Genomic DNA, 511,705 nt, shown 5'->3' with positions numbered 1-511,705 from the left:
CAAAACACATTCCCCAACTTCTCCTGAGTACGGCGATACCAGATGTGTCACACTTTTTTGCTGCCAAGGTGGGCAAAGGGGCACATATTCCAAAGTGCACCTTTCGGATTTTGCAGGGCATTTTTTACACATTTTGATTGCAAAGTTCTTCTCACACATTTGGGCCCCTAAATTGCCAGGGCAGTATAACTACGCCACAAGTGACCCCATTTTGGAAAGAAGACACCCCAAGCTATTCCGTGAGGGGCATGGCGAGTTCCTAGAATTTTTTATTTTTTGTCGCAAGTTAGTGGAATATGAGACTTTGTAAGGAAAAAAGAAAAAAAAAGAAAAATCATCATTTTCCGCTAACTTGTGACAAAAAATAAAAAATTCTAGGAACTCGCCGTGCCCCTCACGGAATACCTTGGGGTGTCTTCTTTCCAAAATGGGGTCACTTGTGGCGTAGTTATACTGCCCTGGCAATTTAGGGGCCCAAATGTGTAAGAAGTACCTTGCAATCAAAATCTGTAAAAAATGGCCGGTGAAATCCGAAAGGTGCACTTTGCAATATGTGCCCCTTTGCCCACCTTGGCAGCAAAAAAGTGTCACACATGTGGTATCGCCGTACTCAGGAGAAGTTGGGGAATGTGTTTTGGGGTGTCATTTTACATATACCCATGCTGGGTGAGAGAAATATCTTGGCAAAAGACAACTTTTCCCATTTTTTTATACAAAGTTGGCATTTGACCAAGATATTTTTCTCACCCAGCATGGGTATATGTAAAATGACACCCCAAAACACATTCCCCAACTTCTCCTGAGTACGGCGATACCACATGTGTGACACTTTTTTGCAGCCTAGATGCGCAAAGGGGCCCAAATTCCTTTTAGGAGGGCATTTTTAGACATTTGGATCCCAGACTTCTTCTCACACTTTCGGGCCCCTAAAAAGCCAGGGCAGTATAAATACCCCACATGTGACCCCACTTTGGAAAGAAGACACCCCAAGGTATTCAATGAGGGGCCTGGCGAGTTCCTAGAATTTTTTTTTTTTTTGCATAAGTTAGCGGATATTGATTTTTTTTTTGTTTTTTTCCTCACAAAGTCTCACTTTCCGCTAACTTAGGACAAAAATTTCAATCTTTCATGGACTCAATATGCCCCTCACGGAATACCTTGGGGTGTCTTCTTTCCGAAATGGGGTCACATGTGGGGTATTTATACTGCCCTGGCTTTTTAGGGGCCCTAAAGCGTGAGAAGAAGTCTGGAATATAAATGTCTAAAAATGTTTACGCATTTGGATTCCGTGAGGGGTATGGTGCGTCCATGTGAGATTTTATTTTTTGACACAAGTTAGTGGAATATGAGACTTTGTAAGAAAAAACAAAAACAAACAAAAAATTTCCGCTAACTTGTGCCAAAAAAAATGTCTGAATGGAGCCTTACCAGGGGGGGGGTGATCAATGACAGGGGGGTGATCAATGACAGGGGGGTGATCACCCATATAGACTCCCTGATCACCCCCCGTCACTGATCACCCCCCCTGTAAGGCTCCGTTCAGACATCCGCATGATTTTTTACGGATCCATGGATACATGTATCGGATCCACAGAACGCATGCGGACGTCTGAATGGAGCCTTACAGGGGGGTTATCAATGACAGGGGGTGATCAGGGTAATCAGGGTGATCACCCCCCTGTCACTGATCACCCCCCCTGTAAGGCTCCATTCAGACATCCGCATGATTTTTTACGGATCCATGGATACATGGATCGGATCCACAGAACGCATGCGGACGTCTGAATGGAGCCTTACAGGGGGGTTATCAATGACAGGGGGTGATCAGGGTAATCAGGGTGATCACCCCCCTGTCACTGATCACCCCCCCTGTAAAGCTCCATTCAGACATCCGCATGATTTTTTACGGATCCATGGATACATGGATCGGATCCACAAAACGCATGCGGACGTCTGAATGGAGCCTTACAGGGGGGTTATCAATGACAGGGGGTGATCAGGGTAATCAGGGTGATCACCCCCCTGTCACTGATCACCCCCCCTGTAAGGCTCCATTCAGACATCCGCATGATTTTTTACGGATCCATGGATACATGGATCGGATCCACAAAACGCATGCGGACGTCTGAATGGAGCCTTACAGGGGGGTTATCAATGACAGGGGGTGATCAGGGTAATCAGGGTGATCACCCCCCTGTCACTGATCACCCCCCCTGTAAGGCTCCATTCAGACATCCGCATGATTTTTTACGGATCCATGGATACATGGATCGGATCCACAAAACGCATGCGGACGTCTGAATGGAGCCTTACAGGGGGGTTATCAATGACAGGGGGTGATCAGGGTAATCACCCCCCTGTCACTGATCACCCCCCCTGTAAGGCTCCATTCAGACATCCGCATGTGTTTTGTGGATCCGATCCATGTATCCATGGATCCGTAAAAAATCATGCGGATGTCTGAATGGAGCCTTACAGGGGGGGTGATCAATGACAGGGGGTGATCAGGGAGTGTATATGGGTGATCACCCGCCTGTCATTGATCACCCGCCTGTCATTGATCACCCCCCTGTCATTGATCACCCCCCTGTAAGGCTCCATTCAGACATCCGCATGATTTTTTACGGATCCATGGATCGGATGCACAAAACGCATGCTGACGTCTGAATGGAGCCTTACAGGGGGGTTATCAATGACAGGGGGTGATCAGGGTGATCACCCCCCTGTCACTGATCACCCCCCCTGTAAGGCTCCATTCAGACATCCGCATGATTTTTTACGGATCCATGGATACATGGATCGGATCCACAAAACGCATGCTGACGTCTGAATGGAGCCTTACAGGGGGGTTATCAATGACAGGGGGGTGATCAGGGAGTGTATATGGGTGATCACCCGCCTGTCATTGATCACCCCCTGTAAGGCTCCATTCAGACGTCCGCATGATTTTTTACGGATCCATGGATCGGATCCACAAAACGCATGCGGACGTCTGAATGGAGCCTTACAGGGGGGTTATCAATGACAGGGGGGTGATCAGGGAGTGTATATGGGTGATCACCCGCCTGTCATTGATCACCCCCTGTAAGGCTCCATTCAGACGTCCGCATGATTTTTTACGGATCCATGGATCGGATCCACAAAACGCATGCGGACGTCTGAATGGAGCCTTACAGGGGGGTTATCAATGACAGGGGGGTGATCAGGGAGTGTATATGGGTGATCACCCGCCTGTCATTGATCACCCCCTGTAAGGCTCCATTCAGACGTCCGCATGTGTTTTGCGGATCCGATCCATGTATCCATGGATCCGTAAAAATCATGCGGACGTCTGAATGGAGCCTTACAGGGAAGTGATCAATGACAGGGGGTGATCAGGGAGTGTATATGGGTGATCACCCGCCTGTCATTGATCACCCCCCTGTAAGGCTCCATTCAGACGTCCGTATGCTTTTTGCGGATCCGATCCATGTATCCGTGGATCCGTAAAAATCATACGGACGTCTGAACGGAGCCTGACAGGGGGGGTGATCAATGACAGGGCGGTGATCAATGACAGGGGGGTGATCAGGGAGTTTATATGGGGTGATCAGGGGTTTATAAGGGGTTAATAAGTGACGGGGGGGGGGGTGTAGTGTAGTGTTTGGTGCGACTGTACTGACCTACCTGAGTCCTCTGGTGGTCGATCCTAACAAAAGGGACCACCAGAGGACCAGGTAGGAGGTATATTAGACGCTGTTATGAAAACAGCGTCTAATATACCTGTTAGGGGTTAAAAAATTCGGATCTCCAGCCTGCCAGCGAGCGATCGCCGCTGGCAGGCTGGAGATCCACTCGCTTACCTTCCGTTCCTGTGAGCGCGCGCGCCTGTGTGCGCGCGTTCACAGGAAATCTCGGCTCACGCGAGATGACGCCAATCGGCGTTAGTGTGACCTGGCAGCGCCGCAGCATTGACGCCTTTCGGCGTTAGTGTGACGGCAGAAGGTTAAAATACTTTTTTTAAGTAAAAAAAAAGGAAAGTGAATTAAAATATAAAGTTAAACAGATACATAGATATTATACACACAATGCCACCCAAAGTGGTTATTTAAAAAAAATGTCGCTCCCCCCCCTCCCTCCCTTGTCACTCTCCCCCTCCCTCCCTTGTCACTCTCCCCCTCCCTCCCTTGTCACTCTCCCCCTCCCTCCTTTGTCACTCTCTCCCCCCCCCCCCCTCCCTTGTCACTCTCATTTCCCCCCTCCCTTGTCACTCTTATTCTACCCCCCCCCTCCCTTGTCACTCTCATTCTACCCCCTCCCTTGTCACTCTCATTCTACCCCCCTTGTCACTCTCATTCTACCCCCTCCCTTGTGACTCTCATTCTACCCCCCCCTTTGTCACTCTCATTCTACTCCCCCCCCCCTCCCTTGTCACTCTCATTCTACCCCCCCTCCCTTGTCACTCTCATTCTACCCCCCTCCCTTGTCACTCTCATTTTACACTCCCCCTCCCTTGTCACCTCTAGTGTAGCGTGGCCAAGCTCTGTTCGGTCCGCGGTACAGGAGCATTTGTTTCTTGTACCCGGCCGGACTGAAAGGAAGTGCACACTAAGTGAGCACTTCCTGTCAGTCCGGCCGGGTACAGGAAACAAAAGCTTCTGTACCGCGGAACGAACAGAGCTCGGCCACGCTACACTAACAACAGCAGTAGCACAGAGCAGACACAGCAGGCTGCGCAGCACTGAGCCGGAGATTCTTTAGAGCGGCAAGCGTTTAGGAGGCACAGCATGAGGGGCGCCGCCGGCCGGTCGCCCGAACGTATATAACCAACCATATTTTCTGCCGATATGTACCAATATCGGCCGAAATGGATTAGGCCCATTTTTCGGCCGCCGGAATTTCGGTGCACCCCTATTTTTAATGTGTTTCTGCAGTAAATCTTGTTGGCAAACAACTCAGGAGACACAAATGCATTTTTAACTCTTAGTGACATCATTCATTTTAGCCTTAAAGGGGTTCTACAGTTGGTTTTAACTGATGATCTATCCTCTGGGCAAAACAGTAAGGGTACTTTCACACTAGCGTTAAAGTTTTCTGGTATTGAGTTCCGTCACAGGGGCTCAATACCAGAAAAAAACGCATCCGTTTTATCCCAATGCATTCTGAATGTAAAGCAATCCGTTCAGTATGCATCAGGATGTCTTCAGTTCAGTCCTTTTATTTTTATTTTTTGTTATTTTCAACATTCCTCTGACAGGTTAGATCATGTGGTAATTTTATAGAGCAGGTTGTCACGGACGCGGTGATACCTAATATGTATACAATTTTTTTAATTTATGTAAGTTTTATACAATGACTTCATTTTTAAAACCAAAAAAATGTTTTAGTGTCTCCAGAGTCTAAGAGCCATAGTTTTTTCAGTTTTTGGGCGATTAGCTTAAGTAGGGTCTCATTTTTTGCGGGATGAGATGACGGTTTGATTGGCACTATTTTGGGGTGCATATGACTTGGTATTACACTTTTTGTGACGTAAGATGACAAAAAATGGCTTTTCTTACACCGTTTTTATTTTTATTTTTTTACGGTGGTCATCTGAGGGGTTAGGTCATGTGATATTTTTATAGAGCCGGTCGATACGGATGCGGCGATACCTAATATGTATACTTTATTTTTATTTATGTAAGTTTTACACAATGATTTCATTTTTGAAACAAAAAAAAAATCCTGTTTTAGTGTTTCCATAGTCTAAGAGCCATAGTTTTTTCAGTTTTTCGGCGATTATCTTGGGTAGGGTATGATTTTTGCGGGATGAGATGACGGTTTGATTGGTACTATTTTGGCGTACATGTGACTTTTTTGATTACTTTTATTACCTTTTTTGGGAAGTAAGGTGGGCAAAATTTCAATTTTCTCATAGTTTTTATTTTTATGGCGTTCACCGTGCAGGGAAAGTAACATGACCGTTTCATAGATCAGGTCGTTATGGACGCGGCGATACCTAATATGTGTAGTGTATTTTATTTTTTTAATTTTTATTCAGTGATAAATGTGTTTTTTTATCTTAACTTTTTTCACTTTTTTTTACATTTTTTTTACCCAGACCCACTTGGTTCTTGAAGATCCAGTGGGTCTGATGTCTGTATAATACAGTACAGTACTCTATATAGGGTACTGTACTGTATTTTACTTTACACTTTGTCTGAACAGATCTATGCCTTTAGGGCGGGGGGCTGTCGGGGGGCTCTCTCCCTCTCCATTGGGGGGCTGCAAAGGCACAGCAGCCCCCCGATGGGAGAGGGAGGGAGCTCCCTGACAGTTAACCTTTTCCATACAGCGGTCTGTACGGAGCGGGGCTTTCTCCTTTTAAGCGCCCAGGGCCTGTCAGTCAGTGCTCTGGTTGCATCGCTTTGACAAGCTAGCTCCAGAGTTCCCTGTGCCTTGAGATATTTGTGTAGTATTGCTTGGCTTGGGTTTGTTGTTCCTCTTTCAGCAGCTCTATTTCTTCTAGTGCTGGTGGGCCCCCTAAGGTCTTGTTTTCACCACCTCCAATTATTGTAGGTGTTATGACCTGTTTTCTTTCTAATTACAGACTATGGCTTCCCCTAGGGATCCCGATCAGCGAAAGGCTGGGGCCAAAAGGAAGCATTTGGCGTGTTTTGAATATAACACGCCCTTAGACGACGGCTGTCCCTACTCTAGATGTGAGAGTTGTCGCACGGCATCCACGGAACCCACGATGCAAGAAATGTTTCAGTGGACGAAGACATACGTGGATGATTCCATTAAGGGAGTGGTGCGACTACTTAATGAGAGGTTACCAGGACCCTCTCGAGACTCCCATGGATGTGGTCACACCAGTCGAAAGACCTACCCCCTGTTCGGTGGGGTCTTCTTCTTAGGAAGAAGAGATTACTTCTTGCTTTTTCCCTCCAGAAAAGACGCAGAAGTTACTTAAGTCCATCAGGTCGGGGGACCAGGATGTTGACATGGGGGAGTCCTCCGATCCCGCCGGACGGACACAGCGTGTCTTTAGAGCGGATGAGACCCTCTCTCTGTGATGCGCACAGAGTGGCGAAAGCCTGAGAAAGGTCCAGTTCTCACCAGAAAATTCAAACTCATGTACCCGATGGCTAAACCCTTGGTGGAATCCTGGGTTCAGGACATAGGCTCCGTCGGGAACCGGGTAGACCTTATCTCTCTCTCCCCAGAGAGATTCATCGCCACACGAAACTTTGGGTCGGCCAAACAGGTGGTCCTAGAATCCTACATTCAGGACTATATCTCCAAGGGAGCCCTAGAGGAGGTGCCGACAGGGGAGAGAGGCTTAGGCATTTATTCACCAGTGTTCCTGGTTCCCAAGAAGATGGGAGATCTCCGGATGATCATCGACTTGAGATATCAATCGATTTATAAGGAAAACAAGGTTTCGCATGGAAACCATAAGGTCAGTCAGCCATATCCTCAACCCCGGGGATGTCATGGCTACTCTGGACCTCAAAGACGCGTATCTTCACATTCCGATCCATTCCGCTTCCCGGAAACTCCTCAGGATCGCGGTCCAGATTTCAGGGGTTCGCAGGCACTTTCAGTTCACCGCACTTCCCTTCGGAATCTCTTCTGGTGGCAGCTTTGAGACTGCAAGGACTGACTATTATTCCTTATCTGGACGATTGGCTTTTCATAGCCTCTTCAGTTCCGATCCTTACCCACCATCTTCAGATCGCTATCTCCTTTCTCCTCCGCCTGGGCTGGATTATCAACTGGCAGAAGTCGAATGTGAGCCCATCGACTTCAATCCATTATTTAGGATTCGTGGTCGACTCTGTGGTGATGTCCCTCCGGTTGACTTTAGAAAGGAGAGCACGGATCCAGGACCTGGCAAAAGTCCTTTACGTCCCTCGTCGAGTCTCTATCCGGACTCTCATGAAGATGCTGGGGCTCATGTCAGCGGCTGTGGACGCAGTCCCTTGGGCGCTATGGCACCTCCGTCCTCTTCAGTCGGAGGTTTTACACCTATGAAATGGCAGCCCGGCGGGGCTAGATTCTCTGTGCTCCCTGTCCGGTCAAACCCGGAATTCCCTCAGATGGTGGTTTCGGCTGCCAGCAGGGAAGTCTATGACCCAACCAGCTTGGGTCATATTGACTACAGACGCGTCCCTTGGTGGCTGGGGCACTCACCTGGACGGATCCCCCAGTACAGGGATCCTGGTCCCCCCTGGAGCGGCGTCTTTCTTCCAATCTTCGCGAGATGCGAGCTATCCGGCTAGCCCTCCTTCACTTCGCCCCTCAGATTCGGGGCAAAGCGGTGAAAGTCCAGTCAGACAATATGACTGCGGTTCTCTATATAAACAAGCAGGGAGGCACAAGGTCATTGCCCCTTCTATCAGAGATCGGGGTGATCCTTCGGTGGGCAGAGTTGAACCTTTCCCATTTATCTGCCGTTCATATTCGAGGCTCCCTCATTATGATAGCGGACCGCTTAAGTCGAGGATTACCGACCATGGAGTGGTCTCTGCATCCGGAGATCTTCAGGCAGCTAGTTCACAGTTGGGGTATGCCAGAGGTGGATCTCATGGCAACCAGGTTCAACGCCAAGGTGCTGAGGTTCTGTTCCTTTACAGGGAAGACAACCCCCTGGCGATAGATGCTCTGTCGATACCGTGGAGGTTCAGGCTGGCTTACATCTTCCCTCCGTTTTCCATGATACCGAGGGTATTGATGAAAATCCGTCAGGATCAGGCCTCGGTAATAGCCATCATACCGTTTTGGCCCAGGAGATCCTGGCTTACCCAGCTCATTCAGATGAGTCGGGGACAATATTGGAGACTCCCCCCGGAGCAGACCCTGGTGTCGTGGGACACTCACCTCTGCCCAGATCTGCACAGGTTCAACCTGACAGCCTGGAGGTTGATCAGTCCCTTCCCAACATAGAAGGGCTTTCCGAGTCGGTCCTGAGAACTTTGTCGCATTCCCGAGCAGAGTCTACAAAGAAGGCCTACTCCAGGATTATGAGAATCTTCGTGGCATGGTGTGATTCCAAACAGGTGGCGTCCGCAGATCCGCCCCTTCCTGCGATACTACAATTCCTTCAAGATGGATTGGACAGAGGCCTATCTCCAGCTACCTTGAAGGTACAGATTTGTGCCATCTCGGCCTGTCTCAACAGGCCACATTCTCGGGACCCACTCATTAAACGCTTCCTGAAGGGAGCTGAGAGACTAAAGCCTACTATACTGAAACCTATCCCCCAGTGGGATCTTTCAGTAGTGCTCAGTGGGCTAGCATCTCCCCCCTTCGAGCCTTTGGAGGAGGTAGATTTCAAATTTTTGACTTTAAAGATGGTCTTTCTTCTGGCTATAGCTTCAGCCAAAAGAATCTCTGAATTGCAGGCTTTTTCTGCAATTCATCCATATATTATTTTCTTACAGGATAGAGTACTCCTGAAGTTTTTACCATACTTCAGGCCCAAGGTGCCTACCTTCCAAAATATCAACCAGGTAATCTCTTTACCAGTTTTGTTTACAGCCTCCTCCTCTGATACTCCAGCTAGAGACCCGCTGGATATTTCAAGATGCCTCCAGATCTATGTGGATAGATCCAGAGAGTTCAGGATAGATGAGAATCTCCTTATCCTGTTTGCCGGTAAGTCTAAAGGCCGCAAAGCGTCTAAAGCCACTATTAGTCGCTGGATCAAGGAGGCTATTAGCGAAGCCTTTGTCTCCCAATCCTTAGGTCCTCCCGAGTTTGTGAGAGCCCATTCTACTAGGGCAGTCTCCACCTCGGTTGCAGAGAGAAACCTTCTCCCCTTAGAGTTGATCTGTAAGGCGGCCTCCTGGAGCTCTGAGTCAACCTTCATCTCCCATTATAGGATAGATGCTAGGATGGCAGAGTTTTCGGCTTTTGGGCAGACAGTTCTTAGTTCTGCCAGGCATGAGGACCCTCCCTAGGGGTTTCGTCTTGCTATCTCCCCATCTGTGCTGCTGTTAGGACGTAAGGGAATCGTTAATTTCTAACGATAATTTGTTTTCCCTTAGTCCTAACAGCAGCACACAAATATCCCACCCTAAATACATTATACTTGTTAAAAACACGGTGGGCTTGGGGGTGATCTCCTCCCTTTCAGGGAGCTGAAGATCGTTTATTGGTTCTTGGGCTCATTAAAATTCCGCCGGTCCTACCAGTCCACAGGGCCAGTTAACACCATCTGTGCTGCTGTTAGGACTAAGGGAAAACAAATTATCGTTAGAAATTAACGATTTATCCCCATATGTCTACTTTATGTTGGCATCATTTTGTAAATGTCATTTAATTTTTTTAAGACGTAAGAAGGTTTAGACTTTTAGAAGCAATTTTAGAAAATTTCCAAAACCCACTTTTTAAGGACCAGTTCAGTTCTGAAGTCACTTTGTGGGGCTTACATAGTTGAAACCACCCATAAATAACACCATTTTAGAAACTACACCCCTCAAAATATTCAAAACTGATTTTACAAACTTTGTTAACCCTTTAGGTGTTTCACAAGAATTAAAGCAAAATGAGGGGAAATTTCAAAATGTACTTTTTTTGGGCAGTTTTCCCATTTTAATCCATCTTTTCTGTAACAAATCAAGGGTTAACAGCAAAACAAAACTCAATGTTTATTACCCTGATTCTGTAGTTTACAGAAACACCCCATTTGTGGTCATGAACTGCTCTATGGGCACACGACAGGGCGCAGAATTGAATGAACAACATAAGAATTTTGGAGGGCAGATTTTGCTGGAATGTTTTTTGGGAGCCACGTTGCATATGAAGACACCCTGAGGTACCCATAGTGGAAATCCCAATAAACTTACTGTCATGGAACCATGAACCAGACGTACAACAGAGATGAGTGGAAATAAGAAGGCTTTATTGGAAATCAAGCCGTAGCAAAAGTCCAAACGGATGGCTAAACCGAAGCAGGGTCTTGCGTAGACAGAGGTCAGGAACCAGGAGGGTGGTCAGACGAAGCCAGGATCAGGAACCAACGGGGTAGTCAGACGAAGCCAGGATCAGGAACCAACGGGGTAGTCAGACGAAGCCAGGATCAGGAACCAACGGGGTAGTCAGACGAGGCCAGGATCAGGAACCAGAAGCAGCAGCAGTCTTAGAAGCATGTGAACACAGGAGGACCAAGCAAGGAACTGAAGCCACAGACCTTCTATATATATGAGCTAGGCATCCAGCTCCTCCCAGTGGGAAGGAGAAGCCGCAGGGTGGGAGGCTACAAGAAACCCAGAAACCAAGATGGCCGCCAGCACATGTCAAACGAAGGTAAGACCATGACACTTACCCCCATTTTGGAAAATAAACCCCTTAGGGAATCTTTTAAGGTGTGTAGTGAGCCCAATGCAGGCATGCAAGGAGTTTCAAAATCCAGTTGATAACAAAAAAATATATAAAATCGCTCAATATATCAACTGTAAAACTGCAGGGGTAGTCTATGCCATCGAATGTGGCTGCCCCAAAATATATGTGGGGAAAACCATACAAGAACGCCGTAGAAGAGTTTCAAAACATCTCAGTGATATAAACCTCAAAGCAGATACCACATTATCTAGACATATACAAGTAGAGCATAATGGTAAAACTGACAGCTTAAAAATATGGGGCATAACAAAACTAAAGCTGGGCCCAAGACAGGGAGACCTGGACAAAAAATTACAGCAGGAAGAAACACGCTGGATATACAGACTAAATAGTCTCTCACCCCTGGGACTTAATGAAGGATTTACCTTTGCATCCTTCCTATGAAAGTGGCATTATTAATATAAATCATTCTCATTAATAATAATAAAAATTATAAAATAAAAAACAATAAATAAAAATTTGACCACTTTTTATACTACAATAGATGAGTGACAAACTGTTAATTAATAATAAACTAAGCAATAATTAATAAATAAATAAATAAAATATAATCACCTCCCAGCAAATCCAATCCAACCTAAAAAAAAGAAAGGAGAAACATCAGTAATTCATATCAAAACAGAAACAAAAATAAAAACAAAAATATAAAATATATAATATAAAAAAAATATTAAAATAAAATAATAACATAATAAAATAATAAAAATATATTAAATACAAACTTGAAAATAATATTTTAATGATAATAATTACATCATCAATCAACTCCAATATTTTCAATATTTTCAATACTGTACAAGATCTAAAATTAAGAAAACATAACACTAAGTTAAATACTAGCCAGGCAAATCAGCATACCAAAGACTAAGTTTCTGAGCAAGCGCAGGAGAGCCAAGAAAAAAAGCTCCCCAGTAAAGACAAAAATTGTTCGTCGAATATCTATATGCACTGGAGCATGCGCAGAACTGCAGATAGGCCGGAATCTAGTCTTAGAGAGTAGACATGCGCAAGTTCTAACACATACAGCGTAGTAAGGATGGACAATCCGAACCAAAAGTAAGCCTATAGAAATATTACAAGCACTTATAGCGCATACTAAAATAACAAGATTAACCATAATTATATTAAGGAACTGTCGATCGATACTAGTATGAAAAAAACTAAGTGCAGTGACATGCGCGAGATCTTGAGTCATATCGTGAGATCAGAGACGTCACTGAAACACGGAAGATCCACAAGAAAAACTAACGAATCGAGTGATCCGATACTGAAAACTATCCAATAAGGAACAAAATCACAAGGTAGTGACGGATCGCGTCACAAAAAGGAGGTAATAAATAGATCCCGTCACTCCTAGCTCATTGTAAACTGCCCGTGCCCCTGAAGACGCCATGTACATGGCGAAACATGTCGGGGGGCAGTGTATAAGTTTTTAGACTATGTAGACCTCTGTATGTGAGAAATCAGACGCCGATATATACAAAAACAAACAGGCAGTGACTGGAGCAAGCGCGCCGCTACCAGGCCACCAAAATAATAGCACAGCTATCAAGTTATACAGCACATTAGAGGCTCTAATAGATACAGGTCCTTCTAAAAAAAAATTAGCATATTGTGATAAAGTTCATTATTTTCTGTAATGTACTGATAAACATTAGACTTTCATATATTTTAGATTCATTACACACCAACTGAAGTAGTTCAAGCCTTTTATTGTTTTAATATTGATGATTTTGGCATACAGCTCATGAAAACCCAAAATTCCTATCTAAAAAAAATTAGCATATCATGAAAAGGTTCTCTAAACGAGCTATTAACCTAATCATCTGAATCAACTAATTAACTCTAAACGCCTGCAAAAGATTCCTGAGGCTTTTAAAAACTCTCAGCCTGGTTCATTACTCAAAACCGCAATCATGGGTAAGACTGCCGACCTGACTGCTGTCCAGAAGGCCATCATTGACACCCTCAAGCAAGAGGGTAAGACACAGAAAGAAATTTCTGAACGAATAGGCTGTTCCCAGAGTGCTGTATCAAGGCACCTAAGTGGGAAGTCTGTGGGAAGGAAAAAGTGTGGCAGAAACCGCTGCACAACGAGAAGAGGTGACCGGACCCTGAGGAAGATTGTGGAGAAGGACTGATTCCAGACCTTGGGGGACCTGCGGAAGCAGTGGACTGAGTCTGGAGTAGAAACATCCACACAGGCGTGTGCAGGAAATGGGCTACAGGTGCCGCATTCCCCAGGTCAAGCCACTTTTGAACCAGAAACAGCGGCAGAAGCGCCTGACCTGGGCTACAGAGAAGCAGCACTGGACTGTTGCTCAGTGGTCCAAAGTACTTTTTTTTCGGATGAAAGCAAATTTTGCATGTCATTCGGAAATCAAGGTGCCAGAGTCTGGAGGAAGACTGGGGAGAGGGAAATGCCAAAATTCCTGAAGTCCAGTGTCAAGTACCCACAGTCAGTGATGGTCTGGGGTGCCATGTCAGCTGCTGGTGTTGGTCCACTGTGTTTTATCAAGGGCAGGGTCAATGCAGCTAGCTATCAGGAGATTTTGGAGCACTTCATGCTTCCATCTGCTGAAAAGCTTTATGGAGATGAAGATTTCATTTTTCAGCACGACCTGGCACCTGCTCACAGTGCCAAAACCACTGGTAAATGGTTTACTGACCATGGTATTACTGTGCTCATTTGGCCTGCCAACTCTCCTGACCTGAACCCCATAGAGAATCTGTGGGATATTGGGAAGAGAAAGTTGAGAGACGCAAGACCCAACACTCTGGATGAGCTTAAGGCCGCTATGGAAGCATCCTGGGCCTCCATAACACCTCAGCAGTGCCACAGGCTGATTGCCTCCATGCCACGCCGCATTGAAGCAGTCATTTCTGCAAAAGGATTCCCGATCAAGTATTGAGTGCATAACTGAACATAATTATTTGAAGGTTGACTTTTTTTGTATTAAAAACACTTTTCTTTTATTGGTCGGATGAAATATGCTAATTGTTTGAGATAGGAAATTTGGGTTTTCATGAGCTGTAAGCCAAAATCATCAATATTAAAACAATAAAAGGCTTGAACTACTTCAGTTGGTGTGTAATGAATCTAAAATATATGAAAGTATAATGTTTATCAGTACATTACAGAAAATAATGAACTTTATCACAATATGCAAATTTTTTTAGAAGGACCTGTAGTTTTAATAGTAGGTTAGATAGTATTATTTATAATTTAATAAGTGACCAATAAAAGTTATATTTTAATGCCATAATTCAGTATACACATGTCAAGAGTAGGCAACCAGTAGTCTAGTACTATAGGAAAATAGAGAGATAGTGAGCCCTTTGACCCCAAAGGTGTTTCATAGAATTGGCTGTGAACATTAAAAATAAAAATCAATAAAAATTTGCTTTAGCCTAACATTTTTCGCTTTCTCAATGGGTAACAGGACATAATGCATCCAAAATTTTGTTAACCACTTTTCACTGAATATGGCAATATGAAACTTATGTATGGGCGCATGGCAGGGTTCAGAAGGGAAGGAGTGCCATATGGCTTTTGGAGGGAAGATTTTTCTGTAATGTTTTTGAGAGCTATGTTGCATATGAAGACACCCTGAGGTAGCCCTACAGTGGAAACCCGCAGAAAGTGAACCCATTTTGGAAACTAAACCCCCTAAGGATTTATTTTTTTGTGGAGCAGTGAGCACTTTGGCCCAACAGGCGCTTTCTAGAATTTAGAAACACTTGGCCATTAAAATGAAAAATTGCATTTTTTTGCAAGAAACTGTCACTGTAGGTCCAAATATTTCATTTACACAAGGAATAATAGAAAAAATGCACCCCACAATTTGTTACCCATTTTCTTCAGAATACAACAAGACCCCATATATGGTTGCAAACTGCTATGTCAACACACAGCAGGGCTAAAAAAAACTACTCCCACTAAGGTAGTCATCTAGAGGTATAGTGGATTTTTTGTTTCATTATAATTTGTACATTCAATTTAGTTAGAATAATTTAGGACATGGTGGACAAAGATTTTTCAAAAATATAAATTCTCACTGGGCAACAGGAAAGGATAAAAAAGGGTTTCATGAAAGTAAAAGTATAAAATTATACATCAAAAGTAGTATGGTACATTTTTAAGCATCTTTTCATACAAAGGCCAGACATTGATAGCTGGTTTCCCTTCTTATACCATTTTTGTAACACAACGTTTTAGTGGCTTTCTCTTTTTAGCAGTGGGAGAAATTTCACTGGGGAAGCGCTGTCCTGGCACTAGCCTTGTTGCCTCACATGTAGAAGTGGTACTGTGGCCTGCCTCCACCTAGTCCCCATATATGAGGGCTTTTATTATATTTTCTTGAAATTCAAGAAAAGTTCCCTCTTGGCCTGAATTTCTGTAAAGCACAAATGCATTATATAATGCAACCTGTGTAAGGTGCACCACAAGTTTTTTATACCATATCCTGGATTTTCAAATGGCACTGTAGGGTTTGAGTACCTGGTGTGACAGGTCTACGCCACCAATAAATGTATTATATTCTTGAATGCACACTAGTTTAGGGGTTTCAGTGCCAGTACCTCTAACAGGTACAAGGGTGCAGATGTCGCAATTTATTGTGGTTAACATAAGTACATCTCTTTTGTCTTTATATTTAATGTACAATACATTTTCGCTATAAAGTGCTCTGCTCTCTCCCACCCTAAGCATTTGCCCCAGCAGCTTTTTTTTTTTTTGGGAGGTCTTTTTTGGTTCTTTCTTATTGTGCCATGTGCCACCATACTTCTGTTATATAAGGACTTAAAAAGTGATATACAGGTCCTTCTAAAAAAATTAGCATATTGTGATAAAGTTCATTATTTTCTGTAATGTACTGATAAACATTATACTTTCATATATTTTAGATTCATTACACACAACTGAAGTACCGTATTTTTCGCCCCATAAGACGCACTTTTTCTTCCCCCAAAATGGGGGAGAAATGCCCCTGCGTCTTATGGGGCGAATGCGTGGAGTTTTACATCGCTGGCAGCGATGTATCAGTGAGCGGGGACTCGGGGAGGGACTGGGAGGAGCTGGGGGCCGGCAATAGCGGCGGGGCGGTGCAGTCAGTATAGTATAGCACCGCCCCGCCGCCCTGGTATACTAATTTGAGAAATCATATTGAAGTAATATTTATTAAACATGCCCCCCAACAGCTATTACTACCTTCCCTCCTAATCGCTTGTGTAGAATTCAGGCCAGGCGGGCGGGCGGCAGCGTAACTCGTGTCACGTGCCTGCGCCGCCTACTTTATGAATGAAGTAGGGGGCGCAGGCAAGTGACGTCAGTGAGACGCGCCGGCCGGCCGGCCGTCCTGCCGGCCTGATTTCTACAGCAGCGATTAGGATGAAAGGTAGTAATAGGAGTTGGGGGGCATGTTTAATAAATATTAATTCAATATGACAACTTATATATTGTGCGGCGGCGACGGGCGGGGGGGGGGGCTGGGGGTTTGACAGTTCGGATTGCGATCTGTGGATGGCACTGTTACAGGGGGGGGGATCTGTGAATGGCACTGTTATGGGCTGGGGGGGTCTGTGCATGGCACTGTTATGGGCTGGGGGGTCTGTGGATGGCACATATATAACAGTGCCACCCACAGACCCCCCCCCCCCCCAGCCAATAACAGTGCCATCCACGGATCCCCCCTGTAACAGTGTCAGCCACAGACCCCCCCCTGTAACAGTGCAAGCCACAGATCCCCCCCCATAACAGTGTCCGTCATCCACAGATCCCCCCATAACAGTGTCAGTCATCCACAGATCCCCCCATAACAGTGTCAGTCATCCACAGACCCCCCCATAACAGTGTCAGTCATCCACAGATCCCCCCATAACAGTGTCTGTCATCCACAGATCCCCCCCATAACAGTGTCTGTCATCCACAGATCCCCCCCATAACAGTGTCCGTCATCCACAGATCCCCCCATAAGTGTCCGTCATCCACAGATCCCCCCATAACAGTGTCCGTCATCCACAGATCCCCCCTATAACAGTGTCCGTCATCCACAGATCCCCCCTATAACAGTGTCCGTCATCCACAGATCCCCCCATAACAGTGTCTGTCATCCACAGATCCCCCCCATAACAGTGTCTGTCATCCACAGATCCCCCCCATAACAGTGTCCGTCATCCACAGATCCCCTCATAAGTGTCCGTCATCCACAGATCCCCCCATAACAGTGTCCGTCATCCACAGATCCCCCCATAACAGTGTCCGTCATCCACAGATCCCCCCTATAACAGTGTCCGTCATCCACAGATCCCCCCTATAACAGTGTCCGTCATCCACAGATCCCCCCATAACAGTGTCTGTCATCCACAGAGCCCCAGTAATAGTGCCATCCACAGACCACCATTAGTTCCAAACCCACAGCACACCTTTTGGTTAAAAATGTTTTTTTTCTTATTTTCCTCCCCAAAAACCTAGGTGCGTCTTATGGGCCGGTGCGTCTTATAGGGCGAAAAATACGGTAGTTCAAGCCTTTTATTGTTTTAATATTGATGATTTTGGCATACAGCTCATGAAAACCCAAATTTCCTACCTCAAAAAATTAGCATATTTCATCCAACCAATAAAATAAAAGTGTTTTTAATACAAAAAAGTCAACCTTCAAATAATTATGTTCAGTTATGCACTCAATACTTGGTCGGGAATCCTTTTGCAGAAATGACTGCTTCAATGCGGCGTGGCATGGAGGCAATCAGCCTGTGGCACTGCTGAGGTGTTATGGAGGCCCAGGATGCTTCGATAGCAGCCTTAAGCTCATCCAGAGTGTTGGGTCTCTCAACTTTCTCTTCCCAATATCCCACAGGTGCCAGGTCGTGCTGAAAAATGAAATCTTCATCTCCATAAAGCTTTTAAGCAGATGGAAGCATGAAGTGCTCCAAAATCTCCTGATAGCTAGCTGCATTGACCCTGCCCTTGATAAAACACAGTGGACCAACACCAGCAGCTGACATGGCACCCCAGATCATCACTGACTCTGGGTACTTGACACTGGACTTCAGGCATTTTGGCATTTCCCTCTCCCCAGTCTTCCTCCAGACTCTGGCACCTTGATTTCCGAATGACATGCAAAATTTGCTTTCATCCGAAAAAAGTACTTTGGACCACTGAGCAACAGTCCAGTGCTGCTTCTCTGTAGCCCAGGTCAGGCGCTTCTGCCGCTGTTTCTGGTTCAAAAGTGGCTTGACCTGGGGAATGCGGCACCTGTAGCCCATTTCCTGCACACGCCTACACACGGTGGCTCTGGATGTTTCTACTCCAGACTCAGTCCACTGCTTCCGCAGGTCCCCCAAGGTCTGGAATCGGTCCTTCTCCACAATCTTCCTCAGGGTCCGGTCACCTCTTCTCGTTGTGCAGCGTTTTCTGCCACACTTTTTCCTTCCCACAGACTTCCCACTGAGGTGCCTTGATACAGCACTCTGTGAACAGCCTATTCGTTCAGAAATTTCTTTCTGTGTCTTACCCTCTTGCTTGAGGGTGTCAATGATGGCCTTCTGGACAGCAGTCAGGTCGGCAGTCTTACCCATGATTGCGGTTTTGAGTAATGAACCAGGCTGGGAGTTTTTAAAAGCCTCAGGAATCTTTTGCAGGCGTTTAGCGTTAATTAGTTGATTCAGATGATTAGGTTAATAGCTCGTTTAGAGAACGTTTTTTTCATGATATCCAAATTTTTTGAGATAGGAATTTTGGGTTTTCATGAGCTGTATGCCAAAATCATCAATATTAAAACAATAAAAGGCTTGAACTACTTCAGTTGGTGTGTAATGAATCTAAAATATATGAAAGTCTAATGTTTATCAGTACATTACAGAAAATAATGAACTTTATCGCAATATGCAAATTTTTTTAGAAGGACCTGTATTGGAATAAAAGTTGTCAAGGTACAGGTGGTATCCTTGATCCAGCAATGGGTGAACCAAATCCCATACAATTTTTCTGCTTATTCCAAAGGTGGGGGGACATTCTGGGGGTTCTATTTTAGAATCCTTCCCTTTGTATATTTTAAAGCCATGTGTGTAGCCAGTTTTACTTTCACACAATTTATACTGTTTGATGTATCTTGCCCACTGCAGACAGCAATGAAGTCAGCCTGGGGGCGAGGTTTGGGGCCACGCCACAGAATCAGCGTCTCCTCTCTCACTCTCTCCGCCGCTGGCAGGAGCTGGGCGGACCTGAGCCAGTGGAGAGCCGGAGGTGCCGGAGGCTGCAGGGACTGAGCAATCATGTAAACTGTAAGTAAGCAGCCTAAGCAGGGCCGGTGCAAGGATTTTTGCCGCCCTAGGCAAGATAAAAATTGCCGCCCCCCCCCTTATCTGACATCACATATGTTCCACCCCTTTCTCAGCTTTTAAATTAAAAGAACTGCTATGCTTCCCTTACGGTTAATCAAGCCTTATGTAGCTGTCTCTTTTTGCGGAATGGAATTGTGGACCCACACATTTCTATGGGGCCACACGACTTGCGGACCCGGATCCGCAATTCCGATCCTGAAAAAAATAGAACATTTCCTATTCTTGTCCACAATAGCGGACAAGAATAGGCATATTCTCATAGTGCCGGCAATGTGCGGTCTGTAAAATGCGGAATGCACATTGCCGCTGTCTGTGTTTTGTGGGTCCGCAAAACACACACAGATGTGTGAATGGACCCTAAATGTGAGGTAAATTAGTTTCCAATGTAGTATTAATAACTAAACAATTACATAATAAACATATTGCATTGTCTACTTACCACCAGGACAATAAGATGATCTGGTCTCTGGCTGTAGTCTGGCTCTTGGTCTGGCTCTGGGAACTCCCTTGTCACTCTCATTTCCATCCCCCCCTCCCTTGTCACTCTCATTCTACCCCCTCCCTTGTCACTCTCATTTCCCTCCCTCCCATGTCACTCTCATTCTACCCCCCCTCCCTTGTCACTCTCATTCTACCCCTCCCTCCCTTGTCACTCTCATTTCCTCCCCCCCTTGTCACTCTCATTTCCACCCCCCCTTGTCACTCTCATTTATCCCCCTTGTCACTCTCATTTCCTCTCCTTGTCACTCTCACCCCCCTTGTCACTCTTATTTCCATTCCCCCCCTTGTCACTCTTATTTCCATTCCCCCCCCGTCACTCTTATTTCCATTCCCCCTCCTTGTCACTCTCATTTCCATTCCCCCCCTTGTCACTCTCATTTCCATTCCCCCCCTTGTCACTCTCATTTCCATTCCCCCCCCTTGTCACTCTCATTTCCATTCCCCCCCTTGTCACTCTCATTTCCATTCCCCCCCTTGTCACTCTCATTTCCATTCCCCCCCCCTTGTCACTCTCATTTCCATTCCCCCCCCTTGTCACTCTCATTTCCATTCCCCCCCTTGTCACTCTCATTTCCATTCCCCCCCTTGTCACTCTCATTTCCATTCCCCCCCTTGTCACTCATTTCCATTCCCCCCTTGTCACTCTCATTTCCATCCCCCCCCCCTTGTCACTCATTTCCACCCCCCCTTGTCACTCTCATTTCCATTCCTCCCCCCTTCCTCCTGTCACCTCTAGTGTAGCGTGGCCGAGCTCTGTTCGGTCCGTGGTACAGGAGCATTTGTTTCCTGTACCCGGCCAGACTGAAAGGAAGTGCACACTAAGTGAGCCCTTCCTGTCAGTCCGGCCGGGTACAGGAAACAAAAACTCCTATACCGCGGACCGAACAGAGCTCGGCCACGCAACATTAACAACAGCACAGAGCAGACACAGCAGGCGCAGGCAGGCTGCGCAGCACTGAGCCGGCGGCCGGAGATTCTGAGCATCTCGGCCGGAGATGCGCTCAGCCGCTCAGGAGGCGCAGCATGAGGGGCGCCGCCAGCTGGTCGAACTTTTTATTAATTTTTTTACACCACACCGCAATGGGCGCCCAATAGGTGGCGGAACGCCATTCCGGGGCGTTCCGCCAGAAAAAAAGGCCTGATAAGGCCATTTCTGGGCATGAAATGTAAGAGTTGTCGCAATAAATTGGTTTGCGTATAAATTGGTTTGCACAACCATCAGTAAAATTGAATTATCAGTTAAGAAAAGCTTGAAAAGATCAACTCTAAACCCAGTCGTATTAACATGTATACCTGCATCAGCAGGAAAGTCGGGTACCTGGGCCACATAGTTATCTGGGGGTGCCCAAATAGGTGCACTTGATTGGGTTAGTGACTGATCATCAACCCTTTGGCGCCTTCTTGGGGGTTCAACTGATCCATTTGAAGATGATGCAATAAAATTAATTTCACCTTCACTTGCAGACTCAGTGTCTGAACAAATCATGGCGTACACCTGCTCTGCAGTAAACCGCCTGCGATGCGCCATATTTGAATTTTAGTAAACGACGTAACAGTCCAGAAACTGTAGAAGATGAAATTGTATTTTTTTTTAAAAGGTACTAACTGAAATATTTTTAATATATAAAGCAAATTTGTTCCAAAATAAAAATAGGAGTGGGATTAGGCTCACTGGGTCAGTGATTGGTGTTGATGGCCCACTAAGAATATGTATTGCTTGGTGTAACTTTGGCAATAGGTCTGTGTGTACCCAAGAAAATAACAGAAAAACTGTAACTAAAAATGATTTTATATAGGAGTGGGTTAGGGTTCACTGGGTCAGTGACTGATGGCCGTTAGCCAGTGTGGATGTCAATGGGAAGTGGGGTGAGGGGGGAGGCCCTCTAGAAAATATGTAGTTCTTGGTGCGACTCTGATAGGGCTGCTGGGCGTACCTACTAAATTAACGGTAAAACAGTACGAACCAAAATAGTTTTTCTGTATAAAAAAAATTGCTTATTAAAAAATAAAGTAGGGGAATAGAATATGTAGTTCCTGATGCGACTCTGATAGGGGTGCTGGGTGTAACTACTAAAATAACACTAAAACTGTGTCAGTGACTGGCGGCCGTTGGCCTGTGCGGATGTCGATATATATTTAAAAAATATTTGCTCTGAAAAAAAAATATGGGAGCAGGATGGCGTTTACTGGAAAGTAATGGGAGGTGGATGGGGTGTGTATAGTGATTGGTGCAACTGTGACAGGAGCTCTGAGTGACAATAACCCTCTCTGATCACCTCTCTGACAGAACTGAGGTGATCAGAGGGGGGTGAAGTCACCCACCCAGACTCCTGTCCCCTGATTGGCCAACCTAGGACCATCTTAATTGGCCCTGGGTTGGCAAACTGTGATTGCTAGCTGCCTGTGACAGCTGCCAATCACAGCACTGTCACCACCTACATGGTGACAGTTTCGCATCCACATCTGCATCTGGGATGGCTGTCAGAGCGCCTTGACAGCATCAATCCCTGATGCCTTATCGGTCCATTGGAGGTACCATCAGAGTCTCTGTAGTAGTAGCGTGGCTGTCGGATTGCCGCTGCAGTCTCTATTACAGCCCACCTCCCTGAAGACATGCGCTGCTAAGAAAACTAGCTTGATTGGTCCATGAAACCTCACAGGTCCCAGACCAGCCAGCTGTGATAATCAGCTGTCCGTGACAGCTATCATCACAACTCTGCCACCATGTCGTAAAACACGCTGACAGTTTCTAGCCATGACGTGTATACACGTCATGGAGCAGTAAGTAACACAAAAAATGTATACATTAATGTATATATATATATTTTTTACAATGCAACTCTATGGTGATTGGATGCCACTGTATGGCATCTGTCTGAGGCATCCATTTAATGTATACGTTTTTTGTATACATTAACCGTAAGACTAAGGCTACTTTCACACTAGCGTTTTCCCTTTCCGCTATTCCGTCAATGGGGGGCGGATCAGTTTTCTCTGACACAATAGAAAACGTCATGGCTATAGAAGACATAATACAACCGGATTCGTTCATGACGGATGCATGCGGTTGTATTATTGTAACGGTAGCATTTTTGCAGATCCATGACGGATCCGCAAAAAACACTGGTGTGAAAGTAGCCTAAAACGTGATGTGAACCCAGCCACAGTGTTTCTGAAACTCATTCTGACTTTGACCAGTAAGAAAAGTCAGACATCAAAGTCAATCATTTGAATCTACTTAATTTATTTACAAAATGTTGCTCCTTTGTTTGGCTGCTAGCGGGCCTGAAAGGAAATGTGTCACGAAAAATGTTTTTTCTGCCAGTTAAAACCAGATTAGCAACACGCATCCTTTTTTTCTCATCTCTTTTATTTTCTGATTGCAGATTTTTAAATCTATTTCCTGAACATGATTATGGGGACGAGCATCTTGCCTGAGCTGTTCACAGCATTTAGAAACCTTAAAAAAAAACTGCTTTATGGCAGCCCCATGGTCCATAGACTCAATGGTCTACAGGGGACCTCATTGACTTCTATGGGAGAGTTTTCTAGGCATGCGCTGCGCAGAGGTCATTTTACATGGATAGACTAGATAAGCTTTGACAATCCCCTTTTGTGAAGGGTGGATACTGTCTTATCTGTCATTCTAATCCTGCCTGTAATTATATCATCTCTGTGTATAGATAAGCAGGTAACTGCATAAAGTGATCTGTACCGACCAAGAAGAGGCGCCTATTATTAGGCCAAGGCTACTTTCACACTAGCGACAGCCTTCTCCGGCATGTCGTAGTTTTATTCTGGCCGCCTCTTGGCATGTTTGCCCCCATTATAGTGAATGGAGCTGGAGCGGACTTCCGGTGGCACGCATGCACTAGAGGCAGCACAGATCCAGCAGGCTGTTCACCCACCGGAACAGCCTGCCGGAGAAGGCTGCCGCTAATGTGAAAGTAGCCTTAGTGGCCAATGTGAAAACTGCAGGATTTTATGGTTGTTGTTTAAATATAGATATTGACATGGAAAATTAAAAATAACATCATCAAAAGTTTAAAAAAATATATTTTAAACATAAAAATGTGATTCAAATAATAGGTAATTTTCTGATGACACATTTCCTTAAAACACAGAACTCACAATGTGTGACACAGAGACCTTACCATTGAGCCAAATGCTTCTTTGTCCATGTGATTAAAGGGGTATTCCCATCACATACAATGGGGGAATATCGCTAGGATATGCCCCCATTGTCTGATAGGGGCGGGTCCCACCACTGGGACCCCCACGAACAAGGAGAATGGAGCGGGGAGAGCTGTGGCTGGAGGACCCCAGATTTCCTGGGGTCTGTCCAGCACCAAGCGCTGCTCCCATAGAAGTGAATAGGAACGCATTCGCGGTCCCGGCTCCCATTTATTTCTATGGGGCAAACAGAAATTTTCGGTGACCCCATAGAAATTAATGGGGGGCGGCTGCACCTGCGCAGTGCGCCCTCCATTCATTTCCCCGCTCTGTTCTCATTGTAGTCCTGTTGTCCTAGCGATATGCCCCCATTGTCTGAGATGGCAAAACCCCTTTAAGGCTTCTTTCACACTAGCGTTAGGCTTTTCTGGCAGGGAAACAGCCTGCTGGATCCGTACTAACGATTGCACATGTGTGCTGCCAGAAGTCTGTCCCGACCCCATTTACTATAATGGGGACAGGCAGGAGATGCATACGTGGCACGGCAAACATGCCGAGAGGTGGCCAGACAAATTAACGCAGCCTGCTGGACAAGCCTAACGCTAGTGTGAAAGAAGCCTAAGGCTACTTTCACACTTGCGTTGTTAATTCCGGTATTGAGATCCGGCAGAGGATCTCAATACTGGAAATAAACAGATCAGTTTTAATTTTGCACATCAGGATGTATCCGTTCCGTTATGATGCGATTGCGTGAAATCAAAAAGAAAAAAAATACATTAATAGTCAATGAGTGACGGATCCAGTTTTTTAGGCTCCTAAAAAAAAAAGGATTCATCAGCATTGATTTACATTGTTTTCAGTGACGGATCCGTTTTTTCCGTTGCAGCGGTTTTATGTCCAGCACAAAATGGAATGCTGACAGAAATGAAGGTATCCTGATGCATCCTGAACAAATCTCTTTCCATTCAGAATGCTTGAGGACGAATCCGAAACTTTTTTTTTCCGGTATTGAGATCTTCTGTCGGATGTCAACACGGGAAATCAACAACGCAAGTGTGAAAGTAGCCTTAGCTAGCAAATAAACAATGCATCTGAAACTCTTTCTCAGTTTGACCTATGAGAAAAGTCAAACGTCAAACACAATTTGAGCTTGTATACGTAAAAAAAAAAACATAGGTCGGCACTTCTGCATAAGCAATCAATGTATCGGCAAATCAATGCTCTGAAGACACAGCGTGTGTAATTATGGTGGTGCTCAGCGATATTTAAAGTCTCCACAAGCGTACAAAAAAGATAGGAAAAAGATCACGCCACTCACCACTTAAAAAATGTAATTCTTTAAAACCGCAAAAAACGGGTGGCCCATCGTAGAAATGCCTATTCTTGTCTGCAAAACGGACAAGAATAGGACATGTTATATTTTTTTGCGGGCAACGGATGCGGACAGCACACAGAGTTGAATGGTTCCGCATCCGAGCTGCAAAATCTGCGGCTCGGATGCGGACCAAAACAACGGTCGTGTGCAAACAACGAAAATTTACTTACCGAAATTTTTGTTTCCTGGAGTCCATAGGCAGCACACACCAAAGGGTTAAGTCCCCTAGGTACAACCAGAATAGAGACCAATTAGCAAGCAGTAGATTGATTAATTACTTAGTACAGTATAAAGCACCACAGAACACACAGAGCCATGTATTGTATGCAGCAATAATTTATTAAGGGTGGGCATATTGTGCTGCCTACGGACTCCAGGAAACAAAAATTTCGGTAAGTAAAATTTCCTGTTCGTCCTTGGCAGCACACACCAAAGGGATTTCTAAAGCAGTACTCAAAGGGGGGATTACTGGCCGCCAACTGTAGCACTCGTTTGCCAAAAGAAGCCTCTTCTGCTGCCTGAATGTCTAGCCTGTAGTGTTTAATGAAGGTCGATGATGTAGACCATGTTGCGGCTCTGCAGATTTGTTCCAATGGGACTTGTGCCAGTTCAGCCCAGGACGAAGCTGTAGACCTTGTTGAATGGGCCTTTAATAATAATGGACATTGTAACTCAGCCATTGAGTAGGCCAACTCTATAGTCTGTTTGATCCACCTTGCTAAAGTTGCTTTACTGGCCCTTTTACCCTTATTAGGGCCCTGGTGCTGTAAAAAGAGACTTTCACATCCTCTGAATGATGAAGTGACTTGTAGGTAGAACAAAAGTACTCTTCTGACATCCAGGAGATGAGTTGGATCTTGGTTTTGGGTGTTGGACTGGATTACTGGGAGTGATATCTCCTGGTTAATGTTGGTAGTTGAAGCAACCTTGGGCAAAAAACCTGGCATTGTGCGTAGAACCAAGGAGTGGCCTAAGTCCCTGAAATATGGTTCTCTGCAGGATAGGGCTTGTAGATCACTTATACGTCTTGCTGATGTGATTGATACTAGGAATAAGGCTTTCCCCGACAGAAGTTTTATGGAGACGTTGTTTGACTGGATTAAGACCCTGCGGCCCTTCAGTTGATCCTGGAAATGAATCAAGGCTAGGCGTACTGCCTTTAGTTCCCTCCAGTTGGAGGACCTTTTGGAATCTGCTGTGTTCCATTTCTTCTGTACCCACAGATTGTTGACATGGGCACCCCAGCCCCAGGAGGAGGCATCCGTAGTGAGGTGAATCTGGGTTTGAGATTGCAGACTTCTGCCTTGTTGAAGACGTTTGGGTGACATCCACCACCTGAGATGACGACGCGTCGACACTGGTATTACAAACTTCCTGTCCAGGGAGTGATAATTCTTGTCCCACGCTGTGAGGATGGCATGTTGTAGCTCTCTGAAGTGAGCTCTTGCCCATGGAACTGCATCCACTGAGGAAGTTAACCGACCCAGAAGAGACATGGCCTGACGAAATGTTACCCTGGAGGCAGATATCAGGTGTGAGACATGTTTCTGGATAGCTATTATCCTTTCTGCGGATAGCCTGACATTAATTTTCTTTGAATTCAGAAGGAATCACAGAAACTTTATCTCCTGAGAAGGAACAAGTTGAGATTTTTTGTGGTTTACCAGAAACCCATGATTCTGAAGCATTAGTAGAGCTTCTTTCAAATCTGTAGATAGTTGAGCCGCAGAGTTCGCTATCAGAAGCCAGTCGTCTAGATACGGTATGCAACATATGCCTTTGAGGTGCAACGCTTCTGTCAGGACTACTGCTACCTTTGAAAAGACCCTGGGTGCCGATGATATCCCGAAGGGTAAACAGGTGAACTGAAGATACGATGTTCTGTGTTGAGTTCGAATCGCTATTCTTAGATACTTCCGATGCTTGGGAAGGATTGGAATGTGTAAATACGCATCTTGGAGATCTACCGACGCCATGTAGCTGTTCTCCTCTAATAGCGAGATCACCGATCGGATTGATTCCATTCTGAACCTCTTCTTGGCAATATACTTGTTTAGGTATGTTAGATCCACTACTAGCCTCCACTTGTTCCCTGGTTTGGGTAAAGGGAAAACCTTGGAATAAACGGCTTTGCCCACTTCCATACATGGCACTGGCTCCAATGCCGCCTTCTCTATGAATTCTTCTACCAGATGAAGGATGACTGGATTTGTCTGGTTTATAAGAAACCGGTCTGGAGGGTAATTTGAAAATTCTAGGACATAACCTCTCTAAATAGTGGAAATGACCCAGGCGTCGCTCGACGTGTTCTCCCATGCTGCGGTGAAATCTTTTAATCTCGCTCCTACCCGGGGATGAGGCCTGGCGTCATTGTTCTGCGGGCTTCTTATCTTTTTTCCTGAAGTCAGGTCTCTCTTGTCTGTTACGAAATCTTCTTTGTCTGTCAAACTACTGTTTGTTCCAAAATCTAGGGGATCTTCTTCTCTGAAAACAAAATGATCTGGAAGGCTTCCTACTTGTTTCCGGAAATTTAGAAGCTTTGCCGTCATTTAATGACTCCAGAATTTTTTCCAACTGAGGGCCAAACAAGGATGTGGGCTGGAATGGAAGATTACAAAAATGGAACTTTGACAAGAGGTCACCTGACCATTGCTTAATCCATATGGCCCTTCTGGCGGCATTAGTGAGAGCCAAAGAACGTGATGCAAACTTTAATGAATCTAATGGAGTATCACACAAGAAATCAGATGCATGCTTCATAACCGGGATATTTTTTTAAATTTCTTCCCTTGGAACCCCATCTTCCAGGTCATGGGATAATTGGGAAAGCCAGATCCTCAGAGATCTTGCTACTGGCACGGAGGCTAGGGCCGGTACAGGAAGAAGCAGTGGACGCATACCCTTTTTTCAAAAAAGACTCCGCCTTCTTGTCTACCGGATCCTTGATCAAGGAAGACTCTTCAGATGGAAAAAGCGCCTTTTTTGACAATCTGGCCACTGGAAGGTCTACTTTAGGGACTGACATCCAATCTTTACATGTGTCGTCCGCTAATTTATATGTATGCTTGAATCTGGAACTGGGATCCGGTTTCTTATCCGGTTTATCACAATCCTGCTTTAGCCAATCATTGAGCAGCGGGTGCCCTGGAAAAGCTTTGCATCCTGATTTAGGAAAATAAAACAGCTGGTCACATTTTGACTTATTAGAAATATCTCTATTGGATTCAATAGTGTGCTTGACTGCTTTGAGAAGATCCCCTAGGTTCTCTTTATGGAACAGCATAGTGTCCTCCATATCCTCAGAATCTGAGTCTATTTCTCCCTCAGATAAGGAACTGTCAGAGGATAAGGCAAACTGTGGCTCTGAAGTTACATGCGATTTATTTTTATTTTTATTGGAGGCTCTGACTTAATTAAAAACAGATAATAGCTGATCCTTAAACCAGTGCAGAAAGTCATTAGTCTGGGAGGGAGGAGACTCAGAATGTACAGAAGTGCAGCCCTGACACAGATCAGAAAGGGCATCATCTGGCATAGGTTGTTCACAATTCCTGCAGGAGCGGTGTCTGGATTTTCTTTTTCTCTTAAGAGATTCCTCTGGGGAGGCAGACATCTAATAATAGATAAGGAGTATCAGTAAAAAATTCATTCCTATTCCCCAACACCACCGAGGAGTGTGCACAGAGGAAGGGACAGCCGCATCAAACCTATGCCAGATCTTGCCAACATGTTATCCCCGTACGCTAACCTTACTTACCTCGGTAAGCAGTGGGAGTAGCGTCCTGGCGAGCGCCCATAGTAACTGTACCACAGAGTTTAAATACTTCCGGGAAGCGCCAGCGGGAGTGCGCATGCGCGAGACGTCGCGATTCCCCAGTATCATCTCGCGCGGGCGCCTTCGCTATAGCGCGCGTCTCTGCTGCCTCAACCTCAACCCACATCATGCAGAGGGAGGCAAGCAGACAATGGAGCGAGGTGCTGCTGACTGCACTGGGGAAAAACACACTCTCAACCATCTTCAGGGTGAGGGACTAAAAGTATCACACCTGGGAGGAGATAACTGTGGGAGCCGGTCTCTTCAAGTTACCTAGAGAAAATAAAATACATGGCTCTGTGTGTTCTATGGTGCGTTATACTGGGAGGTACTAAGTAATTAATCAATCTACTGCTTGCTACTCGGTCTCTATTCTGGTTGTACCTAGGGGACTTAACCCTTTGGTGTGTGCTGCCAAGGACGAACGGAAAAGCCTTATTCTGTAATTCCATAAAATCATCTAGCTTGTCATCAAGCTAGCATATTTCAAGCCTTCTATTCGACACTGCTTATTTGATTGGATATTAAGTCAAAAATGTATAATAAGCAAACAAAAAAAAAAAAAAGTTTGGGTACTGAGTTATCAAAGTCAGAGTCAGATATCAAAGTCTGAGTCACATGTCAGTCAGTTATCAGGGAGAGTATTTTGCCTAAAACTGACATTATTCTGTTATTTGACTATGATATCTGATCCTGTCCTAATATGAACACTGTACCCCTGATTGGTCCTCTCCTGTCAGACACTTGAAATCTGTCCTCCAGGTACTTAGGGAGAATTATTTGCACACCAAATTTGATTAGTGTGCTACTGGACTACAGAAAATTAATCTTTTGGGATACATTCTCATCAGGGGCATACATGGCAAGAATCTGAACTGAGCCCCCATTCCCTGCCCCCTTTTTACTACCCACCCCTTGCCCCTCCCACTACCTGCCCTGGCATCTCCCTGCTCATATGCTGGATCTTGCAATTCTGGTATTCTGCTCCTATGCTGGAACAGAATACCAAAATCTGATTGCAAGTGTGCACCTAGCCTTACCCGATGAACTGTTCCCGCTGCCTTTTATATAGTGTGCAATCCTTCCCCCATGAACTGTGCCCGCTGCTGTTTCACCCTCCCCAATGCTGGCTTATTGTTTGTGTTGCTGTAGATGGCTGTTACTGTAGCAGAGTGCAGTCAGGCCTGGGGCAGATCTTCACAGCACTGGACTGTAGTTTACACTGGTGATGATGCTGGATCAGGTCAAGTCCGGACTGGTCAGTCAGATCACAGTGCGATTTTTGCTGGCAGTGGAACAGGGCAGGGACAAGGTATTTTAGTGCCCTAGGCAGACTAGGCAAATGGTGCCACTTTTGTAGAAATATTCAAAAACGACCTTACTTGCTATTAAAAATACATTTAAAACATTTTACAAGGTGAAGACACAGAATACACGCACAGGGAGGAAAAAGGGAAAGTCCTGCCCAAGGGAGAGGGAAAGGTGGTGACCCCTAACTCACCTTGCGGCTGGCACCTGACTGCCCTGACGTCCCTAGACGGGTTCCTCACCCGTGCGGCGATCACGTGCCTAAACCCTGGCTTTCCCTGAAATGAACCCTAGATAATGAACGGGCTGGTGGGATCGCTAGTCCTCACCACTGCACTAAGAGGGAAACACCAGGGAGAGGACAGACAAACACAGACAAACACCCAGGTGGACGACAACAACTGTCCACAAAGGTCCAACAGGGATCCGGAGGGTAGCGTTCTAAGGCAACAATCAGAGAATGCAGCAACACAGCTCCAGTGGGTCAGAATAGATGTCCAGGCAGGAAGCTCTATATCTGGCAACCAGAGAAGTGTGAGAGGGGAATGTAAGGAGGATTGGGAGTGCTGGACAAGGAACAGCTGAGGAGAAGGAGCTACGGATCCCTGAGTGAGCCAAAAGGGTTTGCAAAGCAAACCCAGAAAGCTACAATAAGGAAACATCCCTATCTTACATAGAGCGTGCAGCCATCCGCTGCGACCTCCTGACCCCGGGTACAACGGAGTCAGGCGTGGCTCTTGACACCCTCGTGACAATACTAAAGGATTTAATCCAGTCGCTCACAACTGGTGTTTTATCTGACTGCTGAAGAATCTCCTAATACACACTTAAGCTGTTGCAGAACCTCCCAATACACACCTCAGTTGCTGCAGAACCTCCTAATACACACTTTGGCTGCTGTATAACCTCCTAATACACACCTCAGCTGCTGCAGAACATCGTAATACACACCTTGGCTGCTGCAGAACATCCTAATAGACAAATCAGCTGCTGCATAACCTTCTAATACACACGTCAGCTGCTGCAGGACCTCCTAATACACACCTCAGCTGCTGCATAACTTCCTAATACACAACTCAGCTGCTGCAGAACATGATAGAAACATAGAATGTGTCGGCAGATAAGAACCATTTGGCCCATCTAGTCTGCTCAATATACTAAATACTATGAATAGCCCCTGGCCCTATCTTATATGAAGGATGGCCTTATGCCTATCCCATGCATGCTTAAACTCCTTCACTGTATTTGCAGCTACCACTTCTGCAGGAAGGCTATTCCATGCACCCACTGCTCTCTCAGTAAAGTTATACTTCCTGATATTACTTTTAAACCTTTGCCCCTCTAATTTAAAACTATGTCCTCTTGTAGCAGTCTTCTTTTAAATATTCTCTCCACTTTTACCTTGTTGATTCCCTTTATGTATCTAAAAGTTTCTATCATATCCCCTCTGTCTCGTCTTTCTTCCAAGCTATACATGTTAAGGTCCTTTAATCTTTCCTGGTAAGTTTTGTCCTGCAATCCATGTACTAGTTTAGTAGCTCTTCTCTGAACTCTCTCCAAAGTATCAATATCCTTCTGGAGATATGGTCTCCAGTACTGCGCACAATACTCCAAATGAGGTCTCACTAATGCTCTGTAGAGCGGCATGAGCACCTCCTTCTTTCTACTGGTAATGCCTCTCCCTATACACCCAAGCATTCTGCTAGCATTTCCTGCTGCTCTATGACATTATCTGCCTACCTTTAAGTCTTCTGGAATAATGACCCCTAAATCCCTTTCCTCAGATACTGAGGTTAGGACTGTATCACTCATTTTATATTCTGCTCTTGGGTTTTTATGCCCCAGGTGCATTATCTTGCACTTATCAACATTAAATTTTAGTTGCCAGATTTTTGACCATTCCTCTAGTTTTCCTAAATCCTTTTCCATTTGGTGTATCCCTCCTGGAACATCAACCCTGTTACAAATCTTTGTGTCATCAGTAAAAAGACACACCTTACCATTGAGGCCTTCTGCAATTTCGCTGACAAAGATATTAAACAATATGGGTCCCAGAACAGATCCCTGAGGTACCCCACTGGTAACAAGACCATGGTCTGAATATACTCCATTGACTACAACCCTCTGTTGTTTGTCCCTCAGCCACTGCCTAATCCATTCAACAATATGGATGTCCAAGCACAAAGACTGCAATTTATTGATAAGCCTTCTGTGTGGACAGTATCAAAAGCCTTACTAAAGTCCAAATAAGCAATGTCTACTGCACCTCTGCCATCTATTATTTAGTCACCCAATCAAAAAAATCTATAAGATTAGTTTGACACAGGGGCGTAGCTAAAGGCTCATGGACCCTGGTGCAAGATTTCACCTTGGGCCCCCCTTCCCTCAGTGCTTTGTGACCAGGGAGGCAAAATTTAAAAAATTGAAGCGGCTAATAAATGCCAAATTCTTGACCTAACCCCTTCCCTTCAGCCAGAGGTGTAACTTGACCAGCATGCACTTTCCATAATACCAGTGTCTTCTTATGTGGCACAAGGGTCTTTGTGCCCCTTCAGGCTCCTGGGCCCGGTAGCGACTGCTACCTCTGCACCCCCTATAACTACGCCCCTGGATTGACATGATATTGATGTCAGGCTTACTGGCCTATAGTTGCCCGATTCCTCCCTACTACCTTTATTGTGAATGGGCACAACATTTGCCAATTTCCAATCTTCTGGGACGACTCCTGTTGTCAGTGATTGGTTAAATAAATCTGTTAATGGTTTTGCTAGTTCGCCGCTGAGCTCTTTTAATAGCTTTGGGTGTATCCCATCAGGCCCCTGTGACTTATTTGTATTAATGAGAATACACTTTGCCTGCTGCAGAACATCCTAATATACACCTCAGCTGCTGCAGAGCCTCATAATACACACTTCAGCTGCTGCAGATTATGATAATCTGAAACGACAAAACCTGTGTTGGGGCCTCAGTCGCAGATTAGGTCATAAACGCTGGACAAAATGTTGCATCCTGCCAAGCTCCATGATGGAAACCCACCAGATGTCATCATAGTCAGTAGGATCTGTTAGGTGCTGTTGTCCGTGATGTGCCAGATCTGGCACTACCATGATTTTCGTTGCCGTGCTCACTAGCGTAGATGTGAAGAAATCCTAATGCACACCTCAGATGCACACCTCTAATGGACACAAGAGTACATTAGAGGGAGTGAGTAGAGGAGAGAACTACAACTCCCAGCATGTCCAAACTGTTATTGTAGGGAATCTGTTGACATTACATGGAGAGTAATATAATAGGACATAACCCAGCTTTTCTAGGATGTTGTTATGGGTCATCACAAGACACCACTACCTCACCTCCATGCACAGTAGTTTCGCCCCCTCATATTGCAACATTCCACAGGTTGTTTATCATGTCCCTGCACTGGTCACATGATGATGACATCATCAAAGATCCTTCTCCACATCCAGCCTTCTCATCTACACAGGTAGCTACATTTGTGTAATAAGGGGGCGGGTCTTTCTTCCACAGCGGGGCCCCCCTTCCCCACAGGTGCCATAGCAGCTGCATGGTCCGCCTTTACTGGTTCTCACCCTTTTTTCTTTCAATATATCAACCCAGCTATGCTCCAGGCCAATGTTGTCTGGGTCCAATCAACTTCATTCAAGGATTTACAAAGATTTCTTGAATTTGGTAACTATTATAGGAAATGTATTCCAAATTTTGTATCTGTTTCACTGACCTTAGCAGGAGGGGAACTCATTTTCAGGATGATTGGAGTCCGGTAGCTTTTTCAACTTTCACATAACTTAATTGTGGAGATAGATGAATTTGAGGTGGGAGTGGATTTGTCTCAAGGGAACCCTGAGGTGACAGTATTACACTGCAAGATGATCGCTAACGAGCATTCATACGTATGCTTGTTAGCAATCATCTGCCGAAAAATCAGCAGGTGTAATACAGACTTAAGGCCTCTTTCCCACGAGCGTGATGGATTAGGTCCGGATGCGTTCAGTTAAAAACGTGCGATTTTGGTAGTATATTAATTCAGTTTTGTCTGCGATTGTGTTCAGTGTCTGCGTTTTGTCAGCGCGGATGACATCTGGATGGCATGCGTTTTTAACGCATGTGAAAAAAAAACGCAACCATCCTCTAGAGTCACATGTTCATTTGAAACACATATAAAAAAACTGCATGCTGATCTGTTTGGGAAAGCTCCATTTTGTGTAGTTATAATATATTGTGTGGAGTGTTAGCATTTGTTCCTTTGCAGGATGTCCGCTTTCCCCTTATCAAATCCTGACCATGTGCTTTTGCACTGACTGGTGTACCGATGCTTTGGAGAACGGAGAGAAATGCTTGAGGAGGAACCGCGGAGGAAGAAGATGTGTGCTCATCCTATTATTTCGCAGAGGGCTTGCAAAGGTCAGTTTACGAGTCTGTATTCAGACCTATGTGAGCACCCTGCAAAATTGTATAATTATTGTGGCATGTCAATCACTAGGTTTGATCTGCTTTTGCGGAGTTGAGGCCTGGCTTGATCTTTATGGACACCAATATGCGGCATGGTGTTTTAACTGAGGAATGGCTAATTATAACTCTGAGGTACAGTTGCAAGAAAAAAGTATGTGAACCCTTTGGAATTATATGGATTTCTGCACAAATTGGTCATAAAATGTGATCTGATCTAAGTCACAACAATAGACAATCACAGTCTGCTTAAACTAATAACACACAAAGAATTAACTGTTACCATGTTTTTATTGAACACACCATGTAAACATTCACAGTGCAGGTGGAAAAAGTATATGAACCCCTAGACTAATGACATCTCCAAGAGCTAATTGGAGTGAGGTGTCAGCCAACTGGAGTCCAATAAATTAGATGAGATTGGAGGTGTTGGTTACAGCTGCCCTGTCCTATAAAAACACACCAGTTCTGGGTTTGCTTTTCACAAGAAGCATTGCCTGATGTGAATGATGCCTTGCACAAAAGAGCTCTCAGAAGACCTATGATTAAGAATTGTTGACTTGCAAAAAAGCTGGAAAGGGTTATAAAAGTATCTCCAAAAGCCTTGCTGTTCATCAGTCAGCAAGACAAATTGTCTATAAATGGAGAAAGTTCAGCACTGCTGCTACTCTCTCTAGGAGTGGTCGTCCTGTAAAGATGACTGCAAGGATACTCTTCCCTGTGTTCCCTTCATCCTCTCTGTCACTACGCGCCGTCGGTGCCTTCCCCTCGTTATCTTCCCTTCCCATTCCGTATTGTACACCCTCACCTGTTCTGGTGGGGTGCTTGCGGCGCCATTTTTCCACACTTGGCATCTCCGTCGTGGCATCCCCGCTCGCTCTCCTTGCGCCCGAGATCTCGTGAGTGACGGGATTTCGGGCGCCATCTTGGTTCTCATCATTGCGCTTGAGATTTCTTTTTCCTGTGCGGTTACCTTTGTTTGGGTGGCGCTTTTGTCCCGCTCTGACTCCTCTCCCTATCGGCACCCGGAGGGGGTGGGGGGCTTCCCCCCCCTCGCTTCACTGCATCGCTCTCGCGATTTTTTGGTCGCCATTTTGTGCTTCCTCTGCTGTGCCTGTGTTCAGATCTTGTGGCGATTCCCTACAGGAGTGACTAACTCCCTTCAGTGGCCCAACTATGTCCCATCCTGCCGATTTTATCCCTTCAGTGCCTGTCAGTTCACAGGTGGCCATTACTCAGGTATCCTCCCTTGCTCCTCCTGGGGCTGCTTCTATGCCCTTGGTGGATGCCCAGACCCTGGCTCTGCTGCAATCAATCTGCCATGCCATTGCTTCCGCTATGGGGTCTATGTCCTCTATTATCTCCCAATCCATATCACAGGCACTTGTCCCTCAGGGGCCTCCCCGCATTCCTCCACCTGATATGGTTGCCGCTAGAAATCTACCAAAAGATAGCGTAGTTCTATCAAATGAGAGCGTGCTCAGCACACGCAAGAGAGCCTGTCCACGCCAGGTGGAAAAAGTACGGCCGTGGAAGTCAGCTCGCACTCAGCCCGAGCCTAGTTCGAACTCCGACATGAAGTCTGAGGAGGCTTTGATTTACCACCAAGGTGATTCGGATAATGATATTGAGGGCGCTATGGTGGACCCTGACGTGGACGCCCGGATGCCACCACTTTGGGTTCTGTCTCCCTTACGGATCCTACAGGGGAGCCCCTTTTTGATCCTGATAATTTACATTAAGGAGACACGAAATAAATTAAGGGCCGAATGCCCACGCCCTTTGATACCTAATAAGGTCTGTGAGACCCCTAATGTTGACCCAAAAATGGTCCAGTTTCTGGCCAAGACAGGGTTTAACCCCCGCAGGGGCCTGGATTCTGCATTATGGGCTTGCCAGGATAAGCTCCTAGATATTTTAGGACCCCTTGCAAAGATCTTTGATATTGCAGAGTCTGATAGAGGGGACAGCACCCCAATAGACCCGGAGGAACTCCGAGAATGGGTACAGCGTGCAATCTGTGTTGCGGGGAATGTGACTACATCCTTCGCGATTGAGAGGAGAAAGGCTATCCTCATGAAAATAGAGCCAAAACTGGCCAACATGGCTTTGACTGAAGCAGGCAAGGATGCTCAAGGGCTCCTTTTTGGCGATTCCTTTATAAAGGAGCTAGGAAAGTTTGTGGGGGCCTTCACTGCCTTGGACAAGGCGCAATCATCTATGCGCAAAGTTTTTCACGGTAGGGTCTCTACCAGGGCTGGCAGTGTTAGGGGCAGACTGTCTGGCCATGCGCATTTTTAGACCCGTAACACAGGTCATGGTCCCTTCAACCACCAGCGTCCAACGTTTCAGGACCAGAGACAACAAGCCTCTTTCTTCCCGTCCAGCGGCGCTTTCGGAAGGTCCAGAGGTTTCAGAGGAACTCCGGGTTCAAGACGTCCTTTCGGTGAGTCCTCAAAATCTGCTTCTTTCTTCCCTTTACATAGGAGGCAGACTCCAACATTTCTTACATGCTTGGTCTCTCATCACGTCCAAGCCGTGGGTCCTGAATACTATCAGCGGTTTTCAGATAGAACTGATAGACACCCCACTTTGTCTTCCTCCATCTAGGTCGAGGGAGCTCTCGCCAGAGTCTCGTCGGCTGATAGACTCAGAACTCCTAGCCCTTCAGGAAAAAAGGGCTATAGAGAGAGCCCCGTTATCCCATGGAGGTGTCATCAGCGACATTCTTCTGGTGGAGAAGAAGGGAGGGCAATTTCGTCCAGTTATAAACCTAAAAAACCTAAATGTTTATGTTCGATACCGCCATTTCAAAATGGAGAGTATCCACCTACTCAGGGACCTCCTTCTTCCGGGGGACTGGATGGTCAAGCTCGACCTGAAAGATGCTTACCTTACAGTGCCGGTTGCCTTGCAGTCAAGGGACCTGCTTCGATTCCTTTGGAGGGGGCAGGTCTGGCGTTTTACCTGCTTCCCATTTGGCCTTTCCTCGGCTCCATGGTGCTTCACCAAGCTCATGAAGCCAGTGATCTCATGGCTTCGCAGTCAGGGTGTCCGTCTGATAATTTACTTGGACGACATGCTGCTCATTGCCCAATATCCGTCCATTCTTCTGGCTCACCTGCATTTGTCCATCTCCCTTCTCACCGGCCTAGGGTTCATTATTAATCGAGAGAAAGCTTGTCTTCGACCGTCGAGATCCATGGAGTTCTTGGGATTCAGAGTGGATTCAACTGCACGCACTCTTTGCCTTTCCCTGGCCAAGGTCCGGTCCATCCGCAAGGAGCTACGTCACACTCTACGGCTTCCCCGGGTTTGCCTACGTCACTTGGCCCGTATCTTGGGTCTCCTGTCGTCCTCTATTCAGGCGATTTTCCCTGCCCCCTCTGCATTACCGGGCACTTCAACGGCTCAAGATTGCACATCTACAGGTGGGTGCCTCCTACGCGGACTCAGTGGTCCTGGACCAGGACACCAGGGACGAGCTGACGTGGTGGATTCACAATCTCGACGCGTGGAATGGTAAGTCCATTGTTGGCCGCACCCGGATTTCATTATAGAGTCGGATGTCAGCCTGCAGGGGTGGGGTGCTCGCTGCAACTGAGTTTCCACCGGGGGTCCTTGGTCAACATCAGAGGACTTTGCACATGAACACTTTGGAGCTTTTAGCAGGCTCCTTCGCGATTTAGAGCTTCGCCAGAGGCAGAGTCAGTGCTAGCATACAGCTCAGGATGGACAATGTGTCAGCTGTTCGCTATGTGAACTCCATGGGCGGCACTCGTTCGGCGATGTTAACGCATCTAGCGAAGGAGTTCTGGTCTTACTGTCTGGACAGGGGCTTCATGGTAGTGGCGGAGTATATTCCAGGTCTTCTCAATTACCACGCAGATTGTAATTCTCGGTACATCTCGGACTTCAGCGACTGGAGAGTCGACGGTGTTCTCTTCCATTGAATCCCTCTGGGGGCCTTTTACCTTAGACCTGTTTGCGTCGTGATGGAACGCCCAGTTGGCCAGGTATTACAGTTGGAGACTGGATCCTCAGTCGGAGGCGGTGGACGCACTTCTCCAGGATTGGTCAGGCACCCTCTCCTATGCCTTCCCACCTTTCGCTTTGATTCCCCGGGTACTGTCTCAGGTGCGTTGCCAAGCGGCAGAGATAGTTCTGGTGGCTCCCTTCTGGCAGGCCCAAGTGTGGTTTCCCCAACTTCTGGAGCTGTTAATCGAGGACCCTCGTCTCCTCTCGTCCCTACCAGATCTCCTTCTGGGCCCAATGGGCCAGCACCATCCCCTCCTGATGGACAGTTCCCTTCGTCCTCTGGTGTGCAGAGTTTCGGGGGTAGCTGGGACGTCGCTGGAGTATCGGAGACAACTAGATTCCTACTGGAAAGTGCGTGGGCACCCAGTACCAGACGAGTCTACCCGGCGGCCTGGGGAGCTTGGTCTCGTTGGTGCATGGTCCGGAACCTGGATTCCGTTACGGCACCTGTAGAGGATATTTTACAGTTCCTGTCCTCCCTTTTTGAAGACGGCAAGGCGTATCGAACTATTTATTTGTACAGGTCAACTATTTCCTCCCGTCATCAAGGGTTCTCCGGTTGCCCGGCGGGTCAGCATCCATTGGTGTGCCGTTTGCTCAAGGGTTCTCGTCTCTCTCGACCTCCTAGACCCCGATTCACTTCTTTGTGGGACTTTTCTTTGGTCATTGATTTCCTTTCTCATTGGCCTCTTAATTCGGATCTATCTCTTCGTCAACTTTCTGCGAAACTCGTCACTTTATTTTGCCTAGTCTCTTGTAAACGAGTTTCTGATGTCCGCGCTTTGGACTTTGATGCGGTTTCCTTTACCCTAGATGGGGTCTCTTTCAACATTTCCCGCCGTACCAAAACCGGTATCAGATCGGTCTCTTACCCTGCCTTTCCCGAGTCTCCTGCGGTTTGTCCGATTTTGCGCTTCAGGGAGTACCTTTCACGGACTTCATCCCTGCGACCCACAGACTCTCCGCAACTTTTTATTTCCTTTCGTAGACCTTTCGCACCGGTCTCCAGTGTTACCCTGTCTCGTTGGGTCAAGTGGATTCTGTCTCTCGCGGGCATAGATACTTCTATCTTCACAGCCCATTCGGTGCGGGGTGCTTCTGCCACGTCCATGGCGGTCTCGGGAGCCCGTCTGGAGGATATTTTGAGATTGGCGGAGTGGTCCAGAGCTTCTACGTTAAGGGATTTTTATTTCAGACCTAGTCCTCATGCATTTTCTTCGGTTATTTCCTCGCTTTGAACTTGCAATATGAGCCTCCATGTCTTGATATAAAATTGCATGATTTTCCTAGTCTATGACGTAAAGTCATAATTTTATGAAAGACACGGAGGCAAGTATTGCCCTTCCTTCCCCTCCCAGCTTGCTGGGTTTGAGCTCTATTTTTCCATGGAGAGTATTTCTGCTAGATTTTTTACTGTGTTTAGATTATGTTATTATGTAGGCTGGTACCCTGCCAAGCTTTGCTACAGTTATTATATTATTATTATTATTGGTCAATTTTGCCATGCAATTACCACGCATTTTGTTCTCCTTTTTTCCTTAGGTTGAGATCCCTGGTTCCGGAATGGTTCCTTAAAGTCCTATATCTTCACGTTCCAGTGCTGTCACTACAGTTTGGATCAGCGTTATGGTTGTCTCCCGTTGGAGTTTCACCGGTTTACAGAAGTTCCAGTGTCTCGTTTGGGGCCCGTTGGTTCTGCAGTTTGACAAAGAAAGAGGAAGATGTCATAAAGGAGGGCCTATTTATGGACTGGTTGGTGGGAGTGGTTACCCTTTTGAGTGGTTCTGTATGTTACCTTGGTTATTCTTCTTTGCTGCTGTGGATTTTCAGTAAAGAGAGAGATAGCAATACTCCGTGTCTTTCATAAAATCATGACTTTACGTCATAGACTAGGAAAATCATGCAATTATAATAACGTCCTGATGTGTGCAGGGGCACTTCACATTGAGAGGGCTGGTAAGTTACCTGAGAAGAGGGTACTAAGTGCTGGGGTGAAGCAGCCTGAGAGGAGGAGGAACCTTGGTGCACAACCAAGGTATTGCTACCCATATTGTTGGGGTGGAGGGGCAAATGTTTGGAGAGGAGGAGCGTAGTTGGAAGCCCTGATGGGTATATGTGGAGGAGCCCTAGGTGGTGGCCCATTGATGTTCCAATGTAATCGCCAGTTTTCAAGGGCTGCCTCCAGAACAATCCCAAGTGCACCTTGGGACCGCAGGTAAAGATCCTCTGGCACTCTCTTCAAAAGAGGGCCCAGACTACGACCATACAGTCATGTGAAAAAATTAGGACACCCTTTGAAAGCATGTGGTTTTTTGTAACATTTTTAATAAAAGGTTATTTCATCTCCGTTTTAACAATACAGAGAGATTAAAGTAATCCAACTAAACAAAGAAAACTGAAGAAAAGTCTTTTCAAGATATTCTGTAAATGTCATTCTACAAAAATGCCTATTCTAACTGAGGAAAAAGATAGGACACCCTTGCCCCTAATAGCGAGTGTTACCTCCTTTGGCTGAAATAACTGCAGTGAGACGGTTCTTGTAGCCATCTACCAGTCTTCGACATCGGTCTGAGGAAATTTTACCCCACTCCTCAATGCAGAACTTTTTCAGCTGAGATGTTTGAGGGGTTTCTTGCACGTACAGCCCTTTTCAAGTCACCCCACAGCATCTCAATGGGATTCAAATCTGGACTTTGACTTGGCCATTCCAGGACTCTCCATTTCTTCTTTTTCAGCCAATCTTTGGTTGATTTACTAGTATGTTTTGGGTCATTGTCATGTTGCATGGTCCAGTTCCGCTTCAGCTTTAATTTTCTAACTGATGGTCTCACATGTTCTTCAAACACCTTCTGATACACAGTAGAATTCATCGTGGATTCTATGATGGTGAGCTGACCAGGTCCTGCTGCAGCAAAGCAGCCCCAAACCATGACACTTCCACCTCCATGCTTCACAGTTGGTATGAGGTTCTTTTCTTGGAATGCTGTGTTTGGTTTACGCCAAACATGTCCTCTGCTGTTGTGTCCAAATAATTCAATTTTGGACTCATCTGTCCAAAGAACATTATTCCAGAAGTCCTGGTCTTTGTCAACTTTATCTCTGGCAAATGTCAGTCTGGCCTCGATGTTTCTCTTGGAAAGCAAAGGTTTCCTCCTTGCACACCTCCCATGCAAGTTAAACTTGTACAGTCTCTTTCTGATTGTAGAGGCATGTACTTCTACATCAACAGTAGCCAGAGCCTGCTGTAGTTCTCGAGATGACACTTTAGGGTTTTTGGAGACCTCTTTTAGCATCTTGCGGTCTGCTCTTGGGGTGAACTTGCTGGGGCGACCAGTCCTGGGCATGTTGGCAGTTGTTTTGAAAGCCCTCCACTTGTAGACTATCTTCCGGACAGTGGAATGGCTGATTTCAAAATCTTTTGAGATCTTTTTAAATCCCTTCCCAGACTCATAGGCTGCTACAATCTTTTTTCTGAAGTCCTCTGACAGCTCTTTTGCTCTCACCATGGTGCTCACTCTCACTTCAACAGTCAGGAGCACACCAAACTAAATGTCTGAGGTTTAAATAGGGCAAGCCTCATTCAACATGCAGAGTAACGATCTACTAATTATGTGCACCTGGTGTGATATACCTGTGTGAGATCTGAGCCAATTTAAGAGAGAATACATGTGAGGGTGTCCTATCTTTTTCCTCAGTTAGAATAGGCATTTTTGTAGAATGACATTTACAGAAGATCTTGAAAAGACTTTTCTTCAGTTTTCTTTGTTTAGTTGGATTACTTTAATCTCTCTGTATTGTTGAAACGGAGATGAAATAACCTTTTATTAAAAATGTTACAAAAAAACACATGCTTTCAAAGGGTGTCCTAATTTTTTCACATGACTGTACATCTCATAATAGTCTTCCTGGCAGGCTTGTGCAAGGTAGTCGAGCACCGACTATTCACCTCCACTTTAGCTGATGGCAACGACCGTTTCCGACGTGTCGGCAGCTGAAGTAAAGGTGCCGATTCCACTGCAGGAGAGATGTGGGGCCTGGAGATGGTGGAAGGTCCTGCTCTGGCATATCTTCCATAGGCTGCGAAGGGGGATTCTCCTCCTCAACTGTGGAAGAATGATGCTGGGCAGACTGGTCACTCTCCTCTTCCAGGTTGTCCTCTGTTCTTCAATAGAGAAAGCATTTAAAAAATTTGTATTAATAATTACACATTTAATTTTGGTCCATCCGATAATTTTATATACATTACAAAGTATATATAATTATATACATACTTACGGGTGCAGGTCCAGTATGTCACGAAGGAACATTAGTTGTTCCTTAAACATATAGCGCCTTTTCTAAAGTGGGCCCAACCCACTGCGACCTTGATGGGTAATTTCTTAGCGAAGCTTCTCCATCTATTCTTGACTTCTTCAACTACAAACAATTGAAAACAACCATATTTGTAAAAATGAAATACGGTATCATTACCATGTGCTAACCTAGGGGTGTCGGGCAAATATTGTCTTCTGTAGCATAGCACAAGTCAAACAATTTTGTCTGTAGCATAGCACATGTCAAATAATGTCGTCTGTAGCATAGCACATGTCAAACGATGTCGTCTGTAGCATAGCACATATCAATGTTTTCATTTAACGTGCTATGTAATGAAGTACAACATTAAACATATGCTATGCTACTTAACAGAAACTTTCATATCACACATGTATGTATATATTGACAGTGCACTTACTTAAAGTCATGCGCTTTTGTTCTGGGGGGTTTTCCCAAACACTTGCGAACACCTCCTGTGTTACTTCCACCCAGGTGGCATCCTTTTTGTATCGTTTATGGTAGTCCCCCGACCTGGTGTCCCAAATGCAGGTCCTCTCCTGGACCATCACAATTAACTTTTCCACATCCATAGGCTTGCTGGATTGCCTTGGCATCTTAGCTGTGGCTCACCAAGGGCAGCAATATATCCAAAGAAAGCAGCTCCACACAGGTAGTAGCCAGACACATAAAATGCTAATTTCCTGTGGAATCTAACATGCCTAACATGCCTAAAAAAAAGGAATGCATCCGGATGCAATGCGTTATTCACGCAGCCCCATTCCTTTCAGTGGAGCCAGGACTGCGTGAAAAACGCTGAATATAGAACATGCTGCGATTTTCACGCAACGCAGAACTGATGTGTGAAAATCAACACTCATGTACACAGACCCATTGAAATGAATGGGTCAGGATTCAGTGCAGGTGCTATTGTCAGGGATTTAAAGCAAATGCTTTATATATATTTAAAAAAAAAGGGTGGGCATATAAACACCTCAAAAGAGTTCGATCGAGAACCTAATTATTTTGTGCAATCAGTAATAACAGGGTACAAGCGTCTATGCAAAAATATAAATGATTTATTATACAATAATTTAAAATACAATAAAAAAATTATCAATGTAAAGTTAAATGATACACTATTCAACCAACACAAGAATATTATGCAATACTGCTTTCAATTTATATACCAATCAAATGATTATGCACAGAAATTCAATAAAGAAAATGACAGATATGTGCCCTTGCTCTGCTAAAACTATGACCAATCTCGGATTATATTGGTAGTATTGCAATATAAGCTTATAAATTTATCGGCTTGATATCAAACTAGGGAATATGAAGATTCCCAACAGAGAAGTTTTCTTGTGGTATCAATATTAGATCTTTTATTCAGTTATATGCATATTAACTGAACAGCGCCAATATTGATGTAGCACCTTAACACTATATCCACACAAAATGGGGATTTTGGCTTGATATCAAGCAAATTAATTTATCAATACTACGCTCATAAAAATCATACATTACCCAAGAATGTAGGTGATAGGCAGAGTCTAGGGGAAGTCAGCTCTCAAGAGTTTTCCTGATAATCAAGATCCTTCTCCAGGCTCTCCTTCTTTGTTTCCTCCTCCTCTTTCTTTCTTTTCTTTATCTCTCTTTTTGGTATGTGGTTTCTTAACCAAAAACATATCAGATGAGCACACCTTCCTAGTTTGGAACTCTCCAATCATTGTCGGATAGGCATGTACAGTACATTGATAAAGAATGTGACGTCACACTACCCAGAATGCACCTTTGCTACTGGTGTAGTGTTACCTGCTCATACCTAGGTGGCACTGTTGTATAAGCTATACGCATCATACCATTAAGAGAACCGACAATAAATTCTCAACCAGTGAGAAGACCATATGTGAGAATTAACTCAATGAATCCGAAAAACAACAAAACACATATGCATAAATAATATAGTTTATTAAATAGTCACATAAGGACAACAATGTAGACAATAATGGATAAAATTGATGAACAAAATAGCAGTAATGTAGTGGCACTGTGGACCAGCGCAACACCAAGGTACCAGATAATAAGTCTATCCCCTAAGTGTACGTCAACTCCTGGTCTAAATAGGCCTAATGGCTAAAATATCTGAGATAAACCATCTCATAACCAGACCATAGAGTGGCGTCAGCTTATTAGATATAAATGCCACCATGCTGGCCTCATTCTAAGCATGAATGGGTGCAGTGTGTAACAAGGTTGTTAGCACCAAGTGGTTTAGTCAATCACAACATGCACTCAGCACCCAGATATGCAGCCAGCATGAGAACATACATAAATATAACAATGATAACAATTTAAGGGGAACCAACCTGGAGACCTGAGTGAGCGCACCCCTGACGCGCGTTTCGCACAGCTTCCTCAAAAGGGGCGTGTCCATTCGGCCTATGCATCTGTACTTTAAATACTGTCACAGCTGAAAGAAATGTGCCCTAAACCTATCGCAGCGTGCCAGGCTGATTACCGATACTCTATCACCTGCGCCCATGCTGAACTGCCTCCTATCAGAGCTCCGACGTTTCCTCTCCGCTCGATCTCGCAGCGCTACGTCACTTCCGCCCAAACTCTAGGTAGTAAGCAGTACGTCACTACCGCCCATATTCCAGCAACACTTCCGCCCATACTCATCAACAGTGTCAGCACCACAACATCGTCATCAGGGGTAAGCTCAGCCCAGGGTCCGTCACCTCAATAGAAGTATCTCACATGTATCAAATGTATAATAAGGATTGGGAATATTAGACAGACACAAGGCTTATTTCACTACTTAACCAGTATGATGTCTCTATAATATCTATACATAAAATATGACATAGGGGATTTAATGCAAAAGGTGAAAATATAAAAAATATAAAAAGTGAAAATATAATCAATGTGGGTAGTGTATGGCTCGGGTAACAGACCAATCTGTCACCCACCCAATCACTCAACCAAATCAATTGAAAACAAAATTACAAAATACTGTAATTAATGATAATGTGAATCAGTTCATCATACACCTGATATACATAGAATATTAAAAAGTTTAAACAGGGTTTTTGTAGTATATCATCATTGACATTAATAGCATGATTAACAGATACATACAAATATTAAGATAACAATAATGATAATAATAATAATTTTGTTAATTTTGTAACAACATGGCCAGAGCTAAGTAACCCACCTATACGACATGTCATATATGTATACACGCATGTATATAGTATATACGGAGATCCTAGCCATCCTTACAAGAATAAGATATATCAATAAATACAGTACATAGATATCTGAATGTATGACATCCATACTCATATATAATTTATAAGTTATTATCACAAGATATATACAAATCCCTAAATAAAGTGCTAAAAGTGATAAAGTGAAAGTGCTCAGTGCGCATGCAGTGCAAAGTGATAATGTACAGGGCTCATATTAATGCCCTGCGAAATCTCAAACATCTTTAGACAATATTAAAGCAGATAAACCAAAATAATAGTGTAAATTACCCCCACACACCAAAACCCTAACTGTCAATCAGTAAATAGAAAAGAGTCATCAGTTTCGCCACATGTGTCCAGGATCTTGACCACCCCATACAGTATATCCATCATCTTTATATGGATCCTTCCAAGCGAGACCTCACTGTTAACAGGAATAAGACACACATCTCTCAATCCGTAACACACACAATCGCGTCAGTGCATCCCGAATATGACACGAAATAAATCAAGACCTGTTAAAATACAAAAATTACAAACATTAAAATAATATAGCAGTTAAAACCAAAAAGTCCTGGCATTAGACCCAGACCAGGAGCAGATGAAACACAGAACACCTGTTAGTCTGAACCGAGAGCACAGAGGAGCACACCAACAGAGCATGATTATTGTATCTGAAAGAGGAACCCTAGAGAACGGGGGATGGAAGTTGCACCATCTACAAAAATGGCGCAAAGCTATTCCCCTCATTCAGCCCAAACGGTGCAACTGTATTTAACAGGAATATCCACTTTGTTTCTTTTTGGGCTAAAGTTTTCTTCCAATCTCCTCCTCTTGGGGAGATCAGTACACGATCCACACCCCTAATTCTGAGTAGGGTACTGTCCGAATTATGTTTGTCTTTAAAATGTCGTGGCAAGGTCTTTAATTGTATAACATCTTTTTCTTCTCTTGAAGCTTCAATGGCCAGTACATGTTCCCTAACCCTTCTTCTTAATTGCCTTGACGTCAGTCCAACATAAATGAGGTTGCATGGGCATATAGCCTAATACACAACCCCAATTGTTGAGCATGTGATAGTGTGTGTGATCTTGTACACTTTATCACCTGCCGCATTATGGAAATGAGTTGCTCTGTCCATATTAGTGCAGGCAACGCATTTCCCGCATTCTTTACTCCCCCATGGTGGCCCTTTGTTACCAAACAACCCCCCTTCCTTTCGGACATAAAAACTGCGGACCAATTGGTCACGCAGATTCTTAGCCCTCCGGAACGTTGTTGAGGCATGTGGGGGTATCACTTCCTGTAATTGGGGATCAGAGGTCAGTATGTTCCAGTATTTACTTAATGCTGTATTTACCTCTTTCCACTTACTGGTATATCCTGTGATGAACCTGATCTGTTGCGAATCTTGTCGAGTGTGTTTCCTATGTAGTAAGTCGCTTCTCCTTGAAAGTCGTGCACGCTTGTAAGCCGTCTCTATACACCGATTCCCATATCCTCTCTCTTCAAACCTTCTTCTTAGGTCCTCCGCCTGTACCTCAAACAGACTGTCAGATGAGCAAATCCTGCGCGCACGCAGGAATTGCCCCACCGGGATGCTCTTTATCAAGTTACCTGGGTGTGACGAGCCTGCGTGTAATAATGCATTCACTGAGGTTCCCTTGCGGTATAGGTTGGTACCCAAATGTCCATTGGCATCCACCTGGAACATCACGTCTAAGAACTCAATATCCGTGCGGGCCACCTTAAATGTGAGTTTGATATTCTTAGAATTATTATTCAATACCCGGATATAGTTCTTAAATTCCTCCTCCGTCCCCTGCCAGATAATCAGTATATCATCGATATACCTACCCCAGTATTGGACCTTACTGGACTCCGGCAGGGGACTGGATTGGAGGATGTCCCTCTCCCACAGCCCCAGGAACAAATTTGCATATGAGGGAGCACATGCCACCCCCATTGCAGTGCCCTGGAGCTGTAGGTAGAAGGACCCCCCAAAAAGGAAGAAATTATGGGTAAGAACATAATTGAGAAGGATTAAAATAAAATCACACTTCTCCTTACCCATAGCTGTGGTCCTCAAAAAGAATTGCGTGGCTTCCAACCCATCATGATGTTTAATTGAGGTATAGAGAGACTCCACGTCGCACGTAGCGATCAACATATCAGGTTCCAAATGTATACCCTCCATTTTTCTTAAGATGTCCGTCGTATCCTTTAAGTGAGTAGGTAACCCCTCCACCAGTGGCTGTAAAAAATGGTCAATGTATTTACAAACGGCATAGTTTAAACCATTCACCCCCGATACGATGGGCCTACCAGGGGGTTTCATCGCATCCTTGTGAATCTTAGGTAAAAGATATAGGGTTGGAATCACAGGGTAATCAGGCAACAGGTGGGAAATCTGTTTCCTTGAGATGACCCCTTGTTCAAACCCAGATTGCAGGATAACCTCCAAATCCTGCTTAAATTTTATTAGGGGGTTAAATGTTAACTTCTTATAACAATCAGCATTTTGTAACTGTCTCTGCACCTCTTTCTCATACATGCGTGTGGGCCATATCACAATGTTACCGCCTTTGTCAGCCTGTTTTAGGACCACATCATCCCACTTCCCAATCTGTTTCAATGCTTGTCTTTCACCAAACGTGCAATTATCTCTCCCTTTTTGGTCAGAGATATGTGAAAGTTCATTTTCAACTAATTTCACAAAGTAATGCACATTGGAATATAATGACAGTGCTGGGAAGTTTTTTGACTTTGGAATCAGGGATTTGGGGAACTCACCAGACTTTTCTGCAATTTCTTGTTCCTCCAAAAGTGCAATTAAATTACTTAGTGCTTCCTGTTCCATTTGTGTGGCAAAGTTAGGATCCTGTCTCTGATAATAAATCTTTTTGAAAATAAGGCGTCTGGCAAACAGATGTAGATCCTTCACTGTGGAGAAGTAGTCAAATATACAGGTTGGTGAATACGATAATCCTTTCGCCAAAAGTGACATTTGATCATTAGTCAGCACATGCTCATACAAATTAATTACCTGTAATTGGCGTCCACCGTCTTGACCCCTCCTCCCAGCAGGTTGCTTTACTACCCCAGGCTTGCGTAGCGCTGCGAGATCGAGCGGAGAGGAAACGTCGGAGCTCTGATAGGAGGCAGTTCAGCATGGGCGCAGGTGATAGAGTATCGGTAATCAGCCTGGCACGCTGCGATAGGTTTAGGGCACATTTCTTTCAGCTGTGACAGTATTTAAAGTACAGATGCATAGGCCGAATGGACACGCCCCTTTTGAGGAAGCTGTGCGAAACGCGCGTCAGGGGTGCGCTCACTCAGGTCTCCAGGTTGGTTCCCCTTAAATTGTTATCATTGTTATATTTATGTATGTTCTCATGCTGGCTGCATATCTGGGTGCTGAGTGCATGTTGTGATTGACTAAACCACTTGGTGCTAACAACCTTGTTACACACTGCACCCATTCATGCTTAGAATGAGGCCAGCATGGTGGCATTTATATCTAATAAGCTGACGCCACTCTATGGTCTGGTTATGAGATGGTTTATCTCAGATATTTTAGCCATTAGGCCTATTTAGACCAGGAGTTGACGTACGCTTAGGGGATAGACTTATTATCTGGTACCTTGGTGTTGCGCTGGTCCACAGTGCCACTACATTACTGCTATTTTGTTCATCAATTTTATCCATTATTGTCTACATTGTTGTCCTTATGTGACTATTTAATAAAATATATTATTTATGCATATGTGTTTTGTTGTTTTTCGGATTCATCATCATACCATTAAGGGTTAACTTATACATGCCTGACATCTTCAACACTACACATACCTGACAAACTTTGATACATGGGGGCGTGGCTTGCTCATGGCGGAGTAGGATACGCACTGCAGCAGCTCTCCCGCCACTCCAGCAGCTCTCCCGCCACTCCAGCTTTCTCCTTGCTATAATATCGCCACTGACCCGACCAAAATGGGCCGGAAACTGGCCAGAGGGCAAGCGGAGCCTGACCAGTAAGCCCGGCATCAAGAAATTTTTCGACTCCCAGCCGATCACAGCGGGACAGCATGGAACTCCCAAGATGGCCTTCGGCACCTCCAAGCCGCTTCCAGACCACGGCACTCGCTCATCACCCTCAGAAAAAGACTCCAGGAGTCCCTCCTCGTGTGCCTCTGATAACGGCTGGGACCTCCAGGCCAAGCTACGGGCTCTGCCAACTAAAGAGGACGTTGAGCATTCGGTCTCCCGACTTGAGAAGACCTACAAGACAGAGATGTAGTGAGAGGAGTCAGTACTAAAGGGGGAAATCAAACACCTGGGGCATCGGGTAGAGGCCTCTGAAAAGACACAGGAGGTCATTTTTAAACGTTTAGAAGACCACCAAAAGGTGCTCTCTGCACACTCCATGCAGATCTCTCATCTACTATCCCACCTAGACGACATTAATAATCGTCACTGGAGAAATAACCTCCGGATAAGAGGGTTGGCGGAAACCATTTTGCCCACTGACCTGGAATCCACCGCCCAGACGCTATTTGGCTTGCTGTTAAAAAGGTCAGCTAACATCCCCATCGAACTCGATCATGTTCATAGGGCTCTGGGGCCTAAGTCACCGCCTTGACTACATCTTCATTTCTCACTCCCTTGTCGATACACGTCCCTCTGCGGGTATTGAACCCGTCTTATTCTCAGATCACTCCCTTACCTGGGTTGCATTAGACGTGGGGGACTCTACCAGGTCTTCCGGTTCTTGGAAACTTAATGACAACATACTTAGAGACCCTGTCTGTGCTGAAGACATTAGATCCACCATCTCTGATTTTGTAGAGATCCATGGATCCGACCCCTCTAGCCCGACTATCCAATGGAAAACTTTGAAATGTGTAGTACAAGGCAGATTTATCCTACACGCCTCTAGACTAAAGAAAGTGAGATCTGGGGAGGTAAAGGCACTGCTGCAGAAATTGGCCGGTTTGGAGCAAAGCATAAAAGGTCACTCTCCATTGCGGTTTAGCAGGAGTTCTGTGAGACTCGCAATGCTCTTAAGAAAATAATTGATCAAAAGTACCTGGGAGCTAGGGACAAGCTGCAAAAGCTTTTTTATGGTCAAGGAGATAAAAGTGGCAGAATGCTGGTCAGAATGTTGCGGCCGAAACTGAACTCCTCTTATATTCCCTCCCTGAACCGTAGGGTAGGGGGATGAATACACACGACTGGGGACATTCTCCAGGAATTTCGCTCCTATTATTAAGAACTATATAGTCTGCGAGGGAAGTTCGCTGATTTATCTCTAGATGCTGAAACTCTGAAGATCAGAGAATACATCTCTGGTCTGCTTTGCCCTAAGTTGTCCACTGACCAAAGGGAGGGTTTGGAGGGAGAGATAACGATATTTGAGGTCCTTAAAACTATAAAAAAGAGCTGGTAGTCGGTAAAAGCCCCGGCCCAGATGGCTTCCCACCACGCTTCTATAAAAGTTTCCTGGATGATATCTCTACCCCCTTCACCCAGATGTGTAACTCCCTGGCAGGTGGCTCGTTCTTCCCTCCTCAGGCCCTGATGGCTCACATATGTGTCATACCTAAACCGGGTAAAGATCCTCTAGCCTATAGTAACTACCATTCAATCTCTCTGATTAATGTGGATGTAAAGATCCGCGCAAAAATTTTAGCAGACTGTCACGAGGGTGTCAAGAGCCACGCCTGACTCCGTTGTACCCGGGGTCAGGAGGTCGCAGCGGTTGGCTGTACGCTCTATGTCAGATAGGGAAGTTTCCTTATTGTAGCTTTCTGGGTTTGCTTTACAAACCCTTTTGGCTCACTCAGGGATCCGTAGCTCCTTCTCTCAGCTGTTCCTTGTCCAGCACTCCCAATCCTCCTTATATTCCCCTCTCACACTTCTCTGGTTGCCAGATATAGAGCTTCCTGCCTGGACATCTATTCTGACCCACTGGAGCTGTGTTGCTGCGTTCTGAGTGTTGCCTTAGAACGCTACCCTCCGGATCCCTGTTGGACCTTTGTGGACATTGTTGCTGTCCACCTGGGTGTTTGTGTTTGTCTGTGTTTGTCTGTCCTCTCCCTGGTGTTTCCCTCTTAGTGCAGTGGTGAGGACTAGCGATCCCACCGGCCCGTTCATTATCTAGGGCTCATTTCAGGGAAAGCCAGGGTTTAGGCACGTGATCGCCGCACGGGTGAGGAACCCGTCTAGGGACGTCAGGGCAGGCAGGTGCCAGCTGCAAGGTGAGTTAGGGGTCACCACCTTTCCCTCTCCCTTGGGCAGGGCTTTCCCTGTTTTCCTCCCTGTGCGTGTTGCCGATCATTACATTATATCTGGCCCTTATTCTTGTGTAGGTAAAAAAAAAAAAAAAAAAAAAAAAAAACATTTTTTACCTACTTAGAATCCAGTATGGATCCAATTGCTGCTCTGTCCGAACAATTTCATGGCCTGTCTTTGGAGGTGATAGGATTGAAGGCGTCGGTCCTCCAGCAACAGCAGCAATTACAACAGACCGCAAGCCCAGCGGTTGCTACTGGTAACCAGGTTGTTGCGGAACCCAAGGTCCCTCTCCCTGACAGATTTTCTGGGGGAAGGGACAAGTTTTTGACGTTCCGTGAGGCCTGTAAACTATACTTTAAACTGCGTCCTTACTCCTCTGGTAATGAAGAACAGCGGGTGGGTGTTGTTATTTCCCTGCTGCAGGGGGACCCGCAGTCCTGGGCGTTCTCTTTACCTACTGATTCCCAGGCTCTTCGGTCAGTGGATGAGTTTTTCGGGGCCTTGGGTCTCATATATGACGACCCTGACCGAGTCGCACTAGCTGAATCAAAATTACGGAGACTCCTACAAGGAGAGCGGCCGGTAGAGGAGTATTGCTCTGACTTCCGTAGGTGGGCTACGGATACCCAATGGAACGACCCGGCTCTCAGGAGTCAGTTCTGCTCTGGATTATCCGAAAGGGTTAAGGATGTGCTTGCATTGTATGAGACCCCCTTTTCCCTTGATGCAGTTATGTCCCTTTCTATCCGTATAGATAGACGCCTTAGGGACAGGTTGAAAAAACCGGAGCCATTGGTAACCCCTCCCAAGCAGCAGTTAGTCTGTACGGACTTAGACGAGCCTATGCAGCTAGGAGGAACTACTCGTCAGGTCCGTCCTCCTGAGGTTCGCCGTAGGCGTGGGGGTTGTTTTTTTTGTGGGGAGAGGGGTCATTTCATTAACGTCTGTCCTTCTTTCCTCAGAAACAAAAAAAACATTGGAAAACTACTAACCCCAGGCTGTGTGGAGGATGTCAGCCGGGGGGTATACGTTTCCTCCATACGTACATCGCAATTTGTGTTGCCAGCGGTTATTGTTTTTGGTGATAAGACAGAGACTGTTTCTTTCTTTCTAGACAGTGGAGCAGGGGTAAATTTGATAGATGCCCATTTTGCCCGCACTATGGGTTTGTCTCTTTGTACGTTACAGAGACCTATTCCCATATTTGCTATAGATTCTGCTCCTCTGTCTCAGAGAAACCTCACCCACATCGTTCATAATTTACACCTTCGGGTAGGGGACCACCATAACGAGATGCTCTCATGTTATGTTCTGGAGGGGCTTCCCACTCCGGTGGTGCTGGGCCTTCCCTGGTTGGTAGCGCACAATCCAGTGGTGGATTGGCAGGCCAGGGAGATATTGGAGTGGAGTGAGCCGTGCAGAGAAAATTGCTTAAATAGCAATTGCTTAGTCGCCTCCATAACTACCCTACCTACATTTGTTTCGGACTTTGAGGACGTTTTTTCTGAAAAGGGTTGTCAGAAGTTACCACCTCATCGTCCTTATGATTGCCCGGTTAACCTTATTCCCGGCGCAAAATTACCCAAGACCAGGTTATATAATCTTTCAGGTCCAGAGAGACAAGCCATGAAGGATTATATCTCCGAGAGTTTGGCTAAGGGACACATCAGACCCTCTTCTTCACCCGTGGCTGCAGGGTTTTTCTTTGTTAAAAAGAAAGATGGGGGCCTGCATCCTTGCCTAGATTTTCGTGAATTAAATCGGATAACCATCCGAGACCCATACCCTCTTCCTCTCATTCCTGACCTGTTTAACCAGATTGCGGGTGCTAGGTGGTTCTCCAAACTCGATCTTAGGGGGGCCTACAATCTGATACGTATTAAAGAGGGGGATGAGTGGAAAACAGCTTTTAACACCCCTGAGGGGCATTATGAAAATCTAGTTATGCCTTTCGGCCTGACCAATGCTCCTGCCGTCTTCCAACATTTCGTTAATGACATTTTTAGTCATCTAATAGGCAGGTTTGTGGTAATATACCTAGATGATATCTTAATTTATTCGTCTGATCTGAAAACACATGAGGAGCATGTCAGACAAGTACTACAGGTCCTACGGACGAATGAATTATATGCTAAAATTGAAAAATGTGTTTTTGCCGTTCAGGAGATACAATTCCTAGGTTATTATTTATCTGCGTCAGGTTTCCGTATGGATCCTAGGAAGGTCCAGGCAATTTTGGATTGGGATCTTCCTGAGAACCTCAAAGCACTACAACGGTTCTTGGGCTTCGCGAATTTCTATAGGAAATTCATTAAAAATTATTCGGTGATCGTAAAACCCCTTACTGACATGACTAGGAAGGGGACTGATTTTTCTAAATGGTCTGACGCCGCTAAAGTTGCTTTTTCCTCTCTAAAAGAGAGGTTTACCTCAGCACCTGTACTAGTCCAACCTGATGTCTCTCAGCCTTTTATTGTTGAAGTCGATGCATCAGAGGTGGGAGTGGGGGCTGTACTGTCTCAGGGTCCGTCTCCTGGCAAATGGCGTCCTTGTGCTTTCTTTTCTAAAAAACTATCTGCAGCAGAACAGAACTACGATATTGGCAATAGGGAACTGTTAGCTATTAAACTTGCGTTTGAGGAGTGGCGTCACTTTTTAGAGGGGGCAGTCCACCCCGTCACTGTGTTTACGGACCACAAAAATCTGCTGTACCTCGAATCAGCTAAGCGTCTCACCCCTAGACAGGCTAGGTGGTCGCTATTTTTTACCAGGTTTAATTTTGTGATTACCTATCGTCCTGGGGTAAAGAATACCAAGGCTGATGCACTATCTCGTTGTTTCCCTGGAGGGGGTAATGTGAGTGATCCGGTACCCATTCTACAAAGAGGAGTGGTTGTCTCTGCGGTACACTCTGTTTTGGAGGGGAAGGTGTTAGAGGCCCAGGGGGACGGGGCGTCTCTTGCCCCTCAGAGAAATTGTTTGTACCGTTGAACCTACGTCTCGAATTATTAAAGGAACATCATAATTCGGCACTTGCTGGGCACCCGGGTAGTAAAGCAACCTTAGAGCTATTGTCTCGTCGTTTTTGGTGGCCAAGGTTGCGTCAGGATGTATTGGATTTTGTGTCTTCTTGTTCTACCTGTGCGCGCGCAAAAGTTTCACATACACGTCCTGCAGGGTCTCTATTACCACTCGTCATTCCCAATAGACCATGGACACATCTGTCTATGGATTTTATCACTGACTTACCTTTGTCTGCGGGTAAAACAGTGATTTTGGTAGTAGTGGACAGGTTTAGCAAAATGGCACACTTTATTGCGTTACCCGCACTACCTAATGCTAAAACTCTTGCTCAGGTATTCGTCAGTGAGATCGTGAAGCTTCACGGGGTCCCCTCCGATGTTGTTTCGGATCGGGGAACCCAGTTTATTTCTAAATTTTGGAAAGCTTTTTGTTTCCGTTTGGGGGTTCACTTGTCCTTTTCCTCAGCTTTCCATCCTCAGTCGAATGGACAGACTGAGCGTACCAACCAAAACCTGGAGACATATCTAAGATGTTTTGTGTCTGAAAACCAAGAGTTGTGGTCGTCATATTTACCGTTAGCTGAGTTTGCCATAAATAATCGCCGTCAGGAATCCACTGGCAAGTCACCTTTTCTTGGTGCATATGGTTTTCATCCCCAATTCTGTACTTTCAAAGAGGGGGGGTCTTCTGGGGTTCCCGAAGAGGAACGGTTTTCGTCATCTCTTTCATCAGTATGGCAGAAGGTGCAAGCTAACTTGAAAAATATGGGAGGTAAATACAAATGCATGGCTGATAAGAGACGGTCGCCAGGTCCGGACCTAGGAGTGAATGACTATGTGTGGTTGTCTACTAGGAATATCAAGTTGAAGGTTCCCTCTTGGAAACTGGGTCCTAGGTTTATTGGTCCTTACAAGATTGTAGCCATCATCAACCCCGTGGCTTTTTGCCTGGAGTTACCTCAGACTTTTAAAATCCATAATGTCTTTCATAAGTCGTTACTCAAAAAATATGTTCCACCTCTAGAACCATCACCGCTGCCACCCCCTCCTGTTGTCGTGGATGGTAGTTTGGAATTTCAGATATCCAAAATTGTTAATTCTCGTCGGGTCCGCCGCTCTCTCCAATATCTGGTGCACTGGAGAGGTTACGGTCCCGAGGAAAGAATGTGGGTTCCTGCGTCTGAGGTAAACGCCGACAGGCTAGTCCGGATTTTTCATGCCTCTCATCCTGAGAGACCTGGTCCTGAGTGTCCGGAGGCCCCTCGTAGAGAGGGGGGTACTGTCACGAGGGTGTCAAGAGCCACGCCTGACTCCGTTGTACCCGGGGTCAGGAGGTCGCAGCGGTTGGCTGCACGCTCTATGTCAGATAGGGAAGTTTCCTTATTGTAGCTTTACAAACCCTTTTGGCTCACTCAGGGATCCGTAGCTCCTTCTCTCAGCTGTTCCTTGTCCAGCACTCCCAATCCTCCTTATATTCCCCTCTCACACTTCTCTGGTTGCCAGATATAGAGCTTCCTGCCTGGACATCTATTCTGACCCACTGGAGCTGTGTTGCTGCGTTCTGAGTGTTGCCTTAGAACGCTACCCTCCGGATCCCTGTTGGACCTTTGTGGACATTGTTGCCGTCCACCTGGGTGTTTGTGTTTGTCTGTGTTTGTCTGTCCTCTCCCTGGTGTTTCCCTCTTAGTGCAGTGGTGAGGACTAGCGATCCCACCGGCCCGTTCATTATCTAGGGCTCATTTCAGGGAAAGCCAGGGTTTAGGCACGTGATCGCCGCACGGGTGAGGAACCCGTCTAGGGACGTCAGGGCAGGCAGGTGCCAGCTGCAAGGTGAGTTAGGGGTTACCACCTTTCCCTCTCCCTTGGGCAGGGCTTTCCCTGTTTTCCTCCCTGTGCGTGTTGCCGATCATTACACAGACAGATTGAAGCCATTTATGTCCTCTTTGATCCACGTAGATCAAGCAGGTTTTGTCTCGGGAAGGGAAACCAGAGACAATACCATACGCTCTCTGGCCATCATAAATAGGGCTAACAAAACAGGGTCCCCCCCTCTGTCTTCTCTCAATAGACGCAGAAAAAGCGTTCGATCACGTGGATTGGACCTTTTTGGGAGAGTCCCTGAGGGCGTTCGGTTTCGGCCCTAGCATGATCACTAGAATCCTTGCTCTGTACCGAGACCCTAGTGCCCAGGTACGAGTCAACGGCTCACTATCGACACCCTTCCGTATCCGTAATGGTACCAGATAGGGGTGCCCACTTTCCCCTCTTCTGTACATTATGGTTATGGAATTCCTGTCCAGAGCTCCCAGAGCCAATGAGTCTGTCAGGGGCCTGAGACTGGTAGAACTGGAGTCGAAAATCGCCATTTATGCAGATGATCTCCTTATTTATTGTCCGGACCCAATGGTCAGCTTTCCTAATATTCTGAAGGAATTTTCGACCTTCGGAGACCTTAGCAACTTTAAAGTTAACCTCCATAAGTCAGAGGTTCTTACTATCACACTGCCGTCAGCCCTGGTCAATACTCTGCAATCCTCATTTCCCTTCAGCTAGGCCCAAGGACATATTGTATATTTAGGCACGGTTATTCCCTCTAACGCCTCAGAACTCTTTCCACTAAACTTCACTCCCCTTATTGAGGACATCAGAAAGGATTTGCAGGTATGGAAGAATTTACCGTTATCCTGGTTTGGTAGGATTCACGCACTTAAAATGAATATACTCCCACGAATCTTGTACCTCTTCCGCACTATTCCCATACCCTTGTCGAGCGGGTTCTTCAGGGCTTTTAGATCCATGTTCCTAAAATTAATCTGGGCAGGTTCTAATCCTAGGCTGGGGATGAGATTCCTGGTCCACCACAGGTTGAGGGGAAGCGCAGGGGTCCCAGACCTCCCAAAGTATCACAATGCAATCCGTTCATATATTTTGTACCGGTTCCACAATGGACATTCCAAAAGATGGATTCAATTTGAGGATCAGGAGGTAGGTTTTCCAGTTCAGAATCTGCTCTGGATTTCTAAGAATTAAAGACCTCTGTGGCTCCGTCTAATGACCTCTGGCATCCTACGTATATGGGATAGAAGTGCAGTATCCCTAGGCCTCACCAAATTCCCTAGCCCCCTGACCCCCCTCTTTAATAACCCTGACTTCCCTATGTGCGTAGGTTGAAAGTCACTTTTGGGTATCGAACGGGTAGACAACCCTACTGTATCTCAAGTCACAGAGAAAGGCTCTATGCGTCCGCTGTCTTCCTTCCCGGGTGGTTCGGTTAGAGGGGCATGGCTCTGTTACGGCAGTCTGAAAACTTTCCTAACCTCCTTAGGCCCCAAGGAAAAACTCTCTAGGGACCTCACTGCCTTCGAATCACTCTGCCTCCAATCATCTCCTCCCACACATCTAGTGTCTCTGGTTTACGGGCTGCTCCAGAGGGAAGATGACTCAGTTTCTGCCCTGCCTTATGTAAGAGCATGGGAAAGAGAACTAGGGAAGTCATTCTCTTCAGACCAATGAGAGAAGGCGTTTGTGTTATCACATAAGTCGTCCATATGCTGCGGACTCCAGGAAAATAATTTTAAGATCTTGTCCAGATGGTACAGGACACCAGACCTGTTACACTCCTATTACCCTTCATGCCCTAGTACATGTTGGCGGTGTGGTCAGGAGGTGGGCAACATGACACACATCTGGTGGTACTGTAGTAGACTAACACCCTTCTGGAAGTCCCTGAATGACCTCTATGGCCAGGTCAGCGGTAGAACAACCAGATGGACTCTAGAAAGGGCTCTGTTTTCTATATTTCCTGGTTCTATCTCCACGTTGAAAAAAGGCCTCCTGAGATTCTTTGTGCAAGCCGCGCGCCTCAGTTTAAAGACTAGCTCAATACTTTAGAGAAAATTCATAGAATGGAGGAGCTCCTGGTGGAAGATACAGGCAATACTAAAATAAATACTTAAAAATTTGGACTCCTTGGATTTTGTTCAAGGGTTCCAGGGAATTCTAATCATGGTTGAGCAGGGTTGATGTCAGTATTTAAAGGAACCGTTTTTCACTATTTTGTTTATAAGGAATCAGTCCCTACCCCCCCTTTCCTCCTTATGTGTCTCCCGTTTTGTATTTGTGTATCATTGCACCCGGTTGGGGATTAATTACGCATGTATATTTGATTCTGTTTACTCTTCGCTTGTCCTATTTCTCGACAGTGTTCATCATCTCCCAAATGTGGAGTCCTTACAATTGTCTGTTCATTTATGTACGCAGCCTTGACCTGCAATCGAGGTCTGATTATGTTGTATCACATCATTTTCTCTGATCTTACTAATAAAAGTAATTGAACAACAAACTTTGATACTATAATATAGACTCAGAGGAACATCTTGACACTTCTCACGTTGTGGAATTTATGTTCGAATAAGAAATACAATGAAGCCTCTACTGTCTAAATGATGATTGACTATTGGTTACAAAAACACAACTTCCTTTAAATGAAGTCTCATTCCCAGAAGTCCATAAAAATAGTGACTATAAACCAACATTGCTTTTAAAGGCAATGAATATCAATCATAACTAGACTAAGTAGATATAACTGTTTATACTGTACTTCTGAAAAGGCACAACACTATGCGTTCACGTCATGCATTGCACCCGCACGGACAACTCGCTCGTGTGAAAGGGACCTAAGAGTAATGGACATATGGAGAGGTTTAATCAAACCCTTTAACAGTATCGTATCTGTTATTTTGCAAATCATCAATCTGAATAGGTAACTTATTTGCCTTATTTGCTATCAAAAATCGCCATCATGTGTCTCTCGATACTTTGCCTTTTTTTAATTTAGGGTTTCATCCTTGTTTTGGGTCATAATAAATTGTGCACAACCTGAAGAAAGCCCAATAAAAAAAACTGTGCTGATAAGAGAGATTTTGTGGGGCATCTGTATTCTGTGGGGCAGTTATCTACTAGAAATTTCCATCTCAAAGAACCTTTGAATAATGATTCTTGTGAGATTGTGGAAGTTGTTAATCCTTTGTCCTTCCTGTTTTCTGTTGCCCTCGTCTTTTAAAATTTATGATGTGTTTCATAAATTTCTTCTCCTCCTCCAGTTCAGGTGGAGAGAGTTGGAGTATGAAGTACAACATATTGTGGATTCTCATAGGGTTCCCTTCCGTAACTGCTGCATTGGAAAGGTTATGGACCTGAGGAATGTTCTCTGGTTCCAGCTTATTCCGTACATGTGGATCAGCTTACCATTTCTTGTAACAGTGTGTGCATAGTTATATATATATATATATATATATATATATATATATATTGTAATGTCGTAGGCTCCTATGACCAGTGTTGAAGAAAGGCAGTGACACAACAAAGTTACTTCAATACGGTTTATTGCAGGTTCCAGCAAACATACAGCTCAGTACAGACGGATTGCAGCCGGGTTAGGTAAGCAGTCCATCACATCCAAAATAAAGTAATGCAGGCTCGGTCTCCTCTAGATCCGTCCACAGGCCCGTGTTGCTCCACATGTGCCTTGAACTCTGATCTGTAGCCTCTCACTCTAACAGACACGCCCTGCTTCATGCTGCTGACTTTAAACACAATCGTGGATCGTGGGGATTAAGCACCCACCCAGCTCTTTGCTTACTCCGAGTAAAATCCAGGCCCGGATTAGATGATACCAGCTATACTAGGTAGAAACAGCGTTCACTATCTAACTTAGCTACTAGCTTCCACTCCACCAAGGCCAGGTACCTCAGTGGCACGTCTCAGGTGAAACACAGCAAACCACGATATGCATCCCCTCTAATAGTTTTCCTGCACCATTCTCGGAGATACATACCGTCCTTCATATATGAGGCCTGTCACTACCTTACAATATATATATATATTGTAGGAAGGTACAAGGGGTCGTCATTAATGGTAGGTATGTGTCACCGCGGTTAATGGCCTCGGTGAAGTAAGAGCCGGTATTTTCATGTGTCATCGGCAGTAATTGCTGATTGACACTTTGCTATTTAGTATGGCTGTAAAAAGCTGATCCGGGATGGCTCTTACTGGGAGTAGTCAAAGTGCTGGGTGGGTGACTACTTCCCACGTTCCAGGCCGGGTCTTGGCAGGCTTATAAAAAACAGCAGCACTGTCAGGTAGTGTGGATTAACTCCCTCTGACAGTGGAGCTCTGGAGATCTCTGTGGTGAGGTCTGAAGACCGTGTGTGAGGCGAGCAGGCCGCCTTAAGGCCTGCAAGTGGACTTTCTAAGGCTGAGCATTCAGCCGGGTGTGAACTAACACCCAGTATACCAGGTAAACTTTACTTTGTTTTTCTGTGTGTGAACAAGCACCTGTCACGGATGGTGTTGCAGAAAACAAGAAGTAACAAATAAAGATCCGACTGACTTGATCCCAAACTAAGGAACAAAAGGGTGAGCCCTATTAAAGCCCTATAGCTCTCCCTGACTGCTCAGCCCATGCAAAGATCTCTGTGATAGAAAGTTGCATGTCCACGTACCTAGACTGAGTGACACCTGAAAACCCTATAATAGTGAGGGGACATGACCACCGGCTCCCTGCATTATATACGGAGGGAGTTAGGGTCACCTAGAATCAAGCCAACAGGAAAACACAAATAAAGGGATAGACTTATCTGAGAAACCAGCAGTAGCAAACTTCTAGCAGTGAGCACAATCCAGGAAGTAGTATAAACCGCAAAGTGAGGCAGTATGGGAGGGGATATAAAGGGAGGCAATCAATGCTAATAGATGACAGCTGGGAGAGGGAGAAGAGATGTCAAAGCGAAACCAAAACAAAAGAACATCATGCAGGAGGTACTGAAGAACATCTATAAGAACTTCTCAGAGATCTGGCGGTGACAGCACCAAGCCTGAAAAGTGACTGTTGTGTCATGTTATAAGTGTGAATAACCACTGAAGAGTAATTTACAACCTGGTCCTTTGCCGCTATGCTGCATCCGCTAACCTGCCCACCAGAGAGAATCCCCACAATATAAACTGAACAAAAATATAAACGCAACACTTTCGGTTTTGGCTCCCATTTTGCATGAGCTGAACTCAAAGATCTGAAACATTTTCTACATACACAAAAGACCCATTACTCTCAAATATTGTTCACAAATCTGTCTAAATCTGTGTTAGTCCCCTTTGCTGAGATAATCTATCCCACCTCACAATTGTGGCATATCAAGGTCCTGATCTGAATATTAGACAGGTGTGCCTAAGACTGCCCACAATAAAACGCCACTCTGAAATGTGCACCATTTTGCCTTACTGGGGGGAGTCAGAAAACCAGTCAGTATCTGGAGTGGCCACCATTTGCCTCACGCAGTGCAACACATCTCCTTCGCATAGAGCTGATAAGGTAGTTAATTGTGGCCTGTGGAATATTGGTCCACTCCTCTTCAATAGCTGTGCAAAGTTGAAGAATATTGGCAGGAACTGGAACACGCTGTTGTATACGCTGATCCAGAGCATCCCAAACATTCTCAATGGGGAACATGTCCGGTGAGTATGCTGGCCATGCAAGAACTGGGATGTTTTCAGCTTCCAGGAATTGTGTACAGATCCTTGCAATATGGGGCCGTGCATTATCATGCTGCAACATGAGGTGATGGTCGTGGATGAATGGCACAACAAAGGGCCTCAGGATCTCGTCATGGTATCTCTGTGCATTCAAAATGCCATCAATAAAATGCACCTGTGTTCGTTGTCCATAACATACGCCTGCCCATACCATAACCCCACCGCCACCTGGGCCACTCGATCCACAACGTTGATGTCAGCAAACCGCTCAGCCACACAACACCACACCCGCTGTCTGCCATCTGCACCGAACAGTGAAAACCAGGACTCCGTGAACAGAACGCCTCTCCATCAAATGTGAGCATTTGCCCACTCAAGTCGGTTACGACGACGAACTACAGTCAGGTCCAGACCCCGATGAGGATGACGAGCATGCAGATGAGCTTCCCTGAGATGGTTTCTGACAGTTTGTGCAGAAATTCTTTGGTTATGCAAACCGATTGTTGCTGCAGATGTACGGGTGGTGAATGTACTGGATGTGGAGGTCCTGGGCTGGTGTGATTACACGTGGTCTGTGGTTGTGAGGCAGGTTGGATATACTGTCAAATTCTCTGAAACGCCTTTGAAGATGGCTTATGGTAGAGAAATGAACATTCATTGCGCGGGCAACAGTGCTCACTAACACAGATTTAGACAGCTTTGTGAACAATATTTGAGAGTAATGGATCTTTTGTGTATGTAGAAAATGTTTCAGATCTTTGAGTTCAGCTCATGCAAAATGGGAGCAAAACCGAAAGTGTTGCGTTTATATTTGTTCTGCTACTACTACCCCTACCCAGCTGCACATCCCCTGCCTTGTCTATTATGTTCCATACTGTACTGTTACTGCTAGGAACCCTACCCAGCACATTATAAGAAACCTGAAACTGCTTCCAAAACAAGGATAGTTTTTTTATGGCGTTTGTAAAAAGCCATTGCCTTTTCATGTTCCAGAATGATCACTTATTATTTAAAATAGCACCAAACCTGTTGCTACTCCCCAAAAAGGGATACTTTGTGGACAGCTTGTTAAAGCAAGCAATTGTTTCTCCTGATACCACTGTGGGTATAAACAGCAGCAGGCATCTGCCTCCAAAAAGGGATACGTTTTGGACTGCACGTTTTAAACAAGAAATTGCTTATTCCATGTATGTGTATATTTTAAAAGCACAACAAATCTAACAGTGCAGTGTGTTTTTTGAACAGGCTTTTTATTACCAACAAGTACCATTCGTTTACCCACAGCCATATACAGTACAGACCAAAAGTTTGGACAAAACCTTCTCATTCAAAGAGTTTTCTTTATTTTCATGACTATGAAAATTGTAGAATTACACTGAAGGCATCAAAACTATGAATTAACACATGTGGAATTATATACATAACAAAAAAGTGTGAAACAACTGAAAATATGTCATATTCTAGGTTCTTCAAAGTAGCCACCTTTTGCTTTGATTACTGCTTTGCACACTCTTGACATTCTCTTGATGAGCGTCAAGAGGTAGTCACCTGAAATGGTTTTCACTTCAGAGGTGTGCCCTGTCAGGTTTAATAAGTGGGATTTCTTGCCTAAATGGGGTTAGGACCATCAGTTGCGTTGTGGAGAAGTCAGGTGGATACACAGCTGATAGTCCTACTGAATAGACTGTTAGAATTTGTATTATGGCAAGAAAAAAGCAGCTAAGTAAAGAAAAACGAGTGGCCATCATTACTTTAAGAAATGAAGGTCAGTGAGTCCGAAAAATTGGGAAAACTTTGAAAGTGTCCCCAAGTGCAGTCACAAAAACCATCAAGCGCTACAATGAAACTGACTCACATGCGGACCGCCCTAGGAAAGGAAGACCAAGAGTCACCTCTGCTGCGGAGGATAAGTTCATCCGAGTCACCAGCCTCAGAAATCACAGGTTAACAGCAGCTCAGATTAGAGACCAGGTCAATGCCACACAGAGTTCAAGCAGCAGACACATCTCTAGAACAACTGTTAAGAGGAGACTGTGTGAATCAGGCCTTCATGGTAGAATATCTGCTAGGAAACCACTGCTAAGAACAGGCGACAAGCAGAAGAGACTTGTTTGGGCTAAAGAACACAAGGAATGGACATTAGACCAGTGGAAATCTGTGCTTTGGTCCGATGAGTCCAAATTTGAGATCTTTGGTTCCAACCACCGTGACACAGAAAAGGTGAACGGATGGACTCTACATGCCTGGTTCCCACCGTGAAGCATGGAGGAGGAGGTGTGATGGTGTGGGGGTGCTTTGCTGGTGACACTGTTGGGGATTTATTCAAAATTGAAGGCATACTAAACCAGCATGGCTACCACAGCATCTTGCAGCGGCATGCTATTCCATCCGGTTTGCGTTTAGTTGGACCATCATTTATTTTTCAACAGGACAATGACCCCAAACACACCTCCAGGCTATGTAAGGGCTATTCGACCATGAAGGAGAGTGATGGGGTGCTGCGCCAGATGACCTGGCCTTCACAGTCACCGGACCTGAACCCAATCGAGATGGTTTGGGGTGAGCTGGACCGCAGAGTGAAGGCAAAAGGGCCAACAAGTGCTAAGCATCTCTGGGAACTCCTTCAAGACTGTTGGAAGACCATTTCAGGTGACTACCTCTTGAAGATCATCAAGAGAATGCCAAGAGTGTGCAAAGCAGTAATAAAAGCAAAAGGTGGCTACTTTGAATAACCTAGAATATGACATATTTTCAGTTGTTTCACACTTTTTTGTTATGTATATAATTCCACATGTGTTAATTCATAGTTTTGATGTCTTCAGTGTGAATCTTCAATTTTCATAGTAAAAATAAAGAAAACTCTTTGAATGAGAAGGTGTGTCCAAACTTTTGGTCTGTACTGTATGTTGCTGTCACTTTATCATTAATAATGCTGTCTTGGCATTAAAGAGCTTGGAAGGGGATGGATACTGTCCTAGGAAACTTCAGGGTGTTATACACAACTTTTCAGGACAATCTGAGCACTTTTGATCTGGGTTGAGTTTATTTATACCCCAATCTGTCCACCAATTTGTTTGAATTAGACCTAAAATGAAATCTGGATGGGAACTTTCCTTGATAGCAAGCCAACTTGTAAATATAATTATGCAAATTTGCCACCCCAGGTCATAAATATCCTGTCAGATATTAAGGCACTGACTATTATTAATCTGTAGTACTCACTTATGGCCACTAGATGTCATACATTACATGCAGTTTGATGCTGAAAAACAAAAAACAAAAAAGAAGTAAAAAGATGCAGATTGCAGACTATTTTATATTATTTTGTGATGTATCTATCCTACTCTACAGGAATAAATGATAATAATGGCATAATGGCACTTAAAAGGATATTCCGGTTATAGAAAGCAGTCCCCTATCCCAGCGCTAGAACTTTCATGATCACGAGAATGAGGACCCTGTTCTCCGTGGAGTCTCCTGAAATGAACGGAGTGGTCGGAAAAGCCACTCCATTCATTAATATGGGAGCGCCGGAGTACTCTGCTATCTCTGGTGCTTCAAAAAGGCCCCCGTTCTCGTAATCGTGGCGGGCCTAATGGATAGGGGATAACTTTCTATAACTGGAATACCTTTCATTGCTCGTCATAATTATTTGGTAATTATGAATATATATATATATATAAAGAAGGAACAGAGCTGAATTGTCATTTAACTTTTGCAGTTATAGAAAAAATTACAAATTATATATTGTGATCTGCAGAACATGATGATAATATTCAAACCCTATAGGAAACGGGATTAGTATTTTTCTATAATGAAAGAAACTTCTAATCCCACCTCATATTTGCATAACATATATAGAACAGACAAAAAAAATGTAGTAGACATAAATAAATGGAGCTCATGCAGTAATGATCAATAATACAAGTAGCTCAATGAGTTATGGTATATCTAAACAATCAACATACCGCCATACATGAGGAAACAATGGTCTGTTTAAAACATTTGGGCTCCGTCATATCTTCAGTCACCACTAAGGACCAGTTTGAGCCTTATACGGGTTGTTTTACCCTATGAGAGCACCTCAGAAATATTTTGTCAAATGTATTTACACTTTCATACTAATCTATTATACCCCCAAAAGCCTTATTGACATGGCATAGTGAAATCAGAGATTATTGCTGCAATTACTACAAAAATAAAATAAATTAATAAAATAAATTACCCTGCTTTCTCAGCCTTCTATAATATAACAACTCTCATCTTCCACTTTCTCATCTTGTATATTATATAATTTCTCCCTCTCAGCCTATATATCATCTCCAACCTCTCTCAACCAGTATATAAAAAGAAATTAATCGCACATCCAGCTACTATGCTTTGATCTTATCCCTGCTACTTTTGCAGAAGACAGCACAGCCCATGTGTACTACCTCCATGCGGTTGAATAATGTGGAACTCAAGGTGCTCTCCAGAGGACTCTCATTCTGCCCTACCAAAAGTCTTGACAAAACAGAACTCTGTAGTGACATGGAGGAATATTTTAGGAGATTAAGACTAAAAGAGTTCTTCCATGACAAACAGGAGAGAGAATTCTCAAACAGCCAAACACAATTGGCACTGGTGGACAAAAAACTGTCTGACTGGACCCCTCCCCCTGGCCGCAATACCATTTTGGACCAGTACATTGACTCCTTTAGAAATGTAGTACAGTCTACAATACTGGACAAACATACAAAAGAAACATTCAACATCAACATACAGGAAAGGAGGGCGATTCAAACCTTAAAAAACAACAAACGAATCACCATAAAACCTACAGATAAAGGTGGCGCTATAGTCCTTTTGAACACTTTGGACTATATAGAAGAAGCACACAGACACACAATACTATATCAAAATGGAGGGAGACCCAACTCAGAAATATTTAAAAGAGTTGAAAAAGGTCATCAGAGGTCTTCCTGCAGGATCCACGCAACTTTTAGACTTGGTACCTGAGAATCCCAGGATTGGAGTATTCTACATGCTTCCCAAAATACACAAAGCAGGGAATCCAGGAAGGCCGATCATTTCAGGTGTGGGAACCCTCACTTAAAAAATATCAGGTTGGATAGAGGGCATCCTCAAACCATTAGTGAGGAATACAAAAAGTTATCTACAGGACACCACTGACTTATTGAACAAACTGTCAGCCATAGGTCCCCTCCCTAAAGACACAATCTTGGCAACCATGGATGTGGAATCCTTGTATTCGAATATCCCGCACAATGATGGATTAACTGCTTGCCGAGTATACTTGGAGGCGAATGGGATCGTCTCAGAGTCTGTACTACAACTGACCAAATTCATCCTCACCCATAACTATTTCTCTTTTGACAAGGAGATATATTTACAGTGCACTGGGACCGCCATGGGCAGTAGAATGGCACCGCAATATGCAAATCTGTTCATGGCAAAACTGGAAAATGACTTTTTGGTATCCTGTCTCAAAAAACCCTTGGCCTACTTCCGTTTCATTGATGACATCCTAATAATCTGGACCTACTCTGAACATGAACTGATAAAATTTCATGAACAATTCAACAAATTTCATCCCACCATAAACCTGACCCTCAACTATTCCCACACAGAAGTCAGCTTTCTTGACACCACCATAAAACTTCAAGACAGCTCAATACAGACATCCTTGTATCGGAAACCTATTGATCGGCCTACATACCTCAAATGGGACAGCTTCCACCCCAAACATATTAAAAAGTCGATCATCTATAGTCAAGCCGTCAGATATAACCAAATCTGCTCCAGCCCATTAGACAGGGATGAGCATTTACAATATCTGAAAAGGAAATTTTTACACCAGGGCTACCATCCTGCTTCAATTGAAGATCAGATCACAAGAGCCACCAAGATCCCCAGAAGTCAACTTCTCCAATACAATGAAAAGAAACAGAACCAGCGCATACCTCTGGTTGTGACCTACAACCCACAACTAGAGGTACTGAGGAAAACTGCCAAAAAATTACATCATGTCCTACGTAAGGATGAACGACTAAAAACAATCTTCCCAGACCCCCCCTTACTAGCTTACCGACAACCTCCAAATCTAAGGAACATTTTGATCAGATCAAGTTCAAGGCCAGGTACCACAGAAAAAGGAACCCATCCCTGTAATATAAGCAGATGCAAAACCTGTTCCCATATAATGACAACAGATAAGATCCGGATCCCCAACACACAGCAGGAATATAGGATCCCTGGGACATTCACATGTTCTACATCTAATGTTGTTTATCTGATTCTCTGCACTAAATGTCCTGTTAGAGGCCTCTACGTTGGAGAAACAGGACAGAGACTCAATGCAAGGATGAGGTCCCACCGCCACACAATTAAAGAGAAGAAGCTACACTTTCCTGTGGCTAAGCATTTCTGTAGCCCAGGACACAATGTAGAACATATGAAAGTTCTCATATTAAAAGGTAACTTCAAATCCCAAAAAGCTAGAAGAATTTGGGAATACAAATTTATAACACTGCTTGACACTTTGAATACTGGACTGAATTTGTCCCCGGGATTTATGACACACTACAAGATCTAAAGAGTCTTCTGAAGACATAGTCGGGGCACCAGGTCTCTGAGATAACATCATTTTAGAGACCATAAAACTTTCACACCCCTTATCTGTAAGATAATTAAGGACTCATTCTCAAGATCTTTAATATGTTGTTTTTGTTTTTTTTTTCAAATGTCCATTCATTCCCCCCCATGCCTCTGTTCTTATTGTATATATATTGCTGTTTCTTCATATATTCTTGTAGTACGCCTGATGAAGAGACTGGTGATGTCTCGAAAGCTCGCTATGTAACATCATTACTTCTATTTTTGTTAGCCATTAAAAGGTATCAAACCTGCAATACTCTTATTTTGTTTCTCTTAATGAGAGCACTAAACTACCTCCATGCTACATGCTGAATGAGGCATTAGTGTACATTTTGATCAGAAGGCATAAGCCCACTCACCACGCCAAGGTTGCCTCTATGAGTAGGTCCTAACCTAAAATTGGTGCGGTGCTGCACGGCGGCCACCGGCACTGCGTCGCCATCCCGGCCGGCGGCGAGACCCAGCAGCCAAACAGTACCCCTGCTGCCTGACTTTGCCATACCTAGCACTGGGCCCCACCAACCAGACAGAAAAACAGCACAGTGGCCCCCGTGCAGCACCGCACCATGTGAACAGTTGTCAAAGTTCACCTTACCTGAAGCTCTCAGAAACACAGACTGAGCGCATGGTAGGTTAATTTAACCCCTATTGCAGAATACTAGGCTAATCAAAATCACCTGGCCGAATGGAAGGAGTGCTGATCCAGGGACAGAATCTCTGTATATATATATATATATATATATATAGAAAAAAGAAGAAAAGAAATGAATTGCACATCCAGCTACTATGCTTTGATCTCATCCCTGCTACTTTAGCAGAAGAGAGCACTGAATAGCGTATGTGTACCGCCTGCTATGCTACATGTTGAATGAAGCATTAGTGTACACTTTGATCAAAAGGCATAAGCCCACTCACCACGCTCATCAGGTAAGGTGAGCTTTGACAACTGTTCACATAGTGCGGTGCTGTATGGGGGCCACTGTGCTGTTTTTCTGGCTGGTTGGTGGGGCCCAGTGCTAGGTATGGCATAGTCAGGCAGCAGGGGTGCTGTTTGGCTGCTGGGTCTCGCCGCAGTGTCGGTGGTCGCCGTGCAGCGCCGCGCCAATTTTAGGTTAGGACCCACTCATAGAGGCAACCTTGGCGTGGTGAGTGGGCTTATGCCTTTTGATCAAAATGTACACTAATGCCTCATTCAGCATGTAGCATAGGAGGCGGTACACATGCGCTATTTAGTGCTGTCTTCTGCTAAAGTAGCAGGGATGAGATCAAAGCATAGCAGATGTATGTGCGATTCATTTATTTTCTTCTATTTTTATATATATACTGTATATATACACAGTATATTATATAATTGCACCCCCCAGGCTTTATATTATATCACCTTTATTCTTTTTTATATATATATATATATATATATATATATATACACACAGTATATTATATAATTGCACCCCCAGGCTTTATATTATATCACCTTCCAACCACCATCAGCCTCTATATTATACTGTATAATTGCCCCCTTTTCAGCCTAATATATGATCTTCCAACTTCCACTCTCTCAGCTTATATATTATAACATTTCTCCCTTCTCAGCCTGTATATTATATAATTTTTCCCCCAGCCTGTATATTACCGGTATATCATCTCCCAACCATCACTCTCTCAGCCAGTATATTATATAATTGCTCCCCAACTTTTATATTATATCATCTGCCACCCCCCACCTTCTCTTACTGTAAATTATACGTGTCCAAACTCTGCAACATATATATCTCACTTGCTCCTCAGGACACACTCCAAGCATCTGTTTTTAAACCCTCATTCTCAGTCTTGCAGCTACTTTTCGTATTGGCCTTGAGGATGTGGCTGTAGTCCCCTTAAGGCTTCTCTAGAGCTGTAATCTCTGGCATACCTGGCCTGTCTTTCCTATCCCCACCACCGGGCTAGATTTGAGAAGTGATGTAGCATGGCATTGAATTGCTTGAATCCCATGACCCCTGCAAACTTGTGTGCCACTTCATGTAAGAGTGCACACTGCTGCAGCCAGACACCTATGGCTGCTGCAGTCAACAGCCTATATCAGTATTTATAAGTGTGTGGTGTCTAGCTGCTTTTTAAGATGTTTGGGAGTAATGGGCACCGGACAACCGCCCATAACACCCTTATTATAATTCACTATTGATAAAATATATAGTTCTAAGTTTGAGAAACATACAGTATAAAGTAATATTTTAACTGAAATCCCTAAACTACACCTGGTTCCTGAAAATAAATATGAGTAATAAAATGCCAGTACATGCCAAATGGAAATGCAGATAGCTATGTACTTCACTCCCGAATATACCTTTTGCTTGCACTTCTTCCAGGAGATTTTATCAATTCCCCTATTTTATATCCCTCTTGGCCAATCCCAATCCATCTAAAAAGACCCCATAATCATCTGCTAATCCTACATATGTGGATAGTGACACTCATTAACATGTGGAGGCACATTATCTCATATTTTTCCATAATGTCAGTACAAGCTGCTTTGCTCATTACAATCCATCTCCCTTAACTCAAGAAGTGTATCTACTATTCACTCACACATTCACACCCACCACCGCGCTACAGTTACCCTTTTCGCCATAAAATAATATGTTTAATCGTCGACTAGTAACTCCCAGTTTCTCCATTCTCCCTGGCTTTTCTTTTGCTGATTAAATCAGTTTATAGATCAAAAGATAGTTCCCAGTACTGGGCATGTCTAGCTAACAAACACTCCCACATCTACACCCATCACAGCATCTCATACCCCTTCCCGTTTTAAATGACTATTGACCTAGCCATCAGCCAGGAACCCGAGACTTTCTCAAATCTCTCCGGGTTGCCCCTCGCTAAAAAAGTTAGTTTGTACATTGGCAGAGCCGCATCTATAGTCTTAGCCCAGTGTTGTACTGATGGGATTTACTTGCATAAAACATTAGGAGTCGATAAAGTATCTTAGAATATTTGGCTTGTATTAAATTATCTATCAATCCTAGCAAGCTATTTTTTGGGGAGTAAACCGCCAGCAATCCCAGTTTCTCATTAAGAAAACCACGTACCTTTGACCAGTATTCAGCTATAACCAGACAACTCCAGATCATGTGGATCAAAGTCCCCTATCTCTACCACATCTAGTGCACTGAGCACTATCAAGTCTACTCATACATTCCAGTCTAAAAGGAGTTAGATAAGTGTGGTGTAGCCATTTGGCCTGGATCAACTGATCTCTAGCACTGATGACAATGGTTTTCCAATTATACATTAACTCTTTTTCATGCCTTTCCTCCAATTTTGGGATGTCTGCCTTCCATCTGTTCAGAGATCTGGATAGCGGTGAGAGAGCTTGCGATAAAAGCTCTAAACCAAAAGAGGAGACTGGCCTATATATATATTTTCGTCTAGCAAGTTTTTCAATAGCGCCATATTCTATCTTAATCGGGTCCTTGCAAAATAGTTTTGTGCATGCATGTCTAAGCTGAAAGTATCTAAATAAACTCGATTGCGGCAACAGGAACTCCTCTTTGAGCTCCTTAACGTTTTAAAATTACCATCAAAATATAACTGAACAGTATGTTTAACCCCGTGTTAAGGCCAAAATTCTAAATCTGCCAGGTTACATAGCTCAGACAGTTTAGGATTTTGCCATAAAGGTAACCGGGACCACCCCTCACTAGCCATGTTTTCTCCATACCCTTTTGTACTTCTTTTCCATATGCCTAGAACTGCTATCATGTTAGATGTAAGACATTTAACTAGATATTTGCCCTCTCAATATATAAAATGCGTCAGGGCTTCATATGATCCCACAAGTGCTGCTTCCAACACTGTTGCTGGGTTATTGGCGTCTGCTCAAATCCACCAGCTGGCATATGTTAACTGTACCGCCTGATAGTACTTGTAAATATCAGGCAGGGCCAACCCCCCCCCAGCATTTGGTGCTTTAAGAGTGTCTCTGGCAATTCTAGGCTCAGTGTTAAGCCAAAGAAAGGGAGTGAGCAGTCTGTTAATTCCCTATCAATTAACAAAAGCTCTGGAGCTGCCCTATATAAATACAGCAACTTTGGCAGTATTACCATTTTAATAATATTTATGCGCCCTATTAGTGAAAGGCGGAGGGTCACCCATGCCTTCAGCTTTTGGGTAATATATTCCATTGTAGGTATCAGGTTAAGAGAAGCAAATTGTTTGGGTTCTTTATGTATTAAGATCCCAAAATATTTTAAATGGTCCACTACTAACAATTTCGACTGGACTGAGTTATATAGCCTATCTACCTCATCTAACGGATATATCACTGATTTAGTCCAGTTAACTTTTAAGCCTGAATGTCTCCCATATTCTACTACTTTTAAGAGCGCCTCTAAAGAGTCTCCCGTGTCTACCAGGTATATCAACATGTCATCCTCGTACAAGGACAATTTTTCTGTTATACCTGCAATATTCCATCACTCTATCCTATGGCAACTATTTATCAGAATGGATATAGGGTTCCATCACAAATGCGAAGAGCAGCGGGGACAAAGAGAAGAAGGAGAAGAAAGACCACCAAGACTACCAGTGAGGGCTAGAAGCATGACAGATGCAAGAATATGGTTATCCCATATGTAGCTGGGGTGTCTGAGAAACTCAAAAGGAGTTTTAATAAACATCACATTCCTGTTTGCTTTAAACCCAGCAACACACTGAGGCAACTGGTTCACCCCAAAGACCCAACGCCTAAACACAAGATGGACAACATTGTGTACGCAGTCCAGTGCAATGAGGACTGCTCAGAACTGTATATCAGCGAAACAAAACAACAACTACATCAGCGTATGGCTCAGCATAGAAGAGCCTAAACCTCTGGTCAAGATTCAGCCGTGTACTTACATCTAAAAGGAACAGGTCACACCTTTGAAGACAGTCAAGTACGTGTTTTGGATAAGGAGGCCGATTGGTACATACGAGGCGTGAAGGAGGCCATCTACGTAAAAATGGAGAAGCCAAGCTTGAATAGAGGTGGGGGGGTTAGACATCTATTGTCTGCCACGTATAATGCTGTCTTGACACCTTTTTCTGGGAAGTCTTTATCACCTACTGACTCCAATTAGGATAATGGGATCAACACATTTGACCCAATGCTGGGTATAATTACCAGATGTGGATTCAGTTACATATTTATTCCCAGAATTTTTGTACAATCACTCAGAATTGAGAAAGCTCGTTGGAAGAACGAGTGAAACGTTTTCAAGAAATCTACACTACGTCCAGTTGCCTTGATTTATTCTTTACAGATATATACCATGACCTGGATAAATGAGAACCTTCACAGACAGCGGGGACAAAGGGCACCCCTGTCGCGTATCTCTATTCAGGGGAAAAGGTTTAGACAAAATCCCATTAACACGCACCCTCGCCGTAGGTCGTAAATATAGGAGGCGTAGCCATTTCCGAAAATTTTCAACGAATCCAAACTTTCCCAATAATTCCCACAAAAACACCCGTTCCACTGAGTCAAAAGCCTTTACATGGTCTAATAATGCTATAGCCCTATTGCCAGTATTATCATGTTTGATCTGCAGATTGGTATAGAGCTGCCTGAGATTGATGTCAGTAGACTTCGCAGCCATGAAGCCAGATTAATCTGGTCCCACTATAGATAAAATAATCTCAGCTAAATGCAATGCCAGAACCTTTGCCAAGATTTTACCATCCAGGTTAATAAGAGAAATAGGACGGTAAGAACTACATTGATCTCCCAGCCTTATCGATTACCACTATTGTGGCTTCAGAAAATGTGGGTGGTAACGTGGACACTTCCAATGAGTGAGTAAAAAGTTTACTCAAACGATCACTAAACTTCTCTGCATGCATTTTATACCACTCAGCCGGGAAACCGTCTGGACCTGGGGTTTTATGCAGGGCCATGGAGCCTATGGCTGCCTGAATATCTAAGGGAGAGATAATGGAATCAAGCATGATTCTATCTGCCTTAAACACTTGTGGGAAGGACATCTGCTCTAGGTAGCTCCTAATTTCTCCAGTTGTACATGTAAGTGTAGTGGCATTTTTAACGCAATATGTGGCAAATTGAGTGCAAATCTCATCAGGCCTAGAGATCTCCAACCCCGAAGGCATCTGTGTTGGTCCCATCTTCATATGTGTCTGCATTTGCTGTTTTGTAATATGCAAATGAGCCTCAAGGAGCAACAGGGGCGTTGCCATTACACCTAGAGGCTACTGTCACGGCGTGGTGTGGGTGGTAAAACCCCCACCGAACACAGGAGGGAAGGGAAAAGGTACTAGGCTTGGAAACTAGGGAAAGGGGAAAGGTCACTACCTAGTGAATCCCTAAACTGAGCCCTGACTACTATCAGTATGAACAGACCTCGATGGTAGGAATGTTCATACGCAGGAACCTAGAAACCTATCTGACCCTAAAGGACCCTGGAAATAGTGTCAGGACAAAAGGTGACCTGTTCCTTCCCAGCTGAAGGAACAGGAGACTCCCTCAGGACTAATACAAAAAGATAGGGGACTACAACAATTAAGAAACAGGGAAAAGACACTCTATGCTGTCAACCGCATAGCATGATGAGTGAAACCAAACTAATTAGAGGAGTTGGAATGACCACTTAAGCTACACCTGAGATAAGAGGTGTGGCCATAACCAGCAACAACACAGAAACAAGTGAAACCAAAGAGGCTGTCAGATCACATCACATGCAGCCAGTCTCTTAGATCTTCTGACCTCTGTCACAGGAGAGACCGTGACAGCTACACTTTCTCAACAAGTGCCACGCCCTCTGCACTTTGATAGGGCTAGGCATGATGATAACCCTCTAAGTGTAATGTGTAATTCTCAGCAATGTGGGCACATATGAACATGGGACCAACACAGATGTCTTCAGCTGCCAAGCGCACATACAGCAGGTCAGCCAGATGAGGTGTTAGCTTATTTAATATCCGAGTCATGTTTCAAGGCCTATTTTAAAGGGTTGAACATTGACATAAGATAGCTGCCTTATGGTGCATTAGAGGCAGAGCTTAAATAGGTTCTGTCACCAGGATCAAATCTAATAAACCAGACATACTGCCTGGTAGGGCTCATGATACTGATTAAAACAATACCTTTATTTTGTCTGTATGCTAAACAGCCATAGAGAAATCAGCGTTTTTATTCATATGCAAATAAGCAATTGGAGTACCAAGAGGCAGGGCTGAATCATCTGAGCACTGCTATGTAACACCCCCCTCCCCCTTGCTCTGCACCCTTCCCCTCCTCTTGATTGACAGGGCAAGACATCAGGCTGAGGGAAGAGCTGTGTCCTAGAGCTGTGTGCTAACATGTACAGTTGCAAGAAAAAGTATGTGAACCCTTTGGAATTATATGGATTTCTGCACAAATTGGTCATAAAATGTGATCTGATTGGTCATAAAATGTGATCAGACAATCACAGTCTGCTTAAACTAATAACACACAAAAAATTAAATGTTACCATGTTTTTATTGAACACACCATGTAAACATTCACAGTGCAGGTGGAAAAGGTATGTGAACCCCTAGACTAATCACATCTCCAAGAGCTAATTGGAGTGAGGTGTCAGCCAATGAGATGAGATTGGAGGTGTTGGATACAGCTGCCCTGCCCTATAAAAAACATACACCAGTTCTGGGTTTGCTTTTCACAAGAAGCATTGCCTTGCTGTTCATCAGTCCATGGTAAGAAAAATTGTCTATAAATGGAGAAAGTTCAGCACTGCTGCTACTCTTCCTAGGAGTGGCTGTCCTGTAAAGATGACTGCAAGAGCACAGCGCAGACTGCTCAATGAGGTGAAGAAGAATCCTAGAGTGTCAGCTAAAGGCCTCATGCACACGACCGTTGTGTGCATCCGTGGCCGTTGTGACGTTTTCCGTTTTTTTCATGGACCCATTGACTTTCAATGGGTCCGTGGAAAAATCGGAAAATGCACCGTTTGGCAGCCGCATCCGTGATCCGTGTTTCCTGGCCGTGAAAAAAATATGACCTGTCCTATTTTTTTCACGGCCAACGGTTCACGGACCCATTCAAGTCAATGGGTCCGTGAAAAAATCACGGATGCACACAAGATTGGTGTCCGTGTCCGTTTTTTCCTATCATTTCAATGGCAAACTTGACTTTTTTTGCATTTTTCATGTCCGTGGATCCTCCAAAAAACAAGGAAGACCCACGGACGAAAAAACGGTCACGGATCACGGACCTACGGACCCCGTTTTTGCGGACCTTAAAAAAAAACGGTCGTGTGCATGAGGCCAAAGACTTACAAAAGTCCCTGTTAGCGAATCTACAATACATAAAACACTAAACAAGAATGGATTTCATGGGAGGATACCACAGAGGAAGCCACTGCTGTCCAAAAAAAAACATTGCTGCACGTTTACAGTTTGCACAAGAGCACCTGGATGTTCCACAGCAGTACTGGCAAAATATTCTGTGGACAGATGAAACCAAAGTTGAGTTGTTTGGAAGAAACACACAACACTATGTGTGGAGAAAAAGAGGCACAGCACACTAACATCAAAACCTCATCCCAACTGTGAAGTATGGTGGTGGGGGCTTCATGGTTTGGGGCTACTTTGCTAAAAAAAATTGTCTATAAATGGAGAAAGTTTGCTGCGTCAGGGCCTGGACGGATTGCTATCATCGAAGGAAAAATGAATTCCCAAGTTTATTAAGACATTTTGCAGGAGAACTTAAGGCCATCTGTCCACCAGCTGAAGCTCAACAGAAGATGGGTGTTCTTGATGCCAGGGCCGGCGCCCACCCATAAGCAGAGTAGGCCACAGAGTAGAGCGCACTCTGCCTGGGGGCACTGGCAGGGGTCCGAATACCAAGCAGTAGCTCCCTGCCGCCAGGCCTGCGCCCCGCCCCCTACTTCATCTCCTTCACTTCTTCTGTTCCGGCCAGATTGCAAGTATGAGTTTGTCAGTCACTTCGGGCAGAGAGAGCGGCACACAGTTCATTTAGAAAAGTTTGTCCTGGGATTCGAACTCACAACCTCTGGACATCAGAGGCAAGGCATTAACCCTCACAGCCATGAATGCTGTCTAGCTAATTACTTACATCAGTGTACTGGGGCAGCTGTCATGTGTATGGATGTACACTAGGTATCAAAATTACCTACAGTAGAAGTCTTATATATATATTTTTTTTAAGTATATATATTTTTTTTTATGTGTAGAGGTCCTGAGTTTGAATCCCAGGACAAACTTTTCTGAAAGCGTTTTTTTTTTAAATACCGGGGGAGGGGGGCTATTGGGCCATGGGGGACTATTGGCGCCATGATACTGACAATTGGCGCCATGATACTGGCACATGGAGGGGGGAGGAGAGAGGCACTTGATACTGGCACATTAGGGGGCAGGGGGAGAGGATGGCACTATGATATTAGCACATGGTGGGTGAGCACCCCTGGCAACCACACTCTGACAACCTGCACTAGGGTGTCAGAGGCTGCAGGACAGTGACTGGCAGCAGGGTGGCACACACTTGTGTACAGGGGTCAGAGCACACCTGCTGCTTGACTAGGGGCCATAGATTCTAACTGGCACAGGGTGCCCAGCAGTGGCACATGGAGCCTAATAGGTGGCACAGACTGTCTAAAGGGCTATGAATGGTACAGGGTGCAGGACAGTGCCAGACTGGCAGAGGGCACAAGGCAGCATACTGTTTTATGTTGCACTGGTGGCACAGGATTTCAGACAGTGGCTTAATGGCGCCTGGCAGTGAATAGGTGGCACTGCTCGTGTTTGGTGTGCCAACCTGCTGAACAGCGCAGAGTGATTGGCATCACTGGGATGGTACTAGGTGGCAGACAATGGCTGGATATTATATATACATGACAATAGTCAGACTGGCACAGGGTACACGACCATAGTTAAATGTTACATGCAATAGGTGGCTAAAAAAGGGGCGGGTAAAGGGGTGTGGTCAATGGGTGGAGTCAAGGGGGCGGCAAAATTAGCTTTTGCCTAGGGTGGCAAAAATCCTTGCACCAGCCCTGGGTGTTGCAACAGGACAACGACCCAAAGCACAAAGCATAGAAGTAAATCAACAACAGAATGGCTTAAATGGAAGAAAATACGTCTTCTGGAGTGGCCCAGTCAGAGTCCTGACCTCAAACCGATTGAGATGCTGTGGCATGACCTCAAGAAAACGATTCGCACCAGACATCCGAAGATCATTGCTGAACTGAAACAGTACTGTAAAGAGGAATGGTCAAGAATTACTCCTGACTGTTGTGCACGTCTGATCTGCAACTACAGGAAACGTTTGGTTGAAGTTACTGCTGCCAAAGGAGGTTCAACCAGTTATTAAATCCAAGGGTTCACATACTTTTTCCACCTGCACTGTGAATTTTTACATGGTGTGTTCATGTAATTCTTTGTGTGTTATTAGTTTAAGCAGACCGTGATTGTCTATTGTTGTGACTTAGATGAAAATCAGATCACATTTTATGACCAATTTGTGCAGAAATCCATAACATTCCAAAGGGTTCACATACTTTATCTTGTGACAAAAAAATAAAATCTCACATGAACTCACCATACTCCTCACGGAATCCAAATGCGTAACATTTTTTAGACATTTATATTCCAGACTTCTTCTCACACTTTAGGGCCTCTAAAATGCCAGGGCAGTATAAATACCCCACATGTGACCCCATTTTGGAAAGAAGACACCCCAAGGTATTTTGTAAGGGGCATGGAGAGTTCATGTAAAATTTTATTTTTTGTCACAAGTTAGCAGAAAGGGAGACTTTGTGAGAAAAAAATAAAATAAAAAAAATTCCGCTAACTTGTGCCAAAAAAAAAACTTCTATGAACTCGCCATGCGCCTCATGGAATACGTTGGGGTGTCTTCTTTCCAAAATGGTGTCACATGTGGGGTATTTATACTGCCCTGGCATTTTGGGGGCCCTAAAGCGTGAGAAGAAGTCTGGAATCCAAATGCCCTCCTAAAAGATACTCATTGGAATTTGGGCCCCTTTGCGCACCTAGGCTGCAAAAAAGTGTCACACATGTGGTATCACCGTACTCAGGAGAAGTTGGGAAATGTGTTTTGGGGTGTATTATTACATATACGCATGCTGGGTGAGAGAAATATCTCTCTAAAATGACAACTTTGTATAAAGAAATGGGAAAAGTTGACTTTTAGAAAGATATTTCTCTCACCCAGCATGGGTATATGTAAAAATACACCCCAAAACACATTGCCGTACTTCTTCTGAGTACGACGATACCACATATGTGTGACACTTTTTTGCAGCCAAGGTGCGCAAAGGGGCCCAAATTCTAAAGAGCACCTTTAGGATTTCACAGGGCATTTTTTACGCATTTGGATTCCAGGCTTCTTCTCACGCTTTAGGTCCCCTAAAATGCCAGGGCAGTATAAATACCCAACAAGTGACCCCATTTTGGAAAGAAGACACCGCAAGGTATTTCGTGAGGGGCATGGCGAGTTCATGTAAAATTTAATTTTTTGTCACAAGTTAGCGGAAAGGGAGACTTTGTGAGAAAAAACTAAAAAAAATCAATTTCCGCTAACTTGTGCCAAAAAAAAAAACTTCTATGAACTCGCTATGCCCCTCATGGAATACGTTGGGGTGTCTTCTTTCCAAAATGGTGTCACATGTGGGGTATTTATACTGCCCTGGCATTTTAGGGGCCCTAAAGCGTGAGAAGAAGTCTGGAATCCAAATGCCCTCCTAAAAGATACTCATTGGAATTTGGGCCCCTTTGCGCACCTAGGCTGCAAAAAAGTGTCACACATGTGGTATCGCCGTACTCAGGAGAAGTTGGGAAATGTGTTTTGGGGTGTATTTTTACATATACGCATGCTGGGTGAGAGAAATATCTCTCTAAAATGACAACTTTGTATAAAAAAATGGGAAAAGTTGACTTTTAGAAAGATATTTCTCTCACCCAGCATGGGTATATGTAAAAATACACCCCAAAACACATTGCCGTACTTCTTCTGAGTACGGCGATACCACATGTGTGACACTTTTCTGCAGCCAAGGTGCGCAAAGGGGCCCAAATTCTAAAGAGCACCTTTAGGATTTCACAGGGCATTTTTTACGCATTTGGATTCCAGACTTCTTCTCACGCTTTAGGTCCCTTAAAATGCCAGGGCAGTATAAATACCCAACAAGTGACCCCATTTTGGAAAGAAGACACCTCAAGGTATTTAGTGAGGGGCATGGCGAGTTCATGTAAAATTTTATTTTTTGACACAAGTTAGTGGAATATGAGACTTTGCATTTTCCGCTAACTTGTGCCACAAAAAATAAAAATTCAATGAACTCTCCATACCCCTCACGGAATACCTTGGGGTGTCTTCTTTCCAAAATGGGGTCATTTGGGGGGTATTTATACTATCCTGGCATTCTAGCACCTCAAGAAACATGACAGGTGCTCAGAAAGTCAGAGCTGCTTCAAAATGTGGAAATTCAAATTTTTGTGCCATAGTTTGTAAACGCTATAACTTTTGCGCAAACCAATAAATATACACTTATTGCATTTTTTTTTTATGAAAGACATGTTGATCAATAAATTTTGAGAAAAAATTATCTACAAATATAGTTTTATTTAAAAAAAATTACAACCGAAAGTGAAAAATGTCATTTTTTTGCAAAAATTTCAGACAATTTCGATTAATAACAAAAAAAGTAAAAATGTCAGCAGCAATGAAATACCACCAAATGAAAGCTCTATTAGTGAGAAGAAAAGGAGGTAAAATTCATTTGGGTGGTAAGTTGCATGACTGAGCAATAAACCGTTGTGGAGTACCGATTTGTAAAAAAGGGCCTGGTCACTAGGGGGGTATAAACCTGTGGTCCTTAAGTGGTTAAACTGATTTAATCTGTATTAAAAATAGATACAGTTTTCAGCTTTATTTCTGAAATTGTAATATAACTGGTTAAAGAAGACCTAAAACATCAATGGCCTTGCTCTGCCCAGCGAGTTTGAATTTAATTCTGTTTCACGTCAGCCAGGGTTTACTAGTTCTGTAGTGATTAACCCTTAGGATACCAGCTCCGTACATGTTTGGCGCAGAAATGCGGGACTAAAATCCCAGCTCAGTACAGGTACAGCGCGCTGATTGGGCGGGTGCAGGAGCTGCGCCCGCCCGATCAGAGGCAGAGGTCCGGCTGTCATTGAGAGCCGGACCCCTGCTGAATACGCCAGCATTGGTTAAATCACCGATGCCGGCACATTAACCCTCGCACGGCTGCAGTCAGAGTGAGACAAAAAGCAAAGTAAAAAAAAGTGTCCTTTTAAAAAAAATAAAGTTAAAAAAATTGGAACAAATACCATAGGGAAAAAAAGAAAAGTAGACATATTAGGTATTGCCGCATCCGTATTGAGCGACTCTATAAAAATATCACATGACCTAACCCCTCAGGTGAACACAGTAAAAAAAAATGTGCTAAAAAACATTTTTTGTCACCTTACATTACTAAATGAGATCCCCCCATCTCAGACCAAACCCCCTTTAGACCTCTATGTCAGACCCCATATAAAACCCCAGTTTTAGACCTCAGATAAGACCCCCATTAGACCTCCAGACATATAAGACCCCGTTAGACTGTAAAATAATAAAGTAACTTACCTCTCCTGCCGCCACTCTCCTTGTTCTGGCTGTCTTCTCTTCTCAGGGCCTACGCTGCAGGTCAGAGTGCGCTCTGTACGTCCTGATGCTGCAGGCAGCCAGGACACAGCAAATCTGTGCCAGCTCCTAGTGGGCAAAGATGGGGCCAGCATCAGCACCCTGCTAGGGCCCACTCAGGTCTAGTCAGCACATTGCTGAACAGCGGGGAATCCTGCATTTACTGAAAAGGCCTGGCTTAGGAGAGTCCCTGCTCTGACTCCATATATGGAGTTAGTGCTATGAACATGAAGGGGGTTTCCCCAAGCATTGTCAGGGTGCTTGGGGACACTCTGTGTATTTAAGTCTAATTTTGTTTCTATTTCTGAAATATTTCTGCCAGGATTTGAACTCACAACCATCTTCATTAAAGGCAAGAACCTTAACCACTGAGCTATAGTTGTGACAGAAAAACCTCATAGTAGTTTCTCATTCATTAGCTATTCCTATACAGCAGAAGTATCATTTTATATATTTGTTGTAATTGTAAAAAAATGTATGGCACAAAATAAATGTGTACTAAAATAAATTTACTAAAAAAAATATATAAAAGCATACTTCTGACATTTATGAATACATAATATGTGTGCAGTCCTGGGGTACATGCTGTATGACGACCAGCTCCATTGCTATAGCTTTATGTGAGGGAGGGGAACTCATTCCTGTGAGGGGAGGGTGCTTGTGGCATATTCTGGGGGCCATGAGGGTGCAGATCTGTGTGTGGGGCTTTATGGGGTGTAAATCTGTGATGGGCGGCCGGAGTCGACAAAATGTGACTGTGTTACTACATTATTACAAGATTTGGGGCCCCACTTTTGATTTTACCCAGGGCCCACTGGACAGTGGCGTGCCGCAGTTGAGGGGGGGGGGGGGGCGGTAGACCCAGAGTGCAGGCTCTCGGGGAAAGGGGTGCCAGCTGCTATAAGGACTGTGCTCCAGCAATGATAGCTATGTTAGGGGGTCATTACACTATGAGGGGCCAGGGTTATTATAATGTGTGAGGGGGCCATTGGGGGGGTCATTATTATATTGTGCGAGTGCCCTTTACACAGTATAATGAGTAGTGCCCCCCACACACAGTATAATGACCCCCAGAGCCACCATTCAGTATAATCACTCCCACTGACCCCCATACAGTATATTGGGGGTCACTAGGGATTATTATCCTGTAGGGGGGTCACTATACTTTCTGGGGGGCACTGGGAGCCACAGGGGGACGTCACTGTAAAAAAATGCCACAAGGGGGCCCACTGAGATTTATTGCCCAAGGGCCCACATGAACCTGGAGCTAGCCCTGGGCAAAGACTGCAGACTCTGTAGCACAGAGACATGCACCTCTTAATAATTTTGGTGAATCTCATGCCAAGGCTGAGGCCTGTTTCACATTTGCGGTAAACAGATCTGGCAAATATGCAGAGAAGCCGCTGGATCTCCGCCAGTCCCCATTATAGTTAATGGGGCCGAACAATGTCTCGGCAGCACACAGTACCGTCCACTATTCACGGATCCGTCAAATGTGCCTGAGCGGAACAGCCTGCCCGATCTGTTTACCGGTAAACAGGCCTAAGTAGACCAGGACTGCTTATTCTGTTTGAAACATCAGTCTTGCTAAATTCCCCCATAGTATATTTTTTTTGCCATTTGTAGCATCGCTTCCTGTTTTGCAGAAATCTGGACTGCTCACATATTGCAGCATTTAAAGGGGTTATCCAACCCCTATAATGAAGCCCTCCCCCCCCCCCCCCCCCAATGCCATGGTTCCTCATATAGATTATACTTACCCAGCTCCCCGACACAGGAATGATTCCCGCACGGCCGCTGTTGTATCTCCTCGTCACGCGGATCAAAACATCCACCGACGGGGAAAGCAATAGCAGGCCGCGACGGGGGCGAGCCTCCCTAGCGTCACCCGGAGATGCAGCAACAGCTATGCGGGCATCAGGAGTGACATAGGTGCTGGGTAAATATAATCTATATGAGGGGCCTGGGTATTGGGGGAATGGGGGGTTATTATAGGGGTTGGACATGCAGGACTTTTAAGTCCAGCGTCATTCGGCGTGCTGCGCCGGAGCTCAGCCCCCGTCCCCATTATAGTCAATGGGGACGGAGCAGCGGTCCGGCGAAACAGCGGGAGGACGGATCCGACAGGGAGACCAGCCTGCCGGATCCGTCCTGCGACAATGCTAGGTTTGGCGCTTTTCCAGCCTACTTCTCTGTCTGGAAAAAAAATGCATGTCATAAATATGTGACAGAAAAAAAGCAACCAAAAATCACTCCATCGTCTGAAAACACTCCTTTTTGGGCGTTTCTAAAAACCATGGCAGATAGGTATATTTTGTCCTAGTGGAGTTTTTTTTTAAATTGGTGGCGTTTTATGCCTCTAAAAAAACAGCATGTTAGAGCTTTAGTAAAAGACGCAGCACTAGTGAAAAAGGGGAAGCACGCACGACGCATAACACTGGACTGTACTTTATTTTTCCACTAGGGGGAGCTGAGGAGCTGACCACAGATCATGTGCCGGTCAGTAGGCGGAGCTGTCAGATGACGATCACATGACTCTTCCTTGGGCAGCCTGTGTTTGTGCGCTGGGGCTTCGGACTGGATTCGGCCGCAGCATGAAACCCCCGGGGATCTCGGCACTCGTCGCTGTCCTGCTGGTCGTCACTGGTGTTACCGGGCAGACTACCGGTGTACCGAGCGAGCTGTGCGGGTGAGTGCTGCCCACCCAGGGGGGCACTTCCTCTATCTGCAGCTTTGTCATCTCTGTAGTGTGCGGAACATGACAATGCACAAGTCAGTGTATGCGGTGCTGTGCCTTATGTGTGCACGGTCGCCGCAGATTAGTAATGGGGGTGACTGCTGTACGGGATCATTGTTGTGGGGTGTACATATAATAGCTGGGGTGTAATCACGTGACCAGGGTCGCCCTCCTCGCTGTGTTCTGTATTTATGGTGCCAGCACTGGTGGTGCTCATGTGTGGAACATATGGAGGCCAGAACTGTAGGTTTTTATTGTAGACATAACCTTTAGTGTAGATACTACAGTCATTTTATTTTGGGTTGTGTCGCTGAATTGTATGTTCCACATGTGGTTCTTTGAAATGGTCCATGGGAGAGTGATTTATTACCAGAGAACTTAAAGGGGTTCTCCAGGGTTTTAATATTGACCATATAATAATAGCAAAGACAGGTGCACTCTGCGGTCTTACTCAACCCTCAAACTGATGTTAAAATTGAGAGATTAGCCCACATGTCCTGCTGTGGAGGACATGTCTGAGCCCGAGCACCGCGCCAAGGTTTCTCAAGTAGCTCGGGTCCTAACACTCACTTACCTGGGCCTACCTTTAATATTGACAGGCCATTCTAGGACTAGGTTCACATGGAATATTTTGGACGCTGACAAAACCTGATGCACACAGTTTTGGGTGTGGTTTTGATGAGGATTTTCGTTCCTGCCCATTTTCAGTGGAATTCTGGAGGTGGATCCTGTGTCAAGAATGGACAGGACACTTCCATGTTTCATGGTGCGGTTTTTAAAACTGCAGGCGGGGAAAAAAAAACCCGTATGGTTTACATACTGATTCCCCATGAAATCAATGGGGAAGTTCTGCATACGTTTTTGGATAAGGATTTTTGGTGTGGAATTTGCCCCAAAATCCTCCCCCACAATACTCCGAGTGAACCTAGCCTAAGCGTGCTGCCACCCGTTAATTTTTTTTTTTTTTTTTTTTCTTAAGGCAGTTTTTGAAGGAGAGTGGATCATAAAAGGAGAAGGAAGTATTAAGGGCAGATACAACTTCCCTTTTTTTGAATCCAGTCATGGGGGGGGGGTGGTATTTTATCCGAACTAGTGTAAAGGAAATTTGGCGTAGTTGCCCACAGAAACCAATGAGATTCCATCTTTCATTTTTCAGAGCTCCTTTTCAAAATGAAAGGTGGAATCTGGTTGGTTGCTGTGGGCAACTAAGAACTAGAAGTCCTTCCTTCATATTTCTGGTTCCTTTCAAAGTAACTTCTGGCTTTGGCTGAAAATCCTGCAGGCCTATCTGCCTCAAAACAGCTTTGAGTAAACGTACCCTAAAACGGCATTACAAATCCTGAACGTGTGGCAGCACCCTCAGAAGTAAATGTGGTTCCTGCCATGAGCTGGTACTGTGGTGTATACTGTTATTCCCTACGGAGGGCATTTACTGAGAATTCTGATCTAATTTGTAGAGAAAAATACTGGTGTACATTTATTACGTGGTTTAGACACTTTCTGTTCCTTGTTAGGCCGAATGCACACGGCCGTTTTTCACGGCCGTGAGCAGTCCGTGGAACCACGGGCTGGATTCCTGCTGAGAGCAGGAACGCACGGCGTCATTAGTTGCTATGACGCCGTGCGCTCCCTGCTGCCACCACAGTAGAGTAATACACTGGTATAGATCATACCAGTGCAATACCGTATTGCGGCGGCAGCAGGGAGCGCACGGCGTCATAGCAACCAATGACGCCATGCGCTCCTGCTCTCAGCGGGAATCCAGCCCGTGGTTCCACGGACTGCTCACGGCCGTGAAAAACAGCCGTGTGCATTCGGCCTTAGACAAATGGGGCAAAGGGTGTGGCTTTATGGGAAAGGACCATGGATAATGATGCATCAAAATTCTGTTGAAAATTTTTGGGCCATTCAGTTGGTAGTATAAAGTTAGGCAAGCGTCTAGACGTGCTCCAAACTTATGATCCAGCTGCAGCCACTTTAAAAATGTGGTTCTTCTGTAAACTCCTAGTGTAAATGTCCTATTAGGGCTGTTTCACACGAGCGGATGCCGTGTGTGACATCCGCTCCGTGAATGACTGCCAAGACCCGATGCGGACTGCAGAGACACGGAGCATTAACATGACTGATAATGCTCCGTGCCTCTCTGTGATCTCTTTACTATGAAATCACAGTGAGATAAAGTTATCACTGATTTCGTAGTAAAGAGATCATAGAGAGGCACGGAGCATTATCAATCATGTTACTGCTCCGTGCTTCTGCTATCCGCATCGGGTCTTGGCTGTCATTCACGCAGCAGATGTCACGCACGGCATCTGCTCGTGTGAAACAGCCCTTAGGCTTTATTCACACATCAGCGTTTTGGTCAGTGATTGTGAGCCAAAACCAGGACTGGAGCCTCCATAGACGTAAAGGAAACAATCTGCACCTGTTCTGTGTTTAGAGCCGCACCTAATTTTGGCTTAAAATCACTGATGGAAATCACTGACCGAGCAATGAGGCCTCGTCCATATTTCCGTTTTTCACTGATGTGTGCTGTCCGCATTATCCACGGACAGCACACGTACCAATTGATTTAAATGTGTCTATTCACATTTTTTTTGTATTTACTTGCCGTGAATAGATAAAAAAAAAATTGCGGAGACGTGCACTACTTTTGATCTGTGATGTGGCTCAAGCTCATCCATAGAAGTCTATGGGTCCATGAAGATCACAAGGGCAACACAGATGGCATCCGTGGTGCATCGGTTTTTCACTGAAGACTGATAGAAGATTGGAAATACATTTTCAGCTGAGCAACGTCAGTGAATTACGGATGACACACTGATGGTAAAAATGGACACACGGACCAACCACGAATCCTTCATGTACATCTTCACGTATGAAACGCGTACGCTTTTTTTTTCCACGGATGTGACCCTGACACTGAAATGGGGACTAGGCCTGACTGTGAATAAGGCTTTAGGTCTCGTCATTTTTAAGTTGGTGAAAAAAAAAATTGTTTGGTCCGTGTGTCCCTTTTTACCCTCCTCAATCCATGAACGTTGCCTAGCTAAAATTTCATTTCTAGAGCATCTCCTATTAGTCTTCAGTGAAAAAACAGACACAACAAGGATGCCATCCATGTTGTGTCCATGATTTTCACAGACCCATAGATTCAATGGGAGTGTTTGCTCTGCATCATGTGTGAACAGACACATTCAAATCAATGGGTACGTGTGGTGTCCGCAGAAAATGCGGACAGCACACGTCCTCGAAAAGCAGACATGTGGACAATTAGGGCTCATGCACGTAGGGTTGTCACAATACCAACATTTTTATTCGATTTTAATACCATAAAAAGTTTTGTGATACTCAAAACCATGTGAAAAAAAATAAAAACACAAAAAAGCTGCTTGCATTCCGTGGAACTTCTGGCCCATAATAGAACAGTCCTATCCTATTTTTTGGGGGGGGGGGGGACAAGGTGACTAAAAAATAACAAATCGCGTGTTTTTTTTCCTGTTATTTTAAAAAAATATTTTAATAGTTCAGACTTTTTCAGACGTGGCGGACGTTTTTTTTTTTTTTTTTTTTTTTTTTTTTACTTTAACCACCTTAGGGAGCTAGAACCCTTGTCCTATTCACCCTAACGCTGGGTTCACACCTGAGCGTTTTACAGAGCGTTCAAACGCGCTGTAAAACTCTCAACACATGAAAACCAATGCTTCAACACATGAAAACCAAACTTGAGCGTTTTACAGCGCGTTTGAACGCGCTGAAAAACGCCCTACGCTCAAAAAAGTTCTTGAGATTCTTTGGGGCGTTTTGTCGCGCGTTCTCATTCATAGACTTTCGGGAACGCGCGACAATGGGCGTTCGCTTGTCTCTGTGTGCGCGATTGTAAACGCTGGTACAATCGCGCATACAGAGCGCTCCTTTCAGAACGCTCAGGTGTGAACCCAGGGTAATAGAGCTCTATTAGGCTGAATAGGACTTTACTCTCCCTGCTGCCCTGTGCTTGGTGCACACAGCAGCAGCGAGATTACCATGGAAAGCTTCAGTAGCGTCCTGGCTGCCATGGTAACCGCTCAGAGCCCAGCAATTACACTGCTGGGGCTCCGATCGGAAGCTGCCACTGTGCTGCCAGGAGAACATGGTGCGTGCTGAGGGCGGTGCTTGCCATGTTCTCTGATACTAGGCTGTGCAGTAAGTAGAGCAGCCTAGTATCGGAAAATAGCAAATCCTAGTATCTTAACGATCTGGGTGCAAAAGTATTGGTTGGGTATTGAAAATGTGATACCTGGTGCAACCCTACATGCACATGAATGTGTGCTGGCCATACCCGTACTGCGGCCCGCAGGCACCGTCCGCGTGTGTACAGTTTCACACATGCTGTCTCATTCACTTGAATGGGTCCACAATACAGAAGATACAGAGCGGAGGCACGAAGTAGAAGACTACGGGAAAACTAGAATGCATTTGAATGACATTTTGATCCGTGCCTCTGCACCGCAAAATAATATTACATGCTTTATTTTTTGAATGGGTCTACATCCGTCTGCACCGGCCACTATTTGCAGTCCCCAATGCACAGCATGGCATGAGCCCTTAGACTGAAAATTTTTGGGCCAGTTATCGGGAACGAGCTTTCGTACAAACACTGATTCCTGATAATTGGCCTGTAAAATTGATCAGCCGATGAACAAGTAAACGAGGGAATGGGTGTCTTTCATCAGGGTGAAAGATGCACGATGATCGGCAGCACATCTCGCTGTGTAGTCATGGATGTGCTGCCGATCATAATGAATAGGCAGCTCTGCGAGTGGTGGAAACAGTCTAGGACAGGTTGCTGGCGTCAATTTTAAACAATTCCTGGAGAACCCGTTTAAGTTTACACAGTCTAAACATTAGACAGGATTAGTATGTCTGCCCATCACAACTTCAGCACCTGCTTTAATCATAGCTTGGGGTTTACAGTCACCCGTGGAACATCTGAATAGATATTTCTTAGAATGCCACCAGTAGATCAGTCATAACTTTTTCACCTCAAACATCAAACACTCACCACTGGTAATTACAATACAGTAAATCACTGACCATTTTCATTGTTCTGGTGGTTTCTTGCCTAGGTGTCATTAGTCTTGTTTCCATTATTCCTTTTTAGGGTGCCTTAACACACAACAGATTTTGTTGCAGAAAATTTTCTGCAACTTAAAATTAGTTCTATTTAGCTAAATGGGGCCCCATTCAAAAAACGGAGACCGGTGTTTCAGTCACAGAAACTTTCTGCAACAGATTATGCCACCTGTGATGACTCCCTTAAAGTGTTTTTCTTATATATTTTTTTTTTTTCTAACTGATGACCTTTCCTCCGATTTGTGGCTGTGTTACCCACGGGACCACCGCCAATCAGATTTATTTTTTGGGCTTGTCTGAGAATTTTAATTATGTTGAACAACCCCTTTAGAACTCTTTCACACGAGTAGATGCTGTGCGGGTAATCCGCTGCATAAAGAGTGCCAAACCCCACTCCGGACAGCAGAGACACGGAGCAGTAACATGACTGATAATGCTCTGTGCCTCTCTGTGATCTTTTTACTACAAAATCACAGTGAGATAAAGTTGTCACCGTAATTCTGTAGCAAAAAGGTCACAGGGAGGCACAGAACATTATCAATCGTGTCAATGCTCCGTGTCCGGAGTGGTGTTTGGCTCTCTTTCATGCAGCGGATTACCCGCACGGCATCCGCTCGTGTGAAAGAGTCCTTAATATGGTTACCTTACAGAAATACACAAAAAGATATAGTAAATACCTTTTGTATTATTCCCTATAGGTTTACTAATAAACTTGTGGGGTCATTTATCAAACAGGTGTAAAGTAGAACTGGTTTAGCTGCCCATAGCAACCAATCAGATCCCACCTTTCATTTTGGACAGCTCCTTTGGAAAATAAAAGATGGAATCTGATTGGTTGCTATGGACATTTTAAGCCAGTTCTACTTGACACCAGTTTGATAAAAGACCCCACTGTTTTATGTCTTGTGGAACATCACCTTGAACTGGATCCTACTCTGTATTTCACAATAGTGAATATAGTTACGGTAGACCAGTGTTTCAGACCAGTCTATATAAATGTTTCCCAGTATATGCAGAAGAAAGCTAATCGAATGATTCCTAAGACTCAGGAGGCCAGGTCAAACTGTGACTCCCCAATCCGATGCAATTAGATGTCACACAGTTGTGTCTTAAAACATGTCAAAAGATATTATTAATGAACTTTAAATGTAGGCCTCCAGCAGATTGCCAAGCCAAAGAAATCCACTGGTGAAAATCTCCAAAGTGACTGGGATGCTCTTAAGCCTCATGCACACGTCCGTGGAACACGGACCGTGAGATACCGGCCTGGATTCCTGCTGAGTGCAGGAGCGCACGGCGTCATTGGTTGCTATGACGCCGTGTGCTTTGTGCCGCCGCTGCTGTACAATAATACTCGTTTAGATCATATCATTGTATTACTGTACAGCTGCGGTGGCACAAAGCGCACTGCGTCATAGCAACCAATGACACTGTGCAGCAGTGGTGGCACAAAGCGCACAGCATCATAGCAACCAATGACACTGTGCAGCAGCGGTGGCACAAAGCGCATGGCGTCATAGCAACCAATGACGCTGTGCGCTCCTGCACTCAGCAGGAATCCAGGCCAGTATCTCATGGTCCGTGTTCCACGGACGTGTGCATGAGGCTTTAGAGTGTGCCGAGTGCACAGAACCAGATGCATTTGACCTCTAAAGATTGGATGCTTTGTAGGGTGAAACATTGCATCCAGACCTGTTGTATAATCAACACACATTTCAGGCCATCTTTGCAGCTGATGTTTTTGGCTTTGTGGGAATGTTGGGGTTGACCAACAAACAATATTTCAAACCTCTCCACAAGGTAGGTGATGTATATGATCTCTGGGGTCCGACTGCTGGGATTCCTACTGATCACAAGTATGGGGGTGAGCGGAGCGGTAGAGCGCATGAGGGACCACTGCTCCATTCACTGCTGTCTCCTGCAGTCCACTAGAAGTGGAAGCAGCGGTGGTCACACATTCACACAGGGCTCCGAGGCTTCCATTCTCATTATCCAGAGTTCCTAGTGGTCACTTACCCAGCAGTCTTATGTTTGTCACCTGTCCTGTGGCTAGATGATTCATGTTCTTGGTGGCCTGACCCTTTTAAGTTGTAATTGTACTGTTCTGTGTGGTTTGGTAGCATTTTGTGTCATTCTCTTAACATCATCCTTCCCGTCTGCCTTCTGTCTTGTGACACATACTTGTTCCTTTTAATAGAGCATTGTAGCTGACGAGCTAGTGTAATGTTTCATGGCATTTCTCAGTCATTGGATTATGTTATGCAGACAGCCGTCTGTCATTGCGTTCTTTATCTGCTGTCCACATCCTGTAGTATGGGCCATATCTTCAGTTTTCCATCCACCTCTATTCATACATTTCTTGCAGTAACAGTCATATTCTGTCCTCCTGTCTTGAGCTGCATCAGGTATTTGTTCATATGCGGACATTTTGTCACACTTGACAGAATTATTTCACATTTGCGGTATATTACATTATACACTGGTAGGTTTGTGTGCGGCAGCTAACTGCATGGTAGGAATTTTGACTACTTTTCATGATATAGCTCTTTGTGGTGCAGTTTTGGCCTGCGGTTTTAATAATTCACGCTGTCAGTTGTAAATAGATCCTTAAGGGCTCATGCACGCCACTGTTGGATGTTTTGCCGTCCGTAAATTGCAGATCTGCAAAACATGGATACAGGCTGTGTGCATTTTGAGGAACGGAACAGACAAGTCCTATCTTTGTCTGTAATGCAGACAATAATAGGACATGTTCTTTTTTTTTTTTTTGCGTAACGGCCATGCGGACACGGAATGCACACGGACTAATTTCCATTTCTTTTTTGCAGCCCCGTCAAAGTAAATGATTCTGCATTCCGCAAAAAAAAAACCTGAATGGACACGGAAAAAAATGCATCTGTGTGCTTGAGCCCTGAAGGGGTTGCCCACAGGTTTGATGTTTGGAAAGGCCATCAACATTAGATTGGGCTGACACCCATCACTAATCAGATATTGGGGATAGGCCTTCAATAAACAAATACTGCACAGCCCAGACATGAACTCCTAAAAATAATTTTCAAGTGACTCTGAGTAGGGGTGGGTGATATAAACAATATACGATATGAGCGATATAAATTCGGGCAACTATATGGATTTTGTCTATATCGCGATAGATTACCACAGAGCGGTAGTGAATTGAAGAAGCTTCTCACTCAACGCTCCGTGGTCTCCCTACTCTGCACCAAGCTGCACTGGCCAGGGCCTTGTGTGCACACATCGTCAGCGCGCTGGCTGGCGCTGTGTGTGACATCAGGTCCCTCCCAGTGCATGCTGGGAAGAAGACGCTGATGGTCTCCAGCCGCGCACCCTGCAGGAAAAGGAAGTATATTAGCAGGGGCCCGAATCTACCGGGAAGGGGAGGTGGGCGGTGCGTGGATGGCTATGGCATGGGGCTGATGGTGCTGGCTGGGGGAGATGGATGATTGCAAATAGCAATGGCATGGGACTGATGGCGCTGGATGGGGGACATGGAGGATGATTACAGAAGAAAAGAAAATATTGCGATATATCGTTATATCGCACATGCTTCAAAATATCACGATATAGATTTTAGGCCATATCGCCCAGCCCTAACTCTAAGTATTAGGCCTCATGCACACGACCGTGGTGTGGAACGGCACGGACAGTCTTCAATATAAATGCCTATTCTTGTCCGCAAAGCGCAGACAAGAATAGGACATGTTATATTTTTTTAGCGGTGCCATGGAATGGAGAAATGGATGCGGACAGCACACGGAGTGCTGGCCGCATCTCTTGCGGCCCCATTGAAGTGAATGGGTCCGCATCCGAGCCGCCAAAACAGCGGCTCGGATGCGGACCAAAACCAACGGCCGTGTGCTTTAATATACAGGTTTATTTTAATTTGACACCAGGTAAATTGGGTTTTCTCACGGGTTCCTGTGGTCATCGCCATGTCTGACTTAAAGGGGTTGTCACTTCAGAAAATAGCACTTATTATATAGAGGAAGTTAATAAAAGCGACTTCCTAATGTGTTATTATCCATATTGCTTCCTTTGCTTGCTGGATTCATTTTTTCAGCACATTATACACTGCACTTTAACATGGTTACGACCACTGACCAATCCATCATTGGTGGTCGTGCTTGCACACTAGTGGAAAAAGCACTAGCCTATGTGCGCTACCAAGGTTCCTTCCACTAAATAGTGGAAATCATGACCACTACTGATGGATTGCAGGTTGGTCCCAACCATGGAATTGAGCAGTGTATAATGTGATGGAAAAATTAATTCAGCCAGCAAAGAAGGCAATCTGGGTAATTGCAATACATTACTACCGTAAGTGGCTTGTATTAACTTAATCTACATAATAGATTCTATTTGCTTTGGTTGAGATGTGCCGTAGTTACATTTCATGCCTTCCCTGACGTTAGCATGGTGCATTATGGCACCTAAGTAACAGTGCCTTACATTTCTGTCTGAATAACTGTGCTCTATAGTGTAGCCACCATAACACTATCCAAAAATAATATATGGTTCAGTAGTAGTGTTACACAATGTAAGTACCACATTACAGGGCACAAGTGATACCAATGTATTATGCAAAAAAAAAAGCTTCAGCAGTGGCAGTGGATGAGTCTCCTGTGATAACACAGGATGTTCTGCTAAAGCTGGCCTTGCACGAGACCAAAGAAGCCAGTCCTTGGCCACATTTTTCTTGCCTACTTGCTTTCAAAAGAATGGCATTAAAGGAGTCTGTTGCCAGGAAATTCAGTTTCAAACCAGGCACAATGCTTTGTAGGGCTAGCTCAGCTGATTGTGCCCATACCTTTAACTTAAAGGGGTTCTGCACTTTGTTTAAACTGATGATCTATCCTCTGACACCGGGGACCCCAGCCGATCAGCTGTTTGAGAAGGCAGCGGCGCTCCAGCAGCGCCGCGGCCTTCTCACTGTTTACCGCCGGCCCAGTGACGTCACGACTATTACTGGCCTGGGCACGGCTAAGCTCCGTTCCCTTGAATGAAGCTTAGCCCAGGCCAGTTGATACAAGTCGTGACATCACTGGGCCGGCAGTAAACAGTGAGAAGGCCGCGGCGCTGCTGGCGCGCCGCTGCCTTCTCAAACAGCTGATCGGCGGGGGTCCCGGGTGTCAGACCCCTATCAGAAGCTGATCTATCCAGAGGATAGATCATCAGTTTAAACAAAGTGCAGAACCCCCTTTAAGCATACATTGCTTCATTCTGCACAAAAAGTACTTTCAATTGATATGCAATTGTGCACCAAGAGCGGGTCTAAGCCACTGTGCATCTCTGCTCTTCCTGGGCCAGCCCCTCCATGTCCTTCTTGGTTGATGGGGCCATAAGTTCATCTAGTATCATTGGCTTGCCTGGCCAAATCAACCAAGAAGCAGGACCATTCATAATGAACTCCATTTTTGTATTTCTCAGTAGGCATACTGGCATACCACTTGAAGGAAGGTTTTCCCGGCCTAAGGGTCCTGCGCAGTATCCCACTTCTGTCCTGCCCTAGTTCCTGTGAAATGGCAATAAGTGGAAGCTCTTGCACTGCAAATACTGCATGTGGGTGGAGGAGGGTGTCTGAAAGCAGAACACATTTAGAGTCTGGTGCTATATGGTTATGGTCTTTCCATTTCATCAACCGATTACCTCATTCTCGTCAGTGTAAGTAGTGACAGTTACTGTGCAATATGAGTGAATACAAGGTCTGTGACTACGTGTCTGTACTCTTTATGTAACACAGAAACCGCCACATTTGCCCAATTTTGTAACTAGCACTCATTCATTGCACTTCCTTTCATCTGTAAGTGATGCTACTTCTCAAGTGAACTCCTTGGTGATCAAAGATCTCCTCTTTTGATGGGAACAGGTCTGGTACATGCTATGAAGTTAACTTTTAATCTGGTTCATTAACGTGGTGTGCGAGTTTGCTATTGAATTCGTCTTCGCTCGTCCTTCCAGTTAATTTAATAAGAGCTTCTCTTTGATGCATGTGGGGCATCTTTTAGGGGAATAGATGACGATCTGTTATTACTGCTTTCACATTTTCGCTGCCGGCTTCATATCTATGGTATGCTGCTATTGTCTGATCTGTTCACCTGTTTTTGAAAAATGTCCTAGATGTATTTCTATGCAAAACCACAATCTCTACACGTGGTTTATCTGTCAAGTCAACTGGTGAGAAAAGCAACAATTTATTATCTGCTCCCATTCCCGGATCAGAAACGAATACAAATATAATGAAGATTTTATATAAAACATTAAGGGTAGATGTATGAAGACTGGTGGATCCATCCTCCAGTCTTGATCTCCCTGCGCTGGCATGAGATGCGCCAGATTTTATATTTTTCTTTTTTATTTATTTAAGGGACAGAAGCATCTTAAATCGGGCGCATCTCTACCCTGCTGTGCGCCAGAAACCGAAGTCTACACCAGCTACAGGCTGACATAGACTTCAGCTATGACATCCGCCACTCTCTGGCAAAAGTTATGGCAAATTCGGCGGCGACAGGGTGAAGCCTTGTCCCCCTTCCGCTAAGCCACACCCCTTTTTTCTTGCCACTTCTTAAAAGTCCACAATTTGCGGACCGCAAAACATGAAGCGGTCGTCTGACTGCGCCCTTAGGCTGGGTTCACGTATGCGCTGTGAACTCCGGCAGTATGTTCTGGCTGAGGAACATGCTGCCGGAGTTCACCGTATCCGGCATAGCTGGATACCACGGATCACCGCTGGATCTACATTCACTGTAATGGGATCCGGCAACTTTCCAGCATATATGCCCCAGACAAAGGAAACTGTGAATTCCAGTTCCTCTGCCGGAGTTCACAGGGCATATGTAAACATGGCCTAAAACATGTACAAGTGGTCCCCCAAGTTTCATTATTAATTGGTTCCGGTACAACCATTGTAAGAGGAAACCATTTTAGTCCATAACTTTATGGAAAACTAATAATTGGTCTCAGAGTCCCAACACAAGAAAAAATGAAGATGTAAGAATAATAAGCAGACAACTAAGACAGATGAAGCAAGTCCTTATATATATATTAGTCAGGGAGAGATGCTAGAAGCTGTAGATAACTTTCTATGATGAGGACAGGAGCTTCTTTAGCGCCCTTCACAGTACACACAATGTGCCATAAAAATAAAATGGAGCCACCCTCACCTGGTGTCACCCTGGTACAGATAGGGCAGTATGGGAGATGTAGTACTGTGGAGAGGAGCTACTACACAACCAATACAGGTGTTTCACCAGAGAAATGGCCATGTTGATTGGTTGGGTCTGAGTCAAGTTTCAACTTCCGATGGTCCAGAGCGTTGTATCTTGTGGGATCACTGTACTGCTATTAATCATATAGGAATGCTCTTCTACTGGCTTGTACTTTATTTACCTCAATCTATTTATTACTTCATCTTTTTTGTAGTGTGGTAACTTGATAGTACATCACCATGACTTTAATGGCCGCTAAGTTCATCCCCCTTAGTTTCTTCCTGTCATGAAAGATTTGGCCATCCTACTCCTTTCTCACAGTCCCAGTATTTCCTTCTCATGGGTACTTAGTACTTCAATATAGCGTACAGTTATGTATATTGTGCAATTGTGCTTGTTACTGGCACAAGTTCCTGTATAAATCTGAAAATACAGGGAAAGTAGGGAACTTGCCTATACTAACCAGTCAGAACGCCTCTTTTATTTTCCAGAGTCAATTACAAAAATGAAAGCTGTAATCTGATTGGCCACAATGGGAAATGTTGCTGTAATATATATTTTATCTGAATATTTTGCAAAAAGGTTGCAAATGTCTGACATCAAGTTGTATGTTGAGACTTTTGCATCTCCTGTTTTGGATATAATGATCATTTCAGCACGTCAGAGCATGGGGCCTATATGGCAGGGAGTTGAAGCTATACTGCTGTCTAGTACGGCGCCGCGCTGCCTCCTCATGGGTTTCGTGCCTTTCTTAATAAAAAAAATTCTAAATTGCTTTGATTATTTGATCAACTTTTTTGGTACTAATTTTATTCTTTTAGGCATTTTTGAGTTTTTATCCATATAGTGTGTTTTACTGCCATTTTGAATGGTGTGTTAAACGCCATAAATGTATTAATTTTTTTTGCTTGCCTAGCATTTTTTAAAAGGGAACGTATGTAATGTCACTTCCTCTGTAGAGCTGTAATGGAACAACTCATTGGTAAAATAACGGCATACAATAGAGCCATTACAAAGCGAAATCACATTTGTGGTTTTAAAGCAGCAAAAAAAAAAAAAAAAAAAAATATGGAGATTTAGGGCTCATGCACACGACAGTATGGCTTTCAGTGTTTTGCGGTCCGTTTTTTATGGATTCGTTCCGTTTTGTTTCCTTTCCGTTTTTTTCCATTCAGTTTTTCTGTATGCCATATAGAGTATTCAGTAGTTACATAGAAAAAATTGGGCTGGGCATGACATTTTCAATAGATCAGCAAAAACTGAACGGATACAGAAGACATACGGATGCATTTCCGTATGTGTTCCGTGTTTTTTTTTTTTTTTTTTGCGGACCCATTGACTTGAATGGAGCCAAGCACCGTTATTTGCAGACAAGAATAGGACATGTTCTATTTTTTCACGGTACAGAAATACTGAAACGTAATGCACACGGAGACACCAGTGTGTGTTTTTTTTTTTTTTTTTTTTTTTTTTTTACTTTTTTGCTGAACCATTGAAATGAATGGTTCAGTATATGTACCGCATACTGAACTAAAAAAAAACAGCCAGTATACTGAACGCAAAATACTGTCGTGTGCATGAGCCCTTAATGGAAAAAAATGCCAGGCAATGAGGAGCACAACATCTGACCTGGCATGTTGAGATGTGAAAAAATGCCATTGTTAGGCGTTTATGATTTCCTCTAGACTTCCATGCAACTGTTTTTTTATTTATACCTTAAAAAAAAAGGGAAAATTCCCAAAAAATGACACCAGCATAAAGGTTCCTTTTGGTTGCTTCACGTTGTGTCAAGGGGATAAAAATGTAGTGCACTTAGCATGTGATGTATACGGCTACACAGAGCCATGAAAAGGCTATATGCATGAGCTTTTTGGAAATAAAAAAAATATACCGTTTAAGCAGTATTGGTTGTTCTGACAGTAATCATGGGTTAACAAGCAGCTTTCCTGCATTTTGTATACATTTTTTATTTTTAATTTTTGTATGAAAAATTAAAATGCAGTATATAGTTTACTGCAGAAGACTTCAGAGAAGGGCTCAGCGTTTAGTGAAGTACTAGCCTCCGCTTTAGGGCTCTTTCACAGGAGCGACTTTTCTGTTTGGATGCGATGCATGTAATGAACGCTTGGAATCTAGATTGAATCCTGACCCATTCATTTCACTGGGTCTGTGCACGACTGTCATTTTTCATGTTTCATCTTTGCGTTTAGGAAAAATCTGAAAAAATGTTCTGTATTGTGCGTTTTTCCCCACAGCCCTCGCTCCATAGAAGTGAATGGGGCTTTCTTAAAGACATCCGGATGCAATGCATTTTTCACTGATGGATGCTAGAGATGTTAATTGTTTTTGTTCAGGCGAGTGCATTGCGGACAGAAAAAACACACACCCTGAAAGCAATTGCAGAAAAAAGCTGTGCGGACAAGAATAGGACATGCTCTATCTTTTCTTCTGAGCTGGGAACCCGAACTACAGATGCGGACAGTGCCCATATCTTTTGCAGCCCTGTTGAAATGAATGTGTCTGCACCTGTGCGGACTCATTCATATGGTCGTGTGAATATAGCCTTTCCCTGAACAGATCCCGACACAATATGTATCGCTCGTGTGAAAGAGGCCTTATAGTTTCACCGTGCATGCACCAGTTGGCGGATAATTTTACTTATAATGCTGTAATCGAGACTTTTTGACAGGGTATGTTTAGAATGCTAAACCTCAGCAGTATAGTGCTGGTAGTTTAGTGTGCAAATCTCTCTTGACAGGTTCCCATTAAGATTGATGTAGGGTTGCACTGGGTATCGAATTGTCGATACTCAATCAATACTTTTGTACCGGTATCGATTTGATACCAGGATTTGCCATTTACCGATACTATCAGAGAACATGGAGCCCGCTGCTCACAGCTCGCTCTATGTTCCCCTTAGCAGCACAGGGGAGAGAGTCACACTCTCCCTCCCCCATGCCGCTGCTGCCACCAATGATGAGAGACGGGTAGAGGAGGGGCTTTGGCCACTGCGCCACCAATGAAGAAAACTAACCCATTGTATTAATGGTTTAAAAACATTGGTGGCGTAGTGCAAATCACCCCCTCTCCCAATTTTACATATAAAATATATAAACAATAAATAAACATATTACATATTGCCACGTCCAAAAAATAAATAAAAACTGCGCAATTCGCCTTTTTTTTTTTTTTGTCATCTTGCCCCCCCCCCTAAAAAAAAAATGGGATAGGACTGTTCTATAAAATGCGTAATGCATGCAGCTTTTTTGGTGTTGTATTTTTTTTGCGTGCTATTGAGTATCGCAATACTTTTTATTTTATTTATTTTTTATAGTATCGAATCAAAATTTTGGTATCGTGACAACCCTAGATTGATGTACATAGAACAGAGATTTATTAAAATGTTAATCTACAGTAATCATTACATATCGTTAAATGGGTTGTCTCACGTGAGCAAATAGCATTTATAATGTAGACAGAGTTAATACAAGGCACTTACTAATGTATTGTGATTGTCCATATTTCCTCCTTTGCTGGCTGGATTAGTTTTTCCATTGAATTATACACTGCTCGTTTCCAGGGCTTACGACGACCTTGTAAACCAGCAGCAGTGGCCAATGCTTGCACACTATAGAAAAAAGTGCCAGGTTCTCTGGTGACAGGGACCGCTGGAGTGCACATAGGCCAGCGCTTTTTCCTACAGTGTGCAAGCACGACCACCGCTGCTGGATTGCAGGGTGGTTGTAACTCCTAGATGTGAACAGTGTATACAGTGATGAAAAAAGTGACTCAAGCCAGCAAAGAAGCAATGTGGGCAATCGCAATACATTATTAAGTGCCGTGCATTACCTTTATCTACGTACAAGAAAAATGCCATTTGCTGAACAAGGCAGCCCCTTTAAGCCATAATGGCTATCAGGAATTTTTTAATTTGGTAGGATTTCTTCAAAAAATACCAGCGTGTTAGATAATCTGACTATTAAATATCCCAGATAATCAGAACAGCATCTAGCTGTTTTGTGTTCACTGTATACAGAGTAATGCAGATGAAAATCTATTGGGAAACATTGAAATCTGGGCTGCTCACCAGACACTGCAAATAATGACACGCTGAATGCCCAGGGAGCGGTGAGTACAGGGCCCGCCCAGGGAGCGGTGGGTACAGGGCCCGCCCAGGGAGCGGTGGGTACAGGGCCCGCCCAGGGAGCGGTGGGTACAGGGCCCGCCCAGGGAGCGGTGGGTACAGGGCCCGCCCAGGGAGCGGTGGGTACAGGGCCCGCCCAGGGAGCGGTGGGTACAGGGCCCGCCCAGGGAGCGGTGCATTTATTGCTTCCCGGTCTTCCTGTACTTATGAACGCTTTCATAATGAAAAAAAGTGCTCATTAGTATTCGCCCCATAAGACACACTGACATTTTCCCCCACTCCTGTTGTATGTGTAGGACTACTATCCCCAGCTGTACAGTACAATGACATTGCTGATACACGCAGAATCTTCCTCCTATCTGTTGTTGTTGTGCAATGATCTGCAGACAGGCAAAGAGTAGAGAGGAGAGAACTCCTCCAGTCTGTCAGCTCTGCAGCTGCAGGATGAGGGAAGATCTTGTGCACAGCAATTGTCCCTTCAGTGCCTGGAGAAGAGGAAACCCTGCACCTGCTTCGTACCTGTGGCAGAGCCTCCAGCCCTAAGGCCTCATGCACACGAATGGGGTATGCAATCCACATCAGACTGTCCACACCGCAAAAAAATAGTGCATTCACTACTTTTTTGCTGTGCTGAGGCACGGACAGAAAACCCAAGGAAGCACTCCATTGTGCTTCCATGGGCTTCCGATCCGTGCCTCCGTTTCACACCGCATCTCCCTGATTCAAGTAAATGGGTCCGCCGGTGCCCGTGTATTGCAGACCCGCTGTTTGCGGGCTGCAATATGGCCACGGCCATGTGTATGAGCCCTAAGCCTGTGCTGATGATGGTAGAAGGGGTTAAACTTTGCTGAAGAATCCAGTGGGAGGGGAGACACAGGGCAGACAGCAGCAGATCGGGCAGTACAGGAGGCGTGGCTTGTCTCTCCAACCAGCACTGCCTTTAGGGTCCATTCACATGTTTGTGGAATGGGTCTGCATCCGTTCCGCAATATCTGGAACGGGTGCAGACCCATTCATTCTCAATGGGGCAGGAATGGATGCGGAGAGTGCATCTATCATAGTGCCGGCCGTGTGCGGTCCCCAAAATGCGGAACGCAGATGGCCAGTGTCCGTGTTTTGCGGATCTGCAAAACTGTTGTGAACATGCGAATGGACCCTTAGGCCTCTTGCACACAAACGTATTTTCCTTCCATGTCTGTTCCATTCATTTAAATGGGTCCGTAAAAAAAACGGAAGGTACTCCGTGTGTATCCCATTTCCGTTCTGCAAAAAAATAGAGCATGTCCTATTCTTGTCTGCATTACAGACAAGGATAGTACTGCTGTTCAAGTCCGCAACGGAAGGCACACGAATGTCATCCGTATTTTTTGCGGACCGCGGACACGGTTGTGTGCAAGAGGCCTTATGCTGTATATTTCCACCTCAGGATAAAGCAGTTAAGGGAGTGTTTTTATTGGTGAGGGTCCAATCCGCAAACACGCCCATTGATCCGTCACTTGGACCCACTTGTAGTACCAGTGACAACCACTACCAAATATGCTGCACAGTAAAGAGAAAAACCGAACCCACTGATCTGCCATCAATGGTTTATCCTCGGGAGAAAAAAAAATAACCAATTTAATACATAATTACCCTAATGTCACATATGTTCAGCTTGGCCGGAAATTCAAATTGTTCCTTGATGGAGATGCCAGGAATGGCGGCTGCCAGACAACCTCTAGGGGTGAGCCTTAGAAAAATGTGAAGAAATCAAATTGTGCTTCCCGGGATCCTCTGATTCCTGCTGCCCATACACGCACTAGACTGCTCTAACAAGTAGATAATATATCCATTTTGACAAGAATAACATTGCGTGCATGAGCGTATTGTAGCACGTACAGCAGATGGCCTATAAATTACGCCCGAAACATGTTCTACTCTTGTAAAGATCTAAAAGCTTATTTTCAGCGCTGCTCTCCATGGCATCGGCATATCGTTTGGGGTAGGTGGGTTCTTCATGTGTCAGTAAGTGATTTTTACTTTATCCTCCTTAATACGAGGACCTTAAAGCCATGTCTAGTATCGTTTGTTTTCTACAGGAAAAGCTTAGCCATCGTGCAGGAAGGTGCGAAGTAATCTTTGGCAATGGAGACACCGCAGCAGTAATTGGTGAGCTTTGTACCAGGCTGCTGGACCTGTTCTGCAAGGTTTCCACAGAGGCAACTACTGCACATCCGCCTTTGAAAAAGTTGTCACCCAGACTTGGTAAACTCCTTAGTACATTACATAATAAAGATGTACAATTATTGGTTAAAAGGAACCCTTTTGGCCATTAACTGGCATGGTGCTGTAGGTCTCTTTGGCATCATTCTGCCCTCAGGAATAGTTTTTAATGTGTATACAGCTCAGCTTCATCAGCGCACTGCTCGTCTGGAGTGTTCTCATTACAGAGCACGAGTGGGATTTCCGAGACTCTAGTGCTTATGTCAATCGCTGAAGATAAGGTGTGGTTACACTCCGTCACTCTGCTAGGCTTGTGCCCCTCCACTCATGACCCGGTATGAGATTTCCATAAGTCGGGGGTCATTTAATAATACAAAACTGGCGTAAAAAAGTTGCCAGACCTGGTTTTGTCACTTTTTAACATCAATATTATTGCATGATACTCTGTCCTCGCCATTGGGAAGTGGCAGGCGTGTGTGGCTGAGGCCAGGCCGGGGTTGTGCCATCAGCCCTGGCATATTCACTTACATTTACACCAGTTTTGGGAGTGATAGATGCTGAAAATCTACACCACTCCCTGAGTGGAAGCACACGGACTGCTGTAGATGTGCCTAAGTTATGACGAGGTGCATGTCTAGTCTTAAAGGGCTTCTGTCAGCCCACTAAACCCTTTTTTTTTTTTTTTTTTCCCCGTTAATATTAATCCCTACACTGCAAGCTCCCTGTACATATGCTAAATATTAATTTTCGTTCAGTAGATATTGTTAAAAATAAAGTTTTATCATATGTAAATTACCTTGCTACCAGCAAGTAGGGCGGCTACTTGCTGGTAGCAGCCGCATCCTCCTCTCATCATGACGCCCCCTCCGCCGTTTGATTGACAGGGCCAGGGAACGGGTTCGTTCTCTGCTGGCCCTGTATGAATTCGAAATATCGCGCCTGCGCCGTACCTTTCTTTAATCGGTGCAGGCGCACTGAGAGGCGGCCTCTCTCCCGGCCGCTCCATCCTCAATGCGCCTGTGCCGGGTGTAGATGTGACGTCATCGGCGCAGGCGCATTGAGGATGGAGCGGCCGGGAGTGAGTCCGCCTCTCAGTGCGCCTGCGCCGATGACGTCACATCCACACCCGGCGCAGGCGCATTGAGGATGGAGCGGCCGGGAGAGAGGCCGCCTCTCAGTGCGCCTGCACCGATTAAAGAAAGGTACGGCGCAGGCGCGATATTTTGAATTCAAACAGGGCCAGCAGAGAACGAACCCGTTCCCTGGCCCTGTCAAACGGCGGAGGGGGCGTCATGATGAGAGGAGGATGCGGCTGCTACCAGCAAGTAGCCGCCCTACTTGCTGGTAGCAAGGTAATTTACATATGATAAAACTTTATTTTTAACAATATCTACTGAACGAAAATTAATATTTAGCATATGTACAGGGAGCTTGCAGTGTAGGGATTAATATTAACGGAAAAAAAAAAGGGGGTTTAGTGGGCTGACAGAAGCCCTTTAAATTATGCGGTAGCGCAGGGAAGAATCACTGACATAAAGGCTGGAATTTTTAAATAGCCTTAATTGAGTGCATTCCATTTCCGTATGTCTGCATGTCCGTTCCGCAAAAAATAAAGAACATGTTCTGTAATTGTCCACATAACCGGACAAGGATAGTACTATTTTATTAGGAGCCAGCTGTTCGGTTTTGCAAAATACGGAATGCACACGGATGTCATCCATATTTTTTGTGGAACGCAAAATACGCACGTTCGTGTGCATGAGCCCTAAGTTATCACTATCAGATCGGTAAGGGTCTGACACCCGACAACCAGACCAATCCGCTCTTCTAGGAAGCTGCATCTCTGGAAACTATACAGTGTAGGAGCGGAGGCACGTGGGTCCATACTATGTCGTTTCTGGCGCCTGCATACTGCAACCCCACTCCGATTCCTGAGTCATGAAAAACTCCTTTTTTAAACTTTTTCTTTCCTGAAAAAAGGAAATCTGAAGACTTTAACAAGAGTATAGGGGCATGATCGATACGTTGTGAAGGTATCCTGCAGTACCATGCCATCCACGTGTGCCGTGCATTGCGGACCGCAGTGGACGGGCACCGTCCATGTGGTCTGCACTGATGGATGCAGAGCCAATCATCTTGAAAGGGAACGCAATCCGTCCGCACCTCAAAAAATATAGCGCACGCCCTATTTTATTTGTGGTGCGGAGGTACGGACCAAAATTCAGCAGGTCTGTATATTGCAGACTTGCTGTTTGTGGGCCGAAATACAGTCACGGCCGGCGCACGTTCGTGTGCATGAGCTCAAAAGCTGACAACGGGTTCTGGTTAATATGCAGATCTGAAGCCAGTAATGTATGCACCGGCTCGACGTCCCATTAACAGCCTCAGCAGCAGTTTTCACTGTTGCTATAATTATTTTCGCAATTTGCTGATGGTGCTAATTGTCTTCATTAGAGAAATGTTGTGCATTTTTTCTTTTCTCCCTTCAAATTAGCTGTTAAACCTTTTTGGGTTCTTCATAGTATTTGACTCATCATGTTTTGGTGTTTTTTTTTTTTTGTTCCTCCACTGGGATTACATTGAAGGTCGGCAGTAGATTTAAAAAAAAATAATCTTGCCATAAATATTAGATGACTTTTGGCTTTTTACTAATCTCACTAAACTGTGAACTAAGTATACAGACATGGAAAGCGGCGCCCGGGGAACTCACTGCACTTACTATTATCCCTGGGCGCCGCTCTGTTCTCCTGCTATGCCCTCCGGTATCTCCGCTCACTAAGTTATAGTAGGCAGAGATTTCAGTCACTAAGTTATAGTAGGCGGAGTCTGCCCTTGTTCTTCTGTAGCGCTGGCCAATCGCATTGCAGAGCTCACAGCCTGGGAGAAGATAACATCCCAGGCTGTGAGCTCTGCGCTGCGATTGGCCAGCGCTAGCGCATAACAAGGGCAGACTCCGCCTACCATAAGTTTGGGACTGAAATCTCTGCCTACTATAACTTAGTGAGCGGAGATACCGGAGGGCATAGCAGGGATAATAGTAAGTGCAGTGAGTTCCCTGGGCGCCGCTCTACATGTATGTATACTTAGTTCACAGTTTCAATGTAATCCCAGTGGAGGAAAAAAAAAAACCCACCAAAACATGATGAGTCAAACACTATGAAGAACCCAAAAAGGTTTAACAGCTAATTTGAAGGGAGAAAAGAAAAAATGCACAACATTTCTCTAATGAAGTGTTCACAGTGTAAAAATCGGTGAAAGGTCCTCTTTAAACTAAGGGCTCACGCACACGGCTATTGCCTGGCCGTGGCCGTATTGCGGCCCGCTTACAGGGGGTCCACAATACACGGGCATCGGCCGTGTGCACCCCACACCATGGATCGCGTATCCATTCACTTCAATGGGTCCGCAATCTCTGAAATGCAGAAAGGAGACCCGGACCTGAACCCCACGGAAGCACTACGGAGTGCATCCGTGGTGTTTCTGGCCGTGCCTCCGCACCGCAAAAAAGTAGTGCATGCACTACTTTTTTGGGGTGCGAACCATCGGATGCAGATTGCGGACCCAATTCAAGCAAATGTGTCCGCGATCCGCAGGCGGCTGCCCCACGGCCGTGCCCGTGCATTGCAGATTGCAATTTGCAGTCTGCAGCACGGGCGCCGGCCGGCACACTGCCATGGGCATGAGCCCTAACACTGGCAGTCATCTTGAGGTCTGAGTGCACAGTTCATCGCCCTCATAGCAGACTTGAAGACCCCTCCTGATATCTAGGCAGGCTTACAGATGTTTCTGTATGCAGTGCCTAATCAGTAGATGAGGTTAGTAGAAGTGTGGGCACATTAATAATACAATTGTGCCTGCTCGATTTCCAACCTCTTAGCAGTGCCTGCACAACAGTTTCATGATACAGCACGTTTGATGGAAGAAATTATTCTACGACTTGTCATGTATCCGCTTACGGTGAGCAGTCTTTGAGGTCTTCTGTTGTCCTAGGACTATCGCTGAATTTTCGTGGCTTTGTTGGTCAGGAACTGCTCTTAAGAGCCCTTTTGTCTTGCACGTGCCTTGTGAGCCACAGTTTATCCACCCCCAGTGGGATAGTTTTGATTAGTTCTAGTTGCCCTCTTGTATTAAGGCAAGCTCATCTTCTCATGTCTAGTATTTGGTCTCCAGTAACAATGTCTATTGTACGCAGAACGGAAAAGTGTAGGGTCTGTTCTATAAACTATGCAGGGCTGCTGAATACGGATGCGTTTTTGTGGCCCTATTGAAATGAATGGGTCGGCATGCAGTACCTAATCAGAGGAGGTTAGTAGAAGTGTGGGCACAGTAATAATACAATTGTTCCTGCTCGATTTTTAGCAGTGCCTGCACAACAGTTTCATGATACAGCACCTTACATATTATGATTTCTGTGCAGCAGATTGCGCTGTATAAACAGCGATCTGCTGCCTATAAGCAAAGCAGCTCTATGAGGAAGAGAGACGAGGGACGTGTCTTTCCTGATAATTGGATGCTCCTTGGTGCATGCAAATTTGCCTTTACCCTGCATCCGTGTGTAGGCACCCTAATAGTCCCAGAGCTGTTCAGTGTTGTGTATAGCTGTGCATGAGACGGTTGCCTCTAAAGGCGTTATTACCACCTCTCTAACTGAATACAGTAAGGAATGATGCCAAGTCATAGGACCGAGGAGACGTCAGGCCTGCCAAATGAATGTAGAACTTGTTCTACAGCTTTTCAGCGTAGTTGCGTTTACATCCTGGGGATACATTTCTTTTTGTAATTTTTCTAGCTATTTGGTTAGTTAGGACCCATTATACATGGCCGATATATGTTGAGCAATGAGAACAAGTTGGCCATTTATTCTCCATCGTTGTCTGTCTGTTGGCTGTATTTACATGCTGCAGTGATAGGGCATGACCCTTGCTTGCCGCCAGTACATCCTTGCTTACACAGGGCAGTGAGCGGCCTAAACAATCAGATAAGCCAACAAAACGATCACTTGATTGTTGTGTGATTGGCGATCCATTTACACAGGTCAGTTATTGGAAACGAGTGTTGGTGCAAACATTTATTCCCGATAATTGACCCAATCATCTGTCTGTGTAAATGGGCCCTAAAGAGAAATATCCCCTTTTTTTTTGTGTGTTTTTGAGCCTTCAGGAATATCTAGTATTCCAATATATTTTTTGCATACTTTGCATGGCTAGAGATACATTGTCCCTCTGTCTCTGGAGGTCCCAGCAGATCCATGCATTACTCGGACAGTCTACTGATTGATTTGGGCACCAGGTAATGCTTTGCTTCCCTTGTTTTCCCACTGCAAGGGAATTGAACACTTAGGCCCCTTTTACACGAGCGAGTATTCCACGCAGGTGCTATGGTTAATATGGTTGTTAGCCTAGGGACATGGGCTGCATTCCTAAAGCTGGTGCATTTTTGGATAATTTTTTTAGCCTCAGGCCTGGAATTTTTTGTTTCTGACCCAGACTTAGATCGCCATAAGATCAAAGCCTCATTCACACGTCAGTGCTCAGATCTGTGAGCAGGCGGTCAGTGATGCGTCCGTGAAGGATCAGTGTTGGGTCCGTGTGTCTGTTTTTTGCTGTTCGTGTTGCATCCATGTTTCATTGACACTGAACAGCTGAAAAATATTTTTCAAAGAATCTCTTCTTAATAATCCGGTTTTCACAGACCCGTAGAGTATAATGGGCGTGATGGATCTGTGAACGGACCAAATAGAGCATGTATCCGTCCATAAAAAAAAAAAAATGACCCATGGACCGTGCTAAAACACTGATGTCAGAATACACACATTAAAATGAATCGGGACGTGTGCTGTCCGTAGAGAACACGTCTGTGAAACAGTGACGTGTGAATGAGGCTTGAGTTTTTTTTTGCAATCCGCAAATTGCAAATTCCAGCCATGTGCATTAGGAACGTTCTGTCCTCTATAGAACTGTCCTGTCCTTGTCCTTAATATGAACAAGAACAGAACATTGGAAAACATAATTATTAGGAACACCATACTAATACGGTGTTGGACCCCCTTTTGCCTTCAGAACTGCCTTAATTCTACGTGGCATTGATTCAACAAGGTGCTGATAGCATTCTTTAGAAATGTTGGCTCATATTGATAGGATAGAATCTTGCAGTTGATGGAGATTTGAGGGATGCACATCCAGGGCACGAGGCTCCCGTTCCATCACATCCCAAAGATGCTCTATTGGGTTGAGATCTGGTTACTGTGGGGGCCATTTTAGTACAGTGAACTCATTGTCATGTTCAAGAAACCAATTTGAAATGATTTGAGCTTTGTGACATGGTGCATCATCCTGCTGGAAGTAGCCATCAGAGGATGGGTACATGATGGTCATGAAGGGATTGATGGACCTTGGACATGGGATGGTGCTGTGGGAATAAAAAGCAGTGCATGCCTCTGTATGAAGTACAGTAGGGGCTTATCCACATCCATAGCAGCCTATGGCAGATTCAGTAAGCAGTAAAGCTTCATGCTGCTTGCGCTGTGAAGTCATAATAAGCACACCCATAATTAAAGATCAGGCTGGATTTCTATGCAGGAAGCTCCCATCTCATCTTTCAGCAGTTACGCCATTAACTTATGTAATGTCTTGTGACTCCAGCACGTTATATAACTATACTGTATATCAGTCTGGAGCTTTTGGTAACAAAAAAAAACCTTGAGCCAATTTGTTTTTATTCAGCTCTTCCTAAACAGCCATGACTCGAGACTTGTTCATTTATATTAACCCTGTCTTTTTACGTTCCTAGTTAAAAGGGTTGTGCAGGCCATACATATTGATGACCCATCATCAGGATAGGTCCTCAATATCTGATCGGATCAGCTGTTTGAAGAGAAGGCGGCGCTCTAATGTGAGCGCTGCTTCCTGTTCATTACACTGCTCGTCGTCTCTGCTGGAGCGGTGGCGTAGTGTAATTGCAAGTACTCGCTACATTCAAGTGAATGGAAATTTCCAAGATGACAGACAGTGTAACAAACAGGAAGCAGGGCTCACATGGAGCGCCGCCCTCTCTTCAAACAGCTGATCAGCGGGGTGACGGGTGATAGACCCCTGCCGATCAGATATTGATGACCTATTCTGACGGTAGGTCATCCATATGTATGGTCTGCACAACTCCTTTAAGAATATTACAGCGCTTTGAGCTGTACAATCCATATGTCTACGCTGTTAGTAAAGTAAAAAGGGAAGTGGGTCTTCGGTTGTTTAACCTTTAAGATGGTGCAGTCGATAATGGCTGCAGTATCTAAGGTGTTTAACAGAGGGAGGGCCTCCTCCATCTTGTCAGCCCTTTAGCACTCCATAATGCGATTATGGGCTGCTGATGCTTGATTATGGCAGCAAAGGCCTCCAGGTCTGCCATAAGCATCTGCCTAATAACATGGCCTAATAGTTTGCCTGTCAGCGAAATACTGGAGCTTTAGGTGCCCTAGGGGGGCATAAAAAAAAACAACCAAGTTTTTTTTTTTTTTTTTTTTTTTTTTTCTTCTCTAGTTTTGTTCAGCATGAAAATCTACATGTTTGGTATGAATCTTAGTTAATTATAGCGATTAAAAAAGGCAGAAAACAAACTTCAAACCTTCCTCTAAAATAAATAGCCCTCATGGTGACATTCATGGAAAAATAAAAGTAATGATCCTTGTATCATAGCACCACAAAAATTATGGTACTTTTTTACATAAAACCTTATGTTTTACTACTTTTGAGAAAAAAAATAAAAGTTATTACTTTATTTGGAGCCAAACATTAAATAATTCATGAATAACCAGGACTCTTCTCAGGTGGCCATGACTCTTTTCCAGGCACAGTCTGCAATGATTGTGATGTTAGTTCTCGGCAACGAATTACTTTTAACTTTTAAATGATAGACCTCTGAAATCAACTCAACTGTCTCTACTTCATGCTGCCTTTAGTATGCGTAGCATAAAGTTGAAAACAAGTTCCTCTAACGCTGGGTTCACACCTGAGCGTTTTACAGCGCATTCCTACGCGCTGTAAAACGCACAACAGGCAAGAACCAATGATTCCCTATGGGAATGGTTCTCACCTGGGCGTTTTACAGCGCGTACGATCGCGCTGTAAAACGCCCGACGCTCAAACAAGTGCTTGAGCTTTTTTTGGGGCGATTGTCGCGCGTTCCCGCACATAGAAATTCGGGAACGCACGACAATGTGTGAACGCCAGTCTCTGTATGCGCGATTGTAAACGCCCGTACAATCGCGCATACAGAGCGCTCGTTTCAGAACGCTCAGGTCTGAACCCAGCGTAAAGCTCCATTCACACATCCGCAATTCCATTCTGCATTTTGTGGAACGGAATTGCAGACCCATTCATTTCTATATGCGGCCCCGATCCGGAATTGCGGACTCGCACTTCCCGTTCTGCAATTCCGATCCCGAAAAAAATAAAATAGAACATGTCCTATTCTTGTCCGCAATAGGCAGATTCTATTAGTGCTGGCGATGTGCGGTCTGCAAAATGTGGAACGCACATTGCCGATTTCCGTGTTTTGCAGATCCGCAAAACACACACGGATGTGTGTATGGACCTGTAAAGGAACACTACCATTTATTTTTTTTGTGTTTTAACAGCCTACATGTAAATCCTATTTTGTGCAACAAAACTGGTGTATGGTTTTCTGGATGTCATATTTTTTTTACGCTTCTTTTGTAACTCCATGTATTCTACTTCCTGACCTGGCTCTTTAACTTCCTCTTTTCTTTGGACTTAAAGCAGGGCAAACAGTCTTGCTCGCCTTTCTCAGTCAGAACATTCAGTACAGCCAAAGAGGCAAGGGGGAATATTTTGCAAATGGTGATGAATTTAATCTTTTCATCGATGCAGTGATAAACTTTGATATAAAGCTCGAAGCCTCCTTTCAGATTGGGTTTGTAGAACATGTATGGGAATAACAGTTGCTATTTATTGCAGCTTTATTTTGATTGAATACGTTACCCCTTGGCTGCACCAAGAAGTTTTGTTTTGATGTCTGTAGAAGGTCTTCAGGCCCACATCCACTGGCTGAACCTGATCGGCCACCTATGGGGAGCACTCAGCTTTTACCACTAAATTTTAGCTGTCTTCTGACATGGTATGCTTGGTTTCCAATACTAAAGGGGTTTCCAAGAATTCAGTATTGATGACCTCAGGATAAGGCCTCATGCACACAACAGTATCTTTTCACGGTCCGCAAAACAGGGTTCCGTTCTTCCGTGATCTGTGTCCGTTTTTGTTTACGTGTGTCTTCCTTGATTTTTGGAGGATCACCAGACATGAAGGAAATTTTTTTTTTTTTTTTCTAAGTCAAGTTTGCCTTGCAAATGATAAAAAAAAAAAAAAAAAAAAAACGGACACGGATCACGTACGCGGATGACAATCTTGTGTGCCTCCGTATTTTTTTCACAGACCCATTGACTTAAATGGGACTGCGAACCGCTGTCCGTGAAAAAAATAGGACAGGTCCTATTTTTTTCACTGACTGGAAACACGGATCACGGATGACAAACAGTGCATTTTCCACAGACCCGTTGAAAGTCAATGGGTCCGCAGAAAATCACGGAAAACGGAACAATGGACACGGGACACAACGGTCGTGTGCATGAGGCCTAAGCCTTCAATCTCTGAATGGTGGAGTCAATTTCTCAAAGACCTCTGCCATCAGCTTTTTTAAAAAGGTCATGGCGCTGTGAGGAGGCTGCAGCACTCGTTTGAACACTGCAAAGGGGTGCTGGGTGCCAGAACTTCACCAATACTCCCAGAAAACCCCTTTAAGGGTACTTTCACACTAGCCGTTTTGGTTTCCGGTATGAAGTTCCGTCATCAGTTTTATCCTAATGCATTCTGAATGGAGAGCAATCTGTTCAGGATGCATCAGTTCAGTCCCTCTTACGTTTTTTTGGACGGAGAAAATACCGCAGCATGCTGCAGTTTTCTCTCCGGCCAAAAATACTGAACACTTGCCAGAATGCCGGCATTAATTTACATTGAAGTGTATTGGTGCCAGATCCGGCATTAAGTGTTCCGGCAAAACGGATCCGGCTTTTCCATTTGCGCATGCGCAGACCTTGTAAAAATGCCCAAAAAAAATCCTGGATCTGTTTTTCCGTATGACCCCAAAGAGACGGAACCGGTATTGCAATGCATTTGTCAGATGGATCCGTCTGACAAATGCCATCAGTTTGCATCCGGATTGCGCTGAAAATGCTTGCCGGAATCCTGTGCCGCAAGTGTGAAAACTCTCATTTATAGTATATTATTTTTTTCCATCACTGACTTTTATACCCAAGGTCCTTTTTATGTGTTTGGGCTGTATTTTTAGCTCATTATTTTTTTAATAGTCGCATGGTTCTGTTTATGGGTAAAATGTTTTAAAGTTTACTAAGAGATGCTATCCTGGAGTATCTCAATGAAAATAAGCGCGTCAGCAGTATCAGTTTCTATGAAGAGGCAAGTTCTAGACTTGACAGCGGCGAATCAATGGATGGCGTATATCTGGACTTCTCCAAAGCATTTGACACTGTACCGCATAAAAGGTTAGTATATAAAATGAGAATGCTCGGACTGGGAGAAAACATCTGTATGTAACTGGCTCCGTGACAGACGACGAGTTCGGTTTCAAGTTTTAAAGTGGTTTTCCACTTTTGTAGAATAACTTTGATAGTTGATTTTTAAAGTCACACGTGACTTCGCGAATAACTTACTTCGGCTCATGGGAGCCCATACATTCTAATACTGTACGGAGACGGATCTATTCTGAAGTTTTGAATGAAGCGACTTCGGATGAAGCATCTGAAGCTTGTTTTGCTCAACACTACTAGTGGAGTACCTCAGGGGTCAGTATTGGGCCCTATTCTCCAATATTTTTATTGATGATCTTGTAGAAGGCTTGCACAGTAAAATATAAATGTTTGCAGATGACACTAAACTGTGTGAAGTAATGAACACTGAAGAGGACAGTATACTACTACAGACGGATCTGGATAGATTGGCGGCTTGGGCAGAGAGGAGGTTTAAGGGCTCATGCACACAAACGTGTGGTGGCCAGGCCCTTGTTGCTATCTGCAATGCATGGGCACCGACCATGGGGCTGCTGTATGCGCACTCGGGACCCATTCATTTGAATGGGGTCCGCAATCCGCATCCGACGGTCCACACTGCAAAAAATTTGTAGCGCATGCACTACTTTTTTGCTGTGCGGAGGCACGGACAGAAAACCCATGGAAGCACTCGGTAGTGCTACTGATCCGTGCCCCTGTTCCGCACCGTATCTCTTGGATTGCAGACATATTGAATGGGTTTGCATCCGTGATACAGTGTGCACATGGCCACTGTTTGTGGGCCGCAATACAGGAACGGCCGGGCAATGGCCCAAACACTGATAAATGTACTCCGGGTTTTCCGGTTTCCTCCCACACTCCAAAGACATACTGATAGGGAACTTGGATTGTGAGCCCCATTGGGGACAATGTGATGCTAATGTCTGTAAAGTGCTGCGGAGTATAGTAGCGCTATATAAGTGCATAAAATAAATACATAAAAAAAACTGGGTTAGTTGCCCATAGCAACCAAACAGATTCCACCTTTCATTTTCCAAAGGAGCTGTCAAAAATGAAGTGATTGGTTGCTATGGGCAACTAGGCTAGTTCTACTTTACACCAGTTTGATAAATGACCCTAGAAGTTGCGCAACCATCCATTTCAACGAAACTTGGTATACACATCCTTTGCTACCTGGAAAGAAATCTTGCGGGGGTCTCGGCTCTCTAGGATGTACTGTTCCCGAGATATTCCCCAAAAATGACCTGCATTATCCAATACAAGCCTGCCAGCCTTTCACTTAAATCCTGACTGCCATACACACGGTCACATGTCCCTCATCAGCCAATAGAAGCTTGCAGGTCCGACTCCAGGTTGCCATAACAACTGATCACAGGTTTTAGCAGTTCGCAGATCCTGAAATATTCAGTCATATGACGTATAACGGCATAACTACACTGCTACATACATGGGGGGCAGGGGCCACTATTAAACGAACGGGTGCTGTGGAGTTCACGGCGGTTAGGAATAAAAAAAAAAAAAGGCTGTTTTTATTAAGGCTGCAAGTCGACAATCCTTTGCATTTTTCTACACAGGCACACATGGGAAGCACTGGACGATGAGAAGAATGTGCACTACAAAATAAATCTCTGTGAAAGTTTACACGCAAACGATTGTGCGGGCACTGAATGCACCATTTCTGCTCATGACATGAAGGAAAATACTTCAAAATCAGTTGGTAAGTGGAAAACCATATTATCACTATATTATCTCTTCCTTTCCAGGTGCCAGATGATTTTCCGCCATCTATAGTTTCATTAACTGTTTTATAATGCTAACACTAAGGCCCCATGCACACGGCCGTGTTTCACGGCCGTGTACGGGCCGTGGAACCGCGGCCTGGATCCCTCCTAAGAGCAGGAGCGCACGGCGTCACAGGTTGCTATGACGCCGTGCGCTCCCTGCTGCCGGCACAGTACAGTAATACACTGGTATAGATCATACCAGTGTATTACTGTATTGCGCAGGGAGCGCACGACATCATAGCAACCAGTGACGCCGTGCGCTCCTGCTCTCAGGAGGGATCCAGGCCGCGGTTCCACGGCCCGCACACGGCCGTGAAACACGCCCGTGTGCATGGGGCCTAAGGCCTCTTTCACGCGGGCGTCATATTTTTGGCCCGCTTAAGAGGCGGGTGCGTTGCAGGAACATGCGTGATTTTTCCACGCAAGTGCAAAACATTGTCATGCATTTTGCACGCGCTTGAGAAAAATCGCGCATGTTTGGTACCCAAACCAGAACTTCTTCACAGAAGTTCGGGCTTTGGATCGGTTTCCTGTAGATTGTATTATTTTCCCTTATAACATGGTTATAAGGGAAAATAATAGCATTCTGAATACAGAATGCATAGTAAAATAGTGCTGGAGGGGTTAAAAATAAATAAAAAATTATTTAACTCCCCTTAATCCACTTGCTCGCGTAGCCGGCATCTCTCCTGTCTTTCTTTGCTGATTGTAGTCAAGGACATGTGGTGACGTCATCGCATGATCTATCGATCATGTGACGGAACATGTTATAAGGGAAAATAATAATGATCGGGTCTCCATCCTGATCGTCTCCTAGCAACCGTGCGTGAAAATCGCATCCGCACTTGCTTGCGGATGCTTGCGATTTTCACGCAACTCCATTCACTTCTATGGGGCCTGCGTTGCGTTGCCCCACCGCAACGCACAATATAGAGCTTGCTGCGATTGTCACGCAACGCACAAGTGATGCGTGAAAATCACTGCTCGTGTGCACAGCCCCATAAAAATGAATGGGTCCAGATTCAGTGCGGGTGCAATGCATTCACATCACGCATTGCACCCGTGCGGAATACTCGCCCGTGTGAAAGGGGCTCAAGGGTCCATTTACACATCCGTATGTGTTTTGTGGATTTGCAAAACACTAATCAGCAATGTGCGTTCCGTATGTGCACTTCGCTCGATGATGCCATTACCTGTAATCCGCACGGGCGCAGACTACAGTGTGTAGTGCGCACGTGCTGGATTTCAAACAGGCTCAGGGATTACGTCAGCGCGCCGGCTCTTGATTATATTATATTAGAGGCGGCGCTGGGCACCAGACCGAGGGGTGCGGCTGGGCACCAAGTTAGGAAAGGACATCCCCTTGGGCACCTTATGTAAGTCATTAGCATATCACTAAAATCTATTTATAAAGAAATAAATCAAGACTTTTTAGTTAATAAGGGCATAATTTAATACAGCTCAGGGAGACCTACAAGTAGCTATGTTTTGCTGTAGGGGGTAAAATGCGGTGACAGAATCCCTTTAAGGCCCCATGCACACAGCCGTGTTTCACGGCCGTGTGCGGGCCGTGGAACCGCGGCCTGGATCCCTCCTGAGAGCAGGAGCGCACGGCGTCACTGGTTGCTACGACGCCGTGCGCTCCCTGCTGCCGGCACAGTACAGTAATACACTGGTATAGATCATACCAGTGTATTACTGTACTGTGCCGGCAGCAGGGAGCGCACGGCGTCGTAGCAACCAGTGACGCCGTGCGCTCCTGCTCTCAGGAGGGATCCAGGCCGCGGTTCCACGGACCGCTCGCGGCCGTGAAACACGGCCGTGTGCATGGGGCCTAAGAGTGGGACGAAAATGTGATGTGAACACAGCTTATAAAGCACCTCTGACAACCAAGGAGGGAGAGTGTGGAAATATAAAATACGAGGGCCAGGACTTTTTGGAGGAGAGGACAAATCTGTCCACATAGGTGGACACTAATCCTTCCATCCCAGGTTCCTAGACGCTTGTACTGTATATCCAGAGTCGGCACAATTCAATGCAGTTGCTTGCAACACCATAGCAACATATAGAAAAGAAAAAAACACCCATGGAAAACTTTCTTCTATTGGTTAGCAGGGTAGAACTTTTTATAAACCTACTGTATGTTGTGATGAAATATCAGAGTACACATCCTGTAGGGCGGAGCGGTGGTCACTAGCTCTAGCCTGTTTTAACTGTTCTATGTTGTTGTATTTTGGTCTGACGTGTATGGAAGAGGTCTTGAGTAAGAGCTGTAGACTGAGTGTCAATCTGACATCACTGGCCGGTGTAAGGACACCTTAAAGGGTCACTGGGTTTTCATAACGCTTTTAATATCTGAGAGAAGCATGTGAAAAGTTTTTTTATTGGTGCGGGTACAAAATACTGGGACCCCCACCAGTTGCAAAAATGAGTAGAGACATGCGCTCGCATATCGTGCTCTCTCTTCAGGGCAGGAAAGGAAGTGAGATGGACTCAATAGAAAGTCTATAGGTCTATCTGGATTCTGTCCCATGCAGTGAGGAGAGTACGATATGTGATGAGCACTGAGTCCCCCACCGCCAAAAACCTTGGATATGTCTTTATGAAAACTCACTGACCCTTTAAATATGTGTTATGTGAAGACTGCAAGCCCACCCGTAGTTATAGTTGGGTAAGATTGACTAAAAAACTGTAATTCTATGTTAAGATTTGGGGTTTAAGTTGGGGGGAAACATCGGTCAGAATTGTCGAACAATTACCAGCTTAATGAGATCTCGCAGAAGTGTCACCCTGCATATGGCTTGTGTAATGTGGAGAAGAAACCGCATGTATATAGGAGCATACATAAAGATGGCATACTTATAAAAAACTGCCCATGCCAGCCAATCGCAGCACAGCTTTTATTTTTGGAAGATTAGAATATGAAATGAAAACTATGCTGTAATTATTTGTAGAGATGAGCGAATTTCATATTTTGAAATTCGTTCACACTTCGTTTGGTGGTAAAACTTGAATTGCGTTATGGATTCCGTTACCACTGACCATAATGCAATTCTATGACGGAATGCAAATATAAGTCTATGGGCTGCAAAACGGATTTGTCCCGTGTCTGTTATGCAAGGGAGTCCTCACCTGCATAAATGAAACGGGACGGATCCGTTTTGCTTCCCATAGACTTCTATTATGATGGAAAGAATAACGTAATGCCTCTAAAGGCTTTCCATTATAGAATTGCGTTATGGTCCGTGGTAACAGAATCCATAACGCAATTCACCTTTTACCACCAAACAAAGTGTGGACAAATTTCATAAGCAGAAATTCGCTCATCTTTAATTATTTGTTATAGCCAAGAAAATCAGTTTTTCTTTTAGACTGTTTTATAAATCTCCCCAAAAGACTCCTATCCATGTAAGGCTAGTTTCACACAGGCAGCAGGCAGTTACGATAGAGGAACAGCCTGCAGGAGTTTATCGTATCTGGCATCGCTGGAAACTGCCAGAGCACCATCAGCCCCCGTTGACAATGGGATCCGGCCTGTTTCCAGCATTGGCGCCAAGATTCAGACTGACAAATACCGCTGCAAGCTATGCCAGATGTTATGAACTCTGGCAGGCTGTTCCTCTACTGGAACAGCCTGCCGGAAAATTTTAGCTCTAGTGTGAAGCTAGCCTAACAATATGGGTGCCACTCATACAAATTAAGGCTAATGGCTTATAGACGGGAATCTAGTTAGCAAAATGACCGTCACAAACCACATGAGCTGCTCTGCTTCCATTCATCCAGGGGCTATATGCTGATACACAGCAGTTTATTCATTTGTACTGTAAGAACTTTTAGGTTACTGTACATGCACCTCCTTGCTCCAGTGAGTCACACATGCCTGTTTATTAAAGGGGTTAACTCGTGATTATTGTAAAATGCTAATAATGTAAAAACCGAGCTTAATATAGTATGATAGCCCTGTGCCACACATGGATCCAGAGCTCTCCCTATTCATGGCTGCTCTTGCTCAACTAAATTGATTTCAGGCTTGCAGCTCAGGAGACGTGTTCTTTATGCTGCAGCTCAAGGGACGTGGCCATTGTGTCGCTGCTCTTTCCTAGTACTTATCAGAGTAGATACAGCTGGTGGCGGTTGAAGGATGAGACTGAGCATGTGTGTCCACCTCAAAACTGTTACTGAGGTGGACAGAGCAATGAGGAAAAGAACAAACAGCAGGTGGCACTATACAGATTTTATTGAAAAACTTGGTGACAATACTAAAGTTTTAATTGAAGAAAATTACAAAACTATTCATATCCAGGTGCTGATTTGAACAAATGTAGAATATTTTTCATGGAACAAACCCTTTAGGAAGAGAGAATATAATTTTTGCACTTTAAAATGTTTATTTTTTTTTCTTTTCAGGAACTTTGCCGGCCCAGTTTAGCGATAATGTCCTTGTATTTAATACTACCGAAAGTTGTCCGGGCTCCGAGCATAAAATCCAAAGTGTCATCAACTTATTGTGCGGGAAGTCATTGGTCAGTGTTTAATGCAGGAATTCTTTCTCCTTTTGTTTTTCCAATTATTGTCTGTGAGATTTTTCTTTGTATGGCTTTAAATGTGTTGTATGCTTTTATGGATGTATCTGTATGTCCCTGTCTGGGCAAAACCTGGTGGTCATGGCAGCTAGAAAATTGGTTATGGTGACCTGGTTTTCCTTTCTTTTATTTTATTCTATGGCCAAGTGTTTCCATCTGGTCCTGAATGCATGGAGACTATTTCGGCCTCCTATATCCACCTCCATCTTTCCCTGAAGAATCGATCACAGACTGATTCTGTAGAGTAGTGCTGCAGCTTTCATGACTGCGGGGGAATTGGTGTGTGTATCGATTGTGGGGTTTCGCTCTGGTAGACAGGATTAGCGGACGCAGTATAGAGGCAACAACAAGTTCTTTGGATCAAACAGTTCAGTGTTTTATTCACACTTTAGGCAAGTGAGAAAACAAGCATTCATAATCAAACAAAAAGTCACCTTGTGGTTTTGGTGTTAATTCACACCATGCTGCAATTCTGGATCAAAGAGTCCTTGACCATAGCAACACCAACCTGTTTTCACGCCAACCAGGTAGCAAGCCTTCATCCAGACACAAGGCTCCCAGATCCCAACACAGAGACCTGGCTTCTGAGCCCAGCTGCCTATTTAAGGACAGCCAGGTGCTGCCAAAACCCGGACCGGTACTTAAAATCCAGTCCGGTATTTGACCTGTAAATCAGCCCAGCAGCACATGCTGGGAGGAAAATACCTGTTTTCCCAGACAAAACCTCACTATGTCACATGATGTGCAAATTACTGACCTGGAGTCAGTGGCAGGAGTTCTATACATGTTTTACTGTACTTATTAGGACTTGTCAGAGGTGATAGATTCCCTTTAAAGAGCACCTGTCACCTCTCCAGACAGCTACTTGCATTCCCCATGTAATAGCAATTCTGGATTCTTATGATTCTAGGTTGTGCCATTCCTCTGTTATTTATTCTAGAAGTTTATGAATGGTCAGCAGCTTTAAAGAGGACCTTTCATGGGTCCAGACATTATAAACTAAGTATCAGGATATGTAGGGGATCTAACTGCACACTTCCTATTTTTTGGGGCGCTGCTCCGTTCGCCCACTGTGGCCCCCCGTTGTATTCTCCCGCCTGGTATGCTAATTTCAGCATTGGTACAGGGAGGAGGAGACTGCCCTGTTTCTCAATGGGCGTCTCATTCTCACTGGCTGTGAGATGTGCAATCGCAGCAGAGAGAGTCACAGCCAGGGAGAAAAGAAAAAAAACTCGCTGGCCGTGACGCTCTCCGCTGCAATTGCACATCTCACAGCCAGGGAGAATGAGACTCCCATTGAGAAACAGGGCAGTCTCCTCCTCCCTGTACCGAAGCTCAAATTGGCATACCAGGCGAGAGAATACAACGAGGGTACTATTACGGCCCGATGATCGGGCGGGTGCAGGAGTTGGGCCCGCCCGATCAGCTGCAGGGGAATGACTGTTCCCGTTAGCTGGACCCCTGCTGTATGCGCTGAAAACACTGATGCCGGCACATTAACACTTTCTATGCCGCTGTCAGCGCCGACCGCAACATAGAAGGGGTTTGCTGTGGGTGAGGGAGGACATTGGGTCCTCGCGCTGCTGTGGCGGGGACCCGATGGGTGAGAAGGCAGCCCAATGCCTTGCACGGCTTTGGGACATGCCTTCTACGGGTTCCCAGGAGATCCAGCCTCAGGTTGGGTCTCCTAGGCAACCTGTTAGTTTATTACACAGAGTAATACACTAACAGGCAATGCATTACAATACAGATTTATTGTAATGCATTGCAGATGGGGATCAGACCCCCCAAAGTAAGTCATAAATAATTATTATTATATTTTTTTTTTTAAGTAAAACTAAATGGTTTTAATAAATAAAAAAAAAACACCCCCTTTTCCCCTGACTTTTCTAATAAAAATAAATAAATAAAAAACGCTGGAAAAATAAATAAATAAAAACTGTACCAAAATTGCAAATTTTTTGGTCACCATGCCCAGTAAATTGTTAGAATTAATGATCAAAAATTCATATGTACCTAAAAATGATACCAATAAAAACGTCAACTCTTCCTGCAAAAAACGAGCCCCTGCACAAGACAATCGGCAGAAAAATAAAAAGAATATTGTGTTCAGAAAATGGAGACACAAACATACTTTTTTTTTCCAAAAATGCTTTATGTAAAACTGAAACAAAGAAAGTAGACATATTTGATATCATTGCGTGTGTAACAACCTTCTTTATAAAAATAGCACATGATCTACCAAAACAGCCATTTTTTTTGTTACCTTGCCTCACAAAAAATGTAATATAGAGCAATTAAAAATCATATGTACCCCAAAATAGTACCAATAAAACTGACACCTTATCCCCTAGTTTCCGAAATGGGGTCACTTTTTGGGAATTTCTACTGTAAGGGTGCAACAGGGGAGCTTAAAATGGGACATGGCATCTAAAAACCAGTTCAGCAAAATCTCCCTTCCAAAAACCATACGGCGCTCCTTTTCTTCTGTGCCCTGCCGCGTGCCCTTAGATCAGTTTACGACTACATGTGGGGTGTTTCTGTAAACCGCAGAATCAGGGTAATAAATATTGAGTTTTGTTTGGCTGTTAAAGAAAAAAAATATTAAAATGGAAAATCTGCCAATGTGAAATTTTTTAATCTCCATTTTCCTTTTAATTCTTGTTGAACACCTAAAGGGTTAATAAAGTTTGTAAAATCAGTTTTGAGTAGCTTAAGAGGTGTAGTTTCTACAATGGGGTCATTTATGGGGGTTTCCAATATGTAAGCCCCCACAAAGTGACTTCAGACCTGGGTTTTGGAAAATTTTCTTAAACATTTTAAGAACTCTAACGTCCTTAAAAAATAAAATGACATTTACAAGATGATGCCAACATAAAGTAGACATGGGGAATGTTAAGTAATAAATCTTTTGAGGTATCACTTTCTGTTTTAAAAGCAGAGAAATTGAAATCTTGAAAATTGCGAATTTCTTAAAATTTTTGGGTAAATTTGGGATTTTTTTTCATGAATAAAGGTGAAATATATTGACTCAAATGTATGACTATCATGAAGTACAATGTGTCATGAGAGAACAGTCTCAGAATGACTTGGATAAATAAAAGATTTCCAAAGTTATTACCACATAAATTGACACGTGTCGGATTTGAAAAAAATGGCTTGGGCAGGAAGGTGAAAACTGGCCCGGGGTAGAAAGGGTTAAAGGTAATAGCTGCTGATGCATTTAAACAACATAATACAATGTTTTTCACACAGGTTTTAAAGTAATGGACAAGTGTACTAGCCCAAAATGAGAGCTTAATTATTTTCTTTTATTTAATATCTTTATATATTTGCTCCTATCCTAGGGTACCCCTGAATTTATTAAATATGATGAATGTGTTCATTACTTTGAGTGGAGAACATTCCCTGCTTGCAAGAAGAATAAATTTAAACCAATTAAAGAGGTAAGTTTGTCTGGTTTGCATATTACTATTTACCAATGTCCAAAAACAGCGGTGGTGGTATAGATGATGATAGAGTTGTACTGTATGTACACTGTGCGCTTGAACAGAGAAAATGGTGCACGCACGGCTTTCATAGTTATTATTATTATTTTTATTTTTTTTATATTTTTCCTAAAGCCACAAATAAGATCTTCCATGAGTTGGGATCAGGAAGTGTTGAGTATTTCCTTCCATGTGGCCATTATGAGCAATGTGTGTCAGATATAGTTGTCGTCTTTGCTCATTTCATTGTGCATATATCTCATCTCTGTTGGATTGAAGTACAATGGACATAAAAGACTTGGCTCACACAAATTTAAATGGGTATTCCGGTTGTTAGAAGTTATCCCCTGCCCACATAATGGGGGATAACTATTAGATCTGTGGGACCTCCAGCAATCACGAGAATCCGTGCCCCGTGCCCCTTGCAGATTCCCTGAAATGAACTGAGTGGCCAGTCGGGCATGCACCTTGCTGCTCCATTCACTTTATAGAAATTCCGGAGATGGCCAAGCGCTATCTCCAGAACTTGCATATAAATGAATGGAGCAGCCACGTGCACATGCGACCGGCCGCGCCGTTCATTTCAGGGGGGCTGCAGGATGTATGGTGGCCCCCGTTCTTATTATTAGTGGGGGTCCCTGCGCTAGGACCCCCACCGAACTAATAGTTATTGCCTATCCTGTGGATAAGGGATAACTTTTAACAACTGGAATACCCCTTTAAGGCCTCTTGCACACGACCATATGGCTTTTTCTGTGTTTTGCGGTCCGTTTTAAATGGATCTGTTTTTTGTTTCAGTAGTGTTTCTGTTTCCGTTCCGCCGATCCCTTTTTCCGTTTGGTTTCCATTTTTGGTGGATCGCAAAGGGAAACGGAAGCATGGCATATACAGTAATTACATAGAAAAATTGGGCTGGGCATAACATTTTCAATAGATGGTTCCGCAAAAATGGAACAGATACGGAAGACATACGTATGCATTCCGTATCGGTTCTGTTTTTGACAGCCCCATTGACTTGAATAGAGCCATGGAATGTCATTTGCGGGCAATAATAGGACATATTCTATCTTTGAACGGTAATACGGAAACGGAATGCAAACGGAGTACATTCCGTTTTTTTTGTTTTTTTTTTGCTGACTCATCGAAATGAATGGTTCCGTATACGAAACGCAAAAGATGGAACGTAAACGGAAAAAAAAGTTTGTGTGCTTAAGGCTAAGTCTACAAGACGACATGTGTCGCGCGACAGATATGGCACAACTGCACTGCAACATTTGTCGCACGACAATTTTTAGAATGGTAGTCTATGGTGTTGCAATGCGACGTAACATTCTGCCACGCGACAGTTGCAGAAAAAGCCATCCATCTGGATTTTTTGCGACTGTCGCGTCGCAGCATGTCGCATTGCGACACCATACTATTATAAAAATTGTCGCGCGACAATGTCGTCGTGTAGACCTAGCCTAAAGCATGTCCAGTGGAACTGTTAAAAGCTTTCTGCTGAAAGTATGCTCCAGAAATGTGCGGTTGAAGGTCTATACAAACCAGCCAAACAACTAAGCAATGTGTGGTATGATGGCTTTCCATACAATGGTATTGACGGCATCATTGACTGTGCTTTCATTACAGTCGAGGTAAAGGTATGCAAATATGTCCTGGCCAAATACACGCCAAAAGGGTATGTTTTTAGCCTATGTCTGATAGTCTAAAGCAGGCAAGCTCAACCCGTGGCCCTCCAGCTGTTGCAAAACTACAACTCCCAGCATGCCTGAACAGCTTACAGAAGGGCATTGTGGGAGTTGTAGTTTTACAACAGCTGGAGAGGCGCAGGTCGAGCATTCCTGGTCTAAAGGCAGATTCAGCCCATGACCCTGATTCATCAAAACTGGTGTAAAGGAAACCTGACTTAGTTGCCCATAGCAACCAATCAGATTCTCTTTCTCATTTTTCAGAGCTCCTTTGGATTATGAAAGGTGGAATATAAAATCAGGTTCCTTTTACACCCATTTTGATTACTCGGGGCCTAGATGTTAGTAGAATTTCTGGTGCATAAACATGTTGTAGACCTCAGATAGTATGACTGTTCTCTTGCCCTTAAACGTGCATGCTTGACAGAGTCCAACATTCATGTTCATTTCGCTTCAGGCAAGGCTAAGGGTTGGTCATGTTGAAATCTAATATGTCTGATCTTGTTTCCGTTTTCATTGGCATCTGCTGTAAGGGAAAAAGTGGGGAGGCCGCCCTGTATGGCCTTTGACATGAATCCAGTGTGCATGGGCAGCATTCGTCCGTGATATCTCCTTTTTTTATTTTGAAGAATATGTTTAAAGCTGCGGTGACAAATCAGATCTTCCAATGAAGTGATCTTAAGTGATATAAGCTAGCCATAGTCTTAAAGCTCCCCTGGAATAATGCATTATTTAATTAATAAATCCTACAATATGATTCATTGGACAACATTATACATTATTTTAAGTGGCTTACCGTATGTATATATATATATATATATATATATATACATTTTTGTTTAGTATGAGAAAGGAAAGTGCTATAATGCCTACAGCTAGGAAGAAAAATTGTTGAGAATGAAAATGATAATAGTTATATAATTTGATCATTTTAATATTCTTTGTATATGGCCAACTTAAAGGGGTTCTGAGCCCCCCTGATGTTGGCATTGGATCATTTCATGGTCCGATGCTCTCCCTTTATTTACAAAAACACAAAGCCGGGCAGAGGCTTGGCAGTCCCCAGTCACCGGAACGCCAGAAAATGCCTTTGCAAGGAGAGCATCGGAGCATGGACCACTCCGCTGCTCAAGTCAGAGGGGCTGCCTGGGTGAAAATGGGGATATGTCCGGGTTCAGGACAACCCCTTTTAAAGGGATATTTCGGTAATAGAAAGTTAGCCTCTATCCTGTAGATATGTGATATCAGATCAGTGGGAGTCCTAGTGCTGAACAGCCACCGTTCACTGGGAGCCATGTGGAGCCCCCCTCAAATGGACGGTGCAGATGGCCAGAAAAGCGTGCTGATGCTCCAGTCATTTCTTTGGGAGTGCCGGAGATGGAGTATAGCTCCTAGTCTCTATGTCTGGCGGGTATCGGAGTCCCATAACACAGTTTAATACTTGGGTAAGGCGACTTTTATAGAGGAATTACAGTCCTGCAGTCATGTGAATACGTGGCAGGCTGCAGGAGGAGGAAAGTTTTACTGCAGGATAAGATTATAGAGAGTTTATTTTTGGTTCCCATGGAGAAACATCGGCCTACATAGAGCTGAAGACTCAAAACTTATAGGACTTTTTAAAAAGAGCACAATGTATTTTTCTATTTTAGATGCATAAATTCTGATTGTGAAGGTGGCTATGGCCTTTAAAGGGAACCTGTCCCCATGATTCTGGACGATTCTCTCCAGTAATACATGAGTAGTACTGCAGATATGGAGTCCAAAGCACTTCCCCGCTGTCAGTGCTAAGCGCTGCGCTGAAATACATTGTCAGGACTGCAGCGCATGCACACAGGAGTCCTCTCCATTATGTTAGAACAGCACAGGAGTCCTGACTTTGCTTTTCAGTGCAGCTAGGATTGTTGACATCAGGGGGAACCAGAGGCTGTAGGAAAATAATAGTGATCTACAGTACTGTGCACGTATTACTGTAGGTAATAGTCCACAATCAGGCTGACCGATTCCCTTTAAAGGAAACCTGTCGGCTACATCATGCTGCCTTCTGGCCCTGATTTGACCAGTGTAGCTGTCATTTTATGATCCTTTAGTTTGCATGAACTCACTGGGGGACCTTTATCAAACCTTTTTATGTCACTATTGTGGAATAAAAAAAGTTAACATTTATGGCGTAATGCATATTTGCACCATAATTTGAATTTTATTTTTTTTTAGCTCTCCACTTTTCTAAAGTAGAGAGAAAAAGAGGCAGGGCTTCCCATGTTCTGCCGTATTTACTATAATTTGCGCCAGAAAGTGGCGTAAGATATTGATAAAGTGTACAGCAGTCCCTAGCTGGCGTAGAATATGGTTTCTAGCACACGGAGGGCGAGAGATGCGTGTGATTTATTATGAGACGTTGACTGACTATTTCAGCACAGCTTTGAGAGCTGGCAGTGGGAAAATAAAAAGTAGTGATTTGGACTCTGTGCAGTACTAGTCATGTATCATGGACTACTAACAGCGTAGGAGGTCTTTGTGGCAGAAGCTGAAATCTATGCCAGCTAGGAGCTGGTGTAGTTTACAGGTTTAAAGGGGTTGTGCAGGCAGTATATATTGATGATCGATATCTGATCATCGGGGGTCCGACGCCTGGCACCCCCACTGATCAGCCGTTTGAGAAAGAGGTGACGCTCTATGCGAGCGCTGCATCGTCTTCATTACACTGCCCATCACCTTGGAAGTCTTGGCGACGCAGAGTACTTCAAGTAAATGGAGTGAGTACTTGTAATTACACTGTGCTGACGCTGCAAGTGAGCGGATGCTCAATGTAATGAAGAGGAAGCAGAGCTTGCATGGAGATCAGATATTATCCTGAGGATAGGTCATCAATATATACTGCCTGCGCAATCCTTTAACGTGTGCCAGTTGCTTATTATTGTGGCTGTAGCATTGATGTTCTGCACACTGCTGCAGCACAATCAGCGGGCATGTGCCATACACTGCCAAAGTCAGTGATTGGCTGCAGAAGTATATGGAAAATCAACAGTGCAGCCACAAGAAAACATTAGATTGAAGAGTCCTGGAAAGGTGAGTGTAAGGCCCCTTTTACACGGGCTGAATCCTGACCCATTCATTTCTATGGGGCTGTGCACATGAGCTGTGATTTTCACGCATCACTTGTGCGTTGCGTGAAAATCGCAGCATGCTCTATATTCTATATTTTTCCGCCCCATAGAAGTGAATGGGGTTGCGTGAAAATCGCAAGCATCCGCAAGCAAGTGCGGATGCGGTGCGATTTTTCACACATGGTTGCTAGGTGACGATCGGGCTGGGGACCCGATCTGTATTATTTTCCCTTATAACATGGTTATAAGGGAAAATAATAGCATTCTGACTACAGAATGCAAAGTAAAATAGTGATGGAGGGGTTAAAAAAATAAAATAAAAAAAATTAACTCTCCGAGTCCACTTGATTACGTAGTTGCGGATCTGTCTTCTTCTGTAATGTTGAGCTGCCGGCTAAGGACCTGTGGTGATGTCACATCACATGATCCAATCACATGGTCCCTCACCATGGTGATGAACCATGTGATTGAACCATAGTGACGTCACCACAGGTCTTTTGCCAGGTCCTGAAGATAGAACAGAGACCGGCAGCTATGGAGCAGGTAAGTAAACTTTTTTTTTTTTTTTTTTTTTTTTTTTAACCCCTCCATCCCTAATTTACTTTGCATTCTGTATTAAGAATGCTATTATTTTCCCTTATAACCATGTCATAAGGGAAAATAATAAAATCTACACAACACCAAACCTAAACGTCAGTGATTAAGTCCGGGTTTGGGTCTGGGTGCCAAACATGGCGATTTTTCTGACGCGCGTGCGAAACGCATTAAAACGCTTTGCACGCTTTTACCGCAGCGCACCCGCATTTTATCGGGCCCTCGCACGCGACGCTCGTGTGAAAGAGGCCTAAGTGCCTGTATTATACCAGGGCCCAGCAGTCTCCAAAAATAAATCAATAATATCCCTTTTTATAAATTACCCCAATAGTCCTTGTGCCACAGGGATCATTGTGCTTTTCTCCAACTTCTCAGTAAGGCTACTTTCACACTTGCGTTTTTCTTTTCCGGCATAGAGTTCCGTTACAGGGGCTCTATACCGGAAAAGAACTGATCAGGCATATCCCCGTGCATTCTGAATGGAGAGCAATCCGATCAGGATGTCTTCAGTTCAGTCTTTTTGACTGATCAGGCAAAAGAGAAAACCGTAGCATGCTACGGTTTTATCTCCGGCGAAAAAAACTGAAGACTTGCCTGAATGCCGGATCCGGCATTTTTTTCCATAGGAATGTATTAGTGCCGGATCCGGCATTCAAAATACCGGAATGCCGGATCCGTCCTTCCGGTCTGCGCATGCGCAGACCTTTAAAAATGAGAAAAGAAAAAAAAATGGATCCGTTTTGCCTGATGACACCGGAAAAACGGATCCGGTATTGCAATGCATTCTTCTGACTGATCAGGCATTTTTCAGACTGATCAGGATCCTGATCAGTCTAAAAAATGCCTGATCAGTCAGAAAAAATGACATCCGTTTGCATACAGTTTGCCTGATCAGGCAGGCAGTTCAGGCAACGGAACTGCCTGCCGGAATCAAACAACGCAAGTGTGAAAGTACCCTAATAGTTTGTGCAGCATTCTTTAGGTAAACTTTATCAAAAAACTTTAGATATCTATGTATGGATAAGGAGGATATACAGTTTATTTTTATTTTTATTTTTTTTCCAGGTACCGTGCTATGTTTTTGACTCTGATTACAAAAAACATGACTTGAATCCACTCATAAAGACCTCAGGTGGACACTCGGTGAACAGCTGGGATCATGGCTCTGATTTGTACATTAATATTTGTCGAACTATTGGTATGAATCTCCAGATTTGTTTTTTATTATATTGCTTTTTACTTACATGAGGAATCCAGCATCCAATGTTGCTAAAAGCAACCCTGATTAGGCTGCTTTCACACTAGCGTTCGGTATTCCGTTCGTGAGCTCCGTTTGAAGGAGCTCACGAGCGGACCCGAACGCAGCCGTCCACCCCTGATGCAGTCTGAATGGAGGCGGATCCGCTCAGACTGCATCAGTCTGGTGGCGTTCAGCCTCCGCTCCGCTCGCCTCCGCACGGACAGGCGGACAGCTGAACGCTGCTTGCAGCGTTCGGGTGTCCGCCTGGCCGTGCGGAGGCGTGCGGATCCGTCCAGACTTACAATGTAAGTCAATGGGGACGGATCCGTTTGAAGATGCCACAATGTGGCTCAATCTTCAAGCGGATCCGTCCCCCATTGACTTTACATTGAAAGTCTGGACGGATCCGTCCCAGGCTATTTCCACACTTAGCTTTTTTTTGCTAAAATAATGCAGACGGATCCGTACTGAACGGAGCCTCCGTCTGCATTATTATGGGCGGATCCGTTCTGAACGGATCCGCCCGAACGCTAGTGTGAAAGTAGCCTTACAGTGGAAAAGTGGAATGGTCTAAAAATATTATAATAGTAAAACAAAAGTCCTCCATTGGTATACACGAAAAACAACCCTCTCCAAAAATGTTCCCTTCCCTAATTGCTTTTGTAAAATTAGCCAAGACCTGATTTACTTGAAAATGGTCATGTAATATGTTAAAATGAACAATAGACATTGACGAGCTCAAATCCAAAATCCATCTAAAAGTAATGCTACAGTGGAAAATAGTGCTATTAGTGACAATTTTTCACATTTTAGCGAAGTCATACAACACAGTGCAATTGCACCAAATACATGAAAAATTTGCACCATTTCATACATTTTGGTGCAACTACACAAATGTATTGGTCACTGGGGTGATACCCATATCTGTCAGACATTTATGTATATCCTTCGAAGCCGCACCTGTGACTTTTTACCGCCACTTTTCAGGCGCACAGGGAATGATAAATCTTCCCCGTAGCGCTAGCAACTCGAACAATGACTTAGAGGTTTTGCAGGCCATATATATTGATGACCTATCATGAGGTTAGGTCATCAATATCTGATCGGCAGGGGTCTGACACCTGGCACCCCTGCGATCAGCTGAAGAGGAGGCGGCGGTCCATGTGAGTGCTTCTTCCTATTTATTACACTATACATCGTCGTATTTGGAGCTATGGCATAGTGTAGTTTCAAGTACTAACTCCATTGAAGTGAATTGAGCAAGTACTTGTCATTACACTGCACACTTCCAAGACAATGGGAAGTCTAATGAAGAGGAAGTATCGCTTACATAGAGCGTCACCTCCTCTACAAACAGTTGATTGGCGAAGGTTCTGGACCTTCACCGATCAGATATTGATGCCCTATCCTGACGATAGATAATCAATATATATATATATATATATATATCCTGCACAACTTTTTTAAAGTTTACTTTATACCTCCCCACAAAATTTTGTTTGTCGCCACATTCAATACTTTTAGGATGATTTGCCAACCATATAAAGTTGGTCTTACACATTACATACATTCCAGGATCAACTTTGTCTAATCTTTATAAATTGACTTTCTGGTCCCCCTCACCGTCTGATAATGGATTTTAATATGTTGATCCTTTGTTCTACAAGACATAAATGTTATCATTTATGCTTCTCTATCAAAATAGACTTGTACGATTGGCCAAATTAAAGAAGCACTCCTTCAAAAATGTATGTTCTCTGGCCCGTTAGAAATGTACATGATGTAAATTGTAGTGACGGTATTCTTCTGACCAGTGGTTATAGTTGTGAGTTAGGCTACTCCATCATGAAGCATCCTGAACGGATCTCTTTCCATTCAGAATGCATGAGGACTAAACTTTTTTTTTTCCGGTATTGAGATCCTCTGCCGGATCTCTATACCGGAAAACAGAAATGTAAGTTTGAAAGTGCTTTATTTTGCCCCTTCTCCTCAGCGGACCTACACTCTGACTCTCCGACTGATGCAGTGCCTTACATGTGGACAGGAAGTCAGTTTCTGTTCATTCCTAGGAGAATGACCTTGTGGCTCCCATAGGAATGAATGGAGAAACTGACTTCCTGTCCACACATAAGAAGCTGTGTCAGTTGGAGAGTCAATGTGTCGTCGGTCACCTAGCACAGCTGAGAACTAGACTGGAGCGGGTAACTCGCAAGTACAGCCACTGGTAAAAATATTATGATAATAGTTGCCTTTTCTTATGTGCTAGAGAATAGGCTTCGGGTACTCCGGTTTCATAATTATTTTTTATCTGCCCAGAGTAGTCCAGACGCTGCATACTTTGGCCGCAGATACCGGTTTTTAATATCAGCCCTTTTCTTCCCCTTTTCTCAGCATCTCTGCAGCCTGGCATGATTTGTACATGCAGAACTTCCTGTTGGGTTTGCTAACTGAATCTTACTGCTCTTTAATGTTAGACATGGCTTGCTTCACCTGCCACGGTAGTTATGCCATCTATACCTCCCCTTTCCATATTAGCAAAATGGAGCAAGCCCTGAGAAACCTAACTGAGCAATACAATCTAGGTTTGGTTAGCAAAACCAGCATTAAGCGGATGAAAACCGGAAATTCAGCATGTAAACATCCTGCCGGAATGCAGGGATGCCGATACAAGGGAAAGTAAAGTGCTGATGTGAAAACTTGTATGTGGGGCAAAATTATGCAGTTTTGGGGGCACACTGGGCAGATAAATAAAAAAATGCCATTATGAAACCGGAGAACCCCTCTAGGTATGCAAACAAGAACTACAAGTAATATGTTATAGGGATGGATTTTATTTTCTCTCTGATGCATGACTTTCCCCTGAATGCACTAAGTGCAGTTTCAGTAGTATGAGATATATTTTACATTTATTAATGCGTAATGTTATTTCTGCTACATCTGAGTCGGGATCATTAAGGCTGACGTTTGGATAGATGCCGTCCATTAGTAAATGATATCACAGCAGCCAGCAACACATGAGAATGCTTTTAGCACAATGGTTTCACTTGGCAGAAAGTCCTCTTTATAATGGAACGGCACACAGTGGAGATGATAGTACTGCCGGTTAATCAATACGTTGAAATGGGGCCCCAGTTTACATTTCACTGCTGAAAAGGGCATACACTGATCCGGTAAGGGATGTGCCAGGGTGAGCATTTTACATTTATGGGACCAAAAATGGTGAGATGTTGACGTATAAGAGTTATGTATTACTTGGCACACAGTAATGTTAGTTAGGGGATTTCTCCTCTGTATTGCTAATTAGGTAGATCTCAAAGAATAATGCCACAGAAATGCCAGAAAGTAGTTTCAGGTGATGGGCAAGATACATTTTCCTGACTGCTCCACCATATATCAGTTGCATCCAGGTTTTAGCTGTGCCTTCTCCATCTGCTTCAGTTTTAGATGTTGCAGATCTCCCAGGTGCCCAGACTTTCCTCACCAAACTCTAGCTGCACTGGAAATACTCAAAGCTTTGGCAGTTATACATGGCAGTTATTTCAATTGGTTTAAATGATGTATGGTAGGAGTAGCCAACAAATCAACAGACAACTATGACTCTAGTTCTGGGCAGAACATTAACAAGAAAAGCAGTGACATAGAAGCATTACCTTCATCTATCCCTGCTGCTGCGCCGGTCCTCACTTCTCCCCACTTCCTGACCTGTTCCTGACATGAAGAGGCTGAGGCGTGTCACCGCTAGTAGGAACGTAGGTTAGAATCGGCTCGCTTCCATAAGTAGTCTGCTAAGCACGCGCAGGATAAGCAGTAAAATGTCTATTTCATCTCGGGACATAAAGATAAAAACATAGAGCCGACTGCTTTTGGGCCGAGGAGCCCTTAGTTATAGCATAATACATAAAGGATAAAATGACTTTAAATGTTGAAAAGCAAGACGTGCGTGGAGAACAGTGAACTGTGCCTACAGAGAATATGCAAGAAAGCACAGAAATACATGAAAAACGCAAATGGTTTTCAGTGACCTAATGTGAACAAATAATAATTGTAGAGAATAATAAAAAGAAGCCGAATCTGTTTTAAGGCTTAAGCCATTTGGATAACGCCTGCCCATAGTCACTATCCAAATGGCTCCACGTCTGAGGAGAACTCTCCTCCAATCTCTGATTGGCTGGGTGGGCCATTCCTGGCGCTTTCGTTGAGGTAAGGGGTGAGTAATGCTAGTTCTGTTTTTTTTTTTTTTTTTTTTTTTTTTTTTTTTTTTTTTAAACCCGTCCTAAAAAACACTTGCAGTGTCCTTTTTCCATTCTGCATGAGTTTTGTTATGGTTTTTTCTAGTGCCGTTATTTTAAAACAAATGTGTTTTGAAGACAAAAAGCTATGGCTTCTACATAATGTGCTTTACAAACAATGCCACAAAGAGAACAACAACAAAAAGCACAAGTGCACCAAAAAAAAAAGTTGGAAAGGGTAGGTATGTCTGTATCCACCCTATCTGATGTATTTATTTTTTAAATTCCCCCCCCCCCCCCCTTAGCGGTGGAGATCAGGTAAGTATGATTACCACTAGGGGTCTGGCAACGCTGGAGAGTCTCTACAAAGGGGTGAACAATCCCTTCAAGCGTAACTGAGAAGAGGGAGAGAGAACTAGAAAGGTAGAGTTGGTGTGTCACAGAAAGACTTGATGGGGAGAGACAGACAAGGATACTATAGATAAGCATCTGTGATACTGATAACCTCATCCTCCCAGGAACATTGGGAGTGAACAATGAAGAAAACTTGTGCATGCCAGCTCTTGGGTGGTGAGCTATTTACCTGTGGTCAGTAGATCACCTGGCTCTGACTTTACAAGTAGCTTGTAAACTGGAAACATCTGCTCATCCCTCATCTGTTACTGGAAAGTGTCACCACATTCTCCAGCATTTTTTTTTTCTGAACTGGTCTAACTGGCTTTAGTTTAACCAGTGATGACGGATATGTGTTGCTGTGGCTGACCGTTGTTGTCTTATTAACCTTAATAGGCACCTCTGTGGGAAACACCTCAAGCTGTCCCCCAAAAAGTGCTGCTTGCCTTATAAAAGATGGTAAGGCGTATGATGTCGGACAACCAAAAAGTGCTCTTGCCTCTTATGAAAAAGACAGGTATGTTTTTACTTCTTTTTCAATAGCTTTGACACTTCCATACTTTTCAGAACAAATAGGATATAGCCTTTTGTGTGATTAAGAAAGATGCTTTGTGAAACTGAGGAACCTTAAAGGCGCTGTGCAACCGGTACATATGGATGAACTATCGTCTGATTAGGCCACGAATATCAGATCTTTGAGGCTCCAACTCTCAGCACTCCCACCAATCAGCTGTTTGAAGAGAATGCAGCGCTCGTGAGAGCATTGTGTTCTCACAGTTTTCCTGCTCACTTCTGCAATGGCGATGATCTGGGAGTCAGACCCCTGCCAGACTGATATTATAGGCCATTAATATGGGGAAAGCACAAAACCCCTTTAATTGTGCTTTCTTGGAATAGCTTAAATGTTAGATCACCTTTTGGTTTAGCATGCTTAGTTTTTTACAATAATTAACAACTAGTGGGGTTCTCACCTGTCTGACCCTCAACTACATGTATTTCTGGTCACCACTTTTGAATATGAACCACTTTTTATGTTTTCTAGGCTGGTTCTTCAGTATGAAACAGATAACAAACCTGACTTTTGCAATGGCCATTCTCCAACAGTAAAAATAACATTTTCTTGTCCATCTTCTGGAACTGAGGTCAGTGAGTATTTTATGGGGTATGTTCAAGTAACAGTTGGGTATTTGCTAGATCTTAGGTAGTAATCCAAGGCTGATCATCAGATTTCTTCTGGGGATCCGCTCAAGGGTTAGCCCTATTCAATGCGGCTAATCTGTAGTTTTTCTATACCAAGAGAATAGCTAATCATTAGGGGTCCGGTGTTACAGAGCTCCACTGATCTGACATTGATGATGATAGGTCCCAGAAGACAGCTTTAATCAGGAATCTCAGATGCCTGAAGAGACTCCTGTAATTAATGATCAAGGACAGTCAAACATTGGTGGCCAGGGGTAATGATTTATTTGGCATAATATATATTTTGCCTGAGCACCTATGTCTGTGTGAAATGCTGATCTTGCAGATGGCACTGGGTACAGGAGCGTGCAGTGCCATCAAACTTGCCACATAAATTAATGGCTTGGAGGCACAGGAACCAGTCTTTCAGTCTGCATAATTTACATGGTGTGGTCAGGAAGGAGTTGACATCTCAGTATGGGTTAGCTTGCGGTAGGTTTCTGGGTGTATTGCTATTTAGCACATTTGTTGCAGTTATTGCCGTGACTGAAAATCTGTTCTATACATCTGAATGAGGTTGCACATGGGTTTCTGCAAACCCTATTCAGATGATTGAGATGGTCGCATAATTTTCTGGAACGAATTTGCCGCCTGGTTGTCCAGCAGTATTAATTTATATAAGACTCATAGAGGTTAAAAGTAAAGAAGCCACCATACCATCGCAGCTGCCGTTTCGACACTGTTTTGTGCCTTCCCGGTCCCATACCAGAAACACTAGTCACTGGTTGAGGTGGGTCACCACCACTATGGCAATTGATTGAGCAGGAGAGACCAAACAGAACAGCGGCATGGGGGATGGTGTATACGGCAGTGAGGGGCAGTATTGTTTCTTTTTACTTTTAACCCCCTGTGAGATATTAACCTATTGTACCTATTCTTATGAGCTTCTGTTTTGGGTACTAAATCAACCGCTCTTGCGTATTTTGGAAATATGGACAATTTTTTTAAATCATTTTTGTTTCTTGTAGGTTACTGACCCAAAACTAACCGCAAGCAGCAATTGTCGCTATGAGGTGGAATGGGTTACAGAGAATGCGTGTCACGTAGATTACTTAGAAAGTGACAATTGTACACTCATCAGCAAGGAAAGAGGAATTTCAATTGACTTGTCTCCACTCAGAGAAAAACCAGGTCAGATTTAGTGTCTCTAGTTTTTGAACAAAAGTAGGAGTAAATGGCTTACAAGTAGCTAAATTAAATATTCCCTATTTTCCACTTTAGAAGATGCCCCCCCCCCCAAAAAAAAGTGTGTGTGTGGGTGGGCGGGGGAGAAATAGCAGTGTGTCTTACAAAATGAATACTTACTATTGAGCACTTAAATTATGAAAGCGCTCACTAGTACCCAGAAGGCGCAGGGAGAAGTGACTGTAGTGCTGTACTCATTGCTCCCTGGTTTTCTCTAGGCCCGTGCTGCACTGTCCTGTGTGTGTACAGTGTCCGTATGTAACGGTACGTCCTAAAGCCAGTGGCCTGTACAGCTTGAGCAAACTTTTCCGGACGTAAATGACAACCGTGCTGTATAAAAATGCGTCTGTGTCCAATAGAATATTACCTAAGGCCTCTTTCACACTTGCGTTGTCCGGATCCGGCGTGTACTCCACTTGCCGGAATTACACGCCGGATCCGGAAAAACGCAAGTGTACTGAAAGCATTTGAAGACGGATCCGTCTTCAAAATGCTTTGTGTTACTATGGCACCCAGGATGCTATTAAAGTCCTGGTTGCCATAGTAGGAGCGGGGGAGCGGTATACTTACAGTCCGCGGGGCGCTCCAGAGTGACGTCAGAGCGTCCCATGCTCATGGATGACGTGCCGTGCGATCCATGAGCTTGGGGCGCCCTGACGTCACTCTGGAGCGCCCCGGGAGCTGCACGGACGGTAAGTATGCTGCTCCCCCGCTCCCCGCTACACTTTACCATGGCTGTCAGGACTTTAGTGTCCCGGCAGCCATGGTAACCATTCAGAAAAAGCTAAATGTCGGATCCGGCAATGCGTCGAAATGACGTTTAGCTTAAGGCCGGATCCGGATTAATGCCTTTCAATGGGCATTCATTCTGGATCCGGCCTTGCGGCAAGTCTTCAGGATTTTTGGCCGGAGCAAAAAGCGCAGCATGCTGCGGTATTTTCTCCGGCCAAAAAACTGACATCCTGATGCATCCTGAATGGATTTCACTCCATTCAGAATGCATTAGGATAAAACTGATCAGGATTCTTCCGGCATAGAGCCCCGACGACGGAACTCTATGCCGGAAGAAAAGAACGCAAGTGTGAAAGAGCCCTTAAATGTAAAGGGAATATGTAATCAGAAAATTATCTATTTGTTTATTTTTATTTTATTTTAATTTTTTTGGGCCACTAAGCCCAATACAGTGCCTACACTTTCTGGTCTGTACAGATCACTTTTCATTATCGTCACAGGCAGGATTGCAATGCAAGGTAGCGCCTATATGTAGATGACATGGGATCAACCAGTCCAAATATGTGGCATCAGATCTTATACACTCCCCCTCACTGCAGAATGTTCTCTGTATGTCACATATTATGTCAAGAAAACTCTCTAATAGAAGACAATTCCTGTCTATTGTGCCTGTACTCCATGTGGCTGCTGTAAAGCATATCTTCATATGCTGTTAACATTAGCTCGGCCAAGATCACTACCCCATAATTATCTCTAGAAAATAGAATAAAAAAAATGCACAATTAATTGGTAAACACATAGGTGATATATTCCTTTAAATTCATACAAATTATTAAGCCACATACCTCCCCCTATCTGATATAAGTTCTAGTCCTAATATGACATGTTACATACAGTCAGGTCCATAAATATTGGGACATCGATACAATTCTAGAATTTTTAGCTCTATACACCACCACAATGGATTTGAAATGAAACGAATAAGAGGTGCTTTAACTGCAGACTGTCAGCTTTAATTTGAGGGTATTTACATCCAAATCAGGTGAACGGTGCAGGAATTACAACAGTTTGCATATGTGCCTCCCACTTGTTAAGGGACCAAAAGTAGTGGAACATAATATTCGTAAATCAAACTTTCACTTTTTAATACTTGGTTGCAAATCCTTTGCAGTCAATTACAGCCTGAAGTCTGGAACACATAGACATCACCAGACGCTGGGTTTCATCCCTGGTGATGCTCTGCCAGGCCTCTACTGCAACTGTCTTCAGTTCCTGCTTGTTCTTGGGGCATTTATCCTTCAGTTTTGTCTTCAGCAAGTGAAATGCGTGCTCAATCGGATTCAGGTCAGGTGATTGACTTGGCCATTGCATAACATTCCACTTCTTTCCCTTAAAAAGCTCTTTGGTTGCTTTTGCAGCATGCTTTGGGTAATTGTCCATCTGCACTGTGAAGCGCCGTCCAATGAGTTCTGAAGCATTTGGCTGAATATGTGCAGATAATATTGTCCGAAACACTTCAGAATTCATCCTGCTGCTTTTGTCAGCCGTCACATCACCAATAAATACAAGAGAACCAGTTCCATTGGCAGCCATACATGCCCACGCCGTGACACTACCACCCCCATGCATCACTGATGAGGTGGTAAGCTTAAGATCATGAGCAGTTCTCCATACTCTTCTCTTACCATCACTTTGGTACAGGTTGATCTTGGTCTCATCTGTCCATAGGATGTTGTACCAGAACTGTTAAGGCTTTTTTAGATGACGTTTGGCAAACTCTAATCTGGCCTTCCTGTTTTTGTGGCTCACCAATGGTTTACATCTTGTGGTGGACCCTCTGTATTCACTCTGGTGAAGTTTTCTCTTTATTGTTGACTTTGACACACATACACCTAGCTCCTGGAGAGTGTTCTTGATCTGGCCAACTGTTGTATAGGGTGAATTCTTCACTATGCAAAGAATTTGTCGGTCATCCACCACAGTTGTTTTCCGTTGTCTTCCGGGTCTTTTGGTGTTGCTGACCTCACCGGTGCGTTCTTTTTTTTTTTAAGAATGTTCCCAACAGTTGTTTTGGCCACGCCTAATGTTTTTGCTATCTCTCTTTGAGTTTTTGTTTTTTCAGCCTAATGATGGCTTGCTTACTGATGGTGACAGCTCTTTGGATCTCATCTTGAGAGTTAACAGAAACAGATTCCTAATGTAAATGGCACACTTGAAATGAACTCTGGACCTTTTTTATCTGCTCATTGTAATTGGGATAATGAGGGAATAACACACACCTGGCCATGGAACAGCTGAGAAGCCAATTATCCCATTACTTTTGGTCCCTTAACAGGTGGGAGGCACATATGCAAACTGTTGTAATTCCTGCACCGTTCACCTGATTTGGATGTAAATACTCTCAAATTAAATCTGACAATCTGCAGTTAAAGCACATCTTGTTCGTTTCATTTCAAATGCATTGTAGTGGTGTATAGAGCCAAAAATGTTAGAATTGTCGATGTCCCAATATTTATGGAACTTATTGTATGTCATTTTCACTGTTGACAGTGAAGGTGATAATCGGGTTAGAGGCATGGCACACTGATTTCTGTATTTTGTAAGCTGAGAAGGTTGCCATGACTGTCATAATCCTTCTTTGGAATGTGATGGAAATCATCTACAACACTTACCTGATTCTACTAGATCAACTTTATTAGAAAGATGTTCCCAAAAACCGATCTCGGATGGCATTTTCCTTATTCTGGTTTGTGTCTAGCGGCTAAACATGGGTTATTTGAGCTGCTGGATTGAGGATTGGCCTTATGTCCTTCAGTCCCTCCAGTGGTCCATGCTGGAATTTGCAACTCCATCTTTACCCAGCCTGATTACTTGTCTGTTCCTTCCAATGTCAAGGAAGTGGTGGTCCAATGTAGTTTCTTGCCTTTGTCTTCATCCTGAATGCAGAACCTGGCCATCAGGAGTCATCTTATTTTGTTAAAGTACTAATGCGACTTGTTAAAGAAAAGCCTTTTTCATCAGATTTTAGTAATGCTGCTGTGAATGTTCTACAGAACAGACCTTATGAAACCTTCTGCTCTCATATTCATGTCATGTGCATTGTACTTAACGCTTCCATTAGTAATGTTCCAATTTCCTCTACTTTGTCCTTGCGTCCACTGGTTAGTCTCTAATTGTTTTTCTGAGACCATTCCTAGATTTCAGTTTTTAGCTTTGACAATCGCAGTGGTTTTTTTTTTTTTTTTTTCCCGTCAGATGTACCTCTTGACTGGCTTATAAGTGACCCAACTTTACAAGAATAATGTTCATGAATGGAATTTATTTTCTCCTGTTTTGTAGCAAACCCTTACCATGCACAAGATCCAAAGGGTGAATATACGTATTACCTGAATGTGTGTGATAAGATATCGGAAGGCGGATGCTTAGGTGACAGTGTTTCATCTTGTCAAAAGATCATGTCAAATACAATTTCTAAGTCTGCAGGTTCCTATAAAAATCAAACTCTCAGGTATGTTAAATCTGCATATTTCCTTCTGCTAAACTCAAGTACCTTTTTATTTTTGCTCTCTCTTCCGTTAACGTGTTTTATTGGCTCACCTGAACATTAAACGGCGCTATGCCTCTAAGATAAGGAAATTAATTGTTTGAAAAAAAATCAGTTTATTCCCTGCTCTGAAAATTAGTTCCCAGGATTATCTGGTGACGCCAAATGCACAGTAAATGGTCTACGATTTGGGCCTTCTGATTTTCGTTAGTCTCACTGGTTATTCTCTGTGATAATTAAAGGGAATTGAGGGCAGAATAGTGTTGTGACAGAACTATTAATTTTGGCAGTCTGTCACTTCTGTGATCGCAGTCAGTACTTTGAGTCTTGACATCCGTAGTGCTGTGAGGGAGAGGAGGCTCAATATTCCCGTCCTCAACTGCTACCGCATGATGTGTAACAGGTTTTGTTTCTGATGTCATAGGAAAGAAACCTGTCACTCATCGTCCTGAAGTTGGGGACTTAACACTGACCCTTATCCGGTGTCCGGCGTGCAAGTACTCTAAAAGTACTGACTGCATTACAAAGTGACAGAACGCTGAAATCGGGGTCCTGTCACTACACCATGTTGTCTTCAGTACAGCTGACAGGTTTCCTGTAAGCAGGCCTTACACAGTAGATGATTGTCGGCCCATATGCTGATTTCGGCAGTACCGGGCAACCATCTAATGTATATAGAGACCCTGTACATTTTATTCTCTGGGAAGAAACTGCCACCAGAGTTGTCTGGCAGTGGCTTTTCCCCTCACCCATGATGGCACCCATGCGACTAGGACCTCCCATCCAGGACAGGAAACCTGAAGAGATAAAATAGTTCATACCTCAGTTCAGGTTTCCTGTCCTCCGGATAGGAGGCACTTGAGGAGTTTTTTTTTTTTTTTTTAAGGTTCTAACCTCGGGGGGCTGGGGAAGGACCGGGTCTACAACACTGTTACGGGACCTATCCCTGGCGGCGTAAGTCTCCTGGGGGAGCCGTTGCCTAAGTCTGTCCTGCTTCCTGCCTCCTCCAAAGCCTCATTGAGGAGCTACTGTGGCAGTGTGTTTATTCGGCTCCCGGTCCATAGTAGTGCAGTGGCCGGCGTAATGCTCCTGATGCGCTCCACTTCTTATGGCGCATTAAGGCAGTTTCCGGCAGCGCTGACCGGAAGGGGGAGGGCTCACCTGCCTCATGGATTAGGCGGTTTTTGGGCCTGGTGTTAAAAGGAGCCGAGGCGCGTAATAAGTTGGCAGCAGGAGGGGACAGCCAGCCTTGGTGCGCACACAGTGCTGCGCAGGATCTGGAGCTTCCACAAAACATCTCGGAACCAGGTGACGCCGGACGTGCCGATCCATTGGAACCCTCGAGGCACACGAGCCTAGTATTGGACCTGAGGAGTGGGGAAGCTTGACTCCGGCAAAACGAAACATAAAGAATGTGGAGGATGTAGAGTAGCGTTGTCAGCTTCATATGCTAAACCACTATGTCGAACTTGTATAGGTAAGTTAGTCATGGAAGAATCCAATAGCTTATCTAAAGTTATTAAGGCCTTGGTTTGATCTAAAGTTAAGTCTTCCTTTAAATCCTTCAGTCGGGGCCGTCCGAAATCACCAGAAAGGCGTACCTATAACATGGACTCTGATTCATATCCTTTTGGGGAAGACGAAGACATAGAATCAGGTCAGGATTTATCTTCTGATTTTATGTCTTCAGATGAGGATTCAGCAGGGAAAGCGCTATTTCCACCTGAAGATATTTAGCCTTTGTTAAAAGCCGTTAAAACCACGATGCAATTGGAGGACGTAAAACAGCCTAAAACTATCGCTGACCAGGTTTTTGAGGGCCTTGGCCCTAAACGCCATAGAGTTTTCTCCGTTCATAAGAACATAGAAGCACTGATTAAGAAAGAATGGAAAAACCCTGACGGAAATTTTTATACCGAATTCTGTTAAGAGAAAATATACATTTGAAGAGTCAGTGGCGGGCGTATGGGACAGAGCTCCCTCTGTAGATACCCCTGTAGCTAAAATAGCCCAAATCTTCCGTTTGAGGATTTAGGCTGTTTGGAAGACCCTTTAGATAAAAGAGCAGACGTTTATCTTAAACGTACTTGGAAATGTGCTTCTACAAGTCTTAGGCCGCCTCTTGGGTCTCCAGGTCATTTAGGCTATGGTTAGGTCGACTAGAATCTCATATTGGAGACAAAACTCCTAGAGAGGACTTAATATCCTCCCTCCCAACCTTCCTCAAGGCAGCAGATTTCCATGCAGACGCTTCTACTGATGTGGTCTGTTTTTCTGCCAGAGCAGCTGCCATGTCAAATGCAGCAAGGCGTGCTATTTGGCTTTAAATCATGGAAAGGTGATCAAGGGTCCAAGTCTAGACTTTGCTCTGTCCCATGTGAAGGTTTTAGATTGTTTGGTTCCTCTCTTGATGACATCTTAGAGGGAGCCTCTGACAAAAAGAAGGGGTTTCCGGTTCCCCCCAAAACTTTTTTTTCCCCGTAAATCCCAGGACATTTTTAAAAGGCAAAGGGGTAGGCAAAGTAATAGAAGTGAAAGAGAAAAATTTCCTAAAAGATCTGGGGTGTTTTTGTTTAAAACCAAGGAAAACAGACCAAAAGACAAACTGCAATGATGCCAGAAGTCAGGTGTGAGGAAGACTGTCTCAGTTCTTCCCAGCCTGGAAGTCCACTTCTCAGAACAAATTGATCCCAAGCCTAGTAGAAAACGGATTCCGGCTGGAGTTAATTTCTCGTCCAAAAATATATTTTTTTACACAGTTCGTCCCAAAAATCCGGAAAAGTTGCGTTTTATAATCAGAGATTTTTTTTCTCTTTTAGACAAGGGAGTAGTTTGTCCAGTCCCCAAAACAGAGAGGGGCAAAGGCTTCTATTCCCCTTTTATTTTTGGTGAAGAAAGCAAATGGAACATTCAGGGTTATTTTAAATCTGAAGAAACTGAACAAATCCCTGGTCTACTAGAAATTTCAAATGGAGACGGTAAAAGCAACTGTGAACCATCTCCAAGGATTGCTGGATTGCAAGCCTGGATCTGGAGGATGTGTATTACCTTGTTCCAATCCATTCCTCCTCCCAAAAGTTTAAGAACAGCAGTCTGGGTTCAGGGGAAATTGCTGCATCTCCAATACAGAGCTTCCCTTCGGGGTAGGACAAGCTCCAAGAGTCTTCATCAAAGTGGTAGCGGAGTTAGCGGCTTTTTTAAGACCGTCAGGAATTACTTTGGTGTCCTATCTGGACGATTTTTTTGATGGTCTTTCAGTCAAAAGAAGGGCTAGAAAAAGATGAAATTCCTCTGCTCCACTTTAGAAAATCTAGGATGGATAATCAATTGGAAAAAATCTAATCTGATTCCTTCTCAAGTTTGCGTTTTTTGGGGGATTCACTTGGACTCCTGTTTACAAAAAACTTTTCTTCCACCTCAAAGGAGAGTGTTGATTATGGAACAAATATGGTCATCTGAAGGGGAAGGAGAATGTTATAGCGGATTTCCTTAGTTGAGTTTCCATAAAACAGGGAGAATAGTGTCTGAACAAAGAAATATATTTTTGCAGATAGTCCAGAAGTACGGTCTTCCTACAGTGGACCTTTTTTGCCTCAAGAGCCAACAGGAAGGTAGGATTTTTTTTTTTCTCCCTCAATCATTTGGACAGCCCACCAGCAGTGGATGGGTTAGCACATTACTGGAGCCAATAATTGGGGTACGCACTACCTCCACTTGCCATTATTAAGTATTGAAGAAAATAGAGAGAGAGGAAGCCTGGTATTCGAATCTTCTGAGGTTGGCAGTACAGCCTCCATGGTCCCTACCATTGAGAGAGGATCTTCTTTACCAGGGTCCGCTAGTTCATCCCAGCCCAGAAGTTCTGCATCTTTCAGCATGGATTTTGAATGGAAAGTCTGGTCGGGAAGGGGATTGTCGGCAGGGCTGTGGAGTCGGAGTCGAGGAGTCGGAGTCAATTTTGGGTACCCGGAGTCGGAGTCGGCAAAAAATGAACCGACTCAGACTCCTACTAAATTTAAATTGGAATAAAAAAATAAAAAAACAAAGTTTAAATGTCCGAATTCATAAACAGTTATAATTAATGACTTCTCTACTGTAAGAATAAAGGCCAATGCATGCAGTGCCTCACGTAACCGCAAAACAAACGCGTTCAGTGATGTGAAGAAGCATGCTTTTCATATGCTTCACTATATGGCACGCAATGCACAATTAGGAGCGGCAATACATATACTTTCCATTGTGTTGTGTTCTGATGTTACAGGGAAGGCAACGCCCATGGTTTACCTAGCCTCTCACTGATAAGGGATTAAGTAAATATGTGTTTTGCAGGACTAGAGACACTTGTATAAGTGAAGGGAATGGAGGGTCAATAGTTCAAGACTAAAGCTGTAAACCATGGATGTCAAACTCATGGCCCTCCAGATGTTGCAAAACTATAACTCCCATCATTCGCTGATGGCTGTAGTATGCCCAGGCATGATGGGAGTTGTAGTTTTGCAACAGCTGGAGGGCCACGAGTTTGACATCCCTGCTGTAAACCATTGGAAAAACTGCTGTCATTCAGCTAAGGCTATAAAACGTGTAAACTCAGAATGTTATCTTAAACTTTAAACATGACTATGGGATTCTTCTAGGGAAATCATGTTTTAAAATAAATGTCCCTTCTTGGATCCTCCCACTGCCCTGTCTTCAGCAGAAGATCAGCACACAAAGGAGAAGGCAGCAGCTTCTGCCCAACTACCTCTCTGTGCTAGAAGAGCTTAGAAGAACTTCTTTCTTTCCTTCAAGGAATGTATAAAATACATTCGCATATTAAATACAGAGGAGTCGGGGAGTCGGAGTCGGAAGTACAAAAAACTGAGGAGTTGGAGTCGGAGCATTTATCTACCGACTCCACAGCCCTGATTGTCGGACAATGTGGTTTCCACCTTGCTAAAAAAAAAAAAGTAGGAAGGCGGTTACCTCTTTAAAAAAAAAAAAAAAATTTGGAATATTTTTTTTTCTACCTTCCTAGGTCAGAATCCAGATCCCTTTTAAATCTCCAGAAATACCAAGGATACTAGATTTTTTTTACAAGCAGGGCTAGATAGGAATCTTAAGACTTCCACACTAAAGGTTCAGGTAGCTGCTCTAAGTTATTTCTTTGATTATAGGTTAAGCTGATCATCCATGGATTAAAAGATTCTTGTCAGCAGCCTCCAGGTTACATCCTTCCTTAAGACCATTGTCTCCTCCCTGGGATTTGAATACTGTTCTTCCGGCCCCATTTCAGAAGCCGTTTGAACCATTAAGTGAAATCTCTATGAATATGCTTTCTTTTAAAATGGCCTTCCTTCTAGCAATAACCTCAGCTAGACAGGTATCTGAAATTCAAGCCTTTTCTGCTTTCCTCCCCTATACCACGATTTTGGAGGATAAAGTGATCATTAGACCAATTCCATCTTTCCAGCCCAAGGTGGTCTCAGATTTTCACAGAAGTCAGGATGTGATACTACCCTCTTTTTGCCCAGATCCAGTCAATACGTTAGAAGAAAAATTTGATAGCCTAGATGTCAGGAGGTGTCTAGTGTTTTACCTAGATTCCACATGACCTTGGAGTATAATGAGAATCTCCTTATCCAGTTTCAGGGAAAGTGTAGGGGCCGCAAAGTTTCCACTAGTGTTATTGCTAGATGGGTAAAGAATGATATTTCTTTTGCCTATTCTTCCCTTAGCCTGCCTCCTCCAATATGGTTTGGGGCTCATTCTATCAGGACCATTGCAACCTCTTGGGCAGAGAGGGCAGATGCTGCTTTGGCCCAGATTTGTAGAGCCGCTACTTGGAGCTCTCCCTATACTTTTTATTTTTTATGTTTTTTTTAGACATTACAGACTGCATCTTGATTCAAATACAGCCTTTGGGAGGAAAGTGCTACAAGCTGTAGTTTGGATGCGCTGACTGTTTCGTCTAATAGGTCCAAACAGTCACCAGTGGATTCCATTGACTTTATTGGAATCCATCTGTTTTTCCATTTTCTTGATGATTACTCCACTGCTGCACGCCACACTACACCTGATGGAACCTTTGAGGGTTATTCTATTTCAGAAATCAGTGAATGTGTTACTATATTCTCTCATGTAGTCCATATGTAGAGCCATTTTGCCCTGAATCTGTTAATAATTTTATCATTTTAATGTTAGTTCCTTTTCAGGTAAATCATGCATTTCAAGCTGCTTTGCTAAAAGTACAGTCAAGTTGTTAGCTAGTGATGCAGATACTGTCTTTAGCGTGCAATTGAAACATAGCAATATATATCATATTTGAAAATGTAGTCCTTATTCATTGATAGGCATATAGTCGTGGTTTGTCTAAGGTTTTTTTGATTCTGCTAAGCACGTGTTTCTTTAATTCTAGTCACGTGTCCTTTCTTATGTTTTCATTCAGTTTCTATTGGAATACCTTCTTATCAATCATTTTCTCTATAGATTTTCTGATGGGGATATAACGTTGACCTACCCTGGGGGAGAAATATGCGGCTCTGGTTTCCAGCGTATGACTGTTATTAATTTCATTTGTAATGAGACTGCAGGTAAGAGTAGCAGTAGCCATCTTGTTTTTGTATGTTCTGTATAATAGTAAAATATATGCATATTCAGATACTGATTTATTTAAAAGCGTGATCTGTATTGACCTAAAACTGATGACAGATTATTTCCACGTGTTTTTTTATTTATTTATTTTTTTATTTTTATTTTTTTACCCCTTTCACATGCTACAGAAAATAAATCTGCATGGATTAAGCACCCCACAATAAAAAAATTAATTTACATTTTGGGAAAACAGAATTCTACTTATACTCACATTGCACCTCAAACTGCACATCCATGGCAGAAATCCTAGTGTCAGCCTCAGATTATTGCCGCCTATCCAATCCTATCCGATTTTTGGACCTTACAAGTTTGTCCTATAATATATTCACACCCAGCGGTAGAGGTGCTTTTTTTTTTCTCCCAGGACTCTTTACCTTTCTGATAGAATCTATGTTTATGGCAAAATATCCTGATTCTAATACTCTTTATTTTTTATTTAAGTGAATGATGGAAAGGGATTGCCCGAATTTCAGAGTGAAGCGGACTGTACCTATTTCTTTTCTTGGCAAACCAAATATGCTTGTCTGAAAAAGAAAGAGGACATGTGCTATGTCGAATCCAAGAAGAAACAATACAACTTGTTTAATTTGATGCGCACTGCAGGTAAGAGAATCATATTGGTTTCAAATATTCACATTTGTCTACCAAATCCTCTTTCCATACACCTTAGATGAATGTTGATATCGGCAGAACTGACTGATCTCATGTGTCTGAGGGTGTTCTACCCTTTAGGGCTCATCCACATGACCGTATGCATTTTGTGGTCTGCAAAACTGATCCACAAAAAATGCGGATGACGTCTCCGTGTATCCCGTCTTTTATGGAACGGAACAGCTGGCCCCTAATAAAACTGTCCTATCCTTGTCCGTAATACGGACAATAATAGGACGTTTTATTTTTTTGCAGAACAGACATATGAAATGTGCATGGAGTCATTTCCGTTCTTTTTGCGGACACTGAAACAAAATACGTTAGTGTGCTTGAGTCCTTGCCCTGATGGGAGATTTTGGGATAAAGAAGGATTGTGAATCCTAAACTTCAACATGTCTTTGCCCTCAAGGGCGAGGCAGTGGCTTATTCCTCTCTCGGGCAAGTTGTAAAAGTAAGTTTGGTGGGAGATGTCCGAACTCTGGATCCCCCACCGTGCTGGGAACGAGGGGGGCTAAATATTTGTTGTAGGCTGGAGAGCAGAACGGGCATGTTGCGTTACTCTCCCTACAGATGAATGAGAACATTGAAAACAACTCGTAGCGTTTATTCATCTTTTTCTGTCGCTGTGATTCCCAGTGAATGGATTCTGCCTTTTTATAAGCAACACTTTTGGGAGAATATATCAAAACTGGCGTGAAGCAAAATTGGCTTAGTTGCCCATAGCAACCAATAAGATTACACTTTTAATTTTCCAAAAGAGCTTTGGAAAATGAAAACCGGAATCTGATTCATTGCTCAGGGGCAACTAAGCCAATTTACCTTTACGCCAGTTTTGATCCATCTCCCCTATTGTTACATCATAGACTTTTTCTAACTAAAGTCCAAGTCGAGGAAAGTGTATGCAATGCCTTTTTTTGGTGAATTTTTCCATGCATTTTTCAGATATTCTCCTACTAATAAAATCACCACCTTGAAAAGTAGGTGTGAAAAAATTGAGGCTTTGAAGAATTTAAAGGGGTGTTCCCATCTTATAAAGTAACGGCATATTGCTAGATTATGCTATCACATTATGATGCCAGCGGACTGACCTCTGGGACCCCCACTTATCTTAAGAATGACGGGGGCACAGGACAAATTTAGTGCTGCATCCCTATCTGGGTTTTCCCACGAACATGGTGCCCATGACTGCCTGGCTGGCAGGTGAACTGCAGCTGGCCCCATTCACTTTATTGAAGCCTTGCTGAATTTCCCATCCACAGTAGGTCTGAAGGGGGCGCAACACTAAATCAGTGCAGCGACTGCTTCATATTCATGATCTGTCCCAGTAGTCCGACACCTACCAATAATAAAGTGCTTGTATATACTAGCGATATACCATTACTTTATAATACTTTATCATTGGCCCCTGATTTTAGCTTGACAGGTAAATTATCTCTCCAATAGGTATATGACGATAAAAATCCAGCATTTGAAATGATAGAGAGGGGAGATGAATAATTCTTATTACAAATGATAAACCTCTAACTCAGTGATTTTAATTCATTTCAGAATCCAGTGATGCGCAGAACTGGGAGGCAGTAAACCTGAAGCCGTCGGATAAGAGTCACTTCTATATCAACGTCTGCCATGATATCCTACAGACGAGAGAGGCCAGTGTCTGTGAGGACGATGCAGCCGTTTGTGCAGTGGGTAAGGGTGCATTTATGGCATCAATGTTGCTGTTTCACAGCATTTTTTATATTATTTAGAGCTTTGTTTTTGTTATCTTGGTTTTACTTTTATGCTTTTTTTTTTTTTTTTTTTATTTCAGGTCCCGGTGTCAAGAAAAACTTAGGAAAGTTTCAGACTCAACCAAAGCTTGTTAATGGGCACGTTGTGCTTGAATACACAGATGGGTCACCCTGTGCAGAAAACAAACAAATTCACACCAAAATCATACTTATGTGCAGCCCAGGTACCTGCTAGAAGAAGTTTGCTGATTTGTTAGTTTTTATTTATGTTGATTTGGTTTAAATGCTGATTATATACTTTAATATTAACATCTGCTATATGGCATTCAGCTACAGGTATTGGAAGTATACGAGCCAATCTGGGCAGAAAGGAAATGATCATAGTCAACATTTATTGTGATAAATGTCTTATTACTCAACCATTGGGAGTCCTAAGCCCGCCGTATTTCCTCACTGCAGAAGTAGGCGCTCTGTACTCCACTATCTCCTTCAGCCCCATAAGCCTTGAATGGAGCAGCAATGTGCATGCTCTGTGCAGAGAGCAGAAGTGGGGGCTTGGGACCCTTGTGATCAGGGTGCTCCCAGCAGTGAGGCCCCCAGCGACCAGCCATTCATCACCTGTCCTGTGGATAGGTGAAAAAATGTTGATTGTGGGGAAAATCCCTTTAATGATATCACAATAAAGACCATTAATGTGAACAGTCTCCTAGTGAAGGGGCGGAATGTCAGAATCTGTCACCAACATCAATTGCCATCTGTTCCTTGTTGGGAGTTCTGTAAATAGGTGTAAATTTAAAGCATTTTCCATTTTGAGGATTTTTTATTTTTGTGGGAGTTTTATTCTTTTGTTGTATAAAGGTTATGTTTTAGGGAGAATATTTTTGTTCTCGCTGTGAATTTGTTTCTGTTCTTCTCCCTTGTTTTGGGGCTCAGTGACGGCTGATTGTTCAGTTCTGTGATAGTACATTTGGTCTTGAATAAGCCTGTCCAATTGGACTATGTATGACCAGCCTTGTCATGAAGGATGTGAGCTCCGTTACTATATCCTCTTGTAGTGAGGATTGTGCCTCCGGCTTTTGTGATACAAACAAAAAATAGTTATGGTATTGTATAGCGAAGAAATAAACCATTACCATCTCAGTGCACAGACCGCTATAACATCTCCGTTAATCTAGGTAACCGCGAGAGCCCTCCTGTACTGAAGAGCGCTGAGGAATGCTACTATGAATTTGAATGGAATACCGCTGCTGCCTGCATCGTATCCAGAACTGAAGGAGATGATTGCACAGTTTCAGATCCACAGGCTGGTAAGTGTTAGATGACCCAAGTCTTGCCATACCCATTTTTTTATATTTATAAATCAACATTTTTTTCTTAAATGAGCCCGACCTTTAGAAATGTATAAATGGCTCTTTGCAAGTCATTATTTCTACATGACTAAATCATGATCGTTTCATTACTGGCGTGCATTTGAACAGTGGAAATCTGCTGCTATAAAAAAAAAATGGGTGTGTTTACTTAGTACATCACTCTAATAAAAAATAAAAAAAAACTCTGCACATGAGTGAAATAAGTAATGTTTATGTATAGAGTTACAGGAAAGCAGAAACATTAAAGGGGTTGTCTGCTTTTTCATACTGATGACCTATTCTCAGGATAGGTCATTAATATCAGATTGGCGTGGATCTGAATCCCAATACCTCTGCCGATCAGCTGATTCATGCTGCTTTCTCTTAAAACAGCTAATCAGCGGGGATCCTTGGAGTCGCCCCCCCCCCCCTCCCCCGTTGCAGATCTGATATTGACCTATCCGGAGGATGGGTTATCAATATAGAAAAAGCTGACAACTTCATTAAATTAATGAAAGTAAATTAACAATTCTAATTGATTGTGATGAACACCCTGTAGCTACATTTAGTAAAGCTGCTTGCACATATGGTAAGTTATCAGGTAGGCGGTTTCTGTAGAGGAACAGACGATCTGAGTTAACCATGTCTGGCTTAGCTGGATAGGACCGTGCATTGCCAGGCCTCTTTGACTATAAGGATCCGGCAAGGGTTTAGACAGTTTCTGGGATGAGCGCTGAGTTTCAACTGGTCAAAAACTGGTGCACCCATGCTGGAAACTGGTTGAATTCTATTATAGTCATTGGGGTCTGGTTTTGAACGCAGTGGTATCTGGCTAGGACGTTACTGCAGGAGTGAAACTAAGAGACTACTACACTGGTCAGTACAGAAGCATTAAAAAAAAAAAAAAACTGTGGATATAAAAAGTCTACACACCCCTGTTAAAATGTCAGGTTTCTGTGATGTAAAAAAAAAGAGACAAAGGGAAGAAGAAAAAAAATGGTTGCATAAGTGTGCACACACTTAAACTAATACTTTTTTTAGTATGGCACATTTTGACTTGCCAAATTTGCCCACTCTTCTTTGCAAAAACACTCCAAATCTGTCAGATTGCGAGGGCATCTCCTGTGCACAGCCCTCTTCAGATCACCCCACAGATTTTCAATCAGATTCAGGTCTGGGCTCTGGCTGGGCCATTCCAAAACTTGAATCTTCTTCTGGTGAAGCCATTCCTTTGTTGATTTGGATGTATGCTTTGAGTTGTTGTCATGCTGAAAGATGAAGTTCCTCTTCATGTTCAGCTTTCTAGCAGAAACCTGAAGGTTTTGTGCCAATATTGACTGGCATTTGGAACTGTCCATAATTTCCTCTAGCTTAACTAAGGCCCCAGTTCGAGCTGAAGACAAACAGCCCCAAAGCATGATGCTGCCACCACCATGCTTCACTGTGGGTATGGTTTTCTTTTGGTGATGTGCAGTGTTGTTTTTGTGCCAAACATATCTTTTGGAATTATGGCCAATAAGTTCAACCTTGGTTTCATCAGACCATAGCACCTTTTCCCACATGCTTTTGGGAGACTTCAGATGTGTTTTTGCAAAATGTAGCCTGGCTTGGATGTTTTTCTTCGTAAGAAAAGGCTTTCGTCTTGCCACTCTACCCCATAGCCCAGACATATGAAGAATACGGGAGATTGTTGTCACATGTACCACACAGCCAGTACTTGCCAGATATTCATGCAGGTCCTTTAATGTTGCTGTAGGCCTCTTGGTAGCCTCCCATACCAGTTTTCTTTTCATCTTTTCATCAATTTTGGAGGGACGTCTAGTTCTTGGTAATGCCACTGTTGTGCCATATTTTCTCCACTTGATGATGACTTTCTTCACGGTGTTCCATGGTATATCTAATGCCTTGGAAAGTCTTTTGTACCCTTCTCCTGACTGATACCTTTTAACAATGAGATCCCTCTAATGCTTTGGAAGCTCTCTGTGGACCATGGCATTTGCTGTGGGTTGCGACTAAGAAAATTTCAGGAAAGACCAACTAGAGCAGCTGAACTTTATTTGGGGTTAATCAGAGGCACTTTAAATGATGGCAGGTGTATGCTGACTCCTATTTAACATGATTTTGAATGTGATTGCTTAATTCTGAACACAGCTACATCCCCAGTTATGAGGGTGTGCACACTTATGCAACCACATTATTTTTTTTATTTTAGTTCTTCTTCCCTCTACCTAAAAGATTTCAGTTTTTTGTTTTTCAAATGAGTGGTACAGTTTATAGGTCACATTAAAAGTGGAAAAAGTTCTGAAATGATTTATCTTTGTCTCATTTTTTTTACATCACAGAAACCTGACATTTTAACAGGGGTGTGTAGACTTTTTATATCCAGTGTATACTGCACAGTTGCCTTTTTACACATGAGCCTGTGGGAAATGCATGTCTATACATGCCATATGTTGAAGGCCCCCACCAGAGGTATACGTTTATACAGGAGGTGTACCTCTGCAAAGTACTTTTCAGTTCACCTGGCTGCTCTGAAGATAACAGCAAAAAAGCACCATGTAAATACTCTCAAATAGTGTTGAGCGAACTTCTGTTTGGAAGTTTGGCGTACAAGGTTCGGGTTATCTAAGAATTCCATTATGGATTCCGCTACCACAGACCATAACTTATGGTCTGTTGTAGCGGAATCCATAATGGAATTCTTAGATAACCCAAACCTTGTACGCCAAACTTCAAAACAGAAGTTCGCTCAACACTACTCTCAAACCATGTAAATAACTCCTAAAGATCCAGTATTATATAAATGTACAAAAGATCTCGGTGTGTCCTTAAAATAGGTTATTCTTACAGAGCACCTTTACCAGTATAAAACGTAACCTTTACTGATATTAATTAAAAGTATCACAAAAATGTGCCAAACAAATCAATTTATCAATTAGGCTGGGTAGGTTAAGGAGGGAAGAAAAAACCTCACCCTGACACTCGCCCTACACACTGATAGCCCTGCCTATCAAAACCGAATGGCCACCACGATAGGGGCGATCCTGTGTCAGAAACCTCCTAATCAACCCTATATGTCCCTGACAAGGGATAGATACCGTCACCCAAGAAAAGACCTATTAAAACTACTGTCCAGTGTCGATTGTCAGTGGTCAGAATATACATGAAAAATAATAGATACCAAAATAAATAATATTATCGCACATAGTACACATATGCTCCTAATTTATCAGGTGGTGTCACTATAGGATCACCAATATACAAAAGGAGCACATGTCATTTGTCCCAGGAATGCAAACTTTTTCCCGACGCGTTTCTCTTAACCGGTCTCTTGGGTCTGATCAGGGGACCCCATTTAACTAAAAATTACCTAATAAAAAATAATCAACCAATACTAACAGATGGATCATATGTGCAAGTCCATTTAGAATATATTAAACAATGCCCATACGATTTTGCAACACTGATCCCATGGCCATAAAAAAGTTCCAATCCAAAGTTTAGAATCCAGACTCAAATAAGCGTCCATCAACCAATAAATGAATTATTGATAATGAGGTGGCTGTATATATCCATAATGGTAATCACTAAAGCGTATCATTACATGTATACATGGGAGCAGAGGTAGTTTTTACTTCCCTTATGTAGCTAAAATCCACATGTAGTACCGAATCAGAGCAGGATGAGGTCCAAGATTTGGTTCTGGATCAGCCTAGGAACATTGGTGGTGGACATCTTGATGGACAGTGTGGTATCTGTCCATACTTGCATGCTGTCAGCATCTCTCTAAATACCCGTGCGCCAAGAACCGGAAGTCATGTGACCGGAAATCTGAAGTGTAACGCATGGTGGACTGCAAAACAGGAAGTAAATCACAAATATCATAATCCTACATAGAAAAGGGCAGAAAAACCACCGGGCATATAAATAATGATACGGGAGACTGGCCACTGATCCATGCTAATGTGGAAAAGTGTCAAATTATTTGGAATTAATCATTATTATTATTTAACAGTATCATTTCATCGCGACTAATGGACAAAGGGATGGGGAGGTGCAATAGGGGAAGGTTACTCTCCCACATATTCAAAGATAAAGACAGCGCAACAAATATTTCTGTTACACTGCACCTCGCCAAAAGATAAAAATAAGGAATAGAATGACTGATCCCCAAATAAATCAGATAAAGCATGCAAAATCTGTATAGTCATTAAGACCAAACGGGGTGATGGTATTCAACCTATATGTCCATCTAGCTTCTTTTTGTTTCAAAATGATGTCAAGATCTTGGACTTCTGATGTGCTTATTTATCAGAACACTGATTTGTCCTAAAATAGGTTAGTCAGAGGATCAGCAGTGGTCTGGTCGCCTTGTATAAGCATGCTGATGCAACTGACTTTCATATATATCGAATGAAATTACATGGACTTTAACTTCCTCTAAATGTGTAATGCAGCTTCTCTATGTATGTTGTGATGGCACAATAGTTCATTGTAATGCAGGGGTTTTCACCAAGTTCTTTTCTGGTGGCTCTTGCACCCCAAACAACTGTGTTAGGAGCACAGCCAAGTATGGGGTCCTGGACGCAAAGTATATAATTCCTAGGATACATAGACATTAAAAGATCCACAAATGGCTACCCTTGACATTATGCCAAAAAATAAAAAAGTACACAGCAGGCATTATAAATGAAGGGTTTCCTCTCAAGTAACTATTGATGCTTCTGTTTGTGATCAAATCCAGGGCTTCTGTGTATAGGTATGGTTTTAATATCCAAATTGCTTTATATTTTGCAGGTTTCTACTTTGATCTTTCACCGCTGACAAGTAAAAGTGAAAACTACAATATTACTACGGATACGTACAATTTCTATATAAATGTTTGCAGCAATGTAACCCAGCAGCCGTGTGAACCCAACTCCGGAGCGTGTCAAGTGGCTAAAGAGTAAATAAACGATAGTCATATACAGTGCATGGCATAAGATGGGTTCTTTAGGACTTCAAAATTGATAGCTTGTGTTTAGGATAAGCCATCAATATCAGATAGGTGGGGGTCTTACTCTCTGCATTCCCACAGATCCAAAAGCCACGTGGGGTTTCCCAGGATCAAGCGGCCCTGCAAACCCATCTTAAAGGCTATGGACAGCTTGGAGGACAATTTTTTTTTTTTTTTTTTTTTTTTTTTTTTTTTTTAGTGCATTTTACTTATTTTGGGCTAAAAATAATGTTCTAATTTTCAGCCTCCCAGTATAACTGTGTGATCTGTGTATTTGTAGAGCAGTAGGGTTCTGTGTTTACATTTAATTCTGTCATCTGAAGGCTCATGTGAATACCTTATCTGTGATCTCCTGAATCCCATAAACGCTTATTTAAAGAGGTTGTCCGGGCTTTTTAATATTGATGACCTATCCTCAGGATAGGTCATCAATATCAGATTGGCTGGGGTCCGACACCTGGCATCCCCGACGTTCGGCTGTACGGGGAAACAATGTGTGCATGTGCAGTCTCCCTTCTCTCTTCCTATCCACTGCTGCTGGCCCATAGATATACAGTGGAGAGCAGGAAGAGAGAAGGGAAGACGGCACACTGCGTGCGCCGTCTCCCCGTACAGCCGATCGGCGGAGGTGCTGGGTGTCGGACCCCTGCCAATCTGACTTTAATGACCTATCCTGAGTATAGATCATCAATATTAAAAAGCCCAGACAACCCCTTTAAGCCATATTCATCAGTATAACTGGAATTGAGCTGTAATGAGTATTTATGAGCTGTCAAGAGTTCAAAGAACAGGTTACAGATTGAGCAAACAGAAGTGCTGGATGACAGGGACTCAAGCTAAATACAAGCTGATGGTCTGCAGATACGTACTCCATTAAACCCTGTAGTACAAAAAGTCTAATTGAAAAAAATATATATATTTTTACCCCAAAAAGAGTAGAATCCAATAATTAAAAAAATTGCCCCAAAGATGTACATAGCCTGTAAATACTCATATCCCCTGTGGAGGAAAGTTTCAAATAGTGTCTCACAATTGCATTAACCTGGTCACGTGACGCTCTTCTTGTGGAAACCGGGCATCCACTGACATTGCGCCCTTTACCAGGTGTCCTTTCTGGGTTATGGCCGGGACGTCACTCTCGGGGCCCAGCACAGAGCTAGACCTATTTATCTAGAACTAGGGAGGCAAATAGTTGTGCCCCATCCATAGTGCCTGCCCTTTAAAAGTGATGTCTGCTCCATAGCCAAGACTGGAAATCTGGTAAAGGATGTGCCATTATCCGATGCAGAATTTTCAGAAGAGGAGCGTCACTTGACTCAACTCTGAGACTTTAAGTATATTAGAAATGTTCTTCTGCAGGTGAGAGATGAATAATTAAGGTGGTTTTGCAGGGCCTGCTGGGTCCTAAAAAAAATTCTGGAATTGATTATTGTATATAGAGCCATACTTTTGGTAGTGGCCCTGAGTGGTATTACAACTCAGAACATATCACTCCAATTCAAGTGAATTATCGCCATCAGTTTTGTAGTTCCTGGGAACCCCTTTATTGCTGATGATCTTTTTGGTGGGCTTTAAATAACTCTGCTGTTTCTATTCCTTTGCTCAGGGGCAGTGATAAATGGAATCTTGGTGTGGGTAATTCTAAGCTTTCCTACTATGATGGAATGATCCAGCTCGGCTACACTGGTGGGAGCCCCTACAACGACGAAAAGAAAACTCCTCGCTCATCACTAATAACTTTTCTTTGTGACAGAAGTGTTGATATTGGTCAGCCAGAATATCAGGTACAACTTACTGAAAGTAATTGTGTTTCTTACATGGGTTTTCTGAGTGTTTTATACGGATCAGTATCTGATGAGTTGGGGTCCGACACCCGGGACCCCAAACAGTGAGCTGTCTGAGAAGGCATCGGCGCTCCTGTAACTAAGTCCGGTGGCCTTTTTGCAGCTTACAGAGTACAGCGTCTCACATTATATAGCAGCTGTGCTTGGTATTGCGCTGAGCCCCATTCTCTTCTATGGGGCCGAGCTCCCGGCATCCCAGGCGATCAGCTTTTTGAGGAGACTGTGGCTTCCTCACAACTTACCATAGGTTAATGACATCATATTAATTGGTCACGTTGCCTAGGCGTAACTGTGGTGCTCACAGGAGTGGCCTAGGTGCAACTGCGGTGTCTCCACCTCCTCAAACAGCTGATCAGCGGCGTTGATGGGTGTCGGACCCCACCAATTAGATGATGATGACCTATCTTTATGATAGGTCATCAGTCTAAAATGCTCAGAAAAGTCAATTTAAAGTGATTGTTCGGGTTCAGAGCTGAACCAGGACATACCCATAATTTCACCCAGGCAGCCCCCCTGATGTTAGGATCGCGCAGTGCAAGAGCTCTTTTATTTACCATAGCACACTGCCGGGTGGAGGCTTCCGCCCAGCAGTGTGTTCGGTGACATCACCATCTCTGATGGGCCGTTTTACAGACTGGTGCAGCGCTAAAGCTCGCCCATCAATGCCGGTGGCGTCACCGTGCTCACTGCTGGGTGGAAGCCTCTGCCTGGCAGCCCTAAGGAGAGCCCTGGTTCGTCACCGGAACTCCAGAAAATGCCTTTTGCCCTGCGCGATTCAGCGCAGGGCAAAGGAGAGCATCACAGCATGAACCGCTCCAATGCTCAAGTCAGAGGGGCTGCCTGGGTGAAAATGGGGATATGTCCAGGTTCAACTCTGAACCCGGACAACCCCTTAAAGATACACTGTGACATGATTTAAAGAAGCGGTCTGCATTAACTTCATTATAAACTTATGTTAATAGGGTGTGCCAGGACTTTACCATTGATGGCTAATTCTTAGGAGTGGCTGGTTATGTTTGATAGGTAGGGTCAGACACGACCATATTTTCTGGGTCTGCATCCGTTCAGCAGTTTTGCAGAATGGGTGCGGGCCCATTCATTTCAATAAATCAAACAGAAGAAAAATCCAAGAAAAGTGATAATCTTTAATACATACGTGCCTTAAAAGCCAACATACAATACATACGTAAAAAAATGTGGACCCTTACTCATGACGACAAAAAACTGAAGTATTCACCTGACATAAATAGAGAAATATATCAGCAAAAAACGGAGGTGAACAATTAACATAGAAGCAGCCTTTGAGGTGGAGTCTAAGTGCCATGGCATACAAATACAAAAAAAACATATACATTTGGGCTTTTAAAAAAATATACAAAGAGACAGAATAAGATTCAATAAAGTAATAATATCATGTTTACGATTAAGACCTTTTGGAACACTAGAATCCATACGGAAAATCCAAAAGGATTCCCGGTTTAAGGCTGGTTTCACACGAGCGTGACGGATTAGGTCCGGATGCGTTCAGGGTGCGTTCAGTGAAACTCGCATTATTTTGCAAGCAAGTTCAGTCAGTTTTGTCTGCGATTGCGTTTAGTTGTTCAGTTTTTTCCGCGCGGGTGCAATGCGTTTTGATGCGTTTTTCACGCGCGTGATAAAAAACTGAAGGTTTATAAACAACATCTCTTAGCAACCATCAGTGAAAAACGCATCGCACCCGCACTTGCTTGCGGATGCAATGCGTTTTTCACACAGCCCCATTCACTTCTATGGGGCCAGGGCTGCGTGAAAAACGCAGAATATAGAACATGGTGCGATTTTCATGCAAAGCAGAACTGATGCGTGAAAAACAACGCTCATGTACACAGACCCATTGAAATGAATGGGTCAGGATTCAGTGCGGGTGCTATGCGTTCACGTCACGCATTGCACCCGCGCGGAAAACTTGCTCGTGTGAAAGGGACCTAAGAGTAGCCTTCTATGATCTCCCCCCCCCCCCCCCCACGTTTAGGCGGATTAACCCTTTCCAAGCCCTGTACCTGTAAACCTGTGGTGTCTCCAGCATGACATGCTGCATAATGTGAACTGACCGCTGATACATTTTTGGTTGTAGCATGTGGAATATCGGAGATATGTCTCCGAATTCTGACCTTTAAACAGTTAGTGGTACAGCCCACATATTGGAGACAGCACAGGGAACAAGTGATATACAATACATCACAAAACTGGTGTTGTAATTAATATACTGTTTTATTTCAAACCCCTGCTGGTTTGCAATAGAAAAAACTGACCAGTCGGAATAAATCCACAGCATGTGCATATGCGATGTCCACACCTATAATTGCCCTTAAAACGAAGCCAAGTGGACTGGGTGCTGTTCACACTAGAAAATAAACTTGGACTAACTTTCTGGGCAATGGTTGGTGCACGTCGAGCTACACATTTTATTCCTGGAGACACGATATCTGTCCACTGTTCATCAGAGCAGAGTACTGGTAAATATTTTTTAATAATATGACAGATTTTTGGGTATTCAGGACTGAAGTTAGTAGCAAAAACTGAAGCAGATTGTTTTCCTCTATTTTTCTGTATTGCTTGACTATTTTTTTTTTATTTTTTTTTTTGTTAAGGAAAAACCAAATCCGCACGCAATGTAGATGAAAGATATCTTAGCTTGATTCAAGGACTGATTAGAATATTGTCGTAATGTTAGAAGGTCGGCAACCACATTCAACTCTTTTGAAAAAGCGTCAGAACAATAGCGTCTAGTGCGTATATATTCACCCCTAGGTTTCTTTGCGATATGTATGTGCGGTCACCTTGGAACTACTAACATCGCCTATGAGAAGGAGATCCAAATATGGGATGGTGGAGGCATCAAACTAAAGTGTAAATTTGAGATTGCATTTGTTATTGTTGATAAACTCTCCAAACAGCGATATTGTCGCTTGGTCCCCTGACCATATAAATAACAAATCGTCAATATATAACGACCATACCATTGCAAGGAGGCTCGCCAGGGATTATCAGAAGAAAATAGTTATACTCCCACCATGCCATATATATGATTGCCAAGGAGGGCGAGAACTTTGCCCCCATGGATACTCCAATACGCTGTTATAAAAAAATAGCGTTGATTAAACATAAGCACATTATGTTTAAGTAAAAAGAAAACCACTTCAAAATATAATTTTGAAAAGCAGGACTAAACAGAATATGAATAAATGCAATCTCAAATGTACACTTTAGTTTGATGCCTCCACCATCCCATCTTTGTATCTCCTTCTCATAGGCGATGTTAGTACTTCCAAGGTGACCGCACATACATATCGCAAGGAAACCGCCGGCAACACCACTCTTCTTGCTACATTATATCATCCCTCACATGTCATTCACAATACACCTAGGGGTGAATATATACGCGCTAGACGCCATTGTTCTGCCGATGAAGCTTTTTCAAAATTGTTGAATGTGGTTGCCGACCTTCTAACATTCCGACAATATTCTTTTTTTTTTTTTTTTTATCAAACATAATTTTTATTGTAATAAATTTTGCAAAAGATACAAGTAAGAGGTGTCTCCTTTGTCCCCTTAAGTTCCCATAAATCATACAATATTTGATATAGATTGCATCGGTAGCAAATACATATCATAAACAGATTATTATTATTATAGCCAACATCATATGACAGCCAACAATGAATTTAAATCTGCTCCTCGTACACCTCCTAACATAACAACTAAACCCCCCACCCTTAACCCAACTACAACCCTTAGGGGTGACACTTCATATACTCCAACTCTATACCACCTAGATCTCTTCACACATGAGAGCAGATATTGCGTGAACTGTTAGGGCAGTTTATTGTAAGGACCTTAGTTCTATTCCTTGCCTAGTCTTAAAATGGGGACATCAACCGGTCTCTCGGACAATCTCTGCAGACGCCATACCAGCGGTATCTAGCCAATGTTGCCATATCGTCACGAATTTAGTAAGACATTTCCTTTTCATATAAATTCCTCTTTCAAATTGTACCACAGTATTTATCCTATTTATATAGTCTCTTACAGAGGGGGGGCACGCCTGTATCCAATGCTTAGCAATCAGCATTCTTTGTAATACCCGCTGAATCCGAGATGCCCAACACACAGAGCCTAGGGTCATTGGGAATCTGAATTCGAGTCGTTCTGGTTATCGTTTGTCTTGCCCCCGTCCAGAAGTCTCCCAATTTTGAGCACTCCCAAATCATATGTAACATTGATGCCTCATTTTCTTTACATCGTGGACAGGATGAATCGGAACGGAGTCCACTCAGTAATAGGAACTTGGGGGTTCTGTACACCCTATGAATCAAATAAAACTGAGACAGTCTTTGAGACTCACTAAGTGTGAGAGCAGGGGACAAGGCTAGGACATCATCCCATTGTTCATGGGAGATCACACCCAAGTCTCTCCCATTTATTTTTGACTGGCAGGGGGTCCGGAGAGGTGCATTTGTCAAGTAGGGTTTTATACAATAAAGTATAAATGTAAAGTAGGTGACGCACAGGATTGCTGCAGACAACAGTGGAGGTGCTCTCAGTACAGAGGTCTCACCCTTCCTCTAGTATAGTGTTAAAGAAATACTGGGCACTCTCTCTATGTAACCACACAATTTATTAATACGATGTATATATACTCTAGGAACAATAACAAAACATGCACATTGTTGCTAAACACATCCTAATACCATAAAAATCCGGATTGAACTATCTGCAATTAAAATATCTAAAACTGTGAAAATAAAAATCTTCTGTGCATCGACAATGATCCCCTAAGGGTTCGGCAAGGAAGTCCTCCTGCTCAATTTATATCCCCATCAATACAGTTGGATTGGGGAGGGCCTGACCGTTGGAAAGTAAGCCCCACTGTTAGGATTCTTATCCAATGTGATCGCAGTAAAGACACAGCTATTTGATACAGTGGTTTGCTAGTGCGGCGTCCCGCTGTACTCACTGTTCTGCTGTGATAAAATGGCTGTATCTTCGGAAATCTCCACTTGTATTAATACGCTTGTTTGTCCAATTCGGACCTTTAATGCACTTGTCCCGTTCCCCAAATTTCTTGGCACCACCCCCAAATGGACATTGAGAACTTGCGCTGAAGCACTACAGAGACCCGAAATTTACCCCGATTAATTCAGGACCCAACGCGCACAGCAAACAGGACTACAGCTGGAGTGCACCCATTCACAAACGAGGTCCAGCGCGAAAAGAGGCGTTCCTGTATACTCAGCATGCGCCGGCTCTTACGTCTACGGAGCGGCGCACAAGAGTGAGAGAGGGGAACAGGACAAGTGCATTAAAGGTCCGAATTGGACAAACAAGCGTATTAATACAAGTGGAGATTTCCGAAGATACAGCAGAACAGTGAGTACAGTGGGACGCCGCACTAGCAAACCACTGTATCAAATAGCTGTGTCTTTACTGCGATCACATTGGATAAGAATCCTAACAGTGGGGCTTATTTTCCAACAGTCAGTCCCTCCCCAATCCAACTGTATTGATGGGGATATAAATTGAGCAGGAGGACTTCCTTGCCGAACCCTTAGGGGATCATTGTCGATGCACAGAACATTTTTATTTTCACAGTTTTAGATATTTTAATTGCAGATAGTTCAATCCGGATTTTTATGGTATTAGGATGTGTTTAGAAACAATGTGCATGTTTTGTTATTGTTCCTAGAGTGTGTATGTATGTATGTGTATATATATATATATATATATATATATATATATATATATATATATATATATATATATATATATATATATATATACACACATCGTATTAATAAATTGTGTGGTTAAATATATTGAGAGAGTGCCCAGTATTTCTTTAACTATTTTATACAATAAAGATATTAGTCCCCTAGCGGTCCCTCCCTGTAACAGTTGTTTAACTATAGTGGGGGGGGGGGGGGGCAGATATTCGTACGGTATCTTTAAATTGTGTCTGAAAAGCATGACGCAGCTGTAGATATTGGAAGAACATGTTTCTGGGGATACCAAACTCCTCCTGCAATTGGGTGAAGGACTTCATGTTTCCTTCCAATAGGATGTGGTCAAGGGTTAGAATACCTTTTGTCTTACCAGGGAGAGAAGCCCTCAAATCTAAACATCTCCAGAGGCTGTGGATTTCGCCATAGCGGCGTGTTGTTCGTAAACCCCCCCTCATACCCAGTATTTCCTTGAATTTAGACCATATTCTTGCCATCGGTAAGATAGTCCATACACCATGTGTTATCATAGAAGGCTATTTTTAAACAGGGAATCCTTTAGGATTTTCTGTATGGTTTCTTGTGTTCTAAAAGGTCTTAATCGTAAACATGATCTTATATTACTTTATTGATTCTTATTCTGTCTCTTTGTGTATTATTTAAAAAGCACAAATGTATATGTTTTTTGTTTGTATTTATATGCCATGGCACTTGGACTCCACCTCAAAGGCTGCTTCTATGTTAATTGTTCACCTCCGTTTTTGCTGATATCTTTCTGTATTTGTCAGGTGAATACTTCTGTATTTTGTCATGAGTAAGGGTCCACATTTTTGTGATCCGAAACGCGTAGACATTTATGTATTGTATGTCGCCTTTTAAGGCACGTATGTATTAAAGATTATCACTTTTCCTGGGAAGCTGGATTTTTCTTCTGTTTGATTTTTTGCATTTGGCGCTTGGTTCCTGACGTCTATCCACGCCTCCCTTTAATTTTGAACAGCCGGGTGAGCACTGCATTCTTGCTTTGTTTGTACATTTATTTCAATAGGTCCGCAAAAGATGCGGATAGCACACCGTCTGCTGTCCACATCCGTAGTTCCATTCTGCGGCCCTGCGAAAAAGAGAGAGCATGTCCTATGCTTGTCTACAATCGCGGCCTAGAATAAGCATTTCTATCATAGGGCTGGTCCTTGTGCATTCCGCAAAATGTGCAATTTGCGGACCGCAAAACACTTATGGTCAAGTGAATGGACCCTTGGCATAACAAAGCGTCTGCAGGCTTTGTTATTTACATAGGAAAAACTGCTTCCCATACCTGCCCGGTAATGCATTAGCCAGGGCAGAGCCAGGCATAGTGGTCCATATGGAAGGGCCTCACTGGCTGTGTACACAGTCTTTGTTTACGGCGAGGTTTCTGTGTTTGGACCGATCAGTGACTGCCAATGTGGTGGTAAATCCTGTTGTCACTGGATTTAAATGCGTAAGCCTGGCCCAGTGATGATGTGAACAGTTGGTATTTCCATTTCATTAACTTCCAGTTTTAGAACTCGTCCTTTCTGCGTAGTATGTCCAGTGTTATCAACTGATACTTTTAATTTGCCTTTCAGAAAGAAGACAATTATACGTATAACTTCAAGTGGTACACCAAATATGCCTGCCCAGCTCTACCAGTGGAGTGTGTTGTGGTGGACGAAGCAACGGATGAACAGTATGATCTGTCCAGGTATTAGAACAGCAATTAATATAACTTGCACCACTGTGTAACCGGTCAGCAGCACTTCTAATTAAACGAAGCCCAAATTCACATACGTATTGCGTGCCTGAGTCTAAAGAAGTAATTGCATGTTTTTTAGTTTTTACAAATATGCACATGAACTGTTCCTTGCACCATGGGTGTTACTGCTGCCCTTGGTGCTTCCCAGCCACTCCTTTTGCAGTTTGATGTACACATGTCTTGTGGGACGGAGTGACAGGCATACAGATGCGGACAGCACACAGTGTGCTATCCGCATTTTTTGCTTCCCCGTTGAAATAGTTCTGCATCCAATCCGAAGAAATGTGTATCAGATGCGGGCCAAAAATATGGCCATGAACATGGGGTCTAAGGCTACCTGCACATGTGTATTTGGATAAAAAACAACACATTTTTTTCCTTTTTTTGGGGGGTGAGGATTTTCTGTTTAATCGCACAAACAATTGACAAGCTGTGGATTTTAAAATCGGCGCGGCAGGTCAGTTGCCGATCATATATAATATGCAATGTGTATATGAGATTTGGCACATGTCGTCATTTTTTTTTTTTTTTTTTTTTTTTTTTGCTGGTACAGCATTGTGCAGCATTTTTTTAGCATGAATCCCATGTGGAAAAACCGCATGTAATCCACATCGTGTGCAGATACCTTAAGGCTACCTGCACACTAGTGCGGGTTTTCAAATAGAATGTCTTGGTTGTGTCATTGGGGACACAGAAGACCATGGGTATAGCTGCTACCACTAGGAGGTGACACTAAGTGAAAAACAAGTGTTTTCTTCTCCTGCCAGCTATATCCCTCCTACAGATACTGAGCTCCTGTTACCCCAAACTCGAGGAGGGATATCACAAAGCCTGCTTCTCATTCCCTGCCTCTAGAAGATGAGGAGGAATGGCAGGTCATAAACTCGGAAGATGGGCATTAGACAGCTCCATTCTTCCATTCCCTTCCTTGCTGTTCCCTAGCCTATCAATCTGTCTAACTGGCCGAGGAGGCTTATTGGGCCATTACTCCTGCACCCCTCCATGTCCAGGCCTGCGCTCGACAGGTGCGTGCTATGGCTGTCCCTCTTCCACCCTGAGCAGCTGAGGCAGCCACATACTATAGCCCTTGGCCTAGCAGTCACCAGAGGACTGTCTTATTTTATTTTTTGCGGGATCTCTCTTAGCAGTTCCTTCATGATTCTTAGGCTTGGAAGAGGACCTTTCACGCCTCCTTAATGTCTATTTTTTAAAAGCTACATGCATTTATGATGTAATAAAAATTCTGGAACATCCTTCACTTGGTGGATTAATTGCACTTTAGTTGGTTGATGTCCTGACAAACCTTCATCCAAAATCTCACATGAACCTAATGACCAGCATTGTGCTTAGTTCATACGTCAGTGTTTTAATTAAAGGCAATGTACACCTTCAGAGACAAATTTTGTATGATTACATGTTGCTAATTTTTGGCTAAAAATATTTTTTTCAATTGGCCTTTATTTAAAAAATTGAGCTTTCAAAAAAAAAAATTTGAGCTTTTCTGTCACAAAGAGTTAACGGTTTTTCTAGCTGGGTGACTGGACCACTAAGGGGTCATAATAACTTATTAAACCACATTCTTATCAGTAAGATAAGAACTGAGCTGTAATGAGTGTTTATATTGTCAGAGAGCAGAGATAAGATGTCCGTCTGCTCCTGGTCTGAGAAAATCCAAAGGTTGCTACTAGAGCATGTCAGCTCTGTACAGAAAAAAGGATCCCATAGTTTTAATACAGACCAAATAAAAATATATTTTTAGCTCAAAATGAGTACAATGCAATAATAAAAAACATTGTCCCGAAAAGTACGTACATGGCCTTTAAAGCTTGGTCAGTGGTTTTTAGCCAAAACTAGATACGGGTCAAAACACTGAACAAACACTGATAAGTGAACTATACCTTGCTGATTGATTTTCAATTCAAAGTAGGAGAAAAAGCCAGGATCCTCCTTTCTTCAAGGGTAATTTACGCGTATCTGGTTTGCCTGGCATGTTACTGTTCAGCAAAGATTTTATCACTAAATCAAAAAGATAGAAAGGAGCAAGGTGATTACCGTCGCTGTGATTGACTGCCAGTAAGAGAGAGAGAAATCCAGGGTCGCCACACCACTGTTATGGGGCTCATGGGGGCGATAGACCTGGCCTCACAGTTCCTTTGTCGTATACAGAGAACCGTGGTCTAACCCATTTTTTTTATTACTCCCCCCCCATTTTTATAGTTTATCTAAGGTACAAGGAGAACATTCTTCAAACTGGTTTGCCATGGATCAAGCACAAGAGAGTCACAAGAAATATTATATTAATGTGTGTCGTTCATTAGTACCAGTGAAGGGATGTGACCCGTTTGCTGCTGTGTGCCAAATGGGTTATACCAAAGTGTCGGTAAGTATTCTAAGTTGCCTAATTTCTCTAAAAATCTGTAAACCCTTTTTAAAATTCCTTTAAGGGAATGATTAGTTACTAGATGGGTTCTGCATTTTGGACCTTCTATCTCTTTTTATAGTGGAGAACTTGTATTAAATGTGTGAGTTATAGGGCTCGTTCACACCAACGTTTTTTTGCGTTCCCTATACAGAAGCATTCATTTCAATGGTTCCGCAAAAAAAACAAAAAAAAACGGAATGTACTTTGTATGCATTCCATTTACGTTTGGTTCAAAGATAGAAGATGTCCTATTATTGCACGCAAATCACGTTACGTGGCTCCATTCAAGTCAGTGTCTGCCAAAAAAAACTGAACACATACGGAATAGGCCTGCACGATCTATCGCCAAAGCAATCGTATCGCGATAATCGACGAGTGTGATATGGCGATTTGGTAGACCCAAAAATGCTGCGATTACCTATATACAGAGGGAGGAGGGGCTGGGGGCCGGCATTTGTATTAGGAATGACAGCGGGGACCAGGGCAGTCCCTGTATTCTAATGCACCGGCCCCGCTCACTGTTGTATAATATTATCTAACATGTAGACATTGTTAAAATATAATAATCTTGTATAATCCAGCTGTATTACTTATGGCTAAGTTCCGGAGGAGGGAGAAGGCAGGCGCGTGACGTAGTGCTTGACGCGCCGCCCTCCCAGCCTGCCTCCTCCCTCCTCTCTTCTACAGAATTTAGCTGTAGGTAATACAGCTGGGTTATACAGGATTATTAGATTTTAACAATGCCTACATGTTAGATAATATTATACAACAGTGAGCGGGGCCAGTGCATTAGAATACAGGGACTGCACCGGTCCCCACTGTCATTCCTAATACAGATGCCGACCCCCAGCCCCTTTACACTGCAGGGACACTATTATGGGGGATCTGTGCCCCCATAACAGTGCCATCCACAGATCCCCTCCATAACAGTGCCATCCACAGATCCCCTCCATAACAGTGCCATCCACAGATCCCCTCCATAACAGTGCCAATAGACCTCTAGCACAATTCCCTTAAAATATCGCATTGCATATCGTTATTGCAGTTTTTAAGGTCCTAATCACAATCGCACAAAATTCCCATATCGTGCAGCCCTAATATGGAATGCACGCCATATGTATTCCGTATCCGTTCCATTTTTGCGGGACCATCTATTGAAAATGTTATGTATACTGTATATGCCATACGGAAAAATGGAATGGAACCGGAAACACTGCTGAAACAAAAAACGGAATCCGTGAAAAAGCCATACGGTCATGTGAACAAGCCCTTACTTTGGGGAATGTTCGTCTTAGCGGGAACTAGGTGATGCTTCATTTCGCTTTTTGTGGCACTGCAGAGAAACTGAAGACATCGTGCTGGGTTTACCCACAGATTACAGCTAGTTTCTGTAACGAGCCCCATCTTTCCAGTGGTTGCAAGACAGTTGGGCTCCTCTTATACACATAAGCCTCTTGGCCTATCACACCGAAGTTACCAGTTTTAGATTATATTAATTTATTGTGCACAGTATATGTATTTTTCCTTATCTTTAAACAGCATTGTATTCTATTTATCTAACTACTTTTTTATTTACTGCAGAGTAAGCTGCATGAAACGGTGGCAGTCAACAACATGGGTGTGGCAAGCAAGAAACCCATTATAGAAGGCAGTGGAAAAATACTCATAAAATACACCAATGGCTCTGAATGTATCAATGAAGAAAATAACAAGGTTTCATATTCATCACAGTTGCATCTTATATGTGAAAAGGGAGCTGTGGTAAGTTTATCAGTTATAATTACTGAATTATCACATAATGGGCATTTTTGTATTTAACCCCTTAAGGACTCAGCCCTATTTCACCTTAAAGGGAACCTGTCATCGGGATTTTGGGTATAGAGCGAAGGACATGGGTTGCTAGATGGCCGCTAGAACATCTGCAATACCCAGTCCCCATAGCTCTGTGTGCTTTTATTGTGTAAAAAAAAAAAAACTATTTGATACATATGCAAATTAACCTGAGATGAGTCAGGGACAGGACTCATCTCAGGTTATTTTGCATATGTATCAAATCGTTTTTTTTTTTTTTTTACACAATAAAAGCACACAGAGCTATGGGGACTGGGTATTGCAGATGTGCTAGCGGCCATCTAGCAACCCATGTCCTCAGCTCTATACACCCAATCCCGGTGACAGGTTCCCTTTAAGAACTTGGCCATTTTTTGCAAATCTGACCAGTGTCACCTTAAGTGCTGATAACTTTAAAACGCTTTGACTTATCCAGGCCATTCTGAGAGAGTTTTATCGTCACATATTGTACTTCATGACACTAGTAAAATGCAGTAAAAAAAAAATAATCATTTTTTATTATAAAAAATACCAAATTTACCAAAAATGTGTAAAAAAATTGCAAATTTCCAAGTTTCAGTTTCTCTACTTCTTTATTACATAGTAATACCTCCAAACATTTATTACTTTACATTCCCCATATGTCTACTTCTTGTTTGGATCAAACTTTTTAGGGACCAATTCAGGTCTGAAGTCACTTTGTGAGGCTTACATAATAGAAACCACCCAAAAACGACCCCATTCTATAGAAACTACACCCCTCAAGGTATTCAAAACTGATTTTACAAACGTTGTTAACCCTTTAGGTGTTGCACAAGTGTTATTGGCAAATAGAGAGAAAATTTGAGAATTAAAATTTTGGGGGCAAATTTTCCATTTTAATAAAATTTTCCAGTAACAAAGCAAGGGTTAACAGCCAAACAAAATGCAATATTTATTGCCCCGATTCTGTAGTTTGCAGAAACACTCCATATGTGGCTGTAAACTACTGTACGGGCACACAGTAGGGCATAGAGCGAAAGGTGCGCCGTATGGTTTTTGGAAGGCAGATTTTTGCGGGACATTTTTTTTTTTTACACCATGTCCCATTTGAAGCCCCCCTGATGCACCCCTAGCATCAGGGGGGCTTCAAATGGGACATGGTGTCAAAAAATAAATAAAAAAGTGACCCCATCTAAGAAACTACACCCCTCAAGGTATTCCAAACAGATTTTACAAACTGTGTTAACCCTTTAGGTGTTGCACAAGATTTAATGCAAAATAGAGATGCAATTTCAAAAGTTCACTTTTCCATTTTTATATTTTTTTTTTTCCAGTTACAAAGCAAGGGTTAACAGCCAAACAAAACTCGTTATTTATGGCCCTGATTCTGTAGTTTACAGAAACACCCCATATGTGGTCGTAAACTGCTGTACGGGCACACGGCAGGGCGCAGCAGGAAAGGAATGCCATACGGTTTTTGGAAGGCAGATTTTGCTAGACTGTTTTTTTGGACACCATGTCCCATTTGAAGCCCCCCTGATGCACCCCTAGAGTAGAAACTCCAAAAAAGTGACCCCATTTTAGAAAGTACGGAATAGGGTGGAAGTTTTGTTGGTACTAGTTTAGGGTACATATGATTTCTCGCCCAGTTTCCTTGGGGGACACAGAAGACCTTGGGTATAGCTCATCTCCCTAGGAGGCGTGACACTAAGAAAAAACTGTTAAGCCCCTCCTCCACAGCTATACCCTCAGCCTGGAGAGAGAGGCTCCCAGTTTTAGCTTAGTGTCCAAGGAGGCAAGACACTCCCTGCTACTGCAGGGCTGTTTTCTCCTTGTTTAAATTTTGATTTTTACTTTTTTCTTTTCTTTTTGTTCCAGATCATCAGGGACAACAGAGACGCACTAGACCTCTCTGTTTCTCCCGGGGTTGAGCTGCGCCAGTGCCGGTCATCCGCACTGCTGCCTCCCCCACAGAAGACAAGGTGGATCAGGGCAGCCCAGCTCCCCTACATCCCGCCAGCGCAAGGGTCGCCCGCACGCCAAGTCCCTCTTCCAGCGTCCTGCCACTACGGTGCCAGTAGCTGAAGGGGCGACCCTGCTGGAATGGACCGAGGGTGAAGACGACTATGGTGAGAGAGTGGCTTCTCCAGCCCTACGTCCCCCACCCCCCACCCTGGTCTCCTGCGTGCCTGACCCCCCATACTGGGCCTCTGGACCCTTCGGTCACTGCTGGACCTAGGCTGGCCCCTGGGGTGCTGCGGGGCGACATTCTACTCCTGCTCCCTCTCCTCCCTTCTGGCCCTCATGGGACGTTTTAGCAGCAGAATGCTGAGAATAGGCATTCACTTATCAGCGTCCCTCCTGGGAACGCTGTGCTCGCATCCTCACGGGCACCCAGTCAGGGTCCCCCCATCCCCTCACCGATGCGCTGCTCGGGACCGGGGGCTTTTTCCTGACGGCAGTGCTGCTTGGGTTTTTTACTTCCCGGCCTGCTGGGCCGCACTCCGGCACTCCTTCCCGGCCCCCGACTGTTCTGGCCTGCGGGGTAGACTCCCGCGGCCGGCATCTGGCTGAGCACGATGCTCCAACGATTCCGGTCGGCCGGGCGCCGCAAATTTTGGCCCAGGCTTCGGGCCTACTGGGCTGCATTCCGGCGCTCCACCCGGGCCCCTGACTTCCGGTCCGCGGGGTGGGCTTCCGCGGCCGGTTTGTCCGGGCAGTCCGCTCCGGTTTCCTGTGCGGCCCCGGTCAGCCGGGTGCCGCAGAAAAATTTAGCCCCCGGCTTCACGGCCTGCTACGCCGCAATCTTCCGGCCTCTGTTGAGGGGGCGGGAACTTCTCCGGGCGCGAATCCTTCCCGCCTGGAGGTTCCCCGCCCCCAGGGGATCACGGCGCCGCCTCCTCCTCCCTTCCAGGTTGGTTGGCTGTTAACCCTTCGGGTACCGGTGGCTCCCGATGGGCCTATATGGCTGGCGCCCCTCCCCCCTCTACTTCTATGCTGGGCACCTGTATGGTGGCACTTCTTTCTGCCTCAGTGAGGCTATTTTTTATTTAGAAATGCATAAAATGGTTAACTAATGGATATCTTGTGCGCTGCGCAGGACGCTGCAGCCTTATCTCGGTAGCGCCGCCTGTATGCGTGCTCCTTCCATGAGCGGCATTGTGTCGCACTCCCCGGCTGGTGCATGTTTCCCTTCTAAGTGGTTCTTGCCCTCTCCGGGATACAGCGCTGGCCAAGTGCATGCGCTCTCTTTTTTTCTGTAGGCAGAGTTCGTCACCCTCCAGCTATGGTGCCTGCCATGTGCAGACAACCCCTTCCTAGGCGGGATACTGCACTCTCTCGGGTTGCAGGCTTGCCTGGTGCATGACCCCCCGCTTAGGTGGAATACTGCACTCTCACCGAATATGGTGTTGGCCATGTGCACGAGAACTCTGCACTCATTGGATTCGCTGCAGGCCATGTGCACAACCCCCTTCCATAGGCGGAATGCTGCACTCATTGGATTCGTTGCCGGTCTTGTGCATGTCCTCCTTCCATAGGTGGAATCTGCACTCTCACCAGATACGGTGTTAGTCTGGTGCACGACCCCCTTCCATAGGGGAACGCTGCACTTTCACTGGATTCACTGCCGGCCATGTGCGTGATTCCTTTCCATAGGCGAAACGCTGCACTCACTGGATTTGATACCGGCCATGTGCATGACCCCCTTCCGTAGGCGGAATGCTGCACTCACTGGATTCGCTGACGGTCTTGTGCATGACCCCCTTCCATAGGCGGAATGCTGCACTCACTGGATTGCTGCCGGTCTTGTGCATGACCCCCTTCCAGGGGGGGAGTGCTGCACTCACTGGATTCGCTGCCGGTCTTGTGCATGACCCCCTTCCTTAGGCGGAATACTGCACTTCATTGGTTATGGTGCTGGGCAGCCGGCCATGTGCATAACCCCCTTCCATAGGTGGTATGCTGCATTCTCATTGGATTCGCTGCCGGCCTTGGGCATGCCTTCGTCCCTCAAGCGCCATGCATACGCCCTCACTGACTGGGGTCGTTCTCTCGCTGGTAAGTTGCTGGCCGCGTGCATGACCCCCTTCCATGGTGGGATGCTTGCAACTCACTAAATCCACTGCCGGCCATATACATGTTCCCCCTTCCGTGGGCGGTGTACGGCACTCTTACTGGATTCGCTGCCGGCCATGGGCATGTCTCCTTTCCTCAGGCAACATACACACACTCTCACTGACTGTATTTGTTCTCTCGCCAGTGTGCTGCTGGCCAGGTGCCTGACCCCCATCCATGGCGGGGTGCTCGCATTCTCCCTGGTTGCATTACTGGCCATGGGCATGGCTCCCCCTTCTGGGCAGCATACTGCACTCTCACCAGATACGTTGCTGGCCTCTAAGATGGGTGGAATGCTTGCACTCCCATTGGATACGGTGCTGGCCTTGTGCGTGACCACCCCTCATTCCATGGGTGGACTTTTTGTGCGCTCACAGGACTCACAACTGTCCTTGTATATGCTGTGCTGGACTTGTACTTGTCCCCATTCATTGGCGGAGTAGTTGTACTCTCACAAAATTCGGTGTTTGGTGGATTATTGCACACTCACTTAATGCTAGGATTACCCTGTGCATGTCCACTTTTCACTAGGTGGACGTCCTGCTGGATGCGGTGTGGCCATGTGCATGGCCCTCTTCTGGGCGGAATATGGTATGTCTTACTTCTCTGAAGTAGGTGCTGGTCTTGGGCATCACCCCCTTGTGGGGCGGGCTTTGCACGCTTGCTGCCCGCAATGTTTGCCAAGTACATTGCCCTCTCTTCTGGGCGGACTGCTTGCGTTCCGTCGCATGCCATACTAGTCCTTTGTGTATGTCCCCCCTTCCGGTTGCACTTTGCACTTCCGTGGATTCTGTGGCTGGCCCTCCTTGCTGTTTGACTATTTCGCAGTGGGCGGACGCTCTTGGGCACTCTGTGCGTTGTTGGGCCGTGTATGCCTTCTCCTTCCGTAGGTGGGTTGGCTTTCTCACTGCCTATGGGGCTGCTTGTACGTATGCCTCCATTCTTCCTGCGACTTGACGTTTTTCTCTTGGGATACGGTGATTGCCGCCGGCCTGGCATTCTTCTCTGAAGAGATCTTTCTGTTCACCTGGCCTGGACGGGCTCTATTGCTCTCTACTGCAGCGAGCTGGGTGGTATCCATTCTCTGTTCAGAGGGTATATTTGGTGTTTCCGTTGTGACGGTATCCACCATATTCGTTGGCCCTTCCGCCTGGGGAGTGTTTGTGGTTCCTAGATGTGTACCCATTAGTTAACCTGTGGTATTGCTTCCCAGCGCAAGCGGTCACATGGTCGAGAGTGCTGTCTCCAGCGTCCCTCGCAGTCTACGTTGGCTCTGGCGGGATTACGGTTCCCTCGCCTGTTGCCTTTCCTCCTCTTGGATGCGTTTTGGTTTGAGTCCTTCCTGTTGGCACCCTCCGTGCTTCAGTTTGTTTTGCTACCAGGTTCTAGCCGCTCTTTTCGAGCAGGTCGCCCAACTTCTCTTGGTTGCTCGATTACCCAGGTCTCAGGGACCTCCACTTTCGATTCGTTAGGGTATTCGCCTTCTGCGAATTGGTGAGCCGGACATCTCGGAGTAGCGGAGTTCTGCTTTTGAGCGGTCCTGTGGCTTCCCTGTTGCCCGCTCCTCCTTGCGGTTGGAGGCTGTCATCCGTCTTCTCGGCTATTTTTCTCTCGACTGCTCTGTTTTGGCTTCTCCGGGGTCAGTTTTACTCCGATGTGGCTTCTGCCCCGGCCAGGCTTCAGGGGCTGTTCCTTCACTGCCCTCCCCCCTGGGGAGACCATGGTTGTTCATATGGATGGTCCCGGTGTTCCTTATGACCTCGTACTGTCTCTATGGTTCACACTGGCTGTACTAGCTGTGTGCCTATTACCGGGTTTGCCGCATTCTGTCCTCCCGCTGGGTGCAGATTACTTTTACCATTCTGGGCGATGGTCCTACTTGGACTTTACCTTCTCGGTAACCTGGCGGGCCTACTTTCTTCTGTCAAGATTACCCTTCAGGCCCCCACTCCGGGACTGTAGAACACCACCTTCTTGTGGTGGCTACAACGACAAGGACTTTAGCCTGACTTGTCCTGGAGTCTGTTGGATACTGGCCGGGTCCCTTTCGGTTCCTTCCGTTTGTCCATCTGCTCCCCCACTCCGCGTGGATTCGGTACGGCGTTGCTCGGGGGCCGACGGGACCAGTTTTCCCGACCTTTTTGCCCGTGTCACTGATTTGCGCTTACTCGCATTGGGTTTCCTCCCGTCTGCCCAGACGAGTCCAGCGAGCACACTAGTGTTAGCTCCCGGCCGTGCTTCGTCCAGGTTCTGTTGTCTGACTTAGGGTCTTCCCTGGGGTTCTTTGGGAAGCTGGTCATTCACCCAATTCTGCCTTTCTCTTCCCATGATTCGGTCTTCTCCAGTCTGGCCTGGACCTGCGACTGGGACTCTGTTACTTGAAGTGTCTGCGGTTTTTTGTTTGGACGTCTCCGACTCTTGTCGACGCTCGGTCTCTTGTTTCCAGGAGGTCCGCGCCAAGGTTAACGGCTCCTGGGTGCTTTCCTCCGCTTTAACCAAATGGCTATTGCTGTGGTTACTGCTCAAGGGCAGGGTTCTGTTTTTTTGGTGTCACCGTTCATTTCACCAGAGCGGTTGGTGCCTCCGGGGCTGGAGGCCTTGGGCTTCAGCCATGTCATTGTGCAGGGTGGCCACGGTCTTCCTTGCACTCTTTACCAGGTTCTCCTGAGTGCGTACTCTGGCTTCGGCGGCGGCTGCTGCCTTGGGCCGCCTGGTTTTTGCAGGCGGCATTTCCTTGCTGCCTTCGGGTGCTTCGCCTTGGTGCTGTGGTCCCTCCCCTCTTGGACTGCTTTTGAACGTCCCAAGGTCTTCTGTGTCCCCCAAGGAAACTGGGCGAGAAAACGAGATTTTTGTATTACTTACCAGTAAAATCTCTTTCTCGCTCTTTCCTTGGGGGACACAGCACCCACCCATTCTTTGGTTTTCTCTGCACGGTTTCCGAGTTGTTTTACCCGTTGGGTAGTTGGCTTGTTGGTTCCACTTTTGGACTTTGCCTTTTTTCACTACTTGGACACGCAACTGGCAGCCTCTCTCTCCAGGCTGAGGGTATAGCTGTGGAGGAGGGGCTTAACAGTTTTTTCTTAGTGTCACGCCTCCTAGGGAGATGAGCTATACCCAAGGTCTTCTGTGTCCCCCAAGGAAAGAGCGAGAAAGAGATTTTACTGGTAAGTAATACAAAAATCTCGTTTTTTGGTTGCTCTATATTACACTTTTTGTGAGGCAAGGTAACAAGAAAAAGCTTTTTTGGCACCTTTTTTTTTATTTACAACATTCATCTGACACGTTAGATCATGTGGTATTTTTTATAGAGCAGGTTGTCGTGGACACAGTGAGACCTAATATTTATACAATTTTTATTTTTTTTTTATTTATGTAAGTTTTACAATCACAATGATTAAAACAAAAAAAATCATGTTTTAGTGTCTCCATAGTCTGAGAGCCATAGTTTTTTTTCAGTTTTTGGGCGATTATATTAGGTAGGGTCTCATTTTTTGTGGGATAAGATGACGGTTTGATTGGCACTATTTTGGGGTGCATATGACTTTTTGATCGGTTGCTATTACACTTTTTGTGACGCAAGATGACAAAAAATGTTTGGTTTTTTTGCACTGTTTTTATTTAGATTTTTTTACGATGTTCACCTGAGGGGTTAGGTCATGTGATATTTTTATATAGACGGTCGATACTGATGCGGAGATACCTAATATGTATACTTTTCTTTTTATGTAAGGTGATACCTAATATGTGTAGTGTATTATTTTTTTTGTTTTGAGGGATAACTTTTTTTTTTTTTATCACTTTTTTTTTGAGTGGGGATGGGGGGGTCCAAGCTGAGGCTGAGTGGGGATGGGGGGGGGGTCCAAGCTGAGGCTGAGTGGGGATGGGGGGGTCCAATCTGAGGCTGAGGGGGCATGGGGGGTCCAATCTGAGGCTGAGTGGGGCTGGTGGGGTCTGATGGGGCCTGTGGGGGTACCATCTGAGGCTGATTGGAGCTGAGTGATCGGGGTCTGATCGGAGGCTGATGGAGCTTGTGGGTCTGATGAAGAATGAGGGTCTGTTTTTGGGGTCTGCTCTGAGGTCTTATGGAAAATATATTTTTTCTTATTTTCCTCCTCCAAATCCTAGGTACGTCTTATAATTCTGTGCTTCTTACAGTCCAAAAAATATGGTAAATTTAATCTATAGTGCACATACAGCTATATCTACAAGGTGGTCCCCAAACAGCTGTCATTTTAGGAGAGATCTTGCAGACAAGCAACTTTTTTTTTTCTTTCCCCCACTCTTCTTCTTTGGCTATAGAATGGCTGGGTGAACGTGCCTGATGTCTCACACACACTGAACAGGATGTGTTTAGAGCTCTTGTGCTCTGTTTGTGCGCACTCTATAAGTTGTCATATACTAGGAGTTGTAGTTCTTCTCTTTACTCCCTGTAACCTCCTTTGACAGCTTATAATAACATCCTAGAAATGCTGAGAGTGGTTCTCTCCTCTTGTACCTGTCTCCCTATATTGTCCACTGATGCCCCATAATAGATTTACACTCTTGAATGATAATGACTCACTGGAGAGGAAGATCTGCTAGATTTCTGACAGATGGGGAAGGTTTCTATCAGAACAGACATTTTCTCTCACTGTCACTACAAACCATTGTCTGGGTTATTTTTTGTGTATATTTAAGTGGGGAGATGTTTTTATTTTGGTAGACTTAGTATTACGTAGTCTATTACAGTTCCACATGGAGGTAACCCAGCTTTCCCAGGATCCTGAAAGGCAAATTTGCCTAGTTTGGGCATTGAGGAGTGAGGAGGGAGATATATCTTGTTAGATTTTGTATTCTCTATTCTATTACAATTCCACATGGTCGGTGTAACCAAATCTATTTTGTACTTTTACTGGGAGATTACTTCCAAAGAAAGAGCCATTCTCATTGTGTAGACAAATGTTATCTAGACTAAATCCAGCCCCCTTCACCTATGCTTCCTGGCTCACGTGCGTTAGCATGAGAGGGGAGAAGGAGTAGTAGACATGGCTGCAGTCTGAGAGAACAATGCACCGCCTTTCTAGTTCATTTATCCTGATCTGCAATTGTGATATCAAATGAAACCAGAACAAATAATAGACACATAAGGAGATTGTTGCATGTTGTTCTTCTATGTGTTTTTATTCTGGCTTTTATTCTGGCGTTCCCCATTTAAAAACCCTGCTTTTCGCCAGTTTTGATGTCCCTATTAACTCATCTGTACTTCCTGTATCAGTATTGAAAATGTGGACAGTCTGGCTGTTTCTACTGATGTGCTGCTGCCTCTCCCACAATCCCTCAGCCTAGAGCTTCTTTAGGGTCCATTCACAAGTCCGTAAGTGTTTTGCGGATCCGCAAAACACAGACACCAGCAATTTGCGTTCCGCATTTCGCGGCCCGCACATCGCCGGCACTATAATAGAAAATGCCTTTTCTTGTCCGCAGTTGCGGACAAGAATAGGACATGTTCTATTTTTTGGGGAGTACGGAATTATGGATCTGGAAGTGCGGATGCAAACAGCACATAGCATCCGTTCCCGCCCCATTGAAAATGAATAGGTCAGCAAAATCGGGAACGGATCTGGAAAAAAATTGCGGATGTGTTATTGGATCCTTATCGGATTCAAGCAGTGCCCAGAGTGATTAAGAATAGCATTTGGCCTTGCACCCCGTGGATAATTGTGAGAAGGTTAATGGCACATGCTTCTCTGAATTCTCTGAGGGAGATCTATCAGAAACTATGGCAACCATAGCAACCAATCAGATCCCACCTTTTATTTTTCAGTTCCTTTTGGAAAATGAAAGGTGGAATCCGATTGGTTGCTGTGGACAACCAAGCCAGTTTTCCTTTACACCAGTTTTGATAAATCTCAGATCTCGCCTCTGAGTTTCATTGATGCTAGTAGAAACCTTCAAAAGTCTATGAATACACGAGGAGTAACAAGAGCAGCACAACTATTACTACAATTAATGCAGGCATTCTAAGCATATGTGACACGCTCTGCTCATGAAGGGAAAGTGTAGCGTAGACTCCCAGCCATATGGGATCAGAGGCAGGATGGAATCCAAGCTTTGGTAGCAATTCCTCAAAACAGGACTTGGGGCGAATGGCATTTACCGATCTCTGAAACAATGCTATTTCTTTGAAGTATTTTTACTAAGTGATTTTAATTTTGAAAGCACACTTTTTGGGTATTAGGAAAGCCCCCTGTTGCATCATGATAACCCCTTCTAAAAACAATAGTGCAGCAGCTGATTTTTGAGGGTCTGGCTTTTCAGCTAGAGCAGGAGCAATGATATTCATTGGCACTCCAGTATGGCTCATAGGACCACACTCTATTGTGTCATTCAGTCTTACCCACACTTAAAAACTGCATGATATTGAATATTACTAACATGGCTTAATATGTATATTTTTTATTGATTTGTTTTATAGCGTACCAGCCCTAGATTTATGTCTAATGAAAACTGTGTAGCTACCTTTCTTTGGAATACAGAAGCCGCTTGTCCTATCATCAAAAGCATACATGGAAATGAGGTGAGGACCAAATGTGTTCCTTTTTTTTCTGCCTATAATTATGACAAAAGGGTTCCACATTAAACTTAGGGCTCATGCACACAAATGTATTTTCTTTCAGTGTCCGTTCATTTAAAAAATTATTTTTTTGCGGACCATATATGGAATCATTCATTTCAATGGATCCGCAAAAAATATGGAAGGTACTCCGTGTGCATTCCGTTTCCGTATGGCCGTATTTCCATTACGCAAAAAAATAGAACATGTCCTATTATTGTCCGCATTACGGACAAGGACAGTACTGTTCTATTAGGTGCCAGCTTTTCCGTTCCGCAAAATACAGAATGCACACGGACGTCATCCCTATTTTTTGCGTACCGCAAAATACATACGGTCTCCTATCCACAGAGTAGGTACTCGATACTCCAATTGGTTATCTCTAACTCCTATAGAAATGAGTGGAGCGTCAGCGTGTATGCCCGACAGGCTACTCCATTAATTTTGGGGGTTTCCAAGGGGTGCATTTTTTAGTGATTGGTTGGGGTCCCTGTGCAGTGTTCCCTCTAAGCCTTGGCAGCTGCTGAGCGGGGTCGGCTCAGAGCTGGGCACAGCGCCATCAAAGGTGGGCGATAGGAAAACCTAAGATAATTGTCATTTCAAAGAGCATACAAACCTCTGCGCCATCCCATACAATACAGTATAACCCCTGCACCATCCCGTACAATATACAGTATAGTCCCTGCACCATCCCATACAATACAGTATAACCCCTGCACCATCCCGTACAATATACAGTATAGTCCTCTCTGTGATCACTGGACATTGGTCTCCATATACAAACCATACAGGGAAAAAAAAATCTTTGATCCAGAGAATTTACATAGAAAAATTAATAACCAAGAGGCTAAACAAAACCCAGTTTCTGACCCTTATGTTAAAATATAACTTTCATTTGATTTAAAAATAATTTTAAAAGCTGCTGTTTCTCTAGATGACCTTATGTTGATAGTAGTGGTAATAGAGTCTCAAGGGTCTATAAAAGCAGCTACACTATTTTTTACAAATCATTGAGACTCTAATTAACACTACTATCAACATAAGGTCATCTAGAGAAACAGTAGGTTTTTATTTTTTTCCTTTCTCTTTAGGTGTTAAAATAGAACTTTAATTAGATTGCTCTAACACCTAAACACCTAAAGTGGAAAAAAAGAAAGACTGTGCTGGGCTGGCAGCGCTGCTGTTGCTGTGGGCTGTGGCAGGGCCGGTGTGAAAAGGGGAGAAAAATAAGTTATAAAAAAGTCTGATAAATACCAGTGTGAATGAAGGACTGTTAAAAGGGGTTAATAACTACTGAAGACCCTTCACAGTAGTTATTAACCCCTTTAAGCAGTCCCCCAGTCACAGTATTTATTAACCACTTCAGCAGTCCCCCATTCACAGTATTTATTAACCCCTTTAAGCAGCCCCCCAATCACAGTATTTATTAACCACTTCAGCAGTCCCCCAATTCACAGTATTTATTAACCACTTCAGCAGTCCCCCATTCACAATATTGATTAACCCCTTCAGCAGTCCCCCCTTCACTGAATAGGGGACTAGTGAAAGGGGTTAATAAATACTGTGAATGGGGGACTGCTGAAGTGGTTAATAAATACTGTGACTGGGTTATTAACCCCTTTTAACAGTCCTTCATTCGCACTGGTATTTATCAGATTTTTTATAACTTTTTTTTCCTCCCCTTTTCACCTTCGGCCCTGCCACAGCCCACAGCAACAGCAGCGCCGCCAGCCCAGCACAGTCTTTTTCAATTTCTTTCAGACCAGACACGGCTGAGACATAAAGCTGCCTAGGGTACCACTTAATCCAAAACCACTACCTCAGCGAACTCTGTGCCCACGCTCCTCAGAGTTCCCTTCCTTCTCCCGCGAATCTTGCAGCGCCAATAAGTGCACGAACAGTGCTGCGGTCTGTGTGTGACATCTGTGCCGTGCAGAAGGAACACAGTGACGACTGACCTTATGTAGGCGGCGCCCCGCTGTTCTGAGCCGCACAAGACTACGAGGAGGACGTCGGCGCCGTCACGCACATGAGTCTGACGAGTGACGACAAGTGCTGGCATTTTGCCAGCAGCGTTAGCGAACTAGGCTGAGTGAGCGGGCATTATAAAATTGTGAGCGGGGCCACAATAATTGCTGCGCGGCCGCCCACCCGCGCAGCTTAGAGGGAACACTGTCCCTGTGGTAGGACTCCCAACCATTCTGATAGTTATCATCCATTCTGTGGATAGAGGATAACTTCACATAACCTGAATACCCATTTAACTGGGAAGTAATAACTTAACTTGTGTTTTTGCCTGCAGGACTGTTTGATAGAAAATCCTAACACTGGTTTTACTTATAACTTTGAATCCTTGAAGAATGAGTCTGGTTATGAGGTAGAAGGCAATGGCAAGACATATAAGGTGAGAATTTTTCTCTGTGTGAGTAAGACTTGTGCTGGTGCTGTTCTTTCCGCCGTATAATGAAACTGAAACCACAACCCAGTTCCACATCTGTCATATGTCATTCAAGTACAACTGTGAGGGAGGGTTCTAGACCAAGCCTCCAACACTGATATGAACATGTTTTATATAAGAGAGAACTTTTTTTCCAATCAAACTTCATTTTCAGGATTAGAAAACGGAACTACTCCTCACTGTCTCTGGTATTGCAGTTCAGCTCCATTCTCCTGAAAATGTATGAACTGCAATACCGTAAACTTCTCATGGACAAGAGTATTGCTGTTTGAGGAATATGGATTAATATTTACTGTCAGCCATGTCCCCACACCCACCATTTGCTGAAAGATAGCAGAGGTAGTGAACTCCACAGGAGGGCCCTGCTTCAAAGCCCAGGGAACTTCTTGCAGGCCAGCTTTGTTTACAATTTCACACCCCATTCAGACAGCATGGATCCTGCAGGTAAACCTCCCTGCAGGGCGTTTAAGCCATTACCCAGTTCAATTAAATCTAGCAGACAGCATGGAAACAGCGATTTATAAGGAATTATGAATTGCCCGGCCATCACAGGGTCAAACCGGATACATATTTGTGTCCCGGTGGCCACAATAAACATGCCCATGGTCTTATTTTGGTGGTGTGATGCCAGGAAAGGGAGATATAAATATCTCCCCACAGAAACCAAATAACGGTACCATGTTTGGACTCTACTTGTACCTGGAACCCAGGCGGATCTGTTGGTCCCAAAACCATCCCCCTGTGACGTTCTGGTCTGGAGCTATGAACCCTAAAGGGTTTTGTGGGTCATCTAATGCCAGCCCAGAAGAGGGGGAGTGGACCCTTCCCAGAGGCGGTGCCGGCTACAGTTTAAAAGGCTTGTGCCAGCAAGTGGGCGTGTCTTTTCTCTGAAGGAGGGTCACATCGTGCCATATGTTTAGAGGGACCTGCAACCAGGTTACATCACTGCCCTCCATGTGACTACAGCAAAGAACTAATCATAACGCAAAGGAACATTCATCTACCCGGTAACTGACTTGTGCTCTGTGTAATCCTGTGTGTACCATATTACCTGTATTTGTAACCTCAGACCACTGTATATATTCTTTGTGTATAGTGTGTTATCTAGTGTGCCCTTAAGGCGATTAAATATATAATTTAATCTTGTGCTGTCTTATATCTCGATCACGAATCCCCACGTCCGTGTTTCGGCCTAGTTGTGAGCCACGGCTGGTTGGTTTCTCACCCTGTATAATCCTGTTAGCGGATCGGGCTTATATCAAACGAGAAGCTGGTGGCAGTATACCCCGGACTGAGAAAGCGCTGTTTCACTGTGGCAGTAATAAGGCTCTCTCAGCTTGTTGCCTCTCTGTGCCCGCATAGACAGAAGGTGTCTGTGTAAACTGTACCAAGCTGACCTTACATTCTTCTCCAGAAGGACGTAACGTCACGTTGTGGTAACCAGTGAACCTACCGCGTCTCATGAGCTCGACTTAGTTGACGTCATGCGGGCACGAGGGGTGGTATCCCTCACACTGTTTCTTTTGTGATTTGGGGGACATGAAGCAGATGCTTGTTTCTGGTCTTGGAAAACCCCTTCAATTTTAAAACACTTGATGCTGACTTTACCCGCTTCCCGACTGCCCATTGACTATAAATATCCTGGGCGGTCTGGTTTATCTCTGATTGGACGTTTCTAAACGTCTTTTGTGCAGCTGCTGAGCAGGGGGCTCGCTGTCAATGACAGCAGGGCACCCGAGAGAGAAGGCAGGGACCATTCCTGGGTGTCCCTGCCTTCTAGATCGCTGTATACACAGCGCTTAATGAGCGCTGTGTATACAGCTGATGAAGTGATCTGCCGCTGCCTGTCCCTGCCCTGTGGTCATGTGACTGCTGGGGAGTGCAGGAGCTGTCGGGTCTTCTATAGACCATTATCAGCCCTGCATTGAGGCTCGCCCCGCAAAAATAAAGCCCTCACCCAGCTCTGTCAACAGAAAAATTAGTTATACTTCTTAAAAACCATGACAGAAAATTCCATCTTAGAAAATCCAGATGCCACTTCTTCCCTCCCTTCTGAGCCCTATCGTATCCCCAAATAACAGTTTACAAACACACTTGGGGTGTTACTGTATTCAGGAGAAAATGGGTAGCAAATTGTTAGGGGATATTCTCCTGTTATCTTTTCTGAAAAAGTTTGGGCCTAAAGCACCATTTTCATGTAAAAAAATAAAATAAAGAAAATGTTTACAAATTTTCATTTTCACAGCCAAGGGTTATAAATTCTATGGAACGCCTGTTGGGTCAAGGTAAACTACACACCCTAAAAATTAATTACATTACCAAAATGATACCAACATAAAGTAGAAAACAGTGAATTTTTTGTAAATTTCCGTTAACTTTTTTTTGATATATAAATGTGAAATATATTGACTCCCTCAAATTTACCATTAACGTGATGTACAATGTGTCACTAGAAAACATTCTCTGAATGGCTTTGATAAGTAAAAGTTATTACCACATAAAGTGACATATGTCAGATTTGCTAAATTAGGCCTGGTCAGGAAGGGAGCAAATGGCCCGTTCTGGAAATGGTTAATGTAGAATTCACAAATGCTTAATATTATGTTAGATTCTGTTACAGGATTTGCATGTAGACTCCACATGTAGAGCTGAAACGATTCATCGATTTTAATTTAATTTAATTTAATTTAATTTAGTTTTTCTGCATCGAGGATTCGTTTAAATCGCATGACCACGGAGTGTGAGTGAAAGCTTCTCACTCACCGCTCCATGGCCTCCCGTCGGCATCGCGCTGCAGGACCTTGCGTTCACATGCTGGCTGACGCTGTGTGGGACGTCAGGTCCCCAGTGCATGCTGGGATAAAGACGCGTCTCCTGCGGACTCCGTGTGTAGGCGCACTCTGCACTGAAAGGTAAGTATAAAGTTAGCAGAGGCGGCGGAGCGGTAAATGGTGGCACCTGTGATTTGGCATGGGGAAATGGGGGCACCTGTGATTTGGCATGGGGAAATGTGGGCAGCTGTGGTTTGGCATGTATAAAGTTATTAGCGGGGTGGGGCACCTGTGATTTGGCATGTATAACGTTATTGGCATTAGAGGGGTTAATAGGAGCACCTATGATTTGCCATGTATAAAAGTATTGTGGGGGGGAGGGGTTAATGGGGGCACCTGTGATTAGGCACTCAGAGGGTTGATTTGGGGGACATGGATGGCATAGAGGCACTGGGAAAGGGGGACATCATGGCAATCTGGATGGAGGGGCTGATTGCAGTGCAATAATGGGGGCACTAGGGGACATGGCATGGAGAGGCTGCTGAACTAATGGCACTGGCAAAGGGGGACATTTTTAAAAAGTAATACATTATTTTAAGAAGGTTTTTCTTATTAGATTACTCGATTAATCGTAAAAAATAATCAATAGAATACTCGATTTACTTAAATAATCGTTTACTGCAGCCCTAACCACATGAGCTTTAGTTTAGTTCTTCTGGCGTCCATTTACTGGCTCTAGAAAAAAATTAAAGGGGTTGTGCAAGGGGTTTATATTGGTGACCTGTCCTTTGACGGGGGCTTTCCTGAGAAGCAAACAAGATGAAAGTTTTGTAGTTTTTAAAGAGGACCTTTTCACTAGAATAAAACATCTAAACTAACTATACAGACATGGAGAGCGGCGCCCATGGATCCCCCTGCACTTACTGTTATACCTGGGCGCCGCTCCATTCTCCCGGTATAGCCTCCGGTATCTTCATAGTTAGGCTCCACCCAGGGGAACCTGCCGGCGTCTCATTCTCCCATGCTGTAGCGCTGGCCAATCGCAGCGCTCAGCTCATAGCCTGAGAGGCTTTTTTTTTTCTCTCAGGCTGTTTGAGAATCCTTACCGACTCTGTGGGCACCATGGCCTTATTTGTGCTATTTAAAACTACTGGAGTCTCCAGACTGTCACGAACCTCTCAATACAGAATCCTTCAAAGGCCGGCAGTTGTGCATAAACCTGTAGTTCATCCACTCCTAACACAAGGTCACACAAAGGAGCTTTTGCAATGGGCTCAGAAATACATGAAGACTAATCACCAGTAAATGCAGTGCTGCACTGGATGGTCCTGATGGATGATGTTGTAGATGGCTGGTGAGTGGTCACCCTGTTCCTACAAGATTCTGACTTCAGCATGGAGGTGGCGGAGTGATCATTTGGTCCAGAATATTGGAACGTGAGATGGTAGCTCTCTGAGGGTGTCAAAATAAATTCTGAGCACTATGTGGAGATCCTACCTGAGCATTTTCTGCCATGGTATAAAAAGAAGAATCCAGCCTTCCGAAACCAAAATCATTTTCGTGTAACACAATTCACCATCCCGTGCTGCAAAAACACAATTGTATCATTGGTTTCTATGGGCATAAAAAGAGATAAAATAATGGTTTGGCCACCATCATCTACTGACCTCAATCCTATTGAAAACCCATGAAGCATCCTTACAAGGAAGATCTATGAGAGTGGCTGTCATTATACCTTAAAACAGCAGCTCTGGGAGGCAATACTGGCATCTTCTAATGAAATACAAGCAGAGACTGTACATGGACTTACAAGTTCAATACATACGAGTTGTTCAAGTCATCTCAAAGAAGAGCTCATCTAACAATATGTAACCTGATTTGGAAATATCAGCTTTCTGATTTAAAGAGGACTTTTCATGGGTCCAGACATTATAAAATAAGTAGCACGTTATGTTAGGCATAAAGCAGGGATCTAATGGCGCTTACAATTTTTTCTGGGTGCCGCTCCGTTCTCCCGCCTGGTATGCTAATTAATAGCATCGGAACAGGGAGGAGAAGACACCAGGGCTTCTCAATGGGCGTCTCCTTCTCCCTGGCTGTAGCGCAGTCCAATTACAAAGGAGAGCGTCACAACCAGGGAGAAAGAAAAAAAACTAAAAAAAAAACTGGTGTCTTCTCTTCCCTGTCCCGATGCTATTAATTGGCGTACCAGGCAGGAGAATTTAACAGGGGCACAACAAGCGAACGGAGTGGCGCCCAGGAAAAATAGTAAGCGCCATTAGATCCCTGCTTTATGCCTTACATAACGTGCTAACTTATTTTATAATGTCTGGACCCATAAAAGGTCCTCTTTAAGTTGTGTTTATTTTTTGGTAAATTCTGTGCATCCCAGATTTCTGTTGGAAAAGAGATCACACTTTAAACTGAATTCTGCAGAATAATGTGGAACAACATAGTTTGTGTTCTTTTCAAAACAGAAATAACGCTATTGCTTACACTTGTAATAACAACCACATTGTAAAATATCTGCGGAAGATAAAAAAAATAAAAATAAAACATGGTCTGTGGAGAATAATTTTGGACCATATTGTTTGCATGATGCTGCAAACGGGGAGCCAGTAGGAACAGCTTTCACAAGCGTATGTGACAACCACTATTTTGTCAATTGAGGTGAAGACTCTCCAGGTTTCTGCATGTGATTACTGAAGATGCGTAGGGATTTTTCTGTATGAGTACTGTAATTATTTGGTATGTGATTTTCATTTTTGTCTTGTTTCTATAGCTGAATATCTGTGGGCCTGTCAGTGACTGTGGCCAGATTGGTAACAGTCCAGCAGCTGGTTGTGAAATTGAAAACCATTCAGTATCTAGACCAGTGAAACTAAGAAAGTCGCTTGATCTGGCTTCAGAAGGCACTATTACTCTTACCTACAGTGGTGCAAAGGACGACCAAGGTGAGTGTGCTTCCATGGGTTTCTTCCCACCACCAACCTAACATCCACTTTCCATGCCAAGGAACATTTGAACTCATCAATATCTGAAATTCTAGTGACTGCAGATATGAGGAGGTGCTTGTATTGGCAGTGGCACCAAAGAGAACCATTGTATCTGTGGCATACAACCTTTTTCTATAGTGATTTTTACTTTTTGAAACTTGGCATGGTTGCTTCACTTAACTGAATATTCCCACCTCAGACAAGCATTGCTTATCCATAAGATATACCTTAAATGTCTGATAGATGTGGGCCCCACCTAGGAACCTGAACCTGATTGCAGAGATCCCTATCCTCTTAGGTGATGTGGCAGTTGCATCCATGCGGAGAATGAATGGAGAGGTGGTAGTCTAGGAAAAAGCTTGTTAGGGGATGTTAGGTGTGGGGCCCATAGCTATCAGACTTTTATGGCATATCATTTATGGTGTACATTTTTTAGCATTCAAATACCCATTTAAAGTACATGATGCTTTCATGTGTGTGGATTAGGTCATGTATGCAATAGGTAGCCTGGCCTAGATGTTCCATATCGTACAGTTACATCAGGAAGTTTATAGGGGCACAGCGATGGGAGACCTCTGATGTAGGTCATGTAACCACATAGATGCTATAGTCAATAACTACTGCAACATCTAAGGCACTTGACCGTGAGGAATGTTTATGGGTTACAGCGGCAACCAGGGGTCTAACAAAGTCCTAAGGTCTGCTGTAGTAATATTCCTGTTACGCTATATATGATGGTTTTCTGACTAACTCAATACATTGCATTGTTAGAAACTCATAAAGAGTTGAACAGACCTTCCCTTTTATTATTATAGAATCGTTCAGATGAGCACATGTCTCAGTTGGTGACATCTGGACCTCGGCAACCTGATTAATAACTCGCCAGAATCTGGCCTTTCCTTATGCCTTTTGTTGGATTTTCAAATGATAATTTGGAGGGCTTGAATGTGTCCCATAAACTTTAACGGGATCTTGGGTAATGACTACAAGGTCCCTTTCACATGAGCAAGTTTTCCACACGGGTGCAATGCGTGACGTGAACGCATAACGCCTGCACTGAATCTTGACCCATTCATTTCAATGGGTCTGTGTACATGAGCGTTGTTTTTCATGATCATTTCTGCGTTGCGTGAGTATCGCAGCATTTTCCATATTCTGTGTTTTTCTACGCAGTCCCATAGAAGTGAATTGGGTTTTAGTGAAAACCGCATTTCATCTGGAAACAAGTGCGGATACAATGCATTTTTCACTGATGGTTGCTAGGAGATGTTTGTAAACCTTCAGTTTTTGTCACACTTGTGAAAAATGCATGAAAACGGATTGCACCCGCGCGGAAAAAACTGAAACCCTCAACTCAATTGCAAACAAAACTGACTGAACTTGCTTGCGAAATGGTGCGAGTCTCAATGAACACATTCTTAATGCACCCTGACGCAATCCGTATCGTTATAACTTATGCTGTCCTAGAACAAAAATAACTGTTAAAGTTATAATTTGACATGGTTTTTCTTAAATATTTTTTAACCCTTTTCTTTCTACATTACAGGGCCCGGAGACAGCTTTACAATTAATTTTGAGTGCAATGATGATCTGTATCCAGGTCGTCTTTCATTCAAGAGAGAGGAGATTAATTCTGAAACACATCTTTATCACACTTTCTTTAATTTTGAAACGGCTATGGCATGTTCCCCAGCCCCAGTTGACTGCCAAGTTACAGGTTAGAGGATGACTGTTTGTTTTTGAGGTTTTGTATGTTACTTATCGCTTAATGTTAAGGGACTTTATTTCTCTTTTCTAGATTCCAATGGTAATGAATATGATCTAAGTGACCTTAGTCGGGATGATGAACCCTGGATTGCCGTTGACCCCTCTGACCAAGCTACAAAAAGAAAATTTTATCTCAATATCTGCAAACCTCTTCCATATACTCGTGGGTGCTCAGGCAAGTACTCTTGCTCTTTTCCTTCGTTCTGTAGAGTACTTTACACAGAAGATGGTAGTATTGTGTTACATAGGGACAAGAAGACAATGGAGCTCTGCCCATAGAGAGACAACAGAAGTTTGGATAAATTCAGTAGCATTTTATAAAGGATTGGTCCCCCAATCATGAAAATGGGTGGTCCTTTGTTCCCTTTGTTAATGAATGGTAATGTGCATGTGTGGCCACTGACTCTCTTTAAAGTTTGTGGGACTGCTGGATTTAGCCAAGCGCTTTACTCAACAGTCCCATAGTCAGTGAATGAAGCGGTTGTAACACATGTGCAATATCAATTCCTACACGCAGAGGATTTGAGGACCAATGTTGGACAACGACGTAAGGTGGATAGGTGATAAATGTTTCTCATGGGCAATCCTGTTTAAGTCGCTAAATGTAATCCCTCCCAAGCCCTGCCCATTTTCTGTATTTGGGCTTCTGGATAGCATAGACTGGGTCCCCACTCTAGGAGCCTTTATTAATAGGTATTATTAAGAATCAGCTCTCACTTGAATGTGCTCGGAGAACTATTCATCTGGATGGGCAGACTGTAGTTCACCTTTTTCTCCTGCAGTGTCGTTGGCAAGGGAAGTGCCTGGCAGGCAACTTGACTCCTTGGAAAGGGGGTTGTCTATGGCGTTTAGAGAATAAAATAACTACTTTTTAAAGGAAACCAAAGCACATGTAACTACATTTGGTAGAGCTCAAGAAGATGGCCATTTTGTTATCTAGTGCTGCTTCCATATGCAGCTGACACATCCAGTTTTAGTTAAATTGTTGAATTTAACGCTGTCATTATATTTGTGTTTGTAGGAGGAGCAGTTGGGTCTTGCATGCAGACTTCAGACCATAAAAACCTAAATCTTGGCTACATCCAGATGAGTCCCCAAGCGTCTGATGATGGATCCCTTACCATAGTTTATATGAGTGGGGACAAATGTTCGGATAAGAAGCATTACTCTACAAGGGTTATCTTTCAGTGTGATCACAATGTAGTAAGTATCTGAGATTATATATTTTTTTTCTTCATAAGCAGTAATTTTTATTAGCAGTTTTCTAGTTTAAGGTACAAACTATAAGCCATTGTGCAAATTTTTACTAAGATTATTTGACTCCATCTGTAGCCCTTATCTCTGGTTCCCTGACTGCATCTTGACACTCATTTAATCTAAACTGCTTAAGGGTCCATTCACATGTCCGTAGAATGGGTCCGCATCAGTTCCACAAATTAAGAAACGGGTGCGGACCCATTCATTCTCTATTGGGCAGGAATGGATGCGGACAGCACACAGTGTGCTGTCCGCATCTGCATTTCTGGAGCCAGCCCCCTGTCTTCCGGTCTGCAGCTCCGGAAAAAAATAGACCATGTGGTATTCTTGTCCCCAATTGCGGACTAAACAAGAATAGTCAGTTCTATGGGGGTGCCGGCCAGGTGTGTTGCGGATTCGCAATACACTACGGACGTGTGAATGGACCCTAAATGAGTTTTTTGACCTTCCAGGTAAATAGAGATAAGGCCTGCAGATGGAGCAGTCAGAGCAGCTGTCTGATGGATTCACTGGGAGGGAGTAGTAACAGGCTGCAGTGGCAGGGAAACTGAAGGCCTAGAAGAAAAACTGTTGGCAAATTTTGATAAAAACTAATTGGTAAAATAATTTTAGTCCAAGATTTAGTCTACTTTGACACTCGCGTTTTGGCTTTCCATTTATGAGATCCGTTCAGGGCTCTAACAAGCGGTCTAAAACTGATCAGTTTTGCCCAAGACTGATCCGTCTTGGCCATGTTAATGATTGTACAAACGGGTCCGTTCAGAATGGATGCAGACTGTTGTATTATGTGAATGGATCCATCCATGACGGATCTGCACAAAACGCGAGTGTGAAAGGAGCCTAATAGAAGGCAATAATAGAGCAATTCCCCCAAAGGTGTCTATAGCCTAGGGCACACATTCTAGTTGAGCTCTCTTCTGTCTGCTGGTGAGACTGGAGGTCTGTTTTGCTAACAATCTACAAAGACAGCCATTGGCCATTAAATACTATTCGGAAAATGTATTAAAGGGCTTCTGTCACCCCCCAAAACTCATTTTTCATTTTTGGGCATATTAAAATCCTTATTGGATGACTATTCCCTAAATAGGACTCTTACCTTGTTCTGTGGCTTGGTTTCACAAAAAATCGAGCTTTTAAAATATGCAAATGACTTCACTACCAGCAAGTAGGGCGTCTACTTGCTGGTAGCCGCCGCATCCTCCTTTAAAAAAAGCGCCCCCTCCTCCTGTTGATTGACAGGGCCAGCGAGCGCTCTCCTCCTCCGGCTGGCCCTGTCTGCAAATCTTGCGCCTGCACCTTACGTGTCTTCATTCGGCGCAGGCGCTCTGAGAGAAGGACGCTCGCTTCCTCAGCACTTCCTCAGTGCGCCTGCGCCGATGACATCTTCTCTTTCAGGTTTAGAGGTGACGTCATCGGCGCAGGCACACTGAGGGAGTGCTGAGGAAGCGAGCGTCCTTCTCTGAGCGCCTGCGCCGAATGAAGACTCGTAAGGCGCAGGCGCGGGATTTAAAATGCTGACAGGGCCAGCTGGAGGAGGAGAGCGCTCGCTGGCCCTGTCAATCAACTTGAGCAGGGGGTGTTTTTTTAAAAGGAGGATGCGGCAGCTACCAGCAAGTAGATGCCCTACTTGCTGGTAGTGAAGTCATTTGCATATTTTAATAGCTTTATTTTATTTTTATTTTTTATGAAACGAAGCCACAGAACAAGGTTAGAGCCCTATATAGGGAATAGTCATCCAATAAGGATTTTAATATGCCCAGAAATGAAAAAGTTTTGGGGGGGGTGACAGAAGCCCTTTTAAAAGTGGTATTTTGTGTGCTGGTCCTAATTTTTCCTGCGCTTGTGTGAGATGCAGTTATTCAGTGGTGCACTTTTGGCCACCTGTGCACTAGAGCAGGAATGTACTCCAGCCAGGAGCTGATGTAGACTTCTGGTGTAATGTGAGCCATTTTTATGGCTCAAATGTTGCGGATTCTGCCCACAAAATTTTGTGCATTTTCTACACCAGTTATAGAAGCTTGATAAATCTCACTGTTTTTTTTTTTTTTTTAAAGCATACCTAAGCTTTAGAATCAACTTTATTAAAACTTATTCTAAATATTGAGAATTTATTTTTATTTTTATGTTCTTTATTATTTTCAGGTTTCCTATGCGAAAAGAGCACCTAAAGTTCAGGTGTCTAATGCGCTTTGCAATCCTTATATTCATACACCACTGACATGTCAGAGGTGTATTGGTGTACGGATTCTACTGCGGGGCCACTAAATTGCCGCAATATTAAACAAATAACAATGGGGTCACTAGTAGAGATTGCTCACAGTTGTTAGGGGGACGCTAAAACTAAAATCATAAATTTTATTGGTATATTAGGTTAAAAATGAACGAAATGAAAACGCAAATATCAAATAATGAAGATTCATTATTTGAAGTCAGCTACTTCATAACAAACAGAGGCACTATGCATATTAATCCTTAGTAGCGAGCGATAAGCAGGTGTAATAAGATACATTCACCCATTTAAACTAGGGGTGGATTAGATTATCTAGCACCAGGAGTTGAGCGGTGGTTATTAGCAAGTGTATCACTACCCCTAAGTGTACCCTCATTAGTCATACCAAGTACGGACAGATACAACAATAGATGCACCTATACGCAAATACTTGGCCAATGGTGCATCTTCGATTGATCTGATATTTGGTATGGGATCTTCATTATTTGATATGTGTTCTAATTTCGTTCTGTTTTAACCTAATATTCCCAAAAAATTATGATTTTAGTTTTAGCGTCCTCCTAACAACTCCTACCTGTACTGTTATGCCAGGCTTTAGCGGAGAGGAGAGCCAGGAGACACAGTGTCTGTGTTCCTTCCATTACATCGATCCCTGGACCCCACAGTGGAATCCGTACTCCCACACAATGAGGATAACAAAGAGTGTGTGTGTGTGTGTGTGTGTATGTATGTATGTATATATATATATGTGTGTATATATATATATATATATATATATATATATATATATATATATATATATATATATATATATAATTTTTTTTTTAATGTGTGTGTGTATATATATATATATATATATATATATATATATACATACACACACACACACACACACACACACACACACACACACACACACACACACACACATTTTTTATAAAAATTCATTTTAATACTTTTAGAATATGTTTTACTAAAATTTTATTCCAAAGTTTAGGTACTCTTTAAAACCTACCTAAACTAACTTTTCAAAATAAGCCGATGCTCTGTATACTTGCGTTCTAGCGCTATATCTGACCATTATGACTTGTAGCTGGCTTCTTATTTAAAAAAAATAAAAAAAATAAAATAAAAAAGTTTTCTGCTTTGCATGCTACATCTTTAATTCTTAGCTGTCCTTGAGATGGTAGGTGGAGACTAGCTGCTCATTCCTGCCCGCAGAATACACATTGAGACCGCACGTTCTGCTCCCTAACTCTTATACTCAGAATCAGTTAAAATTATCTTATAGAGAAGTACTGGGCATTTATAGATGTGAACAAAGCACTTGGTGTGATATAGAACACTTATTATTAGCTGCTGAATGTGCTGAATCATTCCTGTCTCTCTTCGGTCTGCTTGTTCCTTTCTGTGTTTCCTTCCCCCTCTTCCCTTCCTCTCCATAGATTACTATGGAATGATGTAATCTTATGCTTCAGTGAGAAGTATTTAATATTATGCTTCAGTGATTTATAAAACGTTTTTAAATGTGCAATGACCTTTTAAGGTCTTGGCTCCATGGCGCTTTTACATACAGAAACACTTTCGTTCAACCCTTATGAGTTACCATGGCTATATCTAGTTAAATTATAATATCCCATGGCAATCTACCCTGATCAACTTGCAGGATAACAGGCTGAACTAGATGGACAAATGTATTTTTTCAGCCTTAGAAACTGTTATTATGACCATGGCACATGGACCCTGTACTGATAATTACCATTGTGCTTAGGATTCATGGTAGCTTCTAAATTATTTTAATGTGATTGAGATTTTATTGTTAACAGGGGTCTCCTGTATTCCAAGAGCAAGATGACTGTGAATATGTCTTCTTATGGAGAACGTCTGAGGCTTGTCCTGTTTCTAGAGCAGAAGGTAGGAAGTGAACTAGAAAGGGGTCCAGAATAATAACTTTTCCTCTTCAGATCTTTTTTTTTTTTTTTGGGGAAGACATAAATGGTTAAAAGGGTTGTCCTGCCATGTATATTAGTGACCTATCATCAGGATAGCTTATCAATATCTGATCGGCAATCTATTCAGTTGAATGGAGTAAGTACTTGTAATTGCACTACGTTGTCGCTCCACAGGAGACCACACGTAGTGTAATGATCAGGAAGCAGCACTCGCATAGAGCCCACCTCTTCAAACAGCTGATCGAAAGGGGTGTCGGACCGCACCGATCAGATATTAATGACCTATCCTAATGATGGGTCATCAATATATATGGCAGGAAAACCTCTAAGGTGCATTACTAAGCTGCACAGCCCCTGTTACTTCAGATATCAATGTGTCCCATTTCATAGAATGTTACTCAAGCTATCCTGTAACTCCTGTCAGTGACCTGTTGGGATCTAAGTTTAAGTGGAAAAAAAACCCCTAAAATTTCTAGTTAATGTGTTTAACACCTGTCGTACACTGATCATCCATAACATTGAGGCTGCTGGTCTTCCATGTAACGGGTGAGGGTTGGAAGTGTGTAGCGTGGCGGAAAACTGCAGTGAATTGCCACGATTTCTTAAGAACAGATAAAAAAGAACCCAACCTAAAACCACTGAAAGATGAATTGAATAACTTGATGGTCTTATGATACTGACAACACACCTGCCAAGGAGTGGAGTATACAGTAGCGATCCTGCCATGGAGATGGACCACACAACTGCCATGAGGCCTGGGGGAGGGAGGGTCCAGCGCTAAACCACTTCTCCTGTTATTTACATAAATTCATGAAATGTTTCCTATAGTCACCACTAGGGGGAGCTCCGTATGTAGAAATTCTACAGCATCCATTGACTGTAATGGTAACTGTAAATTCCTATGCACTGTGCTTCAGGCCACCAGGTTTGTAGTGTAGAATGTGAAGGGGAGCTCAGGCTTTAGAATAGTACAAGGGAGTTTTATTAACGTATTTATGCCATTTGCTTGTAAATACTTTGGGAAATATTGTGTTCGGAATGAATGCCTTATTAATGGGGGAAAAAAAAAAAATCATACGTTTTTCAGAAATCTCCGTGAGGCCCTTTGAGATCTATGTATGCTTCTGGGAATATAGTAGGCAGCAAGTGAATAGTTATTGTAGTTGATGCACTGGATACAGGAGAATTGGTCAAGCTTGCATAGAATCTGTCACCCCGATTTTGGACCATGATCTACAGTAATAAATGAGTAGTACTGTAGATACGGTGTCCAGATCACTTGTCCTACTGCCCCCTGTTGCCCTGCTCTCAGCACTTAGAGCTGCGTTGAAATACATGGTCAGTAAAGCTGTGCATGCGCACAAGTCCTTTTTATTATGCTAGCATGGCACAGCAGTCCTGACTGTGTATTTCAGTGCAGCACTTAGCGGGGGAACAGGGGGCAGTAGCAAAATTAAGAAATGGTGATCTGGACCCTATAATCGGGGGAGAGATTCCCTTTAAAGGGAATCTGTTAGCTACATCTTGCTGCCTTCTGGCACTGATTTGAACAGTGTAGTTGTAATTTTATGATGGTTTAGGTTGTATGAAATGTCACTATTGTGGTAGGAAAAAAGTTGCAATGTATGGCGCACTGCATATTTGCGTCATAATTTGAAACTGTTTCTGAGCTGTCTACTTTTCTAAAGTGGAGAGAAAAGGGGCATGGCTTCCCATGGCCTACCGGATTTACTATAACTTGTGCCACAATATGGTGTAAATTATAGCTAAAGTCTATGACAGTCCATAGCCGGCAGAGATTAGAGTTTCTGCCGCGCGGAGAGCCATAGAGGTGCCTGATGTATTATGAGGCTTTAGCCTCTTAATAAAGTGGTCCCATCTCACTCAGGTGCACAGGGCATTCAGACTGGAGGATGAATCTCCTCCACTGTTTTATCCTTGCAGTGCGATGCCAGGGTTGTGCAAGGTGAGTCGAAAGTATTTATGATTCCCCTGCCCCAGCCCCTGTTGATTGACAGATTTCTCCCTATGACTATACTTGGGAGGAAAGCCGTTTGTCAGCAGGAGGAAGGCTAGGAGGGCATGGATATTGTGAATACATCGTTCTCTTCCTGCACATCTGGCAACTCACTAGAAGGATTAATCTGTGTGTTTCTGCAAACCATACAATAATCTCAGTGTGCCGGTCACTAATACATGCAGCTTTTCGAGAGGGCATGAAATAGGTAATAGGTTCCCTTTAACAATCTGGTGTAATCTGACAAGGGGCTAAATTGTGTAATAATTAGATGACTTTGTCATAGCATCTTCAAAACGGTGGGGTATTCCCGATATGCAGTATTTACTAACTACCAAAAGTTGTCCAAGGAAGGGCAACCCATAAAAATAAAAAGCTAGCATTTTGTAATTATAAAAAAACCCAGAGCAATGAAGATAAGGAAATCTACAAGATTAGGCAGAAAGAGGCCAAGCAAGTTATAAGAACTTCTAAAGCGCAGGCAGAAGAAAAACTAGCTCAGTCTATGAAAAAAGGGGATAAGACATTCTTCAGATATATAAATGAAAAAAGGAAATTAAAACAAGGAATAACTAAATTAAAAACAAAGGACGGAAGGTATGTAGAAGAGAATAAAGGGCTAGCCGACTGCCTTAATGAATACTTCTGTTCAGTTTTTACAAAAGAAAAAGAAGGAGAAGGACCTCCACTAGAAAGGATGACTAATAAATCGTTTGATGCATGTGTCTTTACAGAGGAAGATGTTCTAAGTTTGCTGTCTAAAGTGAAGACAAATAAATCACAGGGGCCTGATGAGATACACCCAAAATTATTAAAAGAGCTTAGTGGTGAGCTGGCAAAACCGTTAACAGATTTATTTAACCAATCATTAGTAACAGGAGTCATCCCGGAAGATTGGAAATTGGCAAATGTCGTGCCCATTCACAAGAAAGGTAGTAGGGAGGAATCGAGCAACTATAGACCAGTGAGTCTGACATCAATAGTAGGCAAATTAATGGAAACCCTATTAAAGGATAGGATTGTGGAACATCTAAAATCCCATGGATTGCAAGATGAAAAACAGCATGGGTTTACTTCAGGGAGATCATGTCAAACAAATCTTATAGATTTTTTTGACTGGGTGACTAAAATAATAGACGGTGGAGGTGCAGTAGACATCGCATATCTAGATTTTAGTTAGGCTTTTGACACTGTCCCACATAGAAGACTTATCAATAAACTGCAGTCATTGAGCATGGACTCCCATATTGTTGAGTGGATTAGGCAGTGGCTGAGTGACAGGCAACAGAGGGTTGTAGTCAATGGAGAACATTCAAAACAAGGTCATGTTACCAGTGGGGTTCCACAGGGATCTGTACTGGGACCAATTTTGTTTAATATCTTCATAAGTGATATTGCAAAAGGCCTCGATGGTAAGGTTTGTCTTTTTGCTGATGACACAAAGATATGTAACAGGGTTGATGTTCCTGGAGGGAAACGCCAAATGGAAAAGGACTTAGGAAAACTAGAAGAATGGTCAGAACTCTGGCAACTGAAATTTAATGTGGATAAGTGCAAGATAATGCACCTGGGGCGTAAAAACCCAAGGGCAGAATATAGAATATTCGACACAGTCCTGACCTCAGTATCTGAGGAAAGGGATTTAGGAGTAATTATTTCAGAAGACTTAAAGGTGGGAAGACAATGTAATAAAGCAGCACGAAATGCAAGCAGAATGCTTGGATGTATAGGGAGAGGTATAAGCAGTAGAAAGAGTGAAGTGCTTATGCCGCTGTACAGAACACTGGTGAGACCTCACTTGGAGTATTGTGCGCAGTACTGGAGGCCATATCTCCAGAAGGATATAGATACTCTAGAGAGAGTTCAGAGAAGAGCTACTAAACTGGTCCATGGATTGCAGGATAAAACTTACCAGGAAAGGTTAAAAGACCTTAATATGTATAGCTTGGAAGAAAGAAGAGACCGAGGGGATATGATAGAAACTTTTAAATACATAAAGGGAATCAACTCGGTAAAGGAGGAGAGCATATTTAAAAGAAGAAAAACTACCACAAGAGGACACAGTTTTAAATTAGAGGGGCAAAGGTTTAAAAGTAATATAAGGAAGTATTACTTTACTGAGAGGGTAGTGGATGCATGGAATAGCCTTCCTGCAGAAGTGGTAGCTGCAAATACAGTGAAGGAGTTTAAGCATGCATGGGATAGGCATAAGGCCATCCTTCATATAAGATAGGGCCGGGGCTATTCATAGGATTCAGATATATTGGGCAGACTAGATGGGCCAAATGGTTCTTATCTGCCGACACATTCTATGTTTCTATGTTTCTATGTTTCTAAACTACCAAGGTCATGGCCACACGAGGCTTATTGATGCCCACGGGGAGTTAAGGCTAGCCGTTTGGTCCCATTCCACAGGATACTGTAAAAAATAGTTAAAGGGGTTGTGCCTTTAATATAACTGTATCCTGCCCAACAGATAGTACTGTTATATAATTTTGCCCAAGTACCACCACTTACCAAAATGGCCTTATTCAAAGGTTATTAGCCTACCATTGCACCCTGTGGCAAATCGGTTTTGATATTCAGTTTCTGTAGGTTACATTCTGCTTTGGAGCCTTGTAATGTAGAATGTGGGAAGCATCATTGGTAAAAACAAGTGGTGTCAGGACACATTTCACGGCCCTAAGGCATGATGGGACAGCAGACACATGGCAAACCAGAAAGTAGGATCCAAGCATGGGAGATGAGCGAAAAGGAGGTTCTCACAAAATGAAAACTATCCAAGGAGGAATTGGGAGCTAGAGCAATTGATTTAAATAAACTTCAGTGTTAAAGGGGTTTTCTGAGACAAAAAAAAAATGCCCCCCCCCCCCCCCCCCCCCCATATTGAATATACTCACTTGGCTCCCTGCGCCACTCCTGGTCCCCGCACCGCCGCTGCTGCTTCTCCCGGTGCGCAGATGAAGACATCAGGTATCTGGGGGAAGGGGGGACAGCCAATGGCAGACGGCGCCTGGGACGAGCCTGCTGAACATTGCGGGTGGCGCACAGGGAGAAGCAGCGGAGCAGGAAGCCAGGTAAGTATATTCAGTATATGGGGACATTTTTTAGTTTCGGATAACCCCTTTAAAGGTAGTTTATGGCATAACCACTTTAACGCTGACTGTGATGGAAAGATATAACACACAGGGCATAACAGCTTGCCATGTAACTGCAGATCATTGTCCATGCTGACTCCTATCCACCACCAAAAACACCAGAATGGGGCACATACGTGTCAGAACTGGACCTCCAATCCATAGAAGAGTGTGGCCCACTTTTATCCATGTTTTTTTATCATATTGTGGATGGTCGAGTGTGTGCATTATTTGCCTGGGGAAAAGTTACCTATCTGAACATTGTTGCAGACCAGGTGCGCCCTTTTTGGCAACAGTATTCCTTAATGGCAGCGACATGAAATAGCTTGAAGAACATGGCTGCGTTTAAAGTGTTCGGCTACCTGCACGCTTTGTGGATTATGCATGTTTTTTTCCATGCGGTTTCTTGTGCGTGAAAACCGCAGGGTAATACAGTACCAGCAAAGTGTATGAGACTAGAGAAAGCTCATGTACACTTCGCTTATTAGTTCCGTGTGGAAATTGACCTGCTGTGAGGATATTGAAAGCTACAGCTTGTCAATTCTTTGTGCGGATTTCACCCTTCTAAATGCATATGGTGTTGAGCGAACTTGTGTTTCAAGTTCGGCGTACAAAGTTTGGTTTCAGGTTATCTAAGAATTCCGTTATGGATTCTACTACCACGGACCATAAGTGGTGCTCCGTGGTAACGGAATTCTTCAGATAACACAAAATTTGTGCACGGAACTTCAAACACAAGTTCGCTCAACAATACATGCACACTTAAGATCTGCGGCCAAATTGCATCAAATCCGCACCAAAAACTGCAAGTAACACATGCTGTATTTGATGTGGAAATGCACAAAAATCAGCAGTTGTGCTGGTTGTAAATTGTAACTTCTGTTTGTAAACCTGTAAACACGTGTGCCAGGTAGCCTTACTTGGCCTTCAATAATCCCAGACGTGAAGCAAAGAATTGAACACCTGTGGCATGTTCTGGACAAACATGTCCACGAGGACCAAACCTCGCAGCTTACTCACATGCTCTGCTGCCAACATCTTGGTGCCAAGTTCTACAGGACACCTTCAGAGGTCTTGCAGAGTTTGTACCTGAATATCTTTCATCTGTTCTTGGGAGGCTTACACAATACTAGGCAGGTGGTCTCAATGGTATGGCTTATCAGTCTATACTGTATATGTTCTTTAATTAGTTTTGTACCCAATTTATCTTTTGGTAAAAACATATATGAAGGGATTTTTGGGCAGACCTGTAAAAGTAGGTGGTGCCTGATTTTAGGCAGAAACCATATCTAAATATCAGTATAACCAAGCATGGAGACTTCATATGCCAGTTATATATAACCCTTATTACCAGTTATTTATTACTGATGTAACACCAGTTGCCATCCTTAGAGTATATACCTCAGTCGTCTCCAAACCATATGTTAAAAATGTACATTTATTATCCACTGTAATATTGTATTCAGAGGTAACGCCATGACACAGCGTCTATTATCTGCTTTATACAGGTGACAACTGCCAAGTTAAAGACCCAAAGTATGACTATGTGTATAACCTTCAGCCACTTGGAGAAAAAGTTATAGAGCTGGCGGATGGGGAATATAATTACCAGCTCAAAGTGTGTGGTGGACTTAAAGATTCTGCATGTTCAGCCAGTGCACCAGCCGGATCAAGTGTGTCATCCTGTCAAGTGAAGGGCTCAAATGCAATATTAGCAGGTATGGTTCAATAAATTAGACACATCCGCCATACGGGACAGTCACATGCTGCCGATTTGTTATAGATATAGCTTCAAATCAATTTTCTGTGGCTGCCTTTGAGTCCAGAACTTTTGATAATTTAGGACCTATTTGGTCCCATTGATGCTAGATTAAAGGGATTTTAGTGTAGTTTACTTTTATTTTAAGAACACTAGCCTGTATAGACCCTTCTAATAGGGGCAGATATGGATAGATTTACCAAGATGGTTATGAAACAAAAACATAGGAAATACCTCAAATGTCTTGGCAATTTTTGTTTTCCCCCATGAGTAGAATGTGGGTTCCTGATCTGCCAGACAGGGGGCACGTTGCATGTGGGCAGAAATTGAATGGGGAGGGGGTGGCTGTGCATCTCCATAGCTCTCTCCATTTAAGTCTATGGAATTTACAGAACTGCCTTCAATTGTGTGGTCATTGATTTTCACAAGGGGTGTTGCCTTTAGAATAGTTTATTTTACTCGGTGAGCATACTTTATTCTGTTTCTTTTGCAGGTTTAACCAATCAAAAGCTGATATATGAAGATGGAATTATAAAGATAAATTACACTGGAGGAGCACTCTGCCACAAAAAATATCACCGTTCAACTCTTATAATATTTCAGTGTGACAAGACTGAGGAAAAGGTTTGTATGTATGCAATTATTGTTATCTAGTGGAGGAACAAACAATGGGTAAAGATCATTTTTTGCCTTTTTATAAACATATATGGAACAAGTTGTTATTATTAGGGTATGTTCACACAGTGCGGATTCAGATGGATTTTGGTGCATTTTTTCGTACCAAAATCTTCATAAAAGGATTTTGTTTTAAATGGGAATTCATGTTTTTTTTTTCAACGGGGAAACCACGCTGGGTTGTTTGCTGCATGTAGATTACCAATCACTAATTGACAGGTAGGTTCATGGCTGTGCAAACTGCAGAAATCTGAGGCCAGAGTGGATTCGACAACAAAAAACACATTTCATATTTTTCCACTCTGTGAACATTCACTTATCCCCGTAAGCCCACCCGATCAGCTACAGGCGTCCCACAGTCACTGATAAACCCCTGCTGTATGCAACGGCACCTGTGTTTTCACCGATGCCGGCGCATTAATCCTCACACTGCCACAGTCGGTGCTGACCACGGCACATGTGATATCCTGACGGGTCCTGATGTCCATCGGGTCCCCACGTTGCTTTGACGGGGACCCGATGGCTTGGACGGCAGCCCGATGCCTTCCTTAGCCCCCTGGATCTCACAGGAAGCATGCTGCAAGTGTATTACAGTGAGTAATACACTTACAGCCAATGCTTTACAATACAAATATATTGTAATGCGTTGTAAAGGGGATCAGAGCCCCAAAAGTTGAAATCCCAGAATGGGACAAAAAAAGTTAAGAAAAAAAAAAACTAAGTTACACAAATAAAGTTTTACAAAATAAATTTTTTAAAAGTTTCAAGTAAAAAAATTAAGTAATTGTAACAAATAGGGAAAAAGACAAAAATAGACATAATGTATTAAATATTCGACCAGCTCTATAAAAATAACACATGATCCACCCCGTCAGGTGAACGTCGTAAAAAATTTAATAAAATAACAGTGCCAAAACAGCCATTTTCTGGTCACCTTGCCTAACAAAAAGTACAATACCAAGCGATCAAAAAGTCTTATGTACCCCAAAATAGTACCAATCAAACCGTCGTCTCCTCCCGCAAAAAATGAGTCCCTACCTAAGACAATCGCCCAAAAAATAAAAATAAATATGGCTTTCAGAAAATGGCAACACAAAAACAAGATTTTATTCTGTTCAAAAAGGCTTTCACTGGGTAAAACTTAACAAAAAAATAAATTAGACTTTTTAGGTATTGCCACGTCCATAACAACCTGCTCTATAAAAATATTACATTTATATGCCCCCTCAGGTGAATGCTGTAAACGAATATTAAAAAAACTATGCTATTTTTTTCTCTTTTTCCTCACAAAGTGTAATACCAAATAATCAAAAAGTCTTATGTACCCCAAAATGGTACCAATTAAAACATCACCTCATCCCGCAAAAAAAGAGCCCCCACATAATACAATCACTTAAAAAAATAAAAACCAATGGCACCCCTAAACCAATCCATCAAAATCAGAACTGCAAAATCCATATCGTGCTCCTTCCGCTCTGAATCGTGCCATGTGCCCTTACAGCAGTTTACCAACACATATGGGGTGTTGCCGTATTCAGGAGAAAATGGGTAAAAGAATTATGGGGTGCTTTTTTTTCCCTCATGTCATGCCTTGTAAAAATGTAAAATTTGGGGCTAAAGCAACATTTTATTGGAAGAAATGAAACTTTTCATTTTCACAGCCAAGTTTCCAAGTACTACCCCCCCCCCCCCCCAAATATAAGCGGTAGTTCCAAAATGGGGTCACTTTCTGAGAGTTTCCACTGCAGGGTTACATTAGGGTCACTTTAAATACAAATTTTCACCTAAAAACCATTCTAGAAAAATCTCCAAAATCCATATGGCTCTCCTTTCCTTCTGACCACTGCCACGTGCCCCAACAGCAGTTTACTACCATATATGGTGTATTTCTGTAAACTGCAGAATCAGAGTAATATATATTGAGGTTTGTTTTGTTGTTAATTCTTGCTGTGTTGCAAGAAAAAATTAATTGATTAACATAAATCTACCAAAAAAGTGAAATTTTGAAATTTCACCTCCATTTTCCTTTAAATCTTGTTGAACACCTCAAGGGTTAACAAAGTCTGTAACATCAGTTTTGAATAATTTGAGGGGTGTAGTTTCTAAAATGTGGTAATTTATGGGTGGTTACCATTACGTAAGCCCCTAAAAATCACTTTATAAATGAATTGGTGCTTTAAAAAAAATGGTTTTTAAATTTTGTTGAAAATTTGAAAAATTGCATTTAAACTTTTAAGTCTTCTAAAGTCCTAAAAAAATAAAATTACATTTACAAAATAATGCCAACATAAAGTAGACATATGGGGAATGTTAAGTAATAAATATTTTTTGAGATATCACTTTTTAAAACAGAGAAACTTAGAAATTTTTTGAAAAATGCGAATTTTTTATTTTTGTAAATTTTTGGGATTTTTTCATAAATGAAGGTGAAATATATTGACTCAATTTTACCAGTGTCATGAAGTACAATGTGTTCCGCGAAAACAATCTCAGAATGGCTTTGATAAGGCCTCTTTCACACTTGCGTTGTCCGGATCCGGCGTGTACTCCACTTGCCGGAATTGCACGTCGGATTCGGAAAAACGCAAGTGAACTGAAAGCATTTGAAGACGGATCCGTCTTCAAAATGCTTTCAGTGTTACTATGGCAGCCAGGACGCTATTAAAGTCCTGGTTGCCATAGTAGGAGCGGGGGAGCGGTATACTTACAGTCCGTGCGGCTCCCGGGGAGCTCCAGAGTGACGTCAGAGCGCCCCATGCGCATGGATGACGTGCCATGCGATCACGTCATCCATGTGCCTGGGTCGCCCCGGGAGCCGCACGGACGGTAAGTATGCTGCTCCCCCGCTCCCCACTACACTTTACCATGGCTGCCAGGACTTTAGCGTCCCGGCAGTCATGGTAACCACTCTAAAAAAAGCTAAACGTCGGATCCGGCAATGCGCCGAAAGGACGTTTAGCTTAAGGCCGGATTAATGCCTTTCAATGGGCATTAATTCCGGATCCGGCCTTGCGGCAAGTCTTCAGGATTTTTGGCCGGAGCAAAAAGCGCAGCATGCTGCGGTATTTTCTCCGGCCAAAAAGTTCCGGTCCTGAACTGAAGGCATCCTGATGCATCCTGAACGGATTTCTCTCTATTCAGAATGCATTAGGATAAAACTGATCAGGATTCTTCCGGCATAGAGCCCCGACGACGGAACTCTATGCCGGAAGACAAGAACGCAAGTGTGAAAGAGCCCTAAGTAAAAGCGTTCTAAAGTTATTACCACATAAAGTGACTCATGTCAGATTTGTGAAAAGTGGCTCGGTACTGAAGGGGTTACGGGGAAGTATAATATAAAATAAAAATACTAGCCCCAAATAGCCTCAGAGACGCAAAATGACTTTACTTTCTAATTTGCCTTTAAACTGCCTTCCTACACAGATTACAGGCCTCTGGGGCGTGAACACATCCATGGCATCTCTATGTGCACAAACACTTTTTTATTTTAGAATGTGAGGGAGAAGTTTCTGCAACCCAGTAAACATGTATATCCATCCTGGTGGTTGTGCCCATGTAAGTCCCTGGGCACTGAGCTGGATTGGAAGTTTTATATGGTGCCACTGTGTTTTCATAACTTAATAATAGTTTGACAGTTTTTTGGGACCAATTCATAGTAGCGTAGGTGCGAGTGCTGAGGTACTGTTTGAGGTGGGACTGGGAGAAGAAGTTCAAATATCATAGTTCATCTTTTATGTTTCATTTTAGCCTGTGTTTCTGAAAGAGACTCCAGACTGCATTTACAAGTTTGAGTGGCGCACACCTCTAGCCTGTCTACCTTTCAAACCCATTGACTGCTCCTTCAAGTAAGGTTATGTAATTGTTCTCAGTACGGGTGAAAACACTGTAATCATTTCATGCTTTGACATTGTTCTAGGTCATGATTTTCAGAATTTATATTTGAGGGCTAAATAAGATCTCAATGACTTCTCTTTCACATTTACGAAGTTCCACCAATTTCCTTACAGATACCTAGTTCATTAATCATCTCTCAATCAGATGGCGGTTGAATTTACCTCCCTTGCCTGCTTTAAAGGGGTTTTCCCATCTGGCACATTGATAGGCCATAAATGTCAAATAGGTGTGGATCCCACCTCTGGGACCCTCTTCTATCTCCAGAATGAGGTTGTGCATGTGCAGCCACCCTCCATTCACTGCTGTAGGAGTTCAGAGCAATAAGCTCTGCTATTTTCAGTAGTCCCATAGCAGTAAATGGAGAGATGGCCACACTTGTATGGCTTGTTCTCCATTCTCAGCTATTGGACTTCCGAAAGTAGCCAAGCATGCTTGCTCACCTCTACCACAGCAGTGAACATAGAGCAAGCGACAGGAGCCCTGTTCTTAGACCTTTTCTACATTCTCTACAGCAGGGATGGCTAACCTGAGGCTCTCCAGCTGTTGCAAAACTACAACTCTTTGCATGCCCACACTGCCTACAGCAGGGCATGGTGGGAGTTGTAGTTTTACAGCAGCTGGAGAGATGCAGGTTGGCCATCCCTGCTCTACAGCATGGCTGGACCCGTGGTGGTAGTCACACTTACCTGGAATTTAGTTGTGATGGGTGATACGATAGGATTATTTTTAACATAATCAAATCTTGACTATATCTAAGGTGCAATACTTGGTATACAAGCTAGATGGCAATAGAGGGGATATTGTATAATAAAGGGGTTATCTAATCCTATAAGATCCCCCCCATATGCTCGGTCATTCAAATTAAATATACTTGCCCCGCTCCTGGGGAGGGGGGGGGGGGAGCCTCTATAGCGTTACCTGCAATGCTAGGGAGGCTCATCCCAGTCCCTGCCTGCCATTGGCTGCTCCCCCCGACACAGGATGTTTTCATCCACACACGGGGAGAAGCGGCAGCGGTGGTGTGGGGACTAGGAGCGGCGCAGGGTGAGTATATTCAATGTATTGGGGGATATTTTATAGGATTGGATAACCCCTTTAATTTGATTGTATTACTTTAGAGCACATCATATTGCAATCTCTTGTATATCCTTTTAGGGACACACTTGGACGTTCTTATGATCTGTCACAACTGTCACTTTACAATAAAAACTGGGAAGTAGATTCTCCAACTGATCCAAACATGAAATTTCGCATAAATGTATGCAGACCTCTCGTGCCAGAAACTGGTAAGATTTTTGTATTCCAAAAAGGGCCACATGTTGATTGTTATATTTGCTGCATTTTTAGACAAAATTTTTGTTTAACTGATGACAAATTCCCTCTCAAACAAAAATGGCGACAGTCTTTTTTTTGTTTTCCTCGTAAGTGAAATGACACTTATGTGATCTTTTTTTTGTTTTAAAGGGCCAGCTTCATGTCCCCATGGCTCTGCTGTCTGTTTATTAAAAGACAACAAGGCTGTAAATCTGGGTGAACTTGTATCCAGCCCAAGATGGGACAACGGGGTGTCTGTGCTTGAATATAAAAATGGAGACCGTTGCCTTGACGGTATAAGAAATGGGACGACTACAATAAGATTCATGTGTGACTTGAACAAAGTGGTAAGTTATTTGGAGACAAGATGTTTTTGTTTCTCCAGTCTCGAGATTGCTTCATCTTAAATGTATATATCTTAATGATCAATTTGCTCTTTTCTTTCGTAGGTATCAGGACCTGAGTTAATCACGAAGTTACAGGACTGTGACTATAATTTCTTGTGGGTCACAGCATATGCATGCCCATTGACAATAAGCACACATGATAAGTGCAAAGTCAGGAACTCTGCTACAGGTACAATAATGAGAGAAGGGACGACCAGGCAGCACAGCTCTCTCTGTTCAAGTACTTGGGAGCACGTTGCAGTCCTATTTTGCAGATGCGTAAAATTGACATGTTTGTGTGTATGAGACCTTACACTGTATTAAATATAGCAACGTTTTGGGTCAGCACTCTTAATCAGTCATGAGGTCATCTCCTGGTTAGTACGAGCTGGATAGCTGGGATTCAGAATGCTGGAGCAATAGGGATTTCCAGCATACTGGACCCCTGCCATGCAGCTCTTGCATGTAGTCACCAGGATATAACCTCCATGCCTGAAGGGCGCCAGCCCCAAACATTGGTATGTTTAATACAAGTTCTGCTAAAGGTGATGCGCTGACTGGTTTTATACAAATCGCTTTCTGAAATCTAAATCTTAGCTCCTTAATTTAGGGATTGTGTCTGCAGATTTTGAGAGAAGCTTTTTTCTAAAATTTGTTTAACTTAACTGTAGTGATTGAGTTATTTCTATGCACTTCTTCTTGTTTGGATCCATTGGATAGAACCAGCCAGTGTAGCCTCTGTAGTTTCCGTTCTCAGTATTAATAGTATAGAAAAAGTATCCTAGGAGCAAAGTACTGACAAAGTAAAATTATGATCAAAACCAGGTCCATGGCTAATATCCTGACTGTACTCTTCCAGGCTATCAGTTTGACCTGTCTTCATTGTCAAGCAAGGATGGATATCTTATAAAGGATCGTGATAGATCAATTCGTTTAAATATTTGCAGTGATGTTAACAGTCCATGTGGCTCCGGAGTTGGTGAGTGAACCGTCCATCTGAGAACTAAATATATAACATGTGTCCTCAACTTTACATCAAAGGTTTACACCACAGCACTTCTGCAGAAATGAGTCAAGATGTGATCTGTTCCTGTCTGTTAGATGTCGCCTGTTTAGGGCTTCAGTCAGCAGTTGAGGTAGCGTTGTGTATATATATGACTTTACTTAAAGGGGTTGTTGACCTTCTAAGTGTATTTTAAATAATGTTCCCCACACAATGGGCCTTGTCAGTGGAATCAGTCTTGCCCCCTCCCTAAAGCTTCCTTCTGGCTACGTGGGTTCACCACTCTCTCTTAACTGCTCTTCGTTCTCCGCATGCAAACTTCTGGCTCAGCCGGAGGTCACGTGTGTTGCTGGTGCAGCCAATGTCTACAACGGTGATGTGTTTTCTGAGCAGCACATGACTGTTATGATGCGCCATTTGTGGACCGATATTGGCCGCAGCAGTGCATGTGTCCCCATCCATACCAGAAATTTACATGCGGGGACTGCAGCGTAGCAAAGACAAATGTGGACTCGCAGAGCTGGACCCATGCATCAGGGAGCAGCTAAGTATGCTTCTACAGGCAGGTCCTGTTGGGTGAAGGGGTTTTTAAACCTCACCTAAAAGTTGGACAACCCCTATAAATGGAACCAGTGATGTTTCACAGGCAGCATGTTATCGAGCAGGAGGAGCTGAGCAGACTGATATATAGTTCTGTGGAAACAGATTGAGTATAACTTGTAATTTATTCATTTCAATCTCTACTCCAGTGCGAGGGCCTAATCAGTGGTTGACAGCTATCAGTAAGTGCATAGGACCGCCCATTGGTCTCCTAAGCAAAGTAAGAATAAGGAATTCAACTGAGTAAATAATGGTTGTATAGAATCTTTTCCCAGAAAACTAGATATCAGTCTGCTCGGTTCCTTTGGCTCTATAACATGCTGCTGAAGATCAAACTATATGTTCAGCTGTGACAGGTTCCTTCCTATAAAAAGGCTATTTCCCTCAGGCTATTTTCCTCAGCCCCATAGAAGTGAATGGAGCTGTGGCCGCACTTGCCCAGTGCGATTCCCATTCATTTCTATGGGACTCCCAAAAATAAGCCGTGAATATCAAATTCCCAGATTACCCCTTTAACTTGACTTTCTGTACTTTTGTTGTGATGAGTCAATTCAAAGTTTACCTCAGTTGTATATTTAACATGTTAATGTGTCTACTTAAAGATTTGTACTTTGTTTTGGTTTTTATGCGTGTCCTCTTATATACACTCATTGACAAATATATAACACACTCAGATGGAAATGTTTAATTGCTACAGAACTCAGAATGCAGTTATGTCTCTGGCAGCTATGTAAAAGATAACAGGTGTGGTCTGATTAGACACTGGGTCTTGCCACAAGAGGGCTTAAAGATGCTTCCCTTGCTGCCCTATAAAAAGGCTCTCAGAGGCTACTTTTAGGTAGTGCACCTCCTGGTGAGTGATCATTGACTTCTAGACATGCTTCTACATTGCACTTAAAGACATTTTGCACAGTTAAAGGACATTAAAAGTGGGCACATCATTGGAATAAGAGAAGCAGGATAGCCGTTTTGACAAACTGCCTGCCATCTATGATGTTCTGTCATAGCTGTTAATCGGGTAGAAAGAAAAGAGGTGGGACCATGTGTTAAAGCACGAACAAGTAGTTACAAGTTGCTGCTCACCTGTGCACTTTGCTGAACAGTGATAACAGCCTGTAGCACTTGTAAAGTAGTTCCTTCTGCTGCTGCACACTGTCCATATAGTCCTGGGCGGGTTCTGGAATACAAACTGGCTAGACAGGCTGGAAAGAAACGGGAACTAGTAGTAGCACTGCTGATGAAGATGACACCAGAGTATTGGATGTGGAAAGTTTTTATTTGATGTGTATCTAACCTGTGACCTATGTATCGGTACGATCCAAAACTCTATTCATAAAATAAAATTTTCCAAAACCAATACTCTGGAGTCGCCGTCATCGACAGCAGAGCTACAAATTCCCACAGACCACCAGTAGAGAGACAGTTTCATTGTCCACCATCCAGACACAGATGTCACCTTTATTACCCACAACTGTCTCTGCCCGGACCATTTCCAGGCGCTTAGCAGAAGGAAGTTTGGTGTCACAACGCCCATTATGTGACCGCGGCTCAGTGATATGTACAAGACATCTTGCAGCGATGTGTGTTGCCTCGCACACACCAAGACTTTTCCAGGAAGGTCTCCACCAGACTTCAACACTTCCTTGGCCTGCCCAGTCTCCGGACTGGGACACTATCTTTGGCAACTTACATGTGTGTGGGATCTACAGGCCAGCTGTAACGTCTGGACAAATGTGTTGCAGGATACCATATGGAATCTGTATGGTTCCAGGCCAACCATATCTAATTTTGTATATGGTTCCAGGCCAACCATATCTAATTTTGTATCCAGACTAGAAGCTGCCTAACAGGGTAAAAGAGCATCCTTTCAGTTTTCTCCAATAAACTTATCCTTTCGATCTTAATATTGTAATCATCTACACATAGTCATTACATTCGCACATACAAAGTTTCATTCAGTTCCAACATCTCCATCTTGGTGCATTATTTTTTTTTGCCAATAAGTGTATGTATAAGTCATAGGTGAAGGGCAACCAGAGACACTGCCTTGCTAATGGTTTTGTCTTTTGGACAGGTGTGTGTGTATCAGAAGGTGTCAAAAACACAAATGCTGGGAAATCACATAGCCGAATCACTTATGTGGACCAGATGCTGAAACTAGTTTATGAAGAAGGTGACCAGTGTGAAAAGAACCCCTTGATGAAACACCGTAGTGTCTTTACTTTTGTATGTGGAGCAGATAGAGCTGGCGGCAGTCTCCCTTCCCTGATATCCTATACAGAAGACACCTGTACCTGGCAGTTCTCCTGGCAAACGCCCTTAGTCTGTGAAGAGAAGGTGTGTATGATAGCACCACTTTTAAAAGGGGCTTGACCTATCCTAAAATGGGTATTCCGTTTGCAGCATATAAAGGTTTATTCTTAATACAAAGTTACACTATTTTCCAATACACTTTCTATATTTCTATATCCCTCGTGGTTTTCAAGATCTCTACTTGCTGTCATTTAATAGAAACCTGTCCTTAATTATTTAATTCCAGTGGGTAAAATTGTGTCATGTCGACAAAAAAATATTAAGTGATTTATTTATTTGTTGTACAGATTGAATGCTCTGTGAAAAATGGCACATCCCTTATTGATCTGAGCCCTCTCATCAAGCGTGGTGATTATTATGAGGTCCTGCAAAGCCAGGATAGAGATGACTCTAATTTCTACATCAATATTTGCCAGCCATTAAACAATATAGAAGATTTGAAATGTCCACTCGGGGCATCAGCATGCAGAGTGACCTCTGGTGGAAAACCGATTGTAAGTGCACATGCTTTCTTAGTAAACCCACTAACGCTCACACAAAAAATAAAAAAAAGTAAAAATCTTCCGGAAAATGTCTTTTTTGTTGTACATTTTGAATTTATATCCGATATAAACATAGCGTACACCTCGGCATTTTAACCCTTTTAACCTTAGTGATGTAACTTTTACCATTAAAGACCAGTGCTTCGTTCTAGTAGTCATAAAAAAAAAAATATTCTATTAAATTGGTTTAGGACAGGTTGTATTTTTATTTATTTTTTATATAGGAACCATTTTAGGATACTTTATAATTTCTTTTTTTTATGGGGATATATGTTAACAGTCTTCATCTGGTATAAATAACTTTATTATGTTGGTTAGTGATTACAAAGATGCCATACTTAAAAAACATAATAAAAATTATATATTACTTGCACAAAGCAGCATTCTTTTTTTTTTTTTTTTTTTTTTTTTTTTTGCTAAATCTTTTTTATGTCGTTGCATTGCGAGACCCATGCAAGACTATGTTCACAAGGTGGATAGTAACACTGTCAAAAATCTACTAAGTATTTGGTGGCTTCTACCATGTTTTTCCAGTTTCGGACCCACCCATAATATAGGTTTATTGATTGGAGCTAAACTGCGAACAGACATCTACCTTGGCCTCCAGCAGCGCCCATCCAGACACTGCGCCAAGAAAACAGCTGGAGTGCCGGAGGTTGCTGATCCCTGTGCTAGACTATGAAATGCAGCCTCCCCATACTACAGTGTATGGCAAATTTTGTTGCAAACTTTTTATCTGCCTAACATTTTTATTGTATTTTTAATTTATTTTAATATTTTCATATATAAAAACCATCAAACAATATCCCTTCCGATTCACTCGGATTAGGGATTTTTTATCATCAAAGACATAATATACATATAAGACAAAATCCCCCTTTCCCTTCCCTTTTGATTTCTTAATTCTTAATAAGTTCTTAAATTCCTGATCCTCTGCATTCTTGTATCTTTCTGGAGTAAGCGATGAACCTATAGCATTCCTCAATTGTAAATGCTTATAAAAGTCTTTTATGTGAAATCTCATATTACCTTCCCAACCATTACCGAATTCTTTTATTATCCCGCCTTCAAATATTTGACTTATTCTACTTATACCTTTTTGTTCCTAATTGACAGTTTTTTTTATTTTTTTATTATTATTGTTTTTTATTTCCTGTAAGTGTACATTGGTCCTTAAGGGAGTGAATTCTAAATAAGCCTTTAGCCCCATAATACCTTTTACCTCCTCCCATATTGTATTCATTATAAACAACACTGAGTTTACTCCACTCTTCCTACTTAAATATCCTGTTTCCAACACCTCAAATATCGAATCGTGCTTTGCCTTATCTCCCAATTTAAACAACTCTTCCTTTATCATATCGTTTATCTCAAAAGTATTTGTGACTAAATTGTGCAACCAAATAATAGGTGTACCAATCTGGTAACGCCAGTCCACCTTCCTTCCGAGACCATTGTAATATTTCCTTTATAATTCTCCCCTTCCTACACCCCCCCCCCCCCCCCCCTTTGGTGAGTTTTGAACAATAAATAAGAAGATCATCTTCAGCAAATTTATCCGATCCATCATAGATAGCGGAATCCCACACCATATATTAGTCTTGCCCCTAAGTTTACTCACCAAAGGGAGAACATTTAACTCAACATATCTATTTATGTCTGCAGTTATATAAACCCCTAAATATTTGATGCTACCTTCTTTCCCTATTACTTTTACCCCTGTGTTTATCCTCCTTTGATCAACTCCCAAAGCCATTACAAGTGATTTACCCCAATTTATCTTCAAACTTGAAAAATATCCAAACGTGTCCAAAACTTTTATTACTTCCTCCTCTCCAGTATCCAAATCCCCGAGAAATAATAAAATATTATCCGCATATAGTGCCATTGTTTTCTTTAATACTACCATATGTAAACCCCTGTATCTTTCTATTTTCTCCTATCAACATAGCTATAATCTGCCTAACATTAAATCCTGCTTCCGGGTTGGTGAAGTACAGAAGTTTTTAATAAGATGCATAGATTTATACAGTATTTAAAGGGGAAATTTAATTTGAAATGGGTTTTCGAGTATCATCGATGCATGTGTGTAAATCCTGTATTGAAGTCTACAAGAGTGCAAAACTTGTGCTCCATCATATATTGTTAGAACATAGAAAAAGTCACATAATCTCATGGCAATGCTCCTGTTCATAACCAAGCCATATTAAAGATGAATATGTGGTGTATGCGATTTATTCAGCAATTTATTGTGGAATCATGTCATAATTTCTACCCTGCCCCCAGTTGTAGCCAATAATGCAGTTAATATCAGAGAGTAGAAAGTAAACCTTGTGTTAATATACTACTATAGAACTTCTTATGTTTTTGCCTTTTTTTATTATAAATTAAAGGACATTGGCCGCCAGTCGGGTCCTCCACAGATTGATCAAACTACACAAACTGTTTCCATCAGAATGGAGAGCTGGACACCATGTGAATCTGCAGAGATGGGGCAGGGAAATTATTCTACTACTATTATCTTTCATTGCAATGCAGGCACAGATCTAGTAAGTTTGTTGTATTTAGGTTATCATTTTGTGTGATTTCTTTTTTTTTCTTTTTTATTTTTTATTATTATATTCTGCTTTGATAAACTATTTTTGTTTTAATACTTGATTCATCCACAGGGAAGACCAAAGTTTCTCCAGCTTTCTGAATGCAACTATCTTTTCGAATGGGACACCCCATTAGTCTGCCCAGATGTGGAGAGCGTCTCAGGATGTGCATTGACAGATCAGAAACTACAATACACCTTTAATTTCTCTAGCCTCTCTAAAGAGACCTACAAAGTAAGAGAAACATGGATGTAACCCATCTAATAGAATACAAATAATGGTGTTTTTCTGGCATTACTGATAAGTACTGATAATCTATTCTTTGGGTAGACCATCAATAACAGATCAGTGTCCAGATCTTGGCATCCCAGCTGATCAGTTTGAAGAGGCCTGAGTGCTCTGGTCTGTGTATTGTTTGCTGTATTCCAATACACTCAGCACATCTTAGCGGCTGTCTTAGGTATTGCAGCCTTGTCCTATTGTGTTTTTTTTATTTTTTACTTTTACTGTTGTAAGCAGGACATTTGCTATGAATGAAGACGGTTCATCTGTAATTGACAGGATAGTTATAAGGGCAGTATGTAAACAAAAAAAATGATGCACAGTTAGGAGGCAAATTGTCATAAGGACTGATGCATTTGGCCATACTATGGATTTGTGTTGTACCGATCAGTAATACAACAGCCATAAAATTCTTTGGCTCCATAGGGTACATCTGTCTGTCTCTTAATTTTACACTGTGATACACCGGATTTAAGAGAAAATTATAGAAAATACAGTGCCCCATATGGCCGCACATAGTGTCTACAGGTCTATAATACAGACTCATAACCATATGAGTGTATGGTATTTCCATGACTATATGAGCCCTAAAGTTGGCCATAGCCATGCTTCTGCTCAGTAGTGATCTTTAGGTTGTCTGTGAAACTGTATAGATTGTGTTATACAGATCAAATTATGATTATTATATGAATAATTTTTACACGTTTGACGAACGAGAATGAAACATGAATTAAAGGGGTTCTACAGGAATTAATAACATTTATTGAAAAAGCTTACCGTAAATAATACTTTTTTTTTTTTTAAATATATTGCCATATACCTTTGGTTAGTTATAATTGCTAATTTTGTCTAAGGAGCAATCGGGGGAAATAAAATGGCAGCCGTCCTACTAGTACACACACAACCTGTCCAAATCACAAAGCAGGACAAGTTACTTCACAACACTGAGCTACAGAGCTGCCTCATCCTACTCTCCAACTTGTCAGGGATTATGATCCTGAATACAGCTGATAAGATCTTTAGCTGAATCTCTGTAGGAATGGAGTTCACGAGGAGACATGAAGTACAGAGATGAGGGTTGTGGTGTAGCTAATGAGCAGCACTTGTGTGCATTCGGCTGCATTACCACTGCCCCACATTACCACAGTTTGTTCTGTCTGTGTCTCATGAACTCCATTCCTACAGAAATTCAGCCAAAGATAAACTGTATTCAGGACAATAATCTCTGACGAGTAGAGCAGAGAGGAGGATGAGGCAGCTCTTCAGCTCAGTGTTGTGAAGTAACTTGTCCTGCTATGTGATTAGGACAGGTTTTGTGTGCACTAATAGGAAGGCGTCTATTTTATTTCTCCTAATGATAACTCCCTAGACTAAGCAAGTCCTTAAAACTAATGAAAGGTATTTGGGCATATATTTATAATACAATAATATTTAAGTATTTTCAGTAATTTTATTAATTCCTGGAGAACCCCTTCAAAGAATTAAAAATATATTCCCCTCCTCCTAATGACCTTCTGTTGTTGGACCTACAAGATATTCAAGGATCTTGCATGTTTTTGTTTTCCTATGCAAACATGCTTATACCTTAGCATAATCGTCAAACTAAATAGACTGAAGATATGTGAAATGCAGATGCCAGTCAACCAACAGATGTCCTGATTAGGGAAGGATTACAAATGTGACTACTTATCTTCTAATCTTTCTGATCGCCATATCAATGGTGGGGTGATAGTATGAAGTCCTTGTGTCCCTCTTGGGGTCACTGTGTAAAAGATGACAGTAACAGGCTCTGATTTTACTTCCTGTGGTCACTTGCACCCTACTCCTCCCTAACAGGCACACAACCAGGTAAACTCCACATGCTGCTGACTTCATACAAGTGCTGCGCCCTGAATATAGCACCTGGAGTATTGAGATTGGTATCATTTGAAAGTGAAGATTCTGGGTTTTAACATTTATACCAAGATCTAGTACTTATATTGCACTTATAAGCTGCAGCAAGCTTTTTAAGTCATGGTGTATTACATATAGGTCAGGGATATTCAGTCCTCCAGCTGTTGTAAAACTACAACTCCCACAATGCCCCTCTGTATGATGATGGCTATAGGCTGTCAGGGAATGATGGGAGTTGTAGTTTTGCAACAGCTGGAGGGCAGCAGGTTGATCATGCCTGATATAGGTGGTAAGCCCATTGTTTTGCATACAGACATCCCAGGTTTGAATCCTGGGAGAGACTTCCAGTTTTTTCTTCCGATTTTTTTTACTTCCACATTTAACCCATAAGCGAATAATATTTTTAGGCTTAAAAAGCTAATAAATATTGCTGGTTTATTTATAATCATATATGGTGCCTGTGAAAAAAACAGTAATGATTATATATTATTTATTATAGTATAGTCTATTCTTGCTTGTATCATTGAGGGACACAGAAGACCGTGGGTATAGCTGCTGCCACTAGGGGGCGACACTAAGCAAAAAAAGTGTTAACTCCTCCTCTCAGCTAGCTAATCAGTCTTAGCACACTGAAGAAGGTGACACTGCTAGAATCAGGGTGGGCATAAACCGTCTGGGTAAGTATATTACCTACCTCCCCTGCCTGAGCCCCCTTCTCCTCTGTTCTCTAAGTGAACAAAGGAATATATGTTGTTTCTCCTAGACCTTGGCCCTTGTATCTGGTGACTCACCGCCTTGGTCCTACCGCCGGTCCCCGGCCCCATCCACGCCCTGCGAGCCAGTATCGGTGGTCGCATGTCTCCTTGGGCGGCCGGTGCTTTTCTGCTCGGGGCATCGGTATGCCCACTCCCGGCCTCCTTGTTTCCCAGTGCACTCTACTCCCTCCCTACATCGCTGCCCCAACCAAAAGTTCTTCTGGTCTGCCCTGCCTGTACTTGAGGCCCCAGCTCTGTGGCCTACCAGGCCGCATCTCCTAGCGTGTTTCAGATGCGGGATCTGTATTTTAAAAGCGCGAACATTTCGCGCCCATGCCTTCGCCACGCCAGCTGCCCAAAAAGCTCTGCCCCTGCGTTCTGCTTAACCCCTTCCTTGCCTCAGTACTACTGTGCTGAGGAAAGTGCTTACTGGGCTCTCAGCTGAGGCTTACAGTGGTGCTGGTCATTAGTACAGACGGATGTGAGTTCAGTTCCCGTTGCTGTGTTTTGTTAGAATTGAGCTGCATGTGTAAAAAAAATAAAAAATACAAAAAAAATCTATATTTTTACATATTAACCCTTGGAGCTAGTTTCCACACCATTCTGTAGGCAGAATTTATTTACCCTACCGCTGGATACATACATCCTATAGTGTAAGCGGAATTCTGGCACTACCGCTGGATACCGCACTCCCTGTAGCTTCCCCTCTTCCTATAGGCGGAGTAGTTACACTAACACTGAATTCCATGAGTCCTATCACATTCCCTCCCCTCCTTAGGTGGAATATGTGCGCTCTCCACTGGACCCTGTACATTCTGTAGCATACACTCCTTCCATAGGCGGAGTAATTGCCCTTACACTGGATGCCGTACAGCCTGTAGCATTTCCCTCCTTCCATAGGCGGAGTACTTGCACTACCACTGGCTGCTGTACAGCCTGTAGCATAGGTGGAGTAATTGCTCTTGCACTGGATACTGTACAGCCTGTAGAGCTACCCTCCTTCCTAGGCGGTGTACTTGCTCTACCATGGGATACTGTACAGCCCATTGCATTATCCTCCTTCCATAGGCAGCGTAATAGCACTACCACTGGATACTGTACAGCCCGTGCCATTACCCTCCTTCCGTAGGAGGAGTAATTGCACCTCTATTGGGTTTTGTACGTCTTGTAGCATTGCCCTCCTTCCTTAGGCGGAGTAATTGCACTTCCACTGGGTACTGTGCATCCCGTAGCGTTATCCTCTTTCCATGGGCAGAGTAATATTCTATCGGCGGAGTGTTTACATCCCGTTGGTTCCTATACGTCCGGTAGCATTGCCCTCTCTCCATGGTCAGAATATTTACACCACCACTGGATACCGTACATCCGGTAGCGTTACGCTCCTTCCAGAGGTGGCGTAGTTGCACTACCACTGGATCCTATGCTTCCGGTAGCATTACCCTCCTTCCTTAGTGGGAGTGTTTGCACTTACTTTGGGTACTGTACAGTCTGTAACATTACCCTCCTTCTATAGCGTAATTACACTACCACTGGATCCTGTACAGACTATCGCATTACTCTTCTTCCTTAGACGGAGTAATTGCACTTCCACTATATGTTCTATTGCATTGCTCCCTACGCAGGCGGAGTGATTGCACTAATGCTGGATATCATCTGTCCTGTCGGTTTTCCCTCTTTTATATAGGTGGTTTAGTTGCACCACAGTCGCATACTGTAGATCCTGTAGCATTATCCTCCTCCTATAAGAGTAATTGCACTATCACTGATTGCTGTACAGATTGTCGCATTACCCTCCTTCCTTAGGCAGACTATTGCACTTCCACCAGATACCATACGTCCAGGCGGAGTAATTGCTCTCATACTGGATATCATCTGTCCTGTCTGCTTTTCCCTTTCTATTGGGCGATTGGTTGCACCACAATTGCGTGCTATAGATCCTGTAGCATTACCCTCCCCCCAATGACAGAGTAGTTGCTTGCACTACCAGTGGACCCTGTACATCTTTTCGGTTCCCCTCTTTCCGTCAGCGGAGTAATTCCACTACCCCTGGAAACTGTTCCCCCTATTACATTATCCGTCTTTCTTGGGTGGAGTAATTGCTTCAACACTGTCTACCGCGACTACTCTAATTTGTTTCTTGTCGCATGGCATCCTGTTCTATGGGTGGCCTATTGGCTAGACACGGTACCTACAATTGCCTTATCCCCTCATCATAGGAGGTATTTTGGCACTACTGCCAAACGGCTGCTCTGATTGCCAGTTTTCTTCCTTCTAAGGTGGAGTGTTGCGCTAGCATCAATTCTTGGTAGCTTTTGCTGTTGTCCTCATTTTCTGGTGGAGTCTCTCCTTTGACCCTAGAGGCCATAGTTGTTACTATCACCTCTCCCTGTGAGGCAGTCTTTGCTCTGCCTATAAATATTCTGGCTACTCCGGTTCCGTGGCTACTACTGTGTGACCCCTTTCCCAGGGGGAATTTTTGCGGCGTACATGACGCATGGGTGGGGGACACTGCATTTATGGTTTTCTCCACATCCCTTCCTCCATGTGGAGTATTGGCCGTGGCATTCTGGCAGTATCTACACAGCATTCCTCCTTCTAGGCATGGTACCTTCTCGCTAGTTGTAGTTGTGATCGTCTCTACATTTCCTTCTTTCACAGGGGGCACTTTGCTTATGTTCTGCCATGACAAGCTGTGGCTGAGGGGTTTGTTCACTTCTGCTGGGCATTACTACGTTTTCTGTACCTGGTATAACCTACCGATTTCTATGGCGCTGGCTTAGCGCCTTGTTCCCTTTACATGTACCGCATTGCCGCTACAATCTACTACGGTGACAGCATCAGTGTTCCCTCCTTGTGGAGTTTGGGTATGCACTTATTCAGTTTGCATATGTGAGTTGTCTGCATGGCTCCCCTCACCAGGTCCAGGGGTTGTACTGCCTTTTTTTGTCACCCCTAAGTGCTGGTTTTCTACTAAGCCGCACTTGTAGCTGCTTGTACTTCTCCCCTTCCGCAGGGCGAGAAGTTGCGCTCCCCCACATACTGTTACTGCCTGCTCGGCCAGTGTTCATAGCCATTGGGTACTCGTATGCCCCCTTTCTGCTGTGGGGTGCCTGCGCGGTTAGTGTTGGTTCTGCTACCAGTTTTTATTTCTGGGCCTTTGTGGCATTTGGGGTCCGCACTCCCTTCCTGGTGCAGTATTTTTCCTATCTCTGGTTCCTGTCTGCTGTTTCCGATTTAGGTCTGCCAGTTCAGGCAGCCTTCCATGGAGTATCAGACTGCTTCTCTCCTCTCTTGTTCTGGAATTTAAGGTCCTCGTCTACATGTCTCTGCCTACCACATTGGCGTTTTCCTGGGAGCACATTCTTATGGTAAAAAAAAACTTGCCCGTAGGTCTGAAGGGGATGTTTTTGATCCCGGAGGACACTCTTTCCCTGTCGGGTTACTCCCCAATTTTTTTTAATTTTGTTTTTCACTTTTGGTTCGGTTCCACTGCCTTGTTCCCTTTTGGGTTTCTTCACTTCCTCGAGAATTTTTTCTTGTGGGTCATTCTCATGCTTGACTTCCGGGTTCTCTAGCCCTGACTTGTTTGTCATGGTCCTGCTGGAATGTTCTTCTCTTTTGGCAGTCCGGTATGGTGTGTGGGGCCTTTGGGCATCCTTACTTCTTCCCCCATGGGGAGAAAGTTTTTTCACATCTGCAGTTCTTTGGCCCTTGCTATCCAGATGCCATTTTCAGTTCTTCTTCTTCCAATCAGTATTCGGCTGAGTTTTTTTTGTTTTTTTTTCCTAGAGTTTTGATCCTTATCAGCCTTCTGAATCCAGGCTACGTATTTCTCTCCTGTATCTTCCGCAATCGCTTCGTTGCTTCTTGTGACTGACTTGTCTTCATTCTTGTCCATCTTGTGGATATTCTGTGTGCTCTCCACTTTATCTGAAGTCTCCTAAGCCCTGACTTACATTCCCTGGGCTGTTCGTATTCAGCCGCTCTCTGGCTGGCCTTCCCAAGTATGGGTCTTCATGTCCCTTTTCAGGGTTCCTGTTGTGCCTTTGCCCCACATTTCTGTGCTGGGCCTTATGACAGGCCTTGGATTCATTCTGTTCTTGTTCCCTCCCCATGATATTGCTCTTTAACGTCCCATGGTCTTCTCTGTCCCCCAATGAAAAAAGAGAGAAAATAGGATTTTTTGTGCTTACCTGTTCATTGGGGGACACAGCTCCCACCCTGTATGTACATTGCTGGTTCTCCTAGATGGGTCCTTCTGGTTCTTGATGATGACCCATCTCCGGTTTTCTTCCTTTTTGTTGTTTTTTGTTGGCTATTCCTGGCTGCTTTTGTACAAACTGATTAGTTCAGTGTCTGCAGGAGGGGTATAGCTGAGAGGAGCAGCTAACACTTTTTTTTGCTTAGTGTCACCTCCTAGTGGCAGCAGCTATAGCCATGGTCTTCTGCGTCCCCCAATGAACTCAGCGAGAAAAGGATTTTACAGGTAAGCACAAAAAAATCCTATTTTATTATGGGTTAAATGAGAGAGAGAAGAAAATAACGGAAATAAGTTATACGTTTCTCCCAGGATTCAAACCTGGGATCTCCTACAGAGTTGTGTACCACAAAATGATGTAGTTTGATTGAAAAATCAAATTGATTGAAAAATTACAAGCCCTAGTTCTTGGAATGAAACAATGAAAAAATGTAAACAAAAAAAATTTGGTCACTAAGAAACAAAATCAGCTGCTCACTAAGGAGACAATTGCTATATGGTGTGTGCAAATAAAACATTTTCTTTCTGGGTGATGCCTGCACTGTGAAGTACTCTGAATAACAGTACACCGACAGTGATTGATTTATTGTGGAGCACATGACAGCAATGTTTCAGCACACAGGCCTATATACAGCTTCAGGAAGGCCTGTCGGACTATTGCTGTTATGTGCTTTTGTTTTTTGCAATTTGAATATAGTACTGTAAAGATCAATTCTAGTATGTCTAAATTTAGTTTCATTTAACCTTCCTCCGATCCGTGTAAGGTGACAAAGTGGTTGCACACTGCCTTTAAAAACTACTTTCTTCAAGTGTGCACACAATGTGGAAGAGGGTGGTTGAGCGGCACTCCTGGTAATGGAAGGCGGTGCTCAGTGGTAAGGTGCATATAATTAATATTGAAGAACCACGGCACTCTATAGCTATATTTTGTTTGCTTCTTTTATTTCATTTCATTTCATTGTATATTTTTTTAAATATTGTAAATATTTTCATATATCCATCCAAAATTAGTACGTCACTGGCCAACGTTTCGGTCTATTTTTCAGACCTTGTTTCGGTCTATTTTTCAGACCTTGTTCACGGCCTTAGTCTGTGTAGTCAGGAGTCTGGATCACACCATCCCAGACTCCTGACTACACAGACTAAGGCCGTGAACAAGGTCTGAAAAATAGACCGAAACGTTGGCCAGTGACGTACTAATTTTGGATGGATATATGAAAATATTTACAATATTTAAAAAAATATAAAATGAAATGAAATAAAAGAAGCAAACAAAATATAGCTATAGAGTGCCGTGGTTCTTCAATATTAATTATATGCACACAATGTGGGACACAAGAAGACTTTTGAGAATCATCAAAAACAAAGTTTCTACTGTATTTGGTATCTAATTTTTTTTTTGTTTTTTTGGACCAGGTGTCTGAACAAACAAACACCTATCACATTGGAGTGTGCTCCCCAGCACAAAGTATGCCATCTGGTAACTGTAATGGGGCTGTGTGTCTTCAGTCTGGAAACACAGCCATCTCTTTTGGAAACATTAATGCAATGAAAATGGAGTATCATCACCAACAGGATATGGTAGAACTTACGTATGTTGGAGGAGACCTTTGCTCACCATGTAAGAAAAAACGTGTATCATTCTTTTGTAATGTTTACAATTCTATTAACCCCTTAAGGACCAGCGCCATACATGTACTGCGCTGGTGGACGTGACCTAAGGACCAGCCCGGTACATGTACGGTGGGCTGATCGGGCGGGTGCAGGAGCTGCGATCAGCTGTAGTCACTGATAGCCAGGCCCCTGCTGCATAATCCGGCATCGGTGAAAACACAGATGTCGTATTAACCCCGTGTATGCCGCGGTCAAAGCTGACCACGGCATGCAGAGGGTACGCGTGCCCTCCGCATCTCCATCGGGTCCCAGCGCTGAAGTGGCGTCGACCCAATGGCAGAGAAGGCAAGCCCGATGCCTTCTACGTAAGCCTGTGAGATCCAGCCCTTAGGTTGGGTCTCACAGGCAGGCTGACAGCCAATGCATTACAATACAGGTTGTATCGTAATGCATTGCAGAGGGGATCAGACCCCAGAAGTTTAAGTCCCAGAGTGGGACAAAAATTATAAGTTTAAAAAAGTGTTTTTCATAAAAAAAAATTGTTTCAAGTAAAAAAAAAATCCCCTTTCCCAAAATAAAACACATAAAATTGTAAAAATAAGATTGGGTACATTTTATTAAATTGGGTACATTGTATACAAAAAATTGGGTATTGCCGCGTCCGCAACGATCGGCTCTATAAAAATATCACATGATCCACCCCCTCACCTGAACACCGTAGAAAAAGTAAAATAAAAACTGCTAAAACAACCATTTCACCATACATCATAAACAGTGCAACACCAAGCGATCAAAAAGGCATATGCACCCCAAAATAGTACCAATCAAACCATCATCTCATACCGAAAAAAAATGAGCCGCTACATAAGTCACCCAAAAAATAAAAAAACATGGCTTTCAGAATCTGGAGACACTAAAAAAAAATTTTTTTTTATTTTTTTTCAGAAATGCTTTATTATGTAAAACTGAAACAACCCAAAAAATATATTTGGTATTGTCACGTCCGTAACAACCTGCTCTATAAAAATAGCACATGATTTAAACTGTCAGATGAACATTGTAAATAATAACAGTGCTAAAACAGCTCTTTCCATTTAACCACCATGACGGCAAGATAGGAGGTTGACCCCGACCTCTGTATGGGCAGAAAAACAGAGAGGGGTTAAATTGCCCCACCCCCCACCCTCTTTAGTGGGGGTTTTTGCCCCTATAGTGGACAGGTCAGAGAAAGACCTCTCTGGTCGTCAGGGAGGTGACGCTGGATCTAATACATGGGCAGCATGGACTCATCGGCGGCTGGAGCCTCCCTTAACTCAGGAATCACTGCGAAGAACACCTCGCTCGCCGGCAGTAGGATTCCAAAGCTGGGCAGGGGAGAGAATGCGGACCTTGAGTCGGTTCATCGGATGCCTGTGTCCAGCACAGGTTGCGCGCAAGCGTCTTCCTTTCTCCTGGTGAGGATAAGCAGACTTGAGCCGGAGTCCCCCACGTGATGGCGGCGTTCCAGAAGTGTGTTTCATCGGCGGCAAATTTAAAAATGCAGGAACCATGGTGGATATTCTGATCTAAGGTCTGAGGATCACGTCCACAGAGATGTCGGCACCTGAGCAGCCTAGAGAGCTGGACACTCCTGCATCGGTTACAAAGTCCCCACATGGGGAAGCTAACTGCATACTAATTATAGTATTGTAGCTTACATAAGAGAACATTGTTCTTAGATTATACCATCTGTTAAACAGAAGGGTATATTGGCTAATTGTTCCTCTCTTCTCAATAGGGTGCTAAGGAGGCTAAAAAAAAAAAAAGTGTTAAGTGCATCTCGTGTTTCAAAAAACTTCCTGAGCACTATTCTAAAAAATTGTGCAAGGAATGTATTTCAGATGTTAAGAGGAACAACCATCAATGATGGAGGAACTTAGAACACCGATTTGTGATGAAGTTAAATCTTCCCCAACTTTACTAAAAGACGCCAGTCCGGGTCCTCTTCCTCCAAATAGAGAGAAAATGGCAGTCCCTTCCTCCTCTAAATCCGAGGATGAAAAGGACGAAGCCGCTTTAAGGCGGAGGGAGAATGACAACCCCCTTTCTGAAGGGGAGATTGTAGAGGACACAAAAACTTATACTTCTCTTCTGAGGAAATAGCAGACCTACTGAAAGCAGCAAGGGCCACAATGGGCTTTGAAGAGGTTCGGGGGGTGGGGGGGGGGGGTGGGGTTTAAGATCTAAAAGATCAAAGGTCTTCCCCATAAATGAGAATATAAAGTAGATGATTCTAGACAAATGGTCAGAACCAGAAAAACGCCTGGATATTTTGAGAGAATTTAGAAACTGCTCCTGTTTGAGCCCTCAGAGGTAAAATTGTTTGATATTCCTAAGATTTGAAGATTCTTCCCAGCTGCGGGACCCGATGGAGAGAAAGGCTGATAGTCTCCTGCGTAAGGCGTGGGAAGCAGCTATGTACAGTATGAAGACCAACATTACGGCAACTTCGGTGGCGAGATCTATGTACCTGTGGTTAAACGAGCTAGAAAACCATTAAAAAAAATAAAACCCTGAGAGGGGAAATTATAGATTCTCTGCCCCTTCTAAGATCTGCCACAGCCTTCTTAGCAGATGCCTCAGCTGAGACAGTTACGTTTGCTGCCAGTGATGCAGCACTTTCTAACTATGCTAGAAGGGCCTTATGGATGAAGTCGTGGTCAGGCGTCAAGGCTTCAAAAATTAAGCTCTGTTCTATCGCTTTTTCTGGCGAATGTCTTTTAACCAGTTCTGGACAAAATCCTGGAAAAAGCGACGGATAAGAAAAAAGGGTTTCCTTAAGAGAAACTTCAAAGAATATTTTTTGTTTTTGTCCCTATGGGGGGGGGGGGGGGGAGACAGACCCTACAGGGGAAAAATGGGGCAGTGGAGCTACCCAAAATGTGGTCGAAGTAGGCGGTTCCTCTTTAATCCCCAAGATAAAACCAGCGATAAACAATGATGCAAGGATTGGTGGAAGACTGAGGGCTCCTATTTCAATGGGAAGTAATTACCTCAAACCAATGGGTATTAGATATAGTCACCAAAGGATACAAGATAGTTTTCCTCTCTTCCCCCCCCCCCCCCCCCCCCCCAAAGAAATTTGTGATAACATCCCCACTATCCATTCTACTAAGAGAGAGACTCTGGAAGAGGTACTGGAAATGTTAAATCTAGGAGTCATTGCACAAGTTCCCCACTCTAAAGAGAAAGAGGGCTTTTACTTCACCCTATAGTGGCCAAGCCAGACAGGACATTGAGGACAATAATAAATCTAAAGGACCCTATACAGGAATTTAAAGATGGAGTCCTTGGCATCCACGATTCCATTGATAGGTCAGAGTGCGTTAATGTGCACGATAGATCTCAGACGCATATTACCATGTACTAATCAGACAATCTTGAGATTCGCCCTAAGAGACAGTACAGGGAAGGTTCATCATTTTCAGTTTACGGCCCTCCCTTTCGGTATTTCAGCAGCCCCAAGAGTCTCCACTAAAATAGTAGTAGAAATGGTAGCTCATCTAAGGAAACACGGTCTAATGATACCATACTTAGACGACTTCCTATTACTGGCAAACTCTGGGGAAAAGATGGAAAGAGACCTGAAATCCTTCCTATCCCTACTAGAGGATTTCTGATGGATGGTAATTAAAAAAAAAAATGATGCCTTTTTCCCCAAACAAAAATAAAAAAATTTGGAATTCTCCAGGATTCTCAAAAACAATCCTCCTTTCTTCCAGAAGAAAAGACAGTAGAGTTCAAAGAAAAGGTCCAAAGGTTCCAGAAAAGGAATCTATGCTCAGAGAGGCAATGAGCCTTCTTGGCGTATTAATGTCATGCATCAGTCCATTGGGCTCAGTTCCACTTCAGGACTCTTCAGCTATAGTTACTGAGACAGACTTCTTTAGACAAGAAGATACGTATTCCACATCATATTAAACTATCTCTCATATGGTGGACCCAATAAAAAAATCTAGTAAAGGGAGTGGCCTGGCAGAAGGCGCCGTTCTTTCAAATCCAGACAGACGCCAGCAAAACAGGATGGGGTTCAAATATAGAAGGAAGACTCTTTCAAAGGCTTTGGCCAGAAGTTATAGCAAATCAATCGTCAAGCTACAGGGAATTGGAGGAGCTGTATGGGAGACAATAAAAGCTGCGTCTGTCCTTATAAAGGGACATCACATAAAATTCTTATCGGACAACGTGACAACAGTATCCTACTTAAGGCAACAAGGAGGAACAAGATCAAAACAGTTAATGCAGCTAGCTGACAGTGAAAATATTTTCTTTGGCCAAAGAAAACCTAACATTTATATCTGCAGTACATCTAAAAGGCTCCCAAAATTAGGTGGTGGATTTTTTGAGCAAGGAAAACCTTAGACGAGGGAGAATGGTCACTTAATCCAGAGACATTGAGCCTCATAGTAGAGAAATGGGGCTTCCTGGTCATAGACCTATTTGCCTCAGGGTTAAAAGCAAAAGTCCAAGAAATTCTGTTCCCTAAACCCAAGAGACAAACCGTGGGCAGTAGATGCGTTCTCTCTCACTTGGGATTGGAAGCTGGCCTATGCTTTTCCCCCGTTCCAGCTAATCCCAAAAGATTATCCCCTACAGGCCAAATCTTATTTTAAAAACCCCATTCTGGCCAAATAGAAGTTGGTTCTCGATCCTAAAAAACTTAGCTGCATCGGATCCGTGGGTACTCCCTCCCAGAAAATACATCATGACTCATGGGCCATTAATACACCCATGCCTAGAATTTTTCAGGCTGACAGCCTAGATCCTGAATCGGAAAATCTAATGAGCCAGGGGTTGTCAGAGAAGGTCATCACCACTCTGAAAGCTAGTAGGAAAAAGGTGACTTCTGTGATTTATCAAAAAATATGGGAAAGTTTCTGCTCATGGTGGGGACATGAAGAGATGGATAAATCAACCCCAAACATTCAGAATATTTTACATTTTCTACAACAGGGGTTAGATTTAGGCTTGCGTCCTTGGACCCTGAAGGTGCAGGTTTTAGCCCTTCTTTGACTCTGATGTAGCTGAGCACAGGTGGATTAAGTGATTTTTCAGGACCGCTTGCCATTCAAGACCTTTTGTTAGACCTAGAATCCCAACTTGGGATCTAAACATAGTACTCAAGGGTCTAACAAAGTCATTTTGAGCCATTAGAGGATGTGTCAGTTAAGATGCTTTCTTTCAAGACAGTTTTCCTCATAGCAATTAAATCATTTAGAGAATAGGGGAAAATCTAGTGCTCTCTCAGACATCCATACCTAACTATCAAGGACGATAGAGTGATTCTTAAACCAGATCCAGGTTTTCTTCCGAAGGTAGTCTCAGACTTCCATAGAAACTAGGAAATAGGGCTGCCATCATTTTGTAATAACCCGTAAAACAAAAAAGGAGAGGAATTCCAATCCCTTAGACGAGTTGTGATGAGATATCTGGAAGTAACTAGAGACTTTAGGAACCAGTTAGTACAGTTCGGAGGGAAAAATAGAGGGAAAGCCGCCTCTAGGGCTTCAATCGCCAGGTGGATAAAACAAACTATCCATGACTGTTACAGTCTCCAAAATCTTCCTCCAGGGTGGTCTCTTCTTCCTATGCAGAAAGAGCAGGTGCTTCATTGGAACAGATATGTAGGGCTGTGACTTGGTCCAACATTCATACCTTTTATAAAGCACTACAGACTTGACTTGTCAGGATCTTCTGAACTATCCTTTGGTAGGAAGGTCCTCCAGGCCATAGCCCCCCTTAATTGAATAATCTGGTAGGTCTCCTATATTGCTGTCATGGTGGCAAAATGGGAAAAACTGAATTCGATTTTCCGGTAATTCCTTTTCCATGAATCCACCATGACGGCACGGAATTCCCACCCCCCAATTAAGCCTTTTTCTGTTTTCCTGCCCCTACAAAGGTCAGGGGACAATCTCCTATCTTGCCGTCATGGTGGATTCATGGAAAAGGAATTACCGGTAAGTCTAATTTCAGTTTTTTGTCACCTTGCCTCACAAAAAGTGTAATATAGAGCAACCAAAATCATATGTACCCTAAAATAGTACCAACAAAACTACCACCTTATCCCATAGTTTCCAAAATGGGGTCCTCTTTTTTTGGAGTTTTTTCTCTAGGGGTGCATCAGGGGGTCTTCAAATGTGACATGGCAACTTTAAAATTATCCCAATGAAATCTGCCCTCCAAAATCCATATGGCGTTCCTTTCCTTCTGCGCCCTGCCGTGCACCTGCACAGCAGTTTGACTACATATGGGGTGTTTCTGTACTACAGAATTAGAGTAATATATATTAAGTTTTGTTTGGCTGTTAACCCTTGCTTTGTTACTTTAAAAAAATTAGTTAAAATGGAAAATCTGGCAAAAAAGTGACATTCTGAAATTTCATCTACATTTTCCTTTAATTCTTGTTGAACACCTAAAGGGTTAACAAAGTTTGTAAAATCTGTTTTGAATACCTTGAGGGGTGTAGTTTCTAAAATGAGGCCATTTATGGGTGGTTTCTATTATATAAGCCCCACAAAGTGACTTCAGACTTGAACTGGTCCTTAAATATTGGGTTTTGGCCATTTTCCAAAATATTTTTTAAGATTTGCTTCTAAACTTCTAAGCCTTCTAACGTCCCCATTTACAAAATGATCCAAACATCAAGTAGATATATGGGAAATGTAAAGTAATAACTATTTTAGGAGGTATCATTGTCTGTTTTAAAAGCAGAGAAATGAAAATTTTGAAAATAAATTTTTCCAACTTCTTAGTAAATTTGGTATTTTTTTTATAAATGAAAATTAAATATATTGACTGAAATTTACCACTGTCATGAAGTACAATATGTGATGAGAAAACTATCTGAGAATGGCTTGGATAAGTAAAAGCGTTTTAAAGTTATCACTAGGGATGAGTGAATAAATAACTTTGTTCTAATTCTGTACGGAGCCGGAGATCCGTACAGTATTAGAATGTATTGTCTCAGATGTGCCAAAGTCTTGCAAGACTTCGGCTAATAACTTCATAAATTAATTTGTACTGTAAAAAAACATTTCCCAAACTCTCTGGTTCGGTTCCAAGTGGTAACCTGAGTTCAGGAAATGTTTTTTTACAATGCAAATTAATTTATGAAGTTATTACGCAAGTCTCGCAAGACTTCGCAAGGCAATAACTTTGGCTCATCTGAGCCAATACATTCTAGTACTGTTCAGAGCACCTGCTCTGTACAGTATTGGAACTAAGTTTTATGCGAATCGACTTCGGATGTTTCATCATAAGTCGATTCGCTCATCCCTAGTTATCGCCGTGTAAAGTGACTCATGTCAAATTTGCAAAAAATTGCAGGGTCCTGAAGGGGTTAATTATATTAAATGGCTTCTCCAGGTTATGAATATTGGTTAGGATAGGTCATCAATATCAGATCAGTGGGGGTCCAACACTGCACCCACACCGATCAGCAGTTTTGGGCCGTTGTTTGTCTAGAAACTATACATTATACGGAGCTGAAGGCAGACAGCTTTGTACACTGTGTAGTGGCCGTGCCAGGGTGCTCCAGCTCAGCTTCCAGCTCTAGCTGACCACCACCTACTTACTACTGGTGGTACAGGGTATTGCAGCTTCATCCAAATTTTTAAAAGAACACTTCAGGCTAAAGTGACAGATTTTACTGTCTAATGCTTGAGCCTCATGGAACGGTGCATGACCTAGCGATTACTTGTACCCCTTGTGACATGGATGAACTTAAAAACATTAGATAACCATATTCACCGTGTTTGTCTTCTTCCATTGCCTACCTTCAGCAACCGAAAACAGACAGTCCACCATCTTGTTTAAATGTGACGAAAGTGCTGGAAAGGGATTTCCTGTCCTAATCAGTGAGCCCAAAGGATGTTCAGCTATGTTTGAATGGAAAACGCAGCTAGCCTGTCTTCCAAAACAGACCTGCAAAATGATATTTAACCATCAGACCTATGACCTTAGAAGCCTTTCCTCCATGACAGGAAACTGGGATTTTACACAAAATGGAGATAGGTAAAATAATGTTTTATATACAAGTGCTTGCAGTACAATGAATTGTATAGTGTTTTCTTACTGTTTTCGTCTTTACGTGCAGGTATTATCTTAACCTTTGCCAGAGGGTAAACCAAGGGCCTAGTGGCTGCTCAGAAACTGCAAGTGTGTGTCAAGAAAGTAATGGAAAGGTCCAGGTTTTGGGGCGGGTTCATTCGCAGGAAGTGACATTACAAGGTAAGCAATAACATGTTTTACTATTCTTACAGAGACTGATGAAGGTGGAGTACGCAACACTGTCATGATCTGAGTCTGTGTGCTTTCTCTTTCTGTGAGGAGCAGTATAGAACCTCTTCTGCTGGGAGAGATAGAGCTTGATGCAGCTCCATGCATTTATCATTAAGTGGAATCTACTGGTAGGGGGCACAATCTCGTCTCCATGGCTGATGATGCTGCCATGGAGAGAGACCTGGCAAGTGTGTTTTACCTAGTCTTGCATTAAAAGGACTATGTCACCAGCGACCTCCCTATTCAGCTGTTTGCATAGACCCATACAGTGGATATAAAAAGTCTACATACCCCTGTTAAAATGTCAGGTTTCTGTGATGTAAAAAAAAAAAAAAAAAAAATGAGACAAAGATAAATCATTTCAGAACTTTTTCTGTTTGTCTGGGCTATGGGGTAGAGTGGCAAGAGTAAAGCCTTTTCTTATGAAGAAAAACATCCAAGCCAGGCTACATTTTGCAAAAACACATCTGAAGTCTCCCAAAAGCATATGGGAAACCAAGGTTGAACTTTTTGGCCATAATTCCAAAAGATATGTTTGGCCCCAAAACAACACTGCACATCACCAAAAGAACACCATACCCACAGTGAAGCATGGTGGTGGCAGCATCATGCTTTGGGGCTGTTTGTCTTCAGCTGGAACTGGGGCCTTAGTTAAGCTAGAGGGAATTATGAACAGTTCCAAATACCAGTCAATATTGGCACAAAACCTTCAGGCTTCTGCTAGAAAGCTGAACATGAAGAGGAACTTCATCTTTCAGCATGACAACAACCCAAAGCATACATCCAAACCAACAAAGGAATGGCTTCTCCAGAAGAAGATTAAAGTTTTGGAATGGCCCAGACCTGAATCCGATTGAAAATCTGTGGGGTGATCTGAAGAGGGCTGTGCACAGGAGATGCCCTCTCAATCTGACAGATTTGGAGTGTTTTTGCAAAGAGTGGGAAAATCTTGCCAAGTCAAAATCTGTCATGCTGATAGACTCATACCCAAAAATACTGAGTGCTGTAATAAATTCAAAATGTGCTTTAACAAAGTATTAGTTTAAGGGTGTGCACACTTATGCAACCATATTTTATTTTTAAATTTTTTTCTTCCCTCTACCTAAAAGATTTCAGTTTGTTTTTCAATTGAGTTGTACAGTTTATAGGTCAAATTAAAGGTGGAAAAAGTTCTGAAATGATTCAACTTTGTCTCAATTTTTGACATCGCAGAAACCTGACATTTTAACAGGTGTGTGTAAACTTTTTATATTCACTGTAGCTGGGGTTCACCAGACTAAAATGTAGCATTTATTTTGTTGATCTGAGGCTCCATTCCCAAGTTATGATACTTTTTCTTAATGTGCAATTTAGGCCTTTGGTGCAATGAGGCCATCACAGTTGCAGTAGTAAATCAGTGAGAGTGAGGCTGGCCACAGAAAGGAGCGGAGCTTTTGGGTGCAACGAGAGCAATGGTAATGTCCTCATTACACAAAAGGCCTGATTTGCTTATCAGGATAATGTATCATAACTTGGGAATGGAGCTTCGGATCAACAAAAGAAAAGCGGAAATGTGTCTATGCAACAGTTGGATAGGTAGGTCGCTGTTGACAGGTTCCCTGTAAGGTAAGACTAGTCAAAGTTCACTTGCCAGGTCTTGTGCCATGGCAGCATCATTAGCCATGGTGTCTAGATTTTGCCCTCTGCCAGGTGATTCCACTTAATGCTGTTAGCGTCAGCAGCCGCCCTACTTGTATATGGCTTATATCTATACACTGCAAGCTGTATATAGTTTCTTGATCCAGTACTACATATGCTAATTGTGCACGCTGTAAACCAGGCAACATGCTGCAGATAAGGAGGCCAGATTTTCTGTTTTCCTACTGCCAACACAAATGGCTCCACTGAAATACACAGTCCAGACTGCTTTGTTGTTCTAACGGAGAGGACTCCTGTGCATCACAGTCCTGCCAATGTATTTCAGTGCAGCTCTGACAGTTGGGGAACGGGGGGCAGTAGGAAGATAAAAAAAATTGTGATCGGGACTCCATGTCTGCAGTGCTACTCATGTATTACTGCAGATAATAATCCAAAATCAGTGTGACAAATTGCCTTTACGATCCCTGTTGAGCAGCTCCCGCGCGGGAGTCCGCACAGTGCATTGCACAAGCTTTTCAGAGCCCGTAGATTTTCTATGCATAGTATGGGAAGAGAGCTGTCAATCATTCATGAGAAGATGGGGCAGCTGCAGTTCATGAATATCTGAGTTCCAGTGCTTGGTTCACACTGTGGCTTCTCGACCAGGGATTTTAATAAAATTGGGCAAAAAAACATACGTGACCCAGCGTTTCAATCAGAGACTCTATCCCTAGTTTATACTGACCCAGACACGGTGAAAAAATCCTATTAAGATGAAATTAGGTCCCCATGCATTTGATTTTGGAGTGAAGACTAGGGGCCAGATTTACCATTAGGATTTCTGGCGTGAAAAAGTTGCAAACTGCGCATTTGCGCCTTTATTAATGCCACTTGTGTACATGTTTTTCTTACTCGTATCATTGGGGGACACAGGAGACCATGGGGTATAGCTGCTGCATCCACTAGGAGGCGACACTAAGCAGAAAAAAGTGTTGGCTCCTCCTCTCATAGAAAAATGAAAACTCCTGTACTCCACTAGATTGCTTCAAGTGTTGTATTTTATTTAACAAAAGGATTTCCAATTCAAATGAAATATACTGAACGTTTTCGGCATTTAGCCTTCTTCAGAACACTGGAAAAACTTAGACATGCAATCATTAGAAAATAGTGCAAATCATAATATAATGTAATGTGATATACACACAATAATCAAATAGAAAATGTTCTAGTCAAAGCATCAAATCGCAAAGTGAGTAATCCCGAGAGACCATAAACAATAATGATCTTTATACAGCAATCTGCTTAATGGGGAGGGATGTCCTCTGCTGGGAGGTGGTTGGCTGGATAAAATCCATATACATAAGTATCTAGCCGTACGTAACGGAAGATAATTGTCATATTCACTGTGTGGCATATTTACTATGTGGGAAATAGATTCAAATCACAGCAGTATATCAGAGCAACGAGGCAACAATATTAGGTGGGGTATCGTTGTGGTAATATAATGCAGCGATAGGTAACCGGTAGCTGCCTAGTGGGGGTATCCTCTGTTGTAGTCGTAGTAAACAATGAACAGCAGAGGAGAAATGCTTACCTGGATGAGCCGCACTGTGTGAAGAAATTAAGGTAGGGTAAAGTACCCACAGCCAGTGGCAAATAGAGTAAAGGAACCAAAAGTGGTCCTGGTATGTTGGGCTCTGTGGCCTTTGTCAACACTGGGTTTAAACTGGACAACAGCCTTATGAGAATGTCGCCATGAAACATGTGGAACCTGTGGCGTTTTTATATCCCGCCACATTAGCGCTTGGGAAGGAGAGCAGGGCGGTTCAGAGGCGGAGAAAGGGAGGAGGGATGTTGGAATGGCGGCTTCTGCATCAGGTAGGCTCTGGGCATGCGCGGGTGGGTGGCGCCTGGAGAGGAGGGGGAAGACCGGGTAGGAGGGAGAGGATGGAGGTAAAGAAAATAGGGGAGGTGTAAGCAGTAGGTGCAGATGGAGATTAGAATGTGACAGATAAAGTAAGGAGAGAATAGAGATGTGTGAGAGAACTAAGTGAGATATAGTCACCAAAAGGATATAGACTAAGTGCGGCTTTATCCAGAGGGAACTTTCAATATCTTGTCTGAAAAGAGAAAATACCCCGTTAATAAATTATGCAATGGTACAGGAAAATTCAAGTAATATAAATATCAACAGACTCGCAATATTAAACATGAAAATGTGTTCATATGAAGCTCCCCAGTTCGTATTCACGGTTGAGGTTGAGACCTTTGGGTTCCAGTGTTTGTAGTCGTTGGATCCAAAAGGCCTCCCTATTCCTGAGTATTCGAGAGATGTCACCGGCCCTTCTTGGGGCTTCTATCTGTTTGACTATTTGAAAATGTAGCTGGACAATGCTGTGTCATTTGGATATGGAATGTGCTGGAATGGGCAAAATAATATTCTGACAGCGGAGGGTAGGTTTATGCTGACAGATTCTGTCCCTGATGTTTTGCGTGGTTTTTCCTACATACGCCAGGCCACAGGGGCATTTGATTACATAGATGACATTGGAAGTGTCACATGTGTAAAAGCCACGTATAGGATAACCTTTACTAGTGTGAGGGTGATAGATCTTGTCTCTCCTTGTAACGTGGGAGCATTACATACAATGTAAGCAAGGGAATGTGCCTCTACCTTGTGTCCTGGGGAATGTCTGCCTGGGTATTTTAGTGATAGAGCCCTCCTCAGCTCGTACAAGGGTGTCCCTAAGATTTTTAGGACGCCTATTGCATGGTGGAAGTGGAGAGGCAAACTCCTCTATGTGAGGCTAGGCCTGGAGTAGGAGATGCCAGTGTCTGCGTAGGATATTTTGTACTTTGGCTGCAAAAGGGTGGTAGGTGTGTACGAAAGGGATCCTACGTTCTTGGTTTTTCTTCGGTAATATGATTTTCGGTCAGACCATCTCTAATTATCTTATCAGGGTAGCCCCTGTCGCGAAAACGGGAGGCCATTTCAAGTAGCCTGTGTTCTTTAGTTGTAGTGTTGTCTACAATCCTGGATGCTCTCTTGAACTGGGAGCGCGGGAGGGATTTTTCTCATGCTGCCAGGGTCAAAACTGGAATAGTGTAACAAACTGTTACGATTTGTGGGTATACCCCTCCTGCATACACTGGGCTAATCAGTTTTAGCTTAGTGTCTGTAGGAGGTGGACCTCCCTGCTTTGCGAGGTGTCTTTTGTTATTTTACCTTTTTTCCTCTTAAAGGAACCTGACACCTCAAAAACGCAGTCAGGCTCATAGTAGTCCCCAGTCTGTTAATAATCATGTTTTAGCCGGTAGTCTGATGCTCCATAGATTCAAAAAAACAATGTTTTAAGCGCCATCAGCGCTATCTTGCTGGTCAGTTTGAAGTCAAGGGGGCAGTGTCTTCCTTGCTTTAAGTCAAGGTAAGCACGCCCTCTAACCGTTCCTTCTTTTGTTAGATTGACAGCCTGCCGGGATCGTATAAGTGTTGCACATGTGCGGTGTGCGCCTTGGTTAAGCGCGGTCCTGTCTCCTGCTGCCGACATTAGCTGTGTTTCAGCTGTGCACTGCACATGCGCGAGACTTTTGTGATTCCAGCCGCACTGCAGGCTGTCAATCTAACAAAAGAGGGGACGGTTAGGGGGATTGCTTACCTTGACTTGAAGCAAGGAAGGCACTGCCCCTTTGACCTCAAGCTGACCGGCAAGATAGCAGGGGCCGTGTGTGCGCGATATGCTCCCATTCACTTCTATGGGAGCAGCGCTTGGTGGTGGACGGACCCCGGGGTCCTCCAGCCACAGCTCGCCCCACTCTGTTCTCGTTGTATACCGTACATCCTGTCGTGTTACTCACTCGGGTGGATTAATTACTACTGGATGCCCCGCACTCCGTAGCATTGCCCCCTCTCTTAGGTGGCATAAATGCACTACCACTGTATACTTGTAGCATTACCCCCCCTCCATAGGCAGCGTAATTGCACGACCACTGGAGACTGTACAGCCTGTCGCATTATCCCCCTCCATAGGTGGCGTAATCGCACTACCACTGCATACTGTACTCTGTACAGCTGGTCGCATTACCCCCATCCATAGGTGGTGTAAATGCACGACCACTGCATACTGTACAACCTGTCACATTACCTCCCTTCATAGGTGGCGTAATTCCTATCATATTCTTCCTCTTCCACGGGGGTGTATTCCAAGAGACGGTACCTACTATTACCCGGTCCTCCCCCACAAGCGGAATACTGGATACTGCAGCTTCTACCGCATTATCCTCTTCATTTTTTGGTTATTAGCTTTGAGCGCTGACATGGCAGTCTGTCCTCCCAGGGTGTATCCCCATAACGCAGCTTTAAGTCCCGGTGGGACTCCACCCTACATGGTTGGTCATGATACTTGACACCTTCAATAGGTGGTGTATCTGCCCTAGAAGAGAATTCAGTGGTTACTACCAAGCAAATTCAGTATTACACTGCCTCTGAATACTGTATCCACTTCTAGCTCTCCTCCTTTTCAGGTGGCGTATTTAGGCTATTACTCCATTCCGTGGCTACTACTGTATGTCCTCTTTTGCAGGTGGAGTATTTACGCTAGCACTAGGGATCATAGCTACTACTGTAGGGCCTCCTTCCCAGGTGGCATATCTACCCTGACTTTGGCTTTTGTGGCTACTACTGTAAAGCCTCCTTCTCAGGTGAAGTATTTATGCTAGCGCTACATATCATGGCTACTACTTTATGGCCTTCTCGGGTATTGAGCTAGCCCTTGTTTCGGTGGTTACTATCTGTATGGGCTTCTTCTCAGGTGAAGGATTTGTGTTAGCACTCCGTACCATGGTTCCTACTGAACAATCTGGACCTTGGGTGAAGTATTTGCGTTAGTACTACATACCATGGCTCCTACTGTATGGTCTTCTCATCAGGGGAAGTATGGTGCCATCACCGTATACTATGGCTTCTATGGTATGACCTCCTCCTCAGGTGGAGTATTGCACCAGCACTAGTTCTTGTGGCTACTCCTGTCTGGCCCCATTCTCGGGTGGAAAATTAGCCTTGGCCCTAAGTGCCTTTTCTACCACTGTGTGGTTCCCTTCTCAGGCTCAGTGTTTACATTCACCCTGCAAGCCATAGTGGCACTCGCATTGCTTTCCTCCTCACTCCTTGCATTTGCACTGGATATGGTTCTGTGGTTTCTGCCACATTTGCCTTTTGTTCCATTTCATGTTTCGGCACTGGCTCTGTATGCTGTAGCTTCTACCGCTTCTTTCCTTCTGTAGATGGAACCCTCACACTGGTCCTAGGTGCGGTGATTGTGTCTACATTCCCTCTCAGGTGGATCTCCGGCTCATTTCACGTGACCAGTGGATGCTGGTGCACCAGTAGGTGGGGTATTTATGCTGGTGCTTGCAATTTTAGCTGATTCTTCCACTCATTCCTGATGACATGGTCATCTGCAGTACTTCCATTCTCTGACCAGCTATTTGCATTAGTATGCATGCTATAGCTGATGAGTCATTCACTTCTGGTGCGCACTATTGCGGGGTTCTCCCTGGTTGGTATAACCTCCCCGTTTTCTGTGACATTGGTCTACCACATGGTTCTTATTTCAAGTGGGACATTGGCACTAACTGGTGACTGTGTAACACCATCAGCGCTGCCTCTTTTAAGAGATGAGTAATAGCTTTGACATGTCCTTATGTAGGAGACTCTCCTATTCAGGGAACATGCTGTGCATCAACTGCTTTTCACCCCCTCACTGGATGAAGCTATGGTGCTGTTGCATGTTGTCAATGCTAATAGATGTTTTGTTGTTGGAACGCAACACCCTTTCGACGTTATGCCCCTCCACAAGAATTGCGCTCCCCCCAGATGCTGTTTCTGTCTACCTGGCCAGTATCCATACTCCTAAGGTTGGATTCTTACTGTTCTGGAACACCTGCACAATTTTTTCTTATGTCCTGTTTTTTTCTGGTGTTTTTGTGACGTAGGACATAGTCATCACATTCTCTCCTGGAGAAGTATTTCTTCTATCTCGGACCCATATGTGCATTCTGCTGATGACCTTTGTCCCCTTCAGGCAGAGTCTCTACATGATGACAGTAGATGGTCTACACATCGGATATTTTTGGCGTCCGCTTTGCTTCTACCCATCACTACGGTATTTTTGTTTGTCAGCCTACAGTTGGGTCTGCTTGATCTAGGCAGTTTGTGGAGTAAAAGCAGCTTCTTTTGTTAGAAGCCTCACAAGTCTCTACGGCTCTAGGGGCATATGTCTTCCACAGTACCTACTCCTTAGGGAGCGTTTCCTTTTTAAGCAGAGATGTATGCTGCGATCTTTACCTTTTGGATTGGCTTCTATGAGTGTATTCCGGTGAGTATATGTGCTCTCTCACATGTATTGTAGCCTGCTCTCTTTTAACAGTGCGGTTGCTCAGTTTCCTCAGGCTGTCTAATGCCAATCATGGTCCTGGATCCAGCATCACTCGCAGTCTTCCTTTTATCCAGTGGTGGAGGTTGCTTTGGCTACACTCCTCTGCCGCATTGCTCTCTGCTGCACGGCTGGGATGCTATTGATCCCCGGGAACATTTTTTTTCCTTTCAGACTACTCCCCATTTGCCGATAGTTTTTCATTTTCTACCTCTGATTGGTTCCTGTTGTGGCTTTTTGTCCTCCTTGCCCATCCCTTATCTCTGTCTTGATGAGTGATCATATTCCATATTTTTTTCTCTCTTCTCCTGCTGGATTTTTTACAAGGGAGTGGCTACGCGCTATTTTATCTTTTATCTATTTATCTTTTACAAATTGGCCCAAAGGGGTCTCTTCACGTACCTGGGAGATCCCTACAGGACTAGTCCTCTGCCAGTTGCCCAGTAATTCCTCCCAGTCTTTTCACGGTTGAAGTATGCCATCCCGATACTAACACATTTGGTAAGGTCGTGTCTGGGTCTTCCTGTTGCTCGTTTGCCTGGTCTCGTGCATACCCAGATTCTACAGGCTCATTTCTTTTTTTTTTTTTAAATTTTTATAGAGTTTATTTAACACTTTTGTATTAAGTACAACAATCCCAAAGGGAAAACGAACAATCTACATAACCACAATCGCCTGCATAAGTGATTCCGGTAAAGATCAATTGTACAGGTACTTCCTGACAGCAGGAGAGATAAGAGTAACATTAATGAATGGTTATCACTGTCGTCATAAGATTGACACCGGAGCCCACTCATCTCACATTCACTCGCCCACTCGCATGCTTGGGTAGTACAGTCCCCACTCCTAACTTTGGCTCATTTCTGTTGATTTTAAATACCCCTCGGTTTTCCATGGGGCCTATTGTCATGCAAGACATTCCAGTTTCCAGTCCAGGTCCCCACAGCAATTTTGTGGTCCTCGTTATCTGAAAATACCTTCTGCACATCCTCTTCAGTCGTCGGGCATGCTTATCCTTCTTGTGGATATTATGTGGTGCTATCCACATCTTCTTCTGAAGCCTCTTGAGCCCTTGGAATTCGTTTAACTGGGTTTTCCTCTTTTTGCCAAGTCGAAGACGCCGTGTGTTCAACGCTCTCTGGCTGGCCTTCCTGGTTCATGCTCATCCTGTGCTATTCAGGGTTCCTGTACATCCTTTCCCCACATTTCTGTGCAGGATCCCATGGCCAGCCTTAGTTTTGCTCTAGTCTTTTATTCCCTTCCCATGGTACTGCTTTGGAACGTCCCATGGTCTCCTGTGTCCCTCAATGATATGAGCGAGAAAATAGGGTTTTTTGTGCTTACCTGTAAAAATCCTTTTCCCACTAAGGTTCATTGGGGGACACAGCACCCACCCAGTAAGTACGTTGCTGGTTCTTTTTGATGGGTCCCACCTGTTCTTGGTTCTGACCCATCTCCAGCTCTCTTTCTTACAATTGGTGTCTGTTGGCTTCTCCTGGCTGCTCCTACTGCTTTTGTACAAACTGATTAGCTCAGTGTCTGCAGGACGGGGTATAGCTGAGAGGAGGAGCTAACACTTTTTTTTTTTTTTTGCCTAATGTCGCCTCCTAGTCGCAGCAGCAGCTATACCCCATGGTCTCCTGTGTTCCCCAATGAACCCGGCAAGAAAAGGATTTTACAGGTAAGCACAAAAAATCCTATTTTTGCATAAATGCTATTTCTGTGCCCGCCTCACCACTTTCTCGAAAAGTAGGGGGTGGGGAAGTGGCCCCACCACATTTACCTTCTACGCCAGTTTTGTGTCATAGAAGAACACTGAAATCTATGCGAGCCAGGGGTTTTCACTTGAGGCGCAGAGACTGCCAGATGCTGCACCTAATTTATAAGGAGGCTTACGCCTTGTCATAAATTCACAGTATCCGGCATCGTGCTGGGGTGTCATAGCCCAACATACACCGCCAGGCTATGATAAATCTCCCCCTGTATAGTTATATGTCCTTAACGTTGTGTATTATTATTATTATTATTATTATTTATTATTTAAGCGCCATTCATTCCATAGCGCTGTACATATGATAAGCGGTGCACATACATAACACAGACAATTATACTAATCATAAACAAGATGAGTTACAAACTGGTACAGAAGGAGAGAGGGCCCTGCCCGTGAGGGCTTACAATTTACATGGTATGGGAGAAGGACACAGTAGGTGCGGGTTAAGTTGGTCATGGCGGTATAGAGGCAGCAGGGTCATTGGTTGTAGGCTTGTCTGAAGAGGTGGGTTTTCAGGTTTCTTTTGAAGGATTCCACTGTAGGTGAGAGTCTGATATTTTGGGGTAGTGAGTTCCAGAGTATGGGGGATGCACGGGAGAAATCTTGGAGTCGATTGTGGGAAGAGGCGATAAGAGGAGAGGAGAGAAGGAGGTCTTGTGAGGATCGGAGAGTGCGTGTGGGGATGTATCGGGAAAGTAGCTCAGAGATGTAGGGAGGGGACAGGTTATGGACGGCCTTGTATGTGTTTGTCAGTACTTTGAAGTGGATTCGTTGGGCAATGGGGAGCCAGTGAAGGGATTGGCAGAGGGGAGAGGCAGAGGAGTAATAAGGTGAGAGGTGGATTAGTCGGGCAGCGGAGTTGAGGATAGATTGGAGGGGTGCGAGAGTGCTAGATGGAAGGCCACAGAGGAGAATGTTGCAGTAGTCTAGGCGGGAGATAATGAGGGCATGTACGAGCATTTTCGCCAGATTTGAAGTTAAGGAAAGCACGGATGCGGGAGATGTTTTTGAGTTGGAGGCGGCAGGTGGTGGAAAGGGCTTGGATGTGCGGTCGGAAGGAAAGGGCAGAATCTAAGGTCACTCCAAGGCAGCGGGCTTTTTTGACTGGGGATAATGTGCAGCCATTGATCGTGATAGATAGGTCTGTTGGGGGGGGGGTTGAACAAGATGGGGGAAAGATTATGAATTCTGTCTTATCCATGTTAAGTTTAAGAAAGCGAGAGGCGAAGAAGGATGATATAGAAGATAGACATTGTGTATGTGAGATGATGCATACATTCTGCTAAATGTATGTTCTCAAGGAAGCAAACATCTGCCTATAACCATTGCCCCACAATCCTAATCTGTTGGAATCCTTTACAGATTAGGCTCACATTAGCGTTTTCAATTCCGCTATTGAGATCCGTCATAGGATCTCAATAGCGGAAGAAAACACTTCAGTTTTGTCCATATTTGTCAATGGGGACAAAACGGAACTGAACGAAACAGAATGCATTCCGTTCCATTTGGTTGTGCTCCCATTGTCGACAGAATAACGCTGCAAGCAGCATTTTTCTGTCCTCTATGTGGTGCGGAGAAAGCCAGATCCGTCCTGACTCACAATGTAAGTCAATGGGGACGGATCCGTTTTATCTGACACAATAGAAAACTGATCCTTCCCCATTCCCTTTCAATGGTGTTCATGACTGATCCATCATGGCTATAGAAGACCTAATACAACCAGATCCGTTCATGACGGATGCATGCGGTTGTTTTATTGTAATAGAAGCGTTTTTTGCAGTTCCGTGACGGATCCGCAAAAAACGCTAATGTGAAAGTAGCCTTAGATCAGTCATGGATCCTGTAAAAACTGATCTCCTGTCACCAGTGTGACCAGAGCCCAGTTAGTCCAGCTGAATGGCTCAGATATAACATTATGGAGTTGTCCCAAGATATTAACATATCACCTATCCACTCCAATGCTGCACCATTAATTTATTCAAAGTGCCCTATTCTTCTGATCTGTGGGGATCTCAGCATCTGGACCCCCACTGATCAGCTTCTGTGAATAAGGGCTTGTTCACACAAACGTGGTGTGTTTTGCGGTCTGCAAATTGCGGATCCGCAAAACATGGATGCCGCCCATGTGCCTGCCGCAGTTTGTGGAACGGAACAGACGGCCCTTTATAGAAATGCCTATTCTTGTCTACAAAACGGACAAGAATAGGACCAGACTCATAATTTTTGCAGGGCCACGTAACGAAGCAACGGATGCGTACAGCACACGGAGTGCTGTCCACATCTTTTGGGGAACCAAACCACGGTCGTGTGAACGAGCCCTAAGGGATATGTTTAGATCTTCAGACAACCCCTTTATATTTGTGAGTTGTTTTCATGCCATCTATATTAGAGAATGTAATCCTCATTAATAACGTGTTGTTCTTCCAGCAGATAAGACCATTTCAGTGACCTATTCAAATGGAGACCTGTGTGAAAAAGAGCAAAGATTCTCTACTACCATAAACCTGATATGTAAGAATATAACTGGCAAACCTGTGTTTCAAAAGTAAGTGGTTCATAGAGTGGTCACACATCCCCCAGCCTTTGTGAGGCCACATACACTACCAGAATGATAAAACACCTGGAAAACGTAATTCAAAACCTGAACACCATTGTTTGTCACTGATGGCTGCCTCAGAGTTTGCAGAAGGGCTGGAGAGCACCTACTGCCATTATGCATACACACAGGTGTTGGATGCTATCCGTTACCATAACTGTTCCTGTCTAGTACTTGTGGAAGGAACCTTGACCAGCCTTCGGTATGTTCATTATATTGTGGAACCAGTTTTACAGCTTTTTTTTTTTTTTACTCGGGAGGCGTGGTGTTCCAACAAGATAACAGCCGACTAAACACTACCTGTGCTACACAACATACTGTTCAGAGTATACTAGCAACTCCCTTGGCTCGATCACGAGATCTCCCCACCATTTAGAACATCTGGGGCTGGATAGGTTGATGGATCTCCCATGCACAATGCCAACAACCACCTTGGCTGAACTACATGTCCAATTTGAAAGAGCTTGGAATGACACATGACAGGAGGATATCCAGCATTTGTATGACCATTACTATTTGTGCATAACATTCTTCCAGCACTCGTCTCCATGAAACCAGATGCTTTTATTCATTCGTATTGAAACGGACCTACATGTTTTCGATAACCAAACGTTTCCTTACTCATGGACCATGAATAAGGATACTGTACGTTTTTTATAATCCGAAACATGTAGGTCTGTTTTAATGATCATTTCTGTAGCTGTGGGTGGTCATTTTTAATGTGAATGAATAAAAGCATCTGTTTTTAGGAGTGCCAGAAGTAGGTTATGCACAAGTGTATGACCCTGAGCCGACACGGAGATCCGAAGAAACGTTCTGATGCAGGGGGAAGATTGTGGAACTAAACTACGGCAGTGGTGAGCTGAAATATTTATCTATATTTGTTATCATGGCCATTACCATGGCAGAGCGCCAGCCTGTATCACAGGAAGGGGAGATGCCACCCAGTATTAATGTGACTCTGCGTCAACATCAGGGATCTCAACTCTCCCGGAGGTTCAGGGAGTCTCCCGCTATTAGATATCGGCTCCCTGACACCCAATATCTCTCCCGGAAAGGTTTATCTCAGTCAGATAGCAGAGCAGAGAGATAAGAGAAGTGACAGGACAGAGTTTAGATTACAGGTTGAATTAAACCTTTAGGGTCAAATTGGCTTCTCAAGGAGATATATATGTTAAAGGGATCCCTTCTGTCTCATTCAGTAGCTATATAACTATTGAGAGAGATGCATTTTTTTTTTAAAATACATTTACACATTTAAGGCTACTTTCACACTAGCGTTCGGGTGTCCGCTTGTGAGCTCCATTTGAAGGGGCTCACAAGCGGCCCCGACCGCTTCCGTCCAGCCCTAATGCATTCTGAGTGGATGCGGATCCGCTCAGAATGCATCAGTCTGGCAGCGTTCAGTCTCCGCTCCGCTCAGCAGGCGGACACCTGAACGCTGCTTGCAGCGTTCGGGTGTCCGCCTGGCCGTGCGGATCCGTCCAGACTTACAATGTAAGTCAATGGGGACGGATCCGTTTGAAGATGACACACTATGGCTCAATCTTCAAACGGATCCGTCCCCCATTGACTTTCAATGTAAAGTCTGGACGGATCCGTTCAGGCTACTTTCACACTTATAGCTCATCTCCATAGGAGGCGTGACACTAAGTGAAGACTGTTAAGCCCTTCCTCCACAGCTATACCCTCAGCCTGGAGAGAGAGACTGCCAGTTTTTGCTTAGTGTCCAAGGAGGCAAGACACTCCCTGCTCTGCAGGGCTCTTTTCTCCTTGTTAAATTTTTGATTTTTACTTTTTTCTTTTCTTTTTGTTCCAGAACATCAGGGACAACAGAGACTCACTAGACCTCTCTGTTCTCCCGGGGTTGAGCTGCGCCAGTGCCGGTCTCCGCACTGCTGCCTCCCCCACAGAAGGCAAGGTGGATCAGGGCAGCCTAGCTCCCCTACATCCCGCCAGCGCAAGGGTCGCCCGCACGCCAAGTCCCTCTCCCAGCGTCCTGCCACTACGGTGCCAGTAGCTGAAGGGGCGACCCTGCTGGAATGGACCGAGGGTGAAGACGGCTGTGGTAAGAGAGTGGCTTCTCCAGCCCTACGTCCCCCACCCCCCACCCAATGGTCTCCTGCGTGCCTGACCCCCCATACTGGGCCTCTGGACCCTTCCCCTGCTGGACCTAGGCTGGCCTCTGGGGTGCCGCAGTGCGGCAATCTGCTCTTTCACATTGGGCCTCACATTGGGCCCCCCCCCCCCCCCCCATCACATTGGGCCTTACCGGAGTGTGCACTAATATTCCGGTGCGGCAGAAATTTTTAGGCTCCGCGGCTCCCGCGGCCAGCAAGCCGCCATTCCGGCCCCTGTCTCGTCCGGCGGCGGGGTGGGCTCGCGCGGCCGGCAAGCCGCCATTCCGGCCCCTGTCTCGTCCGGCGGCGGGGTGGGCTCCCGCGGCCGGCAAGCCGCCATTCCGGCCCCTGTCTCGTCCGGCGGCGGGGTGGGATCCCGCGGCCGGCAAACGCTATTCCGGCCCCTGTCTCGTCCGGCGGCGGGGTGGGCTCCCGCGGCTGGCAAACGCCATTCCGGGTCCCTGTCTCTTCCGGCCGGCGGGGTGGGCTCCCGCGGCCGGCATTGGGCTTGACTATGCCCCAGCAGGTGCCGGTTGGCGGGGCCCGCAAATTTGGTCCCATGCTTCGCGGCCTGCTGGGCCGCATTTCCGACCGGCCCGCGGGGTGGGCTCCCGCGGCCGGTTTGAAGCGGCAGGACGCCGCAGCATTCCGCCTCAGGTCCCGGCGGTATAACGGGCCGGGGCGGCAACTTAGCCCCCGGCTTCGCGGCCTACTAGGCCGCAATATTCCGGTCTCTGGTGGAGGGGGCGGGAACTTCTCCAGGCGCAAATTTTTCCCGCCTGGAGGTTCCTCCGCCCCCAGGGGATCGCACGCCGCCCTCCAGGCCGGATTCCTGTTAACCCTTTGGGGTACAGGCCGGCCCCCAAAAAATGGGTCTGTTTAGTTGGCCCCCTTTTCTGCTGTCTCTCAGGTGCCCCTATATGGTGGCTCCCCTTTAGCCTCAGAGGCTGTGTTTCAATAAATAAATAAATAAAAAAAATAAAAAAAAAATAAAATAATAATAATAATAGATCATGATTTCTATTAGACTGCGCAGGACGCTGCAGCCTCATCAGTAATGCTGCATGTCTGCATGACCTCTTTCCACAGGCGGCATGGTGTTGCGCTCCCAGCCTGCATCGCTGCTAGGGTATTTTCCCTTTTAGGCGGTTTTTTTCTTGCCTCTTCCAGGATACGGTGCTGGCCAAGTGCGTTCGGCCCTTCTGCAGGCAGCATTCATCGTCTCTCCAGTTATGGTGCCTGCCATGTGCATCCCCCCCCCTCCTAGGCGGGCTACTGCACTCTCCCTGGCTGGCCATGTGCATGACCCCCTTCTTAGGCGGAATACTGCACCTTCACCGGATACGGTGCTGGCCATGTGCACGACCCCCTTCCATAAGCGGAACGCTGCACTCTCTGGTTTTTGCTGCTGGCCATGTGCGTGACCCCCTTCCGTGGGCGGTACGCAGCACTCACTGGATTCGCTGCCGGCCATGTGCGTGGGCCGGCCATGTGCGTGACCCCCTTCCTGGGCGGAACGCAGCACTCACTGGATCTGTTGCCGATCATGTGCATGACCCCCCCCCTTTTTAGGCGGAATACTGCACTCTCACCGGATACAGTACTGGCTATGTGCACGACCCCCTTCCATAGGCGGAATGCTGCACTCTCACTGATGTGCTATGATGTACTTATGTACTATGTTATTATGCTGCACTCTCACTGGTTTCGCTGCCGGCCATTTCTTAGGCGGTATGCTGCACTCTCATTGGATTCCCTGCCGGCCTTGGGTATGCCTCCTTCCCTCAGGCAGCTTGCATACATCCCTCTGTCTGTGGTTGTTTCCTCGCAGGTACGTCGCTGGCCATGTGCATGTGCCCCATACATGGCAGGGTGCTTGCACTCTCGCTGGATCCGCTGTCGGCCATATGCATGACCCCTCTTCCGTGGGCGGTGTACGCACTCTTGCTGGATTCGCTGCCAGCCAGGGGCTTGCCTGCCTTCCTCGGGCGACATGCACGCATTCTTAGTGACTGTTTGTCTCTCGCCAGTACGTTGCTGGCCATGTGTATGACTCCCATGCATGGCGGTGTGCTCGCACTCTCCCTGGATGAGATGCTGGCCATGTGCTTTACCCCCCTTTTTTCTGGGCGGCATGCTACACTCTCACCGGATACATTGCTGGCCATGAGAATGGCCCTCTAACAGGGGTGGAACGCTTGCACTTCCTTTGGATACGGTGCTGGCCTTGTGCGTGACCACCTCTCTTTTCAAGGGCAGAATTTGGCACGCTCATGAAATTTACGGCTGTCCTTATATGGCTGTGCTGGACTTGTACATGTCCCCCTTCGTTGGCAGAGTAGTTGCACTCTCGCTGAGTTCAGTGTTGGGTGTATTGTGGCACACTCACTTAATGCTAGGATACCCTGTTCATGTTACCCTTTCGCTAGGTGGACCTCCTGCGTTCCTGCTGGTTTATAGGGTATGTCCTGCTTCTCTGAAGTGGGTACGGCCTTAGGCATCACTTCCTTTTGGGACGGGCCTTTGCACTCTTGCCGACTGCTGTTGGCCAGGTACAATTCCCCCCTTAGGTTTGTGCATAACTCCCTTTCAGGTTGCACTTTGCAATTCCGTACATGCTGTGGCACTCTGGGGCGAGCCCCCCTTTTTCTAGGTGGGTTGGCCTTCTCGCTGCTTACGGGGCTGCTCGTACGTATGCCTCACCTGCTTCCTGCGGCATACCTTTGTTTCTTGGGATGCAATGCTTGCCGCAAGCCTTGCACTCGTCCCTAAGGAGTTTCATTCTGTCCTCATGACCGAACAGGTTCTATTGCTCTCTGCTGCACCGAGCTGGGTGGTGCTCATTCACATTCCAGGGAGTGTTCGTGGGTCCTAGATGCATGCCAATTCGTCCTTCTGCGGCATTGCTTCCCTGCGCTGGTGGTCACATAGTCGAGAGTGCTGTTGTCTGCAGCGCCTCTCGAATTCTTCGTTTGCTCTGGCGGGACTGCGGTTCCCTTGCCTGCTGCAATTTCCTCCTCTTCGGATGCAGTGTGGTATGAGTCCTTCCTCTTGGCGCCTCTACGCTTCTGTCTGATCTGCTACCAGGTTCGGGCTGCTCTTCTCGGGAAGGTCACCCAACTTCTCTTGGGTGCTCAGTTACCCGGGTCCGGAGGACCTCCGCCTTGGGTTCTTCAAGGTACTCGCCTTCTGCGAGGTGGTGGACCGGGCGTCTCACAGTATAGCGGGTTCTGCTTTTGAGCGGTCCTATGGCTTCCCTGTTGCCCACTCCTCCTCCTTTCGGTTGGAGGGTGTTATGCCGGCCTCTGTCTCGACTGCCTTATCTCGCCGGCCTTGTTTGGCTCCCGCTCGGTACAGATCGCTCCAATGGGGCTTCCCGCCAGATTTCAGAGGCTGTTCTTCGCTGTCCTCCCCTCTGGGGAGAGCATGGTTGTATGGTTGTTCATGTGGATGGTTCCGGTGTTCCTTTTGGTCTCGTACTGTCTCCCTTGTTCACACTGGCTGTATTAGCTGTGTGCCTATTTACCGAGTCTACCGCGTTCTGTCCTCCCGCTGGGTGCAGATTGCGTGGCCCATTCTAAGACGATGGTCCTGCTGTAGACTTACCTTCTCGATAACTTGGGGGGACTACCTTTTCGGTCCAGATTGTCCTTGATCTCCCACACCGGGACGGTACAACGTGGTTACATCAGCATGGACTTTAGCCTGTCTTCTCCTGGCATCTGGCGGATCCTTTGGGTTCTTTCCATCTGTCCTGCTCCCCCACTCGGGTGGATACGGGATAATGTTGTTCGAGGGCCGACGGGTCTAGTTTTGTCGACCCTTCTGCCTGTGTTGCTGGTCTGCGCCTGATCACATTGGGTCTTCGCCCGCTTGCCAGGCGACTCTAGCGGGTTCGCTACTGTCCACTCCTGGCTGTGTTTCGTCCAGGATCTGTCGTAAGACTTAGGTTTTTTTGTCTGGGTTTCTGTGGGAAGCTGTGCATTCCCCACTCTGAATTTCTCTCCCCATGGTTCGGTCTTTTACTTGAGGTGTCAAGTGTCGGCGCTGTTCTTCCTCTTCCAGCGTTCTCGGCCCTCTGGGCCTGCCAAGACCTTCTTCCTCGGAGTGGCTCTTTGGTTCCTCTGTGCTGTCCTTCGGTACCGCCCTGGGGACTATATACTGAGCTCTCGGCGCTCCAATCTTGTCCTTGGAGCCGTTACAGAAGTTCTCTCTACCCCTTCTGTCCTGTACGGTTGTGTTCCGTATCAGTCGTGTCTCTGACGGGTGCCGGGATGGTCCTTTTTTTGTTACGAGCCTTCTGTCTTTTCCAGGACAGGGCTGTTCTACATCCCGTTTCTTCCTTCCTTCCTTCCTTCCTTCCTTCCTTCTGTAGGTGGTGTTTGCCTTTCGCTTCAACACCTCACCTGTTTGGGCCTTGCCGTTTTTACTTGGGGATCTCCGACTCTTGTAGCCGTTCGGCCTCTTGGGTTTCCAGGAGGTCTGTGCATAGGGTTGACGGACTCCAGGGTGGTTTTCCTCCGCTTGATCGGTTTGGCTATCGCTGAGGTTACCGCACCGAGGGCAGGATTCTGTCTTTGGTGTCACCGTTCATTTCACCAGAGCGGTTGGTGCCTCCTGGGCCGGAGGCATTGGGCTTCGGCCATGCATTTGGGCAAGGCGGCCACGGGTCTACCTTACGCGCCTTACCGAGTTCTTCAGGGTGCATACTTTGACTTTGGCAGATGTTGCCTTGCCCCGCCTGGGTTTGCAGGCGGCGGTTCATTGGTGCCTTTCGGGTGCTTCACCTTGGTGCTGTGGTCCCTCCCCCTTTTGGACTGCTTTTGAACGTCCCAAGGTCTTCTGTGTCCCCCAAGGAAACTGGGCGAGAAAACGAGATTTTTGTATAACTTACCAGTAAAATCTCGTTCTCGCTCTTTCCTTGGGGGACACAGCACCCACCCATTCATTGTTTTTTTTCTCTGTACGGTTTCCGAGTTTTTGTTACCCGTCGGGTTGTTGGCTTGTTGGTTCCTTGTTGGACTTTGCCTTTTCTCACTGCTTGGACACGCAACTGGCAGTCTCTCTCTCCAGGCTGAGGGTATAGCTGTGGAGGAGGGGCTTAACAGTCTTCACTTAGTGTCACGCCTCCTATGGAGATGAGCTATACCCAAGGTCTTCTGTGTCCCCCCAAGGAAAGAGCGAGAAAGAGATTTTACTGGTAAGTTATACAAAAATCTCGTTTTTTTTTAACAATATAATGCAGACGGATCCGTTCTGAACTGAGCCACCGTCTGCATTATATGAGCGGATCCGTCTCAGACGGATCCGCTCTGAACGCAAGTGTGAAAGTAGCCTAACCCTCCATTTTAATTATATTATTTACCCCAGTGTTAAATTCACACCCCCTGGATGCTTTAATCATATATATAAATATGATAATTTGGGGCAGGGTAATGAGCCCGGTCCTCCACACCATAGAGGACATAGAGGACAAGTGTGCAGATACTTCATATGTTTGGAAAATGTAATAAAAAGTTTGTAAAAAGAAAACCTCCCTGAAATGAGTTTTTGCAGGTTGGGATGTCTGCAACATAATCCCTGCCGGAGTACCCGAAGGTTACGTGATCATTGTCCTGGCACCCCTAGCATCGGTCAGTCATTTTTTTCAATCACATGAAGCTTTCCAGGTGTCTTTTTTTCATTTTCTGGTAGTGTATATTGTTCAACATGTGGTCTAAGTAACTCCTCTGCCATCTCAGTTCCTGTATACCACCTCTCTAGATTTGTTGATTCCTTTGACTCTTATACTAAGGACTCATGCACACGAATGTATTTTCTTTCTGTGTCCGTTCCGTTTTTTTTTTTGCGGACCGTATGCGGAACCATTCATTTTAATGGGTCCACACAAAAAAAGGAAGTCACTCCTTGTGCTTTGTTTCCATATGTCCATTCCGCAAAAGAAAATAGAACATGTCCTAATATTGTCTGCATTACAGACAAGGATAGTAAAGTTCTATTTGGGGCTGGCTGTTCCGTTCTGGAAAAAAAGGAATGCACACGGACGTCATCTGTATTTTTTGTGGACTGCAAAATACATATGGTTGTGTACATTAGCCCTAAAGCTAACATTGTATTAATATGGTATTCGGTGATACTTGAGACACTCCTAAGATGCCTATGAGAGTTGTACCTACCAGCACAACTTAGCTAGAGAGTTTATACAGCACAGAAACAGATTTTTTTGCCATGGGATGTTGTAATAATGAAAAAAGTTATATTTACCACTCCAAAGCTCCGCTGCAGTAATAACATGCCTTATAACACACATGACTGCTGCATTAAGTCATTGTCCACAGCAGTATAAAACACAGGACCACTGAGGTCAGTGATACGGACATGTCACTGCTGCAGTCAGAACAATAAATCCCGGTGGAAGGAGTGCCTGTGTTGGAACAAAAAAATAAAAAGGTCTCGGACAACTTCCCCTGTAATGACATTGTAGGCGATATTACTCATGAAACACTCCTTTTCTCTTAAAAACGTTACTCATATTTCAGAAACTGACCATTGAGATGTCTCCAAATGATAAAATAATTTGTAAGGGAATTGTTATATATAGTGTAGGTTTACTTGTAGTCACTTGTATTATGTTATCCAGGTCTTGAAACCTAATGTGGCATCTGAATCGAGGAACTATTTGACCACATATTGGATTCAGTGGTCCTGCTAAAACTGTTGAGACCCCCTGACATCGTGTGTTGATGGCTTACACATAAGATAAGAGTTAACTGTATGTATAGTAGATGGGAGTTTATTGGTATTATTTTTATCATTTTTTCTAGGCACGATGCACAGTCTTGTCACTATTACATTCAGTGGGAGACACGAGCAGCATGCGCAGTTGTTCCAAAAGAAGTTACAATGACAAATGGAATAATCCATTTAGAAAATGGTGTGAATATCAATTTAACCAGGATCTACATCAAGTAAGTGTGAAATGGGATTAGGTTGGTTTTATCCAGCTTAGATATTAGTTAGTTGTTCTAATGGTTAGTGGAGGTTTTCATTTTCCATTTTATTTTCCAAGTTTTGGATCAGGTACAAGATGATAAAAATGCAGTACATTATAAAAAAATAAAAAAATTATCTATGTAGTTCAGGAACCAAAGAGGAAAAGAGGCTAGGGAGTAGATGGTTGTGAAAGCTTGATCATTATGTACATTATCCATCAAATGCCCCAGATTGGAGAAAATCCAGCCTGCAATGGAGTGGGGTGATTTGTTGGGTATTTTATTAACCTCTTCCCAACATATGACGTAATAGTACGTCATGGCGTTCCTGCATTTTGATGTACTATTACGTCATGGTAATCGGGCGGGCACCGGAGCGGTGTGCACCTGATCACTGCAGGGGCCCGGCAGTCCCTGATAGCCGGGCCCCTGCTGTATCCGCCGGCATCGCTGTACCAGCCGATGCCGGCAGATTAACCCCTTCTATGCTGCGATCAGCACTAACCGCGACATAGAAGGGATTTGCGGCGGGTGAAGGAGCCCATCGGGTCCCCGCGCTGCTGTGGCGGGGATCCGATGGGTGAGAAGGCAGCCCGATGCCGTGCAGAGGCTGCCCAATGCCTTGCACGGCATCAGGACCTGCCTTCTACGGGTGCCCAGAAAATTCTGCCTCAGGCTGGGTCTCCTAGGCAACCTGTTAGTGTATTACTCTGTGTAATACACTAACAGGCAATGCATTACAATACAGATGTATTGTAATGCATTGCAGAGGGGATCAGACCCCCAAAAGTAAAGTCCCAGAGTGGGACAGAAATAAAGTTTTAAAAAGTAAAAGAAATGATTTAAAAAAATAAAATAAATAACGGTTCAAGTAAAAAAAAAAAAAAACGCCCCTTTCCCCGTTTGCAAAATAGAAAAAAAAGCGCACACACACCTATTGGGTATCGCCTTGCCTGTAACGACCGGCTCTTTAAATGAATCACATGATCCACGCTATCCGATAAACACCGTAAAAAATAAAAACTGTTTAAAAAAAAAAGCTATTTTTGTCACCTTACATCACAAAAAGTGCAACACCAAGCGATCAAATAGGCTTGTGCCCCCCAAAATGGTACCAATAAAACAGTCACCTCATCCCACAAAAAAGACCCTGAAAACTATAGCTCTCAGAACACGGAGACACTAAAACATCATTTTTGGGGGGGTTTCAAAAATCCAATTATTGTATTAAATTGAAATAAAAAAAGTGTACATATTGGGTATCACCGCGTCCGTAACAACCAGCTCTATAAAAATATCACATGACTTAACCCCTCAGGTAAACACAGTAAACAAAATCAAATAAAAACAGTGCCAAAAAAAAGCAATTTTTGGGTCACCTTACATGACAAAAATTGCAACACCAAGCGATCCAAAAGGCATATGCCCCCAAAATGGTACCAATAAAACCTCCTCCCGCAAAAAAAAGCCCCTACCTAAGACAATCGCCCCCCAAAAAAATATAATAATAATACAATGGAGACACTAACATATGATTTATTTATTTTTTTGCTTCAGAAATGCTATTTATTATTGTGTTTTAAAGTGAAATAAATAAAATAAAAAAATGTTTAGATATAGCCATGCCCGTAAATTTTTTTGTCACCTAACATCATTTAAAGTGCAACACCAAGCGATCAAAAAGGCGTATGCCCCCCAAAATAAATTCAATCAAACCGTCATCTCATCCCGCAAAAAATGAGCCCCTACCTAAGGCCCTTTCACACGGGCGAGAATTCCACACGGGTGCAAGGCGAGAGGTGAACGCATTGCACCCGCACTGAATCCGGACCCGTTCACTTCAATGGGGCAGTGCGTGAAAATCGCAGCATGTTCTATATTCTGCATTTTTCACGCAACGCAGGCCCCATAGAAATTAATGGTCTGCGCGAAAATCGCAAGAATCCACAAGCAATTGCGGATGCGGTGCAATTTTCACGCATGGTTGCTAGGAGATGATAGGGATGAGCAACACCATTAAAGTCTAATCACTGTATTTTATTCCCTGGTGAGACCTCACTTGGAGTATTGTGCGCAGTACTGGAGGCCATATCTCCAGAAGGATATAGATACTCTAGAGAGAGTTCAGAGAAGAGCTACTAAACTGGTCCATGGATTGCAGGATAAAACTTACCAGGAAAGGTTAAAAGACCTTAATATGTATAGCTTGGAAGAAAGAAGAGACCGAGGGGATATGATAGAAACTTTTAAATACATAAAGGGAATCAACTCGGTAAAGGAGGAGAGCATATTTAAAAGAAGAAAAACTACCACAAGAGGACACAGTTTTAAATTAGAGGGGCAAAGGTTTAAAAGTAATATAAGGAAGTATTACTTTACTGAGAGGGTAGTGGATGCATGGAATAGCCTTCCTGCAGAAGTGGTAGCTGCAAATACAGTGAAGGAGTTTAAGCATGCATGGGATAGGCATAAGGCCATCCTTCATATAAGATAGGGCCAGGGCTATTCATAGGATTCAGATATATTGGGCAGACTAGATGGGCCAAATGGTTCTTATCTGCCGACACATTCTATGTTTCTATGTTTCTATGTTATAACATGTTTATAAGGGAAAATGTTAGCATTCTTAATACAGAATGCCTACTAAAATGTGCCTTAAAAAATTAACTTGCGCCATCCACTTGTTCGCGCAGCCAGTATCATCTTCTTTCAGGACCTGCAAAAGCATCTTTGACGCAATTGCGCTCACCGCGTGGTGAGCGCGATTACGTCATTAAAGGTCTTTTGCAGGTCCTGAAAGAAGAAGAAATAAGAAGATGCAGCTGCGCGAACAAGTGGATGGGGTGAGTTGGGATACTTTCACACTTGCGGCAGGACGGATCCAACAGGCTGTTCACCGTGTCGGATCCGCTGTTTTGCCGTGCTGCAGGACCGCCGCTCCGTCCCCTTTGACTATAATGGGGATGGGCCGGCGCAGTACGGCAGTTCAGTCAGAGGCCACCGGACTAAAAGTCGGACATGCAGGACTTTTAGTCCGGCGGCCTTTCGCCATGCACTGCCGTACTGCGCCGGAGCGCCGCCCCCGTCCTCATTGTAGTCAATGGGGGCGGAGAGGCGGCACGGCGAAACAGCGGAAGGAAGGATCCGACAGGGTGAACAGCCTGTCGGATCCGTCCTGCCGCAAGTAGCCTTAAATTTTTTTTTTTTATATATATATATATTTTTTTCAACCCCTCAAGGCACATTTTAGTAAGCATTCTGTATTAAGAATGCTATTATTTTCCTTTTATAATAAAGAGAAGTTCGGGTCTGGGTACCACATTCAGTTTTTTCTCACGCGCATGCAAAATACATTGCACTCGCGCGGAAAAAAAACTGAACATCGCAACGCAATCGCAGACAAAACTGACTGCAATTGCTGCGTGCCTACTCGCGCGGGTTTCCCGCAATGCACACGCGACTCATCCGGAGCAAATCCAGGACGCCCGTATGAAAGACCTAACATCGGTAAAAAAATAAAAAAGCTCGCTCTCAGACTATGGAGAGACTAAAACATAAAAAAACTTTTGGTTTCAAAAATGTTATTGTGTAAAACTTGAATAAGAAAAAGTATACATATTAGGTATTGCCACGTCTGTAACAACCTGCTCTATAAAAAAATATCATGTGACCTAACCCCCTAGGTGAATGCTGTAAAAATGAACAAAAGCTGTGCCAAAACAGCCATTTTTTTTGGTCACCTTGCCTCTTAAAGTGTAACGATGAATGATCAAATAATCATATGTACTAGAAAAATGGTACCAATGGAAACATCAACTCTTCCTGCAAAAAATGAGCCCCTGAACAAGACGATTGGCAAAAAATATGGCATTCAGAAAATGGAGACACAAAAAAATGTTTTATTTTTTTTTTAAATGCTTTATTATGTAAGACTGACACAAACAAAAAAGTAGACTTATTTGATATCACCGCGTCCATAACAACCTTCTCTATAAAAATAGCGCATGATCTTACCTGTCAGATGAACGTTATAAAAAATTAACAGTGCCAAAACAGCCATTTTTTGGTTACCGTGCCTCACATAAAACGTAATATAGAGCGATTAAAAATCATATGTACCACAAAATGGGACCAATAAAACTTTCACCTTTTATCCCCTAGTTTCCAAAATGGGGTGACTTTTGGTAGTTTCTACTGTAGGGGTGCATCAAGGGGGCTTCCATGGTGACTAAAAAACAGTCCAGCAAAATCTGCCTTCCATGCAGCTGTCCTTTCCTTCTGCGCCCTGCCGTGCACCCTTACATCAGTTTACGACCACATGTAGGGTGTTTCTCTAAACTGCAGAATCAGGGTAATAAATATTGAGTTTTATTTGGCTGTTAACCCTCGATGTCTTAAAGAAAAAAATGGAAATAGAAAATCTGCCCAAAAAGTGAAATTTAGAAATTTCATCTCCATTTTCCTTTAATTCTTGTGGAGCACCTAAAGGGTTAGGGCTCTTTCACACTTGCGTTGTCCAGATCCGTCGTGTACTCCATTTGCCGGAATTACACGCCAGATCCGGAAAAACGCAAGTGAACTGAAAGCTGAAACTGACGGATCAGTCTTCAAAATGCATTCAGTGTTACTATGGCAGCCAGGACGCTATTAAAGTCCTGGTTGCAATAGTAGTAGTGGGGAGCGGGGAAGCAGTATACTTACCGTCCGTGCGGCTCCCGGGGCGCTCCAGAATGACGTTAGAGCGCCCCATGCGCATGGATGACGTGTCCATGCGATCACGTCATCCATGTGCGTGGGGCGCCCTGACGTCACTCTGAAGCGCCCCGGGAGCCGCACGGACGGTAAGTAGCTAAGTATACTGCTTCCCCGCTCCCCACTACACCTTACCATGGCAAACAGGACTTTAGCGTCCTGGCAGCCATGGTAACCATTCAGAAAAAGCTAAACGTCGCATCCGGAAACAATGTTTTTAGCTTAAGGCCGGATCCGGATTAATGCCTTTCAATGGGCATTAATTCCGGATCCGGCCTTGCGGCAAGTGTTCAGGATTTTTGGCCGGAGCAAAAAGCGCAGCATGCTATTGGAAATTGTCTTAAACATTTTAAGAATTGCTTCTAAAATTCTAAGCCGCCTAACGTCCCCAAAAAATAAAATGACATTTACAAAATTATGCAAACATAAAGTAGACCTATGGGGAATGTCAAGTAATAAATATTTTATGAAGTATCACTTTGTTTTAAAAGCAGAGAAATTGAAATTTTGAAAATTGCTAATTTTTCAAAAGGTTTTGTAAATTTTGCATTTTTTCATAAATAAAGGTGAAATATATTGACTTAATTTTATGACTGTCATGAAGTACAATGTGTCACAAGAAAACAGTCTCAGAATGGCTTGGATAAATAAAAGCGTTCCAAAAGTGACACGTCAGATTTGCAAAAAATGGCCCCGGGTAGAAAGGGTTAAATTCCCCAATGGACTGTTTACTTGGCATCAGTGATGATGTGCCTGTCCACACACCTGTTGCATTAAATCACTGGCCTCAGCACTTTCGAGCTGTACACCACTGAGGCCAGTAATTGGCTGCAGTGGTCACGTCATTGGAGTAACCATGTAAACAAAGCCCCTCTCCCCTGGCTAGATTTTTGTCCAATCTCTTTGCCCAATATCTCCTTTAATTAATTTGTGGGGATGTTATATAAATAACTAGCTGGCAGTAGACAATACACTGGTTTGAAATTCTTACTATACTGGATACTAAGTTCTACAAAATTAGACAAAGATTATGTGGTACCACATGTGTTGGATGTTTCCACTCTTCATTATTTCAGAAACCATAAATCTTTTTATTGTTGACAGCTGTATAAGAATTTGTTTTTTGTATTATTTTTTTTATTTTTTTAGGGCCACATTGTTGAGGTGCATCTAATGTATTATGTAGCATTTATTAAAGATGTTTTCCCATCTGTAAAGTTATATATCCGATATATGCAGGTTCCACGTCTGGGAGCCGCTGCTATTTCAAGCCTTTCAGAAGTTTTATAGCAGTGACTGGAGAGGGGCATTCAGCCTGTTTTCCGTTCATGGCAGTGCGCAATGGGTCCCATTTTTGAAGTACCCATTGGATTCGTTATGTTTTTTGTCAGATAGAAATGTTAGATTTCTGCAGTTATGTAAATCATTACAGGTGTGGCTTTATCAGACACAGGGTCTTTCCACAAGGCGGCGTAAAAATACTACCCCCACTGCCCTATTAAAAGAAACCTAGAGGCTACTTTTGGGTATTTCACCTCATGGAGACGTTTATAAACAATAAATAAAATAAATAAATAAATAGGTAGGGTATGGGTTTCACCTCTGAGAAACTGCTTCTACACTCATTGGCAAAAAATAACACACCAAGAAGGAGTTGTTGAAATCGAATGAAAGGGTGATATTATGGTATATGTAAGTGGTTAAAGTATTAAAGGGAAAGGATGAAGTTTATTGGGGAAATCTCTACACTGGGCAGGGGAAACATCCCCTCCTGGTCTACCTATTGACATGAATTTCTATGACTTTTAAGTTCATTACATATCGACTAACAGCAAACCATGAAATTGAAGGTTTGTAAAAAAGAAAATATTAAATTATAATAACACAATCACCCCATCATTTAAACACGTAATATAGACACTGAAACATGAAAAAAACTTGTCTGTCCCCGCAGGTCTTATACAGCTAGTGGTGATATAAGGACCAAAGATAAGTACATATATGAAATTCAGCTTTCTGGAAATGAGAACTCAACCTATCCGAAATGTAACAAAGCCAGCATATGTCAAGTAAAGACTACTGAGGACTTTACTCGAGCAGTCGGCTCTGCCGGAAATGCAAAGTATTACCTTGATGGTAAGAAAATTGTTCCTTTTTATCCTTTTATCTTGCAAGAGCAATGTTTTTTTTTTGTTTGTTTTTTTTATACACATTTCTAAGTCTTTGAAGTAGAACTTTATTATTTTCTGTTTAAGTGGGATATTCTGCAGTAAAAGGCTTTATACACTAGTTTTGAGGCTTTATACACTATTTTTTATCTCCTTAACTACTGTGCGTAAATACTTTCTCAGTGGCAAACACTGGGCGCTCTCCTAAAACATATGGCTCCAGCAGCTGCATAGAGAAGCACAGAAGTATTTTGTATTTCTGCCTGCTTGATAAACTTCACAAATGTGTGATAACATACCAGAATATTGCCTTAACTACTATATGGGCACCTTTTGATGTATTTAATTTGAAATGCCTGTATTTGTGTTTAAAATATGTATATATTTTTAGTTAGATTTTTTTCTTTTTTTTTTTATGTTTCAGCTTTTACATATCAGTTCATGGCAAGCGGTCAAATCTGTCACACAAGCTCTTAACAGCTCAATCTCCATCCACTCCTTATATTTGCACGAACAATCTTTTCACCCCTTAAAGAGCAGGCGATTTTGGGTTTTTCACTTCCAGCCTTCCCAAATGCATAGCTTTTTTAGTTTTTCAATTCACAGAGGACTTGTTTAATGCGGGATAAGTTGTACATGTGAAACTCGAAAAAATTAGAATATCGTGCAAAGTTCATTTATTTCAGTAATGCAACTTAAAAGGTGAAACTAACATATGAGATAGACTCATTACATGCAAAGCGAGATATCTCAAGTCTTTACTTGTTATAATTTGGATGATTATGGCTTACAGCTTATGAAACCCCAAAGTCTAATTTTTTAGGTACCCTTTGCTCAGGGGATAAGGATTCATTAGCTGACTAGAGTGTGACACTTTGAGACTAGAATATCTACACCGACACATTTTTATGGGTTTTGTCTTTACAGCGTGTCTTATGTGGTAAAACTGACCTGTTACTTTCACTCAATGGGTCAGTATGAATACATCAATACCAGATGTGTAGTTTATGATGTGTTTTAATACTGGAATTTTTTTATTTTATTTTTTGCATCACCATATTCTGACCTCCTTTAACTTTTTTAATAAAAAAAAAAATCTATTTTAGCATGGGTTACTGCTGCAGCAGCATTATGCATAAAGCAATCTTTAGTTTCTTCACTTACCACCGTTTTTCTTGAGATTTACCCTTAGTTAGGGCTGTTTTGAATCCTACATTGTAAGGATCTTCTCAAGATGGCTCCTCTGCCAGTTCTCTGAGGCCAAAACTGCATTCCCTCAGGTCAAATACAAACTTGCTGTAGCCAGCAGATTCCTGCCAGCCAATCAGATTGGATTACTGAGAGACACGCCCCCTCACTCTGAAGCCTAATGCAGGCATGTAGTGTGAAGGACCGCCCCTCTGTCTTCCTAGCCGGAGACAGATGAGCCATAGCAACTGTCTTTTAAGGGGCATTGGAAAGGGACAGGAGATATTAATGAAATCTGTTATTTATAAGGTAATTACAGATCTTTTGGCAATCATTGACAGACTAACTCAGCTATACATGCCTAGCTCTAATAAACTAGTAAATAAAAAAAAATGACAGTTACCCTTTAATGTGTACAGAGCTGTCTGAGGGCACATTTTTCTGCAAGCGATCTGTAGTTTTCATTTAATACCATTTTGGGGTATTTATGACTTGTTGATCAAATTTTATAAAAATTTTTGTGGGAGATGAAATGACCAGAAAAGGTCAAATATGCTATTTTGACTTTTTTCCATCTAAAATGCAGGTCTTAATAAATTACCCCCTGTATTCCTATGGAGCCCAGAAACTAATGTATGGCAGCCTCGTATCACTCAGGAGTACAGATGCTGCTGCACACTACACTCGGCTCCCCCGAATCTCGCTAAGGGGAGCTGTTGAATGGCAAATGCCAGCACATTTGACTGGTTAAATGTGTGTGTTTTGACATCATCATCACTCCTATACGTTAGTCCCGGGTGCTATTGCGCCCGCTGCACTCGTGAGCATGTGCCATTTTTAAATACCCAACCGCCGACACAAATTTACATGAGGCAGTTGGGAAGAGGTTAAGCTCAGTTATCAAATTATCTCATTTTTATATATATATATATATATATATATATATATATATATATAAATATAAATAATCTCTTGACAAAGGCCTCATTGAGTAGGCCGAAACGTTGCCGGGAATAAAGTTTGGGGTCGCCACCCTACCACCAAAAGCTGGAAGTGCTGCCTCATCATTTGCTATATATATATATATATATATATATATATATATATATATATATATATATATATATATATATATATATATATATATATATATATATATATATATATAATTTTTTTTTTTTTTTTTTACCAAAGCTTCTCACCATTCAGTGTGGTTGAATCATTTTTATATTACTTTTCGTCTTTACAGATGATGACTTGGATGTTGTTTTCACCTCAAGCTCAAAGTGTGGTAAAGACAAGACAAAAAACGCCACTTCTTCCATATTGTTACGTTGCAGCCCATCGCATGGGGAAGGACAACCAGAATTCCTACATGAAACAGCTGACTGTCAGTATCTGTTCGCCTGGCACACCTCTGCTGTTTGCCCACTAGTGTAAGTTGCAGCACACATCTTTGGTTCTTCATCAACCATTAGTGGACATCTTCTACATTCCTGTGTCTGAAATGTTTGTCATGTTAAATGGAATTTACAATTGTAAAAATATTGCTGGCTTGGTTCACAATGAGTATAAAAAAGAAGAATCGGTACTCTCCTCTCTGATCCACTGCCTTGGTCCCAGCTTGTCTCTGCTTCCTGATCCTGTCTTAACACACACAGAATGCCCGCCTGGGCAATCACTGGTTGAGCCAGGTCACTGCTCCAAAAAATAATTGGCTTATTGGACAGTTACAGACATTTCCTGCATATAGAGACCAGTGGGGACACAGGCAGCGGTGGAGAGTTGGTGAGATAAGTATCTGTTTGTTTTTTTGTTTAGTTCTTGTTAGTTTTTTTTATTTTTCTATTCCATTGTATGCCCTCTGCCACTTTCTTTTTTCCCCACTGGAAAACCCCTTTAATATTGCTGCTTCTTACATTTTTAACCAGAATATTGATGTTAAATAGCATTGTAAATTTTGTGTATAATTTTGCATATTGTTTTGTGTGCTTTACAGTTCAGAAGAAATCAGTGACAAATCTGATAATGAGAATCAATATCAAGGCTTATCTGGTAGGAGCCAAGCTGTGGGTGCCGTTCTCAGCATTCTTCTGGTGATTCTGGTGGCATGTCTAGTTGTACTGTTGTTGTACAAGAAAGAAAGAAGGTGAGTTCCTTTTGTTTTTTATTAATTGTTACATAAACTTTATAGTGAAATACTATGTTAACCTTATTTTTACTTTTTTTTTTTTTAAATAAGATGTAGTAATCTTACAACCCAGCCCAAAAGCTTTTCTCCAGATTGGTACCCTAAAATGCGTCTGCTATACTGAGCTACATTGCCTATCTTTCATATATATTTTATTTTTTTGGCTCATTTGTTAACTAATAGTCTGTAGAAGTGTTCCTCATCTCCAGCCCTCATGGCCCACCTTAGTATTGAGCAAGTGATATAATTAGTAATTCATTCTGTCAGATAGTCTCAAATCACGACCCTCAGATGGGTCCTGAGGACTGGAATTGAGGAACATTGGTCTTTAAACTATGAGGAAGTCTCCAGTTTATCTGGTGCATTCCTGGTGGACATACAAACATTTGGTTATTGATATTAGATCATATTTCATACCTTACAAGCATAGATTCAGGCAAACAGCCTTCTGTACAGTGAAAAAGATGGAAATATGTGGGAATAAATGCCTGGAAGTGCTGATAGAGGAATGCACATCGGTGACAAAAAAATGTGTTCTATAACAATGTAACGGACCGTTTCAGCAGACAAGGGGTTAAAATCCGTTTAGGCGATATGCCCCTTTCTGAGAGAAAGGCACAGCTACTGCAGAACACCAACCTCCCGAACTGGATACAAAATAGCACTCCAAACTGGAACCTCGCAAATAGCTGTCAGTCAGACGAACAGGAAAAGCGTATCAGTCAGCTTACACTCCTGGCAATCAGTCTCCAACAGCATACAGGGAATCCCCCCAATAACGAGACAAGGCTCCGTGTTGAGGGTCAAGCAGTGCTCTGACTGTACTTCAAGTACAGCCTCTTTTATTGATAAAAACCAAACATAGTACTGCCCACAGGGTTTTGAAATCCAACCAATCAGTAATTCACAACACACACAATGTAAATACAGCAACCAATAGTTCCCGCCCCCTAGAGGACCAGAAGGGAGACTGCGACACAGAACAGATACAACATATCCCCACAATGCATCATGGTTTCCTCCTCTCTGCCTGGGAGACGACCAAAGACAATCCAATTATCTCTCAGGACAAAGGGGAGATCACCAATACACATGTGGAGACAACAGGACAGACATCACCATTTAAACACACAATGGGACAATAGAACCACACCCAGCATATTCCTCCCAAGCTGACAAGTTACACTTATTATAAGTTGTTATAACTTTGTGAGGTTACATTGTCCATACATATAACTTACATCAATTTAAACAGTATAACTTGGGGGACAAATCTATCCAAAATTCCCTGGAATAGGTTCAGGGGTTTAAAAGTTACTATGGGCCATAATCCTGAGGCAAGAGGCTTTTAAACAGCCCCCTCCAAAACCCAGTGGCGAGGTTGGTTTCGCCACACATCTCCCCCCCCCCCCCCAGGGAAGACTAACCAGATACCTGACCTCACGCCGGTCGGTACCTGAGTTAGTCTGGCAGGCCACCCACAACAAAATACTGGACCTGCTGAATTTCGTAGCCTGTCTCTGTCCAGTGAATCCACCAAGATTATATTTGTAGCTGGTACTCCCGGTCTCTGAGTTGCTCCCTGGCTTGGAGTGGAGGTTGCTTTGTGGGCAGGGATCAGCAGGACTCTGCCCTGGTACCAGCGCTACCATGGAAGAAGCCTGGTTGAAGTCTGGTTGTTGGAGGGGGAAACCGACTGTCTCCCCTTTGGCTAAACTGCCCTGTTGCTGGGGGACAGGAACAACTGTCCCTACCCCCTGTGCTGTAAGTGCAGAGACCACGGTCCCATCTGCACAGTTGTGGGGCTTACTGTCTCCCCCTGGTGCGTTAAGCTGCCACTGGGGAGAGGGGGTAACGAGCTCCTCTCCCATACATACTTCCAGCCGCTGGGGAGGGCGACCGACCGCCTCCGCTCCCAATACAGTGTCCTGCTGCTGGGGAAAGGAGACTGGGCTCTCTATTCCCTGTAGGACACTCTGCCGCTGGGGGACAGGACCGACTGTCTCTGCCCCCTGTAACTCCGTCTGCCGCTGGGGAATGGAGACTCGGCTCCCAATTCCCAAAAAATCATGCTGCTGCTGGGGGGCAGGAACAACTACCTCTGCCCCCTGTAACTCAGCCTGCCGCTGGGGAGGGAGGCCGCTGCTCTCCCCTCCCTGCACTTCACACTGCCGCTGGGGAATGGAGACTAGGCTCCCAATTCCCCAAAAATCATGCTGCTGCTGGGGGGCAGGAACAACTACCTCTGCCCCCTGTAACTCAGCCTGCCGCTGGGGAGGGAGGCCGTTGCTCTCCTCTCCCTGCATTTCACACTGCCTTCCCGGCATATCACTCTGCTGCTGGGGGGAAGGAACAACTACCTCTGCCCCCTGTAACTCCGCCTGCCGCTGTGGAGGGAGGCCGCTGCTCTCCTCTCCCTGCACTTCACACTGCCGCTGGGGAATGGAGACTAGGCTCCCAATTCCCAAAAAATCATGCTGCTGCTGGGGGGCAGGAACAACTACCTCTGCCCCCTGTAACTCAGCCTGCCGCTGGGGAGGGAGGCCGTTGCTCTCCTCTCCCTGCACTTCACACTGCCGCTGGGGAATGGAGACTGGGCTCCCACTGTCCCGCAACCGTAACTTCCGATGGAGGTCCACCCAACGTGGCAGCTGACCGTCGCCTTCTGCCCGGTATAGTAGGGTCTTAGACACTAGACTCCTCACGAACTTCACGTATTTCTCAGCTGGATTGGGTCCGAAGAAGTTCAGCCGTAACCACATCATACGGTCAAATTCCTCCACAGAGTATCTGTACTCTACTGCTGGTTCCATCCTGATGCTTTTAGGGTCACTGTACTGAGACATGCGTTGCCCTTAAGTTGTAAAATCCAAAGAAATGGTGTCTCCTGTAGCTGTCCTTCTGGCTGTAGGAACGATCCCGCTGCTTGCCACCAATGTAACGGCACCGTTTCAGCAGACAAGGGGTTAAAATCTGTTTAGGCGATATGCCCCTTTCCGAGAGACAGGCACAGCTACTGCAGAACACCAACCTCCCGAACTGGATACAAAATAGCACTCCAAACTGGAACCTCGCAAATGGCTGTCAGCAGGCGAACAGGAAAAGCATTCAGTCGGCTTACACGCCTGGCAATCAGTCTCCAACAGCATACATGGAATCCCCCCAATAACGAGACAAGGCTCCGTGTTGAGGGTCAAGCAGTGCTCTGACTGTACTTCAAGTACAGCCTCTTTTATTGATAAAAACCAAACATAGTACTGCCCACAGGGTTTTGAAATCCAACCAATCAGTAATTCACAACACACACAATGTAAATACAGCAACCAATAGTTCCCGCCCCCTAGAGGACCAGAAGGGAGACTGCGACACAGAACAGATACAACATATCCCCACAATGCATCATGGTTTCCTCCTCTCTGCCTGGGAGACGACCAAAGACAATCCAATTATCTCTCAGGACAAAGGGGAGATCACCAATACACATGCGGAGACAACAGGACAGACATCACCATTTAAACACACAATGGGACAATAGAAACACACCCAGCATATTCCTCCCAAGCTGACAAGTTACACTTATTATAAGTTGTTATAACTTTGTGAGGTTACATTGTCCATACATATAACTTACATCAATTTAAACAGTATAACTTGGGGGACAAATCTATCCAAAATTCCCTGGAATAGGTTCAGGGGTTTAAAAGTTACTATGGGCCATAATCCTGAGGCAAGAGGCTTTTAAACAGCCCCCTCCAAAACCCAGTGGCGAGGTTGGTTTCGCCACAAACAATAATTATGACTGACAATGATTGTTAGCTACTTTCATATAGATGACTCCGCTCATTCCCATTCATTCACTGGTGGACTGACACACTGGTGAAGAGATATGAATGAGAATTTCTATGATTGGCACTTTGCTAGGTGGAAAACGGGGGACCCAAATAATTTTTCCAGTGGGGTCCTTTGTAGTCAGTGCCAGTGTGTATTCAGTGCCTCCAGTGCAGACGATTTATCAAAACTTGAGGCTATGTTCACAAAAATAAAATCCGTTGCGGATTCCATCATGGAAAATGTCAGTTCTGCCAGCAAAATCTGCCATCAAAATGCTTATAATGGCTTTCCATTGACTTAAAAAAAAAACGACATTATGTGCACATGGTGATTGAGATCTGCATCTGAATTGGCATGTTACTTAGAAACAAATTGTTAGAGGGTTATGTGGTCAATGGGGAAGCAGAAAAAACACTAGCAGTTTTAGAAGCATTTTTAATGTTGTTTCTGCCACCAAAAACGCTTTTGAATTATATCCGAACCTGGAGCAAGATGAGAAAACTGCTGGCAAAACCTCTTCCGAATCCTCCGCCAAATACTCTTCTAAAACGCTTGGGATACTCCTCTGAATCCATCATTAAATTAGAAATATGCCACCAAAAACCATCTGTTTTCAGCGAGTAATCTGCTACTGATTTTTCTCCTGTGGATTTTGTTGTGTGAATTTAGCCTGAAGAAAAAGTGAAGTCACCTACAGCAACTAGATATGAAACCTAGTTGGTTGCTATAGGCATCTGCTCCACTGTAGTTTCTCAATCTAACATATACCTTTTAGTGCCGAAGCACGTTTGCTTATTTGGAAGTAAATCTCTGAGTTCTACTTTGACATTGATTAAAATAGAGACTGTAATTTTAATTTGTAAACGGGTTTTACTTGTTGACATTTCTGTGTTTATTTGAAGGGAAATGGTTATGTATAAGCTAACCAACTGCTGCCGGAGAAGTTCCAGCGTGTCCTACAAATATACAAAGGTAATGATCGCTTTTCACCAAAATCCCAAAATGGCCACTTACATACATGACATTTCAGCTGGAGATGTCATTTTCTGTACTTGTAGGTGCAGAGGATCGAGTGTCTGGTTAGTTATTGTGCTAATTTCTATCATGAAGGAGGTTGTGCTTTGTAAAGTTCCTATTTAGGAAACTAGTGTTTTGGAAAGAATAGGAAAAGCAACTCATAATGACATCACCTTTTAAGCTGCTCTGTTTTGGAATAGTTTGGAATTACATACATTAAACTTCCCTAATATAATGTTGTCCAGTGACGCCGGGGTCCGCGGGGTCCATGACCCTAAGCACAAGCTAACATGTTATCATCAGAATGTTCCCAAAAAAGCAAATGCTCTGATAAAAACTGTAAATTAGAAAATCATATAAGCAACTACAATAGTTAGAGTTCCTTACTCTAGAGTTGGAGTAGGGCTTCACTTCAACCATGCAACATTAAATGGGTTATCTGAAATGCCCTAAAATTGCATAAAATTAAAATATTATATTCCCCCCCTTTCTCCGGTGCAATTCTGTATGGTACCGGTCCGGTCCACTTGCCGCCAGTATCACTCTCCTCATTAGTTTACAACTGTGGAAAGTGATTGGCTGCAGCAGTGACGTTCTGTACACCTGCATGTCATGCTGTCAGTGACCTGCAGGTGTATGTCATGTGACTGCTGCAGCCAGTCACTATCCTCAGTAGTAGACCACTGAGGACTGATTGGCTGCAGGGGTCATATACATATACAGGCATGTTACAGCTGCTACTTGGAAACGAGGAGAGGCAGCACTGCCAAATCAGCGCTGCTGAGAAAGGTGCTGGAGAAAGTGGTGATTATAACTGTTGTAGGGATTGTGCAAGATTTCGAATTCTCTTGGACAACCCCTTACGATTTCAAATGTTGCATTGACTTATGATGAATGTGAACGTTATGAAATCCAACCAGTTTGGATTTTTGCTCACTGTTATGTCATGGTTGTGGCAACTTGTAAGTAGCAACATGTTAAGATGAACAGCAGCGTAGTAGGTAAAGTTGCTATCTGATGTAACGCGATTACAACTGCGGCCATTTAGGCTGCAGCTTTTAGACTGCAGCCTAAAATTAATTCTGCTCAGTCCATGACCAGTTTGTATAGTATGGTCTCAGTACCACTGATGTAGGGCTTTGTTTGGTTTGTGCTGAAACATTCTGCAGATTGATGACTGTATTTACTGTATGTAATATGCACATATTGACAAAAGAAATAATACAACCATGTAGAAATGTCTGATTGCTGCAAAACTCTGCATACAGTTATGTCTCAGGCAGTTGTGTAAATAATTACAGATATGTTATGATTATACACTGGGTCTTGCCACAAGAGGGCGTAAAAGTGCTTCCCCCACTGCCCTGTCAAAAGGCTCTCAGAGGTTACTTTTGGGTAATGTATTACTTGGTGAGAGATTGTTGACTGTTAGACATGCTTCTACAACTCGAAGACATTTTGATCAGTTGGCAGTTTTTGAGGGGGTGTGCATAATTGGACTGAGTGAAGCAAGATGGTCATTTCCATGAACACATGGCTAACAGGCTCCAAATGGCCTGGACAGACTGCCAGTAGTGAGGATTGTTTGATCTGCCGACAATCACAAGCAACTCCCACAGTTTCATTGTCTATCATCCAAACACAGCTGGCACCTTCATTACACACCGCTTACTCTTCTGCCTGCACAATTTCCAGGCGCTTCCTGAAGGAAATTCGCTATCATGGCTCCCATTATTTGTCCCACCATTGCCAGCCAGCCATTATTGCCTTCATTTGGCGGTGTCTGGAACAAGGAACCTAGACTGCTGCAGACTGAAACTGTATCATCTAGTCACCAATTTAGGTTCTGTTTGGGATATGACGACACATCCTTTCACTCTCTTTTTTTTTATATGGTAATCGCTTGCATATATCATTGTTACATTCACACACACAGTTTCCTTTGATTTCAACAACTCCTTGGTGCATTATTATTTTTTGTCAATGAGTGTGTAAAAAGCAGCACAGTATTCCTGCTGTGAAGATTGAGTTCTGGAGGTGGTTTTCAGTCAAGGTGTAAATAATTATTTCACTTTCACTGACAGAAACCACAGCTCTTTTAAATGGTTGAGTTGGATCAGAAAGTATGCAGTGCCTTGAAAAAGTATTCGTACTGACAGCAGCGCACTCATGTTCTGTGATATAGCGCTTTGGACAAGCTTAGATGCCGATACCGATAACTTTAAAAATCATGAATGTCAGCTGATAATATCGGTCGATCCCTACCAGAGATGCAATGGAATTGTTTAGAGCACGAACACTCAACTTGTGCCCCTCCAGCTGTTGCAAAACTACAACTCCCAGCATGCCTGGACAGCTATTAGGGTGTGCTGAGACTTGTAGTTTTGAAACAGCTGGATGGCCGCTGGTGGAGCATCCCTGGGTTTAGAGCAAAGCATATTCAAACTCCAGACCGAAATCTCTCCATCCAATCTGACTGAGCTTGAGTTATTTTGCAAAGAAGAATGGGCAAATATTTCCGCCTCTAGATGTGAAAAGCTGGTAGAGACGTACCCCAAAAGACTTGCACCTGTAATTGCAGCGAAAGGTGGTCCTACAAAGTATTGACTCAGGGGGACTGAATACAAATGAACACTAAACTTCTGTGCCCTTGTTGGGACCTTCGGGATAAATACAAAATAACAATCACGGTCTATTGACCACCAAACCCCTTTAGGGGTCCCAACTTGTGTGTAAGAAAACGACATACTTTATTATTATTTATTAAAAACGACAAAACCGAAAATGAGCCACACGTGTAAATTTAAAACACTCAGGGTGAAACGGGGGACAGTTGCTGATTCACTAGTAGTGGCAATACTTGGGTCAGTGTTTTGTATCTCAGCACTGTGCTATTCATAAATGCGTATTAAAAAAAAATATATAATAATGAAGTGTGTGGTGTTTTTATTTACAGTATTTCCACAACTTAACGGACCCCATTATAGTCTATGGGGTCCTTAGGTTCTCAGTTATGTGCCGAATCCGTCCTTTCCGTTCTCCTGCTTCTGAACTGAGCAGGAGAATGGAAAAGCTGAACGCTGATGTGAACAAAGCCTTAGAGTTTGACAGCAGGACCAGGTACCGTATTGCTTTGTAAGATACGCCTAGGTTTTATAGGAGAAAAAATATATCAGACCCCTTATGTTAATCAGACCTCGGGTCAGATCCCCCCCAATCAGACTTCAGTTCAGACCACCAGTATTAATAAGACTCCCAATCAGACCTCAGATCAGACCACCAATGTTAGGCCTTATGCACACGAACGTATTTTGTTTCCGTGTCCGTTTCTTTTTCTTTTTTTTTTTGCGGATAGGATGCAGACCCCTTCATTTCAATGGGTTGGCAAAAAATGCGTACAGCACACTGTGTGCTATCCGCATCTGTATGTCCGCTCTGTAGTTCCGCAAAATAAATATAACATGTCCTATTCCTGTCCGTTTTAGGCATTGTTGCAATGGATCCGAAAAAAAAAAAACCGGGTGGCATACGGATGTCATCGTTTTTTTTTTTTTTTGTGGATTCACAATTTGCGGACTCAAAACACATACGGTCGTGTGGATGTAGCCTTAATCAGATCAGACAAAAAAAACATCCACTCAACTGTTCTGTTCCCCCTGTCGCCACTCCTGAGATCCAGCGCCTGCTCTTCGTGCAGCACTGTGCTGTGACCTGACGTCGTACACCGTGAGGTCACAGAACGACCTAGGTTTTCACTCTGAATGCAGGTCACAGCACAGCTTGCGGCTCTGGCAGATGAAGACCATGGAGCGGTGAATACAGAGCCAGCACAGGGAGTGCTGCATTCACTGCTGCCTGGTCCTGCTGTACCAATGAGCACTGACCTCCCCCCTTGCTTTTGGGGGGGAACGTGCATCTTATAGTGTGGAAAAATATGGTATGTACTGGATTACAGCCTGTGAATATAGAGGATAGCTATTTTTAAAATGGCGGGAAACTGAAACGCGAAGTATATTAGAAAGTTGTAAAACTTTTCATTTATATAGTGATTAGAGGGTCTATCTTCACCCCTGTATTCTGACTGAAAACGCAATTCTGAAGCATCTTTCCTAAAACTTCATATACCGTATCCTATTCCTCCTAGAAATTCATGAATAAAATGATGACTAGGTGTTACTAGTTAGGGGTGTATCCTATACACTTAGACATTGTTTAATCTTAGCTGACAGATTCAGACTGTGTAATGACACACCCCTTTGACAGGTTGAATGGTGACATCCAGTTGTCAATTTTTTTTAATACATTTTTATGAGGCATAATAGAGGAACGGCATAATGAAAAGTTCTAAACGTTTACTAAAACGCATCAGGAGAGCTGACAGGTCTGAAGAACATTACATAAAACTGGAATCCCCCTTTAATAGCAGATACAGATTTTCAGTATTCAATAATCATATAAACTCTGCTTAGTTTTTCAATTGTCTAATTTGTGTCTTTGGTTCACATCATTCAGATCAATACAGAAGAAGAAGCAGACAATGAAACAGAGTGGCTCATGGAAGAAGTATCGGCCAACCATGGAAAGCCGCATCATGAGAATGGTCACATTAGAAGTGTTAAAGCCGGAGCCTTCACGTCACTGCATGTTGATGATCTTGACAGTGAAGACGAGGTCTTGACTGTTCCTGAAGTCAGAATACAGTCGGCAAGAAACAAACAGAAAATTTCACACCAACCTTTAGGCCAATATGTATCTGGTAGTGATGAGAACTTGATAGGGGTAGCCAATGGAGAAAAAGGACAGACTGGAAAATCCAGATCTCATAAAAAAGAGGACAAGCCTACTATAGCTTCCTTTCATGATGACAGTGATGAGGACCTGCTCCATGTCTAATGCATCTCTGCATTCTTAACCCCTACTCCTAATTGTGCCTAAAAAGAAATGTTTCAACGGACAAAGCTACCGCAGCCAAATATGCGCAACTTTTTTGTTCACCTTTTTATAGGTTGGAATAAAATCAGTACATGGGAAGGCAGGGAATTTTCTTTCACTCGGTTTACAGCAGTTGTAAAATTATATGGAAGTCTGCACTGGTACTTTGAGGAAACTTCATGTGCGTTATATGTGGTTTTAAGAATCCCTGCACAAGATGGTAAATTAAATAATTGGAACTTCCTTTCTTAGTATGGGAGCTGGCATCTTCTTGTATGTAAATCGCTCTTCGCAATCAGATAGTCAGAAGGTACAAGCTATTTCCATTCATGTTGGATCCTCTGTCTCTGGCAACACAAACCAAGTTTGACTACTTATTTATTCACTTGAACTGCAACTCAGGTTGACTGAATAAAGCATTATACTATTCCTGCCGGCAGGGTGCTAATCCATTAAGGGACATATCGAGAAATGCGCTCCGATTCGGTAATTATTTACAGGTACCATTGTGTTGATTCCAGACTATCATTTCAGGTGTTAATATCCTATTTTTAGGGTTAAGTGGTAAATTCTGAAGAAGTATTTCTTATAAATATATGTACGTGTCTGCTGCTGCTGTCCTGTGCACGGTGTCCAAGGAGAAACAAAGGTATTACATTGTGGTTGTTTGAAACAATCCTAAAATGTGAAGCAGAAATAAGGTCTGTACTTGGCATAAGATCAGTTGTATTGATTGACGTTCACTTAGGATCTTTTTTTCTCTCGTTAATGTATTCATATTTATGAACTGATGTCTTATAGAAGCCTTAAAAGTTATGTACACCTTCGGGGGCAGTTTTTTTTATGACTTGCATTTTACTCATTTTGGGCTAAAAAAAATTAATCAGTTTATCTTTAATACGCATATTTAGCCATTCACACTTCAGTTATTTGGTCAGTTATTTCCAGTAATGATTGTGAGCCATAACCAGGTGCCGGTTAAAAACACAGAACAGGTGCAAAACTTTCCATTATACCTCATCGCTGTGTAGGCTTCACTACTGGTTTTGGCTCATAATCACTGATGAAAATACTGTAATTGATCAAATAACTGAAGTGTGAACTCAGCCTAAAAGGTTCTAAACACTTAGTTAAATACCATTCTGATCAGTAAGATAAGGAGTGAGCTATGAGTGTTTTTATGAGGTCAGGGATCAGAGGTAAGGAGCCGTTAGCAGAGCTGGCTGACGGAACAGAGAAAATTCGGATCCTGCTACTAGAGCATCTTAGCCATGTACAGAGAAAAGGGATCAAAATGTATAATAAAGAGCAATTTAAAAAATAATTTTAGCTCAAAATGAGTACCATGCAATGATAATTTTTTTTTAAATGTGCCCCCAAAAGTGCACATAGCCTTTAAAGCGAACCTTTCACCTCATTTTCACTTTTTAAACTATCAACAGTACGTTATAGATTACCTTTAGTGTGTTGTTATCCATGTTAGGTGCGCTTTCCTGAGCTCTTTATTCATCCAGAAATCGGCTTATAAAGTTCAAATTTTGTGCTGTAACAGTCAAGCAACAAGTCAAGGGGGTAGCCCTTTCCTCTCCTCTGCCCGTACCGCCCCTGCCCTAACGCCGCCTCTATGCCATGTAATTGACAGCAGGCTCACTCGCAGGGACGGCGCTTCTGAATCCTGCGCATGCGCTGTCCTCCTCATTCGCCGCTCGCTCCAGTCTTTCTTGCGGACACAGGATGATCACTGGCTTGCAATCTGGTTACAAGTCTACAGTGATCACGTGGGGCACTTGGAGCATGAAGATAGTGGAGCGCGCGCACGGGAGGTAGAGAAGAGAAGCTGGCAGGAATCGCGTACGGCGCATGCGCTATTCTCTTACATGGTCGCGCTTGTGTCCGCAAGAAAGACGGGAGCGAGCGGCGAATGAGGAGGACGGCGCATGCGCAGGATTCAGAAGCGCCGTCCCTGCGAGTGAACCTGCTGTCAATTACATTGCATAGAGGAGGCGTTAGGGCAGGGGCGGTACGGGCAGAGGAGAGGAAAGGGCTACCCCCTTGACTTGTTGCTTGACTGTTACAGCACAAAATTTGAACTTTATAAGCCGATTTCTGGATGAATAAAGAGCGCAGGAAAGCGCACCTAACATGGATAACAACACACTAAAGGTAATCTATAACGTACTGTTGATAGTTTAAAAAGTGAAAATGAGGTGAAAGGTTCGCTTTAAAGGCTATGGACATCTTTTATATTCTTTTTTTTGTTATTAAATCCAGTATGTGAGGAATTAAAAACACTTTTGTGATAGGTTGTTAACATTTTTCTGCAGCTTGCATATATTTCAATACATAGCAATCGGCACAATGCTGTTTGGTCAGTTCCATCAAATGGGTTCTAACAGCTTGTCTTCAGCCCCTCCCCCCCTCTTCTGAAAGGTCAATTAAGATGAATTCTGATTGATACATAGACTTATGCAAAACTTAACTGAGCATTCAAGAGTGGGGATGGAGAGGCGTTGTCAGAGAGCCTGTCTGACCAAGTTCATTGTGTACATTATTGAGCATCTTGCTATACATTGTAATGCATGCAGGCTTCAGACACAAAACAGTGCAAAATGTTAACTGATTACAAAATTGCATAATCGATTAAATAAAAAACATAGCCATTAATTTGCACTCATGGACTTTGAAGGGAACCTTTCACATTGAACATGATGTCTGAGCTTAAAGGCATGTTATAGAGCAGAAGTTGCTGAGCAGATTATATATAGTTTTTGGGAAAAGATTAATTGTGGGTTTGAAGCCAATGAGGCGGTCCTATCATTGATTGACAGCCTTCCCCGTATGACTGTGTATACAAAGAGAGCTGTCAATCACTGATGGGGCCCTCTAATTGACTTCAAAGCTCAGAATGAGCAGGAATCTAAATACAAGTAATCTGCTCAGCTCCTCCCGCTCTATGACATGCTGACTGCAGATTAATTGGCATTTTCACAGGTTTCCTTTAAAAGCAATAGACACTTGGCTGTTCTGCAGCTGTAATAAGCAAATGTTCAATATCCCTGCAGTGCCAACACAGAGGTGATGATGCACTAGGCAGTGCACACTGAAATCAATGCCATGTCCTCCAGAGAGAGATACTTTTAATCCATTCTACTTGTAGATAAAGGTCTTGAACAGGGAACCTCCCGCGTTAACTCAGATTTCCCCCGGGTATTGGAAAATAGGTTTTCTACACCAGAGAACTCTTTTAATAGACAATCTTGAATGGAGCAACTTACAACGCACCTAAACCATAGCTGCTCGACCTACGTAATGTTAAGAACATCTCATGCCCCATTACAAAACATATTTGCCGCATATGAGGTACTTTTTCTAATTTTGCACTTTTTTTTTCTTTTCTGCTGCCCAGATCCTGGATTACCCAGATCTCAGCTTTCTTGAACATGTGTCTTTTATAGTAAGGTGCCGATCATGCAAAACCTCTTTAGCCAGCCTTGAGTCCTTTCTAATTTGTAAAAGACACTGGGTTTATTGTTATTCGTGGATGTAATGCTATGTTCACTTTTGTATTGAAATACTGCACTGTATGCCTCAGTTATTCCTACTGTCCTTCACTGAGCTGATTTTTACCAGGAGCAACAACCCAGTGTTATACAAGTGTATTATTTGTACAATGAAACGTAATGCTACTTTCTAATCTACTTGGTGTGTTTTAATACTGCACTTTTAAACACCATCTACAGCATCTACTGAATGGAAATATTCTTGTTTAAATTCAGAGGTTGAAAACTTGTAGAAGAGAGAGCTCCAATACACACAAAGGGTTTTTCCCATCTGGACACTTATGACAGTTCCACAGAATATGCCGTAAGTGTCCAGTTGGGGCAGGTCCCACCCCATCTCATGGCCGCTGTGAATGGAGAGATTGCATGCTCGGGTCTTTCCATTCTCTTCTACGAGAGTTTTGAAAGTATGGAGTTGAGCATGCAACTTCTCCATTTACAAGGGATGCAAAATGGCCCCTGTTCTCCAGATAGAGCTGGGACCCACACCAATTAGACATTTTTGAGATATCCTGTGGATGTGCCATAAATGACTAGATGGGAATAAACTGTGTATGAGCATCCCATGATCAGAACAGGCCTAACGATCAACAAAAACATCTTCATTCACTGATCGCAAGTAGTGATAAAAAATAAAATAAAAAAAAGTTTGAACACATAGTATATTGAACCATGTAATTGTACACCAAATCAGCTTTATTTTATAAACCCCAAAAGACATAACTGATGCACACAGTACAGCATTTAACGTACAGTAGGAGTGGAGAGGGCTGAAGCATTATTTATTACAGAGAAAGTACTGTGCTTCATAAGAATCAAAGCTTCTTGTGATACAAAGGTAACGCGAGATACGCAAGAGTGGATATAATCTAATAAGTAACATTGACATGACAGTGCTGCTTAGGAGCCAATAGTCTGCATTAATCATTGTGTGACCTTGACTACAGGTACGACACTAATCTGCTGCGCATTTTTGTATCTTCTGATTTCTTTGGGTTGATTGGTACAATGGACTTTTTCCATTTTTGATCCACTTGTAATATAAAAGTATTGAGCAAATTAATTAAAACATAATTTAAACCAAAAAGTGTTTGTAATTCCTTAAGTGTGATTTCATATTATATTCTTGTCTACCATCAGGATGAAAGGTGAGTTCATCAGAGCGCACATAACTACTTACACATTCTTGTCAAAAGACTATTCCCCCCCCCCCCCCACCCCCCCCCCCCCCCCCCCCCCCAAAAGCAAACTAGTGTCATTCTCAGGGTAAGAAATTGTCTAGAGCCACATATCTGCTGTGCTTGTTTTGTGCTAAGTTCCTTATCCTTTTCACAGTGCTTAATGGCCATCTAGTAATCGTTTCTTTCACTTAGTTTTAGTGAGTTTGTATTTTATATTTTTTTTTAAGCACCCATTAGTTTATTGCCATCAGTGATTTTGAGCCAAAACTAGGTACGGCTCTAAACAAAGAACAGGTACAGGTCTTTCCCGTAGACCAGGTATGCCTAATTTGCAGCCCTCCAGCTGTTGCACTACTACAATTCTCAGCATGTCTTGACAGCCTACAGCTGTTAGGAGTTTTAGGAGGGTCGCAGGTTGAGCATCCCTGCCTTAGACCTTCTCTGTGGAGGCTCCAATCCTGGTTTTGGCTCACAATCACTGATAGAAATCACTGACCAAAACACTGACTTGTGAATAAGGCTTATTTATGGGAAACTTTGGTACAGACCATAGTTTCCCATATGAAATTCCATCTGTGATCTCGTCATTGCTGTGTCTTGCGTGTTTCTGAGTAATAAAATGTCAGGCAAAATAGGCCTAGATTTGATGAATTGCAACAGATTAGAAAAGTATCTCGCTCACATTTTGGAATAAGCTATATACCTATAGTTCGGTTTAGCAGTCATCTCCTGATATTTAATGCCTGTCTAGCCCAGACCAGGAAGTGGAGAAAAGAGGGAAACCAGGAAGCCTGTAAGTTTCAGAATGGCAGCGGTTGGGAATCGGTAAGGGTACTTATTTTTATTTTTATACCACTCTGGTTGTCCCACTCGACAGCCCCTTTAACCACCTCCCGACCGCATAACGCACGGATGCGTCCGGGAGGTGGTTAATTTATTCCTCCTGGACGCATCCGTGCTTCATCTCGCGAGACGCGAGATTACGTCACAGCCGGCCCGCGCATGCGCATCGCGGGCCGGCATTTCACTGCAGAGTATTTCGTCAGCAGCCTGCCGGCCACGATCATTGGCTGGCAGGTTGCTGATTTTCAAAAAAACCAATCAGCAGCCATTTAACCCCACATATTAGTAAATATGATGGGGTTATATGGCTGCTGTGCTCCTCTGCTCCTTCTTTTGGTCGGTTGGTTCCAGCAGAGGATCAGAGGAGCACACATCACTGTGAGTACCCACTACACCACATACTAGCCCCAGATCACCCCAATTAACCCTTTGATCACCCCTTTGATCGCCCCTGTCAATCACTAGTTAGGTTTCAGTATAGTTTAGGCCCCTTGGTTAGGTAGTTTAGGGATCGGTTAGCGCCCAGCCCACCGCACCGCAGTCCGTTATTCGCTGATTAGCGTATCGCTAATCAGCATTTGTACTTTTATAGTATCTGGAAGTGATCAAAACTGATCACGGTCAGATCTATAATAGTACTAGTGTCACTTTAGTTCACCCTCCACCCAAAACGCAGTGTTTGCCCGATCAGGCCTGATCGGTCGCCCACACGTGCGTTCGCCCACGCCCGCCCCACCGCACATTCACTTTACACGCACTGCGGCGATAAAATCAGTTTTGATATTTTTTATCAACCGCAGCGGCCTCCGGTACTTCGCTAGCCTCCCATTTGTAAGACAGGCTTGCTTTTTTTTTCTTGGGTAGTCTCAGGGAATACCCCAAATTTAGTTGCCCACATGTCTAACAGGGGGTATTCTTCTGAAGAGGCCTACAGGCTTCTGACCCAGTCGGATGAGGAGTGGGAACCCTCATCTGATGAATCCAGCGGGTCAGAATACGAACCTGTAGAAAGCAGTGGCTCTCTGACCCAAAGTTCGGACGAGGAGGTTGAGGTCCCTGATGGCAGCAGGCGTACCCGGCCCCGTGTCGCTAGACCGCAGGTTGCGCAGGATCCGCTTCAAGAGCAGCAGAGTGGGGCTGGTGCTGTCGGATTACGTGGTGAGGCATACACCAGCAGCCCAGCCCTTCCTGGACCTAGTACCAGCACTGCCGTAGAACATGGTGAAGTAGCGAGCACCAGAAGGGCAGTTGAAGCTGGTACGGTGGCACGTGCAGTAGTGACCCCGTCGCAGCCACCGCAAAGACGTGCCCGTAGAGCCCCTAGAATCCCAGAGGTGCTGGCAAACCCTGATTGGCAGTCCCCAACTTCAGCCGCACCTGTAGTTCCCCCTTTCACCGCCCAGTCTGGAGTTCGGGTTGAGACAGCTCAGATCGGTTCGGCCCTGGGATTATTTGAGCTGTTCTTGACTGCGGAGCTTTTAGACTTAGTTGTGGCAGAGACAAACCGGTATGCCACACAATTTATAACCGCTAACCCGGGAAGCTTTTATGCCCAGCCTTTCCGGTGGAAACCAGTCCAAGTTTCCGAAATTAAAACTTTTCTGGGCCTCCTCCTCAACATGGGCCTGACAAAAAAGCATGAATTGCGGTCATATTGGTCCACGAACCCGATTCATCACATGCCCATGTTCTCTGCTGCTATGTCCAGGACACGATTTGAGACCATCCTGCGTTTCCTGCACTTTAGTGATAACAGCACCTCCCGTCCCAGAGGCCACCCTGCTTTTGACCGGCTCCACAAAATTCGGCCCCTCATAGACCATTTCAACCTGAAATTTGCAGATATTTATACCCCTGAGCAAAACATCTGCGTAGACGAGTCCCTTATACATTTTACCGGGCGCCTTGGCTTCAAACAATACATCCCAAGCAAGCGCGCCCGGTATGGGGTCAAATTGTATAAGCTCTGTGAAAGGGCCACAGGCTATACACACAAATTTCGTGTCTATGAGGGAAAAGATCAGACCCTGGAGCCGGTCGGTTGCTCTGACTACCTGGGGAGCAGTGGGAAGATAGTCTGGGACTTGGTGTCACCCTTATTCGGCAAGGGGTACCATCTTTATGTGGACAATTTTTACACAAGTGTGGCCCTCTTTAGGCATTTGTTTCTAGAACGGATTGGCGCCTGTGGTACTGCGCGAACTAGTCGCGCGGGCTTCCCCCAACGGCTCGTTAGCACCCGTCTTGCAAGGGGGCAGAGGGCCGCACTGTGTAACGAAGAACTGCTCGCGGTGAAATGGAGAGACAAGCGTGACGTTTACATGCTCTCCTCCATTCACGCAGACACGACAATACAAATTGAGCGAGCAACCCGTCTCATTGAAAAGCCCCTCTCAGTCCACGACTATAACCTCCACATGGGAGGGGTGGACTTCAATGACCAGATGTTGTCTCCGTATTTATTTCCCGCAGAACCAGACGCTGGTATAAGAAGGTGTCTGTATATTTAATTCAATTGGCTCTGTACAATAGTTTTGTTCTCTACAGTAAGGCTGGGAGAACTGGATCCTTCCTCAAATTTCAGGAAGAGATCATCGAGAACCTCCTGTATCCAGGAGGTTCCGTGGCCCCATCCACCAGTGTAATTAGCCGTCTACACGAGCGACATTTCCCCAATGTCGTTGCTGGTACCTCAACCCAACCGTCACCCTGAAAAAGATGTCGTGTCTGTAGCAGGAGTGGAATAAGGCGTGACACCCGCTATTTCTGTCCTGACTGTCCTGACCACCCTGCCCTATGCTTAGGGGAGTGTTTCCGAAAGTACCACACACAGGTACACCTAGCATAGGGATCATCTCACCAGGATAGGCACACAGGGCTATTAGGGCCCATTCACTCACAGCTGCTGCAAACGTCTCCTTTCACATGGGACAAAGTGCATAACGCACTTCGCCACATCTTTGGGCGATTTGCGCTGTGCACATTGACCCATGGGGAAGGAGAGGTTTGTTCTATAAAGGTAAAAAAAAAAAAAAAAAACACCAGTAAGCAAACACGTTAATGTTTAGTTCAAAAAGTTAAAGTTACATGTTCTGTTCCAAAGTTAATAAAATTATTGCGTTGTGGCCTGGTTTTTTCTTTTTTTTTTTTTTTTGTCTTTTTACCTTCCAGGTGGACCAACCGATCTACTAGCTGCAGCACCGATGTGCATTCTGACAGAAGCATTACTCTGCTGTCAGATTACACGCAAGTCGGTGTATGCGGCGCTGCAAGACGGGATTTTCTCCTCTGCAGTGACAGATACGTTTGCCAAGGCATACGAGCTGAGGAGGAGGCGGCGTTCCTATGCTTTGGCAAACTTTGTATGTATGTATATATATATATATATATATATAAAATCCCGGCAATGATTTATTCATCCACATCGATTGATGCGAATGGAGAAATCTGGTTTGCCAGGGCATACGAGCTAAGTGGGTATGGATGTAGGGCGGAGCTCCTATGTCCTGGCAGACGCCTTTCCCCTCCATTTTTTCCACATTGATCGATGCGAATGAAGAAATTTGTGCCGTTCATTTTTTTCTTTCAGCCCAGAGGCTGAACGGAAAAAAAAAATCTCATTACCTGTATGCTCAATATAAGGAGAATAGCAGAAACTCCTAATGCTGGCCATACATGTAATGATTGCGGAGACCCCACAACTGACCCCATTTTGGAAAGAAGACACCCCAAGGTATTTGCTGAGGGGCATATTGAGTCCATGAAAGATTGAAATTTTTGTCCTAATTTAGCGGAAAGTGAGACTTTGTGAGAAAAAACAAAAAAAAATCAATTTCCGCTAACTTTTGCGAAAAAAAATAAATTTCTATGAACTTGCCAGGCCCCTCATTGGATACCTTGGGGTGTCTTCTTTCCAAAGTGGGGTCACATGTGGGGTATTTATACTGCCCTGGCTTTTTAGGGGCCCTAAAGCGTGAGAAGAAGTCTGGGATCCAAATGTCTAAAAATGCCCTCCTAAAAGGAATTTGGGCACCTTTGCGCATCTAGGCTGCAAAAAAGTGTGACACATCTGGTATCGCCGTACTCAGGAGAAGTTGGGGAATGTGTTTTGGGGTGTCATTTTACATATACCCATGCTGGGTGAGAAAAATATCTTGGTCAAATGCCAACTTTGTATAAAAAAATGGGAAAAGTTGTCTTTTGCCAAGATATTTCTCTCACCCAGCATGGGTATATGTAAAATGACACCCCAAAACACATTCCCCAACTTCTCCTGAGTACGGCGATACCAGATGTGTGACACTTTTTTGATGCCAAGGTGGGCAAAGGGGCACATATTCCAAAGTGCACCTTTCGGATTTCACCGGTCATTTTTTACAGATTTTGATTGCAAAGTACTTCTCACACATATGGGCCCCTAAATTGCCAGGGCAGTATAACTACGCCACAAGTGACCCCATTTTGGAAAGAAGACCCCCCAAGGTATTCCGTGAGGGGCATGGCGAGTTCCTAGAATTTTTTATTTTTTGTCGCAAGTTAGTGGAATATGAGACTTTGTAAGGAAAAAAGAGAAAAAAAAAATCATCATTTTCCGCTAACTTTTGACAAAAAATAAAAAGTTCTATAAACTCACTATGCCCATCAGCGAATACCTTAGGGTGTCTACTTTCCGAAATGGGGTCATTTGTGGGGTTTTTCTACTGTTTGGGCATTGCAGAACCTCAGGAATCATGACAGGTGCTCAGAAAATCAGAGCTGTTTCAAAAAGCGGAAATTCACATTTTTGTACCATAGTTTGTAAACGCTATAACTTTTACCCAAACCATTTTTTTTTTGCCCAAACATTTTTTTTTTTTTATCAAAGACATGTAGAACAATAAATTTGGCGAAAAATTTATATATGGATGTCGTTTTTTTTTTGCTAAATTTTACAGCTGAAAGTGAAAAATGTCATTTTTTTGCAAAAAAATCGTTACATTTTGATTAATAACAAAAAAAGTAAAAATGTCAGCAGCAATAAAATACCACCAAATGAAAGCTCCATTAGTGAGAAGAAAAGGAGGTAAAATTCATTTGGGTGGTAAGTTGCATGACCGAGCGATAAACGATGAAAGTAGTGTAGTGCCGAAGTGTAAAAAGTGCTCTGGTCATGAAGGGGGTTTCACCTAGCGGGGCTGAAGTGGTTAAAAGATGTGGGCAAGGGGGTTGTAAGAATGACTTTCATGAGTCTGCTGGAGATTTCTGAATGAAAGTTTCCCCAAAGTTGAAGTGTACTTAGTAGTGATGGACGAACATCGGCCGGAACGGTTCGCGAACGCAATCAAATGTTCACGAACCGCAAGTTCACTGCGGGCCCCGTTCACTTTAATGGCAGGTTAAACTGAAAAACCTTCAGCTGATATTTGCAGCCAGCAAACACTTCCTAGAAGTACACAAATAGTCCCACAACATGGACAGTGACATACCAGAGGGGATCATTGACAAAAATTCCCACAAAAAATATGTATTTTAATCGGGGGTCATTTTTATGCGTCTTAGGCCTCATGCACACGACCGTTGTGTGCATCCGTGGCCGTTGTGCCGTTTTCCGTTTTTTTTCGCGGACCCATTGACTTTCAATGGGTCCGTGGAAAAATCGGAAAATGCACCGTTTTGCAGCCGAGGCCGTGATCCGTGTATCCTGTCCGTCAAAAAAATATGACCTGTCCTATTTTTTTGACTGACAACGGTTCACGGACCCATTCAAGTCAATGGGTCCGTGAAAGAACACGGATGCACACAAGATTGGCATCCGTGTCCGTGATCCGTGGCCATAGGTTGCTTTCATACAGACGGATCCGAAGATCCGTCTGCATAAAAGCTTTTTCACGAAGTGAAAACTCATTTCCGACAGTATATTCTAACACAGAAGCGTTCCCATGGTGATGGGGACGCTTCTAGTTAGAATACACTGCAAACTTTGTACAAGACTGCCCCCTGCTGCCCGGCAGCACCCGATCTCTTACAGGGGGATATGATAGCACAATTAACCCCTTCAGGTGCGGCACCTAAAGGGGTTAATTGTACTATCATATTCCCCTGTAAGAGATCAGGGCTGCCAGGCAGCAGGGGGCAGACCACCCCCCCTCCCCAGTTTGAATATCGTTGGTGGCACAGTGTGCCCCCACCATCGCCCCCCCTCACTCCCTCTATTGTATTAAATCGTTGGTGGCACAGTGTGCCAACCACCATCGGCCCCCCTCCCTCCCTCTATTGTATTAAATCGTTGGTGGCACAGTGTGCCAACCACCATCGGCCCCCCTCCCTCCCTCTATTGTATTAAATCGTTGGTGGCACAGTGTGCCAACCACCATCGCCCCCCCCCCCCCCCCCCCTCTATAGCAGTAACATTGGTGGCAGTGTGCGGTCTCAACAGTAGAAGATTCATACCTACCTGCTTGCTGCTGCGATGTCTGTGTCCGGCCGGGAGCTCCTCCTACTGGTAAGTGACAGTTCTTTAGCAATGCGCCGCACAGACCTTTCACTTACCAGTAGGAGGAGCTCCCGGCCGGACACAGACATCGCAGCAGCAAGCAGGTAAGTATGAATCTTCTACTGTTGAGACCGCACACTGCCACCAATGTTACTGCTATAGAGGGAGGGGGGGGGGCGAGGGTGGTTGGCACACTGTGCCACCAACGATTTAATACAATAGAGGGAGGGAGGGGGGCCGATGGTGGTTGGCACACTGTGCCACCAACGATTTAATACAATAGAGGGAGGGAGGGGGGGGCGATGGTGGGGGCACACTGTGCCACCAACGATATTCAAACGGGGGGGGGGGGGGGGGGGCTGCCCCCTGCTGCCCGGCAGCCCTGATCTCTCACAGGGGAATATGATAGTACAATTAACCCCTTTAGGTGCCGCACCTAAAGGGGTTAATTGTGCTTTCATATCCCCCAGTAAGAGATTGGGTGCTGCCAGGCAGCAGGGGGCAGTCTTGTACAAAGTTTGTAGTGTATTCTAACCTGAAGCGTCCCCATCACCATGGGAACGCCTCTGTGTTAGAACAAGGAATAACTAAATTAAAAATAAAGGACGGAAGGTATGTAGAAGAGAATAAAGGGCTAGCCGACTGCCTTAATGAATACTTCTGTTCAGTTTTTACAAAAGAAAAAGAAGGACCTCCACTAGAAAGGATGACTATTAAATCGTTTGATGCATGTGTCTTTACAGAGGAAGATGTTCTAAGTTTGCTGTCTAAAGTGAAGACAAATAAGTCACAGGGGCCTGATGAGATACACCCAAAATTATTAAAAGAGCTTAGTGGTGAGCTGGCAAAACCGTTAACAGATTTATTTAACCAATCATTAGTAACAGGAGTCGTCCCGGAAGATTGGAAATTGGCAAATGTCGTGCCCATTCACAAGAAAGGTAGTAGGGAGGAATCGAGCAACTATAGACCAGTGAGTCTGACATCAATAGTAGGCAAATTAATGGAAACCCTATTAAAGGATAGGATTGTGGAACATCTAAAATCCCATGGATTGCAAGATGAAAAACAGCATGGGTTTACTTCAGGGAGATCATGTCAAACAAATCTTATAGATTTTTTTGACTGGGTGACTAAAATAATAGACGGTGGAGGTGCAGTAGACATCGCATATCTAGATTTTAGTAAGGCTTTTGACACTGTCCCACATAGAAGACTTATCAATAAACTGCAGTCATTGAGCATGGACTCCCATATTGTTGAGTGGATTAGGCAGTGGCTGAGTGACAGACAACAGAGGGTTGTAGTCAATGGAGAACATTCAAAACAAGGTCATGTTACCAGTGGGATTCCACAGGGATCTGTACTGGGACCAATTTTGTTTAATATCTTCATAAGTGACATTGCAAAAGGCCTCGATGGTAAGGTTTGTCTTTTTGCTGATGACACAAAGATATGTAACAGGGTTGATGTTCCTGGAGGGAAACGCCAAATGGAAAAGGACTTAGGAAAACTAGAAGAATGGTCAGAACTCTGGCAACTGAAATTTAATGTGGATAAGTGCAAGATAATGCACCTGGGGCGTAAAAACCCAAGGGCAGAATATAGAATATTCGACACAGTCCTGACCTCAGTATCTGAGGAAAGGGATTTAGGAGTAATTATTTCAGAAGACTTAAAGGTGGGAAGACAATGTAATAAAGCAGCACGAAATGCAAGCAGAATGCTTGGATGTATAGGGAGAGGTATAAGCAGTAGAAAGAGTGAAGTGCTTATGCCGCTGTACAGATCACTAGTGAGACCTCACTTGGAGTATTGTGCGCAGTACTGGAGGCCATATCTCCAGAAGGATATAGATACTCTAGAGAGAGTTCAGAGAAGAGCTACTAAACTAGTACATGGATTGCAGGATAAAACTTACCAGGAAAGGTTAAAAGACCTTAATATGTATAGCTTGGAAGAAAGAAGAGACCGAGGGGATATGATAGAAACTTTTAAATACATAAAGGGAATCAACTCGGTAAAGGAGGAGAGCATATTTAAAAGAAGAAAAACTACCACAAGAGGACACAGTTTTAAATTAGAGGGGCAAAGGTTTAAAAGTAATATAAGGAAGTATTACTTTACTGAGAGGGTAGTGGATGCATGGAATAGCCTTCCTGCAGAAGTGGTAGCTGCAAATACAGTGAAGGAGTTTAAGCATGCATGGGATAGGCATAAGGCCATCCTTCATATAAGATAGGGCCGGGGCTATTCATAGGATTCAGATATATTGGGCAGACTAGATGGGCCAAATGGTTCTTATCTGCCGACACATTCTATGTTTCTATATACTGTCGGATCTGAGGTTCACGAAGTAGCTCATATCCGACAGTATATTCTAACATAGAGGCGTTCCCATGGTGATGGGGACGCTTCAAGTTAAAATATACCATCGGATTGGAGAAAACTCCAATCCGATGGTATAAAAGAACTCCAGACTTTACATTGAAAGTCAATGGGGACGGATCCGTTTGAAATGGCACCATATTGTGTCAACATCAAACGGATCCGTCCCCATTGACTTGCATTGTAATTCAGGACAGATCCGTTTGGCTCCGCACGGCCAGGCGGACACCAAAACGACTTTTTTTTTCATGTCCGTGGATCCTCCAAAAATCAAGGAAGACCCACGGACGAAAAAACGGTCACGGATCACGGACCCCGTTTTTGCGGACCGTGAAAAAAAACTGTCGTGTGCATGAGGCCTTAAAGAGAAACTCTCAAAAATGTGCCCTGCTGGAGCCTAGACATTTTTTATTTCCTATCTGTTTGATGTATACAAATGTGCAGCACTCCATGTTTTTGTATCCCTCAGAGTCTATTTAAAAAAAAAGCATACGTTAACATAATTTTTTTTTTTCTACCATGGAACTGTATGGTGAACGGATGCTACTGTACGGCATCAGTCTGAGGCATCTGTTAACACATACATTTTTGGTATGCATTAAATGAATGGCAAAAATAGAATGTGAACCCAGCCCTAGTGTCAGAATAAGCACCAGTACACATTGGAGCAGTGTGGCAGAGAGGGGAGGCCACCATGTACTGACAGAGAGCTAACTGGTCCTGGTGGTCAGGGATGAGGACTGTTTCCCAAGGGCACAATGCAGGATATAAGGGGGGCACAGTTACATGACCCTGTGACATTAGAAGATCCTTATGGTGAATGCGGTTCATAAGCCACCATAATGAGAGGCAGAGGAGTGAGACAAGGTTGTGATTATGTGGCTAGAGATAAAAAAAAAAAAAAAAATGTAACTGTTGGCCAGTACAGGCCCCAAAAATTAGCCAATAAGTATTCACCTGACAGCAAAGAACTTTTGATTCTGTGGCTGGAGGTACATTAGGCATTCACAGAATAAATATGTAACTGTTGGCCAGTACAGGCCCCAAAAATTAGGCCTTTTATGCCGCTGTATTTACAGAAGACGGGGACCATGATTTGTTTTCGGTGGTGGTGGATATTTGTGGGCTGTCATGAGGAAATTCAATCAAACGTGGTTGACTCGTCACATGTGTTGAATTCCTCCGAGATCCATGCCTCATTCATTTTTAGAAATGTGAGGTAGTCCACACTGTCGTGAGCTATGCGAGTGCGCTTATCGGTCACGATCCCCCCTGCTGCGCTGAATGTCCTTTCGGACAGGACACTGGACGAGGGGCAAGCCAACAGTTCCATGGCAAATTGTGCCAGCTCTGGCCACAGGTCAAGCCTGCACACCCAGTAGTCCAAGGGTTCATTGCTTTTCAGAGCGTCCACATCGGCCGTTAACCCGATGTAGTCGGACACCTGCCGGTTTAGGCGTTCCCTGAGGCTGGATCCGGAGGACTGCTGTCGATGGGTTGGCTGCAAGAATGATCTCATATTCGAAGTGACCAACACATCTTCAAACCGCCCTCTTGTATGCGCTGTTGGATTGGTACCCGCAACTGTTTCTCTGTGAGTAGAAATTCCTCTGCTAGCGCCCTCAAACGCAGAATACAGCATTCTCAAAGCAAGGTCTGGAAGTGCTGCATTCTGACAGCCTTCTGTGATGGTGGTAACATTTCTGCCATTTTGTGCTTGTACCGGGGGTCTAAGTACGTTGCCACCCAGTACTGGTCCTTGCCCTTTATGCTTTTTATACGGGGGTCCCTCTTCGAACACACTAGAGCATGAAGGCCCCCATTTGCACTAAACTGGAAGCGGTGGAGTGGCCTGACTCCTGCTCATCATCCAGGATAATGTTGTCCTCGTTCTCCTCCCCCCCCCCCCCCCCCCAGCCATAGACAACAGCAGGGATCCTAGAAATGTTTAAAGCATGCTCTTCTTGCTCCTCCTCCATCCTTCTCTGACTACTCTTCAGACTCCTGTTGTTGACTTGTCTCAGATGGAGTAGCCCCCCTGGGAATTCATCCAGCATTGCGACTTCCTCATCTTCCTGCTCCTCGACGGCTTGATCAATGACACAACGTAATGCACGCTCCAGAAAGAAGGCATAAGGTACGATGTCACTGATGGTGCCCTGGCTGCAACTGACCAGTTTGGTGATCTCATCAAATGGCCGCAGAAGACTGCATGCTTTGCTCATGAGCAGCCACTGGCACAGTGAAAAAAATAACAATCTCCCCAGAACCTGTCCTGCCGCAGAGTTCGTACATGTAGTCAACTGCACGTTTCTGCTGGAGCAGCCTATCAAGCATATGCAAGGTGGAGTTTCATCGCTTCGGCAGTCACGAATTAGACGTCTGATGGGCAGGTGGCGTCATGGGTGTGTCAGATCTTCTAAAATGGCCAGAGATTTTCCTGGCCTGCCGCAAGATGTCCTGGACCCCGGAGTATTTGGCAATGAATCGCTGCACTACTAAGTTGAGGACGTGTGCCATTTTGCCCTGTATCAGGGCACTCAGCAGATTGGCACCGTTGTCGCACACCACTTTACAAACTGTCAAATTGAGCAGGGTTAGCCACTGATCGGCCTGTGACCACAAAGCTGAAAGGAGTGCAGGGCCGGTGTGGCTCTTGGCTTCCAGGCACAACAGACGCAGCACAGCATGGCAACGTCTTACCTGGCACGTCAAATAGGTTCTGGGGGGCGCAGCCAAAGAGACTGTAACAGAATAAAAGGAGTAGTCAGCTGAGGAGGAGAGGGAGAATAAAGTAGGAGGAGAAGAGGCAGGCCTGCATGCAATCCGTGGCGGTAACACCAAATCTACACGGGTGCCATGAGTTGCATGCTTGACGGCCGTCAGAAGGTTCACCCAGTGGGCAGTGAAAATTATGTACCTTCCCTGCCCGTGTTTGCTAGACCACGTGTCTGTGGTCAGATGTGTCTTGGCACCGACACTGTGTGCCAGAGATGCATTCACTTGCCGCTGAATGTGTCCATATAGCTCTGGGATGCCTTTCTGGGAGAAATATTTCCTTCCGGGGACCTTCATTGCGGTGTTCTAATGGCCACAAATTTTCTAAAGGCCTCCGAGTCCACCAGTTAATAGGGCAGTAGTTGGCGGGCTAGAAGTTCTGACAAGCCAGCGGTCAGCCTTTGGGCAAGAGGGTTATCCGGCATCCTCTCTTTTCGCTCAAACATTTGGGGCAACGAAGCCTGATGTTTGCCAGATGAACACGAGGACTGCATGGTGGAAGGTGGCGTGGGGGAGAGAGGAGAAGAAGAGGCAGGACAGGGAGCAGCGGGAGTGTGGCATTGTGGGTTCCGACGCTGTTTCTTACACTGGGCTCGGTGATGGGAGGCCAGGTGCCTTCTTAAGGTGGTCGTCCCTAGGTGAGTGTTGGGCTTACCGTGACTTATGCGTTGACAGCACAGGCTGCAGATGGCAACACTATTGTCAGCAGCGGACACGTTAAAAAAAGCCCACACTGCGGAGCCATGTGCCGACATACTTGGAGCGCCAGACGTGACCGTGCATGGTGGATGGCTCGTTCCAGATACATTAGCAGTCTGCTTTTTGCCTCCTGTGCACTGTAAATTCTGCCTGCTTGTCCTCCTTCTCCCTATCTGCTGCTCCATCTCTTCCTCTGAACTCCCCCCCCCCTCCCTTCCTCTCTTGTGGGCACCCACGTGACATCCATTGACACGTCATCATCGGATTCGTCACCTTCACCACCACTGACATTAGAGATCTCGGAGTAGGCAGCAACAGCGGGGACCATCCTCCTTGGGCTGATCTGGGTACTGTCAGACTGCTGGGTGGCGACCGTTGATACCTCCTCTTCCTGATGCCAATAATGGCTGCGCATCGATAAGGTCTTGTAATGGATGGGAAAATAATTCCTCTGACTCAAGCGGAGGGGATGTGGTGATGTCGTCTTTGGGGGGTGCACACAGCAGAGAGTGAAGAGAGTGCATATAGAGAGGATGAGGAGGGTGCAGAAGCGGAAGGCTGAGTGAGCCATTCAACCAAGTCTGGTGCGTCCTTTGACGTAATCGCATGCACCTTCTGCAACGTCCTATTTAGGCTGCGGCCTGGTGCACCTGCCAGACCAGTACCACCCCGTCGGAATGGCCTGCCTCTTCCTCTGCCTGTCATTTTCAAAATGACCCTGTGACAAAAGTCCCTATAGAAGAGCAGTATTTGTGGAAGAAGGTATATCGCACCCATGCCTCAATCAGTTTTTTTGGGGGGCAACTGGTAAATCACACCAGTAGAAATTATTTCTTCAAATAGTGTTTTTCACGCTGTGTAGATGTGGTAACGCAGCAAAACCGCAGACAAATGCTGCACTACCTAAATGCACTATATAGAAAGTATATTATTGGTATATAAAATCCGTGCTTCAATCGTTTTTTTGGGGGGGCAACTGGTAAATCACACCAGTAGAAATTATTTCTTAAAATAGCGTTTGGCACTGTGTGTGGCTGCAGTATCGCAGCAGAACCGCACACAACAGCTGCACAATGCAATTGCACTATAATATACTTTCTATGTTAGAAAGTATAAGTATATTACACCCCTCAGTATGTCACACCTATCGATAGCACACCTATACCAGTCCTTAAAAGGACTTTTGTGGCCCTATTAGCTAGCGATTTGTGTCCCTTACAGTCTGTCCCTGCTCCACACAGCAACCTCTCCCTACACTGGCAAAAGACTGAATGTAAAATGGCGCAGAGATCAGGTTTATTTATAAGGTAGGTGGTATGTCTATGTGCTGAAACCTCTCAATTGGCTGTCCTGTACCACCTGTGTCACCATGTGTCATGGGTCAAAGTTCACAATGTAAAAGAATATGGCGGGCGCAAATATCGCCATATGTTCGGCAAACAGTGAACGAGCAAAGTTCGCCGCAAAATGACCGCCGGGCGAACCGCAAGGCCATCTCTAGGTTCACTACAAAGGTTCCATCAGTTGGCCATACACAATAAAGTACCCATGCAGTAGATGGGGTTGCCACCTCACTAGAAGCTTGTTTCCACTGAAATAGAATATCAAACATTGTCTGATCCCTTTGTGTCCAATAATAGAGCCATTCCTATAGTCATTAAATGCATTTTAAAAATAAGCAGGATCAATCTGTAAATATGTATACAGCTAATTTAAGGTAATATACGGTTTGTGGACATTAAAGAAGTATTGGCATTAAAGGGGTATCCCACACAATATACAGTATTTCTTGCCTATCCACAGGGGGTCGGACTGCTGGGACCCACAGCAATCCCAAGTGTCCCCTCTGAATGGAGCAGTAGTGCACATGGTTGTCCGCTGCTCCATCCAATTCTCTGGGACTGATGGAGCATTTTCTATGTCAGTGAATGGAGTTGTGGACCAACATGCGCAATATCACCGCATTAAGACTTGGGGACCCTCCATTCTCAGGATCACTGGAGGTCCCAGCCATCACACATCCGCCCCCCCCCCCCTCTCCAAATACGATATTTATCACCGGTACTGTAGACAGGATACTCGTGGGCAAACTTCTTTAATTGCATAGTCATAGGATATTCCACCAATAACTGACTGTAGGCATCCAGACACTGGGATTCTCACAGATTCTTAGCATGAAGAGGGCTGTTTTTTTAACCCTTGCACAGTGCCATTTGTTGTGTATATAGAATTGGATGACTGTAATCTGTTACTATTCTTTTTTCCTGGGACTGGGAATATATGAGGTTTTAACTTGTTCAAACATTTGACAATCATTGACTGACTAAAGAAAAAGTTAAAGCAAGGATTACTTGCTTTGTTAGTTCTTGCGTCTTTTTTGTGTTCCCCCCCCCTCTAAGTTAAAGGGCTTCTACCACCAGAAATACTGTTATGTAGCTGACTGACAATAGCGATGCGCTAATGTCCGCACTACATAACAGTATGCTTTTTACCTTTCTCCCTGCAGCCGTTCTAATAAAATAAGCACTTTTATAATATGCCTCTAGGTGCTATGTGGGTGTAAAATCAGCACCTAGAGGCTCCGTCTACTCACGCTTTATCCCGCCCAGGTCCCCTGTTCTGCCCGCCTCGCTCCTTTTGATTAATGGCACAGTCCACCGTATTGCTGCCGAAATCTTGCGCCTGCGCCGTTCACTTTCTTTCTTCGGCGCAGGTGCAGTTAGTGAATGATGCGCTCCTGGTGCCGGATTCCTCACTGCGCCTGCGCAGACTACGTCACAGTGAGGAAGCCGGCATCAGGAGAGCGGCCTTCCGCTCACTGCGCCTGCGCCGAATACAAAAGTGAACGGCGCAGGATTTCGGTAGCGATGTGGCGGACCGTGCCATCAATCAAGAGTAGCGGGGCGGGCAGAACAGGGGACCTGGGCGGGATAAAGGGTGAGTAGACGGAGCCTCTAGGTGCTGATTTTACGCCCACATAGCACCTGGAGGCTTATTAGCATATTATTAAAGTGCTTATTTTATCAGAACGGCTGCATGGAGAAAGGTAAAAAACATACTGTTATGTAGTGCTGACATGGGCGCATCGCTATTGTCAGTCAGCTACATAACAGTATTTCTGGTGGTAGAAACCTTTTAATATTAACACCTAAACCCACCTAAAAACCTACATAACAATCATCTCCCTAAAGGAGCTCATAGACGTTGATGAAAGACCACCATGGATGACTGATAATATGATGAGCAACACTCCTATGAACATATCAGACTCTGTCATCCATAAGGTGCCCAATAGATATTAGAAGACATGAATGTTTCCACCTGTATCCATATTCACTTTGTTTGACCATCGCCCACTTACTGACATTTGGTACCAAATGAAAAGTGCACATTCAATTTGTGAAATAGTTTCTATTATCAGTTGCCAACCGGATAAAGAGCCAAATCTCTAGTTTTTCCAAGGTTATTTTATGACTGTATGTGGCTGGTATGGGTCATTAGTAATATCATGGTAAAATATTGTCTAGAATGAGTACGACCACATGTGATGTGATGGCAAATAACACTGTCTCTCCCATTAGGATTCCTAGGTAATATTTAGAATAAGGGCGATTTTGACTATATTACTGGAGGGGGGAATTCACTTCACTGAATAAAATAAATAAATAAAAAGTCTGCTTACTGGGATCTGCTTTCGTAAGGTTTTTTTTTTTTATATATCACTTGGCTTATTTTCTCAATTTAGTGACTTATAAAGGCTAAATATTTTAAATTTGTTAAGCAGGTTTAGCATGTAATATAACCCACACAAAAAGAAGAGTAAAGGCAGAGTGATAGGTAACTTGTTATACACGTCTTAATGACAGTTTTACAGATACTAGATATTTTTGAAAGTTTCTACTAAAGTTTATAGTTGGAAAGACTGGACTGCCATCACACATCCTGCGATACACTCCAACAATGACGTCTTTTGATGATATTCTAGACGACATAGGACAGTTTGGTTTGTTCCAAAAGCAACTGTTCCTTCTCATGTGCTTCATTTCTGCTGTCTTTACTCCAATATATGTAGGCATTGTCTTTCTAGGCTTTGTGCCTGACTTCAGATGCAGTAATCCTGCAATTGAGGAGCTGAGGAGCAAATGTGGCTGGAGCTTTGAACAGGAGATAAACTATACTGTCCCATGGCTTGATGACTCCACTCAAACCAGTCAGTGTCTTCAATATGATATTGACTGGAACACGACGTCTCTGAGTTGTATTGATCCATTAGGGAATCTTACAAAATCTGGTTACAGGAACCTTACTCTCACCAGCTGTACAAATGGTTGGGTTTATGACACTACTGGGTCATCCATTGTGACAGAGGTAAGCTTCTTTATTTCATTTTACATATTTATATTTTTGTAACATCACACTGTTATATTGAGCCTTCCATCGGGGTTCAGACATGGTTTCTGCCACTTGATGGCAAAAATATTGCAGCATGCAGCCCACTTTCTAATATCAAATGGGGAACCCCTGCAGATCCTATTTAGTAAGTACTGTTTACCGATACAATGGATTTGGTAAAGTGTTATGGTTTCAGGGACTGAAAACATATATGAACAAAACCTTAGATGTGTCTCCATGGAGTGCAGCCACAAATGTAGCATTGCCTTCTTACTATAAGGATAGTAAAGTTTCTTGTAGAAAATGTATTCATTGGGCTATTAAGATAGTAAATATAATAAAATATATCTATTTCATGCATTACAGTTTCAGAACAATGTGTGAAAGACGCCTTATGCTGAATGGAAAACTAGGCGATACTGACAACCCTTATGAATATTTTAATGACAGCCATTAGTGGTTGTCACACTGCATCTATTACATGTGAGGGAGACAAAGATATCCAAAAATAACTGAATAGAATGAGCTCCCAGTACTAGTTGAGAGCTCTGAGACCTATACTTCTCTTTAGGGATAGATTCATATTGCAATTACAGTCTACGGTTAAAGAATATGCTGGGATAACTCCCAGCTAGAGCTGAGTAAATCGATTCTAACTGAATCAGATTCGTCAAGAATTTAGCAAAAATTCTTCCAAACGAATTCAGAATTTTGTCTATTTGCTTCGGACAAATCAAGTGAAACGCGCCTGCCATTTTACATTTAAAGTTCAGTAAAAATACACTAGTAAGGGAAACCACAGCAAGGATGCAGATGTTCACTGGTATATAAGGTTCTGAAGCACAGATGCCATAATGAGAGCAGCCACTATGTGATAGGACATGTCTGATATGTTAGACATATTATAGTTTTGTAGGGACAGTGTAGTGATTGTGAACATACGTAGATTGAAATACTAGGTAGAACTTCAAGTTTTACTATTAGGGACAGGATAGGGGCATAAGTGTGCATTAGTCATATTTCCCAGCATCTCCAGCAGTATTTATATCGCCGCATATGCTGCACAATTGAGCCTTTTTTCTTCCAAAAATGTTTCAAACTTCTACAGTTTACACATGTGCAATAAGTACATTAAGTGCTAGCATAGCAGCATATATTTTTGCTGCACCTAGTAGATGTCCAATTGGGCCTTTTGCTGTTTCCCTAAAACCTGTTTGCAGTTTTTCTACCATCAGTGCAACAATAAACATATTGTAGTGCACTGGTCCCCAACCAGTGGCTCAGGACCCCCTGCTGTGTGGCTCACCATGGAAGTCCTGAGTTATGATCATATGTACTAGCAATTTGCAATTTACATCTACCTATCCTAGATTTACCACCTAACAATGCCAATTTGCATGATATAACACTAGTGTGAAATTTCACCCTGAAATATTTGTCAGTAGTTTGCAATTTCATGTTTTCTTTCTCCACATTCAAAAGATCAAAATGTATCTCCTCTATTTTTTAATTGCCTGTTGCTCCAGACTAGTACCTGGGAACTGAAGCAAAGTTTGGTTTCGAGTTTTAAAGTTATTCAACAAAGTCACACTTGACTTTGTGAATAACCAACTTCAGCTCAAAAAAGTTATAAAAATTGTCTTTAAAAAATCCATGTATCAGTCGTCTACTTGACTGTCTTGCAAGAAATCTGTATGCCCACATACCAAATCATTGTGGTCAGCGGGCTCTCTGCAGGCAGAAAAAAAGATGTGTCCATTTTGGCACAAATGTAGATACTATGGCTTTCCAATTCATTAATTGGCATCAGTCTCACATAGGGAAAATCCATTTATCAGAGTTGTGTGCCTGTACAATGTGTCAGACTTTTTTTCCCCAAAATTTGTTTAAAATTGTCTTGTCCTCAAAAAATTTATGAGATTTAGGCTACATGTACACGAACATTGTTTGTTTCCGTGTCTGTTCCGTTTTTTTAGCGGATAAGATGCGGTCCGCATCAGTATGTCAGTTGTGTAGCCCCACAAAAAAAAAATAGAACATGTCCTATTCTTGTCCGTTTTAGGCATTGTTACAATGGATCTGCAAAAAAAACAAACGGATGGAATACTGATGTCTTCCGTTTTTTTTTGTTTTTTTTTGCAGACCGCAAAACACATACGGTCATGTGCATGTAGCCTTATCCTCAAGTTCCAGGTCTTCATACATTTTTTTTATTTTAAACAATTTTGGTGACGTGTACGTTCACACATGACCGATTAGCTGTGGGAATTCTGCAGTACAAAAAAATGCACCAAATGGGTTTCTGTCGCTAACTTTTTTGCTGAAATGCTGCAGATTACACACAGATTTCAAGTTTTGTATTGAAAAAGGTGAAAGTTCATGGTATAAAATAACATACTTCAGAATTAAAATATGCCCAGGTGAGTTTAAACTGCAGATATTTTCTGCCATGTGTAAATGAGAATATTCAAAAAGTTTATTCATTTTGGCAGAACTGTATAATGCTGCAGATTTGCCACACAAAAATCTACAATGGTGAATCTTGACCACAGCTCAGTCACATGTGGATATAGCAGAAAGTTGTCTAAATTCCTTGTCTTCACTAAAATTGGTAAAAGTCATGACTTCAAAAATCCATTCCCTCGAATATGCCTGCATATACCAAACCACCTCCCTTTGCAAGCTCAATTTTTTTTTTTTACTAAAAAGATTGACAAAATGTTTAAAAGTGTCCTGTCTTCAAAAACTGATGAATATTGTCTTTAAGTTCCTTGTCTTCATCAAAATTGAAAAAAAAAATTGTCCTCCCAAAAATACAATTTCTTCAGTGTGTCTGTGTAGACCAAACCATCATCACCTGCAAGCTCTAATTTATTTTTATTAAGAAGATTGATTTAAATTCTGTGGTTTTCATGTCTTCACCAAAATTGTTTAAAAGTGTCCTGTCTTCAAAAATAGATGAATATTGTATTTAAGTTCCTTGTCTTCACTAAAATTGAAAAAAATTGTACTCCCAAAAATATAATCTCTTCAGTGTGTTTGCGTATATCATCTGCAAACCATCACCATCTACAAGCTCTACTTGATTTTTACCCAAAAAAATTCTTCTCTTCCATTATCCCTGCAAAAGAGCCATTCCTGTCTTATACTCTCATGTGGCAGAGAATGTGGGGCAAGTTGCACGCCACCATCAACACTTCAAGCAGCAATTATAGTAAAGGACAGTACATGTCTTTCATGGTCCATTGGGTCAATGTATTGTTCAGCAGTGGCAACGCCCCACACTGCAACAAGGCCAGGTCCTATTGACACCTCCACATTTGTGTTGCTCTGGTTCCCACACCAGGTGCTTGTCCACCATCTCCACATCCTCCTCAATGGACTTCCTCATATCCCCAACAAAAACAGTACTGAGCTTTGTTTCCATTTATGCCCCCTCCCTTAATATGTGTAAACTGAAGTGTTGCATTTTAGCTGTTCTCATATAGCTAAGAAGGCCCTCTTGGACTTGCAGCAATAGAATGGTCTGCCTTTGCACTGCATGATCCCATGACAGGGAGTATGTCAGGCAATGGCAGCTCATCAGGGAAACTTGTCGCGTACTCAGGCCCTTCAAAGAGTCCAGTTCTAAGTAGGGTCAACAGCAGCATCAGTGATGTCATCAATCTTATATTAGAACAAAGGCTCTTGCTAATGCAACAAGGGATGGTGGAAGAAGAATAGCTTCGCATATTATGGCCTGTACCGTACCTGTTGGGGGGCCCACATAGATGAAAGTCTCATAGTAGAGGAGTATAAGGATGAGTAGTTACCGCTGGAAAAGGAGGAGTTGGTGGTGGTGGGGGACGAGGCTGATGATGACACTGGTCATGACGAATCCTCCCAGTGGGGAGTGGAGTCTGAAAAAAAAGGGGTCCTCAGGGACACTGGCAAGTATGGCATGCTGCTGAATAGCCAGTGGCGTAGCTACGGGCCCGAGCTTAGAAGGGGCCTGGGAGCAGTCATGGCTGTCATCAGGGCTGTACAGCTACTACTGCTGTATGGGGCCCAGAGGTAGATAGTACAATAGGGGCCTGGCCATATCCTGCAACTGTTATCAGGGTTGGGTGGATCCTTTGCACGATCCTGCAAACCCTCCCTCCTAATGAAATGAAGCTGCCCTTTCTGCTCTGGCAGAGCAGGAAGTCAGAACAGAGGCCCCTCCCATCAGCCAGTCTGCAGAGTGTGCTGAGGAAATGGTGATCCTGCCTCCCCTTCCTCCTGAAGGCTGTTCAAAACCCACAGCTTACTGCTAATCAGTGGGGACCAACAAGAGACACTGAGCTGAACTTCATCTGCCTCCAGAAAAGGTAAGTGGAAATATCTCTGTGTGTGTTTATGTATGTATATGTGTGTATATGTGTCAGGCTGGGGGCTTTATGCCTAAATTCTTTCAAACTGTGTTATGTATAAATTATGTATTTTTTAGGTGGCTATACATATATATATATATATATATATATATATATATATATATATATGTGTGTATGTATGTGTTTTTGAGAGTGTACAGTATGTACAATACAGACCAAAAGTTTGAACACACCTTCTCATTCAAAGTTTTCTTTATTTTCATGACTATGAAGGCATTGATTACTGCTTTGCCCACTCTTGGCATTCTCTTGATGAGCTTCAAGAGGTAGTCACCTGAAATGGTCTTCCAACAGTCTTGAAGGAGTTCCCAGAGATGCTTAGCACTTGTTGGCCCTTTTGCCTTCACTCTGCGGTCCAGCTCACCCTAAACCATCTCGATTGGGTTCAGGTCCGGTGACTGTGGAGGCCAGGTCATCTGGCGCAGCACCCCATCACTCTCCTTCATGGTCAAATAGCCCTTACTTTCAAAGTTTTCCCAATTTTTCGGCTGACTTACTGACCTTCATTTCTTAAAGTAATGATGGCCACTCGTTTTTCTTTACTTAGCTGCTTTTTTCTTGCCATAATACAAATTCCAACAGTTTATTCAGTAGGACTATCAGCTGTGTTTCCACCTGACTTCTCCTCAACGCAACTGATGGTCCCAACCCCATTTATAAGGCAAGAAATCCCACTTATTTAAACCTGACAGGGCACACCTGTGAAGTGAAAAACATTTCAGGTGACTACCTCTTGAAGCTCATCAAGAGAATGCCAAGAGTGTGCAAAGCAGTAATCAAAGCAAAAGGTGGCTACGTTGAAGAACCTAGAATGACATATTTTCAGTTTTCACACTTTTTTGTTATGTATATAATTCCACATGTGTTAATTCATAGTTTTGATGCCTTCAGTGTGAATCTACAATTTTCATAGTCATGAAAATAAAGAAAACTCTTTGAATGAGAAGGTGTGTCCAAACTTTTGGTCTGTACTGTATATATGTATATAACTAGGGATGAGCAGATCGCTGGATGTCTGGGTTCGAGGGGTTCGGCTGAACTTCGTTTCAAAGTTCGATGACTTAAAAAAGTCATAGAAAGGGCTAGAGGGCAGCAAAAGGCTCCAAAGTGGGCGTAAATGCCCTGCAAACAAATGTGAATAGAGAAATGACTTAACCTCTTAAGGACACAGGGCGTACAGGTTAAATGTTGTATCTGTTCCGAGCTTTTATTTATCTTACTGCTATATTATATGTCTGCGAAATATTCTTTAATCAATTCTATTTTAGCCATTTGTTCAGTGATTTTATGTCCCAATTCATCAACTAGACAATGGATATAGTTTTTTTTTTTTTTGTTTGAGCCGCTACAAAGGCCGCTGACTATTTTCCTGGTATTTGTGCATAAATATAATTATCCCTTACATAATTTTATTTTTTATATTCTGCCAGTAAAAAAAATTTGTCCTTTAATTTGGAAGCTTTCTCTATCCACGCAGTATAATTTTGCTCTATGGGATTCTCAATATACATTTTTTTTTTTCCAACTCTTTTTCCAGGTTTATTTTTCCTCTTGTTCCTTTCTATATACAGTCAGGTCCATAAATATTGGGACATCTACACAATTCTAATATTTTTGGCTCTATACACCACCACAATAGATTTGAAAGGAAACAAACAAGATGTGCTTTAATTTGAGGGTATTGACATCCAAATCAGGGGAACGGTGTAGGAATTACAACAGTTTGCATATGTGCCTCTTACTTGTTAAGGGACCAAAAGTAATGGGACAGAATAATAATCATAAATCAAACTTTCACTTTTTAATACTTAGTTGCAAATCCTTTGCAGTCAATTACAGCCTGAAGTCTGGAACACATAGACATCACTAGATGCTGGGTTTCATCTCTGGTGATGCTCTGTCAGGCCTCTACTGCAACTGTCTTCAGTTCCTGCTTGTTCTTGGGGCATTTATCCTTCAGTTTTGTCTTCAGTAAGTGAAATGCATGCTCAATCGGACTCAGGTCAGGTGATTGACTTGGCCACTACATAACATTCCACTTCTTTCCCTTAAAAAACTCTTTGGTTGCTTTTGCAGTATGCTTGGTTCATTGTCATCTGCACTGTGAAGCGCCGTCCAATGAGTTCTGACGCATTTGGCTGAATATAAGCAGATAATATTGCCCAAAACACTTCAGAATTCATCCTGCTGCTTTTGTCAGTAGTCACATCATCAATAAATACAAGAGAACCAGTTCTATTGGCAGCCATACATGCCCACGCCATGACACTACCACCACCATGCTTTACTGATGAGGTGGTATGCATAGGATCATGAGCAGTTCCTTTCCTTCTCCATACTCTTCTCTTCCCATCACTCTGGTACAAGTTGATCTTGGTCTCATCTGTCCATAGGATGTTGTTCCAGAACTAGGAAGGCGTTTTTAGATTTTTGGTCGTTTGGCAAACTCTAATCTGGCCTTCCTGTTTTTGAGGCTCACCAATGGTTTACATCTTGTGGTGAACCCTCTGTATTCACTCTGGTGAAGTCTTCTCTTGATTACTGACTTTGACACACATACAACTACCTCCTGGGGAGTGTTCTTGATCTGGCCAACTGTTGTGAAGGGTGTTTTCTTCACCAGGGAAAGAATTCTTCGGTCATCCACCACAGTTATTTTCCGGGGTCTTCCGGGTCTTTTGGTGTTGCTGAGCTCACCGGTATGTTCCTTCTTTTTAAGAATGTTCTAAACAGTTGTTTTGGTCACGCCTAATGTTTTTGCCATCTCTCTGATGGGTTAGTTTTGTTTTTTCAGCCTAATGATGGCTTGCTTCACTGATAGTGACAGCTCTTTGGATCTCATCTTGAGAGTTGACAGCAACAGATTCCAAATGCAAATAGCACACTTGAAATGAACTCTGGGATTTTTATCTGCTCATTGTAAGGCCGAATGCACACGGCCGTTGTTCACGGCCGTGAGCGGTCCGTGGAACCGCGGCCTGGATTCCTGCTGAGAGCAGGAGCGCACGGCATCTTTAGTTGCTATGACGCTGTGCGCTCCCTGCTGCCGCCACAGTACAGTAATACACTGGTATAGATCATACCAGTGTACTATTGTATTGCGGCGGCAGCATGGAGCGCACGGCGTAATAGCAACCCATGACGCTGTGCGCTCCTGCACTCAGCAGGAATCCAGGCCACGGTTCCACGGACCGCTCACGGCCCTGAACAACGGCCGTGTGCATTCGGCCTAATTGGGATAATGAGGGAATAACACACACACCTGGCCATGGAACAGCTGAGAAGCCAATTGTCTCTTTACTTTTGGTCCCTTAACAAGTGGGAGGCACATATGCAAACTGTTGTAAATCCTACACCGTTCACCTGATTTGGATGTAAATACCCTCAAATTAAAGCTGACAGTCTGCAGTTAAAGCACATCTTGTTAGTTTCATTTCAAATCCATTGTGGTGGTGTATAACGCCAAAAATGTTAGAATTGTGTCGATGTCCCAATATTTATGGACCTGACTGTATTACTGTATATTTAGTGATGATCCCTCTAATGAAGGCCTTTGCAGCCTCCCATACCATACTCGCTGCCGCAGAGCCGTCATTGATATAAAAAAAACTCTATTATCTCTTTCAGAATCTTACTATGTATATCTATCATATTTCTCCATCCTATATTTATATTCATCCCTCTTTTTTTTTTTTTCATATTTATATTAATTTGGTTGTGATCCGAAATTCCACGTTGTCCATATTTAACCCCTACACTATCTAGTAAACCTTTATTATTTGTGAAAACTAAATCAATCTGTGATAAACTCCTATGGGTTTTTGAAAAACACTAATATTTTCTTAAATTTGGGTACATAACCCTCCAAATATCAATCCAACCCATCTCCTCTGTGGTATTTTTTAATTTAGATCCCATACAGGGAACTTGAGTGTTACCTATTCTAGATCTATCTAACCTTACATCCATTACGTTATTAAAATCCCCCATAACGAACAGTGGTTTATCCCTCATTTTAAGTGCAATATCATGTATTTTTAATAGGACGTCGATTATAAAGGGTGGCGGTATATACACACTTGCTAATAACCATGATCTGCCTTCCATTATATAGTCAAGCAAAACATAACAGCCCTCCCTATCTGTAACTACTTCCACAATTTTTATGTCTATATCCCGATGTATTAATATGCTCACCCCTCTCGCATATGATGAATAAACTGAATGGAAAGAGTGTTGCATCCACGGCCTGGAAACTCCGACCATCGTCTTGCCCATCAAGTGTGTTTCTTGCAGGCAGACTATAGCAGGGAGGAACCTGTGTATTGCGTCAAAAACCGCAACTCTTTTTGTGCCCTTGCTCAAACCCCTAATATTCCATAAGATAATTCTCATATATTTTATTCTTAGATCTGCCCATTTTCAGGATATTATTTGGGACCCCCAGGGATGAGGAGAGGAGAACGGAACAAGGGGGGGCAATCAGCATGCATAACCCTACCATCCCTCCTAAATGAGCCAGGATAGCCTCAGCACTGGTTCTCTAACTTAGCATCATTCCCCCGTTACAGCCCGCACCCAACCCAAATACCGCTCAGCTCTTTATCTTTTCTTTGGCCCATTCTCCGGCCGCTTCTGCTGTATGAAAGAACCACGTTTTATTTTCCCATTCAATCCTCAGCTTAGCCGGAAACATCATTGAATATTTTATGTTTTTTAAACGCAATATTTTTTTCACATCAGTAAACCGACTTCTTTCGTTTACCGTTTCCTTTGCATAATCTGAAAATATAATTATTGCTGTGCCTGAGTATTCCAGCCTACCTCTCTTCTTTGACCTTCCTCCTTATCCCTAACCGATAATAAATTAAGGATAATTGCACTCGGTCTCGTTCCTGGGGGAGGTATCTTTGCAGACAGTCTGTATGCTTGTTCCACAAAATCTTTGTAATCAGAGATGTCCTGACCCAGTTGTTCCCTCAGCCACGTTTGCATAAAGGCACGGGGGTCTTGCCCCTCCGCGCCCTCTGGAATTCCCAGACATCTCAGATTAAGGCCGAATGCACACGGCCGAGAGCGGTCCGTGGTATGCTAGGCTGGATTCCTGTTCAGAGCAGGAGCGCATGGCGTCATTGGTTGCTATGACGCCGTGCGCTTTATGCCGCCGCTGCACTACAGTAATACACTATACGAGTGTATTACTGAAGCGCACGGCGTCATAGCAACCAATGATGCCGTGCGCTCCTGTTCTGAACAGGAATCCAGCCCGGCATACCACGGACCGCTCTAGGCCCCGGGAACACAGCCTTGTGCATTCGGCCTTACCCTCCTAGACTTATTTTCTAAGTATTCTAATTTATTTTTTAGTTCCCTATTTTCTTCCTTTAAACATTCCTTTTCTTTAACCGTTATCTGCAATAAGTCCTCCACTTCCGATATTCTTTTCTCAGCTTCTGTCATCCAGTCTTTTATTTTTGTAAGTCCGCTCTAAGAAGCCCCACCGACTCCCTAATATTTCTAGTCTGGAGTGAGAGGTCCTGTATCGCCATATTAATTTTTTTTTTTTTTCTTGGAATATATCGCCTGCTCCTCTTTTTTTGAGGGATTTTTCTCTGTTTCCTTTAATTGTTTATTGCCTCTCTCCCCAGGCTGAAAACCTTCCCCAGACAGCGCCAGGGCAGGGTTCTCCTCCAAAAAGGATTCGCCCTCCTGCCCCGGGGCACATATTGTTCAGGAGTAGTTGCTTAGATCTTTCAGTTTTTTTTAGTATTGGGGGAATTGAGGTATTTAACCCCAATTGCCCCTTAGCTTTTTTCCCTGTTCCCTGTCTCGCCATCTTCTCACCTCACCACTATCTAGACTATCTCTTTCTCCTTTTCTACTTTTCCTCCTCCTCTCCCCGCAATCCAGAGTATTCTATCGTTCTAAAAGCGTACAGGGGGTGGGGGGGGGGGATTTAAACTTACAGCCACTATCGGTCAGCAGTTCATCTCTGCCTTTGTCACAATACAATACAGTTAGTTGTCTCAAAGCTATGCCTCTTATAGGACCAACAGTTCCAAGTGGTTAATAGCATAGAAGTCACTAGCAGTCCGATAATTAAGTGAATTAGTTAGTTTAAGTCTCACAATTCTTTTATTTTAATTTTTTGGGGGTGCTAACTGTCGACCACCAAACATTGGGAGATGGGAAAGAGAACACACAAACTGCGCTGGAGTACAATAATCTTGAGCCTGGAGGTGGAGGTCCCAATGGAGGAGGCGGACGTGGCGGTGCAGGCGGAAGAGGCCACCAACCTTTTTTTAATAAAAAAAAATAAAAAAATAGCAAATAGAACCCACAAACTGTCCTGGAGTATAACAATGGCTGGGTGCGGCTGGTATACCGCTCTACTCTGGCCAAGGTACGGACAAGTCCTGTTGTGGGATCCATGCCTGGTTCATTTTAATGAACTTGAGCTTGTCCACTTCGGTTGTGGACAGGTGAATGTGCCTGTCTGTGATGACCCCCCCCTGCCGTGCTAAACACACGTTTGGACAATACACAAACCTCTACATCACCAAGTTCAGCACATGCGTCAGGCAAGGGATGTGCGTCAAACTGGCTAAGCCCAGAGCTGCCAAGAGATTTTGCCTGTTGTCGCACACCATCAGGCCTGGCTTGAGGCTCAGTGGCACCAGCCACTTATCGGTCTGTTGTTCCATGCCCGCCTACTTCTCCTGCCCGGTCTTTCCCCCAAACATATGGGTTTCCCCCTTGCTGTGCTTAAGTTGGTGGTGCAGGTGTTGCGCTGACGTGATGAGGAGGTGGTAGAGGAGGACCCGGAGGAAGAAGTGGAGTAAGAGGAGGAGGCACCGAGAAACATCCAGCAATCCTCGGTGGTGGTAGGACATGCGCCAAACTGCTGCCTGCCTCAGGCACAGCCGCCACTGCATTTACCCAGTGGGCAGTTAGAGAGAGATAACATCCCTGCCCGTACTTACTGGTTCACGTGTCTGTGGTTATGTGGACCTTGCCACTGATGGCGTTGTGCTTCCCTGGGACAGTGTGGAGCTGCTGGGTGACGATGGTGGTGTGTGGCTGCCACATCCTCTGTTTGCGGGGCCGAGATGGCAGCAGAAGAGGGAGCAGGAGGAGCCTCTGATCTTTCATGGTAATTGAGGCGTCTACTTCACTGCAGCTCGTGGCTTGGGGTTAGATGCCGGATCATGCAGGTGGTGCTCAGGTTGAGTATATTTATGCCTCGCTTCAGGCTCTGACTGCACAGCGTGCAAACCACCCTTGTCCTGTAGTCAGCACACTGCCTGAAGAACTGCCATGCCAGGGAACTCCTTTGCACCGGCTTTGGTGTGCTATGTCTCTTGGCGCGGGATGGCCACTCTGCTTTTGCACCCTGCTCCTTCTTTTGCTGTGCAGCTGGCGCTGCGTGTCCCCCTCCTCTTCCTCCGAACTGGACACGTTACTGGCATGACCGGGATGCCATTTGAGGTCTAGGACCTCATCATCCTCCCCATCATCTTCCACCCACTCCTCACCCCCACCCCTTCTGGCCAGTTTGCACACTGCAGAAAGCCCCAGCAGTTGACACCTGTGTTTCGTCATTGTCATCAGAGACGTGCTGCGATGGTTCTCCCACATCCTCATCCTCAAACATAAGTGGTTGGGCATCAGTGCACTTAATCTCTGTCACTTCTGGGGCAGGGCTAGGTGGATGGTCCTCAAAACACCGCCAGCAAAGTCATCAAAAAGCATAAGTGACTGCTGCATGACTTGGGGCTCAGACTGCTTGGCTGATGTGCAAGGGGTTGAGGTGGAAGACTGATGCCTGTGGGCCACCGGTGCCAACTCTGCGCTTTTAGCAGTGAACCGGGTGGAAGACAATGTGAAGGAACTGGAGGCCTCTCCGGCATCCAATCTACTACTGCCTCTACTTGTTCTGACCTTACCATTTTTAGAGCGGTATTCAGGCCTACAAAATGTGTCAGAATATCCTGTTGCCTGCACGCACCAGAGAAAGTTTGGGCGCGTAGATGTCACAGATCAACGTCCTCTCCCTGCAGCAGGAGCTCCACTACCACCAACACCATAACCACGGCCATGTCCCCTTAGTTGATGCCCTCCTCATTTTATTAGTCACCCACAAAATTGGCTGACATACGAACAATTCTATATCCGTGTCACAGATGCAAAAGAGGTGTTTAGCACAAAAAATATGTCTCACCGACCCAATTAACCGGCTGATTAACTATTATATATCCCTGTGACGGTGGCAAGTAGTGTTTTTTCAACCCAAAAATAGGTAGGTTAAACCAACCCGATTAACTGTCTGGATAACAATTATATATCCCTGTGACGGTAGCAAGAAGTGCAGGGCGCATGGCTCAGCCCTCCAGTGCCGACACCATGTTCTTCCCGTTGTCAGTCACCAAGGTTCAGATTTTGAGTTGTCGAGGAGAAAGCCAGAATTCGATTTCTTGATGAAGGACGTAGAGCAGTTCCTCCCATGTGACTCCGTTCGCCCAAGCAAACTAGGTGCAGAACAGCGTGACACCACCCTGCCCTGCACATGTGGTATCCTGGAGGAGCACTGTGAATTGTCCCTGCAGTGGAGACTGAGGACACGGTGGAGGATGAAGAGGCAGAGACAGACATTGTCGCTGGACCAACGGCGTGAGAACGCGGAGGCAGAAGCGGTGTCACCTGGCCAAGTTGCTGGTGTGGCTGGGCAGGAACCACATTTACCCAGTGGGCCTTAAAGGACATATATTGCTCTTGACCGTAGTTACAGCTCCACACGTCGGTGCTGATGTGCACTTTGGCAGACACCGACAGGCTCAAGGACTGGCCCACCTTCTGTTCTACATCTGTTTGCAGAGCTGGTACTGCCTTTTTCGCAAAGAAATCAAGGCTTGGGACTCTCCACCTCAACTCTGCACAACCCATCATGTCTCTGAAAGGTGAAGAGTCCACCACTTGGAAAGGGAGGGACTGCAGCACCAGCAACTTGGCCAGGAGCAAGTTCAGCTTCTGCACCGTTGGATGAGTGCATGTATACTGTTGTCTCTAGGCAATTGCTTCGGTGATCGATTGCTGATGGAATGACTGATGAGGAGAAAGAGCATGAGGACCAGCAGATGTTGGGAAGGACAGACAGCTCCCTTCGGCTGAGATGGTGGAGCACTGACTGCATGAAATTGGGTGCATGCCACTGGGTGATGCAGTGGTTGCTGCGGCAGGCTGGACCACCACATCAGAGCCACGGTTCTCTCAGGCCACTTTATGGTGACGCATGTGTTGACACAGGGCCATGGTGCCAACATTGGCACCCTGGCCACGCTTCACCTTCTGCCCGCAAATTCGGCAAATGGCCATGTTCACCTCCTCCGGCGGCCTAACAAAAAATTGCCACACCACAGCATTTTCCCCCCAAAACTCAGCGCTAACTGCCTGCTACCGCTGCCTCCGTGAACCCCTGCACCGCTACCTCCGGGCAGGTAGGCTCCTGCAAAACGGGTGGTCTACCTGTAAGAGGTGGACCCGAGGGAGTCTGTTGGGATACAGTGAACCACACAAGAATGAATGCACGGACAGTGAGCTATGTGAACCAAAAGAAATTTACTGACTAAAGGAGAAAACTATATACAATATAATGTACACCGTGATCCAGCTGGACCACACGGAGTGAGGTGTGCTCCGGTGTACTGAAGTGGCGGTACAATCTCTCTGGGTTGCTAGCAACCCAAGATTGTCCACAGTAGGACCCAAGCCGGGAATTCCCTAATTTAGGTACTGTACCTTTAAGGATATATATTTTGCCTAAATGCTGCTAAATACGCAGGATCTCTTAGCCAAACACAGAGAACTGAAGCCACTGGGAATCAACACCAAATTTGGGGTCTGTGTACCTGGAATCTCGGCTGAGGGGCACTGTCCCTCCCGGATGCCGGTAATGACCACCACCCCACCTCAGCTAGACTCCCTTGAACTACCACGTGGCTATATGTAACTCCAGAGCTGGGATGTGGATCCACTTGCTGTAGCAGTAAAGCTTTAACTGCTGCAGCGGCGCCAAAACTTGTCCTCATCCTGATTGCAGGGAGGGACCTGAGCTCAGGATTTAAGTCCCATTCAAAGTGCGCACTAACGGTGGAAAAGGCTTCAGGCTGAGATCTCCAGTGCAGGCCTGAATGGTAACTCGTTTTTCTTGATGGATGATCCAATGCTAGCCTCAGGTCTCCTCAGCTCCTGATTATAAACGAAGACTACAGGTCCTCTTTAGCAGGCAGCAGAAATTCAACAATTGTCCCTTGCTTGCTGTAGATAAAGTCTTCAATCTCTGGCTGATCACAGGACACCTCAGGTAAAACAATTTAGCAGACACCTCTGTATCCGTTGCTCTCTAACTTCCGACTTTTTGTCCTCCTGCCACTTCCTTTCTCCAGCCCGTCAAGCATTTCCCAGGAAGTTAGGACATGGCAACAAAGTAACAAAATGCACAAAATAAATAAGAAGCTACTTTTTTTTTTTTTACTCGTTTTATTGAAGTTTAACAGATAAGGCATGTTACATCAGGATAAATCAGGGATACATCCCATGCAGGGGATACGTTGAAACATAATGCAGCTCAGAAAAAGAAAACGCGATTGGTCTAAAAGACATGTAATCTCGAACAGCAACAGGAATCGGTGGAGTTAATGAAGCAATAGTCCAGGACTCAAAGTCCACTCATTATCCCACATCAGCCACAGAAAACATACATGCATTGTGTAATGTCAAAGGAGATGCGCACCACTCACCCCACACCTTGTGGAACTTTTGCGGGCATTTTCGATGAATAAATAAAACATTTTCCATACTAACAGTGTGGTTGACCAGTGATTTCCATTGACCTATCTTGGGTACCCTGTCAGCCATCCATCTCAGAGCGATGGCTTTTCTGGCAAGGAATAAAGTTTCACCTAAGAAAACCCTGTGATGGTGCCCCCAAATTTCCTTATCTAGTATTCCAAGAACACGGCTTTTAGGGCATAACGGCACTTCAATTGGAACCATAGTCGACAGCACCTCAATTACTGCTCCAGAAGGTTTTATGTGCAGTCCCACATGATATGCCACATGATGCCACATGAGATGCCTACTAGCCAGTAGCCAATAGTCTAGTAGTCAGCACCATCCTGGAGACATCTATGGCATCTATTGTGTGATATTCTACCCATTTTGTGTAGTCTAGTTGGTGTGAGATAACTTCTGTGCAAGATAAACAGCTGAATCAGACGGTTGTTAATTGATGGAGAAACCCTTGTTGGAGCCATCAGGGCTTCATTCCAATCATCAGCCGTTAGTGAAGGTATTGAGTTCTTCCACTTCCCCTCAACAGCAAGAGGATTCATCAGCATTTGGCTATTGAGCAGATGTGTATAAAGCACAGAAATAATACCTCTGGGTCCCTGTGATCTGAGAACCCCTATCAAAGGTTATTTTGAGATTTTCCGGTCACCTGCCCCAAATTGAGCTGTTAACGCGTGCCTCAGTTGCAGATACCTAAAGAAAAGGCTTCGTGGCAATTCAAATTTCTCCTGCATTTGTAAAAAGGAGCATAGATTGCCGTCGACATATAGGTCTCTCAATTTGAGGAGTCCTTGAACGACTGCATTTTGGCAGCACTCCACACCTGACGGGCCAGTCCGTGTATGGGGAGCAAGCGCATGGGGACGAAACGTGGTCCCTCCAGTACTGGCACAGGGAGGTCATGCTTAAATAGTCCCTGAGGTAGTACTCTGCATTTGGCAATTCTGATGTTAGGGTCCAGGGGATTAAAAAGCAAGATGTTCTATTGCTATGGCGAACAAAAGCGGCGACAGGGGACACCCTTGCCTAGTGCCTCTATGAAGTTTAAAGGAGAGAGATCCGTTCACCAGTATGTTAGCTTTGGGAAGTTGGTATAAAATCTCCACCCATTTGATGAACTTAGGGCCAAATCCCAAACTCCTTAACACTTCTATCAAGTACACCCATTCCACTGAGTCAAAGGCTTTAGCTGTGTCCAGCGAGGCCAAGGCCCATTGTTTCCTACCACACCTATCTGCGCTATGACTTGCGCCCTTCTGATGTTATCAGATGTCAACCTGCCTGGTATAAATCCAGATTGATCCTTGTGTACTATAGTGGTGATTACCTTGTTTAACCTACTAGCCAGTAGTCCAGTGAGTATTTTATAATCTAGGTTCAGGAGCGATATCGGTCTGTAAGACCCACACTCCGAAGGGTCTTTGTCTGGTTTCAGGATCACCACTACAGTAACATCATACATGGATTCTGGCAGCCTATTTCTTTGTTGAGCAGCCAGGTATAGCTTAAGAAGTTCTGGCCCCAGTATCTCAACATATTTAGTATACACTTCAATCGGGATCCCGTCGGGGCCTGGCGCCTTGACCGTTGGCAGCTCTGCTATTGCCATTTGGATTTCATCTAGTGAAATATCAGCCTTTACTAGGTTCCTGTCCTCGTCACTGAGCTGGGTATGTGCTACCTGCTCTAAATAAAGCCTCAACTCCTGGGTTGCGTAGTGAGCCGCAGATCTGTAAAGGTCTTGATAAAACCCCTGGAAGCTTCCCAATATGTCTCCCACTGATTCTACCACCTCACCTTCAGAATTCCCTTTTCTAATGACCGGAGGGGACATATTGTTACTACGCACAATGTGAGCAAGTAATTTGCCTGCCTGATTGCCTGTTTCAAAGGATTGCTGCTTCAAAAAGAATAATTTGCGCTCGCTCTTTTCCCTGAGGTGTATCATATAAAGCCTTCCCTTAAAGGGGTTATCCCATCATAGACAATGGGGGCCTATCGCTAGGATATGCCCCCATTGTCTGATAGGTGCGGGTCCCACCGCTGGGACCCGCACCTACAAGCAGAACGGAGCCAAGAAACTTAAGGGGGCACTGCACATGCGCAGCTGCCCTCCATTCATTTCTATGGAGCTGCCGAAAATAGCCGATCGCTGGCTCGGCTATTTCCGTCGGCCCCATAGAAATGAATGGGAGTGGTGGCCGCGCATGCGTGGTGTGCTCCCATTCACTTCAATGGGAGAGGCGGGGAGCTGCGCCTGGTGGTGGACGGACCCCGGGAAACCCGGGGTCCTCCAGCCACAACTCTCCCCAGCTCCGTTCTCCTTGTAGGTGCGGGTCCCACCGCTGGGACCCGCACCTATCAGACAATGGGGGCATATCCTAGTGATAGGACCCCATTGTCTATGATGGGATAACCCCTTTAAGCATCCAATCCTGCCTATTCACTTCAGTGGGATCAGACCTAAAATTGTTCTCCGCCTCCTTGCAATTAGCATGTAATTCCAATTCTTTGCGGGCTGAATCTCTTTTAACATAGGATATGGATGATTTAAGGCATCCCCTCAAATAGGCCTTTAATGTCTCCCAGAGTAGCAAATCGTCTGTCATCTCATCCTGGACTTCCAGAAACATCTGAAGCTGATCAGAAATTCTATCATTCATGGACATAAGAGATAACCAGAATGGGTGAATACACATTTTAGTACTCTGTTTGATACCATCACAAAGTCTAAGCTGGGCGAATACCGGTGCATGGTCCGGTATCCAAAATCTTTGAGATCTGTGTATACTGCAGCACTGCCAAGGATATAATCTATTCTGGACAGTGCACCCCTAGCTGGAGTGAAGCAGGAGTACTCCCTCTGAAGTGGATGCCGCAGTCTCCACATATCAAGCCATCCAAGTTCTGTAGCCATTCTGGATAGATTAGTGGAGCGCTGAGTGTACACACCCTCTCTCACCTCTGAGTGAAATCTATCCATATCACTAGTTAAAATCCCCCATACACAGGAGTTTGGCATTGGGATACTGCGCAGCAAAGCTCATCACCACCTGGAATATGGCTAAACTGGCGGGGGGGGGGGGGATTATATATATTAACTACAACATATGGAGCACAATTGATGAATGCGTACACAAAAATATACTGCCCCTCAGGATCTACCACCGATTGTTGGACTTCCCATCTAATGTTCTTGTGGACAAGTAAAGCTACTCCTCTGGAATGTGTAGATCCGAACGCATTTATAGACCATTAAACCCATGGCTTCTTAATTCTATTCCCTGTTTCTGGAGTCAGGTGAGTCTCCTGCAATCCCAGGATGTGGGGGCCATATTGCAGGAGATGAGAGAATACAGCAATTCTTTTTCTAGGACTGCCCAATCCCCTCACATTCCAAGATACAACATTTAAGTCTGTCATCAGCAGCCTGATCTCCTGACAAGTCCACCCTCCATCCCTAGGAGAACCAGGGCCCATTGCCTCAGACCTTCTCTTGCATGCCCTCTGCACCGCAGTATTGTACTTAGCGTACCATGCCTTTAACAGTAAAAACAGTACATAACAGTAGAGTAACAAATGGTTGAGTAAACCTGTAAATGATGGCATTTCTGCCATCCGGTAATATGGCTGAGTTACCGGAGACCTGCATAGTGATCTATGATGTTAAACCTATGCAGGTATCTGCTCAACCCCGTAACAATGGGATAATACTGGATAAAACTTTTATATGTAACAATGATGGAGAGGAGAGGAAGAGTAAAGGATGGGGGAGAAGGGATAAATCAATGGGGGGTAACAGGCAAGGGGAGAAAGGGGGCAATGGTGTCTCCACCAGCTTCACACCATGAATTCTGCAGGCTCAATCACATCTCCAGCATAAAATGAAGAGATTCCTCCCTAGTCCCGGACCATGATGTTAAAGTACGCGGAACACATGTCAGATGAGTATAGCATTGCAAACAAGATACTTGCGGCCTCTGTGGTGATAAAAGTATCAGCGGGGGCCTGGGTGACTTGGCCTCTTGGTAATCCATTCTTCCGCTTCCTTAGGATCCAAAAAGAAGACAGTCTTCTCTCCATTTATCACCCGAAGACGTGCCGGATAAGCCATGAAGTATTGTAGATTTAAGTTGCTAAGCCGCCTCTTAACAGAGATGAATGTGGCTCTTTTCTTTTGTAGCTCCGCTGAGAAATCAGGAAACAGCGATATATTCGCACTTTCATGTTTGATGTCACACTTGTTCCTTGCTTGGCTTAGGGGGGTGACAGAAGCCCTTTAAAATAATACACTGCAAAAAAGGCTGTAGTACAATGTAACTTCACCGCAGAACGGCAATTAAGACGTATTCTTTTTGCTATTAATAGACCCCAGAAAAAGAAATGGCGGCAGGTGCGTTCCCGCAGTACGTCATGGCGGCAGGTGCGTTCCTGCATTTTGACGTACTATTACGTTATTGTGATCGGGCGGGCACCAGAGTGGTGCGCGCCCGATCACTGCAGGGGCCCGGCAGTCCCTGATAGCCGGGCCCCTGTTGTATCCGCCGGCATCGCTGTACACGCCGATGCCGGCGGATTAAACGCTTCTATGCCGCAATCAGCGCTGACCGCGGCATAGAAGGGATTTGCGGCGGGTGAGGAAGCCTATCTGGTCCCCACGCTGCTGTGGCAGGGACCTGATGGATGGGTCTCCTAGGCAACCTGTTAGTGTATTACTCAGTGTAATACACTAACAGGCAATACATTACAATACAGATGTACTGTAAAGCATTGCAGACTGGATGAGAGCCCCAAAAGTAAAGCCCCCAGAGTGGGACAGAAATAAAGTAAAAAAAAAAAAGTCTGAAAAAGACTTGGAGGACATGTCTGAGCCCGAGCACCGTGCCAAGGTATCTCAAGTAGCTTCTGTTATTGCCCATACGGCCCAGGCAGATGCAATGGAGTGTGGCAGAGTTCACCTGAATCACCACCAGTGGAAGCCTGGAAAAAACGGCAGGAACCAGGCGTGGACGAAAGCAATAAAAGAAGGTAATCCAGCTTCCAGGATGGCAGTAGTAAACGTGATATTCTTTATTTCATGGGTGCAGAATAAAATCCAACATGTACATCAACGCGTTTCGGATCGTCAGGTTCTGATCCTTACTCATGACAATAGTATATGCTGAGTGCCGGTCTTAAGTCAAAAGAGGCCGAACATCTCAGGTGGAGAAAATTGGCAATAACCACTCCTTCCTACATGCAAATTAAAATTTCCTGAAAAAACAGAAAAATACAACATGTGCTAGTATCAGTAGTGCAATATCAAATCCTGTCTGCGATTGAGTCCCTTTGGTATGCGTGTATCCATAGAGAAAATCCAGTAGGATTCTCTATTTAGGAGAACACGCCTGTGGTCGCCACCTTACTTAGGACAATTAACTCTCTCCACTGCTTGTACTTTTAAGCCAGTGACATCACCCGCATGACATGCCGCGTAGTGTGCACTGACCGCAGACACATTTCTAGATAAAACAAAAGGTATATCAGAAATGTGTCTGCGTATCCTCACCTTGAGATCATTGGTAGTACAGCCAATATATTGCAGTTGACATAATGTGCAAGTAATGCAGTAAACCACAAATGTGGTGTTGCAATTGACATACTGTTTAAAAGTGTATATTTTATTATTGGCTGTGTATTGTATAATTGGGCCTAGTTGTATAAAATCGCAACACATGCAAATGCGATGACCGCATTTGAAAGTGCCCTTAAACTGCAGCCAACACTGTGATGTCTGAACAGCGTCCAAAAAAAAGGCTAGGACTGATTTTTTTGTGCTATAGTGGTCACCCTGCGAGCAATGCAGGTAATACCTGGGCGCACTATATCTGACCATTGGGAATCATGACAAAGCATAGATAGGTGGTTATTGCTAATTATCTCCACCTGAGATGTTCTGCCTCTTTTTACTTAAGACTGGCACTCAGCATATACAAACCGGATTCCAAAAAAGTTGGGACACTATACAAATCGTGAATAAAAACTGAATGCAATGATGTGGAGGTGCCAACTTCTAATAATTTATTCAGAATAGAACATAAATCACAGAACAAAAGTTTAACCCCTTAGGGACCCATGACGTATCTGTACGGCATGATTCCCGAATCCTTAAGGACCCATGACGTACTGGTACGTCATGGCTTTAATTTGCGATTCCGGCGCCGCGGGGGTTAATCGGAACGGGATGCCAGCTGAAATCATTCAGCCGGCACCCGTAACAACGCAGGGGGGGGGGTCATTTGACCCCCCCGTATAGACGATCGCAGAAAACCGCAGGTCCATTCAGACCTGCGGTTTTCTGCGTTTCCGGTCCATTCGGGTGTCCTGTGACCCGATGAACCGGAAAAAGACTGCGATCGGTGGTGTAATTTTACACCACCAATCGCAGTCCGAGGATTTGAGGAGGCGGTGCTGGCCCTGGTGCTGAACACTGCTGTCCAGGGTGCTGATTGGTGCAGGGGAGAGAGGCGCGAGATTCAAACTTCCTGCGCTCCTCTCTCCCCTCCTCTTCCTGTCCAGCACCCTGACCGTGCAGCATCGTCCAGCACCAGCTCCTGTGTCCCCCTAATCGGCATCCATCACCCTCCTGCACCCATCGCCACCCAGGTAGGTTAGGGTCAGTGAGGGAGAGGCACCATTAGGAAGGGAAAGAAGGGAAAAGTTAGTTAGGGAAAAAAAAAAAAAAAAAAAAAAAAAAGAACTTTTACACAAAACTTTTTGATCCATCTATCAGACCCCAGACCCCCCCTGCCACTTGCCCCCCCCTACCAGCCCCCCACCACCACCAGCCCCCCCACCCCCCCACCCATCCCCCCACCAGCCCTCCCCCAGCCCCCCCCCCTCACCACTAGCCCCCTTACCACCACTTTTTTTTTTATTTTTCTGCGTTCGCTGACTGGTCGGCACTTTAGCGTCCGTCCACTGTTAGCGCATCGCCCGCCCCACCGCTGATCAGCGTTGTACCGCTGATCAGCAACTTTGAACTTTTTTTTTTTTTTTCCTAACACTTGCCCCTTTATTTTCCTTTTTTTAGTACGCGAACACCCGTTGCCCCCACATATAATAAAGGTTTCCACACATGCACACCTACACGCACACACACCCATGGCCCGCCGGGTGTTCTCGGCCGAGGAGGCATATGCCCAGATTGCCTCCGACTCTGAGAGCCCCAGTGAGGATGAGGATGATCCCACGTTCCTTTTATCATCCGCATCCTCCTCATCATCATCGGATGACGATGAGCCACCAAGGCGGCGGAGACGCCGCCAGGCGGAGCCAGGGGCCACACATGCTAGGGATCCTGTGGCCCACCCTAGTACGAGCCGCCCTGGGGTTCGTACTGGTTTCCCGGCCCACCAAATAAGTTCACCGGAGCCCCCTGCCGATGAACTTAGCTGGTGTCCCCCAGTGGACTTTGAGCCTGAGATTCCGGATTTCGCTGGCAATCCTGGAATCCAGATTCCCACAGTGGGGTTTACTGAAATAGACTTTTTTAGTTTTTTTTTCAGTAACCCACTGGTGAATTTGATGGTGGAGCAGACGAATCTGTACGCCCAACAGTTCGTCGCTCAAAACCCAGGCTCATTTTTGGCTAGACCCGGTGGCTGGACGCCGGTCAGTGCAGCCGAAATGAGGACATTTTGGGGCCTCATGCTGCATATGGGTCTAGTCCAAAAACCCAGTGTCAGGCAATACTGGAGTGGGGACGTCCTATACCAGACCCCACTGTACAGTATGGCCATGACACGTCCCCGGTTTGAGGCCATCCGGAAATGTCTGCATTATTCCGATAATGCAGCATGTCCACCCCGAGGTGATCCTGCCTATGACCGGCTGTATAAGATACGGCCGGTCATCGATCACTTTGGGGCCAAATTTGAACAGGCCTACGTACCTGGAAGGGAGGTCGCGGTTGATGAGTCTCTCGTTGCGTTCAAGGGGAGACTCAGTTTCCGCCAATACATTCCCACAAAGCGGGCGAGGTATGGCGTGAAGCTATACAAAATTTGTGAGAGTACCTCAGGGTACACTTACAAATTTCGTGTGTACGAGGGGCGAGATTCCCGTATTCAACCCCCAGAATGTCCCCCCACTCTGGGTGTTAGCGGGAAACTCGTGTGGGACCTTATGCACCCACTGCTGGATAAGGGTTACCACTTGTACGTGGATAACTTTTATACCAGCATTCCCTTGTTCAGGTCCCTTGCCGCCAGATCCACGTTCGCTTGTGGGACCGTGCGGAAAAATCAGCGCGGCCTCCCTGCCCACCCCCTCCAGGTACCTATCCCCAGGGGTGAGACCCGTGCACTTACCAGTGGAAACCTGTTGCTGGTCAGGTATAAGGACAAGAGGGATGTCCTTATGCTGTCCACAATCCACGGTAACAGCACCACCCCAGTCTCTGTGCGAGGTACCACGGCAACGGTCCTCAAGCCCGATTGTATCGTCGACTACAATCGGTATATGGGAGGAGTTGATCTCTCTGATCAAGTCCTCACGCCATATAATGCCATGCGCAAAACCCGGGCATGGTACAAAAAAGTTGCGGTCTACTTGGTGCAGGTTGCCATGTACAACTCTTTTGTACTATCCCGAAGCGCTGGCAGCACAGGGACATTCCTCCAATTCTATGAGGCAGTCCTCAAAGACCTGATCTTTTCGGACCGGGAAAGAGCAGGCCGGAGTACCTCGGGAACTGGAGGCGCACGGATCGTCCCTGGCCAACACTTTCCAGGTGTGGTCCCCCATACTGGAAAGAAGGGACGAACCCAAAAAAGATGCAGAGTGTGTCACAAGAGGGGGATACGGAAGGACACCACCACTCAATGTGACACGTGCCCCGATCATCCGGGCCTCTGCGTTATCGATTGCTTCAGGGAGTATCACACTTCCATGGAGTACTAAATTTTTATAATCCCCAACAGTCCACTAGAGAACATAAAACACTATGGCTCTTAGACTTTGGAGACACAGAAACAATTTTTTTTCCCCAAAAAAATATTAGTTTTAGAGCAGGCATCCTCAAACTGCGGCCCTCCAGATGTTGTAAAACTATAACTCCCAGCATGCCCAGACAACCTACAGCCATCAGCAGGGCATGGTGGGAATTGTAGTTTTACAACATCTGGAGGGCCGCAGTTTTTAGGATGCCTGCTTAGTGTCTCCAAAGTCTGAGAGCCATACATATTGGGCATCGTCGCGTGCGTAAAAGTCGTCGCTATAAAAATAACATTTGACCAAACGCCTCGAATGAACGATATAAAACAAAAACGGTGCCAAAACACCCATTTTTGGGCAAAATTTCAATTTGAATCCCTTTTGCCGGTAATAAAGCAAGGGTTAACAGCCAAACAAAACTCAATATTTATGGCCCTGATTCTGTAGTTTGCAGAAACACCCCATATGTGGTCGTAAATGGCTATATAGCCGCACGGCAGGGCATAGAACGAAGGGAACTCCATACGGTTTCTGGAAGGCAGATTTTGATGGACAGTTTGTTTTTTTGACACCATGTCCCATTAGAAGCCCCCCTGATGTAGCCTAGACTAGAAACTCCAAAAAAGTGACCCCATCTAAGAAACTACACCCCTCAAGGTATTCAAAAGTTACTTTACAAACTATGTTAACCCTTTAGGTGTTCCACAAAACTAAATAGCGAATGTAGAAACATTTTTAGAATTTAATTTTTTTGTTACATTGCCTCAAAAAAGAGTAATATAGAGCAACCAAAAATCATATTTACCCCTAAAATAGTTCCAAAACAACAACCACCCTATCCCGTAGTTTCCTAGATGGGGTCACTTTTATGGAGTTTCTACTCTAGGGGTGCATCAGGGGGCTTGAAAGGGTACATGGTGTAAATAAACCAGTCCAGCAAAATCTGCCTTCCAAAAACCATATGACGTTCCCCTCCTCCTATGTCCTGCCGTTTGGCCAAACAGTAGTTTACGACCACATATGGGGTGTTTCTGCAAACTACAGAATCAGGGCCACCCATTTTGAGTTTTGTTTGGCAGTTCACCCTTGTTTTACTCCTGGAAAAAATTGATTATATTGGAAAATTTTCCCAAAAATAGAAATTTCAAAATTGTTTCTCCATCTGCCATTAACTCTTGTGGAAGACCTAAAGGGTTAATAAAGTTTGAAAAAACAGTTTTGAATACCTTGAGGGGTGTAGTTTCTAGAATGGGGTCATTTTTGGGAGGTTTCTATTATCTAAGCCTCACAATATGACTGCAAACCTGAACTGGTCCATAAAAAGTGGGATTTTGAAGATTTCAGAAAAATTTCAAAATTTGCTTCTAAACTTCTAAGCCTTGTAACATCCCCAAAAAATAAAATATCATTCCCAAAATGCTACACACATGAAGTAGACATATGGGGAATGTAAAGCCATCACAATTTTTGGGGGTATTACTATGTATTACAGAAGTAGAGAAACTGAAACTTTGAAATTTGCTAATTTTTCTAACAATTTGGTAAAAATTTTATTTTTTTGTGCAAAAAAATTAACTTTTTTGACCCAATTTTAGCAGTGTCATGAAGTACAATATGTGACGAAAAAACAATCTCAGAACGGCCTGGGTAAGTCAAAGCATTTTAAAGTTATGAGCACTTAAAGGAACACTGGTCAGATTTGCAAAAAATGGCCAAGTCCTTAAGGTGAAATAGGGCTGAGTCCTTAAGGGGTTAAACTGAGAAAATGTACCATTTTAAGGGAAAAATATGTTGAATCAGAATTTCATGGTGTCAACAAATCCCCAAAAAGTTGGGACAAGGCCATTTTCACCACTGTGTGGCATCTCCCCTTCTTCTTACAACACTCAACAGACGTCTGCGGACCGAGGAGACCAGTTTCTCAAGTTTAGAAATAGGAATGCTCTCCCATTCTTGTCTAATACAGGCCTCTAACTGTTCAATCGTCTTGGGCCTTCTTTGTTGCACCTTCCTCTTTATGATGCGCCAAATGTTCTCTATAGGTGAAAGATCTGGACTGCAGACTGGCCATTTCAGTACCCGGATCCTTCTCCTACGCAGCCATGATGTTGTGATTGATGCAGAATGTGGTCTGGCATTATCTTGTTGAAAAATGCAGGGTCTTCCCTGAAAGAGATGACGTCTGGATGGGAGCATATGTTGTTCTAGAACCTGAATATATTTTTCTGCATTGATGGTGCCTTTCCAGACATGCAAGCTGCCCATGCCACACGCACTCATGCAACCCCATACCATCAGAGATGCAGGCTTCTGAACTGAGCGTTGATAACAACTTCGGTTGAACTTGTCCTCTTTGGTCCGGATGACATGGCGTCCCAGATTTCCAAAAAGAACTTCGAATTGTGACTCGTCTGACCACAGAACAGTCTTCCATTTTGCCACACTCCATTTTAAATGATCCCTGGCCCAGTGAAAACGCCTGAGCTTGTGGATCTTGCTTAGAAATGGCTTCTTCTTTGCACTGTAGAGTTTCAGCTGGCAATGGCGGATGGCACGGTGGATTGTGTTCACTGACAATGGTTTCTGGAAGTATTCCTGAGCCCATTCTGTGATTTCCTTTACAGTAGCATTCCTGTTTGTGGTGCAGTGTCGTTTAAGGGCCCGGAGATCACGGGCATCCAGTATGGTTTTACGGCCTTGACCCTTACGCACAGAGATTGTTCCAGATTCTCTGAATCTTCGGATGATGTTATGCACAGTTGATGATGATGGATGCATAGTCTTTGCAATTTTTCGCTGGGTAACACCTTTCTGATATTGCTCCACTATCTTTCTGCGCAACATTGTGGGAATTGGTGATCCTCTACCCATCTTGGCTTCTGAGAGACACTGCCACTCTGAGAAGCTCTTTTTTATACCCAATCATGTTGCCAATTGAACTAATTAGTGTTAATTGGTCTTCCAGCTCTTCGTTTTGCTCAAATTTACTTTTTCCAGCCTCTTATTGCTACTTGTCCCAACTTTTTGGGGATTTGTTGACACCGTGAAAATTTGAATCAACGTATTTTTCCTTTAAAATGATACATTTACTCGGATTAAACGTTTGATCTGTCATCTACGTTCTATTACAAATAAAATATTGACATTTGCCATCTCCACATCATTGCATTCAGTTTTTATTCACAATTTGTTTAGTGTCCCAACTTTTTTGGAATCCGGTTTGTACCATTGTCATGAGTAAGGATCAGAACCTGACGATCCGAAACGCGTAAATGTACATGTTGGATTTTATTCTGCACCCATGAAATAAAGAACATCACGTTTACTACTGCCATCCTGGAAGCTGGATTACCTTTGTTGCATACGGACCAGGTATGTTTAGCGTTAGGTCCCAAGCTACTTGAGAAACCTTGGCGCGGTGCTCGGGTTTAGACATGTCCTCCAAGTAGGATATGTTGGCTAATCTCTCAATTTTACACCAGTATGAGGGTTAGTAAGACCCCAGAGTGCAATTGTCTTTGTTTTTGATATATTAAATATAAATAAATAAAAACGTACCAATTTTTTTGTTCACCTTGCCTCATAAAGTGTAATAATGAATGATCAAAAAATCATATGTACCCCAAAATTGTACCAATAAAAACATCAACTCTTCCTGCAAAAAATGAGCCCCTGCACAAGACGATTGGCAGAAAAAAAAAAATATGGCGTTCAGAAAATGGAGACACAAAAACTTTATATTTTTTTCAAAAATGCTTTATTATGTAAAACTGAAACAAAGAAAGTTGACATATTTGATATCACCGCGTCCGTAACAACCTGCTCTATAAAAATAGTGCATGATCTAACCTGTCAGATGAACGTTGTAAAAAATAAAAAATAGTGTCAAAACCTTGCCTCACAAAAAACGTAATATAGAGCGATTAAAAATCATATGTACCCCAAAATAGTACCAATAAAACTGTCATCGCTTAGTTTCCCAAATAGGGTCACTTTTAGTAGTTTCTACTGTAGGGGGGCATCAGGGGGGCTTCAAATGGGACATTGTGTCTGTAAAGGGGGAATATTAATCACCAATATTTATGTAAATATCGATAATTAATATTCATAAATAGGAGGAGCCGTCTAGTGATGACTCCGCCTATTTATGCCTTTATATAATAAATACACAATACTTTCGCTATGCTTTACACTAATCAACTATACTAGCTGCATGCGCCTTACTCACTACCGCTAACAAGTACACACTACACAAAGGGTACAAATATAATGGTATTTAATACACCAAGCACGCAATACAGTAATTACACAACACTAAATACACAGTACTCCACTACACTACACGTTCCCAAATTCCACCCACAAACTAACTATACAAGACACACATACAGGTATAACAATAACCCACCAGTCTGCACTGTCCCTACGGGGTTACAAGAGGTTACCAGTGGCGCTGCAGGGGCGAGTGCAGGCCGCAGACACTATAGATTCAGCACTGCAAGGGTTATTTGCCAGTGAGTGCTGAGGTTAATACCAGCAGGAGAGCTGGGGTTCTGGCAGGGAAGGGGTTAATGGATTAGGGACATCAGGGGCACAGAATCAGGGCCACCAGGGTCCTGGCAGGGAAGAGGTTAAACAGTAGGTTAAACAGTAGGGATATCAGGGGTTACAAGGGGCAGCATGGGGTCTGGGATACAAAGGGTTAGGATAGTGGTAGGGAAATAAGGGGGGTGAATATGGTTGGCACTGCAAGGGAGGTACAATGCCATGCCAGCGTATACTCAGCCATCTCCAGGGCCAAAATGGGCCTCTCTCTTCCTTCAGGCAGCAGTCCTCATGTTTCTCTGAATCTAGTCTCGTTGCAAGAGAGCCCTGTTCCTTTGTCTTGGACTGATATATAAGTCTCTCTCACCCCCCCCCCCCTTTCCAGGGGTGTGCATGCACTCAGATTGCAGCAGACAACTGGCTGGCCCCCTGAGGCTCACAGCACCACACGCCCAGCCATGTCACAAACACGAAGTGGGGCCGCATAGTAAATAGGCTGATAAACTTAACAAAGTGCCTCAACCTTTGAAGTCACCAGCCACCTGGAGACATATCCACCCCCCTGCAGACGCCTGGGAAATTTAAGTAAATATATATGCATATAGATACTTGGGGCGCATCTATATACATATACTCATTATAAACCTGGGGGCATACATGGGCAGTTATAGGCCTATATATATATATATATATATATATACACACACCTGGGGGAGAGCCATGGCAGATACACATATATGTCCTCCTGATAATATATATACACATATACAAGGGGATATATATATATGTTATAAGGGGCCACAGCCATATATATATTATAAGGGGCACGGTCTAAAGGAGGCACATATTTCCCACAGGGGCCACCATGAGCCCCTGGGGATCACCATGGGCAGACGTGCGCAGATGCTGGGCACATCTGCGCACATCGTCCCATGATGCTGTGGTTAATGTATGCACATATATACCATACATGCCCGCACGTGTTTGCAGGCATGCATGGATATATATGCATACGTCTCAACCCTTCCTCAACAATCCCCCTGTTGTCGGACTATATAATACGACAATATATTGGGGGAACGGGTTGAGATATATTTGCCCCCCCTCAACCCCATCCTAGGTGGAAGTTCAGGAAGAACTGTAGTGTACACTGTTCTTTAGGTACTTAGACATCCCTAATCCATTTTCCTCCGACCTGCCCTTCACCGTAACCTACTCCTCCGTCCACAGGATACACAGTCTTCTTGACATCTTTAGGATACCACACACCCACAGTCTCTCGGTTAACTGGCCTTTCTTTATCAGTCTCTTGGTGTCGGCCACCCCCACTTTGGAGTGACCACACCCCCACAATCTCTCGGTAATTCTGCCGATCTTCAGGTATGGCCCGTCTCCAAGGAATCTGGAGCGGGTTCACCCTTGCAGTCTTTAACTGGCCTTTCTTTTATCCGTCTCTTGGTGTCGGCCACCCCCACTTTGGAGTGACCACACCCCCACAGTCTCTCGGTAGTTCTGCCGATCTTCCGGTATGGCCCGCCTCCAAGGCATCTGGTGCGGGTTCACCCTCACAGTCTCAGTCCCAACTTTCTTCAATCCAATATCCGTTTCCATCTTGAAGGGTGCGGTTCTCCCGTGGACAGATTAATAGGTCTTTACAAGGCAGGTCAGACTCTTAAGCGGCGATGTCACAGTATCTAAATTCTACTACGGAGAACACCTCCGCCACACTACACCTCCAGCCCTTCCCTTAAGGCAAATGAATGATGCCTGTCCCTATCGTGACCTAACCTTATCCCCATTCACACAAAATACATGTCATATCCCTCCCAACACCAAATTCCATTACATGTGTGTACCCATAGAGACTCATGCAACCTGGCATTCCTCTCTACCTCCAAAGACACAGGTAGGTCGTAGACCCCTGTGTCAATGGGAAACGACTATAGGATACAAATGTGTACAGTCAAATGATAGCTCACCGCAGTGCGTTGGGCGAGTTTTGGGCTGTCACACATTTGTACCTAGAGTGTCTATGGGTACACCATCGACCGACAAACAAAATCAATAAATACAATGTGCTATGGGGTTTCAGGGTAGTACAAGTTATACATCCCGAACCCTCATAGAAAACAATGTGTGTCCATACAATAATATTTGGCTACAGGAACCATGTTTGGTTATGTCCTGAGCCTCCTCCTCCGGATAGTTCTGTACAGTTCTGTCTGGTTCTGGTGTATTTTGGTCAATAAGTCCCTTGACCCTCCGACTGTAGATGACGATCACCAGAACCAGAAGAAGTTTCACTGGGTGAAACAAGTGATATGCTCTTCCACCCGAACGTCTCCAAATCTTCCTCCAGAGCCTTAAATAATGCTCCCGCTGGATTGTGGCACAGTCTTCCATCTCTAGAACACCTCTAGGCAGAGGTCGCTTGGTTGCCAAAATCCAGTGGGATCCTCTGGAGTTTCCCAAGAGCGTCAGGGGGAATAGCTGGCCTCTTCCGTGGCCTCTCCTGGTTTTTTCTTCCGCTCCATATAAAACCTATGGCAGAAGAAAATATCAGGCGCTCCCAGGGGAATTTCTCCCCTAACGGTGCAGTTAAATGTACAAAAATTCCCAGCACCAATACCTTTGACCCATGGGTAGAGAAAGGTATTGGGCTGCCCTTTGTCTCACAGGACTCCTCATTATCCCAACACTGGTGTCTGAACACCCTACCTTCAGAGGAGCGTGTCCTCTGCTACACATCCCTCTGCTACACATCCCTCTGCTACACATCCCTCTGCACCAACAGATAAGGATGGCCTCCCTACTAGGTTAGGATAACTGGAGTTCTGTGGACAAAGCACCATCTTGATGGCACCGCATCCCTGTCCACTCATGTGTACCCAGGCTGACTTCCCCCTGTGATCCCATCCTGTGGAGGCCCGCAGAACCAACGGCATAGGCATGCCCCGGCTCCTCAGGACCCCACAACACAAGAACACAGCCCACACTCTGCGTCCAATCCCTATCAGAGCTGTGCTACCTGCTCGGACTAGAATTAAGTGCGCAGCACAACATTACACCAATGTTGTCTGTCCGCCCCAGTCCCCAGCGCAACACAGCCCTACCGAAAACCTTGAGCACAACAGCGTTATCTGTATCGATCCGAGACCCTGGTTGCCCAGAATAATATCACATCATCCTTTGTGTGCTGCATGAAGAAGGTCCTTATGCCTTTTCCCGACCAGCAGGATTTCCCGTGTGATATTATCTGCTCGCGACCCTATACGTTCTCGATCCACAGTATAACACTGCTCCACTCCAAGGGGACACAGAATGAAACAAGACAGCAGACGGGACATTACAACACTACATAAATCAGCCTGGTGGAACACACTCATAGACAAGGACCACCATCAATATTAAGAAGAACTTTACATCAGACAACAAAAACACACAACATGGACATGTACCAGGGAACAAACGGTGTAACAAATAGTACAGGGGTGTCAAATGTTGCCTAGCCTAGCTTGGCCACTCTGGCCCCTCAGTAGCTGATGATGCTGCCGAGAGGTTACCCCTTTATGGCCAAGCTGACTAGACCCCGCTGCACCATTTGTTAACTGCCTCCCATCACTGGACACATTGCAATTACTTGCACAAGGGCAATTCCTTGCAATGTGTCCTTTGTTCCCACACCTGAAGCACCTGATTGGGCTTTCTGTCCTGTGTGTTTTGCAGTGCTTCGCTATATGACCCAAGCCACCACACGCAAAACATTTGATGTTTGCCCGGCATGGCTTAGGTCCGTCCATACCGCAACCGCGCTCCCTGAATTGTTCCATCTTCAGGGAGGCACTTTTCATGATGTTTCTTTTCCCCAAAGTCAGGGAAAAATCTCTGTTAGTCTGGACAGGCTTGGTCTGGTGATTTGGCCTGTCACAGACTACTCTCCCCCCTATTTGCCCTGCATAGGGCAAAGTTTTGGGATATTCCGACCCTGACTTTATGGGAAAAGAAAGGGCCGGCACCAACTTGGTGATGACCTGTTGCATGCCAGTCATTATCTGGGAGCTTACAGCAACCTGAGCCTTCAATTTGGCTACCGTCACACTAGTAGAGGCAGTGCGCTCCTTGAAGGCCTTGACCTCAGTATAAGTCTGAGTCAACTGAGCCTCAATTTCCTCCTTCTGCCTCTGCAGCTCTACTAATTGTGACTGTATCCTAGCCACCTGCGCATCTCGGTCAACAGTAGACTGCACATTCTCCGCCAGCTGTGCCCGCAATGCCGAAACCTGGTCGGAATTATTGGCACAGCACTGGCAGTGAACAGCCGGAGGAATTGTCTCTGTTGACTGAGACACCAGCGCCACTTCCTTTGGCTTACAGATGCTAGCCTCAAACGTATGAACGAGTTTGGCTAGCATCCGAAGCCGTTTAGTGGCCTTATTCAACACCGTCCGTTTGTTAACACAAAGCTTGTCATAACTACAAGCCTGTGCCAACAAATCGGACCACAGCATTTCTGCTGACTTGTATGTGTTGGGGAGGATGGGATTGAATGTGCTGTGTCTGCTCAAGTGTTGCAGTGTGGGGAAGTCCATACTCACCGTTGGATGAGCGTCCATCTTCTCCTTGGGGCCGTACCTCTTTGTCCTCGCAGCTGCTTGGAAGAAGTCCATTTTCCCGGATCGCCTCTTCCCGACCAGCCTGACTTTGTACGCTGCTCCCACGAAGATGGATCTCCTTGTCCTCTTCTCCCTCGCAATCACTTGAGCGATGCAGTGACCGTGTAAAGCAAATAGCAAAATATTAATTCACAGAACAATTATAGATTCTCTGCTAAAGATTTTGATCTGCGCTTGGTGCTGTGAGGAAGAGTCGCGCTTCCTATCCGAATTATCAGGTCCTAGACGCTCAGACCGCTGACCACGTCTCTCTTGCCTGACAATTCACAGGATAACCGACCTCTAACCTCAAAACCAAACACAGATTTCAAAATCCAAGCAGTGGGCCTGACTCGCCAATGTAAAGGGGGAATATTAATCACCAATATTATGCGAATATCGATGATTAATATTCATAAATAGGAGGAGCCGTCTAGTGAAGACTCCGCCTATTTATGCCTTTATATAATAAATTACACAATATCTTCGCTATGCCTTACACTAATCATCTATACTAACTGCATGCGCCTTACTCACTACCGCTAACAAGTATACACTACACAAAGGGTACAAATATAACGGTATTTAATACACCAAGCACGCAATACAGTAATTACACAACACTAAATACATATACAATACTCAAACTACGCTACAAGTTCCCACAATACACACATACAAGTATAACAACCCACCCGCCTAGCTCTATACTGTCCCTACGGGGTTACAAGAGGGTTATACAGTTTGTATACAGCAAGGGTCCAGGGACACAGCAGGGCAGAGTAGGAGAAGGTGTGCAGAGTAGGAGAAGGCAGTTAACAGGGGACTGGCGCAGCAGGGGTTAATGGATAAGGGATATCAGGGGTTACAAGCGGCAGCATGGGGTCTGGGATACAAAGGGTTAGGATAGTGGTAGGGAAATAAGGGGGGTGAATATGGTTGGCACTGCAAGGGAGGTACAATGCCATGCCAGCGTATACTCAGCCATCTCCAGGGCCAAAATGGGCCTCTCTTCCTTCAGGCAGCACTCCTCATGTTTCTCTGAATCTAGTCTCGTTGCAAGAGAGCCCTGTTCCTTTGTCTTGGACTGATATACAAGTCCCTCTCACCCCCCCCCCCCCTTTCCAGGGGTGTGACATCATCGTGTGCGTGTGACGGAATGCATGCACTCAGATTGCAGCAGACAACTGGCTGGCCCCCTGAGGCTCACAGTACCACACGCCCAGCCATGTCACAAACACGAAGTGGGGCCGCATAGTAAATAGGCTGATAAACTTAACAAAGTGCCTCAACCTTTGAAGTCACCAGCCACCTGGAGACATATCCACCCCCCTGCAGACGCCTGGGAAATTTAAGTAAATATATATGCATATACAGGTCCTTCTCAAAAAATTAGCATATTGTGATAAAGTTCATTATTTTCTGTAATGTACTGATAAACATTAGACTTTCATATATTTTAGATTCATTACACACCAACTGAAGTAGTTCAAGCCTTTTATTGTTTTAATATTGATGATTTTGGCATACAGCTCATGAAAACCCAAAATTCCTATCTCAAAAAATTAGCATATCATGAAAAGGTTCTCTAAACGAGCTATTAACCTAATCATCTGAATCAACTAATTAACTCTAAACACCTGCAAATGATTCCTGAGGCTTTTAAAAACTCCCAGCCTGGTTCATTACTCAAAACTGCAATCATGGGTAAGACTGCCGACCTGACTGCTGTCCAGAAGGCCATCATTGACACCCTCAAGCAAGAGGGTAAGACACAGAAAGAAACTTCTGAACGAATAGGCTGTTCCCAGAGTGCTGTATCAAGGCACCTCAGTGGGAAGTCTGTGGGAAGGAAAAAGTGTGGCAGAAAACGCTGCACAACGAGAAGAGGTGACCGGACCCTGAGGAAGATTGTGGAGAAGGACCGATTCCAGACCTTGGGGGACCTGCGGAAGCAGTGGACTGAGTCTGGAGTAGAAACATCCAGAGCCACCGTGTACAGGCGTGTGCAGGAAATGGGCTACAGGTGCCTTATTCCCCAGGTCAAGCCACTTTTGAACCAGAAACAGCGGCAGAAGCGCCTGACCTGGGCTACAGAGAAGCAGAACTGGACTGTTGCATGTCATTCGGAAATCAAGGTGCCAGAGTCTGGAGGAAGACTGGGGAGAGGGAAATGCCAAAATGCCTGAAGTCCAGTGTCAAGTACCCACAGTCAGTGATGGTCTGGGGTGCCATGTCAGCTGCTGGTGTTGGTCCACTGTGTTTTATCAAGGGCAGGGTCAATGCAGCTAGCTATCAGGAGATTTTGGAGCACTTCATGCTTCCATCTGCTGAAAAGCTTTATGGAGATGAAGATTTCATTTTTCAGCACGACCTGGCTCCTGCTCACAGTGCCAAAACCACTGGTAAATGGTTTACTGACCATGGTATTACTGTGCTCAATTGGCCTGCCAACTCTCCTGACCTGAACCCCATAGAGAATCTGTGGGATATTGGGAAGAGAAAGTTGAGAGACGCAAGACCCAACATTCTGGATGAGCTTAGGGCCGCTATCGAAGCATCCTGGGCCTCCATAACACCTCAGCAGTGCCACAGGCTGATTGCCTCCATGCCACGCCGCATTGAAGCAGTCATTTCTGCAAAAGGATTCCCTACCAAGTATTGAGTGCATAACTGAACATAATTATTTGAAGGTTGACTTTTTTTGTATTAAAAACACTTTTCTTTTATTGGTCGGATGAAATATGCTAATTTTTTTAGATAGGAATTTTGGGTTTTCATGAGCTGTATGCCAAAATCATCAATATTAAAACAATAAAAGGCTTGAACTACTTCAGTTGGTGTGTAATGAATCTAAAATATATGAAAGTCTAATGTTTATCAGTACATTACAGAAAATAATGAACTTTATCACAATATTCTAATTTTTTGAGAAGGACCTGTAGATACTTGGGGCGCATCTATATACATATATATACTCATTATAAACCTGGGGGCATACATGGGCAGTTATAGGCCCATATATATATATATATATATATATATATACACACACCTGGGGGAGAGCCATGGCAGATACACATATATGTCCTCCTGATAATATATATACACATATACAAGGGGATATATATATATATATGTTATAAGGGGCCACAGCCATATATATATTATAAGGGGCACGGTCTAAAGGAGGCACATATTTCCCACAGGGGCCACCATGAGCCCCTGGGGATCACCATGGGCAGACGTGCGCAGATGCTGGGCACATCTGCGCACATCGTCCCATGATGCTGTGGTTAATGTATGCACATATATACCATACATGCCCGCACGTGTTTGCAGGCATGCATGGATATATATGCATACGTCTCAACCCTTCCTCAACAGTGTCTAAAAAACAGTCCAGCAAAATCTGCCTTCCAAAAACCATACGACAGTCCTTTCCTTCTGCGCCCTGCCATGCGCCCTTCATCAGTTTATGACCACATGTGGGGTGTTTCTGTAAACCTCAGAATCAGGGTAATAAATGTTAAGTTTTGTTTGGCTGTTAACCCTCGATGTGTTAAAGAAAAAAATTGATTAAAATGGAAAATCTGCCAAAAAAGTGAAATTTAGAAATTTCATCTCCATTTTCCTTTAATTCTTGTGAAACACCTAAAGGGTTAACAAAGTTTATAAAAACAGTCTTGAGTAACTTGAGGGGTGTAGTTTCTACAATAGGGTCATTTATGGGGGGTTTCTATTACGGAAGCCCCACAAAGTGACTTCAGACCTGAACTGGTCCTTAAAAAGTGGGTTTTGGAAATTTTCTTTAAATGTTTTAGAATTGCTTCTAAAAATTCTAAGGCCCCTTTCACACGGGCGAGTATTCCGCACGGGTGCAATGCGTGAAGTGAACGCATTGCACCCGCACTGAATCCTGACCCATTCATTTCTATGGGGTTGTTCACATGAGCGGTGATTTTCACGCATCACTTGTGCGTTGCGTTAAAATCGCAGCATGCTCTTCTTTGTGCGTTATTCACGCAACACAGGCCCCATAGAAGTGAATGGGGTTGCATGAAAATCGCAAGCATCCGCAAGCAAGTGCGATTTTCACGTACGGTTGCTAGGAGACGATCGGGATGGAGACCCAATCATTATTATTTTCCCTTATAACATGGTTATAATGGAAAATAATTGCATTCTGAATACAGAATGCATAGTAAAATAGCGCTGGAGGGGTTAAAAAGAAATAAAGAAAATTAACTCGCCTTAATCCACTTGCTCGCGCAGCCCGGCATCTCCTTCTGCCTTGATCTTAGCTCTGTGTAGCAACAAGGACCTTTGGTGACGTCACAGTCATCACATGATCCATCACATGATCTTTTACCATGGTGATGGATCATGTGATGACCAGAGTGACGTCACCGTAGGTCCTGTTGCTACACAAAGCTAAGATTAAGACAGAAGAAGATGCGGGGGGCGTGGCTAGCAGCGCATGGAGACAGACGGCTGAGTTCTGAGCTCCTGAGCCATCGGCACAAATCCAGCATAAAACAGCCCTGCAAGTTTTTACATCTGCCTGCTGTGATCACCGGAGGATTGCCCTAACACCCTGCAACAAGTGGTGGAAGTTTCAGCCATGCCGAGGGGCAAGAGACGCCACAGTCCAGCAAAACTCACCAGCTTCTTCCCTGCTGTGACTGCGCTCCAAGATGGCGATTCTCCCGCTTCAGCAGCTGCTGTCAGATCGGCACCTTCTCTTTCCTCAGCGCAGCCTGTGTCTCCTCAGAGCTCAGGGAAATCCCCATCCTCCTCCTCTGCCTCGAAATCCCCTGCACAGGTCACATACTCTCCCCAGCATGACCTTTCTGTGCAGCAGGATCCTCCAGCTCGTCAGGCACACAGTGCCTCACATAAAACAGCTAAACAGCTCATCTCTGCTGCTGTGCTTGAAATTGCAGGAGGGGAAACAGATCCTGCTCCAGTCACTGAAGCAGTGTTAAAGGGGATGAGAGTGCTCATGGCTGATTTACAAAAGTCCTTGAAACAGGACCTCAGGGACGCTATTACCCAAATTCAGCATGATATTTCAGCTTTGGGGGCTAGAACCGCACATGTGGAATCTAAAATGGCGGAATTGACCTCTGCGCACAATGAGATTGTGGACACTACTAATTCGCACGAAGAAGAAATAGCAGCGTTGAAACTTAAAATCGCAGACATGGAGGACCGCTCTCGCAGGAACAATCTGCGTTTCCGCGGAGTCCCGGAGACTGTGAAAGGCGATGATCTTGCTGCTTTCCTGAAAGACTTCTTTGTTTGCCTGTTACCTCAGGCTCCAATCGCAGATTTGCTCATCGATAGAGCACACAGGCTACCTAAGCCCAAATCCTTACCTTCCTCTGCACCGCGCGACACCATTGCGCGCATTCACTTCTTCCATGCTAAAGAACAGATCCTGAGAGCAGCAAGAATCTCCCCTGTTCTGCCGGAGAAATTTCGGGACATCTCTATTTTCGCCGATTTATCAGCGGCCACCTTGGCGAGGCGCCGAGAATTTGCCTCCAGCACTGCTTTACTGCGCAAGCACGGAATCCCTTACAGATGGGGGTTCCCCGTTAAGCTGCTTATTACCTACAGCGGCTCCATGCAAGTGGCCTCCACTCCTGCGTCTGCACTGACTCTGTGTCAAGAATGGGGCCTATCCGACCCTGAGTCCCATGGCGACCGTCATCCACATTCGCCGAACTCGCGAGTCGAGGAAGAATGGATTACCGTGGAACGCCGCAAGCGAAAAACTGTGTGAATATTGGTTGGGTGAGAAACCTCGCCCTCATCTATCATTCACTTTGTGCCTGTTTTCTCCCTCCCCTTCCTCCCACTAATTTTCCTTGCAGGGTGCTACTTCGGCTGACTAAGGCCGATCCTAGCTCGTGAATATGACCAGTATTCTTGTATACTGCCCCTATGTTGCAAATACCCTTCTTACAACAACAATTTGGTATATTATACCTATTTCTTTGTATCAGAGCGGTCACCACCGCCGTACACTCTCTTAGTTATGTTATTGTTTTGACTTATTTATCTGTTTTTAGCGCCACATTTACATCTTCTCAGGTATACTTCGCCTCTCCTATGATGACTCTTGTACATATACGATGTGGGATTATCTCGCATAAAATACTACGGCTAAACACATCCTTGACAGTTTCTCACCATGGTATTTAAGATTGTCTCACTTAATGCTAAAGGGTTAAATTCTCCCTTCAAGCGGTCTTTACTATGGAAAGAAACTAAGCACCTTCAAGCTGACATACTCTGCGTACAGGAAACACACTTACTACCTGTTGATGTTCCTAGATTAAGGCACAAAATTTTTCCCCATATATTCTCAGCTCCAGCAGTTGGGAGGAAAAAAAGGGGGGTATCCATTGCGTTCAAAGATTCGATTGCACTTCAAGTAGAAAAGGTTGAGGCGGATAAAAGTGGGAGATTTGTCATTGTGATAGGCCTTATTAACAATGTTCAATATACAATTGTCTCTTTATATGCGCCTAATCAACGCCCTTCTGCCTTTTGTACCTCTCTTCTGCGCAAAGTGTCCAAAATTCAGAAGGGACGTCTCATTGTGTTAGGGGACTTTAATACAGTGATGTGGCCTTCTATGGACTCTACTTCCTCAACTGGAGCTAGGGAACCATCAGCAATGGCTAAACTTACACAATCACATGATCTGTATGATGCCTGGCGGATCCAACACCCAACTGAGCGTGATTTCACCTTTTTTTCTGCTGCCCATAAGGTGTACACTAGGATCGACTACTTTTTGGTCAACAGGCAGTTACTGCCCTGCGTAGCCTCCTCTAATGTCTATACCATTACTTGGTCAGATCATGCGCCCATTGCAATTGAAATAACAGAACAGTACACTTCTGTACATCACTCCATATGGAGGCTTAATAATTTTATCCTGCAGAGTCCGCGTTACTCACCTCAAACCATTGAGTGTTTGCACAATTATTTTAGGGAAAACGATACTGGTGAAATCTCTGAAGGTATTCTGTGGTGTGCTATGAAAGCGACTCTTAGAGGTCATTTTATTAAGCAATCTTCCTATGATAAAAAATGCAGAACTCAGTTGTCACTCCAATTACAATCTAAGCTAGCTGAACTACACCGCTAAGGCTACTTTCACACTAGCGTTCGGGGCTCCGCTTGTGAGTTCCGTTTGAAGGCTCTCACAAGCGGCCCCGAACGGATCCGTACAGCCCCAATGCATTCTGAGTGGATGCGGATCCGCTCAGAATGCATCAGTTTGGCACCGTTTGGCCTCCGCTCCGCTCAGCAGGCGGACACCTGAACGCTGCTTGCAGCGTTTTCGTGTCCGCCTGGCCGTGCGGAGCCAAACGGATCCGTCCAGACTTACAATGCAAGTCAATGGGGACGGATCCGTTTGACGTTGACACAATATGGTGCAATTTCAAACGGATCCGTCCCCCATTGACTTTCAATGCAAAGTCAGGAGTCCCCATCAGATCGGAGTTTTCTCCGATCCGATGGTATATTTTAACTTGAAGCGTCCCCATCACCATGGGAACGCCTCTATGTTAGAATATACCATCGGATTTGAGTTACATCGTAAACCTCAGATCCGACAGTATATTCTAACACAGAGGCGTTCCCATGGTGATGGGGACGCTTCATGTTAGAATATACTGAGAACTGTGTACATTGCTGCCAGGCAGCAGGGGGCAGACCCCCCCCCCCCCCTCCTCCTGTAATTAACTTATTGGTGGCCAGTGCGGGCCCCCCTCACTCCCCAGTATTAAATATTACCAGTGCGGCGGCCTCCCCCTCCCTCCCTCCCCAGTATTAAATATGACCAGTGCGGCCTCCCCCTCCCTCCCCAGTATTAAATATTACCAGTGCGGCGGCCTCCCCCTCCCTCCCCAGTATTAAATATTACCAGTGCGGCCCCCTCCCTCTATATTTATTGGTGGCCGGGCCAGTGCGGATTCCAAGTATTGTGAGCAGTGCGGCCTCCCCTCTCCCCCCCTAATTAAAATCACCCCCCCCATCATTGGTGGCAGCGGAGAGTACCGATCGGAGTCCCAGTTTAAATCGCTGGGGCTCCGATCGGTTACCATGGCAACCAAGACGCTATTGCAGTCTTGGCTGCCATGGTTACTTGGCAATAAATACAAGCATTATACTTACCTGAAGAGCTGCGATGTCTGACCGGCCGGGCGCTCCTCCTACTGGTAAGTGACAGGTCTTTAGCAATGCGCCGCACAGACCTTTCACTTACCAGTAGGAGGAGCTCCCGGCCGGTCAGACATCGCAGCTCTTCAGGTAAGTATAATGCTTGTATTTATTGCCAAGTAACCATGGCAGCCAAGACTGCAATAGCGTCTTGGTTGCCATGGTAACCGATCGGAGCCCCAGCGATTTAAACTGGGACTCCGATCGGTACTCTCCGCTGCCACCAATGATGGGGGGGGGGGGGGGTGATTTTAATTAGGGGGGGAGAGGGGAGGCCGCACTGCTCACAATACTTGGAATCCGCACTGGCCCGGCCACCAATAAATATAGAGGGAGGGGGCCGCACGTGTCATATTTAATACTGGGGAGGGAGGGAGGGGGAGGCCGCCGCACTGGTCATATTTAATACTGGGGAGGGAGGGGGGGCCGCACTGGCCACCAATAAGTTAAATACAGGAGGGGGGGGGGGGTCTGCCCCCTGCTGCCTGGCAGCATCTGCCAGGCAGCAGGGGGCAGTCGTGTACACAGTTCTCAGTATATTCTAACATGAAGCGTCCCCATCACCATGGGAACGCTTCTGTGTTTAGAATATACTGTCGGATCTGAGTTTTCCGAAGTGAAAAATCAGATCTGAAATAAACAGTTATGCAAACGGATCCGTTCTGAACGGATGCAAGCGTTTGCATTATAGGAGCGGATCCGTCTGTGCAGACACCAGACGGATCCGCTCCTAACGCAAGTGTGAAAGTAGCCTTAAATAAGTCTTCCTACTCGCCTCATAGAGCAGCAGAAATTACGTTAGTTCAATCCCGTCTGCATGAACTAAATTCTTATCAGTACGACTTGATGCTAAGGAAACTTAAGCTTCAACATTACTGGCAGGGTAATAAAGGGGGGGCATTACTTGCTAAACAATTAAAATCACGCAGTGCCAAAAACAGAATTTCTTACTTATCCTGCTCTGATGGGTCTAGGGTGTTTGATCCGCAGGGCATTGCTAATGAGTTTGCTAAGTATTATGCATCTTTGTACAACCTTTCAACTGACATGTCCACACCTCAACCTTCTTTGCCCTTTATACAAACATTTCTAGACCATCTAAATTTACCCTCATTGACAGACAGTCAAAAACTAGACACATCCTCTGTTTTCTCTCCGGAGGAAATCTCTGTAGCAATTAAAACCCTGAAAATTGGCAAGTCACCTGGGCCGGATGGTCTCACCAATGAATTTTATAAGGCTCATAAAGACCTACTAGTTCCTTACCTAACAAGGCTATTTAATGATGCTGCATCCTCAGGCTCTCTACCTGAAGAAATGCTAAATGCATTGATAGTCACTCTGCCGAAGCCTGGGAAATCCCCAGATGTTCCCTCTAGCTTTAGGCCAATATCACTTCTTAACGTGGACCTAAAAATCTACGCTAAGGTGATCGCGACCCGCTTGACAAATATTCTCCCAACGTTAATTGACGCTGATCAAGTCGGGTTTGTCAAGGACCGACAGACAGTGGATGGCACCCGCAGGTATTTGAATATTATGTCGGTGGTGGCTGAACGTCGGACGCCTTCTCTGCTTCTATCATTGGATGCCGAGAAGGCGTTCGACCGGATCCACTGGGGCTACCTTGAAGCGGTACTGGGCAAATTTGGTTTTCCACCGAGGCTACTATCCTCCATCTTAGTGTTATATTCCAAGCCCTCGGCCAGAGTATACTCCTCGGGAGCACTCTCCTCGCCCTTTGGGATCACTAATGGCACAAGACAGGGGTGCCCCCTTTCTCCCCTCCTATTTGCACTAATGATGGAACCTCTAGCTCACCAAATCAGGTTTTCCCCGAACATTAAGGGTATTACTATTGGTGAAACAGACCACAAAATAGGCCTTTTCGCGGATGATGTCATTATTTCAGTTAGAGACCCCTTAACCTCCTTAACAGCTGTCTCAGATATCATTGATCAGTTTAGTCGGGTGAGTTACTATAAAATAAATTCTCATAAATCGCTTATACTAGGAATGTGGATCTCGCTAGATACCAAAAGTGCCATCTCAGCCAAATTCCCCTTCAAATGGGCCGAAGGAAGTATTCCTTACTTGGGTATATCCCTCACATTCCCCCTAGGTAACCTCCAGTCTGTTAACTACAACGCTATCATTGCACAAATTAAACATGACATAGTGGCCTATTCGCAATACCCTCTCTCATGGTTGGGCCGCATTGCTGCGTCCAAAATGTTTCTTTTGCCAAAGATTTTGTACTTATTTAGGAACTTGCCTGTCATTGTGCCCCGCAGATATATTGCTTCGCTCCAAGCCCTTATATCACAATTTATATGGAAAAAACAGAGGGCGAGAGTAGCGGCTGATATCCTATACAAGCCTGTTAAACTGGGGGGATTGGGATGTCCATGCCTTCTTACCTATTACCAAGCTACTGTGCTCGACCAACTCAAAAGCTGGTGGATTAATGACACAGCGAAGAAATGGGTACAAATGGAAACTAGCTTAACTCGTGCACCCTCATTGCAGCACTTACTTTGGCAGGGATTACTTTCCAAAACGCCCCCTCGATCTCCATCTATCACTAGTCAAGCTGGAATGTCCTTGTGGACCAAGTGTCCCCTTATCCCGAAAATCCTTCCACTCAGGATTTTGGATGCTCCGTTGTCAGCTTTCAGTGCCTGCTTGCCGGATACTGATTTCTCACAATGGGAATCTAAAGGAATCCTTTCAGTGTCCCGAATTTTAACCAATGAGGCCCTTATATCATTCACTGACTTAAGAGAGCGGTATCAAGTCCAGTGGTCAGATTTTTATAAGTACCTTCAATTACGCCACCTCCTAGCATCCAAGAACATTACACACTCTACACACTCCTCTATGTATGCTGCATATTTCCAGAACCCCAAAATACGGAAGGGGGGTATTTCTGAGGCCTATAGGGGGTTGCAGCTCTCAGTTGCTATATCAAAATTCCCGTTCCAGATTAAATGGGAGACAGATTTAAATAAATCTTTTGTGCCAGCACGTTGGGCCTTTGTTTTCTCCCTGAGCTCTAGAACCTCAAAGTGTGTCGACCACCTGGAGGCCTCAAGAAAACTCCTTTATAGGTGGTATTATACCCCTTATCGCCTATCCATTATATATCCAACCACCTCAAATGTTTGCTGGCGATGCCTATCAGCAGTTGGCAACTTAATGCATATCTGGTGGACCTGCCCTGCTGTCCACCGTTTCTGGTCCACAATATTGTTACTTATAAGTGCTGTAATAGGGAAGGCGCTCCCCATGTCCCCGGAACTAGCATTGCTCTCCTTTGAGCTGGAATGTTTAGAGTTAGCGGACCTCACTATTGCTTTTCATATACTAACAGCAACGAGAGTTGCAATTGCTAAAAGGTGGAAGAGTAGGGACATCCCAACCATACCAGAAATCATTGCTAAAGTCCACTATAATTATGGCATGGAGCTACTGATTGCAAAACAGCTTTGCCGATTATCATGTGTCAGTGCAAGGTGGTGAAAATGGGCGTCTTATATATCCAAACACATACCAAGATACATACCTCAATTTTACTGCTTGATTTTAAATGTGGCGCAGTGTTTATTATTGTTTGTTTGTTGGTCGTTCTCTTACGGCCTTGTTTTTTTTTTGTTTTTTTCTTTAATATAAATGAAAACTTTACATCCAGTGTCTTTTATCCTGCAATGTGATGAGCAAATTATACTGTACTGTACGGTAATTTGACATTGTGGAAGATGATGTATGCTATGATTTTCTAATAAAAAATTTGTGAAATAAGACAGAAGAAGATGCCGGCTACGCGAGCAAGTGGACTAAGGTGAGTTTATTATTTATTTTTTTAACCCCCTCCAGCGCTATTTTACTATGCATTCTGTATTCATAATGCTATTATTTTCCCTTATAACCATGTTATAAGATAAAATAATAGAATCTACAGAACACTGATCCCAAGCCCAAACTTCTGTGAAGAAGTTCGGGTTTTGGTACCAAACACGCGCGATTTTTCTCACGCGATTGCAAAACGCATTATAATGTTTAGCACTTGCGCAGAAAAATCGCGGGTGTTCCCGCAACGCACCCGCACATTTTCCCGCAACACCCGTCTGAAAGAGGCCTAAGCCTTCTAACGTCCCCAAAAAATAAAATGACATTTACAAAATGATGCAAACATAAAGTAGAACATGAATAGTTATATATATTGTATAAAAATTGTACATTTCCACCTTTAATAGTCATTACATTAACAATGTCAAGACGTTTTTGATCAGTGTAATGATTTCTGATTGAAAAGAATGAGGTTTTTCTATGATTCCAAACTTGCAAATGGAAATATCAATATAGGGTTGCCCTTTTTTTAGACTACTACTCTGCTATTTCTTAGGAGGTATAAGGCATAGTGATGGACGAATATTGGCCAGGACGGTTCGCGAATGCGATCAAATGTTCGCGAACTGCAAGTTTTACTTAGTAAAAGTGCATAAATAGTCCCACAGCATGGACAGCGACATACTAGAGAGGGATCAATGACAAAAATTACAACAACAAAAATGTCTTAATCAGGGGACATTTTTATGCGTCTTAAAGGGAAATTCTCTTAAATATTCCCTGTTGGAGCCTAGAAAAATGTTATTTTAGGCCACGGGAGTATGGGTCTTAAAAATTAAGCATTCACCTGACATAAAAGAAATTCTGATTATGTGGCTCGAGGTACATTATGCGGTCAATGGATTAAAATTTTACTGTAGGCCACTGGACTACATGCCCCAAACATTAGGCATTCACCGGACATAAAAGATCAAGTATGTATGAGGCTGGAGGTAGATTACACGGTTAATGGATATCAATTTTACTGCCGGCCAGTACAAATACAGGTCAAATACATATGTTTAAAATAACTAAAAATATAAAATTGAATTAAAAACATGTCTAATGAAATCCCCCCTCTTGAAAAAAAAAATTAGCTAATGATAATAGTTGAAATTCAATAACACGTGGTCGTCACTGGTGTTGAATTCCTCCGAGGTTACAACAATTATGCATTCAGCGTACAGAAAAGAAGTATGTATGTGGCTGGAGGTAGATTACATGTTCATTGGATATCAATTTTACAGCAGGCCAGTGTACTACAGGCCCCAGAAATCATGCATTCAGTGTACAGTACATAAAAGAACAAGTATGTGGCTGGTGGTAGATTACACTGTCATTAGATATCAATTTTACAGCAGGCCAGTGTACTACAGGCCCCAAAAGTTATGCATTCAGCGTACATAAAAGAACAAGTATGTATGTGGCTGGACGTAGATTACACGGTCATTGGATATCAATTTTACAGCAGGCCAGTGTACTACAGGCCCCAAAAATTAGGCATTCATCGTACAGAAAAGAACAAGTAAGTATGTGGCTGGAGGTAGATTGCACGGTCATTGGCTATCAATTTTACAGCAGGCCAGTGTACTACAGGCCCCAAAAATTATGCATTCAGCTTACATAAAAAAAACAATTAAGTATGTGGCTGGAGGTAGATTACACGGTCATTGGATATCAATTTTACAGCAGGCCAGTGGACTACAGGCCCCCCCTCTTGAAAAAAAACCCTAATGATATAGTTGAAACACGTGTTGAATTCCTCCGAGGCCCAAAACATTATGCATTCAACGGACAGAAAAGGCCTTTTATGCCGTTGTATTTACCTAAGACAGGGACCATTATTTGTTCTGCATGGTGGCGGATATTTGTGGGCTGTCATGAGGAAATTCAATCAAACGTGGTCGTCGGGAAGTAATAATTAAATTAATTATTAATTATGGTCATAAAAATAATTAACCATAAAAAATATAAATAAATTATAAAATTTGTCATAAATTCTTAAAATGGGATTAAAAATGGGATTAAAACAGAAGTAATATATATAACTTATGTTCCTATTTTGATATCCTAACCTAATAATAGTTATAATGTGACAAGTTATTTCCACTCACATGTATTGTTAAATTAAATTAAAATGAGGTTAATCTCCTGTTTTTTTTCCTTCTGTTCAACAATTTTTTTTTCACTAATATTAAAAATCATCCAACATCCCCCTTTTATCTACTAGTATATGTAATTTTATGTATAGTAGGACTTTTATATACAGTACAGACCAAAAGTTTGGACACACCTTTCTCATTCAAAGAGTTTTCTTTATTTTCATGACTATGAAAATTGTAGATTCACACTGAAGGCATCAAAACTATGAATTAACACATGTGGAATTATATACATAAAAAAGTGTGAAACAACTGAAAATATGTAATATTCTAGGTTCTTCAAAGTAGCCACCTTTTGCTTTGATTACTGCTTTGCACACTCTTGGCATTGAGATCATGCAAGAATGATCTCATATCCGAAGTGACCAACACATCTTCAAACCGCCCTCGCAGAAGGCGTAAGGAAAGAAGGCGTAAGGTGCGATCTCACTGATGGCGCCCTGGCTGCGACTGACCAGTTTGGTGATCTCATCAAATGGCTGCAGAAGTCTTCATGCATCGCTCATGAGCAGCCACTGGTGCGGTGAAAAAAACCAAGCTCCCCAGAACCTGTCCTGCCGCAGAGTTCATACAGGTAGTCGTTAACTGCACGTTTCTGCTGGAGCAGCCTATCAAGCATATACAAGGTGGAGTTCCATTGCGTCGGTAAGTCACAAATCAGACGTCTGACGGGCAGGTGGTGTCGTCGCTGCACGTCAACAAGGCGAGCCATGGCCGTGTAAGATCTTCTAAAATGGCCAGAGATTTTCCTGGCCTGCCGCAAAACGTCTCGGACCCGGGGGATTTGGCAATTAATCGCTGCACGACTAAGTTAAGGACGTGTGCCATGATCGGCACGTATGTAATTTTGCCCTGATTCAGCGCGCTCAGCAGTTGGCACCGTTGGCACCAATTCAGCAGGGTTAGCGACTGATCGGCCTGTGACCGCAAAAGCTGAAAGGAGTGCAGAACCGGTGTGACTCTTGGCTTCCAGGCACAACAGCCGCAGCACAGCATGGCAACGTTTCACCTGGCACGTCGAATAGGTTCTGGGGAGCATTGGGGTGCAGCGGAAGAGGCTGTAGCAGTGGAAAAGGAGGAGTTTGCCGAGGAGGAGATGGAGAATGGAGTAGGAGGAGGAGAAGAAAAGGCAGACCTGCATGCAATCCATGGCGGTAACACCAAATCCACACGGGTGCCATGGGTTGCATGCTTTACAGCCGTCAGAAGGTTCACCCAGTGGGCAGTAAAAGTTATGTACCTTCCCTGCCCATGTTTGCTAGACCACGTGTCTGAGGTCAGGTGTATCTTGGCACCGACACTGTGTGCAGAGATATATTTACTTGCCGCTGAACGTGGTCATATAGCTCCGGGATGGCCTTCTGGGAGAAATATTTCCTTCCGGGGACCTTCCATTGCGCAGTTTATATGGCAGAAGTTGGCGGGCTAGCAGTTCTGACAAGCCTGCGTTGGGCAAGGGGGTTATCCGGCGTCATCATCTTTTTTCGCTCGAACATTTGGGCCACGGAAGCCTGTCTTTTGCCAGATGAATGTGACGACGGCACGGTGTAAGGTGGAGTGGAGGATAAATGGGAGGAGATAGGTGAAGGATAAGAGGCAGAAAGTGGAGCGCCGGGAGTGTGGCTTTGTGGGTTCTGACTGTGTTGCTCCCACTGGGCTTGGTGATGGGAGGCCAGGTGCCTTCTTAAGGCGGTCATCCCTAGGTGAGTGTTGGGCTTACCGCGACTTATGCATTGACAGCACAGGCTGCAGATGGCAACACTATTGTCTGCAGCGGACACGTTAAAAAAAGCCCACACTGTGGAGCCTTGTGCCAGCGTCCTGGGAGCACCAGAAGTGACCGTGCATAGTGGATGGCTCTTTCCAGATACATTATCAGTCTTCTTTTTGCCTCCTGTGCACTGTAAGTTCTGCCTGCTTCTCCTCCTCCTCCCTATCTGCTGCTCCGTCTCTCCCTCTGAACTCCCCTCCTCTTCCTCTCTTGTGGGCACCCATGTGACTTTCTCTGGCCTGGTGCACCTGCCCGACCGCTACCACCCCTGCGGATTGGCCTGCCTCTTTCTCTGCGTGTCATTTTCAAAATGATGCTGTGACAAAAGTCCCTATAGAAGAGCAGTATTTGTGGAAGAAGGTATATTATACCCCTTCCTCAATCAGTTTTTGGAGGGGTTAAACTGGTATATCACACCAGTAGAAATTATTTTTTCCAATAGCATTTGTCACTCTGTGTAGCTGCGGTAATGCGGCAAAACCGCAAACAAATGTTGCACTACCCAAAAGCACTATATAGAAAGTATATTATTGGTAAATAACACCTATGCTTCAATCAGTTTTTTGGGGGGCAACTGGTATATCACACCAGTAGAAATTATTTGTTCCAATAGCGTTTGTCATTGTGTAGCTGCAGTAACGCAGCAAAACCGCAAACAAATGCTGCACTACCTAAATGCACTATATGGAAAGTATATTATTGGTATATCACACCCCTGCTTCAATCAGTTTTTTTGGCGGGCTACTGGTATATAACACCAGTAGAAATTATTTGTTCCAATAGTGTTTGGCACTATGTAGCTGCAGTATTGCAGCAGAACCGCACACAGTCTGTCCCTGATGGATGTGTCATGGGTAAAAGTTCTTTACTGCCATAAATTCGCCCGTTCGACAAACGAGCAAAGTTCGCAGCGAAACGACCGCCGGGCGAACCGCAAGGCCATCTCTAATAAGGTATGTCCGGGTCATATGGATCATTGAAGCTCACGTTGGATTTGTTGTAACCCACCCTCATTGAGACTACAGACAAAAACATGGGTCTCTTTCTCTAGATAAATGGATATGTAATGTTTTATGTTTCAATCATTCTCTCATTTACTACAATGTGAAAAGAAAGTATGGGGCACATTTATTAAGACAGGTGTTTTAGTCTAATGACTATGTGAGTTATATGGCGCAAGGACATCAGGTGCCATGCTGAACAACCCCCACGAGATGCAGTGTCTGAAAGATGAGAAGGGTGTATGCCATATGCTCCTTTCACATCACTCTGTGAACCATCACAATATCGTGCGGGAATGCGCATGCGCCCAAGCCATGCGCACCTTGGCCACCGTGTTGGAAGAGGGAACTTATGAATTAATATCTTTTTTTTTTTTTTTTTTTTTTTTTTTTTTTTTAATGCTTATAATGATATGTGTGAGAACCATATGTTGTAGTCCTAGAGCAGTCATGGCTAACCTCCGGCACTTTGTGGTGAAACTACAATTCCCAGCATGCTCCATTCATTTCTGTGGAGTTCTGAGAACAGCCAAGCAAGTGTGCATCTTGAGAGTTGTAGTTTTACCACAACTGGAGAATTGGAGAGATATGTTTGAATCTTGCTCACATGATTAATGGTTCTTGTTCGCTTATGGGACTATAGTGCTACCAACCACTTTCTGTTGGTTTTAATGATCATAATGCCTATTTATCTACACTTATCTTTATATGTGCTAATAAAGTTGTTTCTCATATACTTTTTTGCATTATTTGGTGCCATTTGGAACTGTATTTCATTTGTAGTGACTATCTATTTACTAATTAGGTGACTTCTGAAGGCAATTGATCACACTGGATTTTATTCAGGAGTATCAGAATACAGGGGAGCTGAATAGAAATGCATGCCATACTTTTCAGATTTTTATTTATTAAAATTTTTTAAAATCATTTTTTTTGTATCATTTTCTTGCTACTTTGTGTTAGTCAATCACATAAAACCCCAATAAAATACATTTAGGTTTGTGGGTGTAAGGTTACTTTCACACTGGCATTTTGGTCTCCGTTTGTGAGATCTGTTCAGGGATCTCACAAGCGGTCCATAATTGATCAGTTTTGCCCTTAATGCATTCTGAATGGATAAGGATCTGCTCAGAATGCATTAGTTTGGCTCAGTTTGGCTCCGTTCTCCGCCTCCATTCCGCTTTAGAGGTGGTCATCAAAATGCCGCTTGCCGCGTTTTGGTGTCCGTCTGACGAAACTGAGCCAAACTGACACAATAGAAAACGGATCCGTCCCCCATTGACTTTCAATGGTGTTCAAGACGGATCCGTCTTGGCTATGTTACAGATAATACAACTGGATCCGTTCTAAACGGATGCAGACGGTTGTATTATCTGAACGGATCTGTCTGTGTAGATCCCTGACGGATCCGCAACAAACGCGAGTGTGAAAGTAGCCTAACATGAAAAAATGAGGAAAAGTTCAAGAGGTATGAATACTTTTTGCACTGTAGTACAAAAATTGAATAGAAATAGAACAAGTTTACTGGTGGTCTTACTTAATAATGTTGCGAGTATGCTGCAAGGAAGGTCAGTGCCGCAATGACAATTAGGAGAAGTAAAAGAAGAAGCGCTTACTCTCAGACTGCACCTAAGTACCAGTGACTAGAAGCTGAATTCTACCACGTCTGCTGTCCTCTAATTGTAATAAGTAGAGGAGAGTCCGTGATGTTGATGTGTAGTGTTGAATACTTTATGTAGTGTCCCACTAGGTAAAGGTGGGCGTCATGTGTATGCATTTCCCTGTATTATCTGGGTGTCAGGCCTGTCAGGGTGCAGTTTAGCCTCCCAGACGTTAGAGGGAGCTAGAGAGCCCTAGATATATATAGGAAGGCCCAGACAGGGGAGAGTTAGTGTATGCCAGGGGACTAGAAGCGACACTTAGTCAGCCTGAAGCTCCTGAGGCTAAGCTTAGCTCAGTAGAGACACCCCAGTAGTAGGACAGCACCTCCTGGGAGAGACCTGCAGCCACCTTTCCGATCCAGCAGAGAATCCAGCTAATAAGCAGAGGTACTGTAATATTTAAAGCAAGTGCCAATACTGGAGGAAGGATTTTATATACCAAGGATTCAAGCCAGCAATTAGGCATCCGGGCCTTGGGATCCAGCCAGCTAGAATAGCTGTGGGGATAGAGCAGCACTGTACTGCAAAGCATTAACTGCTTACCCTCCAAGTATCTTGCAAGATTGAAACCTGCTGTGCTGTGAAGTAAACCTGCTGTGCATATGTACTATAAAGGACTGCATTATATACTACTGCAACTGCTTGTATAAAGTTGGACTGTTTCCTAAAGTAAAGCAACGTTTGGTTTACCATCTGTGTACTCCATTAATCCTCCTGCAAACCGGTGTGCCACCGTTACAGGCACTGGTGTCACGATTCTTAAAGGGAGCTTACCTCAGGCACTCAAAACACCTGCAACATCCAGGGCACCTCACACACCATCAGGCCTGGTCCCTACACCCAGAGTGTGCCCCAGAGGAACTAGTGTCTACCTCTCCTTCACTGTCGCATGCCTGCCCAGGGTTCTCCTCAGAAAAGTGAGTAACCCTCGATTGCCCATAACCGTGACCTCACTCTCGCTATACCCTGCAGGTCTTGCGTGCTGCATTTATAGTTGTCCCGATTCTTCAGTCCAGTAGAAGCAGTCAGGCTGTGTAGTTGAAAAACGCGCCCCGGCCAGCAGCACATTTCCTATTAAAATAAGCTTGTGCTCCTAATCAGAGAGCCGGTGACGTTACGCTAGCTTACAGCTACAGGAGCTGTTGTGGACCAAAATCCGAAGAAGAAAGGCGATCCTTTCGAAACGCGTCTCAACTAGCTGAGTGGGAGTAAATTCACACATAGTTCATAGAAATTTCACCGCCAGCACTGCATCACTATACTGGTGTTAGCAGGCACATTGCATTGCACCGTGTGTTTTATAGTACAAAAATTTAATTGTTGAACCAGTCCAGTGATAATAAATGCAAATATATTCTAAGAAATTTAAGCACCAACACTGATTATTCCCAAAGGAAATTGTCAATAGCAATGTGCAGTGTGTTTGTAGAAAGGGAGGCACATTTAAAAGGGGTTTTTCAAGACTTCAGAACTGATGACCTATCCTTACATTACCATTACACAGCCATCACTACTGCTACTACCCTTAAACAGCCAAACTTTTTGACAAGTTTTCACAACTGGACACGAAGCATAGAAGAAGTTCTCTGATATCTATTTCAAATGTATATGCTCATCATAAAGTAAAAACGAGATGTGAACAGCCCTTTATAATGTATGAATTACCCATTGGGAAATCGAATAACACAAATGAGCACTTCTTTCTTTTAGTTTAACCTTGTATGTGATGATGCTTGGAAGCTGGATCTGTTTCAGTCACTTGTAAACCTTGGATTTTTTCTTGGCTCTGTTTTTATTGGATATATTGCAGACAGGTATTGTATTGCTTATTATTTGTTCAATTGTGTAATACAGTTGAACTAATTAATTATATTCTATTGTGTTATATTCTAATTATATTCTATTATATTCTAATGTGTTATTTCACTTAAATTATAGGACATTGACATTGTTTTGTCCTATGAATAAGAGTTAGGGTCCATTCACACGTCCGCAAAATGGGTCTGCATCCGTTCCGCAATTTTGCAGAACAGGTGCGGACCCATTCATTTTCAATGGGGCCAGAATGTGCTGTCCGCATCCGCATTTGTGTATCTGCACTTCCGTATTCCGCAAAAAAATAGAACATGTCCTATTCTTGTCCGCAATTGCGGACAAGAAAAGGCGTTTTCTATAAGGGTGCCGGCGATGTGTGTTCTGCAAAATGCGTAACGCACATTGCCGGTGTCCGTGTTTTGCGGATCCGCAAAACACATACGGCCGTGTGAATGGACCCTTAAGGGCGGATTCAAGTTAGATTAAGTTATTCCCCTGTCTACAGGATAGGGAATAACTATTATATTGGTGGGGATCCTACCGCTGGGATCCCCACAGATCATGAGAATGGGGTCCCCATACCCCCTGCAGCCCTTTTGAAATGAACGGAGTGGCTGGTCGTACATGCGCATGGCTGCTCTATTCATTTGTATGGGAGTTCCGCGCTTGGCTATCTCTAGAATTCCCATACAAATGAATAGAGCAGCCACATGCATGCCCTACCAGCTGTTCCATTCATTTCAGGGGTGCTGCAGGGGGTACTGATGCCCCCGTTCTAGTAATCGGTGGGGGTTCTAGTGGTAGGACTAGCACCGATTTAGTAGTTATCCCCTATCCTATCCTGTGGATAGGGAATAACTTAATCTGACTGGAATACCCCTTTAAATAAGTTTTTCAGGTTCGGAATATTGATGGCCCACCCTTCAGGAAAGGCCATCAGTATCAGATCAGTGAGGGTTTAGAATATTAATATTTAAAACACAGAATACCACATTAATAAAATGTAAGATTCTTTACTATTTCTTATTTTTCTTTTTTTAGATTTGGTCGTAAACCATGTCTATTAACGTCACTCCTCGTCACTGCTATTTTTGGTGTCCTTGTGGCATTTGCACCAACATATCCATGGCTTATTACTTTTCGCTTCATTCAGGGGTTAGTTAGTAAAGGCACATGGCTGTCAGCATACGTTCTCGGTAAGAACTGAAGTCAATTTAAAGTGTAACTGTTGGAATAAATGTAATTGATTCATCTAAGCTAGCTTTAAGAAAGATTATTCTGAAATATGTCTTTTACATAACATTTGTATATAAGTCCCAAAGTCCAAAGAAAGGCAGGTTTGGTATACATGCTGCCAATGGAAATGTAGGTAGGAACTACACTAACTTACCTTCTATCTTCCAAATTCTTACGAAAGGAAAAAGACAGCAGTTTGATTCAAATTTGTTGGACATTCACTCTAGCAACAGCATGGTGTATGTGCAGCAACAGCATGGTGTATGTGCAGTTCCCAGATTAATGGTGCAGTGTCTACATAGTGCCAGTGCCTAAATACCTTACAATACAGATATGACACATCTATACAAACAGCATTTACCAAAATCTCAGTTTAACGTACCTGTGTGCTCGCTCCATGAATGCATGTGAAGGACTGTATTTACAGTTTATGCCACCCTAGGCACTAATCCTGAATATCCCTAATTTAAAGGCCCATATACACCCAACAACTATCACCATGATTTGTTCATTTTTGAGCAATCAGAATCATAAGTCAGTGTTCGTAAATGCGAACACCAAGGATAAAACTATTGTTTTTCATCAGTTGTGATGCTGTAAAAATTAATTTTATCGGTGCCACAGTTGATAATGATAATAACGCTTGTGATGATATTTACACAAGTTATTTAAGGTATACAAAGGTTAGCCATACCCTCAAATAATAATACAATGACTACATATTACCATGATAACATAATTGAATGACACCACCATACAGTGACTGTATAACACCACTATACAGTGATCAAATAACACCACTATGCAATGACTAGATAACACCACCATACAATTACTGGGTAACACTACACCATAAATTGACTGGATAACACCACCATACCATAACTGGATAATACAACCTCACAGTGACTTGATAACACCAGCATACCATAACTAGACACACTACTATAACTAAATGACACCACCATACAGCGGATAACGTCACTGTTTCGTGACTGGATAACACTACCGTAACTAAATGACCCCACCATACAATGACCGGATTAGGCTACTTTCACACCTGCCTGCCGGATCCGCCGATCTGGATGTGACTGAAAGCATTTGTGAGATGCATACGCATCTGGTATTTTGAATGCCGGATACGGCACTAATACATTCCTATAGGGAAAAATGCCGGATCTGCATTTAGGCAAATCTTCAAATTTTTTTTTTGCCAGAGATAAAACCATAGCATGCTACGGTTTTCTCTTTTGCCTTATCAGTCAAAATGACTGAACTGAAGACATCCTGATGCATCCTGAACGGATTGCTCTCCATTCAGAATGCATGGGGATAAAACTGATCAGTTCTTTTTCGGTATAGAGCCCCTAGGACGGCACTCTATGCCGGAAAAGAAAAACGCAAGTGTGAAAGTACCCTTACAACACCATGCCATATCTGAATGACACCACCAAACAGTGACTGATAACATATTCAGTAAGTTTGCCTTCAAAGGCATTTTATCATATATGATTATTGAGGCACTAGAGATGCAATGCTTATTGTTAACAAATAACATTACAGTCATTTTGTACACATGTATGGCACTACTGATGAAGTGTGCGGTTATACTAATTTGAGGAAAGGGGCTGTAATTTATTGAGCTAAATAGGCAGGACACTAGGTAAGCTGGGTGGCAATCCATGTGGATGCAGGAATGGTGCCTATGTTTCTGGCCACCAGGAATGCACTAGTAACTTAAATTGGCCCTGGAAAAAAAAAAAAATGGCCCCATGTTGTAGGTGGGTATAACTGGACAAAAGATAGGGAAACACAAGTAGGCAGAGCCAACAAAAGTGGGCAGGGCCGGTAATACCATAGTGCCCAAAATACTGCTTCAGCAGAATCAAATACCACTGTGCCACACAAAATACTGCCAACCTCACCACACTATTCAACTGTATCATCGTGCTGGGGATGTGATACAGTTGAGTTCAGGAGGGCACTTGCAGAAGTTGGCAAGGTGCATAAGTACCTGAGGCTCCCAGCATTAAGAACATCAGATCATTATGTAACTGGCCGGCGGCCATGGGTAGGGCCTGGGTGGCCCCCCTTGAGCATTGGCCCAGCAGGAAATTTCCCTGTAAAGTCTATGGCCAGTCTGCCTCTGCTGGCCACCGAGCTTCCCCAGACTCCTATATGAAGCCTGCTTGTTATGCTGAAGTACAGGAAAGTGGGTTTATTATACTTAACAAAAGATGGGGAAACACAAGTAGGGTGGCAACATATATGGGTACTGTAGCGTTGATTGTATTCCTTGCCACTCAACTTTCCCAGACACAGACTGAAATACACTGAAAATAAAAATGGGTCAGAGACTTACGTACGGGATATACTCATTAATAAACTACAATATACAGTACTATAGGAGTCCTATAGAGTAATGCAGGTCCTGTAGCACTATAAATCAGAAATGACCATAAAGCTACCTGAACACAGTAGCAGCTACACCCCAGGAACTCTGCACCACTCCTCTGCTGATGCCCAGACACCCCGAGGAATGTGTAAGAAAGAAGAAGCTGAGCAGATGAGGTGCTTGTAGGCTCCGGGACATAAATGCCAGTTACTGGCAGAATTTTTATACTGAAAGTGCAAAGGGGAAATGTGCAGTGCTGGAATTTCTGCCTATAGTTGTAGGACGCTTCTGGTGTGATAGGTATATTAGGTATATTGATGGTGTCCAGGGCCGGGGGAACCACAAGAGGCAATAAAGAGTAAATCTCCCGAATTAGGAGTTACCATCCAGCTTGCAGCTCTTCTTAAAGGGAATCTATCAGCTCCAAAAGCCCCCAAACTGGACTAAGCAGTGTATATTGTAAGTGGTGCTGAGTCCGGTTATGTAATTTTTATCTTCATACTCACTTGCACTCTGACTCCCACAAACCAGCAGTAAAATGCTCCCACAAACCAGCAGTAAAATGCATTGAGAGGACTCCTGAGCTGACACACATAAAGGAGAAAGTCCTCCCAAAGCATTTTACTGCTGGTTTGTGGGAGCACAGAATCAGAATACAAGTCAATATGAAGATAAAAATTACATAACCGGACTCAGCACCGCTTACACTATACACCACTTAGTCTACAGGGTGGGTCATTTATATGGATATACCTTAATAAAATGGGAATGGTTGGTGATATTAACTTCCTGTTTGTGGCACATTAGTATATGTGAGGGGGAAACTTTTCAAGATGGGTGGTGACCATGGCGGCCATTTTGAATCCAGCCATTTTGAATCCAACTTTTGTTTTTTCAATAGGAAGAGGGTCATGTGACACATCACTTATTGGGAATTTCACAAAAAAGCCAATGGTGTGCTTGGTTTTAACGTAACTTTATTCTTTCATGAGTTATTTACAAGTTTCTGACCACTTATAAAATGTGTTCAATGTGCTGCCCATTGTGTTGGATTGTCAATGCAACCCTCTTCTCCCACTCTTCACTCACTGATAGCAACACCGCAGGAGAAATGCTAGCACAGGCTTCCAGTATCCGTAGTTTCAGGTGCTGCACATCTCGTATCTTCACAGCATATGAAAAAACAAAAGTTGGATTCAAAATGTCTGACTTCAAAATGGCTGCCATGGTCACCACCCATCTTGAAAAGTTTCCCCCCTCACATATACTAATGTGCCACAAACAGGAAGTTAATATCACCAACCATTCCCATTTTATTAAGGTGTATCCATAAAAATGGCCCACCCTGTAGTTTAGGTGGTGTTTTGGAGCTGACAGATACCCTTCAAAGGGCATCTGCCACCAGATTTGTACCTATAAAACTGGCTGACATGTTGCATGTGCACTTGGCAGCTGAAGACACCTGTGTTTATCCCATGTTCATATTTGTCCGCATTGCTGTGAAAAATGAAGTTTTAATATATATAAAGGAGACTCTAGGAGCAATGGGCGTGTTGCCATTACTCTAAGAGGCTCAGCTTTCTCTGCTATTGCCGCACCCTCCAGACTTTAATTGACAGGGCCAGGTGGTGTAAATGTGATCCCCGTCAATCAAAGAGTAGAGGGAGTGGCAGTTGCAGTGAACCTCTAGGAGTAACGGCAACACCCCCGTTGCTCCTGGAGTCTTATTTGCATATATTAAAACATAATTTTTCTCAGCAATGCGGACACATCAACATTGAACCCACACAGATGCCTTCAGCTGCTAAACGTACATGCAACAGGTCAGCCAGTTTCATAGGTACAAATCTGTTGACAGATGCTCTTTAAGAAGTGCATCTGGGCTCCTTTACTAGTACATTTCCTGGCTCTTCTGCTGCCACTGCACTAAAGTCCAAACTCTGCATCAGGACCAGACAGCTTCAGGACGTTGCTTGTTTCAAGCTAACATCAGAGCACTTTCTGACCTGCCCTCTAGTAGTACATATGACTGTTAGGGCTCTTTCACACGGACCCCGTGCGTGGAATCTGCTGTGTGAAAAAGAGCCAAGCCCAGTTCTGGACAGCAGAGACACGGAGCATTAACATGATTGATAATGATCTTTGCTTTTCTGTGACCTTTTTACTACAAAATCACTGTGCCAATTTTATCTCACTGTGATTTTGTAGTAAAAAGATCACAGAGAGGCACTGAGCATTATCAGTCATGTTACTGCTCCATGTCTCTGCTGTCCAGAACAGGGCTTGGCTCTCTTTCACGCAGCGGATTCCATGCACGGGATCTGCTCGTGTGAAAGAGCCCTTACTGCTCTACTTTTGTGACAGACAAATGTATGGTAAGGTCTCCCCCCCCCCCCTATTGAATCTTCAAGTCAATATTAGCAGTGATTTCAATGGCATACTGTATAATGTGCCAAAATTAAACTCCATTGAAGAGCAAATCCGCCAACCTGCCGATACTCTTTCACATGTTCCATCCATGTTCCATTAATAAAATAACATTTTTTTTTATGTTTTTAGTTGCAGAGTTTGTAGGCATGGACCACAGAAGAACAGTAGGAATTGTGTACCAAGTAGCATTCACTGTTGGACTTTTAGCACTTTCAGGAGTGGCTTACAGCATTACTAACTGGAGATGGCTTCAACTGGTTGTCACTTTGCCAAACTTTGTGTTTTTAACATACTATTGGTAAATTCCTGCACTGTAGTTCAAAACAATGTCATTAAGGGGGTTGGCATGTCTAAGACATTGATGGCATATTGTTAATATATGCCAGGGGTGTTAGTTGCAGGTCCCACCTCTGGGACTCACTCCTGTCTCCAGAACTGGTCCCCAAAGTCCTTTCTAGACATAGGAGTGGGTCCCAGAAATGGGACCTACACCTATCTGACATTAATGGCATATCTTAGCGATATGCCATCAATGTCTGAGATGGGTCTTTTTTAAAATTGCTGGCTGTTTATAGTCATGTACATTTTCTCTATTAATTTCTTCGCATTATTGGGCAATATTTTGACCTTCAGAATTTAGAGATGAGCACCCATGCAGCACTTTATGAGAAATTTGTTTCGTGAATAACATATACAGCAGATAGATTTGCCAACTGCATCCTCATGGCACAAAGATTCCAAATTTGCAAACTGGTTTTTACATCTCGTCTCAAACATCTGAAACTCCTTAGCAACACAGAAATACAACACTGGTTCATGATTTAAAAAAAAATAGATTGCCTTGCTTTATTTTTATCAATTAACAAAATGCAAAGTGAATGAACAAAAGAGAAATCTAAGTAAAAAACTCCCATAAAAATGAATGGAGTGACTGCACACGTACCCGACTAGCTACTTTGTTAATTGTCGAGGGGCTCCACAGGGTACGGGGCACTATTCTAGTGATCTGTGGGCTTCCCAATGGTAAATAGGGGATAACGTAATATACCGGAAAATCCCTTTAACCCCTTCGATGTACCTGTACGTCATAATGAGTTAGGGGATGTATGGAGCAGTACAAAAATAATGTAGATGTATCAAATACACATTCACCAATTTATCGTAATTTCTCAGCCTGATAGAACGTGGGTTTCATCAGGAGCGCCGTTATTGAAAAGTGACTGTAAATACAAAGATCTGTCTGCTACTGATGTGGATAGCCTAAACCCAGCACTGTGATGACCGTGTGGCCACTCAGACGCCGGGCATAAATGATATTAGCCCCGCCCCTGTAGGCGTGCGCCACAGCCACCGACCAGTAGGAAGTGAAGGCGTGTCACTGACACCCCTCCCCCCCTACCAATGGAGTGTCGGATACTGCATAACAGCCCGGGGGAAAAGCGCAGCCAGCGCTTACTGTAACTAACTGTATTTTTTATTAGTACCATTTTTGTGGTATGTACGACTTTTTCATCATCGTTATTCAATTTTTGGGCTGGGACAAAATGAAAAAAAAAATTGTGAATCGTGTGTTTTTTTGTTTTTTTCAGTTATGTTCACCGTACACAAATATTTTTTTTTATATTTTAATAGGTCAGTAAGCCCTCATACAGCTTTGTAAATCGAATTATAAAATTTTTATGGTCAGAATACGGCAATGCAAAGAAAATTTTAATATTTTTCAAAGCTTTTTATTTTTTTAAAAGCAGTAAAACAACAAAAAACCTATACAAGTTTGATATCGCCACGCATTCAAATTGAGCCGCAGAATAGGGACGTGAGGTCATTTTAGTGCACAGTAACCGCTATGATGTCAATACCCCAAAAAACTTTGGCGGAATGCTGTTGTTTTTTTTTTCAATTTTGCCATACAAAATATGGTAAATTAAATTGTGGCATTATAAAATGCATCGTGTCCTGCAAAAAATAAGGCCTAATATAGAACGTGGGGACGAAAAATCCAAAATGCCAAAATTAAAATAGGTCTTAACATTAAAGGGTTAATGATAAATGTTATACATTGATTATAAATCGTCTACTGTATACACGAAAACTCTGTATAGATTAAAGGTCAAGCCCTCAAATATTACACAACTCCTCAAAGTAGACCTTGGCTTATAATATTAAACATAACTTTTACTAATTATGGTTAAAAGAAAAAAAAACACATAGTGCTCAAAACATCAGTGAAAAAAAGGATAATAAAATGAAAAATTCTAACTAAGGTAGAAAATAACCAGTAATCAATGGAAGAATCTTACCAGTTCCCTGATGGTATATTCAGGTGGGTAGACACTGCTGTTTTGAGCACTGTGTTTTTTTTTTCTTTTAACCATAATTAGTAAAAGTTATGTTTTAATATTATTGATTATGTCAATCATATAGATTCATCCCTTAATAGTAACTTTTTCCTTTGTAGGTGTGTTCCAGAATCACCACGATGGCTTATCTCCCAAAACCGTAAAGCTGAGGCTAATGAAATTATCAAGCAAATTGCCAAGAGAAATAAGAAAGAGTTTCCAGATGCTCTACAAGTAAATAGCACAATCTTTACCATTTTTTTTTCTCTCTTTTTCTCGCTGAGTTTGAGTTAAGGGGTGGTTGGGGGGCTGGGATTGTAGTGTTTCTGTAAGGGTAAAACAACTTTTATATAAATGTTTAAAATTTTTTGTTTTTACTATATGTAATGGGGAAAATTTATAATAAAGAAATAAAATTCACAGTATATTTTGTTTATGGACAGGAACAACATATTTTTATTTAATATTTTAATCAAGAGCTTCATTATTGATCATTTGTCATGCAATGTAATTTCCTTTGTGCCTCTGATGGGAGAGAGGCCTTTCCGTGTGCTTAGGGGTCCGTGTGACCTCACCACAAACGAGAGGACATGTCTTATCTTTGGCCACAACATACGGATCGAGGATCCACTGAAGTCAATGGGTCTGCAGGGCGATTTGGTGTGCACGCGGCCGGTGCCGTGTTTTGCGGGTCCATGGTTTGCGGTCCACAAAATGGATATGGCCACGTGAATGCACCCCAAGAGTAGAATTATTATAAACTATGAGCAATAGTCACACCAGTGAGAAAATAAATACTACCAAATAGATTTGGCCAAAACCACTCTGTCCTTCTGGTGATCCACATGATGCAAGGATCAAGTTCAAAATCCTTAATAAAAATGGTCACAGAAAAAAAAATAGTAAAAAGCCTACTACACCTGGACAAAGCCGTCCCATTACTATTCATACACCTGGACAAAAACAGAACAGTTCCCTGCAGACAGAGGCATTCACCACACTTTAGGCAACAGGGAGATTTGGTGCAAGACAGATGTAAATGTCAGCTCCTGACAATCGCATCCATTCCTCTATCATACTGTATATATCCTCATGCATGTCACCTGTCACATAAATCTGCATATGTAGGTTTAGAAAGCGAATATAGTGCAGACCAGACAATATCATTTAAAAATGAGACTTTTAATCTGAATAGTAGCTAGCATATACAGTGTATACTGTAGTATAAAACACATTGAAACCTAATGTAGCGCTAGTGCACGTGGCACCCCCGTTCTCATAATCTGTGGAAGTCCCTGTGGTCAGCCCTGCAGAGATCAAACACTGTGGATAGGTGATAGCTGTTGTTCATGGGCCAAGCCATACAAGCAGGAGCTGTCAGGTCTCAGATGGCAGTACAGGATAGAAGGGGAGATGCTAGCTCATCTATAATTTGAACTACTTTAAACATGTGGGCCCTGCTTCCTCCAACCACATGGTGAAATTGACAGCTCTCCTTGTATATAAATTCATACAGAAAATGTTGTTAATCACAGGCTTTCTCAGCAATTAAACAGCCTTTTACAAGAAAATATTGATCCACTTCTTAGAAGACCATATTTACCAATACATACATTGCAGAAGACAAACCACCTCTGGTGCTTACAAATATTAGAACCCATTTACGTCTATAACAACCACATATGTAGCATTTTATAACACTTAATGTTTTTTTTTGATGGTGTACCCTCAGGTGTAATGGAGGGTGCTGGTAACTGCAGTGCTGCTCCCACTGAGGTGAGTTGGAGCAGCACTAAAATTAGCAGCTCCATCCACTACACAATGGATGCAACTGTGTAGTAACATCTGATCAGCAGGGGGTGCGAGGTACTGAACGCCTATATTGAGGTAGTCCATAAACTAATTATATGTCCACATACAACTGATTTACACATGTACTGCTATAAGCTGTTGAGAAAAAAGAAAGAAAGAAACAACAGCAAGTTTCTATACCAGATTAAATGTGAGTAATACATATCTGCTTGCTGTGTGAAAACATTGTAAAGTTTACTGCATACCTGTGGCCTATACTGAGGTAGGCCATCAATATTCAAATCCTTGAAAACCTTTTTAAGGGGTTTTATTATAGCTTTTAAAGATTTTTAAAGTTGGAACCAGTCAGACAAAAATAAGAAACTTTTCACTGGGCTGCTTTCTCGTTGCCTCCAACAATAACGTCAATGTAGAAGGAGAAGAGAAGGATACGGAACCATAGTCTCGGCACTGTCACCAAGAGTCTTCGGTCAGGGTAAGTATTAAAGAGTTGGTCTATTGATTAAAAGAAAGTCAACACATTTCAAAGGTGGAAAGGCCTCTTCACCAGGACTATTGCAGTATTACAGGCAGTAATGCACATATTTGAAATAGCGGTTTTTGGTGCCCAGGCAACAGAGGGATGGAGGGAGGAGGCGGGAAGAGGGGGGGGTCTAAGGCATTCCTAACTTTGACAAATAGATAGTAGAGTTATGTGAATGGAAACATGTTGCCACTACGCGATGTATCTCATTGGCTTCTTGATAATCCTACCAATTGATACATCATTGCAGGAATGTTGCTACTCAAATCATGCTCCAAAAATGGGAAGTTAGACACCCTCACTCCCCAGGGGCTGAATGAGATCAATGAGACAATACTATAAACTATCCTTACTAAAAAGTCCCCCCCCCCCTCCTCTTGCAAAAATAGGGGTGACTGAGCTATATTTATGTGTACACGTGATAAGTGCAGAGGTATTAGAGCTGATTTTAAACTTCTCCATGCATGGGCTTCATCCATTATCTTTCTAATAATATACATGTAATATTTAATAAGGAATTATTTTATGTACAGTATATTCATCTATATACCATACAAACTATATATGTTTATATTAAATACATAATGTTTTTATTGTGCAACTGCTTTGTCTTTTAGACCTTTTGTGTGTGTGTGTGTGTGTGTATATATATATATATATATATATATATATATATATATACAGTAAATACACTATGGCCCAAACTCGAAAATACATGTATAGATAACACTATAACCAACTCTATTTGAGACTAGTTTATATATACAGTATAGATAAATATAGCAATATATGTAAATAAACATTTGCTGTCACACCTATGCACATATTTGTATCTATCTATCTAAGTTCTGTATATATTGATATACTGTTATTAAGTCCTGTTACATTTCCCCTGATACACAGCTATAATCAGGTCACACCTTGAGTGCACAATTGTTCCAATTTGAGTGGCAACGTTCCTGAAACGATGTATCTATTGGTAGGATTATCAATCAGCAACTGAGATACATCGCTGCGATAGTGGCAACATGTTTCCATTCATGTAAATCTACTATCCATCTGTCAAAGTTAGTAACGTCTTAGCTCCCCCCCTGGTCTCTGTGGTTCTTTTAATTAATAAACTAACTCTTTTATACTTACCCGGACTGAAGACTCCGGTTGACAACGCCGATACTACTGTTCCGTTCTCCTTCTACATTGTCATCCCGGCAATCATTTCTAAGTTGCAGGCAGGAAACCAGGCAGCAGTCCTGGATTCCCATTTGCTGGTCTGGTCAATAAACCAGCAAGGCCATCTATAGCTGTTGTGACTCCTCACAACATAATCTGGTAAGCGTATTACTTTTTCTACTATACCACCAGCGAGACGACACACATGAGGTGCTGCCTCCCATCTTTTTTCTGTAATGAGAGTCAAGTGATGCAGCTGCTGGGCTTATCTATACCTAGCATAGTTCTGACTGCAATAAATTACCCGCTGCATACTGGGTTTCAGAAAACCACCAGTATAGACTGTTATCAGGATGATGTAGACCATGGGTCAGGGGCCACATGTAAAGGGCTTCTGTCACCCCACTAAACCGTTTTTTTTTTTTTGTTTACTTATAATCCTTACACTGCGATTTATTCCTACATAATCTAATTAATCATTTTAGTCCAGTAGATTTTGTTTAAAATATGCAAATTACCTTGCTACCAGCAAGTAGGTCGGCTACTTGCTGGTAACAGCCGCATCCTCCGATCCTAAAGACGCCCCCTGCGCATGTTGATTGACAGGGCCAGGGAACGGGATCGTCCTCTGCTGGCCCTGTCTGCTATCAAGATCTTGCGCCTGTGCCGTAACGGTATTCAGTTGGCGCAGGCGCACTGAGAGGCGGCCGCTCCATCCTCAATGCGCCTGCGCCGATGACGTCACATCTACACCCAGCGCAGGCGCATTGAGGATGGAGCGGCCGAGCGAGCGGCCGCCTCTCAGTGCGCCTGCGCCGATTGAAGACAGGTACAGCGCAGGCGCGAGATTTTGAATGCAAACAGAGCCAGCAGAGAACGATCCCGTTCCCTGGCCCTGTCAATCAACATGCGTCTTTAGGATCGGAGGATGCGGCTGCTACCAGCAAGTAGCCGCCCTACTTGCTGATAGCAAGGTAATTTGCATATTTTAAAAGCATGTTTTAAACAAAATCTACTGGACCAAAATGATTAATTAGATTATGTAGGCATAAATCGCAGTGTAAGGATTATAAGTAAACAAAAAAAAAGAAAAACAGTTTAGTGGGGTGACAGAAGCCCTTTAAGTTTTATTTTTGGCCCTCGGAATTGGTTTAGTCTGACAATGTGGGCACCAATCAAAAAAGGTTGTGCAACCCTGATATAGACAGTCATACATTTCTCCTGCAGACAGTGGCCGACCATGTAAAACATGGATGCGCTGGGTCTGAAGTTTTGATTAATTGGAGAAAGGAGGTGCCATATGGCTTGTATTGGCTGTACAGAATAATGATAACATCCACTTACTAATGTTTTATTAACTATTAATATTATACTTTATTATATACAGACCCTGATGGAAAAGGAAGAAACAAGCAATAGGAAAGTTCCATCTTTTGCAGACCTTTTTAGAACTACTCAGATTAGAAAACACACATTTATTCTTATGTATATCTGGTAAGGATCCTTATATTTATGCTGCTTATTCATCATATAAGTTCTCTAATATGGAGATGTAGCAGATCTAAATGCTCCTTTACACTTGCCGAACATCGGGTGGATTATCGCTAACAAGCGTTCATCTAAAGTGTAAAGGTGTCACTGCAGCTTTCTCCTTCACTGACAAGCAAGTGATTGTTGGGACAGAATGCACAGTTGAGCAGTATAAAGAGGCCTTAAAGGGGTTATCCGGAAGTATAAAAATATCCCCCCATATGCCGGGCCCCCCATATTGAATATACTTACCTGTCTCCCCGCGCCGCTCCTGGTCCCCGCGCTGCTCCTGGTCCCCGCACCGCTCCTGGAAATTGCTCCATTATTTTGTATGGAAATCACTATATCACAGTTCAGTGCTGCCATCTAGTGGCCTGAACTGGGATATACTAACAATAGCCTGGAAGCCTAGTACAGGCTGCAGCTCCTTTTTAGAACAGTGTGCTTTCCCCGATCTCCGCTGGGGAAAAAGCGTGCCTGAAGAGGAAGCCCGCGCTTCTGGTTTTTAACACTCTCAGATGCCGTTAGTGAGGGGAACTCATTGCTGTGAGGAGAGGGGGCATGTGGCGCATCTGGGGCCATGAGGGTTCAGATCTTTGTGAGGGGCTTTATGGGGTGTAAATCTGTGAGGTGGGGCCATAATCGAGAGAATGTAACTGTGTTGTTAGTACATTATTAGAAGATTTGGGGCCCAACTTTTGATTTTGCCCAGGGCCATATTTCGTCTAACTCTGGCCCTGTATACAACTTTTACTCTTTTTTTTAAATAACTCCTGGTTTTGGCTTCCAAAACTACATGCAGAAATCTTTGGCCGTAAGTATGTGCAGAATTCTCTCAGTGTTTACAGAAGCAAAGTGGATGCAATTTGTGAAAATCTCTATGCTGCAGACATTTTACTGCTGTGGATTTTGGTCACATATGGGGCAGAGCAGTTGCCCACAGCCACCAATCACATTTTAGCTTTTACTTTTTAGAGGATTTTAAAAAAAGAAATTGAACCAGCAAGCTGTCTGGTATTCATTGGGAACATGCTCTATTTTTCATTTGAAGTAGTTTTTATAAATCTACCTAATAAAACACTTGATTTTGCAGTGTTATAAAGCCTAAACTTATTTTCTATATCTTCAGGTTTTCATGTGCAGTTATATACCAGGGCCTAATAATGCACATGGGAAGTACTAGCGAAAACATTTACTTCGACTTTTTCACCTTTGCCCTGGTTGAATTTCCTGCAGCCCTAATAATAATTGTTACCGTGGATCGTATCGGACGGCGGTACCCATGGGCAGTGGCGTGTATAATAACAGGGCTGACATGTCTAGTTACTGCTTTTATTCCAGAAGGTAAATTGAACAGTTGCCTTTTTAAAATACAATTCAGAAAATTGACCTCTAAAAGTGAAAAGTTACTAAATATCATTAAATTGTCTATTATTTACTGGAGAGGAGGGCTACTAAAGTACTAAATCCAGTATGTCTTTTTTAAATATCAACACAGGAGTTTTTTTTTTTTTTTTTTTTACTGTCAAAAAAAGTGAGACTTTAGGACCCTCTGCCAGAGGATGTTGTAATGTTTAATTTATAAAAATGAAAAAGGGAGTGAATCTCTCTCTCGCTATGTACAGTGGATCAGTGGACATTGGTTGTTGCAGTATCTGAAGTTGGGAAACCCTATGCCACTAATTCATGCTATTAGCCTTAAAGTATACCTGAGTTTTCAAAAAGGGTTTGCATAATGACTTGTACAATCATAACTGTCAAATAATTTTATTTTATTTTTTTGGGCTTCCCTAATGTATTTTTCAGCCACATTTTTCCCCTCTTCAGCTGCACAGCTAGATGCATTTCTCTCTCAAGCAGGGGGATGTATCCCTTCTGTGAAATGTGCCAGCACTGTACTGCTCTGACTTTCTTTCCCTTACTTCTCACAGAGTTGTTTTCAGCTCTGATGCTCACAGAACAGATAAGGTGGGGGGGGGGGGGGCGCGACAACATTTACAGAAAGGCAGGAGGCTCCTGTGATATTCAGAAGTAGTGTAGAAGCAGTTATTTTTATCAGGCTCAGGATCTCAGCTAGCTCTGATGCCCCACTTCCTCTCTACCATCTTCTGTGTTTCTGTAACTAGGGAAAGATCTTGCCTGACATTAGGCAGTAGACTGCATATTAGATGGAAGTGGGACCACTAGTAGCCATGACTTTTAGATTTTTTTAGCTGGATGCAGACATATTTTTTAAATGAAGTGATTTAGAAATATGCTATTTATACCATTCCCTATTAAATGTATGACATTTTGTGAAAGTACAGTGACTCTTTAAAGATGATGGAGATATTTGACATTGAAAAAATTGTAAGAGGTCACAATGAGTTTAAAAATGTCAAACTAATTTTCTGGCTGCAAATGTAATTACTTTTCTCATGTGCATGTGTCTCCCAGTAATAAATGCTCGATTTGAGGTCTGTGTGTCCATCAGCATTTCTCCTTCTACATAAGAGGAGCTTCTGATCCTTCCCTTTCTTTGTACCATAGAGTGATGAAAGCTTATATGGTTCTCTTTCTCTCTCCCACTATGATTTCTCCTTATCTACAGCTCATGTGCTTTGCCCTTCCTGAAAACCTGGATTATTTCTTCCCTACCCATTCTGTTATCTGCAGTGTACCACTTTCTTCCATTTTCTGCTTTTAGCCAACCATATGCATAAGATTTTGATTAGCCAGAATTTGTCTGATCAATCAGCCATAAATGAACCCAAGAGCAACATGTCAGACATACCTTCTCCTTGACCCGTCCTCTGCCTTTGACACTGTCGACTACTCCCTTCTCCCCTACCTCACAGAGCGGGCATTTAGCATCTCCCACTCTCACACCACCTCCTTGTCTCATTCCCTCTCTGTTGGTATCCCGCAAGGCTCTGTCCTAGGACCACTGCTCTTCTATATCTACTTTCGGCCTGGGACAGCACATAGAGTCCCATGGCTTTCAATATCACTTTTATGCTGATCATACACAAATCTACCTCTCTGGTCCAGACATCACCACCTTACTATCCAGAATCCCACAATGCCTCTCTTCCATATGCTCCTTCGTCTCCTCTATCGTCTAAAACGTAATATGGATAAAACAGAATTCATCATCTTTCCCCCTTCTTGCTCAACCCCCCCAACAGACCTATCTATCATGATCAATGGCTGCACACTCTCCCCGGTCAACCAAGTCCGCTGCCTTGGATTCTGCCCTCTCCTTCCGACCGCACATCCTAGCCCTTTCCACCTCCTCCAACTCAAAAAAAATATCCCGCATCCGCGCTTTCCTCATCTTTGAGTCTGCGAAAATGCTTGTACATGCCCTCATCATCTCCTGCTTATACTACAGCAACATCCTCCTCTGTGGCCTTCCATCTAGCACTCTCGCACCCCTCCAATCTAGCCTCAACTCTGCTGCCCAACTAATCCACCTCTCACCCTGTTACTGCTCTGCCAATACCTTCACTGGCTCCCCATTGCCCAGCGAATTCAGTTCTAAATACATAGAAGGCTGTCCACAACCTGTCCCCTCCCTACATCTCTAAGCTACATCCCCACACACAATCTCCGATCCTCACAAGACCTCCTTCTCTCCTTATCACCTCTTCCCACAATCGCCTCCAAGATTTCTCCCGTGCATCCCCCATACTCTGGAACTCGCTACCCCAACATATCAGACTCTCACCTACAGTGGAATCCTTCAAAAGAAACCTGAAAACCCACCTCTTCAGACAAACCTACAAAGCCCTCATGGGCAGGACCCACTCTCCTTCTGTACCAGTTTGTAACTCGTCTTGTTCTCTCATCTTGCTTAGTGCAATTGTCTGTATTATGTATGTACACCCCTTTTTATTTGTACAGCGCTATGGAATGAATGGCGCTTTAATAATAGTAATAATAATAATAATACCTGGATGATCAGGGAGTCAGTTTAACCGCCTCCGGACCGCCTAACGCAGATCTGCGGTCCGGAGGCGGCAGCTCTGCGCAGAGTGACGCATATACGCGTCATCTCGCGAGAGCCGAGACTTCCTGTGAACGCGTGCACACAGGCGCGCGCGTTCACAGGAACTGAAGGTAAGAGACAGGATCTCCAGCCTGCCAGCGGCGATCGTTCGCTGGCAGGCTGGAGATGTGATTTTTTAACCCCTAACAGGTATATTAGACGCTGTTTTGATAACAGCGTCTAATATACCTGCTACCTGGTCCTCTGGTGGTCCCTTTTGTTTGGATCGACCACCAGAGGACACAGGTAGCTGTGTAAAGTACCACAAAACACTACACTACACCCCGCCCCCCTGTCACTTATTAACCCCTTATGAACCCCTGATCACCCCATATAGACTCCCTGATCACCCCCCTGTCATTGATCACCCCCCTGTCAGGCTCCGTTCAGATGTCCGTATGATTTTTACGGATCCACGGATACATGGATCGGATCCGCAAAACACATACGGACGTCTGAATGGAGCCTTACAGGGGGGTGATCAATGACAGGCGGGTGATCACCCATATAAATTCCCTGATCACCCCCTGTCATTGATCACCCCCCTGTAAGGCTCCATTCAGACGTCCGTATGATTTTTACGGATCCACGGATACATGGATCGTATCCTCAAAACACATATGGACGACTGAATGGAGCCTTACAGGGGGGTGATCAATGACAGGCGGGTGATCACCCCCTGTCATTGATCACCCCCCTGTAAGGCTCCATTCAGACGTCCGTATGATTTTTACGGATCCACGGATACATGGATCGGATCCGCAAAACGCATACGGACGTCTGAATGGAGCCTTACAGGGGGGTGATCAATGACAGGGGGGTGATCACCTCATATACACTCCCTGATCACCCCCTGTCATTGATCACCCCCCTGTCATTGATCACCCCCCTGTAAGGCTCCATTCAGACGTCCGTATGCGTTTTGCGGATCCGATCCATGTATCCGTGGATCCGTAAAAATCATACAGACGTCTGAATGGAGCCTTACAGGGGGGTGATCAATGACAGGGGGGTGATCAACCCATATAGACTCCCTGATCACCCCCCTGTCATTGATCACCCCCTGTAAGGCTCCATTCAGACATTTTTGTTGGCCCAAGTTAGCGGAAATTGTTTTTTTTTTGTTTTTGTTTTTTTCTTACTAAGTCTCATATTCCACTAACTTGTGTCAAAAAATAAAATCTCACATGAACTCACCATACCCCTCACGGAATCCAAATGCGTAAACATTTTTAGACATTTATATTCCAGACTTCTAATCACGCATTAGGGCCCCTAAAATGCCAGGGCAGTATAAATACCCCACATGTGACCCCATTTCGGAAAGAAGACACCCCAAGGTATTCCGTGAGGGGCATATTGAGTCCATGAAAGATTGAAATTTTTGTCCCAAGTTAGCGGAAAGGGAGACTTTGTGAGAAAATACAAAAAAAAAAAAAATTTCCGCTAACTTGTGCCAAAAAAAAATAAATTCGATGAACTCGCCATGCCCCTCATTGAATACCTTGGGGTGTCTTATTTCCAAAATGGGGTCACATGCGGGGTATTTATACTGCCCTGGCTTTTTAGGGGCCCGAAAGCGTGAGAAGAAGTCTGGGATCCAAATGTCTAAAAATGCCCCCCTAAAAGGAATTTGGGCCGCTTTGCGCATCTAGGCTGCAAAAAAGTGTCACACATCTGGTATCGCTGTACTCAGGAGAAGTTGGGCAATGTGTTTTGGGGTGTCATTTTACATATACTTATGCTGGGTGAGATAATATCTTGGTCAAATGCCAACTTTGTATAAAAAAATGGGAAAAGTTGTCTTTTGCCAAGATATTTCTCTCACCCAGCATGGGTATATGTAAAATGACACCCCAAAACACATTCCCCAACTTCTCCTGAGTACGGCGATACCAGATGTGTGACAGTTTTTTGCCGCCTAGGTGGGCAAAGGGGCACACATTCCAAAGAGCACCTTTAGGATTTCACAGGTCATTTTTTACACATTTTGATTTCAAACTACTTACCACACATTAGGGCCCCTAGAATGCCAGGGGAGTATAACTACCCCACAAGTTACCCCATTTTGGAAAGAAGACACCCCAAGGTATTCCATGAGGGGCATGGCGAGTTCCTAGAATTTTTTATTTTCTGTCACAAGTTAGCGGAAAATGATGATTTTTTTTTTTTCTTACAAAGTCTCATATTCCACTAACTTGTGACAAAAAATAAAAAATTCTAGGTACTCGCCATGCCCCTCACGGAATACCTTGGGGTGTCTTCTTTCCAAAATGGGGTCACTTGTGGCGTAGTTATACTGCCCTCGCAATTTAGGGGCCCTAATGTGTGCGAAGTAGTTTGAAATCAAAATCTGTAAAAAATGGCCGGTGAAATCCTAAAGGTGCTCTTTGGAATGTGGGCCCCTTTGTCCACCTAGGCTGCAAAAAAGTGTCACACATGTGGTATCGCCGTACTCAGGAGAAGTTGGGGAATGTGTTTTAGGGTGTCATTTTACATATACCCATGCTGGGTGAGATAAATATCTTGGTCAAATGCCAACTTTGTATAGAAAAATGGGAAAAGTTGTCTTTTGCCAAGATATTTCTCTCACCCAGCATGGGTATATGTAAAATGACACCCCAAAACACATTCCCCAACTTCTCCTGAGTATGGCGATACCAGATGTGTGACACTTTTTTGCCGCCTAGGTGGGCAAAGGGGCACACATTCCAAAGAGCACTTTTAGGATTTCACAGGTCATTTATTACATATTTTGATTTCAAACTGCTTCGCACACATTAGGGCCCCTAGAATGCCAGGTAGGGCTGCAGTAAACAAATATTTTTGTAATCGAGTATTCTATCGATTATATTTCTCGATTCATCGAGTAATCTAATAAGAAAAAGCTACTTAAAATAACGTACGTAATTAGGCATGTATAAAGTTATTGGTTTGAAGGGGTTAATGGAAACACCTTGGCATTAGGTATGTATAAAGTTATTGGTTTGGAGGGGTTAATAACTTTATACATGCCTAATGGGTTTGGAGGGGTTATTGGTTTGAAGGGGTTAATAACTTTATACATGCCTAATGCCAAGGTGGCTTCCATTAACCCCTCCAAACCAATAACTTTATACATGCCCATTGGGTTTGGAGGGGTTAATGGAAGCACCTTGGCATTAGGCATGTATAAAGTTATTGGTTTGAAGGGGTTAATAACTTTATACATGCCTAATGCCAAGGTGCTTCCATTAACCCCTCCAAACCCAATGGGCATGTATAAAGTTATTGGTTTGAAGAGGTTAATGAAAGCACCTTGGAGGTGCCTTCATTAACCCCTCTCTAAACCAATAACTTTATACATGCCAAGGTGGTGCCTGCAGCCTCCATTAACCACTCTCTCTCCATCTGCCTCCCCCCAGCCTCTGATCTGCCTGCCCCCAGCCAACGCAAACCCCCCCCCTGTATTAATCATTGGTGGCAGTGGCCACAGGGTCCCCCTCCTCCCCCCCATCATTGGTGGCAGTTTGCAGTTCCGATCGGAGCCCCAGCAGTGTAATGCTGGGGCTCCGATCGGTTACCATGGCAGCCAGGAGTCACGCTACTGAAGTCCTGGCTGCCATGGTATGCTAGTCAGCAGAGAGCAGCGCATTATACTCACGTGCGCTGTGGCCGCCGGTCGCTCCTTCTCATAGGTCTGTGCGGCGCATTGCTAATGCTGTAAGCATTAGCAATCCGCCGCACAGACAGAAGAAGGAGCGACCGGTGGCCACAGCGCACGTGAGTATAATGCGCTGCTCTCTGCTCACTAACATACCATGGCAGCCAGGACTTCAGTAGCGTGACTCCTGGCTGCCATGGTAACCGATCGGAGCCCCAGCATTACACTGCCCCGATTTGAGACTTTGTAAGAAAAAAAAAAATCATCATTTTCCGCTAACTTGTGACAAAAAATAAAAAGTTCTATGAACTCACTATGGCCATCAGCGAATACCTTAGGGTGTCTACTTTCCGAAATGGGGTCATTTGTGGGGGTTTTCTACTGTCTGGGCATTGTAGAACCTCAGTAAACATGACAGGTGCTCAGAAAGTCAGAGCTGCTTCAAAAAGCGGAAATTCACATTTTTGTACCATAGTTTGTAAACGCTATAACTTTTACCCAAACCATATTTTTTTTTTTGCCCAAACATTTTTTTTTCATCAAAGACATGTAGAACAATACATTTAGCGAAAAATTTATATATGGATGTCGTTTTTTTTGCAAAATTTTACAGCTGAAAGTGAAAAATGAAATTTTTTTGCAAAAAAAATCATTAAATTTCGATTAATAACAAAAAATGTAAAAATGGCAGCAGCAATGAAATACCACCAAATGAAAGCTCCATTAGGGAGAAGAAAAGGAGGTAAAATTCATTTGGGTGGTAAGTTGCATGAACGAGCAATAAACGGTGAAAGTAGTGTAGTGCAGAAGTGTAAAAATTGGCCTGGTCATTAAGGGGGTTTCAGCAAGCGGGGTTGAAGTGGTTAAGTAGAAACAACACAGTGGGTGAATTTGGCTGATAATTCAATTTTTTTTTACCTGACGCATAATATTTGATCAGTGGTTGGCTGAAATGGTCAAAATCATCCAACAATTATCATTTGTGCAACGTCTGCCTAACACTATGACAATAGACCATCATAGTATAATATGGTAAGGAGAGAGCAGAGAAAGCCAGGAACAGTGTGTAGTAGTCAGATGTTACATTCAGCAGGAAAGCCAGCTATGTGATAGAGATGCACAAACTCTACAATTGCAAAATAATAGGAAATTGTTAAAGAAGACTATTTTGAAAATGGCCTGATTTAGCATTTAGGATGTAAATTAACAATCTAAAAATCAGTGCAAAGGGGGTCCGTAACCTTTACTGTATATACTGTAAGCCCTTAAAACAAGAGCTCGGTAGCAGAGAGGAGGGAGGAGGTAGGCCAGGAGGAGGGGCGCTGGCAGCGTGAGCTTCATTCATAAAGTGGGCGGCGCAGGTGCGTGACGTAGCGACTCACGCTGCCAGGGCCCGTCCTCCCGGCCTGCCTCCTCCCTCCTCTCTGCTACCGTGCGCTTTTTGTAAGTCATACAGTCGCTGATTACCCTGAATTTGTATATATTAACAATGCCTACAATTATAGATAAGATTACGGTATATACAGTGAGTGGGGCCCGTGTAGTAGAATACAGTCACTGCACGGGCCCCGTTGTCATTATAAAACAAGATGCCGGCCCCCAGCCCCTCCTCCCTCTCAGCTGATACACCCGCCGTGCGGCATCGCGGCGCGGGGTATCATTGACAGTTCGGCAAAATGCAGCATTCGCCCCATAAGACGCACTGCTATTTTTCCTCCACTTTGGGGGGGGGGGGGGGGAGTGCGTCTTATATGGCGAAAAATACGGTAACTGTCGGCCAGTACAGGCCCCAAAAATTAGGCAATAGGCATTCAACTGACAGCAAAGAACTTTGGATTCTGTGGCTGGAGGTACATTAGGCGGTCGCAGGATAAATATGTAACTGTCGACCAGTACAGGCCCCAAAAATTTGGCAATAGGCATTCATCTGACAGGAAAGAACTTTGGATTCTGTGGCTGGATGTACATTAAGCGGTCACAGGATAAATATGTAACTGTCGACCAGTACAGGCCCCAAAAATTAGCCAATAGGCATTCACATGACAGCACAGAACTTTGAAATCTGAGGCTGGAGGTGCATTAGGCAGTCACAGGATAAATATGTAACTGTCACCAGTACAGGCCCCAAAAATTTGGCAATAGGCATTCACCTGACAGGAAAGAACTTTGGATTCTGTGGCTGGATGTACATTAAGCGGTCACAGGATAAATATGTAACTGTCGACCAGTACAGGCCCCAAAAATTAGCCAATAGGCATTCACATGACAGCACAGAACTTTGAAATCTGTGGCTGGAGGTGCATTAGGCAGTCACACGATAAATATGTAACTGTCGCCAGTACAGGCCCCAAAAATTAGGCATTCACCTGACATAAAAGGCCTTTTATGCCGCTGTATATACATAAGGCAAGGACCATTCTTTGTTCTGGGTGGTGGCGGAAATGTGTGGGCTGGAATGAGGAAATTCAATTACACATGGTCATCACAGGTGTTGAATTCCTCTGAGATCCATGCCTCATTCATTTAAAAAAATGTGAGGTAGGCGAGTGCGCTTATTGGTAACGACCCCCCCTGCTGCGCTCAAAGTCCTTTCGGACAGGACACTCAACAAGGGGCAAGCCAAGAGTTTCATGGCATATTGTGCCAGCTCTGGCCACAGGTAAAGCCTGCACACCCAGTAGTCAAGGGGTTCCTCGCTTCTCAGAGCGTCCACATCGGCCGTTAACCCAATGTAGTCGGACACCTGTCGGTCTAGGCGTTCCTTGAAGCTGGATCCGGAGGGCTGCTGTCGATGGGTTGGCTGCAGAAAGATCTCATATCCGAAGTTACCAATACATCTTCAAACCGACCTCTTTTTTCAGGCGCGGTAGGATTGTTACCCGCACCTGTTTCACTGTAGGTGGAAATTCCTCTGCCAGTGCCCGCAACAGCAGAATGCAGCATCTCTCGCAGCAAGTCCTGGAAATGCTGCATTCTGGCAGCCCTCTGTGATGCTGGTGGTAACATGTCTGCCATTTTGTGTTTATACCGGGGGTCTAAGTACGTTGCCACCCAGTACAGGTCCTTGACCTTTATGCTTTTTATATGGGGGTCCCTCTTCAAATACTGGAGCATGAAGGTCCCCATTTGCAGTAAATTGGAAGCAGTGGATTGCTCTGGCTCCTGCTCATTGCCCAGGAGAATGTCGTCATCGGTTTCCTCCCCCCAGCCACGGAAAACACCAGGGATCCCCGAAAAGTTTAAAACCTGCTCTTCTTGCTCCTCCTCCCCCCCAGCCACCATCCTCCTCTGACTCCTCTTCAGACTCCTGCTGACTTGTCTCAGATGGAGTAGCCCCCCTGGGAATTCATTCAGCATTGCGTCTTCCTCATCTTCACAATGCATGCTCCAGAAAGAAGGCTTAAGGTACGATGTCACTGATGGCGCCCTGGCTGCGACTGACCAGTTTGGTGATCTCATCAAATGGCCACAGAAGTCTGAATGCGTAGCGCTGAAAAAAATAAAAAAACAAGCTCCCCAGAACCAGTCCTGCTGCAGAGTTCATACAGGTAGTCGTTAATGGCACGTTTCTGCTGGAGCAGCCTATCAAGCATATACAAGGTGGAGTTCCAGCACGTCAGGCAGTCACAAATCAGACGTCTGAAGGGCAAGTGGTGTCGCCGCTGGTGAGCCATGGACGTGTGAGATCTTCTAAAATGGCCAGAGATTTTCCTGGCCTGCTACAAGACGTCCTGGACCCCGGGGTATTTGGCAATGAATCGCTGTAGGACTAAGTTCAGGACGTGTGCCATGCACGGCACTTGTATCATTTTGCCCTGTTTCAGCAGAGCTGAAAGGAGTGCAGGGCCGGTGTGGCTCTTGGCTTCCAGGCACAACAGCCGCAGCACAGCATGGCAACATCTCACCTGGCACATCGAAAATGTTCTGGGGAGCTTTGGGGGTGCAGCAGAAGAGGCGGTAGCAGTGGAAAAGGAGGAGTCATCCGAGAAGGAGACTGAGGATGGAGGAGGAGAAGAAGAGGCAGGCCTGCATGCAATCCGTGGCGGTAACACCAAATCCACACGGGTGCCACGGGTTACATGCTTGACGGCCATCAGAAGGTTCACCCAGTGGGCAGTAAAGGTTATGTACCTTCCCTGCCCATGTTTGCTAGACCACGTGTCTGTGGTCAGATGTATCTTGGCACCGACACTGTGTGCCAGAGATATATTAACTTGCCGCTGAACGTGGCCATATAGTTCAGGGATGCCCTTCTGGGAGAAATATTTCCTTCTGGGAACCTTCCATTGTTGTGTGCCAATGATCAGAAATGTTCTAAAGGTCTCAGAGTCTACCAATTTATATGGCAGTAGTTGGCGGGCTAGCCGTTCCGACAAGCCAGCGGTCAGCTGTCGGGCAAGAAGATTATCCAGCGTCATCATTTTTTTACGCTCGAACATTTGGGCCGCGGAAGCCTGCCTTGTGCCAGATGAACGCGACAACGGCACGGTGGAAGGTGGAGGACAAATAGGAGGAGAAAGGAGAAGAGGCAGGACGTGGAGTGCTGGGAATGTGGCTTTGTGGGTTCTGACGGTGTTGCTCCCACTGGGATCGGTGATGGGAGGCCAGGTCCACGTCCCTAGGTGAGTGTTGGGCTTACCGCGACTAAGGCTACTTTCACACTTGCGTTCGGAGCGGATCCGTCTGGTGTCTGCACAGACAGATCCGCTCCTATAATGCAGACGATGGGATCCGTTCAGAACGGATCCGTCTGCATTATATTTCAGAAAAAATTCTAAGTGTGAAAGTTAATCAGACTGATCCGTCCAGACTTTACATTGAAAGTCAATGGGGGACGGATCCGTTTGAAATTGAGCCATATTGTGTCAACTTCAAACGGATCCGTCCCCATTGACTTACATTGTAAGTCTGGACGGATCCGTTTGGCTCCGCACGGCCAGGCGGACACCCGAACGCTGCAAGCAGCGTTCGGGTGTCCGCCTGCTGAGCGGAGTGGAGGCCAAACGGTGCCAGACTGAGGCATTCTGAGCGTATCCGCATCCACTCAGAATGCATTGAGGCCGTAGGGATGCATTCGGGGCCGCTTGTGAGAGCCTTCAAACGGAACTCACAAGCGGAGCCCCGAACGCTAGTGTGAAAGTAGCTTTATGCATTGACAGCACAGGCTGCAGATGTCAACACTATAATCAGCAGCTGACATGTTAAAAAAAAGCCCACACTGCGGAGCTATGTGCCGGCGTCCTGGGAGTGCAAGATGTGACCGTACATGGTCATGGCTCGCTCCAGTTACTTTTGCAGTCTGCTTTTTGCCTCCTGTGCACTGCGAGTTCTGCCTGCTTCTCCTTTTTCTCCTCCCTATCTGTTGCTCCGTCTCTCCCTCTGAACTCCCCTCCTCTTCCTCTCTTGTGGGCACCCAAGTGACGTCCATCGACATATTATCATCATCACCTTCACCACCATTGACATTAGAGATCGCGGAGTAGGCAGCAACAGCAGGGACCACCCTCCTTGGGCTGATATTGGTACTGTCGTCAGACCGCTGGGTGGCGTCTGTTTCTTCCTCCTCTTCTTCATCCGATGCCAAGAATGGCTGCACATCGGTAAGGTCTGGGATTGGATGGGAAAATAATTCCTCTGACTCGAGTGGAGGGGCTATGGTGGTGGTGGCGGTTTCTTTGGGGGTGCACACAGCAGAGAGTGAGGAGGGTGCAGATACAGAGGTTGAAGCGTTTGCAGAAGCGGAAGGCTGAGTGAGCCAAATCAACCAACTCTGGTGCGCCCTTTGAAGTTATCGCATGCGCCTTCTCCAACTTCCCACTTAGACTCTCTGCCTAAGTCCATAGAGAAGTGCAATATTTGTGGAAGAAGGTATATCGCAGCCCTCAATCAGTATTTGGTGGAAGAAGGTATATAGCAATAGCAGCCCTCAATCAGTATTTAGTGGAAGAAGGTATATGGCACCCCTCAATCAGTATTTGGCTGAAACTGGTATGGCACTCCTCAATCAGTATTTGGTGGAGGAAGGTATATAGCCCCCCTCAATCAGTATTTTGGGGAAACAGGTATATAGCACCCCTCAATCAGGATTTTGTGGAAGAAGGTATATCGCAGCCCTCAAGCAGTTTTTTGGGGGGGCAACAGGTATATCACAACAATTAGTTACTCCAATAGCATTTGTTCCTCTATCTAGCTGCAGTATCGCAGCAGAACTACACACAACTGCTGCACAATACAAATACACTATAATATAATTTCTATGTTGGAAAGTGTATTATAAGTATATCACACCCCTCTATATCACACCTATCGATAGCACACCTATACCAGTCCTTAAAAGCACTATAGCGTTTGGTGTCCTTAACTGTCCCTGCTCCAAGATGCAACCTCTCCCTACACTGGCAAAACATATAATGTAAAATGGCTGCCAGATCAGGTTCTGTTATAGGGTTGGGGGGGTGTCCATGTGCTGAAATGTTTCAATTGGCTGTCCTGTCCCACCTGATGGATGTGTCATGGGTCAAAGTTCGGCACTATGCAAAAAAGTATGGCACCTGTGATAATCGCCATATATTCGCATGTTTGACGAATAGCGAACGAGCAGAGTTCGCCTCAAAATGACCGCCGGGCAAACCGCAATGCCATCTCTAGTCAGCAGTAAGTTTGTGTTGACATCACTGATTATTTTGCCCTTCCTCTGATCAACGAACAATAACCCACAAAAAATGGACCTTGTCTGTGGAGCATCCGCCTACACTCGGTCAGCATTTTGTCAGTTATCCATCAGTATTGCTAATGCCAAATAAAGCAGGAGTGGATCCAAAACAGAGATGACACGTGAATGGAATATTTGCATGTCTTCTGTGTTTCTTACCAACTCATAAGCCAATTCTGATGGGACCATACAGTCCTTACAGTTGCTACACAGAGAGGATCCGTTGTGCGTCTTATTTTTCTTTCCTTCTGACAGATCAGAAGAAGGGTCAAATAAATTATGTCAGCCAGGCCGAAAGGCAAAATAGTGGCCCAGTCATGAAGTAGGGAGGGTGGGAACAGCATGAGAAGCCCACAGAGTGGCCCTATGACATAGTGGTGAGGTGGAAGCAGCTTGAGGAGACCACAGAGTGGCCCAATGACAGAGTCTAGAGGTGGTGGCAGCATCAGGAGGCAACAGAGTGGCACAATGACAGAGCATGGAGCAGCAGCATCAAGAGGAGGCTACAGAGTGGCATAATGACAATGTGGAGGTGGCGGCAGCATCAGGAGGCCACAGAGTGGCAAGGTGACATAGTTTTGAGGTGGCTGCAGCATGAGGAGACCACAGAGTGGCCCTATGACATAGTGGAGAGGTGGAAGAAGCATAAGGAAACCACAGAGTGGCCCAATGACAGAGTCTGGAGGTGGTGGCAGCATCAGGAGCCAGAGAGTGGCAAGGTGACATAGTGTGGAGGTGATGGCAGCATCAGGAGGCCACAGAGTGGCACAATGACAAAGTGTGGAGGTGGCAGCAGTATCAGGAAGAGGCTACAGAGTGGCACAATGACAGTGTGGAGGTGGCGGCAGCATCAGGAGACGACAGTGGCAAGGTGACATAGTATATAAAGAAAAGGCTGGGCACTCACATTACCTGGAGTGGGTGGTACTTTATTGATAAATCTTAATATTAGTGGTATACTATAAGCATTTAAAACTCTAAATAAATATCATACAATAAAACTCTAAATAAATATCATACAATGAATAGTCCGGTAAGACTTTAAACACAGCAGTCCATTGAAATGGTGTCTTAATGTGGAATGGATGTAGAGTATTAGATGGATCCGTTCAATCCACCATAAACTAATCACACTGCAGTATTTCCATCCAATCGATATAATAATCACAATATTCAGATAATGTTCGCATAAAAAGTCTATATGTTTTCACAATATAGTATCTGGAATGTTTGTGGTGTTCCAAATCACATAGTCTTAGAATCATATCTAATCAGTTCTCATATTAAAGTCAACTTGTGTAAATGTGAAAAATCGAACACCACAACCAACAAATCGCTTAAGTTTTCCTCTGCACAATAGGTTATACTCACAAGTCAGGTTTGATCACGGGTGGGATTCGGTGTATGTATCGCGGCATCCCGCGTAGTAGCTGCACCAGGCCCCCCACTCCTGCTAACTTACGTGAGTGTTGAATATTTCACCAGAGGCACATAAGTCGATAAATGTTGGTTCGTACTGTGATGTCGTAAGTTCCAAGGCTATCTTGGTTCATATATTCTTTGCCGGCGTCTGCCTTATACATGTGTTTTCCCAACGGGCACCAGTGCTTTCATTCGTAGTTCCGGGTCATAGGTTATCATGAACTTTAAAACAATTACTGTAAGTTGCGATTGCCTTTGTGTTCAAATGGAAGATCCAAACCAAACGCGTTTCGGGACTCTGGATGGTCCCTTCCTCAGTGGTGCAGAAATGTGATTTGGAATACCACGAACATTCCTGATACTATATTGTGGAAACGTATAGACTTTTTATTCAAACATTATCTGAAAATTGCGATTATTTATATAGATTGGATGGAAATACTGCAGTGTGATTAGTTTATGGTGGATTAAATGAATCCATCTAATACTCTACATACATTCCACATTAAGACACCATTTCAATGGACTGCTGTGTTTAAAGTCTGGCCAGACTATTTACTGTATGGTATTTATTTAGAGTTTTATTGTATGGTATTTATTTAGAGTTTTAAATGCTTATAGTATACCACTAATATTAAGATTCATCAATAAAGTACCACCCACTCCAGGTAATGTTAGTGCCCAGCCTTTTCTTTATACAGTTGCAAGAAAAAGTATGTGAACCCTTTGGAATCATATGGATTTCTGCACAAATTGGTCACAGAATGTGATCTGATCTTCATCTAAGTCACAACAATAGACAATCACAGTCTGCTTAAACTAATAACTCATAAAGAATTAAATGTTACCATGTTTTTATTGAACACACCATGTAAACATTCACAGTGCAGGTGGAAAAAGTATGTGAACCCCTAGACTAATGACATCTCCAAGAGCTAATTGGAGTGAGGTGTCAGCCAACTGGAGTCCAATAAATGAGATTAGATTGGAGGTGTTGGTTACAGCTGCCCTGCCCTATAAAAAAACACACACCAGTTCTGGGTTTGCTTTTCACAAGAAGCATTGCCTGATGTGAATGATGCCTCACACAAAAGCGCTCTCAGAAGACCTACGATTAAGAATTGTTGACTTGCATAAAGCTGAAAAGGGTTATAAAAGTATCTCCAAAAGCCATGCTGTTCATCAGTCCACGGTAAGACAAATTGTCTATAAATAGAGAAAGTTCAGCACTGCTGCTACTCTCCCTAAGAGTGGCCATCCTGTAAAGATGACTGCAAGAGCACAGCACAAACTGCTCAATGAGGTGAAGAAGAATCCTAGAGTGTCAGCTAAAGACTTACAAAAGTCTCTGACATATGCTTACATCCCTGTTAGCGAATCAACGATATGTAAAACACTAAACAAGAATGGATTTCATGGGAGGATACAACATGGGAAGCCACTGCTGTCCGAAAAAAACATTGCTGCAAGTTTACAGTTTGCACCAGAGCACATGTTCCACAGCAGTACTGGCAAAATATTCTGTGGACAGATAAAATCAAAGTTGAGTTATTTGGAAGAAACAATACTATGTGTGGAGAAAAAGAGGCACAGCACACTAACATCAAAACCTCATCCCAACTGTGAAGTGTGGTGGGGGCATCATGGCTGCTTTGCTTCATCAGGGCCTGGACGGATTGCTATCATTGAAGTAAAAATGAATTCCCAAGTTTATCAAGACATTTTGCAGTAGAACTTAAGGCCATCTGTCCACCAGCTTAAGCTCAACAGAAGGTGGGTGTTGCAACACAACCCAAAGCATAGAAGTAAATCAACAACAGAATGGCTTAAACAAAAGAAAATACGCCTTCTGGAGTGGCCCAGTCAGAGTCCTGACCTCAACCCGATTGAGATGCTGTGGCATGACCCCAAGAAAGCGATTCACACCAGACATCCCAAGAATATTGATGAACTGAAATAGTTCTGTAAAGAGAAATGGTCAATAATTACTCCTGACCGTTGTGCACGTCTGATCTGCAACTACAGGAAACGTTTAGTTGAAGTTATTGCTGCCAAAAGAGGTTCAACCAGTTATTAAATCCAAGGGTTCACATACTTTTTCCACCTGCACTGTGAATGTTTACATGGTGTGTTCAATAAAAACATGGTAACATCTAATTATTTGTGTGTTATTAGTTTAAGCAGACTGTGATTGTCTATTGTTGTGACTTAGAAGATCAGATCACATTTTATGACCAATTTGTGCAGAAATCCATATCATTCCAAAGGGTTCAGATACTTTTTCTTACAACTGTATACATTTTTTTTTTAGATTGGGTGAATCTGTTGGCTGTGAGCACCCATCCAGGGGACCAGGAGCAGTAGTGCTATTTTTACACAATTTTATAAAGGTGACATAGTGTTGAGGTGGCAGCAGCATGAGGTGACCACAGAGTGGCCCTATGACATAGTGGTGAGGTTGAAGTAGCATGAGGAGGCCACAGAGCGGCAAGGTGACATAGTGTGGAGGTGGGTGGCAATACCAGTAGCAGCTGAAGATGGTGGGTGAAAGAAGGAGCACTTGGCATCAGATGTGTGGCATCAGGCGGGTGGCAGCATCAGAATAGTAGCTGAGGCAGGTAGCCAGAAGAAACTGGTCTCTTTTGTCAAAGTGTTGGTGTGGCACCATGGATAATCTAGTCTGATGCATCAGGAATTGGTGGGTGGAAATCCTGGCTGATCCATGCCTGATTCATCTTGACAAAGGTAAGTCTTTCCACATTTTGGGTGGACAGGCGAGTTCTTCTTGGTGTAACTATGGCCCCCGCCGCAAACTCGGCCAGTTGTGGCCACAAATCCAGTTTGGCTGCCCAGTAGTCCAGCGGATCTTCAATGAGGCTGGCAGGGTGCACTCCAAGTATGCCACCACCTGCTGGTTCAGGTTCTGCTCCAGGTCTAGATTCTGCTGCTGGTGAGTAGTTTCTTCACTATGAGGGTGAAGTAAGCTGCTCATCGGCGACTCTAGACTCAGGCTACTGCTGATGGAGCTGGTACTTCTCCTGCCACCCCACCACTTCCCAGCAGCCATGGCAGTGGAACATGAGCGCAGACCTGTGAGAGGATGGACAATGGCGTAGATAGGCAGCGGCCAACTGACTACATAAGATGTCTCTATAGTTGTTCAGTTTGTCCTACCTCTCAGCGGGTGTAAAAAAGGCCCCCATTTTGGACTGGTAGCGAGGGTCCAACAAGGTGGAGAGCTAGAAGTCATCCCTCTGCCGAATGGTGACAATTCGCCTGTCACTACCCAAGCAAGTGAGCATGCAGCTGGCCATTTGCGCAAATGACTCGGAGGGACTCACTGCCTCCATCTCCACTGCCACAGTGTGTCTGGGTCCTCTGCCTCATTGCCCTGTAGCTCCTCTGGCTGGTCCTGCTCCTTCTGCTCATCCTCTTCTGTCACCTGTGTAGAAAAATGACCCATGTTGCTACACATTGCTTGTGCTCCCATTTCCTCCTCATCTAGTTCAGCCCCCACATGACTCATGTGGCCATGAGATCTAGGAGCCACGTCTCCAGTCCCCTGACCAGCCATATTTACCAGCATCTGTTCCAGGACATGAAGCAGTGGAATGACATTGTTCATCCCGTAGTCCTGGCGACTGACAAATAATGAGGCCTCAAAGGGCCTGAGCAAGCAGCAGGTGTCACGCATGAGCTGGCACTGGCTGACATCAAAGTTACACAGCGGAGTACTTCTGCTTGGATCATCAGGAAATAGTTCATGGCCTTTCTCTGTTCGTACAGTCGATCCAACATATGGAGGGCGGAATTCCAAGGCGTGGAAACGTTGCATATCAGCCTATGCTGGGGGATGCCGTTCTGCCGCTGCAGCTCAAGGAGGGTGTGCTTTGTGGTGTACGAATGGCTGGAGTGCATGCAAAGTTTCTTGGCCATTTTTAAGATATCTTGCAGATGGGTGGAAGACTTTAGGAACCGCTTGACAGCCAGATTAAAAACATGTGCCATGCAGGGCGCATGGCTCAACCCTCCTTTACACAGCATCGACACAATGTTCTTCAAGTTGTCAGTCACGATGGTTCCAATTTTGAGTTGTCGCGGAGAAAGCCAGGATTCCATTTCTTGATGAAGGACATGGAGCAGTTCCTCCCCTGTGTGACTCCGTTCGCCCAAGCAAACGAGGAGCAGAACAGCGTGACACCGCTGTGCTCTGCACATGTGGTATGCTGGAGGGGCACTGTGAATTGTCCCTGTAGTGGAGGCTGAGGACACAGTGGAGGATGAGGAGAAAGAGGCGGACATTGTCGCAGGACCAACGGCGTGAAAACGTGGATGTGGAAGCGGCGTCACCTGGCCAAGTTTCTGGTGTGGCTGTGCAGTAACCACATTCACCCAGTGGGCCGTAAAGAACATGTATTGTCCCTGACTGTAGTTACAGCTCCACACATTGGCGATGCTGTGTAGTTTGGCAGACACCGACAGGCTCAAGGACTGGCCCACCTTCTGTTCTACATCTGTGTGCAGGGCTGGTACTGCCTTTTTCACAAAGAAATCAAGGTTTGGGACTCTCCACGTCGACTCGGCACATAATTTCTCTGAAAGGTGAAGAGTCCACCACTTGGAAAAGGAGGGACTGCAACACCAGCAACTTGGCCAGGAGCACATTCAGCTTCTGCGCCATTGGATGAGTGAGTTGTCTCTAGGCAATCGCTTTGGTTATTGATTGCTGATGGAATGACTGATGAGGACAGACAGCTCTCTTCGGCTGAGGTAGTGGAGCTTAACCGGGTGCGTTCCACTGGGTAATGCAGCAGTTGCTGCTGTAGGCTGAATCACCACATCAGAGCCACAGTTCTCCCAGGCCACTTTATGGTGACGCTACATATGTTGACGCAGAGCCATAGTGCCAACATTGGCACCCTGGCCACGCTTCACCCTCTGCCCACAGATTCTACATATGGCCACGTTCACCTCCTCCAGCGGCTTAACAAAAAACTGTGATATCGCAGAGTAGGTGATTTTACCTGCAACACTACGCACTGACTGACTGCTACCTCCGCTCCCTGCTTGAACCCGCTACTTCTCTGGCAGGTAGGCTCACGCGAAGCGGGTGGTCTACCCCGGGCACGTTTGGCTCCAGACCTCCCACTGCTGCCACCCTGCTGACTCCCGCCCATGCTAGCAACCGCTGGCTCACAGGCAAGCTGCCACCCTCTTCTCCCGATGATGATGATGCCCCTTTGTCACCAGGCTCCCAAGTGCGATCAGCTATATCGAGTACTGTCTGCACATCACTGATGTCTGACCGCTCGCAACACCAGCTTCCACGCCACTCTCCTCATCACTACTTGCCCGCCTAGCAGAGGAAGCAGCGGATGTCTCCTCCAGATCTTGGCTGGGCAGTAGGTGCTGATTCTCCTCTAGTAGCTCTTCCTCGCTGAAAAGTGGAGCTGAGCCTACGGCATATAATACTTCTCACTGTGTAGGAACTGAAAATGACACAGGAAGGTTCAGGACAGGTGGGGGCACAGGGCCTGCATCCGGGCCATGCCAACTAAGCATTGTGTCAGAGGAACCCACCGACTCTTGGCTGGGGATTCTGACATCACTTGGGACGAAGTGGATGACTGGGTCAACTATTCAAGAACCATTGGGTTGCTGGTCAAGACATGACTGCTAGATGACACCGGGAGCTCAGGCCTCTCGTTATGACCCCTGCTGCCACGCCCCCTTACTCTTCTGCAACCTCTGCCTATGCCAGAAACATTTAGGCCTCTGACACTCCCCTGTGCAGGGCCTGGCACTTCTCTGTCTGACATACTGTTAGATCAAATAATCAAATACAAGTCAAACAGGGCTTTAAAGTATATTACTGCACCGCTGAACAGCAATTAGGCTTTAATTATTTTTACTTTTACACAACACAACGGGCTTTTCAACAGATAAGTGCAACTCTGAACGGCAAATATATTTTTATTTTGCCACTAATACACGTCAAATAGGACTTTTGAGTATGGTATATCACTGCACCACACAAGGGCAAATAGGCCCTAATTATTTTCAACTTTTACACAACACAACAGGCTTTTCAACAGATAAGTGCAACGCTGAACGGCGAATATATATATTTTTTACCACTAATACTCAGAAAACAGGGCTTTAGAATATATCACTGCACTGCACAAGGGCAATTAGGCCCTAATTTTTTTTCTACTTTTACACAACAGATCAGTGCAACGCTGCACGGCAAATATATTTTTATTTCGCCACTAATACATGGCAAACAGGGCTGTCGAATATATCACTGCACAGCTGAACGGCAATTAGGCCCTAATTTTTTTCTACTTTTACACAACAGTCTTTTCAACAGATAAGTGCAACGCTGGACAGCGAATATTTTTTTATTTCGCCACTAATACATGGCAAACAGGGCTATCGAATATATCACTGCGCAGCTTAACGGCAATCAGGTCCTAATTTCTTTCTACTTTTACACAACAGGCTTTTCAACAGATAAGTGCAAAGCTGGACGGTGAATATATTTTTATTTTGCCACTAATAAACGGCAAAAAGAGCTATATATAATTGCACCGCACAAGGGCAAATAAGACGTACAGTGTAGAAATATTTCGCACACTGCCACCAATGTTAATAATGCAATAGAGGGAGGAAGGGGGGAGGAGGCCGCACACTGCCACCAATGTTAATAATGCAATAGAGGGAGGGAGGGGGGCCAGAGGAGGCCGCACACTGCCACCAATGTTAATAATGCAGTAGAGGGAGGGAGGGGGGCCGGGGGAGGGGGCCCCCAATGATATTCAAACTGGGGAGGGGGGGTCTGCCCCCTGCTGCCTGGCAGCCCCTGATCTCTTACAGGGGGCTATGATACGCACAATTAACCCCTTCAGGTGCAGCACACGGATCACAAACACGGATGCCAATCTTGTGTGCATCCATGTTCTTTCACGGACCCATTGACTTGAATGGTTCCGTGAACCGTTGTCCGTCAAAAAAATAGGACAGGTCATATTTTTTTTACGGACAGGATACACGGATCACGGTCTCGGCTGCAAAACGGTGCATTTTCCGATTTTTCCACGGACCCATTGAGAGTCAATGGGTCCGCGAAAAAAAAAGGAAAATGGCACAACGGCCACGGATGCACACAACGGTCGTGTGCATGAGGCCTTACCCAGTCAATGTCCCCTACTGAACCCTCTTCTACACAAATGCTGTGGAACAATTCCTCCCTATCCTTTCCCTGCACTTATAAATAGTTTTTTCCCCACAATCAAGTTTTTCCTATCACTGTCCCTAGAGCCTGCAGACGTCTCTCCCTGCAATACGTACACTGGTAAATGGCAGAATCTAAGATGGCTGCCGCTATTTATAGGGCTGTGACATCACAGGGATGGCTGGCTGCTGATTGGCTACATGCATGGCAATATGGGTGATCCCACATTCACAGAGTTCCTTTCTCCATGTCCTCAATACGTGCAGCAGCCATTTTAGGAAAAAATTTGATTTGTTACCACGAAGCGCGAGGAAATTCGCCTTTGGTGTGAATTGAATTTTTCCTGAAATTCGGAACGAATTCCACTTCATCAGCTTCCATTCGCTCATCTCTAATAGTGTCTGTGGGCAGAGTTAGAGTCGGCGTCCCGACTAGTTATGCTCACACATGGGATGCCCCTCTTGCCGCCCAACATAGTTCCCTACATAGAGCAATATGCTATGCTTTATTGGGACATATTGGTATGTTTGGTCCCTTGTGGTCTATAGTGCTTTTACTACTAGGATTAAATATCAGCCAGTTAAGGTTGTATTTAGGGCTCTGCTGTAGGTAGCTGACAGGGAAACTCCAGAGGTGCTACTTCTGTCAGAGAGAACACCCTATTATCGTGAAAGTCAGAACAGTTTAGGGCAGGCTGTTGCAAAACTACAACTCCCAGCATGCCCGAACAGCCTACAGCTATCAGTTTACAGTAGGCCATTGTGGGAGTTGTAGTTTTACAACAGCTGGCGGGCCGCAGGTTGAGCATCCCTGGTTTAGGGTAATTATGAACTACTAGGGGCAGTGTGTTTATATTCCACTAAAACCTCCCTGGAGACAACTCAACGGAGTGCACGTTTTTTTTTATGTCACTATGGGTTTACACATCTATATCTTTTGATTATTGTCTTAACTGAGGATGAATAAAAATTAAGTTTTAATGTATATTGGTCCTTCAGTAGTGGTATACTCCTGGTTATATATTTTCTGCTCTATTGATCAATACTTGATTTTGATAGTGCTGACCACCGCTAACTGTGGTTTGTAATTATTATATCTAAATATGCTTGTTCCAAGTTTCCTATGACTCAAGGTTTATGGTCAAAAAGATCTTGAAATATTCTTGAAATATAGAAATGATCAGATGTATGTTTTACATCATTTTGCAGCATATTTAGTGTTGCAAAACATCAATTTTTTTTTGTTCTTTGTAGGATTCCATGGACTCAAGATAGCACTGGGATGTGTGAGCAGAATGGGCATTACACTTTCTTATGAGATGATTTGTTTGGTCAATGCTGAGTTATATCCAACATTTATCAGGTGTGAATATATAAAAATCATATTTCAGTATGCAAGTGTATAATGAGTTATGTATGTTACTGAACAAAAATGCAAATACACTCCTCAACATTGAAATTGCAACACTAAGAAGGAAAGGTTGCACAATTATGGAAATCACAGGACTAAGGCTACTTTCACACTTGCGCTTGATCGGATCCGTTCTGAACGGATCCGATCATATTAATGCAGACGGAGGCTCCGTTCAGTACGGATCCGTCTGCATTAATAACTTAGAAAAAATTCTAAGTGTGAAAGCAGCCTGAGCGGATCCTTTCAGACTTTCAATGTAAAGTCAATGGGGGACGGATCCGCTTGAAGATTGAGCCATATGGTGACATCTTCAAGCGGATCCGTTCCCATTGACTTACATTGTAAGTCTGAACGGATCCGCTCGCCTCCGCACGGCCAGGCGGACACCTGAACGCTGCAAGCAGCGTTCAGCTGTCCGCCTGGCCGTGCGGAGGCGAGCGGAGCGGAGGCTGAACGCCGCCAGACTGATGCAGTCTGAGCGGATCTGCTCCATTCAGACTGCATCAGGGCTGGACGGAGGCGTTTGGGTCCGCTCGTGAGCTCCTTCAAACGGAGCTCACGAACGGACCCATGAACGTTAGTGTGAAAGTAGCCTTAAAGACCTGTTAATAATTTGTAAATAATAATGTGTAAATATTGAAAAATTGTAAAATTGAAAAAGTATGAGCGCCACTCAGAAATACATGCATTTACATGCCTTCATTGAATTTATGACCTATGTTAGAAGGTGACTTATAGCCATATGGTAATGACTCAAAGTCGCATTTTTAAACTGATTGCAAACATTTGCTGCGGGTCTCTGCTGTTTGAAACGCGTGAGCGGGCACCATAGCTACCGTGTTTCTGCGGCACATGTATGAGATCAGTTATAAGGCCATTTGCATACATTTCACCCTTTAGATGCCATGGTCAAAGGTGACCACAGCAGTCTAAGCAGCTCCCGCTCCCATAACAGTGTTCCTCAGCTGAAATCTGGGAACCTGTTACACTATACTAATAGCCCAAAGACTCAAGCAGGCTTTTGCAACTATTAGTAGAATATACTAAGCCAAATACAAGCCACCAATAGTGGCTATATAGGCATCAATGAACACAATAAACAATCTAATAATTGCCAGTTATAGTCACCCTGGGTGATAAAATATAAAAGTTCAAATCACCCTCTTTCCCCAAAATCAAAATCAAAATACTTAACCAATAAAAAATAGAGATCATGGGCATCGTCGAGTGTGAAACCCCGTACTATTAAACTATAACAATATTAATCCCATATGGCGTATGGCATAATGAAAAAAATAAAAACAGCCAATTTGCCATTTTTTGTCATTTCAACTTTGTTTTATAAAAAGTGATCAAAAAGTCACACACACTTCCATATGACATCACTGAAAAGTACAGATCACCCTACAAAAAATGGGCCTTCACACAGCTCTGCATGCATAAATATAAAACAGTTATAGGGGTCAGAAAATGATGATGAAAAAAAAATTCTTTCAAGGTTTTACTTTTTTTTTTTCAGTATTAAAACACAAGAAAAACTAAACGTTGTAAAAGTGTTGTATACAAGCATGGTTATAATACTGACCTGGAGAATGATTTTACTGCATAGTGAACACCGTTTAAAAAAATAAAATAAAAAAAAACTGTGCAGAATTGCGTTTTTTTCTCTCCAATTATACCCCTATACTGTCCTCATAAATGTTAGCACGGTGTGTAATCTGACATGTAGCTAAACCCCCTGTCTTCATAAGAAAAAGGCTGTGCAGCTGTAACCTTCTCTTTATTGCTAGTAGATTGTGACAGGAAAGGTGAAACTACAGAATAATAACAGTAGTATTTCAGAACATATACATCGATAGTACATTGTATAGGATACAGAATAATCTGCTATACATACAGTACATGAGGTACGGTAATAATGCAACGACAAATGAGCTATCAAATGCAACAACATAATAAACTGCAGTTTAATGAAACGTTCAGTGCTTCCCATAATTATTCATACCCCTGGCAAATTTTGACTTAAAGTTACTTATATTTAACCAGCAAGTAATTTTTTGACGGGAAATGACATAGGTGTCTCCCAAAAGATATTAAGACAATGTACAAGAGGCATTATTGTGGAAAAAAAACATTTCTCAGCTTTTATTTACATTTGAGCAAAAAGTGTCTAGTCCAAAATTATTCATACCCTTCACAAACTGTCACAGTCTGTGGGAAAATCAAAAGTTATATACCATTCCAAATAGTCCAAGCTGTTCTAAAGCATCCTAATTACCCTGATTAGTTGGGAACAGCTGTTTTAACCACTTCAACCCCGCTAGCTAAAACCACCTTAATGACCAGGCCACTTTTTACACTTCTGCACTACACTACTTTCACCGTTTATCGCTCGGTCATGCAACTTACCACCCAAATGAATTTGACCTCCTTTTCTTCCCACTAATAGAGCTTTCATTTGGTGGTATTTTATTGCTGCTGTATTTTTACTTTTTTTGTTATTAATCCAAATTTAACGATTTTTTTGCAAAAAAATGACATTTTTCACTTTCAGTTGTAAAATTTTGCAAAAAAAACGACATCCACATATAAATTTTTCGCTACAGATACCCATGCTGGGTGAGAGAAATATCTCGGCAAAAGACAACTTTTCCCATTTTTTTATACAAAGTTGGCATTTGACCAAGATATTTATCTCACCCAGCATGGGTATATGTAAGGCTACTTTCACACTAGCGTTCGTCGGTCCGCTCGTGAGCTCCGTTTGAAGGGGCTCACGAGCGGACCCGAACGCAGCCGTCCAGCCCTGATGCAGTCTGAATGGAGCGGATCCGCTCAGACTGCATCAGTCTGGCGGCGTTCAGCCTCCGCTCCGCTCGCCTCCGCACGGACAGGCGGACAGCTGAACGCTGCTTGCAGCGTTCGGGTGTCCGTCTGGCCGTGCGGAGGCGTGCGGATCCGTGCGGATCCGTCCAGACTTACAATGTAAGTCAATGGGGACGGATCCGTTTGAAGATGCCACAATATGGCTCAATCTTCAGGCGGATCCGTCCCCCATTGACTTTACATTGAAAGTCTGGACGGATCCGTACGAGGCTATTTTCACACTTAGCTGTTATATGCTAAAATAATGCAGACGGATCCGTTCTGAACGGAGCCTCCGTCTGCATTATTACGGATCCGATCGAACGCTAGTGTGAAAGTAGCCTAAAATGACACCCCAAAACACATTCCCCAACTTCTCCTGAGTACGGCGATACCAGATGTGTGACACTTTTTTGCAGCCTAGATGCGCAAAGCGGCCCAAATTCCTTTTAGGAGGGCATTTTTAGACATTTGGATCCCAGACTTCTTCTCACGCTTTAGGGCCCCTAAAAAGCCAGGGCAGTATAAATACCCCACATGTGACCCCATTTTGGAAAGAAGACACCCCAAGGTATTCAATGAGGGGCATGGCGAGTTCCTAGAAATTTTATTTTTTGCATAAGTTAGCGGAAATTATTATTATTATTTTTTTTCTCACAGTCTCACTTTCCGCTAACTTGGGACAAAAATTTCAATCTTTCATGGACTCAATATGCCCCTCACGGAATATCTTGGGGTGTCTTCTTTCCGAAATGGGGTCACATGTGGGGTATTTATACTGCCCTGGCATTTTAGGGGCCCTAAAGCGTGAGAAGAAGTCTGGAATATAAATGTCTAAAATTTTTTACGCATATGGATTCCATGAGGAGTGAGGAGAAATTTTTTACGCATATGGATTCCATGAGGTGAGTTCATGTGAGATTTTATTTTTTGACACAAGTTAGTGGAATATGAGACTTTGTAAGAAAAAACAAACAAAAAATAAATAAAATATTTCCGCTAACTTGGGCCAAAAAATGTCTGAATGGAGCCTTACAGGGGGGTGATTAATGACAGAGGGGTGATTAATGACAGAGGGGTGATCACCCATATACACTCCCTGATCACCCCCTGTCATTGATCACCCCCCTGTAAGGCTCCATTCAGACGTCCGTATGATTTTTACGGATCCGTGGATACATGGATCGGATCCGCAAAACACATGCGGACGTCTGAATGGAGCCTTACAGGGGGGTGATCAATGACAGAGGGGTGATCACCCATATACACTCCCTGATCACCCCCTGTCATTGATCACCCCCCTGTCATTGATCACCCCCCTGTAAGGCTCCATTCAGACGTCCGCATGTGTTTTGCGGATCCGATCCATGTATCCATGGATCCGTAAAAATCATACGGATGTCTGAATGGAGCCTTACAGGGGGGTGATCAATGACAGAGGGGTGATCAATGACAGGGGGTGATCAGGGAGTGTATATGGGTGATCACCCCTCTGTCATTGATCACCCCCCTGTAAGGCTCCATTCAGACGTCCGCATGTGTTTTGCGGATCCGATCCATGTATCCATGGATCCGGAAAAATCATACGGACGTCTGAATGGAGCCTTACAGGGGGGTGATCCATGACAGGGGGGTGATCAATGACAGGGAAGTGATCAGGAAGTCTATATGCGTGATCACCCCCTTGTCATTGATCACCCCCCTGTAAGGCTCCACGGATACATGGATCGGATCCGCAAAAGGCATACGGACGTCTGAATGGAGCCTTACAGGGGGGGTGATCAATGACAAGGGGGTGATCACGCATATAGACTTCCTGGTCACTTCCCTGTCATTGATCACCCCCCTGTCATTGATCACCCCCCTGTAAGGCTCCATTCAGACGTCCATATGATTTTTACGGATACATGGATCGGATCCGCAAAACACATGCGGACGTCTGAATGGAGCTTTACAGGGGGGGTGATCAATGACAAGGGGGTGATCACGCATATAGACTTCCTGATCACTTCCCTGTCATTGATCACCCCCCTGTCATTGATCACCCCCCTGTAAGGCTCCATTCAGACGTCCATATGATTTTTACGGATACATGGATCGGATCCGCAAAACACATGCGGACGTCTGAATGGAGCCTTACAGGGGGGGTGATCAATGACAAGGGGGTGATCACGCATATAGACTTCCTGATCACTTCCCTGTCATTGATCACCCCCCTGTCATTGATCACCCCCCTGTAAGGCTCCATTCAGACGTCCATATGATTTTTACGGATACATGGATCGGATCCGCAAAACACATGCGGACGTCTGAATGGAGCTTTACAGAGGGGTGATCAATGACAGGGGGTGATCAGGGAGTGTATATGGTTGATCACCCCTCTGTCATTGATCACCCCCCTGTAAGGCTCCATTCAGACGTCCGCATGTGTTTTGCGGATCCGATCCATGTATCCGTAAAAATCATACGGACGTCTGAATGGAGCCTTACAGGGGGGTGATCAATGACAGGGAAGTGATCAGGAAGTCTATATGCGTGATCACCCCCTTGTCATTGATCAGCCCCCTGTAAGGCTCCATTCAGACGTCCGTATGCCTTTTGCGGATCCGATCCATGTATCCGTGGATCCGTAAAAATCATACGGACGTCTGAATGGAGCCTTACAGGGGGGTGATCAATAACAGGGGGGTGATCAATGACAGGGGGTGATCAGGGAGTGTATATGGGTGATCACCCCGCTGTTATTGATCACCCCCCTGTAAGGCTCCATTCAGACGTCTGCATGTGTTTTATGTATCCGTAAAAATCATACGGACGTCTGAATGGAGCCTTACAGGGGGGTGATCAATGACAGGGAAGTGATCAGGAAGTCTATATGCGTGATCACCCCCTTGTTATTGATCACCCCCCTGTAAGGCTCCATTCAGACGTCTGCATGTGTTTTGCGGATCCGATCCATGTATCCGTGGATCCGTAAAAATCATACGGACGTCTGAATGGAGCCTTACAGGGGGGTGATCAATGACAGGGGGGTGATCAGGGGTGATCAGTGGTTCATAAAGGGTTAATAAGTGACAGGGGGGGTGTAGTGCAGTGTAGTGGTGTTTGGTGCTACTTTACTGAGCTGCCTGAGTCCTCTGGTGGTCGATCCAAACAAAAGGGACCACCAGAGGACCAGGTAGCAGGTATATTAGACGCTGTTATCAAAACGGCGTCTAATATACCTGTTAGGGGTTAAAAAAATCACATCTCCAGCCTGCCAGCGAGCGATCGCCGCTGGCAGGCTGGAGATCCACTCGCTTACCTTCCGTTCCTGTGTGCGCGCGTTCACAGGAAATCTCGGCTCTCGCGGGAGGACGCGTATATGGGTCCACCCAGAAGAGCAGGGCCGCCGCCAGGACGCAATCCTGCGTACGGCGGTCCTGAGGAGGTTAATCAACTCAACAGGTGAAAAACAGCAGCTCTCTGCAGTTGGTTTGTGGACAGTCATGGCTAAGACAAAGGAGCTCAGTGAGGACCTGCGGCTGCGCATTGTGGCTGCTCACAAGTCAGGAAAGGGCTACAAGGCCATTTCTAAATGTTTTCAAGTTCCAGTGGCTACAGTGCAAAGTATTATAAAAAAATACAAGATGTTCCGCACTGTGGAAAATCTCAGAGGGCGTGGTTGGAAGCCAAAAGTGACACCTGTGCTGGCCAGGAGGATAGTTAGAGAGGTGAAAAAGAATCCAAAGATCACCACCAAGGCCATCCTGGTGAATCTGGGCTCTGCTGGTGGCAATGCCTCAAGGCAAACAATCCAACTGACACTACTCACTGCTGGGTTCCACGGATGCAGACCAAGGAGGACGCCACTTCTCCAGATAAGGCACACAAAAACTTGCTTGGCCTTTGCAAAAGCTCATCTGGACAAAGAAGAAGACTTCTGGTCTTCTGTGTTATGGTCAGATGAAACAAAAATGTAATTGTTTGGTCACAATGATGTTTCCTTCATTTGGCGTGAAAAAGAAGAAGCCTTCAACCCAAAGAACACCATCCCCACTGTCAAACATGGTGGTGGGAACCTAATGCTTTGGGGGTGTTTTTCAGCCAACGGACCGGGAACCTAATCACGGTAAACAACACCATGAAAAAAGAGCAATATATGAGGATTCTCAACGACAACATAAGGCCTCTTTCACACGGGCGTGAGTTTTTTTGCCCGGATAAGAGCCGGGTGCGTTGCGGGAAAATGCGCAATTTTTTCTGCGCAAGTGCAAAACATTGTCATGCGTTGCACTCGCGTGAGAAAAATCGCGCATGTTTGGTACCCAAACCCGAACTTCTTCATAGAAGTTCGGGCTTGGGATTGATGTTCTGAAGATTGTATTATTTTCCCTTATAACATGGTTATAAGGGAAAATAATAGCATTCTGAATACAGAATGCATAGTAAACCAGCGCTAGAGGGGTTAAAAAAAATTAAAAATAATTTAACTCACCTTAGTCCACTTGCTCGCGAAGCTGGCATCTCCTTGTGTCTCCGCTGCTGATGAACAGGACCTGGGGTGAGCTGCTGCACTAAATACAGGTTAAGGACCTTCGATGACGTCACTCCGGTCATCACATGGTACGTCACATGATCTTTTGCCATGGTGATTCACCATGGTAAAAGATCATGTGATGACCGGAGTGACGTCATCGAATTTAATGGAGTAGCTCACCCCAGGTCCTGTTCATCAGCAGAGGAGGCACAAGGAGATGCCGGGCTTCGCGAGCAAGTGGACTAAGGTGAGTTAAATTTTGTTTTTTGTTTTTTAACCCCTCTAGCGCTGGTTTACTATGCATTCTGTATTCAGAATGCTATTATTTTCCCTTATAACCATGTTATAAGGGAAAATAATAATGATCGGGTCTCCATCCCGATGGTCTCCTAGCAACCATGCGTGCAAATCGCACGGCATCCGTACTTGCTTGCGGATGCCATCCGATTTTTCACACACCCCATTCACTTCTATGGGGCCTGCGTCACGTCAAAATCGGAAAATATAGAGCATGCTGCGATTTCAACTGAACGCACAAGTGATGCGTTAAAAACATCGTTCATGTGCACAGCCCCATAGAAATGAATGGGTCAGGATTTAGTGCGGGTGCCATACGTTCGCCGCACGGAAAACTCGCCCGTGTGAAAGGGGCCTTAGGCAGCCTGCAGAGAAACTTGGCCTTGGGCACCAGTGGACATTTCAGCATGGCAATGACCCAAAACACACAGCAAAAGTGGTGAAGAAATGGTTAGCAGACAACATTAGCGTTTTGGAGTGGCCCAGCCAGAGTCCAGACTTGAAAGTGAGAATCTGTGGAGGGAGCTAAAAATCAGGGTGATGGCAAGAAGACCCTCCAACCTGAAAGATTTGGAGCTCATAGCTAAAGATGAATGGGCAAAAATACCTGTGGAGACATGCAAAAAGCTGGTCTGCAATTATAGGAAGCGTTTGATTGCTGTAATAGCCAATAAAGGCTTTTCTATAGATTTTTGAGAAGGGTATGAATAATTTTGGACTGGACACTTTCTGTTCAAATGTAAATAAAAGCTGAGAAATGTTTTTTTTCCCCCACAATAATGCCTCTTGTACATCGTCTTATTATCTTGTGAAAGACACCTATGTCATTTCCGTCAAAAAATTACTTGCTGGTTGAATAAAGGTAACTAAGCCAAAATTTGCCAGGGGTATGAATAATTATAAGCAGCACTGTAGATAGTGCCCTTACCAACTATGCTTAAAAGCAGGCTGAATAACAGATCATGGGGCAGAAGAACCAGTGAGAGAGTGGCTCTTGACATAAGATGGTTGCTGCTTCTAAACAAGAACAAGACCACAAAGAACCAGGAACTACCCACAATGCCATGGGACTCCCACAATGCATAGGAACACAGGCTAGACGAAATACACTAAACTCACCAGTAGATGGTGTTGTTACCATACAATGCAGATGGAATACAGACACGGGTAATAGCAATGTCTAAACTGGTAAACACAGAACACAGAAATAACTAGATTTGCATCTGAGGACAGAACAACCCCATTAGGAATTTTCCCTCTTACATTGTATGCAACTGTAATTGGTGCCATTAGAAAGAACAACTTGTCCCGCAAAACATGGGCTTTCAGAAAAAGGCCTTAGGCCTCATGCACACGACCGTATGTATTTTGCGATCTGCAAAAAATGTATCCGCAAAAAATAAAGATGACGTCCATGTGCATTCCGTATTTTGCAGAACGGAACAGCTGGCCCCTAATAGAATAGTACTATCCCTGTCCGTAATGCGGACAATAATAGGACATGTTCAGTTTTTTAGCCAAACGGAAATACGGACATACGGGGACGGAATGCACACAGAGTACCTTCCATTTTTTTTCGGACCCATTGAAATGAATGGTTCCGTATACGGTCCGCAAAAAAAACTGAACAGACACGGAAAGAAAATACGTTCGTGTGCATGAGGCCTTAGGCTGAGTTCACATCATTGTTTAGTTTTCTGTTCTTCTGATACGTCAGAAGAAGAGAGAGAAAAAAAAAATTGATCCTGTAAAAAAAATGGATCCTGTTGCATCAGTTGTCACTCGTTTGAGCCATTTCCGTTTGAGATCCGTTTTTAGACAGGAAAAAAAAGTCCTGCATGCATGAAAAATGTATCTCAGACGGAAATGGCTCAAACAGATCATAACTGATGCAACAAGATCCAGGATTTTTTACAGGATCCAGTTTTTTTTTTTCTCTCTCTTCTTCTGAAGGATGAGAACAGAAAGCTAAACGGTGCTAAAGGGTGATGTGAATGCACCCTTAGTAACCCCTAGTGCGTTTTTCACTGAAGCCCTATTCACTTCTATGGGGCCAGGGCTGCGTGAAAAACGCAGAATATAGAACATGCTGCGTTTTTCACGCAACGCAAAAATGATGCGTGAAAAAAAAAAAAAACACAGCGCCATTGAAATGAATGGGTCAGGATTCAGTGTGGGTGCCTAAGGGTTAAAGCAAATACATTTTTATTTTCATACAAAACTGATAGGGTGCCAAGATTTGTTTTACAAACAACTAAGGGGGAGATCTATCAAACTGGTGTTAAGCAGGACTGGCTTAGTTGCCCATAGCATCCTATCAGATTCCATCTTTCATTTTTCACAGCTCCTTTGGAAAACAAGCGGTGGAATCTGATTGGTTGCTATGGACAACTAAGCCAGTTGTACTTTACACCATTTTCACTTTTGTGGACATGCCCTGCAGTGAAACCTGTGCAATGTGGTCATACCTTTCTTTGAGCTTTTCTTTCTAGAACCATTTAAGCATTGCTGTCTTTTATTTATGTAATGCATTTTCAGGAACCTTGGAGTAATGGTCTGCTCCTCTATGTGTGACCTTGGTGGAACCATAACGCCATTCATTGTTTATCGACTGGCAGATATTTGGAAAGAATTACCACTGATAGTCTTTGGTAAGAAACCCAGAGCTAAAATCAACATTCCAACAATTAACATGTCAATCAAAAATGTTTTTCAGTATGTGACAGTCAAAGTTCTCCATCTCATCAGTCTTAGGCTACTTTCACACTTGTGGCAGTGTGATCCGGCGGGCAGTTCCGTCGTCGGAACTGCCCGCCGGATCCGCCGATCTGCCGCTGACTGAAAGCATTTGTGAGACGGATCCGGATGCGGATCCGTCTCACAAATGCATTGCAAGGACGGATCCATCTCTCCGCTTGTCATGCGGACCGACGGATCCGTCTTCTACATTTTTTCTCATTTTTACCGATCTGCGCATGCGCATGCCGGAACGACGAATCCGGCATTCCGGTATTCTGAATGCCGGATCCGGCGCTAATACATTCCTATGGTCTTCAGTTTTTTTGGCCGAAGATAAAACCGTAGCATGCTATGGTTTTCTCTTTTGCCTGATCAGTCAAAACAACTGAACTGAAGACATCCTGATGTATACTGGACAGATTACTCTCCATTCAGAATGAATGGGGATAAAACTGATCAGTTCTTTTCCAGTATAGAGCCCCTGTGACGGAACTCTATGCCGGAAAAGAAAAACGCAAGTGTGAAAGTACCCTTAGGGTACTTTCACACTTGTGTTGTTTGATTCCGGCAGGCAGTTCTGTTGACTGAACTGCCTGCCTGATCAGGCAAACGCATGTCATTTTTTCTGACTGATCAGGATCCTGATCAGTCTGAAAAATGCCTGATCAGTCAGAAAAATGCATTGCAATACCGGATCCGTTTTTCTGGTGTCATCAGGCAAAACTGATCCGATATTTTATTTTTTTCTCATTTTTAAAGGTCTGCATCCTGAACGGATTACTCTCCATTCAGAATGCATGGGGATAAAACTGTTCTTTTCCTGTATTGAGCCCCTGTGACTAAACTCTATGCCGGAAAAGAAAAACGCTAGTGTGAAAGTAGCCTTAGATGACCATACTACTAATTTACAAGTTGCAATTGCAGTGTAATATGTATCTTACTAATCCATACATTTTTGTTCTCCTTGCATGTACAGTACAGTGTATACAATATTGCCTTTAGAAACTCCTTTTAAGAAAATTTGGAGTTTTGGACACCACACTGTAAAAATGACACAGGAGCTGCCAAGTTGGTCAACTAAATAATTTGTCTCCATACCAGTGTTTTTATTTAATTAGCATTTTTTTTGTTTATTTTCATACACAGCGGTTACAGGAATAATTTCGGGGATACTTGTACTTTTTCTTCCTGAAACCAAAGGATGTGCTCTCCCAGAAACCATTGAAGAAGCAGAGAATTTACATAGGTGAGTTAAACAAGTGTTATATTAAATGGGTTGTCCTGCCATAAATATTTATGACCAGTTAGGATAGGTCATCAAACTCAGAAAGGCGGGGGTCCGACACTCAGCACCCCCGCTGATCAGCTGTTTGAAGAGGAGGCGGTGCTCCATGCGAGCGCCACTTCCTGTTAATTACACTGCATGTTGTCTTGGAAATGCAGTTTAATGACGAATACTCGCTCCATTCATTCACTTGAATGGAGCAAGTACTTGTACCAGGAAGCGGCACTGGCATGGAGCGCCTCTTCATACAGCTGATCGGCGGGGGTGCTGATTATCAAAATTAGGAGCATTCCATGCAAATTCTGGACGGTTGATGCAGCAGCAGACACAACTGTGTAATCACGGCAAACAGAACGAATCCCTAGTTTACATTGTGGTCGGTATTCAGAGAACAAAACAATTTTTTTATATATATTACAAAGTAGCATTTTAATTTACGATAAATTCTAAACGTCTTTATTTATTTTTTAAAAACTAAACAAAACATTTATAGTATTTATATATACTGGACTGAGTATGCATTATTTATAGTATTTGCTTAGTTTCCAAGGGTCATTGAGAACTGTAGTAATATTAATTAAAGATTGTTTTCACATCGAGGTTGTGGTTTATGACATTTATAAAAGAAACCACAATGCAGTACTGCATTCATCATACAGTGAACACTACCAATGCCCTACAAACCTCATTGATTTATAATGGTTCCACTGGGTTTCCCAAGCCATGGTGAAAATGTACGCCATGATGTACGTTTTTGTCATATTGATCTTGCAGTTTCTGCTACCTGTAATACACAGCTCTATTTTGGTGCCAATGCCAGAATTGTATTGAACTTGAATTTTTGCAGTTAACTTTTCAGTACTGCCAAACATGATCAAAAGTCTGTACAAGAGAGGTAGCCTACTGGTAGCCTATTGGAGATATGAGCCTGTGCTTTAATTAACATGATCGTGTTTTTTTTCCTTTCTGTTTTCAGGAAAGACAAGTCAATAAAAACACACATAACATATCTGGAAGTAAAGTCTAAAGAATGATAGAGGGGAAGATGGACTTACTATTCTTTACTGGACCAACCTAATGTGAATTTGTCCTAAATTCTTTTTTCATGCTTATATAGCACAACATATTTTGCAGTGCTTTACTGGCATTGTCATCAGTCACTGTCTGACGTGGGTCTTACAATCTAGATTCCCTATAAGTATGTATTTGGTGCGTGGGAGAAAACCAAAGGAAACCCAAGCAAAAACAGGGAAAAACATACACACTCCATGCAGATGTTAGTCTTAGGCTACATTCACACAGTATGTGTTTTGCAGTCGGCAAAACACTGATCCGCAAAAAATACAGATGAAGTCCTTTTGGCATCCGTATTGCATCCGGTTTTTTGCAGATCCATTGTAACAAAACGGACAAGAATAGGACATGCTCAATTTTTTTTTGAGGGGCTACAGATGGGACATACGGATGCGGACACGGAAACAAAATACGTTCAACCTATGGTGTATATACCCCAAGTACATGCTACAGTATATCTAACAGGTACTTGCACTGTACTCATATACAAGGTACTTGCACTGTGGCCTCTATAGCACAATGTATGATCATAACCTTAGGTAATTTGTTTGACTAGGGCAGTGATGGTAAACCTTTTTAAGACCGAGTGCCCAAACTGTAACCCAAAACCCACTTATTTATCGTAAAGTGCCAACATGGCAATTTACCCTGAATACTACAGTCCAATATAGTATATCTTCCATATACTTCATCATTTAGCTATAATAGCCTGCCTACATTCAATGTACTGCCTGTGCCGTTCATAGTGTGCCCTGCACTGATGATGAATGGCAGGAAAAGTCTAAGGCATATTGGTACACCATAGACTTTTTCCAGGGTGTGGGTGCCCACAGAAAGGGCTCTGAGTGCCACCTCTAGCACCCGTGCCATAGGTTCGCCAACACTGGACTAGGGGCTACTTGACTTAGTAATGATTAGTAGGCATTGTTCCAGAACATTGCAAATATTAAAGGGGTTGCCTGAGTATCGGAACGTGATAGCTGCAGTCAATCACTGTCGCACTGGTCAATCATGTTCTATCATAGACTGGCATCAACCTTCAGGGCTAAAATATTGAATGTTATCAATCAGTCCAATGATTGGCTGCAGTGACCATGTGCTCATCACTGGCATCCTTTAACCAGCTGACTGGACTGTTTACCTTTCTGACCACATTTTTTATTTTTTTTTACCACATGCGTCATTTAAAGCTGTAACTTTTTATTCTGTTTGGTTATATAATTGCAACTCTTTAAATATACATGGGTCTTTTTTTTTCATTCATTTAATTTTAGCTTTTTTTGGTTTGTTTTTATACTTAGCTCAAAGTACAGTACAACTAAAAAATGTTTTCTTTATTTTGTCATGGTCAAGACCTTTGGGGGAAATTTGACATTAAATAGATTTTAAATTTTTATATTGCTGATTTCACATGTAACTGGGGCTGACATATTAAACCCAGTTATAGGGAAATGCAGCCCCTGAAGGCTTTAATATGGATGTTAAGCCTTAGACCTCTTGCACATGAATGCAAGGGCTCCATGCCCGTGCTGTGGACCTCAAATTGCGGTCCGCAATGCATGGGCACCGACTGTGGGGCAGTCGCATGCAGATCGGGGACCTATTCACTTGAATGGGGTCCGCGATCCATCTGTTCCGCAAAAAGATAGAACAAGTTCTACTTTTTTTTGCACAATGGAAGCACGGAACGGAACACCACGGAAGCACTCCGTAGTGCTTCCGTGGGGTTCAGTTCCGTGCTTCCGTTCCGCACCGCATCTCCGGATTTGCGGACCCATTCAAGTGAATGCACACGGCTGCTGACTCATGTATTGTGGAACTGCCATTTGCAGTCCGCAGCAGGGGCATGGAGCCCTTACCTTCGTGGGCAAGAGGCCTTACTGATCAGGCTCTGCTAAGTCCCAGCAGCTCATGCAGTTACCCCACCGCCAGCGATCACATGATTGCTTGGACCGGAACATCACTGGGGATGGCAGGGGTGGCAAACAAAGTCTCTACCTTCTCTATAGTGAGCTCTGCTGTCACTGCCAGCCCGCTATACGCTTCTGCAGCTAAATCATGCATTTTCCATTTCTGAAAGGACTTTCAGAAACATCCTTCAAGGGAACCTATCAGCGGCAAAATACTTAAAGTCAAGGGGGCAAGTCAAGGTAACCGCACCCCCTTCCCTGCCCCTTCTCCTGTGACTGACAGCCGGCTGTTCGGCATAAGCGCTGTCAGTCACAGGAGAAGGGACAGGGAAGGGGGCGTTACCTTGACTTGAAGCAAGGAGGCTGCTGCCCCATTGACTTCAAGCCTGACTGGAAAATAGTGCGGACAGAGGATAAAAGAATGTTTTTCATACTTCTGCCTCATCAGAATGCATTAAGAAAATCATCATTCAAAACTCACTGCCAGCTACTTGAAGGTACTGTTGGCGGTTTGGGATGGGTTTTGCAACTGACAGGTTCCCTTTAAGCCTCATGCACACAACCGTATTTTGCATCTGTGTCCGATCGGTATTTTTTTGTGATTGCACACAAACTCATTCATTTCTATGGATCCCCACAAAAGAAAAAAAAACAGACAGCACACAGATGTTATTCATGTGCTCTCTGCATCCGTGTGTCCTTTCTACAAATTATAGAACGTGTCCTATTCTTGTCATTATTGTGGACAAGATTAGTCATCTCTAGTGATGGACGAACATCGCCCCCGGGACGGTTCGCAAACCGCAAGTTTCCTGGTGGGCCCTATTCACTTTAATGGCAGGCAAACCTGAAAAACCTTCAGCTTATATTTGCAGCCACGAAATACTTACAAGAAGTGCACAAATCGTCCCACAACATGGACAGTGACATACCAGGGGGGGGGGGAATCAATGGCAAAAATTGCCACAAAAAAAAATGTATTTTAATCAGGGACCATTAGTATGCGTCTTAAATTGAAACTCTCAAAAATGTGCCATGCTGGAGCCTAGAAAGATTTTATTTTAGGCCATGGGACTACAGGCCCCAAACATTAGGCATTCACCGAACAGAAAACATTAAGTGATTATTTGGCTGGAGATATATTAGACGGTCATTAGATATCAATTTTACTGTAGGCCAGTGGAGTACAGGCCCCAAAAATTCTTCATTCAATGTACAGAAAAGAACAAGCTTTGTCTTCTTCTCATTGTCTGTCGCTAGTAGAGGCCTAAGCATGCCAGGTAGGTTCCCCCAGAAGTATCTTGCTGGATGAGCAGCCAATACCGCACTTGCATCAATCTTGACAGGATTCAGCTCCAGGTGTAGAGGAATTGATTTTTTGGAATGCTTTCTCCATCGCAACACCCTCCACGTCATTGAATAAACTGAAGACTGGCCGATTCTCTCCTAAGAAAAATATTAAATGTTATTAAATTTATTAAACATTTTATTATTAAATTTATTCCAAATATATTATACAATTTGGTGTCTCCATGATCAATCTTCAGCATAGGAGTCCCACACAGGTTCTACAAACTTCCAAAATAAAGTGGGGCGAATAGATGACGGATGATCGGGACGCTCCATGATCTTCCCAGGAGCTGATTTTGGGAGCCGCGGTTCATTTCTGAGAAGTCTGTGTGGGAATCTGAAGACCAAGTCCATCTCCATCTCCGTGCACCACAGGATGTCCTCCTCCTCCTGTGTTAGGAAAAATTTAATTTTTATTAGAACATTTATTAAACATTATATTATTAAATGTATTCAATATAATAAGGATGCCCTCCTTTCCATTCCATGATGACTGGGAACCCCTGATGAAGAGATGGGGCCCTGGTTGGTTTGAATCGTGATTAAATTTGCAACAGTTCCGGGCTTCAAGCAATCTTGAAGCTTTGTCTTCTTCTCATTGTCTGTCGCTAGTAGAGGCCTAAGCATGCCAGGCAGGTTCCACCAGAAGTATCTTGCTGGATGAGCAGCCAACACCGCACTTGCCTCAATCTAGACAGGATTCGGCTCCAGGTGGAGGGAATTTTTTATTTTTTTTAATGCTTTCTCCATTGCAAAACCATGTCGTTGAATAAACAGAAGACTGTCCGATTCTCTCCTGTCTTATGCAACATTTTATTTTTATTATTACATTTATTAAATATTTTAACATTGATTTTATTAAAAAATAAATGCAGTTCTTGTCCTGCGCATAAAGTGAGCAGCGAGTGTTTACCGCAGCATGATCAAATGGATGAGGTGAGTTTAATTTTTAATTTTTTTGCACAAGAAGAGTGGGGAAAGGGCATTAATAATACTGTGGCCTCTAACGGGGGCATTATTAATACTGGGAGCCACTAATGGAGGAGAACTAATACCAGGGGGCATTAATACTCAAGTGGGCATTAATTTTACTAGGCGCCATTAATGGGGACCTTATTAATACTGGGGCAACTACTGGGGCATTATTAATACTAGGAGCCAATAACGGGACATATTATTTTTTTTTTTTTACTGGGGCCTGTGTTAAACCACGCCCCACAGCTCAACTTGGCCAGTATTTTAGAGTATTCAGGTTTAATTGTCGTGTTGGTCCTTTGCGATAAATAGGTGGGTTTTGGGTTGCAGTTTGGGCACTCAGTCTCTAAAAGGTTCGCCATCACTGCACTAGGCCATGTGACATCACATTCATTGGTCACATGGCCTAAGCGCACCTCAGACCCATTGAAGTCAATGGGGCTGAACTGCGATACAGAGTATAACCGCTATCAAGGCATGGTACTTGGTGAGCAGAAAGAAGGCTGCAGTGCTACTGAGAGCATTGGTGCTTTATTAAAGAGCTCATTGGCAAGGCTGTTGGAACCCCACTGATCACATTCTGATGGCCTATCTAGAGAGTAGGTGATCAGTTCAATAAATCTTGGAAAACCATTTTAATGGTTCCCACAAAAATTTAGGACAACCCTTTAGAAGACACGAACATTTTGTTTATCTAAAACAAAAATGCTTTTTATATATGCAATCTGAATATTGTGGTGGTGTGAACCATAAAATGCATGGGAAAGTCCTGGAAGGGGGTATATCTCTCCCAGATTCCTCAACTGGCTGAGGTAGGTGAAATCCAGGATAGTTGCTGTAGCTATTTTCTTTATTTATTCAGGGCTGGATTTTACTTGGATTGGGTTGGTAGGTTTTGGCAGTGGGACTTCCCAATCCACCCCCCCCCCACCCCCCAGTTCGGGGCTATATTTTCCCTAGGTGAGGCGTGCTCTAATCAGGCTGGGATAAAGCGCCTTACCAGGGTGCCAGTCTGGGGGAAGAGAGAGTGACTTGGAAGCAGAGACCTGCTGAGGCTCTGTGTGGTCTCAGTCAGGAGGACTGAGGAGCCACAAGGCTATGCGACGCCTGATCACTTCCCTGGGTGGACTATTTGGTTGAGTAAAGCCGGACCGACTGGCTTGTGTGAACGGTGCTTTACAAGAGAGGTATTACTTTTTGGGTTGACCCTTCACTACGTGTTGATAATTCACAGATATTGATTTTTGGGCGTCTTGGGGTACCACTTGGAGGTACTGCCAGCTATCTAATATTATAATATATTAATATAATATTAGTGCAGTGCATATATATATATATATATATATATATATATATTATAATTTTAGATAGCTGGCAGTACCTCCAAGTGGTACCGCAAGACACCCAAAAATCAATATCTGTGAATTATACTAAAAATATCATATAGATTACAAGCTGAGCTGATAATTTTAATTGTGAGTGTTGTGTTAAGCATTTTATTATTTAATACAATAAATGTTACGTTTTATTTTAAACATATCATCACACGTGTCAATTTAGAGACAGCCATTGATCCTTTAGATCATCTGAAAAATTACAAGAGAGGTAGGCACATATTTTGTATAGGTAGTGCCCAGACGAGCAGGTTTTTATTTTGTTTTGTTGATGCTAAAGTGCCATAATAAATCACAAGTTTGGACCTTAAACTTGGTGTCTGGTGAAGAAGTTTGTGATGGCGACCCCCTGAAGTAAAACGATCCCTTACAACTGGTGGAGGATGCGTGCATAAACAACGACAGCAGGTTGCTAGGGGCAATGACAGGACAGAAAAAGCAGGTGCTGCTGAATGCTGCTTTGTGACTGTGAGAAATGTAAAGGGCCAGAAGCAAAGTTTAAAGAGACTGTAATGTCTGCGGTGCAGTGCTGAGATTTTCTCTACAGAGAGTGACACCTGGAGACTGTGGTCACAGATTAAGGCCTCATGCACACGACCGTTGTTGTTTTGCGGTACGTTTTTCACGGATCCGTTCATTATCTGAGGTTTTTTTTCTCTGATTTAAGTCCTCTTCCGTTATTCCACAAAACATATCCATATGGTTTCCGTATGCGTTCCGTTTTTTGCGGATCAGAAACAGTAACTTATTACTTATCACCAAACACATGAGCAATATGGGCTGGGCATAGCAATTTTACAGTATGGATCCGCAAAATACGGATGAAATACGGATGTGTTCCGTGTGCGTTTCGTATGTTTTGTGGACCCATTGACTTAAATGGGGCCTCGGATCGTGCTTTGCGGACAATAATAGGACTTGCACTATTTTTTTGCGGAACGGAAATACGGAAACTGAATGCACACGGAGTACCTTCCGTTGTTTTTGCGGACCCATTGAAGTTAATCCAAACACAGCAAAAATAAAAAAAATAAAAAAATTAAACTGCTTTCACCTGCTCTCCATCTGCTATGAGCACGGAACAATCGCACTTGGATGCGGGTAAGTGGAAATCTAGTAGAAAGAAAGTTAATCCAGCTCAATTGTGCAACGGTACTTTATTTCAGCGGTTAAAAATCAAATATCCAGTTAAAGAAAATCCTCCTCTACCGGTTTCGGGCTGTTGTGATGTCTGCCCTTACTCGTGACATACTGAGGATACCTATGATTCCAGCATATAAGCCAGCCACACAGCTGCACCTATGATTAGGGCATCATGTGACTGGAGAACATGCCGGCAATCAGGCACAAAAACACTCCTCTATTTAAAAAAGGCGAGATGATCCGTGTGAGACGGAATTGCTCTGATATGGAAACATTTGTACAGGAGGTGAGAGATATAACCAGTAGGTTATCTCAGAGGGCCTATTCAGTGAAACATGTCACCAGCTGCATGCATCAGACACTGGAGCTTGATAGGAAGTCATTAGTATACCCTCAGAATAAATATAAAAATATGGAATGCCTCCTGTGAATAACCCCCAAAGCACTTTTGTGACAGAATACAGTGTTGAATTTCCAGAAATTTGCAACATAATTAAAAAACATCTCCTAGTATTAGCGTATGATAAACAATGGGCAGAAATAGCCCAAGGAGGTGTAAAATGTGCAGCCAGAAGGGCCCCTACCATAGCAAACTCAGTTAGTCCCAGTCTGTATCAGTATAGAAAGAAATCCCAATCTACATGGCTGAGTACTAAAGGCAGCTACAAGTGTGGCCATGGAAAATGTGTTTGCTGTGACCACAAAGTAAGGCCTCTTTCACACGACCGTATGGCTTTTTCAGTGTTTTGCGGTCTGTTTTAAACGGATCCTATGTTCTGTTTTTTGTTTCCGTTCCGTTTTTCCGTATGGCATATACAGTATACAGTAATTTCATAGAAAAAATTGGGCTGGGCATAACATTTTCAATAGGTGGCTCCGCAAAAAACGGAACGGGTACGGAAGACATACGGATGCATTTCCGCATGTGTTCCTTTTTTTTTTGCGGACCCATTGACTTGAATGGAGCCACGGAACGTGATTTGCGGGCAATAATAGGACATGTTCTATCTTTTAACGGAACGGAAAAACGGAAACGAAATGCATACGGAGTACATTTTCTTGCGGAACCATTGAAATGAATGGTTCCGTATACGGACCGTATACGGAATGCAAAAAATGGCCCGCAAGACGGAAAAAAAAACGGTTGTGTGAAAGAGGCCTAACTGCTAAAACATTTAAATCCACTGCGAATAGTAATGAATTTGAGATAAAATCTTACCTTAAGGCCTCATGCACACAACAGTATTTTTTCACGGTCCGCAAAAACGGGGTCCTTAGGTCCGTGATCCGTCAGCGTTTTTTCATCCGTGGGTCTTCCGTGGGTGTCCGCCTGGCCGTGCGGAGCCAAACGGATCCGTCCTGAATTACAATGCAAGTCAATGGGGACGGATCCGTTTGACATTGACACAATATGGTGCAATTGCAAACGGATCCGTCCCCATTGACTTTCAATTTAAAGTCAGGAGTCTCAGACGGATCCGCTCATATAATGCAGACGGTGGCTCCGTTCAGTACGGATCCGTCTGCATTATATTGTTAAAATATTTCTAAGTGTGAAAATAGCCTCAGACGGATCCGTCCAGACTTAACTCATTGGTGTCCAGTGGGCCCCCCCTCCCTCCCCTGTAGTTAACTCATTGGTGTCCAGTGGGCCCCCCTCCCTCCCCTGTAGTTAACTCATTGGTGTCCAGTGGGCCCCCCCTCCCTCCCCTGTAGTTAACTCATTGGTGTCCAGTGGGCCCCCCCTCCCTCCCCTGTAGTTAACTCATTGGTGTCCAGTGGGCCCCCCTCCCTCCCCTGTAGTTAACTCATTGGTGTCCAGTGGGCACCCCCCTCCCTCCCCTGTAGTTAACTCATTGGTGTCCAGTGGGCCCCCCCTCCCTCCCCTGTAGATAACTCGTTGGTGGCCAGTGGGCCCTCTCCCCTCCCTCCCCCTCCTAATTAAAATCGCCCCCTATCATTGGTGGCAGTGGAGAGTACCGATCGGAGTCCCAGTGTAATCGCTGGGGCTCCGATCGGTAACCATGGCAACCGGGACGCTACTGCAGTCCCGGTTGCCATGGTTGCTTAGCAATTTGTAGAAGCTTCATACTTACCTGCGAGCTGCGATGTCTGTGACCGGCCGGGAGCTCCTCCTACTGGTAAGTGAAAGGTCTGTGCGGCGCATTGCCTATAGCACAGACCTGTCACTTACCAGTAGGAGGAGCTCCCGGCCGGTCACAGACATCGCTGCTCGCAGGTAAGTATGAAGCTTCTACAAATTGCTAAGTAACCATGGCAACCGGGACTGCAGTAGCGTCCCGGTTGCCATGGTTACTGATCGGAGCCCCAGCGATTACACTGGGACTCCGATCGGTAATCTCCACTGCCACCAATGAAAGGGGGGGGGGGGGCGATTTTAATTAGGAGGGGGAGGGAGGGGAGAGGGCCCACTGGCAACCAGTGAGTTATCTACAGCGGAGGGAGGGGGGGCCCACTGGACACCAATGAGTTAACTACAGGGGAGGGAGGGGGGGCCCACTGGACACCAATGAGTTAACTACAGGGGAGGGAGGGGGGCCCACTGGACACCAATGAGTTAACTACAGCGGAGGGAGGGGGGGCCCACTGGACACCAATGAGTTAACTACAGGGGAGGGAGGGGGGGGCGGCCGCACTGGCCACCAATGAGTTAAAAACAGGGGGGGGGGTCTGGCCCCTGCTGCCTGGCAGCACAGGGGGCAGTCATGTACACAGTTTTTCAGTATATTCTAACCTGAAGCGTCCCCATCTAACACGCCTGTGTTACAATATACTGTCGGATCTGAGTTTTCACGAAGTGAAAACCCACCTCTGAAAAAGCTTTTATGCAGACGGATCTTCGGATCCGTCTGTATGAAAGTAACCTACGGCCACGGATCACAGACACGGATGCCAATCTTGTGTGCATCCGTGTTCTTTCACGGACCCATTGACTTGAATGGGTCCGTGAACCGTTGTCTGTCAAAAAAATAGGACAGGTCATTTTTTTTGACGGACAGGAAACACGGATCACGGTCTCGGCTGCAAAACGGTGCATTTTCCGATTTTTCCCGGACCCATTGAAAGTCAATGGGTCCGTGAAAAAAAACGGAAAACGGCACAACGGCCACGGATGCACACATCCGCGGCTGTTGTTCCGTTTTCCCGATAAAAGTGAGGGCACGCAGACACATATCTGACGTGCCACACCGTGGGAGCCGCAATGTGTCAGCAGTTAGTCTACATTTTGCGGTGGCTCGTGGTGGGGACACGTCAGGTATGTGCATACAAGGAATAGAAAGGGTTAAGATGCCAGCTAGAGGAAGTGATCACAAAAGGAAACTCCTAATTAGGGAATCCTTTTGGATTTTTCAACTGGACAGCTGTCAGCCAAAAGGTTTAAACAAAAGATTGGATTTAAGTTTGCAACAATGATATTATATAGTTCCCACCACATATTCTGTGTTTTTATGTATTGATATGGTTTCTTCTGTATAAGATCCATTGAAGTTAATGGTTCCGAATACAGTCTGCAAAAAAAACGGAATGGAAGCGGAAAGAAAATACGTTCGTGTGCATGAACCCTAAGGCTACATGCACACGACCGTATGTGTTTTTCGATCTGCAAATTGCGGATCCGCCCAAAAAATGGATGACATCCATATGCCATCAGTTTTTTTGTGTGGACCCATTGTAACAATGCCTAAAACGGACAAGAATAGAACAGTTATATTTTTTTTGCAGGGCTATGGAACGGACATACGGATGCAGATAGTACACGGTTTGCTGTCCGCATTTTTTGCGGACCCTTTGAAATGAATAGGTCTGCATCCTATTCGCAAAAAAAAAAAAAAAAAACTGAACTGACACGGAAACAAATAATGTTTATGTGCATGTAGCCTAAAGTGGACGTGTTAAAAAAAAAAAAAAAAAATGCAGGTTCTCAGGATGCAACTCTTCAACACTGAGGGGACACTTTGTAAAGGTCCAATGTGTCGTTGATGTACCTGGAGTTCCAGAGGAAAAGGTGGTATGTGCTGTTGCCAAGGGAAACCGATAGGAAGAGAGTGAGATGAAGAGCGGTGCGGCTCTCAAGAGTTCAAGTGTTACAGCCAGTGTGTACAGAGTCCTAGAGAGGATGTGCGGAGGAGCCATGATGCGGTTGCTAGGTGCAACCAACTACGACAGCATGCAGCTTCCCGGCAACAGAGAGAGTGCTGCTGGAGATGCCGTTAAGTGACAAAATGTGCACCTGATTGTCCTATGATCAGGAGTCAGGTAACGAGGAGTCAAAGGCGAGGAGGTTCCTAATGTCCAGGAGAAGGACGGTGACCTCGGGGAAGATATTCCTGGAACTTCCTCATCACCTGGGACTGCCGAACCTGTGACATCTGAGGGTAAGACTATTACGATTTTTTCCTGTGTAAGAAGCAAAGTGACAGTGGGCACGGCTCTGGAGACTGGGCAGGTTGCTGACCAGTGCCCTGGTACCTCCGAGACCGTAAACTGTGATGTGAGCCGACGGCAGTCGCTATGTGCCGAGCCGGGGGGTGATGAGACATTGGAGACTGCTAAAAAAATGAGAGAAGTTGTGATAAATGGCAGTCCAGTTTGAGCGTTGTTGGACGCAGAAAGCCAGGTGAGCCTGGTACATGCCAGCTTGGTAGCTGGGGACTATGTGCGGGACGTTCATACGGGTAGTAGGGTGGTTCTCACTAAGGCCCCATGCACACGGCCGTGTTTCACAGCCGTGTGAGGGCCGTGGAACCGCGGCCTGGATCCCTCCTGAGAGCAGGAGCGCACGGCATCACTGGTTGCTATGACGCCGTGCGCTCCCTGCTGCCGGCACAGTACAGTAATACACTGGTATAGATCATACCAGTGTATTACTGTATTGCGGCGGCAGCAGGGAGCGCACGGCGTCATAGCAACCAGTGACGCCGTGCGCTCCTGCTCTCAGGAGGGATCCAGGCCGCGGTTCCACGGCCCGCACACGGCTGTGAAACACGGCCGTGTGCATGGGGCCTAAGTGTGAGACTCCATTGGGAACTGAGACTCATAAGTTTGGGGTTGCAAATACGCTCATGCATGATGTCATTTTGGGCCGTGATTTCCAGTTGTTCCGTGATTTGTAGGGAAAGTGGAACACTCCTGCAGCCAGTGACTTAACTCCTGCAGAACCTGTACCTGTCCCTTTAAATGATAATGTGAGGGAGCTGCACATTGAAAACAATGGTACAGATAAGGTGCAAATTGAAAGTGTCAAGTTACTTGAAAGGCATAATGACAATGTGGATTTTTGTGAATGATGTTGTAAGCACAGATTGGAGCGAACCTACTGTGGTAAACGTGCAAGAAAGTGTGGCAGTACTAGAAAGTGTACCACACATACCAGAGGTGGATATGCAGTCTCCACAGGGTTCTATGGTCGCTGGGGAAGTGTCCAGTGTGGGAATTGGTTCATCGGTGCCCCTAGAGGTCAGGATTGATATTGACATGAGAGGTATATGTGACATATGTGCTGTGACCAATAGCAACTGAGAGAGTGAGGCAACCCAGTCAGGGTCCTGTGAAACTAAGGTGGATACTAGTAGCGACCAGATGACAGTTACAGTTGTGTTCAAAATAATAGCAGTGTGTTTAAAAAAGTGAATAAAGCTCAAAATCCTTTTAATAGCTTCTATTTCCATACACACAAATGCATTGGGAACACTACACATGGTATTCCAAATCAAAACATGAAGAAAAATATATAAAATGTGTGTTGTTCCTCTAATAAATTGAAGAAAAGTGAATATTAGACTGTCTAAAAAATAGCAGTGTTTGTATTCTTCTTTACAAACTCAAACATTCACTATATAAACTGAAAAATGTTTGAAGATTTTGCTTTCCTTTGAATCATTTAACTAATATTTAGTTGTATAACCACTGTTTTTGAGAACTGCAGTACATCTGTGTTGCATGGAGTCAACCACCTTCCGGTACCTGTGAACAGGTATTCCAAGCCAGGATGATTGGATTACAGTCCACAGTTCTTCTCTATTTCTTGGTTTTGCCTAAGAAACTGCATTTCACCCCACAGGTTTTCTATTGGATTAAGATCCGGGGATTGGGCTGACCACTCCATAACGTCAATCTTGTTGGTCTGGAACCAAGATGTTGCGCGTTTACTGGTGTGTTTGGGGTTGTTGTCTTGTTGGAACACCCATTTCAAGGGCATTTCCTCTTCAGCATAAGGCAGCATGACCTCTTCAAGTATTCTGATGTATTCAAACTGATTCAAGATCCCTGGTATGTGATAAATAGGCCCAACACCGTAGTATGAGAAACATCTCCATATCATGATGCTTGCGCCACCATGCTTCACTGTCTTCATAGTGTACTGTGGCTTCAATTCAGTGTTTGGGGGTCATCTGACAAACTGTCTCCGGCCCCTAGACCCAAAAAGAACAATCTTACTTTCATCAGTCCACAAAATGTTGCGTCATTTCTCTTTAGGCCAGTCAATGTGCTCTTTGGCGAATTGCAACCTCTTCAACACATGTCTTTTTTTCAACAGTGGTACTTTGCGGGGGCTTCTTGCAGATAGCTTGGCTTGGCTTAGACCTCTTCTAATTGTAACAGTACTTACAGGTAACTTTAGACTTTCTTTGATCTTCCTGGAACTGATTGTTGGCTGAGTCTTTGCCATTTTGGCTATTCGTCTATCCATTCGAATGGTAGTTTACACTGTACTTCTGAACAATGTCTGGACCAACCCATTTTCCTCAGAATTTCAGAGAGAAATGCACTGTAACCAGCATGTACATTTGCTGCGTTCCTTCCTTAAATAAGGGCAATTATTGCCACCTGTTTTTGAAAGAATGAATGACTTCACCCATTGAACGCCACACTGCTATTATTTTGAACATGTCCCTTTCAATAAATGATTGAATTACAAAGAATCAGCAGCATGCATGTCATGACTGTTTGGTCTGTTGAATTTCTATTACTCTACTACACCTGCTAGTAAATTATTTGCCATAAAGAAATATCATTTCTACCAAAAACAGTGATTGATCAGGTTAGTGATGTCTGACAGCTATTATTTTGAACACAACTGTATAGCTGACAAAAGATAAGACGGGGGACATCAGCCTAGTGTCTGAAGCCCATACCCAGGCAGTGGTAGATGACTTGACATATCAGTACAGCTGCAATCAGGAAGATGATTTCTCTCTCTCCACACAGTCACTAGATACGTTAGAGAAGGGACTAGCTGTCTTCACAGAGCAACTGAAGAAGACTTCGGAAGGGTAAAAGGAGGAGACCCAGAAAGAGATGAGTGAGCTGAAGAGTCTACTGTCTGATATCCAGGTGAAGAGTAAAGGCTCCAAAGAAGCACAGAAAACTGCAAGAGACACAGACAAAGTGCTTAAAGGGACCCTGGGTGGAACCCCCACAGGGTGTCCAAAAGAGAATGGTGATACTCCTACATCTGCTGCAGCAGAGCGAGGAGCAGCTGGAACAGGAGGCCCAAGAGCAGAGTGCTTCCACCAAGCTGGTGCAAAAAACTGAGACGTTTGACCGGCTCCTGGCTGAAGAAAAATACATCTTGGCCTGATATGCCGAACAACGTGACCGAGCGGAGGCTGATGCTTGGGAGAAGGAGATCAATGCCCAATCCTTGATTAGAGCCCTTGAAGAAGCGCTTAAGGAGTGAGGTGAAGGTGAGAGGCTGAACAAGCAACTCAGAGCAGAGATGGAGGATCTCATGAGCTCAAAGGATGACATCGGGAAGAACCTCTATGAGTTGGAGAAGACTAAGCCTGAAGGCAATAGCTTCTTGAGATGACAGGTTGGCTCAATTAAAGGAAAATGAGAAACCTGAAGAGGAGAATCCTCTGAAAGATACCAAGAAGTCGGAGCCTGTTAAGAATGGGTCTAGAGATGGTGGCACTGCGCTGCTGGCCGAGGCAGAGAAGATGGAAGAAGTTTCTTCTGAACAAGTTGATGAAGCTGATGTGGAGGCAGAAGTCAAGAGACTCATGGCAGTGAGTAGCCAGGACCTGGTCATGAAAGATGTCCCCTTCGCCAACAATACCTTCCAAGAGGCCGGTAGTCTTCTGGGGAAGAAATATGGGGAGACAGACGACCAGAATGCAGATGTTGTCTACTACTATGGGCTGGCTCTCCTGAATTCTTCCCGAAAGGATAACAGTGTCCTGAGGGAGCCTATGCAGAAAATGCCAGAAGTCGACAAGTCTGGTGAAGACCCCAGTCTCCCCGGTGCCTCCTACCTCGATGAGAAAGAGGAAAAGGACTTAAGAGGGCAAGTATATGATGCCGGATCCAAGAAAACAAAGGCTAAAGAAACGATGTGTTGGAGGACGTGAAGTCCTCAGGTGCTGCAGTGACCGAAGGAGCAGCTACTGAAGTGGGAAAAAAACACTAAAGAAGCAGTGTCATGGAACCATGAACCAGACGTACAACAAGAGATAAGTGGAAAATAAGAAGGTTTTATTGAAGAGCAAGCCGTAAGCAAAGTCCGAACGGATGGCTAAACCGAAGCAGGGTCTTGCGGAGACAGAGGTCAGGAACCAGAAGGGTAGTCAGACGAAGCCAGGAACAGGAACCAACGGGGTAGTCAGACGAAGCCGGAATCAGGAACCAACGGGGTAGTCAGACGAAGCCGGAATCAGGAACCAACGGGGTAGTCAGACGAGGCCAGGATCAGGAACCAGAAGCAGCAGCAGTCTTGGAAGCATGTGAACACAGGAGGACCAAGCAAGGAACTGAAGCCACAGACCTCCTATATATATGAGCTGGGCATCCAGCTCCTCCCAGTGGGAAGGAGGAGCCGCAGGGTGGGAGGCTACAAGAAAACCCAGAAACCAAGATGGCCGCCAGCACATGTCAAACGAAGGGAACAGCAAGGAGGTAAGACCATGACAGTACCTCCCCCTCAAGGGCCCCTCCTCCGCGGAGTAAGGAACGGTTTCTGAGGGAAGCGTGCGTGGAAGGCTCGGAGCAAGACAGGAGCATGGACATCTGCGGAGGGAACCCAGGAACGCTCCTCTGGACCATAACCACGCCAATGGACCAAAAACTGCACCCGGCCGCGGACCAGGCGTGAGTCCAGGATATTGCTCACCTCATACTCCTCACGATTGCCCACTTGGACCGGACGAGGCCGAGGAATCGAGGAAGTGAAACGATTACACACCAGTGGCTTCAACAGGGAGACATGAAACACGTTGGAGATCCGCATGCCAGGAGGAAGCGCAAGGGCATAGGCTACCGGGTTTACCCTGCGAAGCACTCGGAAGGGACCAACAAAGCGAGGCGCCAGCTTGGGAGTGGGCACTCGAAGGTTGAGGTTGCGGGTGGACAACCATACGCGGTCTCCGACCTGGTAGGAAGGAGCGGGCGCTCGTCTGCGATCAGCCTGGAGTTTCTGGCGCTGCGCAGAGACCTCAAGGGACCTCTGGATCTGTACCCAAGAAGCATGTAGGACGGAAAGGTGATCCTCCACAGCCGGAATATCCTGGGGAGAGAATACCTCCGGTAACACGGCAGGTTGGAACCCATAATTGGCCATGAAGGGAGACGTCCCAGAGGAAGAGTTCACCGCCGTGTTCCTGGCAAACTCAGCCCAAGGCAGGAGGTCAACCCAATTGTCTTGGTGATCGGAGACATAGCAACGAAGGAATTGCTCCAAGGCCTGATTGGATCGTTCTGCGGCCCCATTGGACTGAGGGTGGTAGGCCGAGGAGAAAGAGAGATGAATCCCCAACTGGGAGCAAAAGGCGCGCCAGAACCTGGACACAAACTGACTCCCCCGATCCGACACAATCTCCTTGGGCAAACCGTGCAACCGGAAGACCTCCCTGGCAAAAATCGAGGCCAACTCTTGTGCAGAGGGTAACTTCTTGAGAGGAACACAGTGGCACATTTTGGAAAACCGATCCACAATCATGAGAATGACCGTATGGCCTCGGGATGCAGGGAGGTCCACAATGAAATCCATCCCCAGGTGTGACCATGGACGCTCCCCGGTGGCTATGGGTTGCAAAAGGCCCAACGGAAGGTGCCGAGGGGACTTACTCTGGGCACAAACGGAGCATGCCGCTACATATGCGGCGATGTCGGAACGTAGAGAAGGCCACCAGGACAGACGTGAAACCGCCCAGGACAGCTGATTCTTTCCAGGGTGCCCCGCGGCCTTGGAGTTATGGTAGGTTCGCAACAACCGAGTGCGCAACTCCTCAGGCACAAAACATCTGCCGTTGGGTCTCCCAGAGGGAGCACCAGATTGAGCCGCCAAAATCTGCTCACCCAGAGGAGAAGTCAGGCTGGTGCGAATAGCGGCCAGGATCTGATTCGGGGGTATGACCGTAGTCGGAATCGACTCCTCCCCGGACAGCTCGGAGTACTGCCGTGATAAGGCATCCGCTCTGATGTTCTTGGAGCCGGGTAGGTAGGAGACCACGTAATTAAAACGTGACAAGAACAGAGCCCATCTGGCCTGACGTGGTGTCAATCTCTTGGCCTCAGAGAGGTAGGTCAGATTCTTGTGGTCCGTCAGGATGAGAACCGGAACCACCGAGCCCTCGAGCAAGTGCCTCCATTCTTTAAGGGCCTGCACGATGGCCAATAACTCCCTGTCACCAATCTGATAGTTGCACTCCGCGGAAGACAGTTTCCGGGAGTAAAACCCACAAGGAAGCAGAGGACCCTCTGGTGTTCTACGCTGAGACAGGAGGGCGCCTACTCCCGTCTCAGACGCGTCCACCTCGAGGACAAAAGGCAACCCAGGGTTGGGATGCGACAGAATCGGAGCCGACACAAAGGCGGACTTTAGAGCCTCAAAAGCTCGGATGGCCTTGAGCGGCCAGACCTGAGGATTACTGCCCTTCCTGGTCAGATCCGTGAGAGGCTTGGCTAGCATGGAAAAGTCCCTGATGAACTTCCGATAATAATTGGCGAAGCCCAAAAAGCGCTGCAGGGCACGAAGCCCACTGGGCTGGGGCCACTGTAAGACAGCCGAAACCTTCTCAGGATCCATGGAGAACCCCTCAGCGGAAATGATGTAACCTAAGAAGGTTACCTGGGATCGGTGAAATTCGCATTTCTCAAGCTTACCGAACAGCTTGTTCTCTCGTAAGCGTTGCAACACTCGTCTGACATCCAGAATGTGGGCCTCCATGGATGCAGAATATACCAAGATGTCATCCAAATAGACCACCACACACTGCTGCAACAGGTCACGGAAAACATCGTTGATGAATTCCTGGAAGACTGCGGGCGCATTGCACAACCCAAAGGGCATAACCAAGCATTCATAATGACCGGTCCTGGTGTTAAACGCGGTCTTCCACTCATTGCCCGCCTTGATCCTTACCAGGTTATATGCCGCCCTCAGGTCGAGTTTGGTAAAGACCGTGGCCCCTTTGAGGCGATCGAACAGCTCGGAAATCAAGGGTATCGGGTAAGCGTTCTTGATCGTGATGCGATTGAGACCCCTGTAATCGATGCAAGGCCTCAACTCGCCGCCCTTCTTTTTCACAAAGAAAAATCCAGCCCCTGCCGGGGACGAGGATTTGCGAATGTGTCCGCGTGAAAGCGCCTCCCTCACGTACTCCTCCATGGCCTCATTCTCCGCTACCGACAGTGGATAGACTTTGCCACGAGGAGGAACGGCACCGGATTGTAACTCTATGGCACAATTGTATGGGCGGTGCGGAGGTAGGGCAACCGCGCGCACCTTATCGAATACATCCCGGTACTCTTCGTATTCAGGAGGCAACAGAGAATCCGAGGAAGTACACAGCAACTTGACAGGCCCATGGATGCAACTAGCCCCACACTGCGGTGACCACGAGAGGATCTCGACCGATCTCCAATCGAAAGTCGGATTATGCTTCTGGAGCCAGGGGTACCCCAAGACCACCGAGTAGTGTGGAGACGAAATAACCTGGAGACAGACCGACTCTCTGTGAACGGCACCAATGGCTATCCCCACTGGAAGGGTCTCATGAGTCACGTGTGGCGGCAGAAGGGGTCTGCCGTCTATCGCCTCAAGAGCCAGTGGGGAACCTCGAGGCTGCAGAGGAATGGAATTGGCGGCAACGAACACTCTATCAATGAACAAACCACCAGCACCAGAGTCCACCAACGCCTGGGTCGTCACCGAGCCCCCGACCCAGGAGAGGACAACCGTGATCAGTGGTTTGTCAACACGGGAAACCGGGGACGAGGAGACTCCACCCAAGATCTGCCCCCGACAGGACCTCAGGTGCGAGCGTTCTCCCGGACGGTTCGGACATGCCAACCGAAAATGCCCACCGAGACCACAGTACATGCATCGGCCCTCGCGTCTCCGGAGTACCCTCTCCCCCTCAGACAGGCGAGCAAACCCCCGCTACATGGGTTCACCCCCAGACAAGTCATCCCCAGGAGGCGTGGGAGGAGAGGGAGGCACGGGTGGGACAGCAAACGTAGGCGCCAATCTGTTAGGAGACCTCCGCAGGCTCTCCTTAAAGGAAGGTCTCTCCCTGAGTCTGGTGTCAATCAAAATCAGGAAAGAAATAAGAGACTCGAGCTCCACTGGTAGGTCCTTAGCTGCAACCTCATCCTTCAAGGCATCCGAGAGACCATGAGAGAAAGCAGCGACCAGAGCCTCATTATTCCAGCCCACCTCTGCTGCCAGGGTACGAAACTCAATGGCGTATTCAGCTACGGATCGTGAACCCTGTCTGATGGACATAAGGAGCTTCGCAGCAGAGGCAGCACGAGCCGGCACATCGAATACCTTCCGAAGAGAAGCAACAAAACCGGAAAACTCGGCAACCACCGGATTGTTGTTCTCCCATAAAGGGCTGGCCCAGGCCAAGGCCTTGTCCGAGAGCAGCGAGATCAAGAAGCCCACCCTTGATCTCTCAGTAGGAAAGGCATGTGGCAGCAACTCGAAGTAAATGCCCACCTGGTTAAGGAAACCTCGGCACTGAGTTGGCTCTCCCCCAAAGCGCTGTGGAAGGGGGGCAGAACCGGTCATACCCTGAAACACCACAGGCGCAGCAACAGGTGTCAGGGTAGACTCTGGCGCAACAACCGGAGCGGCAGTAGGAGCGGGCCCAGGAGCGACAACCGACCCATCGGCAACGGAAGCTAAATGAGCCGTGCGTTCAAGCAGGGTTTGCAACGCCACAGCGAACCGACCCAACAGGTGATCCTGCTGATCAAGTCTGGCAACCAGCGTAGGTAGCGAGGGTGGCCCTGTACCGTCAGAATTCATGGCTTGGTCCTAATGTCATGGAACCATGAACCAGACGTACAACAAGAGATAAGTGGAAAATAAGAAGGTTTTATTGAAGAGCAAGCCGTAAGCAAAGTCCGAACGGATGGCTAAACCGAAGCAGGGTCTTGCGGAGACAGAGGTCAGGAACCAGAAGGGTAGTCAGACGAAGCCAGGAACAGGAACCAACGGGGTAGTCAGACGAAGCCGGAATCAGGAACCAACGGGGTAGTCAGACGAAGCCGGAATCAGGAACCAACGGGGTAGTCAGACGAGGCCAGGATCAGGAACCAGAAGCAGCAGCAGTCTTGGAAGCATGTGAACACAGGAGGACCAAGCAAGGAACTGAAGCCACAGACCTCCTATATATATGAGCTGGGCATCCAGCTCCTCCCAGTGGGAAGGAGGAGCCGCAGGGTGGGAGGCTACAAGAAAACCCAGAAACCAAGATGGCCGCCAGCACATGTCAAACGAAGGGAACAGCAAGGAGGTAAGACCATGACAAGCAGATGTCACTGAAACTGGCCTCAAAGCGGGGGAAGCCACTGCTGGAAAGAAGGAAGAAGTGAACTGGAGGCATGTAAAAGAAGCGAGCTGGGACAAGCCTGCTCTGCTGAAAAAGCCCCGCAAGGCAAAGGAGAAAGGATCAGGACACGACCATGACTGGGAATAGTTCGGTCAAGCATCAGTCCAAGAAAGGACATGAGGAGCATGTTCAGGAGCCAGAGAATCTAAAAAGGGAGTCTGCCGGTTGTATAAATACATATGTGGAAACAGAAGCCGAGAGAGAAACTCTAATAGTAAAGGAAAAAGGGAGATACTATCTGATAAAATAAAGAGACAAAGAGTGTGAGAGCGCATCATCGTCGCCCGTAAAAGAGTAGAGAAAGTGTATCTGGCCATGAGATGGGCAACTGAGTCCCTTAGACAAAACCAAGCTCTCCTAGCCTGGGGGTGGCAGAATAGAGGGAAAAATGTGACACTGACCACATTTTTCAGAGGGCATGGTACGATGTGGGAAGATCCACAGACCTCCGGTCTGAAGAAGGGGGGGGGGAGGGGGGGGAATGTGTTGATGTGGACCATAAAATGCATGGGAAAGTCCCGGAAGGGGGTATATCTATCCCAGATTCCTCAACTGGCTGAGGTGGGTGAAATCCGGGATAATGCTGACTTCAGCAAACATAGTTGCTGGAGCTATTTTCTTTATTTATTCAGGGCTGAATTTTACTTGGATTGGGTTGGTCGGTTTTGGCAGTGGGACCTTCCAATCCACCCCCCCCCCCCAGTCCAGGGCTGGATTTTCCCTAGCAGGAAGGGATTCCCAGGTGAGGCCTGCTCTAATCAAGCTGGGATAAAGTGCCTTACCAGGGTGCCAGTCTGGGGGAAGAGACAGTGACTTAGAAGCAGAGACCTGCCAATGCCTGATCACTTCCCTTGGTGGACTATTTGGCTGAGTAAAGCCGGACCAACTTGCACGTGTGAACAGTGCTCTACAAGAGAGGTAGGGACATATTTTGTATACGTAGTGCCCAGACGAGCAGGTGTTTGTTTTGTTTTGTTGATTCTGAAGTGCCATAATAAATCACAAGTTTAAACTTGGTGTCTGGCAAAGAAGTTTGTGATGGCGACCCCCTGAAGTAAAGCGATCCCTTACAATATGTTAAAGAGTACCTCCAGTTATAAAACAACTTCCCATAAATAAATAATGCAGGTAAATACAAACCGGATTCCAAAAAAGTTGGGACACTAAACAAATTGTGACTAAAAACTGAATGCAATGATGTGGAGATGGCAAATGTCAATATTTTATTTGTAATAGAACGTAGATGACAGATCAAACGTTTAATCCGAGTAAATGTATCATTTTAAAGGAAAAATACATTGATTCAAATTTTCACGGTGTCAACAAATCCCCAAAAAGTTGGGACAAGTAGCAATAAGAGTCTGGAAAAAGTTAATTTGAGCATAACGAAGAGCTGGAAGACCAATTAACACTAATTAGGTCAATTGGCAACATGATTGGGTATAAAAAGAGCTTCTCAGAGTGGCAGTGTCTCTCAGAAGCCAAGATGGGTAGAGGATCACCAATTCCCACAATGTTGCACAGAAAGATGGTGGAGCAATATCAGAAAGGTGTTACCCAGCGAAAAATTGCAAAGACTTTGCATCTATCATCATCAACTGTGCATAACATCATCCGAAGATTCAGAGAATCTGGAACAATCTCTGTGCGTAAGGGTCAAGGCCGTAAAACCATACTAGATGCCCGTGATCTCCGGGCCCTTAAACGACACTGCACCACAAACAGGAATGCTACTGTAAAGGAAATCACAGAATGGGCTCAGGAATACTTCCAGAAACCATTGTCAGTGAACACAATCCACCGTGCCATCCGCCGTTGTAAAGGAAATCACAGAATGGGCTCAGGAATACTTCCAGAAACCATTGTCAGTGAACACAATCCACCGTGCCATCCGCCGTTGCCAGCTGAAACTTTACAGTGCAAAGAAGAAGCCATTTCTAAGCAAGATCCACAAGCTCAGGCGTTTTCACTGGGCCAGGGATCATTTAAAATGGAGTGTGGCAAAATGGAAGACTGTTCTGTGGTCAGAAGAGGTCACGATTCGAAGTTCTTTTTGGAAATCTGGGACGCTATGTCATCCGGACCAAAGAGGACAAGGACAACCCAAGTTGTTATCAACGCTCAGTTCAGAAGCCTGCATCTCTGATGGTATTGGGTTGCATGAGTGCGTGTGGCATGGGCAGCTTGCATGTCTGGAAAGGCACCATCAATGCAGAAAAATATATTCAGGTTCTAGAACAACATATGCTCCCATCCAGATGTCATCTCTTTCAGGGAAGACCCTGCATTTTTCAACAAGATAGTGCCAGATCACATTCTGCATCAATCACAACATCATGGCTGCGTAGGAGAAGGATCCGGGTACTGAAATGGCCAGTCTGCAGTCCAGATCTTTCACCTATAGAGAACATTTGGCAACTTTTTTAGGATTTGTTGACACCATGAAATTCTGATTCAACATATTTTTCCCTTAAAATGGTACATTTTCTCAGTTTAAACTTTTGTTCCGTGATTTATGTTCTATTCTGAATAAAATATTAGAAGTTGGCACCTCCACATCATTGCATTCAGTTTTTATTCACTATTTGTATAGTGTCCCAACTTTTTTGGAATCCGGTTTGTATTTACTGTACTATTTTTTTTCACGCTTCGTGGTAACAAATCAGGTTTACCTAAAATGGCGGCTGCACATGTTAAAAAGTGAAACTAAGAGTAGAAGAGACAAGCCCGTAATGCTGTGCAGATAGCCATCTCCTGTGATGTCACAATCCTAAAAAAACAAAACTCAATCGCGTGGTCTCCGTCATTGTCCTGTGAGCTGACCATAGGGAGAGACATGGCTAGTGCTCATGGGATAGGGACAGTGTTGCTGAAAATTTTTTATGAATTTTAACAATTGAAGAATATTGGAGAGGCAGAGTACAGGGAGACTTATTCTGCATCAGTTTTATTTATTCCTACATCAGCTGTAAATGTAATTCAATACCAATAAGATGGAAACCTTTTATTTTTCTGGTGCCAGCATGCCAACCAATACCATCCAGTCTGCACCCCTTGGGTAGGGGGGGGGGGGGGGCAGATCTTAATGATGACCATTCTTGTCTTTTTCAAAGTCTCCATGTCCTAGAAAAGTCATCAAGATGCAGACAGAGGAGGAGCAGGATGTTCCTGATGACATATTCTCATCAATATTAGATAATGTGGAAAAGGGGGAACAGCAGATGGCATAAGAAGGGCTCCCACCTGTAGGGTAGGAGAGCGCTGGGGTTGGAGAAGTGGGTATGCCAGAGCTGATTAATAATCTGTGTTTACTGTCAAATAACCTGCAGTAGATTGCAGGCTAGAACAGCAATAATTAGCATATTGTGTCCCCAGCTTACTAGCCAAACCCCATACCATGGCCGCAACAGCCCACAGCACGACCGTACCCTAAGGCAGAGTGGTCTGGCTGTACCAGCTCTAGTAAACACCCCAAAATTCTTAGATACTGTGACATGTTTAAATATTGCAAACTTTAGTTTTACCACTACTGCAAGAAGACATTTGCCCTTTACCTACAAAATAATATTTTTCACAGTCAACATAATCTGTATTATTAGCAAAAATATATCCAGAATGTCATGTGTCATGCATTAACAAAGTAATGCAATTTACATTCTAGTTTTTAGACAGCCATGCTCAACAGTGTCAATAGGACCAGAAAATGGGAGGAGGTTGTTATTGATAGGGTCCATTCAGCAGTCTTTCAGAAACAAATCTGCCTGTTCTAGTAGCAGCTCAATTAGTTCATATGATGCAGAAAGTTGGAGGGGGTACTGTTTGTGCAGCTCTGCAAATCTCTGTTTACAGCCTTACATTCTCTTTGTAGCAGTTGCAACATTTGATCTTCACATTTATTTATTTTTGGTGGTTTAAATATTTAGAGAGGAGACTCCTGATATGTTTTTGGGGTAGATACAAGAGCACCAACTTTTGTTCCATGCAACAAATAGATATCTGGATTACAACTGACCGTGGGAGGTAAAGAGGTTAGTGTAACATTGGGACGCTAGTATATTAATATATTCCCCACTGTGCCTGTGTATCTGTAATTTTTACTTCAGAATTTATACTTCAGAATTTTACTGGACCCTCAAAAAACTCTTTGACAATTATTTAAAATGTGAAATTTGCAGGAATAATTGTAATGAAATGACCACAATGTTTAACCATAAGCAAAGACAACTTTTTGTCTGTGACACTTAGATTATCCAAACATTTAACTGTACAGTTTCTTAACAATGTGGTAAATGATGTGAATATGTGTCACAAATGTTATATCAGGGTTATCATATATTGAACATACACCTGTTTGACTTCATTACTTTACCGTCACTTAGGAATTATCTCAGACATTCACTGACTTGAGGTTTGCATATTTACCGGCATATGTCATATAGATATATAACATTTAATAATCCAATGATTTTAAAAGAACACGTAATTTGAATAAATTAAATCTCAGACATTCATTAACTTGAGGTTTGCATATTTACCGTCATATAGATATGTAACATTTATGAATTTAAAAGAACACATAATTTGAATAAATTCAAACTATCTAGCTATAAGCTCTTGTAGAAATCTATAAATATCTTGTTCTTATGACTGTTTAAAGTTTCAGAAGGGGCGGGATTTTGGTCTCTATTACAGAAAAAGAAGTGTAGAAATAAAAGTCCTGTTTTAGTAGGTACTTTGCAGAAGTAGGAACTTTCTGACAGAGACAAAGGTTTGCCACTTTTCCAAAATGTTCTATGGCTTACTTATTTTCACTTTGTAGAGATTTGTTTAAATGATACTGAAGGTGCACTTTACATTATAGTCTATGTACAATACCTTGTGAGTGATAAAATCACAGAATAGAGTATTTTTTTTTAGATTACATAAATGATAACCACAAATACAAAAACTAATTGTCACAAGTAATTCCATTCTTGATGGTAAAGAAAGAAGCTAAGTTTGTATTCAGCCTATGGCTAGGTCTACACGACGACATTTGGCGCACGACATTAGTGCGACAAAATGTTGCAGCGTAGTTGTGCCCTATGTGTCGCGCGACACATCTCGTCGTGTAGACCTAGCCTTTGTCAATAATGTGCTGACAGCACCATATTAGGCTGTGTTCAGCAAGTTCAATATTTTAATTTTTTCTTGCCGTCAAAATACCAGAACCCTCATGGAAACATGATCAATCTTTGACAAGCATTATGTGGTAGTATGAAAGATATTTTTAATTGTGATGTTACTTGCATGTAAGCAGAAGTCAATTGTTTTCTAGAAGATTTTGTATATTAATGTATGACCCTTTGTTGGTAATTTGGTGTGTGCTTTACAAAGCTTATATATACAGTTGTAAGAAAAAGTAAGTGAACTTTTTAGAATTACCTGGATTTTGCGCTGATTGCTCATAAATGTACAGGGAGAAAAAGTAATTGAACCCTTGACTTTAAAGAGCTGTAGATCTTCCTTTAGCAGCAATCACCTCAACCAAACATTTCCAGAAACTGCAAATAATATTTGCATGACGTTGAGGAGGAATTTTGGACAATTTCAGCCAGATTTTTTTTGTTTTAGTTCATCAATATTTCTGGGAGGCCTTGTGTGCACAGTTCTCTTCAGGTCATGACACAGCATCTTGCCATTTCAAAGCATACATTTTCTGTATTTAAGTGACATTAACATTATTTATCACATAATATTAACAGCTTATATGTGTAATATTATTAGAATTATTTTTTTTAGCTTATTAGTATATTACTAATATTCTATTTAATGTATTTAATGTTTTTTTTTTTAAGTTGGATGTTTTTCTGGTTATAATTGTTTTTTAAGTCACTCAATGGTTTCTACTTCCTGTCCCGGTTTTATATCTTCCTCCTTTGTCTGGACTTTTAGCATGGCAAGCAGCCCCACTTGACTTTCTTAGTCAGACCATTCACACTAACCAGAGAGGAAAGGGAATGACTTAGAGCACTGTACATTACACTGATAAGTGCCAATTTGTAGAAAAAGAAAAATGAATCACACATCCATGTGGATTGATCCATTGCTTCTCAGCATAATTTATAAACATGTTGTATACGTTTTGATCAAAATGCATAGCTTTACTCACCACATCAAGGTGCCCCATTTACTTCATTGGGGCTGAGCTATGCTCAGGTCAGTGAAATAATCGTGCTTTCACTGGCCTGCGGGAAACAGCAAGAAGGCTGCAGGGCTACTGTGAGTATCCCTTCCTTCTCAAACAGCTGATCAGCAGGGATCCCGGGTGTCAGACCCCAGCCCATCCTATGCTGATGATCTATCTGAAGGATAGACCATCACTAAGATAAAGGTATATAACCCCTTTAATGTACTCAATAAGTGACATAAATTGTGTTTGTCTATGAATGAGACAACATTGTATTAGGCAATTCCAAACAGTTCGCTTACATCTTTTTGCAACTGTATGTGATGGGACAATGTTGCAAGATATGCCTGATTTTAGATATCATTTTCAATTGCAAGACGAATCTTACAAGTAAGGGCTCTTTCACACCTGCGTTATTGTCTTCCGGCATAGAGTTCCGTCGTCGGGGCTCTATGCCGGAAGAATCCTGATCAGGATTATCCTAATGCATTCTGAATGAAGTGAAATCCGTTCAGGATGCATCAGGATGTCTTCAGTTCCGGAACGGAACGTTTTTTGGCCGGAGAAAATACCGCAGCATGCTGCGCTTTTTGCTCCGGCCAAAAAAACTGAAGACTTGCCGCAAGGCCGGATCCGGAATGAATGCCCATTGAAAGGCATTGATCCGGATCCGGCCTTAAGCTAAACGTTGTTTCGGCGCATTGCCGGATACGACGTTTAGCTTTTTTACAATGGGTACCATGGCTGCCGGGACGCTAAAGTCCTGGCAGCCATGGTAAAGTGTAGCGGGGAGCGGGGGAGCAGTATACTTACAGTCCGTGCGGCTCCCGGGGCGCTCCAGAGTGACGTCAGGGCGCCCCAGGCGCATGGATGACGTGATCGCATGGCACGTCATCCATGCTCATGGGGCGCTCTGACGTCATTCTGGAGCACCCCGGGAGCCGCACGGATGGTAAGTATACCGCTCCCCCGCTCCCTGCTCCTACTATGGCAACCAGGACTTTAATAGCGTCCTGGGTGCCATAGTAACACTGAAAGCATTTTGAAGACGGATCCGTCTTCAAATGCTTTCAGTACACTTGCGTTTTTCCGAATCCGGCGTGTAATTCTGGCAAGTGGAGTACACGCCGGATCCGGACAACGCAAGTGTGAAAGAGCCCTAAGGGTACTTTCACACTTGCATTTTTCTTTTCCAGCACTGAGTTCCATCACATGGGCTCTATACCGGAAAAGAACTGATCAGTTTTATCCCCATGCATTCTGAATGGAGAGTAATCCGTTCAGTTTGCATCAGGATGTCTTCAGTTCAGTTGTTTTGACTGATCAGGCAAAAGAGAAAACCGCAGCATTCTATGGTTTTCTCTCCGGCGAAAAAAACTGAAGACTTGCCTGAACGCCGTATCCGGCATTTTTTCCCATAGGAATGTATTAGCGCCGGATCCGGCATTCGGAATGCCGGATCCGTCGTTCCGGCATGCGCAGATCAGTAAAAATGAGAAAAAATGTACAAGACGGATCCGTCGGTCCGCATGACAAGCGGAGAGACGGATCCGTCCTTGCAATGCATTTGTGAGATGGATCCGCATCCGTCTCACAAATGCTTTCAGTCAGCGGCGGATCCGGCGGCCAGTTCCGACGACGGAACTGCCCGCCGGATCACACTGCCGCAAGTGTGAAAGTAGCCTTATATTCAATGTTTAAAATTCTCCGTTTAAATAGAGTCTGACAATATAACTCTATTATATTGATGTGTTTAACCCCTTAACCCCTTCTTGACAGACCACTATAAATTTGCGCTAGGAGTCGAGTATTTATATATGGTGCCCACTGCGCTCGTGAGCAGTTTTAAACAGCAGACACCAGGAGCCAATGTATGCGATCGACAATAATGTAGGTTGCACAGATTTAACCCCTCAGATGCTATTGTCAAATGTAACCACACCATCTGGGACCTCAAAAAACCTAGGGTCACGTACTCCTGGGTGTGCAACGGCTTCCTCTAGTGGGGTTCTGGGGAGTCAGATGGTGTGTGTAGCAGCCTCAGTCCTCTTGAATGATCCGAGGCTGTCACCCCTCTGTTCCTATGAAGGTCCTGCCTGTGGCAGGGCTCCATAGGAACTTAGATGCTCATAGACCCCAATGCTAATGCATTGCAGTCTATGAGAGAAGCAATCTAATGATTGCTTGCTCTAGTTCCCTAGGGGAACTATTAAAAAGTGTAAAAGAAAGTGAAAACTTTTTTAAAATATAAAAAATATTAATAATCACCTCCCTTTCCCCAAGATTAAAATAAAAACTAACAATTTAAAAAAATAAACATCATGGATATCTCTGTGTGTGAAAATGCCCATACTATTAAAATATACAAATATTTATCCCATATGACTAATTGCATAATGGAAAAAAAATAATAATCAAAATAGCTCCCCAAATAAAAAGTGATCAAACAATCATACACACTCCAAAATGGTATCACACAGCTCCAAACACATAAAAATAAAAATGTTATTTGGGTCCTAATATGATGATGCAAATAAAAAATTTGTTTTTTCCAAAGTTTTTATTTTTCTTCCAGTATTAAAATACAAGAGAAAATATATAAATATGGTATCATTGTAATCGTACTTACCTATAATATGAATATAACAAGTCAGTTCTACCGCATAGGAAACATTGTAAAAACAAAACCCATAAAACTATGGTGGACTTGTTTTTTTTTTATAATTCCACCCCAACTTATCCAACAACAAAAAAAGCCCTCTTATGGGTATGTGAATGGAAAAATAAAAAAGTTATGGCTCTGAGAAGGCTGGGATAAAAAAACAAAAACAGAAAATGGCCAGAAAGGGTTAAAGAGAACCTGTCATCACCAGATGCAGTGCAGTCATACAGGCACCATGTGCAGATTGACATGTTGTTTTGTGGGAAAAGATTCAGCAAAATGTAGTTATTCATTTAAACCTTTTTCCCAAGAAACTATATAGTGTACAGAGCCTTCTGCTCCCTTATTGTTCTGATATTGGTGACCAATACTGAAGAGGCTAAATTGTATCAAAAAGTTACTAAACCTTTGTGTAAAATTTTAATAAGATGTCACTAATGCCCTAATGAAACTTTTTCCAATATACCGGTACTTTATTAATTAATTTTGTATTTTTATTATACGATTCCCTACCTAAAGTGCACCATTCACTATGCACTTAAAACTGAGTTCTCTGTACACCGCAGCAGTGTATGGAGTATGGACTATGAAATTTATGAATGGGGCCACAGCAGCAGTGAGAATGGTCAGGAGCGCATATTGCTGCTCCTGGCCGTGTCCCCCGGAGGATTACTAACTCTTGGTATAACACATGGGTACCCCGTAACCATGTACTATGCCAGGATTAGCTAAGCGGAGCGGGCTCCTGCTTCTTCCTGCTTCGCTAAGCTAAGAGAACTTCATGTCAGCTCTTAGCTTAGCGGAGTAGGCAGAAGCAGGTAGGGAAAAATATAATAAAGTATATTAGAAAAAGTTTTATCAGGGCATTAGGGATATGCTGTTGAAAATTTACACAAAGGTTTAGTTACTCTTTAACATCTTTTTAGTCCCTTTAGGGGACTTGAACCTGTGATCATTTGATCATTTGTACTATACACTGTAATACTCCTGTATTACAATGCATAGTCATTCAGACAGGCAGTCTATTACAGCAGCACTAGACAAAGTATTCAAAGTATGGTGCACACATCCAGTGAAGTTTAAAACATGGGGTCACATATTGGGGGTTTTCACTATATGGGTATCTCAGGGTCCATTCCAGCTAAATTTGTTCTCCAAAAGCGCTCCTTCCCTTCTAAGCCTTGCCGTGCGACCATAGAGCAGCTGACGTCCACATTTATGGCATTTGCAACCCAGTAAAACCCAGCTAACAATTTAAAGAGGCTCCATCACCACAGAATAAAGTGAAATCTGCCGGCAGCATGTTATAGAGCAGGAGAAGCTTAGCAGATTGATATATAGTTTTGTGGGAAAAGATTCTGTAAAATTTCTGTTTATACATTTATTTCTATAAATTTTTTTGTTTTTACTTTAGACCTCCCCATATACAGCTAGCTGTGACTGACAGCTATCTCCGGATACACATTTTCACAGAGAATGCTTCTAATCACTAATAACCCTTGTACAACTAAAGTCAAGAAAAGCAGAGATTTAAATATATAAATTACAAGTTTTACTGAATATTTTCCCACAAAACTATATATCAATCTGCTCAGCTCTTCGTTCTCTATAAATGCTGTTTGGTGACAAGTTCTCTTTAATAACCGTGGTTGAGTCTCAGCACCTACTGGACCAGCATATTGGGCGCTGACATTCCATATCTGTAAAATTTTCATTTTTGCACAGTCTACTGCGCATTAATTTCTGCAAAATACTGTGGTATCAAAATGCTCACTCTGTTCCTTAATACCATCAGGAGCTAGTTTCCAAAACGGTGTCTCTTTCGAGGGGTTCTATTTATGATTTCACCCTAGGGCCTCTATAGTTGTCAGCACAGGCTATGTAAATCACCATTTTGGGTCTCGAATACTCATGATGCTCTTTTACAGTACTTGAGCCCTGTTATATGTCCAGGCAAAGGATTAGGGACACATTTAGGATGTTTCTAATGCCAGAAAACACATCATATTAATAAAGGCTGACTTTTCATACTGGCACAAGTTGGGCACAACATATTTTTCACTGAAATAGCATTTCTGTGGAAAAATTGCACTTTGCACCATCTGCTATGCATTAATTTTTGCAAAATGCCTCTGGGGTTAAAATGCTTAATACTCCCCTTTATACATTTTCTGAGGGGTGTGGTTTAAAAAATGGGGTCACTCCTTTGGGGTTTTTCTGAATATTTCCCCATAAAACTATATATAAATCTGCTTATAGCTGTCTGGTGACAAGTCCTCTTTAAGAAGTGTGGTTGAGTCTCAGAGTCTCAGAGTCTCAGTTGAGTTTCTAATTTCTTTTTTTTTTAAAATAACATTTGCAAAATGATGCAAATATAAAGTAGACATATGGAGAATGTTAATAACATGTTGTGAGACATAGCTATCTGTCTTAAAAGTAGAGAAACTCAAATTTAGAAAATTGCTAATTTTTCTTGTAAATTTTGTGTTAATTTGGGATTTAAAAAAAAAAATATATAGGTAAAATATATGGAACCAAATGTACCATTAACATGAAGTTCAATGTGCCACAAAAAATAATCTTAAAATAAATTGGATAAGTAAAAGCATTTCAAAGTTATTACAATATAAAGTGACACATTTCAGATTTGCTAAATTAGGCTTGGTCAGGAAGCTGAACACTAGCTTGGTACAGAAATGGTTAATAATGCCATTGCCCATATTTTGCCTAAGTTTTGCATGTTTTTTAAATAAGAAGAAATATATTCCTGTCATTTTTATACAAAACTGTGTAGCAACTGAACGTATGTTAATATATTATACACATTCCTATTAATAATAATAATAATAATAAATATTATTAAAAAATTAAACAAGCAAATAATGAAACAAGCAAATGCCATTGGTGACAGTTTGGAAAAAATCTGCTATGTCAACTATTAAAAGCCTAGGATATAAAGAGCTTTTAGCTCTAGTGTCACATGATGCTTAGCTTTTCAGTACATTCATCAGACACATTGTGTAGTACATTTTTGTATTGGTGGATCTCCTGTGGAGTACGTGGTTCTTTCCTATTTTGTGACTCGGTCAATAGTAAGGTACAACACCTGCCATCAGAGAATTATTCACCAATGCTGGAATATAATGTGCCTATTTGATATTATGTTGCTGATGCTTATTCAAGCATTACAGATGACTTTTTTTTACATGTACAAGTTACTAATTAATGATGAAGGAGATATGGCTCTTTCTGGCTCTGTTACTCCAGATCAGACTGGGAATTCTAAGGATGAAACTGACCCCAAAAAAGGAATAAATGGGTCGTCCAAACAACACAACACCTGGACTGAGGTTGGTGAGTAACTTATGCTGTATGGTCACTATATCATTTTATATCAGTGAAACAGAGTGAATTAATCTAAACCTAATACAAATTGGAGTAAACAGTTTTTACAAACAATTACAATACTAAAAAGGAGCCTTATAGATCTTTCTTCTATAATGAACTAAACAAGATGTTTCTATGTTCTATACATAATGAAAACTCAAATGAGTGGATGTGTTTCTACATGCATTGGTAACTTAAGGTGATATTTTATTACTTTGCCTAAAGACATACAAATCATATAAAGATGTAGTTTAAATGTGTAGCATGTACTGTGTATGTTTATTTTGCTTCAAATATTGCCTCCAGTTTCTGTGCTCTCTACTGAAAGTAAGTTTTGAATTGCTTTTTATGAATAATAAGGCTGGGCAGAAGATCTGTCTTTGTCAAAAGTCTACATATAACTGTTGTACTCTTACCTTATAACTGTGTTGAGGTTTCTGCTGACATGTTTGTTGAGCACCATAGAGCTGACCACATGTACTATGCTTTGTTTTGCTCTTTTTGTCCTGAGAGAGTAAATTGATTGGGGCCTAGAGATAAAAGAGAAATGTGCAGTCACAAGAGTTTTCTACAGCAAGGGTCATGAGAGAGCAATAACAGTGAACTGGGTTATGGTGACAGCAAATTGGCAATGAGAGACATGAATTACTTCAGATTTCCACCGAGATAACATTTTTACAAAAGATGTCTTTAAATTATATCAAGAACTTCTATGAAGGATGTGTGAGTATTAAGTGACAGTGCAGCATTTTGACCGAGGTAATGTTTGCTAAGTACCAGAGAGGCTTCTTTCTGTAGAGTATTTTAGCAGTTGTTACAGTCAACAATATTGACTAAGTGAAACACAACATGGACTCCTAAATTATTCTGATACAAAATAAATGAAAATGTTACAATTTTGTAGAATTTAATCATGGGACTTAGGTAATGACTTAAGAATATTAGAGTTTGGTCCATGTGTTGTGGTCATTGTATGTAGTTTTGTCTTTTGGCTCTGTAATAATGTTTTAACGAAGATATTTGTCTTCTAGAAAGTGAAGCTTGCTCTGATGTACCAAAATAATGTGAAACAGCCAGGAGTTATTTATTTGCTAGGGTGTATCTGGAGATTTCTATCAACTGTATGGTGGACAACAATGGATAAATCTGGTGCTCTGTTTTCCTACATTGCTGACTCCTCTTTGATATAGTACAATAAGCAATCGAAGCCTCTAGATCCACATTGGTTGCATGAGCATACTGGGGACTTTTTTCTAGCATAATTGCTATGTTGATTCCAGTGTGTCTTGTATATGTCAGTAGTACACAACAAAGTAATACCTGAAATAATATGTGATCAGTGAAGAATGTATGTAAGTTGTATTTATTTAAGAAATCTTTTTGAAATAATTAATAGAAATGTAATAGGAATACTTAAACTTATTACAAGATTAGGTATTAAAAATAATATATTTTTTTTTAAGCTCAGACCTCCAACGGTGATTGGTCAGTTCCACACTCTTTTCTTTGGATCTGTGCGAATGTTTTTCCTTGGTGTCCTGGGTTTTGCTGTATATGGAAATGAGGCGTTACATTTCAGCTGTGATCCTGACAAGAGGGAAGTTAACCTCTTCTGCTACAACCAATTTCGACCAATAACGCCGCAGGTGAGGCAACATGGTGGCACATATGAAACATCACAGCAATTGGTCACTCATATTAATGTGTGTGAAATTAAGTAAAATGGAGCTTAAATGAAGATTAACCCTTTCTTTTATCCAGGTAGCCTCGTTTATATTTCTCCTAAATTTAGCACCACCAACAAGAAATTTTAATAGAACATTTACTTAATTGTATTAGTTTTTTTAAAGGGGTGTCCCAATAAAACCACTTATTCCCTATCCATAGGATAGGGCTTATGTGTCTGATCTGCAGGGGTCCAACTTTTGGGGTCCCCGCTGATCATGAGAACAGGTGTCTGGTCTCCCCTGTTTGAATGTAGTAGTGGTCATGCATGCTCGCTGAAACTCCATTCAGCTCTGGGGGGGCTGCCATTGATAGCCAAGTACTTGTATCCTGCGTTTAGGGGATAGGTTGTCTTAATGGGACAACTCCTTCAACTAAAAATGTCTGTGACCTGCACAAGCAATATTTAGTTGCATGTTAACCCTGCCAAAATAACCTATAATTTTTTGCAACATAATTACAAGTCTATATTGGTCCTTGGATAATGTTCATAAAATAGTAGCAAAACTCTGAAAGTACTATTTAGTGAAGTACTTGGAACTAATCATATAACTAATCAATAAACTATGCTCTATAGACAATGGGCCAGATTTATCATTAGCTCAAGTCAGAATAATGGAGTGAAAAAGTCACAATTTTTTGTGCAGTCGCTTAAATTGCGCCAAAATTTGCGACTTTAATTGGCTCTGCACTATGCTTGCCAATTTTCTGAAAGTGGGCGTGTTTTCTTATGTAAATGAATCTCTAGAAAGATTTACTATTGCGACTATTTAAAAAGTCACAAAAAATGCGCAATTTCACTCCAGTGAGGACCAAGCTTATCTTATGCGACTTTTTAATAGAACATGCGACTTTTTCGTAAAGACGTGCGACTTTTGTAAAGCTCCTTACTGACAGATAAACTGCTACCGTCAAACCACATTTATCACAGTATTAAAGGACCGATCATAAATCTGACTTGGATAAAACTGACTTTAGCCATATGTGAAAGGGGAGTGAGCTGTCAGTCATGATAAATCTGGCCCAATGGCATTATTCGCTATCCTTTTCTGGTATATTTGAAAGCAAGAACAGTGTAGTCTTCATTGTTTTTCTTGGCTTCAAAGACATCAAAGCCCCTACAAAATCCTCATCCCATTGTAAAGCATACTGATCCACCACAGCTCTGTAATGAATGGAAGTCTTGATGCTAATGTGAACTGAGTCCTACTCAGAAAAAGGAGCACATTGCTCACTAGTTACCCATTAAAAAAAATATTTTTATTACATTCTACATTTACTTGACCTGTAGGGATTAACATTTAAAGGAGAAGCTGTGTGAAGTGTCATATCAAATATCCCATACTTTAGATGGTATCTGTCTTTTCATCAGCATTATAAGTGCTTTATCCTGGCAGCTACTCTGCTGCTATTTCCTCAAGACATATTGGGCCAACTTTTCTAATAAAAAAAGGCCATAGGGTTTTAACTCAAATTGAGCCAGAATACTGGAACACAATAATAAAGTGTTTTAGATTATTTTCCTGCCTTGCTCAACAAGGGGACTTCGCGAGAACAGGGACCTGGTCTACGATGTGTAACTTAGCAACCAAATTTTGGTGCATGATTCTGGTGTAAAGTAAGAAAACTAACAGTTGGTGTGAACTTAGTGAGGTTATCTATTTTAAGGAGGAAACCAGACAACTCCCAGGATCTGCATAAAATGAAAAACAAGTAAGTCCTTGCCTGACAGATCCCATGCTGCCACTCTGATTCTCCTGGTTGGACTCTACTTACTCGGCTGCAGCTGCGGTCACATATTGTCTACGTGAAATTGCTACAGTTGGGTAAATAGAGTCCAGCCAGGAGAAACAGAGTGGTGGCACAGGATCTGTCAGGTGAGTACTTACCTGTTATTTATTTCAGGTAAATGCTGGGGGTGTCCAATTACTCCGGAACACAGACAATCCCTTTAAAGGGGTTTCCTGGATTTTAATATTTATGGGCTATCCCCAGGATAAGACACCAATATTTGATTGACTATTAGTTGTTGCAATGTAGCTCTTGTGCTGGAAGTTAGCACCTGAACTACACATTGTGTAATGGAGAGAGCTGGTAACTGCAGCCCTGAACCACTGCATCACTTCATGTGAACAGTGCTGCAGTTACCAGCTCCATCCACTACACAATGGACAGAGGTGTGTTGTTCTGCTGCCAACTACTGGCAGGTGAACCATGCTGAAACAGCTGATTGGTGGGGGAGCAAGTTGTTGGACCACCGATGATCAGATATTGATGGCTGATCCTGGGAATAGGCTATCAATATTAAAGGGGTTTTCCAATTGTTTCTTACTGATGACCTATACTCTGGATAGGTAATTAATAGCTGATTGTTGGGAGTCCAACACCGGGGATCCCTGCAGATCAGCTGTTTGAGAAGGCAGCGGCTCTCACAGTAGTGCCTTCTCCAGATTGTCCTAGGCCATGTGAAGTCACGTTCATCGATCACATGGCCTAGACACAGCTTTGAAGTGAACTGGGCTGGGCTGCGATACCAAGCACAGCCGCTATACAAAGTATGGAGCTGTGCTCGGTAAGCGGAGGAAAGGCTGAGGAGCTACTGCAGGTGCCAGTGCCTTCTCAAACAGCTAATTGGTGGGGATCCTGGTTATTGGACCCCCACTGATCAGATACTGATGACCTATCAAGAAAATATCATCAGTAAAAAAAAAAAATTTGGAAAACTCCTTTAAATCATCAGCCACTGTCATAAATTTGGTGCAGTTCTAGATTGTCTGATCCAAGTTTGCGCTGTCTAAATCTGCCGTGTATTGATCAAAAGCTTCCCATATAGTACATTGGCTAAACATTTTTGGGAAGATCAGCTGACTACCAAATGTGTATGGAATAGAGATTTATAAAATTTCTGCTGCCAAACTAATCTGCTTTGGACACATTGTGCAAAATGGCGTCTACATCATTTTATTGCGATAATTACAGGAAACAGGGCAGGGAGAATACCGCTGAGAGGGAAGTGGCTTGTCCTGACTGTCTCAGAGGCTGACAGTCTGTAAGCCAATCTGGCAGAAAAAAATTACACACACAAGTCAGCAATGTTAGGGTATTGTAGGGACAGTTAAGGGACATATTTAGTTAGATAGATTTAATCAATAGGTAGAAAAGTCAGGGTTTTATCAGACAGGGAAAGCATAGGGCCAGTCTGACTTTTGTGTGTTTTATACTGAGGGCAGCTGCTGGCAAGTAGAAAGCTACTGCAATGACCAAAATCCTGCAGTGCCTGTATAAACCAGCCTTAAAGATAGCATATTCCCAGTCAACTCCAGCATTGCAGTATACATTTCGCTGGCTATGCTGCACAATTGTACATACCTGCTGCAATTTTGCTATCATTTAAAACTGCGCAGTCCAACACATGTACTAGCTCAATTCAAAGCAATATACTACTATGTTAATATACCAGTTCAATGCATTATACTGCTGTGTTAATATACCGGCTAAATGCAATGCATTATACTGTAGCGTTAATAAAGCAGTTAAATTCAAAGGATTATAGCGTTGTGTTATCAAAGTAGTTAAATTCAATCTATAATACTGTTCCATTAATAAAGCAGTTAACCCCTTCCTGACAGGGCAATTTTCTGTTTTTGCATTTTTGTTTTCCACTCCCTGCCATAACTGTTATACTTTTCTGTTCGCATAGCCATACAAGGGCTTGTTTTTTGCAGGACAAGTTGCCACCTTTTAATATTGCATGCGATATAGTGGGAAGCCAGAAAAAAAAATTGGAATTGGAAAGAAAACACAATTTTTTATTTTACTCACTTAAATAGCACGGACATATTCCACAACACTTTACAGACATAAGCATCACACTGTCCCCACTGGGGCTCACAATCTAACTCCATGAAGATGCTGTCCTTGGTTGGATTAGAACCTAGGACCCCAACACTACTAGGCACCAGTGCAAACCAGAAAGCCACAGTTTCCTTTTCCTTTTTTTTTTTACGGGACCTTTTATCACTGGGTCAGTACGATTCCAGCTATATCACTATATTTTTTTTCATTGATTTTCTTAAAAACTTTTGCCATATTCTGACTTCCATACCTTTTTTATAGTCTATGAGGTGTGTGTTTTTTTTTGTGGAGTGATCTGTAGTTTTTATTTTTTATTAATACTATTTTGGATTGTGTGTGACTTTTTGATCACTTTTTATTTAATTTAGGTGAATCGGCCATTTTAAATTTTTTTGCTTGTGGGTGAAATTTCTAGATAAACCTAAAATGCACTCTAACCTTTACAAGTGAACTTAATGTGACTTTCTCTAAACTTTTGCACAACTTGCTGCTCTCTAACACGGAGCTTCAAGGCAAAATACACAACAGGTGTTTGATCAATGAATCGCCCAATAGGTGCAACTGCTCCTAGAGGTTCATTTGCATATAATACAAGTTAAAGTTACACAAAAACGGGGGCAAACTTAAATAAAAGAAATGCAGAGTTAAATTCAGGTGACATTTTCACATTTATAATGTCAGACTGTTTAATAGCGAAAATTGGAGTGACAGAAACCTTTTAAGCAGGATGTTCTCAGACAGAAGCGGACACTGAGCTTAGAGTGTCACAGAGTGTCATCAGCTGGTTTCAACAGAGATACAGAGAGACTGGAAGAGTCACTGAAAGTCATAGAAGTGGACGTCCTTTGGCCACATCCCACACTGATGACCGCTTCATTGTGAGCAATGCCCTGTGGAACCGGATGATGAATGCCACACAACTTAAGGGAAGTGAGAGGCACCCAAGTGTCATGCCAGACCATTTGAAACAATTTACATTAGCGTGGTCTGCGTGCTAGATGACCTGCAAGGGTACCTGACCACACCACCAAGCACAGGCATCATCGTCTTACATGGGCCAGGGAGCATCTACCGTATGCTGGACGAGGAACCAGTGGGCCTCAGTGCTGTTCAATTATGAAAGTCAATTCACGCTGAGCAGAAATTATGGCTGTCAATGATATTGGAAATTTCAAGGAGAGCGCTATGCATCAGCCACTGTTGTCATCGAACAAGCCTTTGGTGGTAGTGGTGGTGTTACAGTGTAGGCAAATGGGTCTAGTCAATACAGAACTACCCTATACTTTGTGAATGGTAAAGTGACAACCCATACTACTTGAATAACATAATTAATCCAGTCATTGTGCCTCTGCATGAGCAACACAGGCCTAATTTCATCTTCGTGAATGACAATGCGCCAGCCCGTCGAGGTTGCATGATTAGGGAGACTGGGATACCTCAAATAGAGTACCCTGCACTTTCACACAGCTGAGTCACCGCGTAGTGGCTCGCAACTCTGTACCCCAGAACCTCAATGACCTGAGGGCCGCCCTTCAAGAAGAGTGGGATGCCATGCCTCTGCAGACAATAAGTCCACCTGTGAACAGCATGAGACGTCGTTGTGCTGCTCAAGGCCACATAACAAGTTATTGAGACATTTGACATTTTTTGTGGGGGTATACCCACCGCTGTTGTTTCCAAACCACTGTTTGGCTTTTGTTTCAATAAATTTTTGAGATGAGGAAATCACCATTGCATGCTTCTACTTTTACACCCTACTTTCATGATATAATATGACTGTAGCTTGAATTTTTTATGTTTTCAAAAAATTCCACCCGAAAGCCAAATATCCATAACTTTTTGTGAGTAGTGTTAGTGTGTGTGTATATAAAAAGAAAAATGTAGCAGCACTACAAAAAATGAATATTATTCCTTACTGTGGTGGTGCCCGCTGTGTCAGAAGCCAGTCTTGTGCTTCCCAAATCCAGATGCAATCATAACAGAAAACTGCAGCACTCTCCAGCCTTGGTCTTTACAAACTTTTATTCACCAATACAAATGCGACGTTTCGATCTGTGTGATCTTTCTCAAGCAATTGCTTGAGAAAGATCACACAGATCGAAACGTCGCATTTGTATTGGTGAATAAAAGTTTGTAAAGACCAAGGCTGGAGAGTGCTGCAGTTTTCTGTTACGTTTTCATCTGGGTGTGTGTATATGTATATATATATATATATATATATATATATATATATATATATATATACACAGTACATATATATATATATATATAATTTTCTTTTTAACTGAAAACTTGTTTTTAACTTTTTTTTTTTTACATATTAAATCCCCATAGGATATTTGAATATGAGTTCATTAGATCGCTTCTCATATAGATTGCAATAAATTACCATTGAAGTCTATGGAGGATTCAATACTTTTCTATGGAGCCTTGCCACTGGTAGGATTCTATAGGAACTATCGATGTAGTAGCCTTGGATCCTTCCTAAACTGCCATGGCAACCAAATGGCTTCCTTGATCGCAGAGCTATAAGCATCACAGATGCCGTGTTCACACTTGACCGCAGCATATAAAGGGTTTAATATCATGATCGGCGTTATTGGAAAGGGGATTAATTCAATGCATTATACTGTTGTATTAATAAAGCAGTTAAATTCAATGCATTATACTGTTGTGTTAATATAGCAGTTTAATTCAACCCATTGGACTACGACACATTGTACATTGTCAATGCCAGAGGTGCAGTGTGTTCATAGAAGAGGAGGAAAGTTTAATTGTGCCTCTGTCAGTTAATCACAGAAAATACACTTGCAATTTTGCTACCATTTAATAATCAGAGTATCAAACCTGTGACGTGGCATTGTTCAAATAGGCCTTATAATAAAATTTCTAGTAAACAACAGAGTGTAAAACAAAAGACTGGTGCCTTGTCATCTGCGAGTGAGAATGTGGATGGCTGTAGTAGTGGAAACAGCAATAGTAGCATAGTCAACACTACACATTCAGCCAGTAGCTGTAGCAGAGCAGCAGCAGAACGCAACAGCTCTCCCTCCTTTTTGGTAGGTGCCAAATTATTGAGGGCAAAGAGCATGATCCACACAAAGAAGAGCGGGGGGCGGCACAGTCAAACAAGCACACAGTCAGTGTAATCACAACTGTTCCAAGGCCAGCGAGGAGAGGAGCGCTCGGCGGTGCACTGCTGCAAACAGTGAGTAGGATATAATAATGGTCGGTAGGTAGAAAGAATATGCAGCGGCACTCACCGGTAGCGTTCAAACAGCTTTATTCAGCCACGATCAGGCAGGGGGTGGACAAGTCAAACACGCAGTGACAGCGGCGGCCGTTTCGCGCTAATTGCGCTTCATCAGGCTGTGCTTCAATGCGCATATGTGTCCGCACTTCCTTTAACCTCTAGTGCAGGCCGACGTCATGCAAATGAACGAATCAGGCCGCACATAGGTGAAAGGGGTTGCGCTTAACAACTAAAAACATGGACAAGTGCAACAAATTTGCAACATATCAGCAAAACACCAGACACAAACACACAAGTAAGTAGGACACATATGAATGTAAAATCAAGAATTTTTGATTACAGGAAAGGGCTGAGGTCGTTTCTATCATTCAATCCAAGCTCTCCCAAAGCTTGTGTGCGCAGGATCCACCGGGCTTCCCTCTGCAGGAGGAGGCGGTGTCTATCTCCTCCCTGTGGAGGAGTGGGTACTGTTTCTAAACCGGAGAATGAAATGCAACTGGTATCCCCATTATGGGCCTCTTTGACATGTTGGATGAATCTGGGGCACCCCTTTCCTGTTCTTATTGAATTTAGGTGTTCCCTAAACCTTTCAAACAGGCACCTGATAGTTTTGCCGATATAAAATCGACCGCAGGGGCACAATAGCAGATACACTACGTATGTGCTCCTGCAATTAATAAAGGTGTTCACTTTATGTTGGATACCTGCAAATCCAATGGATTTCTTCAGGGAGTTATGATTGCAAAACGAGCAGTTGCCACACTTGAAATTCCCTTTAGGTAAATTGCTGTTAAGCCAATTCTCGTTCCTCTTGGGCTTAAACATGCTTCTGACTAGTCTGTCTTTTATGGTATGCGCCCTTCTAAAGGAAATCAGTGGTTTCTGTTCAGTGAGTTCGCACAGGCTTGCATCTCTCCTCAATACGTCCCAATTTTTAAAAATAACGGAGCGGATGCGCTCTGCCATGGGACTATATTTAAATGAAAATGCAAACCTCCTGAAATCTGCGTCCCTTTGTTTATTTTCGTAGTTGACCCTCCTAAGTAAACTGTCTTGGGAGAAATCCTTCTCAACCTTCCTCATGTCCTCCTCCAATGGTTCTTCAGGATACCCTCTCTCCATGAGGCGTTTTTTTAGTTCTTCTGCCTGCCTGCAATAACTGCTATTTTTACTGTTAATGCGCCTTAGTCTGACAAATTGTCCGTAAGGTACAGCTCTCTTTACGCAGGGAGGATGAAAGCTGTCATGGCGGAGCAAGGAGTTGGTCGCCGTGGGCTTACGAAAGCCCTCCGTGACCAACTCGTCGCCTTCCACCACGACAGCCACATCCAAGAACTCCAATCTGGAACCTCCGAAATTGAGGGTAAACGTCATACCCATGTCATTACCATTTAGGAAACCTACGAACTCCCTACACTCGCTTTCAGTACCCTCCCACACTATGAATACGTCATCTACGAACCGTAGATAAGTTTTCAGTTTGGATACATACGGGTTTGTGATGGAGTAAATGTACCTATCCTCAAATCTAGCAAGGTACATATTAGCGAATGTACAGGAGACGGGGGTCCCCATGGCCGTGCCAACCTTTTGTTTGTACCAATCCGCCCCAAACTGAAACACATTGTTGGTTAATATAAACTCTAATGCCTCGCCAATGAAACTGCAATACATCTGACTCTTGCCCAAATTGGCCACGATGTCAAGGATCGCCTCCACACCCGCATCGTGTGGGATGCGGGTGTAGAGGCTCTCCACATCGAGGGATACCAATTGGTACCCACCCTGCCAATGTAGCTCTTTGATAGCTGTCAAAAACTCATTAGTATCTTTGAGGTATGCAGGAGCACTGGTGAGCACAGGTCTCAGGAGCCAGTCCACGTACTTGGACAAAGGCTCCGTCACTGAGCCAATCCCCGCGACGATAGGACGTCCCGGGGGCTGGCTCAGTGATTTATGGACCTTCGGAAGAAAGTACCAGGATGGTTTAGCTGGGGAGGAAGGAACAAGTTTATCCATCATATTGCTGGAAAGGAAACCAGCCTCCACATATTTGGAGATGAGGGATTTTAGTAACTGTTGGATATTGGCCACGGGGTCCCCCCGTATCCTCTCAGACGCCGGTGTCTCCCAGCTGTCTAAGGGCCTCCTTCAAATAATATTCCCTGGACATGAGGACTATATTCCCCCCCTTGTCGGCCGGTTTAACAACGATATCTTCCTTAGAACTGAGCCAGGTCAGGGCTTTCTGTTCATCATGGCTAATATTAGGTTGGGCAGTAGAATATATAATAGCCCTAATATCTTTCATCACCTGGTGTTGGAAGGTATCGATGCTACTACCGGCAGACTAGTCAGAAGCAGGTTTAAGCCCAAGAGGAACGAGAATTGGCTTAACAGCAATTTACCTAAAGGGAATTTCAAGTGTGGCAACTGCTCGTTTTGCAATCATAACTCCCTGAAGAAATCCATTGGATTTGCAGGTATCCAACATAAAGTGAACACCTTTATTAATTGCAGGAGCACATACGTAGTGTATCTGCTATTGTGCCCCTGCGGTCGATTTTATATCGGCAAAACTATCAGGTGCCTGTTTGAAAGGTTTAGGGAACACCTAAATTCAATAAGAACAGGGAAGGGGTGCCCCAGATTCATCCAACATGTCAAAGAGGCCCATAATGGGGATACCAGTTGCATTTCATTCTCCGGTTTAGAAACAGTACCCACTCCTCCACAGGGAGGAGATAGACACCGCCTCCTCCTGCAGAGGGAAGCCCGGTGGATCCTGCGCACACAAGCTTTGGGAGAGCTTGGATTGAATGATAGAAACGACCTCAGCCCTTTCCTGTAATCAAAAATTCTTGATTTTACATTCATATGTGTCCTACTTACTTGTGTGTTTGTATCTGGTGTTTTGCTGATATGTTGCAAATTTGTTGCACTTGTCCATGTTTTTAGTTGTTAAGCGCAACCCCTTTCACCTATGTGCGGCCTGATTCGTCCATTTGCATGACGTCGGCCTGCACTAGAGGTTAAAGGAAGTGCGGACACATATGCGCATTGAAGCACAGCCTGATGAAGCGCAATTAGCGCGAAACGGCCGCCGCTGTCACTGCGTGTTTGACTTGTCCACCCCCTGCCTGATCGTGGCTGAATAAAGCAAAGAGCATGACATTGTGCACTGCATGGGTCATCAGGATGATGCTGATGTCACCTCTGAGTCTGACACTGTGCCTCCAGCACCTTCCTCTTGCTGCTCCTCCTTGTGGCCCATGATAAGCCTTTGCCTTTGCTGTCTTCACTGCCCCCTCATAGTCTAGTGGGGAGCCTTTTCTTTCCTAAGACACCAAAACTCCATGGAAGATACTCAAGATAGTCTTCCTGTTGATGACTTGTATGAGAAGAATCAGTGTCAGTGTTTGGACCGCCATAAGGAGGAGGTCCAGGCAGAGGTGGGGGTCCTCATGCATAGCTGTGTTGGTGGTACTTGTGGCACTGTTATCGATGGTGGTGGTAGAGGCAGTGGTAGCCATGGCGACATTGGCACTCAGGAAAAATAAAGTGGAGGGAATCAGAAGGGGGGCCATGGGGCACACAACATATCACAAAGAAGGAGGTGACATCAGAGGAGGAGGGCTGTGGCCACGGCGACAATTAAGAGCAGAGGCATCATACGGCCAAAACCTCCCCAAAAACTGCTAGGGCCAGATATGCTTCTATTAAAGGTCAGCTTGGGAACTGGTGATGCCACTGATACTGTGGGCACAGGCTCAAAACATTCTAGAGCTATGTTCTAGCTCTCTGCAAGTGCAGGGCATGGATGGTCCACCTGGAAAAGTAGTGGCAGCTGGGAACCACGTACCATGGGACAGCTGCTTTCATGACAAGTATCTCATGTTTGGCAGTTTTTCTTCACAAGGCAAGCACACAAAACCACTGCTGTGTGCAATATCTGCAGGAAGAAAATAAGCCATGGGCTTTCAGTCACAAAGTTTCCATTGCAGCACGTGAGGTGGCATCACTGTATCCTGTGGGGAAATAGAACTGGCCAGCATTTGAAATAAGACTGTCCTTCTCCTGGTCTTTTTTGTTGCAGCTAGGCCGCATCCTCAAGAAGTACAGTGTCCTTATAATCCTCCTCAGCTAGTTCTTCTCCTACTGTGAGGCATCCATAGCAGAAAGTGTGGCCATGAGAAAACACAGCCAACAATTAGCTTGTGTGCAGGCTGAACTTCCACCTGGCCAAGTTTCAGGTGGTGTCGTTGCTGCCATACCACTTATTTGTAGTAAATGTGGCACAGTTCACCTAAATTGAATTCCCGCTTTCCCTAAAAAATTGTCTAGTTTTTAAAATGTCATGCAGTTCCAAAGTGGGAAAATAGAACTAGCCAGCAATCTGAGCAAAACTATCCTTCTCCTATGCTGTGTCATTGATAAAGTAATGTATGGCCAGAACACAACTTTGTGAGCTCCGCAGTCCAGTTGCGAGCATGCTGCACTCACACCCGGCCAAATTGCTGGCTGTACAATTGCTGCTATACCACTTAGTTGTAGTAACTATAGTGCAGATCTGTGCCGTCACCAAAATTACTCCTTCTGAAAAAAGAACACAGGCAGCACCTCTGGTGTAATACTGCTAGATTTTACAGGTAATAAATGTGCTGTATAAAGCGCTCCTCTGATTTTGTTATGAGAGAATAACAACTTTACAAGCTTGTATTTTTTGGACCTCAGCCGCCGGTGAGTCCACTTGCTGTCAAGTCTTTACCAGGTAGGCACTGAACACGTCATCTGGGTAGTTCACCAGTGTGTAGAATAAAAAGAAAAGACTTCTGTGGAAAAGCGCTGATAGAGGCAAGAGGTCATCAAGACGGTTTATAGCGTCTATTCTTGTGACCTGATGAAAGAGGCACTTTAACTCTGAAACGCATTGTCTATAACATGTACTAATAAAGGACTAGAAGCTATAATCCTTCCTGACGATCTCTTGCTTCTGTCAGTGCTGATCCACAAAATTCCTTCCTTTTTATTCTACATTCTCCAAATGTGGCACAGTTACTTGTCTTCACCCATTATTGTCCGTAAACCGCGTCTTGTCATTTTACAAACATGGTGCAATCTGACATTTATATGAGTATAGCATTAGTATATTGAGTATAGTGAGTATGGCACTATTTTATATATTTAGCTTTTTGTTCTTGCAGAGTGTTGTTGCAACATGCATCTACACATTGGGATGTGCTGACTTGGTTTTTATTTTGCATTCAAACTTTTTGCCAGATGTCTGTAAAATGTTTTCTAGATGTGGTGCAGTTCCAAGCCTTCGTTCAAATTTTAGCCATCACATAGTAGTACTTCTGGCAGGCTGTCTGTTATAAATTGTCTCATTTTCTAAATACCTGTGCTCTTTCTCTAGCACATACCTTGCTCCCATGGACTTCTGGGGAACCAGAACTGGCAGTGGCTTGGACTGGTCCAGAGCAGGGGCGTTGCTAGGTTAAAACATTACTAATGTTTTGTCCCATGCCCCAAATGTACTGCCTGCTAGCTAGATACAACTGTATTGCTGTCCTTGGGTGTTAATACAATTGAATCTAATGCATTGGAAGAGCTGAAGGACCCGTGATGACATCACAGGTCATGTGACCAGTAAAACAGGCAGTGGTTGAGAAGAACTTGCGATGATGTCACCATCATGTGACCAGTGCAGGAGAGGACAGCAGTGAAGAGTAGAAGATGATGTGGTGATGTCTGCTACATGAGGAGAGGTAAGTGAAGGGAGAGGCAGAAGAATGCTGGTAGTTGTGGTTATTTAATTGGGACTGTATGTTAGGGATGAAGGGAGGGATGTTGGTGGAGATGGCTGGAGAGGGGGTAATGTTATTTACATGGGAATGTATGTTGATGGTGGCTGTAGGAGAGAGTGATGTTATATACATGGGACTGTATGTTGGAGGGGGCTGGGGGAGTAAGTGATATTTACATGGGACTATATGTTGATGGCGACTGTGGGAGGGAGTGATGTTATTTACATGGGACTAAATGTTGGAGGGGGCTGGGGGAAGAAGTGATGTTATTTACATGGGGCTGGATGTTGAGGGGATGATGTTTTCATGGGATTGCATGTTGGAGGCGGCTGGGGAGGGGTGATATTATTTACATGGGACTATATTTTGGAGGGGGCTGTAGATAGAGAGGGATGATATTTACATGGGACTGTATATTGGAGGGGGCTGGAGAGATGGTGTGATGTTATTTACATGGGACTGGTGGAGGGAGGAATATAAGTACAGGGGGCATTATAAATACTGGGGGCACTGTAGGAATATTATAAATCCAGGGGACATTAGGCGTCTTATTTCTACTGGGGGTTCTGTAAGGGTATTATTAATCCTGGGGGGCTCTTCTACTAATGGAGGCACTCTTGGGGAGTATTATCACGGTTGGGGGCACTGTAGGGGGCAGTGCTACTAATGAGGGCATTCTAGAAGGGAATTATTAATGTAAGAGGATCACTATTACTATGGGGGGCACTCATTTTTCTTCAGGTTAGTTTTTGGGGGTATTGGGGAGCACATCGAGCAACAGGAAAACACTGTTGGGACTCCAGGTTGGGGGATGATGATAGAAATGTGAGGAAGCTAAGCTGTGTGTCACACTCTGTAGAGACGAGGCACGGCTGAAAGAAGCTGTACGGACAAAATGGAAAAGATGATGACAGACCTGGGAGGCCCTGGATATGAAAGGTATGTGCTGCTGTATAGCAAGTACAGCAAAATGTGGTGTACGGGGGGAGGCTTGATTTAACCACTTCAGCCCCGCTAGGTGAAACCCCCTTCATGACCAGAGCACTTTTTACACTTCGGCACTACACTACTTTCACCGTTTATCGCTCGGTCATGCAACTTACCATACAAATGAATTTTACCTCCTTTTCTTCTCACTAATAGAGCTTTTATTTGGTGGTATTTCATTGCTGCTGGCATTTTAACTTTTTTTGTTATTAATCAAAATGTAACGATTTTTTTGCAAAAAAATGACATTTTTCACTTTCAGCTGTAAAATTTTGCAAAAAAAACGACATCCATATATAAATTTTTCGCCAAATTTATTGTTCTACATGTCTTTGATAAAAAAAAAATGTTTGGGCAAAAAAAAAAAATGGTTTGGGTAAAAGTTATAGCATTTACAAACTATGGTACAAAAATGTGAATTTCCGCTTTTTGAAACAGCTCTGACTTTCTGAGCACCTGTCATGATTCCTGAGGTTCTACAATGCCCAAACAGTAGAAAACCCCCACAAATGACCCCATTTCGGAAAGTAGACACCCTAAGGTATTCGCTGATGGGCATAGTGAGTTCATAGAACTTTTTATTTTTTGTCACAAGTTAGCGGAAAATGATGATTTATTTTTTTTCTCTTTTTTTCCTTACAAAGTCTCATATTCCACTAACTTGCGACAAAAAATAAAAAATTCTAGGAACTCGCCATGCCCCTCACGGAATACCTTGGGGGGTCTTCTTTCCAAAATGGGGTCACTTGTGGCGTAGTTATACTGCCCTGGCAATTTAGGGGCCCATATGTGTGAGAAGTACTTTGCAATCAAAATCTGTAAAAAATGACCGGTGAAATCCGAAAGGTGCACTTTGGAATATGTGCCCCTTTGCCCACCTTGGCATCAAAAAAGTGTCACACATCTGGTATCGCCGTACTCAGGAGAAGTTGGGGAATGTGTTTTGGGGTGTCATTTTACATATACCCATGCTGGGTGAGAGAAATATCTTGGCAAAAGACAACTTTTCCCATTTTTTTATACAAAGTTGGCATTTGACCAAGATGTTTATCTCACCCAGCATGGGTATATGTAAAATGACACCCCAAAACACATTCCCCAACTTCTCCTGAGTATGGCGATACCAGATGTGTGACACTTTTTTGCAGCCTAGATGCGCAAAGGGGCCCAAATTCCTTTTAGGAGGGCATTTTTAGACATTTGGATCCCAGACTTCTTCTCACGCTTTAGGGCCCCTAAAAAGCCAGGGCAGTATAAATACCCCACATGTGACCCCACTTTGGAAAGAAGACACCCCAAGGTATCCAATGAGGGGCCTGGCACGTTCATAGAATTTTTTATTTTTTTTTGCATAAGTTAGCGGAAATTGATTATTATTTTTTTTTCTCACAAAGTCTCACTTTCCGCTAACTTAGGACAAAAATTTAAATCTTTCATGGACTCAATATGCCCCTCAGCGAATACCTTGGGGTGTCTTCTTTCCAAAATGGGGTCAGTTGTGGGGTGTTTGTACTGCCCTGGCATTTGAGGGTCTCCGCAATCATTACATGTATGGCCAGCATTAGGAGTTTCTGCTATTCTCCTTATATGGAGCATACAGGTAATGAGATTTTTTTTTCCGTTCAGCCTCTGGGCTGAAAGAAAAAAATGAACGGCACAGATTTCTTCATTCGAATCGATCAATGTGGATGAAAAAATCTCTGCCAAAAAAAAAAAATGGAGGGGAAAGGCGTCTGCCAGGACATAGGAGCTCCGCCCTACATCCATACCCACTTAGCTCGTATGCCCTGGCAAACCAGATTTCTCCATTCACATCAATCGATGTGGATGAATAAATCATTGCCGGGATTTTTTTTTTTTTTTTTATATATATACAAAGTGTTTGCCAAAGCATAGGAACGCCGCCTCCTCCTCAGCTAGTATGCCTCGGCAAACGTATCTGTCACTGCAGAGGAGAAAATCCCGTCTTGCAGCGCCGCATACACCGACTTGCGTGTAATCTGACAGCAGCGCAATGCTTCTGTCAGAATGCACATCGGTGCTGCAGCTAGTCAATCGGTTGGTCCACCTGGAAGGTAAAAAAAGAAAAAAAAAAAAGAAAAAACCAGGCCGCAACGCAATAATTTTATTAACTTTGCAACAGAACATATAAACTTTAACTTTTTTAACTGAACATTAACGTGTTTGCTTACTGGTGTGTTTTTTTTTTTGTTTTTTTACCTTTATAGAACAAACCTCTCCTTCCCCATGGGTCAATGTGCAAAGCGCAAATCGTGCGTCGGGAAACTAAATACGGAGACAACATCTGGTCATTGAAGTCGACCCCTCCCATGTGGAGGTTATAGTCGTGGACTGAGAGGGGCTTTTCAATGACACGGGTTGCTCGCTCAATTTGTATTGTCGTGTCTGCGTGAATGGAGGAGAGCATGTAAACGTCACGCTTGTCTCTCCATTTCACCGCGAGCAGTTCTTCGTTACACAGTGCGGCCCTCTGCCCCCTTGCAAGACGGGTGGTAACGAGCCGTTGGGGGAAGCCCGCGCGACTAGTTCGCGCGGTACCACAGGCGCCAATCCGTTCTAGAAACAAATGCCTAAAGAGGGCCACACTTGTGTAAAAATTGTCCACATAAAGATGGTACCCCTTGCCGAATAAGGGTGACACCAAGTCCCAAACTGTCTTCCCACTGCTCCCTAGGTAGTCAGGGCAACCGACCGGCTCCAGGGTCTGATCTTTTCCCTCATAGACCCGAAATTTGTGGGTATAGCCTGTGGCCCTTTCACAGAGCTTATACAATTTGACCCCATACCGGGCGCGCTTGCTTGGGATGTATTGTTTGAAGCCAAGGCGCCCGGTAAAATGTATCAGGGACTCGTCTATGCAGATGTTTTGCTCTGGGGTATAAATATCTGCAAATTTCTGGTTGAAATGGTCTATGAGGGGCCGAATTTTGTGGAGCCGGTCAAAAGCAGGGTGGCTCCTGGGACGGGAGGCGGTGTTGTCACTAAAGTGCAGGAACCGCAGGATGGCCTCAAAACGTGCCCTGGACATGGCAGCAGAGAACATGGGCATGTGATGAATCGGGTTCGTGGACCAATATGACCGCAATTCATGCTTTTTTGTCAGGCCCATGTTGAGGAGGAGGCCCAGAAAAGTTTTAAGTTCGGAAACTTGGACTGGTTTCCACCGGAAAGGCTGGGCATAAAAGCTTCCCGGGTTAGCGGTGATAAATTGTGTGGCATACCTGTTTGTTTCGGCCACAACTATGTCTAAAAGCTCCGCAGTCAAGAACAGCTCAAAAAATCCCAGGGCTGAACCGATCTGAGCCGTCTCAACCCGAACTCCAGACTGGGCAGTGAAAGGGAAAACTACAGGTGCGGCTGAAGTTGGGGACTGCCAATCAGGGTTTGCCAGCACCTCTGGGATTCTAGGGGCTCTACGGGCACGTCTTTGCGGTGGCTGCGACGGGGTCACTACTGCACGTGCCACCGTACCAGCTTCAACTGCCCTTCTGGTGCTCGCTACTTCACCAGGTTGTACGGCAGTGCTGGTACTAGGTCCAGGGAGGGCTGGGCTGCTGGTGTATGCCTCACCACGTAATCCGACAGCACCAGCCCCACTCTGCTGCTCTTGAAGCGGATCCTGCGCAACCTGCGGTCTAGCGACACGGGGCCGGGTACGCCTGGTGGTATCAGGGACCTCAGCCTCCTCGTCCGAACTTTGGGTCAGAGAGCCACTGCTTTCTACAGGTTCGTATTCTACCCGCTGGATTCATCAGATGAGGGTTCCCACTCCTCATCCGACTGGGTCAGAAGCCTGTAGGCCTCTTCAGAGGAATACCCCCTGTTAGACATGTGGGCAACTAAATTTAGGGGTATTCCCTGAGACTACCCAAGAAAAAAAAAAAGCAAGCCTGTCTTACAAAGGGGAGGCTAGCGAAGTACCGGAGGCCGCTGCGGTTGATAAAAAAAATTTTTTTTTTGTCACTGCGGTGGGGCGGGTGTGGGCGAACGCACGTGTGGGCGACCGATCAGGCCTGATCGGGCAAACACTGCGTTTTGGGTGGAGGGCGAACTAAAGTGACACTAATACAATTATAGATCTGACCGTGATCAGTTTTGATCACTTCCAGATACTATAAAAGTACAAATGCTGATTAGCGATACGCTAATCAGCGAATAACGGACTGCGGTGCGGTGGGCTGGGCGCTAACTGATCGCTAACTACCTAACCAAGGGACCTAAACTATACCTAAAACCTAACGGTCAATAACAGTGAAAAAAAAAAGTGACAGTTTGCACTGATCACTTTTTTCTTTTCACTTGTGATTGACAGGGGTGATCAAAGGGGTGATCAAAGGGTTAATTGGGGTTCAGGGGGGTGATCAGGGGCTATAGTGTAGTGTTTGGTGTACTCACTGTGAAGCCTGCTCCTCTGCTGGATCCAACCGACGAAAAGAACCAGCAGAGGAGCAGGCAGCCATATATCAGATCATATTTACTAATATGATCTGATATCTGGCACTTTGATTGGCTTTTTTAAAAATCAGCAACCTGCCAGCCACGATCATTGGCTGGCAGGTTGCTGACGAAATACTTCTCGAAGAAATGCCGGCGCGAACTGCGCACGCGCGGGCGCATACTCGCGTCATCTCGCGTCTCGCGAGATGACGCGTATATGCGTGACTGTGCGCCAGCCTGCCACCTCCGGAACGCACATGTGCGTTAGGCGGTCCGGAGGTGGTTAAAGAACTGGACCATATTCATTGGGGCTTGGGCCCTGGATCTTTTGAGACCCTAGCAACGCCCCTGTGTCAGAGAGACTCAACATGGCAGGTGGCATCTTCACACTCAGGTGGGCAAAAATGTCCCGCTCAGGTGTTAAAATGAATCATGCGCATGAATCTGTGAGGATTTTCACACACCTCCAGTTAATGATATTGAAAAAGATCTGCCATTGCTGACAGTGGCTATTTTTTCTGGCCAAATAATGCAACTGTCACTGTCTGCCTGTTAATTATGTTCCATATTGTACAGCAGCTGCTACTCCCCCTGGTTCCACTACTATTATTTCTAAATGGCTTCGCATCTCCTGCCTTGTACATGTGGTTCTGCACTGCTGCTGCTGAAAAGGGAGAAGTTTTGGGTGCTTGTTCAGAACAATCCACTGCCTTTTCTGATACCATCATGTGTACATAAACACCGGCAGGCCTCTTCCCCTAAAAAGGGACTATTTTTAAAACATTTTATATTTTAAAAAGCTTAACAAATACAATAGCACAGTGTGTTTTAAACAGGCTGTTTAATACCATCAACCATGCTTTTACCCATAGCTATATATGTCAGTGTCACTCTAACATTATTTACTATTCTTGTAATTGCATTAAAGAGATTAAAAGAGATGACAAGAGAGAGAGAAAAAGAGAAAAAAAAGAAAGAAAGAAAGACGAGAGAAAAATAGGAATTCTAGTAGACCTCAGAGTCTCAAATACCAATTTTCAGGCCAATCAAAGCAACGTTGATTCATGTAGAATGGATTTGGCTCTGAAATGAATCTTTCTATTGATTCGTAAAAATTGGACCCAAAATGAATTTCAAGAAATTCACTCAGCTTTAATATGTAGGTGTGCCAACCATCCTGTGGCAAATGAACGAAGTATCAGGCATGTTGAATTTAATTACATGAGAGATATGGAGAGATATGAAGGTTGGTGTTCAGTTTAAACCACTGCAGCTTGTGATGGTTGCATAAGCATTTGTCTTGCATATGAATTTGTTTTCTGGCAATAGTAAACTTTACAAATGCAAAAACATGAACAAAGCTGTTCTGACTGATGGAACACATTTCCATTGGTCTGAAGTGATCTTTAACCCCTTTAAGGACGCAACCTAGGTTTATTTTTTCATCCATCCCTTTGGAAAGTAATAACTTTTTAACATTTTTCCATTAATATAGACTTATGAGGACTTTTTTTTTTTGAATGAGTTGTGTTTCTTAATGCTATCAATTTAGGTTAACTATAACATACAGAAAATCTTTTAATAATTATTTTGAGGGTATATTGGAAAAAAAAAACAATTCTAAGCGTTTTTCAGCTTTTTTGTTTTGTTTTCACTAAGGGATAGTAGGATTATGGGGATAACCAAATTTATATAATTTTTTTATGTTTTATAAAAAACATTTTTAAAAATCTCCATATTTTGAGTACTGTAATTTTTTTGCTTTGTTAACAGTGGTACGCTTATTTTGAGAGTTAAGGTAACATTATTGGTATCATTTTGGTTATATTACTTTTTATTTCATTTTTGAAGATTCCAAATATACTAAAACAGTAATTCTGGCATTATATTTTATTTTACCATTAATGGTTTTAACATGTACGATAAATAAAGTGATCATTTTAGTTTGGGTTGTTAATTATGTGCTGATAATAACTATGTGTACTTTTGTGTTTAACCCCTTAGGGACACAGCCTTTTTACACCTTAGGACCAGGCCATTTTTTGCAAATCTGACCAGTGTCACTTTAAGTGCTCATAACTTTAAAACGCTTTGACTTATCCAGGCCGTTCTGAGATTTTTTTTCGTCACATATTGTACTTCATGACACTGGTGAAATGAAGTCAAAAAAATATTTTTTTTTGCACCAAAAAATACCTAATTTAACAAATTTTTGGAAAAATTTGCAAATTTCAAAGTTTCAGTTTCTCTACTTCTGTAATACATAGTAATACCCCCAAAAATTGTGATGACTTTACATTCCCCATATGTCTACTTTATGTTTGAATTGTTTTGGGAATGATATTTTATTTTTTGGGGATGTTATAAGGCTTAGAAGTTTAGAAGCAAATCTTGAAATTTTTCAGCAATTTACAAAAACGACATTTTTAGGGACCAGTTCAGGTCTGAAGTCACTTTGCGAGGCTTACATAATAGAAACCACCCAAAAATGACCCCATCTAAGAAACTACACCCCTCAAGGTATTCAAAACTGATTTTACATACGTTGTTAACCCTTTAGGTGTTGCACAAGAGTTATTGGCAAATGGGGATGAAATTTGAGAATTTCTTTTTTTTGTCAAATTTTTTATTTTAACCCATTTTTTCCACTAACAAAGCAAGGGTTAACAGCCAAACAAGACTGTATCTTTATTACCCTGACTCTGCCGTTTACAGAAACACCCAATATGTGGCCGTAAACTACTGTACGGCCACACAGCGGGGCATAGAGTGAAAGGTGCGCCGTTTGGTTTTTGGAGGGCTGATTTTTATGGACTGGTTTATTTACACCATGTCCCATTTGAAGACCCCTGATGCACCCCTAGAGTAGAAACTCCCTAAAAGTGACCCCATCTAAGAAACTACACCCCTCAAGGTATTCAAAACTGATTTTACATTCGTCGTTAACCCTTTAGGTGTTGCGCAAGAGTTATTGGCAAATGGGGATGAAATTGGAAAATTTCATTTTTTTGTCTAATTTTCCATTTTAACCCATTTTTTCCACTAACAAATCAAGGGTTAACAGCCAAACAAGACTGTATCTTTATTACCCTGACTCTGCCGTTTACAGAAACACCCAATATGTGGCCGTAAACTACTGTACGGCCACACAGCGGGGCATAGAGTGAAAGGTGCGCCGTTTGGTTTTTGGAGGGCTGATTTTTATGGACTGGTTTATTTACACCATGTCCCATTTGAAGACCCCTGATGCACCCCTAGAGTAGAAACTCCCTAAAAGTGACCCCATCTAAGAAACTACACCCCTCAAGGTATTCAAAACTGATTTTACATTCGTCGTTAACCCTTTAGGTGTTGCGCAAGAGTTATTGGCAAATGGGGATGAAATTGGAAAATTTCATTTTTTTGCCTTATTTTCCATTTTAACCCATGTTTTCTACTAACAAAGCAAGGGTTAACAGCCAAACAAGACTGTATCTTTATTACCCTGACTCTGCCGTTTACAGAAATACCCAATATGTGGCCGTACACTACTGTACGGCCACACAGCGGGGCGTAGAGTGAAAGGTGCGCCGTTTGGTTTTTGGAGGGCTGATTTTTATGGACTGGTTTATTTACACCATGTCCCATTTGAAGACCCCTGATGCACCCCTAGAGTAGAAACTCCCTAAAAGTGACCCCATCTAAGAAAATACACCCCTCAAGGTATTCAAAACTGATTTTACATTCGTCGTTAACCCTTTAGGTGTTGCGCAAGAGTTATTGGCAAATGGGGATGAAATTGGAAAATTTCATTTTTTTGCCTTATTTTCCATTTTAACCCATGTTTTCTACTAACAAAGCAAGGGTTAACAGCCAAACAAGACTGTATCTTTATTACCCTGACTCTGCCGTTTACAGAAATACCCAATATGTGGCCGTACACTACTGTACGGCCACACAGCGGGGCGTAGAGTGAAAGGTGCGCCGTTTGGTTTTTGGAGGGCTGATTTTTATGGACTGGTTTATTTACACCATGTCCCATTTGAAGACCCCTGATGCACCCCTAGAGTAGAAACTCCCTAAAAGTGACCCCATCTAAGAAACTACACCCCTCAAGGTATTCAAAACTGATTTTACATTCGTCGTTAACCCTTTAGGTGTTGCGCAAGAGTTATTGGCAAATGGGGATGAAATTGGAAAATTTCATTTTTTTGCCTTATTTTCCATTTTAACCCATGTTTTCTACTAACAAAGCAAGGGTTAACAGCCAAACAAGACTGTATCTTTATTACCCTGACTCTGCCGTTTACAGAAATACCCAATATGTGGCCGTACACTACTGTACGGCCACACAGCGGGGCGTAGAGTGAAAGGTGCGCCGTTTGGTTTTTGGAGGGCTGATTTTTATGGACCGGTTTATTTACACCGTGTCCTGTTTCAACCCCCCTGATGCACCCCTGGAGTCGAAACTCCCTAAAAGTGACCCCATTTTGGAAACTACGGGATAAGGTGGCATTTTTTGGGGGAGTATTTTTAGGGTAAATATAATTTTTGGTTGCTCTATATTACATTTTTGTGAGGTAAGGTTACCAAAAATTGAAATTCTGATATTTCATCTCCATTTGCCATTAACTGTTGAGGAACACCTAAAGGGTTAATAAAGTTTGTATAATCATTTTTGAATACCTTGAGGGGTGTAGTTTCTTAGATGGGGTCAATTTTAGGGAGTTTTTACTCTAGGGGGGCATCAGGGGGGCTTCAAAAGGGATATGGTGTCAATAAAAAAGGCCATCAAAATCGGCCTTCCAGAAACCATGTCGGTCCTTTCCTTTTGCAGCCTCCCTTTTACGGATACAGCAGTTTACGACCACAAATGTGGCGTTTCTGTAAACTGCAGTATCAGGGTAATAAATTTTAACTTTTGTTTGGTTGTTAACCCTTGTTTTCTTACCGGAAAAAACGGACTGAAATGGAAAAGTGCCAAAAATAGCGGTTTTGGCACCGTTTTTTTGGTTTTTTTTTAACCGTGTTAATCTGGGTAGTTAGGTCATGGGATATTGTTATAGAGGAGATTCTTACGGACGCGGCAATATCTAATAAGTCTACTTTTTTTTACAATTATTTAGGTTTTTGACTATATTATCTTTTTTGATACAACTTTTTTTTTTGGGTATCTCTAAAGTCTAAGTGTAATTTTTTTAATTTTCTTTTAGCCAATTATCTTATGTGGGGGCTCATTTTTTGCGGGATGAGCGGACGGTTTTATTGGCACTATTTTGGGGGCTATATGACTTTTTGATCGCTTGCTATGAAACTTTTTGTTATGTAAGGTGACAAAAAAAAAATTTTTTGCACCTATTTTTTTTTTTTTTTTTTTACTGTGTTAATCTGGGGGGTTGGGTCATGGGGTATTTTTATAGAGGAGATTCTTACGGACGTGGCGATACCTAATAAGTCAACTTTTTTTTTACAATAATTTAGGTTTTAGACTATATTATCCTTTTTGATACCCTAAAAAAAAAATTGTATCTCTAAAGTCTAAGGGTCATTTTCAATTTTTTTTTTTATCTGATTATCTTATGTGGGGGCTCATTTTTTGCGGGATGAGATGACGGTTGTATTGGCACTAATTTGGGGGCTATATGACTTTTTGATCGCTTGCTATTAAACTTTTTATTATGTAAGGTGACAAAAAAAAACTTTTTTTGCACCTTTTTTTTTTTTCTGGACCGTGTTAATCTGGGGGGTTAGGTCATGGGGCATTTTTATAGAGGAGATTATTACAGACGCGGCAATACCTATGTCTACTTTTAATAAATTATTTTAGTTTTTTTGGGTGTCTCAAGTCTGAGAACCATTTTTTTTTTTTATCCCATGTCAGTCCTAAATTGGGATATAAATTTAGTACTCCATGGAAGTGTGATACTCCCTGAAGCAACCGTCAATGCAGAGGCCCGGATGATCGGGGCATGTGTCGCACTGAGTAGTCGTGTCCTTCCGTATCCCCCTCCTGCGACACACTCTGCACTTTTTTTGGGTTCGTCCCTTCTTTCCAGTATGGGGGACCACACCTGGAAAGTGTTGGCCAGGGACGATCCGGGCGCCTACAGTTCCCGAGGTACTCCGGCCTGCTCTTTCCCGGTCCGAAAAGATCAGGGCCTTGAGGACTGCCTCATAGAACTGGAGGAATGTCCCTGTGCTGCCAGCGCTTCGGGATAGTACAAAAGAGTTGTACATGGCAACCTGCACCAAGTAGACCGCAACTTTTTTGTACCATGCCCGGGTTTTGCGCATGGCGTTATATGGCTTGAGGACTTGATCCGAGAGATCAACTCCTCCCATATACCGATTGTAGGCGACGATACAATCGGGCTTGAGGACCGTTGCCGCGGTACCTCGCACAGGGACAGGGGTGATGCCGTTACCATGAATTGTGGACAGCATAAGGACATCCCTCTTGTCCTTATACCTGACCAGCAACAGGTTTCCAGTGGTAAGGGCACGGGTCTCACCCCTGGGGATGGGTACCTGGAGGGGGTGGGCAGGGAGGCCGCGTTGATTTTTCCGCACGGTCCCACAAGCGGACGTGGATCTGGCGGCAAGGGACTGGAACAAGGGGATACTGGTATAAAAGTTATCCACGTACAAGTGGTAACCCTTATCCAGCAGTGGGTACATAAGGTCCCACACGAGTTTCCCGGTAACACCCAGAGTGGGGGGACATTCTGGTGGTTGAATCCGGGAATCTCGCCCCTCGTACACACGAAATTTGTAAGTGTACCCTGAGGTACTCTCACAAATTTTGTATAGCTTCACGCCATACCTCGCCCGCTTGGAAGGCACATACTGGCGGAAAATGAGTCTCCCCTTGAACGCAATGAGAGACTCATCAACCACGACCTCCCTTCCAGGTACATAGGCCTCCATGAATTTGGCCCCAAAGTGATCGATGACCGGCCGTATCTTGTACAGACGGTCATGGGCAGGATCACCTCGGGGTGGACATGCTGCATTATCGGAATAATGCAGACATTTCCTGATGGCCTCAAACCGGGAGCGTGTCATAACCGTACTGTAAAGTGGGGTCTGATATAGGACGTCCCCACTCCAGTACAGCCTGGCACTGGGTTTCTTGACCAGGCCCATATGCAGCACGAGGCCCCAAAATGTCCTCATTTCGGCTGCACTGACCGGCGTCCAGCCACCGGGCCAAAAAGGAGCCCGGGTGTTGAGCGACGAACTGTTGGGCGTACAGATTCGTCTGCTCCACCATCAGATTTACCAGTGAGTCACTGAAAAAATGACAAAAAAAGTCATATTCAGTGTAGCCCACTGTGGAAATCTGGATTCCTGATTGGCCTACAAAATCAGGAATCACGGGCTCGTATCGCTCTGGGCTACACCAGACAAGTTCACCGGCAGGGTGCTCCGGTGGATTTAACTGGTGGGCCGGGAAACCAGTACGAGCCCCAGAGCTGCTCGTACTAGTGTGGGCCACAGGGTCCCTAACATGGCGGTCCCCTTGCTCCGCCTGGCGGCGTCTCCGCCGCCTTGGGGGCTCATCATCATCGCTAGATGATGAGGAGGATGCGGATGACAACAGGAATGTGGGGTCATCCTCATCCTCACTGGGACTCTCGGACTCGGAGGCAAGCTGGGCGTATGCCTCCTCGGCCGAGAACGTCCGGCGGGCCATAGGGGAGTGTGTGTCTGCGTGTATATGTGCGTGTGTGTAACTCTTTATTTGGTGTGCGTGTGTGAGGGGGCACGGGTGTTCACGAACTCACCCTAAAACTAACAGAAAAAAATAAATAAAACTAACTAAAAAAAGGGCAAAAAAGTGAGGAAAAAAAATTCAAAACTGCTGATCAACCGTCCGAAGTTGATCAGCGGTGGGGTGTGCGATGCGCTTACAGTGGCCGGACGCTAAGTGCCGGTCACAGTCAGCGAACTCAAAAAAAAAAAAAAAAAAAAAAAAAAAAAAGCACCCCAAAAAAGGTGGGGGGGGGGGGGGGGCAAGTGGCAGGGGGAGGGGGGCAAGTGGCAGCACCCCTGGGGGGTCTAGGGTCACACAGCTGTGCTGTGGACCCCAGACACCCTAACTAGGGTGATGCAATAAAAAGTAAAAAAAAACTAACTTTCCCTTTTTTTTCCCTGCCTATCCCAAACCTTCCCTAGCTGTCCCTATGTACCTGATGGGGTGCTGGGGCACAGATCGGGTCCTGGGGGCACAGATCAGGGGTGCTGGCAGCGATGGTGGACACAAGCAGGCAGCTCCTCTCTCCTCCGGCGCTGGAACACAAAAGGAGGAGGAGAGGGGCGCCTGCCTCTTTTGAATCTGCCGCCGCACCGCCCCCTGACCAATCAGAAAGCGATCCTGAGTGGTGATGTCACCATCACCACTCAGGATCGCTGGATGGTGATTGGTGGAGTGAAATCACACCACCATCACCATCCTGTTCCGGGTTATCGGGTCTTCAGAGACCCGAATAACCCGGAAACGCAGAAAACCGCAGGTCTGAATTGACCTGCGGTTTTTTGCGATCGCATACATGGGGGGGTCACCGGACCCCCCGACGCATTTGCCCCAAGTGCCTGCTCAATGATTTGAGCAGGCACGGGGTTCCGATCGCCGCCGGCCGCGCGGCGGTGATTGAAAATGCACAGGGCGTACATGTACGCCCTGTGTCCTTAAGTACCAGGGCACAAGGGCGTACCTGTATGCCCTGTGTCCTTAAGGGGTTAACTAACAATGTTTTCCTTTTTATATAAAAAAAATGAACTTATATGAACGCTTGATCTTCTATGCAATACACTGCCATATTCCTGTATGGCAGTGTATTATCCCTGTCAGCGTAATGCTTACAGACTTTCCTAGTAGATCCTGCCTCTGGTGTATGAAGTTAACAGACCTAGGAGCCTTTATTATATTCTTGGCTGCCATGACAACCCATCAACATCCTACAATCACCTCCTCCCTCTGTTTAACCCCTTAGTAACCAGCCTGTTTTGGGCCTTTCTGACCAAGCATTTTTCTTCCTTTTTTCTTTCGATGTTCTTTTATGCACCTATGGTAATCACGGGTAACGGGGAATCAGGGTTCCATGCCGGAGAGGGAGCCTGAGAAAGGGATACCACATCCAAGGGAGGTCAATGGCTGAAATCTGATTGGGTGGAGATGTGGGACAAGTTATTAAAACGGAAGAATCGAAGGAAGGCAGGAGGTGCGCGTCAATTACCCACTCCCGACTTGGGGAGGTAGTGACGATAAATAACAATACAGGACTCTTAAGATGCCCTGTTATTGGAATGAGTAATACACAATTACAGGGAATGTCACTGCGGTATTTTGGATGAGGAAACGTTATACAGGAGAGGCCCAGCTGCCGCTTTGTTGACTCTAGATAACGTCTGCCTGATCTCACGTCCCCGTGATGTCCACGATCCAATTGGATATTTTCTCTATCAACTTTTGATGTTCTTTTATGCGCCTACCATGGTGATCACAGGTAACGGGGATTCAGGGTTCCACGCCGGAGAGGGAGCCTGAGAAAGGAATACCACATCCAAGTGAGGTCAATGGCTGAAATCTGATTGGGTGGATATGTGGGACACGTTATTAAAGCAGAAAAATCGAAGGAAGGCAGGAGGCGCACGGCAATTACCCACTCCCAACTCGGAGAGGTAGTGCCGATAAATAACAATACAGGACTCTTAAGATGCCCTGTTATTGGAATGAGTAAAAAACAATTACATGGAATGTCACTGCAGTATTTTGGATGAGAAAAGGTTATACAGGAGAGGCCCTGCTGCAGCTTTGTTGAAGCTAGATAACTTCTGCCTGACCCTATGACGTCCACAACCCTTTTTGATATCTTCCCTATCAACTTTCGATGTTCTTTTATGCACCTACCATGGTGATCACGGGTAACAGGGAATCAGGGTTCCATGCCGGAGAGGGAGCCTGAGAAAGGTTTACCACATCCAAGGGAGGACAATGGCTGAAATCTGATTGGGTGGAGAGGGTGGGTCAAGTTATTAAATAAAATTCAGCACATGCACCAGACAAGGGATGTGCGTCAAAACGGCTAGGCCCAGAGCTACTACGAGATCTTGCCCATTATCGCACACTACCAGGCCAAGCTTGAGGCTCCCTGGCACCAACCACTCATCGGTCTGTTGTTTCATGCCCGTCCACAGCTCCTGCGCGGTGTGGGGTTTGTCCCCCAAACAGATACGTTTCAAAACTGCCTGCTGTCATTTACCCCTGGCTGTGCTGAAGTTGGTGGTGAAGGTGTTACGCTGACCGGATAAGGAGGCGGTAGAGGATGAGCAAGCGGAGTAGGTGGAGGAAGCAACAGGAGGCAAAGAGAAACGCCCTGCAATCCTCGGTGGTGGAAGGACATGCGCCAAACTTCTATCCGCCTTAGGCCCAGCCGCCACTGCCACTTACTGGACCTTGCCACAGATGGCGTTGCGCAGTGCACACCTGATTTCGTCCCCCACTTCGTTGTGCAGGGAAGAGATGGATCGCCTGGAAAAGTAGTGGCGTCTGGGCACAACGTACTGTGGGACAGCCACCGCCATCAGATTCTTAAAACTGTCCTTGTCCACCAGACGGAATGACAGCATTTCAAAGGCCATGAATTTGGAAATGCTGGCAGACAGGGCCAGGGATCGCGGGTGGATAGGGGGGTACTTCCGCTCCAGTGTTTGGGAGATACACAGCTGGGACATTGTGGAGATGCTTGGTGACCGAGGTGGTGGCGTTGCTGGCACATTCTCTGTTTGTGGTGGGGCAGGTGCCACTGTCACTCCAGAGGGGGATGAAGAGGCCGAGACTGCAGCAGAAGAGGAAGCAGGAGGAGCCAGAGACCTTTCTTGGTTTTTAAGGTGTCTACTCCACTGCAGCTTGTGCTTTGCACTTAGATGCCTGGTCATGCAAGTTGTGCTCAGATTTAGAACGTTTATGCCTCGCTTCAGGCTCTGATTGCACAGCATGCAAACCACTCGTGTCTTGTCGTCAGCATATTGTTTGAAGAACTGCCACGCAAGGGAACTCCTTGGAGCTGGCTTTGGTTTGCTATGCTTTTGCAGCCTGCTCCCTCTTTTGCTGTGCTGGTGGCTCTGTGCGACCACCGCCTCTTCCTCCGAACTACACAGGTCACTCGCATGACCTTGATTCCATGTGGGGGCAAGGACCTCATCATCCTCCACATTATCTTCCACCCAGTCTTCACCCCTGCCCTCCTTGTCGGTCTGCACACTGCAGAAAGCCACAGCAGTTGGCACCTGTGTTTCGTCATCATCCGAGAAGTGCTGCGATGGTCCTCCTATGTACTCATCCTGAAACATAAGTGGTTGGGAATCGATGCACTCAATCTCTTCCACTTCTGGGGCAGGGATATGTGGATGGCCCTGGGAAACCCTTCTAGCAGAGTCATCAAAAAGCAGAAGAGACTGCTGCATGACTTGGGGCTCAGACTGCTTGCCTGATTTGCAAGGGGGTGAGGTTAAAGACTGATGGCCATGGGATGCAGGTGCCAACTCTGATATTTCAGCAGGGAACTGGGTGAGAGACAATGTGAAGGAACTGGAGTCACTGTCAGCCACCCAATCTACTATCGCCTGTACTTGTTCTGGCGTCACCATTTGTAGAGCGGCATTCGGGCCTACCAAATAACGCTGAAGGTTATGTCGCCTACTCGCACCTGAGAAAGGTGTTTCACATGTGCGTGTAGCTGGCACAGGTTGACCACGTCCTCTCCCTGCAACAGGAGCTCCACCAACACCAGCAGCACCAAAACCAGGGCCACGTCCCTTATTTGACACTCTTCTCATTCTTTGCGTTCACCCACCAAACTAACAGATGGTTTATGTCAGGAGACAATGTACCCGCCAATAGTCAACAATTAAGTTCACTGACAGTAAGGCTGTGCCGGTATCATAAAGAGAAAAAATTTCTTGAGGTCACACAACAGTGTGACAGAAGAATTTAATACAATTACCTAACGGTCACAAAAAATTAGAATTTGTCAACCAATAATGTAACAGCAATATTGACTGGTTTTATTGGACTGTCAGAAATGCAGCGCAGGCCGCAAATGTACTATCTACAGGGGCGGACTGACCGGTCGGGCACTTCGGACATGGTCCGAGGGCCCGGCCGGGATGGGGGCCCGCCGCAGAATAAAATAATGTGTTAATGTTATGCCCAGCACCCCGATTCCGAATGTTATGCTGACCTAGTAATGGCAGCGGGGCCCGGTGCAGTCACTGTATTCTATTACACCGGGCCCCGCTCACTGTAATACTAATATTCATATGTGAACAACTTGAAATCCTCTGCGATCCTCTCCCTCTGAGCTCTCTGTACTCACAAACTCAGTAGCAGGCCGGGAGCGGCAGCGCAACTCACTGACGTCACGCGCCTGCTCCTCCCACTTCATTCATAAAGTGGGAGGAGCAGGCGTGTGACGTCAGTGAGTTGCGCTGCCGCCTGGCCTGCTACTGAGTTTGTGAGTACAGAGAGCTCAGAGGGAGAGGATCACAGAGGATTTCAAGTTGTTTACATATGAATTTATTACAGTGAGCGGGGCCCGGTGTAATAGAATACAGTGACTGCACCGTGCCCCGCTGCCATTACAACACCAGATGCCAGCCCCCAGACCCTGTATTGGGGATCATTCACTCACAGGGACACTGTTATGGGGGGATCTGTGGATGACACATATATAGCATAAGGTGCTATACACTCACCTAAAGAATTATTAGGAACACCATACTAATACGGTGTTGGACCCCCTTTTGCCTTCAGAACTGCCTTAATTCTACGTGGCATTGATTCAACAAGGTGCTGATAGCATTCTTTACAAATGTTGGCCCATATTGATAGGATAGCATCTTGCAGTTGATGGAGATTTGAGGGATGCACATCCAGGGCACGAAGCTCCCGTTCCACCACATCCCAAATATGCTCTATTGGGTTGAGATCTGGTGACTGTGGGAACCATTTTAGTACAGTGAACTCATTGTCATGTTCAAGAAACCAATTTGAAATGATTCAAGCTTTGTGACATGGTGCATTATCCTGCTGGAAGTAGCCATCAGAGGATGGGTACATGGTGGACATGGTCAGAAACAATGCTCAGGTAGCCCGTGGCATTTAAACAATGGCCAATTGGCACTAAGGGGCCTAAAGTGTGCCCAGAAAACATCCCCCACACCATTAAACCACCACCACCAGCCTGCACAGTGGTATCAAGGCATGATGGATACATGTTCTCATTCTGTTAACTCCAAATTTGGACTCTACCATTTGAATGTCTCAACAGAAATCGAGACTCATCAGACCAGGCAACATTTTTCCAGTCTTCAACAGTCCAATTTTGGTGAGCTCGTGCAAATTGTAGCCTCTTTTTCCTATTTGTAGTGGAGATGAGTGATACCCGGTGGGGTCTTCTGCTGTTGTAGCCCACCTTTCTTTCCCATTCTGACATTCAGTTTGGAGTTCAGGAGATTGTCTTGACCAGGACCACAACCCTACATGCATTGAAGCAACTGCCATGTGATTGGTTGACTAGATAATCGCATTAATGAGAAATAGAACAGGTGTTCCTAATAATTCTTTAGGTGAGTGCATATGTGTCACCCACAGATCCCCCCCACAACAGTGTCATCCACAGATCCCCACAACAGTGCCATCCACAGAGCCCCCATAACACCTTTTGGTTCAAAATATTTTTTTATTTGGCTATTCCCAACCCCTTTTGTAATTGTTCCGCTACTTGTGGGCTGCGCGGGAATGAGTTCAGTCACTTCGGTGGGCAATCCCGTCCTGCAGGGCGTGATCCCGCAAGACCCGCCTCTGTAGGTCACGGGTCTCGCGGGATCACGCGCCGCAGGATGGGATTGCACACCGAAGTGACTGAACTCATTCCCGCGCAGCCCGCAAGTAGCGGATCAGTGGAACAAGTACAAGGTGGGTGGGGGGATGATCTGTGGGGTTGCCCAGATGGCTAGGCCCTTCACAGTAGTTATTAACCCCTTTCAGCAGTCCCCCATTCACTGAAGGGGGGACTGCTGAAAGGGATTAATAACTACTGTGAAGGGCCTCCCCCCCTTTCACAGTAGTTATGCCCAGATATGTGCCCCCTTCACAGTAGTTATGCCCAGATATGTGCCCCCTTCACAGTAGTTATGCCCAGATATGTGCCCCCTTCACAGTAGTTATGCCCACACTGCTTCTAACAGAGGCTCACTAATGGACGCTGAGATTAGATCACCCCATACGAAAGAATTGAATCAATGCTTTCCTATAGGGAAGAATTTGACCCTGGAGGTCATCATGCAGGGTGTGAGGACGTCCAGCGTCAGATACCAGACCAAAGGTCTGTTTTAATCCAGGAAACCCTCAGGTGGCTGCCAGCCACTAGAGGCTGACTTATTGCTGGAACGTAAACAATGCAGTTTCTCTATAACATTGCAGCTCGATTTGCAAAAGGGAAACTGTACCCAGACCACTTCAATGAGCTGAAGTGGTCTGGGTGCCTTTTGTGTCACTTTAACTTTGAAATCTTATTAAAGATTGTGTAGGGTGTGGATGGAGGCGGGACAAGGGTGGGGCTTGCAGCAGGACATGGGTGGGGCCTGTAAGGGGGCCCTTGATTTATTACTTCACGGTCACATTACTACAATTACTTCACGGTCACAAAAAATTTGAATTTGTCAACCAACAATGTAACAGCAGTATTTAACGGTTTTAGTGGACTGTCAGAAATGCAGCGCAGGCCGCAAATGTACTATCTAGCACAAAAAGTGAGTTTTATTTCAACCGACAATGTAACAGCAGTATTTCATGGTTTTATTGGACTGTCAGAAAGGCAGCGCAGGCTGCAAATGTACTAACTAGCACAAAACGTGAGTTTTTTTTCAAACAACAATGTAACAGCAGTATTTAACAGTATTAGTAGACTGTCAGAAATGCAGCGCAGGCTGCAAATTTACTATCTAGCACAAAAAGTGAGTTTTCTTTCAACCGACAATGTAACAGCAGTATTTAACGGTTTTAGTGGACTGTCAGAAATGCTGCGCAGGCTGCAAATGTATAATCTAGCACAAAAAGTGTGCTTTTTTATCAACAATGTAACAGTAGTGTTTAACGGTTTTAGTGGACTGTTAGAAATGCGGCACAGGCTGCAAATGTACAATCTAGCACAAAAAGTTTTTTTTTTTTTCCAACCAACAATGTAACAGCAGTATTTAATGGTTTTAGTGGACTATCAGAAATGCTGCGCAGGCTGCAAATGTACAATCTAGCACAAAAAGTGTGCTTTTTTTTTAATCAACAATGTAACAGTAGTATTTAATGGTTTTAGTGGACTGTTAGAAATGTAGCGCAGGCTGCAAATGTACTATCTAGCACAAAAGTGTGCTTTTTTCAACCAACAATGTAACAGCAGTATTTACTGGTTTTATTTGACTGTCAGATATGCAGTGCCGATGTCAGAAAGAGAAAAAATTGCTTTAGGTCACAAAAATAAGTGACAGACTAATGTTATTGAATTATTTTCACTGGCAGGTATGCACTGCAGGCCGCAGGGGTACTTTACCGCCCAAAAAAGGGAATTTGTCCCCTGATTACGTCACTGGGCTCGGCGCATGCCCAGTGACACTATTGAGGCTGTTGCCCTCAGGAGCCGGAGTATCGTACAGGCGCAGGCAGTCAGTGATACTGCGGCTGCGCGGGATTTCAGAGGCCAAGAAAGGAGGACGCAAGGATGGTGGGGTGAATAAATTACATGACGTAGTGGAGGGGGCGGCATCGTTCGGCAAGGATGTGGGAGTAAATTTATTTCTTAAGAGGTGTGCTGGGCTTGGAAGAAAGGTGAGCTGGGCACTGCAGGGGGGCGTTACTGGGCACTAGAGGAGAGTAATAACGCCCCTCCTAGGCACCATGAGGCTTAATTAGCATATCAGAAAAATCACTTTTTCATTTAAATGAAAAGTTGAATAAAAGAAAGAAGACACATGCTGGAATGAAGGTACTTTATTGCACATTGCTATGTTAACAGTTTTATATGCTCAAAATAGGTGACATATTCCCTTTAAAGCTTATTTCTCTGTGGCACTGGGCTCAGGGGTACAAAAATATAGCATAGTACCCATAAAAACAATCGCTGTAGTTTGCAGATTTAACACAAAGAACACCCAAATTATTTCCTAATCTCTCCCTCACAGCTGCAGCATCCTCTCCCTACACTAGTTAGAGCTGATGTGACGTGCAGCGCTACGTGACTCCAGCTTATATAGAGGCTGGGTCACATGCTGCACTGGCCAATCACAGCCATGCCATTAGTAGCTTCTAAAGGCACACGAGTTAAACGCTTGTTGATTGGCTGCCCTGCAGCTTTTCAATACACGCCATTAAATCACTGAACACCGAACTCGAACTGGGGTCAAAAAAAATGTAAGTTCGGGTTCGCTGAACCCTAAACCTAAGTCTTCATTCACACGTCTGTGGAACACGGTCCGTGAGATACAGGACTGGCATTCTGCTTAGTGCAGGAGCGCACGGCATCATTGGTTGCTATTACGCTGTGCGCTTTGTGCCACCGCCGTAGTACAGTAATACACTCGTATAGATCTAACGAGTGTATTACTGTACTGCGGCGGCGGCACAAAGCACACGGCGTCATAGCAACCAATGACGCCGTGCGTTCCTGCACTAAGCAGGATGCCAGTCCGGTATCTCAAGGACCATTTTTCACAGACGTGTGAATAAAAGCCTAAGGAAAGAAACTATATTTAGTGTGGCTATTGCATTTAGAATTTGAGTGGGCTTGCCTGTTTGTATCCATCTTGGGTGGGATTCCTTCACACACAAGGAGGAATTTATTGACTTTTTTTTTACATACAAGTCTTATTAAGAAAAATACGCTGGTGGTAAGGTGTGCCAAATTTGTTAAGAGGAACATGTCAGTGTTGCAGAAACTGAAATTGATGCCGACTAGGAGCTGGCATAGATTTCAGGTGTTATTTGCACTAGTTCCCTGGCATAGATAAATTGTAAACTTGCCTAACTCTGTAGGCAATGCCACTCCTGCTGTTTAAGAAAAGCAGGGAGTGTAGCATAAATGGGCAAAAAGTTGCAGTCTTTTATGTGCTAAAAAACATACATTATTAACTGTTTGTGTGTGTGTGCGAGGGAGGATGGGGGTGTTAGCAATTTTTATGTTTTTTGCCATTTTTTCAACTCCTACATAGATGTCGACATAAAAAAACCTGAATAAAATGCCATGCACTATAGATTGTGTAGCTACATGAGAAATCTGGCTACATAAAAAAGAAAAGGCCACAAAAAAATCCATTAAAACAGCAAATACACCAAAAAGACTATGGGCAGATATCTAAAAGCAAAACTCTTTGTTGGCCATAGCACCCAATCAAAGTGCAGATTTCATTTTACCAGAGCATTTAATTAAATGAAAGCTGAGCTCTGATTGTTTGCTCTGGGCAAGAAATACTTTTTTTTTTTTTAAGATAGCTTTGATAAGTGGCTCTTTGTGTGAAACCATCTGTAAAGAGATGGTTTCCGTGGACTTATTGTTAATATTTCCAAGTGGGATATTAACAGTACTTTCATAATGATGTAAAGTTATGCCTCAGTGGTACCCTAAAATCCAGAATCAAACCTAAGAGGCTCACCCAGCCAAACCATTAGCATTCTGTCAGACAAAATAGTGCAGCATGCAGCAATATTTTATCCTTTTTTTTTTTGCCAGAATCTGTGACAGAGGCTCCTGCTGTAACCTCCACCACAGATTTAAATCTAGCCTTAGAACAGTGATGAATTTCCTCAAAGTGGCCAGCCATACAAAATGTCTCCAATGATTTATAAAGGAAGGAATAAAAAGCACCTAGATGAATATCTAAGGAGCCACAGGCTGCGCTTGCCTAAAATAGGATCAGCATTTATGACTTCACCATTAAAAAGAGACTGGGCCTTCACCATTAAACATAGACTGGGCAAAATGAAAAAGGAACATCAAAACTACAGCTATTAATTATAGAGTACAAATAAATTCATTTATAAATATATAGCTTCTTTACCATGCACTATTATTAATAGAAAAGGAAATTGGGATAAGAAGTTTTAATAGGCAATGCACTTTCAACAAACATTGTAGAAATCAATAGTAAAGGGTGGGCCACGAAAAACAGAATCCTGTTTCCTTTGTGTGGAATAATGATGTACTTACCCATTAATTAGATGATGGAAGTGGTTTCTGTCAGTAGCTACGCAAAGTTGTTCATGACTTTATTATTTTTAGGAACATTTTCTGCAACACCAAATGTTCTATATTTATGAATTTTGCCTCTTATTTTTGTGTGCAGTGTATGCGAGACATCATAGTAGCTACTTTACACCTACAAGCTCAGGGAAACTAGGAGGTATAGAGCCTGTAACATAGCCCGTAGAAGGGAAATCTGGTGAATAATGCAGACAAGTCATATAATGGGCACATATAATGTTCTTCCTCATGTACACACAAGGCTTGTTGATCCAAGGAGTTATTCTGATTGCCTGATTTTCAGGAAGGAATTTTTTCCCCATAAACTGAGGAAAACTGACTTCTAGCTCATGAGGGTTTTCTTTGCCTTTCTCTGGATCAACTTTGCAGGAAACAGGCTGAACTGGATGGACAAACATATTTTTTCAGCCCTACAAACTGTGTTACTATGTAACATACAACAGCTTATTCCAAAATGACACCTGAAATGAAAGGTGCACATTCACAATAAAATGAAATATAGAGGAGGAAGAGAAGAGAAACAGAAAACAGTAAGTTATTCGATGGGAAAAGTAATCACTAAGAAGTAGATTGTAAGTTGGGGATGGATCAAGAGGGTACCTTATGATTGATTTGACAATTTTTAGAACTTTGGGGCAGATTTACCAATCCTGTCTAATACGGAGTGTGTAAATTACCAACTAAATAATCTAAACATGTGACAAATTGATCAAAGCAGCTCATGCGGAAAGATAAATCTGGTGCATCTTTAGGCACTTTTGCCTAACTTTACAGTACCTACTGGTCAGATTATTTTGTGGCACAATTCTGGCACACATTGGTTTGTCCTAAGCCATGGCCTTTTCTCCCTAAGCCATTCTTACTGCTTGAGTAAAAAAAAACATCTAACCCACATAATACATGTGGAACAAAACATGTATTGTATGCAAATTAAGATCAAATTCTGGCCTTTTCGGTTTAACAAGTCCTTGTCTTTTTGGTTTAACGAGTCTTAGCAAAGCTCTGAAAGTTGATAAGGAGAGTCTGTCTTCAGGGTGTGCTGTGGCAGCTATCATATATAGAGATATAGCAGAGCTGAGTGTGCTGGGACAGCTGTCATATAGAGATATAGCCGTGCTGGGTGTGTTAGGGCAGCTGTCGTGTATAGATGTACAGTTAGCCAGCTATAACAGTAGAAGTCTCATATTTTTTCAGTCAGCAGCAAGGCAGCTCTTGTGGTTAGGTGCTTTGCCTCTGATACAGAAGGTCGTGGTCGAATCCCAGCAGAAACTTTTCTGAAATACAAGCACTGACTCCATATATGGACATACAGGGCGGGACACAGGAAGAGGCTGCATCGCATGGAGGTAAGTAGAAGTGTTTATTTTATTTTTTTAATACCCGGCTGTTACCGCCATGGGGGGAGCGGGAGGCACTTGATACTGGCACATGGGGGGGAGGGGTTGGCACCTGATACTGGCACATGGGGGGAGAGAGGCACTTGATACTGGCACTTATTTTTGGGGGGGCACTATGATACTGGGACATGGGGGGGGGGAGGCCCTTGATACTGGCATGTGGGAGGTGGGTTTGGCACTTGATACTGGCACATGGGGGGCACTATGATACTGGGACATGGGGAGGAGAGAGAGGCACTTGATACTGGCATGTGGGGGGGGGGGGTTGGCACTTGATACTGGGACATGGGTGTGTTTGGCACTATGATACTGGCACATGGGGGAGGAGAGAGGCACTTATATACTGGCATGTGGGGGGGGGGGGTTGGCACTTGATACTGGCACATGGGTGGGTTTGGCACTATGATACTGTGTCAGGGGTGGGGAGTTTGTCCCAAAACTGTGGGATTTATGTGGACAAAATACTGGGCCCTTTTGTAACATCTTTGCCGTCCTACATTAGGGACACTGGAGACCTACTGGGGAAACTTGAAGATTTGTGTATTGAACCACACTGGTTCCTGGCCTCTGTGGATGTGGAGGCTCTCTACTCCTCCATTCCACACGAGCAGGGTCTCGCAGCAAGTCATCATTTCCTCAAGACTAGGGGCCTACAATTTAGCCAACACAACACCTTCACTCTTGAACTGTTAAGGTTTATCTTGGAGAGTAACTTCTTTCAGTTTGACGGACGTATCTACCACCAGCTCAGGGGCACTGCGATGGGCAGCTCTTGTGCGCCATCATACTCTAACCTGCTCCTGGGCTGGTGGGAGGAGTCCGTGGTGTTTGCCGAACCGCCACCATGGTTTGCCGGCAGGATCGCTCTCTGGTCACGCTACATCGACGATATCTTCGTGCTGTGGAGCGGACCAGAGAGCGATTTTGAGACTTTTGTCTCTGAACTGAACATCAACAGCTTTGGCTTGAGGTTTACCTCACTGATTGTTGAAGACTGCCTCCCGTTCCTGGACATTGTCATATGTAGGGACGGCAGGGGCGGGCTCAGTACTTCAATATACCGCAAACCCACCTCCACCAACTCCCTCCTTAGGTGGGTATCCCAACCGGACAGTACTTGAGACTTAAACGCAACTGTTCCGAATCCAGCGATTTCAGACGCCACGCAAAGGATCTGAGATCGAGATTCCGGGAAAGGGGATACCCTGACAGTACCCTGAGAGTGGCGTATGAAAAAACGAAATTGCGTACGCGGACTGAACTCCTCCACCCGCCAACGAGTGAAGCGAAGGAATCTGAAAGTACTGTCCGGTTGATTGGAACTTTTGACACAGCGGCCACCCAGGTAAGGCGGATTCTAGCACGACACTGGGGGACACTCTTGATGGACCCAGACCTCTCGGAAGTGTTGAACCCTAGTGTCTCATTGTCCTTCCGGAGAGGCAGGAATCTCCGTGACAGATTAGTGCATAGCCACTTCTCTCCATCAACAAAACCGCCAACTTGGCTAAACGCATCTGTGGCTGGGTGCCACAGATGTGGACACTGTAGTTTTTGTGGCAGTCTCTCACAGGGAAGGTCTTTTGTTGGTGAACCTTCAAACACTGTCTATCAGATTAAGGGTTTTATGAACTGCCGCACGACTGGCGTGATCTATCTGGCCACCTGCATATGCGGACTTCGGTATGTGGGCAAAACCTTTAGGGAATTGCGCAAACGCATGGGGGAACATCTCGGGGAATCCGAAATAATAAAGATACCCCCATAGCACATCATGTGCAGACATGCCATGACGGACGTACTTCAGCCATCTGTTTTATGGCCATAGAACGGGTGCCTAGACCTGTCCGGGGGGGAGACTGGAATAGGCGCCTGCTACAAAGGGAGTGCTGGTGGATTTTTACCCTGAAGACAGCTGCCCCCCATGGCCTCAATGAGCAACTTAACTTCAGTTGCTTTCTCTGAAGGCCCCTTGTTCCTTTTTCTCGTCCCAGTATAGGGACTTCCAGACATTTAACCCCTGTGGATTTGTGGTCCAATAGGGGAACGGTAGGTATATACTGCCACCATCCCCATTCTTATGAATAAAAAGGGATGGGCTGGGTGGGCTCCCTCTGGACCCAAGAGCAGTGCTTTCTGCTTCCCTCCCCATACCCCTGACTATTATTAACACTCCTTATCATTTGGAGGCTATTCCCTCCCCCCGCCCCCGTCACCCCGATATGGGTGGGGGGCGGGTGGGAGAAGGGAGGATGCAGCCCGTGGGAGCGGCTGTTCATGCTCCTGTGTGATGCTGCACTGCCTGACCTACAGGCCCACCTCACCATCAGGGGTGGACTAGTGCCTTCTGCGCTGGTCACATAAGAATTGGCCCCTGTAATAGTCTGCTATCCCATGGTGGGTGCAGCGTGCTGGCCACCTTGTGTGGAGGGACGCCTGTGCTCCCTATGTGGGCCTCTATAGCGCAGGTATACGTTTATGCGCATGTAAAATCTTCCGCTCATACGGCCGGACTAGCTTGTCTTTCTGTAAGGCGGAGGAACGTCTGTGCGTTCCACCCTGGAGCGCACTGGTGTGCATCTGCGCATGCGCGCTTCTTCACTGGTCACAAGGTGAAGGCACGTCTGTGCGTTCCGCTTTGGAGCGCACTGGGGCACATTTGCGCATGCGCGCCTTTTTCCGGTCATGTGACCGGCTTACCCTCTCCACTAACCACGTCATCCGGAGGCGCCGGATGACGGTTGCAGCATCTCACTCGGCCCTACAGCCTTTATAAAGGGGCACCACACGCCCCAGCAACTGCCGGTCACCCCACCACAGCGGATACCACCACCCTGGATCCTAGCTTGTTGGTGGCCCTCAGAGCCATACGCCGACCGATGCCACGCATATGTAAGTGACTAGCCTTCCATACCCCTTTGGGACAGATATTATGGGGGCCTATCTTTGTTATGTCACGCCATTTATTGTACATTCTGTATGTTTTATGTTATCTGCAGACTCAGTCAACCTGCCTGCAGTGTCCCCTGATGAATCCTAGGTTTTCCTGGGAGGAAACGCGTCGGGACGCATTAGCACCATCGTCACTCTACTCCTCAATCAGGTTTTTGGTGGCGGGGCTATATGTTCTGTGTAACATTGTGTATTCTTTTTTTCTCTACGGTTCAGGCTGTCAGCATTCGGACTGCCTGCGCTCTCCCTGTGTCTAGGGCCTCATTAGGGTCATTTACACAGGACGAGAGTTCCAGTCGGGGCCACCCCTTGCGGGGTTTTTTTTTTTTTGGACCCCGTCCCGTGGATTACCTAGTAGGGTCGGACCAGGCCAAGTAGGGAGGCAACAGGGTTAGTTTACCTTCCTTAACATAGCCGTACCCGACCTACCACTAGTGGTCTTGTCTACCATACACAGTACACCTAGACGGGATTGGCGCCTCAGTGTACCTCTGTGTGTATGTTGTACATGTTGTTTGTCTGTAGGGGCTGGTTTTATCTCCCTATAATTATTAAAGTTTCACGTTTTACTTAGTTTACTGCCCCTCTTAGTTTTTTCCCACTATGATACTGGCACATGGGGGGAGAGAGGCACTTGATACTGGCATGTGGGGGGGGGGGGGTTTGGCACTTGATACTGGCACATTGGGGGGGAGATGGCACTATGATACTGGGACATGTGGGGGGGAGGAGAGAGGCACTTGATACTGGCACATGGGTGGGTTTGGCACTATGATACTGGCACATGGGGGGAGAGAGGCACTTGATACTGGCATGTGGGGGGGGTTGGCACTTGATACTGGCACATTGGGGGGGGAGATGGCACTATGATACTGGGACATGTGGGGGGGAGGAGAGAGGCACTTGATACTGGCACATGATGGGGGGGCATCTATGGGGACACTTACTGGCACATTATTGGGGGGCATTATGGGGGACACTAGGCCGGCAGCCTATCAGAGGCCGGACACTGAGGGGCATCTACTGGGGCACTATATATGGGGCATTTTATACTGGTACATTATGGGGGGCACTAGCAGGAAGGGAGCACTATGGGGTAATTTACTGGGGGCACTATATAGGGGTATTTTATACTGGGACATTATAGGGGCACTATGGGAACATTAGCTCAACTGAGGGCATTACAAGAGGGTATTTTTGCACTGTCACATTATAAGGAGAATTATTACTACTGGGGGGAAATTATGGTGGGTTTTATTACTCCCCCATGGTATGACCCCCTAGTAGCAGCACCAGCCTCTCCCTGCTCTGCTATCCCTCTGCTCCTTCTCCAAATCCTTATTATGAAATCTTTCTCATTAGGATAAAACACAACATCAGCTCCACCGAGCCCCCGGCCAAGTGTTGAAGTGGTGTCAGAGATCCCCAAGGGCCAAGTAACTGTAAGTTTTCATATGAAATATGTTTATGTTATACACATATAGCCTACACTGTGCCACACAATATACAGTATACCGCTACACTGTGCCAAAGGAGTGGGGTTTACACAGGAGGAGGGAGGTGCGAAGCGCGCTGGAGGGGCCCTTACAAATATTTGCTGTGGGGCCCAGTCACTTCTAGTTACGCCCCTGACTCCAAGCACTCCACTTGACACCATACGCACTGCAGACCCTACGAACCGCCGCAGCTTGGTTGGGTTCTCACCGTCTACCCACGCTGGACCCAAGACCGGGCTTCAGCTTCCAGTGGGTGAACCTCTCCTACATCCAGAGAGCAGTAACCATGAACAAGCTCTTACAAGAGCTTATACTCAGGGGAGTATTGTGGTATAGCAATCCCATTCCCCAAACATGAGCCAAAACTTCATGAAGGTATAAAGCAGCCTCTTTATTTTAACACACAAGCATTTTATACACATCTTCCAGCAAGGTTACCACCCACAGGGTTTTGTAAAAACAGCCAATAACCACGTACAATACACTCAGACACTCCCACACAAAATCCTCCCCTCTGCCCGTGATAGAATTACCTCACACTGGGTTGGTGCAATCATCACAGGCAGGCAAATACACAATATCCTCTGTCTTGGAGACAACCGAGAAGTAATTCAATTATCTCTCAGGACAAAGGACATCGCCAATACACACAGAGAGACAATGGAACAGACCTCCCTACTCAACGTATACAATGTCCCACCCTTTTCAATACACATAGACATTTAACATCCCAAAATGGCACGAATTAGACTAGGGGTTCAAGTTAGTCCAAGTCCTTTGTGAACAAAGGAGGCCTGGCTGATGAGGGCCCATAATCCTGGGGCAAGAGGCTAGTAGCCAGGCCCCTCCAAAACCCAGTGGCGAGGTTGGTTTCACCACACATCTCCCCCTCCCAGGGAAGACTAACCAGATACCTGACCTCACGGTCAGTACCTGAGTTAGTCTGGCAGTCCAACCACAACCCAATACTGGACCTGTTGAATTTTGGGGCCTGGCTCTGTTCTGTATGTCCCCAGCTGTTGAGTGGGCATCTGCGACTCCTTGCTTCCTTGTGGTTCTCTAGCTTGGAGCTGTAGGTACTTGGTGGGCAGAGGCCGACTGCGCTCTGCCCAGATGCCAGCTCTTCCGCTGGGGTAGCCTGTGGGAAGTCCGGCTCTGGAGAAGAGGATAGGGGAGGGCAGAGGCGAGCGGCGGTCTGCCATGATGCCAGCGCTTCAGCTGGGGTGCATGGTGCCAACTCCCGCTGGGTAGTAAATGAACGGTTAGGGCAGAGGCCAGCGGCGCTTTGCTCTGATGCCAGCTCTTCTGCTGGAGAGGGGTCAGTGGGGTTTAAAGCCTTACCCACTACCCTCAGTATTGGGCTGGGAGAGAGCTGTGGAGGGGGGCTATCACTTACCCCCTCCTCTGGATACCCCATCTGCTGCTGGGGAGAGAGACCAACTGTCTCCTCTCCCTGTAGAGTATACTGCCACTGGGTAGTGAGACCGGCTGTCTCCACTACCAGTGATTCTGGTTGTTGCAGAGATGAGGGACCGACAATCTCCTCTCCCTGTACTCCCAGTGGCAGTTGGGGATCTGGGCCGCCTGCCCAGCCACCCTGTTGGGCTGGTGGAGTGACTACAGTCCCATCTCCACCTGCCGACTGGGGTTCCTCCCAGTACCAGTCTATGAAGTCCCCTACCTCCACAGTTGGTGAGGAAGTAGGGGATACCTCAGCTGTGACTTGCCAGGGGTAGGGCTGCAGGTCTGGGCCTGGTATCCAACTGTCTTGTATCTTGCGCTGGGCTTGAATGGAGCGAAACAACAGTTGATAATCTTGCTCCAGCTCCCACTCCCTTTGGACCAGAAAGGTCAGATCTGCCCTCACCCCACTAGTTGTAGGCCAATTGTGCAAGTCCCCCCTGTAGTCAGTAATGTCCCAAAATCTAGACTCTTCTGTGCTCCCAAAGTCAATGTCTTCAAAAGACTCCCACAATAAACCAGGGCCATTATATTTCTCACCTTCGGGCTTGGCGTACTCCTCTATCCATGGAGACTGTCGTACTGTGTCCCACCATTGTGCTTGGTAAGCGTCATCCAGCCAGGTTTCCTGCCATACCATTGTCTCAAGCTCTGACACCCACTCCATCCATGGTTGCTCTCCCAGTAGAGGTAGTCGCAGAGCCAATCGCATTCATAATCTCTGCTCCTCACTGGGAAGACTCTCACCCCTCCGACACTGAACGTCCTCCAGGGCCTGGTGCCATACGCCTTTCCGCTCGGCATCCCTGTAATCAGGGTGATCTTCCTCATGGAATGCTGTGCAGGAACCAACGGCATCCATATTGCTGTAGCCAGGGGCGCTGTACGGATACTAGCGTTGCCCTCAATTGTAAAATCCACGAACGGTGTCTCTGAGCTGCTTCTCCTCTCACTAGGACGCCATCCCACTGCTTGCCACCAATGTAACAGATCTCCTGGCACCCCGACCGGGTACCTCCGTCGATAGATGCTCCTAGTGCTTTCCGAGGACTCCAAGCACTCCACTTGACACCATATGCACTGCAGACCTCACGAACCGCCGCAGCTTGGTTGGGGTCTCACCGTCCACCCATGCTGGACCCAAGACCGGGCTTCAGTTTCCAGTGGCAGCGCAATAGTACCCTCTCTAACGTTGTCTTATTGTTGACTTGATGTGGCAGGGAAATGGTGGCGAGTTGTTCTCATCTTTGTCTTTACACACAGAATGTTGTGTGATGTAAATAGATTTATTACCTGCGGCACTTCCGGGAGCTTTTGGCCTGCTGTGACAGTATATTCATCAGCACAGGAATGAGCAGCAGCCTCCTTCTGTGCTGATGTTGTGTAATCCAGTCAGGGCAGGGGTGGGATTCAAATTTTTAACAACACGACAACACGTTCCGTATTCAATGGCAGACATGCGGCATTAGAAATACACCATACACAGTTGCAAGAAAAAATATGTGAACCCTTTAGAATGATATGGATTTCTGCACAAATTTGTCATAAAATGTGATCTGATCTTCATCTAAGTCACAACAATAGACAATCACAGTCTACTTAAACTAATAACACACAAATAATTAAATGTTACCATGTTTTTATTGAACACACCATGTAAACATTCACAGTGCAGGTGGTTAGAAGTATATGATCCATTGGATTTAATAACTGGTCGAACCTCCTTTGGCAGCAATAACTTCAACCAAATGTTTCCTGTAGTTGCAGATCAGATGTGCACAATGGTCAGGAGTAATTCTTGACCATTCCTCTTTACAGAACTGTTTCAGTTCAGCAATATTCTTGGGATTTCTGGTGTAAATAGCTTTCTTGAGGTCATGCCACAACATCTCAATCGGTTTGAGGTCAGGACTCTGACTGGGCTACTCCAGAAGGCGTATTTTCTTCTGTTTAAGCCATTCTGTTGTTGATTTACTTCTATGCTTTGGGTCGTTGTCCTGTTGCAACACCCATCTTCTGTTGAGCTTCAGCTGGTGGACAGATGGCCTTAAGTTCTCCTGCAAAATGTCTTGATAAACTTGGGAATTCATTTTTCCTTTGAAGATGGCAATCCATCCAGGCCCTGACACAGCAAAGCAGCCTCAAACCATGATGCCCCCACCACCATACTTCACAGTTGGGATGAGGTTTTGATGTTGGTGTGCTGTGCCTCTTTTTCTCCACACATAGTGTTGTGTGTTTTTTCCAAACAACTCAACTTTGGTTTCATCTGTCCACAGAATATTTTGCCAGTACTGCTGTGGAACATCCAGGTGCTCTTGTGCAAACTGTAAACGTGCAGCAATGTTTTTTTTGGACAGCAGTGGTATCTATGGTATCCTCCCATGAAATTCATTCTTGTTTAGTGTAACAGGGATGTTGGCATATGCCAGAGACTTTTGTAAGTCTTTAGCTGACACGCTAGGATTCTTCTTCACCTCATTGAGCAGTCTGCTCTGTGCTCTTGCAGTCATCTTTACAGGACGGCCACTCCTAGGGAGAGTAGCAGCAGTGCTGAACTTTCTCCATTTATAGACAATTTGTCTTACTGTGGACTGATGAACAGCAAGGCTTTTGGAGATACTTTTATAATCCTTTCCAGCTTTATGCAAGTCAACAATTCTTAATCGTAGGTCTTCTGAGGGCTCTTTTGTGCGAGGCATTATTCACATCAGGCAATGCTTCTTGTGAAAAGCAAACCCAGAACTGGTGTGTGTGTGTGTGTTTTGTATAGGGCAGGGCAGCTGTAACCAACACCTCCAATCTCATCTCATTGATTGGACTCCAGTTGGCTGACACCTCACTCCAATTAGCTCTTGGAGATGTCATTAGTCTAGGGGTTCACATACTTTTTCCACCTGCACTGTGAATGTTTACATGGTGTGTTCAATAAAAACATGGTAACATTTAATTATTTGTGTGTTATTAGTTTAAGCAGACTGTGATTGTCTATTGTTGTGACTTAGATGAAGATCAGATCACATTTTATGACCAATTTGTGCAGAAATCCATATAATTCCAAAGGGTTCACATACTTTTTCTTGCAACTGTATACACAACACACATACATAAATACACCATGTACACATTACACACACATAAATACACCATATATACACACCACACACAGAAATACACCATATATATACTACACACACATATCTCTCAACTTTAAAAAAAAACACAGATGCACATCAGTTGCGCGCTTAACGCAACATAGCAATTTTCTTTTTTTTACGTTAAGCCACACCTCTACCTATGCCCAGTGTCTATCTATGCTCATATACTATACATATGTCCTAATGCTTCCCAGTCCCCTTTGTGACCCCACACAGTAGTTATACCGAATCAGGGATGGTTGGGAGTGTATGCATACATGAACAGACCATGTATACACGACGCACACATCATATGTCTACTACACACAAATACATCAGTTATACGCTACGCACATTAAATAAATACACCATATACTGTATACACTACACACACAAATACACCACATATACAATACACTCATATATACATAATATATACCCCTTACACTCACTTTACATACACCGTGTATATATATGCTACACACAAATACACCATATATACGCCACTTACATATAAATATGCATACACCATATATAGTGTGCACTACACACCTACATACACCATATACAAACACGTATTGTAAGTACTATACACCATACAGTATATACAGTGGCGGAAATAATTATTTGACCCCTCACTGATTTTGTAAGTTTGTCCAATGACAAAGAAATGAAAAGTCTCAGAACAGTATCATTTCAATGGTAGGTTTATTGTAACAGTGGCAGATAGCACATCAAAAGGAAAATCGAAAAAATAACTTTAAATAAAAGATAGCAACTGATTTGCATTTCATTGAGTGAAATAAGTATTTGAACCCCTACCAACCATTAAGAGTTCTGGCTCCCACAGAGTGGTTAGACACTTCTACTCAATTAGTCACCCTCATTAAGGACACCTGTCTTAACTAGTCACCTGTATAAAAGACACCTGTCCACAGAATCAATCAATCAAGCAGACTCCAAACTCTCCAACATGGGAAAGACCAAAGAGCTGTCCAAGGATGTCAGAGACAAAATTGTAGACCTGCACAAGGCTGGAATGGGCTACAAAACCATTAGCAAGAAGCTGGGAGAGAAGGTGACAACTGTTGGTGCGATTGTTCGAAAATGGAAGGAGCACAAAATGACCATCAATCGACCTCGCTCTGGGGCTCCACGCAAGATCACACCTCGTGGGGTGTCAATGGTTCTGAGAAAGGTGAAAAAGCATCCTAGAACTACACGGGAGGAGTTAGTTAATGACCTCAAATTAGCAGGGACCACAGTCACCAAGAAAACCATTGGAAACACATTACACCGCAATGGATTAAAATCCTGCAGGGCTCGCAAGGTCCCCCTGCTCAGGAAGGCACATGTGCAGGCCCGTCTGAAGTTTGCCAATGAACACCTGAATGATTCAGAGAGTGACTGGGAGAAGGTGCTGTGGTCTGATGAGACCAAAATAGAGCTCTTTGGCATTAACTCAACTCGCTGTGTTTGGAGGAAGAAAAATGCTGCCTATGACCCCCAAAACACCGTCCCCACCGTCAAGCATGGGGGTGGAAACATTTTGCTTTGGGGGTGTTTTTCTGCTAAGGGCACAGGACAACTTATTCGCATAAACGGGAAAATGGACAGAGCCATGTATCGTGAAATCCTGAGCGACAACCTCCTTCCCTCTGCCAGGAAACTGAAAATGGGTCGTGGATGGGTGTTCCAGCACGACAATGACCCAAAACATACAGCAAAGGCAACAAAGGAGTGGCTCAAGAAGAAGCACATTAAGGTCATGGAGTGGCCTAGTCAGTCTCCGGACCTTAATCCAATCGAAAACCTATGGAGGGAGCTCAAGCTCAGAGTTGCACAGAGACAGCCTCGAAACCTTAGGGATTTAGAGATGATCTGCAAAGAGGAGTGGACCAACATTCCTCCTAAAATGTGCGCAAACTTGGTCATCAATTACAAGAAACGTTTGACCTCTGTGCTTGCAAACAAGGGTTTTTCCACCAAGTATTAAGTCTTTTTTTGTTAGAGGGTTCAAATACTTATTTCACTCAATGAAATGCAAATCAGTTGCTATCTTTTATTTAAAGTTATTTTTTCGATTTTCCTTTTGATGTGCTATCTGCCACTGTTACAATAAACCTACCATTGAAATGATACTGTTCTGAGACTTTTCATTTCTTTGTCATTGGACAAACTTACAAAATCAGTGAGGGGTCAAATAATTATTTCCTCCACTGTAAATTACACATAGACTACACTTACAGTAGATACACCTTCACTGTATGCATTATATAAACATTTTGTATCTTGTAGCTGGTTGGATATTTAGCCCCCACAGGAACTGTAGTGTTGGTGAGCTCAGAGCTTGAAGGGGCAGCAAAGTAGAGGCTGGTACATTAGAGGTCAGCTGATGATTGGCTCAATAGCCATATGACATCTAATGAGAAGGCCTGATTATTCGACTTATTACCCGATGCCCCAATTCTGCTGCTACCCCCAGTATTCTGCCCACTGTGCTCCCCCATATACTATACTGCAGAAACAATAATGCTATGCAGATAGTCCCCCCAAAGTAATAGCAAACCCCAAAGCCCCACCATTAGTTATAATTCTCTCTCAGAGTGCCCTCCTTATTAATAGTGCTCCTAAGAGAGTCTTCGTTAGTACTAGTGCCTTCCATATTGTACCAAATAATAATGCACCCATAGTACCCACAGTAATAATGATGGCCCCTTAGTAGAAAATATTTCCCCCAAAGTGTCTCCAGTAGGTATTATACTATATAGGTCCCGCAGTAATCATGCTCTCATTTAGTACCCTAGTACTTATAATGCTCCCCAACAGTTATAATGCCCCTGTAGTGCTCACAATAATTATAATGCCTGTATAGTGCCTATAATAGTTATAATGCCTGTAATAAATATAAATACCCCCACACAATGCCTGTAATAGTTATAATTGCCCCCATACTGCATGTAATAGTTATAAGGCCCCCACACTACCTGTAATACTTAGAAGGCCCCTACATTGCCTTTAATAGTTATAAATGTCCCCACACTACCTGTTAGGCCTCATGCACACGACAGTATTTTTTCACTGTCCGCAAAACGGGGTTCCGTTGGTCCGTGATCCGTGACCGTTTTTTTCGTCCGTGGGTCTTCCTTGATTTTCGGAGGATCCACGGACATGAAAAAAAAGTCGTTTTGGTGTCCGCCTGGCCGTGCGGAGCCAAACGGATCCGTCCTGAATTACAATGCAAGTCAATGGGGACGGATCCGTTTGACGTTGACACAATATAGTGCAATTGCAAACGGATCCGTCCCCATTGTCTTTCAATGTAAAGTCTGGAGTCCCTTTATACCATCTGATCTGAGTTTTCTCCAATCCGATGGTATATTTTAACTTGAAGCGTCCCCATCTCCATGGGAACGCCTCTATGATAGAATTTACTGTCGGATATGAGTTACATCGTGAAAACTCATATCCGACAGTATATTCTAAAACAGAGGCGTTCCGATGGTGATGGGGACGCTTCTAGTTAGAATATACTACAAACTGTGTACATGACTGCCCCCTGCTGCTTGGCAGCACCCGATCTCTTACAGGGGTCCGTGATCAGCACAATTAACCCCTCAGGTGCCGCTCCTGAAGGGGTTAATTGTGCGTATCATAGCCCCCTGTAAGAGATAAGGGACTGCCAGGCAGCAGACCCCCCCTCCCCAGTTTGAATATCATTGGTGGCCAGTGCGGCCCCCCCGCCCCCCTCCCTCCCTCTATTGTAATAATAGCATTGGTGGCCAGTGTGCGCCCCCCCGCCCCCCCCTCTATTGCATTAACATTGGTGGCAGTGTGCGCCCCCCCGCCCCTCCCCTTCCTCCCTCTATTGTTTTAATACATTGATGGCAGTGTGCGGCCTCTGCTCTCCCCCCCCCCCGATCATTGGTGGCAGCGGAGTAGAAGCATCATACTTACCTGGCTGCTGGCTGCTGCGATCTCTGTGTCCGGCCGGGAGCTCCTCCTACTGGTAAGTGACAGGTCTGTGCGGCGCATTGCTGTCACTTACCAGTAGGAGGAGCTCCCGGCCGGACACAGACATCGCAGCAGCCAGCAGGTAAGTATGATGCTTCTACTACTGCTAAGGCTAAGTAACCATGGCAACCAGGACTGCAGTAGCGTCCTCGTTGCCATGGTTACCGATCGGAGCCCCAGCGATTAAACTGGGACTCCAATCGGAACTCCGCTGCCACCAATGATCGGGGGGGGGGGGGGAGAGGGGAGGCCGCACACTGCCACCAATGTATTAAAAGAATAGAGAGAGGAAGGGGGGGCGCACACTGCCACCAATGTATTAAAACAATAGAGGGAGGGGCGCACACTGCCACCAATGTTAATGCAATAGAGGGAGGAAGGGGGGGGTGCACACTGTGCCACCAATGCTATTATTACAATAGAGGGAGGGCGGGGGGGGGGGGGGCGCACACTGTGCCACCAATGTTATTAATTCAATAGAGGGAGGGAGGGGGGGGCGCACTGGCCACCAATTAAATTTAAACTGGGGAGGGAGAAGGGGGTCTGCCCCCTGCTGCCTGGCAGCCCCGGATCTCTTACAGGGGGCTATGATAGCACAATTAACCCCTTCAGGTGCAGCACCTGAGGGGTTAATTGTACGGATCACGGCCCTGTAAGAGATCGGGTGCTGCCAGGCAGCAGGGGGCAGTCATGTACACAGTTCGTTGTATATTCTAACTAGAAGCGTCCCCATCACCATGGGAACGCCTCTGTGTTACTGTCGGAAGTGAAAACTCAGCTCTGAAAAAGCTTTTATGCAGACGGATCTTCGGATCCGTCTGTATGAAAGTAACCTACGGACACGGATGCCAATCTTGTGTGCATCCGTGTTCTTTCACGGACCCATTGACTTGAATGGGTCCGTGAACCGTTGTCTGTCAAAAAAATAGGACAGGTCATATTTTTTTGACGGACAGGATACACGGATCACGGTCTCGGCTGCAAAACGGTGCATTTTCCGATTTTTCCACGGACCCATTGAAAGTCACGGAAAACCCATTGAAAAAAAACGGAAAACGGCGCAACGGCCACGGATGCACACAACGGTCGTGTGCATGAGGCCTAATAGTTATAAATGCCTCCACGTCGCCTGTAATAGTTATAATGCCCCCACATAGCCTATAATAGTTATAATGGCCCCACACTGCCTGGAATAGTTATAATTAGAGATGAGTACATTTCAAAAAAAATTGATTTGGCCGGTTCGCTGACTTTTCCAAAAAGATTCAATTCGATCCGAATTTAGTCGTGGTGAATCACGTTAAAAAACAGCTATTTCCTGGCTGCAGAGAGCCTATATAGTGATGAAGAACACTGTGCCTTGCAGAAACACACATAGGGAGTCTGCTGTGATAGTGAAACAACACTGTGAGTCAATATGACACGCAGTAAGCAGGCTTCGCTCTTAGAATCACTGCACACTTCACTTATTTGGGCAGTTATGGGGCCAAAACTGACCAACTAAATGTGAACTCAGCCTTATAGGTCAATGTTAGCGCCAAGTATAAAGAACTGTGCAGAGGCCCAAGATCCTACTATAGCGTTAAAGAGTGCACTTTTTTTACACCATCATCAGCTGATTGCACATAGATGTCTACAGAACCTGTTCTATTAAACGCTTATACAAGTAGAACCCCTCTGACAGAGTGGAGAGGGTGTCAGCAATAAGTTTATGTTGCCGTCACTGATTATTTTGTCCTTCCTATGATCTGTCAGAAAAATAACACAAAAAAAAATGGATCCTGTCTGTTGAGCTTCTGCCTTCACTCGGTCAGCATTTGGTAAGTAATCCATCAGTATTGCTAAAGCCCCCCAAATAACAGGAGTGGATCCAAAACAGAGATGACACGTGAATGGAATATTTGCATGTCTTCTGTGTTTTGTACCCACTCCTGCTTTTGGTTACCAAATCATAAGCCAATTCTCATGCAAAATAGGGACCATGTCATACAGGCCTTACAGCTGCTACATAGACAGGATCCGTTGTGCTTCTCATTTTTCCTTCCTTCTGACAGATCAGAAGAAGGGTCAAATGAATTATGATGTCAACCAGGCCAAAAAGGCTAAATAGTGGCCCAGTCATTGAGTGGGGAGGGTGGGAACAGCATGAGCAGTCCACAGAGTTGCCCAATGACAGAGTGTTGAGGTGGCAGCAGCATGAGGAAACCACAGAGTGGTGAGGTGGCAGCAGCATGAGGAGGCCACAGAGTGGTGATGTGGCAGCAGCATGAGGAGACCAAGGAGTGGCCCAGTGACAGAGTGGGGACGCAATACCAGTACCAGCTGGTGGGTGGCAGTAGGAGCACATGGCAGCAGGTGTGGCATTAGGCAGCATCAGAATAGAATCTGAAGCAGGTAGCCTGAAGAAAGAGGTCTCTTTTGACAAAGTTTAGGTGTGGCACCATAGATGATCTAGTCTGATGCATCAGGCACTGGTGTTTGAAAATCCTGGCTGATTCACGCTTGATTCATCTTCACAAGGGTCAGTTTCTCCACATTTTGGGTGGACAGGCCAGTTATCCTTCGGGTAACTATGGCCCCTGCCGCACTAAACACCCGCTCTGATGCCACACTGATGGCCGGGCAGGAAATCTTCTCCAGGGCAAACTCGGCCAGTTGCGGCCACAAATCGAGTTTGGCTGCCCAGTAGTCCAGGGGATCTTCGATGATGCAGTGGCAGGGTGCAGTCCAAGTATGCCACAACCTGCTAGTTTAGGTTCTGCTTTATGTCTAGCTGGTGCTGCTGGTGAGTAGTTTCTTCAGTAGGTGGGTGAAGAAAACTGCTCATCGGCGACTCTAGACTTAAGTTGCTGCTGATGGAGCTGCTACTGCTCCTGCACCCCCCCCCAGGCAGCCATGGCAGTGGACCGTGAGCGCAGAGTGCGTCAGACCTGTGTGAGAATGGGTGAGGATGGGCGATGGCGCACATAGGCAATGGCTAACGGACTTCATTGGATATCTCAATAGTAGTTCAGTTTGTCCTCCCTCTCAGCAGGTGTAAAAAAAGCCTCCATTTTCAACCGGCAGTGAGGGTCTAACATGATGGAGAGCCAGTAGTCATCCCTCTGCCAAATGGTGACAATTCGGCTGTCACTTCGAAGCAACTGAGCATGCATCGGGACTCCCTGCCTCCATCTCCACTGCATACTGCCACTGTGTGTCTGGGTCAGCTGCCTCGTCTTCCTCATCACCCTGTAACTCCTCCGGCTGCTCCTTCTCCTCCTCTCCTGTCACCCGTGTAGAAAAAACTGCCATTTCTCTACGCATTGCTTGTGCTAGAATATCCTCCTCCTATTCCTCCTTTAGTTCAGCCCCCACAGGGCTCATGTGGCCATGACATGTAGTCGCCATGTCCCCTGTCCCCTGGCCAGACAGATTTAGCGGCATCTGTTCCATGACATGAATCAGTGGAATGACGTTGTTCATCCCGTAGTCCATGCTACTGACAAATAAAGTGGCCTCCTCAAAGGACCCGAGCAAACTGCAGCTGTCACGCACAAGCTGCCACTGGCTTACATCGATGTTACACAGGGGAGTTCCTCTGTCTGTCTGTATCGTCAAAAAATCGCTTATGGCCTTTCTCTGTTCATATAACCAGTCCAACATATGGAGGGTGGAATTCCAACGGGTGGAAACGTCGCATATCAGCCTATGTTGGGGTACACTGTTCTGCTGCAGCTCAAGAAGGGTGTGCATTGCGGTGTACGAGTGGCGGAAGTGCATGCAAAGTTTCCTGGCCATCTTTGAGATGGGGTGAAGACTTCAGGAACCGCTTTATGACCAGATTGAACACGTGCGCATGGCTCAGCCTTCCTTGACCTATTAATAACCCCCCCAAAAAATATAACAATTACAATTCACTGCAGAACAGCTAATAGAACGTACATATCTTTCCTATTAATGCACCCCATAAGTGGCTCTAGTACAATGTTACTTCACTGCAGAACGGCAATTAAGACATATATTTTTTTCTAATAATAAACTGCCCCCCCCCCCCAAAAAAATATAACAATCACAATTCACCGCAGAACGGCTAATAGGACATACATATCTTTCCTATTAATACACCCCATAAATGGCTATAGTACAATGTAACTTTACAGCTGAACGGCAATTATGACATTATATATATATCCTATTAATACACCCCCCTAAAAAAATGTAAAATCAATGCAGAACTGCCAATAAGACGTACGTATATTTCCTATTAATACACCCTGTAAATGGCTGTAGTACAATGTAACTTCACTGCTGAATGGCAATTTTTCCATTTTTTCCCCTATTAATACACCCCCCAAAAAATAAAACCAATCAAAATTCACAGCAGAACGGCTAATAGGACGTACCTATCTTTCCTATTATTACACCCTGTAAATGGCTGTAGTGCAATGTAACTTCGCCGCAGAACGGCAATTATGACATATATTGTTTCCTGAGAGTCTCAGATTTTATCATATCAGAGTGAGGACTTTTCTATATATAATGTTTGCATCTATTGTGTTAGTGCATTATTTTCTAGGACTTTTCTGCAAAAACAAGCCCTCATATGGCTACATAGACAGAAAAATAAAAAAGTTATAGCTCTTGGACAATAAAAAAAAAGCCAGCTCATTAAGGCCTAAAACAGGCTGGTCATTAAGGGGTTAAATATATATGCAAAGGTATTTGTGAACACTGCATAACAACGCTTATAAGACATTTACTATTTGGTAGAAAGACAACCCCTAATTTTTACAGCATATTTAATAATAGGCTTATTTTCTAAATGTTAATCACCATTGCAATAGTAAAACATTGTTTTGTTTTTTTCTCCAGGTATTTTGGGCCCTACAGCTTGTTACTGTATTAGTTCCAGGAGCAATTTTCCATCTCTATGCAGCCTGTAAGAGTATTGATCAAGAGGATATTCTCCAGAAGCCTGTTTACACAGTTTTTTATATCATCTCTGTACTATTAAGGATTACTTTGGAAGTAGTAGCCTTTTGGTTACAGAGTCATCTCTTTGGCTTTCAAGTGAATCCAGTTTTTAAATGTGATGCAGGAAGCCTAGATAAAAAATATAATTTTACCAGATGCATGGTACCAGAACACTTTGAGAAAACAATCTTCCTAATTGCTATGTATACATTTACTGTAATTACAATAGTATTGTGTGTCGCTGAGATTTTTGAGATCTTGTATAGGCGGTTGGGATTCCTAAACAATCAGTAACCTACAGTACGTGCCACCTATTATGTTTTAATGCAGGAGTTTGTTTGCTATATTTTATGTGGCAACACTGATTGCATGTATTTTACTGTAAATATGTACATAAGGAGCTATTAGCAAATCATAGAATAATTTTGTCTGAAAAGTTGGAAGGAACATTTTCAGTTGAAGATAAAGTAGTTTTAACACTAACATGACATGTAGAAAACAAAGGTTTATTGCTGTGATGAACAAGTTCATTATTTTTTTTTTGTTTACCATTTTGGGAGACCAGCAAAAATTGATGCTTCCTTTTGGCAAAAAGAACTATTCTTACAACTCAGTACATATCTTTTGTGATATGTACTGCATTTGGATTTAATATACATACTAACAATCATCACAATGAATAAAAGGCCAACAAATGTAACAAAAATTAGCATTTAAAGGGTCTTTCCAGCTAGAAAAATATCTGTGTGTTTTAAAAACAGAGGAAATACAGCTTATTAATCAACAAAGGTGTCCTAATCTCCTGCTGTCAGTCCTGGCACTTCCATTTCTGTCGTGCTTTCAACTGCTCTGAGAAGGTGGCTGACTGACTGGCACATTTCAGTACCGAAGCCAGTCCCTTTTCCTGTCATGGCTGATGCAAGGACAGTGAAGGGTGCTGGCTTAGCTATTAGAATAGTTCAGTCAGCCAGACGCCTTCACACAAAACATAGGTCCCATGCCAACTCAGGAAACTCTCCTCTGTCGACTCCAAGCCGGAAGTGGAGGCACTGGGATAATGGCCGACAGCAGGAGATCCATGGTACTCTCGTTAATTCAACTATATTAGTAAGTGATATATTTTGTCAAACACATAGGGGGAGATTTATTAAGACTGGTGCTTTCTGCACCGGTCTTGATATCCGCCTCGCTGCCAGAGGATGCCCTTATTTATGACGAGGTACACGGTGTCTAAAACGCGGATCTTAATAAATGACCCCCTATGTGTTTGCCACTAATGAACTATGACTTTTTTTTTACATTTTACACCTCTCTTGCCACTTTCCCTAAAAAGGGCATGGCCAGCTGTCCCAACTAATTTATCTTCATTTAGATCAGTTGTCTGGTGCAAATGAAGCCAGATATCTACGGCAGCGCTGAGCTGTTGTTAATTTCTGTTAAGACGCATGAACTGCATGAAGATTTGCCTAAATTATGACGAGGCGTGCGTCTCATCATAAATTAAGCAGTGCAGGGGATATCAAGAGTGGCGCAGAAAGTGTCGATCTTGATAAAGCTCATCCTATATATTTCCTTTTTTCGAAATTTCATTTGCACCATAAATATGACATAAATGAAGATACATTTGTTGCTGCATCTGGCTACACCCCTTCTCACCCTTGCCACATCCCCTTTATGTAAAGTGGCGAGGGCAGTGTAAAAACTGTTCTTTGTGACTTTTTAACACCGATTTTCTGGCGCAGGGATATGATAAATCTCCTCATACTGTATAAAGAGAATTTTTACTAGCTGAGCAATCGTTTTAAGACTTTTTTTTATAGTTTCTTTATTCTCCACAAACATATCCATGTAAACTGTTTATTATTCTCTTATCTAGCAGATCAGTTATAAAATGAAAACCCATTTCAACAACGATTTTTTTAGCCAAGTCAATGACACATTCTGTCACAAGTATACATAATCACAGCCTGATATCATTTTAAGTTTACGTCTAGCCGGTAATGTCTGAAAACACGATAGCTACTGGTAATGGATTATTTACCATAAAATCCAATTTGTGCAGTGAATTACCATTATGAGAGTCAAAAAGCCAAGCATTGTCACTTGGTAAGCATGAATGACTTATATTTTTAGCTTAATAAGAATAATTTAGTATGTGTTTTCTATTTGTAATAGCCAATATTGTATTGTCACTGAAATGCTGAGTTATATTTTTGCTCGTATCTCTGTTTTTATATCCGCAAATAAGTTAAAATGTTAAGCAGTCTCAGTGGATAAACATATGGAAGCACACTTCAGGCAATTGCTGATTAAATAAGGCATCCAATGCCTTCAAATTGCTTTCATAAATATCTTTCAGTCAACCAAAAAAAAAAAGTTACTGCAACTGGTTAAAGCTGGCCATCCACTACAGATTCTGGATAATAAAAAGGATGATTTGGAGACATACCTAGCAACGTCTTTCCATAACACGAATCAGCATAAGAGATGCTGACATAATAAAAATATCTGTGGAAAGATCTGAATACAGATCAGAGCAGCGATTGATCAGTTTTATTGTTTTCATCTAAAATGTCAACCTTCACAGACCAACCCTGAAAGATGAGAAAACTGAAATGATAAATGGCATGGCCAGCTTAGGGTACGGGGTTTAACCCGGTTATGGCATTTATTGGTCATGAAAGTGTGAACAGTGGGGATTAAACTTCACGGATCAGTAGAATGGGCCAACCAGCCAACTGTGTTTTTTCTTATTGGCTCTTCCTAAGGTTGGACCCAACCAGCATATATTGTATGGCCTGTCTTAAAGGGTTTCTACCACCAGATTTTCACCTATTTAGCTGTCTGACACTAGCGATCTGCTAGTGTCTGCTGTACCTAACCATGTTCATGTATTACCTTTGTCTGGAGCAGTTAAGCTTAAAAACGTAGTTTTATTGATATGCAAATGAGCCTCTAGGTGCTAGGGGGGCGTCTTTTCAGCACCTAGAGGCTCCGTCTACTCACTATTTCTGCCGCCCTGCGCGTCCCTCCAGCTCGTCCCTCTCCTCTAGATTGACAGCCTACTTCTCTCCATCTCGGCCGAATTCTCGCGCCTGCGCTGTGTGCTTCTGTATTCGGTGCAGGCGCAGTGACTGTCGGACCGCTCTCTACACCGTAATCGGCGCAGTCGCAGTGAAGATGCTGGCGCAGGAAGCGGTACGACAGTCACTGCATCTATGCCGAATACAGAAGCACACGGCGCAGGCGCGAGAATTGGAGAGAAGTAGGCAATGGAGAGAAGTAGGCTGTCAATCTAGAGGAGAGGGGCGGGCTGGAGGGATGCGCTGGGCAGCAGAAATAGTGAGTAGACGGAGCCTATAGGTGCTGAAAAGATGCCCCCATAGCACCTAGAGGCTCATTTGCATATAAATAAAACTACGTTTTTAAGCCTAACTGCTCCAGACAAAGGTAATACATGAACATGGTTAGGTACAGCAGACACTAGCAGATCGCTAGTGTCAGACAGCTAAATAGGTGAAAATCTGGTGGTAGAAACCCTTTAATCCTTAAAATCTCCTTTATGGTTGTTTTAATTTATTAATGCTGCAATAACAAATAGCTACAACATACTTGATTTTAACACATTATCACAGCAGTTGTGTTGGAAGATGATCACAATCAAACTGCTTGTGTGGCCAAATAATGTAGACAATTGTGTCTATGTGGTGCAGATAAAATCCTATGATGGAGTCAACCTTTTTTGCAAACTGAACCTAATTGTTCGCTTTGAGTTCGTTGTGTCTCAGGTTAGTAAAGGTCCTTTACACTGGCTGAGCATCGGCCAGATAATCGCTAACAAGCGTTATCAATCATCTGCTGGTGTAAAGGTGCAGCTGTTTATTCAATGAACAAAATGCAGTGGTTTCCTTTGCTGATGAGCAGGAGCTTATGGGAAGGAATGTTTCCTTCCGTACAATTGTCTGCTATATCTAGCAGTGTAAAGGGTCCTTTAATTTTGAAAACCTACTTCCCAAAACACACAGTAGGGAAAGTTATAAAAAATGGTGCAAAGGTAAACTGGCTTAGTTTCCATTAGCAACCTATCAGATTGATAATTTCATTTTTCAAAGGTGAAAATTAAAGGTGGAAGCTGATTGGCTGCTATGATCATCTAGGCCAGTCTTCCTTTTTCCTTTGTGTCACTTTTGACTTTTTAATTTATTGTTTGATGCTTCTAATTTTTTATGAATATGTTTTAATGTTTAGCTTTGTTATCTTCAGGACTCTTATCAAACATCCATCCAATTTGTTTAAAAACAAAGGGCATCTCTTCTTTTAAGCTAGTTTTTAAAAATTGCTGTTCTTTCAAGTTGTAATCTCAGGAAGTGTTTGTATATATGAACATTTTTTGTAATGTAAAACTGTTTTGTTTCATTCATTCACACATTTTGAGTATTTTTAAATTTAAATGTCAAACACTATGCAAAAATAAAAACAAATATTTATATTTTTGAATATTTTCTGAGGTTATGTGTAGAAACATTAAATTATTTCTGAATTATTTGACTCAAATGAATTTAATGCAGCTAATGAAAAGAGTGAAACGTATTCAAAATCTTGAATCTACTTTTTCTAACAAACTAAATATGCCTATGAGTAAAGGTATTCTAGTATACAAATCTTAAATCCTATGGAACGTGTACAAAGTAAAGATGCTCCATATATAGTAATGAATCTTTTCATTAACTCACCACTTACCAGATTATTGCCCAGGGTTACGACCTGTAATTTAACTTCAGCTTGCTCAGTTTCCGCACTAGGAGTTAAACAATTTTCTATGCAACAGCAATGGATGGGAGAAGCTGTAACTGGGAATAATGTGAGAAGTTCAGTCGTAAGGGAGCACAATATGAAATTAATAATGGGTGGGGCGGGGCACTTCCTCTTAGCTGCCAGGGGAATACAGGGGGTGAAGAACAGCCGGGAATAGATGTTAAAAATGCAAGATGGGAACTCAAGTCTCCTACCAACATGGCTGCTGCTAAAGCCAAATCCACTCTTGATGCATTAGATAGGAGCACAATTGTACCACTTGTGCCACAGTTATACGATTTGTACCAATAGTGTTACACTGCAATGTAATCTTCTTTCAAATTTCCCATCTAAATTCTGCAATACTCTTTTAAAGAGGATTTGTCACTAGATTTCACCAAACAGCATACATTAAATGCTTGTTTTTAATATCAAGCAGGATTTTTTTTTTTTACAATCATTCTGATTTTTTACACACCCGCCCCTTTCATTATTCAAAAAGACCTCTACAAATAAGAGCTGGAATCTGGTTGCTATGGACAAAGCCTGCCTTTCCCTTGCATTAGTCTTGATAAATTTACATGCATAGAAACATATATCAACCTTCCTCATCCAAAACTCAGTCCTCCCTCATCCAAAACTCCGTCCTCCCTCAGACATCAGCCAAAACTCCGTCCTCCCTCATCCAAAACTCCATCAGACCTCAGACATCACCCAAAACTCCGTCCTCCCTCAGACATCAGCCAAAACTCTGTCCTCCCTCATCCAAAACCCCATCCTCCTTTAGACATCAGCCAAAACTCTTTCCACCCTCATCCAAAACTCCGTCCTCCCTCATCCAAAACTCTGTCCTCCCTAACTCAATGTCCTCCCTATATGCCCTACTACACACACTCTTCACCTGATGGAGCTGCTAGCTGCTGGAGAAGCAAAGGACCTGTGATGACATCATGACCATGTGACGAGTCACGTGTGTGGGAGGGGTCAGATGTGCACAGCGGCTGGTAGAGTGTACAGAACTGTAGCTATCAAATAGAGCTGTGTACTAGAGATGTGTGTGTGACCTGCATGTAGCAGAGCTGTGTACTGTGTAGCAGAGCTGTATGTGTAACCTGCATGTAGCAGAGCTGTGTAATGTGTAGGAGAGCTGTATGTGTAACCTGCATGTAGCAGAGCTGTGTACTGTGTAGCAGAGCTGTATGTGTAACCTGCATGTAGCAGTGCTGTGTACTGTGTAGATCTGTATGTGTAACCTGCATGTAGCAGAGCTGTGTACTGTGTAGCAGAGCTGTATGTGTAACCTGCATGCAGCAGAGCTCGCGCATGCGCAGTGCCGGTATAGTGTTCCTTCCCTGTGCTGGCATCAGCCAGGGAAAGAACTGCGCATTGCGAGATTACGGCAATCTATAGTTGATGAAAGGAGGAGATTGAGAGGACATAGGCGGTGCTGGGCTCCTTCACAGGCGGGCGTGGCTGGGCACGGCAGGGCTCCAGGAAGATTAGTACAGCCCCTTGGACATCTCTATAGCCCAAAACTTGGTGACAGAATCCCTTTAATTACCTTCTAGTGCACCCACATTCTTATTTAAATCTATTCTTTAGGTACTGTGCCGTTAGTATTAGAGTAATTTACCACTATCTATATCATTGTGTCATCATCATTCTATGTATAAATGAACAGATTAACTGCGAATGTGTCACCGGTTCAACAAGTTGCGGTGATACATTACACCTTACTTTAATACCGAGGCACAGTAATTCAAAGTATAAATTAACAGATTAACAAAATTAACCAAATTTTTCGGTAAATCGACGCAAGCAGAAACCAGCCAGAGAGAGACTCCTCCACCAGCTTGCACGCTGGCCTCTCCGGCGGGAACGCCATTACCGCTTACGCACAGCTCTGCTGACAGACGCAGGACCTCCGGAAAGATATCCAGAGCATCGGTGAACGCACGTCTCACTTGGAGGTCAAAATGGCCAAGTTCGCCACCTCCCATAACACACTTATTGATGCCCATGAGGCTATGGAGGAAGATATTGCTAAAATAACAGCAAAGCTGCAGGACTTGGAGGACAGACATAGACGGAATAACGTCAGAATCCGCGGGATCCCAGAGTCTGTAGAAGCAAGCGGGCTGGAACCCCTCCTGCAAGAGATTATTAAAGCAGCGCTGCCTGAGTCCACAGAAAGAGACTTGATAATAGATCGCATTCACAGAGTGCCTAAACCTAAGGGGCTTGATACATCTCTCCCATGCGATGTTATTGTCCGGATCCACTTCTATACCATCAAAGAAGTGTCCCTGAGGGTCCTAAGGCAAAATCCGACCCCATCGGAGGAATTTACAGGCATAGTGGTCTGCACAGACCTTTCCGCAGCAACGCTTGCGAAAAGAAAAGAATTTGCTCCGATCACCGCTGTGTTAAGGCAACAACAAGTGAAGTATCGATGGGGGTTCCCAGTAAAACTTCTGGTCACTCACAATGGAGGCCGGCAGATTTTCAACTCACCACAAGTGGCGACTCGACGTCTGATCGAATGGGGCCTCATCACTGAAGATTCTCAATCGGGTGAAGGAAGCCGCCCCGCGCCCAGACAAGATCCCTCCAGAATGGGGCGTTGCCTGATTCGTGAGTTTGCTGCAGTCGGGAGTAGATGTTTGATTGACTGCAATCATTAGTGTTGGTCCGTAGCAGGGAGCTTTTGTTCTCTGTCCCAACCAGACTTTTTCTTTCTAGTCCTTTGACCGTTAATTACCTGGTCGGGTTTGTTACGCCTTAATGACCTCACTACATTTAACTTAAATTTTCCTTTTTCAGGTGTTCAGTTCCCTTTTTAAGTTGGTTCCTATGAATACTATGCATGTACTAAGTGCTCTATGCGTTTTAGCTTTTAAGGGCTTCTTTATCGAAGCGTATTACAGGGAGACTCAATTTATAGGAAATGGGGTTAAAAATTCTCTCACTTAATGTTCGTGGGCTAAATTCTCCATATAGGCACACCCAGCTTTGGTCAGAAGCCCTTAAATCTAAATGTGATGTGATCTTCATACAAGAATAGCACCTGTTGGAAAAAGATGCTTTTAGATGCAAGCATAAGAATTTCCCTGTAATATACCATTCCCATACAAGGAAAAAGAGAAAGTCTGGGGTATTCATTGGTGTAAAGTCTACATTTACCTTTTCCCTAAAAAAATGTATTACGGATTCAGCTGGGAGATATGTTATTTTAATATGCACTCTTGATGGTAAACCATTTACTTTAGCGTCTGTATACGCCCCCAATGTCGGACAGGTGGCCTTCTGTAGGAGGCTGTTCAACAAAGTGGAGAAATTAGCAGTAGGAGAGGTAGTAGTGGGAGGAGACTTTAACATACCGATTAACTCAGAATTAGACTGTAAGTCTGCGCAGGGGTGTCGCCACGCAGAGCTGCAAACAACTTTATATGAGTCTGCCTTTCATGACATCTGGCGTTATCAGCATAGTGATGAGCGAGATTATACGTTCATATCAACAGCACACCTATCTCAATCTCGTATTGACTACATTCTAATATCCAAAAGCCTTTTGCATAGGGTCAGACATTGGGGGAGCGACATGGTCAGACCACGCCCCAGTGAGTATTGTCATTGAAGATGATCTTCCTGACTTCCCACGTCCACAATGGAGATTGAATACTTACCTACTCAAATGCCCTAATAGAGTTAAGGGGATCACAGCTAAACTGCAAGAATTCCTGCATTTTAATGACCTACCTGGCACTAGTGTAAACACACTATGGCTTAGGGCTCTTTCACACCTGCGTTATAGTCTTCCGGCATAGAGTTTCGTCATCGGGGCTCTATGCCGGAAGAATCCTGATCAGGATTATCCTAATGCATTCTGAATGGAGTGAAATCCGTTCAGGATGCATCAGGATGTCTTCAGTTCCGGAACGGAAAGTTTTTTGGCCGGAGAAAATACCGCAGCATGCGCTTTTTTGCTCCGGCCCAAAAAACTGAAGACTTGCCGCAAGGCCGGATCCGGAATGAATGCCCATTGAAAGGCATTGATCCGGATCCGGCCTTAAGCTAAACGTCGTTTCGGCGCATTGTCGGATACGACGTTTAGCTTTTTTAGAGTGGTTACCATGGCTGCCGGGATGCTAAAGTCCTGGCAGCCATGGTAAAGTGTAGCGGGGAGCGGGGGAGCAGCATACTTACCATCCGTGCGGCACCCGGGGCGCTCCAGAGTGACGTCAGGGCGCCCCAGGCGCATGGATGACGTGATCGCATGGCACGTCATCCATGCGCATGGGGCGCTCTGACGTCACTCTGGAGCGCCCCGGGAGCCGCACGGATGGTAAGTATGCTGCTCCCCCGCTCCTACTATGGCAACCAGGACTTTAATAGCGTCCTGGGTGCCATAGTAACACTGAAAGCATTTTGAAGACGGATCCGTCTTCAAATGCTTTCAGTACACTTGCGTTTTTCCGGATCTGGCGTGTAATTCCGGCAAGTGGAGTACACGCCGAATCCGGACAATGCAAGTGTGAAAGAGCCCTTACACATAAGGCATTTATGAGAGGGATCCTGTTACAGTCAGCGGCGAGATTGAATAGATGTAGAAAGCAGGCTTTACAAGATGCCCTATCCTGTCTGCAAAATGCGGAAAAGAGTCACAAACTACTTAATAATCCTTTAACGTTAGCTTCTCTCCAAGAATGTAGATCTGCACTCAGAACCCTTCTTTTATATCGCCAAGAACTAGGTTTGAAACGACTGCAGACCAACTTTTACCACACAGGCGACAAAGCAGGTGCACTATTGGCGCGTAGACTAAAAAGCAGGAAAGCTGCAGGTAGAATAACTAATTTAAAGCACAATAACAAAGTGTTTACACACCCTCAAGAGATAGCGACGCCTTTGCGTCATATTACTCCTCCTTATACAACTTACAGTTAGATGGTAACACCACTCAACCATCTGGGGGGGGCAATAGCGGCATATTTAGATTCCCTTAAGCTCCCCAAGGTATCTTCAGACGACTTAAGCGTTCTGAACAGGCCAATCACTACCACAGAAATTCTCACTACCGTTAAAGCTACTCCATCTAATAAGGCTCCAGGCCCAGACGGCTTTCTAGTGGAATATTATACAAACCGGATTCCCAAAAAGTTGGGACACTAAACAAATTGTGAATAAAAACTGAATGCAATGATGTGGAGATGGCAAATGTCAATATTTTATTTGTAATAGAACGTAGATGACAGATCAAACGTTTAATCCGAGTAGATGTATAATTTTTAAAGGAAAAATACGTTGATTCAAATTTTCACGGTGTCAACAAATCCCCAAAAAGTTGGGACAAGTAGCAAGGCTGGAAAAAGTTAATTTGAGCATAACGAAGAGCTGCAAGACCAATTAACACTAATTAGGTCAATTGGCAACATGATTGGGTATAAAAAGAGCTTCTCAGAGTGGCAGTGTCTCTCAGAAGCCAAGATGGGTAGAGGATCACCAATTCCCACAATGTTGCGCAGAAAGATAGTGGAGCAATATCAGAAAGGTGTTACCCAGCGAAAAATTGCAAAGACTATGCAAATTGCATCTATCATCATCAACTGTGCATAACATCATCCGAAGATTCAGAGAATCTGGAACAATCTCTGTGCGTAAGGGTCAAGGCCGTAAAACCATACTGGATCCCTTAAACGACACTGCACCACAAACAGGAATGCTACTGTAAAGGAAATCACAGAATGGGCTCAGGAATACTTCCAGAAACCATTGTCAGTGAACACAATCCACCGTTGCCAGCTGAAACTCTACAGTGCAAAGAAGAAGCCATTTCTAAGCAAGATCCACAAGCTCAGGCGTTTTCACTGGGCCAGGGATCATTTAAAATGGAGTGTGGCAAAATGGAAGACTGTTCTGTGGTCAGACGAGTCACGATTCGAAGTTCTTTTTGGAAATCTGGGACGCCATGTCATCCGGACCAAAGAGGACAAGGACAACCCAAGTTGTTATCAACGCTCAGTTCAGAAGCCTGCATCTCTGATGGTATGGGGTTGCATGAGTGCGTGTGGCATGGGCAGCTTGCATGTCTGGAAAGGCACCATCAATGCAGAAAAATATATTCAGGTTCTAGAACAACATATGCTCCCATCCAGACCTCATCTCTTTCATTTTTCAACAAGATAATGCCAGACCACATTCTGCATCAATCACAACATCATGGCTGCGTAGGAGAAGGATCCGAGTACTGAAATGGCCAGTCTGCAGTCCAGATCTTTCACCTATAGAGAACATTTGGCGCATCATAAAGAGGAAGGTGCAACAAAGAAGGCCCAAGACGATTGAACAGTTAGAGGCCTGTATTAGACAAGAATGGGAGAGCATTCCTATTTCTAAACTTGAGAAACTGGTCTCCTCGGTCCCCAGACGTCTGTTGAGTGTTGTAAGAAGAAGGGGAGATGCCACACAGTGGTGAAAATGGCCTTGTCCCAACTTTTTGGGGATTTGTTGACACCATGAAATTCTGATTCAACATATTTTTCCCTTAAAATGGTACATTTTCTCAGTTTAAACTTTTGTTCCGTGATTTATGTTCTATTCTGAATAAAATATTAGAAGTTGGCACCTCCACATCATTGCATTCAGTTTTTATTCACGATTTGTATAATTAAATGTTGCTAAGATACTAGCCTCCTGCCTTAACAAAGTACTACCTGCCCTGATAAATCCTGATCAAGTTGGCTTTGTGCCAGGAAGACAGTGTAGAGATGGCACGAGAAAGATGATAAACTTAATTCAGATTGCAGGGTGGTCCAGGACCCCCACGATCTTTGTCTCCTTAGACGCTGAAAAAGCGTTCAACGGAGTGCACTGTGGGTTCCTGGAACAGACTCTTAGGAAATTTGGGTTTGATGGGCATATTTTGCAGGCTATCCTAGGCTTGTACTCAGCACCAAAGGCGAATGTATTGGCATCAGGATTTTTGTCAGAATCTTTCTCGATTTCCAACGGGACTAGGCAGGGGTACCCATTATCGCCTCTGATATTTGCATTGGTGATGGAGCCATTGGCAGAAAAAAAATCGCAATTGTACTCAGATATCAGGGATTACAGTAGGGAAAAGCTCACATTGTATAGGTTTGTACGCTGATGATGTTATTTTGACGCTCTCTAATCCCTTAACATCACTGCGGGCAGTCAATGAGATACTTGACCAATACTCCTCGATATCGTATTATAAGCTAAATATTAGTAAGACCAATGTACTTCCTATCAATGTACCAGAAAGTTTGCAACAAGACTTAAGTGAACGCCACCCCTTTAACTGGGCTACTGAATCAATATGATATTTGGGAGTTGAGTTGACTAGTTCATTGTCTGACATGTTCCCCCTCAACTTTAAAAAATTGAGGGCTGAGTTACTAGAAGATTACTCTAAGTACAGGGTGGGCCATTTATATGGATACACCTTAATAAAATGGGAATGGTTGGCGATATTAACTTCCTGTTTGTGGAACATTAGTATATGTGAGGGGGGGAAACTTTTCAAGATGGGTGGTGACCATGGCGGCCATTTTGAATCCAACTTTTGTTTTTTCAATAGCAAGAGGGTCATGTGACACATCAAACTTATTGGAAATTTCACAAGAAAAACAATTGTGTTCTTGGTTTTAACGTAACTTTATTCTTTCATGAGTTATTTACAAGTTTCTGACCACTTATAAAATGTGTTCAATGTGCTGCCCATTGTGTTGGATTGTCAATGCAACCCTCTTCTCCCACTCTTCACACACTGATAGCAGCACCGCAGGATAAATGCTAGCACAGGCTTCCAGTATCCAAAGTTTCAGGTGCTGCACATCTTGTATCTTCACAGCATAGACAATTGCCTTCAGATGACCCCAAAGATAAAAGTCTAAGGGGGTCAGATCGGGAGACCTTGGGGGCCATTCAACAGGCCTACGACATCACCAGACATCAACACAATTTTTATCTGCTCCACACGTGTTAACCTCGGCGACATGTCAATGGCTTTAAACAAAGAGAAACTTGTAAATAACTCATGAAAGAATAAAGTTACTTTAAAACCAAGCACACCATTGTTTTTCCCAATAAGTTTGATGTGTCACATTACCCTCTTCCTATTGAAAAAACAAAAGTTGGATTCAAAATGGCCGACTTCAAAATGGCCACGAAGGTCACCACCCATCTTTGAAAAGTTTCCACACTCACATATACTAATGTGCCACAAACAGGAAGTTAATATCACCAACCATTCCCATTTTATTAAGGTGTATCCATATAAATGGCCCACCCTGTACAATAAAGCACTGCTTTCGTGGATAGCAAAAATTAACACAGTTAAAATGCTAATACTTCCAAAAATTCTATATGTATTCAGATGTATACCCCTGAAAATCCCTAGAACTATCAAACAACTGCAAAATGACATGCTCAGTTTCATTTGGGGAGGCACTCACTCTAGGATTAATAAAAATGTGCTATACCCTTCTCTCCGCAAAGGAGGTCTAGGGGTTCCAGACTTATACAGTTATTACTTGGCCAACTTATTAGATCAGGCTATGGAGTGGTGGTCCCCATCTTCACCCCATAAGTGGCTTAGTATTGAAGAGAACTATGTTAGAAGGAGGCCCCTGAAGTCACTACTGGCAGCTTATTTGTTAAAACCTTTCATCTTTTCCATGCCTTTAAGCACAATGCAAGCCTCCATATTTGCATGGGCTCATGTATTCAAGACTAAAACACCTTTTCCCTTGGAGAAGAAACATTTTCCTATTTCGGCCATAGAATACCACATTCCTACACTTCAAATCACAAACTGGCTGAATTATGGGATAGATACATTGGGGAGCCTATTTTAACAGTCCACCCTAAAAACTTTTGAGACACTGCATTCCGTATATAATCTGCCTAACTCTCTCTTTTACCAATACTTGCAGAACCGCCATTTTCTTTCCCCCCTCATATTGGATGTAGCAGAGGGTGAGCGTGATACAATCAGCAGGCTACTCACAGCAGATACCTCCCCCCCTTCCAGCCTCTCATTTTGGTATTCATTTCTGTTATCAGCAGACAAAAAGTATAAAAAACCCTTTATGTCTAGGTGGGAGGCTGAAATGGGGAAAGAATTCCCATTAGAAAAATGGACAGACGCTATGTACTGGTCCATGAAATGTTCAAAATGCATAAATCACACAGAGCAAAACAGGAAAGTTCAATTGAGGTGGTACTTGACACCAAATAGGTTGGCCCATTCTATCCAGAACTATTCTCCACTGTGTTGGCGGGGATGTGGTCAAATGGGCTCTCCGTATCATATGTGGTGGGCGTGTTCTACACTAACTAACTTCTGGGCTTATATCTGGGATATATCTGGGATTAAAGGAATACTAAGCCCGGAGCTACCAATTCTGAGCATAGGCTTGGTGGAAATTCCCTGGGATAGTAGAGGTATAGTAGCACATATCCTTTCTACATCAAAAAAAGTGATTGCCTGCCAATGGAAAGGATCAACGCCCCCACTAATTAGTGAAGTCTTCAAACTGGTCAACTACCACATAGAATGTGAATTTACCTTCGCCTCCACGATGAAATATAGAATAGCAATGCATAACTCGTGGTTACCCTGGTTATCTAGTCCATATGCGGACCCACTCCCATACTGCCTTCTATAATGGGAATACACTGGAGGAAGCTAACTAGTTGCCAGCAGTCACTCTATCTGCACAAGTACATTGCTTATGTATGTTACATAGGACTTCTGTAATTTGTAAATTACAATTGTTTAGCATTTACTGCTTATGGTCAATGTAACATCCTCAATTTGCCAAAACTTTGTATTCATGTATGGAACCCTTTTATTATTTCTTTTCCTTTATGTCTACTATGTCTATTTTGTTAATCTTACTTAAGAACAAAATCCTTATTTCAATAAAAACCTTATTGATGAAAAAAATTAACTGCAAATGTGCCAGCGGTTCAAACAGATACAGTCGGTGATATATCACACCACACTTTAATAGGGGGGCACAGTAATTCTATGTATAAATTAAAAGATTAATTACGAATGTGCCAGCGTTTCAACAAGATGCAGACGGCAATATATTACACCGCACTTTAATACTGAGGCACAGTAATTCTATGTACGAATTAAAAGATTAACTGCAAATGTGCCAGTGGTTCAACAAGATGCAGACAGTGATATATTACACCAGACTTTGAGGAACAGTAATGCTATGTAGAAATGAAAAGAATAACTGCGAAAGTGCGAGTGGTTCAACAAGATGCAGACAGCGATATAAAACACCACACTTTAATACTGAGGCACAGTAATTCTATGTAGCAATTTAAATATTTGGATTGCAAAAGTACTAACAGGCAGTCAGTCACCAGGAAATGTACCAAGAACAGATATTTATTATATCCAAATACATATGAACATATTTCCCAAAACATAAAAAATAACTAAAAGATAAAAATGTAGTTAAAAACTATTGACACTACGCCAAGATAGTAGTATGATTTCTTGTCTAGCTCAGCAGATTGCTGCAGGTATATGATTGTATAGCCAAGAAGACAAGAACACACCCTATCAGATGAGCACACTGAAATGAAGGTTATATATATAACTCCTGTTTTTATCTATTTCATCCAGTAAGCATATAAACATAAAATAAAAATGTCCTTTATGTGAAGGAAAAAATAAAAATCGATGTTCAATGATTGCAAGTGCCGCACAACAATGTCCATTTTTCATAATTAGTGATCATGATTATGAAAAATAAAAATTGATTGATCAAGATATTAGTCCATACTCCAAATAGACAGTTATAATCTTCAAAATACAGGCAATAATATAACTAATCTGATTTCATTCATAGATCAGTGCACATGATTATAAACAAAAAGGAATCAATGTACATAATTGTTAGTAGAAAAAAAGAAAGTCCGATTTCATTCATAAATCAATGTGCATAATAGTTAATGTTAGTAACTCACTTGAACCAGATATAACTGATCAGTATTCATAATTCATATTATATACACATTATCTTCCTTATTCAGTGTGGATGGTAGTATAGTTAGCAGCTTAATCTATCACTGCCGCTGCACTTTGTGTATTGTATACCAGTATTTGTTATAAAAGATAAAATGTTACCACATTGTTGATTTCTCTAGATTAGGTCTTTTAACTGAGCGGTATTGCACTC

General features: G+C 44.1%; 3 protein-coding genes across 4 annotated transcripts; all 3 read left to right on the top strand.

The window, feature by feature from the left end:
* The first annotated feature begins 86,714 nt into the window (after positions 1-86,714).
* On the top strand, positions 86,715-278,703 carry IGF2R (insulin like growth factor 2 receptor). 2 transcript variants are annotated; one of them, XM_044288851.1, is made up of 47 exons: positions 86,715-86,873; positions 117,774-117,916; positions 122,391-122,506; positions 125,914-126,012; positions 132,506-132,638; positions 137,699-137,819; positions 138,345-138,444; positions 139,510-139,672; positions 143,798-143,966; positions 150,468-150,571; positions 151,074-151,235; positions 152,832-152,972; positions 153,094-153,237; positions 154,189-154,320; positions 159,160-159,307; positions 160,965-161,142; positions 168,569-168,684; positions 170,953-171,115; positions 172,739-172,918; positions 183,540-183,641; positions 185,980-186,081; positions 191,689-191,860; positions 193,449-193,619; positions 193,701-193,844; positions 194,691-194,872; positions 198,983-199,070; positions 205,771-205,980; positions 206,515-206,645; positions 210,444-210,541; positions 211,746-211,876; positions 212,055-212,251; positions 212,354-212,480; positions 213,150-213,269; positions 215,968-216,230; positions 216,494-216,700; positions 219,142-219,297; positions 219,418-219,579; positions 227,950-228,154; positions 235,971-236,202; positions 236,285-236,418; positions 248,722-248,836; positions 257,832-257,975; positions 264,706-264,887; positions 267,357-267,543; positions 268,107-268,256; positions 273,032-273,101; positions 277,659-278,703. In XM_044288851.1, the coding sequence occupies exons 1-47, from the start codon at positions 86,716-86,718 to the stop codon at positions 278,037-278,039; spliced, it is 7,233 nt and encodes a 2,410-aa protein (XP_044144786.1). In that variant the 5' UTR covers position 86,715; the 3' UTR covers positions 278,040-278,703. The 2 variants fall into 2 exon arrangements, with proteins under 2 accessions (XP_044144786.1, XP_044144785.1); XM_044288850.1 differs by having other exon boundaries at positions 248,719-248,836.
* A 21,127-nt stretch (positions 278,704-299,830) lies between these two features.
* Positions 299,831-405,712, top strand: SLC22A2 (solute carrier family 22 member 2). Its single transcript, XM_044292069.1, has 11 exons — positions 299,831-300,367; positions 354,265-354,368; positions 355,411-355,565; positions 360,560-360,728; positions 362,889-363,003; positions 367,662-367,768; positions 368,934-369,148; positions 392,099-392,207; positions 402,478-402,590; positions 403,825-403,924; positions 404,940-405,712. The coding sequence occupies exons 1-11, from the start codon at positions 299,960-299,962 to the stop codon at positions 404,995-404,997; spliced, it is 1,653 nt and encodes a 550-aa protein (XP_044148004.1). The 5' UTR covers positions 299,831-299,959; the 3' UTR covers positions 404,998-405,712.
* A 31,592-nt stretch (positions 405,713-437,304) lies between these two features.
* GJE1 (gap junction protein epsilon 1) lies at positions 437,305-498,454 on the top strand. The gene is made up of 2 exons (XM_044291713.1): positions 437,305-439,535; positions 495,579-498,454. The coding sequence occupies exons 1-2, from the start codon at positions 439,236-439,238 to the stop codon at positions 495,972-495,974; spliced, it is 696 nt and encodes a 231-aa protein (XP_044147648.1). The 5' UTR covers positions 437,305-439,235; the 3' UTR covers positions 495,975-498,454.
* The last annotated feature ends 13,251 nt before the right edge of the window (positions 498,455-511,705 follow it).

This window comes from Bufo gargarizans, chromosome 4, assembly GCF_014858855.1.
Source record: "Bufo gargarizans isolate SCDJY-AF-19 chromosome 4, ASM1485885v1, whole genome shotgun sequence".
NCBI classification, from domain to species: Eukaryota; Metazoa; Chordata; class Amphibia; order Anura; family Bufonidae; genus Bufo; species Bufo gargarizans.
The sequence above is the reverse complement of the archived record's forward strand: the minus strand, read 5'-3'. Positions and strand labels throughout refer to the sequence as shown.

Coding starts and splice junctions, on each gene's coding strand:
- IGF2R (XM_044288850.1), top strand. CDS start 86,716: ATGACTCTTCCTTGGGCAGCCTGTGTTTGTGCGCTGGGGCTTCGGACT. Junction 153,238..154,188: donor CATACTTATGTGCAGCCCAG/GTACCTGCTAGA, acceptor CCGTTAATCTAG/GTAACCGCGAGAGCCCTCCT. Junction 248,837..257,831: donor GGCAAACCTGTGTTTCAAAA/GTAAGTGGTTCA, acceptor CATTTTTTCTAG/GCACGATGCACAGTCTTGTC.
- SLC22A2 (XM_044292069.1), top strand. CDS start 299,960: ATGACGTCTTTTGATGATATTCTAGACGACATAGGACAGTTTGGTTTG. Junction 392,208..402,477: donor TTATATCCAACATTTATCAG/GTGTGAATATAT, acceptor ATGCATTTTCAG/GAACCTTGGAGTAATGGTCT. Junction 403,925..404,939: donor GAAGCAGAGAATTTACATAG/GTGAGTTAAACA, acceptor TTCTGTTTTCAG/GAAAGACAAGTCAATAAAAA.
- GJE1 (XM_044291713.1), top strand. CDS start 439,236: ATGTATGTAAGTTGTATTTATTTAAGAAATCTTTTTGAAATAATTAAT. Junction 439,536..495,578: donor TTCGACCAATAACGCCGCAG/GTGAGGCAACAT, acceptor TTTTTTCTCCAG/GTATTTTGGGCCCTACAGCT.